Source organism: Dendronephthya gigantea, unplaced genomic scaffold, assembly GCF_004324835.1.
Source record: "Dendronephthya gigantea isolate DGI-Jeju-01 unplaced genomic scaffold, DenGig_1.0 000093F, whole genome shotgun sequence".
NCBI classification, from domain to species: Eukaryota; Metazoa; Cnidaria; class Anthozoa; order Malacalcyonacea; family Nephtheidae; genus Dendronephthya; species Dendronephthya gigantea.
Genome location: NW_021163103.1, coordinates 370,844 through 924,213, shown reverse-complemented (window position 1 = coordinate 924,213; position 553,370 = coordinate 370,844). Strand labels below are relative to the sequence as shown.

The window sequence follows — 553,370 nt, the reverse complement described above, 5'->3', positions numbered from 1 at the left end:
TTAAGATGATATAATTTCTGCTCAGATCAACTGGCAATGTTAAAACATGCAAGTACAACTCTGTTGGGGTTGATAATTTCTAGGGTTAATAATCAATTTTTCACAAGCAATATGACATTTGACATGCATGGTGGCCTATATATATGACACATGTATATATAATGATAATTAATACAACTAATCTCTTTTCAAACACTTCGTTGGGGGAACATTATAAATGACACAGATATTGATATTCATTAATTGACATATATATGTAATGAATGTACGACACATACCACCATGGATCCATCATCAGTTGGCCGTAGAGGTAATATCGCCTGAGAACTGCTGCTGAAAATTAAGATGATATAATTTCTGCTCAGATCAACTGGCAATGTTAAAACATGCAAGTACAACTCTGTTGGGGTTGATAATTTCTAGGGTTAATAATTAATTTTTCACAAGCAATATGACATTTGACATGCATGGTGGCCTTATATATATGACACATGTATATATAATGATAATTAATACAACTAATCTCTTTTCAAACACTTCGTTGGGGGAACATTATAAATGACACAGATATTGATATTCATTAATTGACATATATATGTAATGAATGTACGACACATACCACCATGGATCCATCATCAGTTGGCCGTAGAGGTAATATCGCCTGAGAACTGCTGCTGAAAATTAAGATGATATAATTTCTGCTCAGATCAACTGGCAATGTTAAAACATGCAAGTACAACTCTGTTGGGGTTGATAATTTCTAGGGTTAATAATTAATTTTTCACAAGCAATATGACATTTGTGGTGGTTCATAATCACACATATAATGATAATTTAATCATACACAACACAGATAGGTATTAACCTATTTCTTTAACACCTAATTATATATAGGTCAATGATGGTCGACATTGATGAGGGAGTGAACAAAGGCATTATTAAATGGCGGTGCCCTTAATTTGTACTTAAATTAGTGCATGTAAACTGGGAAAAATGCAACATAAAGACTTGTTTTGACTTTAAAGAAAATAAAGCAAGTACATTAGCATAGAGATTATAAATAACAGTGTTATTTAATATAATCTCTATGGCCATTATGACCTATGATATCATCAGCTGGCTTCTGATTGGTCATTCTAGGACATCGTTCGGTGATGTCCTAGGAAGACCAATCAGAGCCTTTCCTTTCACGTGCTCATGAGATATTTCGAAAATCTGTTTAGACAATCTTTTTAAAACGTACCATATTTTATTAATGAAAATAAGCTTGAATTTGTGCCGAGAAGTTGAATAGTCTCCTTCGTTGCTTTTGTATGTAAATAATAGCAAACACCTGATCAGACTAGGGTGCGAAAAATCTGGGAGGGGGCACGCGGTTTTATTTGATAAATACACAAGTTGAAAACATAGGAAATTATATCACATATATACCTGTCTCTGCCAATTTCTTCGCGATTGAATCTGTATCAGCCGTGCACGCGATGCAGGATAATTGGGTTTTATTTTGTTCCGATAGTAAACTGAAACATGAAATGAATAGTATATTTCCAAAGATGATTATAGATTAGACCAAGCGCATGCCCTCGGAATATTTCATCCCTCAGGGTAATTTCTTGTGGAATCACCCGAGTGAAAGGTTGATAACTGATATATTATACCGAAAATTTAAAGCTGTTGACAAAAAGTCGTCCGGCGTCTTGTTGCCGTCGGCCATATTTACAATCTGACACCCGTAACGGCAGGCTAGTTTACGAATTCGGGGGTGATGTAAAGTGGAATCACCCTCCCTTGCGGGCAAAAGAGGGTAATTATTCGACTTTAAATTACATGCCCCGGGTAAAAATACCAGGATTTAAGTTCGCAGTCTATGTGCTTCCACAAAAAATCTACTCATCACGTGGTACAAATACAGTTTTTTTATTGGACAATTTGAATCTGAGGTATAATATATAAATTAATTAAATACACTGGACCAAACTTTTTTTTTAAAGCAGGCAAGAAATATCACTGACGGTTATTTGTCACGATTTTCAATTATAGTAAAACTGGAACATAAGTGCTTTGAACACAACCAGCCCTTCCCTCGCTTTATTCTTAGACAAGCAATTCCGATAGGCGATACATGCCGCTTATTTATATTACACAAAATAGGATTGTTTTTCTTCGGTCATTTACAATATTTTATCGTCGCTTAAACTTGTTTGCATGGCACCGATTTTGGTAAAAAAAAGACTTTTTTATACACTAGGCAAATCTACGCGTTTTTTTACACAATGTAATACGATATCTATATGAGACTCGCTGGTAACGATTTGACTCGCCTTGCCAATGCAAACGTCATTTGACCCGTTGGCGTCAGCGCATCACCTAAATCCTATCGGCCTAAGCTTTAGACAGTCACACTTTACTCTTTAATCCGTTCACCTCGAGCTTTACGATGGAAGCAAGTGTTCTTCGTTATGTCGAAGAGATTCATAAATCTATAAAGAAGAACGTAAAAACTCTCGGAGACAACAAAAGAAGTTTGCGTGTTTTCACAGAACTCGTTCGCGCCTTTTACATTTCGCTTTTCGCGAAGGACTCGGGTTAGTTTCAAATAATACCGTATGATATATGGGTGACTATAGTTTTAGGAAACCAGTATTAATTTTGTTTTAGTTTTACATACGGCCCTCACTTTGTTTAATTTATCAATGTTAATATCAATGTTAATCATTCATATATATATATAAACATATATTTATTATCTATTTCAAATTCATTATCATGCAAATCCGAATGACTTTACTTCGTTTACAAAAATATCGATATTTGTTTGCCAATAATTTCTATCACCGTTCGGAAAATCAGAGCAGTATTACTATACTGATATCAAACATATACTCCAAAATTAAACAGTTCACTCAAGATACGAGTTTTTTAAAAAAATTTTCATGTCACATTTCCGGCCGGCGTCTAGCCTCAAGTTGATAAAATCGTGATCATGCAAGAGACTTTAATTACTTCGTTTACAACAATATTGATATTTTGTTTGCCAATAATTTCCATCACCGTTCGGAGAATTGGAATCAGACAATGAGAATGACTTTGAAATAGAGACCGCGAAATATCACTGACCTGAATATTGTGTATTGATCATAGCACCGCGCTTCAACTTTTTCCCCATTATTCATATCGCTGCTTTGAATTTCTACGTGATATACAGGAGTTTTCGGTCGGACGAACATTGACAAGAAACTGGAAAACTTACCCGATGTGACGACGGGGAGACGCGACGACGATAGTCTTGGGGAGGGGACGAGCAGGGAAACGGGGAACGTCTCACGTGGGAAAGGACTAGGAAAAGGCAAACCTGGTCACGTTAGGAAGCCGAACGTAACCGATCGCCAGGAACGGAGACGACAAACCGCATCGTTCCAGAGCTCACGGAAACGTCCAGCCGAGCACGAAAGCGGAAAAATGCCACCGCGAAAGATCGCGCCGAGGCCAACTGCGAACACTCCTCCGCCACCTTTGCCGTTGCCTCCACCGAACAGCCCATCGTCGGCTTCTCAGAGCAGTTCGCCGCCTGCTTCCACAAACACATCATCTCCACCACCACCAACAACAACACCACCACCACCTCTGAGCCTTCGAATCGATGTGAACGAGCCACGACAAAAACTCACAGCGCAGACTCACGAACCCGCCAGCAAAACACAGGTACAATTGATACAGAAATACGCCAAAGCTCTCAGAGACAAACCACCGAATTCTGCTGAGATCTATTTCTTCTGGTTGGTGATGGATCGATGGCGAAACCGATTGGCTCCGCCATTGGTCAACGGCCTTAAACATCATTGGCACGACCTCTCGAATGACGACGAACTTTCGGTCGCAGAGAAGATATTCCACCTTGCTATAACGCCAAACGCAATCACGACCTGCGTCCACCACCTGATTGGTAATATAGTGCGGTCCTACGGTGGGACGAAAGACGGAAATACGACCAGGTTCTGCGAAGACTTGGCGAGCGAAATCGACGACTTGCATTACCAGCGCTACAAGGAAGAACTGCTGCGATGTGCCTGTGAAAATTGCGACGACGTTGTGAAGTTCGACGAAAGTTACTCGAGGGTATTAGTTATAGAATTCTTCACTCCTTGCTTATTGTTATCGCGTAGCGTTCGTTTTGGCTGTAATCACTGTAAGATACCCAGGTTCGGGCATATACGTGTACGGGTAGCCTCATTTCGTTCGCGCTGAATTTCCATCAGTGTTACCTCGACAATATCAACTCGACAATTCTTTTCCATGCAGTAGTAGACTTTAGCCTCTTGAGGCAGGATATTAATGTTATGATCCAAAACCAAAACATATAACTGCATGCATGATATTTCCGTTTAGCTATTACGAAGGCCTGGAGTCGGACGACCACGAACGGCAGCCAGTGTTATTGAAGGACAGACCGATGCACTGCGAAAGCACCGAACTGTATGCGCAAACCCTGCGTACACAATTCGCCGGGCTAAGCAGCTCCAATTTACAACGATGGTTTTATTTCGCCAACACCACCCCGCTGTTCAGTGTCCCTACCCTCGCTATGGCGCCACCGACGACTGTATTGACGTCGACCCTGAAATACCTTGAACCATATCTCCGCGAGAGGGGGTTACAAGATCCGCTGCCGACATCATGGTCAATCCCGGCGGCAGACTGCACCAAAGGTCGCTTGATCCGCGTCGAGAAATCCTCCGTTCACCTATATGATGGCGACTCCTGCGAGATCTCGCTTACGGTGGACAGCGAGCCCGAGCTGCTTCGATTGGCGACGCACAATCACGGCGAGTCGATCAGAGTTCGAATGCTTAATTCGGACAGCCCGGAGACCGAGTATTCTTTCAGCATATACAAACAGGCTGAAAACTCCACCGAAATGTCTCTGTTCCTCACACGCCACGTCGGCATCGAATGCATGCGGGCTGCAAGGAGCTTGCTGTTCGCCGCTCAAGAAGTTTACCTGCAAGTTTACATTGAAGAGGGAATCGCGGTGCCAACTGACCACCATGGCCGCAGGCTCCTAAATATCTTCGCCAAAGGCCAGGACGGAAAGATTCGCAACTTCGCAGAGAGTCTGGCGAGTAGCGGACACACCATGTCCTTCTACACGACCGGTGTAGAAGCAGCGATCGACGCTTCAATGCGAGAAGCCATCGCCGACAAGAGGGGCATTTTCAATCTGCCGGACGAGGCCTTCACCTATCCATTCAGACCGTGGGACATTCGCAGAATTGGCAGGAAAAACGATCACGACCGCGTCTACCAAGACAAACGGGAAATTCTTAATGCCCCAATCGACCCCGGGACAGCTTGGAGACCAGACGAAAAGGTTTCCGCTGCTCATGGTGGCGACGAAATGACCGGCGGGATTCCAGAGAGTGAAACCACCGACCAATTTTTCCTCCAGCTGGTTCCATGCACGCTCTTTTGGGAGAGTAAATGCTACGTGGGAAAAAGCAACATCCCTGGTGCTGGCCGTGGTCTCTTCCTGAAACCGCACAAAGCGATACCCAAAGATGCGCACCTGTGCGTGTACGCCGAAAAGAGCACGAGCCTGGAGGATGTAGAAAAGAGTAAAAGTTCTCGTGTGTACCTGATCACCACCTCGAGAAAATGTCTGCACTTCGACGCGGAGAGAGAACGACCGAATAATCTTGGGAGATTTGCTAACCAGCCGGGCGTGTCGCAAGCGTTCGCCCAGATAAAGGCGATCTCAGCGAAAGACCAGCCAGAAATGTCAGCTGACAACTGGATCGCGATCGAAAACGAACTTAACGAACAGTGCAACGCGGTATTTCACGTCAAAGGTGATCAGCTGGTGCTCAGGACGAAACATCGATTCCCATCGTCGTACGAGCCAACAGAGGTATTCGTGAATTACGGCAGCTTGCGACAATACTGGATTCCCTTGCTCTTGGACGACGAGCACAATAAGGAACTACCAGCGAATATGATAGAGATCGCCAAATGGCTGGTGTACAGCGAGGATTGTAACTGGTCCACACAACATCGTAAGGAGTGGAGTGGCGCTGCTTGACTGATTCGAGAAAACATTGCACGGTTAGTTCTGTTGAGAAGAGCTTTGATCATATGCATGTTGTACATAGTATAGGTACACTGTAATGTATTTTCAACAAATTGAGACCCGGTTTCCTAAAATATTTGTGTGTGTATATAGAACCCATCATTGTAACTAAGTTTAATTTCAACTCAGTTTGAATTTTTCGTTTTGTTGATTGAAAGCCATTCGCTGGACTTCATTTAGTAATTAGTAATCATCTTCAAATTAATTTACATGTACAGATTTTAAATAGTGACACTCTTCACGAACACTCTACGGATATAACGTTATTAATTATAACGTAATTATTTAAGCATTGAATGATTAAAACATATTATAATAACAAATATACAGTTCAAACTTCAGTGGTGTGATTGTTGCTTCAGAGTCGCTTAATTGTACATAGTTTCAGAGCATGGGGGAAAGCGTATAAATCCATAATGTACACTCCTACTTTATTTGAACATCAGCGTAGGAGCAATACATTTCCCGTGCAAAGAGTTCCTATTTAAGAAAAGTTTCCAGAAGTTCATTTTTCTTTGCCCTTATTTCATAATATAAATCGAACACGTTTACTGACATGCGCATAAATGGCCGAGCCAGAATAAGGCAGAGAGCGAGGCTTGGGGCTAGACAGGGCAGGGCGGGGCGGGGCGGGGACTTATACCTGAAATTGTGACTGGTGATCACAACAGCCTAGGCCAACCACTGCGGGTCCGACCATGAATCTAACATAAGAATATAAAGAAATTGAATTGAATTGACACCATGTGTAAAATTGTCGTCAGAAACATCACTGAATAACTTTTTGCATGACTGGCGCTTTGTACTCATTCTTTTTTAAGGTGGTCCGAACCCCCTTTTTAGAGACATTGACAAAAAATACAAATCGTTTTAGTTCAAAATAATGTATTACAATGGCACTTTCGTATTATGTTTAATGATATGAAGTGATAATATATCCATGCACGTGTCGACGTTGACGTCAATAAAAGAGAGTTAGGTTCGTGACTAATTAATTAATCAAAACGATTGTTCAAGACGCGAACAACACTTTTTTAATATCACCAGCGACAGTTTCCTAAAAATGGGAAATACATACGGAGAAGTCGGTGCATTAGCGGATGTTGCAATGCATGCCTGCGCTCTGTTCGATAAATCTGAGAATGAAGTTAACGCTTACCAGTTCATTCAAAATTTCGGTCATGAAAGTTCTCTCGCAGCAGCGGAAGCCCATCACAGCTCATCAGCGAGGTCAATCGAAGACCCGAATAAATCTGGTTCTCTTCAACAACCATCAGATCAGCCACGTTCAGCCAGGTTTGCAACAAGACGAACAAGGCGAAAAATGTCTGCCACCGAAGAAGAACAATTTATAACCGCAGTTTCCAATTTGCGACGAGACGAGAACTTACCCATAAAGCTATTAATCAGAGCATTGGACAACGGCGATTTTTGGAAGTTGTGTCCTTCTGCAAAAGAATTCACAAAACAACAAATTAGAGACAAATACAAATCGTTAATTAGAAAAGAGAAACGCCTAGCTAATAAAATGTAGAAAACTATTCAGTGCACATCATAGACATATAATAATGACCGACAGCACCCTTAATACCGTTTTATTTAAAATGTATGCTACTTTATATTTTATAACATGTTTTAAGCCGGAATAAACCTTATGGTTACGGAAGTTCTTGATAGTATATTCGAAAACAAAATCGATTTAAAAATAAATGACTTCGCTGAAGCGCATTTCAAGTTTTATGTATTGCTGTCAGCCCCAGACCGGCACGAAAACCTAACCCTAACCCTAACCCTAGGGTTATACCAAAAATTTAAAAAGTTCTCGAAGAAATGTGAAAAAATTTTTATAATTAATAAAAAACTCTAATTATCCCTAAACATCCCTTTATAACCCTAGGAAACCCTTCCAAACCCTAAAAATTTAAGAAATTAAATTTAGCTATCCCTAACCCTAACCCTTACCCTAAAAAAAATCCAAAATTTTAAATGCCTTAAAAAAATCTGAAAAAATTTTTAAAATAAAAAGAATTTTATATTTATCCTAAAACTACCCTCTATGTTCCTAGGAAATCAATTAAACTTCTAAAAACGTAATTTTATTTTTAGCTTAGCTAACCCTAACCATTACCCTAAAAAAATCTAAAATTTTACTTTGCTCGAACAAATCTGAAAAAATGTTTAAAATTAAAAAAATATTTTTTGGAGCCTAAAACAACACTTCATGTCCCTAGAAACCCTTTTAAACTTGCAAAAATTAAAAAAGAAAAAAAACCAACCCTAACCCTAACCCTTGATCCCATGGCAAACCCCAACCCTAAGGCTGACCCTTTTTCGACTCTGAGACCCGTAATTTTCTCTCCTCCTCTCTTCTCTCCTTTTTCTTCCCCCTCCTCCCCCCTCTCCCTTCCTCTTCCCCCTCTTCCCTCCCCTCTCCCCTTCCTCCTTCACCCTTCTCCTTCCCCTCCCTCCTCTTCTCTTTTTTCTCTTTTTTCCTCTTTTCTCCTTTTTTTTTTCCCCTTTTCTCCCCCCCCCTTTTTTCCTCCTTTCCCCCCTTTTTTTCTCCCCCTCTTTCCTCCCTTTTTTTTTCTCCCTTTTTTTTTCTCCCTTTTTTTTTCTCCCCTTTTTTTTTCTCCCCTTTTTTTTTCTCCCCTTTTTTTTCTCCCCTTTTTTTTCTCCCCTTTTCTCCTCCTCCCTTTTCCTTCCCTTTCTTTTCTCCCCTTTTTTTCCTCCCCTATTTTTTCTCCTATTTTTTCCTCCTTCCCCCCTTTTTTCTCCCCTTTCCCCCCCCTCTCCCCCTTTTTTCTTCCCCTTTTTTCCCCTCCTCTCTCCCCCCTTTTTTTTCCCTTTTTTCCCCCCCTTTTTTTCTCTCCTTTTTTCCTCCTCCTTTTTCTTTCTCCTTCTTTCTCTCCCCCTTTTTTTTCTTCCCTTTTTTTCTTCCTTCTTTTTTTTCCTCCCCCTGTTTTTTTTTCCTTTCCCTCTTTTTTCTTCCTTCTCTCCCCTTCTTTTTCCCCTTCCCCTCCTTTTTCCTTCCCTCCCCCTTTCTTCTCCTTCCTTCCTTCCTTCCTTTTTCTCTCTTCTCTCTTTTTTTTCTTTCCCCTCTTTTCCTTCTTTCCCTTTCCCCTTTTTCTCTCTCCCTCCATCCCTCCCTCCCTCCCTTCTCTCTTTTTTCCTCTCTTTTCCTTTTTCCCCTTTCTTCTTCCTCCATCTTCCCTTCCTCTCCTCTCCTCTCTCTTTTCCTTTCTCCTTTTTCTTTCTCCTCTCCTTCCCTTCCCCTCTCTCCCTCTTTCTCCTCTCTCTTTTTTTTCTCCTCTCTTTTGTCCTCCCCTTCCCTCTTTTTTCTCCTCCCCTTTTTCCCTTCCTTCTCTCTCCCTCTCTCCTTTCCTCTTTTTTTCCCTTTTTTCTCCCTTCTCTCTCTCCTTCTCTTCCCTTTCCTCTCCTTTTTTTCCCTTTCCCTTCCCCCCCTTTCTCTCTCCCTTCTCTCCCTTCCTTTCTCTTCCTCTCCTTTCCCTTCTTTTCTTTTTCCCATCTTTTTCCAAACTTTTTCCAAACTTTTTCCAAACTTTTTCCCTTATTTCTCCAACTTTTTTCCAACTTTTTTCCAACTTTTTTCCAACTTTTTCCCAATATTTCTTCCATCTTTTTCCCAACTTTCTCCCAACTTTTTCCAAACTTTTTCCCAAACTTCTTCCAAACTTTTTCTAACTTTTTCAATATCTTTCTCCAACTTTTTTTAACTTTTTTCTAACTTTTTCCAACTTTTTCCACATCTTTCTCCAACTTTTTTCCCAACTTTTTTTCAACATTTTACACATCTTTCTCCAACTTTTTTTCCAACTTTTTAACAACTTTTTAACAACTTTTTTCCAACTATTTTCCAACATTTTTCCAATTTTTTTCTAATATTTTCTCAATTATTTTCCAACTTTTTGCACACTTTTTTACACACTTTTCACACACTTTTCACACACTTTTTACACACTTTTCACACACTTTTTACACACTTTTCACACACTTTTTACACACTTTTTATACACTTTTTACAGACTTTTTTCATAATTTTTACACACTTTTTACACACTTTTTACACACTTTTTACACACTTTTTACATACTTTTTACATGCTTTTTTACACACTTCTTACACACTTTTTACACACATTTTACAAACTTTTTACACACATTTTACACCATTTTTACACCATTTTTACACACTTTTTTACACCATTTTTACAAACTTTTTACACACTTTTAACACACTTTTTACACACTTTTTTACAATATTTTTACCCCGTTTTTACACCATTTTTTCACCCTCTTTACAATATTTTTTACACCATCATATCTTGCATTTTAGATCATTTTTGACAGTTTTTTAAAAGTTGAAAAAATGCTCTAAATTGAACAAAATCGTAAGGTTTACCCCTTACCATTTTGGTCATATTTCATGACTTTTTTAATTTTTTAAAAACTTTCTAAAAATGCTAAAAATGGCTTCCTAAGACTAATATCTTTCAATTTAAAGCATTTTAAAATACTTTTTGAAATGTTGAAAAAGTGGTCAAAATTGACCAAAATGGTAAGCCTTACCATTACCATTACCTTACCCTTACCATTTTGTCAATTTTGACCACTTTTTGAACTGTTCAAAAACTGTCTGAAAATGCTAAAAATGGCTTCCTAAGACTAATATCTTTCATTTTAGAGAACATTTGGAACAATGAAGAAGTCGTCAAAATTGACCAAAATGGTAAGGCTTCCCCTTACCATTTTGGTCAATTTTGACAACGTTTTCAACTGTTCAAAAACTATCTTAAAATGCTAAAAATGGCTTCATAAGACATTAATCTTTCATTTTAGAGCATATTTGGAACATTGAAAAAGTCGTTAAAATTGACCAAAATGGTAAGGCTTCCCTTTACCTCTTTGGTCAATTTTGATGACTTTTTCAACTGTTCAAAAACTGTCGTAAAATGCTAAAAATAGCTTCCTATGACTAATATCTTTCATTTTAGAGCATTTTGAGAAACGTTTTGAAAAATGAAAAAGTAGTAAAAATTGACCAAAATGGTAAGGCTTACCCTTTACTGTTTTGGTGAATTTTGACGACTTTTTGAACTTTTCGAGAAATTGTTTTAAAATGCTAAAAATGGCTTTCTAGGACTAATATCTTTCATTTTAGATCATTTTTAGACAGTTTTTTAAAAGTTGAAAAAGTCATCAAAATTGACCAAAATGGTAAGGCTTACCCCTTACTGTTTTGGTGAATTTTGACGACTTTTTGAACTTTTCGAAAACTGTTTTAAAATGCTAAAAATGGCTTCCTAAGACTAATATCTTTCAATTTAGAGCATTTTGAGACACTTTTTGAAAAGTTGAAAAAATCGTCAAAATTGACCAAAATGGTAAAGCTTACCCCTTACCGTTTTTGTGAATTTTGACGACTTTTTGATCTTTTCAAAAACTGTTTTAAAATGCTAAAAATGGCTTCCTAGGACCAATATCCTTTATTTTAAATCATTTTCAGACAGTTTTTTTTTTATTTGAAAAATTGTCAAAATTGAACAAAATGGTAAAGCTTAACCCTTACCATTTTGGTCAATTTTGACGACTTTTTGAACATTTCAAAAATGTCTTAAAATGCTAACATTGGCTTCCTAAGACTAATATCTTTCATTTTAGATCATTTTTAGACAGTTTTTTAGAAGTTGAAAAAATAGTCATAATTGACCAATATTAATTATTATATAATTATAATATAATTTTTTAACTTTTTAAAAACTGTTTTAAGATGCTAAAAATGGCTTCCTAAAACTAATATCTTTTATTTTAGATCATTCTTAGATAGTTTTAGAAAAGTTGAAAAAATGTTCAAAATTGAACAGAATGGTAAGGCTTACCCCTGATTATTTTGGTCAATTTTGACGACTTTTTGAACTTTTCAAAAACTGTTTTAAAATGCAAAAATGGCTTCCTAGGAACAATATCCTTTATTTTAGATCATTTTCAGACAGTTTTTTTTAAAAGTTGAAAAAAATGGTCAAAATTGAACAAAATGGTAAAGCTTACCCCTGACCATTTTGGTCAATTTTGACGACTTTTTGAACTTTTCAAAAACTGCTTTAAAATGCTAAAAATGGCTTCCTAGGACTAATATCTTTTATTTTAGATCATTTTTAGACAGATTTTTAAAAGTTAAAAAAATGGTCAAAATTGAAAAAATGGTAAGGCTTACCCCTTACCATTTTGGTAAATTTTCACGACTTTTTGAACTTTTCAAAAACTGTCCTACGCCACGCCTTTGTGGCATGTTACATGAAGTAGTATTGCATGTTAGACTCACTTCCGGCGCTTTCGCGCGCTTTCCGGCGTTCGTTGTTGTTCATGTTTTGGGGAATGTAAATACGAATTGCATTCGAAGCAGACTTATATTATATTAGAGATTATACCAGTGTTTTGAGTTATTCTTGTATATTGGCGTGGTGGCAGCGTTCTACGGCTTATCTTATTATTAATAAAAGAAATTTCGACGAAGCGAAACTTCATAATATCAGACCAATAAGAGTACTCCTACTCAAAATTAGTAAAGACACGCCAGCTTATATAGACTGTGAAAAGTTAATTTCTCGTCTGCTAGAATGGCAAGCAATCGAGCACCTAAACAGTGGGCCTTAACCAAACAAGAAACCATTACCTCATTCGAATCGTGGCGTCAGAACCTTCAATATATTTTGTCACTTGACTCGAATTTTGCCAACTTTCTGCTCGAAGAATCAACATGGCAGCGTAAATCCAGCACTAACCCAACTCGAGGATTTACTGACGACGGCGAAGACGTACCACAAGCCAGTCGTCGTACAGCTGCCCAAAAGGTAACGCATCTAGAGCTGATGTTGGGGCAAATCGCTAACTTTTGTCCAGTTATATCCCGTAATACTATCGTTAAAAATTCCACGTCCACGCAGTCTATTTGGCAAGCCATTCGCGCCCACTTTGGTTTTCAATCAACAGGCGCACGTTTCCTCGATGTCAGCAATATACACCTGGAAGCCGGAGAGCGTCCTGAGGATCTTTACCAACGACTGGTAAGTTTTATTGAAGATAACTTACTTAAGCAAGTGACACTATCCGTCACCATGGTGAAGATACCACTACTGATGAGGAAGTCACACCCACCCTGGAAAATTTTATTGTAATTACATGGTTACGTTTAGTACACCCTGACCTACCTGTGCTAGTCAAACAGCGCTATGGCACAGAGCTTCGATCCCAAACATTAGCCAGTTTGAAACCGGAGATATCGCAAGCCCTCGACTCTTTACTTGATGAAATACATACCACCAATGAAGCCAAGGTGTTACGTACTGCATTTCGCCAACCCCCAAACCCGTACTGCAAACGCACAGTTTAACAGCCTCAAAGCCTAAAGGTATGACCTCAAGAGCTAAGTCATGCCCCCTATGTAAACAAGCAAATCGAGCACAGTCCCACCATTACCTCAGTCGATGCCCTTTCCTTCCGGCAGAAGATCGCCAGTATTTAACTCGCGCTCGACAAGTAATGGCAGACAACCCAAACATAGCCTCCTCTGATTCTGAGCCAGAAGAGCCTGTCTTACCCAAGCCTGCAACCCACAGCCACCGAGTAACATCTACCGGCCGACGTGTCCGCACCAAACGATCTCCTCAACTAAACGTGTTCTACCAACACCATGCATTACAGCTTACCCTCGACACCGGAGCGGAGACAAGCATGATCAAAACATCTGTTATCAAGAAAATTGGGGCAACAATATGCAAGACAAGACAGTCTGCCCTACAGGCCGATGGCATTACCCCCCTAACAGTCATTGGAGAGGTCCACCTTACCTTACACCACAACCATGTAAACCTCCTGCTTGATGCTCTTGTAGTAGACGAACTTGACGTTGACATATTGGCAGGAACACCATTCATGTCAGTCAACGACATTTCTGTTCGACCTGCCAAACAGCAAATATCCATTCAGGGAGCTCATGTTTCTTATTACGGTGATGATGCACCGGAGGCCTCCCCAAATCACATCAGGAGAACCCATGCCCAAGTTTTACGTGCCCCACCAACATTAACAGTTGTTTGGCCAGGAGACTACCTAGAGGTAGACTTACCAACTGATATCCAACCTGATGCCACCCTTGCAATCGAACCTCGTCCCGATTGTTCCAAGAGGTGTCGTGACTGGCCCCCTCCACACATTGTCCAAGCTGTAGCTGGTCAGGTGCGTATCCTGAATGCCACCAACAAGCCACAACAAATTGCTCGGAATGAGCATTTCTGCCAGGTACTTCACACCCAAACACCAGAGACTCCTACCACACAGTCAGTTCCCTCCAATGTTGTCCCTACAACACCTACTGTAGCTGCCCACTCTTCCACTGTTCAATTGGATCCTGACAATATTTTACCTGTCCACATTCGTACCGAGTTCAAAAAAGCCCTACAGAAGTATGATACCGTATTCGACCCCGCCCTCACCGGATACAATGGAGCTGTTGGCCCCTTTCAAGCTACTGTCAACATGGGTCCAGTCCAACCCCCTCAACGAAAGGGTCGATTACCCCAATACTCTCGAAACAAGCTTCTTGAACTCCAAGATAAATTTGACGAGCTTGAACGCCAAGGAGTATTCAAACGCCCAGAGGACATTGGCGTCACAATAGAATACCTCAATCCATCGTTCTTGGTCGCTAAACCTTCTGGAGGTCATAGGTTGGTCACAGCCTTTGCTGATGTTGCCAGGTACAGCAAGCCTCAACCATCGCTCATGCCAGATGTCGATACCACCTTACGCACTATTGCTCAATGGAAGTACCTAATCGTCACTGATTTAACTAGTGCATTTTACCAGATCCCATTAGCAAAAGAATCGATCAAGTATTGTGGGGTAGCCACACCATTCCGAGGCATCCGAGCATACACCCGCTGTGCCATGGGCATGCCTGGCTCAGAGACTGCCTTAGAAGAGTTGATGTGCCGAGTCCTGGGTGATTGTCTACAGGACGGGATAGCCACAAAATTGGCTGATGACCTGTATTGCGGAGCAGACACACCCGAAGAACTTCTTCAGAACTGGCAACGTATCCTGGATTCCCTTGCGAAGTGTAACCTACACCTGTCTCCATCTAAAACCATCATTTGTCCTCGCTCCACTACTGTTCTTGGATGGATATGGACCCAAGGTTCCTTAACAGCAAGCCCACATCGTATTGCTACATTATCTTCCTGCCCCCCCCCCCAAAGACAGTGCACAGCCTTCGATCATTTCTTGGAGCTTATAAAGCCCTCAGTCGTGTGCTACCAAGGTGTTCTCAACTTCTCGCACCACTGGAACAGGTCAGTGCAGGTCAGGAATCCTGCACCAAGATAAAATGGACGGACACATTGTTGGAGCAGTTCCATCTTGCCCAAAAGTCTCTTGCTGAACACAAGTCGATCACTCTGCCCCGGCCATCAGACCAGCTGTGGATTGTCACAGATGGATCCGTCAGTAAATACGGTATTGGCGCCACCTTGTACATCAACCGTGACAACAAGATCCACCTCGCAGGTTTCTTCAGTGCTAAGCTTCGAAAACACCAGGTTACCTGGTTGCCATGTGAAGTAGAGGCACTCAGCATCGCCACTGCCATCAAGCATTTCAGTCCCTATATAATCCAGTCGACCCAGCAAACCTGTTTATTAACGGACAGCAAACCATGTGTACAGGCAATCGAGAAACTATGCCGTGGAGAGTTTTCCGCAAGCCCCCGTGTAACATCTTTTCTCTCTATTGTCAGTCGATATGCAGTCTTTGTCCAACACCTTGCAGGATCAGCTAACATCCCCTCCGATTTCTCCAGCCGTAACGCTGCTGAGTGCACTGAGCCGCGTTGTCAAGTTTGTACCTTCATCGCTGTTACTGAAGATTCTGTCATTCGCTCCACCTCGGTTCAAGACATACGGGACTTGTCCCATCTTCCTTTTACTACCAGATATGCCTGGAGCACAATTCAAGCCGAGTGTCCAGATCTTCGTCGGACACATGCCCACTTAAAGCAAGGAACACGTCCCTCAAAGAAGACTACAAACATCAAAGATGTCAAGAAGTATTTAAACGTTGCTTCCATCGCCAAAGACGGCCTCCTCGTTTTGCCCCACACAGATCCCTTATCCCCAAGCACTGAATTAATCATTGTCCCGAGAAGTGCCCTTGACGGACTCGTAACTGCTCTCCATCTGCGATTCGACCATCCTACTCCCCACCAACTCAGTCTTGCCATGAAGCGACACTTCTATGCTCTCGATTTGACAAAAGCTATCGAACGCATCTCCAATACATGTCACACTTGCGCCACACTCCGACATCTCCCACAACCACTTTTACAACACACCACCAGTGACCCACCCAGCGTGGTCGGAGTTTCATTTGCGGCAGATGTGCTACGTAGAAGCAAACAAAATATTCTTGTACTACGGGAAACTACAACGTCGTTTACGTCAGCCACCATCATTCCCAATGAGAAGAGCACGACACTTCGGGACAGTTTATCCACCTTAGTTGCTGCTCTCCGTTCACCTGACGGACCACCCGCTACTATCCGGGTTGATCCCGCTCCCGGTTTCATCGGATTACAGAATGACTTGACTCTGAAACAAATAGGTGTCACGTTAGAGATTGGCAGAATTAAAAATGTTAACAAAAACCCCGTCGCCGAAAAAGCCATTGCGGAACTCGAAGAAGAACTACGTCGCCGAAACCCAGACGGAAGCCCAGTCACCCCAGTTGAGCTTGCCCTTGTGATTTCCAGACTAAATTCCCGTCTCCGCCGGAACGGTGTATCTGCACATGAGCTCTGGACTCACCGAGATCAGTTCTCGAATGCTCAAATTCCAATTAAAGACACGGAGGTTATCGCGAAGCAACACCACGATCGTATTAAGAACCATCCCTATAGTGAACAGTCCAAAGGCTCAAGAAATGCTCACACACGTCGCAAGTCACAAAGCATACAAGTTGGCGATCTCGTTTACCTGTCCACCGATAGAGACAAAACCAAAGCTCGCAACCGATATATTGTGGTATCAATCAAGCTCCCCTGGTGTTTTGTTCAAAAATTCACCGACACACAGCTGCGCGCAGCCTCGTATAAGGTTCGAATCGATCAATGTTTCCGTGTGTCCGATAGGGTCGACCAACCCCCTCCCAAACGTTTCACAAAGTCCGATGATAGCGATGATGAAGACACAGGTCCTGCCGAACCCGTACCTCCCAGTCCACCAGGGGTCGCCGGCGTTTTGCAAGCAAGTCCACCGAGTTTGCCCATGAGACCCTCCCGTAAAAGAAACCCTCCTACATACTTTGGGTATGAACATTGTTAACGTTACTGTTCCAGTTATATTTACATTATTAACATTAGCATAAAGAAGATAAAAGAAAGAAACCACGCCACGCCTTTGTGGCATGTTACATGAAGTAGTATTGCATGTTAGACTCACTTCCGGCGCTTTCGCGCGCTTTCCGGCGTTCGTTGTTGTTCATGTTTTGGGGAATGTAAATACGAATTGCATTCGAAGCAGACTTATATTATATTAGAGATTATACCAGTGTCTTGAGTTATTCTTGTATATTGGCGCTAAAATGCTAAAAATGGCTTCCCAAGACTAATATCTTTCATTTTAGGGCATTTTTAAACAGTTTTTTAAAGGTTGAAAAAATTGTTAAAATTGACCAAAATGGTAAGGCTTACCCGTTACCATTTTCGTCCATTTTGACGACTTTTTGAACTTTCTAAAAACTGTCTTAATATGCTAAAAATATCTTCCCAAGGCTGGTATATTTCAATTTAGAGCATTTTGAGATACTTTTTGAAAAGTGGAAAAAGTCGTCAAAATTGATTAAAATGGTAAGGCTTACCCCTTACCGTTTTGGTGAATTTTGATGACTTTTTGAACTTTTCAAAAAATTGTTTTAAAATGCTAATAATGGCTTCCTAAGACTAATATCTTTCAATTTAGAGTATTTTGAGATACTTTTTAAAAAGTTGAAAAAGTTGTCAAAACTGACCAAGATGGTAACATTTTGGTAAATTTTCACGACTTTTTGAACTTTTTAAAAACTGTCCTAAAATGCTAAAAATGGCTTCCTAAGACTAATATCTTTCATTTTAGAGCATTTTTAAACAGTTTTTAAAAGTTGATAAAATGGTCAAAATTGACCAGAATGGTAAAGATTACCCGTTACCATTTTCGTCAATTTTGACGATTTTTTGAACTTTCTAAAAACTGTCTTAAAATGCTAAAAATATCTTCCCAAGGCTAATATCTTTCAATTTAGAGCATTTTGAGATACGTTTTGAAAAGTTAACAAAGTCGTCAAAATTGACCAAAATGGCAAGGCTTACCCCTTACCGTTTTGATGAATTTTGACGACTTTTTCAACTTTTCAAAAACTGTTTTAAAATGCTAAAAATAGCTTCCTATGACTAATATGTTTCATTTTAGATCATTTTGAGACACTTTTTGAAAAGTTGAAAAAGTGGTCAAAATTGACCAAATTGGTAAGCCTTACCCGTTACCCATCTCTTCCTGAGACATTCGTTCAACATCCCATCCTGAGACATTCGTTCATCATCTCATCCTGCGACATTCGTTCATTATCTCACCTTGACACATTCGTTCTTCACCTCATCTTGAGACATTCGTTCATTATGTCATCTTGAGACATTTGTTCATCATCTCATCTTGAGATAATCGTTCATCATCTCATCTTGAGACATTCGTTCATTATCTAATCCTGCGACATTCGCTCATCATCTCATCTTGAGCCATTCGTTCATCATCTCATCTTGAGACATTTGTTCATCATCTCATCTTGAGACATTCGTTCATCATCTCATCTTGAGAGATAAGTTCATCATCACATCCTGCGACATTCGTTCATCATCTCACCTTGAGACATTCGTTCATCATCTCATTTTGAGACATTCGTTCATAATCCCATCCTCAGACATTCGTTCATCATCTCTTCCTAAGACATTCGTTCATAATCTCATCCTGAAACATTCGTTTATTATCTCATCCAGAGACATTCATTCATCATCTCATCTTGAGACATTTGTTCATCATCCCATCCTGCGACATTCGTTCATCATCCCATCCTGTGACATTCGTTCATCATCTCCTTCTAAGACATTCGTTCATAATCTCATCCTGAGACATTTGTTCATCATCCCATCCTGTGACATTCGTTCATCATCTTATCTTGAGACATTCGTTCATCATCCCATCTTGCGAAATTCGTTCATCATCTCATCTTGAGACATTCGTTCATCATCTCATCTTGAGACATTCGTTCATCATCTCATCTTGAGACATTCGTTCATCATCTCATCCTGCAACATTCATTCATCATCTTATCCGCCGACATTCGTTCATCATCTCATCTTGAGCCATTCGTTCATCATCTCATCTTGAGACATTCGTTCATCATCTCATCTTGAGGCATTCGTTCATCATCTCATCCAGCGACATTCGTTCATTATCTCACCTTGAGACATTCATTCATCACCTCATCTTGAGAAATTCGTTCATTATGTCAACTTGAGACATTTGTTCATCATCTCATCTTGAGATAATCGTTCATCATCTCATCTTGAGACATTCGTTTATCATCTCATCCTGCGACATTCGTTCATTATCTCGCCTTGAAACATTCGTTCATCATCACATTTTGAGACATTCGTTCATCATCACATCCTGAGACATTCGTTCATGATCTCATCCTAAGACATTCGTTCATAATCTCATCCTGCGACATTCGTTCAGTATCACACCTTGAGACATTCGTTCATCATCTCATCTTGAGACATAAGTTCATCATCACATCTTGCGACATTTGTTCAACATCTCACCTTGAAACATTCGTTCATCATCCCATCCCCAGACATTCGTTCATCATCTCTTCCTAAGACATTCGTTCATCATCATCTCATCCTGAGACATTCGTTCATCATCTCATCCAGAGACATTCGTTCATCATCTCATCTTGAGACATAAGTTCATCATCCCATCCTGTGACATTCGTTCATCATCTTATCTTTAGACATTCGTTCATCATCCCATCTTGCGAAATTCGTTCATCATCTCATCTTTTGCCATTCGTGCATCATCTCATCTTGAGACATTTGTTCATCATCTCATCTTGAGACATTCGTTCTTCATCTCATCTTGAGGCATTCGTTCATCATCTCATCCAGCGACATTCGTTCATTATCTCACCTTGAGACATTCATTCATCACCTCATCTTGAGACATTCGTTCATTATGTCATCTTGAGACATTTGTTCATCATCTCATCTTAAGATAATCGTTCATCATCTCATCTTGAGACATTCGTTTATCATCTCATCCGGCGACATTCGTTCATCATCTCATCTTGAGCCATTCGTTCATCATCTCATCTTGAGACATAAGTTCATCATCACATCCTGCTACATTTGTTCATCATCTCATCCTGCGACATTCGTTCATTATCTCGCCTTGAAACATTCGATCATCATCACATTTTGAGACATTCGTTCATCATCACATCCTGAGACATTCGTTCATGATCTCATCCTAAGACATTCGTTCATAATCTCATCTTGCGACATTCGTCCAGTATCACACCTTGAGACATTCGTTCATCATCTCATCTTGAGACATAAGTTCATCATCACATCCTGTGACATTTGTTCAACATCTCACCTTGAAACATTCGTTCATCATCCCATCCCCAGACATTCGTTCATCATATCTTCCTAAGACATTCGTTCATCATCTCATCCTTAGACATTCGTTCATCATCTCATCCGAAGACATTCGTTCATCATCTCATCTTGAGACATAAGTTCATCATCACATCCTGCGACATTCGTTCATCATCTTACCTTGAAACATTCGTTCATCATCTCATTTTGAGACATTCGTTCATCATCCCATCCTCAGACATTCGTTCATCATCTCTTCCTAAGACATTCGTTCATAATCTCATCCTGAGACATTCGTTCATCATCTCATCCAGAGACATTCGTTCATCATCTCATCTTAAGACATTCGTTCATCATCCCATCCTGAGACATTCGTTCATGATCTCATCCTAAGACATTCGTTCATAATCTCATCTTGCGACATTCGTCCAGTATCACACCTTGAGACATTCGTTCATCATCTCATCTTGAGACATAAGTTCATCATCACATCCTGTGACATTTGTTCAACATCTCACCTTGAAACATTCGTTCATCATCCCATCCCCAGACATTCGTTCATCATATCTTCCTAAGACATTCGTTCATCATCTCATCCTGAGACATTCGTTCATCATCTCATCCAGAGACATTCGTTCATGATCTCATCTTGAGACATAAGTTCATCATCACATCCTGCGACATTCGTTCATCATCTCACCTTGAAACATTCGTTCATCATCTCATTTTGAGAAATTCGTTCATCATCCCATCCTCAGACATTCGTTCATCATCTTTTCCTAAGACATTCGTTCATAATCTCATCCTGAGACATTCGTTGATCATGTCATCCAGAGACATTCGTTCATCATCTCATCTTAAGACATTCGTTCATCCCATCCTGAGACATTCGTTCATCATCGCATCCTGTGGCATTCGTTCATAATCTTATCTTGAGACATACGTTCATCGTCCCCTCGTGCGACATTCATTCATCATCTCATCTTGAGACATTTGTTCATCAACCCCTCCTGCGACATTCGTTCATCATCTTATCTTTAGACATTCGTTAATCATCCCATCTTGCGAAATTCGTTCATCATCTCATCTTGAGCCATTCGTTCATCATCTCATCTTGAGACATTTGTTCATCATCTAATCTTGAGACATTCGTTCTTCATCTCATCTTGAGGCATTCGTTCATCATCTCATCCAGCGACATTCGTTCATTATCTCACCTTGAGACATTCGTTCATAACCTCATCTTAAGACATTCGTTCATTATGTCATCTTGAGACATTTGTTCATCATCTCATCTTGAGATAATCGTTCATCATCTCATCTTGAGACATTCGTTCATCATCTCATCCGGCGACATTCATTCATCATCTCATCTTGAGCCATTCGTTCATCATCTCATCTTGAGACATTCGTTCATCATCTCATCTTGAGACATTCGTTCATCATCTCATCCTGCAACATTCGTTCATCATCTCATCCTGCAACATTCGTTCATTAACTCACCTTGAAACATTCGATCATCATCACATTTTGAGGCATTCGTTCATCATCACATCCTGAGACATTCGTTCATGATCTCATCCTAAGACATTCGTTCATAATCTCATCCTGCGACATTCGTTCAGTATCACACCTGAACATTCGTTTCATCTCATCTTGAGACTAAGTTCATCATCACATCCTGCGACTTTTGTTCATCATCTCACCTTGAACTTCTTCATCATCCCATCCCCAGACATTCGTTCATCATCTCTTCCTAAGACATTCATTCATAATCTCATCCTGAGACATTCGTTCATCATCTCATCCAGAGACATTGGTTCATCATCTCATCTTGAGAAATAAGTTCATCATCAAATCCTGCGACATTCGTTCAGTATCACACCTTGAGACATTCGTTCATCATCTCATCTTGAGACATAAGTTCATCATCACATCCTGCGACTTTTGTTCATCATCTCACCTTGAAACATTCGTTCATCATCCCATCCCCAGACATTCGTTCATCATCTCTTCCTAAGACATTCATTCATAATCTCATCCTGAGACATTCGTTCATCATCTCATCCAGAGACATTGGTTCATCATCTCACCTTGAAACATTCGTTCATCATCTCATTTTGAGACATTCGTTCATCATCCCATCCTCAGATTCGTTATCTCTCCTAAGACATTCGTTGTAATCTCATCCTGAGACATTCGTTCATCATCTCATCCAGAGACATTCGTTCATCATCTCATCTTAAGACATTCGTTCATCATCCCATCCTGAGACATTCGTTCATCATCCCATCCTGTGACATTCGTTCATCATCTCATCTTGAGACATTCGTTCATCATCCCATCGTGCGACATTCGTTCGTCATCTCATCTTGAGGCATTCGTTCTCATCTCCAGCGACATTCGTTCATTATCTCACTTGAGACATTCATTCATCACCTCATCTGAGCATTCGTTCATTATGTCATCTTGAGCATTTTTTCATCATCTCATCTTGAGATAATCGTTCATCATCTCATCTTGAGACATTCGTTCATCATCTCATCCGGCGACATTCGTTCATCATCTCATCTTGAGCCATTCGTTCATCATCTCATCTTGAGACATTCGTTCATCATCTCATCTTGAGACATTCGTTCATCATCTCATCCTGCAACATTCGTTCATCATCTCATCCTGCGACATTCGTTCATTATCTCACCTTGAACATTCGATCATCTCAATTTTGAGGCATTCGTTCATCATCACATCCTGAGACATTCTTCATGATCTCATCCTAAGACATTCGTTCATATTCATCCTGCGACATTCGTTCAGTATCACACCTTGAGACATTCGTTCATCATCTCATCTTGAGACATAAGTTCATCATCACATCCTGCGACATTTGTTCATCATCTCACCTTGAAACATTCGTTCATCATCTCATTTTGAGACATTCGTTCATCATCCCATCCCCAGACATTCGTTCATCATCTCTTCCTAAGACATTCGTTCATAATCTCATCCTGAGACATTCGTTCATCATCTCATCCAGAGACATTCGTTCATCATCTCATCTTAAGACATTCGTTCATCATCCCATCCTGAGACATTCGTTCATCATCCCATCCTGTTACATTCGTTCATCATCTCATCTTGAGACATTCGTTCATCATCCCATCGTGCGACATTCGTTCGTCATCTCATCTTGAGCCATTCGTTCATAATCTCATCCTGAGACATTCGTTCATCATCTCATCCAGAGACATTCATTAATCATCTCATCTTGAGACATTTGTTCATCATCCCATCCTGCGACATTCGTTCATCATCCCATCCTGTGACATTCGTTCATCATCTTATCTTTAGACATTCGTTCACATTCCCATCTTGCGAAATTCGTTCATCATCTCATCTGGAGCCATTCGTTCATCATCTCATCTTGAGACATTTGTTCATCATCTCATCTTGAGACATTCGTTCTTCATCTCATCTTGAGGCATTCGTTCAACATCTCATCCAGCGACATTCGTTCATTATCTCAATTTGAGACATTCATTCATCACCTCATCTTGAGACATTCGTTCATTATGTCATCTTGAGACATTTGTTCATCATATCATCTTGAGATAATCGTTCATCATCTCATCTTGAGACATTCGTTCATCATCTCATTCGGCGACATTCGTTCATCATCTCATCTTGAGCCATTCGTTCATCATCTCATCTTGAGACATTCGTTCATCATCTCATCTTGAGACATTCGTTCATCATCTCATCCTGAAACATTCGTTCATCATCTCATCCTGCGACATTCGTTCATTATCTCACCTTGAAACATTCGATCATCATCACATTTTGAGGCATTCGTTCTTCATCACATCCTGAGACATTCGTTCATGATCTCATCCTAAGACATTCGTTCATATTCTCATCCTGCGACATTCGTTCAGTATCACACCTTGAGACATTCGTTCATCATCTCATCTTGAGACATAAGTTCATCATCACATCCTGCGACATTTGTTCATCATCTCACCTTGAAACATTCGTTCATCATCTCATTTTGAGACATTCGTTCATCATCCCATCCCCAGACATTCGTTCATCATCTCTTCCTAAGACATTCGTTCATAATCTCATCCTGAGACATTCGTTCATCATCTCATCCAGAGACATTCGTTCATCATCTCATCTTGAGACATAAGTTCATCATCACATCCTGCGACATTCGTTCATCATCTCACCTTGAAACATTCGTTCATCATCTCATTTTGAGAAATTCGTTCATCATCCCATCCTCAGACATTCGTTCATAATCTCTTCCTAAGACATTCGTTCATAATCTCATCCTGAGACATTCGTTGATCATCTCATCCAGAGACATTCGTTCATCATCTCATCTTAAGACATTCGTTCATCATTCCATCCTGAGACATTCGTTCATCATCCCATCCTGTGACATTCGTTCATCATCTCATCTTGAGACATTCGTTCATCATCCCATCGTGCGACATTCGTTCGTCATCTCATCTTGACCCATTCGTTCATAATCTCATCCTGAGACATTCGTTGATGATCTCATCCTGAGACATTCATTCATCATCTCATCTTGAGACATTTGTTCATGATCCCATCCTGCGACATTCGTTCATCATCCCATCCTGTGACATTCGTTCATCATCTTATCTTTAGACATTCGTTCATCATCCCATCTTGCGAAATTCGTTCATCATCTCATCTTGAGCCTTTCGTTCATCATCTCACCTTGAGACATTCGTTCATCATCTCATCTTGAGACATTCGTTCTTCATCTCATCTTGAGGCATTCGTTCATCATCTCATCCTGTGACATTCGTTCATTATCTCACCTTGAGACATTCGTTCATCACCTCATCTTGAGACATTCGTTCATTATGTCATCTTGAGACATTTGTTCATCATCTCATCTTGAGATAATCGTTCATCATCTCATCTTGAGACATTCGTTCATCATCTCATCCTGCGACATTCGTTCATCATCTCATCTTGAGCCATTCGTTCATCATCTCATCTTGAGACATTCGTTCATCATCTCATCTTAAGTCATTCGTTCATCATCCCATCCTGCGATATTCGTTCATCATCTCACCTTGAGACATTCGTTCAACATCTCATTTTGAGACATTCGTTCATCATCCATTCCTCAGACATTCGTTCATCATCTCATTCTAGACATTCGTTCAATCTTATCCGGAGACATTCGTTCATCATCTCATCCAGACACATTCGTTCATCATTTCATCTTGAGACATTCGTTCATTATCCCATCCTGCGACATTCGTTCATCATCCAATCCTGTGACATTCGTTCATCATCTCATCTTAAGACATTCGTTCATCATCCCATCCTGCGATATTCATTCATCACCCATCTTGAGCCATTCGTTTATCATCTTATCTTGAGACATTTGTTCATCATCTCATCTCCAGACATTCGTTGATCATCTCATCTTGAGACATTTGTTCATCATTTTATCCTGCGACATTCGTTCATTATCTCATCCTAAGACATTCGTTCATAATCTCATCCTGCGACATACGTTCAGTATCACACCTTGAGACATTCGTTCATCATCTCACCTTGAGACACTCGTTCATCATCTCATTTTGAGACATTCGTTCATCATCCCATCCTCAGACATTCGTTCATCATCTCATCCTAAGACATTCGTTCATAATCTTATCCTGAGACATTCGTTCATCATCTCATCCTGAAACATTCGTTCATCTTCTCACCTTGAGACATTCGTTCATCATCTCATCTTGAGACATTCGTTCATCATCCCATCCTGCGAGATTCGTTCATCATCCCAATCTGCGACATTCGTTCATCATCTAGTCCTGAGACATTTGTTCATCATCTCATCTTGAGAAATTCGTTCATCATCTCATCTTGAGACATTAATTCATCATCTCATCCTGCGACATTCGTTCATCATCTCATCCTCAGACACTCGTTTTTCATCTCATCCTGAGACATTCGTTCATCATCACATCCTGAGACATTCGTTCATTATCTCATTTTGAGACATTCGTTCATCATACTATCCTGCGACATTCGTTCATCATCTCACCTTGAGACATTCGTTCAACATCTCATTTTGAGACATTCGTTCATCATCCATTCCTCAGACATTCGTTCATCATCTCATCCTAAGACATTCGTTCATAATCTTATCCGGAGACATTCGTTCATCATCTCATCCAGACACATTCGTTCATCATTTCATCTTGAGACATTCGTTCATTATCCCATCCTGCGACATTCGTTCATCATCCAATCCTGTGACATTCGTTCATCATCTCATCTTAAGACATTCGTTCATCATCCCATCCTGCGATATTCGTTCATCATCCCATCTTGAGCCATTCGTTCATCATCTTATCTTGAGACATTTGTTCATCATCTCATCTCCAGACATTCGTTGATCATCTCATCTTGAGACATTCGTTCATCATCTTATCCTGCGACATTCGTTCATTATCTCATCCTAAGATTTTTCGTTCATAATCTCATCCTGCGACATACGTTCAGTATCACACCTTGAGACATTCGTTCATCATCTCACCTTGAGACATTCGTTCATCATCTCATTTTGAGACATTCGTTCATCATCCCATCCTCAGACATTCGTTCATCATCTCATCCTAAGACATTCGTTCATAATCTCATCCTGAGACATTCGTTCATTATCTCATCCTGGGACATTCGTTCATCTTCTCACCTTGAGACATTCGTTCATCATCTCATCTTGAGACATTCGTTCATCATCCCATCCTGCGAGATTCGTTCATCATCCCAATCTGCGACATTCGTTCATCATCTAGTCCTGAGACATTTGTTCATCATCTCATTTTGAGAAATTCGTTCATCATCTCATCTTGAGACATTAATTCATCATCTCATCCTGCGACATTCGTTCATCATCTCATCCTCAGACACTCGTTCTTCATCTCATCCTGAGACATTCGTTCATCATCACATCCTGAGACATTCGTTCATTATCTCATCTTGAGACATTCGTTCATCATACCATCCTGCGACATTCGTTCATCATCTAATCTTGAGCCATTCCTTCATCATATCATCTTGAGACATTTGTTCATCATCTCATCTTGAGACATTCGTTCATCATCTCACCTTGAGACATTCGTTCATCATCTCATCCTAAGACATTCGTTCATAATCTCATCCTGAGCATTCGTTCATCATCTCATCCAGAGACATTCGTTCATCATCTCATCTTGAGACATTCGTTCATCATCCCATCCTGCGACATTCGTTCATCATCCAAATCTGTGACATTCGTTCATCATCTCATCTTGAGACATTCGTTCATCATCCCATCCTGTCGACATTCGTTCATCATCCCATCTTGAGCCATTCGTTCATCATCTTATCTTGAGACATTTGTTCACCATCTCATCTTGAGACATTCGTTCATCATCCCATCTTGAGACATTCGTTCATTATCTCATCCTGCGACATTCGTTCATTATCTCACCTTGAAACATTCGATCATCATCATATTTTGAGACATTCGTTCATCATCACATCCTGAGACATTCGTTTATGATCTCATCCTAAGACATTCGTTCATAATCTCATCCTGCGACATTCGTTCAGTATAACACCTTGAGACATTCGTTCATCACCTCATCCTGCGACATTCGTTCATCATCTCACCTTGAGACATTCGTTCATCATCTCATTTTGAGACATTCGTTCATCATCCCATCCTCAGACATTCGTTCATCATCTCATCCTAAGACATTCGTTCATAACCTCATCCTGAGACATTCGTTCATCATCTCATCCAGAGACATTCATTCATCATCTCATCTTGAGACATTTGTTCATCATCCCATCCTGCGACATTCGTTCATCATCCCATCCTGTGACATTCGTTCATCATCTTATCTTGAGACATTCGTTCATCATCCCATCTTACGAAATTCGTTCATCATCTCATCTTGAGCCATTCGTTCATCATCTCATCTTGAGACATTTGTTCATCATCTCATCTTGAGACATTCGTTCTTCATCTCATCTTGAGGCATTCGTTCATCATCTCATCCTGCGACATTCGTTCATTATCTCACCTTGAGACATTTGTTCATCACCTCATCTTGAGACATTCGTTCATTATGTCATCTTGAGACATTTTTCATCATCTCATCTTGAGACGGTCGTTCATTTTCTCATCTTGAGACATTCGTTCATCATCTTATCCTGCCACATTCGTTCATCATCTCACCTTAAGACATTCGTTCATCATCTCATCCTGCGACATTCGTTCATCATCTCATCTTGAGACATTCGTTCATCATCCCATCCTCAGATATTCGTTCATCATCCCATCCTGTGACATTCGTTCATCATCTCATATTGAGACATTCGTTCATCATCCCATCCTGCGACATTCGTTCATCATCTCATCCTGAGCCATTCGTTCATCATCTCATCTTGAGACATTCGTTCATCATTTCATCCTGCGACATTCGTTCATCATCTCACCTTGAGACATTCGTTCATCATCTCATCCTGCGACATTCGTTCATCATCTCATCTTGAGACATTCGTTCATCATCCCATCCTCAGACATTCGTTCATCATCCCATCCTGTGACATTCGTTCATCATCTCATCTTGAGACATTCGTTCATCATCCCATCCTGCGACATTCGTTCATCATCTCATCTTGAGCCATTCGTTCATCATCTCATCTTGAGACATTTGTTCATTATCTTATCTTGAGACATTCGTTCATCATCTCATCTTGAGACATTCGTTCATCATCTCATCCTGCGACATTTGTTCATCATCTCACCTTGAGACCTTCGTTCATCATCTCATTTTGAGACATTCGTTCATCATCCCATACTCAGACATTCGTTCATCATCTCATCCTAAGACATTCGTTCATAATCTCATCCTGAGACATTCGTTCATCATCTCATCCTGGGACATTCGTTCATCATCTCACCTTAAGACATTCGTTCATCATCTCATCTTGAGACATTCGTTCATCATCCCATCCTGCGAGATTCTTTCATCATCCCAATCTGCGACATTCGTCCATCATCTAGTCCTGAGACATTAGTTCATCATCTCATCTTGAGAAATTCGTTCATCATCTCATCTTGAGACATTAATTCATCATCTCATCCTGCGACATTCGTTCATCATCTCATCGTGAGACATTCGTTCTTCACATTATCCTGAGACATTCGTTCATCATCTCATCCTGAGACTTTCGTTCATCATCTCATTTTGAGACATTCGTTCATCATCCCATCCTGCGACATTCGTTCATCATCTCATCTTGAGCCATTCCTTCATCATCTCATCTTGAGACATTCGTTCATCATCTCATCCTGCGACATTCGTTCATTATCTCACCTTTAGACATTCGTTCATCACCTCATCTTGAGACATTCGTTCATTATGTCATCTTGAGACATTTGTTCATCATCTCATCTTGAGATAATCGTTCATCATCTCATCTTGCGACATTCGTTCATCATCTCATCCTGCTACATTCGTTCATCATCTCACCTTGACACATTCGTTCATCATCTCATCCTGCGACATTCGTTCATCATCTCATCTTGAGACATTCGTTCATCATCCCATCCTCAGACATTCGTTCATCATCCCATCCTGTGACATTCGTTCATCATCTCATCTTAAGACATTAATTCATCATCCTATCCTGCGACATTCGTTCATCATCTCATCTTGAGCCATTCGTTCATCATCTCATCTTGAGCCATTTGTTCATCATCTCATCTTGAGACATTTGTTCATCATCTTATCTTGAACAATTCGTTCATCATCTCATCTTGAGACATTCGTTCATCATCTCATCCTGCGACATTCGTTCATCATCTCACCTTAAGACATTCGTTCATCATCACATTTTGAGACTTTCGTTCATCATCCATTCCTCAGACATTCGTTCATCATCTCATCCTAAGACATTCGTTCATAATCTCATCCTGAGCATTCGTTCATCATCTCATCCAGAGACATTCGTTCATCATCTCATCTTGAGACATTCGTTCATCATCCCATCCTGCGACATTCGTTCATCATCCAAATCTGTGACATTCGTTCATCATCTCATCTTGAGACATTTGTTCATCATCCCATCCTGTTGACATTCGTTCATCATCCCATCTTGAGCCATTCGTTCATCATCTTATCTTGAGACATTTGTTCACCATCTCATCTTGAGACATTCGTTCATCATCCCATCTTGAGACATTCGTTCATCATCTCATCCTGCGACATTCGTTCATTATCTCACCTTGAAACATTCGATCATCATCATATTTTGAGACATTCGTTCATCATCACATCCTGAGACATTCGTTCATGATCTCATCCTAAGACATTCGTTCATAATCTCATCCTGCGAAATTCGTTCAGTATAACACCTTGAGACATTCGTTCATGACCTCTTCCTGCGACATTCGTTCATCATCTCACCTTGAGACATTCGTTCATCATCTCATTTTGAGACATTCGTTCATCATCCCATCCTCAGACATTCGTTCATCATCTCATCCTAAGACATTCGTTCATAACCTCATCCTGAGACATTCGTTCATCATCTCATCCAGAGACATTCATTCATCATCTCATCTTGAGACATTTGTTCATCATCCCATCCTGCGACATTCGTTCATCATCCCATCCTGTGACATTCGTTCATTATCTTATCTTGAGACATTCGTTCATCATCCCTTCTTACGAAATTCGTTCATCATCTCATCTTGAGCCATTCGTTCATCATCTCATCTTGAGACATTTGTTCATCATCTCATCTTGAGACATTCGTTCTTCATCTCATCTTGAGGCATTCGTTCATCATCTCATCCTGCGACATTCGTTCATTATCTCACCTTGAGACATTCGTTTATCACCTCATCTTGAGACATTCGTTCATTATGTCATCTTGAGACATTTTTCATCATCTCATCTTGAGATAATCGTATATTTTCTCATCTTGAGACATTCGTTCATCATCTCATCCTGCGACATTCGTTCATCATCTCATCTTGAGACATTCGTTCATCATCCCATCCTCAGACATTCGTTCATCATCCCATCCTGTGACATTCGTTCCTCATCTCATCTTGAGCCATTCGTTCATCATCTCATCTTGAGACATTTGTTCATCATCTTATCTTGAGACATTCGTTCATCATCTCATCTTGAGACATTCGTTCATCATCTCATCCTGCGACATTCGTTCATCATCTCACCTTGAGACATTCGTTCATCATCTCATTTTGAGACATTCGTTCATCATCCATTCCTCAGACATTCATTCATCATCTCATCCTAAGACATTCGTTCATAATCTCATCCTGAGACGTTCGTTCATCATCTCATCCAGAGACATTTGTTCATCATCTCATCTTGAGACATTCGTTCATTATCCCATCCTGCGACATTCGTTCATTATCCAATCCTGTGACATTCGTTCATCATCTCATCTTGAGACATTCGTTCATCATCTCATCTTGAGACATTCGTTCATCATCCCATCCTGCGACATTCGTTCATCATCTCATCTTGAGCCATTCGTTCATCATCTTATCTTGAGACATTTGTTCATCATCTCATCTTGAGACATTCGTTAATCATCTCATGTTGAGACATTCGTTCATCATCTCATTCTGCGACATTCTTTCATCATCTCACCTTGAGACATTCGTTCATCATCTAATTTTGAGACATTCGTTCATCATCACATCCTGAGACATTCGTTCATGATCTCATCCTAAGGCATTCGTTCATCATCTCATCCTGCGACATTCGTTCATCATCTCACCTTGAGACAGTCGTTCATCATCTCATCTTGAGACATTTGTTCATCATCTTATCTTGAGACATTCGTTCATCATCTCATCTTGAGGCATTCGTTCATCATCTCATCCTGCAACATTCGTTCATTATCTCACCTTGAGACATTCGTTCATCACATCATCTTGAGACATTCGTTCATTATGTCATCTTGAGACATTTTTCATCATCTTATCTTGAGATAATCGCTCATTTTCTCATCTTGAGACATTCGTTCATCATCTCATCCTGCCACATTCGTTCATCATCTCACCTTGAGACATTCGTTCACCATCTCATCCTGCGACATTCGTTCATCATCTCATCTTGAGACATTCGTTCATCATCCCATCCTCAGATATTCGTTCATCATCCCATCCTGTGACATTCGTTCATCATCTCATCTTGAGACATTCGTTCATCATCCCATCCTGCGACATTCGTTCATCATTTCATCCTGAGCCATTCGTTCATCATCTCATCTTGAGACATTCGTTTATCATCTCATCCTGCGACATTCGTTCATCATCTCACCTTGAGACATTCGTTCATCATCTCATCCTGCGACATTCGTTCATCATCTCATCTTGAGACATTCGTTCATCATCCCATCCTCAGACATTCGTTCATCATCCCATCCTGTGACATTCGTTCATCATCTCATCTTGAGACATTCGTTCATCATCCCATCCTGAAAACATTCGTTCATCATCTCATCTTGAGCCATTCGTTCATCATCTCATCTTGAGACATTTGTTTATCATCTTATCTTGAGACATTCCTTCATCATCTCAACCTGAGACATTTGTTTATCATCTCATCCTGCGACATTCGTTCATCATCCCATCCTGCGACATTCATTCATCATCCCATCTTCAGACATTCGTTCATCATCTCATCCTGCGATATTAGTTCATCATCCCATCCTGCGACATTCGTTCATCATCTCATCCTGAGACATTGGTTCATCATCTCATCCTGCCACATTCGTTCATCATCCCATTCTGCGATATTCGTTCATCATCTCATCCTGTGACATTCGTTCATCATCCCATTCTGCGATATTCGTTCATCATCCCATTCTGCGACATTCGTTCATTATCTAATCCTGAGACATTCGTTCATCATCTCATCTTGAGACATTCGTTCATCATCCCATTCTGCGACATTTAATCATCATCTAATCCTGGGACATTTGTTCATCATCTCATCTTGAGACATTCGTTCATCTTCTCATCGTCCGACATTCGTTCATCATCTCATCCTGCGACTATCGTTCATCGTCTCGACCTGCGACATTCGTTCATCATCTCATCCTGCGACATTCCTTCATCATCTCATCTTGATACATTCATTCATCATCTTATCCTTAGACATTTGTTTATCATCTCATCCTCCGACATTCGTTCATTATCCCATCCTGCGACATTCATTCATCACCTCATCTTGAGACATTTGTTCATCATCTCATCCTGCGACATTCGTTCATCATCCCATTCTGAGACATTCGTTCATCATCTTATCCTGCGACATTCGTTCATCATCTAATCCTGAGACATTTGTTCATCATCTCATCTTGAGACATTCGTTCATCATCTCATCTTGAGACATTCGTTTATCATCTCATCCTGCAACATTCGTTCATCATCTCATCTTGAGACATTCGTTCATCAACTCATCCTGAGACATTCGTTCATCATCTTAAACTGAGACATTCGTTCATCATGTCATTCTGAGACATTCGTTCATCATCTCATCCTGAGACATTCGTTCATTATCTTATCGTGCGACATTCGTTCATCATCTCATCCTGCGACATTCGTTCATCATCTCATCTTGAGACATTCGTTCATCATCCCATCCTGCAACATTCGTTCAACATCTCATCTTCATAGATTCGTTAATCATGTCATATTGAGACATTCTTTCATCATCTCATCTTGAGACAATTGTTCATTATCTCATCTTGAGACATTCGTTCATCATTTCATCCTGCGACATTCGTTCATCATCTAATCCTGAGACATTCGTTCATCGTCTCATCTTGAGACATTCGTTGATCATCTAATCTTGAGACATTCGTTCATCATCTCATCGTCCGACATTCGTTCATCATCTCATCCAGCGACATTTTTTCATCTTCTCATCCTGCGACAATCGTTCATCATCTCATCCTGCGACATTCGTTCATTATCTAATCCTGCGACATTCATTCATCATCTAATCCTGCGACATTCATTCATCATCTCATCCTGAGACATTCGTTCATCGTGTCATCTTTAGACATTCGTTCATCATCTAATCTTGAGACATTCGTTTATCATCTCATCGTCCGACATTCGTTCATCATCTCATCCAGCGACATTCGTTCATCTTCTCATCCTAAAACATTCGTTTATCCTCTCATCCTGCGACATTCGTTCATCATCTCATCCTGCAACATTCCTTCATCATCTCATCCTGCGTTATTCGTTCATCATCTCATCCTACGACATTCGTTCATCATCTCATCTTGCAACAATCGTTCATCATCTTATCTTGAGAAATTTGTTCATCATCTCATCTTGCGACTTTCGTTCATCATCTAATCCTGAGACATTTGTTCATCATCTCATCTTGAGAAATTCGTTCATCACCTCACCTTGAGACATTCGTTCTTCATCTCATGCTGGGACATTTGTTCATCATCTCACCTTCAGACATTTGTTCATCATCTCATCTTGAGACATTTGTTCGTCATCTCAACTTGAGACATTCGTTCATCATCCCATTCTGCGACATTCGTTCATCATCTAATCCTGACACATTTGTTCATCATCTCATCTTGAGAAATTTTTTCATTATCTCATCTTGAGGCAATAATTCATCATCTCACCCTGCGACATTCGTTCATCATCTCATCCTGAGACATTCCTTCATCATCTCATGCTGAGACATTCGTTCATCATCTCATCCTGAGACATTCGTTCATCATCTCATCCTTAGACATTCGTTCATCATCTCATCCTGAGACATTCGTTCATCATCTCATCCTGAGAAATTCGTTCATCATGTCATCCTGCAACACTCGTTCATCATATCATCCTGAGACATTCGTTCATCATCTTATCCTCCGACATTCGTTCATCCTCTCATCCTGCGACATTTTTTCATCATCTCATCCTGCGACATTCGTTCATCATCCCATCCTGCGACATTCATTCATCATCTCATCTTGAGACACTTGTTCATCACCTCATCCTGCCACATTCGTTCATCATCTCATCCTGCGACATTCGTTCATCATCTCATCCTGCGACATTCGTTCATCATCCCATCCTGCGACATTCATTCATCATCTCATCTTGAGACACTTGTTCATCACCTCATCCTGCCACATTCGTTCATCATCTCATCCTGCGACATTCGTTCATCATCTCATCATCCGACATTCGTTCATCCTCTCATCCTGCGACATTTTTTCATCATCTCATCCTGCGACATTCGTTCATCATTTCATCTTGAGAAATTCCTTCATCATCTCATCCTGCGACATTCGTTCATCATCTCATCCTGAGACATTCGTTCATCATCTCATCCTGCGACATTCGTTCATCATCTCATCCTGCGTCATTCGTTCATCATATCATCTTTAGACATTCGTTCATCATCCCATCCTGCGTCATTCGTTCATCATCTCATCCAGAGACATTTGTTCATCATCTCATCCTGGAACATTCGCTCATCATCTCATCCTAAGACATTCGTTCATCATCTCATCGTGAGACATCTGTTCATCATCTCATTCTCAGACATTCGTTCATCATCTCATCCTGAGGCATTCGTTCATCATCTCATTCTGCAACATTCCTTCATCATCCCATCCTGAGACATTCGTTCATCATCTCATCTTGAGCCATTCGTTCATCATCCTTATCTGAGACATTCGTTCATCATCTCATCTTGAGACATTTGTTCAACATCTCATCTTGTAACATTCGTTTATCATCTCATCTTCAGACATTCGTTCATCATCCCATCCTGCGACATTCGTTCATCATCCCATTCTGCAACTTTCGTTCATCATCTCATCTTGAGACATTCGTTCATCATATCATCCTGCGACATTCGTTCATCATCTCATCTTGCGACAATCGTTCATCATCCCATTCTGAGACATTCGTTCATCATCTTATCCTGCGACATTCGTTCATCATCTAATCCTGAGACATTTGTTCATCATCTCATCTTGAGACATTCGTTCATCATCTCATCTTGAGACATTCGTTTATCATCTCATCCTGCAACATTCGTTCATCATCTCATCTTGAGACATTCGTTCATCAATTCATCCTGAGACATTCGTTCATCATCTTAAACTGAGACATTCGTTCATCATGTCATCCTGAGACATTCGTTCGTCATTTCATCGACCAACATTCGTTCATCATCTCATCCAGCGACATTCCCTCATCCTCTCATCCTACGACAATCATTCATCGTCTCATCCTCTGACATTCGTTCATCATCTCAACCTGCGACATTCGTTCATCATTTCATCCTGAGACATTCGTTCATCATCTCATCCTGAGACATTCGTTCATCATCTTACCCTGCGACATCCGTTCATCATCCCATCCTGACACACTCATTCATCATCTCATCTTGAGACATTCGTTCATCATCTCATCCTGAGACATTTGTTAATCATCTCATACTGCGACATTCGTTCATCATCCCATTCTGCGACATTCGTTCATCATCTAATCCTGAGATATTTGTTCATCATCTCATCTTGAGACATTCGTTCATCATTTCATCTTGAGACATTCGTTTATCATCCCATCCTGCGACATTCGTTGATCATCACATCTTGAGACATTCGTTCGTCATTTCATCGACCAACATTCGTTCATCATCTCATCCAGCGACATTCCCTCATCCTCTCATCCTACGACAATCATTCATCGTCTCATCCTCCGACATTCGTTCATCATCTCAACCTGCGACATTCGTTCATCATTTCATCCTGAGACATTCGTTCATATCTCATCCTGAGACATTCGTTCATCATCTTACCCTGCGACATCCGTTCATCATCCCATCCTGACACACTCATTCATCATCTCATCTTGAGACATTCGTTTATCATCCCATCCTGCGACATTCGTTCATCATCTTCTCTTGAGACTTTCGTTCATAATCTTATCGTCCGAGAAATTCGCTCATCATCTTATCATCTCATCTTGAGACGATAAGATGATGATATCTTGAGACATCTTGAGACATTGGTTCATCATCTTATCATCTCATCCAGCGACATTCGTTCATTCCCTCATCCTGCGACAATCGTTCATCGTCTCATCCTGCGACATTCGTTCAACATCTATTCCTGCTACATTCGTTCATCATTTCATCCTGAGACATTCGTTCATCATCTCATCTTGGGACATTCGTTCATCTTCTCATCCTGCGACATCCGTTCATCATCCCATCCTGAGACATTCGTTCATCATCTCATCTTGGGACATTCGTTCATCTTCTCATCCCGCGACATTCGTTCATATCATCCTGCCACATTCGTTCATCATCTCAACCTGAGAAATTCGTTCATAATCTCATCCTGCGACATTCGTTCATCATATCATCTTTAGACATTCGTTCATCATCCCATCCTGCGTTTTCATCATCAGAGACATTCGTTCATCATCTCATACTCATCATCTCATCCAAAGACATTCGTTCATCATCTCATCGTGAGACATCCGTTCATCATCTCATTCTCAGACATTCGTTCATCATCTCATCCTGAGGCATTCGTTCATCATCTCATTCTGCAACATTCGTTCATCATCCCATCCTGAGACATTCGTTCATCATTTCATCCTGAGACATTCGTTCATCATCTCATCCTGAGACATTCGTTCATCATCTTACTTTGCGACATCCGTTCATCATCCCATCCTGAGACATTCATTCATCATCTCATCTTGAGACATTCGTTCATCATCTCACCCGGCGACATCCGTTCATCATCCCATTCTGCGACATTCGTTCATTATCTAATCCCTAGACATTTGTTCATCATCTCATCTTGAAACATTAGTTCATCATCTCATCCTGCGACATTCGTTCATCATCTCATTTTGAGACATTCGTTTATCATCTCATCCTGCGACATTCGATCATCATCCCATTCCGCGACATTCGTTCATCATCTAATCCTGAGACATTTGTTCATCATCTCATCTTGAGACATTCGTTCATCATCTCATGTTGACACATTCGTTTATCATCTCATCCTGCGACATTCGTTCATCATCTTCTCGTGAGACATTCGTTCATCATCTTATCGTCCGACATTCGTTCATCATCTCATCCAGCGACATTCGTTCATTCCCTCATCCTGCGACAATCGTTTATCATCTCATCCTGCAACATTCGTTCAACATCTATTCCTGCTACATTCGTTCATCATTTCATCCTGAGACATTCGTTCATCATCTCATCTTGGGACATTCGTTCATCTTCTCATCTTGCGACATTCGTTCATCATCCCATTCTGCGACATTCGTTCATCATCTAATCCTGCTACATTCGTTCATCATTTCATCCTGAGGCATTCGTTCATCATCTCATCTTGGGACATTCGTTCATCTTCTCATCCTGCGACATTCGTTCATCATCCCATCTTGCGACATTCCTTCATCATCTCATCCTGAGACATTCGTTCATCATCTCATCTTGAGACATTCGTTCACCATCTAATCTTGAGACATTCGTTCATCATCGCATCGTCCGACATTCGTTCATCATCTCATCCAGCGACATTCGTTCATCTTTTCATCCTGCGACAATCGTTCATCATCTCATCCTGCGACATTCGTTCATCATCTAATCCTACGACATTGATTCATCATCTCATCTTGAGACATTCGTTCATCATCTCATCCTGAGATATTCATTCATCATCTCATCTTGAGACTTTCGTTCATCATCCCATCCTGAGACATTTTTTTATCATCTCATTCTTCGACATTCGTTCATCATCCCATCCTGCGACATTCATTCATCATCTCATCTTGAGACATTCGTTCATCATCTTATCCTGCGATATTCGTTCATCATCCCAGCCTGCGACATTCATTCATCATCTCATCCTGAGACATTGGTTCATCATCTCATCCTGCGACATTCCTTAATCATCCCATTCTGCGATATTCGTTCATCATCTCATCCTGTGACATTCGTTCATCATCTAATCCTGAGACATTTGTTCATCATCTCATCTTGAGACATTCGTTTAACATTTCATCTTGAGACATTCGTTTATCATCCATACCCGCGACATTCGTTCATCATCTTATCTTGAGACATTCCTTCGTCATTTCATCGTCCGACATTCGTTCATCATCTCATCCAGCGACATTCCCTCATCCTCTCATCCTACGACAATCATTCATCGTCTCATTCTCCGACGTTCGTTCATCATCTCATCCTGCGACATTCGTTCATCATTTCATCCTGAGACATTCGTTCATCATCTCATCCTGAGACATTCGTTCATCATCTCACGCTGCGACATCCGTTCATCATCCCATTCTGCGACATTCGTTCATTATCTAATCCCGAGATTTTTGTTCATCATCTCATCTTGAGATATTAGTTCATCATCTCATCCTGCGACATTCGTTCATCATCTCATCTTGAGACTTTCGTTCATCATCTCATCTTGAGCCATTCGTTCAACATCTCATCTTGAGACGTTCGTTCATCATCTAATCCTGAGACATTCGTTCACCATCTCATCTTGAGACATTCGTTCAACATCTCATTTTGAGACATTTGTTCATCATCTCATCTTGAGACATTAGTTCATCATCTCATCCTGCGACATTCATTCATCATCTCATTTTGAGACATTCGTTCATCATCTCATCCTGCGATATTCGTTCATCATCCCATCATGCAACATTCATTCATCATCTCATCCTGAGACATTGGTTCATCATCTCATCGTGCGACATTCGTTCATCATCCCATTCTGCGATATTCGTTCATAATCTCCTGTGACATTCGTTCATCATCCCATTCTGCGACATTCGTTCATCATCTAATCCTGAGATATTTGTTCATCATCTCATCTTGAGACATTCGTTCAACATATCATCTTGAGACATTCGTTTATCATCCCATCCCGCGACATTCGTTCATCATCTTATCTTGAGACATTCGTTCGTCATTTCATCGTCCGACATTCGTTCATCATCTCATCCAGCGGCACTCCCTCATCCTCTCATCCTACGACAATCATTAATCGTCTCATCCTCCGACGTTCGTTCATCATCTCATCCTGCGACATTCGTTCATCATTTCATCCTGAGACATTCCTTCATCATCTCACGCTGCGACATCCGTTCATCATCCCATTCTGCGACATTCGTTCATTATCTAATCCCGAGACATTTGTTCATCATCTCATCTTGAGACTTTAGTTCATTATCTCATCCTGCGACATTCGTTCATCATCTCATCTTCAGACATTCGTTCATCATCTCATTTTGAGATATTCGTTCATCATCTCATCTTGAGGCGTTCGTTCATTATCTAATCCTGAGACATTCGTTCATCATCTCATCTTGAGACATTCGTTCAACATCTCATCTTGAGACATTTGTTCATCATCTCATCTTGAGACATTAGTTCATCATCTCATCCTGCGACCTTCGTTCATCATCCCATCCTGCAACATTCGTTCATCATCTCATCCTGAGACATTCGTTAAACATCTCATCTTCAGACATTTGTTCATCATCTCATCCTGCCACATTCGTTCATCATCTAATCCAGAGACATTTGTTCATCATCTCATCTTGAGACATTCCTTTATCATCTCACGTTGAGACATTTGTTCATCATCCCATCCTGCTACATTCGTTCATCATCCCATTCTGCGACATTCGTTCATCATCTAATCCTGAGACATTTGTTCATCATCTCATCTTGAGACATTCGCTCATCATCTCAACTTGACACATTCGTTTATCATCCCATCCTGCGACATTCGTTCATCATCTCATCTTGAGACATTCGTTCATCTTCTCATCGTCCGACATTCGTTCATCATCTCATCCTGCGACATTCGTTCATAATCTCATCCTGCGACATTCATTCATAATCTCATCTTGAGACATTCGTTCATCATCTTATCCTTAGACATTTGTTTATCATCTAATCCTGCGACATTCGTTCATGATCCCATCCTGCGACATTCATTAATCATCTCATCTTAAGACATTTGTTTATCACCTCATCCTGCGACATTCGTTCATCATCTCATCCTGCGACATTCGTTCATCATCTAAATCTGAGACATTTGTTCATCATTTCATATTGAGACATTCGTTCTTCATCTCATCTTGAGACATTCGTTTACCATCTCATCCTGCAACATTCGTTCATCATCTCATCTTGAGACATTCCTTCATCATCTTAAACTGAGACATTCGTTCATCATGTCATCCTGAAACATTCGTTCATCATCCCATTCTGCGACATTCGTTCATCATCCCATCCTGCGACATTCGTTCATCATCTCATCTTGAGACATTCGTTCATCTTCTCATCGTCCGACATTCGTTCATCATCTCATCCTGCGACATTCGTTCATAATCTCATCCTGCGACATTCATTCATAATCTCATCTTGAGACATTCGTTCATCATCTTATCCTTAGACATTTGTTTATCATCTCATCCTCCGACATTCGTTCATGATCCCATCCTGCGACATTCATTAATCATCTCATCTTAAGACATTTGTTCATCATCTCAACCTGCGACATTCGTTCATCATCGCATTCTGAGACATTCGTTCATCATCTCATCCTGCGACATTCGTTCATCATCTAAATCTGAGACATTTGTTTATCATCTCATATTGAGACATTCGTTCATCATCTCATCTTGAGACATTCGTTTATCATCTCATCCTGCAACATTCGTTCATCATCTCATCTTGAGACATTCCCTCATCATCTTAAACTGAGACATTCGTTCATCATGTCATCCTGAAACATTCGTTCATCATCCCATTCTGCGAAATTCGTTCATCATCTAATCCTGAGACATTTGTTCATCATCTCATCTTAAGAAATTTGTTCATCATCTCATCTTGAGACATTAATTCATCATCTCATCCTGCGACATTCGTTCATCATCTCATCCTGAGACATTCGTTCATCATCTCATGCTGAGACATTCGTTCATCATCTCATCCTGAGACATTCGTTCATCATCTCATCCTTAGACATTCGTTCATCATCTCATCCTGAGACATTTGTTCATCATCTCATCTTGAGACATTAGTTCATCATCTCATCCCGCGACATTCGTTCATCATCTTATCTTGAGACATTCGTTCGTCATTTCATCGTCCGACATTCGTTCATCATCTCATCCAGCGGCACTCCCTCATCCTCTCATCCTACGACAATCACTAATCGTCTCATCCTCCGACGTTCGTTCATCATCTCATCCTGCGACATTCGTTCATCATTTCATCCTGAGACATTCCTTCATCATCTCACGCTGCGACATCCGTTCATCATATCATTCTGCGACATTCGTTCATTATCTAATCCCGAGACATTTGTTCATCATCTCATCTTGAGACATTAGTTCATCATCTCATCCTGCGACATTCGTTCATCATCTCATCTTCAGACATTCGTTCATCATCTCATTTTGAGATATTCGTTCATCATCTCATCTTGAGGCGTTCGTTCATTATCTAATCCTGAGACATTCGTTCATCATCTCATCTTCAGACATTCGTTCAACATCTCATCTTGAGACATTTGTTCATCATCTCATTTTGAGACATTAGTTCATCATCTCATCCTGCGACCTTCGTTCATCATCCCATCCTGCAACATTCGTTCATCATCTCATCCTGAGACATTCGTTAAACATCTCATCTTCAGACATTTGTTCATCATCTCATCCTGCCACATTCGTTCATCATCTAATCCTGAGACATTTGTTTATAATCTCATCTTGAGACATTCCTTTATCATCTCATGTTGAGACATTTGTTCATCATCCCATCCTGCTACATTCGTTCATCATCCCATTCTGCGACATTCGTTCATCATCTAATCCTGAGACATTTGTTCATCATCTCATCTTGAGACATTCGCTCATCATCTCAACTTGACACATTCGTTTATCATCCCATCCTGCGACATTCGTTCATCATCTTATCTTGAGACATTCGTTCATCTTCTCATCGTCCGACATTCGTTCATCATCTCATCCTGCGACATTCGTTCATAATCTCATCCTGCGACATTCATTCATAATCTCATCTTGAGACATTCGTTCATCATCTTATCCTTAGACATTTGTTTATCTTCTAATCCTGCGACATTCGTTCATGATCCCATCCTGCGACATTCATTAATCATCTCATCTTAAGACATTTGTTCATCACCTCATCTTGCGACATTCGTTCATCATCGCATTCTGAGACATTCGTTCATCATCTCATCCTGCGACATTCGTTCATCATCTAAATCTGAGACATTTCTTCATCATCTCATATTGAGACATTCGTTCATCATCTCATCTTGAGACATTCGTTTACCATCTCATCCTGCAACATTCGTTCATCATCTCATCTTGAGACATTCCCTCATCATCTTAAACTGAGACATTCGTTCATCATGTCATCCTGAAACATTCGTTCATCATCCCATTCTGCGACATTCGTTCATCATCCCATCCTGCGACATTCGTTCATCATCTCATATTGAGAAATTCGTTCATCTTCTCATCGTCCGACATTCGTTCATCATCTCATCCTGCGACATTCGTTCATAATCTCATCCTGCGACATTCATTCATAATCTCATCTTGAGACATTCGTTCATCATCTTATCCTTAGACATTTGTTTATCATCTCATCCTCCGACATTCGTTCATGATCCCATCCTTCGACATTCATTAATCATCTCATCTTAAGACATTTGTTCATCATCTCAACCTGCGACATTCGTTCATCATCGCATTCTGAGACATTCGTTCATCATCTCATCCTGCGACATTCGTTCATCATCTAAATCTGAGACATTTCTTTATCATCTCATAATGAGACATTCGTTCATCATCTCATCTTGAGACATTCGTTTATCATCTCATCCTGCAACATTCGTTCATCATCTCATCTTGAGACATTCCCTCATCAACTTAAACTGAGACATTCGTTCATCATGTCATCCTGAAACATTCGTTCATCATCCCATTCTGCGACATTCGTTCATCATCTAATCCTGAGAAATTTGTTCATCATCTCATCTTAAGAAATTTGTTCATCATCTCATCTTGAGACATTAATTCATCATCTCATCCTGCGACATTCGTTCATCATCTCATCCGGAGACATTCGTTCATCATCTCATGCTGAGACATTCGTTCATCATCTCATCCTGAGACATTCGTTCATCATCTCATCCTTAGACATTCGTTCATCATCTCATCCTGAGACATTCGTTCATCATCTCATCCTGCGACATTCGTTCATCATCTCATCCTGCCACATTCGTTCATCATCTCATCCTGCGACATTCGTTCATCATCTCATCCTGCGACATTCGTTCATCACCTCATCCTGCGACATTCGTTCATCATTTCATCCTAAGACATTCGTTCATAACTTAACAAGAGACATCCGTTCATCATCCCATTCTGCGACAATCGTTAATCATCTAATCGTGAGACATTTGTTGATCATCTCATCTTGAGACATTCGTTTATCATCTCATCTTGAGACATTCGTTCATCATCCAATCCTGCAACATTCGGTCATCATCCCATGTTGCGACATTCATTCATCATCTAATCCTGAGACATTTATTCATCATCTTACCTTGTGACATTCGTTTATCATCTCATCCTGAGACATTCGTTCATCATATCATCTTTAGACATTCGTTCATCATCCCATCCTGCGTCATTCGTTCATCATCTCATCCAGAGACATTTGTTCATCATTTCATCCTGGAACATTCGCTCATCACCTCATCCTAAGACATTCGTTCATCATCTCATCGTGAGACATCCGTTCATCATCTCATTCTCAGACATTCGTTTATCATCTCATCCTGAGGCATTCGTTCATCATCTCATTCTGCAACATTCCTTCATCATCCCATCCTTAGACATTCGTTCATCATCTCATCTTGAGCCATTCGTTCATCATCCTATTCTGAGACATTCGTTCATCATCTCATCTTGAGACATTTGTTCAACATCTCATCTTATCACATTCGTTCATCATCCCATCCTGCGACATTCGTTCATCATCCCATTCTGCAACTTTCGTTCATCATCTAATCCTGAGATATTCGTTCATCATCCCATTCTGCGACATTCGTTCATCATCTAATCCTGAGACATTTGTTCATCATCTCATCTTGAGACATTCGTTCATCATCTCATCTTGAGACATTCGTTTATCATCCCATCCTGCGACATTCGTTCATCATCTTCTCATGAGACATTCCTTCATCATCTTATCGTCCCACATTCGTTCATCATCTCATCCAGCGACATTCGTCCATTCTCTCATCCTGCGAGAGTCGTTCATCGTCTCATCCTGCGACATTCGTTCAACATCAAATCCTGCGACATTCGCTCATCATTTCATCCTGAGACATTCGTTCATCATCTCATCTTGGGACATTCGTTCATCTTCTCATCCTGCGACATCCGTTCATCATCCCATCCTGAGACATTCGTTCATCATCTCATCCTACGACAATCATTCATCTTCTCATCCTGAGAAATTCGTTCATAATCTCATCCTGTGACATTCGTTCATCATATCATCTTTAAACATTCGTTCATCATCCCATCCTGCGTCATTCGTTCATCATCTCATCCAGAGACATTCGTTCATCATCTCATCCTGGAACATTCGCTCATCATCTCATCCTAAGACATTCGTTCAACATCTTATCGCGAGACATTCGTTCATCATCCCACTCTGCGACATTCGTTCATTATCTAATCCCGAGACATTTGCTCATCATCTCATCTTGAGACATTAGTTCATCATCTCATCCTGCGACATTCGTTCATCATCTCATCTTGAGACATTCGTTCATCATCTCATCTTGAGACATTTGTTCATCATCTCATCTTGAGACATTCGTTCATCATCTCATCTTGAGACATTCGTTCATAATCTAATCTTGAGACATTCGTTCATCATCTCATCGTCCGACATTCGTTCATCATCTCATCCAGCGACAATCGTTCATCTTCTCATCCTGCGACAATCGTTCATCATCTCATCCTGCGACATTCGTTCTTCATCTAATCCTGCGACATTGATTCATCATCTCATCTTCAGACATTCGTTCATCATCTCATCCTGAGATATTCATTCATCATCTCATCTTGAGACTTTCGTTCATCATCTCATCCTTCGACATTCGTTCATCATCCCATCCTGCGACATTCATTCATCATCTCATCCTGAGACATTCGTTCATCATCTCATCCTGAGACATTGGTTCATCATCTCATCCTGCAACATTCGTTCATCATCCCATTCTGCGATATTCGTTCATCATCTCATCCTGTGACATTCGTTCATCATCCCATTCTGCGACATTCGTTCATCATCCCATCCTGCGACATTCATTCATCATCTCATCCTGAGACATTCGTTCATCATCTCATCCTGAGACATTGGTTCATCATCTCATCCTGCGACATTCGTTCATCATCCCATTCTGCGATATTCGTTCATCATCTCATCCTGTGACATTCGTTCATCATCCCATTCTGCGACATTCGTTCATCATCTAATCCTGAGACATTTGTTCATCATCTCATCTTGAGACAATCGTTTAACATTTCATCTTGAGACATTCGTTTATCATCCCATCCCGCGACATTCGTTCATCATCTTATCTTGAGACATTCCTTCGTCATTTCATCGTCCGACATTCGTTCATCATCTCATCCAGCGACATTCCCTCATCCTCTCTTCCTACGACAATCATTCATCGTCTCATCCTCCGACGTTCGTTCATCATCTCATCCGGCGACGTTCGTTCATCATTTCATCCTGAGACATTCGTTCATCATCTCACGCTGCGACATTCGTTCATCATCCCATTCTGTGACATTCGTTCATTATCTAATCCCGAGACATTTGCTCATCATCTCATCTTGAGACATTAGTTCATCATCTCATCCTGCGACATTCGTTCATCATCTCATCTTGAGACATTCGTTCATCATCTCATCTTGAGCCATTCGTTCATCATCTCATCTTAAAACATTCGTTCAACATCTCATCTTGAGACATTTGTTCATCATCTCATCTTGATACATTAGTTCATCATCTCATGCTGCGACATTCATTCATCATCTCATCTTGAGACATTCGGTCATCATCTCATCCTGCGATATTCGTTCATCATCCCATCCTGCGACATTCATTCATCATCTCATCCTGAGACATTGGTTCATCATCTCATCCTCCGACATTCGTTCATCATCCCATTCTGCGATATTCGTTCATAATCTCATCCTGTGACATTCGTTCATCATCCCATTCTGCGACATTCGTTTATCATTTAATCCTGAGACATTTGTTCATCATCTCATATTGAGACATTCGTTCAACATATCATCTTGAGACATTCGTTTATCATCCCATCCCGCGACATTCGTTCATCATCTTATCTTGAGACATTCGTTCGTCATTTCATCGTCCGACATTCGTTCATCATCTCATCCAGCGACATTCCCTCATCCTCTCATCATACGACAATCATTCATCGTCTCATCCTCCGACGTTCGTTCATCATCTCATCCTACGACATTCGTTCTTCATTTCATCCTGAGACATTCGTTCATCATCTCATCCTGAGACATTCCTTCATCATCTAACGCTGCGACATCCGTTCATCATCCCATTCTGCGACATTCGTTCATTATCTAATCCCGAGACATTTGTTCATCATCTCATATTGAGACATTAGTTCATCATCTCATCCTGCGACATTCGTTCATCATCTCATCTTCAGACATTCGTTCATCATCTCATTTTGAGCCATTCGTTCATTATCTCATCTTGAGGCGTTCGTTCATCATCTAATCCTGAGACATTCGTTCATCATCTCATCTTGAGACATTCGTTCAACATCTCATCTTGAAACATTTGTTCATCATCTCAACTTGAGACATTAGTTTATCATCTCATCCTGCGACCTTCGTTCATCATCCCATCCTGCGACATTCGTTCATCATCTCATCCTGAGACATTCGTTCATCATCTAATCCTGAAACATTTGTTCATCATCTCATCTTGAGACATTCCTTTATCATCTCATGTTGAGACATTTGTTCATCATCTCATCCTGCGACATTCGTTCATCATTTCATCCTGAGACGTTCGTTCATCATCTCACCCTGCGACATCCGTTCATCATCCCATTCTGCGACATTCGTTCATTATCTAATCCCGAGACATTTGTTCATCATCTCATCTTAAGACATAAGTTCATCATCTCATGCTTCGAACTTCGTTCATCATCTCATCTTGAGACATTCGTTTATCATCTCAACTTGCGACATTCGATCATCATCCCATTCTGCGACATTCGTTCATCAAATAATCCTGACACATTTGTTCATCATCTCATTTTGAGACATTCGTTTATCATCCCATCCTGCGACATTCGTTCATCATCTTCTCTTGAGACATTCGTTCATCATCTTATCGCCGACATTCGTTCATCATCTGATCCAGCGACATTCGTTCATTCTCTCATCCTGCGACAATCGTTCATCGTCTCATCCTGCGACATTCGTTCAACATCTATTCCTAATACATTTGTTCATCATTTCATCCTGAGACATTCGTTCATCATCTCATCTTGGGACATTCGTTCATCTTCTAATCCTGCGACATTCGTTCATCATCCCATCCTGCGACATTCCTTCATCATCTCATCCTGAGACATTCGTTCAACATCTCATCTACAGACATTTTTACATCTTCTAATCCAGCGACATTCGTTCATCATTCCATTCTGCGACACTCGTTCATCATCTCATCCTGCAACACTCGTTCATCATCTCATCTTGAGACATTCGTTCATCCTCCCATCCTGCGACATTCGTTCATCATCTCATTTTGAGACATTCGTTCATCATCTCATCGTCCGACATTTGTTCATCATCCCATCATGCTACATTCGTTCATCATCTGATTCTGACACATTCGTTTATCATCTCATCTTGAGACATTCGTTCATCATCTAATCCTGCGACATTCGTTCATCATCCCATTCTGCGACATTCGTTCATCATATAATCCTGAAAAATTTGTTGATCATCTCATCTTGAGACATTCGTTTATCATCTTATCTTGAGACATTCGTTTATCATCTTATCTTGAAACATTCGTTCATCATCTCATCTTGAGACATTCGTTCATCATCTCATATTCAGACATTCTTTCATCATCTCATCTTGAGACGTTTGTTCATCATCTTATCTTGAGTCATTCGCTCATCATTTCATCCTGCGACAGTCGTTCATCATCCCATCCTGCCACATTCGTTCATCATCTGATCTTGAGACATTCGTTCATAATCTCATCTTGAGACATTCGTTCATCCTCTCATCCTACGACATTCGTTCATCATCCCATGCTGCGACATTCGTTCATCATCTCATCTTGAGACATTCGTTCATCATCTCATCTTGAGACATTCTTTCATCATCTCATCTTGAGACATTTGTTCATCATCTCATCTTGAGTCATTCGCTCATCATCTCATCCTGCAACATTCGTACATCGTCCCATCCTGCGACATTTGTTTATAATCCCATTCTGCGACATTCGTTCATCATCTAATCCTGAAACATTTCTTCATCATCTTATCTTGAGACATTCCTTTATCATCTTATCTAGAGACATTCTTTCATCATCTCATCTTGAGACATTCGTTCACCATCTCATCTTGAGACTTTCGTTCATCATCCTATCCTGCGACATTCGTTCTTCATCTCATCTTGAGACATTCTTTCTTCATCTCATCTTGAGACATTTGTTTATCATCTCATCTTGAATCATTCGCTCATCATCTCAACTTCAGACATTTCTTCATCATCTCATCATGAGACATTCGCTCATCATCTCATGCTGCAACATTCGTTCATCATCCCATCCTGTGACATTCGTTCATAATCTAATCCTGAAACATTTGCTCATCATCTCATCTCCAGACACTCGTTTATCATCTCATCTTGAGACATTCATTCATCATCTCATCTTGAGCCATTCGTTCATCATCTCATTTTGACACATTCGTTCATCATCTCATCCTGAGACATTCGTTCATCATCTCTTCTTGAGACATTCGTTCATCCTCTCATCCTGAGACATTCGTTCATCATCTCATCCCGCGACATTCGTTTATCATCTCATCCTGCGACATTCGTACTTTATCTCATACCGCGACAGTCGTTCATCATCTCAGCCTGCAACTTTTGTTCATCATGTCATCCTGAGACATTCGTTCATCATCTCATCTTGAGACATTCGTTCATCATCTCATACTACGACATTCGTTCATCATCTCATCCTGCCACATTCGTTCATCATCTCATCCTGCGACATTCGTTCATCATCGCATTCTGCAACATTCGTTCATCATCTAATCCTAAGACATTTGTTCATCATCTCATCTTGAGACATTCGTTCATCATCTTATTTTGAGATATTCGTTTATCATCTAATCCTGAGATATTCGCTCATCATCCCATTCTGCGACGTTGGTTCATAATCTAATCCTGAAACATTTGTTCATCATCTCATTCTGAAACATTCGTTCCTTATATCATCTTGAGACATTCGTTTATCATCCCATGCTGCGACATTTGTTCATCGTCTCATCTTGAGACATTCGTTCATCATCTCATCTTGAGACATTTGTTCATCATCTCATCTTGAGACATTCGTTCATCATCTCATCTTGAGACATTCGTTCATCATCTCATCCTGAGACATTCGTTCATCATCTCATCCTGCCACATTTGTTCATCCTGCGATATTTGTTCATCATCGCATTCTGCGACATTTTTTCATCATCTAATCCTGAGACATTTGTTCATCATCTCATCCTGAGACATTCGTTCATCATCTTATCTTGAGTTATTCATTTATCATCTAATCCTGAGATATTCGTTCATCATCCCATTCTGCGACATTCGTTCATCATCTCATCCCCCGACATTCGCTCATCATCTAATCCTCAAACATTCGTTCATCATCTCATCCTGCGGCTTTCGTTCATCATCTCATTCTCTGACATTCGTTCATCATCCAATCCTGCGACATTCGTTCATCATCTAATCCTGAGACATTTGTTCATCATCTCATCTTGACACATTCGTTCATCATCTCATCTTGAGACATTCGTTCAAAATCTCATCCTGCAACATTCGTTCATCATCTCATCTTTATACATTCGTTCATCATTTGATCCTGCGACATTCGTTCATCATCTCATCCTGCGGCTTTCGTTCATCATCTCATGCTGAGACATTCGTACATCATCCCATCCTGCGACATTTGTTCATCATCTCATAAAGAGACATTCGTTTATCATCTCATCTTGAGAAATTCGATCATCTTCTAATCCTAAGACATTCATTCAACATCCCATCCTGCGACATTCGTTCATCATCTCATCTTGAGACATTCGTTCATCATCTCATCTTGCGACATTAGTTCATCATCTCATATTGAGATATTCGTTCATCATCTCATCTTGAGACATTCGTTCATCATCTTATTCTGAGACATTAGTTCATCATCCTATTCTGAGACATTCGTTCATCATCGTATTCTGAGACATTCGTTCATCGTCTCATCCTAAGACATTCGATCATCATCTCATCCTGAGACATTCGTTCATTATCCCATACGGCAACATTCGATCATCATCTCATCCTGCGACATTCGTTCATCATCTCATCCTGCGACATTCGTTCATCATCTCATCCTGAGACATTCCTTCATCATCTCATCCTGCGACATTCGTTCATCATCTCATCTTGAGACATTCATTCATCATCTCATCTTGAGACATTCGTTCATCATCTCATCCTGCGACATTGGCTCATCATCTCATCCTGAGACATTCATTCATCATCTCATCTTGAGACATTCGTTCATCATCTCATCCTGCGACACTCGTTCATCATCTCATCCTTCGACATTCGTTCATCATCCTATTCTGAGACATTCGTTCATCGTCTAATCTTGAGACATTCTCTCATCATCCTTTTCTAAGACATTCGTTCATCATGGTATTCTGAGATATTCGTTCATCATCGTATTCTGAGACATTCGCTCATCATCCTGTTCTGAGACGTTCGTTCATCATCCTATTCTGAGACATTCGTTCATCATCCTATTCTGAGACATTCGTTCTTCATCTCATCTTGAGACATTTGTTCATCATCTCATCTTGAGACATTCGTTCATCATCTCATCTTGAGACATTCGTTCATCATCTCATCCTGCGACATTCGTTCATCATCTCATCCTGCCACATTTGTTCATCCTGAGACATTCGTTCATCATCTTATCTTGAGATATTCATTTATCATCTAATCCTGAGAAATTCGTTCATCAACCCATTCTGCGACATTCGTTCATCATCTCATCCTCCGACATTCGCTCATCATCTAATCCTCCAACATTTGTTCATCATCTCATCCTGCGGCTTTCGTTCATCATCTCATTCTGAGACATTCGTATATCATCCCATCCTGCGACATTCGTTCATCATCTAATCCTGGGACATTTGTTCATCATCTCCTCTTGAGACATTCGTTCATCATCTCATGTTGAGACATTCGTTCATAATCTCATCCTGCAACATTCGTTCATCATCTCATCTTGATACATTCGTTCATCATCTGATCCTACGACATTCGTTCATCATCTCATCCTGCGGCTTTCGTTCATCATCTCATGCTCAGACATTCGTACATCATCCCATCCTGCGACTTTCGTTCATCATCTCATAAAAAGACATTCGTTCATCATCTCATTCTGCGACATTCGTACATCATCTCATTTTGAGACATTTGTTCATAATCCTATTCTGAGACATCCGTTCATCATCTCATCTTGAGCCATTTGTTCATTATCTCATCTTGACACATTCGCTCATCATCTCATCCAGAGACATTCGTTAATCATCTCTTCTTGAGACATTCGTTCATCATCTCAACCTGCGACATTCGTTCATCATCTCATCTTCTGACGTTCGTTCATCATCTCATCCAGCGACATTCGTTCATCCTCTCATCCTGAGACATTTGTTTATCATCTCATCCTCCGACATTCGTTTATCATCTCATCCTGCGACATTCGTTCAGCATCTCATACCGCGACATTCGTTCATCACCTCATCGTGCGACTTTCGTTCATCATCTCATCCTGCGACATTCGTTAATCATCTCATCTTGATACATTCATCATCTCATCCTGCGACATTCGTTCATCATCTCATCCGGCGACATTCGTTCATCATCTAATCCTCTGACATTCGTTCATCATCTCATCCTGCGACATTCGTTCATCATCTCATCCTGCGACATTCGTTCATCATCGCATTCAGTGACATTCGTTCATCATCTAATCCTGAGACATTTGTTCATCATCTTATCCTGAGACATTCATTCATCATCTTATCTTGAGAGATTCGTTTATCATCTAATCCTGAGATATTCGTTCATCATCCTATCCTGCGACGTTCGTTCGTCATTTCATCCTGCGACATTCGTTCATCATCCCATTCTGCCACATTCGTTCATCACTTCATCCTTCGACATTCTTTTAATATCCCATCCAGCGACATTCGTTATTCATCTAATCCTGCGACATTTGATCATCATCTCATGCCGTTACATTCGTTCATCATCTCATTCTGCGACATTCGTTCATCATCTCATCCTGCGACATTCGTTCATCATCTCATCTTAAGACATTCGTTCATCATGTCATCTTGAGACATTCGTTCATCATCTCATCTTGAGACATTCGTTTCTCATCTCATCTTGAGCCATTTGTTCATCATCTCATCTTGAGACATTCGTTCATCATCTCATCCTGAGACATTCGTTCATCATCTCATCTTGCGACATTCCTTCATCATCTCATCCTGCGACATTCGTTCATCATCTCATCCTGCGACATTCGTTCATCATCGCATTCAGTGACATTCGTTCATCATCTAATCCTGAGACATTTGTTCATCATCTTATCCTGAGACATTCGTTCATCATCTTATCTTGAGAGATTCGTTTATCATCTAATCCTGAGATATTCGTTCATCATCCTATCCTGCGACGTTCGTTCGTCATTTCATCCTGCGACATTCGTTCATCATCCCATTCTGCCACATTCGTTCATCACTTCATCCTTCGACATTCTTTTAGTATCCCATCCAGCGACATTCGTTATTCATCTAATCCTGCGACATTTGATCATCATCTCATCCCGTTACATTCGTTCATCATCTCATTCTGCGACATTCGTTCATCATCTCATCCTGCGACATTCGTTCATCATCTCATCTTAAGACATTCGTTCATCATGTCATCTTGAGACATCCTTTCATCATCTCATCTTGAGACATTCGTTTCTCATCTCATCTTGAGCCATTTGTTCATCATCTCATCTTGAGACATTCGTTCATCATCTCATCCTGAGACATTCGTTCATCATCTCATCTTGCGACATTCCTTCATCATCTCATCCTCTGACATTCATTTATCATCTCATCTTACGACATTCGTTCATCATCTCATCCTGCGACATTCGTTCATCATCTCATTCTTTGACATTCCTTCATCATCTTATCTTGAGACATTCGTTCATCATCTCATCTTGAGACATTCGTTCATCATCCTATTCTGAGACATCCGTTCATCATCTCATCTTGAGCCATTCGTTCATTATCTCATCTTGACACATTCGCTCATCATCTCATCCTGAGACATTCGTTAATCATCTCTTCTTGAGACATTCGTTCATCATCTCATCGTCTGACGTTCGTTCATCATCTAGATCTCATCCAGTGACATTCGTTCATCCTCTCATCCTGAGACATTCGTTTATCATCTCATCCTCCGACATTCGTTTATCATCTCATCCTGCGACATTCGTTTATCAACTCATACCGCGACTTTCGTTCGTCATCTCATCCTGAGACATTCGCTCATCATCTCATCTTGAGACATTCGTTCATCATCTCATCCGACGACATTCGTTCATTATCTAATCCTCCGACATTCGTTCATCATCTCATCGTGCAACATTCGTTCATCATCTCATCCTCCAACATTCGTTCATCATCGCATTCAGCGACATTCGTTCATCATCTAATCCTGAGACATTTGTTCATCATATCATCCTGAGACATTCGTTCGTCATCCTATCTTGAGAGATTCGTTTATCATCTAATCCTGAGATATTCGTTCATCATCGCATCCTGCGACGTTCGTTCGTCATTTCATCCTGCGACATTTGTTCATCATCCCATTCTGCGACTTTCGTTCATCATCTCATCCTGCCACATTTGTTCATCACTTCAACCTCCGACATCCTTTAATATCCCATCCAGCGACATTCGTTATTAATCTAATCCTGCGACATTCGTTCATGATCTCATCCCGTTACAATCGTTCATCATCTTATCCTGCGACATTCGTTCATCATCTCATCCTGCGACATTCGTTCATAATCTCATTCTGTGACATTCCTTCATCATCTCATCCTGCAACTTTCGTTCATCATCTCATCTTGAGACATTCGCTCATCATCTCATCTTGAGACATTCGTTTCTCATCTCATTTTAGCCATTTGTTCATCATCTCATCTTGAGACATTCGTTCATCATCTCATCCTGTGACATTCGTTTATCATCTCATCCTGCGACATTCGTTCATCATATCATCCTGCGACATTCGTTCATCATCTCATTCTGTGACATTCCTTCATCATCTTATCTTGAGACATTCGTTCATCATCTCATCTTGAGACATTCGTTCATCATCCTACCCTGAGACATCCGTTCATCATCTCATCTTGAGCCATTCGTTCATTATCTCATCTTGACACATTCGCTCATCATCTCATCCTGAGACATTCGTTAATCATCTTTTCTTGAGACATTCGTTCATCATCTCATCCTCTGACGTTCGTTCATCATCTCATCCAGCGACATTCGTTCATCCTCTCATCCTGAGACATTCGTTTATCATCTCATCCTCCGACATTCGTTTATCATCTCATCCTGCGACATTCGTTCATCATCTAATCCTGAGACATTTGTTTATCATCTCATCTTGAGACATTCGTTCATCATCTCATCTTCAGACATTCGTTCATCATCTCATCCTGCAACATTCGTTCATCATCTCATCTTGATACATTCGTTCATCATCTGATCCTGCGACATTCGTTCATCATCTCATCCTGAGACATTCGATCATCATCCCATCCTGAGACATTCGTTCATCATCTCATCCTGAGACATTCGTTTATTATCCCATCCGGCGACAATCGATCATCATCTCATCGTGCGACATTCGTTCATCATTTCATCCTGCGACATTCGTTCATCATCTCATCATGCGACATTCGCTCATCATCTCATCCTTAGACATTCGTTCATCATCTCATCCTGCGACAATCGTTCATCATCTCATCCTGAGACATTCATTAATCATCTCATCTTGAGACATTCGTTCATCATCTCATCCTGCGACATTCGTTCATCATCTCATCCTGAGACAATCGTTTATCATCTCATCCTGCGAAATTCGTTCTTCATCCTTTTCTGAGACATTCGTTCATCGTCTCATCTTGAGACATTCGCTTATCATCCTATTCTGAGACATTTGTTCATCATCGTATTCTTAGACTTTCGTTCATCATCCTATTCTGAGACATTCGTTCATCATCGTATTTTGAGACATTCGTTCATCATCCTATTCTGAGACATTCTCTCATCATCCTATTCTGAGACATTTGTTCATCATCGTATTCTGAGATACTCGTTCATCATCGTATTCTGAGACATTCGCTCATCATCCTGTTGTGAGACGTTCGTTCATCATCCTATTCTGAGACAATCGTTCATTATCCTATTCTCAGACCTTTGTTCATCATCCTATTCTGAGACATTCGTTCATCATCCTATTCTCAGACATTCGTCCATCATCGTATTCTAAGACATTCGTTCATCATATCCAGAGACATTCGTTCATCATCCTATTCTGAGACATTTGTTCATCATCTTATTGTGAGACATTCGTTCATCATCCTATTCTGAGAAATTCGTTCATCATCCTATTCTGAGACATTTGTTAATCATCGTATTCTTAGACTTTCGTTCATCATCCCATTCTGCGACATTCGTTCATCATCTCATCCTGCCACATTCGTTCATCACTTCAACCTCTGACATTCTTTTAATATCCCATCCAGCGACATTCGTTATTAATCTAATCCTGCGACATTCGTTCATGATCTCATCCCGTTACAATCGTTCATCATCTTATCCTGCGACATTCGTTCATCATCTCATCCTGCGACATTCGTTCATAATCTCATTCTGTGACATTCCTTCATCATCTCATCCTGCAACTTTCGTTCATCATCTCATCTTGAGACATTCGCTCATCATCTCATCTTGAGACATTCGTTTCTCATCTATGTTTGCCATTTGTTCATCATCTCATCTTGAGACATTCGTTTATCTCATCATCTCATCCTGTGACATTCGTTCATCATCTCATCTTGCGACATTCCTTCATCATCTCATCCTCCGACATTCGTTTATCATCTCATCCTCCGACATTCGTTCATCATATCATCCTGCGACATTCGTTCATCATCTCATTCTGTGACATTCCTTCATCATCTTATCTTGAGACATTCGTTCATCATCTCATCTTGAGACATTCGTTCATCATCCTACTCTGAGACATCCGTTCATCATCTCATCTTGAGCCATTCGTTCATTATCTCATCTTGACACATTCGCTCATCATCTCATCCTGAGACATTCGTTAATCATCTTTTCTTGAGACATTCGTTCATCATCTCATCCTCTGACGTTCGTTCATCATCTCATCCAGCGACATTCGTTCATCCTCTCATCCTGAGACATTCGTTTATCATCTCATCCTCCGACATTCGTTTATCATCTCATCCCGTGACATTCGTTCATCATCTAATCCTGAGACATTTGTTCATCATCTCATCTTGAGACATTCGTTCATCATCTCATCTTCAGACATTCGTTCATCATCTCATCTTCAGACATTCGTTCATCATCTCATCCTGCAACATTCGTTCATCATCTCATCTTGATACATTCGTTCATCATCTGATCCTGCGACATTCGTTCATCATCTCATCCTGAGACATTCGATCATCATCCCATCCTGAGACATTCGTTCCTCATCTTATCCTGAGACATTCGTTCAGTCAAAGAGATCCTAGATAGTTCTTACCGCGAATGCCGTATTCCACAATCTTGGAAAGAGGCCGACATTATTGCTATCCCTAAAAAGAAACCCATAACTGACATTAATAACAACCTACGTCCAATATCATTAACACCTATTTTATCAAAACTGGCCGAAGAATTCGTGGTTGAACAACACCTAAAACCTGCGGTATTAGCCACAATTGATAAAAGGCAATTCGGATCCATCCCGAATTCAAGCACTACGTATGCCCTTATCAGCATGTTGCATTTTTGGAATAAAAACACGGACGGAAATGGCTCTACAATCAGAATTGCCCTTTTTTGACTTTCGTAAAGCTTTCGAACTGATAGACATCATATCCTCGCACGAAAACTGTTAAAATACAACATCCCAAAACCTATATTGCATTGGATCTTAGACTTCCTCACTGATCGCAGTCAGAGAGTTAAACTTAGCGATGACTGTTTTTCCGAGTGGAAGGCTGTGCCAGCGGTGTCCCCCAGGGGACAAAATTAGGCCCTTGGCTTTTCTTAATCATGATGGACGACCTTGATGTTGCTGATAACAAGAACCTTTGGAAATACGTAGACGATTCAACTATGTCTGAAGTCATAAATAAAGATCAACCTAGTATAATGCAAGCGTATGTCAACGAATTCTCTTCAAAATCCAGAAGTGATGGTATGCAGTTAAAAGAGTCCAAATGCAAGGAACTTCGAATAAGTTTCTCAACTGTAAAGAGAGAGTTTGATCCTATTATTATCAACGACAAAAACATCGAAGTAGTCCAGTGTGAAAAACTACTCGGTTTAACCATCTTCGACAACCTCAAATGGAATAAACATATTGAGACTGTATGCAAGAAGATTTCAACTCGTCTATACTTCTTGCGACAATTGAAACGGGCAAAGTTACCATCCAAGGATCTTCTCTTGTTCTATGTTACTTGTATTCGGCCGGTTGCTGAATACGCGTGCGAAGTATTCCACGATTCCCTTACAAAATACCTGTCAGACGATCTCGAAAGATTACTACGCCGAGCTTGCAGAATAATCCTCCCCGAACATTCGTACGAGGATGCACTTAATCAACTAGGTCTCTTGTCACTGTTCGATCGAAGACAAAATTTGACCGATAAACTTTTTCGGCAAATTGTTAATGATCCGCAAGACAAATTACACCATTTATTACCAGCATTAAATTTATCTGAGGCATCTCTGAGAGAAAGAAGAATATTTCAAGTTCCAAACTGTAGAACATTTAGATTTAAAAACGATTTTATCAATTTCAACTCTAGTAAATACGTATAATATATCTGAGACACTAAATAATGTAAATAGATAGTTTTACCAATTGAACCTCCACCTTTATGGATTTTAATAACATAGATCATACTTTTTGTAACACTTAAGGTTTTTCAGCCGGAGCCTATTGCCGAGGCTGCAAGTTTTAAGTCAATAAACCATCTATCCATCTATCTATCTATCTATCTATCTATCCCATCCGGCGACAATCGATCATCATCTCATCGTGCGACATTCGTTCATCATCTCATCATGCGACATTCGCTCATCATCTCATCCTTAGACATTCGTTCATCATCTCATCCTGCGACAATCGTTCATCATCTCATCCTGAGACATTCATTAATCATCTCATCTTGAGACATTCGTTCATCATCTCATCCTGCGACATTCGTTCATCATCTCATCCTGAGACAATCGTTTATCATCTCATCCTGCGAAATTCGTTCTTCATCCTTTTCTGAGACATTCGTTCATCGTCTCATCTTGAGATATTCGCTCATCATCCTATTCTGAGACATTTGTTCATCATCGTATTCATAGACTTTCGTTCATCATCCTATTCTGAGACATTCGTTCATCATCGTATTCTGAGACATTCGTTCATCATCCTATTCTGAGACATTCTCTCATCATCCTATTCTGAGACATTTGTTCATCATCGTATTCTGAGATACTCGTTCATCATCGTATTCTGAGACATTCGCTCATCATCCTGTTGTGAGACATTCGTTCATCATCCTATTCTGAGACATTCGTTCATCGTCCTATTCTGAGACATTCGTTCATTATCCTATTCTCAGACTTTTGTTCATCATCCTATTCTGAGACATTCGTTCATCATCCTATCCTGAGACATTCGTTCATCATCCTATTCTCAGACATTCGTCCATCATCGTATTCTAAGACATTCGTTCATCATATCCAGAGACATTCGTTCATCATCCTATTCTGAGATATTTGTTCATCATCCTATTGTGAGACATTCGTTCATCATCCTATTCTGAGACATTCGTTCATCATCGTATTCTGAGACATTCGTTCATCATCGTATTCTGAGACATTCGTTCATCATCCTATTCTGAGACATTCGTTCATCATCCTATTCGGAGACATTCGTTCATTATCCTATTCTGAGACATTCGTTCATCATCTTATTCTGAGACATTCGTTCATCATCCTATTCGGAGACATTCGTTCATCATCTTATTCTGAGACATTCGTTCATCATCTCATCCTGCGACATTCATTCATAATCCCATCCTGAGACATTCGTTTATCATCTCATCCTGCGACTTTCGTTAATCATCTCAACCTGCAACATTCGTTCATCATCTCATCTTGCGATGTTCGTTCATCATCCCATCCTGCGACGTTCGTTCGTCGTCTCATCCTGAGACATTCTTTCATCACCTCATCCTGCGACATTCGTTCATCATCTCATCCTGACACATTGGTTCATCATCTCATCCTGCGACATTCGTTCATCTTCTTATCCTGAGACATTCGTTTATCATCCCATTCTGCGACATTCGTTCATCATCTCATTTTGAGACATTCGTTCATCTTCTCATCCTGCGACATTCGTTCATCATCTCATCATGAGATTTTCGTTCATCATCTCATCCTGCGACATTCGTTCATCATATCATCCTGCGACTTTCGTTAATCATCTCATCCTGCGACATTCGTTCATCATCTCATCATGAGACATTCGTTCGTCATCTCATCCTGCGACATTCGTTAAACATCTCATCCTGCGACTTTCGTTAATCATCTCATCCAGCGACATTCGTTTATCATCTCATCCTGCGACTTTCGTTAATCATCTCATCCTGCGACATTCGTTCATCATATCATCCTGCGACTTTCGTTAATCATCTCATCCTGCGACATTCGTTCATCATATCATCCTGCGACTTTCGTTAATCATCTCATCCTGCGACATTCGTTCATCATCTCATCCTGCGACATTCGTTCATCATCTCATCCTGCGACTTTCGTTAATCATCTCATCCTGCAACTTTCGTTAATCATCTCATCCTGCGACTTTCATTAATCATCTCATCTTGCGACATTCGTTCATCATCCCATCCTGCGACATTCGTTCATCATCTCGTCCTGACACATTCGTTCATCATCTCATCCTTCGACGTTCGTTCATCATCTCATACTGCGACATTCGTTAATCATCTCATCCTGCGACATTCGTTCATCATCCGATTCTCAAAAATTGTTTCATCATCCCATCTTGCGACATTAGTTCATCATCTCATCCGGCGACATTCATTCATCATCTCATCCTGAGACATTCGTTGATCATCCCATCCTGCAACATTCGTTGATCATCTCACTTTGCGACATTCGTTCATTATTCCATCCTGCGACATTCGTTTGTTATCCCATCCTGCAACATTCGTTCATCATGTCATCCTGGGACGTTCGTTCATCATCATCATGTCTAAAAATATCGTCATGCATATCCTCCATTTCCAACAGAGAATTAAATGCTATTAAGCTATTTATGATAAAATATGTAGGATCAAATATACGACACCTTCAACCATCTGCAAAGCCGCTCTTTTAAAGCATTGCGCACGTGAATACAAAATATTATGCATGCATGCACGTTTTATAGTATGACAATGTAATACTACTTTATTTGTAATGTGATCCTCTGACCTGAGAAGATTAAAACACTCGACTATTATCTCCTGCAAATAAATACAATTTCTTATGCATGCATTTTCATTTTTTAGCCGCTCTCTTTTCTGCGATTTTTTTTTGTCGTTCAAGATGGAGAAAATCCAAGTGATGGGGCCCCTAGACTCTGCTTGACACGACCGCCTAGATCCATGCGAGAACCGCAAGCCGAAAATTTCGAAATGAAGAAGGTAAACAGAAGAATGTCCAGTATATTGCAGCCAAAAAGCCTTTAAAACCGACGCATTTTTCACTCATGCATATAAATGCCGAAACAGACTTTTGTATTTGCCTGCATGCATTGAGGCATAAACGTCCCAAAGCGACGACGATTCTTTAATACAGAAATAAATACCGTCGTTATCAATCGCGTTAGCAGTTAGCTATATACAAATACAACTTCCTTATGAAATTCAATTTCCTGATTAAATTATATTACGCAACGAAAAAACAAACGAAAAAATCATTCAAACAAACAACAATAGATAATCACCAAATCATGTAATTTCCCCAACCAAGTTTGCCCGGAATAAATTAGGCAAAAAACTGAACATGGCCTTTTCGTTTTATATATGTGGTAAAACCAGTGGGTAAAACCATGCAGTCATTACATAATCTCAGTATACTTTTCCACGAGTCATAACCATGTTTTAATATATGGCGGATCAATTACAACCTACAGATCGTACGTGGCCGGGTGCATAGTATAGTTGACGAAAATAATCGGTTTCAAGCAGTATATAGAGTAAATATATACAAACAACCCAACTAACTTACATTCCTCTTCATAACTGCGTGATCAAACTAAAATTAAAAGAATATTGCAACAATCTAAAACATCAACAATCTAAAAAGACATAACCGATTTCACCAAGACAACTTTCCTGAGTTTCCTTGACGTAGTGATAACTGAGCGCCTCAAAATTCTTTCCAAAGGTTAAATTATTCATACCCTTGATAATCCTAATAGTTTTGCATTAAATTACTTTAGTTAAAAACTAATGTTGGATACTACACATTAGAAATGCCTTGATAAACAAAACATTAGATCGATCACAGTAGCCCAACAACCAGGTTTTTGATGAAATAAGACCACCATAAGACTGATTAACAGATTAGACCACGCTTACAGAAGTCGGTACATAAGATAACGAACTTCTCCCATACTCTCTGAGCAGTTGTTGAACGAACCATGAGGCAATCATGCCAGATAACAGCGACTTCCTGATACATTCGAAGCCAAATCAGCACCAGAAGTACCCGATTACGAACATCCAATGTGAAAGGCAATTCTAACTCTCGGAAAGAACAAATTTTCAATACGCGCGTACGGCCCTTGGAAGTATGCACATGTTGCAGCCAGGAGTAATTTGTTCAAAATATGCTTGAAAAATACTAACTGAACACCGTTGAAACAAGCATGTTTATTCGCAATCATTGGAAGTGTGGTTAAATGGTTCTGCGATCACAACATTAATATAAATGGCGAAAAAGACATTTAGAAATGCGAAGTTTAAAACATTCTCTGACTCTATCTCAATATTGTTTCTCCTGGCTGTTTGAGCATCGCGAAGTTAGTGTACAAGGGTTTGCCGTTTTGCCCTTTGGGAATTATTACGTTCATTTTCATGCAAATTCGTGACAATATACAGTACACATGCAAGAGATTGTCAATTCCCAATTTACATTTAAAATGATCTAAAATTTTATAATATAGCTGCCAGTTCGACATTTGATATTCTGCGGGCGTTTGACATCTCCGGCGAATTTTAGTTATTATAGCGGGCGTGCTACTCTTACAGGGAATTAGGTCCAGAATAGTAAAATATACTAGGGAGATGCAAAGCATCATCATGGGGTGAGCCTTAGCAAGAACAATAAGAGCGAAGAAAAACATGCGATTTCATTTCGTGTTCCTAATCCTACTTCCTTGTTCAGACTTATTCGCACAGTTTTAAATTCAGGCAGATAATTTGTGTGTTCGTTCTTTTTGGTTTGTTCAATAATAGAACTACTGAATATATTCATTAAACATAGTCAGAAAACGGTTTGTTTGCCTCAAAAATGATTTAAAATTAAAAATATGATTTAATGTAGGGGAAATTCATGATAACAATTAAGCGTGAGTTCAAAATACCAAAAAGAAGTCGAGAAAGAAGTAAACATTTTTCTAAGCCCCGTTTACACTACACTCCCGCACCCAATTTTATCCGTGCTCAGGCTACCAATACAAAGACCGAGCATAGGTAGAATTGGTACCGGATCCATTTTAGCCGTGTCAATTGGAAACTGCATTTTAACGATTGTTTCGTTCAGTAATGAGACTTCACTTTCGTTTAACGCCTTCGGTGAATGTTAACTTTTATGACGAAATTTTCCGCAGTTTAACCTTTCCCGTATTGATGCTAACAACGGATGATGTGTCTAGACGAACTACCCATTCAAATTCGTCTAAATAGTAGACGAACTATGTTGATAACTAACTTGTGTTGAGGGATGGTCCGGGTTTAAAGACAGACGAACTAGAAGACGAACTATCTTTTTCTTTCCCAAGTTCGTCTTCTAGTTCGTCTGTCTTTTATATGTAGTAGAAATTAGGCCATTCACACGGGTTGCTCATATACTGAGAAAGGGCATAGAAGTCCAAAATTTGTGTTTTTTTAGATTTATATATATTTATAATATTATATAAATTATTGCTTGGTTGGTTCGGTGTTCGGTAAGCCGTGCTATCCCAGTATTTCTCATTGAATAAACATATAATTGCGTATGCATGCAGATCATAAACGCGCAGACTCACTATCCAAATAGACGATACTCTCAAGTCGTGATACTCTTAAGTCTTTCTCCATTATTCGACTCTTGCGATATGAAACCTTTCCACCTTTTCTCACTGAGTGAGATTACTTCAATTTGGTATCTTCCCTGGCAGTTTGACCTCAAAAATCCTGACACAATTATCAGTTGAAGAGCTTGCAAGAAAAAGCGTGTCCGTATAGCCAGGTCGCCAACGAATTCTTGTGACGGTCCCTGTGTGAAGTATTCTGAGTAAAAGGTTAAGATACAATAATATCAATATCCTCTAGTCGGATTACATAGGAGTTAGTGAAATGACCTAAAACTATATTGCATGATACCATCAAGCAAAGATACGAACTCTAAAGGTAAATTTAATAGGACGTATAACAATTTAGAACTGCTATATTGACAGGATACTTTTTGTCTTCTTCGATGCAATTTTTCCAGCCACTCTCTAGACTCCATTCATACAAACGTATATCACCGGACTCCGTTCCTAATGCCACAAGATAACTGAATACAAGAAGATAAAAAAAAAGCTGGAACCACCTTTTTCATAAATATATATTTGTGTATTTCTTATTCGCAAATAAGAGCAGACCACCTTCGACCAAGTTATACTCGGTATGTTCTTAAGTATGTTGTGCTAAATAACTGCTTAGTGAAAACGTTAACCTCGGAAAGAACGAAGTACTCAATGACGCAGCAACCGCTGTAACAGCTTCGCCGGCGTCCAATAGGGTCCCTACTTGAGCCCAGCTTTCTTTTTTTTCATCTTGCCCCCAAATTACGACCTTGTAAAAAGAAATAGAAAGCTGTTACTTCTCGTGCACGATAAAGATTATTAGGTCGAAGTGTTCGCGGTGATTCCACTTCTTTTGTCGCCAGATTACAGCTCCACAGATTTTTCAAATTAATAAATAAAAACCTTTTTATCCCTGGAAGCGGTTATAAAATAGCGATCATCAACAGTCCAGGAACATGACCAAATTACGCGGCTGATTACTTTGCTTTTTTTGTTGTATTTTGCTTTTAATCTGAACAGACCTGTAAAATAGTTTAAGAGCAGATCCAGGTCATTGGTTTTCCACGATGTTTTTTATAAAAAAAATTTTGCGGAATTTTTTTTATCCGGTTTTAATGAACGATAGTTCAGAACTAGTTAATCAATCTAACAGGGCCGCCGAGCGAAATTGCAATTGACTTCATGGTTTTGAATATCTGGGAGGCATAAAGTACTTCAAAGCAATGTGAAAAAGTTTAACAAACAAACTTTTTTTATAAACAATATCAACGTATCTCAGAAATTAAAATAACAATGCCTGCACTCGTACTTTTGACCAGTGTGCAAATAATACACCGAGCCCGACAATTTTTAAGGTGCTTTGATTTTAGGTTCTTTCTTAAAGTCAGGGGCCCCTTCAGATTGGGGCCCCGGGGCAAAATGCCCCCCTGCCCCCTCCCTCTCGACGGCCCTGCCTTTAACATTACCCCACACTGAATAAAACAAAATAATAGAATAAAATTACTTTCGTCGTCTTCTTTAGCTCGTTCAAAAAGACACCACGTCCTGTCACGTGATACAGACAATAAATATCTCCCTGAATGTGAAAACTCCATCTGAGTAACAGTCAACGAATGACCGTGAAGAGAACCAACTTGTTTCCAAGACAATACATCCCATAATAAGATGTTAGCGTGGACAGCTTTAGACGCCTAAAATTATCATTCTCAATAAGTCGTATTACAGTCTCCTAGCAGTAATTATATTTTATAGCGATTATATATTATATTACCATTTTATACCAACCTTACAAGCGGAAGCTAGCAAATGAGAATGTGCTTCATATGCCATGCAGAATATTTCATATCCATGACCATAACTTGTAAAAAAAACCAAACAATTGCAGTTTACAAAACACATCGTTGATTTGAGTTCATTCAGAGTGTAAAAATAAAGAACAACTCTCACAGCTTCTGTGTTTCAGGCCAAAGAGTGCTTTGCATTAGATTATTCTCAGTTGGCGGTTCTAAGAAGAGAAAATATTTGCTAGAAACACGCACAGTGTTCATTATTTTGATTTCTTGCTAATAAAAAACGCAAACATATCACCTTACCGTTTACAACGAACGGTGAAAATGGTGGAGGTTCTTCACTTGCAAATGCTGAAGCTTTCATTGGTCTTTGTGGGTCATTCAGATCATCTTTCAAATTCTTCAAATCATCTGGGAAAAAAACACATTCATCTTTTAATAACGAATCCTCCAATATAACAAAATAAGGCAAGATATGATGTCCTATATATATAATGCAACAAAGCGAAACATTTTACTGACTGACCATCAAACACAGCTTTATTTGAAAGACCTAACACGGGAACACTTGCGCCCAGAGGTTGACAGTCAACTTCCTTCACAAAGATATACAACTTGAAATGTGTTACATCAAAGGTAAGATTAGTATTGAATCTCACTTCTTACATTAGAATTGATTTTTGACAGGGAGCTGAGCATATCCACAAAACCTTTCGGTGCTTCAAATATTCGTATAACCTCCACAAATACAAAATACATTAACATTATTTGGCGAGCTGTAGCAGCAAAGTAATTAGTTCCGGCACATGGAATGTAAAGAGAAGGAATGGTTTCATTACCTTTTCATCTGCTCCGGAAACAAAACAATATCTCGAAATCATTGTGAGACATTGCATATTGTGACCATGTACCTGAGGACGAGCTATTTCATGCCAGGTTGTCTTGCAGAGAAATATACAATTATAAATTATCATGTATTCGTTTAAATATTTGGTACATAAAATTTCGCTTATCGCAAAAAAGGGCCCGGGGAAATAAACCAAAATGCTCCTGCAAAGCTTAGCGTGCATTTTAAATTCTTGAATGAGATATGAAGCAATGGCCATCCCCTAGGATAGAGGTATTTATAGATAATACTGCAAGATAATGACAATATCGATAATGATAAGGGTGCCTGTGCCATTTTGATAGAGCCATTTCACACCGAAGTCCGAAATACCGGACAGGACCGGGGCTACGTGCACGTAATGGTGCAGGGGCGCTCTGTCTCTCTACTTCCCTGTATGACACTTCGCGTGCGACTGAACATAAAAATCATGCAGAAAATCATATCTTAAACAAATTTGAGAGATGTTTGACTGACTACTGGGTTCGAAAACGCAAAACAGAGGATACCGTGTGCCCAGTCCTTCTCCAAGGTGCATGGATCCTGGTGGTTTGATCTGAACTCAAAGAAACTAGAAATTCTCCGCCTTCTGGATCCCAAGCAATATCCTAAGGCAACAAAGTATATCAAGCAAAATCCTAAAGCAACAGAGTGTATCAAGCAATATCTTAAAGCAACAGACACAGAAAGGTTGAAACATACCTGGACTGGCGCATAATGACCACTGACAGTTGACACTGCTTTCCATGTGCTGGATTCCTATTATTGAAAGCAAAACATCCCAACTTTAAACTGTTATTAAAATCCTGCTGACTTAGAAGTCATCAATCAAACATAACTATGAACAGACAAAGAAAAAACTTGCAACTATAAGTACCTTCAGCTAAAAAATAACTGTAGACAAACTTACTGTACTTTTGTTTTTCTGCCACATTTGTAAAGAACCTTGATAACTATGAGCTAGGATCTTTTCACCGGTAGGATTAAATACTCCACCATAAAACCCCAGGGTATTACCTCCGACCTCGCCAACACGTACCTAAAACAATTTCTTCAATTGTTACAATTTGTAATATCTTTTGCAGTGCCAGACTAAGTTTTCTCAGCCAACGATTATTGAAAGAAAATTCTATACAGCTCTTTGTAGTTTTCTTACATCATCCATCCATACTCCAGCTTCGCTATCAAACCGCCAGATCACAATCGTTTTATCCATGGAAGACGACATCAAACATAAAGGTTGATGATAATGATTGCCTAGAAGTCGTCAAAGTTAATACGGCTGAAAACTAAGTCAAATTAATACTTCATATATGATGTATGTACCTTGACGAATTTTTGGATGCCAGGAAAGACTATAAACCCATCCTTCGTGTCCTGATAAAATTGTCTCTAATACAGCCGAGTAATCCAAAGACACGTCTTCTTCCCTCAAGCAAAAAAATCGCGTTTACCCAACAAAGAAAATGGCCCACTAATTCTATCACACATACATTTTCGATGGCAAAGCGTTGATTTCTGGACGTATATATTTCAATTTTTAACGTGACTGAAATAGGATACGGCTAATTTCTCAATCAAGGTTTTTCATACCTTCAGAAGTAATAGAAAACTTGTTTGAAGTTAATTTCAATTTCATGATGTCATCAATTTCTCTAGATTCACCAGAACGATCAATGACTTTTGATATACACCATACTCTGATGAAATTGTCCTGGGAACAACTTGCTAACATGACGTCACCGTTATCTACAGGATAAATTTAGCGATCAGTGATTATCACATACTAATCCGGGTCACAAAACAGAAACCCATCAGAAAGTCAACTTTATTGTACTTTTTTGCGTATGTGTGATAAACAATTGAAAGTCACTTGCGGCGTGACGAATCAATAGCGAGCTTTTAATTTGTTTTACGAACGCGGTACGGCTTTGACATTCTTTATCATAAGGAGTCTATAATTTTTATTCTAATTATTTTTTATACTTTTTAAATATTTTTTGTTCGTATTCTTACTCGACTGATACAAGCGGGGTTATTATTAGTATATAAAAAGAATGGCAGTTCGAAACTTACCTAAATCAAGTTTCATAATCATCGATGTTACTGCTAGTGTTAGATCTATGCAAAAAAATTACCTAAATGAGCAAGCTTTACGTCACGTATCCAGTCTTCGTGGCCAAGTAGCTTTTGAGCGAGAATAAACTATGAAATTAACAAAATTGTGCTTGCAACATAGAACGATACTGCAAAAAATACAGTACAACCCATAATGCCATTTCATAAGAATTCAACCTTGGAATCTTTTTCAGTAAATAAGTAAACCGTGGCATTTTCACAACCACATGCTAAAATTGGAACTAAAGAGAAAAAAGTGTAATATAAACTATATTTGTATAATTTTGTGAAAATAGAAAAAAAACGTTGAGCAACTTTTTATTTACTGTACTTTTAGTTCCGGGTAGGTTTGAGAGAAAAATTGAAAACGTGAATTCCCCATCAAAATTCAGTGCCTCAATAAATTCAAATACCTCTAAAAAGAATATGACATGTGTTATTCAAATACTTCTGCTACAGGAAACACACTCTAACTTAATGCTCTCTATTTAGTGATTGCCCACAACCATTTCATACTAACACACAGTACCAGCTAGAAATGCACCTACAGAATATTAGTTTGATATATTAGTAATAGATTACTCCTTGTAAAAATATATAATTAAACTATTCACAATGGAAAAACATTCACTTATCAATGTTTTTAAGGTTATAGGTTATACCTGTCAGTATCAGTATAAACATTTTGAATCTTCCTGAATCATAAAGTTTGTCACATCTGTTTATTTTATATTTGGACATTGGTAATTGGAGGCATTACGGCATTCATTGTTGCTAATTTGTAACAATTTGGCACTGAAATTAAACTTCCCATAAAATCGATTGTAAAAAAGTAATCAATTATTAATTTATCAGAAGCAGCTCTAATCACTGATTAATAGAACCTTACTTCCATTTCTATTCCATATTTTGACAGATGAATCAGCAGATGAGGTTGCAACAACAGTTCGTGATTGAACACAAATTCCTGTTACAGCAATAATAGCTCCACTATGGCCACTCAGTGTGTCACACTGATCCCACTAACAATACATACAGAAAAATATTCACATGCATTCAGTTCTTTTTAATAGATTTAAAATTAAAGCATAATTATAATTATTGAAATTTAACACACCTTGCCATCAACTAGTCCCCATATTATAACTTGCCCATCAATTGCACCAGATATTAGCTCACTTTCATTTCCTAAAAATATTAAAATTTCTTCCACAGAAGCAATAAAAAATGTTACATGGCCATTATAGTAAATTTTACAGTCACAGCTTTTTTAATATGAAAATTGGGGAGGTGGAAATATAACGATGCTGCTTTTCACTATCAATATTCTTTAATGGGTGTAAAAATCTAAAACTTAAAAACTTGCTTGCAAGAACTTTATGTGATTTGAATTTTCATTGGAGGAGAGGGGGGGGGGCATTGTGCTTGACTCTTACGGTGTGTATATATTCCCAGTAAAGGTGCAACAAAAGGGGGGATGTGCACTTTCCCACACCTCCCCATAAAATTCAGGCTCATTGTTGTGTATGTTATGTACATATTGAATACTTACCAAGGTTTTCTTTGGAAATCCATTTGACACAATTTACTCTTTCCCTGTGTCCATTTAACAAGCATTTTATCCTTCCTGCATCTTGTTCATCCTATGACAGGCAAAATAAATGCTCTAGATCAAATGATATAAGAGATGGCCCCAAAACCAGAAAACTTATAATTTATAGAATTCAATTTTAAATAAGGATATTATTCTATAAAACGTTCTTAGTGGGCAATGGATTATTGTTGGACCATTTGGAAGAAATGCATATATGAAGAATATGCAAGTTATCAGAGATTCTATACCAGTGGTTTACCACTCCATGCATGCCTGGTAATTCACTACACAATTATGATTATTTTGGTGTTCTTGGGCTGTGACAATCTACTGTAAGCAGCTGGTTATCTCATGTTGACTTATCCCTTACAGCTGTTGCTGTATCCCACCCTATGGTCATCTGCTGTCCAGCACACCCTACTAAAGTGAACTGGAACCGGGCAATTTATAGTTCTGGGACTATTTCATGAATAGTCCCAGAATTTTTTTTATAAAGAATTTTTTTCATAAAGAAAGAAAGGTCACTGTGGTCCACAGCCACTCTTCTCCTCCCCCCCTCACCCACAGTACATACAGAGTTCAGTTGCATGCGCAGAATTCAGTTCTGTGAGCACAGAAAAAATGCACAAGTTGTTACAAGTCTGTTCACAAGCTTGCAACAAGATTTGTTCACACTGCTTGCTCCAATTGGTTGTAACGAGTTTGGGACAAGCTGTTAACAACTTATAGCAAGTCCGATGGCATTATCAAACTTGTTACAAGATTGTTCTGACAAGTCTTATAGAAATATGATACAATAACATTGCTACGATTACGAACTTGACAGCACTATTGATAGCAATATTGTTACATCATGTTTATACCAGACTTGTTGGAACAGCCTTGTAGGAAGTCTTTTGATTCGACAAGTTTGTTACAAATTTGTTACAAACTTGTTAACAAGTTGTCCCATCTTGTCAACAGCTTGGGACAAGCAGTGCAAACAAATCTTGTTGCAGCTTGTGATCAGACTTGCTACAAGATATTATATTTTTACGAGTGTAGTAATATTAATCAAAAATGAAAACTCTATCCAACATACCTCTGGCAAATATAACGCGATCGATTTCGAAGCTCCAAAGGCAACCAAACCATTTGAACCCCAATCAAGACTATATGGATTTCTATTGCAACCAACACTAATGTATTTCTCTTGTACTCTGCTGTCTGCCATTATTCGTAGTAATAAGACACACTTCCATTCAAATAGTTCTTGGTATATGCCGGCAATGCCGTAAAAACGTGGGAGAAGATCAACGAGAGAAGATTCGAATAATCAATTTCTAAACCAAAACCATTGCAATACTTCATTTTACAGAGGATCAGTGATTTCAAATCATGTGTGGAACTGTGGTGAACTGTCTGGGGCGCAATGCCTGACGGTAGTTGATGTTGATTTTGTTTTTCAGCTTTTGTTATTAACTTTGCCGATTTTTCCCAATTCTTTGTTAAACCGCAACAGGGGCGTAGGAAGCAAGTTATTGCTCGGGGCTCAGGCTTCCAGAGGCACTTTTTTATACAACAAGACGCCTGCTCAAGGCGTTCACTCCGCCTGCATGCCAACTGATGTACCTAATTCATCCGTGGACCGTGTAACCCAGGGCTTCTCGGTCAAAATGTTTTGGGTTACCTGTAGAAATGCCAATTTCTGTCGCCCAAAACGACGAAAAGGAAAAAAGACCATGGCATTTTAAGACTCCGCTGCGCATACGCAGGCGGAGTAAAAAGGCTAATGGCTAAGCAGTCTAAATGAAAATCTAAAAGTGGCAGTATTTACAGTGAAATATTTGCTCATTACCATCCACATTTTCTACCTGTTTTTACGCAAATATCGGCAAGCAGGGTTACTACCACAATTTTTACTATATTTATTCTGACAAAGCTCATAACTTGCAGAAGGGCATGCAAATGTTGGTCATGCAATAAGAGCACTTTTCCCACCACTTTGAAAGTTTGGGGCACGTCCCCCCAGGTTCCTACGCCCCGGCACTGAGTGGAAGGCCTGAATAGTATTCAAAATAAAATCAAGCAAGAACATTATATTTAGAAAACATATCGTAAATGAAGAAATATCTGGCAGCAACACTCACAGTGACTCACTCCGTTTCTATTCAATATGAAAAAAATGGTTAATGGTTCTGCAAGCCCTCTGATTGACAGGATCCCAATATATGCGTGAAAAAAACTTTGAAACACAAATCAATTTATTGTTAAAGCAACTTAACTCTTAATACTTTTACAATAAGTGACATAAATCCTAACCAAACTAATCTGGCAATGTACCATCTATAAATATATTACATTTCTAAAATCCAGCCAAGTTGGGACAGTGTTGCTGATAATGATCGAAAGTAAATGACTAAATCGTTCCTATTGGATATATGTATTGACCCTTTTTTGCATGGCGCCAGGGCAGTCGCTAGAAGCTTAATTGTGGGGTGTATATTCATATATTCACGTTCGTACAACCATAGAAACAATAGCTAACAAAAGAAATCAGTCGGGCATAAGATGAAATCATAAGATGAATATGCACTACTCCCCCCCCCAATTAAGCTTCTAGCGACGGCTTGCATGGCGGCAACAAGTCATTTTCCCATTTATATTAGATTGACCATAAACTGTATAACCATTTTACTGATTCACGTGTCAAATGAAGTCTTTGAAGGCTTTGTGTCACGATTACTTTACAAGACCAGCTTTACGTAAACGTTACGAAAAGTAAATTACGGACAGTCGTACTGCAATCAATAACTGTTAATGCTGTGAAAGTTACAAAATACGCACAGTTGATGATGTAGTAAACTGGTAAAATTACATAGATTACAACTCAAAGCCAATATTCATACATTCTATCCATTAGCCTGCTATGGATAACGTCGTGAACAACTGCGTGAATAAAACATTACACATGAATACTGTACTCATTATATACTTATTATTATAACACTGTTTTAGTTAGCGCTGATATCCACACTTTCACGTTTTAATATTGCACGTGCGAACACGCCGATAAACGGCCATGCTGACATTGAGGTATAGACTATAGACTTTGATTCTTGGGATGTTTTAAAAGTTGGCACGTGCAAAAAAACGCAAAAGTGGAGTGTTGGTTGTAACCGATCTAATATTGGCCTGGTAAATTAACCAAACAAAATACACGGTTGCGCCATACATGGCATACAACACGACACATTAAAGAAAGGTTGAAAGAAAATAATTTTCTCTGATCCGATAAACGTTGTTTTGTGTGTAAGTTACAAAGTGATGATTCAGGCATTGCAGGTCCTTTAATAACATCAAATTGCAACTTGCGCCCAAAACGTATTTTCAAACGTATTTTTTTTAAATTAATATTTTTTCCACTACTTGTTCGAGTGGAATCCCTGGGGACTGGAGTGGAATCATGTGATAAACTAAAGGATAATTGTATAAGATAAAATTTGAATTTTTACACTAACACTATGAATAACTAGTCATTCGATAAAAAAACACTTCTTTATAATAAGTTGTCGCATTCAAAAAACGTGTTATCTCCATGAATGCTCGGGAGTCGCCGGGTCATGGAAGATACAAGATTTTGCAATGCTATATATTACAAGAAACATCCAAAATCTTCATCCCGGGCATCGAATAAATAATCATATAGTGGTTGATAAACATTCAAGTTTTATCCAATACAATTATGTTTTCACCCCGGGCATTCGACGAATCTCCCCGCACTCGGCACTCTCAGGTGTCTCGATACAGCTATAAGCATGATGCCAACTTCAAGTAATAGAGGATACTGCATTTTTTTTAGTAAACCAACATCCTCGTCCCTAGGGCCTAGCTCCGTTGCTCTCCTATGTGGAGAGCAAGGCCCTGGGGACGAGGATGGTAAACCAAATGGTTTTCACTTTTCAGACCACTGAGATTGAGAAGCGGCCAGCACATATTTGTGTGAATCGTGTCGGTAATCTTGCTCGCTGCATTAGTTTTCATAAAACCATAGATAAAACACACAGCCTCAGGGCAGACAATCACTCGCTAGTTCTCGGTCGTACTAAAAACCGCCCGACACCACCCGAAAAATATAGAAAAACCGTCCGAGATTTAAAAAAACCGCCCGACAGAAACCTGAAGCGATTATAATGCTTGGTCAGACAAGAACATTCGCGACTAGCTAGCACAGATTAGCAGGCTGAAATGAAATTTAAAACAATATTTTCTATTGTAAAAAATATTTAGCTGTATTACTGAGAAATATCGGACTGAGGTCTTTTTGAACAGACCGAGATCGAAAAGCGAGGTTTGTACAAAAAGATTGAGGTCCGATATTCTCGGTAAAAACCGAGCAAGCAAGGTTAATAAAAAAGTTTATTATATGGCGTAATATATAAGTAATATATAAGTAATATATAAGACAATAAGTAATATATTTGCACTTGAAACAAACCTAGAAATGCGTGAATTCGTGCACAAAACAAAAACAGAATATTGAATCATTTAGTTTACCTAAACTGTCTGGAGACGTCTCATTAATTTCAAAACCTAAACTGTCTGGAGACGTCTCACTAATTTCAAAACCTAAAGGCTAAACTGTCTGGAGACGTCTCACTAATTTCAAAACCTAAACTGTCTGGAGACGTCTCATTAATTTCAAAAGCAATTAAATTTTCTCTTCAGCATTTATTTTTGCCTTTTTCATTCAGAATTTGTCTGTTTTTCATCTCGTAATGGATCGCCGGTAACGCTGGTCCATTACGGGAAAGTAATGGACCGTTCAAAATTCTTCTCAGCCAAGCATTGAGCTCCATTTCACCGGAATGACGCTTGCCATATAATAATTTTTTTATTTATTCATTTGAAAGAAGTCAAAGCTTCTGATTGGCTAATGATTAGTGTGTGAAATCGTCATGTCCAAATCGTGTGACGCCATAACGTGTGATTACTACGTCATAACGTGTGATTACTACGTCATAACGTGTGATTACTACGTCATAACGTGTGATAAATAGTCGTATCCTACGTTATGACGTCACACCAAAGGCGAAAACATCAACGTCCCAAAGGAGCGGGAATGTGAAATCAAATTCAAGCGAACTATTGAAAAATTCGGGCGGTTTTTCTTCAGTCCTGGGCGGTTTTTAGTAGGGCCCGCTAAATTTATTTCGAATGAAACCAATATATGAGGTATAATCGAGTAACGACGCAGTTTACGACTTCAATAGCATAGGGGGTCCGCCGGGTCGGTACGTTACATCATATAATCCCCAAAACGGCCCGAAACATCTACAAGACATATAATGTACTTGATCTACTTACATATTTAACAGCTCTAGTAAGCAATGTGTTTTATAAACTGTAGTTTGACTTAATTGACTGATCTTACCAAGTCACAGAATCACCATACACTCAGGACAGCCACATTCATAACTTTTTCTTTTTAGTTCAGACTTAAGCAATTCCAAGATATCATCCCTCTTTAATCTGACCACCAAATCCTTCAACTTTAACACATTATTATTTGTTTGATCCAAACTGCTCCAACACATCATCATATTCTCACACACATCACCTTCACATTCAAAGCTCTTAACTTTGTCTGCTGAAAACCCCATAAAACCAGCAAGAGTTGGATAACCCATGCCTGTCTGAATGTTCTGCTTAAGTTTTTGACATATTTCACGACAGATCTCTGAATTCATCTGAAAGAATTTCAGCTTCTTTTGCTCACAGTCTAAAATGTCCGAATAATTTACCAAATTAGAATAATGCCAGAGTTTGTTGAGAAAGATACTCTGATATTAACTATGCAAGTTGTGACAGGGGAGCACATGCAGGCATGAATTTTAGAAAAAATTTGCCTGCAAACCACAATATTACAATAAAAGTAATGATGAAAATAACACCACTGACCAACTACAGAACTATATGTAAAAGAAATATAATATATTTCCATCAATGAAAAATATCAAGTAAAACAATTAGTAAAATACCTGTACTTTTCAAAGAAAATTTCACATCTTGTTGTTCAAGATTTACTATAATGAACATAGATTCTTCATATATTATCATATGAAACAATGTGAAACAATTTTAAGAAATATAAAAGCTTACCAGGAGGACTGCCCTTGACTACCATTTTTTCATTTTGCGTCACAGGGCAGGAACTTTGACGAAGAAATCTAACTTGTTCAGCACAACCTAATTGACAACGAAGATTTTTTCAATAATTAAATATGAATTTATTACACAAAAATTAAAGCCTATGCATTACTAAACAAACATATTTTACAAACCAAAGTGAAAAATACATTCTTGAAGCATTTGCAAAATGGGTTTACTATTTTGTGCAATGAAGAACAAACATACCATTATTATACACCCGTCTATCTTCACCAATATCAGAATGATATGATGGTGGTCTGCTTGTGTTCTGGTTATAACAGAATATACAGCAGATTGTGTCTTTGCTACACCAGGGATGGTTAATACATAACTCTCTGGATCCCTTGATACAGCAACAATATGCAATTATCCCGATAACAATTATACCAATGATGACAACTGTTATAATCAATGGTTTCCTCCAATTATCTCTTTCTTTGTTTTGTGGATAAAATGGCACGTTTGTTGATGTGTTTGTTGATGTGTTTCTTGTTGAGTCATCACTAAAATTAATATGCTTGCATTGCATATCAAACTTGAAGCCTAATCTTATGCATATATGCTTTACTTCTGCTGTCATGTTCTTACAAACACAAGGCAAGCACGTCTCCAGTGTTGTATTATAGTACCAATTTGATATTTCACACTTCCTACAAGTTCGTTTGTCCCCTATCACCTCACATTTTCCCTCAATCTTCATTCCATTAGGGCATGGTTTCTGACAGGGTTGACATTGAATCATTTCACCAGTAGAAAAGTTCACACCAGCAACACAAGGCCTGCACTCAACATTTAAATCTGTCTGGCTCACATTCTGACCATTGCATGGAGTGCTCAACCCATAGCCCTGTTGACAAAAGGTACATTTGTGACAATTTAATATTCTTCCATCAGTTGAATTTATGATAACAATGTGAGGGACACTTTTATCACAGTTTTCCAATTGAGTAGATGTGTCTCTGTAGTGAGGAAATGAAACACACATCTAAAATAAATAACAATATAAATGTGAGTAATTGGATTAATTTTCAAAAATCATGTGACAATTTTATTAATTTTTAAAAAATAAATAGCCAAACTCAGCTTAAAAAATTGACATAATAGTAAGTATGGCTGGTCTGTGAGTTAAAATATAATCAGATGTAACAAATACTGAGAAGCCTAAATCATTTTAAATAGAAACACACTTGCCTCCAAAACTTCAAATACGTAGCTTACCTAACTGCTTACTTACCCCAATAAGAAGGAAGATTGTAGCGACAGTTAGTATTTGTATCAAAAATTGCTTTGCCATATTTGCTAGAGAAGGAAAAAGTAGTATTTATCATTAGTCTGAGCATATCAGTTATTATGTACTCTATGAATAAAATTTTGCAGTGAATATTTATTTGTTCTACTAGCTGTCAAGGAATTTCCCAAACTTCCAACAGGCAATTTGCATGCACACCTTGAAATATACCAAACTAAATTCAAATCTATGTGCAATCGCTTGAAAGCTCTCTGTATACTCTCCACCTTGAGATGGAATTGTGTCTACAACATAAGAGCGTATATGTCCTTGTCCATAGCCTTTCCTTGGCTGTATGTTCATCCAAATGCATTTATTCTCATGGCATGATAAGGTTCATGCCTAAATTCAGAGTTAGAACAAATGGATAACAATAGCATGAAGTCATGTGACCAAAACGATTAACCGACGTAGCATATTTTTTAGGCAATAGTATGATGCATTATATTTTTGGTCAGAGAGTTGCTAGCCTTAGGATAAGTATATACATACCGGAATACCAGTATAGATATGTCTATATTTCAGACATGTCTGATTACAGTATTTAATACAAAATGTGGTGTCATGCAGCTAATGCCTAAACATCTTGTTCTAGTTGTTTGTTGTTGCAAAAATTAAGCTGCTCCTGTATGTCCTGGTCCCCAGGGCCTTTTGTTTGTGCTTAGAACATGGGCAGGTGTTTTGGAACATTACAGCCATGTCTGCTATTTAATTCAAAACAAAACTAATTTACTGCCATTGCATCATTCTCTCCTTTACCAGAGTTCACTAGCCTGTACCATTTTCTGCTCTGTTTTAGTGGTCTGATTATAAACAATGCATAAGGTCTATATTGGCCTTATATTAGTTATATATTGTCAATAAGGTTTATATACTTCTATTTTGGGTAAAACAGAATTCATTTAATTTTTTAAATATTCTTAAAAATGTTTTGAAATGTTTCTCCATTCCACTTCCATCAACAATCAACATGTTTTTGCAAGCGTCAAGGTATATTTGTGCCCTCTTTTTAATAAACGAAGATTTTCTAGAACGTGGTATTAAATTTACTTAAGTGCGTGAAAAATGAAAATTGTACAGTGACATTTTGAGAGGCTTTTCCGTCTTTGATAATTTCCAATATTCCACAAATATTACAAAACAAGGTCAATATTGTTGAAACTTTGCATAAATCGATGTTATAAACCAAAATTTAATATAATAGCTGCTCGCAAAATTTGCTGAGCTCATCATTGATCATTCACACAAATCAAAATACAATAGATTTGGAAAAAAAACACCAAAATGTAGACTTTTTAGTAAACTCGTAAGCTTTTTACCGCAACAATAACTAAATCTTTGCACTAACCTGCAAATTACTTTAATAAATCTTCTTCTAACGTTGGATCTTCTGAGGTTCTAACGTATAAACTATAAAAAATTTGCGAAAATATATTGCGTCATAAAAAAGGCTATCATCCAGTGCGTAATTGGAGATAAATCCACCGTTAATTTCCATCCACCAGAATGACGTTACATAATCCTTCTTTTACATACTGATTTCCATAAAATGTAATTATTTCTTAAAATTGCCTTGTCAACAATACATTACATGGGTACAAAAAACTACGCTGTAGTATTTTTGACGTCATTCTGCTAGGAAGGTGTGGGCTCTAAAGTGTAGGGTTGCCACTTCTCCTCCGTCTTAAATATGGTTGGTGAAGCTGGTGCGGTGGAAGTGCCTAAAAAAGCCAGCCTCGTTCCCAGGCGCTTCAAATAAAATAAATATAGGGACACTACAGGCTTTTACATATATCATACATATACATTTATCAATTTTACGCGGTATGTAGTAGGAATAAAAAGGTGAATGACAAGGACCTTTGAAAAAGTTGATAGTGAATCTGCGCATCATCAGGCAAAATTTTCCGACATCACTCGTACTGTTAATCCCGACTTGATTGTTTTCGCCGATGTGCATCGTAAGATGATGTCTAGTCGTAATGTAACTGTAACCTATTTTTTGAAATACGACAAACTGGTTTTAAATTAATATGCACCAGAAAAATCCGGAACATACGAGATGTTGTCATTTTTCATATTTGCGCGTCCGCGTTTTTATGAGCGAACCGATAGCTCAATTTTTTTCGGGTTTGGTTAGACGAAGTGTACAATTTTGGAAATGATCGTCCCATTTCGAGATATAAACAGACACAAGAGTCATTTACTAGAATCACTTGGTATATAATTAATTTGAAATATATCGAGTGTCACTTTATCGTGATGAAAACCCAAACAAAAGCTCCAAAACATTATCATAATATCATCTGCACCAGTCTTGTACAATAAGTAGGTCATTGTGGCTATACTCGTGATAGCCTGCATGACAAATAGCGTAGTTTACGAAAGTATTAGTATTATATGCATCATTGTCTCGACTAGCGGAGTCTCAACAAGTTGAAGTGAATAAATATATTTGAGTAACTACACTAAATCATAGTGACTGGCCGACTGCTGAGCTGAGGTCAATCATAGTCGTTCAAGCCTTCACGGTTTATATAAAAACGTGCCTTGCAGGTACGGTCTGCAATTCTCAAGGTATCTTCCTGGTTGAGACTTCGCTAATCTTATACATTTAACTTAATAGTATTTTCTCCATAAATTTAAAGACAGAGAATATTTAATCAGTTTCCCTAAATCACCAAATAAAGAAGCATGCAATGCAGGCAAGTTAGTTCGCAACATGCGGACTGACAGGAACCTATAATGAAAGCAATTTTCTCACTTAGCAAACATATTCACACCAACAATCATTCTAAAGTCGTATTAACCATGACAAATAAAATAAAAACATAAGTTACATCATCGCGCAATTATCTTTCTTCTCCCTAAAATCTCTGAATGCACGTGATACAGGCATTTGCGAGATATTGGGGGATTGTCGCACATTATCTGGATGTGGAAGGTCAGGTCTAGTTGGAGGTGTGTAATCCGGTGGAGGTTCTGCCGGTGCTGCAGGTCGTTCGGGATAGACTGGGGCAGCTTTAACATAATTAGGTGTAGGCACATCTTGGGATAACGGTTGCTGTTGAGGTGCAACACTTGTTATGCTACTGCCTTGAGTTGCATATGTAGGACGCGTATTATGGGGAACTTGGTCATAAGAAGGAGGAGATTGGGAGTAATTCAGTTGTGGTGTAGCTGCCAATCCATAATGGCTCTCGACAACTTCAAAACCTAAGACAAATGCTTTTATCAGAAACAGGGCTAATTTATGTATTTGTCATTCACGTCAATTTATTTTCTAAAAAAATATCAAATCAAACCTCGTAGCATTGGCTCTCCTCCATCTATGTGACTGGTGACGTAAGAGAAATCAATAATGTAAGCCGGATAGCACTGGTCAACATCTTTGATAACAAATACACGGGGATTGTCAATCCTATCAACCAAGGAATCGTAAAATCTTCCATCAGGACGACGAGGAAATTGGTCAAGACCTTGTCCCTCAGTATAGGCCCCAAGCAAGACTTGACACACAATAAGGTATCGAGGGTCAATATTATTCTCTCGACATTTCTGTATACAGAATAAGGCGTCTGAAGTAAAGTAATAACGATCCAACGGTTGATTGGCTGAAATAAAATCAAAGGTAGGTCACGTTCAACAAATATCGAATCCTCACTGTACGCTGTTTTGTTGCGTATTCTTGGTACGTTTCCTGTGACTGTGCAATATTAACATGTTTTATGGCAATTAATTGTGGTGAAACAAAAAATATATTTATATTTACGTAATGATATTCTGCTCTTCCGGATATTTCCTTTCATAATTCTCTCGAGATCTTCATTCCGACATGGTACGAAGAGATCATTGCGATAGTTTAGATTTTCCCCTGGTTTTAGTTCATCTGTCATTGATTTCTTTTTACTGTTAATAGAACGTACCGAGTTTAAAGAAACAGAAAAAAACCCATGCAGTAAATTGGTGGTGCATGAGAGCACTGTATTGAAATCATCGCCGAGGTGTTGTGTCCCTCTTAACGCAGGACCTACGTTACATTTCAACTTGCTTTTAAAATATTTTTCAATCATTTTTTAAACTTACAACAATCTTTGAGTGTAACTTGTTTTAATCGAAACACACGTACCAAGTTAGTACTACTAATACAGTATACCTATATAAATTATAAGCAATCTAATTGTACTTGAAAAATTTTAGCCATACCTCTTATATTTCTCCCAAAGATCATCGCTGACTACCTTCTCTATCTGATTAATAACCAGACTATTTTGACCCACAGAGCTACGCAGAAGTTCTTCAATATCTCTGTAATCTGGTGAACTAGGTTCAACTCTAGTACGGTGACAATTGGAAATCTGGAGAGGGAGGCTCTCAATTACTGGCACTGAAGTGAGTCGGTGAGATTGAGTTGAAACAGGTGATTCTGGAGTTCTGATCTGTTCTTCTGGAATGTTTCTATGCCAAGTTAACAAAATATGAGATTTGTTGATACATTAATGGAGTACATTTAAAAGAATAAGAGAGAGAGAGAACGGTGAACGATCTAGTTCAATTTAGTATTCTCCCAACGCGAAGGAAAAATATATATTATTATATATATAATAATATATTGTAAAACGTACATAGCACACCACATAGCCTCGTACCTCAAGTACAGACCTCACAAATGCGAAGTTGTACACAATACGTTACATGGAAGTTTAAATGCACTCGTTTTTACCTCTCCTCTTGATTTCTTAGTAAAGGTCTACGACGTTGAGAAGAGGAATTAATCGCAAACTTCCCTTCGTTGAATAATTCTTCAAACACACTTGCCTAGAATAAAAGGGTATTAATTGGCTTAACTCGTTAAGTCACTTTTCAGTAGTTTTTTTCATATAAATTAAGCTAAAGTCAATTTACCCTATTGTCTTCGCATTGCATCCACTTTGGAGACTCAAGTTTGTACCACAGCCACTTTGTTCTAAAAGAACTCTCCTTTGGGCATTCCAAACGACGTATCTTAAAATTAGCATTTGGTGAAACTTGAATTTTACCAGACATTTCCTCGAAATTGACACGGACACTGTAAAAAATTAAAATGATATAAAAGTTAAAAAAAATTGTCTCAGATTTTAATCTATATTTCAGCTCTAAATATTTGGTATTCACCTTGACGCATCTCTTTCTATCTTTGTAGAAACATCAAGTTCTGCAGCAGTGCAGTTTACATCACAAAAATATTTCTCCAAATTAATACAATCTGTTTCATCAAAATTGCACCAAGAGCTAGACTTGTTTTGTATCTTGAGTTGCCAGCAATAAGGCAAGCCAAAGTGAATGCCAGCACATTTCTTAACATGACAGTAGCCAGTCAGAAACTCAACACAAATATTTGGCACAACTTCCTCGGGTCCTTTGGTCTCCTCAAAATTTTGGACTAGAAAGACAAATCATAACATCAGAATGAAAACCTGGTAAAAGTGTGTGAATGGGCAGAAATTATATTGTTCTAGAAGAGGTGTGGGATTTTGCAAGTCTCCCAGCAGTTAAAACTAGATGTCACACATTTGGGAGGATGAAATTAGGTTAGGATGGAAGAAGGGTACCCTGCAGCAACAGATCAATGAAAAACTACAAATAACTAAGAAAGGCATTAGCCTGTTCATAAAAGTAATGTAAATAAATTAGGATCCTTTTCACATGTTTACTAAATGACCAAAAATGCAAATGTTTCAAGGATCTAATAATTTCTTTTAAGAAAACTCCTGGCTTACAAGATAGAGTACCTGGGTTATCAATTGTCTTGGTTAAATCAATATCCATGAGACAAACACTTGTTTCAGTGGCCTCTCCTCTCTCACTCTGAACATCATGATGCTTGTCAACCCTGCCATGTTTACCATGTTTTTTTGTGTCAAACACAAAAATCATCTTTCGAATGTATTTGAAGTTTGCTTGTTTACCCCAAAGCTGATACATTTTGAGTATGTTTTTTGCATGACTTTCTTGTAATGCCTTCTCATGGCCATATTTGCAAAATTTTGCTTTGCAAAACCGACGCCCTTTTGCAAATGCTTTGCAAACATGCAAATTAGGGCAAAACTGCCCACGGTTGCAATTGCCTTGATTATAATAATGGCAAACTGATGGGCATGAAACTTGGATGAGGGTAAATAACTGTCTTTTTGTAAGATCTTGAAAACCCATGTGCTTAGCAGCTTTGGAAATTTCATTGGAAGAAATATCATGATTTCGACTACAACTTTTCCCATGTGGACAATGCCCTTCAACATGGTCTCGACAGATATGGAAAAAACCACACATAGGCTTATCACATCCTCGTTTTCCACCATAATCAAGACAGACACGAGCTTTACGTGAAAACACACTCACAGTATCAATCTTGCCCTGCCCATTTCGATGCAAAATAAATTTCTGAGGATGCTTCTGAAACCATTTTGCTACATCAGCAATATTCGGACCAAACAGATTTTTGTCTTTTGAGATTATCTTAAAAGGAACACTCCCTTCATATTTCTCAAGGATAACAAGAAAAACTTGTTTCTGAAAGTCATCTTGCCAAATTAAGCTTTGGGAACTGAATGCAGAACTTTGGTTACTAGCATAAGAAGCCTCGGAACTTGAACTTGAACCCAAATGTTTGCCTGCTTCATTTGAAACCTGGTCAGACTCTGTTGCAGAACTACCCATCCATTTATTGACCTTCTCATTTCCAGTCAGAGATGCAGCTAGGTGGCCTTTCTGGATATTTTTGAAGCTTAACAATGGTTGATTTGAATTGTGACATGAACTGGCAGTTGAAGAATGATTAATTTCACCTCCAGTTGAGTCGGCGTCTGCTGAACTGGAATCACCTGCATTACCTGAGGCTTGGCCAGACACTCTTCTTCTTCGCTCGCGACGTTGGTGTCTTTTTTTCACTCTTTCCCCAACCATTTGATGCTGCTGGATTTTTCCATCCCTCATACCAGGAGCACAGGAAATGTGTAAACTTCTCACATCCAACTCAGCAAATTGACTAGGCTGCTGCTGTTTCTTTACTACAGCAAATGCAATGTTGGCCTTGACAATTTCTTCCGACATTTTCTGAGATGGATGCAAAGCATATTTCTTTAGCAACTCAATATTATGATGACAATCAACAATGTTATGGTTTAGTGGACACGCAGAACACTGATTTAAAACATAATTACCACAGATATGTAAAAAATGGCATGCTTCACCCCTTGGACAATTGCCATTTTTGTTGTAATCTGTACAAACACGGGGAAAACAACTTTTCAATAGAACATTCAGCACAACTGTATCAGTTTCTTCACTCAAAAATCCCATTTTGTCTATAATCATTTTGTTGTGCTCATCCCGGATTTCATGGGACAGTTTACACGATTCATGAGGTTGTTGACATACATAACTTTTGCATATATGAAGAAACTGACAATCTTTCTTCTGACACTGTCCTTTGGTAACATAGTTGAGGCAAAATCGTGGAGAGAAACAAAATTTTACTTTAACCTGCCATGGTTTGGTATGGTCACCCGGCTTCCATAGAACTTCAAAGGTCTTAGCATTAAGACCTAACCATGCAGACAATGTCCTCTCATTGTTGACTGTTTGACCCAGTAGACTAGGTGCTTTCTTCAAAAGATTGACAAATGAAATAGTTCCACCATTTTCACATATAAAACTGGCAACTTTACTGACTACATCAGTAGAATTACCAATTCCCTTACCCACATGAGTACCACCGTCGTTAGTATCTTTAAGATGAACCCATCGACCCAAACCTTCCACATCAATTATTTCAAATTTCATAGGATAAGCTGCCAGGAAATCATTCAAGGCGGTTGCATCATTTATTGGGTCAACAATTGCCTTTTCCTTCAAAAGGGATTCAAAAGGAAAGGTCATGCCTTCATTTTTAATTTTTTCTGAAATTCTTTGTACAATTTTCTCAGCCAACAACAAAAGATCAGTGGTTTCATGGTGTCTTTCCTTTTGAGGCGTTCCTTTCATTGTGGTTCCTTTGCACTGTCTGTCCTTGTTTGGGCGCATTGCTGGTGACATTAATGCCTCACACTTACTTAAATTTCTGCCCTCTTCTGCCACTTCAACTGAGTAAAGTCCGCCATTAGCATCTTTAACCATTTTGAACCTTCTTTCATGCTCCATCAGCCATTTCCTAATTTGCTTCTTATCCTGTAAGATCTCGGGAAATATTGATGCCTTATTTTTACAAATGATGGAAAACAAATGACCATGTTCCGCTTCATTATCAATTGACTTAATCAATTCCTGTGTTATTTCAAAGTCTTCTACCCATGTTGTGTCAGGCAAATCATAAACTGGTGCTTCTCCTTTCAGTTTTATCTTACCAAAAGGATCCCCAGTCTCACGTTTGATGATTTCAAAGCTTTCGGAATGTCCTTTCAGCCATTCTTTGAGTTTTGTTTTCGATTGACCGGATGGATAGAAGCTCTTTGTCCCTTCCCAAAAAGTTTTAAACATTGCTTCTTGGTCTTCCTGGTTCTGCAAAAACTTGCATACCTTTTTAAGGACAACTTCAGCCATCCTAAAGGAAACTAAATAACGTAAAGGAGGTCTATGTGCAGCCGTATAATACAATTACTTTTTGTTTACGTTTCTTAGAAAGAAAGACTCTTCCGGGGAGTATAAGTCGAGGGACTGGTCCGGCGAAAGGGATAGATGGATCTATCCATCGGGATCCCATGCGATAGGCTAAGCCAAGCCATAAGGGAACAGGATGATTGATTCATGTTATAGGCGAAGGCTGCCAGAAAGTTGACAGTACGCGGCTGGGGTGAGGTGGAGGTTCAGTACTTGCACCTGCTCTGCTGCTATACACGCTCTGGACCCAATTGTCGCAAAAATGAAAGGGGCTTTCAGGTTGGGGTGGCTGCAGGCTACTTTGGATTTCCGCGCACCAACATCAGATTATACTATACTTTCTGTGTTCTTAGGACAACAGTCTTCATGGGCTAAGTCTGCATATCTGGATCACGAAATTAATTACTTCATAATTCCCATATTTTATTGTAATATATAAACACTGATGCTACAATTGAATTTCTTATGTACAAATTATCATATCCTTTGAATTACTTCAGCATTTTTACATGATTTCTAAAATATTTTTATTCCAGTAGGTTAAAAAATTTCGCTCCAGTACATGATATAAAAATTGTCAAAAGTTGCCTCTAACCAAGATTCGCTATTGTAAACTAGCATGCTTTCTAATTACACATAATTGATTAACTAAAAATCCCTGGGTTTGCAATGCAAGTCAAACATATAGTAGAACGAATACTTCTATAGTGGTGCATGCATATTTTCTAGGTTTGCTATGCATTAATGCCATCAACTGGTGCTCAATCAGTTGTGTGAAAAATTGCACCCTATTCAAAAACGTTAGAAGAATTATTGAATGTTCTGTTGCAGTGCAAAATTATATTGATCAACCATCTGTGGCTACATGGCTGCCATGATAAATACAAGAATTTGAAATTGGCAAACATTGTTAAATGGTCTCCACTGTGTTGGCTTATTATTTTGGCCTAAATCTCACAGCCCGTCTACGATGTTGATTATCTCTTCTTCATAAATACTGTATATACGTACATCATCACAGAACCATTAAAATAATTACTAATAAAAACGACCTCAAAGGATTCAACATTAAAATGATAAACATTGTAAAATCTTCCTATACTATAGTAAAATTGAGTGCTGATAAAGAGCCGGGATTAGGACTTATCCTGGAGGAGAATTATTAATGATAAGACATATGTTGTTAGGCCTGAGAACAGGGATCAACTACCATGGGAATCGCCATTCATTGTTTGCACGAAATTTGAGGGGAAAAATCCCACCTAAAGGAATAACATAACACGTAATTACATACATCAGGTTTGATCCTTTGTTACTAAATGAGGGAAACTGGTAAACTAACTCTTTTCTAAACAGGATAACTTAATTAGTTCAAATATGTATAAAACATTCATTTTCCAGTACCTGTCCTTCTTCATTCTCGCCTTTCCACCATTCACCATCTTTGTTGATCACAAGAATTCGAGTATTTTTCTGAAATAAAATATCTTACTTAGTAAAATAATGAAATTTTATGTTGTACACGTGTATGCTGCGCGTTTGAATCATGATTAAACTTCGACTTACTTTAATCGATATCTCCCTGGGGTCTCTTGCTTCGTAGTCGTACTTCGCCCTAGCGTAAGCAATAACTACAAAAAACAATAAGGTAGAAACTATGTTTCTAAAGGATGAGAGACACTCGAAACTCGGAACACAAGTCTCATAAAAAGTATCACACTATCACTGTGGGCATGAGAATTTAAACTTGAATTTACACTAGAATTTACACTTGAGTATTGTTGAAGCAGACTCACTTTGAGGTGGCGACTTACGCCTGGCTTCATTTATACCACGTGTCAAACACGTGTCCAAGCCAGGAAAACTAACCCCCAGGGTGTTATTTCGGTAGTAGTCGATCAAATTCTAAACAGAATGCATTTTGTGAATTTTTCCAGGCGGTAAGGAAAACATGTTACATTAATTAGAGTTGGCATTAAGATTATCTGAAGGTGTAATTACGACAGTAATGAACTTACTGCTACAGATGGGAAAAGTTTTAGCGCTGTAAGACAAAACATTCCCGTAGATACGACAATCTTGATATGCTTCACGTTGTATTTATGTCTAAAAACAGAACACACGAGCAGCCTTAATTTGTGTTATTTTACTTGATATGAACTCAGACCATATACTGACTGTATTATTTCATCCGAGAGGAAAACAGACAATATTATAAACTTACTTTAAACTTAAAGCATATTGTCCTGGGACAGTCGTGCTCTCTCGAATAAGAAAGGTTCCATCACTTAATTTCTCCAAAAGTTCTTTAGCTTCATCTCGGCCCATCTTCCCAACGAACCTAACGAAATATTTTAAATATCGTATTAACAAACTGCTCCATAATGCATGGTGTTCCAGTGATTCAGTGTATGAAACATATTTACAAACCATTGGTATTTGGTTAAGTCAATTTCACCATCAGAAAGGACTTCTTCAGTTCTGTAAAGATAACTCTTATATTAATGAAGAAAAAATCGTACCTAATAAGGCATTATTAATATGGGTCGTTTTTTAACTTGCCTCGGCCGCGCTACTTCACCCCTCTATATAAATAGTAAAGAACTAAAGAATGGGACACTAGGAACCGCGCAAGAACTTTAACTTAACCAAATTATCTTCCATACCTCATACTAACAGCCTATGGCAACAATCATGAAACACAGATCTTGAAATCTCGATAAAATAGCTCCATGCAATAAAATATCGCTTTTGGGATACATGCAGTAACAAAGATATGTGAACATACGTTGTTGGAAGATCGGAACTTTTTTCATATTTGGTAAACTCTCTCTAACAAAGAAATAAGACTAAAATAAACAAGAATAATACAAGAGTAACATAAAACAGACCAAAATTACGCTCAATATAATGAATTATTATAATGAACTATTTTAACGAAATTATAGAGCGGTTTGCTGTGTCATCGCTTGTTTACGTTTTTCACATCTTTTAAAATACAATTTTTAGATTCTTATTATTTCAAATCAATATTAATTAAAAAATAATATTAATAACATTTATATCAAATGACTGTGGAGAGATTATTATTCACTTGAGGTTGGTAAACACCTTCAATTGCCATTACATTTTTTTATGATTTATAAATTTATATGATTTAGAACTTATTTTTACCGTATTCTGTTTAAATCTTAAGACTTACGACGATTTTAACATGTTGACCGCTGGTTAACAGATTGTCGTGCGTTGAAGGCCCATGCAAGCCCACATTCTCATTAATACTGGACAGTGAGATAGTGTGACGTTTCTGATTGCGCACAAAGAACACTTCAGATTCCTGAAATAAGTTAGCACTAAATTTAACTATAATACTCAATATACGAACGACTTTGATTTAATTTTTTTTTAATTTTCTTTTAATTTCATGCATTGACTGAATATTTCGCATTAATAGAGTCAAACTGAAAGAAATACTCTTATAAAACCAAGTACATTTTTTGAAACGTAGTTTGCGGACAAGTCATGTTTCTAAATGGTCAACTGGCCACATTTACCAATGCTTTGTCCGCAAATACGTCACAGTGCAGAGTTTTTATCAAGGTCTAAAACAATACGACTGAAAAAAGGCTCTAGCACGACTAAGATATGTCTGCAGCTACAACCCAGGTACTGTGATAAGAAAGATGACTGACTACCTGCAGCTACAACCCAGGTACTGTGATAAGAAAAATGACCACCCAGGTACTGTGATAAGAAAGATGACTGCATGACTACCTGCAACTTTCCTTTCCGGTCTTCCAGTATTTCCACATAATTCCTTGGAAAATAACCTTGTTTTCCAGTTTTTCTAGATTTCCCCTAAGCCACAAAACAGATTTGAGATTGCCTAGTAGCAAGTAATATCTTGGCGTCAAATAGTATATAGTCCCGGTGGGAAATTTTGAAGTTTGAATGTTTGGCCGTGACAATCTCATGTTATAACTTATAACTTCTCAACTTATATTATAGGCTGTACAAACCTCCCACCACTCCGGGTCAGGCGATTTTAAAACATCAATTTCTTCTCCTGCTTCAAACACCAACGTATTCTTCTTGCCCGGGGCCCAGCCATGAAACCTAACCAAATTCAACGATCCACTCTTAACACGAGAAGACTACATAATATAATAGACAGTGGATGACTGAGTTTATACCTTGTAATTGCAACTACCGTGGATGGTGTCCCTGAAGAGGAAAAATATCGATTAAATGTAGTTTGATGAAGTTTTTAGTCGGTAGAAAGGTCTGAAAACTTACAAGAAGGAACCACTGGTGCGGAATTATTTCTTGATCTAGGAGGTAATGGGGGACTATTTGGGACTGGCTCGGATGGTTGTTTCACTATTGTTCTTCTTCCAGCCGTTCCACTTTTTGATGATTTACATACTGCTGACTTCTCAATGCATTCTTTGTGACACACGTGACTACACGCTGTAACAATATTTCAATGTATTTAATTAAATATATACAATGAAAAAGGAAATTTGTACAACCAAATTATCTAAAATACATATTTGAAATAAGAATTTTGACGTTTTAAATAAGGTCAGGATTACGGAAGCGCTAAGTTGTAGAAATAAAGAAGGATTTGAAGCAATTGTTGTCGTTGTTTCTGAGAAATTTCAACATGGCCCTGGTCACATGAACATCCCCAAGCAGTGGCGTAGTCACATAAACACCCCCAAGCATAGATAACTGAGAGGGGCATATTCATAAATTCATAAATTCATGTGATGCATTATTAAATTCTATTAAAATCCATTCTGTTAACATACAGCACGCAAGAATATTGTGTGTTAAAATTTAGACTGATCATCTCTATTTGAATCAGTGGTTTACACTTGCCTAATCAGATCGCATTGAAATAATCTAATAATCTTCATACCTTTACACGTATAACCCTGATTGATTAACCCCCTGCAAAAAAGTTTATTATTAGTAACTATAAAGCAAATCTTATATGAAGACCTTTGGATCGACATCTGTAACGACAACATCTGTAACGACTTACCAGAGTAGATTCTTACAAACAGAACAGTATGTTGGTTTAGCGAACGTCGTGAGCTCTAAACGATGATTTCCTACCAAAAAAATTTCATTGAAGTTCTATATATTAATTTCTCATCTAGAAACTAAGGAAAATATCACATTTTATTAAGATACTCAACAAGTCCAAGTATCCACCTAGATTATAATCAGCAAGTGTGAGGTTACTTCTACAAAATAAAAACAAATATTCTAGAAATGTTCTAGAAATCTCACAAGTCGTTATATATGGCATTCAACTGCTAAGTTCACCTTCGCTGCAAATATTTTGAACTTACATGGTTCTCTGAATATCTTCAACCCATTTTCTTTTCATATCATCAGTTTTTGTGAACATTTCATACGAACCACGACCTAAAACACAATTTCAAATGCACACGTAAACAATCTCATCCTGCAACGCAAGAAAGTGGACTAAAAATGCACCTGCTTCAGGCGAGTTTCCGTTCATTGTCCATCCGTGAACAAACTAAGAAGTAGATAATGATAGAGTTGAGATGATACTATGAATCATTTACTAGGCGATAAAATTAAATAAAAATTATTACTTTTCCTTTGCCAGAATGAGTGACTGTATCGCTGACATCATAATGATCTAGATACAATGTTTCTTTATGGTCGTACTGTTCACCCTAAAATGTCAGCAAGGACAAAATCAAAATTCTCACTCGTTAACGAAACTGCAAAAGGGATTATATATGTCTCTTTTATTGAATAATTTTCTTGATTATAATTTTGCAAAATGTAAGAATGTTTTAATTGAGAAGGCTCAAGACTCAGCACTCTTTACATACATGTATTCTTTCGCAGTAGTTAATTCTTTAAAGCGCAGTGAAAAAGGGATTTAGGTTCATCTTGTTTAATAAATTTCCGGGGTTACAAGGACAACGATGTAAGGAATAAAAAACCTGATATTCGCAGTGTTACGGTTCGGATGTACTGTAGCTATAGTTTACCCACCCTAACTTTACACATCAAAAGAACTCGGTCAAATAGGAAAGCGTATCTGAAACAAAATGCTTGCATTTATTAACGAATCAATATTTTCTACAATAAAAGACTATCAATTGTGCGCACCGTTTCTTCAATGTTTTATCTTCATTCATTTTGATTTGCATATCTCCGTCCTTCACCAAAAGTCCAAACTCGATTAAATTTGGTGGCGCGTCTTTGTCCTATGATTAAAAATGATCTTATACCACAAAGTGCAGTGAAGAATTGATGACCCAGAAGAATAATATAGGAATAAATGAATGCACAAACAATACTTACGCGAATCAAGCTACGTAAAAAAGAAAAAAAAGTTTAATATAATTTGTTGTAAATCTGCATGCGTTTCAAAGAATCGCGGAACAATAATATATCAGAGTCCAAAATAACGTTTAGAAATCCTGATGTATTATATAAACAGGCGCTTTTTGTTCTTCCCAAAAAACTTTCGGCTGCCTTTCTTTTTATTCAATGGCGAAGTCGGCTTGCGGTTATTTTGAACCCTGCATACAACATGATAAGCATCAGCTATTTTAACTTACGATGCTTGAATCTGTTGAACAGCTGAAGTGCTCTCATCATCTCTCTTGACGGCATTAATAAAATGTGCAACATCCTAGATTCAAATAAACATGAAATAACTTATTTTAGGGCGACTTTACACGCAATGTTCTTCTCACCTTGTCACCGCACTATAATAGATCATTTAACAACTTCATTTGAATTGTGATTGGTGCAACCATGTCCTCATCATAAAATATGTTGTAAATGAGATTACCTGCATAGCTGCTAATGCTTTTTCCAAAGCATCCTTGTCTGTTTTATGTGTTTTTGAATGTTTTATAAGTTCCTAAAATAATACGTGTGTAGATCATACAGAATTAAAGCCAGTCCCGGCATAAAAGAAGTTTCTTCTAATTCTCTCCTAGTTACAACGACACAAAGTTTCTTTGACATAACACAATAAAAACACAGATAAAAATTTCAAACAATATTTATTACACCAACATCTCCTAAAAAATCCATCTCAAAGGTATCAAGAGATTCTACACAAACTTGATCTTAAAGGGGGTAATTCTTTCGTGATTTTTATGATACGATCACCCAGTCAAGACGTCATAAGGGTTGGGGGTGAATTTGTTCACAAGTACTACAAATATTCTGATTTTGTTCTGGTAAAGAGATCGTAATTTTATGGTACTGACCCGGAGTAAGAGAGGGTATTTAAGAACTCTCTGCATTGGAACAACCAGTAATGATCTCAGTGAAAATTTGCCCCCATTGGCATTTTGACAACATTCCTCAAAACAATAAAAACATACTTAAGCTAAAAATGGCTATGATGATCACGAAACAATGTTAAAACTTCCAAACAAACCTTTAAATGTCGGTTGATTTCTGCATCATTTTCACAAAGTTTATCAACCTAAAAAGTATTCATAAATAAAAAATGTTAACACAACACTTAAATGTTACATTAAATGGATATTCCTTGTTAGTAAATGTTTGCTTTCATATTGGTATAGAATTGTATTTACAAAAGAATAAGACAGCTAGGCCACTTTGAGCGCAATCAATATACTATAAATCTATGGCATGGCCCTTACGCGAATACTTCTAAATGTTGAAAAAAATACAAGCCTCGCTTGATTGTTGTATAAAAATCTCGAGCCCCGCTATGAAGTTCACTAAAAAAGTTGTTCAGTATACAAAGAAAGCTTATTCTTTCTATGAATGAAGATCTTGAAGATAGGTTGAAAACAGGTGCGGTAGACGTGCACTTTTTATATATGGTGGACATACTGCTGAAAGTGTTTTATTGATTATTGAGAGTAGTATGTAAATTACCATGGTTCAAACAACTTACATGATTCTGGGCTGCTTGCATTTCTCTACAGTACTTTCCATACTCTAAAAACTTGTCTTTCTAAAAAAACACATAACAGTCAATTCTAGCAGTCAAATGTGGCAGTTAACTTATAGCAGTAAATGAATCATAGTTTACAATAGTTTTAGATGACTTACTGTGTCCACTACTTACATCGATAATAAAGCAATTACTGATAGCACTACCAACATCTTTTTTAGCTCGGCAAGCAAGTTTGAGTTTACCAAGAAAGGTATGATGCATACTTAACAAGTCCTAAAGTTTAATGGAAAAAATTATTGCTTTAATATTATACCATTGAAAGCATTTAGTAATTTTCACAAAAAATACACACCAAGATATTCACAAATATTTTTTTGGAATCTACAGCAGATAAAGTGTTCTGTAGTTGGTCAATAAAATTCTGCAAAGAAATGAATAAAAGAGAATGGCATAGTTAAAAATTGAGAGGGAAATTTATTATTCTGTGAATTTAATTAGTTTAATACCTCTTTGATGGAGGTCAAAGCCTCAACATAATTTTTCTCTGTGCCCAACAGTTCTTCAATGACATAAGATCGTTTTTCATCAGCTTTTGAAGAATGCGAATCTTGAGACTAAGGCATTAAAAACTACATGTGCTGTTGATGCTGTGATTAGGCAACAATCCTTACAGAATTCTTTACCTCTACAGAACTCCAGGCAGTTCTTTGGATTTACAAAAATATCATTGACCATTGTGATGAAACACATTTGCTAAAGAACTGGAATGATTGGCAGTTGTGTGCTTGTTTTGGTGGAGGAATATTTAAAAGCATCCTGACAATTATTAATAGAGGGTACTACTCTATTAATTATTGTGAAAATGCATTTGTATCCTAGTATCTTCGGTCCAATATGCAGTCTTGCAACTTGGAATCTTTTTCTAATAGAAAAAGCTTGGCCCTGCCTAGTTATGATTTGTCATCACATCTTCATGTTTGCTACACATCCGTATCTAAAGGCGAGTTTCCATGGGCAATTATTACTGCGATTTTATGTGTGATATTCTTCCTTTGAATGATGTGAACGAGTGAATTAGTAACGGATGTTTATATAAGAGCTCTTACACATCAGAGCATTCATAGCTAATCACTCGTTCACATCATTCAAAGGAAGAAAATCGCACATAAAATCGCAGTAATAATCGCCCGTGTAAACTGGTCTTAATATCTTATGTTTGCCTGTCACAAACCTTAGATGCATCAAGACGTTTTTTGATTGCCACAATATCATCATAGATTTTATTATCATCCTCAATAGTAACAGCATCATATACATTTTCCTCTGCAACATCTTTTGTTCTATATAATATTGTTTGAAATTTTTTTGCTAATAAAGATGGAATATTGGTAATGTTTTTAAAGAAAGCAAACCTTCCAAAACAAAAACCTGATACATGGTTTAATGGATAGAAGTCAACAATTTAGTTGATTTAGGTATTTACTTACAAAGCAATTTCTTCGAGATTTCCATAGATATCTTCATCTTTGTAGTATGAATTTAGACTTGCAGCTCTATCACTTGGAAATGGACTAAAATGTATACAATTTTTAAACATGATTATTTCTTTTTTTCTAATTTGTAATTTCAAAAGAGATTGTTTTGCAAAATCCTGGAGCAAGCAAGAAGGGTACACTACAGCGCATGTACTTAGGAATAAGTTAATAATTTTAGATATAAATTATGAACATGAATTATAATGATTATTTATCTGAGGTTGCGTGCTCAACATGAGAGAACTCTAGAGTGGATTTCTTTTTTGATATTGAAGAAAATGCTAAAAATTACTAACTTACATAAATCCTGCATTTAAAGCATCCTTGCATTTTGATAAGTGGCTTAATGTTATTACCACCTGACAAGATAACATTGTATAAGTTTTCAAAATAGTGTAATTACTTTTCCAATAATAAAGTTATTGAGAGCCTCTGTCAATTAGACATGAAAACTTGTTATGATTGTTTCTTAGAAACATCATTTAAGGGGTTTAATTCTATGGACATATTTGTATCCCAGTCGAGAACCTAACAATGAAATTCATATTACTCAAATTACAATTATGCTAAAGATGTCAACAAAACATGCAACCATATCTATATATAATGACCTATTTTAAACAAGATTTGGGCCTCTTTCTCTGAGTTGGCCAAGAATAAATTAAGCATTATTATCAAAGCCTCATGTACTACAAAGGGTGCACTGGACCGGAACTTCTGGCTAGAACTTATTCTGTTGAGCTATATATGGGCAAATGAGTTCTGCTCATGTGTCTTAACTTTCTTTTATCTGAATGTGCATGCAACAATTTTCCAATTAGTGACCAGGATTGACATTTTTAAGAAACCTATATATCATTATAAGATGAAGTATTGAACCATTTCAAACAAATAACATTAGGGACTATATACCACCGCCGTTAACATGTTAATTAACCTAGCATTGGACAATTAGAGGTTTAGACATATTGTAAAGTTTGTGTAGTTTAGCTTCCATTATTTTGGGTTTTGTTTCTTTTTTATGATTATAACTTACAATGTGCTGAAATAAAACACAGCTCCGGTTCCGGCTGTGCCTCTTTACGATTCCGGCAGGAACCCTTAAAAAATCCGAACTACAGGTAACCGGCAGGAACCAAGTTCAGGTGCACCCCTTTGTACTACATGTATAAATAATATTATCCAACAGCTCTTTCAGTCCAGAAAAATAACAAGGAGTTATTTGAAATAGTTGCAACTAGCCAGGCCACAAAAACAAATTACTAAACAATAGGGTGTATATTGGAAATACTCAAAACACAATGTCTTTTAAAGTGCACAAAAGAAATGAATTTTCAACTAACCTTGCCAAAGTCAGACACATCGTACAGCTCGTGCGCATCAAATAACACACTTTCCTTCAGGCCAAAGTGTTTTTCACAAGCATGGAGAAATGCTCTTATGTTCTTCAAACACAGGAACTTTAAATAGGAAATAAATTAATTACTGCAATAATTTGTTTTGGATTGTTGAAATTTTATCATACTGTATTATCAGTTTTGATGAAGATGATCATAGTGATATATAGTCATGCAGAACTTCAAATAAAATGGACAACTTATATTTCTGGCTAGGCAAAACTGCAAAACATCTAGTAATATAAAATATCATAACGCTGTCACGAACATCACTTCCTGTTTCACGAAATTTTAAACAGGATGAAATATCCTATTATATGCAAACAATACGATAGAACTATAGAAGAAACATTGAAAAAACTATATATTTGTAAAGTTATTACTCAATAGTTGTGAGTCTAAAATAAACTACAAATTCAAGCACAATTTAAATCAAATTAAATGTATGATATTCAATTTCAATTAAATACATTTACATTGATAGAAGGGGAATTTTTTTGCAGAAATGAAAGAAACACAGAACGATTTCACAAAAATGGCGTTTTCGTGTAACTTTACTGTTATTCGAATGTACTTTTGGTGCAATGATCTTCGTTGCAAAGATTATAAATCAAAACTTACAGGGGACATTTGTGGTTTGAGGTTTATGTCGCGGACAGAATAAGGTCGTAAGCAGTTGGCAACTTGGCACAATGCAACCCCGTCTCGTAACGAATGAGCCAAATCAAACACTGTGGGATTAGAATCATAGCACCTGTGTCCTTGTGGCAAGACATTAGTACTGGCAAGCCAATTCTTCGCCATTAACCAAAGTTCTTGGTTAGACTGAGATATTCTTCGGCCCGCCATATTTTCTTCCTGCTATGGTCCCTGCGCGGCTAAGTGAGAGGAAACTGGAAACCGGAAATTAATTACCATCAGCTCATAACCAGTGCGGAATTTGGGCGAAATTATTTAAAAAATAAATAAATAGTTAAATCATGGATAAAGTCTTTAAACTATCCATGGTTAAATAAATTTATTATATATCACTTGTCAAAGCTTGCTGTTCTTAGCCTGTGCACAGACGGAAATGGAAATTACTTTGCGTTCCGTCTGTGCACAGGCTAGCTGTTCTTAGCATTTCATTGGTCGAGAGCGAATAACGCGAAGGTGACGAAATTTGATGTCGCCAGCGCGACCTCCTGCGGAGTGAGATTAAACAATTATTGGATGAGGTTTTTGTGATATGCAGAGTTATCAAGGTCGAGGTAAGCGTTATTTGAAGAATAGTAAACAGTATGAACGAATAAAAAACCTTATTTAATGTCAACATCCAAATACATCAATTATTAAAACATAAATACATTCAAGTGAATACCGCTTGTTAACCACCGCAGGCTCAATAGCAGATAACTGAATTTTGCCGTGATTGCGCGATTTATCTGTCAACCATTAGTCAATCAAATTGCTTTTACTACTATAATGTAACTTTAATCACGTGCGGCGCACCTGGACGTTCGACCTTTAGACTGTTTACCATTTGAAATTATGTCTTTTATGAATAGATATTTCGTTGTTTACCTTGTAGTTTGGTTTTTTTTCGACAAGTTAGTGCTATATAATAAAAAACTTATATACCGAACTTGTGTGTTAAGTACACCTTGAGTTGCTTAGTGGATTTATAATATGTGAAATAAGCATGAACCTATCTGAACCTGGTTCAATTTACTACCCCTGTCCCTGATAACAATATTATTTTTTATATACCTACTACATAGTATACGATTACAAATAAAATAGTTACTTTAAAACTACGCGTAATCAGGCAACCTGATTATCATGAAGCTTCCTAAAATGTCATTTTCCAAAAAAATATTGTGTTATTTGATTTTGCATTATTGCGTTCTTTATCGCTGCAATATACAAATTACAAATATGTTGCGTTAAGCCTCTGCAAAAGATATTCCAGTGACGTGATTGGTGGATAATGTTTTGAACCATCCAAACATTGAATGATAGCATCATCATCTGGGTGAACAAAGAATGCTGCAGATTGTCTGGGACTTAAACGACGTATCTCCTCACGTGGGACCACAACGCGATGTTTCTGACGGAAAAAAGGTTTAGGAAGTATTTTCAGATATTTAATTACTAGACTAGCTGGATATACAAATTGACGCGTTCCTATGTACAGTTTCATCAGTGGAAAACAGGTTCCAACCTCGTTAATGGATTGGCTCAGTTTAGGCATCTAATACTGTAACTTGAACAATTTGTTTGAAAATACCATTTGATTTGAGGAGAACACCACATTATTACTAATAGTCATTATTAGTTGATTGCGTAGTTCTACCTTATTGTACTATGAACTGACACTTACTGTTGACATTAATCTATCATTGGTCCAGCGTTGTAACAAATCCCCAATATTAACTAAGATTGTTCCTTCAATGGGATAAGCTGGTATGAATCCTTCGCCTCCACGAACCTGTGTTTGATTGAAATCAATGTTTGAAGTTATGAATACTCCGTAATACCGTATAGCTCAAGTTCAGGGAATCATAGTCAGTTCTTTTTAGAAGCTGTTGCCAGAGTAAAAATCTTTCCTTATTGATCCAGTTTTAATATCGATGACAATTTAAACAGTTTTTCCATGATCTGGTAGGCCTTTAGCACTACCTTTTCTAACGCTAAATTAGACAATTTCGTCATAATAGAAACATGAAATCTCAACTGCTCTCGCCAGCGTTCCAATCTCTTATTGTCTCAGTTGCAGCAATGGAGAAACTAATTTATTAAATTAATTTCATTTTTATTGGAAAGCTCAATCAGTTATTTAGTCTTTCTCCTAAAAGCCCATTGAGAAACGTCCGTTATCTATACTGACTAGATTAGCTCTATTAGTATTAGCTCTATAACCTCTAGGCCTCCAATTTGATCTTGGAAAAGAAGCGTTATTGTTCCATAATCACTGTGTTCACCCAATCGTACTTGACCTGCCCTCAATTGCGTCATCACAGGATAGTAAAGAAGACGTAACGTTGTCTTGTTCTCTGGTGTTCCAATATTTTTATGTGTTCTGTGAAACAGTTTTCTGTCCTGAAACAATGGTTATCTTTCAGCAAAATATCTCAGTGCTAAAATATTTCTGGAATCTCCTCTAATGTAACTAATAATTTATTAGTATACTAAATACTTAAATATAGACAAGTAAAAAACTTGTGAATACTTTAATCTTTGCTTTTTCTATCTTTGCTTTGACCAAACATGCTTGCAAATGAAATATAAAAATGAAGGGAAACTAAACAGCAACAATCTCAACTGCTTTTGCGTTAACATAATGACAGACATGTTAACAGACAGCGTGTTGTTCATGATTTTTAAAGACTGCACAAATTGATATCCAGTAATTTTAGGTAACTATATTAAAAATTGAATTTGCAAGCTTGCTAGCTAGTCTGGATAAAGTAATAATATTACCAAAATAACAAAATTCAACTTTATATATTCAAACCTTTAACTTTAATCCAAGTGAGATCAAGTACATGATTTTGTGTGACAAATTTTTACACAAGTCAAAAAATCTGTTCATTGTAAACCTAAAATCTGAACAATCACCAGCATCAGGCCAGGGAATCTCATCATTGAATGGCTCCGTAATATTAAAAGCTTCTTTAAAATCAGTAGGTTTACTTGGGTCTGTACTGAAAAAGAAAAAAATTCGGAAGAAGGGGACTGGACTAAATGAATTTCATACAAGCTATAACTGAAATGACTCATAGAATGAATAACTCATAACATAAGACGTATATCTCACAATATATATATAGGACGATTATCACTCGAATAGATGTGCAATGCCTGGAATTTAAAAATGTATTCAACAAGCTTTCAACAACTTTTGAAAACAACAAAAGTAAAACAGTAATAATTAAATTATGAATATCATAATAATATCAATCTAGTTATTTAACTATTTCTACTTTATGATAAATTTAATCGTCAAGTTTTGTCTACAGCACTGCTCAAGGAAGAATCACAGGTATCTGATAACATACAAAAATCTTACGTCTCAACTCCAACAGCAACATATCCATGATTAGATGTTGGAGGTTTGGAGTATTTACTTTTTTCATTTGTTGGCAACTTGAAAAATTTTTCTCCAACTTGGAACACTTGTCGAATCTGATTATAAAAGTATGCAAGAAAAATAGAATATTCACCTCACATTTACCTACAAAAAAACAAACATGCACACTTGCCCTCCAAACATAGGCTACATAGCCCCCCACGCAGGGGTGTAACTAGAACAATGATTGGGGGGGGGGGTGAATATTCATATATTCAGTTCTGTCTGCTAGACGAATTTCTATTGTAAGCTATTGCAGTTATGTCGGGCAGAACTGGATATATGAATATTCACCCCCCAATTATCGTTCTAGTTACGCCACTGCCCCCATTTTACCTCGGTTTCTGGAAGTCCATGATTTTTTATATAAACAAACCCCACCGTAGTAAATGCGCTAAGAATTTCTTGCGACAGTTTTTTTATGTCAGGATTTGTCTCATCCAATTTTTCTTCATCGAAAGAAGCGGAGTCGAAGTTTTGGAAATCAACAACTGGAATTTCACAGGCCATTCTTTCTTGATTCTAAAACTAAATGTTTTCCGTCATTTCGTGCGGGATTGCGTCATTTGCGTGATACTGCACGCGGGAAATTGCGAGACTTTCGGAAAGCGTGAAAAAGCACGAGCCGTAAGCGAGTGCATTATCACGCTTTCCGAAAGTCGAGTTTCATTGTAGTTATGAAATAAAGACAATTCCTTTGATTGTCTATGCTGTGACCATATGCAAAAACTACAATGCTCACTTCATGTTTACAAAAACTACAACCTCGTACCCAGGGTTTCCTCTGTCTGACACGCGACCAGAATTTTATATACGTTCGATTGCGTTATTTACAAATATGTGGGTCTGTTTTATCCAGCAAATGTTCTTTTATACTAAATTAGTAAATACATGAAATAATTTATTTTGACGCCAATAAGGGAATTTCCCAAAACAGTTCAACATGATTTACTACTTTTTCAACGGTGTCCTAGGACGTGATCTTGCTGAACTGACTCTCTTCCCTGCGTGTTGACCTCCACCAAGCCTCGTTAGAGTGTTTAATACTGACGTCATTAAATCCTAAATAAAATTTTTTGAATGTTGTGAAATGCTAATTGAATTTGAAATCTCAGTCTTTTACACTTACATCGTTTCTGGAAAACTTTTTCTTCGCGTCCGCCAAAATCGTTTTTACATTGAGGGAATTCAGCTCTGTACATATCTCATCTGGGAAAAAACATGATCATAGTACATATCACACAACAGCTACTTTTTAAACAATTTTCTACATTATTTCTCACCATATTCAGACAGTTCACAAAACAATGCACAAATATTCTCCATAACTTCTTCATTATCTTTATGGATTCTAAAACATAACAATGAAACATCGGAAACCAAATTTTAGTGTGCTGTGATAACCAATTAGCCTTTCTCACGATGACGAATATCCGTATTTTTGGGGTACTTTCAATGTTCTTAAATGCGTTTAAACAATAATAGCAATGTAAAAAGCATTTTTTAAGAGTCAATAGACCATTTGAACAATAAATTAAGCCTAAAATTAAAGATAGCCTGCGCCGCCCTGACAAGGTCTTGCGCTCACAATTTAAAAAAAGTATCCCAGTGATAAATGGTGTTTTCTCAACAGACCTCACTTTGCCGAGGTGGATTCATAAGTAGTTGTCCCGCAAAATGCTGGAAGTCAAGTCATACCCCCCTCTCCACTGTACTATTGTGATGATATGTGCAGTGATAAAAAATTCTTAAAATTAGCTATGAAACATCGCTTATCATGATAAGGCGATTACATTGAGTATGTCAGTTGAATGTTTGAAGCCATACTTAGCTGCTTGTACGATGATTGGAGCTCCACCATAATCCCCGCCACTGTTCAGAACTTGGAATGCACAAGACTCTGGGATATAATAAAAAAAACCAAATAAAAACTTGGGCATTCTTGATAATTTTCACTAATGTAACAACGTACCATCAGCCTCGACAATGCTAGCTAAAGCCATACACGCATTCTTCACAACTTTGGCAACCTAGGAATATTATAATGATTCAGGCACGAAAGTCACTCGTCATTTACATTCGTCAGTAATGCAAGCTAAATTATTATGAAGAAGAAATTAATAAACACCTTAATATGTGTTTTAACAGCTTCCACCAATAAATTGACTGTATTATTATCCTGCATCATTTCAATGTTATCATCTAAAATACAAAATTGAAAGAAATGTTTATACAGTCACTAGGTGCTGTTCGTGGATTTAACATTAGCAATAGAATACAATGTTAATAGAATTGCCGGTGGAATTATAATTACATTTCAGGAGAGCACTACAACAAATTCATATTCAAACTGGTGTCAATTTTACCTTCCATAGACAGAGACCAAAGTGCTGAACAAGCAGACTCAATAAGATCAACGCATGCTTCATGTGACATCATTGCTGTGCATATATCTTGTAGACCACGTTCCTCGGTCACGATTTTACAATTACTCTCTACAGTAAAACAATAAACCAAGAAAGATAATTCATCCATTTTTAATTGATAGGTATAAGCTGCAGTTTTCACAATATGAAAATAATATGTATGTATGTAGTTTTCTTTGGAAAAGAAGAGTTTGTAAAGAAGCGTATGTAGTTTTCTTTGGAAAAGAAGAGTTTGTAAAGAAGCGTATGTAGTTTTCGTTGGAAAACAAAAGTCCCTGAACTATTTAACTTATATATATACCCAAGGTTGATCACCTAGCAGTTATAGGACAACAAAAGTTGACGTACCATTAACAGCGAGACTCCACACAGCACCACAACCACTGGTTGCTAGTTCAGCATCATTAGGAAACAACCGTAGAGCAGCCAACACATCTTGAACACCACCTGATCTTCCTATTAAATCAGCCGCAGACTCTGCAACAACATCATTACGTATATTATTATTATATATGTAAACAAATCGTTTCTATAACACTTTCCAAACGAGGATTACGTGCATGTTCTATATCGAAACCAGTGAGATGGGAAAACTTTGGAATGTTGACGATATATGCTTATAAATAATCTATTTACATTAGACTATAAAACATACGGAAGTATACTTTTACTCTTACTCCTTACCATCAGCAGACAAAGCCATTAACAATTGACATCCAATTCTCTGTAGCTCTGCTGATCCTCCATGGGACTAAACGGAAAATAAACAAACTATAATTTGCTTACTACAGTGTATTATATTACAATTACACGTCGATATTCCACTTACTCTCATTGCAAGAAGAACTGGAAGAATCATCGTTGATGAATACAAGACGTCTTTGTCACCAACTGCAAATAGAAGGAATGCACGCGCTTTAACGGAAGATGACGGCAAGATCGAGTCAAATATGATCAAATCGATGATTAACATGCGTTCTAGGGCATGCAATAGATTAACCAACCTGTTGGTAAAACATTTATTACTATTTGACAAGATTGAATTTGAATCTCCAACACACAAAGGTTATCTTTCATTGTTTGACAAATTTGTTTCTTTGCTGACTCATTCAGAGAGATGTCTATATAGAAAGGAGTAGAATGACAAATATTAATGAGACAATAACCCATCAAATGAAAGAATCCAATTAAAATAGTGGACTGCATGAGTACTATTAGATTAAATTACCTCCCTTGGCAGTGAATGATGCAAGATAACTGAGTGCTTCAACCTGATAAGAATAACATACTTGCTCTATATATGGGCTCACACTAATTTCTATTGCATATAGAAATAAAGCAACAAAATAAATTTACTATGGAAGTAGGCGAGGTCTTGTTATCTTTCATGTAACCTAGTGGAAAACAGGGAAAATGAGCTTTGTTGTGGCATTTTAGAACGAAGGCGAAGAGAAAAACTCACCAAGAACTCCTGATATCCCTTTGTCTTTAGGAACTGGTTTAGCTAGATTAATAAAAACGAGACCGTTATCGCAATAATATTTTGTTGTATTCACACTTGATAAAGGACGTATGTATATATATACCATACTGTTAACCTCACCTTTGCTTGTGTCGCCTACAGTTTGATAAAAATCGGAATATAATACTATTCAGTAAATTGTTCTCTTTTTTGCCGTCCAGTTGTGTGTGTGTGTTAAGCTAGGTTAAGAAATTCATGTACCTTGGTTATTAATTGTTGTTTTTCCACTAAGTTTCATACTTTCTTTTATGTAAGGCAAATCGCAAAGTTCTCTGGTAGAAAATAAACAATTCTATATGAATATTTCATATCCCAAAAAAAATAAACTGTATATTCTTAATCTTACAAAGCCGTCGGTCTTTGTTGAAAATTCCGCCGTAACATAATCTGTATTATCTGACAAAGTTCTTTGCCATTTGTGTAGTGCTGAAAATGCATATATTATCATTTAGGAATATGATTTTGGAATATATTTTTAAAAAAGTCAAAATATCAGCATGCGTCCTGTTGTGTGTTTTAATTGCAGAAATCTTGCGAAATGTTTAGTTTACCTTGCCTACTTTTTCCAATACATCCTCTAAGACATGAGGCGACTGCTTGATTTGAAATAAAGTACTGGAAGCTTGGGCACTCTGAAAATAATTATAGTTATATTATAATTTATAACCACGAATAGCCAATGATCAAGACGTGTAATGTCTTGAATCTTAACTGCAGCAGCTAGTATTCTTCAGGGGCTGGTTGTACCATAGGCTTGTACAAAGGCTGCCTGATAGCGGAATCCACCGTGGATAATGATTTTTTCAACCTTTCTAAAAATGCTTGTAAAGCAATAAAATTTCAACTTTGGAACCAACAATTATTGAAGAGGATTCTCAATTTAGGAATAGTACGATTTAATCAAAATTATAGCAAACAACGGGCGATAGCGCTATCCGGCTTTTATACAACCGGCCCCTGTTCTTCATCTGACAGTTGCACTTACATCAAGGAAACCCGTAGTTGCCAGTTCCAACAAAATACATCCCAAAGACCAAACATCGCTTCTCTCATCATATCTTTTAGGTAGAAATGAAGGTTGACACTACTACGTCTATGTAATTACACCTATATTATAGACAACGACCGAACTTGAGGCTTTTGCCTTTGGCTTTGCCCAAGCCCTAGAGGCTCGCTCTTTTCTTTTGGCAACTGGCAAGCGAGATGCCAGCGAGATACAAGTGCATGTAACTGGCTAACGTTTTTAGACTTAGTCTTAGTAGTTTAGAAGTCTTGAATGCATGAATACAGCCTATACCTGTAACTGAGGTCCGAGTACGTTTCGGACACCAGTAATCAGATTCAATTATACAGACACCAAGGCTAACTTATAGAATATAGGCTGTATAGCTGGTTACACTTATAATTGTATCTGGCCAGTCTTAATCACTGAGGTACAGACGAAGAAATGTTTTTGATATACAACGAATCAAGAAAAAGGATAAAAAACAGATAATGTTTTGTTTAATTCAGAGCTCTGATCGACTCAGAGATTCAGATGAACCAGAAATTCTGAAGAACGCGCTGCACGAGAACTGGGAGAACTGCATGACTTAATTCTCTAGCTATACTATTCTATTTTACTTAAGGATACGGCCTTTCCAAAACTTCTGGTGCCATCCAATTCATTGTACCTACAGTAGTTCTAGTTCTTGTTCTAGCGTCATCCATGATCGTAGCAACACCAAAATCGCCTGAAATCATAGTCATTGACAGAGCATGGACATGCAGTCATAGTAGGTTGTACGATGATATACAAACATATTGATCCCATATATCTTAATTCTCACAAAATAAACCAGAAAAGCCTGCATAAAAGTCGCATGAAAATTTTGCCAAAATATATTACGATTTACGCAGGCCAGTTGAAACATGAGAAAAAAATTCTATAAAATAAGAACACGTATATACCTATTGTGATATTCAAACCTTCTGTCACAAATATATTACTTGGTTTAAGATCTCTATATAAGATAAAAGATAAAAAATACTAATCTACTAGACTAATAATCTAAATTAAGCAAACTGTTAAGAGAAACAGCACTGCATGGAATATACCTGTGTATGACTTTATGTCTATGAACAAAAGCAAGAGCTTCAACAATTTGACCCAACCATTTTTTTAGAACCTTCAAAAAAGAAAGATATATGACATATATTTAGCGATAAAAATTGGGCATTTCATTTTTGAAAAAAATAGGGTAAATAATTAAGCCTCAATCACCATTTCTTCAATATTTTCCTGTTTAGATCTTTTCTGCCTTAAAACTTTTTCCAAGTCACCTGTCGAAAAATGGAAAAAATATTGTATACAACAGCTAGTACACACAAATATTGAATTATTGTATTTCCAAATGATTCAGAACATATTTTAACTTCATACATTACTGGACACACGTTCATTTTGACTTAGTGGTTCTGACCAGATGCTGATTTGATATTTTTAAATATTTATCAGTTTAGCAAGCTATTAGCAATACCATACATACCTAACTTATAATATTCCATAACAATACACACACACATTGCAGATTCCTAAAATTATGTTATTATAAACAAACAATTAATTTGACAAATTGCTAATGTGAAAAGTAATTTGAACAAAAGAATAAGGACAAAGTTTCTTACTTGTTTATCCCAAGTTACAAAGAATTCTTTGTAGCCACAAATGTAAGGATGTTGTAAATCTTGCAAAGCCATTGCCTATGCAATCATGCCATTATTTATTAATGTTATATTTAAAAAACAAAGAAGATAATCACTCAGGTAGCAATTTCCTTTGCTGACACTAGGTGACATAATTAATAATATTAACCAATAGATAATTAAGGCATAAATATGACTGATACCTCTTTGAATGCTTTGTTTGCCTCAAATTCATCATTACATTCAACCTATATACATTAAGGTATGAGTTCAAAAAGATATGCAGTGTGTAGGTTGATTGTTGCAGAATAAAGCAGTCACTTTAATGAATATAATAAAGCATGCCATGAATGATGTAAGAATTAGTAGTGATATTTAATAAGCATTATATTTTGGTGAAAAATAAGTTAAAAAAAAGAGATGAAAATTCTCAAAAATGAGAATTGAAATCCATATTAAGATAGATATATAACACATGAAAAAGGCAGAAAAGCTTATTGTAGCCAAGCTAAATGGTACAGGTAGTGCAAAGTAAACCCACTTAATTTACACCGATTCGGAAAATCAAAGTTCAAGTTATTAAACCAGATTATCTGTGACCGTGTTTAAGGGCTTAAGGTTGTGATCCCTGATCCCTCCCAATGTAGACATTTTATTTAGTAAAATTCTAATGATTCGAAAATAACTGATGTGAGGGTGTATTAATTAGAAATCTGGAAGAATATAGGCATTGGGAAAGCATATAGGGCTTAATGTAACCTCTGTAAACAGGAGAGTGTCTGATGTTATACATGCAAGTATAGATACATTCCAATATAACCAGGGAGCAGCCTGCATGGCAGCATCATTGAACAACTTCACTTCAAATGTGGTATCACAACTGCCTAAAATAGACAAAAATGTCTAGATATTTAGACCTGGGGGCTTCATCAGGAGAGTTAGTAATAATAGTTTAAATGGTCCTCAGCCCAGATCAAAACCCTGAGAAGTGTTTTTTTGTCTATTTTAGGCAGCTGTTATACCACATTTTAGAAGCATAATTGAATTAATATGAAACAAAGATTAGTACCTCTGCCAATAAATGTTCAGTTAAACTGTTGCAAATATAATTTAATATTTAACAGTACTGTTAGTGCATATGATTTGAAATATGGAAATTAATGGCAATAATTAAAAAAATAAATTGAAGTAATAGCCAATTCAAATAGAACAGTCTGAAAGTCTGCAACAGTTTTCTTCAAATTGCAACATGAAATGAATATTGAAACACATACCTTTTTTAAAACGTATTCCTTCCCATCTAATTTATTTTCCACCAAATATACAGAACCTTGAGCTCCTTTGCCCAATCTTTGCTTTAACTGAAATAAAATAACATTTTCATTTTTGTTTACAAATATATGCCTGAGATGAAAAGACAAAATAAAAGATAAAAACAGCTTTCCGTGACATTTGCGCAAATTAGATTAAGCTATACAATACTCATCGAAATTTGAACATCGAACAAAATTCAATGAATCAAATGATGTCTGAAAAAGAGTGTCCATTTTCCCGCTAAAGATTACAGACACTTGATGAGAACTTGAGAGGCGGTAGAAACGCTCACATAATATAAAATATATGTACAAAATGAAAGTAGGACCAATAAAATTTTGAAAGCTGAATATTTGAATGCTAAATATACCTTATAATTCTCCATATATCCGTTAAACTTAATTTTAAACACATTTAAATCCTTAAAACCTTTCTACATAGCTTGCCATGCTTCTGTTGCTAAGGAGAAATTGTAAATTGACTCTTTGGTAATGTCCACCAATGAGTGGCTTTTGTTTTTATTGACTCTTTTTAAATGAGCTCAAATTACTAATACTTTTGTAGTTAAATAACAAACAGTTGCTAGTTGCTACGGCTGGCCTTTTTAAACATTTCTTCGTTAAAACTGCGTGATTAATTTCATTTCGTGCCAAACAAAGTTCAACCAGTTTAACTTCTTGGCTGAAAGAGTTCCGTTTCTTATAGTTGTCAACCAAGATGCATTGGTTCTTATTTTGTGTTTTGGTAATTCAATTTACCTGTAAAGAACTTGCTTCAGCGGCTTCTGATGATAATTTAGACAGTAACGGACATCGTCGATGCAACGATGACGGAGTTTGTCTTCCTGGTGCTGAGGATATAGCTGTAAAACCACGGACAATACTAGCAGATAACACTTGTGGTCAACCACCATATAACAAGTACTGTCCATTGGATAAAACTGCATGTTTTTACTGTCATGGAACAAACCATACTGCAGGTTTTATGATTGATCATGGGGAGGGATACAGCACATCAAACTTTAAAACATGGTGGCAATCACAAAATTGGCATGAATGGTTACAATATCATAGTCAGCAACCATTACCCATTAATATAACCATATCTTTTAACAAGTCCTACGTACTGACAGGGGACATTCGTGTCACTTTCAAATTTGCAAAGCCTGCTAAAATGGTCATGGAAAAATCAACAGACTTTGGACTAACCTGGACACCTTTACAGTATTTTGCTTATAATTGCAAGCGGGATTATGGGATGGAAGCAAGTGAGCTGAATTGTTCAACCAGTGGGCATGCACTTTGTACTGAAAAATACAGTGATCACAATGGAGGACCATTATACTTCAGTTACTTAAACTGTTATAATAGGAAGACATTTTGGAGTACTAAGATCCAGGAAGTCATTGAAGCAACTGACTTGAAATTAAGACTTGAGTTCCCAGCAAATGATGGTTTTTTTAATAGCCAACAATACCAACAGAGGTATTTTTATGCAATCTCAGATGTGCAGATATATGGCAGATGCCAGTGTCATGGCCACGCACCTGATTGTAATTTTACAAAAAATAGTCTTGGTGAATTTATAAATACACCTAAATGCCAATGTGGTAAAGGTAAACATAACACAGAAGGTGATAACTGTGAGAGATGCCAGCCACTATATAATAATAAAACATGGATGCCTGCAACATCAATGGAAAAGCCAAATCCTTGTGAAAGTAAGTACTATCATTTCATACTATGAATTAAACATTGGGCACAAAATTATGACTAAGTCGTTAATATTCTTGTAACTTTGCATAGTGATATCACAATATAAGTAAATTGCATGTAGCTAAGTATTTAATACTGCAGCTAATTTACTTGTTAATGATTACAATAATTTATATTATATTGTAATAAGTATAGTGATAAAATCTTTTTCATGTATCTCCTTCATGTCAACTTTTTTCAGAATGTGAATGTCACCAGCATGCATCAAGTTGTACCTACAATGCCACCTTAGGACATGGTATATGTGATAACTGTAAACACAACACAACAGGTTACTTTTGTGAACAATGCCAAGATAAATATTATAGAAACACGAGCAAGGCTCTAAATGATGCACTTGTCTGTCTAGGTAAGTTCAGCTGGTATTTAATTTAATTATGGGCTTACTTAAGAAGTATACCATGATAATAATACACTATGATTACAACAACTTGTGCCATTACACAGTATGATCCACATACCATGCCATATTGAATTATTGATATCATTTTACTAACAAACTATAAATAAATCATTTTTACTGTATTATCATTAGATTGCTATTGTGCATTAGAAGGAGTCACCAATAATGGGTCCTGTTCTCAAAAATTTCCCAACATTGGACAATGTGAATGTAAAAAAAATGTAACAGGGCGACGCTGTGACAGGTGTAATGATACATTTTATGGATACACAAATCCCCCGGTTGGGAATTGTAGAGGTATTGTATACTTTATTTTATACAATATTTTTAATAGAATGTGCACAGATCAATTAGACTAAAATCAAGAATCCACACCTTCTGATTAATTGCATAACAGCTATGTGAGGAATCTATATGTCTATCTGAAACCTTTACCATATTAATACATAACCTGGGATACATCTTTTTTCCCAAAATTTAAGTAAAATATTGGATGTTATGGGTGATTCATTTAAAATGAAAGTGCACCTTTGCCCCTGCTATAGTAAAAGGCAAGGGGGAGCATCCCTGCTGTCTCCCCCTGCTATCACCACCTCTATAGTTGACTGCATTGAGTCAGTGAGACGAAAATATACGAAAATCCCAAAATTTTAGGATTATAGTTACAATCCTAAAACTTGTGGTATTTATCAGGCAATATTAATCAGCATAACTCACAATTTTATATTATTTTATTTTTATAGCTTGTCTATGCAGTGAATATGGCACTATCGGTAGTTTAAATTGCAATCAAAAAACAGGCCAGTGTACTTGTAAAAATAACACAGAACTTCGAACATGTTCTCAGTGTAGACTGGGATACTATAAATTTCCCAGGGCAACTGAACAAGATTGTTTAGAATGTGACTGCGATTCTGGTGGTAGTACACCTGACATCTGTGAAAAAGAACAAGGTAAGAAACCCTAATTTCGGGGCTCTTGTGTAACTAGTTATACAGATCGAGAGTATGGGGATTGGGGAATGGGGACATCATGTTGGCGTTGCAACATACTCCATAGTTGAGAAATTAGTAGTGGTGGGCGATACCGACACCAAAGTATCGATACTTCCGATACTCAGAACTCAAAAGCTGGTATCGATACTTTTGTAAAATATCGATGTTTTCGATACTTGTCACGTGGTCAAAATATTGTTAATATTTGATGTTACATGAAGTTCATCTATTAATATTTGCATGAGTACAGTTTTATTTCCAGTCATTTTCCAGGTGTTCTTTTAATGCAATCTTTTTTGTAAAATTACTCAAATGGCCTAAATGGCATCTATATCGAATGTTCGTCCACAAAGTGTAGTCTAGGATTATTTTGAAAAGTTAGATACCAGTGAAGAATGATTATTGTTGTTGTAAGAATACATTTACTGATAGTATGTGTATTTTTTTGTCTAATGACAAGTATCGGTATCGAAAAAGTATCGATACCAGTGGTATCGATGAAAAAGTACTTGGTATCGTATCGAAATCGATACTCACGGTATCGCCCACCACTAGAAATTAGCCATTCATGCGCCTCTCATAGTTGATAGAGCTCAGGTTGTCCGACCAAAAAGTCGTCGTCACGTACGGGTAATTACTAAATGATTGTATTCGTAAAAACTTTCATTTTCTATAGGGAAATGTTTGTGTCGTTATGGCATACAAAACGAACGATGTTCTAATGTGACGAAAGATCGATTTTATCCAAAATATGATTATTTCTTATACGAGGCAGAGTATCAACCAGGAAACTACACGATCACGTCCAACCTTAGTGAATATGAAAAACAATTCTTTACTGGGAGAGGTTATGCAGAGATTAACAACACTCAGTATATCGAGTTTAACGTATCACTTGCGGTTAAGAATAACTTCAGTATCGCATTGAGGTACTCCGGTGCAGTTGGAAGAGTTACAATATGGATAAAAGGAAATTCGACATCAGAGTGCAAAGAGGTGAACCAGAAAATCAGCGTTGATAACCTACAGCATGAAACTCGTGGTGACTGGCAGTGGCCTGAAAGATTAGAATTTTGTCCTGGGACCAAGTATAACATACGTGTCGACAGTAATGGCTCAATCAAAGTTGACTCTCTTCTGTTAGTTCCTAACCTCACAGAACTGATTAGTTACAAAATTGGAGATTCAATAATAAAAAAATGTCAAAAGAACGCGACAAGTATCCAAGAAAGTATTGATTCAGAATCTCAATGTAAAGATGTAACATTCTCTACTATGGTGGAACTTTTTAATGGTTCTCTGGGTGAGTAATAGTTGGTAATAATTAGTAATATTCCTGACAAACTTCTCAGAGGGTCAGACGGGAGCGAAAATACTAAGGCCATTGGGCCAGTTCTTGTTATATATCAGCGAAAATCGTAATAAAATTCATGTTTAGTTATGTCAAAGTAAAACAATCAGTGATATATTTTCATAGCGTGCGACTGTAACCTGGATGGTTCGAATAGTACACGATGTGAGCCTTACGGTGGCCAGTGCCCATGTAAGGTGGGAGTTATGGGAAGGACATGTGACCGATGTCAACCAGGATATTATAATTTCACTAAAAAAGGCTGTACAGGTAAGTAAATCATTACCAGCCAAAGATTCCCAGAATAACTAAGTTCAACACATTTGGATGGTCTCAGTTCCGGACGCAGAATTTCGTTGTCATGCAACCTTTTCAATAATTACGTGTTTTAAACAACATTGTTTTCAACACAGTTACATGGGAAAGATATTTAAATAAATGTCGAAATAAGCGTAAACATAAAAACGGGGCTCCAGTTCTTCCTCCGAAGACTCGTTCGTTTTTATTGTTTAGAATGAAAAATCATTTTTCATGAAACTTTCCATTTTAAACAATCCATTTAATTTGAAGTGGTTCTAAGTTTAAAAACAATGAAGCTATGATATATAAAGGTCGTTCACGTCTTAACATAACTGCAACTCACAAATTATCTAGAGGCAAGGAAAATGATTGTTGCTTGCAAAACTAACGTGCAAAACTAACTATCAAACTCTTTTTAGCCTGTAAATGTAATGATTTTGGCTCCACGAATTTCGTCTGTGACCCAGACTCTGGTCAGTGCGATTGCAAACGAGCAGTTGAGGGAAGAGCCTGTGATCATTGTGAAAAACATTCCTATGGTATTCACACCGGAGAAGGATGTACGTCGTGTAATTGCAATACGACTGGTTCAGTGAATATGTCATGTGATGGTATGACAGGGATGTGCTACTGTAAACCTGGGGTGGTTACAAATACCTGTGGTAGATGTGAAGAAAATTACTTCAATTTTACTCAAGACGGATGTCAGTAAGTTCTAATACCAGTTGTTTTATTGACAAGGCGTGTAGTAGAAAAATTTCAAAGAAAACGCTGTATACATGCTTCAGGTTGTCTATAAATTTTCCGTATCATCACGGCTACTACGAGATTCAATGGTGAAAGGTCGCGTTGACAACTGGAAGGAAAAACAGTTCTGTAAAACCGATTATGAAAAACCATTGCGGCGCAAATGCATAGTGTATCTAGTCTGTATTATATTAATTTAATTGTTATAATTATTTGTTGTCTTTTAGGTCATGCAACTGTGATGAGGCTGGCTCGAGATCATTACAATGTCATTATCGTTCTGGTGAATGTTCTTGTAAGTCCAACACGAATGGCACAAAATGTTCGCAATGTATTAAAGGAACATTTTCTCTGGAGAAAGAAAATCCTAGCGGCTGTCTTCCATGCTTTTGTTTTAACAGAAGTAGGGAATGCAAAGCTGCGAGTGGATTTATTTTAAGCGAAATAAAACAAAGCAACCTAACAATACTTACACCTGGGTATCATAGACTTTCAAAGAGATTTCAAGGATACCATTTAAACTCCTATGTCAGAAAATTCGAAGTCAATTTAACAGAAACATCAAATAACACCGCAGTTGAGTTGCATCTAAAAGGACTGAACTTTAGTGTATCATTCAAGCTTAAACCAGTTGCTGGTATGTTCTTGGTGGTATTACACGAGAAAAATAGCGTGGAAAAGATAAATAACTATCAAATGCAGTCCATCTTAGCAAATGTTCACGAAGCGGCCTTGAATATAAGCGGGGACCTGGGAAATGATACCAAAGTTAGCGTTGCTATGAAAACAGCCATTCGTGCTACTCATGGTAACCAAGATGGTAACGATGCGAAACACGTGGAACAATGTGAATGCCCTAAAAACTACAAAGGACTATCATGCCGGACTTGTAGTGAAGGTAACCTGAACAACCTTTCAAATTCCTTTAAGGGTTAGTTATCAGAGTCCTCGAGCACTTAGTGAAGATAGATTTTCTTTTAGGTTTCACGCGCGAGATTTCAAATTCCAGTGATTTCGTGAACTGTGGTCTATGCGCGTGCAATAATCGTTCAAAAAACTGTGACGGAGAAACAGGGGTATGTATCAAATGTAGACTCTCTAAGGGAGATCACTGCGAAGAGTGTGGAGATGGTGTAGATATTGAGAAAAGGTGTACCCAATGCTCTCCTATGTACTGGCATCCGGAAATAGCTAAGGAAGAGAAAGGATGTCGAGGTATGTATGTTTTGGGGTATTTATACACATTCAAGAACTGAAATATTTATGTGGGTAATGCGTTATATAGGTAAGTCTACATATATAGGACTCTCTAACTAACTCTTCCCTCTTTCAGCGTGTAATTGCGAGTTAAGCAACACTCTGTATCACAACAGCAGCGTGTGTAATTCAACGACTGGTCAATGCTTATGCAAGAGTTATGTTGGAGGTCGTCGATGTGATAGATGTGCTGAGAATTATTATAATACAACACATGGATGTCAGCGTGAGTCTCTCAATGCTCAGTTGTTTACTGATTTGATACTGATTCGCTTTATAAAACACTGTTCTCTTTTTGATTTCTAGAATGTCCTGAATGTTATGGTTTATTGATAGTGTTTGTTCACAAACTCCGGGATGACATCGAAAAAGTTCAGGGAACTGTACAAAGTTTGAACGAGAAATTTAGGTCAAGAAAAAACAACACATTTGGTAAACGTTTGAAGGAAGCGGAGGAAGAAGTTGACAATATATTTCATGAAGCGAACAAAACTGACAGTCAAAACTTTTACAATCCTAACACAACCATCGATGATCTGGATGATTTAACATCGAGCATTCAGCAGTTGACGAAATACGTTGAAGACTTGGAGCGACGGCAACGGAAACTACAGAATCTTTTTACCAACGCTTCATATTTGACCAAAACGTCTTACAGTAGTCTCCAACAAGAAAATGACTCTAGAACTTTGATTGAAGACATGAGAGAAGTAATTAAAGGTTTTATTCAACCACTAGAACAGGTCAGGAATACCATGTCTGAACTAAACCAAACCCTGTGGAATATTGCAGAAAATCTGACTATTACATCTGACTCTCAGTTACAAAAGATCAACCAAGTTTATTCAAACGCCAAAAGTGTTGGAATTAAATTAGATAACAATACAAATGGAATCAACTCATTACAGAATGCCACACAGGCATCTTTGGAGGATGGCAAAGAGACATTAAACACTTCAATGGACGTTTCTAGTCGAGCAAACAATTTTTTCAACATATCGAAAGATATTCTCGTCACAGTTCGTAATTTGAATGAGTTGATTGAAGATAACAAGAATCTTGTGAAAAAGTTCAATTATTCAATCTTTCCTCCGAGTTCCGAATATGAATCATCCATCACCAATACTTCAATTTTACTTAAAGAAACAAAATACCAGAATTCTTTAGCCACAGATATTCTCAACAGCACTGAAGACGTTCTGACTGAGGTAAACACTATACTCCAGAAGGCGAAAAATGCGAATGACTCAGCAATGGCTACCTTAAAGAATGCCCTGGACACCCGCAAAACTTTAAACGACTTTCAAAATTTATCACGAAATGCTGCAGATATGGCAAAGGAATCTGAACAAGAGATAAGCAATATAAGAGCAGAGAGTGAAGAATCTATAAAGATAATAAGAAATGTCAGCATGTCTGTGCAAGATGGGTTGAAGGATACAGACGAAGCAATGAGATTGGCTGATGAGGCAAAAACGTTAGCACAAAATGAAAACCAGGTATTTAATGATCATAAAGATACTTCAAATGAATATATAAACTATTTAATAGATCAGATTAGTAAACCAGAGGTCCTTCGTACTTTGATTCCATTGTTCTTCAATATTTTTGAACAAGCAACGAGTGCTTTTATCTATATATCAAATTTATTGAACAATGTTCAAACGGAGAAAATGTAAACGGGACACGAGATCCCATGCGAGGCATTCCTCTGATTACATATTTACGTATACAAAAACAAATAACACACAAGAAACATAAGTTATAGCTACACGCATCGAAGAATAAGCATATGCCACAAGCTGGAAAATCCAAGTTGTTGATTTGATCTAGAGTAACATCATCCGTTATAACAAGTCAACAATCATATAAAATATAAAACATTGCGTTAATCTGATTCTAACCCCTTATATTTCCTTAGGGTGTCATCCCCCTCTACAACAGAAGTAAAACACTTGATGAGCATCACAGAAGTACAGTTTGTTCATCAAACCGTATGAAAACCTATAATCAAAATATTACCACCAGATCAAATCTACTGACCCCTCTGCTTGCCAGGTGTCCACTTGTAGAAGCAAGACATGTAAGTGATAGAGCAAAAGATAGTTTGAACCAAAGTTATGTTACACAAGAAGATTCACAGGAGAATTATCAAGATGTGAAAATTGTCAATGAAACAGTTTTGGAGAGTGAATTGAAAGTCAAAACAATTGAGAAAACAGTTCAAGCTAAAACACATGAAACACGACTGGATACTCACAGCAAATTATTTGAAAAACTAAGAAATGAGATCAGTAAATTGAAGCAAGCTAAAGAGAGGAGAGCAATCCTTATTAAACAAATGAAGGAAAGAGTTGAAACAATTAAATTAGAGATAAAAGATTTAGAAAGCTTAAGAGATTCAATACCACCTTGTCTTCAGGAATAACTGGCCAGCTCCAAAACAGTAACGTCATTTGCATGTATATAATTATACAGTAATTGCAGAGATGAACTTGTATATAATATTTTTCATAACCATTGTCAAACATACACACACACACTGTATATAATGAGATGGTATTACTCTAGTATTCTTATTCTATAATTTTGTACACATAGACAGTTGGACATGGCTGATTTAAAATTTTTTAACCATATGTTACTGTATTTACACAAAAACTTTGTTTAAACAGGGTTTTCTTATCATTATCCACCAGTACCCTAATAATCCCTTTAGCAGCTAGTACATTATTAGCCTGGGCAGAAACAGTGCACCACTTGGTTATCTCTGGCCAACTATTATGAGCCAACAGGATTACACACAGTCTCAATCTCTTCAATTATGCTGGTTGATTGCAAGCAGGTCTCAGGCAAATATGTAAAGAGAATTAAGACACAATACCTTCATCAGTTATTATCTTCATCATTCTTGCAAATGCTTGTGTCTTTCATTGCTAATGTTTTATCTTGATTCAATAAGACTTCATAATCTGCTTCAGTCACTAATTCCGATACTATTTCATCAACTTCGTGAAGTTTTGGTAGCACAACTGCAATGTATCCTTCTGTCATTGGCTACATGGGGAAATATACCAAAGATGTTACAAGCTGTTGCAACTGATAGTAACAAACTGTTAGATAAAAATGCACATGTACTACAAAAGCACTTATGCCATATTTTAAACTATCAAGATATGTTTTACCTTCTCATTTAGTAAACTGGGATTGGTCACTAAGGATTCATTAACTTCAACCAATTTGCCTCTTATGCAGCTGAAAACAAGATTCTTGGTTAAATAACTAAATTCTCACGTCATGGTGATGTATATACGAATCTTCATGGACCGCAGAGACACCCTTCCCCCCACTTTTTTCGCAGCCAAATTACTTAAATAAAATCAATTAACTTTAAAAAGTTAATTATAGAAAATTAAAATCTCACTGGGGCGGTCTATTTAAGACTTAGCCCCCCTACCCTCTGATATGCTCCCTAGGCCCTGATCTAACCTGTATAATGTGTATTTTTCTCCAGTTGAACAGGTAACATCACATAATGCAAGATGTGGTCTTAGTATTTGTGCTCCTCTCTTTCCCTTGCCACTGACTTTATTGTCCAAACGATTCACATTTTTGCTGACTTGAAAGTCAACTTTGATTACTTCACCCTTGCTTAGGAGAGGATGTCTTGGTGCAACTGTCACTATACATATCCTAGAAATCAGTTGCAATAGCAATAAGAATTTAATTATTACTTAACACAGTGTATTAACCAACTTTTAAAAGGAGCTATATACTAAATTCCATACTTGTTTGAATGCTGCAACACACATTGATCGGCAAATGGCACATTGCCAACGTCTACAAAAAAAAACAACTTCTAGTTAATAGACTGTTATACATACAAGTTCGGCACCTAAAAAATATATCAACACCCTTCACACACGGGTATTTCTAACTACATTTAACACGTATACAATTATTCTACATACTTACTTATTTTATAAAACTTTTTAAAATATCTTTCGAGTACTGAACGATATTTAGAGGGAAAAATTTTCCCACCTTCGGAGGCCATTTTTAACTTTTCTTCCTTGCGTGTCATGCCCGCGAGGAGACCACGAACAGGGATGGTAGAACCACTGTGGTAAAATTCAGTAAAATTAAACCACCCCGATCTTGTTCAGGGAACTTTCCTCGTTTACATGATTGATCGTATATTTTGCCCCTTAAACTGCTTCAGACTATAATCATGAGTGATATAATCAAAGAGTGGTTTTAAAAAACCCAGTGCTTATAAAACGCGTAAAATTTCAGCAGCGCTGTCTCTTTCGTTATTTTACTTCGACAGTTTTTCATTCCCTTCACAACTCACAAGTTTCACAAAAATAGAGGCGTCAGAGAAGATATAAACCCAGACTGTCCCTATACATGGAGCAGTTGGTCAGTGGTCTGCAAACCTGCTGATCTCATGTGAACATTTATTGTCCTCTTGGTTCGTCGGTCTTTGTTTGCGTGGTGTAAAATAAATAAATAAGATGTGTTTCTGGTAGAAAACGTTGTCAATTACTTTGTGCAAACAAATTGTAATGCAAGCTACACAAAACCTGTCTTGTTACACAAGGTGCTTGGTCGTATTTTCAGAGGACGAGAATGGGTTAGCAGGTGATGAACACCAACCTTTCGTGCATCGTGTGAACTCAAAGATATCAAACAAGTGCAGTTCCAATAATCATGCATATTTTATTAATAAAGACAATGCCAATTGTAAACATATAAACTACTTGGGAAATTAACTATCTCAATTTTCCCTTTCCTATGGTTTTAGTAAATGCTGCAGTATAATCATGTTATTCACCTACAAAAATAAAGAAATCTTAATACACGAGCAATAGATATTACACCAAAATCAAATTGGTTTTTACTTTGGAAGTGAGTTCAAAAGATCTCCCATGAATTTTCCTGGATCAGTGATTTCTCCGAGCAAACCTAAAGGTAAGTCTCGTGTTAACAGAATTTTAATAGACAGGTCATTCTGTATGAATTTATCGCAAAGAAAACACGAGTGTGAATAGGATGGCATGACATTAAATGTTGTAAGTTTTCTTCTGCATCATTGAGGTGATCATGCGCAATGAATATTGTTACCTGTAACATCACAGAATTCTGTAAAAGATGCCGCTGGAAGAAGGTCATCTTGGTAGAAGTTGACCAACTGTAATGTAAAAAAATATACCAAAAATAAACAACGTTAAATTAAAGAAAACTCATTAATCATTAACCAGAAAGTTACCTCTTCACATGACTTCAACACTTTTTCATCATTCTTACGAATGTAAGAAGCAACATCCTGACACCAAGTTGACGTGGATGCCAAATGCTCCTTTTAAACAATAACACATAACACTAGTGAATGAAACTGATAAAAAATAATGATACTTCTTCATATATCAAAATTTTACCTTGAGCAAATGCTGTAGTTTGTTAACAAGGGCAAAGAAAATCAACATCGGTCGATAAACGTTATAAAGCTTAACTTCACCATCACTGAGTCTATGAGGCAACATAAATACAATAGAAAGTTTACTTTGGTTTCTACGTGTAACTAAGGATAAAAAACTTGTAATCTTAATCTTAAAAAACACAGCTTAGTTTGAAAGAATTTGCTTGAGATACTGTACTTCGTAGCTCCTTTGGGGGTCACTTCACGAACATGAGCAAGAACAATCAATCTGCTGAGAACGTCAATCGTGTTTCTTCCATCCTCCAAGGAATGAGTAAACAGCGACAATACAGCATGAAGAGAGGACATTCACCTGCATGTATGAAATAAGCAATGCTTACAACATGTGTCGTTGGGATTAGATATGGCCTGGCTTATTGGCGGATGAGGATTTTAAAGCTAAGAGATGTTAGTCAACAATTCAACAAAGTGGATTACAAATAAGAAACAAATGAAAATGGGCGATTACTTCAAATGATGACTGAATCCAGTTTGCATGAGGCTCTTCAATAAACGTTGTGACGGATTTCTCCAGACTCCGTATACGAGCACTAAAATACAAATTAAGTCATAACATTACTTTTTATAGTGCATGGTGTAACAAAAAAAGTTGAGAATTCTTTCATGTCAGCTGAGAACTTACGTGTTCATGACATATAAGGCCATGTGGACCATATAAGGGATGATATTGAAGTTACTTTGCCTGCCTCCACCACCAGAATCTTCGTTAAAAGATTTCTCAAACGCAAATCTCTCCAACAAAAGTCGTAAATCATGAACAGTGTTGTGAAATGTTGGCTCGATGTGACTTGTCGCTTCTTGGATGTAATTATTGTGCCTGATAAAAAATATAATTCATTCGAAGAGGTTTCACATATCATGGAATATTTTTCATACTATGCTAGTAATTACGTACAGTCGTCTTCCACACCAATTTCGTATCCAAGCTCGTCACTTTTATTAAACATGCACACGCCTCCGGTAAAAATCTGGCTCATCGAATTTACGAGATCGACGGGTTTATAAGAATATTTTGTATTATTATTTAAATGTGTATGAGCTTACCTTGCTAAGCAGCTTGCAAATGACGACTCAGGAACCTAAAACATCAAAAAAATAAAATTGGATCATGGATCAACTGGTTAACATAAACTTCACAACTTTCGTAAACTTTACCTGCGGTCCCCAGATTGGTAACAGACCGTTGCACTTTGTGTTAGAATTCTGTAATGCTGCACTTTGCCATTCATCACGACCACGTGCTAGTCTAAGGCAAGATTCAATGGAGGAGGACTTATTTAAAAGAGATTTAAACATCAAAAAATCATCGATGACTTCCTTTTCTTTATCAAAGAAGAGTCACGAAGGAAATTTTTAATATTTACCTGATTGCGGCAACATGACATTCATAATGGACAATATTGAAATGACTGACAGTACTGTAGCCCTGAAATTATTTACGTACTCGTGGTTAAAAAAGAAGTATTTTTCAAGATAACTTGCCTTACAATCTAAACACTCACTTGTGTCTTCCGCTGTTTTAATTCAAAATTATCCAAAATGCAACGTTTAGTGTACGTGTAAATACCAAGAACCTAAAAGACGAATGATAAATCATTGTTATACACTAATTTTAAACTGGAACAAAATTTTCACCAACATTCAACAAACCATGCACACCTTATTAGGATGATATTTATAACCTTCGCGGCAAATACAACAGGTCAAACCAGTTTCATTGGATATTTCTTCAAATCCTTGAAGGACGGCTGACGGTTTGGTTATTATTTTTCCACTTTCAGTTGCCTAAAAGTATTTAAATTGTGGAGATCAGTTTCAGAGATTTCTTGAATGAAAACCTGTGACAAGTCACTAAATAAGCGTTGTCTTATGCAATAATGATGCAGATATACACATGATTATGATAGATACACACAGGATGATGATAGATACACATAGGATGATGATAGATACACATAGGATGATGATAGATACACATAGGATGATGATAGATACACATAGGATGATGATAGATACAGACAGGATTATGGCGCACAGGATGATGATTTATCGATACAGCGAGGGTAATGGTGGATACGTACACTCATTCCGAGAGCTCCAAGTTGTTTCTGTCTCATAGCCATAGCTAACTTTTTCTTCTCTAGTCTTGTTTCACGACGGACTGCGGTCACCTATAACATAATGTTCTTACTCGATAATTTTGTCTGGCACTCGATAGCAAAAACAGTTTTAACTCTTATATTAGACATAGACTAATCTGGCTGACATGGTGAATTAAAATTTCGTCATACTTTCGTTTTAGCCTCGGGGTGGTCTTTTAAAGCTTCCATGAGATTCTCAGCCAAGGAACCAACTTTTTCTTCAGATGAAACCTGTTCCAGGCGGTGTATTGTAGGCACTGCTGTTTCAGACACTACCAGCTGGGATTCAAAAAATGTTTCAAATTTTTTAAAAATATTTTTTGAAATCACTGATTTGGCCAACCAATTCTATATTTAATATTACCTGAGAACGTTCGTGACCTTTACACATTCCTGAGAGAAATTTTAGAATAAAAGGTAACGAAGGTCGAGAAAGAAATTCTTTCCACAAGTCTGTGTCACTCAAATTGGATGTGCTGCAATGAATTGAATTAAAAAGGTATTTACTACCAACGATTTTATGATTTCACGAAATGAAATTCGTACCTGAAAGCCTGAGATGGAGTGTAAAGCTCAAGATAATGAACGGCTTTCTGTACAAGTCCTTTATCAATTATGATGTTTTTTAATTGGTTGCCGTTTTCATCATTCTGAAAAGAAAAAAAAAGTATTATGGAAGGTTAACAATAAAACTTTTCCCAAATGGAGATTTACCTCAATACCATCAGCAATGTTACAGAAACACTCCAAAAACAACAGTTCATCATCCGAATGCGTTTTGTCAAACCTAAAAATTATTCATGTACAGTTAGACGTCCATACGGCATTTCCAGATGTCCATTCTATTTTATTTTACTGACGATATCGCTATACTTACTTTTCAAAATTTAGAAAGGGTTCAAAATGGTCAATCAAGGCATTCATACTCTTCTTATCCCCAAATGTTAAGAACGGCAGGATATGCATCAATGACAGTAGAACGTTGTTATTTGAACGCTTGAAAGATCAAGAAACCTCACGTTAATATAGTTCACATAACTGATGCAGGATGACCTAACAATGCTTGTAACTGATAATTTGACCTGAGCACGCTTTTCTGGGATCTAAGATCTAATCATGTTTAACTGATAAAGTAAGATTTAACCAGGTTCAACTGACATGCATGGTAAGATCTAATCATGTTTAACTGATAAAGTAAGATTTAACCAGGTTCAACTGACATGCATGGTAAGATCTAACCATGTTTAACTGATATTGTATGGTCTACAATGTTTAACTGACACAGTTTGGGTGTTTGATCTAAGCAGCGATGATTAACTCGCCAGTGACTCACCACATAAGGTGTTTTGATAATCTCTAGTAACATTTCCAGCTGAGAATCTTCTTCTTGCCCAGCAGCAATCATTAATTTCATGTTTGCACCAGCACCTTGCAGCAAAGCTTCAATGATTGACAAAATTTGTTCTGCCATTGTACCAATTCCACTAGGCGTAGCTTGCTCTACATGCAAGATCTACATCGATAAAATGACGTTAAAATAGATCCCGCGTTCGTTGTTAGTATCACAGTCATCATCATCAGAATTTTATATTAAAACTCACTTGGTTCAACACGTCCAATAATATTTTCAAACTTTTAAGCGATGGTTTCGCAAGATAGTCACGATTTGCCTAGAAGGAATAAATCTTTTACAAGATATTTTCTATTTGGTATCCAGTCATTCTAAAGCATACCTTGACTTTCACACAAATGCCGAATAATTTCAAGATGACTTCTAAAAGTTGACGTCCACGGACTAAATCTCGTAATCCTGACAATCTGCGCACAAGAACATTTTTTAGAATAATCATAAACCAACTTGAACCAATATTTTCAGATAGTTTCAAATAGTTCTGAAACCAGCTTGAGGCCGAGTGAATTAAGGCTATCTCTTGCTGATCCAGGAAACCAACATTATTTATATTGGATAGCTCCATCAGTTCCGAACTTTCTTTCTGGAGGTCTATTAATCATCATCTTTTCTTCATCTATCAGTTGTGAACTGTTATTTCTCACCTCTTTAAGATAGCTTCCAGACCTCCACATTCGCTCATTACATTAGCCATTTTATAAACAACTTCGTTATCAATTCCTTTTTCTGTAATAAAAAGAAATTTATCACAACAAGAAAGTGTGGGGAGGAATGATATTAACGGGGGATATTTTCAAATCTGTTGTTATGTTAGAAATTTCTTACGATTGTTTTTGTCCAGGTGTTCAACAATATCTTCGGTGGCATCGCCCAGTAGACCTACACCAAACACAAATTACAGGTGAGAATATTTCCGTATAAACATTTCTATAATGATATCATGACTTCACCTCTCATTCGGTACACAACTTTCATAGGCTCACCCTGAAAAATAACGAAATGAGTGAGAATAAGAATTGAGGATACTGCCAAAAAGTTCTAAAAACAATTGATCGTACCTCGCCCTGAGGACACCAGATCTTCTTATACACTTCTTTGACTGGCAAATCCAGACTGATTATCTTAGAGTTAACCAGAAGCTACAAACCAAATAATTAATACAAGCATAAAATATATTTTTAATATGAATAATATGAAGATCTGTTAGTCACCTCCATGCCAGTGTCATCTTCAAGAAGAGCAATCAAATCGCAGTCTGTACAAATCTTGTTCTTAACATCTCTCATTAACGGACCCATTCCAGTATCAGTAGATCTAGAAATATGAGAGACGGAGATATTCTACGTAACCTTTTTAAAAGCAATAAATGTCAGGTGTAAATACTGTACCTATAGGGATTTCCCTGCATACGTCCTTGGAGGAAATCTTCTTGTTGTGGATCTTTCTCAAGCATCAACAAAAACTCACTGGTGTCATTCTCTTCCTATAACGTAATATAACATAATGTAAGATCAGTCGTGTAATGTCTAACTATCAAACGAGTAAGAACTATGCAGCCATCGAATTGTACTTACAGGATAAATGATATTACATAATCGTTCAAAGATAAAAACAGGAGTGCGCAAGTCATCCAACTCGTATCTAAAAAATGAGAAGATTGAAGGCTCTAACTTCTTTAATACGTTTTCAATTGTGAGATATTTTTCAATGGGAAACAAACCTGTTCAATGTTTTCACGCAAATTTCCATGAATTCTTTACTCTCAGATTCTGTTCCTACACAAACAGAAATCATTGATGACAGGTCTTATAGAACATTTTTTACAATTTAATGACAAAAACAAACCTGAAGTGAGTTCGCCCAAAAGAGTCAACAAAATTTCTTGGCTCTGATCAACCAACTTTGTTCTCTGCACAATCAATCTAAAATATAGACAAACGTTACGGAAATGTAATTATAACCTTCAAATTGAAAATTCGATAAATAAAATTTTATTCATAAAAGTTTCATTCACGTACCTGCGTAATGAAAGATAACCATTCAAAACTGCTCCAACAAGTTTGCATTTGAAATCCTGCTTGATCTTTTTATCCTCCACAAACGACGCCATGAGTTCTATGAAATTAAACAGCAAAGTTTTGGCCGCACATTTCTTTCGTTAGTTTTGCGTTCGTCTTTCATAATGATATACCTACCTGTAAGTCGTTTTAGCGAATAACCTTGAGACAAATCTGAACTTAATGTCGTCTCTTCCAAAGATGCCAGCTGTTCAATTTCCTTGAAAAAAGCAAGAACAGTATGCAGCATTGTATCAGTATTTTCCAAGGCAAGAACACAATGAATATTCATCGTCAATATACCTTAGTAATAAGATCTCTTATAACTAACAATGCTCCACTTGAGGCAAGATAACCTTTCCATGACGACTCTTTCATTAAGTCAAAATATAAGTTGAAAAATTCTGTCGCATTTTCTCCAGCCTCTCCAACGCCTTGTAAATAGCTAAGGTAAGCAAATATCCCAATTATATTTTTGTATTATTTTTTGTATTTTAGCTAGGACAAAGTCCCGTAATTATTTTAATGATTGACAAACATACAAACCTTGTAAGTAGATCCATAATCTTACGTTTTCTCCCGGGGATCTGAAAGAATACAACAAAGTAAATTTAGCGCTCAGAAAAACGACTTCTTGGGTTGGGTTTGTAAGATAAATGTATCAGTTATCTTAAAATGTTGTACGAGTCTCCTCTTAGCATTGCTCAATCCACTCAGTCCAGTTTCCCATCAACCAGGAACAACATGTGCGTCCTTCTTATCCGTGTAGTATTTAATGTAGTACTTCATATCCTACCTGACATACTGTCTCTACAATGCTACATGCAACTTGTCTTAGTGCCCCACATGATGGGGAGAACATGACGTTTCTAAGCCATTCTTCATTAAGATCATCCGCTGAATCATCACTAATCTCTCGCTTGTCCACAGCACTCGCTCCAGGCTTCTCTGTTCGACGTTTCCACTCCTCAAAGCTTGCTTCAGGTTGGGCTTTGACCCAGTCTTTCATATTTGTAATTGGCGCGGCTCTTGTCTTCACTGAAGCTATTTCGTTGATGGTTTTGTTCTAAGAGAAAAGTTGAAGTGAAAAGAGAAAAGGCAAAGTCTTAGCCAAGAAATGTCCTACTGCATGATAATAGACAGGATTTCTTCAACTTACAACATTAGCTTTCGTCGTCGCAGGTTTTGGTTTAACAAACTGTGACAAAATCTTGAGACAAGGTAAGGTCACTGCCTGGACAACTATAGGACTCACATGTTGGACAGAAAGCAAGAATATCTGAGTCACTAAAAGAAAAAATAAATTGCATTTTGAAAACAGCTGCGTGACGCCATGTTTATACATGAATGTCATGCATATTGTTAACCTTGGATCACGTTCAAATCTAAAGTTTAGATTTCTGGTATCGACCGTAAAATTCGACTGCAAATTTCAACATACCACATCGTAGCCTTTGTTCCCAACAGGAATCTTCTAATTGGACAGTTTTGGTCAACAACTGCATATCACGACTTATAGAAGAAGACTAAAAATATCAAAAATTCGTGGGATGAGAACTTCTTTCATGTCAGGAATAAGGAATAATAGCCAAGGTAACGAGCATTGGGTGGATATTATAGCAATATATCTGGCTATAGTTTTAATAGACTTACAACAGATGGATTAACACTCTGTTCATTCATTCCTTTAGTAACTCGATTCACCAAGATAGTATTGAGTTGGTCAGCTGCATCAGGATTGTTTCTTGTTAACAAACACAGCAAATCTCGAACGTTGTTTCTGATTGAAGATGTTCCTTGGTATAATGTGAAGTTGACAAGTTCAACAATCAAACCCTACATTGACATAAATTAAGAGTATCTTTAAACTTTGGCTTATCCACCGTTACGCTAAACGCCTTTCGAAAAACCGGCCCAGATGCAAAACAGAATTTGAAACTAGGCTCAGTTCAAATAAAATATACTTATTTACTTACCTCTTTAATTAACTTATCTCGTGTAGAAGTTTTCATAGCCAGTGCTTTTAACAATGTAACACAATGTTCAGTCGCCGCAGAGGAACATCCATAACAACGCCCAGGTACCGACTGTGCATCCGATACCATTGACAGTTGTTTCATTGCTTGTCGAGGTGGTAGAGTTTCACCTGATATTGCTTTGCTTGTTATTCGATCTCTCACACGGGAATCATATTCAATCAATTCTTTACGAGATGCAAGAACTTTCTATAATTGCATAAGTCATTAACATGTGCAAAAGCGACTTATAACATAGCTACATGCACATAATATGCAGGTCTTTTATATATACCTGGGTAATCTTGCTTAATTCATCAAAATTTCCTTTGCAGTCAACACAATATCTCTGAGCAACAGCCTGGATGCTCTTGTTAACAGCATGACTTCCTGAGTGACTTGAAGCTGTGCTTGTACTTACTTGTGATATTTCACTCTAACAAAGAAATAATATAAACTTAGTTCATCCGACTGGTATCGTTCATATTCTAACGACGTACCTTAATGAAGTCATTATCTCCTTGCTCGGCAATCTTCATCAATAAAGAATCTAATGGTTGTCGATGTGCCACCAGCTGACGATACATTTTATCAGCACGATCCAGTAAAGTGTTGATGCTTGACACAGCCTAGCATATGAAAACAAGCAAGAATATATAAATATGTTTTAAAATGAAAAACGATTGTTTTATAACCGTGATCAACCTTCTTTCTATCTTCTTCGTTTTCAATGGGATCCACAGCACAACATGGTTTAGCCGTCAACATGAGATCAAACTTGGCGTACTTGCAGAAACCACAAGCATTACAGAGGAATGGATCTTTCTCGTCGTAATTGATTGATCTAAAATATATTTTACGGCTGATTAGCTGGTTTCTAAAACACTTCAATGTAGTTCAAATTGAAGAACTAATATATTCTACACAATGAATATCTATATACTTTGACGAATGTGTTGACATCACTATGCATGACACTGACACTTGAGCAGAGTTTTCGTACCTGCATTTATGACACTGATATACATTCTCCCCACAATTTCCACAGACACCAGGGTTGGCAGGGACTGGAGCACTACAGCGAGGACATTGAAGTGTTTCTGATGACGCTTGGAGGTTCTCGTAGAAATCTGCGTATTCAATCATGAGATTACAAGCGACAATGGGCAGAGGAAATTCGATCTTAACCTCAGTTTGTCCCTGGATGAGGTGACATTTCTTTGCTTTTTGCCACAGAGCTGACTTGTTCTTAAGTTCAACCACTGATTGGACTGATTTATTGTTGTAGTAAAGGTTGATTGTTTTCACCTGAAACACAAGCAACATTTATTACAATATAAACACGTTAGAAAACCACAATGGACGAATTTTAAGATATCTTTACCATTTTTTGTCGTTTGACATCACTGACTCGAAGAGTAACTTTAGAAATCTTATGACTTCCAACCAACTTAACCATATGAGATGTTGTAGAGAATCTTGCATCGGCTTTTATTGCGGAAAGTTTATTATTACTGTAAGCCACCTCGGGGTTATTACACACCAAACAAGGATCACTTTCTAAATAGAAGCCATCGAAGTCGACGAGACCTGACAGTAACCTTAAAAAAAGGATTGGAAAATTTACGATATATTTTTTGCACACGAAGTGTGACTATGCATGCCATTAAGTGTAAATACGTTTATTATGAAGCAAAAGGACAACATCATTTCCAGTATATATCATGTTATTGCAGCTTTCATATAGTTTGTCTTATGCTAACATAAAAAACAAATATCCCTAACAGCGAGATCTTAGCTGACCTGTACACGTTTGAATTAGCATGATTTCGTAGTATTTCATTTTGCTTTTTCAATAAGGCAATAGCTTTCTCGGAAAACTCGGCAGTTTTCTCTTCAGACAGAGAACGTTTGATTGTAAAGTATCCAAGTAAATCAACGAACTGTGCAGCTTTACGACCAAATGCAGGAAGTTCAGGCCAAACACTCCACATCATATCAGATAAATTATCTTGTTGTGAGACCCCAGAATTTCTGTGTTTAGAAAGATGATTAAAAGTGAGATACAACAGGATACGAGCTGCAGAGATTGATAGAAGAAAGAATACAAAAATACTAGTAAGATAAAGAATTATAGAGGGAAAGTAGAATTATAATAGGATATAAATTATCAAAAGATCATTACAATTCACAATGTAACGTAAGTAAATTTATGTACACGCGGGATTTCAGTTTAGCTAATCATTTTAGCGTAACGGAATACTAACCTGTGAATAGAGTAAAGTAGGGAGTGTGCTTGCCATCGAATGCTTGTGGAATTTGACTGTAATAGGAAACAGCGCACGAACTGACGCATTGCTTCAATATCAACGGATCCAGTTAACTGCTGAACTAATTGCTGATGAGTGTTGCCAGAAGTTTTATTCTCTGTGTCTTTTTGATTTTCACCGTCACACAAAGCTGTAGTAAGCAGTTGTAATATTGTGGCGGTGACTCCTTCGTTGATAATGAAACTCACTTTGAAAAGGAAGGAAAGAGTACCTAGAAAATGTTGTAGAAAATTATATAATTGTAAGCTTTATTCTCCCAACAAAAAATTAAATGTCGCCCATGTTAATGAATTACGACTTACTCTGATTTTTTAAACAATATGCTTGCCAGTTCTTAGTTCTATTACTGGCAATATCAGCAGCGGCCTTGAGATGCTCAATGAGATCCAACAAGGTATCATATTCAATGTTCATTGGTGTTTGCTGTTCTTCGTTATAACCACTTTCATCGCAAATACGTCTAAAAAAAGAGTGATTCACTTTGACACAGCAAAAAACAATATCGGATCTCCAGTTATCACACGTCTTATTTACAGTTAGGTATGAATTGAGATAGAGACGCGACACAATCAATCTATTGTCAAGCCTGATAATACCAACCTCACATCTCTGAAATGAACGCCAAAGGAATGCGAGTCTCTCTGTTCTCTGTATTTCTCCTTTGAACCACACAGGAACAAAAGAAGCTTTCGAACTTGTCGCTTTATTTTCACGAACGAGGATTGTTGAATCATCATGTACTAGGAGATTGAAAAGCATTTGAAGTCTTCCGACGAAGTTAAGAGTTGTGTTCAACTGACAATCATGATTTAGCCTGAAAACAAACGCAGAAATCACGACAGCTTAATATTTACCTCAAAGAGACAAGTAAACCAGTCTTCAGGTAAATCTTCAGTATCCACGTCAGAGGAACCATCTGCGATTTTCTTAACTTGGTACGTTAGACGCAGCACCATCTCTGTGACGAGGAGGGGATACGCTTCAAATATATCACTAGCATGACTCTATAAGACATCATTTACAAAATAAAGTTAGTTTAGATCCGGGTATCTTTCTGTAGCACACTGGAAAATGAAAGAGTTATCCTTATTGAACTTCCTAGAACAGTTTACAATTAATGACAATATCGAGAATATAGTAAGCTACTAAACCTTGACATATTGTTTCAAAAAGAAAGGCGACATATCAGGAGGTGAATGACCAGGTTGTGGTTTCAGAAGAGCAGCAATATTTTCTTCATTATCCACAGATTTCTCTCGTGCTTGCCAATGCTCCATCAGACGGTTTAATATTGCAAGACAGTGATCCATGATGTTGTTTTGAAACAGAGATGTAGCGACCTGGTTCGACATCGACGATGTTTGCTGTTGGAAAAAAAAGAAAAAAGTCAGAACTACTATGATCTGGGAATAATTACTTTGAGATAGGATTTAAGGTTAAGATGTGTATTTATAGTCGTCTCGTGGTTGCCCGTGTTCTTAGTATCTTACCTGGCTGGATGATTTCCCTGTTGCTTTAGATCTGGACATAAGGACGCTCAAGAACCTCATTATTATGAGCTGTACTTCACGGGAACTGGTACGAGTTGCTATATTTGAGATATCAGCTGAGTCTAGATGTAATTCTTGAAGACATTTTGAAAATACTTGGTGTAAGAGATCAATGCTGACATCATCAGTGTTATCCAGGTCAAAGCATAACATAAGCAGAACCTGTGAATTAGAGGTGAGTTGAAAATAATTAGACTTTGTACATGGGGGGGGGGACCTTGTGCGGCACTGGAAGACTAAGACCCTGGCGAGTGAATTAACCTCAACCAACAAACCTGCATGAATGGTATCGCCTGAACTCCATTAATACCAGCAAGTTTATGAAAATGATTGACAAACGTGCGCAGAATAACAATATTTAGGTTGTGCAACTTTTCACGAACTTCGTCATCATATTTTGACATGTTGAAACGATCCGTCTGATCTTCGGCTTTCACCCCACTTTCACTTTCTAGAAATATAAAACGTATTGTATATTCTGTCAAACTATTGTAGTAATTTGTTTTATTTTGCTTTATTCTTACCCATTGCATCCTCCTGTCTGTCTTGTTCGTCACCAGCATTTTCTCCACTTATAGATTCACCACTTTCCTCACTTACTGATCCTAAGTCTTGACTGGACTGTTGAGCTGCTGCTTCGGCTTGTATTTGAACAAGATCCATTGAACCAGTATTGGGTTCCAAATCGTCTTCACTGGCATGTCCTGTAAGCCAGTCGATGTAAAGAATTATGAACAACTGCGATTTAACACCTCTAAATACTGCCTTGTAACTTCTCATGAAACCAAGGCTGTATACATGACGATATCCCCACCTACCTGATGCTGAAGAAGATGATCCCTCTCCCTCGTCCACAGGTGCCCCGTTCTCAATTGCCTCTCCTAAAAGATGGTGTAATCCTAAAGCTGCTTCTTCTCCTTGCTCTTGAAGACTCAATGCTATTGCAAGCTCCATCATAGCTTCATCGTCTGCATCAGGGGGGAGTTCGTAAACTGCTGGAAAGCCCGCATTCAATAGCGCTTGCAGACGATTCCCGGCTGCTGAGGATGCTCCTCGCCCCCCTGAGGGACCAGGCTCTGGTAGGTCTGGTACAGGCACGTCCTAAATAAAATTAGTTGTGCGAGGTGACTTTACAGCTTCCAACCAAAATAATGCAGTAATGAAATGTGTTCGATCATAACCCGGAAAAAGTATGCAGTTTATTTTTCAAACATGGATACGGCGCAATATGTGAAACTCTTACCTCTTCTTGGTTTATCTCCCAATGTGATGCAATATTAATTCTTTCATCGTCTTCATCAACATCCTCTGCACCTTCACCAGGATGCTCTACACTTTCATCGCCAACTTCAGCACTTCCAGCACGAGGTTCAGTACCCTGTTGTTCCCCAGCTTCAGCACTAGCTCTAGTTGCTTCGTTCTGTTGTGTACTATCAGTTTGATCAGCACCCGTTGCATGAGAAGCCTCTGCTGTGTTGTTTTCAAAATTTTTATCTCCCTCAATATTTGTTGTGGTGCGACGCGAGCTGGGTCTCAGAACGAATGTCAAAGCTTGCTTGCAGGCAAAGCTCACACGTGTATCCTAAGAAAAAACAAGTTAATTTTTTCCCACTTTTACTCTAGGTTACTATATTAGACGAGTAAAATTTATAGCGATGAATTCAGTCTCATAATTTTTCATCTCAGTTGCATAATTTTTCTACATCGACTGCATTCTGTGAAAACTAATGATTCGGAAAGGAAGATTAATCTCAGGAAAAAAAACTTGAAATGTGCGACTGTGCAGACATAAAGACAGCGCAAAACTTACCTGGCAGAGCAATAAATCAATATACAGCTCTGTAATCATTGGGACATAAGAGCTATCAGTTGCAATAAATGCATGAAGTATTTCAACTAAAGCAAATATGATCATCTCTGTATATTGCATTCCTGCATGTGCCACAGCGACCAATGAAGAATTACCAGGCTGTGTTTGATAAAATTTCCAAAATGTTGAAATAATCTGCATCGGAAAAGGTAACAAAAATCCAGGCGAAGGGGACGCTGCATGAAAAACAAACATTGTTAGGCAGTTACAGTGACTCGTCCTTTGATATGATATGATACCTTTTTAATTTGTTTAACTAATGGTAAACGATTTGAGAATGTATAATAAATTAATCCACTTTTGGTTTGAGGACTGGAATTAAATACCTGACGTCTCTGCTTTAATAAGATCATCCGTCAATTCGTTGGTAAACTTAACTAAATTTTCTGGTCTGCTGACAGCTACAGCCCGAGTCATCACAACAAGTCTTTCAAAAACTTCACAATCAATTTCATCTTGAGTCGATGATTTCTTCCTATAAAGACTGTTTACGATATACGTCAACTGAGCGTGGTCCTAAACAAGGAAAATAACAAAAATGCTGAACTGTTTAGACAAAATACAATATTTACCCTCATTTACCTTCTCACCCAGTTCATCCCACATCCAACTTTCAAACAAATACCTGTTGCGTCCCTCATCACCAGTTCATCACCAGCCAATCACCGCATATTACCGTATTACAACTCAATGAACCCTAAAGCTAATCTGAACGCCAAACGTCATCTCAACCAAACATCAAGTGAACAACAAACACTAAAGTGATTGTGACAACTCGTCACCGCAGTACCTTATGGTTGTTATAAGTGATCTTAGTTGGATGTAATGAAGACAGTAATATCTTGGCTTGATCTTGAACCTGCTGTGGCAATGGAGACGATAATAGCGAGGTTGCTGTTGTTACTATATTTTGGTAGTCATTTTCATCATCTGCCGGTACCAAGGAAACAAATCCATCCAATGCTCTCAGTGAGTTGGCTGTCATTCTAAACAACATGCATATAAACCATCGGTTATTGTGCTTTATGCTAGTGAAGGGTGTCGAAATACTATTTGCTGTTGGATACAGATTTGCAGTAAGACTTACATCTCTCTTAAAGATAGCGGAGCGGTATTTGTTAGGATTTCTGAGTTCTGGGTAAACGGACTAACTGGTGGAACACTGGTGGGAGTGGGAGTAGGTGGAGGTATCCCCTCATCTTGCAGGTCATCCGGCCAACCAAAAGCTTCTTTACTTTTGCAATACACTTTGATTGAGTCGATCATCGTTACATTGCTTGCATCGTGAGATTGACCAACTGTAGAAGATAAGTGAATAAACGTTTCAACTAAACATTGTTTATACTACAAAATGCATGTATATGCAAAGAACAAGATCCATTGATTGTCAAATTGTTCGGTGCCCAAAGTGAAACAACAACTTCGAGCATGTAACCCTGGCGGCCAGTACGCAACAAACAAATAAATGCAACAAAAACAATTGCTCACATGTGATTGTCATCGTTCTATCAGTAGTTAGAATTTCGTCTCTTGTGAATGGGACATCAAACCACCTGTTTCTTTTGATTTCCACGTCGATAACACGACCAAACACTTCCAAAAATGTTGGTGCTTTATCAATAGCTTGACAACCAACTAAGACACGAACGCCCATCATGACAACTGCTGGATTGCAGTTTGTTATAGTCATCGAGAAACTGTTGGACTAAACAAACAAGAAGTGTTGCTTGCACTTGTTTTTTTTTGGTATGCAGTAACCAAACACTAAACAATTCTCACCTTGGTACAAGCAATATACATTCCCGCTGTCATTAATCTGTGTTTAACCTGTTGAACATTGTAAACTTGCAAAATATCTTTACCACCAAATTGGACATCGTTTAAAACTTGACAATGTTCGAAGAAATCAATTGGGAAATGAGGAGAGCTTGATGTCTTGATTCGAACATTTTTCTTTGATTTCCGTGGCTTAATTGGTTTGAGAGCTGCCACAGCACTAAAAAATAAGTCAGGTTTTACCTTAACTATTAATTGCTTCGAAACTAATGGATCATAGAGGCTTTATCACACGACACGATTTGTCGAGTACGATTTTCCCCCGGTTGATTTGACCAACTGAACGGATAGATGGCATTAGCAGTACATAATTTTCATTTGTTAGAACGACCAGAGAAGCCTTCAAGAACACCGTATAACCTGCACTAACCTTATCGGTTGGAAAACCCGTGACATCCAATAGCCGGCTTGTTCTTGACTAGCCATGTAGATCTTAAGACTGCCATCTTCACATAGTAATATGACTGTAGTTCGTGACTGGTCTGAGTTGGACAAACTGTGTCGTATCGCAACTACATCTTGAATCTTGGACTTAGATGACGTTGATTTGATTTCTTGAAACTTCAAAAAATATCACATTAAAATAAGCTGAAACTGCGGCATTTTTACAAAAGTAAAAATTTTTATGCCAGATAGCTCTATGGTTATTAATTTTAATTCCCAAATTTAAATTCTCGTTTGTTATTTGGTAAGTGTAAAAAACCCTTGTATTTCGTGAGATTATATTTAGATTTTGTATCAAACGCAAGCTATCTGAACTGGAGTTCTTTCAAGTACTTACTGAAATATTATCCGGTTGGACCATCAGAACAATTGGTACACCAGTTGTATGAGTCAAACATAGCACAAGTCCCGGATGTTGAAGAACTTCTGAGAACTGACATAAAGTGGCGGGGGCAGTTTTGTTGCCGTTTGATGGTTTCACGTTGATTGCGAATAATTTATCAATGCTGGAGAGATTTTGAGTCCAAGGTGCAACGAATGTTTTACCTGCAGAGTTACAACAAACCTTACTGGAGATTGACCTATTAAATATACCGTATCACTGTCACTATCAATATCACTATCACTGTCACTCATATACTCAATGTACAAGTAGTGTACTTTTAAGTATTAGTATTATTTAATAAAAATGAAATACGAAACCTTGAACATAACTGAAGAAAAGCATCTGTAACCCATGTGAATAATATACTGACACTCCGCCACCAGCAATTTGACCATTGCTGTCTTTTAACTCTGGGTGTTCAACTGGTACGATATTGGTCAAGTAGAATGGGCCTGATTTGGCTGAGCTTGATTCATTCAGTTGCTGTGTATAGATCAGTCCTTCTGACGACATCAGGCACAGGTGACGTTGAGAGGAATGGAATATAAATGTGACGTCACGAATCTTACCAGCCGGTAGCACGAAATAGAAAACTGGACTGAGAGCATCCACAGACAGGTCATAGATCTGTAAAACATTTACATGTAGCGAAATGTCACTATCTCTGAAACAAGATGATTAAAAAATATTTCATCAACCAACGAATCACTAAACATTTTACTAGACGCCTTTCCGATCCGTGACGCGGGCAGAGTGGACGCAAGACGCAGGCAGGCAGAATGAATGCAAGATACAACTGGCCCCTGGTGTCTATATGTACCTGAATAAAATCGGCTGTCACAATTGCCAGTTCGGTCTGTGAGCCAGGCAACCATACGGTCTTAATAATAAAATTCCCAGTCTCCAATTGCGGATGTAGAACAAGATGGTTAACAACAGAGCCACTACTACTTAATGTCAAAACATGACAATCTTTTAATCCAGCGACGGCCAGAAAATCTTCATTACAGATATTTCCAGTGAGTGATAAGATTGTAAAAGGAACCTGAGTTGTGGCTAGACGTGTTATAGTTAGTTTACGCCGACTTGAATCAGCTTGCTTGAGAAGTGAAGATAATTGTAGTATTGTTATCTAAAATTAAACAAATGTTTAGTCTTATTATTTAGACGATAAAAAGAAGGTAAAAGAGCTTAGCCAGTACCAATCGAAAGGCCATGTCTGATTGGTTGCATGTAGTATAACAATGTATACACTGTACAACAATCCCTTAATTGTCATACCATGCAATTAACTAGTACTTTGTAATACATGTATAACAATGCCTGGTTACTGATTACCAGCCAATTAGAAAGCGCGTGTTCCGATCGGTACAGGGTTACTGAAGTAAAAAGGCAGCGATGATTCGTAAAAAAATTTTCGAAAAGACGAAAAGAGAAGTTAGAAGAATAAACAGCCACAGAATACACAGAAAAAATTGTCAGGTTTTTAACAATATAACAATGCAACAATACAAACAAATATTCCATGACGAAAAACCCTCTCGACATTTCCACTTTATGGCCTTTGTAAGTATTGAATGATATTGATTCTCCTGACATTCGCTGAAATATTGAAGTTTTTTGTCTATTTTTATTATTAGACGATTTTAACAACAGCTCACCTTTCCTTTCTCGTGATTAACAGCCAAATGCTGTCTTCGGCCTTTGGCAGATGTTAAACAACACATTGCAACACGACGTAAAACATGGCTGCCAATCAACTGTCGAATAGCTTGACCTTGTTCACCACTGCAAACCAACTTAACATTTTCAAACGCCCCTTCCTGTGAACCTGATGTTGGGACCTTTAAATACAAATATCTTATATTCTTTCACTGTTCTAATGAGCAAAATGATAAAGCATTAAAAGATGGAGATATAGAGTTTGCGTTTACCAGTAATTGTTCGTTACTTTCAACAGTTTTTTCACTCGAGTGTAGATCTTCCAATGCTTCACAAATTCTTTGCCTTGCACCACCCACGACAGTATTACCATGGTTACCGGTACGTGTCAATGTATTGAGTAAAGTTAGAAGTATTGGGAACATATCGTTGTCCTTGATGAGTTTAGTCAATTCTTTCTTGTTTGGCTAAATATTCAAGTTAAACTTGTTTGGCTAAATATTCGAGTTAAACGGTTTAAGAATCTGGAATTGCGAGTGAAAATCATACACATCTCAAACTCAAGACAGGAACAGTCGAGAGAAATGTATCAAATATCGGTCCTCCGGCAGGAATAGAACCAACGTTTTTGCGGCCCGGAGCAATGCTCTGAGCTAAAGAGGTGGCCAACGTGGTTGGGGGGAAATTTATGATGGTAAAAACAATTGATAGCATAAACGATGGCATAAACAATTAACTGCACCAAAGAGCGAGCATTGATACATCGATCATAAAATTTCAATATGGAGTTCATCTATTATGTGCAGAAAGAACATATGCTTACCTCAATTTGTTTCTTGAGATCCCGTCTGAATGCAAGTTGACCAAACTCATAACTTGTTTTCTCTTCACTTTTATCACCATCCTCCGTCTTCAATTCTGCAGACATACTGTTCCTGACTTCACTACGAAACTGGAGTTGTCGACGATAGCTGCTGACTGTTGATATTTTCTCATCAGGACTTGCCATGTCTGAGATGTCATGTGGGTTTCGTTTTTTCATTGCCTGCAAAAACACATATATCAGGGTCGTCCGGCTTGTATAAATTTATTTTATTACAGTAGTTTGTGACGAATCTAAAGCTTCCTGAAATTAGGCGAATACGAGATGACTCCGTACAACTGAGACAATCGTTTCCTACCTTACAACTATCATCTTCTTTAGCTCCACAATCACAAAAGAATGACCCGTACTTAGCATACGTCACATCGTGATTCTTATGACATACTTTAGCGCAGATAGTACAGACACCTACACCATCATTCATTCGACATGTATGACAATGATACCAGTGTTGGTTCGCAAACTCTTTTCTTGTCGTCGTAAATGTGCATAATTTGTTCCAGAGTTGATTGCCTTCAACATCCTCTTCCTCCAGTAAGAAAAAAAGGATTATTCGAAATAAAAAAAATTTCTTTTATACTGTAAATTTCATCGTTTCATATAAGAGTTCCGGGGAGGATCATCTCTTAATTAAAAGTAGGAAACCTGGTGTAAATTTAATTCACTTACAGATTCCTCCGCTGCCGAGTCATCATCATCGTCAACACCATCTGACTCTGTATCACTCACAATATTTTCATCACCATGACAACCACTAGTCATGTCGTCGTCATCTGTTCGTTTCAACACGACAAGCACGTCAGCAACATGAGCCAGCAAGACGTTGGTGCACTCTACCAAACTGTTTGTGTTATCCTTTGCTTTACTTTCGCCAATCAAGTTTGGATTAAGATCAGATTTACTAACAATAGAAGAGACTGGTTAAGTCAATTGTTTGACCAATATATAGGCCAAAATATTGCATATCAAACATCGCTAGGACCAGCAAACCAAAGGTCGCGGGTTCGATTCCCACCGTGGTGAAGCTAATTTTTCAGCTTACCCGGTTGGCGACTCACAATATTCATCGTTAACTTCATCGTTAACTGCAGCTAAATTCTACATTCTACAAAACTCAATTTTCTACAGAAAAACAGCAAATGAATGATCACATACCAAACATGTAACCATATTACAATGGCTCTCATCAATTTCAAATGACCACTTCCATCACCAAATCCAGCCAGAGTTGATGAAATAGATAAGAAATCAACAAATTTTGATCCGATCACAACTGATTCATCTGTAGCCATATTCAACAGCAATGATCCCAGGGGAATGATGGAGTCCAACAATTTCTCTATCGCAGCGCCACATACAGGGCTAAAATAAATTATTATATCAGTTTTTCCACAAGAGAAAACAAATTTGATACTGACTCAACTCTTATTCCTGGGTGACATGAATATTATTCTCATCTTAATTTCGAGCATTTTGCTTGTTTACCTAACTGATAAATCCGAAGTAATTTTCATACTAGCCAGGTCAGTGAATAATTAATCTAATTAAGCTAAGATAATCAAGCTTTATCCAGCATAATTTTTGAAGCTCGTAAACAAGATAAACATCATGAATAAACATCTCAAAACATGATAGTTACGTCTTAATATCACACCTTTGTTCCCTGACAAGAAAGGTGATAATTGACTGAAGCAATAAACGATTATCCGCCATTTTCCCTGTCATTTCTTTATCAGTGACGCTTCCAACAATAATTCTGTTTAACCATGTTGTTAGTAAGGAAGAGTCGACCTCACTGAGCTTTGATATTGACTGGACTAGAGCAAGAACTGTCGGATCATTTGGCTGTTTTTCATCTAGTCAAGATATAACAGAGAGATAGAAATACATAAAAATATATTAGAAATATTAGAAATATTAGGTACGGGTACTCCAGGGCTGACGAACGTTGAACAGTGGAAAGAAATTAAAATAACAGTTAAAATTGCGAGAGATCAAAATTGTATGGTATTTATTAAGATGTGAACGGGAAGTAGTCTGTCGGTGGTGTTTTCAAAATAGCTAATTCCATGAAATGACAAAAAAAACTTTGGTCTGAGCAAAGATCTGGAAGTCAGCAATTCAAACGAAAAGCAACTTACAAGTTTCGAGAGTGCGGGATACAAGTTTCAACATCCGATAAACAAATGATAAGGAAAAATTCTGATTTCCAGACAACAGCACAAGACGGACAAATTTATCGTTATTTTCGAAAAACTTTTTCAATGTTTGCCTTCCTTGAGCTCGTTCTAATAATGACTCGACGAATCTTTCGCAGTCAACAAAAACATCTTCAGCCAGAATTGGTCTACAACGAAACAAATAAATTTATTGCATGTTAATATAATAAACACATAACTACATAAAAAGCACACAATAAACACAGCTCATAAAGGCTGATAACTCTGGCTATATCATTTTAATATATCATTTCATTTCCTGGCAGACTCAGCGACAGTAGATTACAAAGAATTATAGAAAACTTACTCTTGGGACAGACTATGCTCAATGATCAAATTAAAACAATTTTCCAGCAAGTAATCTTGAACTCTGTTCCAACATTCATCGTGATCTAAAGATCCATAAATACTTTCCAAAATAGTTTCCGTTTCATCATACAGATATTCAGCTGAGGCATCAACAATCAAAGGGATTATGGCGTCCGAGATTTCCTTGGTGAAGATCTCTTGTATTGAACCTTCTTTCTTTGGACATTTCCTATTCAGTTGAAGCATCAAATGAGTTGTATTGACAGTGTATTTCACAGATACTCATGCAGAGAAAAATTTATCAATCATATAATGACGTATTTTAACTTACGTCGATAAAGTAACACTGAGTTGGACGAGAGATTTCATGACATGTCTAATGGAAGTGTCAAGATTAAAAGAAAATATGAAAGACATCACTTTCATATGTGAACTCAGTAATGAAGTGATCATTTGAGTCGGGTCTGATGCGCTTTCATTGATGATGTCTTCTGATGGAGCAAAAGTATTGAAATCAACAAAGCCAAGATTATTCCACTGTTTGATTTCTTCAAGAGGAATTGGGAAACCTGTAGAGGAAATAGCACCTTAAGTCACAATGCTATCATAAGCGACTACAGATCTCGGCCTCCATAGTCTATAGGCCTAGATCAAGCTTTGAACTGGATCTTTGTAAATCATTCATTTTTGATAGCATTTTTGGTCTAAAAGACGTCTTTTGGAGAAGACGTCTTCTCCACTCTTCGTCTTAGTTTGTCTGCTCCCGGTTGACACTCAAAAGCTATGACGAAATAGCGTCGTCTATGGGGTTTGGTATAACTGCTGATCAAATGCAACTTGTTGTTCATTTATAATATTACGTAATTCTTAATTTGACATATAAACAATTAATAATTCAGGTTTTCAGTTAAACTGGTATTCTCAACTGCACCTGTCATAAAAACTGGACCAGCTAAAGTAGGATTCTTGGCGAGAACAGATGAAGATATTCTAACCACTTTGGAATAAATTCCAATATCTTTATCACGAACTTTGATGGAAAAATTGTGATGAGACAACAAACTGAATCTAAACAATAAACACGAAAGAAGTTGATAAAAAAAGTTGCCAAACAATTTCCGTCAAGAAATAATTCCGTTTCCCCGAGTGACGGCTCGAGTGACAATTAGGTTTAACTTATTCATAAGGTCGGGGTAATCGTACCTTGCAAAGCCTTGGTAATATTTAACAAGTTTTAACACAATGGAAAAAAAGTTTCCAATCTCCACTTTAAGACTTTCAGTCATAACTAGCTTCGCATTCGAGACTAGAGAAGATATCCTCGTGAGTATACAATCAACCGTTATAAGAGTTAATAGACTTGGAAGTTGATCAGAACTCAAAACTTCGCCATGATAAGTGAAATGATCTAAAATCTAGAAATGATATAAAACATATAAGATATCTATGCAAGGTGTTTTTAAAAGACGTTTCTAAGACTTTTTACCATTAGCGATTTAAAATGCATAGATATTAGCTACTTATAAATCGAATGTAGCTATAGTTTTCAGAAAAATGTGGACTACTACACCAGCATACCTGTTGTAAATAAGTTGAAGCCTGTTTTACTGTTTGTACGTCATTTGTCGCTGCGGTTACGATGTCAATCATCAGCGGTACAGCATCGTCTGTTGACATGCTATGTCCTTCCACTGTATTCTGAAAAGAGAGATTATTAGGGTGTTAATTAGCCCGTATAATAACGTACTATTTCATGGACCTCGATCGGTCCAAAAAATTTTCATTTAATAAACAAAGCTTTTCTTTTTTGGCTAACACCTGATTTACTTTCCTTTTGCGAAACATACGTCTGATGTAAAGTGCGAAAGTGATCGAGCGCGGCCAATTTATGGAGAAGAAAAACCGACACACGCATCACACATGCACATCACACATGCACATCACACATGCACATCACATGACTGACCTGGACAGCGGAGCCGGAGGGATCGTAAGAATGAAACAATTTTGTTGACCAAAATAATCTTACAAGAGCTGTCACAAAATCTCCAACGGTCTGCAAAATAAAATATTTAACATGTAAGGAAGCAAATCTAAAATAACTTTATTTGCTATACACAATTCACCTTAAGTTCTACATCCTCATTCTTTTGCATTCTGGATAAAAACGAGGCAGGCGGCGGTAATGAAGCAACGAGTCTCCAACCCAAACCAAACAAACAACGAACAATCTTTGCATCTGATAGGTTAACAAATTTTGATTTTTGTCTTTTTAACACATCGCATCTTGAGCCAGCACTAAGTAACATGATTAGACTTGCGTGGAAATGAGAATAAGAATTGCTCTCTTTCTCCAAAATTGATAGAACATGTTTAAACTGAAAATGAGAAGAAAAAGGTGAATCCTTTGTATCTGTATATCTGTAGAAAATTTTAGAATTCATGTTTGCTTAAGATACCAACCACTTCGTCAGGCAGTTCACTCTGATCTCCACAGCGTATACCATAGAACCTAGGAGTCCTCTTTTCATACATGTGTCCTAACGGGTCTCCTGTAGGTCTGTGATAATCGTGATTTTCCCGCTCAACTGTTGGAAAGAATAATAATCTTGGTTCGTTCATCATGTCATCATCCATGTGAAGCATTGACATGTAGTTAAACTTTGTCTTGAAAAGATTGTATTGCACCTGGATATAATAAGAAAATGACCATTGCACATACCTGAACATAGCTAAAATAGAAATTAGCTTTATCATCTACACCAAATATTTTGGATCTAACATAGGGCAAAAATAGACTAAATAATCTTGAACAGTCCTGTATTTTATATCAATTCACTTAGCACATATCCTATTAGGCTAACAGGGAATTAAGAGTTTTCCTTAGTGCTAAAATGTGCTGGAATCAGCTACCATTTACAACTGAAATTTACCATTAACCTGATATTGACAATACTAGTATAGTTTGCTTACAATAATGAAATAATACCTGTGTTAGCAACTCTTGAGGTGGTTCATTATATTGATGAAGCATATAGTCAAGTATCATGAGTAATCTCATAGAAAACAAAGGAACCTTATCACTCAGATCGGGATCACGAGAGATTGAGCATAGAGCATTTATACACAGCACCAAGATCTTGTCCCGTTGTTTCATGCTAAAGTTATGCCACACTAACAAAAGTAACTGTAAATGTTCTACATTGAGATCTATATGAAATAGAAAAATTAGGATTTTGTTTATATGCGAACGTAGAGATACGGCTCTAAAGATGAGAGTTAAAAAGGATAAGAGAGGTAAGGCAATAACTACATTAGAGTAAGAAAGAAAGAACTAGACGGAATTAAAGATAAATGCTACTGATTAGTGTCAGGATTACTGGATTAAAGATAAATGTCGTATCAAATAAAAACACACCTGGTCTTCGTCTCTCGTTAAAAGCCATCTCTCGTAGAGTCTCGATCAATCTTTGCCAGATTCTTACACAACTTTCGTCATCCTGATTATCTCTCATCTCTCGGCAATTTTCTTGCCTTCCCAGCAGTACTCGCGCGAGGATTGATAAACTGCGGGGACCAATGTATAACGGCCAATGTTCAGATACTTGCGGCGAGATACCAAGTTGTTTTAGAATGGTTTCCTACGAAGAGGAACAAAAAGCATGAGATAACGCGATAACCAGAAGTAAGATAGATATTTGCTCCAAATTACTCCAGAGGTTGCATAATAGTTAACACCTAGTGGTGCAAAGGTATGATAAAGAGAAACCTGCGTTGTATTTTATTCAATCTTCCTACTAGTTACTGTAAACTATAATAATATTATACCTGTTGTTGATACGAAAGAACACCAAAAGTTAACAAAATATGCAAGTAACGATCTAAGCATTGATTAAAGGAATACGACGTAGATAATGAGCCGATATGCGTCTTAGCTCCATCCATTTCTTGCACGAGGTATGCGAGATCATTCAGATGTAAGACTGGTAAGGTCTGTTGAATGTTGGACATCAGGTTTGGACTGATGTTATTTAACATATAGTCACTGATGAACACAAGAATAATCTTCGACATTTCCAGATACTAGAAAATGAATGACATCAAATTAAATTTAAATCAACTCGTTCTACTGTGATAATAAATGTCTCAATACTTCGGTTTTGTAATACTTCAATATACAGTAATGTACAGTAGCTAAATACCATGCAATAGCGACATCTCGTTTGAACGGCGGATTATCCCATCCCAACCCAACGATGCTTGTCAGCCACAATTTACAAACCATATAAATTACAAAACAATTTTCACAGTTTCACAGTTACTCACCGATTCAGCAACAGGCATTTTCCCCTCGTTTTTCCATGATTTTGGATCATTTTCTGGTGCTGATGTTTCTTGTTCACTTCCTTGTGTATCAAACAATCCACCAAACAATGTTTCACCCTCACTTGAATCTAAAATAAAAATTTGCTATGATTATCGTTGTTTGAATATTGTATGTACACAGCACATGTGTTAAGTGTCGAAGTGTCTTTTGCTACAAAATAAAATGTGGAACCTTCATTGCTGTTATTTGACTTAGTTTCAGCATCATGGTTGGATGACTTTGACTGATCCCCCTTTGATGATGTTAGGATTGTTTCAGCGAGATAATCAGCCTGGAAACAAACAAGAATATAGAGTTTATAGCTCAATCAGTTCTCTGAGAGGTCCAAACTGTTCTTCAAAATTCTAAACTGTTTTTATGAATTAAAGTGCCAAGATTATCTCCTCTTGATCCAGTACTCTCACTACAGGAAATGACCTGGCCTTTATCGTTTTTGGATATGATGGCAATCTGAAAACTGAAATTTTTTCTGCCTTGCAATCAACAAAAACCCATGACTGCATGTATTGCAGGAATATAATTATTTTCACACACCTTGTAATATGAAAGAATAAATATTCTCATGAGGAGCGGCACAAGCTCAAGATGATCAAACAAGAGTTTTACTCGACACCAAGCTGATGCATGTACTTCAATATTCATTTCTTCTGCTGTTGTATCAATGCCAGACTCATCATAATTACTCTCAACTTTCAAGTCTTCCAATAATGAAGAGAGAATACCAATCACTTTCTTACTGAGTTCCATACGCAATACATTAAAACCTTCCCATCTGAATAATAAAAGCAATAAAGTTTGTCAACTATATACACTGGAGCACAATGGTTGATATCCAAGTTGATAGTTCAGACCCAGACAGTTTCTTACCTCGTCTCGCTGGCTCTTTCTTCATTTACACCTCTGACATTTAAGAGTGACATAAGACCTTTTAGAATGCAATGACTGACCAAGAGATTGAAATTTTGAACAATATGGCCACCAGCTCGGTGAGATGTGGACAATGTGTGGGAAATCACATGTACTACAGATAACTACAAAAGAGAAACAAAATTGGAATAATTTGTGATACATTTAGGATCAACTTTGAAAATGATTATGACAATGATATTAAGTTTAGGATTGAATTAAAAAGCATAATAATAAAAAAGGTTGGAATATAGTTTTAATAATATCAAAATAGACATTGATACAAATGCAACAATTAATATATAATTTCATATAATATAATATGAAATAAGATACATACACTGGTATCAACAAGTTGTTTTGCCATGTCATCAACATCTTCTATGATAATAAATAGATAACTTTCCAATTAGGTTTTCTGTTTTATGTCTAGTATGCACTGTTGTCTAATTCATAATATAAGCAGGGAGCAATTGGCAGCATCTTCAAACAATTTTGCATCAAACATGGTATAACACCTGCTTAAAATCAACAAAAAACCCCTTGACATTTGAATTTCTCCCTGAAGAGGGTCATTAGGTGGAAATGTCTAGACAATTTTTTTTCCATTTTAGGCAGTTGTTTTAACACATTTGATGTGCACTAACATATTCATCAATCATCACCCAAATGTTAACAAACATAAACTCTAAAATAGTACCGATAGCAGTGGCGGTGAAATATCCTGAGGCAGCATACATAGCAATATCAACACAACCCAAAGTCAACAGCATGATTTTATTGAGACGATAACTGTTCAAAGGCTCCATAACTGGAATTGACGCAATGCTGCTGATTAAGTTCATTTCAGAAGCCAACTCTTGCACTCTGGTGTCAAAAAAAGTATAAAGCAATTATAATTGTGGAAAAAAACAGGGACAAACAGAAACTTCATTTAGGTCCCATCACAATCTACTATATAACAATGATTCTGGAAACAAATCATGCTATATGGTTTTACAGTTTACAGCTCATCAATCAAGTTATCAACAGAATTGAGCTGTTATTTATAAAGATAGTTTATCCTTGATGATAAATCCATCAGTTTTGTGGTATCAGTTTTATGGCATCAGTTTTCTGCTCATAACAATGCAAGGTTTAGCTATGTAATGAAGTATTAACTTAAAACTGTGAAAAAGTCGAAAAATGCATGTAACATAATGCAGCAGGAAAGAAGCTAGGTGGTTTTACTTAACCTTTACAACTATGTTTGTTTCTGAAAAACATCAACTATTGACTTATTTAAGTCATTTCATAATATAAGCTTAAAGGATTGGGTCTGGCTAGCTCAGAAAATACTTTGCATTATCCAGATTTGAAATGGCAAGGTGTTCTTGCATGCATGTATTTCTAGTATTAATCCCTCTTTACCTGTTTACATGGAAGTTCAACATGGATACAAGTGATAAATTATCAATGGTTTTCATTGTAGGTTTAGCATCAGTCATTCCACGTAAGGTCATGAACTGAGATATGTTAGGTAGTGACACACAAAGATCTAGCAAGACCTGCCCTCCTTGCATTTCTCTCAGAGTTGCAACATTCGCATTACAGAGAAATGTCTTCACATCTATATCATCCTCTTCAAAACCAAACATCTGATGTCTTGAAAATGGAAGCCTGCTTTAGAAAAAACAATTTTGAATGAAGTGATCAAAACTATAGATCTAGATGCCAAGCTATCCTATTTTGCATGGGTTTGTCACGATCACAATATGAAACTGTATATACATATATGCTTCTGGGCTACCTTTTAGGCAAAATGTAGAGATATTTTCATATTTATCTGTCATATTTTCTTAAATATGATAATAAACCTATAGATATGAAAGATAATAACATACTGCACCTTGCAAGATGTTGATTAGTGTTCAATAGTCCTTGTCTGGTTAGTTTGCCATAAAATTCAAATGTTTTTTCTTCAACTGTTAATGTTGCATCAGTCTTGGGATATTTCGCCAATTTTATAATAGCCATAAATGTTGATACTTCTGTTCTATCCAAGCATCCGTGGCCTTTACACAAGCCCTCGATCACAGACACAAGATTTTTCTGAAAACAATTTATAGAAATGTTTGTGAAACCTAAGCCTACAGTACAACAGCAAGAAATACTTCCAGTTAGTGCTTACTTTTGAGAATAATTTATCCCTTTCTTTTGTAATCCGTGCCAAACAAAATTTAAGGATGACTTTACATGCACCAGTGGCATGGTGCAAATAATCTGTGCCTAAACATCATTATATGGCATATTAGAAAATTGACTGAAACTTGAAATATGGCATATTTTGAAAACTGGAAAAAATATTTTTACCACTTACATAAAGAGATATTAAGGCCGATGAAATGTGCTGACAAAGCGACCAATGATGAGAAGAATTCCTCAAATTCATCTTCAGGATTCAATATATCTAAATTTCTAAAATAAAACTTTCCCAATCAATTATAAACTATGCATAAGTGAGTGTTTTATACAACTGCCCCTAAAGATTTTTTGAAAGCATGGAAAGCAAAAGAAATGTTGACTTTCAGGCAAGGAATCATAAACAGCTCATTTAATTAAAAAATCTTGAAGAAAAATTAACCTCTAGCTGCACAGCTAGGTCTGAAGTCTGAACGAAGTCCAGAGAGTAATAGTGATATTGCGCTATTCTGCTCCGTAAATTTTTCAGGAATATGCCTGATATATCATACCACACAGTATTACAATGAATTTCGCCTCTCAGAATTTTTTTTGTATAAATCTATCCGCGTGATGTGTTTTCAAAAGAAAAACAATGACTTTGGCAGGTAAAATGTACGCCCAATGTACATATATATAAATACATATTAATTATTCCTTTTTCCGAACAGCACTTTCTTCTCTACTGACGTAAAACTAAGGTTATCAACCTATAGTCATAAATATTATTTCTAAATCCAACAGAAATATATAAAATCTGCTACCTTCCGGGTACAAATTTAGCACATTTGTTACTTTCTGTATTACTTTATCAATTCACTACCTAACTTTTTTGAAACAGCCTTATTAAATGGGGATAAGAAACACTTTGCAATAAACACTAACCTGTTGTATATAATCCTGCACAGTTCTGGGACTGCATCGTGAGGAGAACCATGAGAAATAGCTGAAAGAATTTCAACTATACGCGACCAATCAGTCGCCATTTTCTTTTCAGTTTCCTTGACTTTCGTGAAGAACACGCGAGACGTTGAAGCGCGTGAAAATCAAAGATACGTTGCAAGCTTCCATTCCATGAATTAATATAGACATAAATTATATATGTAATATGTATAGTGTCAATAATTATACAAAAGCCCTGATGATTACCACACCAGCATAGGACGATAAATAAACGCACACTTCTGAATTCACTCAATTTAAATCTTTTGGAAGTTTTGTCTACTTTTTTGGGTCTTCCCTTTGGGGAGGGGGGGTACTTGTAAAGTTCAAGGGAAATAATAATTATCTGTTAAAATAGTAATTTGATAAACAATATATATTACATAATAATTTAAAAATTTAACTTCTCTATGATACGGCCTTTTTACTAGTAAAGCTCAAAATATACAACAATGCCACAATATAAAATGATCAGTTTGAATTTATTTGAAACCACCATTATGTAAGTATCAGCCTTTCGATTCTAGCTTGTCTATTTTGATGCAGGAGCTGGATTTAGAAAGCCTGGTGCTTTGTTTGCAGCTCTTGATGGTGCAAAACCAAGAACCTTTTGAATATTCTGAAAATGAGTAATAAAGGCAATTAGGACTTGTAAACTATGATTAGTAACAGATATCACAATGGATAAATCAGTTTGCAAACAGTTTCTTGACAAATTATTTACATTATTCTCATAGGACAAATTATATGAAATGTACAAATATATATGTCATGCCAGGTCATTGCCTCAAAATGAACAAACTAATAAAGTATATATATGAAGAGTACTGAATACTCTATAGAATGTAATAATACTTACTTGTCTAATGGACATAGTACATAAAATATACAGAAATATGAACGAGCAATCTGTGTAGTCTGACCCAGGAAGGTTACGATGAGATAAACCTTGAAACCATGATATTGGTACAAAAGGAAGCTTGGCTACAACTCTACCATCAAAACTAAACACAAACAATATTTATGTTGTACTCCAGTGTCAAGAATCAAACAAGTATTTACAATTACTTACATTGAATTGAACATTCCCATTAAGGCTGTGAAGGTAAAACCAATTGCAAACATTGATTTCATTTTAACCTGGATTTAAACAATATTTATAAATATAATGCATTACTATGTATACATAACTTATTATCAAAAGCCACTAAAATAAATTATAATGCTTCACTAACCATTGATAAATCTCTGTTATTATTTTTCAATTTCTCCTCAACACGTTCTAAATATTAAATGATTTTTCCTATTTCATATATTTTTAACATTTAAAGGTTATAAATATATGTTTACCAATTTTCTTTTTCTGTCCACCTGACATATCTGATGCGGTTTCTTTCTTTCGCTCCACTACAAAAATTATAAAGATGCTAGCTGACATGAGCTTTAATATAATGGTAAGATGAATAAAATTTTAAAAATATAAATCATCCCCTAAATAGACACTTGATACTTCTGTATTAAATTGGGGCAGTAGTCTGAAAATATTAGGGGTAAAGAAACTGTTGCCTAGAAATCACTAAAAGATGCAATTAAGGTGCTCAATTTAAATGCATTTCTTTTATTTACTTCAGTGACAGTGTGGCATGAACGTAAAGACCTATTAGACCATGTAATGACATGTAAAAATGATTACATGTAATAATATAATAATAATAAATATGTAATAATAATTACTCATTAGGCCTCTTCTTAGCTTAGGCTACTTACACTTCTTGCTGTGTTTTTCTACTTCAGATTTTAATTTCTTATATTTATCTGTCCTGTACACCAATATATATGTGATACCTAGTAAATGAAACAGTTAAATGTAAACTAACATATTTTTAAAATAAAGTTACAAACAAATTGTTTGAAATAATGAAATACTTTATGACCTCTGTATTCTGTAATTAAAATTTAACACACACACAAAAAGTAGATTTCACAATACCTTCCGATAACAATGCAGTAAATACAGATATGCACAGTATTAAAATAGCGTCTGCAAGCATTTTAAGTCTCAAATCAAGTAAAAAATAAAGTTTTTATATAAACTTTCTTTGCAAACATTCACCACTGTAAAAGCTGCGCCCGATATTTTATTGGTACTGCGGTAATCTCCCGGGGATACTTTGTATAAGTAAATAGGAATTGTGGTCGACCGTGGTTGGATAATGGTAACCGTGGTTGGGTGACCGTGGTTTAACAGCTGCTAATTTTGTTTAAAAGCCACGTTTTACATACGAATTAATACCTGGATAATTCATTCAATAAGGATGTCTCGAAGTGTTAAAAAGAAATCAAACAGAATGAAATATTTTTCTGGTACTACACAACATAATCTATTGATATTTGGTCGTGCCGATGGCTTGCCTTCAGATGACAGTGGAGACTCAGATTATGAACCATCAACTGGTGAGATCACGGAGATGCCAAGTACGATTATTAAAAAAAGAAAGCGAGGTATTGTTGTAGCATAAACCTGTCATCATACTGGTATTGGGCCAATTGTTCAGCTGCCTTCAGGAAAGATCTGCTACCTAAATCAGGAAAAGACAATGTTGACCAGTTAATATGAAAATATTTTTAATGATAAATATATATATATATATTCATTCAAGGTAAAAAGTTATCACATTCCAGTCAAGTGCTTGTCAAGAAATCAAAAACAACAAAAATACAGCCTGAGAATACCCCAAGTTTAGATTGGTCTCATAGAATACCTAATGAACTGCTGCGTAAAGTGTTATTATATGCTGTCAATAGTTTGACTGCCGTACCTTTATTATGCAGGTATAAACAAATCATTCATTTCTAAAAAATGTGACTTTGTTTAAAATAAATTATTAGTTGCTTAAAGTATGACCTGTATATGTATAATTGTACTTCATTGAGTTCATTCCATCATATAGTCATTCCATTTTGTAAAATATTTTCTAGAGTTTCCTGTGTATGTAAAAAATGGCAAGCAGTTGCATTAGATTGTTCTCTGTGGTGCAGTGTTGACTTGTCACATATGGCAAATACTCGGAATGCAAAGGACCAGACCTTAAGTTTATTGAGAGGGAGAGATTTTCTTAATTACGTACAAGATTTAAACTTAAGTGGTTGGCAAAAATTGACAAGTTCAGGAGTAGAGGTAGAATGATTCATTGCGATGGGAATATTGGTTAGTTATATTCTCTCTAATTAGGTATATTGAGGGCTTACTTAGCATCAGTATTTTAGCTGTATATATTTTACCAGGCTGTGTATGTGTTTCCTACAGTGGATGAAGACTAAATTCTGACCGAAGTGTTTATAGGCTGCAAACTATTTGACCATATCTGCAACTAAAACGTGCATGAAATTATCATTTCCTTCAATTGATTTCACTTTGGAAAATGCCCTTTTAAACTTGCAATTACTGCTGCAATTTTTGATGCATTGAATGCAAATCCTCTATATAAATGTGCAATCCTCTATATATAAGGGTTTGCAAAGGTTAAATATGACGTGCACCATCTACTGATGGTAACGCAATCCAGTATAGTGACAGGATAAGTTATGACGGCGCAATCACTATAGAACGCAATGTACAAGCCGATTTAGCGCTGTACTATAGCTCTGTTCAAGCGCTGTCATTGCGTTGCTAGAGGTAGGTCATCACCAAATTTCATCACTGCGAACGCTATGGCGTTATAACTGCTGGGATTATGCAAATCAGTTCACAAGTATATGAAAATGTATCCTAACAGGATCAGGGTTGCCAGATTACTGAATAAATTAGCCAAAATTTTTACTTAATCGTTGATTTCTTTTCAAACAAAGAAATCAAAGGGACAACTACAACAATGTTTGGCTTCTTTTGCAGTAATCTGGCAACACTGACCAGGATAAACGTTTATGATTGGTGACAATTACTTAATATAACTAAATTTATATTCTGTGCTGCATGGTTTAGGTTATTACCAGCCAGTGTACGCGACTAAGATCATTAAACTTATCAAATTGCTCAAAGATCACCGCTAATGGAGTCTCCCTCATTGCTAAAAACTGTAGAAAATTAACAACAATCAATCTTTCCCACATTCAGGTACGGTATCAATATCAGATGCTGCATGACTATATATGACGTTATTGAGAGTTTGGCATAAACTTTAATTTCTGTCTTGAAACTTGTACCTGACTTGCATTAAAAGTACAACCGGAGAAAATCTTCAATGTAAATGGTGATTTTTCAGGCGAATGGAACAGCAAATATGTCAGTTAAGAATTTACTCAATGAATGCGGACAACAACTTGAGGAACTGTATTTAGCTGGTAATAAGTCTGTTGGAACTCCAAGTTTGTTGTTTATTCAGGTAGCTATGTTGCGAAAGACGAGATTATATTACGGGATAATTATACTCAGTCTCAGACACCACTGCTATCATTAAATATTTTAGTCTTGCTGTCGAAACTTGAAGATATTGGACCTTTCTTGCACTTCCATTGAAAACTTCAATATAGAGAGATTGCAGGTGACTGAACCGCTCAACAAGGATATTTTGTCTTTACTCAATAAACTCATGAATTTTTTTTAAAAATCCACTCAGGCAGGATGCCCTAAAATGGTGGAGTTGCGGCTATCTCAATTATCATTCTCGACACCGTTGAAAGTTACAGTCAATGAAATGGTGATTTATTATTATAAACCATTTTTTCCGCAATAATTTCCTTTTATTCCCTGCAATTATGTCGCGCGCTGAACATTTGCATTCATTTCATAAAAGATGAATTAGCTAATAATTTTTTTACATATATTAGAACGCATCAGCTGGTTTTCCAGATTTAGAATTACTTAGTCTTGCGAGTGTTACCGGAGGTCCAAATGACGATTTCTTGCAAAGGTGAGCAATCTATCGAGTTTTCTGGCACCATTGCAGAGGCGAACCAGTCCGCGAACAAAGAATTTATTTACATCTATAAATATTTAACTTATTTCCCAACAGGTTATTGAAAACATCAAGCAAGTTACGGCAGCTTGATTTACGTGGATGTGAAAAAATCACACACAGAGCTTTTTCAGTACGACAGATTACAATTGTACTTATTTAAATGTGGGGAAAGTAGATGTATTATTCAGTTGCTTATCGGACATTTGCACTAACGTCTCCAAGCTCTCTATGTCCAAGCTCTCTATGTCCAAGCTAACATATTTCCATTCCTCTAGAATATCCCGGCTGTTTCAGTAGAACAGTTATTTTTAGCACGTTGCACGATTTCCTGGAAAGATTTATTCAAGATTATCAACGCAAGGGTAAACAAATGGTGTCATCCTATATTCATTGTTTTACTGACCTCTTCTTACTTAATCTTTTCGTCGGAACTGATTCTGTCCATATATAAGCAAATATCAAAGGACTAGCATACCGACTTGTGGTGAATATACCAATTAGCCTTTCTCACGATGACGAATATCCGCATTTTTGGGGTACTTTCAACTTTCTCAAATGCGTTTAAACAATAATAGCAATGTAAAAAGCATTTTTTAAGAGTCAATAGACCATTTGAACAATAAATTAAGCCTAAAATTAAAGATAGCCTGCGCTGCCCTGACAAGGTCTTGCGCTCACAATTTAAAAAAAAGTACCCCAAAAATGGCGGCACATTCCTCATCGTGAGAAAGGCTAATTGATTTAATAGTAAATATATACCTTAGTTTACCTAATAATTCATATTTATTTTTAGTGGCAAGACAATTTGAAAGAACTGGATGTATCTTGGTGCCATGATTTAAGCGATGTTGCTCTGTTAACTCTGGCTATTACTAAAAATACACTTTTAACGAAATTAAATTTGGCTGGCACTAGTGTTTCTACGCCTGGCGTGAGGTAGAGTATTACAAAATGTGTGGTACTGATCACCACGAGTCGCCATGATTTTGGATATCTTATAATTTTATAGAAATATTATTGGTTCATGTCCCAACTTGAAGGAAATAAATCTCACATCGTGCCGGGGCGTACCTCGTGGCTTGAAACAACTTCATAATGAAGAAAGCATTAGAACACTAAGAAATTCAGCCCTGCTTCAGGCAAAACCGGACAGCGTGGAACTATAAACACAGCGACTGTATGAAAGATATATGTAAAATAATTGAAAATTAAACGGGACTTACCTTAAGTTGGAGTTTGATGATAATTCTACCAAATCCGTAGTTGTGCTGAGGGTTAACATGAGATGCATTTAATTTTCAATTCTGGCAAACCGTAGTTACGTACTTGCGGTAACATGAGACTTTAAAGCAATTGTGGATACAGCCTACAAAGAGCAAAACTCAGTCTATTGTAACACAGCATTTTGGAAGACATTATCATCAATAATAGGTTTGTTATAGAATTTCGGAAACACAGAGTCCGATGACCAACCCACGTGCATTAGAATTGTGTATACTGACACTAAATTCTCGTAAATTATACCTAAGTCGTCGAAATTGGAACCACGATGATCATGGTAATTTCGTCTTGTAAGTACTTTTCGTATAGGCATCTAGCAATTTAAAGAAGGAAAAGCGTGTGGAAGGAAGAAAAAGGAGAAAAAAAACACACCACTTAAGTTCATCAATACTGGCCTGTGATAGACACAATTTTTGTTCAAAATCCCCGTGCGAGTGTCGTAACGCTAGGGTCTTATCACGCTCTGGTGCTCTATAGTATAGTAACGGTCCACATTCAACTCCTGGGAGTGTACAGACAAGAGTTCCAATAATAGAAGCTAACTGTTGAATAGTAACTTCGCTAAACTTCGATAATTGTACAGAAAGAGCAGTAATTTTTGTAATTTTCTTGGTCGTGAGCGAAACAGTCATGGTAGTGGAGTTTAAAAAAAAAACCAAAAACTCCAGAGTTTACTGTTCACTATTGTTACAAAAAAGCCAATCACAAAACTCGTTCATATTAGGTAGATACTTACTGCTCACGACTGCACACGGGCATGGGTTAGAGAGACTGGTACTAAGGTCCTGACTCACCGCCTGCATCTCATGTTAACCGGAAGTATGTAACTACCACTGAGTGCATGGTAACTACGGTTTGGTAGAATAAGATTGCTATATGTACACCTAAACAAAACACAAAACCCTTCTATCCTGAAACCAAAGCCATATTGGTTGGTGGGGGAGGTAACTCTTGCAATAAAAACGCGCGACCCAAATTTTTGTACGACGTCGTACCAAAACAGGCCGGGGGGGGGGTAAAAAAATAAACGCTATCAATGAATTGATTAAATTATATTATTCTCAATTATCAAGTTATTAGCCTTAAACCTTTCAAAAGAGAATCGTGATAAATCAATATTTTTAAACTTTTTATCAATAATTAGTTCACTGATTGCTCTACCCACAGCCGGGGACTGTTGAATACCATGGCCACTAAAACCATTACAGAAATAAAAATTTTCTATCTCAGGATGGCCGGAAATTATTCCATTTTGGTCCAAAATATTGTAGTCATAGAATCCAGCCCATGCACTTGTTACCTGAATAAAAATAGAAATCCTATATCAACGTTAACACATTCAAGTTAAACCACATCTATACAAATTAATGCCAGGCCATTCCGACTGGAAAGCAAGAAAAATAGTTTGTATAAGAATAACAATAAAACTCTCTCTTACCAAAATTAATTTTATTATTACGAGAATTCTGCTGCGGGGTTGAAGCCTTCAACGGTAAAATTTCATCTGTTAAAGGCTGCAGTCTAGCAGCCGAAATCTCGTAATACAATAATAAAAATCTTTTTGGTCAGTGCAAGACCGTTTTATTGTTATCCATAATTTTTATTCCTGGCTACGCATCATCCTTTTTTCAAGAATAGTTTGTCTTGATATAATAAGGTAATCAAGGTAATCAGCTTATATTGGGCGATATAGTTACCTTATATTAAGACAAAGTATTCTGCTTGCTTTCGTAATCATAAGACTATCAAGATAAGTCTGAATGTCGTATTCGTATATATCATATACTTGTCCTTAATAATGTACCTTTAGCCGTTCAAAAGCTGGAATACGATACGCCAGTTTTGGCCAGATATTTGTATCAAAGTAGTCGTAGTCTACTTCAAAATCTCTATCATGATGACTGTGATCTTCCTACAGTGAAAACGCAATAATTTAAATTCGTTGACAAAATTGCGATGCATTCTAATATACTCTAAATACCCTCAAACTAATTGCTTGCGATGCGTAGCATAGCAAGCTTTAAAATGGGCATTTTTTTTTTTTTTTTTTTTTTTATTTTTTGGGTTCTAGATAGTAGACCTCCGCTCGGCCACGGGGTATAATTATTATTCAGCAACTCATTATTATTCAAGCGACTGATTATTATTCAGCCAAAAGTCTTACATCTTTTAGCTGTTTGACCTCCCCCCCCGGATATTTAGTATCACACCATACAGTCGTCAGTTTTTCGGAGTTTTTCGTAGCTTCCGTCACAGTCAAAACACGACGCTAATGATCTTTCATCATTCTTTCATCAGATATACGTAACGCCTTCGTATATATTACCGTGACTATTGTGTTTCGGGTAGCTTGTGGGAGACATTTAGCAAGCGTGCGTGTAATACAGAGCGCATGCGTCGTTGTAAAACATCAAGCGTTTGCACTGGACTTCGTTTTAAAAGGCTTTTTGTTAACTATAGACTAACGTCTATGCTCCCTGTACGACACGATTTTACATTTTGCAAACAATGGATAGAATTGTCTGTTCGGAGGCTTACAGTTATCTGGTCGGATGTCCTTTCAGCCAGCGAGCATTGACGACATGACCAAAGTTGGTTGAAACGCGTGCCTCTATCCGCATTCACATGATTTGTTGTTGTTTGGTTCTGTACCTTTACCTTATTTAGTTGCTGTGCTATTTGTATAGACTTGGTCATAGCACTCGGTCAAAAAACACTACAGGGGTCCAAAATTTTAATTGCAAAAAAGCTGAAGAATAAAGTAAAATTTTGGATCTATAATTCTCATATTCAGTTTGTAGCATAACTTGTCTCGGAAAAGTTAAACCGATACAACTGAATAGATTCTGCTTAGGCACTGAATACAATTGATGTTTATAGTGTTGTTTATTGTACAGACCAAAGACCTTCAATCGGAGTCCTTTCTATATTTATATACCATTTATTTGTACAGTAATTCCTAGTATTTGCTGGAGTTCATGGTATTTTTGTGTATTAAATTCAGAGTATAGTATAATACATCATTTAAAAACAAGCATCACTGAAGTCACTGAAGCTCAGTGAAGTAGTGTGACTTCCTCTATTTATTAACATAACTGTCATCTTTGGCATGGATTATGGGAGTGGGATACGTTTGTTTACGCATGCATGTGATGGTACATTAGAGGAAATAATGTGCGTTGGCATTAGAATCTCTACATTGACGTTTATAGCATCGTAAAACTGCATGGCCACGTATACCACGTATTAACACCAGTTAGACTATGTGTAAAACAGCAATAACTATTCAAAGTTTATTAAGCCTTTTGAACGCCAAAACTTGTGAACATATTTCGATATATGCTTAGTGTATATATTATGATCGTGAAGCTGTTTGCCGTTTGTTCAACGGGCTCATTACTATAATAGAAGCGGTATATACTCTCCACACGAAGTAACTTCCTATAAGGTAACGTCACAATTACTATAGTTTGTAACTCGCGCTGGCCAAATATATTTGTTGGCATACAACAAAATCAAGGTTTATTTACAGTGAATCTGGTCTATTGGTGAGATTGTTCGCCAAAACCTGAAGGTATGCTGTACAACTACGGTAGTTCATGACTAAAACTCCTTTTTCGGGTGATTATAATTAGTGTTTGTCACTGATCTGGTGTTGGTAGCTAAATATAATTATCCACGTACAAATAAATCATCATGCATGACATATTTAATACTACTTGCGGTCTATTAGCGCGAAATATTATTTTAGCACTCGGTGCAATCTAAAGGCGATTTTCCACTTACAGCGAAATCGTTCGCTAGCGAAATATTTGCATATTTTCTTTTGAATTGAAAACAGTCAAGTCGCACTAATTTATTTATGCTGTTAAAATTCAAAAGAAAATATGCAAATATTTCGCTAGCGAACGATTTCGCTGTAAGTGGAAATCCGCCTTAAGCCTGGGCGGACATTTCGACTCCGCAGAGGCTGTTGGTGTATGAAAACTAAGAACGTAATATAAATGAAAAACAGCATTTTTGAATCAATATTTCTCATTTCCATACATCAACAGCTACTTCTGTAATTGCACCATGTAATCGAACCCTTAGTACAATCTAATTGTGGTGCTATCGTAGCTATATTGTTCGTAACTACAGCCTAGAATTCGCATCGCAAGCTAACGCCAGAGTGGGCGTCTTGTTCTTCATGATTTTGGTGTACCTAACAAACATTCAACAAAGAAATGTTTCGCGCTAAAAAAAAAATCCAAGATTTTGGTATGTACAAGAAGTATTTTCCTCTAATATACAAATATTTTTTTAGCAAATTTTGAAATGGTTCCTCATTCCGAATGACTATTTTTCTAAATTTCTACATTAAGTGGTTCACGCAATAATTGATAATAAGATTTAGCAGCATCGCACACTACCTCTTCAGGATGTTCAGCCACGATGAATTGTTTACTGCTTTCTGGGCGTAGATAAATATTCTGAGCTGTATCAAATAATAACACAGCATCAGTAAACCCATCTGGGCAATCAACAACATATGTCACCCGCTTTGCTGCTCTCACTGGAAGACTTATATCAAGCTTTGCAGCCAATGGTTGGGCCCAAGCGCCAGTAGCGTTTACTAAATTTCCACATTGCAGGGTTTCCTTTGACGAACTCTCCGATCTAATCAACTTTGAGACAGAACAAAGTCAGATACGAAAGAACTTGCACTAATATTCGATAAACAGAAATGAAACAATCACTAGCAACTGGTAATGTAATACACCGCTAGCAATTTCTTATAAATGCCAATGTACCTGTACTTTTGATACTCTCCCATTATTCACTTCTACATCATGTACTTCTCCTCCAATCAGCTGTACTCCCATATTAGAAATTTTGTTTTTGAAATGACATAGCAACAGCCATGGATCGAACCATCCTTCACCACGGTTGACTAAATAAAAAGAAATGTTACAGCTTTCGTATTCTGTATTATTGCATTATTCCGCTTTCCATTAATAAACACTCTCACCATTTGTGGCAAGCGCAACACCATCTGTGTTCAACCAAGGATATTTTTTAGATAATTCCTCTCTTGACAATAATGATATATCAACATCGTTTGACCTAAAATATATTACGCCAGTATTAAATAAACAACATCCAATTTTCTTTTAATCTATGAGGACAAAGATATGAGGATAAAATTTGGAAAGATATTTTAGCATGCTGGCATGATATATAACTAATGATTTTACCTCTGAATGTCAGCATTCTCTGCCAAAATAGATCTCCCAGCATCAGAGGAAAGGAAACAGTATGTGCCATGTTTAAACTGCACATCTAGAGAATCCTCGCCTTTGATACCAAGATAATCATCCAGGTTTTGTAAGAATTCAAATCCAAATTTTGACATTTGAATGTTTTCAGCAATTGAAAATTGTTGACGTATAGAGCCCCATGACCGCACTGTGGAGTTTTGGGAATACTAAAAATATTATACCTGAATTAGTCACTTCCCATGCATTTTTCTGTGTTAAGCAGAGCCATTTTATGATGATATTTATTCTTATAGTCGAGTTGGCCATTGTTGACTATCCTTGTCATTGATTATATATTAAGAAGACATATCAACCTCGTAGCCACTAAAAGCCAGGCTTTCTGACTTACGAGGTTGGTCTGGTTGGAAGACATGTAAAAGCGAACATTGCACTAATGAAACTCCTTAGAAAGACAAAATATTAGGACAAATCCTTAACCACTGCCTCAGTAGTAAAACGTGGTTTGAATTAGAAACGTTGTAGATCTCGAGGAAATTAAACTATTTAGAAATTAAGGCTGGATATTCACAACTAATGCAAACATGCAAACTTAGCTGGATCTGCACAATAGAGGCAATTTCGTAACAGTATTTGCCAGACTGGTGGGGTTTATTGTCAGTTGAGTCACTGAAATCTCTATGGCTCAGAAGGTTAAGCACAACTGCTGCAATATCTCTTTTGAGTATGTGAAGAAATTTTCGAGGTCAGGTGAACCTTACCCTGAGGCACAAACAATCTCATATACTAGCTAAATGGAGATGATTCACTTCGATAGTGGTTCCATTATATAGACTTACTTTATAGGTCTTCCTAACAATACACAGCTTGAAGAGTATAACAGAGAATCAAATAGCACCATGCATGAACATCCATGAAATAACTAAGGTATCATCCATGATGGAATAATAACTAAGGTAACATTCATGATGAAATAACTAAGGTATCATCCATGATGGAATAATAACTAAGGTATCATTCATGATGGAATAACTAAGGTATCATCCATGATGGAATAACTAAGGTATCATCCATGATGGAATAACAAAGGTATTATCCATGATGGAATAACTAAGGTATTATCTATGATGGAATAACTAAGGTATCATCCATGAAGGAATAACTAAGGTATCATCCATGATGGAATAACTAAGGTATCATCCATGATGGAATAACTAAGGTATCATCCATGATGGAATAACTAAGGTATCATCCATGATGGAATAACTAAGGTATCATCCATGATGGAATAGCAAAGGTATTATCCATGATGGAATAACTAAGGTATCATCCATGATGGAATAACTAAGGTATCATCCATGAAGGAATAACTAAGGTATCATCCATGATAGAATAACTAAAGTATCATTCATGATAAAATAACTAAGGCATGATGGAATATCCAAGATATCATTGATTAGGTCATCGGGATGTGACTGGATATTTTTAAAGACAAATGCAAAACGGAAAACCTGTTCTATGCATGGCGTAGCATTTTCCCAACATATAACATGATAGCTTCGTTTTATCTCGGTATTGAGGGGAGTGGCAAACAAGTCAACATACTTTATCAAAAACTAAGCATCAAATTAATGGGGTGTATGACACGTACATGGTCCACGTCACCAAAGCCCTGTCTGTACGTCTGAAAATGGCCTTCATACATTCCAACAAGTAAATGTATCATATTACTTTATCTTGCAAATGACAGTTTACTTCAGTGTTAATTATTAACTTGTATTTTAATAATTAAGTTATTCAAACTTATTTTATTACTCAAAAGTTTGCTCAAAAATTACCTTTGTATCCCGTTCAATAACACAAATGGACGAAGGATTTAGTCTTTGCGCGAGAAAATACGCAGAGCTAAGGCCCATTACACCACCTCCGACTATAATAACATCATAGGTTTTCTTGCATTCTGTATTTATACGTCTTCTTAACAATGGTCGAATATTTGAACTAGTATTTTGTAAATAACGAAACACACCTAGACCTACACGCATACTTTCAATTACAGAATTACTTAGCGGTAATTCACGGCGTTATAAATCACATTTTACGTATTGTGCTTTGCGTTCAGCCAAAATGTTCCAAATATTCACAATTATTGAATAAACGTTTATAGACACCAATATTCCAATAATAACTAACTGTTACTATCGCGTAGAAGTGCTGCCTTGTCAGATGCAGAAACTTAGCATGATATATTATTATATTTATGACAATGACAGTTAAAAATATACACCCCAATTCAAAGGCCTGTGTAGCTTGTGATTCTGCTAGACAATATTATTGATGGTGTTGTAATATATTGGTGATTGCTTTTAATCAATTACCTTAAATAGCAATGTTACATGAAGCAACTTTCATCATCAACTCGCAACGCAACAAAAACCAAAAATCTAAACAGCAATGATGTATGGAATAAAAACAGTTCATAAACATTCAACTTGTTTCCAAAACATTTTCTGTGTTACAAACTAGCTCATATATATCATATTTGACGCGTAAACCATTTTCAAAACATTGTTGCGTTGAGAGTTGATATTGAAAGTTATGTCGTGTAACATTACCTTAAGAAGGCAGAAGAGGTCCAATTGTGTAAATGTGTGGCTCGTTCAATTGTGTGGCTCGGCAGCACATATAATAATTTGATAATTGCACAAAACTGGTACCATACTTCCGTCAGTTTTGCGTCAAAGAAATCTTATTCCTATATGAAGCAGTTCGTTTACGATCTAACCATTCAGCAGAGAATGCAGTATAATTCCTAGAAAATATAATTAACTCTTTCATCTGTAGTAAATTAGCTAAATGTTAAATAACATTCTTGATTTTCGTAACATCATATATCCTTACCCGTGGCCACAGAGACGTTAAGAGAATCTAGATGGCTCATTTTCTTATATTTCTTTGAGGGAATTGTCAAAAATTTCGTGCACAAGTTCTGGATTTCTTTCGAAAGGCCTTTTCCCTCGTTTCCTAAATACATTAATACAATTTTTAATGTATGGTAATGTTAATTTAAAGGTGACAGTATATAAGTCTAGTAATTGTCTGGAAAAAATGGATTATTACACGAACTTTGTTATTTTTTTGCTATCAGCTCCACCTATGCGCATCTTGTGGATGTATCTATACTAACCTAACACCAACAGCAATGGTTTTTCTAGTTTTAAATTATTGATGGTAACAACAGGCAAGGTTCTCTCTGTGGAAACGAAATTTGCACCAACTGTCCCAACAATATCGTAATTTTCTTTACCTTTTTCCTGAATATAATAATTAAATCAGAGCTTCAGAGCTTCATTTTGGCAATTCAATTAAAGTGGATTCTATCATTCTAGCACATTTCAAACACGTGGTAGACGTATATCATAAAGAACGGGATATCATAAAAGTTTATACCTTTAGTAAATGTTTGATGTTTGTTGTGTACACAGGTAACGATTCCATTGCTCCAGCACTGGCTTTGCTTACTGTTGGTGTCAGAGCACAACTAAATTGAGTACAGCTACTTAGAGTCCCTTGTTTTGTTAACGTTTTCGACGTTTTGTTTAGGTAACAGTATTTGCTTTACCTGTCAAATTCACTGCTAACAACTTTATCCACCCCAAGAAAGGCAGCTGTGCGTAAAATTGCTCCCATATTCATCGGATCCTTAGTTTGAGAGATATAACAAAATACGTGTGGTAAATTCTAAGTTGTAAATGTTTTGCAGCGAGTATCACGATGAAATAACTAAGAAACAACTATTTTAGTACCCTTGTTATTTCTACCAAATACTTTGAAACTTAGGATTTGCCAGTTAAAAACTGTGATAACTGAAAATTTGGGTTTAAATTTCGATTCTATTTCAGAATCATCATCAGACCAACCTGATCGTATATTTATAATCAAGTATAAATAGGCTTTGAACATAATTTTGACTTATGTACAAAGAAAGATGCAGACAATAAGTGGGACAAATTTTCAGTTTCGCTTAGGCAAAATGTTAGGATCCCGCCTTTATTATTCGCTCGTATGCTGGCCTGAGCTGAATGAGCTAAACTGGGTCTAAATTAAGCTGACTGAGCAGATAGATTACCAGCGAAAGCATGCAAAACAGGACTTAAACTTGTTCCAGTGCCGTTACGAGATAGAAGTGGCTATAGTCTGAGAATCTGGGTGACTAACGGTCAGCTCAGAGCCTCAGCGGTAACAGTTATTAAAATAATACATCTAGTTGTGGAAGCCCTGAATACATCCAACATGGCAACATCCAATTGCAACATCCTCGTTCCCAGATTTCCGCGTACAGCACACAAACCTGGGAACGAGGATGGTAAAATTGGTTGGGAAGGTTGGGAAAAGATATCAGAAAAAATCCTACGAACTTATAACGAACATACAAAACAAATTCGAGTTCACAAAGTACTTATTATAAAATTTGTTCCTTTGAAAGTTTATACTGAAAAAAAAGGTAATTATTAAACCTGAATTCCTTCAAGAATAAGCCATATTGATGGACGACTTCCATTAATATTTTCCGTTGTAGAATCGCTGAAAAAAAACAGGAGAAAGAATCAAAAGTTTTTCACTGCCTATCAACTCGCATGAAAAAGGAAAGTTTCAAAAGTGAGTGAAGGAAAAGATTAACTTTCCCATACCGGGAATCGAACCCGGGCCGCGTGGGTGAAAACCACGAATCCTAACCACTAGACCATATGGGATCTGTTAACAAATCCCTTCAATTTAATGTATATAAATCGCAACCACATCAACTCAGACTTTATATAAAAATTCTTTAGTAATAGTTTATATTATAATATTATTATATATCACAATTCACAAACTAGAACTGTAGGAGTATTTTAGAAGGAGCTGTTACACTATGCAACTTGCAATGCAATTATTATTTTGAGGGATGTTAAATTGTTAAGAGTTTTCGAAATGCTAACAAAAAACGTTTATAGCACATCGTACGAACGTGTTTGACAAATTTAGATGCCTCAGAAGTAGACTAGAATTGCATTTACAAGTTGCAACGAGAAATACTCCAACTTACCTATCAAACTTCTCTGACAAAGGAACCATTGACAAGTTTTCAACTTTTATGACAATGTTCTATAAGAAATAATCAAGCTCTTTTAACATAAATATTGGTATCAACATGGAGAATCTTGCCATGTGATGACATTGATTTTCAAAATTAGAATTAAATTAAAATTAAAATTAGAATTAAAATCAGAATTAGGAATTTGCCTTTTTCAGACAGTGAAAGTGGTTTTAAATTGTAATAATATCCATAATATGATCTAATTGTAAATTGTAATAAGATCTAATCGATCTAATTGTAATAAGATGTAATTGGTCTATAGACAGTTAGTTATAGAATGATCTGAATAATTGGCTGTGGCTGTGGTGAAGGGTTTACATGTGAGAAGGTCAATCTTATCTCCCATTCACACAAATTTTAGGTTTACAATTAGATATTAGTCATATGACATACTTGATGAGGACGATTTCCTGAAAGATCATCTAAGCGTTTCCTTGAAACCAACTTAATTGGAATGTTTCTTCTGGCTGATATTCTTTCCAAGTCTTCAAATTGCGGCCTGAAACCCATCATATAAAAAATATCATGTGTTAAGGATGGTTTAATTAAATTAAGAACTCCATAAAAAATAATTCTAGCAAACCTTGATTTTGTATTTGATGCATCATCGTTCAAATAAATAGAGTAAAATTTTCTTCTTCTTGCTTCAAGTGCTGCTAAACATGGTGATATGCCAAAAAGGTATTCTTTCTTGGAAATGTTCACATTCTTTACTCTATATTTACCACACTTTATTAGATAAATCATCAAATTTATGCTAAGGACATGTTGGTCCAAGTCACTAAACTAATTAGGCTTATTGTGGTATTAAAACCCCAAGGTACTAGGCTACAATTAATCACATGACTGCACTGAGAGATTTGGTGGTACAAGTTCAAGCACTAACATGTCTAACTTGGATCTTATATAGTTGCATTCCAGTGGAAAAACAATTTTATTAGGTTTATGTATAGGTTGCAAAATAATTCATACCTTTCTGTGTAGTATTTTTCTCCTGTTTTTCTCCTCGACGAATTTTGGGAAGATTTTGTCTCCATCAGTTTCAAAAATTGTTTTGGAACCAGGCCTTGGTCTTTTTTATTACAAACTCTTAAATCTGTGTGATAAAACACTACAGAACCGTTATAAAGGGCCCTGACGTTTTTTAGTTGGGCGTTTCTGGAAAATAACATAATATAAATGAACAATCACAAAGCACTATGGAAATATAATAGTAATACTATGTAATGTATTTTGTAATGTAGTTTACTATAGCATCAATGTGATTACTCGTTTCCAGGGTACCGGGTACGACCAGGGCTGTGGCTAGAAGCTTAATTGGGGGGGTGTATATTCATATATTCGTCTTATGCCCGACTGATTTCTTTTGTACACTATTGTTCCTACGGTATATAAACATGAATATATGAATATACACCCCGGCCCCCCTCCCCCCCCCCAATTAGGCGGTCTAGCTACGACCTTGGGTACGACTATGAGGACGAGGTGTGGGATTTCCGCAATGCGCTGCAGTTAAGAATCAAGACTCAAGACTTGAAGACTCCAGAGTCCAGACAGTTTTTAAAGCCTGGTTCACATGAGTGAACGCATAAACAAAAATACAAAAGAAATCGTTTCCTCAACGGGTCAAAAACGAAGCCAAAGGAATGTGCTTATGTCGCACACTTCTTTGCATTTCTTCGTTAAACGTCGCATTTTGGTCGCGTCGAATGCAATCAATTATTCAAACAATAGATAATGAGATGAAACTGTTATATTTGCGTTTGCAATACCCATACACCATATTAACCCTTATACAAATAATGGTAGTAACGTTATTTGACTATCTGTAACATCGCCTAGTCAAAAAATCTATACCATAACCTGGACAACTCTGTGCTTCCAATTTCTATTGTAAGTCTATCCATGAACAATTACTTAATCACGCTAATCATCATAATTAATTAAACTCAGCATAAAGCATTTGAGAGTGTTTTACGCTGTTACACACAGACTAGTGAGACCAAACTATTTCCAATAAATTCTAGTAATATTCTTTTTTCTTGTGACAAAAACGCTTATACCTGTTAATAACACCAATAAACTAACGACCCAATTACGTAATATAGGCTGCTAATAATTAATGAAAAATGTTCAGCGAAGTCCATTTATCTATTCAATACGTAGTTTTCAAACCATCCAGTATTATCTTTCAAGACAATATCCATCTCGCGTTTTCTGTTTTTCTCGCCAGCAAACATGATATGGTAGGTACGATCACTTCGAGTGAATGGGTTTGCTTTGGTGTCAGAACTTACTGCAAGACCTGTAAAGGTCACAGGGAAACCATACCACAGCAACCAGTCATCCTTATTACCTGACATCTCAGAGCTCTCAACTTCAACAACCTGGTAAACGTGAAGTTTTCAAAAGTTTGTTATTCATTCTGGTTGGTATTTTCTCTTACTCCTAGATTGATTGACTGCTTTTGAGAAATGGTGTTATTCAATTATCATATCATGCTGCGAATTTGCATTAACCGAAGCAAGGACGGATATAACGATCACTCGGGGCTCTGAGAGTGTTATTTACTGACCTGTTGGAAATCGGGTTTCTTTGTGATCATGTGAGATAAATAGGTCTTTCCACCTTGACCATACATGAAGTATTGATAATGATCTGGGTATTTCAGATCAGGATCTTCCTGCGTCTCGAAGTGTTTGACACGTGGTGTGTCAAGAACTTTCAAAAAGGCTGTAAACAGGACACCGGTTGAATCGTCTCGAGCAGTGAACTCGAACTCTGCGCCTAAAAATGTTACAAATAAAGTTAATATCCTGTAGTAACAAGCAGTCGTAGTAGTGTATTTTTTGTGTGTTCACCACCAAACTACTGCTGTTTAAATTACCTTTATCGCCCGCAGCATCCAATAACAGCTGATATAAAACTGCGTTTTCCTTATTTGACGCAAATAATCCATGATTTTTTTGATAGTTCTGTATTGTGATCGCGTCACTCTGATTGGCAAGACCAAGCTTTGTTACACATTCATATTGTTCTGTTTTTCGACCAAACTGCCCCACCATATATGCAAACATGAACCATTCGTCTTCCTGGTTTTGTAGGAGGTCACCACAAACAAACATATGTTTGGCTGGTTGATCCGTTTCCTAGTAAAACCAGACGTATATTAAAAGATGGACAATTTAGTTTCACGCTAATTGAAAATAAAAGTTTCATTTTCTTTCATCATATTCAGTTTTTTGCAGGAATTGCTTATAATTGCAGGAATTTCCTCTTTGACCTATCGAAGACTACACAGTTAAGTGGAAAGTTCGTTTTTAAATATGTATTTAATATTTTAGTCAGAGAACGTTTAGTTCGGGTTAGTCAAATCAAGAACACAGTGGTTTTTGTTCGAGTCCTTGAATTGAATTTGACTGACATAGGCTAGCTAGATGAGGTAGTGTTTTAATGTAGCGAACAGTTTCTCTACCCGGTCTTCAATGAAAAAGACGTAATCGAAGACTATCAGTGGAACAGACTTCTTCCAGAGTGAGATAGCGGACCATCTTAAATGCTGTATTTGCTATGTCGTAACTTACCCAGCCATGAGCAAGGAGACAAGCTTCACGGTAAATTTCACCAACTCTCCAAACAAATTCTCCACTTGCTTGCCATGGGTTCATGACGGTGTTGACCATGCAGCCAAATTCATTCTCAAGATTTTGCGTCAACTATCAAATAGTCAGTCGTTATTACATCATTCACATTGTATTTTAAGCAATTTTAATGAAGAATTACTTACACCGATGGATATCTCAAACTCCTTCAACGCTGGTCCAAAGATTTTTGGCTCCATAATGGACTGAAAGATCACAAGAGGTACTCTGTGATTGTCTTTGTCAGCATTCACTGACAGGAGTCGTCCAATTTTCTTAGAATACGAAGTAGATTTATCAACATCATGGTTTGTCTTTCCGTCAATAATGATGTTAACTCCAAACTTATTTATCATGCAGTCTGGACCAATTCGTTCAAGTAAACTCATCGCGCCCGGGGTCTGAAAGATAGAAGTTGTATTGGTCGTTAGTCATCGGTAAATATTTTTACGCTTTTTTACTGACTTGTTGAGTATCTGAGCGGGTTAATTTTTCTACATTACAATCATTTACCGAGACGGCATTTAGCAATATCTCAAACCTCACATATACCTCAACAATCTCCAAGTTTGTCTTTCCAATAATCAATTCTTTAGCAAGAAGCTTATCTTTTTCAGAACAAGGAAGGTATGGCTTGATGATAAATGGATCTGTGGGTTTAGAAAGATTCAGCCACAAACAGTAATAAAGCTTTGAACCATACACACATTGACCCAAGATTCGGCCATAACCATACTTGTCCATGCCAATCACCTTAAAGAACGAAGAGTTGTATTATGTATTTTTTGGCTTGGTTATCGTGATGTTGATAGTAATGATAATTACAACAACAACACGTACCCTGTGAGAAAGTAGGACGCCAGCACCTGCAGCACCGGGTTTTGACCCCTCCAGTCCATTAACTCCTACGCTAAGATCATCTTCAGAATGAAAAACTTCAGGTGCAGCCAGAAGAACAAAATCTTTCATAGTTCCATTTCTGTAACTCAATCCCCCGGCCGGGTATGGAACGTATCCGGTCTTGTGAGGATCACTGGTAACTGTATCTGCATGACGTAATGCATTTAAATTATCTTGAGCATGTTGACTTAAGGGGGTGATAGGAACATAATTTGATATAAGCGAACTCTTGCTCCGTTCTTTTTGCTCTCTTCCCTTCTTTCCTTTTCTTCTTTCAGCTTTCTGTACTTCCTCCGGGTGATCAGGATCAATCATCATGGTTCTCATGTATGCACCCCATGCAGCGTCAGCAAGAATGGCATAGTTTAGACCCTAGTGAGAGGCAACATCACGATGGCAAGAGTTAAAAACCTTACCAGTAAATGATTCTCTTTTACATGAATCAGAAAGAAAATATTCAAGACAATTGCAATTGGCTACGGTTAACGGCTAGATCCTGCAGGGTTAGGGGTCTTTCAGGGAAGACAGGTATCTGAAGAATCATTAATCATTATCTAAATAGTAAATAATATTGCGCTGTTCATTGAGGAAGGAAAAGGAAGAATTTGTTACCTTTTTCTTTAACTCATCTCGCATGGTCAACATCTCAGTCAGTGGATCAAAGGCGCTTTCCTCTGTACTACCCATCACAGCAGTCACAGAAATCACAGGGATTGAATTTGTGACACAATATTCCAGTTGCTGACGCAAATCTTACAAAAGAAATAAAACTCAACGTTTTATGAGATATTACCTGTAGTATTTATTCACAAGATCTAGAAACTAGAAAATAGCCCGTCTTGAAATATAATCTCATCGTTATAAGATATTTAAATATCTATTTCAGCTATTTGTTTGAATTAATGTAATTCCCACACGAACACCAAATATATCATTTGCGATGCAAACAGACAACCTGAAAATTTCCAATACGGTAAACGTTTGTCTAAAGCGGGGGGGGGGGGGGGGGAGAGAGGTGTGGAGGTAAAGAGAAAGAGAGAGAGAGAGAGAGTCGACCTAAACTTTAGATTGGTCCTTTGAGTTCTCATCCTCCCAGTGGTGCTTTTTAGAAAGGAGTGAACAATATATTGAACAATATATACTCACCACCCATTTCTTGTCTTGCCATCTTATCAACTTTGATATGTATTAGATTATCTTCACCCAGTCCCAAGACTGTAGCAGCTTTTGGCCAAGAGTAATGGCAGGTTGCTGGAACAAACACTCGGGGAGACTTGATGTTGTGTTTTGTCAAGAAGTTGTATATACCAATAGATGTATAAGCGTAGGGATGAACTAGTTCAGAAAGTTTGTCCATTGTAACTTTCGCGGCTTTAGCAATGTCTGCGGACATACTACAAGGAAATATATTTTTCGTTATCAAAACTAAACTGCTTTACTGCATGAATAGAGCTCCAGTGTAGTAATTCGACGTACTAAGAAAAATCATCGCAAAGGATTCGTTATTTCACAATTTTTACACAAAATGTGATAGAAAATTGTTGCATATATGCATGCCCAATGGTGCCGACCGTGGTTAAAACTGCATGAACCAAATTAATTACTTGCAAGCGTCGTCCACATCGACATTCAATAACTGCCATACAGTGCAATGCTGAAGCTCCACATTAGTGAATCCACTTCCAGGTTTAAATACATTGACCATATACGTTTTCGCTCCAGATAGTTCTCCTTCAGCCATAACTGCATCTTGTAAGCTGAGAGGATAGAACTTCATGTTCCTTGATGCCCACATTGCTTCAATGTTTGCAATAGATCCACCTACATAGACGAAAACAGAATAAATATAACCTTTTTTATCCCAGAATATTTCGTCAGTTTTTCGTGCATTTCTTTGTCCACCCACCACAAGTGATATGACCCCATGGATCTATTGTTTTTGTGCGATCAAATCCAATCATGTCACAAATTTGTTCAGCGGCAATGATTTCATAAGGTGTAGTTATCGGGGAGGCTGTAACATCCACGTTATTTGGGTTCCAAACCATTCCCGAGATATAACCAAGCACCGCTGGCATTGAGATATCCCAGTTCATGTGACCCTAAAATGAGAAGCACAAAATTATTATTTTTTGCATGACCGCGAGATTAATTACGACTCGCTAAAAAACCAACATAAGAATTGTAAAAATAGCCGGGTTTAGCTGGGTTGAACTGGATCGAGGAAACATGCAGTCTTGTCTTCGAGCTGCACAAAAGTGGAAAAGTCTTTCTATGTAATTGTTGGGTGTGTCTCCATGGCCAATAACAGAGGAACAATTTTGAATATTTGTACTAACCGTTTAGAAACTAGCAGACAAAATAAATTTCATCCGGGGGTAATCAGGATTCAGGAGTAGTGGGAATTTTTATTTAACTATTGCAAGTATCTTTGTTTGAAATATAATTTTCAGCTATATACGAATCATGAAAATTTCGACAGCCTACTTTTTGAATTTTCGAATAACGGCAATACATAGAGAGATTTAGAACAAGTAATTCCTACATACTTGAAAACGTGGGCTAAAGACTGGAGTACTCTGTTCCAAATCATCATTCAACTCCTTTAACTTGTTCTTTAACTGTTTCCTTTCTGCTTTGTATGCTGGAGTCATTTTCTGGGCTTTAGTGATGTACTCTGGATCCGTAGGCCAATATTTACGACGATTTTGTTGATGCTGTTTGATTGTCTGGTCCATAAGCTCATTGAACAATTGATGGTTCTCAGCTCTAGGACCAATAAACCAACCAGCTAGTGCATCACTTTGCACACGATAGCGGTCGCCTTCGGCCCTGTATGAAATAACAGCAAATATGTTTCTAGAAATCTACCTGAGAAAGATAACTTCGGAGCTAGTAGCTAGTTTAGGTTTCCTTTCTTTATTCTTTTTTACATTATTGCTTACGTTTGATCGTATTTATCCGTCATCGTGTCGTTTTCTCAATTCAAGAGATTAGCTATAAAAGTACATCAAAATAGAATGTTTCTTTTATTCTATATGCCTGTAAAAAAGTAAAGGCTGAGATATCGATGATTAACAGCACGCGTAATTTAGTTTATGAAGGAATAAGTCGGAATAACAAATACAAGTGGACACCAGGACAGGTTTTTAAGTTAATTGTTTCTACAAGATAAATCTGAGACAGAATAATTTCTATATGCTATAATTTGGTAATCATATTACATATCTTGCACCAACTACCAAGCATGGCTTGCATATTTTTAGAATCGGATATGGGTTTAAATAATGCCACTATACTGTAGTCTATATATACAAGAGACCTTTTGCATTATAGCCTACTTTTTGATCTATGCAAGATAATACAATCAACTGAATCACTGCATGCAGCTGAAAAGAGAAACTTGGCGTGTTTACTAATTTTGGTACGCTCTTTTCAGTGCGGTGATTTGATTGGATTATCTTGCATCGATCAAAAAGTAGTCTATAATGCAAAAGGTCTAATCATAGACAACATCTAATCGATTTCCAAACAATAAAGCCTGGTTTCCATATAACACCGACGTATTCGGTGATTATTGAAGAGAGTGAAATCTTTTGTCTTTCTGAAATCATTTTCTCCTTGGATGATTACAGACAATGAGTCGGTGACAAATCGGTGACAAGTCGGTGTCAGGCCTGACAGCTCAAGCAATATTTTTCGCATTACGAAGAATAATTAATGACTTGGTTTTACGATCAAGTCGGATTTTCGGCTTTGTCTTTGATAAACTGCAGATTGTACCTGGTGCATGTCTCGATTGTTCGTGGATCATTTCGATTTTTTTTTTCACCTCTACTTCTAGAATTAATGCGTCGCTAATCTTCCTCTTCTTTCAAATACACTTACAATGAACATACGCACCAATTTATAGCTACAAATCGTATATATCGAGACTGTAAGAGCGTCCAAGTTGATGTAAATATTTAAAGTATTAATAGCTGTTTATTACCAGTGTTTATGAGATAAAGGCTTGTGTCGTGATATTTAAAACGCTTATAATCCATCAATCAAATTATTTCGACATTTTGTCACTCAGGCACTGGTGCATAACCTTGCGGTGAGACCTCGATCATGCAAGCAAGCTCTCGGTTTCAATATTAGCTTGAATGTTTATGAATTACATCTATTAAAAGTCATTCTGTTGTAATCTGTACCTTGGGATGTTTGCAAGAGCAAGAAATTTGTACCAGTTCATATGAGCACTGGAAAGTTTCGAAAAATTCTTCGCATTCTTCAACTTTTAGGAGAGTAATTTAAGACTTCTTTAAAAGCCTTCTTTATGTATAGTGTTGTAGCTGTGCGCTGATCTGTGGTATCCAAATTAAGCAATACCACAGTATTTATCCGTGGCTAATGAATTTATGAAAGTCGATTCTAGAATACTGGTACCCATGCATATATCGGCAAATAATCGGATTAATTCATATTGAGTCTCGGACAGCACTGAAATTGAAAGCTTCATGCATGCTGCGAACAAACCTTCACAGGATAGCCATGCAGTAATTGAAAACTTGGTCAGCAAATATTCGCAAATCAATGAATCGATCTTAACTGCATATTCTCAGTACCCGACAGCAACTAAGTTTCTAACTACATTTCCCGATTGATCGCATCATGCATGTGTTGCAATATTGTAAAACCTCTTTCAGCCCCGCCTTGTGGATTCAACAGGATTTTCTTTCTGAATAAACCTATATTTTAAGCTAAATATTAACCACGCGTTTATCTGTACTTCGTTGATAACCCTAGTGTGGTTTATCTTATTCATGCTTGGAGTATGTAATCGCGAGCACAGCAATAAATGTCGTTTACCTTGATTTAAATCTTTTTGCAAACTGCGGAGATCTTGCACCATCTGCTTCTGCTGCCAAAGTGCGCTCTTTGATGGATACCCTGGTTTTTTATTCCACCAGGCTAATGCTGATTGGTCAAGACCAAACCACGTGATATCCGGACTGTTGAATGAAGTGACTGCATGCGTGCACACGGTAACTTTTTGAGGTTCTTATTTGTGTCTCTACAAAAAATGACAGCAAACACTTTCGGTTTAGGAGAGAAGTTGGCTCAATGTGTTGGAAATATTTTAGATGTATTAGAAAGACAATATTTTAGATGTATTAGAAAGACAATAGGTTGTTGTTTTAGCTCCACGACGTGAGATGATCAGTTCCAAATGTCGCAGTTGGGGGTATAAATAACGGTTGTTTACGTATACTATTGTGTTGTAATCACAACTGGATGTATTCGTTGATTTTAAAGATAAACTGACATATTACTTTAATATTACTGTTGTAAGCAGGAAATATCTCAAGTATTTGACGTCTTCGTCTAATATATATTATTTCTCTACACTGCACGCAGTTGATTAGCAACCCGTGCATGATCTGTGCATATAGCGGTCTCTCCAAACATGTAATCTGCATGACCAGCAGCAGATTGCCCGCTGTTCAATGAAGTATCTGGTTGCTACGCCACGGATTGAGTTATCTGAAAACCGCAGTTGCTACACTTGAATTCCTTCAAAGAGATTTAGCAGATGTTTTGAAATATTTAAGTGCAGAAAATACTTCAACCACTCCCAAAGCATTACACATAACTAAGTAGTTTTTAAAACATGGTCATATCATCTGTATATAATATACATATAATATATCAACCCAGCAATTCTCTGAAATGTTGCCTCTCATGTCTGAACCGATTGGGCGACCACCGCGATCATTTGTGGAGTATGGAATGTTATGTCACCTCGTACAACCCATAGCAGACAGCTGGTACTCGTCGTACGATTTCGAAGCGTCTTCAAAATGTAAAGATTTGATGTTGAAACGGCTTCGCCATCTACAAAATTCTAGACATTTTGCTTATGGGTGTTACAATATACTGTCAACACTAGAGAAGTGCGGCTAAGTGATCCAACAATGAATGCAAATTTGAATATGCAAAATGGATTTTTTTAGCGCCAAAGTTTACATGGACATGAACGGAAGAAACAGAAACTACAGGGTCTTTAAAAAAAACGCAACCTAATAATTCCAGGGGGCCTACGATTTTTGTAATCGAAAAAACGACGAATAAAACCACTTTGTGGTTTTTTACACCCGGTACGGCTGATATTTTAGGTCAGGCATGTTTGATTTTGTTTGACGCTTTTCTAAGATGTCTTATCACAGGCATCTAAAATAAAAAGTCAAAACTCGCGAGACACACCTCTCCTGCTTTACGTAATAATTGTAATTCATTATTTTGAAATATTTTATCTCGTCAAGACCTTGTAAGTAATCATTAGCGTCATGACGGTCGGGTTTTGGATTTATACTTAACTTAATTTAGATTGAAACGATTTATTTATCGAGGTCAATTTTTCACTGAAAAACATGGATCTGAAAATATGTTTTAAATTACAGGCTAACACCGCGGATAGATTTGTAGTTAACACTGTCACTGATATGGTTGAAGGTAATAAAACCCTGGGTACGAGGTTGCGCCTCTGTCTTTCCAAATTATGAAAACGAGGCTTGTAATACCATCAGTGTGACCAAAAGCGCTGACAGTTTTCATGTGATATTACCAACAGATCACACGCAATTCCTTACGTCACGACCAAGTGTGCACAGCTGCATACGTTTTGAATGATATATTTTTTAACAATTGTTCGCAGAAGGCAAGGTAAACATCACTGAATAACAACTGAGACAAAGTCAAGTTTTTTATTCATTGATATATTATATTCAACAAGCCTGAGGTCTTATGTCTGTCTGATTTCTTCTGAAAGCGATCCTTAAAACGTTACACAGTCTGGAAATAAAAAAATACATGTAGGAAACCGAACGTAATGCATACATTTTTTTCATTCATATTTAATTAAAATGCTTTAAAAAATCTGCTGGTCGATAACATATCAATTTCTTCCGTGCTTTTACGGGAAAAAACGTAATTATCACTCTAGCATGATGTGTTCTCGATGAAAGAAACACTGAGAAAAGGAATTTTATGTAATTAAAGTCTTTTAGAACTTTTAAACGGAAAAAACCAGAGTAATATTGTGCGATCTTCCGAGATACCTTCTGAGATAGTTATTCCACAACATTTACTGTTTTACATGAAGTATTTTATTCAGATATATAACCACGTTGTTTCGTTAACTTTCTACCATTATCTACTTTGTCTATAAGTTCGACTATCAATAACCCGTGCAGCCGCGAGTCTGGAATACCAAGATAACGTACATTATATAAATATAGTATTTTTTGTCATCGACAGTTCTACCCTCAACTTTGATACTTGACTTCTGAACCCAATACAGAGCAGCAACTGTCATGTGACACTTATTAGAATAAAAAGAAACAAAATATTAGAAATAAAAATATCTCCGCCTTAAACAAGACAATGAATATCGTTCGTTTTTTCTCTATTTAGGAAACTGGTTCACGCTCAGGATATAGTCCCATATTCTATTCTTTCTGTCCAATTTGATCCAATCTAAATGGCAATAAGTCGACCATCTCTCTACAAGCTACTAACTCATCTTGGAAAGCTCTCGCACCATTCTCGTCATTATCACAATAATTCACAACAAACTTGTACAAGTCTAAAGCTTTTTGCTGATTCAGCAATCTCTCCTCGCGCGTTGCGCAGATTTGTTTTGCGTGCGCACGTGCAAGATACACGTGCGCAAGTAGTGCAACACGCAATAGAGACTCGTCAAACTTTTCTGGTAACTTTCCTTCTTGCTTCATTGAATCGATAAAATTTGAGAAAAACTTGGCGCTGTTGCACAGCAGAGAGTTGATTTTCTTTATCTGATGTACTGAAGGTTTATCCTGGTTTGCAGTTTTTATAATTTCCATCTTTAGATCTGCCATATCTCCGTACACGGAACCAATTTCATAAGTAAGCTGGCGGCAAATTAATAAATAATGCTGGGGATTCAACTCTATTAATACTTCAGTCAACATATCTATTCTTCTTTTGCACATTTTACATTGTCGTTCCAAGTCCGTCTCGAAAGCAGTAAGATATCGGAACAACTGACTGTGGTCTTGAATGATTTCCACATAATTCAAGACGTACCCGTCAAGTTGATAAAACTGCTTTGCAGCATTGAGATGTTTTTGACCAGCAAGGAAAAGAAGACGTGCCTGAAATTTCGGAGGAAAAAAAAAGTGTATGACTCAAGGATTACCAAATAATAGGAATTGCACACATGAACTGTTTTGATGTTGTTGTTCTGCAACATGTTGCAATTTACTGCTTGACCCTGCCATGACATAAGCACCCCCCCCCCTGATGTTCAATGTATGGAGAGCTAGTAGATGAAATACAGTACCTCGTCAAAGTTGTTTGCTCTACTGAAGGAAATTTCTGATTCAATTTGAGAGACATCTAATCCTTCAAATTGAAGTATATTTAGATCTTTAGTTTCCTCAGGCTGATCTACATAACACAAAAAGACGTTTGGATCAGTACATATACATCTTATACTTAACTTCTATTCTTATTCACTCTAAGTTGTGCCCTATCTTTTTTATATAAATCATACTATTGCAACATTTACCTGTGTCCTCGTCATATTCGCTTTCTGCAGATAATTTCAATAAATTTAAAAAATATTTACTCCAACATAGGGCAACATTTGCTTTTGCCTCTGGAATTCTTTCTCGTTGTTTTCTGTCTTCCTCTCCTTCATTCTCAACATCAAGACTTGCTTGTTCTTCATAATTTCCACACTCAACAATAATGCAACTTGCAGCAGCTAAAATGATTAAAAAACCAGAAACGTTGTGCAATTGGTCATTGTGTTTGAAGTTATCAAGATATGTTTCAAGTTAAATATGAGAATATAATGAAAAATTATGAGGAAAACCAGTTGCATTTATCAAATTTAAACAATGCTAAATATTCCTTAGCAAAATGTTCTACATGAAATATGAAAAAGTGCACTCTCAAGTTGCTGTATCTATGAAAGTAGTAAACCATATTAAAACTATACTTTACCTAGACAATGTTTTGCACTTGTATAATCCCCTTGTGTCAAGTGATATTGTGACAATGTGGCACAGTTTACTGCCCAGTCTACAGGATCATAGATTTTTGTTGATAGTTGTCTTTGTAATGTTTTGTGTCCATACTCAGCTGATTTCTTATTTTGTCCATTGTTTTTATATGCTTGAGTTAAATAATAAAACGTATGAGTATGTAGACTTTCAAATTCACTTTCTTTGCCAGAGTTGCTTCCACTACCAAAAGCAAATAACCTAAAATGAAATACAATGAAGAACTGATTCAGTACCAGGCATGCAGAAATGTTCAAGATCCAATGTGCAACAGTGTACCAATATAATTAATTGGTAAAAAATATTCGACACAAAGATTTGATTTCATGGGCAAATTTAATATCCACATTCTTTTGAGCAGGTTAGTGGTCTTTATCTTTAAAATTTTTAATTTTATTAGTGGAACCTCAAAAGGCATCCCATGCACATTGTGCCTAGATTTTTGGGTAACTGGCGCATAATCATGTTGAGGCTAGGCACATACTTAAGCATCTTTGCCTTATACTCATCTTTTCTAGTGTTTACAGCATTCAGTCACTTGAGACTTAACTTCATTTGGCAGACGACAACAACCTCAGAGCATCTTTGGTGTGACATAGAATGGATCCTGGTAGATAGCACCCTAGTATCTCTCATGCAAATGGTACATATTATCTATTTTATTTCCTAAATTTTTCAAGATTTCATTTTCTTTGACTTACATGTCAGTATTCCAGGGTGCTACTTCAGAAATTGCCGTATACTCATTATATAATATTTCTGCATCAGTAAAATACGCAAGGCACTTCTCAATGTCACCCCTTTCGTTCCATATCATTCCAAGTTGTTGCAAGCATTTTACCATAACTATACAAAATTCTGGTTTCAATTTATATTCTTCGAAATTCTCTTTAACACCGTTTAAATATCGTTCTCCAGTGCTTATTTCATCCGTCTCAATATGATTTAAACCAAGTTCATAATGTACAGCGCATTTAACCGAAATCAATATCAATTTTAGTTCACATTCATCAACAATAAATGATTCCAATTTATTTTTAATATTCAACAGTATTTCCCGTGCGGCGTATTTCGATTTATATGGCTCAGTTTCACGATCATTTCCAGAACCCTCTTTTGATAATTTTAATGCTTCTTTAAAGCGTAAATTTCCCTGGGTTTCTAGCCAAATTCTAAACTCTTCACTTGCAGCTAAATTGGCGGCCATTTTGAATTTCAGACCTGAGGAGTGAGGGCCTGGCGCTAGCACTGAGTCAGTGGTGCTGACAATGGTGCTTGTTACTGGGCTTATCCAGTGACTACACCATAATACTGTTATATGGTAGAGTTTTAGATATATTCCTCATAACAGATTGTTTATTCTTAATTTTTGTTTATGCCATTCGACAATGCTAGAAGTAAGATTTCAATCTCAGTGAAGCAATCTTTTGTAGTTTTATAGATTATTATGAAATAGTAAGGTGTATATTCATTTGATGGACATTATTTCTGTCTATAATACATTTATTTTACAAAATACATTGGATATTTGAAATATTTAGACAATATATTTGAAATCAATTAGTTGCATAATAATTTTTAGGTTGGAGAGAAAATTCTAAAAGTTTTGAAATATTACATAACACTAGCAAGCAGCACAACGCACTATCCTGCATGACTTTGTGAAGTCAGTATTACCACCAAAAACTAACAGAAAAACTGACTGATAATGATTTAACAAAATGCCAATGTTTCTTGGGAATATACAACATTTCCCCTGCCTTGAGTATGCACTCTTTATAGTCAGCAGTCTCAAACAAGGGATATTTTTCTAAATCAGGATTCTCAATATCAACCTTGATATAAAAAGACACAGATAAATTAGTTACAATTGATTACTAATATGTTGAATTAATGTTTAAGTTACTGAAAGGTACTGAGTGCTAACCAACATAGTTCTTAATCATTGACAACAATTTGCTGTCACTAGTCACCATAAAAATCATTTAAGAATACTACCTAATATGCATACCTGACTTGTGTTTGACAACAAAAATGAGTCATGGGGATACAGTTTATCGGTTTCTGCCGTTGAATATATCCGGATGTATTTCTTACCAACAACCTGAGCTAGTAAATTATGGTATGGATCATGATGTAATGGTGATACTGTTCCTCCTGGGCCAAACCATGCATTAATAATCACATCATCATTGTCACCAAGGCAACAATAATCTGGTATAGCAATGTCTTTTGCAAGTTCTGGAATTTGATCAAATAACTGATGCTGAGCCAAATATGTGATTTTGCTCATATCATTATTGCAATTGGTTTGGCACCTGCTGACAAACTCATTAATGGTTATCAGTTTTTGTGACCATGATTCATCAGTATAATGTGATCCAATCTCAACTGGCACAGTCCTATTACCAGCAATTTCTTGAAGATAATTGAAACTCCATGGTCGGGAACTTCTTGCTGGCCAATGATCCATTACTCCTTGTATTACAACAGGAACTTGACTGTCCATAAATTCATTTTGAAATGTACTCAGACTTGGACAAAACTTCTGTTCAATATTTTGCTTGCCATTATCACTCAGTTTAACTTGTTTACTCTCAAGTGATGAATATTTCTCTCCAAGTAAAGTTGATTGCTGGAATGCTGGCAAGTTTCCTTCTGCAATACTAATTTTTTCTTGCCTTTTGTTGAGTTTTTGAGCTTCGCACATTTCTTTTTGAACGAAGCAAACAATTTTTGTCAAAATATTATCTAAAATAGGGCAACCAAGCAACAGGCCCATATCACATACCTTGATTGCTTCTTTCAAATTATCCATTTTAAAATGTGCCAAAGCCTTAACAACCGTTGCAAAGGAGTATAATTTTCTCCATGATATATCAACATCTTTCCAATAACCAGTGTTTATTTTCTCCCAAGATAAATCTATAACAGCTTGGCTGGAAGATAAACTTACAGCAAGTTTGTTTTGACAAAAATTTTCACAAGCTTCTTCGAGAAGCCAAATTAACATGTCCCCACACTTCGACCTAACACATGAAATTTCCTGGCTTGCATCGTTTTCTCTTAAACGTAACGCTGGGAAGGTATTGCATACAGCTGTCGTGAAAATCCGAGCAAACTTCATTGCTAAATTATTATTAAACGGCCATATTTTCTCAAAAATTTTTTTAAAAACTTACTCCCCCCCTGATTTGATTCAACGCGTTGTGAAATGATTCAACGCGTTGTTAAGTGATTCAACGCGTTGTGAGATGATTCAGCGCGTTGTTAAGTGATTCAACGCGTTGCGAAATGATTCAACGCGTTGTGAGATGATTCAGCGCATTGTTAAGTGATTCAACGCGTTGTGAGATGATTCAGCGCGTTGTGAAATGATTCAACGCGTTGCGAAATGATTCAACGCGTTGTGAAATGATTCAACGCGTTGTGAAATGATTCAACGCGTTGTGAAATGATTCAACACGTTGTGAAATGATTCAACGTGTTGTGAAATGATTCAACGCGTTGTGAAATGATTCAATGTGTTGTGAAATGATTCAACGCGTTGTGAAATGATTCAATGTGTTGTGAAATGATTCAACGCGTTGTGAAATGATTCAATGTGTTGTGAAATGATTCAACGTGTTGTGAAATGATTCAGCGCGTTGTGAAATGATTCAACACGTTGTGAAATGATTCAACACGTTGTGAAATGATTCAATGCGTTGTGAGATGATTCAACGCGTTGTGAAATGATTCAACGTGTTGTGAAATGATTCAACGCGTTGTGAAATGATTCAATGTGTTGTGAAATGATTCAACGTGTTGTGAAATGATTCAGCGCGTTGTGAAATGATTCAACACGTTGTGAAATGATTCAATGCGTTGTGAGATGATTCAATGTGTTGTGAAATGATTCAACGCGTTGTGAAATGATTCAACGCGTTGTGAAATGATTCAACGCGTTGTGAAATGATTCAACGCGTTGTGAAATGATTCAACGCGTTGTGAGATGATTCAACGCGTTGTTAAGTGATTCAACGCGTTGTGAGATGATTCAGCGCGTTGTTAAGTGATTCAACGCGTTGTGAGATGATTCAGCGCGTTGTGAAATGATTCAACGCGTTGCGAAATGATTCAACGCGTTGTGAAATGATTCAACGCGTTGTGAAATGATTCAACGCGTTGTGAAATGATTCAACACGTTGTGAAATGATTCAACGTGTTGTGAAATGATTCAACGCGTTGTGAAATGATTCAATGTGTTGTGAAATGATTCAACGCGTTGTGAAATGATTCAACGCGTTGTGAAATGATTCAATGTGTTGTGAAATGATTCAACGCGTTGTGAAATGATTCAATGTGTTGTGAAATGATTCAACGCGTTGTGAAATGATTCAATTGGTTGTGAAATGATTCAACGCGTTGTGAAATGATTCAATGTGTTGTGAAATGATTCAACGTGTTGTGAAATGATTCAGCGCGTTGTGAAATGATTCAATGTGTTGTGAAATGATTCAACGCGTTGTGAAATGATTCAATGTGTTGTGAAATGATTCAACGCGTTGTGAAATGATTCAATTGGTTGTGAAATGATTCAACGCGTTGTGAAATGATTCAATGTGTTGTGAAATGATTCAACGTGTTGTGAAATGATTCAGCGCGTTGTGAAATGATTCAACACGTTGTGAAATGATTCAATGCGTTGTGAGATGATTCAACGTGTTGTGAAATGATTCAACGCGTTGTGAAATGAATTAACGCGTTGTGAAATGATTCAACGTGTTGTGAAATGATTCAACGCGTTGTGAAATGATTCAATGTGTTGTGAAATGATTCAACGCGTTGTGAAATGATTCAGCGCGTTGTGAAATGATTCAACACGTTGTGAAATGATTCAATGCGTTGTGAGATGATTCAATGTGTTGTGAAATGATTCAACGCGTTGTGAAATGATTCAACACGTTGTGAAATGATTCAATGCGTTGTGAGATGATTCAATGTGTTGTGAAATGATTCAATGTGTTGTGAAATGATTCAACGCGTTGTGAAATGATTCAATGTGTTGTGAAATGATTCAACGCGTTGTGAAATGATTCAATGTGTTGTGAAATGATTCAACGTGTTGTGAAATGATTCAGCGCGTTGTGAAATAATTCAACACGTTGTGAAATGATTCAACGCGTTGTGAAATGATTCAACGCGTTGTGAAATGATTCAACGCGTTGTGAAATGATTCAACGCGTTGTGAAATTATTCAACGCGTTGTGAAATGATTCAACGCGTTGTGAAATGATTCAACGCGTTGTGAGATGATTCAACGCGTTGTTAAGTGATTCAACGCGTTGTGAGAAGATTCAGCGCGTTGTTAAGTGATTCAACGCGTTGTGAGATGATTCAGCGCGTTGTGAAATGATTCAACGCGTTGCGAAATGATTCAACGCGTTGTGAAATGATTCAACGCGTTGTGAAATGATTCAACGCGTTGAGAAATGATTCAACACGTTGTGAAATGATTCAACGTGTTGTGAAATGATTCAACGCGTTGTGAAATGATTCAATGTGTTGTGAAATGATTCAACGCGTTGTGAAATGATTCAACGCGTTGTGAAATGATTCAATGTGTTGTGAAATGATTCAACGTGTTGTGAAATGATTCAGCGCGTTGTGAAATGATTCAACACGTTGTGAAATGATTCAATGCGTTGTGAGATGATTCAATGTGTTGTGAAATGATTCAACGCGTTGTGAAATGATTCAACGCGTTGTGAAATGATTCAACGCGTTGTGAAATTATTCAACGCGTTGTGAAATGATTCAACGCGTTGTGAAATGATTCAACGCGTTGTGAGATGATTCAACGCTAAGTGATTCAACGCGTTGTGAGAAGATTCAGCGCGTTGTTAAGTGATTCAACGCGTTGTGAGATGATTCAGCGCGTTGTGAAATGATTCAACGCGTTGCGAAATGATTCAACGCGTTGTGAAATGATTCAACGCGTTGTGAAATGATTCAACGCGTTGAGAAATGATTCAACACGTTGTGAAATGATTCAACGTGTTGTGAAATGATTCAACGCGTTGTGAAATGATTCAATGTGTTGTGAAATGATTCAACGCGTTGTGAAATGATTCAACGCGTTGTGAAATGATTCAATGTGTTGTGAAATGATTCAACGTGTTGTGAAATGATTCAGCGCGTTGTGAAATGATTCAACACGTTGTGAAATGATTCAATGCGTTGTGAGATGATTCAATGTGTTGTGAAATGATTCAACGCGTTGTGAAATGATTCAACACGTTGTGAAATGATTCAATGCGTTGTGAGATGATTCAATGTGTTGTGAAATGATTCAACACGTTGTGAAATGATTCAATGCGTTGTGAGATGATTCAATGTGTTGTGAAATGATTCAATGTGTTGTGAAATGATTCAATGTGTTGTGAAATGATTCAATGTGTTGTGAAATGATTCAATGTGTTGTGAAATGATTCAACGCGTTGTGAAATGATTCAACACGTTGTGAAATGATTCAGCGCGTTGTGAAATGATTCAATGTGTTGTGAAATGATTCAACGCGTTGTGAAATGATTCAACGCGTTGTGAAATGATTCAATGCGTTGTGAGATGATTCAACGTGTTGTGAAATGATTCAACGCGTTGTGAAATGATTCAATGCGTTGTGAGATGATTCAATGTGTTGTGAAATGATTCAACGCGTTGTGAAATGATTCAACACGTTGTGAAATGATTCAATGCGTTGTGAGATGATTCAATGTGTTGTGAAATGATTCAATGTGTTGTGAAATGATTCAACGCGTTGTGAAATGATTCAATGTGTTGTGAAATGATTCAACGCGTTGTGAAATGATTCAATGTGTTGTGAAATGATTCAACGTGTTGTGAAATGATTCAGCGCGTTGTGAAATGATTCAACACGTTGTGAAATGATTCAACACGTTGTGAAATGATTCAATGCGTTGTGAGATGATTCAACGTGTTGTGAAATGATTCAACGCGTTGTGAAATGATTCAACGCGTTGTGAAATGATTCAATGTGTTGTGAAATGATTCAACGCGTTGTGAAATGATTCAATGTGTTGTGAAATGATTCAACGTGTTGTGAAATGATTCAGCGCGTTGTGAAATGATTCAACACGTTGTGAAATGATTCAATGCGTTGTGAGATGATTCAATGTGTTGTGAAATGATTCAACGCGTTGTGAAATGATTCAACACGTTGTGAAATGATTCAATGCGTTGTGAGATGATTCAATGTGTTGTGAAATGATTCAATGTGTTGTGAAATGATTCAACGCGTTGTGAAATGATTCAATGTGTTGTGAAATGATTCAACGCGTTGTGAAATGATTCAATGTGTTGTGAAATGATTCAACGTGTTGTGAAATGATTCAGCGCGTTGTGAAATGATTCAACACGTTGTGAAATGATTCAACACGTTGTGAAATGATTCAATGCGTTGTGAAATGATTTCAACGTTTGAGATGATTCAACATGATGTGAATGTTGTGTGAAATGATTCAATTTGGTGTTGTGAAATGATTCGTGTTGTGAAAATTCAGCGCGTTGTGAAAATGATTCAACACGTTGTGAAATGATTCAATGCGTTGTGAGATGATTCAATGTGTGTGAAATGATTCAACGCGTTGTGAATGATTCAACGCGTTGTGAAATGATTCAACGCGTTGTGAAATGATTCAACGCGTTGTGAGATGATTCAACGCGTTGTTAAGTGATTCAACGCGTTGTGAGATGATTCAGCGCGTTGTTAAGTGATTCAACGCGTTGTGAGATGATTCAGCGCGTTGTGAAATGATTCAACGCGTTGCGAAATGATTCAACGCGTTGTGAAATGATTCAACGCGTTGTGAAATGATTCAACGCGTTGTGAAATGATTCAACACGTTGTGAAATGATTCAACGTGTTGTGAAATGATTCAACGCGTTGTGAAATGATTCAATGTGTTGTGAAATGATTCAACGCGTTGTGAAATGATTCAACGCGTTGTGAAATGATTCAATGTGTTGTGAAATGATTCAACGCGTTGTGAAATGATTCAATGTGTTGTGAAATGATTCAACGCGTTGTGAAATGATTCAATTGGTTGTGAAATGATTCAACGCGTTGTGAAATGATTCAATGTGTTGTGAAATGATTCAACGTGTTGTGAAATGATTCAGCGCGTGTGAAATGATTCAACACGTGTGAAATGATTCAATGCGTTGTGAGATGATTCAACGTGTTGTGAAATGATCAACGCGTTGTGAAATGAATTAACGCGTTGTGAAATGATTCAACGTGTTGTGAAATGATTCAACGCGTTGTGAAATGATTCAATGTGTTGTGAAATGATTCAACGCGTTGTGAAATGATTCAGCGCGTTGTGAAATGATTCAACACGTTGTGAAATGATTCAATGCGTTGTGAGATGATTCAATGTGTTGTGAAATGATTCAACGCGTTGTGAAATGATTCAACACGTTGTGAAATGATTCAATGCGTTGTGAGATGATTCAATGTGTTGTGAAATGATTCAATGTGTGTGAAATGATTCAACGCGTTGTGAAATGATTCAATGTGTTGTGAAATGATTCAACGCGTTGTGAAATGATTCAATGTGTTGTGAAATGATTCAACGTGTTGTGAAATGATTCAGCGCGTTGTGAAATAATTCAACACGTTGTGAAATGATTCAACGCGTTGTGAAATGATTCAACGCGTTGTGAAATGATTCAACGCGTTGTGAAATGATTCAACGCGTTGTGAAATTATTCAACGCGTTGTGAAATGATTCAACGCGTTGTGAAATGATTCAACGCGTTGTGAGATGATTCAACGCGTTGTTAAGTGATTCAACGCGTTGTGAGAAGATTCAGCGCGTTGTTAAGTGATTCAACGCGTTGTGAGATGATTCAGCGCGTTGTGAAATGATTCAACGCGTTGCGAAATGATTCAACGCGTTGTGAAATGATTCAACGCGTTGTGAAATGATTCAACGCGTTGTGAAATGATTCAACACGTTGTGAAATGATTCAACGTGTTGTGAAATGATTCAACGCGTTGTGAAATGATTCAATGTGTTGTGAAATGATTCAACGCGTTGTGAAATGATTCAACGCGTTGTGAAATGATTCAATGTGTTGTGAAATGATTCAACGCGTTGTGAAATGATTCAATGTGTTGTGAAATGATTCAACGTGTTGTGAAATGATTCAGCGCGTTGTGAAATGATTCAACACGTTGTGAAATGATTCAATGCGTTGTGAGATGATTCAACGTGTTGTGAAATGATTCAACGCGTTGTGAAATGAATTAACGCGTTGTGAAATGATTCAACGTGTTGTGAAATGATTCAACGCGTTGTGAAATGATTCAATGTGTTGTGAAATGATTCAACGCGTTGTGAAATGATTCAGCGCGTTGTGAAATGATTCAACACGTTGTGAGATGATTCAATGCGTTGTGAGATGATTCAATGTGTTGTGAAATGATTCAACGCGTTGTGAAATGATTCAACACGTTGTGAAATGATTCAATGCGTTGTGAGATGATTCAATGTGTTGTGAAATGATTCAATGTGTTGTGAAATGATTCAACGCGTTGTGAAATGATTCAACGCGTTTAAAATGATTCAACGCGTTTAAAATGATTCAACGCGTTTAAAATGATTCAACGCATTTCAAATGATTCAACGCATTTCAAATGATTCAACGCGTTTCAAATGATTTAACGCGTTTAAAATGATTCAACGCGTTTAAAATGATTCAACGCGTTGTGAAATAATTCAACGCGTTTAAAATGATTCAACGCGTTTAAAATGATTCAACGCGTTGTGAAATGGATCAACGCGTTTAAAATGATTCAACGCATTTCAAATGATTCAACGCATTTCAAATGATTCAACGCGTTTCAAATGATTTAACGCGTTTAAAATGATTCAACGCGTTTAAAATGATTCAACGCGTTTAACTGAATGATTCAACGCCTTTAAAATGATTCAACGCGTTGTGAAATGATTCAAGTCATTCAACACGTTTCAAATGATTCAACGCGTTTCAAATGGATCAACGCGTTTAAAATGATTCAACGCTTTTGAAACGATTCAACGCGTTTGAAATGATTCAACGCGTTTAAAATGATTCAACGTGTCGTGAGATGATTATTGCGTATTTCGTTGTGAAATGATTCAGCGTGTTGTGAAATTATTCAACGTGTCCTGAAATGAATCAACGTGTTGTGAAATGATTGAACGTGTTGTGAAATTATTCAAGGCGTTGTGAAATGATTCAACGTGTCGTGAGATGATTCATTGCGTATTTGTGTGAAATGATTGATTGCGTTGTGAGATATTTAATAGAGGTTTAGTTCTCAGTTTAGCCCCAAGGCAAACCTATTTAAAGCTACTGAAATAAAAGCAGTTCCATTATTACATTATTACAGTGTTAAAATTTGTGTGTATCTGGTGTTCCTAACTATAGTAACTATACATATTCATAATTTCATACAACTCTTTTTTTACTCGAATAACTTGCCGAGTTATATGAAAACAATAGAACTTAATGTTGTCCCAATTTTAGGAAAGGAATGTAGAGTTGTTTTTATCAAAGGGCCAAAACCAAGATGAAGAAATACTTTATTTTAGCGAAAATATTGTAAGTGAAAGCAGAAAAAGTGAAAAAATTAGGTCTAAAGTTGTCTACTTGTCTCGTGTTTTTTCAACGATATTTACCTCGCCCTCAGCGAATAATTGTTAAATATATCAATAAATGAAATTAGGCCGACAATGGTTGAGTTTGGCATGTTTCATAGTACTCAATACTATCTTTCAATCAAATATTGAGAATGTACTTGAAAATTTTGTACCCATACCAAATCCGCTCGTACGTCTTCCGTCGAGTGAAGACATACAAGACGAAGATAAAGAGGATATGGAGGAACAAGGGGATAACTGGTGCTCTTTGTGGGTATGGAATCCATCGATCTCCCTGAGGTCCTCTTTTGACTTGCAAAGACTTGACATCATAATCTGCAGTTCATTTTTTTCATGTTGAAGCCGTTCATTCTGACGATGAGATGCTCTTCTGCTGGCTTCCAATGCTTGCAATGTTTCAGTCAACTGCAGGTCTCGAACTACGGTTGTACCTGCGTTAAGTGAGAGTTGGCTGCTTGTTGTCTCAGAAAAGGAAAGCTAAAAATTATAAATACAATATAAACATTAAACACATTATGATAGAAACGTGAACAGCAGGCAGACCATTTTTTTATCCTATTTTTAAAGTCATTTCGCATATTTGAGTTTCTAAGTGACAAGAAATGGCAAGAAACCTTATTCTTGAGTCTTTCAGAGTAACCATCCAATGCAGTCTTCACTTCATTCAACTTCCGTTGTAAGTCAATCTTTTCTCTGTCCAAGTCACGAAGTTTCTCGATTTCTTCAATACTTCGTGCTCTGATCATGCGCTGTTCGCACACCCGCTCCTCTATCATTTTTCTATTGATATTCGAGATTTCTTCCCGAAGTCGAGAGATTTGACTGGACTCTGTACTGAATTCATCTTGTAAACGGCTGATTATTTGATTGGAATATTCCAGTTTCTGTTGAAGAACACTGATATCTCTTTGGTGACTGGTCTTCAGCATGATGTTTTCATTTTTAAGTTTCGCAATCTTGATAATCAATCATATAATAAATAACTTGAATGTTTATTGTTTAAGCTTTTCTTATTCACATGTTTTTCTGGACGGAATTGTTTCTAATTGCTGATGCTCGATCAATAGGTATACCTCAGTAAATTTCAACCCTACTACTAAATACAAAGAGAGAATACATATTCAAAACGAGGCCGTTAAATGCATAGTGAGTGAATAAAGTGCATGGTATTTTACGGTTTATAATATATGATATAATATTTCTTTATATTGCGTGTTCTGATCATGCGCTGTTCGGATTAATAACAGGAAAATATTCCACTTACTTTTTTCTTCTTCTTCCTAAGTTTATCAACCATTGCTTGAAGTTGCCATTGTATAGTTTTTAACTTATTTACCAGGCCTTTATTTTGCGTTTGCAATTTCTCCAAATCTGAAGATAACCTTACTTTTTTCATAGAGTCAGTGTTGATCTTAAGAACACATAAAAATACAAGTCACAGATAGTACATTTTACTGAACTATCCAAATAACCTATATATAATAAGCATTTAGAGTAAGTGGCAACCATTCTTATCCTTATAAATATTAAATCGATTTTTTCAATGCGAATGATTTTTTAGCATGTCAGTAATTGGTTTTTCTGCGCTATCATAAGGCTAAATATTCACATAAAAACATCACAGTGCAGTTCGCAAAAGATACCACCTTTACAATGGCCTGCTATAGTTGGGTAACGCAACTGCCATGGCAATCGAAAACTTGTGGGTACTCTTTGCTCCATTGAAAAAATGGGTAAAGTTACGACTATTGTCGACCCAAATCGCATGCTCCAAATCGCAAAGCTTTTTTGATTTGTTACAGAATAAGCTCTGTTACATTGGTGAGATTATGCTTTCTTCTCAATTAAGCCAAAATGGATATAGTATACACAATACCGATACCTGTTGATTAGTGACAGTTATTTCAGAAATCTTCTTTTCCATCCATTTTAATTTTTCTTCTAAACTTGGGACAAGTTTGTTCAATTCTGTTTGTCTATCTTCAAGGATGTTGTCCATCTAAAAAGAGAAAATACAGGAAATATAACTTCAAGGTGCTCTGAGTGTTACAGAAAGACTTTATCGAAATGGACTAAAAAGAGTTCAGTTTGTATGCTTTGAATGTATCAATGAAAACTTTGCTATTGAAGACAAACTCACTATTTCTTCACCAGGGTCTCCTTTTAATCCATCGTCTCCACTATTTAATAATCCCAGCCCATTATTCCTTCCATCTTTAGAAATTTTAGGATTACCACTCCAATGTTTCTTATCACCGCGTGACTCACTTCGATTAGCAGGGGATGATTTGGAATCATTATCGAACACCATAATCTTCTTCCGACATTCTTGTAATGAACGTTCATATTCAGCACAAATTTCCTCGTATTCTGTGATCTTCTCTTCATTTTTCTTAAATTGTTTTTCGTAGTTCTTTATTTGCAATTTATATTCCTGCAATGTTTTCTTAACTTCGTCTTCATCCTTCAGGCTTTTTTCAAGTTCTTCAAGTTTCATTTTCAAATCTTTGTTTGTCTTTCTCAAACGTTGTACCTCATCGCTAGCTTCCATCTTAAAACACTCATGGAGTGAGATATTATCTTGCAATGCACACACTTTCGCTTTCAATCCTTCATTCTCTTCCCTCAGACTTCTCAGATTGTATTCAGGATCTTTAGACGTGTTTGTCGAGTGTAAATAACCATCCTTATTTCTGAAAATATCGCTTTTTTGACATCCACTATTATCTTCGCTTTTCAAAAGGCCTTCGTTATTGTTCTTGTTTTCTTCGGTAGTTTCTTTACTGCAATCCTGCTCGCCGTAACTTTGTCCCGTATGGCTCCCTTTATCATCGATTTCGAATTGGTCAACAAGTCCAGCAGAGTCCTCCTTATAACCTTGATTATAATTCTTGAAGCGATACTGTCCTTCTACCCATTGTTTAGTATGCTTTCTCTTCTGACTAGCATCGGCATCCCACATTTCATCTTTATCCTGTCCAAAGCCATTTCTTTTTCCCGCCTGTTCAGTTTCAAATTTGGGATGACTGCGGTGATCTGCCAACTCCTCATTCATTTGTTCTCTTGTTTTACTTTTCTTCTCCTCTTGAGAAATAAATCTTGACTGTGTTCTCTCGTCATTGACTTGTTTGTCATTCATTTTTAACTCATATTTCACTTGTTCTCGTAGCAACTCTTTTTCCTTCAATAACGTCTCTTGTTGTTGTTGTATGCACTCTTTTCTTATCTGATCTCTTAAAATTTCTTTCTCTCTTTTTATTTCAGCATCTCTTGTTTCCTTCTCTTTGATGAAAGTTTCTTTCTGTTCTTTAATGACTTCGTTTCGTATGTGTTCCCTCTCACTCTCCAATCTGGTTCTCATTCTTTCTGTCTCTTCTCTAGTCTCTTGGCGCATTTTATCTTCTTTCTCACGAATGGAATGCCTCATTTCAACACGTTCTTTCTCTAAATCTAATTTCATTTGATCTCTTTCTACCTTTAGTTGTTTTTCCAACGTCTCTCGCTCAAGGGCCATTCGCGCATCACGTTCAATATTCCGTCCCTCTTCTTCTTTGCGAAGATTCTTTTCCAGTTTTTCACGATGCGCGGCCAACAGTTTCTCGAAATCTTCACGAAGTTTACCTGGAAGTGCATCACATCCACGAAGAAAGATGTTCTGCTGGAAGATTTCATGTTCTTTTGCAGCCTTGTCCTTATGCGAAAGTTCCAATTTCAACGTCTCTACAACCTGTAATACAAACACGTGAATCAACCCTTATCGGAAACACAACGCAACATCACCATGGTAACAGAAGCATGTAAACAGGCAGTTGTCGGGATTATAAATTTTCACCCACATTCCTGAAGTTGATCAAAATATGCTGCTGGTGTTTCACGATAATTCATGAAGCGATATGAATCTTTGATATGAAAAATAGAACTTTACCTGACGTTGTTTCTCTAGTTCGACATCTTTTTGGGAAAGTTCATTTCTGTGAGACTCACAGACTTTCCTTTCCTCTCTGTTTGCTCGATCTTTTTCTTTTCCTAACTCGACTTCAAGAAGTTCAACTCTCTTTTTCCATTCAGCAATTATAATTGACTTTTCTTGTTCAAACTTTGCTTCCATGTCAGATTGCAATCTTCGACCGGATAACTCCCCCTCAAAAAAAGAATCTTTCAACTTTTGCTCTTGTTCTAAGAGATTTCTTTTGTAAGTTTCTTCCAAATCCATAATTTGTTGATTATATCTAAAAAAATTGAAAATGGAATCATATCATAGTTCTGTTCAAAGTATTCTTTGCATACTCAAAACTCTGATTATTGTTCAAGAAAAAGTAGAAAACTAAACAGTGCCTGAAGAGGCATCTTAACTGTAAGAAAAACAAAGCGACAAATCTAAAATTTTCACCTCTGTTCGTCTGCAGATTTTTGAGATTTCAGCATCGCTTGGTACTCGATCTCTAATCTTTCTTTCAACTCAGTTCGCTCTTTGATGATCGTTGCATCCATTTCTTTTTTTCTAAATTCGAACTGTTGTGATAACTCTTCGATTTGTTTTTTGTAATGACTTTCCAACTCCAATCTCTCCTGGTTAAATTGCTTTGTTATCTTTGCCATCTCGCTAATATAGTTTTGTTGAATCTATTTATGATAATTTTTAAAGAATTTTCTAATCAGTACACAGTTGGCTGTAGACGGACGATATATTATTTTCTCGACATGGCCATACTACAATACTAAGCAAAAAGTAGAATGATCTGTGTTTTTTTAATAGGTTCGGCACATGAGAATTTTCACCCGATGCTTAAAATAAAGTTTAATTTAAAATGCAATGAAGTTAACATGTAGTGTACCCAGTCATCGTGTTTTCGCAGTGAATATGGCAAACCAAAATTATAAATGCATCTAAAAATTTAACGTGACTATAACAAGATTTTCTCTACTTCGTTATATGAACGATTAGTTTCTGTAATTTGATAAAATTACAATTCGTATTCGCATTCTGCAGCATCGAAGGCAGATTTATTCATAATTCGTACCTCAATCTTGTCCTGAGCCAAGGTTTTCTCATATTCCATTCTCTCGGATCTTATCTTCTCTTCCCACTCATATTGCTTACGACGATATCCTGCCAAAATATTTTCTGTTTTTTGTTTGAAATAAGTTTCTAATCCCAATCTTTCACGGTCAAATATCCTGAGTAACTCATCTTTCAGCTGCTCGTCATCACTGCCACCATTGTTATCAAACTCTAATCTAGAAAAAATGAATTCTAATATTTAATGTAGCTTGATGGTCGAAATGCTAAATTTTTTTAACAACCCCTGCACATTTCTTCTAAAAAACCAGTTTCTGGATATATTAGTTATTTTCTACAAAATGACCATTTAGTACATTATATAGTAAACTTCAGAATGTCGTTGCCATGGATAATAGCTAAACAATGCTGTATTTTTGCTCTCATGCATGATATCGCCTATAGACGTTTGCTATAGCTGCCTAAATGGTGAGGCAAAGCCTGCATGTGAGAAAATTGGTGAATTCTGGCACACGGCTAACAGCTGCATCCAAAAAGCGCAGCCGAAAAAATGATTGAAAGAGATGAAGAATGAGATGCACTATACACTTACAACCTAAAGGGAAAGCAGAGTGTAGAGGACTAACGCCTCTTATTCATAACATAAACTTCGTTTAGAAAGTTCCGGGATGCACAGGCTGCGTGGTGTAGTCCCTTCCTTAGCTTTTGTATACGATTTTTTAGAAAGTGGGGCTTTTAATCAAGTATTTATATTTATAATATATAGAGAAAGCTTCATACAGCAGGAAGCGATACAAATATCTTTATAGGCTACAAACGCTGATATAAAATCATAACGCCGTATATTCTAACCTTAAATTCCCACTCCAGAAATGCTCGTTGTCCAAGTCTCTGGTCTCATTCCTGACCGCGACATTACTTCCCCCTGATTGACAACTACATCTGCTTGGGGACAAATCTTCCCTGGAGGTTGATAACAGTTCTGCAGAACCAAAATCTGTGTCATTTCCACTCTTATTTCCATCGTCGTATTTGTCTATATCATTTCCACCCCTGTTTACATCGCTGTAATGGTTTCTTTTCGAGGTGACTGAGGTTTGTTTCCGCGCTGTAGATGACGAAGCTTTCCGAGACGAATAAAACATTTTATAAGAGATCTTAATTGGTGAGATTGAAAGAGATTCAAACTAAAATGTTTCTTCTATTCACAGACGTGGCATCAATGGAATAATCCAAGTTAGGCATGCAAGTCTTTGACCTCAAAACTGCCCAAGCCACGCTCAGCTATCACATACGATTGGCTACCAAGACAGCCAAAATATTTTTATTAGAGATAAACAAAAACCGCAGAGAAGAGAAAACATTCAGGCTTAATTTTTAGATGACAGTACATATATAATGGAGACAAATACAGAAAGAAATCTTTTGAAAACTGTGCGAGACTTTACTAAACATGATCATATATTATTTGAAGAGGTAAATTATATACAGTGTTTGAAAACATTTAATTTTAAAGCCGGTCCGGAAAGCGTCGCGGTTGAAATAGTTTAATAACAATCTTAAAATACCAGTAGTAGCTACCTGTTTGAATTGGCTTTAAATGATGAGAACGAGAAGGAACATGGTCAACGAAAGACGCGGTTATTTTTACCTGCGGTTATTTTTGAAGAAATAAGACGAATCTTTAACAGTTGCCAGGTTTTCGACTGTAGTTTAACACTAGATACATTGATAGTCTTAGAGAAAAAGCATGATAGGTTGATACCCCTTTTGATTTCGGCGATTTTGTGTTTTATCAAAATCTTTCTTTAGTCTTGTTCTTGTTGACAGGAGAATGGAATGTAGCCTTCAATGAAATTTAGGGAAAAAACTGATCATGAAATACACGGGTAATTCTTCTCCAAAGCGTTTATCGTTTTTTACTTCTCTTTAAACTTTTTTTACATATCTTACACTAGCTGTTAACGTTTTTTAGCAATATGAACGAACGACTGACATTTACAATAAAAATTTATAAATATTCTATAATATAATAGCTATACAAGATATAAAAATATCATATTGTTTGAGTAGGAAGCCATATCTTTTAAACGAGCACAGATTTTCGCACCCTGAAATTCGTTTAGTAGTATATAATAAGGTAGATCACATAGATTACATTACTCTAAACTGCTCTAGTCGTTTACCACCTGCCGTATGCTAACTGCGGTTGATGACGTTACTACTATAGTTACTAGGCGAGAGCATTGGCTCCACACAGTTTGGAAATAACTCTCTGTAAAGCTCGTTTCTGTTCAACAAGTTGTCTGTTGCTTTTCTCAGCTTTCTTTTGGGAAGCTTCAGTTTCCTGAAGAGATTTAGTGAGTTCAGCATTCTCTATATAAAGTTCTTGAATCAATGTGTCGGTACGTACACAGCGAGCTCGACTTTCTTCCAGCTAAAACGAAGATTATTATTGTTAAATTCCTCTCTTTCCAGTATACACAGATAGAGGAACTCATAAATGCTTTTGTAATACTGAAATACAACTGATTAAAATTATAGTACAGCATGCATGATGCTAAAAACTAACAAAAAAAACTCTCTACTGACCTGTTTACAAAGTTGTTTTACGTGATCATCTACAGAATCTTGAGTTTTCTTCACCCGTAATTCCATCTCACGTCTCTGGCGGTCTAACATCCTTACTCTCTCCTCCCACGTCGATCTTTCGTCCTCTAGATCCCGACATCGCCTCGCTTTCTCTTCAAGCTGTGTTAGAAAACAACTGTATAATGTATAAAGTGTTCGTTTTAACAAACTACAATATTCATTGTAATCTTTCATTAACCTTACCTTCTTACTAAGCGTTAGTATCTCGACTTTGGCTTCATTTAATATCTTGTCCCTGGCTGTTTGATCTTTTTCACTATTACTCAAAGCTCGCTTTAGTTTATCATGAAGGTCAGACAAATCTCTTGTGAACTTTGATTTTGCTGTGCTCATCTCCGTCCGGACTAGATTAACCTGAAAATAGATGGAACTAGGATGACATTCTTGTTTGATTTTTGCCTTCTCGCATTTTATCCTTGCCATGAAATGAAACGGACGGTTGTTATCAATCCTCAACTTACTGCATGCATGTTGGGAACTCAGAGACAATGAGGTTATGAGGTTAACAGCGTTCGTCAATGGCGCAAAAAAGCAACTCAACTCAACGATAGACAAATCCTAACACACCTTTTCTCGCTCTGCGTCTAATTCACTTTTGTATCTATTCTCCACATTCACATTTCGTCGTCTTAAGTCCGATATTTCATCCTGCAGACTCGTGTTTTTAATATTTTGTTGATATAAGGAATTCTCTAACGACTTTCTTTCTTTTTCAATCTCCTCCACCGTCCGTTCCAACGAATATAAATCCTTTCTTGCCTGAAATAACGACAAAGATTATTTTAGATTTGAAATGTGGCATTCTAAATATGATGGACTTAGAATGTTACAATTCATTTCTCGATCTATCTAAAATATTGCATTCTAAAAAACAGATAAAAATTTAAAATAAGATGGTGCAAAACACAATCCTAATATACTAAAATGTTGAAACCAAAACTGCGAACTATAGACATAGAAATTTCACAAATTATTTAAACTTCAGTGCATCAGGGATGCCTTGTACAACATTAGACATTCTTTGTATTTATAATCTTAAATAATGGTTATTGAATTAGCAGACTTTACTTTTCACTCTTTAATTATACACAGCAAGAAATTACAACTGTAGCCTTTTTAAATTTATTCATTTAGGTCAATATGTAGACGTTTTACAACTTTTATTAGATTAGAATTGATTTAAGATTTTCTTTTATAAGTTAATTTGTTACATGAAAATTACATAATTATAAGAACTGCGGCAATTTAGTGACAATAAAGAAAACGTTTTAATATTTTAGGATTTTTAAAGGACTGGAACAAATTAATATTTAGTATTAAATTTATTTTGACACGTGGTCTTTCTGAGTGTCGGATGTTACACACTTCAAATACCTTATCTGTCAAGATAACTTTCTCATCACTTCTGTTCACTAAATCCTGTACTTCATCTAATTTTAGTTGTAATCTGCTAATTTCTTGTCTTAGTTCTTCTTCAGTTTTAATTCGTTCTCGTGCCAGGCTTCTCTTCTCGTTCTCTAACTTCTCAATCTTTCTCTCGAGGTCACTGCGTGACGTTAATTTCTTGAACTCGTTTTCAAGAATATTATTCTTTTCAGAACGAAGTCTTTCCACAGTCCGCTCAAGTACGCGACATTTCTTTGCCGAGTCTTCGCGTAGTTGCTCGATCTCAAGATGAAGTTGTTCAACTTCGCTTTCAGTTTCCAGCCCGCTTTGTGTAGAGTTCTCAGCAGCTAATAACGAAACTTTATCTTGTAATGTTTCAAGACGTTCGTTCTTTTCAATGAGTTCCAGCTCAAGAATATCGTGTTCTCTTCTCAATCTACGAAAGTGAGAAGATAGTTAGTAACAAACACAAGGCTTTCCACAAATTTAACATCATGAAAATAAAACCTAAACATAAAACGCGGCTAAAAAGTGACATGGTCAATTATACAGAAGTACCTTTTTTCAATTTCGTCTACTTCCACTTCATGGACTTCTTTCAAATTTAAAATTTCTTCTTTCAATTTTTTAATTTCTTCATTATGTTTCTCTCCTTCATTTTTTAAAGTCTTAATCTCATCTTCGTATTTAGTATTTTGATTTTCCAGCATTGTTTTATGAGCAGTAACCAAACGCGTAAAATCTTCTTTCAATTTCCCTTTAAGCCCATCTTCTCCCTGATTAAAAACCTGTCGTAATTCTTGAACCGTCTGTTCAAGTTCAAGCTTCTCTCGAGAAAATTTACTCTCTAAATTAGATATTTCCTGCATAAATTGTTCTTCTAACGCATTTTTAAGCTCTCGGTAATCTGCCGTTGAGTTTGTTTTTTCGCTAAAATAGCGTTGCTTTTCTCTTTCTAATTCAGCCGAAATTCGTTCCTCTATTTCAGCCTTTTCCTGTAAAATACTTGACATTAAGAGACATACATTTGTATCCTTCTAAATCGATAGTATTTGAACTCCAAGTTGTACTCACTCAGACGTGCAACTAGTGTAGCTTCAGTGCGACCAGCATTCGATTACGAATATAGAATAATCCGGAAGGTTTTGATGTAAACACCTTGCTATTCAATACAGTACATACCTGCTCAATTTCAGCTTTCTCTTCTGCGAACTGTTGATTAATTTGTAGCTTCTCTTTCTCAAAAAATCCTTCCAGTTGTTTTTTTTCATCACGGAGAGCATTCACAGCATTCTGTAAATTCTCTAATTCTTCGGAATGTTTCTGTTTACAAGCCTGTAGTTCTTCTTCATAAGACTGTTTTAACAATTCTTTTTGGTTCTCAAATCCTGTCTCAAGCTCAGACGTTTCTTCATGAACTTCATCCAAAAGCAACTTTTTCTCTATTTTAAAACTACTTTTAAGCTCAGTAATTGTCTCAAGTGTTCCTTGATATTCCTCTTGAAGTTTCTTGTATTTTTTTTGAAAATCTGCTTCCATTTCGTCTTTCTCCGCACTGAATCTATTAGAAAAATTATTAGTAAATAAACGTCGTTTGCAATTAAAATTTCTTATTTCATCAGCTGAACCAGGGTTATGGTGAACTGCAGTTATAGACTCGTTGAGCTCACCATACCCATGCACGGAGGAGGCATCTTACCTTTGTTGAAGATCTTCCATCTCGGCGGTGAATTGTGAAGTAAGGTTTCCCAGCTCTTTATTAAAGCGATCCTTTAGTTCGGAACTTTCTGAATTATTTATTCGTTTTAAAGACTCAATCTCAGTTTTCAAGTTTCTGATGTTTGCCTCATTGTCACGTATGGTCGAGTCTGTTTTCTTTTGAATTTCTTGTAATTGATTTTCGCACAACTGCTTCTCTTCCTGCAGAGAAACGCAGTAGATTTGTATACACTTGAATGATGAATCATAAAGTTAATAGAGATTTGATCTTTTTTCTTACCTCTTTTGCTTTTAAATCACTTTGAAGTCGTTCGATTACGTCTGATTTTTCAACGAGATCATTCGTCTTTTCTTTCATTTCATTTTTCAGTTTCTCTAATGATGTTTTTTGTTTATTTATCGATCCATCTTTTGTTTTGATGTTTTGTTCTTGGAGACGAATTGTGTTCTGAAGTTCCTTGATCTTTTCTGCGTTTTCATTTAGCTTCGTCGTCAAGTCCTCGATAGTTTCTAGAGGAGATAAATACAAAGCATTAAACTAATTTCATTATAATAAACCAATAATTTATCAGTAAGTAAATCATCAGTGCAGTAAACTAACACTGTTTAAGAAATAAGACTTACTTCTTTGTTCGTTGTTTAATGCTGCTGTTTTTTGCTCTGTAAAGTAAACATAGGAATCACCTGAGTGCACATTCGACAATGATACAAAGTACAAAGAGACTGGGGATAAATGCGGTAATATTATGCAGCTAATGTTTAACGTATGAAATACCATCTTCATTAGATCCACCATCACCGCTGACACGCACGATAGAAGGCTTCCCATCAATATCATCGCGTTCAGAATCATCAGACGAAGTCGCTCCGTCTTTATTTCTCTTGATAATAACAGGTTTGGTGTAATCAGAGAGAACAGAGCCAACTCTGGTTATTCTGTCTGTTGTGCGTCTACGATGACTACGGTTACGTTTCACGTTTGTTTTTGCTTGAGATTTTAACATCTCAACTTCGCTTTTGAGCTCATCGTTCTCGTCACGTAGTTGCTGAAATGTTTTTAAACACAGTCAACTTAAGGGACACAACATTTGCATCAAACACATCATATTTATTGGCGCTATTTCATATTTATAGTGAAAGACACAGGTGTGCCACATTTCATTAAAAGATTCAAGAAGTGGTCAACTCGAAATCAAGACTATGTAGTCTGTTAGACTTGTGTCTGGTTGCAATATGTGCAATTATGTATCAATGCCTGGTCTACTTCTGGATAATCGTTTAAACATTTTAGGTTGACCACGACTTAAATCATTGAATAAAGCGAGCAATGAAATTCACCAATGACCCTCTATTTTTATATGACGAGCGCGGGAAATGAAGGAGAATGAACACAACAGGCAACGTCAATTCGTGATTCATTATAACTTACCCTGTTTATTTTTTCCATTTCTCTTATTCCTTTCGTTGCATGTTGACCCTGCTGTTGCTTCAAAATGTCACGTTCACTTACGACTTCTGCAAGCTAAAATATTACCAAAGAAGCTTATAACTTAAAGAAATAACTTCTCAGAGGAATAATTACAGTAGTCCAGCTTGAATTACCTTTCTAGAGAGACCAGCAGCGTTTCCTAATTCCTTCTCTAATCTTGCACGAACACGCTCCGACTCTTCAAGGGTTTCTTGTGTTTCGTTAAGGGTAGAGTCCAGTCTTCCAATCTCATCCTCCCTCTCCCCAATCTCTTGCTTCACTCGGGCATCATCTGCCTTGTACCGATCTATTTCTCTCTCTAGTTCCAGGACTTTTTTAGAAAATGTCGCGATTGCTTTATCCTGGTCGGCGGCTGCACGATTTTGAGCTAGTTGGAGTTTCTCATTGAATGCTTCTTCATGTTGCCTATAGACAAAGAACATCTGTGTTTATGTCGAATACTCCAACCCTTAAAGACCTTACAATCCTACAATCCCTATTCCTTACAAAACAACAACGTCTATTATGAACCTGACGTGAAATCAGGCGATCCACCAAAAACTACGTTAACAAGAGAAATTTACTTTAATTTAACTCCAAATTGATGTTCCAACTGGCGAGTACTTTCTTCGCTTTCTCGTATCAACGCAGATTTCTCGAGCACTAAATTGTTCGCGTTTTCTAACAACTTCTCCTTTTCAATATTACACGATTCAACATGGTTCCTGGAAGAAGGAAAAGCAATTATAAGAAACGTTTATCATGCATGAGTGAATTGAGTTCAATTTCCTCTTCATAACAACACCCTTCTCTTCACAACGACACCCTTCTCTTCACGAAGGAAAAACAACCAAATAATTTACGAAATACCGCTACGTACCTCATATATGAAAGTTCATGTTTAAATATACTGACGACAGCTTGGCAAAGAGCTAAACAGTATAATTATATACACACGGTTATTTGAAAATTACTACATATATATATGACAATATTTAAGTTACTGTACCATCACTCTTTTCGTATATAACAGATTCCAACATAGATGTGAGGTGGGATAAATTGACTTTCCCTTCACTGTCTATATCAGCATGCTAAAAAAATAAAATCATAATCAGAAAGTGAATATACATAGCGAATTTTCTCGATCTTTGATGCTTCTATTCTTTCTAGTTGAAAAATTTGTCATGAATTGCAGTAACTATCGTTACCTTGAGTAATTCAAGAGCTTCTGTGTTTTCTTGAGCCTGCCACAAATCCCTAACGTCATCAACCCTTGCCAAGCTGTCAATCAAAATACCGGATATTTTGCATGTTAGTTGAACACACGTTACGAGAAATGCTGAATGCTCATGTTAAAAATTACTGCATCGATAAAATCTTACAACAATTCCTTTCCAGATAGTAAACAGTGGTTTAAATACACACAGACACACTTTGTTACCTACCCTGTATTTTCTGGATCTAAAACTTGAAGAAGATCTACACATAAGAAGATAAAAAAATGTCGAAATCAATTTCTGGTTAATGAATATATCAAAATCAGTATACGTTGTACATATTATAGCCGTAATTATAATCATAATCTTTATTTCTTCTGACGGACTTACTTCCTTCAATAGTTCTCACAGTACGGGACAGTGTTGACGTCATTGGCTGATCTGTGGCATTCTTGCCTCCTCCAGGAAGGGCATTTCTTGGACTCTGAATTATGTTATTTTGACATGAAATTAGATCATTTATATTTATAGTTTACTGAATACCAATCAAAGCAATTCATTATTGCATGTGTTTCACAGCATGAAACTCTCCCATAACTCATGACTTTCATGGAGTTTGCTACATATAGTTTGCTAAAAATAATCACCGAAACTACACGCTTTCTTTAGGAGGACAGTCCATGCAGTTACCTCGAGTCCGTCAGGCAATCCATCAGAACAAGAGGTATGATCAGATTCCTGACTTTTGTCTCGTGCCATGAAAAGACCATGAAGAAATTCTTCAAAACTGACTTGACCATTGTGGTCATCATCCAACTCGTCAAATAACAAAGATAACTCCTAAATAAGATCATTATCCACAATTAATACAAAACTTTATGAAAGTACATATACGTGTATGTACAAAAAGATTGTCATATTATTTATTATCAACAGATATCCGCCAAGAAACAGGATGAAAAACTCATGATATAAATTCCTTGATGCCTTTATATTGCTTTCCTTGCCGCCTAACAAATTTTACTGAATCTTACAAATTTTACTTATAGAAGACGTCGACTCTTCATGATTCACCATGAAATAAACGATTTTCTGTAATTCTTATACCAAATATACTCACATCTTCATCAATTCCATCCATGCCAATATGTTCGCAAACAACAGACAACTCGTTCTTATCGAGAAAACCATTCGCCCCAACATTCACTTCACTCCAAATTTGTCTTAACTGTTGTTCTTCAGTTGGGGAAGACAAACCTAAGTTATAAAACAATTATAGTTTACTACTCTCCATAATACGAATGTCAGATATTGATAGCACTCTGATAGTGTTTAGAATAAATGATGGAATGCTGAATTAATGGTGCAGGTTATGATGACTGACGATAATTTACCGGAGTTGTCCATTGATTGATAGGGGCTCCATTTATTAGATGTATTTCCACTATTGATCTGGCCACTTGCTTCAAGAATTTCTTCCTTGGTTGTGTGAACAGAACTTGTTTTCTTGAATGATTCCTGCCTTCTTAATGAATCGCGTTTTCTGAAAGACTCTCGTTTGCGTAATTTCTGGCTATTTGCTCGGCTGAGACGTCTGTCTTTCGAGTTTATTTTATGTTCACGATCATCCTCAGGGTTGTCTATTTTTCTTTGCTTTTCAGGTTTCATGTCAGGACTACCTGGCCGACTGCCACTAATACTCTCAACATCGCCATCATCTGCAGAACCATTTTCATCTGAATATCTTGCATCAAAAGGACGCGATCTTCTGCCATAACGTTTGTCATTCACTACCATTTTGGGCGGTTCTTCAATTTCTAAATAGAAGAATGGGCTCTAGGTTGCATGAAGCATGGGTTCAACCCGGGCTGTTTGAACAGCGCAAAATATATAAAATATTTAAGCCACGGTTTAATCAATTTCATCCTAAGGAAGACATTGTGAACTAATTTAAAAACCTCAGATTGAGACATTTGTCAAAAGGTTGCCCTACACTGACCATAGTGTCAGGTGAATCCCAAACACAACCATGTTCCACAGAGCAGTCAAGTGGAATGGAATTTTAGTCCGTAAAAAGATTTGACAAACATTTTCTTTGCTGTTTGTTGGCACTCAGCTGCACTTATTTTCTGTGCCAAGTTTGTGTTGGCTTAGACACATGACCAGGTTAATTTTTCGCGCTGTTTGGATTTGTGGGTGGGTAGTTAGGAAAATTTAATTATAACTTCTTTATAGGTATACTTTTCCTTTTATTTCTAGCTTTTAACTTTTGATAGTTCACTTAAATGATCCATTTTTCAAGTCTGAATGCCAGAACATGTTGTCCTTATATTATTGTGCATTTGGATAAGTTAGGCCCAGAAGAATCATGCTGGAACCACCTGGAGCTTTGATACCTTGCACATGTTCATCTCCACTGGACACGGTCAGTCCATCAATTGCATCTGATAACACTATGACAAAACCTTCCTTGAAATCTTCAAAGTTTACCTAATAAAAAAATTAACTATTGTTTTCAGCTCCTAAAGATTTTAGACCTGCTTCTGCAAGGGTCATATTTTCTATGATATGACATTATTTACATTTTGCCACAACATGAGCAGACTAGGGTATTGGTGAGGGGTGCATAATTTTGCGTCAATTTGGGTAAAGGGTTCCACCACACCCCACACAATTCTTCAACAATGAAACTGTTCTTTGTTGATGATTTCATATATAGCCTTTCATTAAATCTTACAATATGTATACATATATTCTGGCAAATTTTTTTACTGTGCTGGTAATTCACCTCTTTCACTGTGCTGATAAATTTTTGATAATCCTGATATGCAAAGTCACAGGAATTTTTTTCTTGAAAAAGTTCATTTTAAGACAAAATCAATAATTTCAGCATTGCAACATAGTAATTTGATTTCTAGCTCAAGTAACTCAATAACATTACCGAGAATTATTGGCAGCAAACATACATACAGGGTGATTCTCTGGTGACAATACTATATTGCTATTCTACTTTGTTACATGCAAAATATGAAGCCTGAGGAAACAGCAATGTCACATGTGTGACCAGAGAATCACCCTATAGATACATGAATATTTTTTAATATCCCAACATTGAGTTGAACCTTATGGCTGGCAATCAAACAGTACAAGATGGTGTATAATTATTATGTGGACTATCTACCCACTGAACCCTCTTCATTCAACATTCTTGTATTTACTATAAGTCTATAATGATATCAGAAGCTTCACACAAACCTTCCCATGCTCTTCGTTGCCGAGCAACTGAGCAATAAGCTTAGGTATTTGATCTTCTAACTGTAATTTCTTGCATAATTCTATTAAACCATGTTTGGTGAGGAATCCTTTCTTTTCAAGATCACAACTCTCAAAAACCTCACGTAGTTGTGCTACGTACACATCCTGATCGTCTTCTTCCATATCGCGAATTTTTTAATAAATATATAACGATAATTTTCGTGTGTAATAAGATTTTCGAAACTCAATACCATCTGACGAGAAATTCCAACAAAATAATAGCTCTAAAACCGAAGTATTTCTTTGTCTGACATCATTTTCTTGTCCAACGTCATCGCTACTAAATAGGAAATATGTTGTTATAATTGAAAAGCAGACAACATGTGGAACGCACTGCTCTAAGTTAAAAGATTCTGCGTGTTAATTTGCGACAACATAATTCAGGTCAAAATTCTATCAACACTCAAAGAAAACTTAAGTACTTGAAACGTGAACGACAGTTTGAAGACGTTTGCTGAGTTTAATCGTAGCTGGTAAAATACTACGCTTTGTGATTTATAAGATATTGAACGGCTACCTGTCACAAGTTGACAACCTGCATAGAGACAGTTGTCCATCAAAAACACTCTTTGGTTATGGATGTAAATCAATTTCCTTTGGCAAAATAGCAACAGCGTATTCACAGAGGCTCAAACAATATCATTCTTGAAAATAATCTCGTCGAAATCTTCTGATTTTTTCAAATAAACTGCTGCACTCCACTGTTTCAAAGCATAAACTTCTAAACATTTATTTCATGATCAGTCCACATCGTCCATATCCGATTACAGGACAAGCCTGTTTGCGGGTTGATGCTTAGAAAATCAAATACGAAACAAATACGCTTATGCAACTTATGCAAATGTTCTGTGAATGTAATAATTGTAATTCTGTGTGGGATAATGTTTAGATCTTTGATTGCAAGAGAATTGATGAAAATGTTTTCAGTCCAACTTCAACTGAGGGCTTATTAGTTATATAATATGATGAATTTATTCCTTCTCACCACAACTAAAATTGTTGTTTTATAATGTTATGATAATAACGATATTACAGTTACGTGATGATATATTTACTGAGAACTCACTCAACAATGAAATCGTGGTTTTACGTTCTTGGATTTAGGGACCATTTTTTGAGCATACTGCCTTGCAACCCAGTGACAATTCCAAAAGGAGGCAAATCAGGCAATGCGCAAACAGTGTGGAGCAAAACAAAATTCTGATATCAAATAAATGCGCAATATGTATCCTAAGCTTCTTTTACTGATGTATCAACACAATCATTCTCATCATCCAATAATGGTGATGATTGTTCGTTCATTTTATCTTCTAAATTCTTCACTTTCTCTTTATCCCATTTTAAGACAAACAGAGTTAATAAAAATATTATAGAGCTGGTTAGATAAAGACCAGGATATAATAAGTATAACGCTATGCGTAAACTTCCAGTAGCCTCTTTAAGTGGTGGCACAGCCAATGGTACGTTCCCACCAATGATATCAATAATAAATCCATAGTAGGCAACCACAGGGGTTCGAAGAGCTTTTGGGGCCAGTTCTACTATAACTGTTAATGCAACACCAATCCACATTTCCCCAATAATATTAGCAGCAATAAGACTCAGAAAGCAATAAGGTGGGTGAAGAAACAGCGCCCCAGCAGCAAACGGTGCTCCAAATAACTAAAAAATAAAGATTTGTATAAATCCGTTGAAAGCATAACACGTTTGCGTCACTTTCAATCCAATCGCCATTGCATTTTTTATCTCTGAAAATTACGAGTTGATGTAAAATAAATTTAATGTTCCTCAAGTGAATTTACGCACGTACACTCTCTTGACTAAAAACAAGGACCCATACCCTAGCATATAATCCTCGATTTTTAATCACGCAATCAGATATCACACCACCGAGTAGCACACCCATTGAACCACTAACCAGTGGAATCCATGACATCCAGTACCCTAGGTTCACCTCAGGATAGTACTTGTCGAAATAGGGTTGTGTGTTGTATGCCCATACATATCCGCCGGCATTCCTTATTGCTCCTGCTAGACAAAGAATAAGAGTGGAAGGGCCCAGAAACACTTTGACTATGGAGGACATACGACGTTGCTTCGATGATACCTAAAAAAAAGAATCTCGTTTTGTACTTTCATCTCGTGGTTTCTATTTGAACAAATACGCTAAGAACTAACCGCCATATTAATTGATGGCCGTTCCTTCTTCACTTTCCCGACAGGCTCTTTAACGGAAAAGAATATCATAGGGGCCACTATGAACCCCGGGATAGCAGCAATCCAAAACACCCATCTCCAACTTTTGCCGTCAATGTTTGCATCTACGATAAAGTTTCCAAGGGCATACGATAAGCTATATCCGATATAAATACCCCAGTTGTAAACACCCATTGCTGACGCTCGTAAAGTCTGAAAGAAAATCCAGTATGGCATGATTTAGCGCGGTTAACGTTTAATCGTTATAAGAAACTGTAACATTTGATATCAACCTCACCTCGTCAAAGTAGTCTGCGATTAAACTGCTTGCAAACGGCGTACAACCTGCCTCACTACATTAAAAATAATATGTATATATTTTTATATTATTACTAACACCGTATCATTGACTTTCATTGTAGCCTAAACTAAATTGGTCTTTCTAGATGGTAAAGTAAGGATCATCTCTTATTAATTATGCACAGTGTAACTACGAAAAAAAGCAATATATCTGTCTTCCTTGTAAGGTCTTTCTAAGCTAGCTGAGTCTCCAGCTCTCGATCAAAAGATATAACTCACCCCATGCCAAGTATAAACCTAGTTATAACCAATTGCCAATATTTGGTTGCGAAGCCAGTTAATAAAGTCATCGTAGTCCATAACAGCAAACAACTGGCTAAGAGCTTAGACCGTTTGTTACTGCCGCCCAGGAATCCGAGTGGGATACCAGTGATGGTGTAAACTAGTATAAATACTGGTCCAGCTAGTATCTGGTACTGTTCACCAGTTCCATCATAGTCCCAACGGCATGCCAAGGTGGTGTTGTATTTTCCATTGCCGTACTTTGCTAAACATCTGAACGATGGAAAATAGCTTAGTATAGTAGTTGTGGACACAATTCAAATGTAATTACAATCCATAAACAAAATGCTCATTTGGCAGATAAATGCAATTGAACTATACACGGCAATAACGTTTATTTATTTAAGAAATATTTTTTTTTATTGTTTTCACCTCTGTTTTACGATCCTTTGTAATTTCTATTTTGCTATATTTTTATTATAATCAACAGGAACGAACAATATTAACCTTGATGACGGTCAACCTAATTTACAGGCATAATTTTAGGCGCTTTTGTTAAAGTACGGTATACTTTGGCGGTACCTCAAAACACTTACATGCTAGTAAATATCATTCTATGAACAAGAGCTATGTAATTTACTTTTAATTTTTAAACTGTCCGGTACTGCAGTGACAAAAGTGTAAAAAGTTTACAGCTCAGTTGCTGCAAAGTTAGAACTATTATTAGTTAAACCTTATGTACGCAGATAGCGACAGTGTTTTAGCTTCCCTATATCAAAATCTGACGTTTTCTCATCATGATGCACATAAAATTCCCGTGGTATCCCTTGAAATCTCATGACATGTTCATTCTTGTTATCTATCCACCCCACATGTCTCCTTCCACTGCGCTGAACCTTGCGCTTCTTAAAATGTATCTTCGCCTCCTCAGCAACTCTGACAGGGGGTACCACAAATGTGTATATACTTTGTTTTTCCGGGAATATTGACATTGGATGATAGACCCATGATTTGTCCTTACGTTTTTCCAAATGAGATATCCCTGATGCAACACTACGACCACCATATGCTGAAGAATTTCTGCTATACAACGAAGGCGGACGACTATTAACGGTTTTACGCCGATTATCAGCTGACGAAATGGTTTCTGATCTATGACGATTGTTCGGAGAACGATTTCTGTTCGAATTCTGACTAGAGGAGCGAAAACTCGTGCTAGATAACGTTTGTCTGATTGCAGAGGATTCACGTTTTCTGTCAATCAAGCGAAGATCGTTGGAATTTTTCACCTCATTTTTCCTTGCAGCAGCAGCTTTGAACAACTGTCTATCCTGCTCTGCTTCTTCAGAACAGCGGACTCTCCTTTCTTTCTGAGTGTCATTCCATTTAGCTTCAAAATCCACCACATTTTCAATCTCTTTAGAAGCAACACGAACTTTTAAAGTGTTTTTCTCAAGGTATTCTTGTGGTGCAGTTTGAGGGCGCATTCTTGCCATAATTCGCTCGGACAAATAGGGTTTAGTGGTCGATGCAGATTTACAATAAAAATATCGCCGTTTTGTTAACTTGTTGTTTTCTCTTTCCAAATTCAGTAATCGTTTCTCTAACTCCCTGAATTCTCTCATCATTGTTGAATGTTTCTTATTATGCATGTCTCCAGCATTCTGCATGACGTTTAAGGACCTTGACAAATTTTCCTATCACTAAAAATATTTTTTCAAACCTCCGATTAAGATTCAATTCTGCCAAAAAATATTCATATTCAGTTTATCGGTGATGTTCTGTTGCCAGAAAGCATCTCTCTTCTAAATTTCTTCTCGTCATGTTTGTGATAACCATGGCAGCCGGTGTATCGCGATTGCAAATTTGGTAAAATTTGCGGTTCAATACCATGCAGGTTGTTACCGCATTTTTAACAGGTGTTGCACTATTCTTTCACGTTTATTGTGGAAACAACGAGTTGTTTAATTAACGTCATTTGTAATTGTCTAAGTGGAATTCAGGTGCAAATTTTATTCTTTTGAATGATGCAAACGAGACTGAAATAGGTATAAATTGTTTGATCTTGTGGAAGCATAATGATATTGTCATTCACATCAATCAGAGAAATAATTCACCGGCAGAAATCGCAGAATAATAAAAATTGCAAATGTAAGTTCGACTTGAGGGACAATCCTGCAAGCACATGCAGAATAATGAAATATTCCAGTCCCTCCGTATCCTGGGTTATCTTCACTGGTATTCTTACGGCCAGCCGCGTGTAGTTCTTCCGTTAATCGCGGGCTCGGGAAACGAGATTGTTGATTGTTCTTCCGTGATTCCGTCTGTCTGAGTTTGTGTTTGACTGTCTCTCTTTTGGGAGATTTTATAGATTCACAAGTGCATAGTTTTATATTTGCTGGCATAATATTATCCTCTTGACTAAAGCTAACCTGCAACTTTATTCTTTATAATGATATCAAGTCGACCACTTCTCACTAGACTCCACTATATAGCTACGTCCCCACTTATATACCTAATATACCTTTGAATATACCTAGACTACGATATACCTTGTCTTGTTTTTCTCCACTTTATCGCTCCCAGGTTCTTTATTACACAACTTGGTTTGCCCAGAGAAGTTGATATCTTTACTGCTAACGCAACCTTTGTCACCGAAGTGTATATCTTGTGCCATTGGTCTGCTGGTAACAACTAAAGCATATCTGTCTAGTTGGTTCAATAAATATGCCGCAAGCAAGCAAGTTAAAACATAAAGTGCGTATTTGTCAGCTTGGCGAATTAGTTGTGTAAATCCGTGAGCCATTTTGTCTATAAATTGCCTTGTCTGTAAATGAAAGTGCACTTTGCAGCAAATTACCACTGTGAAGTTAGCCGCGGATTCGGCCTCAGATTGGGCCTCTCATATTCGGAATTCATATTCGGAATTCAGATTCGGCTCTCGGACTAGGCATCACATTAATTAAACTGTGTTCAATCATTCAAAAGTAGAACTTTTTAACTATAACAGGTTTTTTAGCCATTTTTGCGTTTAAACTTTAAATCACTTTAAAATGTATAGCTTATTTATGCATTTAATAGACCGTAATTAGACTAAAACAGTTGATTTTTGCGCTACTTCCCACACATATATACTATTGTTTCAAGCGTTATGTATTACAGTATTTTCCCATCTTTCCAAAAGTACGCATCGGTTGAAGGCGCAGACGATACACACTGAATATTTGAGGGAAACAACGACTCATTACAATATTACATGGCGTTACATATATATCCTTGCACAATTTAAACTTATGCATTTCATACAAAATGTCATACCCATTTCATGTACTCTGCATTGAAAATTCTGTTTATGAAGGTGTGATTTCATTGTTGTGCATATAAAATGTGGACACCTATATAAAAGGAGGACATCTAAAAGGACAGCTAAAAGGACAACTAAAGGACAACCAAAGGAAAACTAAAGGATAGCTAAAAGGTAACTATTATACATTTCAAAAAATATATCTCATTATTTTATACAAAAGTGTGAAATTTTCTACAGCCGTAAGGCTAAATGGCTAATGAAGAAAAGCACGATTTAATAAAAAGCATGAAGACAATAAAGTGAGGGCATGTCGGTATATGTAAACATATGGTTTATTAACATTTTTGAACTTCTATACTTTTTAAGTACAATGTCAATGTATGTGATGTGTTCTGAATGTCGAACATTGATTTAGGTTCCCAACGCTTCTGTATTTTTTAAGGTACGATGTGCTGTCTGAAATCTGAATATCTAACATTTACAGGTTCCCAACGCTTCTATAAATGAATATAAACTATAGTACGTGCATGTTTATCAGTTTCAGAAAGCTTTATATTGAATTTTTAAAGCTATACGCATAATATACCAGAACACAGAAGCTGTTGTAAAAAATATTTATGATACGAAACATAAACTGATAATGAACATAAACTGAAAAAAATTAAAAACTGATAAACATAAACTGATAAATTTTATTAATGCAACACAATATATGTAAAAAATACAATAATAATAATCGCCCAAGTGCTCCGATTCTGATTATTCAAATAGCGACCGCCTGTTGTTTGTTTCCATCATGATAATAGGTAATTTCTTCTCATCTACAAATGAATGAAACACTATATTACTTCAAATAGTAACGACTACATAAATTCCTATACAAGGAAATGTTTCGTTAATTTCCTTGAACTGAGAACATAAAAAACAAAAAGCCTGACTGTTGGGCTCTATGCTCTAATTTCGACGTAATGAACGGAGTTTTTTACCGGACATCTTAATTTCTACTTCTCTTATCATGAACAGACTTTTCAAGTTTCATTTTTCACATTTTGCCTGACTTGGGTTCAAATTTGCCAACCGCGCTTCCGCCTATCCACCGCCCAGCCTAAATATCCTTGCATGAGGATAATTTATTCTAGTTTTAGAACAGTTCAATTCTTTCTTATTTTATCGTAGAACTTTGTTTTTATTGTTTACAGTTGAAGTGATTGAACCAAGCGCAACGCTTGGTTCAATCACCTCAACTGTAAACAATAAAAACAAGCGTTGCGTTGAGTGTAGTCAACATATAAAAAAGTCTGATACCTTAATTTAAACACCACACCTCATCATACAATCATCCATCGTGCGGAAGTTATTCGGATTACCAAAACATCCTCCATACTTGAACGTTTTACATTTTTTTAGACGAAGATCATAATACCATCTTGTTGTCATACTATTACATGCTCCTTTTTCTGGATTGAGGGCACAAACATCTGGAACAGAAATTGGCTGACTATAGTTGGCTGACTAACTACCGTTCAACACAACTTGTATAAGATGTACTATTGATAACTATTCTTAAATTCTGGTTAACTAGATCAGTATCGGTTTTTTAAATGCCCCATGGCCCCCATATCTAGGTCTATATTAGGGATCGAGTGCCACTGCAAAAAAAATTATTGATTAAATCGTCAGGCTGGCTACACTACAGTTTATCATCATTTTAAACTGTTCTCCTCGACCAGTGTTGGTCGAATGTTACTTCAGTCGAAAATACCTGGAAACCTGCGATGCCCAGGGTCCCAAGTCGCATGACAGCAATTATGTTTCATGACGAAATGCACAAGTCACATTGTTATTCAATAATCATGAACATATATACCTCTCTCACAGAAGTTTTTGCAGTCATTCTTATAAAAGAATCCATTCCATCCACTAGGATGACATCCACCAACAATGACACGTTGACATGACCGAGCAGTAACGTTGTAGAAAAATACATTAAACGCAGCTCGACAGTTGCTGGTTGGAAAAATACTACATCTGTCCCCTATATAGTGAAGTAATAATACCAGGGGCGGATCTAGCGAATTTCCTGACCGATGCATCTTTCATGGATAATGTCAAAGGCCCACTAGCGGGCCGGAGACATCTATCCCGGGAAATTTTAAGCCTAGGAATGCAAGACTCGAAAACGCGATTCCCTGCATTTAATTTGGCTGACTAGTTTCAAACATAGACATTCAAACATAGAAACCAACTCATGCATTCAAAGATTCATGACAAAACTACGTCCTTTTAAACATAAAGAGGTACTTCATAATACAATTTCAGGAGTTCATTTTAAAATCTTGCATAAACTGCAGTTTAGACATTGTAAAATCTTGAATTAAATAGTTGTTTGCAAAAGTAGTTGAAAGTCGAAAGTCAATACCAATTATCAAAATATTCAAATAATTTTTTCCATAAAGCTCAGAAGAAATAGGGCCTTTAATAATTCAACAAGAGTTGCACTAATTTCATTATTCAAAAAAGTATTTGAAAAATTTGAAAAAATTGATGTTTTGAAATAAGAGAGATCGAGTTATTGATCAATCTTAATAATGTTTATCAATATTTTTGTGAGTAGTACAAAGCTAGTTATTTAAATTTTAATTAAAAATATTGACAAAGTATTGTCTCCCTTTAGAAATAAAATATTTCCAAAACAACTAGGAAGGAACCACTTTTTAGAGCTTGCAAAAGGCAAATATTCAAGTGTTTATGTCTTATTAATTGACTTTTTAGTTTTAGTCTGACAAACACTGATTGGGGCAGTGGGGCTAATTATGTTAATTTAATCAGCAAAGCTGGTGTAAATAATCTTTCTAATATAGAAGATATGCCAAGACTATGTAGTATCCTGCCTGGCCAAATCATAAAAGCAAGGTCCATCTATTTATAAATGAGGTTGTATGCATGCAATCCTAAAGTTTTGTTGTTCAAGAGTTACAACAATGAATACATCAATGAGTAAAAAAATATTCTTCACAATCAATTACTAGTGTATGTACTATGTACAGGCATTTAGGATTCCCATATTGTTGCAAAAGTTATATCATCCCAAATAACTTTTATATTATCCCAAGAATCTTAAAACTAAAGCAATGCAGTCCATGTGACTTACAGCAATACTTGAGACTTGAGTTAATTTGAACTATATTAGGCAATTTAGTTATTTAGACTAGCTGTGATTCACCAGTCTTAGGAATTCACCAGTCTTTGGTGACCAAAACAGCCATGAGCAACCATAGCTAAAAGTTAAGGAATTTACACTGTCTAATTACCTGTATGGTAATTGGTAATGACCTAAACTGGACATCATTGATCATTCATTCCTAATAATTTTTGTGGCTGTTGTGTAGCATTATTAAACAAGAAAACAACTTAATTGTAATACCTCAAACTTGTCGTATTATCTTGACATCAGCTACACAAGTTACCTTATTTTGCACGCATAGTAATGGTGTAAGGTATAAATTATAAACTGTGATTTTCATCATTAATAAAATAATGTAAATCACAGTTTATAATTTATACCTAGTCTAGTGACTCAAAGTCACTAGTGGTATAGTGGTCATAATAATAAGTGGTCATAGTAAGGTCTAGTGGTCATAATAATATGACCATTATTGGCATTTATTCAAAAATTGCTCATATAACATAAGCTTTATATTAAACCTAAGCAACTTTAAATTTATACGCAATATCAACGAACTCGAGAACTGGCCAGAACCATTGAATATTCGAGAATAGAGATTATATTATTGACCCCAGGGGCATGTAGTCATTTCTTTATTTTGAAAAATTATGCGAGTACGTTACCGTTTGACCTCAAACTTTATTTTTTTCAATTTGAATAATGCCCTTATTTGCTGTTGTAATCATGACTTCGATAATGCGTGGGAGAGCAAATTCCATTATGCCAAAGCGATTTAGCGAAAGCTGTACGTCACAGTAGAATCTAAAACGAGGCTTGAAGCGAAAAGGTAGCAAAAAGCCCGCAATCTGCACGAGTGCATCGGTCGGCGGATTCAAATCTACCCTCAAAACAATGGAAACGTTTACGTCACGGTAGATTTCACGCTGAAAAGGACTCGGGACCGGTGCACTCACAGGTGCACAAATTTCCAAATCTACTCTCAAAACAATGGCAATGTGACGTAACAGTAGATTTCACGCGGAAAAGGACTCGGGACCGGTGCACTTAATTCACATCAGTGATTCACATGTGCTACTGTGCATTACGTAATGAAAAGTTATTTATATCCATGTTTAGGCCATTTTTGTCGCGAAATTATTCACGACGACTTGTCGAAGAACAAAAGAAAGTGCGAAATCATGTTTTGATCGCAAATATCGATAACTTGGCAATAATAATGAGTTTAAATCGCTGGTTTGAAGTGATTAAAAACTCTGAGTTTATTCAAGGAGAGGTGTGATCACATTAGTTAGCTATCAGGTATTTTTATATGTGTATAATCTATACAAATATATTATATCTGACCAAATTTCAATATCACAATTTTGACCGATGCATCTGCGTCCGTTGCACCGGTCTAGATCCGCCCCTGAATAATACTGGATATTGGATTTATTAGATAACCTAGGTCACAATACCACGCAATGATCCTTTTTAAATCATTTCAGAATCTGACAAATAGACATGAAGTGATGTGCGCGACAGTTTTAATTTGCTAAATTATCAAAATTTAGTAGAAATGTTGTATATTATAATTTTAAGAACCTTCCTAAGAGTCTTGCTTGTGGTGTATATGAAAGGTAATATATTAAAGCACTCTGGCCATGTACACAGATTGTAATTACGGTTGAAATAAATTTAGTGCATTCACCAAAGTAACAAAAAAACTTCGCGAGTCTATAGTGAGCTAGTTGTTGATTGAGCCTGTCTTACTATACGCATTAAGACATTAAGTAAAGTCAAGTTTTCATTAAACATGATTAGAGGAGTTTCTGAACCGTATCTCGATCTGGAAACTCACCAAAAAACAAGTTAAATTTTCCCTACACCACGCGGTGATAACAAATAATGCAAGTTGACTAGTACCAACCTACCTGGAAGGCATCTATCATCATGGACAATTCTTATATCCTTTCGAAGTCTACAAGCAGTGGCATTCATAATGCATTTGTTGTTATAAGATATTCCATCATTTCCACATACAGGGTCCCATCTTGATGAACATTCCATGTTAGAACGACATACGCATGTTGGCCTAAGATTTCGCATTTTACATATCATGCCTTCATCACAAGACATTTGATTAGGATCACAAAGATCTAGGAATTAGAGTTGGTTTTCAAGGAATGGCAGTAAAGAAGTATCCTATTCTCTAAATACATTAAGCCTAGCTTCCAGAAGAAATTTTATATTACAAGTAATTCACATGCACTGGGCGAATAACGGAATAAGAATAAGAAATGTTTAAGAGTTAGCAAATTTCCGTTACTCACGTTCGCATTTCGGTGGTCTTGCTGACCATTTGCCATCAGGAAGACACGTAATTACATTTTCACCAATCAGCTTATAATGCGAGTAACATTTGAATTCCAATTTGTTTCCAATTGTGAAATTTTTACCGATTCTCTTACCATGCATTGGAGGAAGAGCGTCCAGATTATCGCACATGTATTCTGTGACAGAAAGAAGATATCACAGTAAACATTTTGATCAAATGTAGCTCGTTCAAGTAGGAACTAGCTTTTCATTTATAGCAGAGCAAAGCATAATCAACACACTTAATTTTGTCAGCGATCATGCACTTGGTCGTGGACTGGTTTGTCATATAATTAGGAATATTACGTCAGTGAATAAATGTGGATGAATTGAATGGTGAAATAAACAGTTCTTTATCGTGTGGATTCTCCATGACTGAGCAGCAACTATTCACACCCCTAAGGTACATTTGATTTTATTATACCGTCTAAGATAGAACTCTGTGTACTCCCCCCCCCCCCCTTCCTTCTCATTAAAATCGCGTCAAGGGGGTGCTCTAAACTAAGTCATCTAACGCAGTAATTAATCTGTGAAAAAATTTACGCACATCAGAGAAAATGACGTTATGCAATAGCAACAATGCTCGTACTCACTTTCACAGGAAGGTTTATAACCAGTCCAAGATCCGTTAGCCTGGCACAATCTAATCTGTGGTCCGACCAATTGATAAGTAGAATGGCAGAAATAGCTGACTGTTTGGCCAGTATGAAACACGGTTATTTTCTCTCCTCGTCTTCCGTTGTCTGGTGTTCCAGGGTCGGGACAAGCTTTAAAGAATTAACTTAGTATTGGACTGATAAATTGCAGGACAATTTCAGGTGTTTTATTCTTTTATTGTCTCATTCTTAGCTTATCATCGGTTATAATATTGATAATTACCATTGCCTGTGATCATTATTATATAAAATGAAATTAATCACGATTCTTAGACATCGGGCAAATGCCGGCAAATCAGCCTAGCTGCAGTTTGTATAGTTTTTCTTTGGTTAATTCGTCCAAATTGAAATTCAAATGTTGTTCATTGAATGAATATTTACAAAGCTCTGTCACTGTCTTTGTATACTTACAATTTCCGCGTGGATTAAATGCGTTACTAACACACGCACACCATAACGAATTGACCAATGCGATAATAACCACAATACGAATTGTGTAATCCATCCTTTGACTTTTAAATGTACCTCAATGCAGTCGACCGTTGATCTAACGTATACTAGTAAAATGTGTTTTGTTTTTGTAAAACCTCGTTCCAGATGTAAGCTTAAACCATTATGACGCACAATTGAGGTTATTTCACAGTATGGGGTGATATATTTCACGTCCGTTTTGCACTTTTGCTGACGGTCGCTGAAGCCATGCACTCTTCGATTCTTGACGTTTGAAAATGTTCTTGATTGAAAGACAGTTGAAACAATCATCGTGACTGAAGCCTGTTTCTAAAATATTCTTTGAAGTCGATAAAATAAGATTTCGATCTTTATACACGCGTATTTCTCTGGAATAATTGTTTACATTCCCCATACACAACCCTGTAAAACACAGCCAACCAACCAATGCAATATTGCGTGTTTTCGACTGAAATACAATCCACAAATGAATTAGATTTAATTAGATTAGATAATTGCATGCATAAACCTGACAAGAGGCTTCGCCCAGTCCCAATGTCATTCTTTTTTTCTCTATATGATGACGTCCTTAAAATTTTACGTGCTTTTTATTTTTACTTTTACCGTTAAGATAATCGTAGATATTCAATGAAGTTGTTCTTCAGTTCAATAGACAATATTGTTGATTTATTATTTTATACTATAAATTTTAAAAATAAAATCAATAAAAACGACGTTTCGAAGTCATCTCGACTTTTTCAATCACCGGGTATAAAAATTTGAATATATTGAAAGTCTCGTATTTGGCATTTTGACCCCGTACCACTATTGTCTTTCTTTTGTTCCCGAATAAACCTAGCTAGATATATCAAATTATTAACTGATAGTATACACCCTAGGCCTGGCTGTACGCGTGACTAAGATTATAAAAAATACGCTACAGGTTTAAAAACAACGCCAATAATTATTTTATCGGTATATTTTGATAAATTATCTGAAAAAAACTAGGGTATTCATCAACTTTTTGTTGTGTACAACAGCTACGGACAAGTATTGAAAGATTGGTTCAACATTTCCCAGTAATAGACTGGCGTTATATTACGAAAAGTAGTCGCCTGTTTCATATAGGGAAGATACAAGTTTAAAATACAAAGCACAACGAAGTCTTTTAACGTAATTGAGTTGCAAAATTTGGCGAGTAAGCCGCAATTTGGCGTGATGTAAGTGTCTAGTTGAGGTATAGAGAAAAAATAAGCTGATGTTGAGAATATATTGACATATATCGTGTAGCAATAGAAGGATTACAATCATCTGCAACTGCAGTGGTGATTTAATGTTTTGGTTTATGCATGCTGGATATATGAAACATACGAAATGAAACATCTTCTCATTTACAATTTGAAATTACCACCTTATGTAAATAGTACCATGGTGTCAAAACATGATAATGAGAAGAGATGGGAACGATATAGGGATAGATGTTTCTGTCAGGGCCTTTACGTTTGTCAAGACAGATCATTTTGCTAAATTCTGTGCAAGAAGTTTCGTAGTTATAAAGAATATCTTGTGGTGATATTGTGGTATTCTCATAATTTAGTTTTATTTGAGTACTGAAATAACATCTTTCTTTTCTAAGAATTTTTCTATCGCTACATTTCTTAGAAACATGACCTGTGGTAAGTGGTTAATGTGGTTGCAGTTGGTTACTATACTTGGCTTGTTTTTCCACTTCACATCAGGTAAGTCATAATATAAAACTAGTAAGACTACACAAGACTATAGTGGTATTTGTTGAAATCTAACCTATGATCTAACAATGAATTATTTTGCATCTGTGGTGCGCACAGACTAGAACTTATAAATCATAGTTTATCATCTCTCTATCACCATCAATGAACCACAAAGTCAAAGATGTAAGCTCGATTGGGTAACATATGTATTTTTAGAGACCTATGAAAACATTATTTATTTGATCTTTTCATAAGTGAACGGAAGACGGCGATGTGGAAGATCATTAAAACACATCAAACTACCAGCACACACGATATTTGCCAGCAAACAACGCAAGGCGAATCACGTGACATTGATGTGTGAAAATGGATATTACTTCACCAGAGGAAAAAATATCAAAGATTTATCTTGCAAGATTCTGAGGAATATATCTAACTACGAAGTTCCCAAATGTAGAGGTATATAACTCCATTTCAATATTATCATCATATTGAATTCGACACCGCAGAGAAAGAAGATATCGTTCTCCCGCTTCACCAACTAAGGAGCTTTAACGAGCACGAGTGTTGATAAAAACCAAGCATATTGTGATTGGCTGAAAACTGAACCGGGGTTTGCGAGCAAACATTATATCATTTAGGTTTGCAAAATATTTTCGTGACCACTGCCACTCTAAGAACATCTCAACCGAAGCATGTCACCGAAATTTAATCGTTCTTCTTCTCAGCTCTTGGCCACATTTCATAACATTTTGTAGTCGTTTCTATTGTTATCATTCGCTATCATTCATTATCATTTACTATCATTCATTATTATTTACTATCATTCATTATCATTTACTATCATTCATCATCATTTACTATCCATATCAGGATGTGGTAAACCACCAGAGTTAAGAAATGGCACAGTGAAGTATCCAGCAATCTCAGTAGGGTCCGTAGCGGTCTATACGTGTGATGTTGGCTTCAGCATAAAGGGTTCCAGAAAACAGCGGATATGCAGACGAGATTTACGTTGGAGTGGTGGAAAGTCACGTATCTCTTGTCAAAGTAAGAATGAGGTTATAATGAACTTAGTCTAGCTGTGGTGCATATTTGAATGTCTTACAAATCATATAACCATCTTCATATAAACATCTTTCCAGAGAATAAATGCTCCGACCCGGGATTTAGAAAGATATTAAATGGAAATGTAACATTCAGTGATACACTATTCGAAGAATTTACGACGATCTCCTTTGAGTGTGATGAAAATTATGAACTTTTTGGTGAAGAAGATATTGTTTGTTTGCACGGATCTTGGTCGACAAATCGCCGACCATTTTGTAGAAGTAAGATTTTTATTAGCGCTGTATTCTAGTGAGCTTAACTAATTGAATCTGCATGTGAGCCGATGGAGGATTGCATTTTTTAAATGGCACCTGAGCGCGATATCCTACATTCAGAATTTTTTTCAACATTACTCTTGATCTTTCAACAATTGAAATTGATCTTTCAATAATTGAAAAATTCTAAAAAAAATCACAAAAGAGGCACGAAATTTAGCACGAGATATTAAGAAACGTCAGAGAGAAGACGCAGATGTTCAGTTAAGGAAATGTTTATTTTATTTACGGTGGTGACGTTAATGTGGCGTTTAAGACTCGCGTGTTAGATGCATGCAAGTTAAGTTATTTTCTCTCATATGACAACTTAGGAATCTTTAATCTAATTCATATCCTAGAGAAGCGTTGTCCAAGGCCAGACATACCACAGCATGGTCGAATATTTGGAAATAATTTTTTTATTGGCTCCACTGTCGAGTTTTTCTGTAACTCTGGATTTACTTTGTATGGATCAAGAAAAAGAACATGTCAAGATGATAAAACGTGGAACGGATCTGCCGCCGTTTGTGATGATGGAAGTAAGCTGTACTTACTGGATTAGAGTTTTAGATTAAAAAATAATTAGATTAGGATTAGATTTGGAGATTAAAATAGAGTTAGAGAGTTTGAAATAGAAAGATGTTACTTTATGTGAGAGTAAAAACCAGACCAGAATATCACCGTCTCTTGCCAGGCTCATATTGCCGAGATCCAGGAATCCCTGTCGGTGCAATAAAATCAGGAAAAGACTACAACGAAGGAGACGTTGTTTACTACACATGCAAGAATGGTTTAAAACTCTTCCAAGGTTCGCAGAGCAGAACATGTTTGAACAATAAAACTTGGAGTGGAGAACCTCCTAGATGTGTTGGTAAGAAATTCAATTTGATCAATTGATAAGTGAACCAACGAGAATTGCTAAAATACTCGGTCATTGATTCAAGAGTATCAGTTGTTTTTATAAAGAATCTGACTCAATTATATGCTGTTTTCATAAGCGATCTCATTCGATTCTTATATGCAATCCTTGACCTTGGTGTATTTTAAACCTCCGCCGCCCAAGAATTCAGAAAATGCGAGGCTATATCTGTTGAAAAAGAAAAACCTAAATCAAATTCCTGATTCAAGTATTTTCCTAACCTTGACATGAGACTAATCATACTTTTTCATTTTAGATAAAGACTTCCAAGTCTTCCGTTCGATCGACGAGACAGCAAAACTCCTTGGTGAAGAATTTGTTAATTCATTGCTGCAAACAACATGCTCAGGAACCAACGTCTCATGTCCAAAGTATGATACCAGAGCACGTGCGCTCAACTTGAAATATAAAAATGGACTGGACCTAATTTTTGTGCTAGATACTTCAAGTAGTATTAAAAAGAAAAATTTTGAGATCGCAAGGGGGTTCCTGGAAACATTAGTTAATATATTTGGCGTTGATAGAAGGTAACTGATTAACTATATAGAAATGTTAATAAAGTTTAATTCAGATGAGTTTAACCATTTTTTTATGACTCATGCGACATTGGTGTTTACAACATCGATCTGATTTGCCATTAAGTTTAATGACGTCAATGAGATATTTCATTCTTTTAGACCAGATGGAACACGAATAGGATGTGTTACGTATGGAACACGTACAGACGTCCAGTTCAATTTTGCCTTTGCTTCAGTAGAAACAAAGAATGATACGTTGAAAAAGATTATAAAAATCAAATACACACGTACGTATGTTGATTATTAGGCGACTTTGCTTTGTACTAAAGACAGGGTATAGTTAGTCTCTTTCTGGACTGAAGCAGATTTCAAAATTAACTGTCATTTTAGGAGGCGGAACAGCCACAACGTTGGCCTTAGAAAAAGTTGAAAAAGTCATTCTTCCATCATCTGTAAGATATAACACCACAAAGGCCATGTTTATTCTGACAGATGGAGAATCAAATGTCGGAGGATCACCAAAGGAGGCCGCTGATCGCCTCAAAAAGAAAAATGTAGAAATATATGTTATTGGTATAGGGAAGAAAATCAGACACAAATCCTTGAGAGAATTAGCTTCTGAAGATGAAAACATTTTTACCATAAAGGGTTACAAAGATTTAAATAAAGTTAAAAAGAAACTTGTCAACATGCCTTTAAGAGGTAAGAGCGAAAAAATTTCTATTCTTCACGAAAGCATTCTAAGAAAATGAAATAGAATGTAGAAATAGAGTCTATAGTGGGTCAGGAAGGTCTGTGACTAAAATGCGACATCCAAAACAATAAAAGATACTTTAATAACGGAGCCTTGACAGGATGTTGTCTCTCTTATACGCAGTTTGTTACATATTTTTAGATTTCTCGGAATGTGGAAGCTCGCCATTTAAACCAGTTAATGCCAGAGCTCGAATCGTTGGTGGAAGAGTGACAGATGAACGCAATTCAAACTGGCCATGGGCAGTACAAGTGGTGATCACAAGTAAGCATGGCTTTTTAGCATGATATATTATCAGAAACAACACTTGTTTGATTAGACGATTTCTATTTTGATTTAGATAATAATAATGTTAAGTCGCTCTGTGGTGGAACATTAATTTCGCAAGAATTTGTATTAACTGCAGCTCATTGTGTTAAAAAAAACCAGCCACCAGCGTAAGTTTGGGTTGAAAGTCAGATTTAGACTGGGGACGGAAACATCAAGAGAGTCAGAACGACGTGGAAATGGAAAATAAATGGCGTGCATAGCTCGAGCAAAGAAACAGATCATGCCATTTATTCACCATTTTTCATGTTCGTCGTCGCATGAAGTTCCTGTCAATCACCAGTGACTCATATCATAAATATCGTTTAGTATAGTTACTCACTATATATCAGCTATTCTGCAATCTGATTGGTGGAGATACTCGCCAGATATCATGGCCACCAGTTTTGCTTGGAAATAATAAAGAGGAAATGAAAACACTTTTTGAATGTTCAGTTCCCAGAAATTTAAAACAAATCAACAAAATATGGGGTAAAAATATTTAGGGGTAAGCAGAACTGACAAAAAGCAGTTTTTGTTCATGTAGACAACATTCAGCGTACAACATTTGACTGAAATTAAATCAAAATAGCCGATCTAGTTATAGTAAGTAGCTATATTATACAACAATGATACGACTCGCCCTCGTTGTATGTGCCGGCTGATAGCTCATATACGACTCTAGCTCGCCGGAGGTATCAACACTATTCATATTATCACAGGAACTTAAGTGGAATCTTTATTTATAGTGTTCAAGTGGCATTCCAAGACAGAAAAATAACGGTGTACACGAGTCTTGGGCTTTATATCCACCCTGATTACAATTCCAAAAACTACAAAAACGATATCGCACTGATTAAAATTCCGAAACTAAAACGCTTTACAAGAAACCAACAAGCAATCTGCCTCCCCCGTGAAATAAACACGAATATATTTCAAAATAGCAGGCAGGTGTACGTAGTTGGATGGGGTAGAACCACACCGAGCAAACAAAAAGAAGACGCTGGTAACGAAATCTCAAAGAAACTTAAAGAAGTAAAGCTACCTTTGAAAGCAAATGAATTTTGTGAAGACAGTGTAAAAAACAAGACTGAAAAAGCTAAGCCTAAGGATAAAGGCAAATGGTATTTTAACAGCACGACACAGTTCTGTGCTGGAGATATCACAGGGAAGAATGATGCATGCAAAAGTGACAGTGGTGGTCCAGCCATGGTGCTTTATCAACATCCAGTAAGCGGCAAATTCCGTTGGTTCCAAGTTGGCATCGTAAGCTGGGGTGATGGTTGTGCACAAAAGGGGGAAGTTGGCTTCTACACCAAAGTCTCGCCGTTTATAGACTTTATAGATATGATAATGAGATCCTAACTTTTTCTATGTTTAAATGACATCATGTAATTTGTATGAAAAGTTGTTTTTAATTTTTAATATAACTTTGGACCTAAAAGAGTTCCAAGGTTTATTGTATACTTGAATACTACTAGAGTATTTGCCTATGTTGTAACTCGATATATAAGAAAGTTTTTTATTGCAAACGTATTCTAAAATCTTTCTATATATATATTAAGTCTCGTGTGCGTGGCGGAAATCAATTTTGAACCCTTGTATAAATATAACTCATACAATTTCACATCTTTTTGATTCCAAGACGTCGCTTTATTCCTGATCCCGGAATTTCCAAATGAGCCTGATTGTGCAGAGATTGTGCTTCAATATGCAGGGGGGTGTGTACCTCACATTGATCCTCCACTGTAGACGTTGGCTTCCAAACAAACTCTTCTAAGAATAATATATTAAAGTCATCAACATTGTCCAGGGAAATTTTCAATTCAATTGAGTTAAGAGAATGCAGTTCTTCAATCCTGTAATTTCAGACAGGTTATTCTAGATATTTTGATTTACTTTTCAACTGAAGTTTGGTCAACGCCTCGATCTTCATCAGGATAACCAAAAGTTGCGGCGACAATCATTAGTTTCAGACCTCATGCTCTGCCTCGTCAGAGGCGTACAAGATATTTATTTAAACAATTTTGGGGTGCGGACGGCAAAATTTCGTTACTTAGTCTAGGCCCCGCTCTTCCAGCCAACAAAGGGTGGTCAGTTGAGAATTCAACTCTGATTTAGCCTGGTATATTTGCATGACATTCACCCACTCACAAATACATGGTTCATCAACTGTGTTATCAAGCATTATGTCTGAAGGGAATGGCGAATATTTCAGGCTGGGAACACATTTAAATTAATAAAGAAATTTTATACTTGAAACACGTACTTTCAGATAAATTTACCAATGCGTTATTATTACCAGCAATACGGCTCAGATCAACCAGACTGTTAGAATGGTTATTTCGCAATAATATTGTCTCCGGCATTCTTAGCTTATCATCGGTTATAATATCGACAATTACCATTGCCTGTGATTATTACTGAGATTATTATTAGGATTATTATATAAAATGAAATTAATCACGATTCTTAGACATCGGGCAAATGCTGACAAATAAGCCTAGCTGCAGTTTGTATAGTTTTTTTTCGGTTAATTCGTCCAAATTGAAATTCAAATGTTGTTCATTGAATGAATATTTACAAAGCTCTGTCATTCTCTTTGTATACTTACAATTTCCGCGTGGGTTAAATGCGTTACTAACACACGCACACCATAACGAATTGACCAATGTAATAATAACCACAATATGAATTGTGTAATCCATCATTTCACTTTTAAATGTACCTCAATGCAGTCGACCGTTGATCTAACGTATACTAGTAAAATGTGTTTTGTTTTTGTAAAACCTCGTTCCAGATGTAAACTTAAACCATTATGACGCACAATTGAGGTTATTTCACAGTATGGGGTGATATATTTCATGTCCGTTTTGCACTTTTGCTGACGGTCGCTGAAGCCATGCACTCTTCGATTCTTGACGTTTGAAAATGTTCTTGATTGAAAGACAGTTGAAACAATTATGGCGACTGAAGCCTGTTTCTAAAATATTCTTTGAAGTCGGAAAAATAAGATTTCGATCTTTATACACGCGTATTTCTCTGGAATAATTGCTTACATTCCCCAACACTGGTAACACAACCCTGTAAAACCACAGGGGTAAAACACAGCCAACCAAGTGAACCAACCCATGCAATATTGCGTGTTTTCGACTGACTACAATCAACAAATGAATTAGATTTAATTTGATTAGATAATTGGATGTGTAAACCTGACAAGAATCTTTCTCTTTTTCTATATATATGATGACGTCTTTCAAATTTTACGTGCTTTTTATTCCGTTAAGATAATCGTAGATCATGTAGTTACTCAATGAAGTTGTTCCTCAGTTCAATAGACAATATTGTTGATTTATACTATAAATTTATACTTTTTTAAAATAAAATGAATAAAAACGACGTTTCGAAGTCATCTCGACGATTTAAATCACCGGATATAAAAATTGAGTCTCGTACTTGGCATTTTGACCCCGATTCAGTACTTGTCTTTCTTTCGTTTCCGACTAGTGACCCCAGCTAGATATATCAAGATATGTCAACTGTTAGTATACACCCTAGGCCTGGCTCATGGCTGTACGCGTGACTGCGATTATCAAAAATACACTACAGGATTAAAAACAACGCCAATAGTTATTTTATCAGTATATTTTAACAAATTATCTGAAAGAAATTAGGGGTTATTCATCAACTTTTTGTTGTCTACATCAGCTAACTACGGACAAGTGTTGAAAGATTGGTTCATATTCGCCAGCAATAGACTGGCGTTATATTACGGGAAGTAGTCGCCTGTTTCATATAGGGAAGATACAAGTTTTAACTCAAAGCATTAGCGAAGTCTTTTAACGTAATTGAGCTGCAAAATTTGGTGAGTAAGCCGCAATTTGGTGTGATGTAAGTGTCTAGTTGAGGTATAGAGAAAAAATAAGCTGATGTTGAGAATATATTGACTATATTTAAGCATAAAAACATGTAAATAAATATATCGTGTAGCAATAGCAAGATTGCGATCATCTGCAAATGTAGTGGTGATTTAATGTTTTGGTTTATGCATGCTGGATATATGAAACATACGAAATGAAACATCTTTTTATTTACAATTTGAAATTACTACCTTATGTATATAGTACCATGGTGTCAAAACATGATAATGAGAAGAGATGGGAACGATAGGGATAGATGTTTCTGTCAGGGCCTTTACGTTTGTCAAGACAGAGCATTTTGCTAAATTCTGTGCAAGAAGTTTCATGGTTATAAAGAATATCTTGTGGTTATATTGTGGTATTCTTATAATTTAGTTTTGAGTACTGAAGTGACATCTTTCTTTTCTAAGAATTTTTCTATCGCTACATTTCTTAGAAACATGAGAAAGACCTGTGGTAAGTGGTTGCAGTTGGTTACTATAGTTGGCTTGTTTTTCCTCTTCACATCAGGTAAGTCATAATATAAAACTAGTAGGACTACACAAGACTATAGTGGTATTTGTTGAAATCTAACCTATGATCTAACAATGTTATTATATTGCATCTGCGGTGTGCACAGACTAGAACTTATGAATCATAGTTAAAGATGTAAGCTCGATTGGGTAACATATGTATTTTTAAAGAACTATGAAAACTTTATTTATTTGATCTTTTCATAAGTGAACGGAAGACGGCGATGTGGAAGATCATTAAAACACATCAAACTACCAGCACACACGATATTTGCCAGCAAACAACGCAAGGCGAATCACGTGACATTGATGTGTGAAAATGGATATTACTTCACCAGAGGAAAAAATATCAAAGATTTATCTTGCAAGATTCTGAGGAATATATCTAACTATGAAGTTCCCAAATGTAGAGGTATATAACTCCATTTCAATATTATCATCATATTGAATTCGACACCGTAGGGAAAGAAGATATCGTTCTCCCGCTTCACCAACTAAGGAGCTTTAACGAGCACGAGTGTTTATGAAAATCAAGCATATTGTGTTTGGCTGGGAAACCGGGGTTGTGAGCAAACATTATATGATTTAGGTTTGCAAAATATTTTCGTGACCACCGTCATGGAGGGTGTATATTTATAACCATTTGCCAACACTGCCACTCTAAGAACATCTGATTCTCAACCGAAGCATGTCACCGAAATTTAATCGATCGTTCTTCTTCTCAGCTCTTGGCCGCATTTCATAACATTTTGTAGTCGTTTCTATTGTTATCATTCGCTATCATTCATTATCATTTACTATCATTCATTATCATTTACTATCCATATTGTTATCATTTGCTATCATTCATTATCATTTACTATCCATATTGTTATTATTCGCTATTATTTATTATCATTTACTATCCATATCAGGATGTGGTAAACCACCAGGGTTAAGAAATGGCACTGTGAAGTATCCTGCAACCTCAGTAGGGTCCGTAGCGGTCTATACGTGTGATGTTGGCTTCAGCATAAAGGGTTCCAGAAAACAGCGGAAATGCAGAAGAAATTTACGTTGGAGTGGTGGAAAGTCACGTATCTCTTGTCAAAGTAAGAATGAAGTTATAATGAACCTAGTCTAGCTGTGGTGCATATTTGAATGTCTTACAAATCAAATAACCATCTTCATATAAACATCTTTCCAGAGAATAAATGCTCCGACCCGGGATTTAGAGAGATATTAAATGGAAATGTAACATTCAGTGATACACTATTCGAAGAATTTACGACGATCTCCTTTGAGTGTGATGAAAATTATGAACTTTTTGGTGAAGAAGATATCGTTTGTTTGCACGGATCTTGGTCGACAAATCGCCGACCATTTTGTAGAAGTAAGATTTTAGAATACAGATTGTAGTGAGACTGAACAAATTGGATCTGCATGTGAGCCGATGGAGGATTGTATTCTTTAAATGGCACCTTGGCGCGATATCCTACTTTCAGAATTTTTTTTAACATTGCTTTATGCTTGTTCTTGAAAATTTCTAAAAAAAATCCCAAAAGACGCACGAAAATTACCACGAGATTTTAATAAACGTCAGAGAAAAGATGCAGATGGTCAGTTAAGGAAATGTTCACGGTTGTGACGTTAATGTGGCGCTTAAGACTCGCGTGTTAGATGCATGCAAGTTAAGTTATTTTCTCTCATATGACAACTTAGGATTCTTTAATCTAATTCATATCCTAGAGAAGCGTTGTCCAAGGCCAGACATACCACAGCATGGTCGAATATTTGGAAATAATTTTTTTATTGGCTCCACTGTCGAGTTTTTCTGTAACTCTGGATTTACTTTGTATGGATCAAGAAAAAGAACATGTCAAGATGATAAAACGTGGAACGGATCTGCCACTGTTTGTGATGATGGAAGTAAGCTGTACCTACTGGATTAGAGTTTTAGATTAAAAAATAATTAGATTAGGATTAGATTTGGAGATTAGAATAGAGTTTGGGAGTTTGAAATAGAAAGATGTTACTTTATGTGAGAGTAAAAACCAGACCAGAATATCACCGTGTCTTGCCAGGCTCATATTGCCGAGATCCAGGAACCCCTGTCGGTGCAATAAAATCAGGAAAAGACTACAACGAAGGAGACGTTGTTTACTACACATGCAAGAATGGTTTAAAACTCTTCCAAGGTTCACAGAGCAGAACATGTTTGAACAATAAAACTTGGAGTGGAGAACCTCCTAGATGTGTTGGTAAGAAATTCAATTTGATCAATTGATAAGTGAACCAACGAGAATTACTAAAATACTCGGTCATTGATTGATATTTTTATACAACAAGTCCTCGTAATATCATCTTTACTCCCCATAAGTCGTTTTCATACGGAACCTCACTCAATTTTTATGCAATCCTTGACCTTAGTATATTTTAAACCTCCGCAGCCCGAGACACTCAGAAAATTTGAGTTTTCATCAAAGCCCTCATTTTAGCCATTTAAGTGTCTCTCTAACCTTGAGGCTAATCATACTTTTCCAGATAAAGACTTCAAAGTCTTCCGTCCAATCAACGAGACAGCAAAACTCCTGGGTGAAGAATTTGTTAATTCCCTGCTACAAACAACATGCTCAGGAACCAACGTCTCATGTCCAGTGTATGATACCAGAGCACGTGCGCTCAACTTGAAATATAAAAATGGACTGGACCTAATTTTTGTGCTGGATACTTCAAGTAGTATTAAAGAGAAAAATTTTGAGATCGCAAGGGGGTTCGTGGAAACATTGGTTAATATATTTGGCGTTGATAGAAGGTAACTGATTAACTATATAGAAATGTTAAGAAAGTTTAATTCAGATGAGTTTAACCAATTTTTTATGACTCATGCGACATTGGTGTTTACAACATCGATCTGATTTGCCATTAAGTTTAATGACGTCAATGAGATATTTCATTCTTTTAGACCAGATGGAACACGAATAGCATGTGTCACGTATGGAACACGTGCAGACGTCCAGTTCACCTTTACCTCTGCTTCAGTAGAAACAAAAAATGATGCGTTGAAAAAGATTAGAGAAATCAAATATACACGTACGTATGTTGATTATTAGGCGACTTTGCTTTGTACTAAAGACGCCCATGGTAGTTAGTCTCTCTGTGGACTGAAGCAGACTTCAAAATTAACTGTCATTTTAGGAGGCGGAACAGCCACAAGGTTGGCCTTAGAAAAAGTTGAAAACGTCATTCTTCCATCATCCGTGAGATATAACACCACAAAGGCCATGTTTATTGTGACAGATGGAGAATCAAATGTCGGAGGATCGCCAAAGAAGGCCGCTGATCGCCTCAAAAACGAAAATGTAGAAATATATGTTATTGGTATAGGGAAGAAAGTCAGACACGAATCCTTGAGAGCATTAGCATCTAAAGATGAAAACATTTTTACCATAGAGAGCTACAAAGATTTAAATAAAGTTAAAAAGAAACTTGTCAACATGCCTTTAAGAGGTAAGAGCGAAAGCATTCTAAAAAATGAAATAGAATGTAGAAATAGAGTCTATAGTGGGTTAGGGAGGTCTGTGACTAAAATGCGACATCCAAAACAATAAAAAGATACTTTAATAACGCAGCCTTGACGGAACGTTGTCTTTCTTATACGTAGTTTGCTACATAAATTATTTTTAGATTTCTCGGAATGTGGACGCTCGCCATTTAAACCGTATGACGTCAGAGCTCGAATCGTTGGTGGAAGAGTGACAGATGAACGCAATTCAAACTGGCCATGGGCAGTACAAGTCTTGATCACAAGTAAGCATGACGTTTTAGCATGATATATTATCAAAAACAACACTTGTTTGATTTGACGATTTTATTTTTATTTAGATGGTCATATAGCTAAGCCGTCGCTCTGTGGTGGAACATTAATTTCGCAAGAATTTGTATTAACTGCAGCTCATTGTGTTGACAGGAAAAAAAACCAGCCACAAGCGTAAGTTTGTGTTGAAAGTCAGATTTAGACTCGGGACGGAAACATCAAGAGAGTCAGGACGACGTGGAAATGGAAAATAAATGGCGTGCATAGCTCGAGCAAAGAAACAGATCATGCCATTTATTCACCATTTTTCATGTTCGTCGTCGCGTGAAGTTCCTGTGAATCACCACTCATATCATAAATATCGTTATAGTATAGCTACTCACTATATATCAGCTATTCTGCAATATGATTGGTGGAGATACTCACCAGATATCATGGCCAGTTTTGCTTGGGAGTAATAAAGAGGAAATGAAAACACTTTTTGAATGTTCAGTTCCCAGAGATTTAAAACAAATCAACAAAATATGGTGTAAAAATATTTAAGGGTATGCAGAACTGACAAAAAGCAGTTTTTGTTCATGTAGACAACATTCAGCGTACAACATTTGACTGAAATTAAATCAAAATAGCCGATCTAGTTATAGTAAGTAGCTATATTATACAACAATGATACCACTCGCTCTCGTTGTATGTACCGGCTGATAGCTCATATACGACTCTAGCTCGCCGGAGGTATCAACACTATTCACATTATCACAGGAAGCTAAGTGGAATCTTTATTTATATAGTGTTCAAGTGGCATTCCAAGACAGAAAAATAACGGTGTACACGAGTCTTGGGCTTTATATCCACCCTGATTACAATTCCAAAAACTTTAAAAACGATATCGCACTGATTAAAATCCCGAAACTAAAACGCTTTACAAGAAACCAACAAGCAATCTGCCTCCCCCGTGAAATAAACACGAATATATTTCAAAATAGCAGGCAGGTGTACGTAGTTGGATGGGGTAGAACCACACCGCGCAAACCAAATGAACACGCTGGTTACGAAATCTCAAAGAAACTTAAAGAACTACAGCTACCGTTGAAAGCAAATGAATTTTGTGAAGACAGTGTAAAAAACAAGACTGAAAAAGATCACGATAAAGGCAAATGGTATTTTAACAGCACGACACAGTTCTGTGCTGGAGATATCACAGGGAAGAATGATGCATGCACAGGCGACAGTGGTGGTCCAGCCATGGTGCTTTATCAACATCCAGTAAGCGGCAAATTGCGTTGGTTCCAAGTTGGCATCGTAAGCTGGGGCTATGGCTGTGCACAAAAGGGAGAAGCTGGCTTCTACACCAAAGTCTCCCCGTTTATAGACTTTATAGATATGATAATGAGATCCTAACTTTTTCTATTTTGTTTAAATGACATCACGCAATTTGTATGAAAAGTTGTTTCTATTATAACTTTGGACCTAAAAGAGTTCCAAGGTTTACTGTATACTTGAATACTGCTAGAGTATTTGTCTATTTTGTAACTCGATATGTAAGAAAGTTTTTTATTGCAAACGTATTCTAAAATCTTTCTATATATATTAAGTCTCGTGTGCGTGGCGGAAATCAATTTCGAACCCTTGTATAAATATAAGTCTAACAATAAATAAAAAGCACATGAAAAACAGCGCTTGAAACAGTATGATATCATAAAGAGAGCAAAAAATCATTAATGCACATACAATTTCACATCTTCTTGATTCCAAGACGTCGCTTTATTCCTGATCCCGGAATTTCCAAATGAGCCTGATTGTGCAGAGATTGTGCTTCAATGTGCAGGGGGGTGTGTACCTCACATTGATCCTCCACTGTAGACGTTGGCTTCCAAACAAACTCTTCTAAGAATAATATATTAAAGTCATCAACATGCGGGTGTGTTTCCAGCAGTGTCCAAGAAAAATTTCATTTTAATTGAGTTGTTATTCTAGATAGTTTGATTTATTTTTCAACTGAAGTTAGATCAACGCCTCGATCTTCATCAGGATAACCAAAAGTTGCGGCGAAGCACAATCATTAGTTTCAGACCTCATGCTCTGCCTCGTCATAGGCGTACAAGATATTTATTTAAACAATTTTGGGGTGCGGACGGCAAAATTTCGTTATGTAGTCTCCGAGAAACAAAACGCGCGCAATTCTGCCCAATGGTAGGGTGCATGGGCTACAGGTTCTCTTCCAGCCAACAAAGAGTGCATCAGTTAAGAATTCAACTCTGATTTAGCCTGGTATATATGACATTCACCCACTCACAAATACATGGTTCCTAACTGTGTTATCAAGCATTATGTCCGGGAAGAGAATGGCGAATATTTCAGGCTGGGAACTGATATAAATTAATAAAGAATTTTCACTTGAAACACGTACTTTCAGGTAAATTTACCAATGCGTTATTATTCCCAGGAATACGGCTTAGATCAACCAGACTGTTAGAATGGCTATTTCGCGATAATATATCTATAAAATCAAAATTAAAAACCATCTGGTAGACTACAGTCTAGAACTTGGCTACAGGTGGCCCGTTTGCTAGTCTATAGGGTATCATAATGGTGCTTTCTTAACTCAGGAGCTTTACCTGCCGCAGTTCCTAATGTCAAATCAAAGGCACTTCTTCTTCGCCCGACATCAGCAGTGAGTGAACCTTCGCCATAGTTGAATACAGAGTGATTGATGGATTTCCTTTGCACATAAAGTTATGATATGAAACACAATTTACCGCATTGGGTATTCGGTAGGCACAAAAGGGTCAAATCAATAGTTATATCTCTGAACAATTGATTATCTTACTGGCATTACCTTCTCAAAGTATCATACATAACCTAAACAAGAGATTGTCACTAAATTAATGTTTGTCAACACGAGAAAAACAATGGAAATATGGAATTAGGTTGTAGACTAAAGCATATTGGTTTTGGAGCGGGGTATAGGCGATTCGGCGAAGAAAAAATCAATTTCTTTATCAATTATTACTGGAAAGTAGGTACAAGTATTTTTCTCATTCGATATGTAACATTGAGAAATCATCAGGTGGGAAAAGCTATAGCTACCGGCTGGCGGCTGTGGGGCAATTTACATTTGATGATACGTCGTTTTACCCAGGAAGTTTCTGCATGCGGCATCGTGCTGCACAATTTTACAAAATTTCATTATAATTTTGAAAACATTGCATCAGCAAACCTGAAGTTTTTGATGTTGTCGACTTCTTTCTTGCAATTTCTCAGAAGCTTCGTGTAATCGCTTCCTCGTCTCGTCCAGTTCTTTTACTTTATCTTTTTAAAAATACAATATTCAGTATTATTCCTTTCTATTGTTGCTGAAAAAAAGCAAAGGATTGTGAATATGTGATGCACTTACTTGAAATTTCAGACTTTAATGCTGTAGTTGTTAAAAACGTGCTAGTTAAAGAATTGTTCTATATGAAATTGAAAATCTTCGTCGCAAGATGTAGCTATATTCTGCTGCTGAAATAAAAGGATACAAGATATTTCTTGCTGTGATTTTGCAATCAATTGTTCGTAATAATTTTCCAATTGAATATTTTTCTCTTTTGATTTACTTGAAACATATTCTTGGTACGTGCGTTCTTGATGCGCCTGGAAGAAATTCCGGCAAAGAGAGTTTGTTTTAACTGGTAATATTTATTATTTATACAGCATTGTAACATTAGATACTTAACCATCTTCGGAAGTCATAAAAAATTCTCTAGATTTGCAAAGTTTCTTGGTTGATAAGAGCATTTCGGTTGACTGGTTGTATCGTGCATCAGTTCATGTGCCAGTAGCAAGCTTCAATATTTTCTCTATCTTAATGTTATAGGTAGTAGTGCACTACACCGAATCTCGTGCACAGGGGGTCATTAGCCTTGCTTTATACCTGGTATGTCCAAAATGATAAAGCTCTGGAACAAATCTCCATTATTGTCTCGGGTCGTTGTCCTGCAAGAATCATCTACGAGACAAAGAATATCTAAGATTTCTATCACTGATTAATAAAATATACTTTGGATAAGAGTTATCAGCAGTGTAAATGAGCTGTTTTTGATCTAGTGCATGTATATAAAATACTGAGCGCTAAATTACAGGATTTTAACTGATTCCTACCGATTTGTATTGCTCTGTTGGGTGAAGATCGATTCGAACGATATCAAACTTCCCTGACAAATTCGTCTCACCTGTAAGTGATGTAAGTGTTCCATTTTATGGTAAATCGCATGCGTAAAGCCCATTTTCCACTAGGGGAATTCATTCGCGCAACGCGAAGCGACTCTGAAATCCAGTGATGTTACTGGTTTGCGAGTTTGAAAAATTCGCTGCAAAAAAGTAGAAACACTTCCTACTTTTTATCTGTTCACGCGAATAAATTTGCCTAGTGGTAACGGGCTTTAGCGGTGTGGCAAACCCGAAACGGAGGTTAAGACCAGTGAACTGGTTAAGACACATTAATCATGTGATGCATCGTGACGCACGTTTACGTGACACCAGACCCAGCCAACCAACCAACGCTCACAAAGATAAAAGTAAAACACATCTGTTGATTCTGATCAACCTCGACCGATCACCAAAATACATGATTTAGATGCAGTTCACAGCAACACAAACATTTTAAGAATGACGATATCATGCAGCAGGTGGGGCTAGTTCTCGTTCTAATTTGTTAAAGTTTATTGATGACCTTTTATAAAGTATTTCTGAAAGAATATGGATAAAAGGATTAAAGCATTTATTACGTCTTGTTTCTTCCACAGGGCGGGGTATTCCTAGTCACAGAACAAGAGAAACGAAATTATGGCAGGGTTAGACGAAGGCCGCAAAAAAGAAGCATGGAAGGAACAACTGGGATATGAGGACAGTCGCTTTGAACTTGCAAATTCTATCAGTCCTAGTTTCCATTGCCCGATATGTATGAACGTTCTTAATGATCCAGTCATGTGTCGAAATAACCAACATTATTTCTGTAAAGTTTGTATTACTAAACATCTAATGAACACCCTCAACTGTCCAACATGTCAGGATGAGTTGACTGCGGATACATTAGTTCACGCACCAAGAATTGTAATCGAGTATTTATCTGAGCTCAGAATTCGCTGTGATTTCTTTAGTCGTGGCTGCCGTCATGTTATGAAGCTAAGTGATTTAAATCATCATATCAATATTTGTGGCTTTGCAGCTGTGAAATGCTCTAATGAACGCTGTGAGGTTATCATGAATAGACAAGATAAGTTACATCATGAAGCAGAGGTCTGTGAGTTTAGGTAAGAGCTAAGATGTTTACATTATCAGTTAATAGCAACTTGTATTTGCCAGAGCCACTGCATGCATGCAAAGTTAATCTGCCCTAAAACAATTGATTATTATTTTACATGATCTATTTTAGACGACTGCAGTGTCATGATTGTAGTCAGTTGAAGCAAGAAGTCCAAGAAATTAAAGAAGGCAACACAACGCTTCAGAGGCAGGCTGATGATCTCAGTTTGAAGATAGACAAAATCATGATGATGGTTTCACAGATAATGACTGAAGTTGAACAACCCAAAGAAATAAAGACAGATGAACAGTTGAGTAAAAGAAGAAGTATTGTTATTGTTGGTGGTTATAAAAATAGAAAGGTTATCAATTCTGTGGAAATCTTTTCCTGGACACAGAAAAGATGGACATTGCTAAATCCAATGTTGACATGTCGGTCCCAAGCATCTGCAGATATATATAGAGGTGAAGTAATTATTGCAGGAGGGACAACTGTAAATAATAAACCCACAAATACAATTGAATCAAGTTTGTGTGACCAACCAGGAAAATGGAATATTAGTCTTGTTAAGCTTCCTGAATTGTTGTCCAGCCATGCATCAGTTGTTTATGAAGATAGCTTAATTTTGAGTGGAGGCTCAATGGGTATAAATCAGTATAGTAACAAAGTTTATGAGATTTCATTGGTCCCTCCATACTCTACAAAAATCCTAACAACAATGCCAAAACCAAGATATGATCATACTATGGAACTCTTTGAAGAAAAACTTTTTATCTTTGGAGGATGTGCTCCTACCTCACAGAACACTGTCATGATGTATGATTTTCTTACCAAAGAATGGAAGATGATGACACCTTTACCCTATGCTGTTGATGAGATGGCAACAGTCCTTTGGCAAAACAATGTCATAGTTCTTGATGGGAGATCTAGTAAAGATACTGTTGTGACGTACAATCTAACCACAGGGGAATCCAAATATTTGCCATCCATGAAGCACAAATGACGAGGGTGTACAGCAGTTGTTACAGGAGATGTTCTTGTTGTGATGGGTGGGAATGATGGAAAAGATTATCTTAGGTCAGCTGAGGCTTTTCACTTCTCTGAGCAAGTCTGGGAAGAACTACCAGACATGAATGAAGCACGAATGTATGCAAGTGCTGTTGTGAAACCCAATTGTTGATATATTTTAACACAAGTACTGTTAGAACTACAAACCCAAAAAGATTTCTAGAAAAACTGCCTTTTTTAACCTAAGGAAAAAGCTTTTATAGGAAAATAGATAATAGTAGACCATCTACATAGACCTCTACAGAGAATTTGAGTAATTGCCTATAGATCAATGCTTAAAGATTGTTCAGACTTTTTGAATCACAGAAGCTATTATGTATAATGTGAGTAAGCAATGTGATAAGAAAATTACAGTTGAATAGTGTAGTTTAGTAGGCTGCAAATAACACCAGTGTAAAATGATGCAGTAAAAAGTAAAATACTTACAAGCAGGGCAAACATACGCTTTGTTGAACTCTCTAGTACCATCCTCATCACAAAATATATCTTAGCAATAAAGTTAAGAAAATTAACTAGTAGCTACTTACTAAAATAAATTCCTTTGCATTGTGGTTACAATCGTATAGTAATAGAAATGATGATTGTAGAAAATTGTTTTTAAGTTTAAAAAAGGATACGCGAACAAGAAGTAACCTATATTTTTAGAAAACAAATACAGATACAGATTAGAAAATGGTGCCAGTTGTCGTAAATATTTTGCATGAACTATGTAAGATGTCAACAGTTTATTTACCCAAGAGAAAGAGCTTAGGCGTTTCCTACATTTTCTAAAATTACAAAGAAGGTCGTTATCCATGTTTGAAATCTGACATATCTACAAAATAAATGAAAATGTGAGACGTTTATGCAAAATACGTCAGATTTGAAAGTAATAATTAATAATACTTACCTTTAGATCTCCTTTTAATAACGTACTTTATCGATTATCCAAAATATTTTGTTTTTCCAGCACTAATTTTTAGACTGAATCTTTGATTGAATGGATTTTAAATTTCCCGCCACGTCGCCATCATGATTGGTTGCGCATGCTCGGAGCTTTCTCATTTTGCTCTTACTCATAAAATTTGCTAACTCTGAACTCTGAACTCTGTGACCAAATGGCTTAGTTCAAACGTCTCTAGACGTCAAATGTAGGCCCCGTTTACACAACAGGGTGTCCAAAAAACCCAAAACAATTGAAATCACATATCATTAAAAAATTTGAATTGACTTATAAAGTGCAAAAGTTTAAAATTTGCTAAGAAGGGGGACATGTCGAAGGGCATGGTGCTTTAGTTGTAAATTTTTAAAATCTTGTGGATAATTATCTATTTATTGAACAACTGAGCTGAAATATTTCGATGTAAAAGGTTTATTTGTCAATGGAAGTACATATTAAATGCATAAGATGCAGGTTCAATCATTCACAAGACCTATGTGAGTATTTTTAAACTTTGGCTTATCCACCGTTTAAGCGCCTAAACGCCTTTCGAACAACCGGTCCTCGTTGGTGTTTTTTGTGACACCCTGTATTACGCTGATACCGGATTCGCTTGTCACACCTTCCTTTCTCTTTGCTCCTTAGGCAAATGCTTATATTAGACGGATAGTTTTGAGCTTAAGCGGCAACCAGCTCCAGGGCATATTTTTTTCGATTTCGACCATATGATTTTTGGCTGTACTTTATAGTTAAAACGAATACAGGCAGATTTCTTTTCGAAGTGAAGAGGAGCGACCTACTAGGATGCTAACGGTTCTAAACTTTTCTTTGTCATAGAACATACTGTCTATAACGAGGTATAACTCCTTGATTTGTTAAATATTGAAAAAATTAAAATTTTTATTTAAATAATTGAATAAAATTATAGGAGACATAGACCAATTGCGAAACTTAGTAACCGCGCCTTCGCATAACATGGAAGCGAAGCTTATTATGCAAAACACAATATTTGTTTTTTTTGCCGTACAAAGCTATCCGCCGAGTTATATCCCGGTTTTCGCCTTTGGTTTACATATTTTTCGATACCTTTAAAGCTCGGTTTCATCGTTGTTATCATAGTTTTCCGGTGAGGGAGTTTTGCCTTTCATTTGAGGCGTTTTTGTGATGTTTTCATTAATTTTTTCGGCTGCTTTCGTCGGGGAAATATGGAAAAAACCGACACAAACTCAGGTGAAAATTCAGTTTTTTCCAAACTATTTCGTCTCAAGTCTTGAAAATTTATTTCATTTTTCTTCCTCTTATTTGTGCAAAATTTGGCGATATATATTTGGTGCAAAATCTATGTTTTTGTGACAAAAATTGTTGAAAACTAAATGAAAAGTGACAGTCAGATTTTATAATTTCACACCTAATGACTGAAATGGTTCAAATTTATTCACAAATATCACTATATTTTTTATCTTTATACCAGAGTAATACTGTGAAAATGGCAAAAAGTAACTAACTGAAATGTTTTTGTTTATTTCGTTTTAAAAAAGTACAGACGATGCATGGCTTGCATACCGACATGAAGGCCGAATTTTATTTAAAAGTCGAATTCGAACGCATCTGACGTTCTGTATATTTTTTGTCACTACAAAACACTATTCTTTCTATCTACTACCATGCAATAGAGGTTTTAAATAAGGGTTAACCAGGAATACTTTAAAAGGAAAGGATTCCGTTCACCATCGCATTATAAAACGGAAAACACTTCCGAACTTCGGGGTTGTATATTTTTTTCGCCTTCGGCTTTGCCATCATGTAAAGGCATATCTTAACTCTGCTGCTCGCATTGTGGCTACCTTTAGTATGATATTGTGGGAAAAGAAATATTAAATGGTAATTCAAAATAGAGAATGATATTATGTCTTGGTAATAAGTATTTTACTATCCATGTCATGCATGTGTGCCAAGTTGAAGGGTTGTTTTGCTTTTGAGTCGGCATGACATCACATGTACTGTAGTCTATATACACAGGGAAAATAAACCAAAAAACTCCGTTGTATATTTTATCTCCGATTGTTTCTGTCAACAGAGTTCTGCTAATTTTTTCCTGAGCTGTAAAATTGCTGTGAAATTACAGCTTATCGATCGATAAAATTGGTGTAAAATAATTTTAAATGAGAAATGTAAACATGGTGGTTGTTCGACCGTGACTTTTCAATAATCCTTGTCACAAAAACATAGATTTTGCACCAAATATATATCGCCAAATTTTGCACAAATAAGAGGAAGAAAAATGAAATAAATTTTCAAGACTTGAAACGAAATAGCTTGGAAAAAACTGAATTTTTACCTGAGTTTGTGTCGGCCTTTTCCATATTTCCCCGACGAAAGCAGCCGAAAAAATTAATGAAAACATCACAAAAACGCCTCAAATGAAAGGCAAAACTCCCTCACCGGAAAACTATGATAACAACGATGAAACCGAACTTTAAAGGTATCGAAAAATATGTAAACCAAAGGCGAAAACCGGGATATAACTCGGCGGATAGCTTTGTACGGCAAAAAATACAAATATTGTGTTTTGCATAATAAGCCTCGCTTCCATGTTATGCGAAGGCGCGGTTACTAAGTTTCGCAATTGGTCTATAAATGTCAGTTTTATTGTTAGAGAGATAAAAGCATTAATGCTGAACCTTGCGAGGCGAAAGAATTGCCCTGACCCTGTGATACAATTTTACAATTGACTTGTTGTTACCTGGCTGCTAACTTGTTACGAATTACGTTTGCAGCTAACAAATAACAAACATATATTTGAATGTTATCACTGTCGAAGCTGAATGGACTCTTATGAACCGGTCCATGGTGTGTGATCTTGCGAAGCCTTTCAGCAAAATTAATAAACCACTGTGGCCCATTCTGTGTTATTGTGAATTATTCCTCGGTGTGGTTACAGAACCACTTCATTTCAAGCAGCAAATGATTTTCAACCTGTAGTTAATACTGAGTGCAGAACGGCAGAGTTATCAACCTTCGACCGCTTTCCTGAATGATTTTAACAAAACTGATCGCACGTTCCACTGCGGAATTTTGTGACAAAAGTGTGCTTCACTGTGAGCAATAAATAGAATTTCCATATATTTTAGAAGTTGACCACCATTTGCTGCCTCAATTAAACTAGAATTTTCTAAAATGATTCATATTCCGCCCCAGTTCCCGCAACTTTTTGGCGATCTTTCGTATCTTTGTGTCTACTCTTCTTTTTAGATTTATGTTTTTTCTCATCGGACTGTTCCATCTCACCGTTCGATTCTTTTGTCTTTGATTTCTTTTTGTGTTTATGTTTTGACCGATGTTTTCTCTTGAAGATCATAAAAAAAGCATGAATTAGCTATGAAAGGTTATTATGATATGAATAGAAGGATATTTAGTTAAACAACTTTAACAAAGGTGAACTTGAGTGGCCCTTAAAAACTACTAAATTAATTCTGGCTGCCGTGGTAATCTATCGAACCATGAAACACAATAATCTCCTTACATCTTCTACTTCTTTGGATTCTTTCTTCTCCGAGCGCTTCTTTTTCTTTTCTTCTAAAATGCGCAGAAGAAAATTTACAGTTCATGAAATATTTCTTAGCAGTGGTGAATAAACTGAGGGGTGTGTCGGAGGTGATAGGCCAGAGAGGGTGCAGGAGGGGGGCAAATTATAGGTGGAGTTCAAACTATTCAGGGAAATTAGTTAATTAAACAATTAATTTGTTAATTAATTAAGACAATTACCCTCGACATTACTTGAACTGTTGTCATCGTCTGCAACTACACGAAACGTAAAACAATTCCAATATTTGACTATTTGTTTCCACAAGATATGTTTTGTCAAAACTTTCATTTTACCTGATGTGTTTGCAGGCGACGTTAGTTGCATCGCTTCAAAAATATCTAATTCATTTTTACTTTGTTCTCCTTTTTTCCTGAAACAAAGATGTATCATTACTAATAAAACATTTTTCAATTGCGGGGCATTGCAGAGCGTGTGTTAATATTTCACCTGTATTAATCAAGCTTACCTTGATGGGGCGCTGATTTCCTGAAATTTTAAAAAGTAAAAAAAAAATTACACAGGATATGTATTCATTCTAAACTGTTCAGTAACTTCAGTTAGATACAGTTAAAGATTATCTCTTTTCTGGAAGGGAAAACTTGAAGTGTTCTCGTACAACCGCTTAATGTATAAATATTATAATTAACGAATAGACAAATAATAAGCAGTCACATCCTCAAGCATCCATCCATCTTACCCTTGGATCTGTACTTGGTGAATCCAACCAGGCATCCATAAAGTTGTTGTCTTCATCATTTAACATCACCTCATATTTGGTTTCTGATACCTACACGGATGAATAAATTACCTCTTCAAGCATGCGAGACTCAATAACGATCAAGTCAAAGGAAACAAGAAACGCAGACTGCTCACACGGCTTATCATCACAGGCTAGAAAACGTTTGTTGTTGTTTTTCAAATAGACTATAATACGGAATCCTATGGCGTTGTAACGGCAAAAATCTACTCTCACTGATGTTTCTTGCATGATAAACATACCAAAGGTTTGGCTGGTTCAGTTATTTCTTCTCTATTTTTACTTTCATCATCGCTGACGGGAGCTACGCCAGTTTCTTCTTCTTCTGACTCATCAGATGTTAATTCAATATCAACATCAAAACTTGTGTTTGGTTTTTCTGCTGTCTCGAGTACTTTTTGTTGAGTATCTGGAGTGTTATCCTCGTCTTCTGAGCTGATGTCTTGAAAACCTGCTACCATTGGGTTGGCATTTTTCTCACTGCAATTATGATATTAAAGTATTTGTATTAATCCATCCCTTGAATGATTGTACTAAAGATGAACCAACTAGGTTTATACACAATTCACATTAAACATTACAGAAGAAAAACTGCGAAGGAACAAGCAAGAAAAGTTTTCTTCAAAGCAAACATAATGAATTCAACCAACTGCTTACTTATCACTGTCACCGCTAGAATCACTTTCAGAACTGACAACATTTTTATTCTTGCTTCCTTTATCAGTCTCGTCCAAGAAACCAGAGTCTATCGTCTCATCTGGCACAAAATCATCGATACTTTTAGGTTGTTCAGCTGGCTTCTTGACGGATGCTTTGTTTGTCGTCACTGGGGGATTTTGTACCGGAGAAATGGATGATTTTGGTGGTGTTGACGGAGATGATTTCACATTAATATCTAAACGAGACACATACCAGGTAACATGAATAGTTCAGTCGTAAAAAAAAACAAATAAAAAACATAAAAAACAAACCTTGTTTTGGTTGTTTTTTGTCATTTGCTTTCTTCTCCATGTACGCCAGAAACCTGTAAAGACGAAAACTGTTCAATTTTTATACGTTAGGAACATTTCGAAATGAAAAACGACGATATACTTGTCATAATCTTGTTCTTCTGTATCCCGACGGAATGCCAGCTCTTCCAGAGTCGCCTGATAAGAAATAAGGGAGATCACATTTGTGAAGAAACTTAATTTGTTGAAATCAATTTTCAGAAAAGATTTGAACCTGCATATCTTCTTTGTTTGTTTCTAACTGCTTCTCCAGTGTTTCTCGCTGAATCGAAAATATTTGAAATCATTTAAAAACGACTGCAGCAAATGGGTAAGATGAGAGGGGAGGTGTTCATAATGGTATCATCGTATTAAGTTATTTTTTTACTTCAAAGTTGGTATCTCAATTATGAATGACGAATTTACGGTTAAAATGAAAAAAAAAATGACATACCTGAAGTTTTAGAAAAGGAATATTGAAAAATTTGTGAATAAATTTGAGTCCAAAACCATTCTTCATACTACACTCTCCATGTTGTAAAATAGCTGCGTCGCTGCCTCGATCATAATACTTGATAAATGAAAGTATCTCTTCTCGTTGAACTACTCTGTGTTCTTGCATATCAAGAAAGTTTGACTAGAAGATAGTGGAATACAATTATTATCATGAGGACAGTTCTACCTCACAGCTATTTCTTCAAATAGCTCATCATGAAGATTATAGTAATATCTATTTTACATCAAACTACAGGTGATGATATGTGCATTGCCGGCAGTTTTACTACATCTGGTCATTTTTATTACCAGATTCTGTCAAATGCACAAAGACAAACCCACCTGATTTTAATACCGAATTTATACCAGGAGGGGCAGTCAAACTAGATTCAAGAAGTTTTGGTTGAAAAATTTGCATATGTGGTTACAATGATTGCCGGTAATGAGAAAGTAACTATATTGATACAATCTTAATAAACAAGTGTTTCTCTTCGTTCAAAAAGTTAGAAAGCAAGTAGTTCTTCTTCATAATCACTGTAATAATCACTCCCTGTGTAAGTTGGGTTGTAACTTACCAAAATAAGAACAGGAATATGTAATGGAACCTTGGGTAACTCTCTTTCAATATACTTGAATGTCCTTAAAGAATACAGTCACATTTTATGTCTTACTCATCAAAAATTGCACTTTTAAATTATGGGTTTTTTTATCACAGTTTGACTGTTCTAAAATTCATAAAATAATAAATGATACCATTGTTTAGTGATATCCAAAATCATGACACAACCATGAGTGCCTTTGTAAACATCAAGAAACTCTGCATCAAGAACACCGGGGGAATGATCCTACAGGGTGGAGGTAAGGAAAGTGCTATGAGGGAAGAGGTACTTTAGGGGGGAGGTATGAGGAATGAGGTAGCATGACAGGGAGGAGGTAAAGAAAATGGTACTGTATGTCAGGGAAGAGGTAATGTGTGGGGGGGTTGTCACCTGTGAGGGATGAGGTAGTATGACAGGGAGGAGGTAAGGAAAGTGTTATGTCAGGGAAAAGGTACTTTGTGGGGGGAGTTGTGACCTGTCAGGGATGAGGTAGTTTGTTGGGAAAGAGGTGAGGAAAGTGTTATGTTATTAGAATGTATACTAATTGTGTACAGAACTTAACTACTTCGAAATATTTTGTAAAAATTAAACTTTGAAATGTAAACAAACCCTAGCACATGCACAAACCATTAATGTTCATCAACTTTTAAATTTTCTTACATCACTTGCTGAAGCATCATTAGCAAGTTTTAGACCATCTCCATCTGATTTCTTCTTCTTGCCTGAAAAAGTCATGATGACCAAATAAACTCTCACATAACGAAACCATTCTGTTCAGTTTGATCAAGGTGTAGGGCATTAGGTCATAGTAATGATCCTTTTGCTAGGGTTGATTAATCCTCCAGCCATTGCTGTAGCCTCAGCCTCGAATTTAGTATTCATTGTAAACAATCTGATTTTCAAGCTACCTTTGTCAACAACATCCCAGACTTCAACCTTCACAACATCATCAGCAACTAGAAATGATTAAAATCATAATTATGACAATAGCCAAAGACCAATGTACCTGAAATGTTTAATAAGGTTGGCAATAGAACAATATTTGATTCGATCATGTCAAAAAAGTGCACTGGATTAAGGTATTAGCTACTTACCTCTATAACTCCAATTTATGCTACAAACCTAAACAATGCAAAAAATAGAATTCTTTTTATATATTTCTAATAGCAGTTAATCTTGAGAAATTCGATCCTCTCACCTGTATTTCATTGGTAGGCATGTACTCTTCTCTAAATGCTTTGCCTTGAAATCTCCCTAGTAATGTACTTTTTCCAGTATTTCTATCACCTTTAATTACAATTTTCACTAGAAAAACAAAATATTATCTATACTGTATGTTTGTAGCCTCTTAACAGATTATATTTGCTTTTTCTGCTTATCTTGTATCTATAACAGTTGGTGAGATGAATACCATGTGTGCTGACAGAAAAAGTTACCACCACACAGTCACAGTATATGAGGCACATAAATGTTGTTGCCCCATTTATTCAGGCCTGTCAATGACATGCCACATGTTAATCAATTCTCAGGCCAAAAAGATACGAAATGGATTGTTTACTATCATTACTCTAGCAAGACCATTCTATGAATACTAGGGACATTTTATAAGGTTTATTTTGCAAAACTTATAGTGGTTGGTGCAGAAAGGATTTTTCAGTGGCTGAGAAATACAAGCAAACAAAACCCAAAAAGAATAGCCTGGAAAAATCAACCACATGTGTTTATAGTATATTTATATATTCATATTGTGTCTGCAGTACATTTAGAACTAACTTTATATAAAATAAATATAAAGTAAAAATCTTTATCACTTCATATTATAAACACACCATGCAAAGCTCACAATTTCAACGATAACCTATATACATATATAAACATGATAAAAACATACTATTATACTGAACCCCACGACCAAATTTTCTTTGCAATGACTGTCCCATTGAAGAAATTCCAGTGGGCATACTTGGGCGAGCTTTCGCGTCTTCATTCTTACGACCTAATTTCTTCAAAGCCGAGATCATTTTTAGATTTATTTAACCCTAATAGGGTCACGAGATGTTTATATACGAATCTTGTTTAAAAATCATCCTAAAATAATGTCAGTTTTTCAAATAATTGAAAACTAATGCAAGCTAATGCATATTTTCACCAGACCAGCGCTCGACCCAGTACCACACTGCCAAAAAGGCCCAAAACATTTTAACAGCTGAGTTCTGACCAACTGTGGTTCTGAGTTGCGTTTTCGAGCCAGTGTAAATCATTTTTTAATATTTTTTATCATAAAAAACATAAACCAATATTAAAAGTATAAGCTTCGTGTGAAGGCCATTTTGAATATCGTGATTTAATAAATGAATTTTGGCGCACGGCACTGGGATTTGGAGATATAAAATAAAAAGTCCTTGACAGCTAATGTATTGAATATCGAATCTCGACTGAAATTGACCAAATTCATGCTTTATTTTACTACATGGATGCTACTTCCAATCATTGCCTATAATTTGAACACTGATGTTTCTGCTATCAAAACTAGACACCGCAAGCAAATTTTGTTTTCAACAATATTTGGTGCGATTTTCAGGATTCCTTGACACATTTCTATTGCCAGGGATAGGGGGTAATAGACCCACCTCCCTGTTTTGACCTCTGACTCAGAGATTAGAGAATTTCCAGTTTACAAACACCACAGGTTTCCAGGTATTTTCGAAGTAACATTCGACGTACTAATAAGTGTTGAGAAGAGAAGAGCATAGCCAACCTGACGATGTAATCAATGATTTTTAAAAAAATAATAATTGTAAGAACTTAAAATTAAGATGAAAATAAAATTAAATAGAATTCAATTGACATAGCGGGAATTGTTAGGCTGGCTGACGCCACTGGTAATGAACAGACCACATGCAGTCCTGGGGCCGGTTGTATCAAGCCCGTTTAGCTTAAACGGTGGATAAGTCAAAATCAAATAACACTCTTACAACTCTCTTGAATGAGTCAATGTGAATATTATGCACTGAATATGTAGTTTTAAACAGTATCGTTGTATTAAGGTAAAAAACATTTAGTTTGCCTGTTAAATAAAACGATAGACTTGCTTTCTATTTTGAACTTATCCACCGTTTAAGCTAAACGGGCTTGATACAACCGGCCCCTGCATTTGATTTACTGCAGGATCAGCCGCAATCTTGCTCGTTTAGAAGATATAAACTTCTCTTGTAGTGACACTCGATCCCTACTATAGACATCTCGATGGGATAGTTCAAAAACTGATAGTGTTCAACGGTAGTTAGTCCAAATATAGTCAGCCAATCTCTGTTCCAGACGTTTGTCTCTTCAATCCAGAAAAGGAGCATGTAATAGTATGACAACAAGATGATATTATGATCTTCGTCTAAAAAATGTAAAACGTTCAAGTATGGAGGATGTTTTGGTAATCCGAATAACTTCCGTACGGTGGATGATTGTATGATGAGATGTGGTGTTTAAATTAAGGTATCAGACTTTTCCTGTTCCCCTTAAAAAACATATCCGAATAAACAATGTATAAGGGTTTGATTCATTTGTAGTTGAGATGAAATGATTTAGTACTATGTTGAAAAACAAATAACAAAGGCTGTCGCAATTTTAATAATCAGAACACTCGAGCTATTATTATTACTATCCATTATATTTTTTGACATAAATAGTGTTGTATTAATAAAACCTACCAGTAATGGTTTAGGTTATGTATCATAATTATTTTTGAATGTGATTTGTTTTCAAATATATATGAAACTCCTAGGTATTGATTAAGTGTTAATTTATAGGGATTATGAGTAAAAAGAAGCTATAAAATAATTAATAATGAATCTTTTATTAAATGATATGTGCATCAATTGAGCTGAGCCTTTTTTTAAGAACTTCAGGAGACACATGTATGAAGCAACTTCCAAAATGGGGAGATTTTTGCATGCACGTTCTTCTTACCAATTCTAGTTGAATTGAAGTCTAGTTCACAAATAAATTATATAATATAATTATATGAACTGAATCTTGGAATGTCATGTATTCATGCACGCACGCGGAACAATTTATATGCATGGAAAAACTGCCAAATTAATATATTATAAAAATCTACCAGAAAGATAATCGGATATTTGACTTCCATTCGGCATTTGTCTCCTTAAAACCAGGGCAACTTAACCTTGACATAATATGTGATATGAATAAGCTGTCCTCCTCTAGGTTTTTAATCTCCAGATTTTAATATTCTTCGGAACATTTCTTTTATAAATAAACATAAACTGTAAATCCACATCAGCAATACATCGACGTTTCGACAGAGGCTCATTTCCATCATCCGACTCTTTCATGTGTATTGATCTTGTTTCAATACATAAGTCATAAATCTTGTTTCAAAAGTAATAAAACGTTGATTATTTTAAAAAGTTCCATCCTTATTGAAAATTGCTTAAATTAAAAAGTTTTTGAATTGAATTTCATTTAAATTATTTTCAAGCTTAATTGAATTTTTTTTAATTTGAAGTGAGCATATGGTAATAACGTAAGCGTTCTCACGCGGAACATTGAGACAAGATGTTATATAAAGCCAGGCCGAATACAGTTTTCGACATTTGGTGTTTGGTATCCACGCCAGGCCAGAGGAAACACAACGTTGAAGTTAAACACGGATGAACTGAGAACATACTACAACTCGTTGTAAGAAATCAGAAAAGTAGTTGTTCCACATATTTTAAAAGTAGAACAGATTTCTATCAGAAGTCAGTTGAATAAAACGTTCAATAAATCCCTAGACCAACGTCATTTGAAAAATCTCCGACCGAGCAACATCAGCAAGATGGATGAAAAAGAGAGAGCATTTTTAGATAAAAAATTCAGACACCTGTTCAACTTTTACGACTATGATAAAAATGGTTATATTGAATGGAGCGATTTTGAAAAGAGAATCTCAGATGCAACCACTCATATAAAACAACGTTTAGAAAATCAAGAATTCTACGTTAGCACTTTTCGTTCCCTGCAAACACGGGCAGTTAGAAATTTCTTCAACGCGGTTTTGAAATACGCGGATAAGGACAGCGACTGTAAAATATCCGCCCAAGAATGGATTGATTTCTCCTACGATCTACGTGAAAAAATTTTAGAAGCCGGAGAGTTGCCGTCTTGGCTGAAAGACGTGGTTGGTGGTCTCTTTGCTTGTTGTGATATTAATAAGGACGGTTGTCTTGGTAACGACGGCCTAGAATTTCTTCCAGGAATCAGTGAAGATATGCAAGAGTACTGCTTTAACATTTTGACAAAAAATGGAGAGATTCCGCTCGATGAGAATTCCTATTTTCAATTAACCAAAGATTATTGCTGCAGCAATGATCCGAAGAACAAAAGTCGCTACTTATATGGGTTTTGTGATTAATATTAGGTCAGAATGATATACTCAAAACTTTCAACTTATTACGTATTTACGTTACTTCTGTCATGTAATGTTTAGATGAGATGAATTAAATTTCATATTCAAATGTCTCTTATTCTGATAAACGAATTATGCCACAATTTTTCCCCGTCAATGAATCATTTCACAACGAAATACGCAATGAATCATCTCAGTTACAACACGTTGAATCAAGATGATGATGATGTTGAATCATTTCATAACGCGTTAAATCATTTCACAACGCGTTGAATCATTTCACAACGCGTTGAATCATTTCACAACGCTTTGAATCATTTCACAAGTAAATCATAACGCGTTTAATCATTTTACAACACAATGAATCATCTCACAACGTGTTGAATCATTTCACAACACATTGAATCATCTCACAACGTGTTGAATCATCTCACAACGTGTTGAATCATTTCACAACACATTGAATCATTTCACAACGTGTTGAATCATTTCACAACACATTGAATCATTTCACAACACGTTGAATCATTTCACAACGTGTTGAATCATTTCACAACGTGTTGAATCATTTCACAACACATTGAATCATCTCACAACGCGTTGAATCATTTCACAACACATTGAATCATCTCACAACGCGTTGAATCATTTCACAACACATTGAATCATTTCACAACGCGTTGAATCATTTCACAACACATTGAATCATCTCACAACGTGTTGAATCATTTCACAACACATTGAATCATCTCACAACGTGTTGAATCATTTCACAACACATTGAATCATTTCACAACGTGTTGAATCATTTCACAACACATTGAATCATCTCACAACACATTGAATCATTTCACAACGTGTTGAATCATTTCACAAGTGTTGAATCATTTCACAACGTGTTGAATCATTTCACAACACATTGAATCATTTCACAATGCGTTGAATCATTTCACAACACATTGAATCATCTCACAACGCGTTGAATCATGTCACAACGCGCTGAATCATTTCACAACGCGCTGAATCATTTCACAACGCGCTGAATCATTTCACAACACATTGAATCATCTCACAACGTGTTGAATCATTTCACAACACATTGAATCATTTCACAACGTGTTGAATCATTTCACAACACATTGAATCATCTCACAACACATTGAATCATTTCACAACGTGTTGAATCATTTCACAACGTGTTGAATCATTTCACAACGTGTTGAATCATTTCACAACGTGTTGAATCATTTCACAACACATTGAATCATTTCACAACACATTGAATCATTTCACAACGCGCTGAATCATTTCACAACACATTGAATCATTTCACAACGTGTTGAATCATTTCACAACACATTGAATCATTTCACAACGTGTTGAATCATTTCACAACGTGTTGAATCATTTCACAATGCGTTGAATCATTTCACAATGCGTTGAATCATTTCACAACACATTGAATCATTTCACAACGCGCTGAATCATTTCACAACGTGTTGAATCATTTCACAACACATTGAATCATTTCACAACACATTGAATCATTTCACAATGCGTTGAATCATTTCACAACACATTGAATCATTTCACAACACATTGAATCATTTCACAATGCGTTGAATCATTTCACAACACATTGAATCATTTCACAATGCGTTGAATCATTTCACAACACATTGAATCATTTCACAACGCGCTGAATCATTTCACAACGTGTTGAATCATTTCACAACGCGTTGAATCATTTCACAACACATTGAATCATTTCACAACACATTGAATCATTTCACAACACATTGAATCATTTCACAACACATTGAATCATTTCACAACACATTTTATAATATAACATTTATAGTACGCGCGTGCTGATTGGTCGTGTGTTTAACTGTATAGAAACACGGGAATTTTCCCGCCGCACTTGACAAGCGAAGCGATGTAATGAGCATTTGTAATTGAATCGAATCATAATATTTGTACAAAATCTTTTTATTGAGTTATATTATAAAAGAAATAGAAAACATTTTTTCCTGTGTTTCTATACAGTTATAGAAACACACTTGTGGGAGTTTGGGAGAACTCGAAATAACGTGGAAAAACTCGCCCTACGGGCTCGTTTTCCCACTGATTATTTCTCGTTCTCCCAAACTCCCACGCGTGTTTCTATAACTGTATAGAAACACGGAAAATGTTTTCTATTTCTTAAGAATCATCTCACAACGCGTTGAATCATGTCACAACGCGCTAAATCATTTCACAACGCGCTGAATCATCTCACAACGCGTGTTCCTATATTTATTTTATTTAAAGCGCCTGGGAACGGGGCTGGGATTTCCGTCCAACTTAAGACTAGTTTCCACTCAGAAAAAATCTCCTTTGGATCGGAACGGACAGGAAAATTTCCTTTGTCGGTGAGTTCTCAGGCGGCGTTTATACAAAGGAATCTTTCCTGTCCTGTCCGATCCAGAAGAGAATTATCCTGAGTGGAAACTAGCCTTTACCCGTCTGTTTAGACGGGAAAGTTAGGCGGAAAAATCGGATAAGAAACCTGTCTGTGATCTGATTCACATCAGGCGAGTTTCCCGTCTAAGGAGTAAGGCCCCATTTTACTACGCGGAATTTTAGATTTGGTACGCTTGAAATTTGACTCAATTGACGAAAAATGTGACTAAAAATTTCACATTTTTTTGGTAATAAATGACACGAGACGTACTGTGCATATGTTCCAGATATGCTCATTCATTGTTCAGTTTTCTATATAGCCCAGCGCTAGTGAAATCCAACATGGCCGTCAATGTGGAAAAGCGGGGTTTAGCTGCACTTCGCCAAAAATCTGATAGTATTTTTAACAAAAGATTCAAACTGAAGTCGAAGGAGGACCAATATGTTCTTCCTGAAGCTGGTGCTATGTTCTCTCTTCCAGGTTTTACTAATGAGCGGTTAATTACGATTAAAGACAGTTTAAACACAACCAAAAATTTACTAAATTCCAAAGACATAGAAAAATGGAGAAAACATACAAGTAAAACTAACCCATGTGGTTTAGTGGTAAAAAATCTACGCGAGGCAGTAAAACCTGAGTTATGCACCCAAGCATGGGCAAAATTTTATGAAATATTAAGCTCTTGTGATGTTATTCCTTCGAAATGCATACAAAATAGAAAGCTTACTAGTTTACATCTGTGTGAAGCTCCTGGTGCATTTATTGCAAGCTTAAACCATTATTTAAAGTCAAATTTGGATGATATGGACTGGAAATGGCTTGCATCGACTCTTAACCCCTTTTACGAAGGAAATGATACAAAACAAATGATCTCTGGAGAACGGTTTATTGTCGAGACTCTAGGAAACTGGAATTTTGGTGAAAGTAATGATGGTGATTTAATGAAGTGGGAGAACCTTGATTGTCTGTTGAAGGCAGTAGGCGGTGCTGGGAATGTTGATATTGTGAGTGTATAATGTGATATGGTTAGAACAGATGAGAGAAAGATTGCCCACAAACAGAAATTTTAGTTAGAACAAGTCCTTTGATGCAATTTTAAAATACAGCTAAGCAATAATTTCCAGAAATTTAACCTCCAGACATGCACATTCAGAGGGCACATATCAATTACCAAACACTATGCAAACCTATCCAGAAAGAACAAATTGACTGCCTTACAATTATCAATCTTTGTTTTAAACACAGATGTCTGAAGATAAGAACTAAATCATTTGATTAGAATCAGAACTTTTCTATAGTCTGAACATTCCTAAAATTTGCATGCATTGTTGAGCATATCCAAGCCTAAAATTCCAGCCAATGTGAACTAGGCTGCGTGCTCCTGTGGCAAGTGACTTCTACTTGACTGAGACTAAGTGGACTGCTATTAATTATTTCCCAATAGCAAAGTTGTTTTTAAAATGTAAATAGGATAGAAATCATCCAATTTATACAGAAAAGGTTACTATATTTAATGTAGAATACTAATTTCACCCAGTGTTTAACCTTAAAGAAGTGGTCTTGTATTTTATTTCTAAAATATCACACACCAATTTAGGTGACAGCAGATGGCAGTATCAGTTGTGCAGATGAGCCTGACAAACAAGAGATTGTGATTAGCCAATTATTGTATTGTGAGGTAGTTGCTGCTCTCATTAATCTAGCATGTGGAGGTACTCTGGTCATAAAAATGTTTACTATGTTTGAACATCACACTATTGGAATTCTATTTCTGCTGTGTTGTCTCTTTGAAGAGGTTGAGATTATTAAACCAGGTAATTTTTTTAATCAGTTAGTTTGGTTTTCCACTCCCTAGCACCTTCCTATCACATCTTGTGAGTGAACTTTCAAAGAGAGGAGTTGTCTATTAAACAAGGTTATTTTTGTTTGGTTTCAGGAACCAGTAAACCGGGGAATTCAGAAGTTTACTGTGTTTGTACATCCTTTGCTGGACCTACGCATCTTCCCAAAGACCTTTTAGAAAAACTACGATTCCACTATGGCCCGATCACACCTGAACTAACATTGACCTCCCTTGAGTGTTTACCACCAAAGTTCATAGAACAAGTGATAAAGTGTGCAAAGACATTCTCAGAATATCAAACTAATGCCATAAATAGAAACATAGAATTATTTGAAAGTTTTTCAAAAGGCAAATGGAAGTTCTTGACTAAACTCAGGAAGCATTTAGCAAAGGAATTTGTTATTCGTTTTAATGTACAGTATGTGGAACAAGACTTGTTTGTTGTATCACAGGTTCATTTGGATGGTACACAGCTTAGTTACTGGCCTGAAAGTTTACATGAGACATACTGTAACTCAGGTACCCATCATACAGGCTCTTATGTTCAGAGAGTTGCAATGTCAAAACTTGGCTGGCATGAAAGAGTTGTTTCTCCAAATGAAATGAAGTTCTTGATTACTGAAGAGGAACTTGTCAATGAAATATTCAATTCAGGTAAATATTTTGTAGATCATTCTTGCAGGCAAATGGACATTCAAACGATTGGATATTTCACTTCTGTGACATGTTACAGGTTGACACGTAGTTGACAATAGAAGAGCGAACAAAATAGTCATGGTATCTTCTTCCACTGAGAACTGAAAATTAATGTAAATTCCTTTTTTGTCATTTGCCAACGTTTTTAGTAACATCAATTAACTGGTTGAAAAGAAAGGAAGAAACGAAGTCAGATTTACAACACTGGGATGTCGTCTCTGGTAAAGCTATCAAACTAATCCAGAGTTCGCGATTCTGCACCCCGACGTTAATAAATCAACTGAATGAAGCAAGAATGGCCGCGAAATTATATCATTCTTCTCAAGGAAAGCAGCTCATTGAAGCTGTAGAATGCCTTGTAAAAGAAAAAGCACTAGAAATCGGGCACTGGAAAGGTGTTTTCAACATCGTTAGTCTACTACAGGAATGTGGTATGTTGAATGAGTATAAATCTAGTTTTATGCTGGATATTTCCGGGAATGGTCGGTTTGTTTCTCAATTGTTGCGGAGTGGAGTTTGTTATAATGAGCAATGTATATCATTGATGTGCCTGAACTGTGCAGAACATTGCAATGACGTTGAACTGAGAAAGATCGTGGCCAAGAGTTGTTCAGGGTTTGATACCAGTGAAGTTGAAAAATTAAGACATTTTGGCTGTGAGGAAATGAATGAAGATGTTTTAGCAACCAACACTGGTCAAGACGAAGCAGATAAAGAAACTAACAATGATCCAAAAGCAGTACGTATAATATTAGGATCTGTGTACAACACATGTGAGTCAACAGAGCAGCCTGACCAGGCTGATGAGTTAACCACGCGAGCTAAGTTTCTTAACCAGTGCATTACTGCATTACGCTTGCTTCGCCAAGGTGACTGTTTCATTTGCGAGCTTTCCGACACATTGACTCAGTTTACTGCAGGACTTGCCTATATTCTAAACTTGCTCTTCAAAGAAATTGCATTGGTTAGTCCAACTTTTTGTCCTGTGTCAAAACAATTCCTCGTGTGTCGTGATTTCGTCAATTCAGTCCAATCTGCCACTCTAATTGCCTACATGGAACAAGTTTCAGAGGTTTCCTTCAACAACAAACCGTTAGAAGAAGATATTATTAGCTTTCTACCCATCAACGAGTTATTTTCTGAAGAGTTTTACAAGTACATTCGAACACAATCAACAAATCACGTTAAAGAACAGTTAAATTGGATTGTTAAATGTGAGCGACTGTTGCTGTCAAAAACTCATTTCGAGTAACAAACATACTGTCGATATGACGATAAATTATAGAGTAAATATTATTCATATTTACACAGGCGTGTATAATCCTGTGATGGCTGTAAGTGTAAGAAAATATACTAAACTAATCATGATGTCACTTGACCTGGACTACTTTCTCGTATGTGTCAGACTGTCAGTAATTCTCCATGTTAAATTAGCGCTTAATTTGTAGCAGAATGTATTATCACCAACAATCATAGACAAATTCGCTGGAACAAGCATGGAATGAAGAAATTATCAGTGACAAATATTTACATATCCCTCATAAAACTGACCCCCTCCCCCCGAAACAATGTTAATGAACACTTGAATTGTTATGGCGATTACTGCGATACTATTCCCAACATCATTGCAATAGGGGAGCGGGAAATACGACTGCACATGCGAAAAAATAATTGATAGACCGAAAGTTCAGCGATAATAAATAACGTCCGTGTGTTTTTTGTCTAGGATTGAAGTTGTTTGAAAAACCTGCTTTTGAGGTAGGCAATCGAATTGTAAAAAACATTGTTTATGGTAAATTCACAGTTAAAAATTCGTTGGATAAGTTTCAGCAGATTCCAATAATTTGACAATGTCATCTCTTCCCAGTCCTCTAGCAAGGTCTATCAAACGGGCAACGTCATTACCATCTTTTACCCCCCAATGATCTAGTAACTTATCTGGATTAGCAAATTCTTTGACTTGTTGGTTGGAGTATTTCATACGACCTGCCAATGTCCGCCAATCTTTGTTGTGTATTTCCAGACTTAACATATTACAAAGTTGGAGGTAAATCTCGGCATTCATTTCCCTGACTTTTACACCCGACAGTCTGTGAGGAGCTGCGAAAATGATCAAAATTTGTGTTTTTAATGATCTATCGAATTTGAGAGAAACACTTTGTAACAAGTTTCTAACCTGAAGAGGAACTAGGAGGAAGCATTACCACATCCGGTAGAATGTCATTATCATTCTGGTCTGTGGAAGTAGTTTCACCTGCAAATAAACAAATAGAACATTTTTGTACTGTTCTTAAAACATTAAGTTAATACGTCTGAAAGCTGCACTTGTTTGTTTTTGAAAAAAATATTTGTCGTCAAGTGAAGACGTTTAGTTAAGAAATGGTTTAAAAAACAAGGCAAGAACAAAGCATGATTATTAAGGATTATTTGACATACTATTTCCCACATGTTCTGGCATTGGGCTTGAGTTAAAAATCCTGTTGCTTTCTCCTGAAATATAAAGGTGTTTTGTTACTTATATACATACAGTGTGTTTAATCAATCTCCTGGATATTGCTAATATGCAGTTAGATATCTTTTAGAAAAAGTTTTTATCATTGTATAAAAATAAGTTGGTTAAATAGGTTACGTACCTAAGGACGAAGGGGCTTCTGGAGGAGGCGTTGGCATATCATCATCACTATCATCTGCCGAGAATAACAGGGAGGCTGTCTCCTCTGAAATAAAAAAATTCAAACTATAATTTACGTAAATCTTTATGCACTGCGGAGTCCCAAAAGACTTAATCCTTTTGATATAGTTGTTCTTCTGCTTTCTTATTAATCAGGTGTTTCTAAAGCTGCGTTTACACTTCAGTCAAGGTAATATATGTCCTACGCTCGCACTGTCTTCCTTGTTTATGATATTGCATGGATAGCCAAAGTAATTGACAAAAACCTGACTTGGAAAAAGACCCAAAACACGCCGAAAAGGGGTAATACTAGTATAGGTTCTATACAAATCATACTTTTAAGTTAAAAGTTTGTCAAGACTTGGTAAAGCCTGTTCACATTATTAAAATTTTGCTCCAGGTCAGGTCCAGCCAGGTCAGGTCTAGGCCTGGTCTAAGCCGGATAAACAACGTTCACATAGGCCTTGGCTTGGTCCAGGTCAGGGGCCGGTTGTATCAAGCCCGTTTAGCTTAAACGGTGGATAAGTCAAAATTAGATAACACTCTTACATCTCTCTTGTATTAAGATAAAAAAAACATTTAGTTTGCTTCTTGAATAAAACGGCAGACTTACTTTCTATTTTGAACTTATCCACCGTTTAAGCTAAACGGGCTTGATACAACCGGCCCCTGGTCAAAGCACGTAATGTAAACGCGGCTTAGCAAGCACCTGATCAGATCCAAACCCACCTGTAAATAACCTTTTTCGACTTTTTGCTGCCATGTTGAACCACTTGAGACAAAGAACAGATCAAAATATCTTTTTACCTTTATTTCCTTTTATCTTTGGATCAGTATTAAGTAAGCTGGTAAAATTACTGAAGGTGTTTCTTCGTTTAAGAAATGCTTCTGTAAAAATTAGATAAGAAAAACTGAAGTAGCTTATCCATTGAAAGAAACGTCACCGGCACCGGCAACGTCCTTAAACTCATTAACAGCAGTTTGTAATAACATACTTTCTTCTTGATGTTCTGGTATTGGATTAGAGTTCTGACGCATGAAACTGAAGCGATATTTGTTCCCTAAAAAATAGAAGTTAAATAAAAACGAAACATGTTCCAGCCTTTAGAAGCAAACACTTTGAATAAGGCAACCCATATTCATTTAAAAATAAGGAAAAAATTCAAGAAACCAAAACACTAATCAACAGTGATCTTGTATTAGACGTTTATAGAAATATCATGTATAGCTAGGTTATACCTGATGAACTAGACAATTTTCGTATTCGTTCACGAGTCTTTTGAGTGTCCAGCTGCTCATCAAAAACATCATCCTTATCCTTATCCTGCTGTTCACTTGCAGGCAATAACACTGATTGACATAATTTAAATTCAGTGAAAATTAAAAGTTCATATAAAAGATTTTTTAATTTAGGAAATTCTATGAATTCCTGTGCTTTTAGTTAAATGTAACTTACTTTCGTCAGTATTGGAATTGGAATCTTGTTTGGTGTAGTAAACTTTCTGACTTCCTTAAATGAAATACTTAATTTATTACAAAATCAATCACAGAACAGAAAGTTCCTTAAATTTTACATCTAATACAATCATAATTGAAATACAACTGATATTGGTCAAAAATATTACCAGTAGAACCGGATGAAGATTTTCCCTTGCATGAGGCTAATGCAACTTCGCCCTGGTCAGATTGATTTTCAACAGACTCATTTCCCACACCTGCATGAGTATACATTAACAAAATATTATTCCAGTATTGTGCCATGAATTAATGCTGGCCATATTCAAAAGGAGGAAGGAAAAAGTGGATGATGTAATAAATGTGCTTGCATGGATCTGTGTGACTTAATTATTGTAAAAAACCTAACATAACAAAACCTCACCTGAAGGGGACGCTTGGCCCTCTTCAGAGCTGTATGTCTTTTTTCTGTGTTTTTGTTTCCACAAAAGAATGGCAAGAATACAGGTAACAGCCGAAAGAATACTAATGACGACAACCAGGGAAACAAACCGTGCATGATATGACTTGTAACCTTGAGATCCGTATTTTTGGTCTTTGCATTCAGTTTTTGTTGTTGAGAACAGCTTTTAAAAAAATGATACAATTAGATTTATTAACTCTTGAAAAATAAGAAAGTCCTCATTCCTCAGCATGCAGGTAAACCGTGACACATTCTATAAACAGCATGTAGATTAGGTAAATTCTCACCTTGGATGTACGAACAGAAGGCTTTGCTGGTGAAGGAACTTTACATTGTTTTCCATTAGGTATGCCATCATCTTTACACTTTTTTACCACAGCTGTACTATCATTATTTGAACATAATGAACATGGCTGACAGTGATCTAATCTGCCTGTGTTTGAATAAAATCCTTTTTCACAGATTCCACTACATTTTGAAGTATCTTTATCAACTTCACATTTACCAAGAACTTTTTCATTTGGGTGACAATCTAAGCTTTGGCATCTCTGACAAGGTTTGTTATCACTTGATGCTGAGAATGTTTTACCACGAACACAAGGAACACAATGTATGTGTGTTTTCTTGGAAACAATGCTCCCACAAACTACTGAAATGCCCAAGCCATGTTGACAAGTGGGTAAGGCAGTACATGGTATGCATTTAAGTTGTCCATCTTCAGATTGTATTCCATATTCCTCAATACTACAATTTGTTTTAGGTGTTTCTGACACACCAGGATCACTCATACACAGCAAGAAGAATGTTTTCTGACATGGAAAATAAAAATTATTTTATATATTTATTAGCGCAGGCAGAAATGAAGGATCAGGAATGAAGGTTTGTTTTATGTTTATTTATAACTAAATTTTTTTCTTACATAATTTTTATAAAATAAAATGCACTCAAGTACAGCTGCACACTACAATCATGATGGCCTCTTTATTCGTCATTTATATTATTCAAAATATTTACAGAAAAATTTATAGTTTATTGTCGGTAATTGGATATTAATATGGTAAGTTATAATCAGTTGACTCAACCTAATAATAGCTGAACGGTGGTTAAGTGCAAAATAAAAAGCAAGTCCCTCGTTTCATTCAACAAGCAAACTAAATGTTTTTTACCTTGATACAACGATACTGTTTGCAACTACATATTCAGTGTATTCAAGTTGACTCATTCAAGAGAGAAGTGTAATTAATATCTCTATACGTCAGACTGCAGGCTAGATACAATGACCGTAGAGATTCTCCAAGATAAAATTTAATAATTAAGAACGATAGGAACCGAAATTGAAAAGAATAAAACATGGTAACGTCTTCAATATAAGTACTTGATAAACATATCATCAATATGCGTACTTCTAAACAGGTACCACATATCAGAGAATCATGCAATATTTAAATTATATGTACATACCATCAATAAAAAAATTTGACACAAGAAAGGCCAGTATTTAGTCATATTAAAGAATTTTAGAAGTTTCTTATCACTCAGGAAACAAGCAATGTATACACACAACACAAAATCATCCTAAAATACGATTATTTAGGCTGTAGAGTGATTTTTCGTGCAACATTTTGATTGCAACGTTGTATTTGTATTTTTGCAAATTTTCTTCAACCCCTCCTGGAATACAAATTGCGAAATAATTAAGTCATAGCAAAATCCGCGGCGGGGATTCCCCATTTACAGATAAACCCCTGGGCTGTGCCCTGGGGCAGGCACGTGACACGTCCCCGGCGCGTGTTTTTGTTTTATATTAAATTTGGCTTTGTTATATTATTAGTACTAGGGAAATTTACAATAATCAATCATGCATTAAAATTAAGTATAATAGTTCTACAGACTATTTACAAAAACAACTTAACTAGACTACTCGCTAATGTTGGAGTTCCATTCCGACAACGTAATGTCGTTAGTTGATGTGATGGACGCGGTCCTCCAACTTCGACTGCCACGAACACACACCACGCGAGCTCTAAGCAAAGCATAGGCGATCTTTCGTCGTAACCAGCTAACCACCATAGATGGAGAATGATTCTTCTTGTCAGCCAGCTTCGCACCCAGGAAGGAAAGAAAATGTTGGGTCTCTCTTCCGCATCCGCCAAAGGCGCTGAAGACGACCGGTGTGAAGGAGCCATGCTCGACCTCAACAATCCGTTGGTTGTAATGTCGCTTCTTTTCCCGTTCGTTGGCTTTAAACGAGCTGCTCAACGTCTGGCGTCGATGTGTAGAGGCGTATGGGTTAAACACCCTTACATCAAAAAATGCCTTTTCACATCTCTGCCAGAAACCTCTCGCAGCAATGTCAACTCTGGCGTCATCGGTTGAGTTAGCACTGGATGGAAGAACCTCGCCAGTCAAAGGAGCAAGAGCAAGTTCAATTGAAACATCGTAAGCAACGTCATCGATAGCAGCAGCAAGTAGATCACGGATCTCATTATGTCTTCGATGGATAAAACCTCCTTTCAGGCACGACAGGGCATGATCTACCGTGAACGATTTTCCACAAGCGCAGAAAGATGGAAGGCGTTTCAAAGGCCATCGATAACGCATGTAGATTGCATCAAAGAACTCACGCTTGGTCAAGATGTAGCCCTCTTCAGCAAGTGGCAGAGCAGTTAGCCAAGCTGAGGATCCTTTCAACTGGGCGAGGTCATTTGCTCGAATCTGCTCTTCACTCATGCTCGATCTCAAGTTCTGTAGCAGCAACGAGTTCCTAGCTTGACGTTGTTTTGCAATCTCACGGCGAAGATCGTGGATGGAATCTCCATGTTCTGCTGATGGTGTCATGGTGTACCATTCTGATGGATGATTCTACTTGAGAGAAGATGACAGATGGTTGTGGAGTTCAAATGCTCTTCATGACAGATGTCGTTAAAGATCGGAATACCAAGACCTCCCATACGAGCTGGAAGCGAAACCAATTGTCGCTCATGGATAGACAAGCTACGGTTATCGAGGAGTGCAGGAAGGAGCTTCAGGTTGATGGTGTCGTCAACAAGCTGCATCGCGGTCTTGATACCTGGAACGGCACGAATGTGGTAAGTAAATCTGTGCCGAAAACCTGAGACAAACGCCGTGTATGCTGCTTGGGGTTGGAATTTGGCAATTTCACTCAAAACGTGAAGTTGCTGGCACCATTTACTAACTAAAGAACTAATATACTTATCTTTTCCGTCATCCGATCCAAGATATCCTCCAAGGTACTTATGCCCTTCACTTGAAATTTGTACATTAGTTCCAGCGAAGATCTCAATGGCAGTCTGCTCCAGGTGTGGCTTCACAATCAACCAGGATTTATCAGCTCGCGGGTAGTAACCAAGACTCGGACCATGCACGGCAATCTTCTCCCACCAGGCACGCAGTTGCATTAGCTTACCTGCCCCACTAAGGTCATCCGCGTACGCAACATGCCTTACATCACTAGCTTCATCAGATTTAATCATGAGCAGGAGTGGAGTAATGGCGACGGCGTATGACGGCATGGCTAACGGATCACCTTGCGTGGTACCTTCAGCTGATGCAATTTCTTTACCACCTTGCACGAACAATCTTGAAGCTGTTACTTTTATATTAAATTGCGTAATTAGACTGCCCTGGGGCCAGTAGATAGGTTAGGGCTAACCTTGAACCGTTAGAAGTCATATTCTCTAAAGTTTTTAAATGACCAGGGTTCAGAAACAAATAAACTAAAACACTGGATTAAAATTTATGACCATTTATCCCAGGGTTAGCGCTAACCTAGCTTTGACAAATAAAATCAATCAAAAAGATAAGTTAGAAGCAGTCAATTAAGAACAAAAATTCAAATATATTTGGTGAATTAAATATTTACATTGCATAGAATACATGCATGATTTAGTTAGGACACAAATATGATGCCTGAATGCATAAATTACCACTCAATTGTTAATATAATATGCCAGTGCCACTAAAATTAACAAAAGAGGTGTGTCTAGTGTTTCAAGTTCTGTGTTATCACCAAATTTTAACTCTATAATTGTAGACAATATAATTGCGCCACTGTATGAAACTGTCAATCATTAAACACTGTCAGTTTGAGATGTTAGGGCTAAATAAATAAAAAGTGATGCAAGGCTTTAATTATACATGTCTGTTCATGGAATATAAATTAAAATCTAAGAATTGATCTTGACCAATATAATAAGCCAACCAGGCATTTGGCCATAATCAGTGTAAATGCAAATATTCAAAGTCTGTGAAAACAATCAATTTCTAACAATCAATTATTAATAAAAAATTGTATTTTGCATGGCTTAATGTTGGGCTGGTTTAATTCATTACTGATTGTGAAATTAGAATTCAGAAATAGACACTTTACCAAAACCCCCCGAAGTTTCTGGAACATGTGGACCATGTGATGTTGGTAAACCATCGTTCTCACTCTCTGACAGAGACAACAAAAAAATGTTATATTAGGTTCAAGTAAATATATTGAAGAAATTAAAGCAAAATTTATGACCTGATCATGCAAATTAACATAATTTATAATTATACCTTGTTGAATGATAATTGTTTCAACTTTGTCTTTTTTTTCACACAATAATCCTTCAGAATTTTCAGAACTAGCTTCCTCATCTTTACCATAACCTTAGAATAAATGATAGAGAGAATTTATTTCATGTATGCACTTTGTATTCCCACATTTTTCAACCTATATTAACAATTAAAACTCAAGTCTGAATATAATGCACATGCACAATTAGATTGAGAAGGGTCTATAAGTTAATTAGTTTCAATAATAAATATATAATCAAACCATCTACCTTTACATGAACTTTTTTTTTGCTTGCATTTGTAACACACAATACATATAATTAGTATCATCAGCAATATAACTGCACAAATGACAATCGGAACAATTTCTGCAGTTGATAATCCAGTGTTTCCATTCTTCTCATTTAACAAAGCTGGATCTTTTGTTGGCCGTTCCTGTGATTTCTCACATAATCCTTGGGTGGTCTTGACAAACCCTTCTTCACAGCGACCAGTGCAATTACATGCACCCACAATGATTTCATGGTCTACACAGTTGTTACATTTTTGGCATGGCCGTACAGTACTTTCTTCTGAGAAATAGCCATCCCTGCATTTCTGGCATCCCCCAACAGATTCATAGATACTTATAGTGGAACCACATGGTATCTTTAGTTCTGAACCAGGCTTACAAGAAATGCAATCAAGGCACAATACAGTTTTTCCTGATGTTTTATTCCACACAGTGTATTCTTTCTCAGGATCACATTGCAAAGCAAAGACATTTAGAGCAGAATTTAACACAATAACTGCCTGTAAAGAAAATAATGCGATTTGAAACAAAAGATTATAGTTATAGCAAGCTCCTTAAACTTCCAGCCAATGTCGGTAGTTATTGAACACAGAAAGTGCTTCATCATGTAATTTATGTACATTTTTGTTTCTTTCCGTTATTTATTACATGAATTGTGGCTTGAGTAATTCAAAATTGATGATACCATAATTGATACAAGGATATGTCAATTTTTGTTCAATTGTTACTCTTGTTTATATTGTTATTGATTTTTGACCGACAGCTAGCTTCTTGTAGATGCTACAATACTTTTGCGCATGAATAAAGAAAGCCCTCGATCAGCCGCTCAACGTCTCAACTTGTGACATGAATCGCTCGTTTGTTTGTTTGAAAAATAAATCGTTCGATCATTCTCAATCTCTGAAAAATCCGAATGTAGGAAAATCTATTACATACCAATATTGTGATGCACAAAGTTGGGTTCACCATTTTGTTATCCTGTAATTGATATCAGGTTCTATCAAATCACACCGATCACATCAAAACCTCGATGTTATGAGTATGATTCGCTACCAACGACTCTGATAAAGCACATTTCAAGCAGATATACTCTTTGGCAAAGAGGAAATATAAATGATCTCCTTGGGCCTTTCTGCTTGGCCTTCAAGCTTCTCAAATATACCTGAGTCATCATGACGCATAGCCTAGGGGAAGTCCCTTGACCATGGCGCATGCGCCCAAGTTGTCCCTTGGGTTGTCCTCACAAACACTGAGCTATATTTAAATTCCTATGAGCTGTATGGAATTTAAATCTTTTTAAAGATATAGCTCAGTGTCACATTTGTCACAATACCATAGAAACCATAGACAATACGTATTATTTCAATTTCTTTGTCCTTCTAATTTTCTAAACCTTGTTGAGTTTTTGTTGTACTCTGATTGTAAACTGGTTGTGACTAACTCCAAGGATTCAGGGGGTGTTCTAGACATTTATTAGACAACACATACAGTACATCACATGTCACAGTAAATGTTTTAGACCACTGGTAGGTAATAGGTCATTTCAAAAACATTTACAAATTGGACTTTTCAATGTACAATATAATAGTTCAAAATTTTGACAATTGACTGCACAGTTTACACAATCATGACACATTGTCATATTATTGTTAGTATACAGAGTAATGGTAAAAAATCCAGAATAAAAAACGTAAGCAAATAAAATCTAAGAGCTAGGCTAATAAGAACAGAGTCACCTGGACATGTTTGGTAAGAGTCACTTAGTTCAATAAAATTGTTCCAATTCAAAACATATTTTTGTTTATATGACAAATTTTCTTAGGGTGAAATTAAAACATCTCACCATCTCTGTCTCTGGAAGGAGTTGATCAATGATGATCTACATACAGTTCTATCTATTATCTTCATTGACATGTTTGCAGTGGTTTTCATATGCATTACTGATCTCCTGAGCAAGATACGTCATTTTTTTTGCTTCTAAAATGTGTACAAACTTCTTAATATCATTTCCAACTTCAGTCCCCCAGTTTTGAATTATAGCGTGTGTCTGGTTCTCCTTTAATCTTTCCAGATAAATAATATCATTTACAGTAAAGTTTAACCATCCAGCCAAGGCCCTCCAATTTTTACCATCTGGACCACCATCAAATGTGGCACAAATGTGTAAATACAATGTGGCAGGAATTCCATTATTTATCCTTGTTGAATCTTTGTCATTAAAATACCTCAATGATGGGACTGGGACTACATCTTGACAGACAGTTGGCAAAAGCACAACAGCTAGAAAATAATGCATATTAATTGTCATAAAAGGTTATACATTTTGATACAAATCCTGAAATTGGCTTGCAAAAATTACCTGGCATTCCATAACTTAAGTGATCTCTTGGAGGTGGTGTAGCCATCAGGGCCCGGTTGGTGTTACTATCATCCAGGATGTTACTATCATCCAGGATGGCTGAGTTTTGAGGTACTAGGCTATCTTCACTTGAAGAATGCATTTCTAAGAACGCTAAAATACACACAATAAATTGAATAAATTGAGAAAGTAAACACAATAAACATAGGCATATGAAACAGGGGGGCAGGGGGGACACACACAGTCAAGAAATTCAGACAAAGTTCAGCCAAAAATTCGGGCAAACTGAAAAAGAGTTACATATAGCTAAAATTTTTAGAACCAAATTTTGTAATATATATATCACATATTTGCATGTATTCTATTTCGCCATTTTTGTTACACTTTCTTGAAAGCACATCCGCTGCTTTGCCAAGTCTATTGTTACAAATCTGGTAAAAATTATAATTTGGGCACATTGTATAATTCAAAAATTTTTGCCCCCCAAGCGAAGTTGCGCCCTACGCCTATGACAATAAATTGAAAAAGTAATTTTAGGAAACAAAGCTGAGATATAGGGTTATAGTAATTTTCAAGACTTCATTTAATTTACCTTGCTGAATATTATCTTCAAATAATTCTCCATCAGTTTCTTTTTTAATGTCATCTTTCGCTGTGGGATTGATATTAGATAGTTTTCACATGAGATTTTTGCCTTTTATCTTACATTTGATCATACTTCATGGTTGAATAAGTGCAAATTGAACCTGCACCTGACCTAATTCCAGCTAGCTAAGATCTGCTATCTAATATGACAAAGCATGTGCATGGTGACAAATATGTTAGGTATGTATAAAGAGGAACTATAGTACTACCCTAGCAGTTACCTGGTGTTGTTTCAAGGGTTTTTGTGTATCTCCAGTACAAAAATATTCCAAAGCCAACAATAAAAGCAAAGACAAGGAAAGCAAAGAGAATTAAAACAATCACAATAGTATCCAGCCCAGTGCCTTTCTCTGTTTTGGAGCCAGGTGTCACTGTTGACATAATGGTTGCATGTTTTGTTGAAAGCTCACTTGCAGCATTTGTTCCAGTGTCAACTGTGGGATCTTTTGTTGTAATTACATGAGGTACATCTACATCACAAGCAGTTTTTTTAGTGTTCATAATATATCCCTTTTCACATTTGTCAACACAATGAGATGTATCCCTCTTGATAGTACATGTCCCCTCAATTATCTGATGTTCAAAACATGTTTCACTCTCGCAAGGCTTACATGGGCTTGTGTCATCTCTGTCAGAGTAATTACCAGGCTTACAAAATCTGCAAGGTCCAACTTTCTCATTAATGCCAATGATTGAACCACAAGGCTTCTTAGGCTCTTTGCCTGTTCTACAGGATGTGCATCGGGAGCATGAAACAAATTTCCCAGAGTTGTCATGCACAATGTACTGTTTTGTAACATCACATGCATGCACAGCGGCACAAAGCTGGATGGCTACAAACAACAACAAAACTAGAACACCCTAAATAAAAAAATGAAGATACCAACCAAGAGGTCATATAATGCCATCTTATCCAGAGAATATAACAATATATATGTACGTGATCAATATAGTGTTTGTGTATAATATACTATTTAAGAAATAGAAAACATTTTCCGTGTCTCTGTACAGTTATAGAAACACGCTTCTCGACCGATCGGCATGCGCGTACTATAAACGTTATATTACAAATTTATTTAGAAATAACGTTTTATCAAGAGCCAGTTAATCAGTTATCTTGTAAAATCCTATTTCGAATGTCCGCGTATTTTCTAACAAAAAAGTTGTAATCCTTCGTATAAAAGAATATTGAAAGTAGAGACTGGCTTCGTTTAATAATAAATTTTGAAATTTTATCATTCTGAAGACAAAGCAATCGAACCGCGATCTTCCAGAAGAAAAACGATCTTCCAGAAGATTCGAAAAATCGAATTATTCGCAGTTTGAAAAAGTACACAACCAGCAGTAAATTTCGTATATTTTTATCACCAGTGAGTTAAAATAATATATAGTCGGCGACAATGCCATACCAATAAAGTTAAAGAGGAAGATTTTAATCAAATTAATGGTATTCTAGTATTTAAAAATTGAGAATATTGCGGTAAGAATATTCGGTGTAAATTATGATCACGCTAGGCTTATATACACACTGTATATAGCACTAAAATAATAAATATCAAAAAGCAACTTACTGTCACTAGTGTTAGGCTGTTCATTATAAAATCTCGTGCAAATAAATTTCTAATTCCTGGCAATACATCAAAGCTATGGCCACTGTCAGCAAGCGACAAACTTATTCAGAAAAAAATTCACAAAACATTAAAATGCTGATGCAATAAGCAGCAATAAGGTGTTTTCCCTAATTTTCCCAGTTTCCAATCCCCCACGTCTCCTGCGCATTGCCCAGCTTTTGCCCAGCTATTTGCCCGGCCTCATTAGTCATTGCGCGGGTTTTAAAATTCCGCTGAGTGGCCGAAATGCCGAATCCATAGTAATAGATAGCCGAATCGAATAATAGATAGCGCTGTCCAAGTCCTCTTACTAGAGGGCCTGTTTATATGGAGCGAGTTATCCCGGTGTCCCAGGAAATTTGGCCCCCCCAAAATTTGGCTCCCTCGGCTATATTTCCTAGGAAGTTTAGCCCCCCTTTCTCATAGTTTATTGCCATGAGTTCGAGAATCGAACAACTTCTTCTAAAACTAAAAGCAAGATCGTAAATGTTTGTTTGTATTCATACTTAGTTTCCTTTATTTATTTGTGTAAAAACTTTTTTAAGAGCTATAAAGAGCTAAGACGAAAATTGTTAATGTGCACGTGGCAAACGTCTAGGATTATCATAACATTACTAGGGCTTTAATCGAAAACAACATTAAATAAATAAGTAAATAAGTGGTTATTTCCTAAAACAACCTTTTCTATATATGTATAACCGCTAAGCCTATAATCTGGTCGTCAAATTAACGTATGCAGTACAATCACGTGATCAATATTTACGTATTTATATATATTGCCAGGTGACAACCTTAATTTTATATATATATATATATATATATATATATATATATATATATATATATATATATATATATATATATATATAGTTTTGAAATCACGGACTTGTGACTCAATATTCAACAAGTTTCTGAACCTAGTATAAAATTCGCCGGTCAGAATAACAACCACACATTATTAGCAAGCGATGATAACATGCGTTGGTGAAAGTGTTAATATGTGCATGCGGCTAACATTTAGGGAGTAATTAATACAAATTTGCATAAAAGTTAAAAACGTTAAAAACAATCGGCAAACACGAAAACATGCACCATACAAAATCCGTCAGTGTTGTTTGTAAGTTGTAACTCAAACAAGAGTACAGCTAGATAGACTTTTATACACTTAAAACTTTTATACACTTAACGGTTCTCTAGCTCTAAAATGGTAAGGTAAACTATGTTTTTTAGAGGGGGACCAAATTTCCTAGGACACCGGCTAAACGAGGTAAAAAGTGCATCACATCAAAGGCTTAACTTGATTAGTCTTTCATTATATGCAGTTTTCACCTCGCCTAGCCGCGATAACATAGTGAAAAAGATTGGCTAAAAGGCTAAATAACTCCTCTGGAAATTAAATCGTTAGAATCATTATATAGCGATTTCGTTTTCTTTTAGACACCCTGTCTCTTGCTTGGCCAGGAACCCAGGACTACAGCAGGAGGTTAAGACGTGACGTTCGAATGTTTCAACCTTCATTGACAAATCTAAGACTAAGCCTCGCATAGTACACACTGAATTTAGACTCCATTCACAGTGACGGCTGCAGTGACTGAGAGGTTCACACTGAGCTGTGGTGAATTCTGCATTTTTGATTCTCCTGGACCTAGTAAATGCGGATACGAAATTAAACATTATCACAGCAACCATTCTAAAGTCATTTGTATGTACAATCAGTTATTTTATTTTAAAAAAGGAGGAAAATATTATAATTACCTGGGTTGGTGTTCATCGGCTGCATTACAGGTGGATGTGTGCTGGTGTTCGTATCACATTCAGCTTCAATGACACTGGTACTTTCTAAAAGAAGTTGTCGACATTTTAGCTAAAACACTGCGGAAATACCTTCGATCGCTTTTTTTATGCAATTGTTTGCACTTATCCCATTTTTGGCCACATAAAATCATTCCATTATCCCGGCTTTACCACTCACTTAGCTTAGTGACAGCACATTTGGCTTTTGTCATAATCCTACTGAAATAGTTTAGTTTGTGTATTGTAGAAAACTGAAGCAATCCGGCGATTCTTGCAACCTGCTATATTGAGTGTGGAAACTAAAAAAACAAGACTTCAGCAAAGCTAGGATATGCCAGGACTTTAAAATGAAAAAAAAACATGTTGCGCAACGGCCTCCTGGGTTAAAAGATATTGGTGGTACTATGCACAATATTTCGCCTTATCAGTCATTAGGTTACACCAAGATTGAAAACTTCTCACAAAACATTTTTTTTATTTCACTGCGAAAAAATCAGTTTTAAAAACAATATTTTGTGCGTATTTGAGACTGGAGACGATGTTGAAATTGAATTTTGCAGAACAATCACTGAGAACAATGGAATGGAAACAAAGCTTTGGAAAAAGAGAAATAGACCCTAGTTGGGGCATTATAACCTATATTTCCACATGGAAAAATTAAAAATCACACCAAAATTCGTGTATAGAACCACCTTAGTACATACTTACCCTTTAATCCAGAAAATGTTTCTTGTTTGGGAGGATGGGTTTTTCCTTCCTCTTCAACACAAATAAAAAACATATTGTTAATTTAACCCGTATTTCTTTACCAGATATTAAAGGTTCGAAGTATCGCAACGAATGCGCAGTTTCCATCATTGCGTATTTTGTTTTTCTTCTAGGATCTGGTGCTTTACAAAAATACATTACTAGCTAGCTGACAGTACATAACTAACATTAAGAACATAATATGCATGTGTTGTTAAGATGTCATATTCGGTTCCTGTCAGAAATATAGACATTGTCATTTTTCTATTATTTCTTGGTTTTGCCTTTCAGTACACCCATACACGGGATCAAAATTTAGTTTCTCTCGATGTCATTGCTATAAATTGCAAGTGATTTCGCTTCACTTCTAATATGATAAGAATTTGGCCATTAATTATTAATCTTCTTTTCACCCAGCCAGGCATAATAATGAACGATCCTCTTTAAATAGTAATCAGTACTAATGCAAATACGTTTGTGGAAACATATTTCCTTGCTCAAAGGTGGGGAATGAAACTTGAAAAATGGATAGGGTTATTGTAAAAAAAGCTGGCTGGTTGTCGAGGACGACAACCTCGGCATTTTGTAATTTGCAATGTTACCTTGCTTAGGAATTTTTACAGCTCCATCTTTCTTTCTCTCTACGTCATTCTTCTTTTCTTGTCTTTCGACTTCATTTCCCAGCAATTCATTCGTTTCTATCTCACTGCCCCCGTCACTTTGTTTCTTTGCTGGAATAATTGTGGTCATAATAGTGTGTGTTCAAATTCGTAATGGAGAAGTCAGTTGAAATGACAAGAGTACGGGGGTGCTTTAATTCTGTTTCATCTATTTTTTCGACTACATTCAGTGCTACATCTTCATAGTATAATTAATAATGCAAATGCTGTGCGTTGCCGAAACGTATTTTCTTGCTCGAATGTGGGGAATGAAACTTGAAAAATAGGCAGCATTATTAAAGCTGCCTGAAAAATATACGACAACCGGACAACGACAACCGCACAACGACAACCTAAACATTTTGTACAAATTATTTGTGATGTTACCTTGCTCAAGAATTTTCATAGATTCATCTTTCTTTCTCTCTTCGTCACTTTTCCGACTTCATTTCCAGCAATCTTCGTTTCTATCTCATATTCGTTTCTGCTCCCGTTATTTTGCTCGTTGCAAAACTTTTCTGGACGTGGTAAGTAAAGAAGTTCGCAACGTACTGGACTTTCGATGTAATAGTGCTGATTTAATTTAGTTTGGTCTATTAATTATCGACTACTACATCATCTAGAACAGTAAATTATACGCGTAGTGTCCTGTGAAGGCGTTTTGTTGTCACAAAAAATTTAGAGTCCCACATACAATGTCTTCAATTTGGGGATATTTGGCAGTGATGTTTTGGGATGACAGAGTCTTTCTCCCTAGTACTGGAAGAGATCTGAAGAGGGATTATATAGGGAAGGGGTGTCCATTATAACATAGGTAGAATACCAGGCAAAAAACAAAAAAAAACTTTTGAGTGCTATGATTAGCATGTTCAGAAGAAAGTAATGATGTCTCCCATTATAAACCTTGTCCCGCTGAGATGGATTTGTCTGTGAGTGTCTCCAAAATGCATAAAATCAAGTCATAGAGACACAAAAATAGAGAAAACTTTCTCAGGCAGGCCTCAGACCCAAATTTAACTAGTGCATCTTTAAATTATTAATTCATTCATACCCTCCTAGCCCAGGGCCGGACTTCTTCTCTTAAAAAAGGCCCTGCAGGGGAATTTGTGCTTCAATCATTAGTCATTACCATGGATCACGAGTTTCAGATGTAGAGTGTATGTTAGCTAGTATGAGGAAGGTTTGTTGTGAAACCACTACTTTTTGTCGGAACATAGTTACTAATTTTCCTCTTTTTTACTAAAATTTCACTCCACAATTCCCCTCAAAAGACCTTCACTGGGAGGGGGCAAAAGGTAACTTATGAGGAGAGCTGGGGGCATTTGCCTGATTCCAAGCTGATAGTATGATATTTGTAAAGTGCTGCAATTTAGACCTAATTTAACAAATGATTTAAAAGTATCTTAGACATACTCAACCAACCTCTAAGTCTTTTAAACAACTCTTTAATTGAATTGCGCTTCCACACAAAGACAATAATTAAGATCAGAACCACCAAAGGCAAAACCACAACAACAATGATCAACTTCACAGGCAATATAGCAGCAGAGTGATTATCATTTATTACAGATGTTGAGTTTGTTGTGGGCTGTTCTTTAGGTTTTATGAGGTATGGTGTAGACTTTAGGATTGGCATTGTTGTGTCGTTGTGTGTATCTGTCGCATTAATTGTTTGTGAATTGTTTGCCAGCTCACACTTTGTGCCATTTTCATTCATGTTGTAACCATTTTTGCATTTGTTAGCACAATACGATTCATCCCGATTTTCTTGACTGGGGCATTCTCCCTCCCCCACTTGATTTTCAAAACACTTAAAACGTTCACATTTTTTACACTGTTTCGTATCTTTTCTGTCATGGTAAAATCCTGGCTCACATGGTTTACAATCTCCAGTTGAAACATAAGGGCCAATAATGCTATCACATGGGACAACAAGTTCCTTCCCTAGGCCACAAGGAATACAATCTAAACATCTAAATTTGGTATTATTGACAATGACATACTGCTTGTCAGTACATGTATATTTCTTTCTCTCAGAGCTTGACCCAGACAATACGTTTGTGGCCAATAATAGCGTGCCCTATAAAATAGAAAACAATTAATAGAGAGTTATTCAATACTGTAACGTTGCCAGAGATGTGCTGGGCGGGAAGTGTATTCGGAATATAAATATTAAAGACCGACATAGTGCTTTTAGAAAAGCTATAAAAGGCAATTTATATTAATACATATTTTAATTTATATTCTTATTACACTCAAATAGTGGGGATTGTTGCTTTGATATTTATATTCTAAATTAATAATATTTTGGAATTTACTTTATAATTTCATTAATTTGCATATGCATAGCCATAGATCTCGAAAATTCCACAAACAAATTTTTCATAAAAAACTTTTTCAAAATTTACAATCTGACATAAATGACAGTTAAGACACATGCAACAAGCCAATATGCCATTGAACGACATATTTTATGTTGTGCGGCAATTGTGGGCAAATACAGTTAACAATGACATGGCAATATTATCGATATAATTGTGGCATATTTTTAGTGAATCAGTGAATGCTTTACGTTATTAAAGTAGATAGTCTTACCGCCATTATCATTACAAATTTGATAGACCCCATCATAGCGATGAAAAAGCAAGGAAACAGCCAGGAAAATCGCCAAGCACTTTATTCACTGTGCTTTATTACACTCTTCTCTTGTTAATTAAAAGGGGTTTTCCCCAGCCTCGTACCCAAAATGCAAGGCGCTTTAATAGTAAAATCACTGAGTAAAATATATAACGTTGCATTCAGGTATTGTATAGAGGTCAGCTGAAAAAAGCAAGCGCGCAGGGGAGTATATGGTATACTTATATATATACGCTATATTATACGCATTTATAGAATATTTTGATAGTTGACAACCTCTCTCACCTGACGGGATGTATGCAAATAGCGTAACGAGATTTCAAATACTAGTAAATATATAGAAGACATCAAAATCGCGCGTCTGATATCTCTTTTGTGTGATACGTACACATAAAATACCCGTCAAAAAGGCTACTCGTTGCTTTGGCGTAAGTGTTATTCGTCATGTTTCGTTGCTACGCAAGTACCGTAAATAGAGTCTGAGACAATCACTCCCCAGGGAACAGGGTTGAAAGACAAGCAAAGGGTTAGGGGTGTACCATAACTGGGAATAACTACTGTGAACCATGAAATTGCAAGAAACAAGTCTCAATCATTTCATTTATTTTCACACATTACAATTAATCTTCTTGAATTTTTCTCAACCAAGCCTTTTTCTTCTGGGCAACACGATCTTTGCGTTGTTGCAAGGAGAGACGAGAACGACCATACCTAAGCAATTGATTACATAGGATATATAAATTTATTACAACTTGTTATTTAGAAAGTAAATATTCAATCGCTTCTTAGAGTTAGTCCATCACAATTATCACCAAGTCTTGTTTAAATAAATGAAAGTAAATTAAAGCCAGAGTAGAGATAATTGCAATGGAGTGAATGGATTATATTTCTGGATGCTATGAAAACTAATTAACTTCAACTTACCTCTTAGGTTTGCCTTTGACAGGAGCAGCAGCAGATGGTTTATGAGAAGGATCATCCCGGATTGCAGCATGAGCTTTCTTGTACATTTCCTCTATCTGAATTATTAAGGTAATCAACATTAATCTTGAGAGATGATTTGTGAAAAATATTTGTGATTTTGAGGGCATTTATGAGTTTTGATGATTTATTAAGGAATGTTTTCCTTACTGAATCTGCACTGACTCCCTCCTTGATGTACATTGAAAATTGACGTTTGTACGCTTCTTCATCATCTTCTTGCAACAAGCGCATGTAGTCAGCAACATGCTGGCCAAAGATATGATTGCGATGAACCTCAGCGCTGTATTCTTCTGTTTCACCATCATAACCAGGAAAACGCTTCACACTGGAGCACAAAAACACATTTGAGGATTTAACAACCTGGTCAGTGAGCTGGGGCAATTTTTTTTTCAAATATTGGTTAAACAGTTGTTCATTAAAAACTGAAAACAAACCTGACAATTAGAAATAACCCAACAATTTGATCATGCTTAACATTAGGTTTCTAAAACTTTGGCAGATAAGTGTCGGATATCACTTACTAACTTACTCGCATGTCAATAAGTTAACAAAAATCAGACATTTTTAAATTGTTTATTTCTTTTGGCCCAACCTTCTCACATCTGTTTTTGCAAGAACAATTCATACTTTTAAATAATTGTACCCACTTACCTATGAGGGATATCCAACCCACCATCTAATGCACCCTTTAAAGCACCAAACAATCGAGCACCAGTGCTGGTTCGAGCGAGACCAACATCTAAGAAACACCTGAATGCTCCTGGTGATCCATCGACATCCTCAACATTATAATCTTCACCATCAACTTGGTCATTTCCAGTATAAATTTCATGAAGGTTTAATTTTGTCAACAACTAAAACACAACAGATTTATCAACTATGACAGTGACCTTGAAGTTATTTCTGATTTTAAACCAAACAATGTTATCAAGCATTTTCTTACCCTCCTTGCCACCAATAGTCCAGTACAATATGCAGCAGCATAATTGGTCAGCCCCACCTTGATGCCATAGCGAGGAAGTTCATGAGCATATGCAGCACATATAATCACATCTCCCTCTATTCTGGCATACGCTACCTGAAATATAAGATACCAATACGCATATAAAAAAATATGCAATTTCATCTTTATGGAGAGCTAGCTATTAAAATGTAGAAAATTAAAACACACAAAATTCTAAAGAAGCACCATATCTAATATTGGGAAAAATTCCAACTTCCAAATGCAAAGCATTAGTAAAACATGATTTACTTATAAAATACCTGGCAAACAATATCTTTGTTGGTAAATCGCACTACCAAACGATATTTAGGAGTATTATACTTGTTTTTATCCTGGGTAATCAATCGTTGACGAGCACGGTAATCAGTTTTGCCCTCTAACAGAAGAAAACAAAATAGTAAATGTATTTACTTTGTCTGAGCAAGTGATATTCATAAAATTCTTATCAACAAATCCTAATTTAATCCCTAGTGATATCCAGCACCTTAACTCCTTAATTCAGCGTACTGAACGGGGATAGGGTGGACCCATTTTATGAACTTTTTAAGTTTGTGTCCTTCGAGACACATCGAAGGCTGAACAACAGCTTTAACCATCAATCTAATATTTTGTGCGTATTATCTAACCCTAGCATACCTCGTCTACGACGATATTTTACTTGGAACCGCTTGTAATAAGCCTTGTTCTTGATTACTTTGACGAAACCCTAATACACAATCATAATAAAGAATTTAATATGACCCCAAATACACGCAAATGCAATCCATTCAATTTCGTAGCAATCGTTAAACTAAATCCTCAAATTTTGGTCTTTAATAGGAGCTTAGACAATAAGGAACCGGGAAATGATATTATTCTGTAAAAATAATCTGTTCTCACCATGTATTTTTATTAGAAACTCCTTCAAATAGCCTCGGCTAAAGGTTGATCAAGCATACAGTCTGAAAAGAACGAGCACTTGGAATTTCACAAATTTCCTTTAATCCCTTTCTGCTTCCACATTCCAACCCACATTTCACTCCTCTTGGACAAAAATTGGACAACTTGTATAAATAGACGTTTCACTATTTCAACTTAATCCATTGCATGATACAGGCACAAAACTTAAAATTGCATTGCTCTAATATTGGAGCAATTTAGAATCTTGTTCTCCATGAACGGTGATAAAAGGAAAGGCATCCCATCGGCCATCATGGTCAACTCAATTGTGAATGCTTTTGTATTCTTTTGTATTCTTTTATAGTCAATCGACATCAGTGATCGACATATATATCTTCCACACATAACAAAGACTGCATATTCTGATATTCCTCGCTATAAAACTCGTTAATAGTCAATTTCGCTGTCGATGTACAAAATTAAAAAAATGTATCAAATCCTGGTTGAAAATCAGAAATGAGTAGTGCTCGTATCACGTGACATTATCTAGCCAATCAAATTAGTGCGGCTGTTTAGTGTTTATGATTATTTTTTTAAGCTCAAAATAAACAAACTTGAGTAAAATTCGTTTAGAAATTTCGTTTATATATTTTCAAATTTTTTTGGAGGAAGGGTTGGAATTTTATCGTTTTGCTTTACTGGTTGAAATCTTGTTTACAACAACAGGAATATGTCTTTCGTGGTCAAGATTGAAATTATCAATTAAGAAAGGTCAAATTTGCGCGGAATAGTTCAAGTTGTAAACAATCCAAGGACGCCATGTGAACTTACTCTTGTTATTTTATAACATAAACAAAGAAATATGAGTCGAAGATCAAGCTCTACAAGTTTGACAACAACTGCAAGTGCCTCATCCGTTGGTGATGATCCTTTGATGCGCGATTGTTACGATTTGAGACGACGACTTATGCAAACTGAACAGTCAATAAAAAATCTAAACCCACCGTTAAAGACTAACAGGTTAAGGAGATAAATATTTTGAAGAGTTTCTGAAGAGATAAGCCAATATTCAGTCAAATAGCATTAACTTTTTTCAACTTTCTTTCTGGGATCATTTCTAAAAAAATGTGTTATCTTGTATACCATGGTTTGGTTTATATATGGTGAAGCCTGTTGTTAATAGCAACCAGTAGGTGTTGCAGGCCAGCAGATTGTGATAAACTGTATATTTTTACCCCATGTTGGTAAAATATTTAACATTACTCAATCAGTTGTTATGCATGACAAGTCTATAGTCCTGATCCCAACCTTTTGGCTAAGCCTATCCTGTGTGTGATGACCGTTTCTAAATTAAACCATGCAGACCTTGGTTTAAAGTGTAAAATAAGACTCCAGATGTGCTTTTAGGGCCTGTTTATATGATCCCGCCTACTTGTAATACAAACACTAATTAGTGTTTATATGACCACTTTTCCTCCCGTCTAGGCGGGATCCCGGCACTTCTTGCCAGGATCCCACTTAGATGGGACGAGAAATTGCCATATAAACACTCCATCCCGCTTGGCCGAGATGATTCGCGATTAACATACATTAGGAGCATGTGTATATATTGGCATATTCGTTTTCTACAATAAAACATGCCGTCGAAGGAACCTGCACTACAAAATGAACTCCATATAAGCACGCCATCCCGCCTAGGCGAGTTTCCGATGAAAACATCCCGTCCCGGCTAGACAGGATCATATAAACAGGCCCCTACTGTGCATCATTTCACTGTTTTTACATATACTTTGATATGAATTGCAAGGATTGTCTCACTCATTGGCATTTGTTGTAGATAAGAGAATACCATGGTTTTATTATTATTTAAGCATGAGAATTAGGTTTTGAAGCAACAAATGCTTGTAAGAATGCATTCCCACACTGTTAGTAGATATTAATAATTTTTTAATTCAAAACTTCAGCAGTTCTTCAGTTTTGACAAATGGTATATCCAAGACAGATTTATCCACTAATCTGACAATGTTGGTGCCTCACAGACAACCTAAGTAAGAGTTCATATTATCCAAAATTATAGTTTACAATATAAATATAAAAATTTACAGTATACCTGTGAGTGAGAGCACTTATATGATTTATATAATAGTAAGCTATTAGCTATATATCCTTCCATCACCCACATTGGTTCAAATATCTCATCCATAGCAGACTAAATTACTCATAGTTTTTCCTGTTTTTTTTAACTGATGTCATACATTAGTTCTCACTCATCAAGAACTCCATCTGAAAGATCTGATCAGCCTCCTGTCCTGACTTTAGCAGACCTGAGTCCCTCGTTATCCGATAACAACAATGAAGTACCAGCTAATGAACTTCTCAACTCCTCTTATTACTTATCAACTATACCACCTGTAAGATCTTCAAGCTCACTTGGTGATACAAACAGGCGATTGCAACAGTCAAACACCACACAAGAGGTAGAAACTAAACTATATATCTTACCATGAAGACCAACTACTCCATTAGGTTATCTCTTGACAAATTAATCCACTAATGTGGTCAAAATTATTTTCTCGCAGTATTCTAGTATGAATGGCAGTGAAAGTTTGAGAACAAAATTACAAAAGGTCAGAGAGAAAAACACATCTCTAGTGAGTCAGAACCATAAGTTGATGAGTGAACTTGAAAATATGGGATACGAACTTCAGCATGAACGTAATAAGGTGAGTGTAATGACATGTATAAATGAAGCAATGCAAATGTTATGAATTCATTAGGTTAAACAACAAGAAACTATGTGACCAGATCATTTCCATTGTAATATCTTTTGCACTAGGTAAAAATTTTGCACCAGGACCTGGCAAAAGAAAAAGACGGTGTCCATGAATATGAAGATCGTATCATTGCTCTGGAAAAAGAAATTTCTTCTCAACATCATTCTCTAAGGTTGGTGGAACTGAATGAAAAGTAATAACTGGTTTAAACAAGGAGCAACATAACTTCCAAAACTAGAGTTCAACTATTATTTCTCTGTAAAAAAATTTAATTGATCATAATCAATAAATGTCAGGTCATCAGAAGAAAAGTTCCTCAATGTGAATGAACAATTGGAGAACAAATCTTTGGAACTGAAGGATGTTTTGGAAACTTCAAGAGATTTTCAAACAAAATATGAGGAAGAGATGGCAGTTAGAAAACAGTAGGAGTCTTTATTCCTATAATTACATACGTGATTAAATAACATTCTTAACGCGGATTGGTGACTATACCAGGGATTATAACGGCATTTATAACAAACCTATTAGTTGTTTGTAGTGACAAAGTTAAGTTTATGTTCATATCAGGTGGATGAGGTTTCTCCGAAAGCTGTGGCCTGTGGCTTTTCATTTGGTTTCTGTCTCACCTCACACGCAGCCTCGTTCCCAACGCGTGTTTTTGTTTGACACACGCGCCGGGGACGAGGCTGCCTCACGCATTGCATTCTTGCCGTTCACGTGAGACTTAGACCCGACCAACTGCCCTAGAACATAAGTGTTTCATCTAATGGATAATAAAAGATAACTGACGTGACTGATTGAAAGTAAACTTTTTCCAAACTCCCGGGTCCCCAGCGAAAATAATTCCATAACTTTTCGGTCGTAATTGTTGATTATTATCCACCAGCTTGCAGTCTAAGTTGGAAGAGAGCTTACAGAACATGCAACAATTGACCACGAAAATAACAGAAGATAAGGAACGCGAGAAAGAACAAACGAAGCTGGTATTCATGCTTATGATATTGTAGAGCGGGAGTGAATATTGAATCATATAAACACGTGTCAATGTTGATTTTTAGAGATGCGAAGAAATGGAAAAAATGGATCGAGAATTAAATGAACTGACAAATGAAAGAAATACATTGTTGGGTCAAAACAATTCACTGGAGGGTCACGTCACTGAACTCAAGGAAGAAATCAGGTAGTGTCCAGTGATCAGTCCACATCAACCTGGAGTCAAAATTCTTTAATTTTACACATTTTGTTGTAATTCTGCGCATTTTTAGTTTACTTCAGTCAGAAGGCGTTGCAAACGCAGAGTATAAAAGCTCACTCGAGAGAGACAATGCAGAGTTACGATCAACTGTCGCTCGACAGAGTCAGAGGGTTGGTCAACTAGAGAAGAAATCACCCAGAGATGATGATAGACTTCAAGAGATAATCAAATTACAACATGACAAGATACAATATTATCAACAAGAAATCGAACAAAGCAAACAAGATATGCTTAGATTGGAAAGTTTAGTTCAGAAAGTACAAGACGAGAGACACTATCGTACCCCAACGGTAGGCAACCAATCATCCTCCTTCAAATACAGGATATAAGAGAGGGGTAAATGAAAATAAATTTATAACCTTTTTTTTCGTACAGGCTGTGGATAGTGGCGTCAGCTCCAGTAAAGGTGAACACTTCTAAAACTAAATTTCTTCAACAAACCATGTACTGAAAACAAAAAACTAAAAAGTAATTATTTGCCCTAAAATTTCTTTCCTAAAACACCTTTCAATCCATCATAAAGACGCAGGTACCATGACAGGCCTGAGAACTGAGTTGTCATTCATCGCAGAAAGAAACAGAATTAACGATAGAAAACAACAACAACTAGAACAAATTATATCACAAATGGAGGACGAGGCTGCCTCGTATTCAACTCAATTGATACAACTTGAAGATAGGTTGGCTGCTAAAGACGAAATGGTGCACAGTTTAGAAGGAAAATTGAACGAAAAAAATGTTCGCCTGGTTGAAGTCAAAGCTGAACTCGATAATGCATTGGATACGACCAGCGAACTACAACGAGAGGTAAGCTAGGTCAGCTAGGTCGCTGTGAACCGCGGATTGCTTAACAATGCGCTGGCCAAGATGTGATCTTGGCCAGACGATCTCACATACACCCTGCATCACGCAGAGATTATATGCATCTGAACCCTACTTATAAAATAACCAAGTTAACAAAGAAAAAGATGTTTCTTAACGTTTGTAAAAGCCGCGGGGTGAGTTTTTAACTGATTTTATCTAGACTCACAAGAAAAGTCTGAAAATTGAAAATTTGGACAACGAACTTGATGAGAAAATCTCAGAACTGGGAACGTGCGCTTCTAGAGTTCATGATTTGGAACAAAATATTCAGGAAAAACAAAACTATATAGATGAACTGGAGTCATGTTTGAAGAGCAGAGAGTCCGAGATTACTGAACAATGTAATTTGTTAGACAAGACAAGAAGTTTACATACTGAACATTGTAGAGAGTTGGAGAATCAGATTGATAAGGTTCGAGTTGTTCTATCACTTTTCTCCCAGAGTTTTAATAATATTTTGCAATTCAGTCGGTGTGATAGTCGACCATGGTTAATAATGATTAGGTGGGGCAGGTTTAGGGTTGATAATTCGCGAGGGGGGGGGGATTGGCACCTGAGATGGCTCAAGAATAGGTACCTAGTGAGATACGTCTGTGACATTGACACGAGGCATTTCCTGGGTGTAATATCGTAGAACAGAGGATGAGATGCATGTAGTAGACTTAGAAAGGCTCCGATTAAAGTTTTCTTACTCATTTTTTACAATATTTGCCATCATCACTGAGGTATTATTATTTTTTAGCTTCAACGAGAGTATGAGGGGAAAAATAATCAAGTTTCGCAATTGGATACAGTCTTAAAAGGTTTGATTGCAACAAATTCTGGAACCTCGTGACCTTTAATACTATCTAAAAACACGTTTCATTTTTATGTTACTTAATTCTAGCTTCTCGTCAGGATGCAACGGTGAAAATTTCTCGCATTCAAGAAATGGAGAAAGCAATTTCCGAGCAGCAACGAGAGTTGGATCACAGGCAAGAACAGAGTAAACACTACGAAGCAAAGTTATCAAAATTGCAAGAACAAGCTAGAATTGAGAATGAACGAGGAGAAAAATTGGATGAAACATTGCATGAATGTCAACAAGAAATGACAACTCTTATTGAACAACAGGCAAAAATGAAAGAAAATCATGAAAATGAAATGCAGGACAAAATGAATGAGGTATTTGCCAAATCTAAACTGTTTTTCTTCGAGGTCCAGTCTTGCCAAGTGTTCAGCAGAAGTGACAGAATATATTTCTTTATTTAGATCTCAAAACTAAAAGACGTTTTAAAAAAGCTACAAGATGAATACCGCAAGAAATGCAAAGAATGCGAGCTATTGCAAGAAACCTTGTCAGAAAGAAACGAACTAACAAAACAAAACCAGAAACAACTTAAGGAACAAGAACACAATCTGACAAGACTCAAACAAGAAGCCGGGATCTTGGAACTAGAGTTGAACCGCGAGAAAGAAACGAATCGTGAGGAAGTGAGGAAATTACAATCCTTGTTAGAAAATGCAAAACGAGACTTAGACCAAAGAACAAGTCAGTTGAATGAAATGAATACCTCGTTGGTCGGTGTACATAAAGACATGAAACAAAGTTCATCGCATGTTGTTGATTTAGAACAACTGCTGCAGCAAACACGAGACGTTTTAGCAAAAAAATGCGAAGAAACGAGTGATTTAAATTCAAGTTTAAAGGATAAGGATAAAGAACTTACCAGCAAGTTAGAAATAATAAAACAACTTGAAGAAACTGTTAAAGAGACGAAGAAAAATTTGACTGAAACACAAGACAGTTTTAGTCAAACAAAAATTAATTTGTCTGAAAGAGAAAGCCAAGTTTCGAAACTTGATGGGGAGTTAAGCAAAGCACAAAGCGAGATTTTGGACACTGCAAGGCAGTTGGAAGAATTAAAGTCAGTTTTGGAAGATAGCAAGAAGGAGTTGAGAGACAAAGATAGACAGATGGATGATTTGGGAGATAAATTGAATAGAAGTGAAGAATTGTTGGAACGAAAGGAAAGAGAGATAGAGCAAAAGGAAGCGAAGATGACGGAACTGGATCAAACTGTCAGAGAATGTCAATGGGAGTTGAAACAGCGAGTCTCTGAGGTAAGTTTTGCACTTTTCACTACATTGAAACAGATTTCTACGAACAGTCAGTCAGGAAGTGATAAGTCTTCGTAATTTTGTCCGTAATATCTGCCGGGACAAAGTGGTAAATCTGGCATCATGCAAGGTGTTGTAATTTAGATACACACAACTTTCGTGCTTTTTTCAGATGAGCAAACTGGACATTTCTATTAAAGAACAACGCAGTGATTTGACACAGAAGACAAATGTCTTAGAACACTCTTTAAGTCAATGCCAGTATGAACTCAGTGAGAAATCTTTAGAGGTAACATTATTGACAATATAATTACTTAACAAGGATGCATTGCATTGCATGGGTATTTTTATATACAAATTGACGGATTGCAAACTCCATTTGAAGAAAATATATTTGCTCCGCCTAAAGCGTTGATGCTGTACAATGTACATATCAGCTTGGGTATTATGCATTTCAAATAAACAATCCACTATTTCTACTTCAGTTGAGTGAAATGAAAGCAAAATACGCTCAAAGTCAGGAACAAATCAAACAAAAAACAGTTCGACTGGATTACATGGAGAACACGATGAAACAACAAGAGCAGGAACTGAGGAAACGACTTGATAAAGTCGCTGAATTTGAGAAGGTTTGGGATCGTAAACTTTGTGTACAAACATACAATAAACGTTTCTGTACGACACTGTCACGCAAGTAATGATAATTGAAAACACTTTCTAGGAATTCACGAAGCTTAAGATTGAGTCAGACGATAAAATAGAAATCACGCAAGAGCTTCGCTTGGCAAGGGAGCAAGTCCAAAATACGGTGAGTACTGACAAGTGATAATGCAGGTGCCTGCAGGTCAGACAGGTAATGCAGGTGTCTGCAGGTCAGAAACATTATGGTACCATAGAAATAAAAAATCATTTTTGTATTTTAGCATTCAGAATTGCTGGACGCCCGTCGCAAACTTTTACGATGTGAACAAAAGGAACATGAATATTTAGACGAACTTAAAGAAGCTCACGCACTCTTAGCTAATAAAGAAGCAGATTGCGCGCGTCTTGCAAAAGAACTTGGAGCTAGCCAAGTGCGCGAAGCTCAGGCTGAGGCAAAATGTGTGCAAGAGAATCGTCGAGTGGAACAACAATGTTTACTTAAAACAACAACTTTAGAGAATGAGGTGAGATTCACTTCTCATAAATACCAGCTTTGAGCTTATCGAGATTCATTGAATTTAAAAGAATGTTGTCTGCAGACAAGAGCATAGGCAGCCCAATTATGTATGCATGTTTATATAGTTTACTATATAAATATATATAGTATATATATTTACTACATAAATATCTACTATATAAATATATATAGTATATAAACATGCATACATAATTGGGCTGCCTATGACAAGAGGCTATAGTTTCTTGATTTTTCTTTTCATATCAGATTGAGAAATTACGTGAAAACCACAGTAAATTATTCTCCCAAAAAGAAGAAGCGGAAGCCGCGCATCGGCTGAACGTTCAGAATTTACGAGAGAAAGAAAAAATGAAGGAAAAAGAAATGAAACGACTGCAAGAAGAACAGAAAACATTCAACGGTCATTTTGTGAACTTAAAACAACAGGTTGAGGAACTCCAAGACCAAGCTCACGTTGCGAATGAAACGATTATCATCAAAGAATCTGAGGTACGCTGATTTCTGAAAAAATAAATCAACTGTCGTAAATCAACTGTGAAATACAATATCTTTCCTCTTAGATAACACGGCTACAAGCTAAAGTGTCAGGTTATGAACGCGCCACGTTTGGTTCCAGACTAAACTTTAATCCACCTTACTCACATACACCAACACCTCGATCCCAGGCCACCCCAGTTTACCCTCACTCCCCAGTTTACTCCCACCCCCCGGTTCACTCCCAACCCCCTAGTCCTTCAGTTAGAAACTCCTACAACTACCAAACACCTGTAAAAAGAAGCAGTTCTGCGCACGACCTTCACAACATGTCAACTGACCTAGTATCATTCAGTTCGCCGGCTCATAACGGCTATGATAAAGATGATTTTGAAAGATTGCATTCCCAGCATTCGACGCGGTCTTCAACGTTAAACCGAAGTATGGGAGACACATTTGAAAGATTGTTCGATCAAGCACGATACGAGTTACAACATGTTGCTGCATCACGACAGACTGATGAAACATCGCTAAAAGATCAACCAGAGCATCACGATAAAGATGCATCAAAAGCAGACAACGGAGATATTCAATAACATTTTAACTTGAACGTCTTTCTCAAGCATCATAGTATGAGCTATAAATCCTACCCCAACTTTACCTATACCAATCAGACGAGATGATATATAAGACAAGTCTCACGATAAAGGTTGTGCTAGCAAAACCAATTTCGAGGCTAAAATTGGCATCGTATATATTTAAGTACTTGCGATTAAACAACAGTCTTTGCTTACGCCTACGGAATGGTTTTTTACCACAATCTTTTCTGAGCGATATTCGTTAGTTTTCGCGGAAAGAGGAGAGTATAGAGACCTAATACAACAATCATCGCGATATATTTAAGCAGCATCATGATATTGATATTTTACAAAAAATCAAGACAGGAGGAAATAAGCCTGGGGACCAAGTAAAAATAGAGTAGCAAATGAAATATTTTTGTCTTGTTGAGGTACAACTAACGTAGTTCTTATAGTCTTTGATTGTTTTGTCATAACATTACATATAACCTTTTTAGTTAAATGTACTTACATTAAATTATTTTTCTTTAAAAACAAGTAGCGAATCATTTTGTTTGAATTAACATTTTTGCCAGATTTTAGCCCGTCATTAATACGTTCTAATAATTTACCACTAGCCTACAAAAATGTCTCTAGAACAAAATCGTTAAAATCTCAAGTAAAATAACTCTTGTTTCAAATAGAAAAATATTAAATTGTGAACAGAATTCAGTCAGGCCTCTAATATCTCTATAATTCACAGAAGCCTACCGCTAATCAGTTCCATGAGTTTATTCTTTACCAATCATCATCCAGCCAACCATTGAGATCCTGGGGTGAAAAATAATGTTAAATAGTGTGACAGAATAAATTTCCCCATAAACATTTAATTCAATTTGTTCCTACACGCTGTGGCCTGGTTAGTTTTTTGGTTGGCTTACAAAACACACACGATACCCAGGTAGATAATAATGCTATAATCACGAACCTGTTCTGTGGTCTCGGCAACCACAGCCAAGTTATCACTGTACATTGACGTTCCCTTCACTGGGGCTTTTCGTGTTTCTACCAGTGTCGGTGCCATGTCAGCGAAAATATCATCAACTGTGGAGTCTTTTTTGGTAACTTTTATACCAAAATCCTCCCATGGTTTATCCACAACCTGAACTGGAGTCTTGCTTTTGTCTGTGTTTCTTAAAGCCTTAGAATCTTTCTTGTTTAACTTATTTTTCGTGCTCCTCTTACTATTTTTATTTGTTGAATTCAAAGAAACAGGCGAAAGCTCGTTGTTTTCTGTATTAAAAGAATCCTCTGGAAGTTCATTTGAGTGCATGTCCTCGTACTCTGTTTCAAACGAAGAATTAACTGCCCTTGAATTCGTATTTATCTTCAAATCATTTTTGTTTGTTCGTGATACATTTTGAAGTTGACTTTCATTTTGTTTGGCAATGTCTTTCAAAGCCAATTTCTTTCCGCGATCCTTTTCAAGCTTGGAATCACCTTTGACTTTTCCAAGTTTCATACCAAAACCCGTCTTTCCTTGAGAAAATTTGTTGATGTCTTCTGTACAATTCACTTGCTTAGTTTGACGTGGACTAGTTGGGTGCTCAATTACGTTTCTAGTTCGTTCGCTAAAACCAGAATCAAGCGAAACTTCGCTGGAGCTTGGACGGCCGTGATCTGAGTCATCTGAAATCTACGAGGGAAAGAAGTACTTTACTAGACCCAGGTCTGGTTTTAGTGTGAAGAAATATCTCTTACCTCTCCTGGATCAACTTTTTCTACACCATCAAAATTGTCCCAGGAATCAAAGCTGCCTGCAGCAGACTCCACATGCACATGCTCCACCACGCTTGCTAAAATAAAAAATGTTACATACAATGACATTGTTATTAGAACAAGTTTATTCGACATAAAACCAGCACCTGCTGTGAATTGTAGTAGGAATATTGCCGCTCATGTGTAAATGCATTGACGGGGAAAACCCGTAAAAATTACATTTAACTGTTTATTTATTAAATAATAGTATTTTAAATATAGGTATTCAATATTTGATACGATATTCACCTTTCATTGCAATCTTTTTCCCCATTTGTGATTTCTGTTTTCTTCTTTCTTCATTCCTCTTTCGTGTTTCTTCCCGCCTTTTTTCTCGTTCTTGTATTTTATCCTGAAGACTTTTACCTTGACTAGCTCGTGTTGCAATGCGTTGTGAGGAATCTTGTTTTATTCTGTGTGATTCGGAGCCTTAAGCAAAAACAAAAAAAGTATGTAAAGCTCACTTCAGCTCACTTAGCACTGAAGATGGCTTAGTGTAAGCCGAAACATGTTTGCTATTAAAAATTTAGTCGTTTACCTCAACTTGTCTTGTGCTATTACAAAATTACGGGAAAAAATCTCAAATATGTTATAGCTGTAAATATACGTACCATGAGAAGATTTCGACTCCACATCCAACTAAAAAAACATCAACATATTTTTAGAACACAGGCTCGTGTGCTGAGAGTCTGATACTGTACAGACCACTAAAAATAGTAGTTTAGACCACTAAAATCCTCAATGACAATGACGAGTCTAGTATACTGCAGTATAGTTTAGACCACAACCACTGATATTCGCAATGACTTGATGGTTTTGTCTCATTTCAGAAAACTGTGATTTCAACACAACCATAATATTACCTTAGGTCTTCGTTCAGTAAACTGTTGTAGTCGTTCTCCTCCGATGATAACATGAGCACCCAATACTGGAACTAAATACTGCATCGCGCTGAACGTTGCGGAAACTAACTCATCATCACTGTCCTGCAAACCCAGTCTTAACTGGAAGAGAAAACCACGGTTAGTTCGAGTCAAAATTATGATGCAGGTAATGCAGTTTGATGCAAGTATTGCAGCACTTGGTGCTGGTAATATCCAGGCTCTCAAGCTGATGCAGGTAATGTAGGCTGATGAAGGTAATGTAGGCTGATGCAGGTAATGTAGGCTGATGCAGGTAACGGAGGCTGGTGAAGGTAATGTAAGCTGATGTAGGTAATGTAGGCTGATGTAGGTAATGTAGGCTGATGCTGGTAATGTAGGCTGATGCTGGTAATAGAGGCTGATGCTGGTAATGTAGGCTGATGCTGGTAATAGAGGCTGATGCTGGTAATGTAGGCTGATGCTGGTAATAGAGGCTGATGCTGGTAATGTAGGCTGATGTAGGTAATGTAGGCTGATGCTGGTAATGTAGGCTGATGTAGGTAATGTAGGCTGATGCTGGTGATGCAGCTAGGTGTGATGTCATTTCTTCATATGCAATATTGCTTCAAATATTAATATCAAAACAGAACTTACCTCTGGTAATATAAAAGATTGTAATGCGTCTTTATCAAACATTGAAACGTAAAGAGGGAAATACTTGAGCAAAATTAACCGAACGTGACGATCATTTACTTCAAATAGTTTCTTTAAGATTGGGACACAGCATTGTCTATAAATACAATAAATAACGCTGTTTCATTGTGTTTAGACCATATGACGTATAGTTCACTGCATCAGAGAAAATTACCTGAACAAATCCTCTGGCAAAAGAGGCAAAATGTCCGCAGATTCAACAGAATGATCTTCTGAAACAAAACAAATTCTCGTGTGACTCTTTCTGATAAAGTCACGTTTTGTGATAAAACGAACATCAACTTTTAATTAATCCTGAATTGTTGCTGGAACGTGAAGTGAGCATGCTGTAGTTTCGGAGGCGGAACAATGTTAACACTGAGTAAATTCAGATGTAGAGTGATGTTAATGATAGTTTCGGATGCAAAATAATACTAACGATACATGTAGTTTAATTCGGATCTAAAACAAGAAGGAGAATGTCTGGTGGACACAGACGATTTGCACTCTATGTCTTCATGAAGATTGAAATTTAGCTGAACTTTAACGTCTCCAAAAGCAGTTAGGACTACCTAGACAAGACACTTTAGCCTAGTCATAAGATATAAAGCAGTTCAGTATCGACATACCAGATTGAGGTGTTAAAAGATGTGGTAAGAAAACATCAACAGCAGTAGAGTCAACAAGGGTGAAGCGAGATAGCAGAAGATGGAGTAGTCTATTAGCAATGATGTGGGGCGGTACTTTATGTAGCCTCTGATGAAGAGTCCTGAAGAAAACAGCCTTTCCTCCACTTGTTTTTACTGTGATATTTCTCAAGAAATCCAGAATTTGACAGTAATCATTTCTGAGAAAACAAAAAGTTTTAGTGCAACATGAAATATTATTAAATCCAATTATCTGACTATTACCAGACAATGCATAAATGAAAGAGTACTACAGGTACACTAGTTAGGATTACTGGTACTTAGATTAGAAAGCAATCAGTTACACTTACTGAAAAATCTCATCATTTAAAAGGCTTTGAACACTTGGTCTTTTCTAAAGAAAAGTTTTATTATTATGATGATTACCCGTACATGTAAATATAAACCCAGAATAGATTCTCTGATAAATGCTGTTTTCCTACCTCAAGACTGGCATCCACAACTTCCTCTTGTATTCTTTGCTGAAAATCAGTAATACTTGACTCATCTAAGGAAGTAAAGTTGTAGCACATCATTTACAACAAAATCCCAGAGCGACAAAGTATACACTAAATATTTTTCATAATTTATTTACCTGACAAACTAACCACATCTAGAACATCACAGATAAGTTTTCCCAGTCCCAAGACATCCTTTGCATGAGCAATACTTTCATTCATTAATTTCTGAAAACATAAACCAAAATGGAAATCCATCTTTACATGTTTACTATAGTCATGTTTGTGATAAAATTAATATTAATCAAGTGAGGCTAACAGAATATTATTAGTCATAATTCAACCTCTTTTGCAATCTCAGCAAAAGGACACATGTATTCAAAACCACCAATCTTCCAACAAGCATCATTTTGACCAACAAATATTGAATCCAATGACAAGTTGTTATGGGACAACTTACACTATAAATCAACAAATAGAAACACAGAATAAATTCAATGACTGGTTTGAGATAGGATTGACAAAGCACACTCCAACAAATTACAAATTATATAAATCTATTCCCTATGACAGTATATATTTTTGCATATTGTCTAAAGTACTCCGAGAAGAAATATACTCTTTCCAGAAAAAATAACTCTGAGTACTCTCTCATATTTTCTCTGATATGGTACATTAGTACATTATCAACTGCTACGTTATTAAATAGCCAATCATGGTACCTTATCATGAAGAAAAACCAGCGTCACAATAATATTATGTATTCCTGCAATCACTTCTAACAAATGAAAATCACCAACTACTTCAGTCAAAGGTACCACAGCTTCTGTAACAATGGCAATCTCTGATGCTTCCTGAAACACCTCAACACACTTCAATAATCCAGGATGGCGCAATTTCTGGAAATACTATTAAAATGACATGAAAAAACTGATCTCATTTAACAATCCATTGACTGAAGTACTTTCCAAAGCAGGAAAAACTATCTGTGGTAAATAAAGCACTATACAAATTGCATGAATTTTATATAGATTTACTACAGGCAAACATTGTGACGTCTATATGACATAGCGACGTTGTCATTTTAATAACAACAAATCTTCAAATTCATTTGGGAAATATTATTGCCAAGTACGAGTATTAGTGGACATTTAAACTTTATTTTTAATCGGAAATAAGTTACATCACGGATAATAAACTCCATGGTTACATTATATCATTTTACATTAAAATAACGAATCTACACTTTATACTATTAAATAAATGCCAATAAAAAATTAGATATAATTCTCTGTCAATCTCACCTTAATTGCTGTATCAACTTTATTACTCTGGTTTTCTTTATCGTGTAGAAAGACTGTGAATTCCTGGTCATCTTCTTTACTCAATGCAGGACTAATTTCCCAGATATCATTTTCAACTTTAAAAGGTTCACCCAGTGAATACGAACTGTATAAGCTCAATTCAGCGCCCATTTATCTCGACTTTTCGAACAAAAATCGACAATTTCTCTCACTTCAACATTTCAATTTATCAAAATATAGCCCGACAACGATTTGTTCGTTGTCATTTTGCATTCTTTTGCTTTGTATTTTGCCAAAAATAGAGATTTGTGTAACCGCCATATCACAGGCCATGTTGGCAGAGCACTCCTGGGAATTATTGTTTTGAGATCAGTCGTCACAATGGGAGGTTGTTCATGACTTTTTTTATCTAAGTCGAACTAGAAAAATTCATCGGTTTTTAGATATACAGCTGGAAAGAGCATCCAAAAATAAGTAAAGTGGGAAGTTTAGTACATCTCCGTGTGAACTGTGAAGTTTGCAAACTTTGTATAAATTAGTATAACGCGCGTGCTTACTTTTCGACCACTTTTCAAGAAGTGGTTAGCTTTTTAGCGCGTCATAAATTTTTTAAATTAAATATTTTTCCATACTTTGCAATATTTCGCAACCGAATGTTCCACTCTCATTACGTATGAGATGGATACTCCGCTATAGTAATGGCTAATAAGTAGTCTTCATTTTTTTCATTGGTGTGGTTTGAGAGAGCATTTTTGACGCGATTCATTTTTAAAAATTACTTAGTTGGCTACGTTTCAGTCGTGAACATGTAAGAACAGTACAATTTTGCTATGCTTGTTTAATACAGAAAACGTAAATACAGAAAATAAAGACAAATGTATATCAGGGGACTAAAAACATGAATGACTTTTTTAATTACGACAATGACAGTGAGTCTTGTATTTCATCTAATATGTATCTCGTTCTTTGCAACTTAGCATCAAATGTGGTATAACAACTGCCTAAATAGACAAAACACTTCTCGACGTTTCGACCTGAGGGCCTTCGTCAGGAGAGTTAGTATCATACTAACTCTCCTGACGAAGGCCCTCAGGTCGAAACGTCGAGAAGTGTTGTCTATTTAGGCAGTTGTTATACCACATTTGATGCTAAGTTGTTCGAAGACGCTGCCACGCTGCTCCTTGGTTATATCGTTCTTTGCAAGATCAATTGACCTAGGGATGTCTATGGTTCGTTCCAAAACTTTTAATCATAATTCCCAAATAACGGGGCTCTGCATTGTACGTACATACATCGATGAACATTACATAATATCATGTTTTTACCTGATGAGAGGTGCATCAACTAAACCAATCTGTCAAAATTGATAGTTCTAGTGCGTCAATAAGACACGGTGAAAGACCAGCCAGTGTCACACCTCGCTTGTGTTACATTCTTAAACCGTTACTGATTGCATTTTTCATAATTTTAGTGTGATACGAAATTAGTTGTTACACTTAATTGTATTGTTTTCAATTAAAGCGAACAGTATTTTAATACAATCAAATGCAAATACGTCCGGGTTCATTTTAGTCCAAACAGGGTAAAGCTTTGCACCCATCATCCACACAAATAAATCCTTTCCAGATTTCCTTGTAGAATGTTAATAATATACATCTTAAAACATCTGCTACCCTGACAATCGTGCAGACATCCATACCAGACTGCACGCCACGCCTGCTTGTTGTGTTTCTAGTCAGTTGGGGTTAATTTTATTGCAAGTTGATTATTGGGACAATCGGTTCAAATACTTCAAGCAGCAGACATTTTGACTCTTTGAGCAGCACCACTATCTCCGTTAGTCTGAACACGAGTCACATTCTCTGTCAGTCCTGTTTGTGTCACCCTGTAAACATACCAAGTTCAGAAGATAGAAATGGTTCTACTGATAAAAACGATTTCCCACAATAACATATAAAATTAACTTACACTTCCTCCATTTCTTCCCCGTCAGAATCCTGAGATACATGAAGATAAGGATTGTCTGAACCAGGTCGGAATTTATATCTAAACGAAGATTAGCAGTTGTATGTATCAGAAACAAGAACTGTTCACAATGGATAGAACATTATCAAGTAACTCACCCAGTCATTATAAACAAGGCCATCATCGATAAATTCAAGAAAAACTGTAATAAAGTAAAAAAAATTGAATCAAATTTTCTTCTCACTGATCAGAGAAAAGCCGCTTTAAAATTTTCAATATGTATTCAAAATCACTTCACCTCATCTAACCAGAAATATTGGAAGGGAACTGTTATCTGAAGAAGAAACAAAAATCAAAGAAATAGGTTTAAACATGCTATAATGACACAGAAGCAAATGAATGTAACGAAATACCTTTACTATTTGAACGATAATTCTCGTGAAGTAGATATAGCAAACAATCTATAAGAAAACATTCCATTATTTTCTAAACTGCAGCGTTGAGATGAACAAGAGAGAGTTTAATGAAACTGCAAGTTCTTACCATGATGTAAAACTGTCGAAACAACTTTAATTTCGCCAAATTCACAGCAGCTGTTAAAAAGAAACAAAGAAACAATTCAAAATTGAAGAAAAAATACGAAGAATTTCTCGGAAATTCATTGTTTGCCACCTTTTCCGTCCGTTTGTGATGCTTCTTTTAGATGCCTGATAGCCCTAGGAAATAAAATAATTTGGTTACTGTTGTCTAGAAAATGTAGAACTGTAAAAACATGAACGAAATGCATAATAGCAGTTCCAAAGAGGTAGATCTGAATACATTAGAAGATCATGGAAAAATATTTTACACATCAAGGTGACAGCAATCAGTCTGCAATTAAAGATTTGGTATAACTTTAAGAATCTCTAAATGCAGGACCAACTACGAGATATATAAAGATATATTAAATTTTGTACCATATAACTGGAAATAACACAGCTCCACAGCATAACAGATCAACCAGAAGGAATATTTGTTTGTGAACAAAGTTAAGGGATAATTACCACCACATTTATTATAATCATCGTCATATTTATCATAATCATCATCACATTTATCATAATCATCATCACAGTTATCATAATCATCATCACATTTATCATAATCATCATCACAGTTATCATAATCATAATCACAGTTATCATAATCATCATCACATTTATCATAATCATCATCACAGTTATCATAATCATCATCACATTTATCATAATCATCATCACAGTTATCATAATCATCATCACATTTATCATAATCATCATCACATTTATCATAATCATCATCACATTTACTGCATCATATTCATCACAAAAAAAGGATATCCAAGTAATATAATCAGCTTGTGCTTCTTCTGTTGATTCCATTATAATCAATGCAATGTTGTCAAAAATCTAGAATGCAAATAATTTTACAACAATCTCTGATTTATATATTATGCAGAATAACATCAATAGATTATAAAAACACCATAGGCACCTGTAATGGAATGACAATAAGAAATATTTTCTTATCTCGTCCAGATAAAACATGTTTGATGAAGAAATATCCAGTTCCCAAGAGAATGATTGTTGTAAAGAGTAAACCACCTTTGAATCTAGAAATAAAAAATATTTATTAATAAAACATTTTTTTACTTAATTTGACTGTTATTACTTACAAGTGAGCAATATAATGAAGAACCGCCCAGGATTCCGCCTTTGTTCCATCACGTCCAATGTAGTAATAATTGACCTTATCAGAAAAGAACAAATTTACTTAAAACACTGTTTAATATCCAGTCAAAAACTATAGCTGAGTGCTACAGAAATTTGTGTAGTATATAGTTATTGTTGAATCTTACAGCATTTAAGAGAACATCCAAGGACTTCAATAACACCAAGAGAAACATTAAATAATGAACTTTAAATGTTTCAGACCTGAAATAAAAATATCAATGTTTAATTTCCTAAATTACAATGACCACTTAATAAACCAGGACATCATAAATCTCTTACCAATATTGCCTAAGAATATAAAACCAAATGCATGATAAAATGGAGAAGACCACAGCAAAAAATCCAAAGACCATTGGTAGTGGTGCCTGGAAAAACACAGAGAGATAATCTTGATATTTTAGCTTATTAATATAATAATGTAGATAGACTTCAAAACTTACATCTCCAGCAGACAAATAGTTACCATCATTTTCCTCTACAACTGTGATCTACAGAAATTTTTAATACAGTACTTCCGTATTGGTTAAGTTCATCAATCAATGGTCTCATGATTAATCTAAACATTGTTAAACATACCGTCATGTCCACTGAGTTTCCAATCCCACCATGACAGTTATGAAAAAACGTATTGTATAAACCTTTTTCTGTGCTGTTTTGTACCTCCAGAATAAACTGTCAAAATACGAATGTGTTCACATTGTTTAAAGCAATCATACACACTCAATCTTCATAACTATAGTCAAAGCATGAATACTAATATAAATTAATCACTTCACTTACGCTGCCATTGATACTGATCTTGCCACTGGATTTAGGTTCATACACAAACAATGGTATTGTTTCACTTTTGGTACAATATCCCAGAGAGATTGGATTCTTGATTTGTTTCACATTCGATGCTTTGATGACTGGAAATATGTTGCCACATTTTACTACTTCAATGCTGCCCAGCATGTCATTACGATGAGTCCAGTTAAATATAAAGAGATCAATGGCAATATTTTTATCAATATTTGATGGCTCCAACAAACACTTGTCTGTGTGACCTTCCTAAAAGTTGATAATATGAAACTGTAAAAAACACATAGTCAATTACAATTTTAGCACAATATTCAGTGCAGACATTCCAATTTGTCCTTGGAAGAGAAGATTTACAAGTGCCTGCAATGTGCAAACAGTTTGTTTTTAGTCTTTATGCTATAATTAAACAATTTCTTGAGCTTCTGGGGAACTCTATGAGTATATTCTTGGTACACATACAATCCTTGGTACATGCCTGCTGTGGAGAGATCTGATTCTGATAGTTTTAAGTGTATTGCCCTGTTGATCTCAAAACCATCTTCTTATATACTATTTAGGTAAGACAGTAGACACTAATAAAGGACCAACAAATTTTTGAACCATTTTTTACAGTTATGAAGGAATCACACTCTCCTTCCTAATGTGTGCGTATGACTATCATCTCTTATAAATGACAATCTAATAGTATTAATTTAAAAAAAAGGATAAATTTACCATATACGTTGCCATACCACTGCTTGTAGTCTTCTGAATACTCAAGCCAAGCTATATAAATAGAACATATTCTGTATTTGTCACTGATAACATATCGTTTATAAAAAATCAAATACTTACCCGCATTTGTTTATCTTCACTTTTCTTAAAAGTTAAATTCTTAATATTAATATATATTTGTCCTTTTTTTAAAATTCCAAATGTTGAAATCTTCACGTGTCCTCGCTGATCATTCTACAACACAAATCAAGATGAACAAATTATTAATTTATAAAATCATCTAGGATTTCATATACCACACAAAAATTTTATTTTTTCAATAAAGTAAAATTCGTTATATGCAAAATTTTACAGTGCGGGGATGGAGTGCAGTATGTAGGAGGGGGGGAATGCAGTATGTAGGAGGGGGTGGGGTGCAGTATGTAGGAGGGGGTGGAGTGCAGTATGTAGGAGGGGGTGGGGTGCAGTATGTAGGAGGGGGTGGAGTGCAGTATGTAGGAGGGGGTGGAGTGCAGTATGTAGGAGGGGGTGGAGTGCAGTATGTAGGAGGGGGTGGGGTGCAGTATGTAGGAGGGGGTGGGGTGCAGTATGTAGGAGGGGGTGGGGTGCAGTATGTAGGAGGGGGTGGGGCAACCTGGGTACAAGGTTTTGGATGGGTCGGTCTGGTTGTTAAGCACTTTACAATGAATCACCAGTAGACAGTACAATTAAAGTGAAATGATGGATTATTAAGATAGCTGATAGCATAAAATTTGACTCATATGTGAGTGGAATGTGAATGGACAGAAATAATAGCAACCTGTTCAGCAACCCACCTAAAAACTTTAAGTATTATATTTTAAACGTTAAACACCTTAGAGAACTGTACGACTGGGGCTGTATGTATAAAGGCAATATAATTTTCTTATAATATTAAAATGCATTAACACCGGCTTACATAAACAATCAAATTATTTTTATTTATATCTCACAGTGACCTACGTACATAAATATGTTATATAAAGCATCTGGATACAAACCTCTAATTGAATATTGTGTATACGGGAAAATGAACTTTCAAAAAGCAGAAAAAATAAGAGAAAAACTCTTCTAAAATGGTAATAAAAACCAGCCATATTGAATGTGTTTGTGGAAGTTGTTACGTCATCTATGTTTCCACTTCTACAAAGAAAGTTTCAAAAATCATTTTCTAGTTGAAATTTACATTTTCCGCTCTTAAATAATTATAATTTATGCACCACCTGCTTTTTAATTGCAACACCGCGTGTATTGTATTGTTACATATGAATATTGTTTACATGTGAATATTTCTTGACAGAACTCTCATTTTGACAGAATATCATATACCTTTGGTAGATATTCTCTCTGTTTTGTATTTCTAAGCGTTTAAAAGCAAACAAACATTATTGGTATTGCAATATACTGTAACCAATGCTACCTCATCCTTTTCAAGATGAAGCGACATTTTATATATACGCCTTCACATTTGTAATGGCCACTGTAATTTGTGTGATATTGTTATCAAGATACATCAAGCTAAACCCAGGAAGGCATATATGATGTTATGGTGGAAAAATCTCAGTCCTAGTTTCTATGGTTTTACCCAGCCGAGCTGCCAGAAACGAAAAGATGCATCTTTGAAGTTTGGAGAATGGAATTTGGATATATAAAAAGATGACATTATTTCTAATATATTATACAGAACATCCATAATCCATTGGGATTAGATATGATGTACTATATATAATAATGGTGATGTTTTTGTAATAATACTAAGGGAATTTGGAAAAAATATACTAATTCTACCTAATTTCTAGCTTCGACTACATCAACATTTTGTTTTTTCAAGTTAGCCTTATGAGAAACTTCTGTACATAGCTCCTTAAAACATCTACCTTATTGGCATTCTTGGTAAAAAAAGTTAAATTTTTGCATGAAGAGTACATAAATCAAACGAATAGTATTTATTTTTGAAACTTTGTTAAGGCCCATTTACACTGCGATTTCTCGTATACTATTTGTGCCCTGGCGTATGTGAACATATGAACACACGTACAAACGTGACACTCCAAACCCTTCCTGAGCAAACTTGAGTGAAGATTGTGGCAAAGGCCCTCTTTTGCATTCGTCAGAACGATAATTGCATGCAACTTAAATCGTGTACTCATGTAGTGTAGTTTAAACAGGCCTTTACAGATCACTCCACAGGTGAGGCCATGTGATTTGGCTCTATTAACCGTGGCTCTGCTGTATAGCATGTTTATAAGTACATGCTATATGGTGATGATGTACATCAAATATAAGTTATATTACATTGGGCAACAATATAATAGGTAATATAATACAGTACCGCACTGCTTCAAAATATGAAACCTAATACCCCAAAGAAAATATTGTCTTACATAATAGAATAAATCTGGTAAGATTTCCAAAACATTGATTGACCTTCACATTTTGACAAAATAAAGAAAAAAAAATATTTTTTAGCTATTTGATTGCTATTTTTTTCAAAAACTATCTTGAGATCAAAACCTCATAAAATATTAATTTGAAGAATGATGAGGCCAATTTTGATTGGCAGAAACCATGGTAAACACAGTATGATATGAGAAGTGTAGACATGCCGATTTTAGCTAAACTCCGAAACGTATCAAGCTACAGTCGTATTGTGCGATACGCTAATTCCTTTCATTCCTCGCGTAGATATCTGACAAGAGATGGAAACTGTGTAGTTTTAAGGAAAAAGGCGTTCTGTCAAAGTTTTAGGACTTTACAGCAGACTTTTGACCGCAATTTGCCAGTATTCATCGGGGGAAACCGCAATTATGGCCGTCTTGCGAGAGTACATGTAAACAAAACGAGGAATATGAGTTCTGAACACGGAGAATCGGAGTTTAATTCCTCTCAAAAAGAGAACGACGATTTATCGTTGCCCTTTTGGATATTTTTATGGTCCTTTTTGGCTATATTTGCTGGGTTTATATACTCAAAGTTAAACAGGCAAAGAGATGACGATTCCGAACAGAAATCTGAGGTCCAATTCACTACAAACGACGAACAAATTGCAAGAAAATTGGTTAATGAAATATCAAAAAAAGATTCGGGAAGGACACCGTTTAAAAGGCAAAGAAGTTATGAAATTATTGACGGAGAAGTTCGTATTCATTATGATGTAACTATGCTGGAGGATTCGCTGCACAAAAGAGCAAATACTGAAAGGATTTTAGAATTATCTGAGGTGGAAAGTATTCCAATTCCTAGCACAAGTTTAGAAGATTTAGAATTTGTATACCCAGGGAGTTTACCACGGATTGTTGAAGAAGGAGAGGAAGAACTGTTGGGAAATGAAAACGAAGAGAAAACTCCTTTAAAAGACGGACGTGTTTATCTAAACGAAGGAAAACCAGAAGTAAACCAACTTTCACAAGAAACAAAAAATAAGAAAACCCAAATAAATACTGCCAAAGTATCAAACCAGGTAAACTCTGATCAAATTGCAGACAAATTCGAAGCCAATGGATTACATTTGGAGAGGGGAATGGATGATTTTATTGCTTCAACTTTTGAAACAGTAACACAGGAAACGTTTATAATCCCTGCTGAGTCAATAAAAGACGCAAATAAAATCCCAATCATCTTGCAAAAGGACAATGATACTGAGTTCATCAAAAAAGACAAAGACATAGGATTAGAAAACGAAATGACTGTGGATGAACATTCAAGTAGCAGTGATGAATTACGATCGACATCGGGAGGTAGTGTAATAATAAAGTCGTCTGGTCCCACAAGGAGTACAAATTCCTTAAATAACTTAAGTACTTCTGTTTACAAAATGACTGAGGTACAAAAGACCCCAGAACATAAATATACTGTAACTAGACGCGAGGTGACAAAACTAAAAAGCAGTAAGGAATGTTTGGGGGAGTCTGACTCTTTAAATGTTGAAACAAGCTTTTCCTTTGTGGAGGCAGAAGGTATCCAAGAGACAGCTGTCAATGATGGTCTCATTAATGGTGAACAAAAGAGCTTGGAAAATGATTCCTCAATGTCACATCCTGATATACAAGTCACCACTGAATCTCAGTTTAATTCAGATAAAAATGTTAAGGAAGATTTGGGAGGAATAAGAGATAGCATCAATGAAGGAAGGGATATTTTAGTTGATAATTCTGGTGATAATTTGTTTAAAGTTACTGGAGCAAGTGATGGAAAGTGCTTAGGGGACGTAGCAGAATATAATGGATTTGTCTATAAAGAGAAAAACAATGACAATTTGGATGAAAATGAGAATTATGGGATTTATAGTGTTAAAAATGACCTTACAGACAGGTCGAGATCTTTTCCATCATATGAAAGTGTGCATGGTAGTACGCATTCTAAGTTAGAAAGCACCAAAATTGGTAATTGTGATGACAAAAAGAGAACTGGGCTTGAGAATGATAAAACGCTAAACAATGTTAGGATTGATAACTCGTCAAAGCTTGAAAACAACAAGTTGGAACAAGTTTTTAACCAGTCATCAGACAATGTATTACATGCAGAAGATGTAACAGTAGATTTAAAATACTCACAGAAAAACTCTGCTGCAAATGCACCATCCCCAAACCAAAATGATAACTTCAGTGAGGCTAGTTTACCTATGGTGGATAACAGAATTGGATCAAGAAAAACAATATTTGTAAAAGACAATCAAAATATTGAACATGAACAAGAAGAAGCCATAATGGAGACTAGTTTTGATGATTCAAGAAAAGCTATTCCTAAAGCTGGTTTTGAAGAAGCTGCTATGTTTGCTGGGATGCAAAATGAAAATAACAGACCAGAGTCATTGGAAAGTGAAATCTCTGGTGAGAATGATTGAGAGTATTTAGAAAAACTGTAATATTGCACACTTTGCTGGTGCTTGCTGGTCGTGGTCAGTGTAAGAAATTAGGTCTGATTTCCAAGTGTTTGACATCTTATGACCAAGTAGGAACTATGTTTACATTCACTAAAAATACTTGTTCTCTCAAACTTGGCTGAAATGCTTCATTATTAACACATTCCAAGATATTATGTTGACCACTGCCATCTACGCAATGAAATCTAGCATAACTTACATTACATTGCAAATCACTTTATAAACTGTACTAAATGCACCTTAATTATTGCACCCAAAAAATGAGCATTTGAGGCTGTTTTCCACAAGATGGAATTTGCTGTGCTAAGCAAGATTATTAGCTCTGCTTTGAAACTTGATCCCCCAGTAGAAAACAGCCCCCTTATTGTTCTTCACTGCACTGTTATATTTCTCTCAAATACAATCTATAAACATCCCATTGATATATTGATTTAGTGTGCATTTTATACAATAAATTCTGACATACAATGCAGTTGAGCCAACTAAATTTTGAACCAAACATATTTGACTAATAAAAATCAGTTATTTTCCAGGTAATTATCATTTAATTGCATGATTAAAAGTTAAATGACAAGAGATTAACAATGTTTGAAAGAATATGCTTTTGTGTCTGGAGAGGAGAGTTTTCCCACTGATGTTAGGTCTGTTCACACAATACAATTATTTCAGATCTAATTCACTTCTGACAGTGACATGTATGCAATGCAGTCTATCATTAATAAGCAGTACTGCAGTGGCTTTTGTTGATTGATTCCCATGCAGATTGCAACAGACTATAGAGCATCTATCAGAAGTGATTTAAATCCAATAAAACTAGATTTTGTGGACAGACTTTTAGTGTGATTTTCTTGTATTGTTAGCAAACAACTTTAATATCTTTTACGTAGGTGAGATTGTAATCCTTGAAGCTTATGAAATGAATGAAGTTGACGAGGATTGTTCTGCATCTCGCGAAGATGATGATCAATCTGAGAACGCTGATGTGTTTGCAAGAGCAGATCTTCTTGAAGAGGATGTCTTGGTTGCTAAAATAGTTACAATGCAAATACCTGATGCAGAGGACGTTGCTAAAATAGTTACAATGCAAATACATGGTGCAGAAGACGTTGACGTATCAAGTTCGTCGTGTCAGAGTGTAGTTGACTCATGTGAAGAAACTGTCATGAGTAACTTCCAGGGAGTATTCAAACAAGTGTTGTCTCAGACTGACTTTACAGAACAAAATAAACCAACTTTTACCAACAGTGATTTGACAGAAGAAATTCCTGCAAAAGCCAGTTTGCAGGAAGAAAATGTGTTGCTTGCAAAAGTTATCACGTTTGAAGAGCCTGGCTCGGATATTCATTTGGCAAGTTCAGACATGGAAAATTGCGAGACCATCTCTCCAGCTGATATACAAACCTCTTCAGAACCAAAATTTACAGTTTCTACGAAAATTGATGCAACAACCACTCAAAATATTTTTGTAAATACGGACGTAATCGAACCTGAAACCATAATCACTTCAACGTCGACAAAAATGTCACACACAGAAGTGACATCTACGACAGTAATTTCAGTGGTAAAGAAATCTGAAGTGGATGAGAATCTTGGTCATAATTTACAAACAGAAAATAACCATAGTGATTTGAACTGTGACATACATGATGAAGCAACAATATGGAAACAAACTAATGATGGTGAAGTTGAAAATCAGTTGGGAGAAAGTTCTCTAGGACGCAAGCTTGACAAAGACTTTGTTCAAAGTTTTGAGGCAAATGACGAGCACACCTCTGAACAAACATTAATAACCTCTGCTGCAGAAAATAAAGAAATTATTGCATCCGATATTAACGGTATTAACGATGATCGCCCGTTCTCCAGTGAGGCTCATCTGTCGATCGTTGATAAAGATCAACAAGTTGCAACATTTTATAACCCTGACGTTGAATCAATCCAGGATTTGCCAACAAACGCTAGTTCAATAGAATGTGTAAAAGAAATTAATAAAATTAGTGAAATTGATCCACATTCAAACAATTTCTCCAGTTCGAAAGATCAGGTAAATTATTCCGAGAACAGCGTCGAAACGAATCATTTCCTAGAATCAATTGAAGAAAATTATGATAATCATATCACCGAGCTTGAACCAAGTCCAAGTCACAGTTTAGACGAAGAGAAGAAATTAGACGATACTGCAGAACTAATCTGTGCAATAACTGTAGATGATGATGTAATCATGCCTAAAGAATTGACTGAAGTAAGCAAAACTGATGAGAACGTTATTTATGCAAATCAAATATGCGAGACTGAGGAGTTTGCAGACACATTGATCGCTGAAAACTATTCCAATCAGGCGAGCGACGGTCCTAGGAATACGTCAAGAAAAGACAGTCGAGGAAGTCGTGTTACCACAGTGGTTTATGCCAGTCAAGTATGTGAATCTGAAAAGAACGAGGAGTTGCAATGTGAAGCAGAAGATCAATCTACGGACAGCGAATTAACAAAAGTCGGCAAAAATGAAGCCAGAACTACGGTGACTTACTCAAATCATTTGAATGAAACTCAAGAAATTGTAGAGAATATTTCTCCCAGTAAGGAAACGGAACATAACCAAAACACAAATATGGATTCCTCTGTCTCACCACATCTCAATAACGAAGAAAGAAATTTTCTGGAGACGAGTTTAGATAGTCCATCTTCACCGTCCAGTCCAGTGGAAACCTTCAGTCCTCGTGAACAACAAGATGATGTAGTTAATTTTGATAATAAACACGGAATTCCTGATTCTGCTCTAGATAAAGTATCCTCTGATGTCCAGGAAGTAGAGTTACTTTTATTATCTAGCAATGAACCAAATAAAGCTTCATCTGAATTAAGAACATTTGTTCCTCGCAGCGAGACTGATGTTGACTATTTCAGTGACATTGATGAAATTGATATTGATGTCCTTCCCGAAGAAAAATGCCAAAAATCGAAGTCTGTAACAGACCTTGATGAGGCATTAGCTTCTTTTAAAGGTTTGGATTATCTTCCCAATGAAAACGACAACATAAATGGCGGTCTATCCAAGTCTGTCCCTGATATCATAGATAGCTGTCGAGAGGAAAGCCTTAAAAAAGAAGGTTTAGGAGAAAAGTTTCAGAAGAAAACCCTATCTCTCTCAACTCCAGAAATAGGTTCTCCTCAATCAGGTTCCAAGAAAGTTACCAAGATAAAGATTGTTCATGTGAAATTCCTAGAAATGCAGGACGAGGGCGAGAGTGTCGAGGAAGATTCTTTTATTTATGAAGGAGAGTTGCCAATTACAGGAAAAATGAAACGAAGAAGTAAAAACTTATCTGACGAGATGAGAAGTCCTGTATCAAGTCCACCTCCTGGTGTTAGCAATGAAATAGCACAAGAACGATGGATTGCGGAAAAGACGAGCCTCAAGCAGTTAGAATTTGAATTTGGAGATTTATTTCAAAGCTCGTCACCACCACCAGTGTTAGGAGCGAATGAGTCATCCACGGACGGACACAATCAAGCTCTAAATAATGAGAAAATAATTGATATTCCAAAATTCCCGAATTATTCAATTGTTCGTGATTTTCATGAGGGAAAATCGTCTTCGGAAACAGATGTTCGAGCCTCTGACACAAGTGATAATCGTCGATCTTTATTGGCTGAGACAAACAATACAACGTTTAGGACAAATACAACTACTGATAGTTCGAAGTTTGAAACCAATGATCAACGTGTCCCAACGAAACAAACCGCTTCCCCCACAATAAGGAATTATGAAACATCTAACGCGGCCTCTTATTGTAACATCAGTACGGACAAACCTTTAGACATGGAAAAAGCAAGTAAAGAAATCATTTCTGCACGGCTGGTTGTCACAGAGTCGGCAACTAAAACAACTAATGAAACAGCACGCTCATATCAGTCAAGTACAAACACGAGCCTCGAGACAAAAATAAGACATAAAACCACTACCCAGGGTAGTTCATCCATTACTGAGAGTGAAAGACCCAAGAAAATCTCGAGAACAACTGACTCAGGTAGTGGACCTAGATCAACGGTTGAATGTAAAAGTTTTGAGGACATGCGATTACCAATATCGTCTCGTAGTACAACCCAACCATCAACAGATTCTATTGCATATAGATATATTCCAGGAAATACAAATTCCTATAGCAAAGCACCAAAACCTGTCCCAGAACATGCAAAATACGTGGTAAAATCAGGAATGATTGCGGCACAATCTCCTGTTAAACAAACTAACACAGGAAATATTTCAAACCAAGCACGGTACGGCGAGCGTTCATCAAAACATGTAGCCAAATATACAGAAAACACGAAATCATCTCGAAGCACCCAAGTTCGTTATACTGGTAGTCCGCAATCATCAAGTCCCATGGACAGTCCTCGGCATGGACTGAAACTTTCAGAAAAGTTCCGTATATCGGAGGAGAACGATTTGGAACGTAAATCTGCAGCGGTTCCCGGCATTGACGGTTCGACGTTGGCTGGCTGCAAAACTGATACCAACCAACGAACTGATGGCCCGAAAAACAAAAAATTGAACCATCGTGGGTCGTATACCAAAGCAACGTCACAGCATGGTGGTGGTAGACTGGTTACTGTTAAAGGTGGCATTATTAGTGACTATGAATGTAGCAGTGACGCTGACTCTGAAATGTCTTACAATGTTCCTTCGCCTCGTGTCAAAGCGAAAAGATTCCATCGTCCACAAGTACAACGTGTCGACTCAGCATCATCTTCGGAACCCGATAGCCCACGAATAGGAGCGATGAAGGAGGAAAGACGAAGTATGAGCGAGTTGTTTGGAGTTGATGAAGCAACTTATTCAAGTGATGTCAGCAAGGATGGAAAAGATGAAAATTTGTTGTCAGGATTTGGGAAGAAAAGCGATGAAAGAAAAACGAGTCAAACAAATCAGACTTCATCAAATGTTTACCAAGCGAAAGGTACCATATTTGACCAAAGGCAACAAGGTTTTAGAAACTTCAACGTAGCTTACGACACGAGAGTTGTCCCGCATCACCAACATTACACGAATAATTTAGAGCGAAATCTTAGTCCGACAAGCTTTCTACAAGAAGGCAACCTTGATGACCAAACATCTCCAAAAACAATTGAATTCAATCCATTTGAAGATCTGGAAGGCCGAGATATTTTACAACCCTTTGAACGCTGCCATTCACCAAGCAGTGTTTATAGTGATACATCGTCTGTGTTTTCCTTCAACTGTGATTTTGATCCCATGCCACCTCCGGCGGGAAAATTCGAACCCGAAGTGTACACGTGTGAAAATCCCATGTGTCGAAAACAGGATATTCTTCTAGGACCAGAGAAAACCAGTTTCAAATCATGTCCTGCCTGTTTTACGTATTATTGCTCCAGCGAATGCAGAAAACTTCATTGGCCATCTCATAAACAGAGCTGCTATTTTGGACGTGTTAATACCTATGTACGAAGTATTATTCGTTTATGCCAACGACGTGAAGATTTGAGCATGTATTTATCCCAGCTTGCGCGAGATGGCTACAAGAAAAAAGGTCGAGGTGTTGTTATGGCGATATTTAACAGTCCGGAGTTAGCAAGAGAATTTATAACTAAAGGCCATGATGCGTTTTCGGGTCGTAAACCAACATATAGTTCGCTCGCAGAGTTAAACCGAGAAGGGATAATCTCAAAACATCGTGTCGCTCTTATGCAAGCTGTTCGAGATTACGAGCCGAATGAAGAGTTTGTGTTTAATATTGCTGTCGTGGCTACCAACAGCATTCCTGTTGCCCCAGCTCCACGATACAAGCTAAACACTGTTCTACATTGTATCAAAATGCCATTGAATGATCTCATTGTCGCAAGACAACCCAAGGATTATGAAAAGGTCGAGACACGGCTATTCGCCCTACCGAAGTGTTCAAGACATGAATTCGTAAACGAAATGGAAGCAAGGCGTCACTATTGTCGTAATCTGTCGAAAAATCTTCGCCAGTATAACATTAAATTGAAAGAAGATTACCCAGAATGCTACAAGAAATTATGTATGTATGTTGAACATAACATTTCATTTGAGCCCATGACGGTTTACGGACAGCGGAGTGGGCTTGGGTACAAGTGTGTGATAGCTCCTGAACAAAGCTACCCTCTTAATGCTGAGTACTGTTAAGACAGTTTTGGAGAACTTTAATAACTACGGTTAAATTGTACAGCGTTACCAGTCCCATTTAGTAGATGACTAGCGACATTCAAATGGCAAAGACATTCAGTGCCGGTCAGTGAGTAATTGTGAAACTTTGTCGACGACAAATACGCAAAGTTTCACAATTATTAATTGACAAATTGTCGTCATATTAGGACATTTCTATCTGTGCATATTCAGACATTTTAGAGTTTACGCTTTTTAATATATCACACTGCATCTGTATGTATTTACACGGATAATATCAATCCTAAAATGCAAGACGAATTTGTAAATTTATTACGCACTAACTAAATCAAATCTATTTCAGTATTTGTATCTGTCAATCTTTTTGTCAATTCTGATAGTAAATATAACGCCCATAAACTTGATATTAGATCGTTCGGTCGCCGCAGTCTCATATACCAAGGAGCAAAATGAATGAAAAATTAATACATCTATACCAGTTCTCAAAAAGGTCTTTCAAATCTCTAAGAATGATCTCGTGTTGCCCTAATGAGTAATGAGTGATAATGTTCATTATTAGTGATGCTTTCAGCGTGGTGTATTTTGCGAGCCTACACATTCGTTGCCGTTGGTTTTATATACTGAGTATCATTTATAAATTACGTGCACGTAAAAGTTCATTTATAAAACATAAATGATACTTACAATGAAAACAACGCTTGAATACAAACATAGGGTTGGATTCTGTTGATGATCTGGTGTGTGTTTTCTGACATACAAATATATAACAACTTAAAAGGTTTTACTGAAATTTCCACGTGCATGTGTGAATATGCGCTGTAAAAAGAACGCTATACCGAGTGGAAACCCGCCATACAGAGGCGACCTAAACACTAAACAACCTTCCTTTCCTTAGCTTTTCTTGTATAAAAATACAGCTATGCACATGCCTTTCTTTTTTATTGCTTTAACTGAAATATATTTTACTTGTCTGGTGTTAAAGTATCCAGTTAAAATGATGATAAAAACGTCTCACAGTCATCACTTTGATCTAATTAACACCACGCTGTGTACCTAAGATTATTAACAACTCAAAGATCTAATGAAATTGGCACACCCCTCTTGTGTTGTTTAGCCTCAAAATTACCTTCACAGCATGATTTGAAAGAGATTTTGCAAAAAAATTGGATACGACAGAATGAAATACCTGTCCACTGGTTATATATAGTGAGCCTAGGTGATATACTTAATATGCAGGGTATTTTTGTTTTGTGATGGTGTGCAAGCCGCAGTTCTAGCAAGTATACGCAAATAATGGCAATATCAAAGATTCTCAGTTCGGGCAATGTTGGCAACATTGAACCATGCCGTGGACACGATGTGAAGTCTAATTGCTTAGCGATAATTCATAACAAAGAACGTACTTCTTCTAACTCACTGCATGGGAACCAATAGTTCATGGTTAAAAATAATAAAATACTACCACAAAACAAGCTAAGCTACATTTTAGACAACTATCATGTAACGAACCAAGGAAGAGAACAAGGAAAACAACGCCTGGAATAGCTGTGCATTTTTAATGTGGGAAAATAGGAGGGAAATGCTATGCATGATCTGAGAAAGCAGACCGTAACGGCATAATTATGGAGTTGTTTTTGCTACATGATTGTAACTTAGTTGTTGCTAGACGCTAATCGTGTTACTCTCAAATACACGTTCATTCAAATGTTATTCGTTTAATTTCAGATAATTTTGTATTAAACTAAGTTATGATGAAAATATTTGAACATACTAATGGTCAAACCGATATTTCATAATCAAACCGATATTTCTAGAACATTTTACCCAACCCACAAAATTACCTACCCAGAGAGGCAGTTGCCCTGACTTGCCCACATGATCTGTATCCTGCGATTCTCTTGTTTGAAAATAAAGCTTTGTCAGTAAAATGTACTTGTGTTTCAACATCTTAAACTTTGTTACTTGTATTTTCTTCAACTTGAATACGAAACTCGTTGTTTCTAATCAACTTTCACACTTCAAATATAAATATGGCGTAATACCACTGGCAGACCGCAAGCCAGTAACATTAACATCTGTTGTCTTAATACTGTTCAGCGATATATAAATGCGACATTATCGAAAACCCTCGCAGCATAGCAATAAAAATAGATCATGAATATCTTAGATGATTTTATGAAAAAAGAATGTGAAAGTGAAGTATAGGTCCTCAGTATGCGAATACAATGTGGGAAAATATTCGGGAAAATTAGGTTTGAATATATTGTATCGGTCAGACAGATGTCAACAAAGCCAAAGGTCGCGCAACATTGATCTTAAAACGGAGCGTTTGCAAGACCACAATCGTCTGGCGTGCATGCAACCTTGATTAACGAGTATTGACGCTGCAATCTGATTGGCCTAGACAGCCATTTCATCTTGTGACAGCCAATCAGAGTGGAAAGATTTAATTGCGCCGTACGTACGAATCTAATGAGGAAAGCTCGCTCATTAGCATTTCTGGCTTGATGGAAATTGTACACAAAAATTTCGTCGTATGTCTAAATACAGCATTGTGAAACTACTTCAAGGGAGTTGACATCGTGGCTAGTTTAAGCAAAATGCCTTTCTACTTCGCTTTTCAAAACCGACGAAGAAAAGTGAAGAGGAATTTGGTGTTAGGGAACAAGACGAAGAAAAAATCTCGCAAAAGCGGCGGATTTGACAATTCACAGTGGTCAGGCATCGGCGTTAATGAGTTAGCAGCTTATGAAAACTCGACGCTCAGCGTTGCTAGACGGCTTTCATTAGAAAGTTCGGTACTGGATGGATCTCGAGGGATTTCACCGCTATCGCAGGAATTAGAAACCGTTCCTGGATCACCCACGTATGAATCTGGCCCTCCTAAACCACCAAGACTTATGGAGAAGAAATTATTTACTTGTGAAAATCCGGAGTGTAACCGTACTGAGGAGCTCTTGGGGATGATTGCTATAAACTTTAAAGCCTGCCCAGCTTGTTTTACACATTATTGTTCCACAAAATGCAGGGTGGCGCACTGGCCTCTTCATAAAATGGTCTGTCATTATGGTCGCATGAAAAGTTACATGAAGATCATAGGTGAACTTTGCAAGTCGTGTGAAGATGTTCAGTCCCAGTTATCATCCTTGGCTACTGCTGGTTTTTACACAAAAGGACGAGGATGTGTCATGCTTGTTTTCGCGAGTGCAAACGACGCAAGGTTATTTATTGACGAAAAAATAGGCCAAAAACCAACGTACTCATCCCTGGAACAAATCGAAACTCTGGGCGTACGCAGTGAGCATCGGAAAAACTTAGTGCGTATAATTAATCATTACAAACCAGATTGTGAGTTTGTTCTAAACGTCGCCATTGTAGCTGAGCGTAACATGCCTGCTTCGCCTGCTGTCCCCAGAAACAAGGATCCCTCTCTGATAGAACAGTTTGTCATTCCTCTAAATGGAAAGAAGGAAACTAGTTTAAGTAAAGCATATCGAAGATTAACTCTCTAATTTCAAGCCAAATTTATCTAGGTTTATCTCACAGATAACACAGTCCGGTGTGCTGGAACAATTTTGAAAAATGATATATGTAATTTCAAAGAACATTTTTGAAACTGATGAAACATGCAACTTGGTATATTTAAGATTGACTGCGTCATATATACATGTCATATACATATAGCAGACGTTGTAGAGATGAATAGCTCATATGCGCATAATTGAAACGTTTAAAATCGTTCAAAGTTCTTAAAAAACAGAGGCGGAATCCCAGGCAAAGCGATTGGCAGTGCTTAAGCTTACCATGCATGCTGGCTAGGACACATAGCAAAATTTGAGCAGGAAACTAGGGATAATCTGTCAACGGCAAATGTATCATCGCAGCCCTTCCATGCACGAAGGCTTGAAAATAAATTAATGTCTGATCTTCCATAATCAAGAATACCACAAGGCCAAGATCGAGGCAAGGATTTTATCACGGTTTTATGTTTCGACAGAAATTCTACTGAAGTTTCATTCAACATTTCTTAAAATATGTACTGCATTGACTACAACTGTAAATTAGTATTACTATTAGGTTCTATGGCTTATACGGTTAGTTGGCTGTTGGCCTATATTTTCATGATAAAGATGTAAAAAGGAAGGGTGCATATAGCATATGTATATATCAATACGTAACTACAAACTACAAAATAACTACATTACAGTATGACTCAATTGTCTCAATATGACATGTAACATATTATATACTGTTGTTTGATCTTGTATTGCGGGTTTCTTGCATAAATCAAATCTGCTTGAAAACGTTTTGTGGAGTTTGCGCGAGAAGATTTTTGCAGATGAATTTTAAAAATTGCTGGTTTTTTATTTAGTTTCATCCACTTTTGCCTTTTTTTAGTTGTCTTTGGGAAAGTTTGATAATACCCAGATATTGAGAATGAATGCATGTCATATTGTAAATATGTGCAAATAGTAAAAAACTCAGGATTTCTTTCTCAAACTTCAACGACAGTCAAACTTCAACGTGGCAGATGTCGGCAATCGGACAATCTGGCTAAATATAAACGATTTAATTTTTAATTGGGTGCAAAATTGAGATTGCATGAAATTAAAAGTTATATTTATATTGGCGCGGCTCACACTTGTGCCAAATTCGGAAGAATTGTCTGAACAAAAACCAATTTCAAAATGCCTGACTATATAGTACATAGTCCAAGTTGTGGCTCAAAATTTAAAAATATTTGGTATAAAAAAGTGTAACTTTAATATAGTTGAAGTTAATATAATTCCCAATACTCGTGCTTACGTCAAAAAATTTATTGTTTCTTATTCACACTTGACAACAAATCCCCAGTTTCCGGATTTTTGTGTAAGTACTATCCTTAGCCCATGACTTCGAGAGAAAGATATATCGCTATATAAGTGTTATTGACGTATACTCTCCAACACAGGGCAGGGGAAGTAAGCCACAAGCTACCCTATGATTATCACTGACGTATAGATAGATATTGGCTCACTTGAGAATATCTCTCAGTGGCCGGAAAATGACGAATTCGACCATGGTCGAATTAACTGGAAAATGACGAATTTGACCGTGGTCGAATTGGCCGGAAAATGACGAATTCGACCATGGTGGAATTGCCAGGAAAATGACGAATTCGACCATGGTCTAATTAGCCAGAAAATGACGAATACGACCGTGGTCGATTTGGCCGGAAAATGACGAATTCAACCATGGTCGAATTAGTTGAGAAGAGATTAAGTTGGAGTGACCCGGTGGTATATAAGACCCACAGATGATTTTATCTACCTATTAAGTCGTGCTACAAAATATTTGAAAGAGTATATTGATTGCGCTTCCTTAGCTTCACGCGGAAGATCATTCCAAAGTTTAGCACCACTGTACTTAAAACTTTTTTTAAGAAATTCGCGTCTCGGTTTAGGAAGGGCCAGATCAGTGTAGGAATTTCTGAGGTCGAATTAGTTTGAAGAGAGTTCCTCGTCATCAATAACTCCTTCAGGTTTGGTGCACTATAATCGTTCAGAATTTTGTACAATAATGTTGCCTTGCTCATAGCTCGTCTTGAATCTAAGTTTTTCCATTCAAGAGCCTGAAGAACGTCAGCAGACCTGATTTCATAACTAGCGCCAGTTATTACATTCTGGCGGCTCGATTTTGAAACTTTTGTAAATTATCTCTCAGTGTTTTGTTACAAACTCTCCAAAGCGGAGAACAGTAATCGAAGTAAGGCTGAATCAGAGCATTATAAATTGATATCAAAGTATTTGGTATCGTATCAAAGTATTCGGTATAGTGATGGGGCATTCCTTCCGTGTCTTGAGACATTCAATCTGTTATTTCGAGTATTCAATAGCGTCTCAAAAAAGATTGGTAACACAGAGCACCATCACAACATTTATTCATTATTCATAAACCTGAGTTATATGCATTATTTACTAAGAAAATTAAAAAAAAGCAAGCAAGCACAAAAAGATGAATTATTATTGGTATTGGGGTTGTCCTGGATCATCCAACAACGGCAGTTACTTCCCTAAAGTTAAATCAGAAATTGCACCTACTCCTTCACACAAATTAGGACAAAGGAATAAAAGAGATTGATGTTTTTAAAAACAACTTCGCATCAAGTGCGGTATAACAACTGCCTAAATACACAAAGTCAAAAACAGCTTCTCGACGTTTTGACCTGAGGGCCTTCGTCACGAGAGTATGATGATCCGATAATATGATCATATGACGACAAGGGTCTCAGGTCGAAATGACGAGACGTTTTTGTGTATTTTAGGCAGTTTTTATACAACATTGAAGTTGTTTGGAGACGCTGCCACGCTGCTCTCTGGTTATCACTGGAACGTTATCTCAAAAAAAACTGTGCCAACTTGGCTTACTGCCTGACAGAGAATCCGGCGCTATCCAGTTCAAACCAAAACAATCACAGCCTGAAAGAGCAGTCAAATGAGTCAATACTCTTTTAACAGTAATTTTAAGCTTTATTTATAACACTAATATAACTGATGCTATCCTCAAGAGAATCTAGAACCTATGTACATGCACCCAACCTATACATCCTTGGCATAGAGAAAGGTCTGTACGTTGGTACCTACAAACATCATACATGCATATCCACACAGCTGTATCGTGCAATTAGATAAATATATCTAATAAAAACTGTGATTGGAAAATTTATAAACATCTATAGACTGTGCATGGTGATAATAGACAGCCAGTCATAGCCTTATGATAAATAGGAAAATAAGCCAATATGACATCATTAGTAAGGTATATAGCTATGTTGTGCATAGTTAAAACAGCAACACATTAAAAAATCTACTTGTCTTGATATAAATAAATCCAGTTTTGAATAAAATTGCAGAATTAGGAAGACAAACTGGGAATGTTAAGAAATGCAGGTATGGTCACCTCAGACAGCAATCAAACTACAGTACACTTCAGTGTTTCAGAAGCAATGGTTTCATATACCACTAAGAGATAGAGAATGTTGCTTGTTCATAGTTGGCTCTTTTGCCAGAGATCACATTCATAAATTGCGTAAAATTTAGGTTTCACTCATAACATATTCAAGACAATATCCCATAAACACTAGTAACATGCTGAATATTGCAAATCGATACCAGAACACCTGGTCTGCCAGTCGTATACATTCAGCACACTGAACAGCCCGAAAATTACACTTCAGTTGTTCATGGCATTCCCTATCCTTTCTCTTCACTTGCAAGTTACAACCATGGTTTGTACACGTGATCAAAGCATGATCACAGTTTTTTATATGATTTTTCAGCTCGCCTAAATGCACCACAGCTTGGCAACCTTCATTTTCACACGAAATTTCCAAAGCATCCAAATTATTCTGTATATATCGCGATGGTTTTTTCAAAGATTTGACAGAAAGATATTTCTGGCACAACGGACATAAGCGAGACCTTACGAGATGCCCAGTAATACATTCTTCACAAAAATGGTGTTCATTTTCTTGACATTGCTTTGGGTTCATCAAAACATTTCGGCAAATAGGACAATGTAGATCTTCTGAAACTGTAGATCTAAATCGTTCGTCTGGGTATCCTTCAAAATACATCCGTTTCTATCACATTCGATGAAACAAATGATCAAAAAGTCTTCGTTCTACAAGCTACATAATTTAGTTTAGCAGTTCAAAACACAAGTTAACCGGAAGTACTTTCGTTTTTAATCACTTCCGATTTTGGCTCGCTCAGTTTTAAAACTTCGCACGTTTTTGACCAATACGAAAAAGATAAAAATTTACAATACAACCAATCATGTTAAATGTGAGCTTCCTAAGGCGGGAAAATTTCACCATATTTTCAATGCCGTTTACCGATAAACAAATACTGTATTGATAAAAAATTTTGAAAAATTTTTGAAAAATTTAAGGAATATAGCAGCCAGTAGGTTAAAACAAACCTCTTGGATGTATAAATATATATCTATTTAAACTATATAGCTATGCTAGCGTACTAACTAAACTGAAGATGTATAATAAAAAAACGTAGTTTTAGAGAATTGTTTTAGAGTGCCTAGTTTAACTAACTGATCTATGTATGATAATCATTATATATACTGGACCATCTTGCACCCCACAATGAAGCATAATGGCCACCCAAGATTAAAATATTTTGTGTATAAGTGCCAAAAGCCCTTCAAAAGCAATCATGCTTAACGGGAATAACACACGAACCACTTTGAAACAAATAGAGAATACTTTAACATCGTTTCTTCTACAAAAAGGTTTGAATTAAGCCAGTTCTTTCAGGACTAAAGTTCTCGAAATATTTTTCTCTGATTGAAAACTGCGTTAAGCTGATCAAGGTACGACAGATAATGATGTATTCAGGATTAATATAGTTCAGTTTCGGCTTCCAATTCACTATCAAATATTTAATATAAGTAGATAGCTATATGTTTCAATATATTTGTGTATATAGGGGCAAGAATATTCATTATAATCAACTGTGATGTTTGTCAGTTACATAAGGGCTGCCTAGACTGAATTTCGCAAATTAAACTAAGTTCTGCTCAGAAGAAAATGTTCTAAAATGTGTCCGTGCATGAATTTAACACGAATTCGATGCATGAGAAATATGCACTCTATGCCTATGGTACAGTACAATACTAAATGACTAAATGAACGTGATATAAAGATCGCCCGTTTAACGCACAATTTGACCACTGTCAACAGCCAGTGTAAGAACAATTGGTGTTTAAGTTTAGTTTAGAGCTAGAATTTTACCGATATTCATGTTAACACGATAAATGTAGCTCGCTATATTTTTGCGAGTTGAAAAGGCAAGCGCACTTGGTGGTAAGGATAATATGTAGTTCTGGTTCAATATTGGATTTATAATTTATTTAGAGCGTGTATTGTGTCATTTATAGTTTAATTACGCCGGGTAAATTTTATACAGCTATGAATATATAAAACCCAAACCAGGAAACTAAAGAGAAATAAAGAATATTTATATAAATTTATATGAAGCTACCGTGAAATTTTGACGAATTTTCTAGATGTAAGGGGGATTGAAAACATGCATGCATAACGTGGAGATATTTCTACCAGCAAAGTGGAGATATTTCTACGGGCAAAGTGCTTCATAAAAATATATCATATTATAGCAAAGAGCTTCGTGCATACCATTCAGGGGATATGCAAAGATAGATTGTTGTTCTCAAGATAGTCTAAACACCGTGTATGTGAAAGTGAACACTTACTTGCAAAGAATATAGCTGATTCCGCAAAGCCTTTTGACTTTTAGCCACGATTTAGTCACCAAACACTGTTATATTACGGCCGTGCTTTTCCAAGCATCTCAAATTTCATAGCTGCAGGTAAGACTACAAGCACGGCCGGCGGAACATGTATAATGTATATTGATCTTTCTCAAAGGGACAAAACTCACAAAAGTATAATTATCAGTAGACTGTACTTGTTTTGAGCTGCGCCATACATATATGGCCAGAAATGATGGCCTGGTTTCTGTAGTTTTTATCTGAAATACCTCATTGGAAAGTAAAAAGGCAAAGATAATAAGATCAGTAAATTTGCATTCACTTGTTTTTAAGATAAGATCGGTTAACGAGGAACAATTAAAAAGTTCGTGCACTGCGAAATATACAATAATATAATAATGGCCAATTAGCATTCCTGCCACTAAAATTAAACAAATGCAAGGAATGCATTCTTAGCAAATTAAATGAAATCTAACCTTTATTACCAGCATTTTGAGATTTGATCACAAATTTTAATACATGAAATTTAGAATTTGGGTTTGACATTAACTTATAGAATCGAAATTTTTACCACCGACACCGTAAACTTGTGGTTGGGATTTATTTTTTATTAACTTTATTATTCTTCTTCTTGCTTGCATTTTCTGTAATTGTCTGCTGGTATTTATTGTAGACCACATCTATAAAACGGATCGAAATTTTCGACTTTTCTCAGCGATACAGCGGGTGACGGTTCGTTCTTTCAGTGAAAGTCCTAGACTTCCATTTAATTTAATTCTAAATGTCATAGAAACCAGACTTTTTAAGGTAAAGACGTAAAAGACCTTCCTGTTTTAAATCACGGTCATCCAATGACACGTACCTCTAGTCTAGAAAGATTCAGTTTATGTGGTGAAAAAGAGAGTATTATAATTATCGTATATGCATGAGATTGAGATATAACTAGATCCAGATAGGATCATAGTTAGTTTATATGGCAACGTTTTATTAGAGTGAAAGAATGGAAAGAAGCTTCCGGGTTACAATATACCCACCTTTATTGTGAATTATATATGGTGCAGTACCAAAGTAAATACATGATAAAATCTACTATGACGCTGAATATTTTACGCAATTGCACCCTCAGCATCATTTCCCAATTTTTCTTTCTCCCAGATGGATGACGAAGTGATCCTGGCCGCCATCTTGTTAGCTGCAGCAGGCCTTCTTCTGATCTTAACTATTATCATGTTATGTCTCATCTTCAAAGCTTCGAAAACCAAATCCGAGAAGAAAAGTTCCAGATCAGAAATCCCCAGAAGCAGTCACGATAACACGGGCTTTCAACGAGACAATGGTGTTTCCATGTACGAAAATAAATCGGGTAATATGGATACTCGAGTTAGCCAAAGCAATGGCGAAAACAAGGCAGAATGGCCTTCCTCATATAACATGTATGCAGTGTCAAGAAGTTACGCTTTCCCAAAGACTGGCGATCATTCAGAGCAAAGTTCTGAATTGGGATCAAAAGCACAACCATCAAACCCGCCTTCAACATTCGCCAGTCGCTCCAGCACTCTTATTACTCGTGAGGTATTTGTTTTTATTGTAACCCTTATTTTTACTGGATAGCTCTATCAGTTCAAACCGTTCTTCCCACAAGTGCACTGTAAGGACCAGGGTTATTGGTCCAGTGTTACTACAGAAGGAGTCCCTAACTGATCTTACTTATACAAATGCATGCAGTTTACTGGATAGTTATCTTTAAATCGTTTATTGAAGAGGTCCAGTAAAACTTTCCTGTGACAGCTGTAAGAAAATTAGCCAAAGTAACCACAAAATTTGAGTGCAATAGGAGATCAGAAAAACTTGTAGTGTTGACAATTGCACGATGCAAAAATTAAGCCTTACTTGGCACTCAGATAGCTACAAAAGACAAATAAGGCACCTGAGTTATATAATCAAGCTAAATTTTTTACACAGGTCCAGCATAAAACGTTTTCGGAGGAAGTTTTCGAGGGGATAAATCAGGATGCAATAACTGATTACACAACTTCTACAACCTTACCAAGAAGCGAGACAAATGATTCAAGAGTCTGGAAATCACGCACTGCCTCAGAAACTGTCAGCCTTCATTCACATGATACAAACTCAGTTCGTGGAAGTGTGACTCAGCGAAATAGTTATTATTCAAGTTTTAAACCTCGCAATGCATCTGTGTCAAAAGAAAGCATATCGCAAGTTGTCGAGGTTTCAACAAATTCTGGAATAACAAGGCAGAAACTTGCAACCCACTCCATTAAAACCTCAGGGTCCACCAAAGTTTTTTCCTTTGACTTAAAATAAACTGCTTACTGCCAATAGACCTTTTTCATAATGACGTCAAACGCGGAAGGTATGATGTTACACGAAATTTGATTGGCTCGATAGTTTTGTGGAGCCAATCAAATGTCGTGTAACATCAGACTTTCCGCGTTTGACGTCATTATAAGAAAGGTCTATTGGATATATAAATTCTTGCAAGCTCTTATAGTCAATTTTATCAAATATTTAGTCCTTTTTTTAAATTCTAGTTTGCACTGTAGTCCTGTGCACCGGTTGTTTATCTGAATATTTTACTAACAGACAAGTTATTCGTTAATATAAACACGTGTCTTGAGGTCTAATTATCCCGCAGACGATGTGATAAAGCTATATCGATACACTGATGTGATCTCTACCAGAAACAAAGCTCTCAATAAATCATTTGCATACTATCGTGATTCCTGATCGTCTCTAAAATCGATCATATATTCATTGGCGAGAAGGCCTCAGCAGAAATTTCGTAATTTTAGTATAGAAACTTTATCCTCGGCCTCTCTTCCCTGACCTTGGGTACGCCCATGCATATATTTTTGTGAGTTGCCTCAGTTTTGACTATTTCATAATGAAGTATTTGCAAGGTTGATTTCATGAGCTTGGCTCACATCATACAAAATTTATTATTTAGTAAAATTTTCTTCCGTCTTGCAGAGCATGCCACTCAGCCACAGGCTTGTCTGATATCTTCATTCGTCTCCAGTGCTCCAACTCTTTACCATCCGTATTTCCTCCAACAAGAACGCAACCAATTATTTTGTTTTCATGAATCACTGTTAATAATATGCCAGTAGTTTCCAAGCCCTCGCTAGCGATGTCAAATGATACAGCCTCGTTGAAAACCGGATTAACCTGATTCTTTTTTGTTGAGGTCTTTTTCTTTTTTGTCCGCCGGCCATTTTGAATCAATGTTACTTTTACATAAGCATCTAAAAAATATTTTGAACTTTTATATTTAGTATAAATCATGTTTTGCTGTCTATCTATGATAGTATGAATCATAAAATTGACTCACATACCTGTTCCCTTGACGCTAGCTTGAGGCAAATTGCGAGCTTTCATAACAATCAACGTTAGACGACCAGCAATGCGAAGATATCCCAGTGAAAACAAAATATCACCCAGTTGCATTCGCTAAGAGAATTAACACAATACTCAGAATATTTGTAAATTTGAATTTATTGTAAGATATCTAGCAATCATTGCTTTTATTGGTTAGCTTACTCTGTGGTTTGAGTCTGTACTTGAGTGGTTTAATATATGTATAAATTGTATATATATGTATTAATTTACTGTTATATTAAAAGCCCCGTTTACACTACACTGAATATATTGGCACGGCATGGCTAAAATTGGTACCGTGCCCATTTCATTAGTGTTCAGGCAACCAAAACAAAGGCCGATGCACAAATGAATTTGGCACGGGTACCCATTTTAGCCGTGCCGTGCCAATAAATTGAGTGTAGTGTAAACGGGGCTAAAAGATCATATTACCTCAGTCGTAGGATTCAGGTCCAAGTTAAATATCTGTTCTACTGACGGTTGTAAATCTTCCAACGGCAACACCGCTTGACCAATCACAGTGTGGCGAGATCCAGTTAAAAAATTAAAAACAGTAAACCAAAGTGTCTGAGAATATAAATTTGAAAGCAGAACTTCGAACTCAAATTTTTCATTGAAAATCGGTGCTCTGGTTTTTTGCTGTACTTTTGATTGTAGAAGATGACGATATTCTGGTTGTAAATTTATAGTTACATATGGGTTCAGGTGTTTTGAATCATCTCCTTCAGGTTTGGCGAGATTGAAGGCAGCCATCAACGTGACTCGGAGAATATTTCGAAATGTATCATAAAGGAGGGAAAATTTAATTTCACCAAGCTCTGGCGTTTGAGAAGGGCTGTCGTCTTCGTTCTCCATCTAGATAATTTAATTCAAATCATATTTTTAAAAAATCCTCGGAGTTTAGATAATGTTTTCAAACTGATAATGTTTGGAGCTGAATGTGATTTAAAATTTTATCAATGCAATAAGAAAAACTTTTGCAAACGGTGAGTATAGGTGGGTTTTACTCAAGACTAACACATAGCGAAATACTTGGTGGTCAACTTCACACATATTGCCGAATTATGCCTTGTGGAAGGGAGCAAATTCCGCTAAGCTGCACATAACATCTACTCAACATTAGGTCAAAACCTATATACAATGAATATTTTACTCGATTTGATAAATATTTTTCCACTGATCTGGAGTTGATCACCAAGTGCTAAAGCCAAGAGACGCGCTTAAATCTTCAGCTTTATTCCTATCACTCTTTTGATAATGATTTAATCTAAACAAAACAGTTTAGAGGAAAAAGATCAAAGAAGAACAAAGGCATGTTACCTCATACATAGATGGATCTATTTCACCTAAATCTATCTCACCAAATGACATCATGGAAGAACGAGATATTTCTTTTTTGAGAGCGTGACGTGAAGTCTGGGACACGTAATCTAAAATATAAAATTTTTGGTTCCAGTTCTAGTGCAGACAAGGAACCTGCTGAAACATCATGCACAGTTTTGAACTGATTTATAGACGGTAATCAATTATTGGTCAAGTATTACCACTAGCTAACCTAAAAGAGACTTCTTTGAATTCTTTATAATTATGTTGCATCGGTTTAAAACTGATCTTTCTAGAGCGCCAGTGAGGATAATCTCTTTTTGATTAAGCATTTAACTTAACTAACGTAAAATATGTAACAAATATACATTTCTGATCATTCAACTCAGGCCTCTACGCGTTCGCTCTTTGGGCAGCTGAGCTATGGAATCGCTAAATCCGATATCAAATAATCCAAATAATTATTGGAACGCAAAATCTGGCGTAATCCAACAAGTCACTTTCTACGAAACTTAGAGAGGATGACTGCGGAAACGCGGAGACATCTCTACGATTCCTGCCGCAGGACTGGACTTCAAAATTTGACGATGTTTTCCGTGTGTCCAACCGCTCAGGTTTGTTCTCTTTTTAGCCTTTGTTTATTCAGCTAACTGTCTACGTATAATTTAGTAAATAGAGAAAGTGCATAATCAAGGGCTTTTCAACAAATTTTACATTAGAATTCTAAGTTGTTCTTCCTAGAAATCCAGAAAGGATAATTTGTGAAAGGTAAAGCAGATCCAGTGGTAAAAAATTATAGCCATGCATGCACGTAACAGAATGAAACACGTACCTGCGCTAAAGAATTCTGTTGGAGTAACAGGAGACACATCTGGCCCAACACTAGCTCCCAGGGTATCAACGGTAGTGTCCATACCAGACGCAGTTACGACATTGTAACTTGGGCTAAATGGAGCTGGTTTATTCCCAAACGCATGACGAGAACGCCGTCGTCGATATATGTACGTGATGAAAGCAAAAGCAAATACAAGAATGACAGCGATGATGGCGACAGATAAAACAACGATTTTCTTCATACTGCGTCTCGTTGCACTTAAATAAATGACATAATTGTTAATATAATAATTTATTAAGCCCTAACAAAGTTAGTTTTACCTGGTTTCAAGAACAAGTCAGAATTATTAACAATTACAGCATGAACGTTCTGCAATATGGATTATGTCAGTGGTTAGCTTATTATTCAATTCTGCGTGCTAGTCGCATTCTACAAAATCGAAGATAAAACAATATACGTTAACTGAAACCATAACGGAATTAGGAAACAGTTGAGCCTGAGGATTTTATCAACTTTACCTTCTACGTAAGCATATACATTTCTTTAAGACTGCCAAGTAAAAGCAAAAACAATATTTAACTGAACTTTTTTGATCCAATGTCCACGTTTCCTGACAGAATAAAGCATCTCTCACTTATAAACGGCAATTTCCAAAACACAAAGACTTTTCAAATTTTAAATTTAATTTCAGACGAAGGCCCGCTTGCATAAATTACTAACAGTTTGAAACAATCCCGAAATTTGTAGTTTCATTATTAATCTTCTGTTGAATTGCTTTAGAAAGAATTGAAGTTAAGTCTTAAAAAACGCACTAAAGGAATCGAAATTGTTTGTATATAAACATCATCTATATAAAGCTCTAACAATGATGTTTAGTACTGAAGGTCTTTTGTCATGATATGACAAAGAAATGACTGACTAATATCACTTATGATGCAAATAAGCTATAGCCGGGGAATCAGCTTTATATAAACATGAAACCTCTTGCTTTCAATTGACTTATATATAACTTTATATTTTTGTTTTATATTCCTTATGACTTGAATGGCGGTGGCTACTGTAGCAAGATCTAGCTAAGTAAGCCAGCTTTATACGTAACAACATCCTTAGTGCTATAAAGTTAAAACCATGCAGAACATCTTTTTAAATATCAAACAATATAAAATAGTTTCATAAAGTGTATTCTGAAACGTTTTCTTGTGTATTTTGGGTAGTTGATCAAACCATCCTGTTATCTGGATGTATATATTGAATATACTTTCCGACATGCATGGAGGGGATTAGACCCTTTGTCACAAAGAATCTTTAGAGACAAATCACTAAGAACTTTTACTGTAAGACGAAATATTTGCAACAAAACAAAGTTATTTGTACCCTGCTTGTTTCCGAATCATAATAGTGATGGACTAGAAACCAACTTCATGATGGTGTAAGGGTCTAGCTTTAATGCATGTAAATGCTCTATATATACGACCACGGGATGATGGGGTCATATAATTAAGATCACACAATATAGGGCAAATCACAGACGTCCAGGGGAAATTAGAGAGGGGAAATACGTAGAAAAACTATACTAATATCATAACACTTCGCCAACATGTTTGAAATATCTTGTTCCGGTAGTTCAGACAACTTATTGCTATATATACATGCACGGATTGGACTAGCACAGGTTTGAAAGATTATTTTAGCGATACAACCACGATAATTGAGTATTGTTCCTGTCAGATATGATATGATTGTTCCTGTCAGCGATGGGACGCAGCCCGCAGGAGTGAAAGCCTCGACGCAATTTTTTACGTGAATGCTGAGCAGCTTTTATATCCCGTTAAATTTGGTGACGAACTAGAAAAAACAGCTTTCTGAACTCCATCATTGCAAATAGGAACTATTTGGTGCAGTTTAATTATAATTCTTGTATAAAAACCCGCTTGCTGAAAATTACGAAGTTCTCGTTAAATTTCTACGGTTATAATGACAGGGTAGGAAAAAGGATAAACACTTTAATTTGAAGTAACCCTATTTATGATGTGGTGCCCTATCAGACACCATACATTGTTGAGCCGTTACTGAGCGTTGCTGGGCAGCCATGCACTAGTCTTCAAAACATGAAATTTATTGGAATAGGAAAACTAAACTACATGTCATAATCATTTTGCCGTTATATGATCAAATTCAAAATATTTTTTTACTCTGACAAATGCTAGTCTGTTTACATATGTAAACAAATACTTGTTTCAAAGCACGCGCGAGATTGAACTCCAATATAACCTTGCATGAATACAGATACAGAACACGCGTTTCCAGTAAGATTTTCACAGCTTTAAACTCATGTGTATAATGATATACTAACCTTGTTAAGTCACGGACATTCTACATCGTCTTTCTGTGTATAAAACATCTAAATGATGAAACTGAACTGATCATGACTTGTGACATCAAACAACTGAAGACGGAACAGGATATAAAGTCCAGTCTTCGTCAAAAGTAAGAGCTTTGATTACAAGCGGCAAACACAATATACAATGCAACTTGAATTTTGACGCATGGTCACTAAAGCACATCGTGGTAATGTCAGATAATTCAACAAACTTAGTAGACCGTGTAATCTGCTATGAAATATTTTAGTTCCCCTCATGCACTAGCCGCTTGTCAAATTTTTTATGAGTTTGCTTTTGTGCTAGCGCCTGGGGGACACGTTTCTGGAGTAAAAAAGAGGAATATCAAAAAACGTGACGTTTGTATGACAAATTAATACTTTTTAAGCTGTATATCTGCGGTTGAGGAAAGTCAAACACTGATAAAAAGACTATATATGTACAGTAATGCGCTAAAAGTTGTAATATTAGTCTTAATTCATTCTTAATCTGTTAATTTCACTGTCAAATACTCTGCCATGCAGATGTGCACTCGTATTAGACCACTGGACCTGATAGACTGGCAGTCTTAAGACCACTGCAATGGTCTGCACCCATGGATGTCGACTACATAGATGATAGATTTGGTCAGTTTCTAAAAAGACATGCCACATGCATGGTCAATGTGAGTCTATTAAAATTGTCGATCCAGGGCAAGGTGATGAGCAACTGTACCTCCAGGATCTTAAAATGTACAATTCCGGGTGATTCCGATTACTCTTGGAGATTTAGCGATCGTGAACGCAGGCCGCCGAACCTTCGAGCTGGTTTTAAATACTTTCGGGTTATAGGAGCCAGGCCCTGGTGATGAACCTGAAAAATTGGTGATTATTATTAAAAGCAAAAATTAGCAATACACAATACAAAGAAAACTTAGACTGAAGTGATAATGGTGAATTATTTGGCCTGAGGGTTTGAATTGAAGTACAGCAGCTTGTAATACCCTATACCTATATATAATTATTTGTGTTCAAATCGTCTGTTTATAGAAACTATACAAACAGTAAAAACAAAGCTTACCATTTCTAGGAATAAAAGGAAGCGTTCCTTGTCTCCGTCCTTGCTGTATTGTAAAACTGGGTGAGTTAGCAAGAGTTTTATTTTGACTCTGTGAACGATCATAACTACATGGACTAGGAAAAGATTTTGCATCTAAAAAGAGATGATGATTATTGATAAAAGTATTTCAACCTGCACACCAACATATCGCTGGCGTCGTAATGCTATCACACCTGGGTTCTTTTCTGTTTTTATTTGCAGCTTAATAAATGTCTACAAACCTTTAGAGACGAGCATGAATTCCTTTCTTGTGCCGATACTGTGTGACGGAGATTGATGAAACGTTAGTTGGGGCCAGCCAATTGTAGATCTTGGGACATGATCAGATGGTGAAGGCCACTTATTCTTGCTATCAAAATCTGTTCTCAGCGACCATTGATTGCTGTTACTAAACCATTCCTTGCCCCAGGACACTCGGTCACCACCCGCTAGGAATAACAGAGGAGGGATATTTCACTTCACTACCAATGGATCGTTCTTAAAATACGTGACGCTCTGCGCGATGGGAAGGGGGAGGTGTTTGGTTACATCACGAGATGCCAGGTGACCAGGGGTGGGAGGGGTATATGGTTCAGCGTCACGTAATATTTGAAGGGATACATTGTAATCGTCACACAACGTCACTAAGGGGTATGAGGTTGTCAAAAAGTAACCAAGAGGGTCGCGTATTTTGTGAACGACCATTAAACTACATCATTAAACTACATGCACGAGAAACGAAAAGATCACAGCTAACTGCTAATAACAAAACGTTCTAAAAACCTACTTTTCTCGGGATATGTCTTGGGTCTCATTGTAAACGCTGGGGGCTTGGTCATATTAGGTGGGTTAGTTGGTATATTATAGGCTGTTGGAGATGGTGTATCCAGGTTTAACCTCATGAAAGAACGGCTTTGATCCTCTTCTGAAAAATCATAAATCAATCATCAGTCAATTGTGCAAGTTGAGGTAAGCATTTGTGATGATATTACTATCACTGTACCATCTTCTTCCCGTCTTTCATTTATCTTATCAGCACGAGCTCTTTCATATTTCCTGAAATGATATGACAGTAATTTAGATCTCGTTAGCACTACACTAGTCTATGGGCATAGTTTGACTAAAATATGTGCCCTTCCATATTTTATCCGTGCCCCATATTTGCACTAGTTAGCACGGATAAATGGGTCAAGGCTTGCCAAACTTAGGTAAATTGAGGAGTGTAAATAGGGCCTTAGTTGGATATTAAAAACTGGTGTTTCTAGTTTGACACAATATCTCGCTTCCGATGAAGTTAATGCCCTTAATGGCACTCCTGATATTATCTATACTAACCTTGTACAAAGGCTTATTTTTGTGGGCATCAACCGCTTTTCTTGATATTGTGTAACGCTGGGAACGCGAGAACCAGCAAGTTTTCCATCTCTTGTCCATTGAATATAAATTTTTCCGCTGTTCATAGACATTGATTAACATAGCTGAAGAGTCAAGAATGACTTTATGGCTTAATTTCGTACTTACACTATATTTTAATTAACTAACTGCAGGTTTTCTTCTGGTATTTCTGTAGTAACAGACTAACAGTTACTAACGCCGCCATCCATGTAAATAAATCAATGATTATGTTTCATGAAGAACGCTTAGCGAGGATTAGAACATTAATACACAAGATATTTCATTTGAAATGAATTTTAATAAATATATTATACGTACGTCTTAAATTCTCGTTGAAATCGTCTCGTAATATTTTACACCATTAATCATAAATCATTCCCTTAGCAACGGAGTTTCACGATCAACATGCAGTCAGTTCAGTTGTATTGTAATGTTAATCCAATTTTGACAGTTTACAATCTGCTCAGAACTTAACACACAATACATGTTGCCATGAAAATAGAAATGGACACAGTTTTTGTCAAAATCTCAAGAAACACTCTTCGTTTTGATGCGTCAGACGTCTCTTGTAATATGATATGCTCCGTGCAGATGAAATATGAGGCTCACAATTGATAAATTTTGTTAAATTATAATATTACATCTCATATGCAAACTCAATAAAGACTTGGGATTTAAAAATGGACTAAATTTGTTAAAATTTTAATATCATTAGCACTCAATTTAATAAATAAAGATAAAAATATTATTTATTATCGTAAACAGTCTCTATCTACCACTGTGGTTCATCTCTTTTCTCATGCGGTTATCATTTCATTTCCTCATCCAATGACGAGACGACGATAAGTTCCCGACCAAATCTAAACATAGAGAGTTTAAAAGACGCGAGTCATGGCCAGGAAATTAGATTGAAGCACAGCACATATACTCAGACATGTTTTTGTTTGGGTTAATGCAAAATTGTTCTTTTTTATGTGTTTTTTTTTTAAACATCGGTCTAACTGGACAGCAGTTGTTTGTAAAGACTATGGCTACTCAAGTTCCTTTCATTACTGTTTTTATCACGGCTGTCAAAGACAAGATATGATAGTCAAAATGTTATCATCATCCACGTCGCTTGTATGATTTCATCTGAGGCTATCTACAATTCTGCAAATCCTTACTTTTGAAAGGAGGTTTGAATTTCATCAACTTTTGAAGGATGGCAACAAACAGCACAGTTGGATTGCGCCACCGAGAAAAGTTTAGTGAAATATTTCTTTCCAACACGTCTCAAATCTTCCAATGAAACTTTAGAAATCTTTTCTAACAAAAGTCTAAAACAAAAATATTCTTAGTTTATAATTGTGGCTTGGAAGAGTATTAATCTCTGGGAGCTAAATGTAATATAAATAAACATGCAACAGTACTTATTAAAGTCTTTTCCAACATTTCTTAACCCTGACAACAGATTCTAAGAAAAAAACAAAAGTTTTATTACAGGGCAATTTATATCCGTAATTTATTAAAACCGCGTTCAGTTTAGTGACAATTCTAAACTGTTCTTCCTGCATGCATGGAGTTCCAGTAAGGATCATCTCTCATTGATCCAAGAGGAAACTTAAGGTTCTAAACTAAACTAATTTTATTTATACCGGATAACCCTATCAGTTCTAAACTGTTCTTTTAGCAGGTCAAGCAAGAATAGTGCATTTTTTATCCAGTGTTAGCTACTACTGTACTACAGGAAGAACAGCCTATACTCGCTTTCTCCAAGTAGTAGATGGAACAGGCAACTAAAAGATACGATAAGAAGACTTCAATTACCTCGAACGCAGCGTCACCGACTGACTCTTCTTGGCCAATGATTTCAAAAATAACACTGCTGATCGCAGACTCCAACTGGACCGCTTCAAATGGGACCTTTCCAGACAAGTAATCACTCTGAATAAACAAGAGTTGATAGAATTGTGGCTTAGCTACAATCTTCTTATAGTTTAATCACATGTTATCGCGAACAAACAAGATTTCAAAAATGTTCTCCATCATTTAGTCTACTTCTAATTTAATTTCTAACCATTATTTCATCAGCTTTCTCGTATGCTTTGGCAAGATGACTTGCTTTAAATAAGATGAAGTATATCAATCCTTGTCCTGGGTCACAAAACATGCTAAAAAAGATACAAAACCGTCCTTAATTTACTCTTGAAACTTAGTATCCATTTTCCTACCTGTAATGATAATGATATTAATCCATTTTCTTACCTGTAATGATAATGATATTAATCCATTTTCTTACCTGTAATGGTACGATAAACCTAAGCCACGAATTTGACGCCACATAGGACCCTATAAACACATGCAACATGATTGACAGTGTTATTGCCAAAAAACTAATAGAGGTTTCTAAAATACACAATTTTTTTCAAATTTACCTCCAAAGCAATCAAGCACTCCATAAAAACCATGATAGGAGCGAAATCAGGATGAGTAAAACTGTGAATACCAGGACAGCATTGAATAAGGAAAGAAGACTCCACTGAACCAACTCCGATAATCTTACTTTGGATATCATCTTGTCGTAGATAAACACTCACGTGCTGTAGATCTACCATTCTTAACAGAAGATGTTTGTCAAAGATTAGGCTGGTATTAGGGTTAATATTAAGATGCTTGTAATCACAAGTTTATTTAGCGATAGTCAGTTTTAGACTTGTCTTTTCCTGTCGATGTTTTAAATAAACGTGGCGTTCACGAGAAAGAGTATAATACGAAAATAATCTTTCAACAAATCATTTGTCAATCAACGAATGATAACTTTTCTATACTTACTGTTTAGCAGCGGCCGCAGGTATTCCTGGGATAAAATTACTTTCCCAAATGTTGTGGGCATTCGCTGGAAGGTTGTTGACATTCGTGGTCACGTGAACACGTAAATTCTTGTGATCGGTCAGCTTTTCACGCAGGTTGGACAAATCAGAGATGATCTATAGACAGGTGATATACAGGAATAAATAATAACAGGAATAAATAATAATGATCACAATTGATGATCACAGTTGATGATCACAGTTGATGATCACAGTTGATGATCACAGTTGATGATCACAGTTGATGATCACAGTTGATGATCACAGTTGATGATCACAGTTGATGATCACAGTTGATGATCATCTGTTGAACAATGAATGAAACCAACCAACACGTGGTCAATAAATACACGCGAGAATGAATCAAATTAACCAATATATCAATAACACCATAATAAATATTGTACAATGTATGTACTCAGGCAAATAAATATTGTGGTGACGCTACTTTAAGTTAGCAACAGGAAAAGCTGAGAAATGAACTTCGTTGGTTTAATTTCCACCGTGACCAGCTAATTTTTCAAATTGTCTGCTTAGTCACCGCACCATCACTAACAATGAACTATTCCATACCAAACACAATACCATTTGACATACCTTATCAGGATTGTTTTTTACTTCTTTCAATATTTTATTCAAAAATTGTTGTTGATGGATGAAGTTGCAGGATCGGTATGGACTTTCTAAACATAGTACGTTAAATATTGTAATCAGAAAACAGTTTGCAGGCTATTTTCTTCCTATTCCTTTTACAACTGCGGTTAACAAAATTGCGAGTTATCAACTCGCCCACGTGAGTATTTCAAATGAAATTGAAAATAACTCACATCAGGTCTAGTTCCTTGTCAAAGTTAGATTTGAAAGACACTCACCAGAGGAAAATGTGTTGTCTTTAATCAAAGCATTCACAATAGTGCGACCCTGCCGTTTCATTCTAAAAGAATTTAGAGAAATTGTCAAGCACATCCCTTTAAAATCAACGGATTTCTTCCGTGGTATTAACACCAAGGCGATAAAGAAAAGAGCTCGTTCACTTACTGAGTTACTTCTTTAATCATCTTTTTAGCGACGACCTTAATTCTTTCAACAGTAAACTGCACATTGTACAATAAATCACGAAGTAGCTCAATAGCCACACTATACTTTTCCGTTTCAATCTAAATAATGCAAGTATACGACATTTTAAGATGATGGTGGAGGATTTGTAGAGTCTGCACTAATAACACACCTTCATCAGATGATAGTCTAAACACGCAGATTAGATAACGAATGTGAGTTTAATACCTTAAATCTGAGAACGGCAAGTTGTGGAAACTTTCCAGGTGAGAATCTTCTGCCATTGAGTCCGAGAGAAGTGCCATAATCTAGCGTGTCTTGTGTAAGTTGGGCAACAATATCCTCGTGTGATATCACCACTACATAACAATGACAACATGGAAGTGATATGAAGTTTTAAAAACCCCGCAACAAATCGTTTTTTAGGATCCTTTCTTATTTAAGGCACAGCTGCATATCACAAAAACCGAATTCAATATTTGTTTTATTATACATTTGAAGAATATTAAACATAGTATCAACGAATGAAAAACCTTATTTAATATCAAAAGCTCACTTGCAGATAACTCAGTTATCTGCTAGCAAATAACTGAATTTTGCGTGATTGCGCGATTTATCTGTCAACTATTAGCCAATCAAATTGCTTTTACTACTATAATGTATAATAAAAATGATTATTAGTTAGCAACTAACCTCCATTTCTTAGGACAGGTGATTCCAGTATTACTGCAATATATAGACTGAGGTAGTCTTTAAGATCATCAGGAAGAACACTAGTATCAAGAAGGACAGTTATCTAGAAACAAACAAATGAAAAAGTGGGGTGATCGACGAGGCTAACTAACACGCTGCCTTTTCTCAGAGCTCTTGTCGTTGGGTGTGACAAAAGTTAAGTCACAGGAAGTTATCAGTCTTTTCTACCATACTTAGGTTGATAAAATGTCACAAAAACTCACCTCAATAAACAAAGAAGAAATATGATCCAACTGGAATGAATATGGTATATTGTTGACTGGAAATTTTGAGATGATGACGTCATCAGATATATTCCCGAGATTACTTGCGGTCTTCACATCATGAAAGTTGATACTTGAGATGGAGGGTATAGGAAGACTACTGACCAACTCTGATGGCGGCTCAATCTTTAAAGAGAAAACAATGATCAAGTTTCACTTATATCTCAAGATTATGAAGTTGTAATGCTGAAGGTTTTCTAAAGGTATTCTGATTTTCTTAAACAATTTAGAACTGATAGATAATCCATTTTCGGCTATAGCGATTCTTCTAGGAAGAACAGTTTAGCTAAAGTATAAAGTTAGTTAGGTTTAGGTTTCCTCCTGTAGTAACACTGGATCATAAGAGATGATCCTTATTGGATCTCTAGGAAGAACAGTTTAGAACTGATAGAGCTATCCAGTATAAATAAAGTTAGTTTAGTTTAGATTTCCTCCTCTAGTAACACTGGAGTTTATACTCCAGACGGCCATTCAAGGGACTGTAAAAGTTGGTGAACCAAAACTTTTCTTATTACTTAAGAAATGAAACCTTACCCCGTTCTCCTTGTTTGCTCTTTCTAATCTTTCCCCTCGTTCTTTTAAACCATTAGGCCCCAGCCTCTCCTGCTGTTGTTTTACACGGTCTTCCTCTATTTTCGACATCTCCGCCATTAACTTTTGACTTGGCTCACCAATGACCTGTGATAAACGTTGATCTTCATCGTCATGTCTCATACGAGGTGTGCAAGAAATATTTTGCCAGTTTTAATAAACGAAACCTTTCATTTATAGCAATATATAAATACACGTACGGTTATGGACGTTGCATTAACAAAGTATTTGTCTAAAAACTTAATCCAAAAATCTTGAGATTGCTGAGCCAAGTCCTTCAAGTGGCGTATTGTATCAACTTTATCTAAAAGCTGAAATGAAAAGAGAGAAAGAGATTCGACTCCTTAAAATATTTCCTTACTCTGATAGCGAATTTAAGGTTAACCAGTATCGTCAGTGGATGAAAATTCTTAGTGAAACAAGAATCCAGACAAAATCCAGTGTTGGAAAGAATAAAATGATGTAAAGAAGAAGGAATCAAACCTGGTTTGGTTGAGTGGAATATAAGAAATCTCCGATACAGAAGCCAGCAAAACTCTCGTGTGGTTTATCCTCAATCTAGGACAAACAAACCTTGGTCAAAAAATTTTTAGAAAAATAATTAAAGATACTGAACATAATCTTTATGAACTCTTGCCAGATAAGAAACAAAGAACATTAAGGGGACAGAATCACGACTACATCCTCCCCCAAGGTAAAACAGAAAGGTTTAAACGATGCTTTGTAAATAGATGCCTTTTTAATAGTTTTTAAACACGGTTGATATAAACTTGTAATTTTTTAATCTATGGAATCATGTTAATATACATAAATATCGTATTATTATCCATGTAAAGTCACACGTTTGTTGTGGCTAAATTTCCAATAAAGACCTCACATACATACAAAACTCAAATTCATCGAATAATCGCGAATAATCAAAAGAATTTAAACACAAAGCGCAAGTGCAGAACGTGTTTTTAAAAACGCTGGTTTCTTCAAATACCTTGTCCATAGCATCCAAGATCTCTCGATGGATAACTGCAGACATTCTTTTCATATCCAATTCAACTTTTCCTTTAACTATATCCTGAATTGCCTCAGTTATCCTGCAATCATTCACTGAATTATTTCGACGTTTAGTGATAGGATAGTAGATATAAACAGAATATTTACCTTGGTATAACATCATCTAGTTTTTCCGTAGGAACATTCTCAGCTGTGATATAAAGACATCCTTCGGAGTTTTCAATGAAATCAAAACTAACCTATAAAGACATAGACTTAGGTTAAAATTATTCAGTAACAAGAAAAACAAGAAGAAGCATTTAGACTGATATATTGGAATAGGATATCTCTGCATGAGTTGACAGTACAGTACAATATCCAAGGATTGCAGTGAGGTAAAGATCTCGTTCAACTTACATCGCTACAATAAGGTTCAGGACATTCCACTAAGATTTGTTGCAGTGTGGCAACAGGAGAGTCTGTAAGATATGTCATAATGACTTTTATTGCCTCAATAGAATAATCATCAGTTGCCTTAGGCCCTCTGTAGCCAATGAGCGCCTGGCCAGTTTCTTCATCATCGGAAGGAAATTGAATTTTCGTTATCTTTGATTCCGGTAAATTTGGGACTGGACTTTGCCAGGGTCTCACATGAGTTGGACGTTTATCCTGAAATGACACAACTTGCAATTGACTCATTCTCATTTTTCTATTTGGAGCGTTTGAAGGGATTGCGACTCTATCAAACTTAACCTTGAAGACTGCATTATACCAACGAACGACGTTTCATTTCCTCTAAAGTGCGACATAGTAGTGACACGACAGTCGCAAATTTAAATATTTGACTGTAAAATATTTTGACTAACGTTAGAAAGTATTTTTTCTTCGAATGATTTCATCCTCTCAAAAACATCTTCAGGTTTTACTTGTCCAGTGATCAACAAACACAAGTTTTCAGGACGATAGAATTGATGATGATAATCACACACCTTATAATGAAATAATCACAAAAATATACAATCAAAGTTCGCTTTTCAACAAAAGATCTAGAAGTATAATATCTTATTAACTATTAAATTCACACAGACTCTCGATTTCTCTGTACAGACTGTGCTATATAAATCTGCAGCATATTGCGGTGAGTATAGTAACAAGTTACCATTTAAGTTGACGATTAGGATCTAGATCTTCGTAAAAGTTTCCCTCTTAATGCTCGTGGCAACATTTAATAAAATCTCATGAAACTCTGGATAAAATTTCTGTTGATAAAATCCCACGTTTTACATGTGGTTTCATTAAATGAAAAGTTTTAGGTTTCATTAAAAGAAAAGTTTTAGGTTTCATTAAAAGAAAAGTTTTAGGTTTCATTAAAAGAAAAGTTTTAGGTTTCATTAGAAGAAAAGTTTTAGGTTTCATTAAAAGAAAAGTTTTAGGTTTCATTAAAAGAAAAGTTTTAGGTTTCATTAGAAGAAAAGTTTTAGGTTTCATTAGAAGAAAAGTTTTAGGTTTCATTAGAAGAAAAGTTTTAGGTTTCATTAAAAGAAAAGTTTTAGGTTTCATTAAAAGAGAATGTGCACAGTGTGGTGTATAATACCTTTTTGTGGCTACAAGAAGTTCGTAGATTTTCCATTATTCCACCAGTTTCCGACTAAAAATAGTTAAAAAGCTGTAATAAGATTGTAAGACTGATCTTAGCAATCCAAAGTAAGTGTCATGCAACTATCAGATTTCCATGTTTTTTCAGGTTAATTTGCAAACAGGCCTTGAATTATTTCTATTCATACTTCATAGGCAGCCCAGACTTTGACTTAAGCGTGTGACACTCTCGCTTGTGTTCTTATCAGACCATCAGAAATCAACCACAATCCCTCACCTTGTACCCACAGATTCCGGGATACATATTTCTAAGAAACGTAAGATGCGTTCGACTTTCTCCTGTATTTTCTCTGGCCTGCATTTCAGAATAAACAACACCAGCATCTTCCCCCTCACCATTGATATGATGAACTTCAGTTAGATAGGCTGATTCCTACAATAACACATAGGTCAACATTCAGAAATTATATCATATTTTGCAAAATCATGGGTGATGACAGTGAAAACTCAAGGGCAAGGGGCCAGGGGTGCACCCCCCTGGTAAAATTTTGGGCTTCTCCTGAGAAGATGAAGTGAACTATTGTTATGCTGTTAATAATGCAAAAAATAGCATATATGTGTTCTTGTGATCTTGCCCATCCAAGTCACGCTGCCAGCCTGGCTCCACCTAGGTTCTTGCATGATGCCTCCCCTTCCTCCAAATCCTGGCTATGCCTCTAAGTACTTTCTGGAATTGTTCGCAGAGTAGATATCTTTTGTTGGTTAAGTGAGATGTGGGATCGATGAATCAAAACAAACAAAATTATGATTGGTTAATATTGCAGTAGGCATGTAGTATTTACCGTTAATGTAGGGTACAGAATATGATCAAGGTATATTGGTAAAAGATTTAAGAATCCTTCACTGCCAGCTGTTGTCATTGTGTAGCAAGTGTGGTCCGTGTCTGTCCAAGCATTTGTTCCTTGTGCCAAACATCGGTTTGCAAAAAGATCTAGTAAACCCTATACAAAATACAAAATATACATTTCATATTTAATGAGTTTGTCTTAACATTATAACCTAGAGATCAATATCACTTTGCCTTTAATATTGTGACAATTAATTGTTGGAAAAATCCATTCAACCAATTGTGTTAATAGTTCATCAAAATAGGTCATCATTGACTTACTAATTGTGGTTTTTATACTATTTTAAATATTTGCAGGTTATACCCTATATTGCAGGTATATTGGCATTTGCAAAGGACAATTAGAAAAACGAACTGGAAGGGAACTCCTAGATGATAAATACTATGCACCCAAATGGACAGTTCACCACAGTGTAAAATGCGACCAACATTTACATATATAGTTTCATACTGTACCTTGTACGGATAATTTTCACTGCCCATAAACACCAAATGTTCCAATGTGTGTGGCAGACCATCATCATCATGTGCCTCAGTTGCTAGATTATAATACCCAGGTCTTAGTGCATAATCCAATTTATTATAATATTTTACAATACTTACGATAAATTATATACTACAAAATCTAGTTTTCATTTAATATTGCAACTAATTGAAACTCTCAAATATAGAAACTTCAATTCCTGAGCACCAAAAATAGCGAAGCAGACACATTGCATGTCTTCACAACATTTTATGAACTTACATGAAACATCATATTATAAAATTTTAATAGAATAAATGTACAAATATTACGAACAAGTTGCATCAACAAATTTAAACAAAGGACTTTAGAGCAAAATGCATGACCTTATTTTATAGCTTTACCTAAGGTAAAAAATCCATTAACAAGCGGTCCAGGTACGTCAACAAAACACAGAGTAACTCCAGTCCTCTTTGACTTATATTTCTCAACTTGTAAACTTTTTAAAAACCGAAAAGAACATAGTTTTTCAAAATGATCCGCCATGGTTTTCAATAAAAGGAATTTTTCCTCCAAGATTTCTGAAAACTGGAAACACGGTACCTCCTGAAAATCACTCCTGATTCCTCTTCTTCTCATAGAGATCAGTGGAGTAAGCGAATAATACAAGATGGCGGATGTACGAGGTGGTTTTAACTTTGAAAATTGTAGAAGGTAAAATCACCTTTATTGAAAGATGTATGACTATAAGAAACATGTCATTAATAAGCCTTATTATCTTAGGAATGCGTTGCTAGAAAAATCTGGGCTTAAAAGGCCGACTGCAATGAAAACTGGTACAACGATTTGTGGTATTGTTTTTAAAGTGAGTTGATGAGTTTGGGCAAAACTTTCACAGAATTTATTGAAGAATTTATTATAGAAAACTCACCACCGTATTTATTTCAGGATGGGGTAATTCTGGGTGCAGATACAAGAGCTACCGAGGTTTGAAAATCAAACTATGTTATATGTTCTGCTTCTGTTTTAACTTTTAAAATGAGGTTTCTCATATCTCACATCTTCTATCATTTACCTCTAATTTGTTTAGTAGTATTAGATCAACGCTATTTTCGTAACATTTCTTATTGTAGGATACTATTGTTGCAGACAAGAACTGTGCAAAAATCCATTATATAGCTCCCAATATGTAGTATGTATTTTTCAGTTATTTTTGCCTGATTGAAGTTATTTCATGTGCTATAAAGTATATAAAAACAAATTAATTTCAGCTGTTGTGGTGCTGGGACAGCAGCAGATACTGAGTATGTCACCAATCTTACATCAGCAAATTTGGAGCTCCAAAGTCTTAACACAGGACGACAAGTGAGAATTAAACTGAGGAATCTAATAGTTATTAGTAATAGATTGAAGAAAACGTACCCGATACCTGAAAAAATTCTTCATTTTATTTAGGCACCAGTCGTTTCTGCTTGTAGAATGTTGAAGCAATTGTTATATCAGTAAGTTTAAGCCAGTTATAGGACCTCAAATTTGTTATCTTAGTAAAATGCATTCATTAACAACCTCTGATTTTCCTACAGCTATCATGGTGGTATTAGTGCTGCACTTGTTCTTGGTGGTGTAGATTATACTGGACCGCATCTTTATACCATCCATCCACATGGCAGTACTGATAAATTGCCTTTTGTTACAATGGGTAAGATCATGAAGTCTAGATTGATGGGCTAAAAGATATCCTTGGAAACTTACAGTATAAATTGTATGTTTTATCCAGGATCAGGATCACTGGCAGCAATGGCAGTATTTGAGTCAAGGTACAAGCCTAATATGGAGGTAATTGGATCAACAACTCAGAAAATAACATTCTATAAATTGTTGATCATAACAATAAACTGTTTGTAATATTTTCCAGAATAACAGGATTTTAAAATTTGTTTTGTTGCAGTTGGATGAAGGAAAAGCTTTAGTTCGAGATGCAATTGCTGCTGGGATATTTAATGACTTGGTATGTACTGGGGAAATATTTAGTTGGCAATGTTCTAATTGTTTCTAATGCATAGCTGCAAGGCTAAGAAAGCAGGTTGATAAAACCTGCTCAAAATGTTTGTGGAAAATAGTTAGAATACACATGGCTTAAAGTTTTTTCAATCTTAATATGAAAATAACTGTTTTATTTTGTTAACAGGGTTCAGGAAGCAACATTGATATCTGTGTTATTACCAGAGAAGGTGTCCAATACCTACGACCATATGATGTTGCCAATCAGAAGGGAGTTCGTCAAGGACAATACAAGTATCGACGAGGAACAACAGGTATCTTTACCTTTGTTGCCACTTGCCACCCTATGACAACACTCTTTCCTGAGCTTAGCTATATAATTATATAAACATGGCTCATTACAAAATTCATATTGGAAATTTGGGTACAAAAAAATGCCCGGCGAATCATGTTAGAAAAATATATTCACTGCGAATCATGTTAAAAATATATATATTTACTGATATTTTATTTTTCTCCAAGCAATCCTTAGCAAGGAAGTGAAGCCTATAAAATGGGACATAGTCCAGACAGAAGTTACCTCAACTGGAGGAGAAGCTATGGAGACATGACAAGAAAGACTATTTTGTTTTTGATGACTTTAAACCATATTCTTTATATTATAATAGCATTAATTAAATCAAACTTGTCTCAACGTTTTAACCAATGAATTAGCTTTCAAGGCATTTGACAGTATTGAGTGTCCAAGAGTTAACCAATACAGTGTAGATGGATAAATCAAAGGAAAAACTAGCTAGTTGTTCTGGTGTGGCTAATGTTTCTTGGAATAAAAGTTTGGGCCAGAAATTTTGCGTGTGAGTCATTGAGCATCTTTTGAATTCAATCAGATGTATCAATGTTTTCTATTTGTTCAACCACTTGATTTCATGATCATGATACTTGATCATGGTTGATAATATTAAAAAAAATACTCCTGAAATAGAATAAAAGCTTAATTTATTTCTACACTCTAAAAGACTATAATGAAAATACAACTAGTCTAAATACTACACATTACATACAGGTAAAATGAAATATATTAAATTCTTTAAGAATATACAAGCAAGGACACAAAATTCTCATATTCAAATAAACTAAGAAAGCTATTAGAGCAATCAGCTCTAAATCGTTTAATACCAGAACAGTTAACTTGAAGCAAACATTTCACTTGAAATTAATACAAGATGAAAAATACAGCAAGCTTCCAAGTTCTAGTATTACTGCTCATTGTAAATTAATGAGACTTCTACCCTACAATATTTATACAATTTATTTAGATATAAGTACAACCAATTAATTCTTATACAATAATTTCAAAATTTCTTAGTAATTCATATTTTATCAGTTTATTCTTCAGGTCAAAAATGATTGATAAGCCTTCTTTGCAACTTCATTGACATACTTGACGTCAGGTCGGTGATCAGGATCTGGAGTTATGCATGCCTGCACAAGATCTCGAAGCTAAGCAACAAATCACACATGTATTATTAATGTAATGTTTCTCTACACATATGTCATATCATATTTTTGTAAAACAGCACCCTATAAAATTGACATTGATGTGACTATCGAAGAAATAAATGAATAGGAAATTGTAAATCAACAACAGTATACAAAATTACCTCCTTAGAGTAAATATCTGAAGGCAATGGTGGATAATCGCATTTTTCAATTTTCTTGCAAAGTGAGTATAGATTCATTTTGTCTCCATAAAAAGGTGATTGTAATGCAGCCATCTAAAAGTTTCAAAAATACATAAATATTTCCACTATCAAAGTTATGATGTTGGAATGTTTCAGAATCAACATGTATACCTCATATAATAGACATCCCAGTGACCAAATATCAGATCGAAAATTGTATCCATTTTCATGAATTCTTTCAGGGGACATGTAATAAGGCGTGCCAACTAAAACAAATTGTGAACTGGTTTACAAAACAGTGTCAATTAAAACATAACTTGAAATAAACGTGCAAAAATGAAAGTCAGATATAATAAATACTGACCCAGAGAGTGAGCTGCTGTTGTTTTGGAACTAAAATATCTTCCTAACCCTAGATCTCCCAACTTGACTACTCCTGATGCAGTTATAAACACATTTGCTGGCTTAATATCTGGAGGGAAAACAAAACAATATTAGAACATATCTGCCAACTGTGACAATGTCATTTACATAAAGACATGTATCAGTGATGTACCTCTATGCATCACTCTTCTTGAATGCATGTGTTCTAATGCTGCAGTTAACTGCACAAAATATTTCCTATTGGAAGAAATTTGCAAGGCTTACAACATTAAAGTATATAATTCATAATGAATAAGAGTTAAGTTAAATAAGTTCACAGCAACCAGGTATATATATTATAATCAATCACAATTATCGTTACTCTTGTTTGATTAATGAAAGTAATCAGCACACAAAGATTACATTCACAACCTAACATTGGTTATGAATGTTAAATTGCTTACCAAATAGTTCTTTCCGGTATCAACTTATTGTTTTTCTTGAAATGCTGAAACAATTTCAAAACAATTAGTTTCAAATTTCAAAGTTCATTATTATACTGGTATGTTCATTTCAGTTTTAAAAATGATTATGTACGGTACAGCATAAAAATTATAATGCCCAAATACCTTTATCATTCTAGATAGGTCTCCAGCATCAGCTAATTCAAGCACAATATTTAGCTAAAAATGATTAATAAAATGTGGTAACAACTGCCTGCAAATTTATGGAGGATCTTAGGTTGAAATATTGAAGCATTTTGCAATTCATTCACATACCTCATTATTTTCAATAAAAGATGACAAATACTTTATAACATTTGGATGGTTCAGTTGCTGAAATGTTGCAGAAAATAAAAGTAAGTTAAAATGAATGAAATATACAGAGTAGTATTGGGAGTATCGACTATCTCTCATACATTGTCTCTAGCTTCAGGATTCTTTTATTCTGATGAATACAGGCTCTTAGGTTGAAATGTTGAGAAGGTTTTCCTATTTTAAGGTTTAGCAATTGTTTAGAGGTGCTGCCATGTTGCTTCTATGTTACTATGGCAAACTAATAGTTCAAAACATACCTTCAGCAATTCAATTTCTTTTATGCAATCTTGCCTTGCTTTGGCATCCATCATGTCAAAAATCTAGTGTGTTGCATAGAACTATCAAAATTCAAAACTCTCAAAACAAAATCAAGAATTTAAACTTTATTTACCTGAACTTTCTTCAGTGCCACTATCTGATCATTGGCTAAACATTTTGCTCGGTAAACCACACTGAATTGACCACGGCCAATTTTTTTCTCAATCTCAAAGTTTGATAAAGTGCTATAGATTGAATCATCTTCACCAGATGCCATTGGCACAGACATAACAATTTACTTTTTGAATTGCGTTTTCTTGACAGGTAGTATCTTAAATTGCAAAGTGAATGCAATAAGAATATGTTGAATATTACAGAATGGCTTTCACTGGTTTCTAGAATGGAAACAAGAGCTATAGTGAAATTTACAAATGATAATGCTCTCTCTATGTTTATTGCTTGACTTCATAATGATCAAGACTTACATTAGTCCAATATGATAAACTATTCCATAATGTGTTATTTTGAATATCAAACTAGCTGCCCTGGGAAGGTTAAATATTGACTAAATATTGAACTGTTGTATTCCTCAACAGAAAAATAAAATAGTCTAAATAAAATTTGGTCATTATGAACCAAAACCCAATTGACAAACTACTGGCAAAAAATTTACAGGCAAATTTTAATTTTTATATGTTTCATGTCTTTCTTAACTAATCTTTAATTATAAACAGCTTTATGGGGAAAATTTATGGGGAAAATGAGACAGAATAAATTAAAAACTGTCCGAGTGTATATAATATATCAAAAAAGGAGATGGGAATTGACATTTTCACAAGCAATAATGTCTAGATATTATAGATTAAAAAATATGTATCGTATTTCTATTTGAACGTTATCCATCCCTATCTTTATTAGCACAATATCTGATAATTCACGTCTACCCTTGCTACGATATCATTTACTAACGTAGCAAAACAAACGCAGCAAGCTAATTTAATTCATACGGAAAAAAAGTATTTCTTTTTAAGTTAAAAATACAGAATTTGCGAATAAATATTTAATACTTATATATCAATATATCAGCAAAGTTTTACTCATATCATGCCGATTATAAGGAATTATTACATGTAAACATTTGGGATGGCTGTTTATCATTTGGTGAAGCCACGGGTACTTGACAACAAAGTTTGGAGACGTACTTGACGCTTTTGCGAGGGTGGTTTTTAACTAAAAACAACTCAAAGTGAAAACAATGTCTTGTGACCCACCTTTAATCAAAATTCATTGCAATCTGACTGAAATAAGTGGAAAGAAACCCTCAAATAATCCAGAAACGTTTTCAAGCTCGTTGTTTGGGACAAATACCGATTGGTTTCCGGTCTCTTCCGAAGAATAGAGACTAGCCACTGAGCTATATTAATCTTTTTTTGGATTCACGCCACCACTGGGGGGTCCAAATTTGGCCGTCCTGGTTCCTATTTGCCATGGTAGTAAGTTACAAATGGCCAAGGCCCAAGGCGCACACTGCCCTCCCCTGTTTTTTTAATAGTATTATTTTTCATCATTTTTACAGAGCTACAGAGGTAGCTGACAAGAGCACGTTTGGTTAATGTGTATATGATGATAATGCCGGGAATAGGTAATGGTAAATCATTTATGATTTTTGGCACTTCACTCGATGCAGGGGTATTCTAGAGGTTTAAAGGATCTTAATTTCGAGTGAAATTATACACATTTCAAATTCAAGCCAGGACAGTTGATGCAAAAATGAGTCAACTTTCGGTCCTCCGGCAGGAATCGAACCTACGCTATTGCGATGCCGGCGTACGTAACCGCGATCGAACGAGCCTCCGGGCTCGCCCGCTCCACAGCTCACCCGCTCCACGGCTCACCCGCTCCGCGGCTCACCCGCCCCACGGCATCGAAAAAGCGTTGGTTCGATTCCTGCCGGAGGACCGAAAGTTGACTCATTTTTTCATCGACTGTTCCTGGCTTGAATTGGAAGTGTGTATAATTGTGAAGTATTGTGTAACTTAAACTGCACAAATTACTTTGTTAATAAAACACAATATATTATATTTTTTTAATCAGCAAGTCAATGTTATATAGTTTGATTTTTGAACAAACTATAATTATCTTCCTTACATGTTGAGAAATTCTTGTTTGAAACTGTATCCCATGTGACAATGGTGACTGCATCTGTTGGCAGCGACAACATATCATCTCCATGACTCCATCATTCTAGTTTCATGCTGTCTGGAACTTTTCAGCTTCCTCACGAGCAAACTGACTATATGGGGGGCCCAAATATCTTTCTCGTTATGCGCCAACCATGGTGGCGCCTCGTGAACATGCCCCCCCCCCAATCTTGAACATTCCTACGGCCCTGTTCTTTCATGCGGGGATCTTTCTTGAAAGATTTCTTTTTGTTTATATAATTGTCACAATAATTTTAGATTATGCAAGTCTGCGAAGCAGATGCAGTATAATATTAATTATATGAGAGATATGAGACGAAGTATAATTGTCTGCACAAGTCTTACATTTTACTTTACATTTTGCATTGCAAAATTTTACTCCATTAATTGTCGCCCACTGCCAACACTGGAAACAGACGAAATCGACTTCCATGTGTCCGTAACAACGTATCCGTCATCCGCACTCCTCACTCTTCCCGTGTTGATAATTCCCAATCTTTGACGAGACGAACCCGAAACGTTTCTTGACTTCAAATTGGTTTGACTTAGAGCATATAACAAAGTTACCGCCATGCATATCTCAAGAAAACGAACACACGTCACGAATGTAATAAACTGCGAATCTGATTCTAAATAACTTACACCACTCATAGCATTAAACATTTTAACAAACGTGATACTGTTAATAATAGTGATGGCAATACAAAATGTCGAGGCAGCCAAGGTGACTTTTGAGACTTTAGAGATTGACTTTGCTTTCATTAGTTCTTCTCTAGAAGCTGGAAAGAAGTATCATAAAATTTCATTGGTCATTGATCACGGTCTCTTTGACATGTTCAGGAAGAACAGTTAACAAAATATGTGCCAGGTTTTTTCCTACAGTAACCCTGGATCAATGAGAGATGATCTCACTGGACCTTAAGGAAGAGTTTACACGTTAAAACTGATAGAGCTATCTCACACATGCCAAGATTACTCCCACACGTTATGCCGGGTCTAAACTGTAGGAAGAACAGTTTAGAACTGAGAACTTCCTGGCAGGAAAATTTAGTTTGGTTCAGGTTTCCCCCTAACAGATGCGGATATAGCTTGTGTTCACTATAATCAAAGAGCTAATCCTTAAGCGGTGATTAAAAATCAATTTTAAACTCATACATAAAAAGCTTTTGAACTGTTTCACTTCATCATCTTTATTAGCAGTCATCAACGAGGAAATATCTAATATAACGTCAAACATGACAATAAAAGTATATATTTGAATCTTTCGGTAGAGAAAAAGAAATCTTAGGATATAGTGAATGACATGGGAGGTACTTAGATAAGTATGTTCTCAAGTAGTTCGTTTCCTATTTGCTTCATTATTCTTGTATTGAGGAAACAGCAATACACGAAAATAATGGCTGGAAGTCGCCGTGGCAAATTTCGAAACCGTAGACAGTCAGTCGCATCGTTGAGGGTCAGTCGCATCATTTAACTCTATCTCGGGTTGCTTGAACGTGGGCTCACACTCCCATTAACGACAAATACACAGAAAATAAACCAAACCCTCAAATAACCCAAATAATTAACCAAAAGGTATTTTCACTGGTTCAATTCGAGACTTTGCAAATACGAAAAAAAGAAAAAACAAAGTGTTACAGGTAGTATTCGAACACAGGTATCAAGCACAAAAACCAAACCCTTGACCACTAGACTAAAGCCCGCTAGTTTAACATTATATATGTCGGTCAATTAAATCGGCAATGTTCTAGCAACCTGGTATCGATTTAAATGATGCGACTGACTATCAAAGATGCGACTGACTGCCAACGGTTTCGAAATTAGCGTCGCCGTGAGGGCCAGGAAAATATATCGTGATGTCGCTGCTCTGTTCTTGTACTGAAATTATAGTTTAATAATTTAGCAATCTTTACTAATATAACTAACCTGCATGAGTATCTCCCCTCAAACTCTTACTTAACACGCGTTTATTTTTCGTCGCTTTGATTAAAATTCTCAAGCCACTGTATGAGACAGTAACTATGATGATAATGCAACCAACCACGGCAATTGTTGCTGATACAACTAACATGCGCGTCATGACAGGTAAAAACAGGCTGATAACTTCACATATAATCCCAAATGTGAAATACAGTCCAACAATCATGAGAATGGTTCTCGTTTTCAACAAAGGTTCATATTCGTAGTTCCTAGCCTTGGCCACTTTTAAAAAACAAGCATGAACGAGCCCAAAACCGGCAGTAAGCGATGGCTGTCCAAAAGAATATAATATACGGAGAATGATAACTGGTGTTTCATCAAGTAACGCTTGGTGAATTTCATAAGGATTCAATAGAAGATACAGTGGTCGAGAAACACATAATATCAACACCATGATAAACACTGATAGTCGATAACCTCGTGTCAACATAGACGCTTGATAAACTGCTTTGAACAACAGAGCAGTTGAAAAACATCCAGTGATGATAAATAAAATGCTAAACGAAATCCAATGAGTCTTCCAAGCCCATTTAACTGAGCAAGGAGTTGTTTCTGACACGTTGGTGTAGTTTGTGAACATTCTGATGCTTCGCGTCTTTAATGCGACATACAAACTAAGTTAAGTAACCGTATTACTGAAGACAAATACCTGTGTTATATAACTATATTGTTCATCAATAGATTAATAATTATATTGATCTATCCATGCAGTTAAGAGGGCGGCAATTATATTTAGAGAACAATACGTCAAGTGGACGAAGCAGAGGTATTTTAAGTGGTAAAGAATTCCTGTTTCTGTTCCTGTCTCTAATAGCGAAACAATTGAGCACGGAATTGCTATAATATTTAATATTTCAAATGAAAGTAAACTGTCTTAGGAAACGTAGAGATCATTGTGAAAGTAACAAGCAATCAGATACATTTATTCGACCACGATTCACCAATTAAATGCAAGTCAATTAAGCCAGTTCGAGCCCCATGCAGTAATTCTAACATGTTAAGTCTTGTTTCCAACAATAATCGAACGTCAGACGTGGGTCTAGGCTGTTCGAGCCTGGTGTGTTTGATACATTGGACCAGGATCAGGACATTTGAGGTATTTTGTTTTCAGACAAAAACCACGAAAAGTAGCGTATTGATTGACCGTAGAATTTGTACCATACCTACACTGAGGCACCACGTTTATTTAAGGAATCTCTTTTAGGAACTACATCAATTTCCAGCTGTGTTAAACCACATTAGTTTCCAGTACCTTCACTCGTCTTCCATCTTATCCTGCCATAATTTGACTGTTCCATCAGATGACGCAGAAAGCATCGCTGCTTTCTCAGAATGATAAGACAATGAATACACAGTCGTTTTATGCGCTTTCTTTATTGTGTGTATGAGTTTTCCTTCAATCAGATCCCAGAAGCAGATCATACCGTCTTCACTTCCACTCACAACCTCGCTGTCCGTGTGCGATAGGCATGAATCTACTTTATATTTCTCATTCTTGTGACCTTTGAATCTGATAAATTTAAGAAAAAGTCGTTTGCAAATACAGTTTTAAAATTAATACAGAATATGACTATGTGGACCATTTTAGAAGACAACTTTTTCATTCCAAAGAATGGATAAAAAAAAAGCAATAAAAATATATTGATTCAAGTTAGTAACTCTTCTGACGAAGGCCCTCAGGTCGAAACGTCGAGAAGTGTTTTGTCTATTTTAGGCAGGCAGTTGTTATACCACATTTGATGCTAATTCATTTTCCGGTATATTTGACCATAGTCGAGTATAACACTTGGCGGTATATTCGACCATGGTCGTGTATACCATTTTCCGGTGTATTCGAGCATGGTCGTGTATACCATTTTCCGGTGTATTCGAACATGGTCGTGTATAGCGAGGTCAATAATCTGTTTATTATATGGCTGAACTGCATGAGACATCCAGGATACTGGTCCAGATAGAGAATATACAGACCACGGTCCGAATATGGGTTTTTACGGACCGGTCGTCAATCAATCAGAATACAGGATCTTGAAAAGCCATATAATAATCCAGTATATTCGACCATGGTCGAGTATACCATATTTCAGTACCTACTTCGGTCATACCATTTGACCATGGCCGAGTATACCATATTTCAGTACATTGAACCATGGTCGAGTATACCATATTCCATTATATTCGACCATGGTCAAGTATACCATATAACGTTATATTAATCAACCATGCATAGTCGAGTATACCATATTCCAGTATATTCCTCATTCAATGCACTTTTTATTGAATGAAGGACAATGCAGAAAACTTTTTTATCAATCAGTGTGTACTTATGGTATCCTTGGTAAGGTTAAAAAACAAATACATAAACCTACTCATTCAGTAGTTCTCCAGTTTCTTTATCAAGTAATCGTACAGTGTTATCAAGCGATGACACCAATACACATTGGCCATCCTTTGATAATGTTACAGAGGTCACAGGTTGACCAAGATGATCTGCAGTCATTCTTCCTATTCTGATATCATATCGACGTACATTACAATCCACTGACCTAAAAAACAAACATTTTCTCAAAAACCAAGCAAAGGTCATTCCTTTTTGTTCAAGTACATATTGCTCTAGAACAAAACACATGGATAGGTAAAATGACCACTCAATAAACTATTCCAAGAGTCTTTCCTAATGATAATTTCACATTTGGTGATTGATCTAGTGTAAAAGTACAAGCGAAAATCTTATCTAACTCTATCAGGTCTAAATTGTAATTCCTCTTAATGCATGTTCAGAATATTCTGTATGATATAAGGGACATCTCATATATTGAGACAAGGGAGATATGATAAAACTAAAGTTGCAGCTACCTAATTAAAACACAAATTCACTACCATACCTACCCTGTTAAAATTCCCTGTTCAGAAACGTACAAGGATGTGACACTATCTTTTGCCTCCTCCAGAATTTGAATTGGTTCCATATTCCGTGATTTTGTGTCCCATATACGAACAGTCGAGTCATAGGATCCAGACAAGACAAGTGAACAGTCAGGACGATTGAACTGGACACAATTAACTCTCTGCCAATAAAACAAAATCAGGTAAATACTATTTAGAGATTATTAGGAAATATTCTTATTAACCCAGCTCAACAACCTAAATGAACATTGACCATGATTGCTAAAACATCCTAATGGAAAAACTGAAAAAGCATGAAAAAAGCTTGTGGAAATGATGTGTTCAAGTCACTTTGACATCCAGATATATATTTTTTCAAAAACATATGGGTATAGAAATGGTATCTACATGTAGTTAAATATTATCTATAACAAGATTTATACATTCTCACTGTCAATATTGACTAATTTGGTTGTTTGGATCGTTCAGAGGGCAACTGGGGGTCAGAGGTAAAATTTCTCAAAGTAGACCCATTCCAGCTTGCTAATGAACATCTTTTAGCAGTCATTAGGTGGACTTGTGCTTTCTTCACCTTTAACCCTAAATTTAAGGCTCACAAAATGTTTGGCAGGCAACAAAAAAAAGATCAATGAATAAATGGAGATTACATGAATACTCACACTAATATGGCCTCTAAATTTTCTGACAATCTGACCAGTTGCAACATCCCATAACACTACAGTTTTGTCTTCACTACAGGATGCAATTCGTGCACTATCATTTGATGCAACTGCATCAAGAACCTCATAACCATGACCACCATAAGCCTTCAGCTCTACGCCAGTGTATGGGTTCCACAATTTTAATAACTTGTCCCCACCACAAGTCAGACAGTAATTACCATTGGTATTGAAGCGAACAGCCCTAACAGGTCCTTGATGACCATCTAATTGTTGTATAAATGTTGTTGGAAGGGACATATTCTTTGAATGAAATATGACAATAATAATGTAGAGTATCAGAGGAATATATATTATTATTATATATCCCTATATTTATCCCTATATATCCTTACTCTTTGGCGTTGAGTTTTCAGTTTTCACCATTGACCATGATTTTAACACATTTTCGAGTTTATCCAATTTGAACGAGTTTAGTTATGATTGTTAAATATCGCGCGAAGATATATATTGCACAAAGAAAAATATCGTATGGGTTTGTTTAAAATAACGGTGTTATTACAGTGTTGATATCGTGGTATATCAAGAGTCAAGACGGTTCTTAGCCAATCAGCATCCAGCATTAGGAGTGTTGTATAGACTATGAGTATATTTATGAATACGTGGTCAATGGTCAATGTTAGTATTAGGTAGTTACAGAAATGGAGTATAGGATATTTAATATTGTTTGTTTGTCCCAATTTTTTTGGCTGTTGCCGTGTTGTTTGTGTGATGCTGGTCAGTCCATGTTTGGCAATCATCGTGGGGAAGAAGTGTGTGAAAATGGCAACAATGCTTGTCTTAACAAGGTTTGTTGAACTGTTTCCATCAATAATTAACTCGTTAATTTAAGCAGTCAGTTCTCGTTCATTACTAAGCGAGTAAGATGGTTTGTCGTAAGACGGAGTAAAACCCAAAAGGTTTTAAATTGGCTGAATCTTGGAGAATATGAGAACTTTTATACAACTGTAAGCTACTCACCTAGCAATGGATATTGTTAAAAAAATATGGAATGTTATATGATCTTTAACTTGTGCAAATTGAGTTTAATTCCCTCCTTACTTTGAGTTTTACAACCCTGATGACTGTAACCTAGTTTAGATGTTCACTGAAATGATATTTTATTCCAGAGGCATTGCTGGGGCTATGAGAATGGCTGTACAGATTCCAGGCAATGGTGTTTACAACCTATATGCAATGATGAACAAGGGTACCAACGATTTAAAAGGTTGGAAATTTTTATGCAGGATGGATTGGTTGTAGGTGTAGTTTAATATTGTAAAATATATTTAGTAATTTTAATAAATTATAAAATATTATTTCATTGTAATATAGTGTGGATGAGAAAATGCATGAGTGGTGGAGACAGGCTGATTTTGGATTTGTGAAAAAAATTCGAGATGATTTGGTGACTGTGTGTGAGGCAACTAGCCAGGTTTAACAAAATTCCCTTCATTATAACACATAAGTTTCCCATCCATATAATTATGAACTGCAATAGTTTAATTCTGATATTTATTCATTGTAATAATATTTCTTTATAAACTAGGATGATTCATCATTTATTTGTTCTAAAGACATGGCATTTTGTCGAGCTAAGAACCTATATCTAGATTTGAGACGTGGATCAGAATATGGATGGTATAAAAAGTTTACAGAATCATTAGAATTAGGCAAAGCCAACCATAATAGATATTATGCATAATGATATCAAAAGGAATGCCTGCAAGAAATTCTGGTCTTAGTGGTCACAGTGGGAAATTTTGAAGTTGGAATTTCTCATTTTGACTACTAAGAGCAGAATTCCCTGGAGGAGAGCAAGATCTCGCCTTTAAGGTGCTCATATGAAAAATCAAGGGGGTCAGCAAAAGCAAGCCAGCCTAGCTAAACCAGGGTTGGCCTGACTCAAACGAACAGGGCCTAACTCTAAAAAAAATTATACCACTCTTATGTATAGAAATTTTATCAAATATTCTTTGATAGGCTGAAAGAGAATCCATTTAAGGAGGGTCAAATTGGAGGACATTGTCACTACAATCCCTCACCAATCAAAACCTCAAATGCACATCGTATGTCACTTTCATCTTGGTATGGTTCTTGTTCATTTTTTTGGTTACAATAGGCCTTTTAGCTTCTAAGCACACAATGCATGACGGTAGTTGATTATCAAGGTCAATTTGACTTGTTATTTCGCCATTTTAGGAGTCATTTAGTTTAACAAAGAAACAAAAAAAATCGGCAAACTTCTCTTACAAACAAAATCGCTTCAAAGCAGGCGATATCGCAACTCAAAGTTGCTTGATAATCAACTAATGTCACACAATGCGTGCTTGAAAGCTAAAAGGGGAAAGGTCCATTAGTTGTAAATTTTGAAATTGAAATTCAATGCATCTTATATACATAGGCCATATGTCATATGATAGTCATCATGAATTTTGGAAAAATTATTCTCAACCATTATAATAATTCCCTTCCAGGATGAATGAAATTGAAAAGTATTCATCTTTATCTTTCCATCCTATCAATGATAAGCATTGTGACATAATTGTTGAAAAACCAACTTATTTCATGAAATTAGATGCAGGTAAATGAAGAAGGAAGTTGAGTTGTTTCTTGACCTTTAATGTGTCCAAGTATTTCTCAAATTAATTTTCATTTATTATTTTATTGTTTTAGTTGTGAATATGTATCATCATTTCTGTGACTATTTCAACCTATATCTTACATTTCATGTCAATGGATCTTTCAGTAAAGATATTAATATAGTTTTATGGGAAGAGGTAATGACTGTGGTGACGTCAGCTCTGACTTTGCATTAGAGTCAGACTCTGAGCCTGCATTAACACCAGTAGCTCTCACAGTGGTCAAAACATAGTTTGATAATCATCAATTTCTAATCTGTAGTCAAGAAGAAACAGTCTGGGAAATTTTGGAGCGACGTGGAAGGCATTCACTGATAATGAAATTGTGTATCTAGGTGATGCATACAGAAACCAAAGAGTAAGAATACACTTCTCAGGAACAAGAACTATTTGAATTTATCAAAATCATGCACCATAGTAATGCATTAATACTTGTGTGGTACTGCTCTGGATTGCGTACCAAAAGACGGTGTAAATTTAGAAGTGTTAATTATTTCAAATGATTACTCTTATTATAGGTTTGTTTTAAAGATGCAATATTTGCTTTACTGCCACGAATGGTGTTTGGATTATTTTACAATACTCCTCTGGTAAAACTCTCAAAAAAAGTTGCAAATTAGATTTTTTAAGATCGTAATGGACTTCATCATAATTCGTCATTTATGGTCGTTAGGTGCCCGGCTGTTTCAAAACTTGCCTTTTTAAAGCTTTTAACCGTTTTCTTATGGACAGACTTGATATTAAACAAGAACGAAATATTACGGTATGAGATATTGATTGTCAGATTTTTTCTTCTAAATATATATAAAAGAAAACTTTATCCTGTTTACCTCACAATTATACCCACTAAATATAATTTCCAGGATGTAGACGAACCAATCCGCATAGAATTGCTGTCTCGGGGAACTGCGTATAGACAGATATTGAACCAAGATGAGGTTCGTAACGCTTTGATAACGATTTTCGATATGTTGCGATGAAGACAATTCAATTTGTTTTATAGATGAACGTAAAGTTAGTGTTTTATGTTTGATTAGATTGAGAAAGCGCTCAAAGGTCTTTCTGGTGTTAAATTTGAAGTACTTAACTATAACTGGTCAGTGAGTTCAACCACAATGTTTGATCTACACTATAATTATTAAATTTTGTTTAATTATCATGTATAATTTTACATTGTTTTTCTCATAGGAATGTGCCTTTCATTGATCAAGTGAAGGTAATATTTTATACAGGAGTAAAATATCCACTTCATGACTCAAACCTGCACCCCTGCATTTTCTATGCACTGCTCAGCCTGCACATGTAGCCTTCCATCTTTGTCTTAAGAATTATGATCATGATTACACTCATGTTTCCACCAGGATAAAACCCAGGAAACATTTCTTCGTCAGTGCAACATAATACAATATTTGGGGCCCTCTGATAAAAGTATTTAAAAAAAGCCCCCGCGTCCATATTTTTTAGTATAATTCCGATTATTTTCTTCTTAATTTTAGTTTTGCTTATTGAATTTTAATGAATATTATTGTTTTCTTTATCAACAGACAAGTCATAACATAGATATCTTTATTGGTATGCACGGTGCTGGTTTAACACACACGTTATTCTTACCTGACTGGGCTGCTGTTTTTGAAGTGTAAGTAAGACTCTGATTTTAAATTTTGATTATTGTGTACACACGATCCAATATAGTCACTGGATTGAAGTTCCTCATATTTATAGGTGTAGCCAATATGCTCTTGCATTTCAATTCTTTTTGTTTCCATCAGTTTCAAGGTTTCCACAACTTAATTTCATAGGACTGTCCTCATGGGGGGATGGAAATGACAAAAGAGAGAAACAAAGATCTTTTGAAAAAAACAGATCCCTCTCTCTCTCTCTCCCTCCCTCCCTCGTGGTTGTCAAGGAAATTTCCTTGCATTGTGGAAACCCTGAATTCAGTTTGCGATAATACCATATCTCAGGATCAATAAGGATTAATCTCTTATGGGTGACTAAATATAATGAAATGCCTGAGAACGGTCTCTTGAAAGGCTATTTGAATTTGAATATTATGTTATACTGTAGGTACAATTGTGGAGATACGAATTGTTATAAAGACTTGGCCAGATTGAGGTACATCATGTGCGCGTACTTTTTTATTAACAGTCAGTAGGTCATATCTAGAGGTATTTTAACATGCCCCCATCAGAAACAGTGGCTACATGAGTCACTATAACAATAATTTATAACAATAATACTTCCAAATTACGATCAAAATATTTTGGTTGATTTTTTGGATTTCGTATCTCATAGAGGAGTGAACTACTACACTTGGGAAAATGACGAGAAACTGGTTGAGAGAACTGAGGTATGGTTGGTTTAAATTTTTTCGAGACCTTTAGTTTCAAAAAGCTTCCATTCGCCAATCCATTATCAGATGGAAAATTATTACAACTTGATATCTTGAATGAAAAGTAAGCAAAAACCATTCATTCATAAATCTTCTTTTGCAGAATAAACACGAGAAATATGGTGATAATTTGAAGTTTAGAAACTTTGCATTTGATGTGAAAGAATTTATGCGGATTGTTTCAATCATGGTTGAACAAGTGAAAAAAAATATAATAGAGAACCAGCGAGATTAGGATTTCAATTGTAATCTATTTAAATGTTAGTGCAATTCAAATTAGGTTATTTTTTCAAAAGAACTATTACAAAATGTAATTACTAGATAGTTTTGAAATACAATGTATGAACGGACGAATTTGATAGCATTTCTAGGTATTAGGTATATTTTTATACTTTTACAATAAGCTGCAGATATAATTTATCACCTTTACCAATTTTTTTGAAAATAAAAACCGCTCACATAGTCCAGGCATCACGATGGTTTTGCTCGCCTATTGCTCATTGGGGGGTAACTTGCAAACTAAGATGGAAGTGAAGGCCCAGCACCCTTTTTGTTTTCTATTTGTATCTATTTCTATATAACGTAGCAGTTAGTTAATGGAGCTAAGGTGTTGAATTTTCGATGATATATAAAAATTAAACGGTTAATTGGAAAAGGAACGTGGAAGTTCAAGACGGGAAACATATCTGATGCATTCATACAGACATGGATAGACATCCAGACAGTTTTTAAATGTGGTATAACAACTGCCTAAATAGACAAAAACATTTCTCGACGTTCACAAGCTTCGTTCTAGTTTACTAACTCTCCTGACGAAGGCTCTTAGGTCGAAACATCGTGAAGTGTTTTTGTCTGTTTTTTGCAGTTTTTATAGGTTTGAAGCGAAGTTGTTTGAAGACGCTGCGATGCCGCTCCCTGACCCTGTTTATATTCGAACGTATCTTCAATTAAGCTGCCGATAATTTTAATTATACAACATGTGATCCATTTGCCAAGTCTTGTCAGCCTGTCTGCCAGGTTTTTACCGTAAACGATATTTTGTTCTCGAGAAAACAACATGCATATATACTTCGTCATAAGTCATGTCCTTAAGATATCAGTACAAGTGTACTACTTTACAATTTAATGTCATAATAGTCGTGGTGTTTCAGACTTTATGAAATTGCCTGGCTATTGTATTGCCATTGCCAATGGCATTGGATATTCATTTATATATTATACATTACCATTTGAAAATAGCAATATAGTTTTTCCTTTGCCAAACACAACACTGTCAACAGCATAATCATTTTTTTCTTCTGCTATTAGACTCTTTATTACAACATTCAACTAATATATTTTTTAATCTAGCGTTGGTGAGCAGTTTAAATTGTTTTCAAAACAGCGATACTATTTGCATACGCTTTTTAATCAAGAACAGGTGAATGAAACATAAACAACAGCCTTTTTCAAAACAACTATTTAAAACTGGCTTTTATTGGTGTTGTTTGAGGATAATTTCAGGCGAAAACTGGCAAATGAGTGTTAAAATTGTTGTAGACTTATTTATATACTTCGGGTTTTGAGGTTTTGGTTTTAATAAAAGTTAAAAATGCAACGACAAGTAAGCGTTGAAGAGAGGAGAGCGATTAACAATGAAGGTAAGTGGCCACCAGTTGTAATATATAGCATTTAAAAGATCAAAGACCTCTGGCTCTGTTGTTGCTTGTTTTCTTCAATGAACTGGCGCCTATGAACTATCAAAGATTTTTAAAATATGGAAACCGGTAGTAATGCAGGTATAGCATTCAACTATATTTTTATGTAGTCAATAAGCTCTCACGTTTGTGTAAAAAAACACATAAAATCATAAGGAAGGAGGATTTTCGGGAGGAAAAAAAGGTTTCGGGAAGTTGATAGCTCGTGCAATAAAGCGGTTAGTGATAGATGCATAGATTTTTAGAAGATGAGGATGTGGTTCTTCTCGGATCAGAGTTTTAATCTTTTTCATTTTGTTCAGACAAACCGCGACATCTGTTGAAAGATATTTTGAATGATAAGCACATCGTTCATATATTTCTATTATAGAAGAACGATGTTGACTTCGCAGTTCACTTATATAAATCAGAATATTTCATACTTGCGCCACGAAAAATTCGAAAATTGGCGGAAACAGTGGCAGTGCATGTTATAAGCTATACTTATATATAAAGACAGTATAATCATTACGATATCGACGCTTATACAGTTCTTGCAGACACAAACCACGGCACGGCATCTTAAGGCCGTTTTCCACTTCAACCGTATTGTAGCCGGCGAAACGTAGCGTATCTCATTGTTTCAAGTCATTAGGTCTGGTCGAATACTCAAATACGATACGATTGAATTGGAAAACAGGCCTTAGGCTTAGGCTGAATTTCAACTTGCGGAGAAATGAGTTCGCTAGCGAAATATTTGCATATTTTCTTTTGAATTGAAAACAGTCATTTTGAGCTAATTAATTTATGATGTTAAAATTCTAAAGAAAATATGCAAATATTTCGCTAGCGAACTATTCCTCCGCAAGTGGAAATCCATCCTTGTTTTCATGCATACCTTGCACGTTTTTCATGAAATCAGCTGCTGCATGTGTGCCCTCAATTATGACCTCTGCGTGTCAAATATAGCACGCGGTGTTGAGGGAATGTGATAGGACAAAATGACCTTTACGATACCGCAAGTGTCGAGGTATGTTTATAAACCTCGAGGAGTTTTGCTCCGGTGATTTTACTTCCATTTTTTGCACTATACTTCAATATGAAGTCTCACACTGATAATGGGCATCCGAAACACGACACTGAAGGTATTATAGAGCTAGTTTACTAAATATGAAGTGCATCACTCATCAGTTGATAATCTATTAAGCTAAATTCCTGAAACTTTTTTGTACAAGATAATTCCAATTCGGATCCAGAGGATTTTGGGATTTGTGCGTTACTTCTGACGGCTGCCTCGCTAATTCTTGTCGTGATTACCTTTCCATTTTCCTTGATCTTTTCACTTAAAGTAAGTAGAAAGTGATTAAAAATAATCGAATGATTTGTATGTCGTCTTAAGCAATCTCAGCATGAATATTGACAGCGCACTTCTTATTTTTCAGATAGTTCGTGAATATGAAAGGGCTGTTATATTTCGAATGGGTCGTCTTCTTCCTGGTGGTGCCAAAGGACCTGGTTAGTTGTATCAACTATTAAGATAGAAGTATAGTCTATACGACTATAGCATAACCTTTCCTGCATGTTTATTATCTTGAATATTGGTTTTCTTCGTTCACCCAGGGTTGTTTTTCGTGGTGCCATGTATCGATAGTTACAAAGCTGTAGACCTCAGGGTTGTGTCTTTCGATGTCCCACCTCAAGAGGTAACTAGCTATAGACTAAAATTTCATGGATTACTTGCAAACATTGTTAAATTCCAACAAAAATATTTAGTTGTTTTACTGAATATTACGTCGACTTTACTTAGCTCGTCAGCCTATATTATAAACCATCTTTGACTAATCTCAGTCTTAATCTCGTGTTAAACACTTTTGCCCCTGATTGCTATAGGGTTTCTGACTTGATGACTCTAGTTTCTTTCTTAGAAATTATTTACGTAAACTCTGTAGGTGTGAACCGATTAGACAAATAAGCCTTAAATAATCATCACAGTATGAATGAATATTCTTCCTTAGATTCTAACCAAGGACAGTGTGACAGTGGCCGTTGATGCTGTAGTCTATTACAAAATTTATGATGCGACAATGTCTATTACTAAAGTAGAAAATGCCAGTCGTGCTACAAGATTCCTTGCACAGACCACATTGCGTAATGTGTTGGGAACGAGAAGTTTGAGCGAAATTTTATCGGAGAGAGAAGCCATTAGTCACAATATTCAAGTAAATCAATATTTCTCTCTTTCTTCTCAACTCGTCCTGCTAAAGTAATATTCTTGTAATTTTGCATTGTGATATCATACACCACGTAAGTATTTAATATTGCAAAGCTTAATTTTTTCTTTTTTTCTTTTCCTTTCCTTTTCTCAAGTAATTGAACTCAGTTTGATGAAGGACCGGGTTAACGGATCGAAAGCTTTGCAGTATTAAATACTTACGTTGTGTACCTACGACTTGAGCTAATTTACATATTTTGTTTTATAAAGTATTACTACATAATACGAACAACAAAATCACTTACCTCATATACTAACAAAATAATAATATCACAGCAATACCATGGAATTTCTTTACGTCGGCTATTTAAGATACTACCGTTTCCGGTCAAAAAACTTCATATTTCTAACCAAAGATAAGATATTTGTCGGTTCAATTCTCTTGATTCCAATCTTCTTATCCTAGCTTACTGCGTGTTCCCTTTGTTACAAAAATACAAAAATTCTCCTTCAATTAGTACTAATGTTATTTTGCATAAGAGTATTTTACTCAAAAGTACTCTTTTCAAAGAGTATTTTACGCTGTTCCCTTTGTTTTCTTTATTTCTCTCTCTTCCTTCATTTCAAATAGACTACTCTTGAGGGTCCAACACGAGGTTGGGGAGTGCAGGTGCAACGTGTAGAAGTGTAAGTATAAAATATTAAATTTTAACATTTTTTCTGACCACATTGACATCGTAAGAAGAATCGTATTGTGTATTCTTGGATTACAGTAAAGATGTGCGTCTGCCTCAAAACTTGCAAAGAGCCATGGCAGCTGAAGCTGAGGCCACAAGAGAAGCAAGAGCCAAGGTAAGATATCAGATGAGAGATCACATTCAATTTCTGATGCGAGTTTCGTCTTACTGTCTTAGTTCGTGTTGAATGTGAGCGATGCCGATGGTAAAGAATTTTCTCAATGCATTAGACTATAAGAGCCCTTATTAACTATCTACTCGTTTACAAAGTCAGTTAAGCAAAAATTATAAGTGTACAGAGATCGTTTGGGTTGATAAAACCTTAAAACAATCCATTTTGGCTCAAACGTATTAACTAACCATTCTGCCAAGCCCAAATCCATTGTTTTTTGTTGCCTAGGTAATTGCTGCAGAAGGTGAAATGAACTCATCTCGCGCTCTTAAAGAAGCAGCAGAAGTGTTGGAAGATTCTCCACATGCCTTACAACTACGGTATCTTCAAACGTTGAACGCCATTGCAGCAGAAAAGAACTCCACAATAATCTTCCCTCTTCCTATAGAACTTACAACCTCCATGATCGCAAAGAAAAGTAATAGAGGCAGCGTTAGAGTTGTTTAAAATAATCTTTCTACGGCGTAGTTTGTGTTTGTATATAGTTCCTAAATCTCATGTGGTCGTTTATGTCATTTGTCGAAATATTGTAACTTGTAGCCATTCAAGTATAAAGCGATATATGCACAGAGCAACATAACTGTATGTACCCAGGGTGCTATGAGTGACCAGGGTAGACTGTATGATATTACAGTGTTTTTGAAATCAACCACATGTTTATAAATATAGTACAGTAGAAAGCAGCACAGACTCAGTGCAATGCAGTATATTATACAAAAACTTAAGTATTTCTAGCTATGTGATTCGTTGAGAACAGTGCAAAACGTCTTAATATCGACAACGTTAAAAGAAATTTGTTTAAAATTTATATTGTTGTATGGTGTATTACCTTTTTGTTCTTCCACGCTATGACGTCATCGGAAGGAAAGTGTCTTTGGCTTCGTGGAACCAACCGACAGGAGGGAGATTCAGCGAAGATTTGTGGCATTATCTCCGTAGTAAGTTACGGAGAACGGCTTCCAAGAAAAAACGAAAATTCGCATTATGTAGGCGAGTCCAAGGCGTAGTGAATTAGCATACTTCAGGATTGGTCGGGATCTGAGTTCAGCGATAGTTTAAATATCGCCACAGGCGCACAGGCGCTATATATGTACAACATGCAGGGACTTCTTATTTATCACAAACTACCCACAATATAATTGCGGTGAAACAAAAATGGATGTAAATGATCGGTTTGACTAAAACGTAAAGTTTCTTTTGAGTGTATATGAGCATGTAATTGTTCTTGTCGGCGGCAACCGCCTTCTTAATTCATTTAGGTCATCATGAATATTCAGCACTATAATTACATATTCATTTGTTGCTTTCATCACCTATTTCAATTCCAGAGGTAAAACGTAAAATTGCAGCCTCCGTCCTTGCGCACAAGGAAATAGATTTTACTATCGAATGCCGAGTGAGCTCAACGAACCAATTGAAATGTCTGGCAAAGCAGAGGAAGAAACTCGTCCAATACACCGTCTCTCGGGTAATGTTACTTAACGCTTGTTATGTCTGACAATTCGCAGTTTGTTTCGCAGAGATCAGCAGATGGTTAGCTGTCAGCTTGCTTCTGCTTTCGAATTTAAGACCACAACAAGCTCTGCGACTTGAATACTATTAACTAAGTTCTTGTCTTCATGATTCTTGATCTTAAACAATTTCCTCAATGCTACTCGCGATGTTTGCTCATATATAATAGTGTTACATTTGTTGATATTTCAATATCGTATACTCTCCGTGTCTCGCTGCTACTGTGCTTGACTGAATTGTATTATTTCAACAGACCTTTACAATATGTAGTCATTATTATCCTTCTAATATTCCATTTGGACGTTATGTTGCTGAAACATAGCCTTTATCATTTCTATGCTGTATAATTGATGCGTTTGCTTTGAAAATAAGTTCAATAGTTATGACACAGAAACAGCCGTTTGCAGCTTGCTTGAGTATAAGTGTAACGTAAGGCGCTTTAAACTTTGCCATTTCCCTGAAAATCAACAAATAAGGAAGATACCCTAGATGGATTTATTGCTGACTATGAAATGTCCAAAGAATATGTGAAATATATGTATACTACCCAACAATTTTGACTATATGCAAAACATAATAGGTTAAGTACTAAGTAGTTCAACCACAGCTACAGCCAGTGCAGGAAGGAGCTGTAAGCAGTGGCAAACTCTTTTATAACTTTCCGATAATCGTCAAATAAAGAGCCAATGTATAAGATTTAAATTTATCTTCTAAATAGCGAATGCACCTTTTACTATTTTGGGAAAAATCTTTTACTTTTGTTGTGTAATTGTTTCTACATTAAGCTGTTCTTCCTGTTCATGCTGAATCTTTAGACTTTAAAGAAATCAAGTACCCAAATTTTGCGGCCCAGCGTGTCAAGCAGATGCGGAATATTAATTTCATTTTCAATATGCAAATTCTTTTTGCTGTCAAATGTAAAATTGGACATTTTTTAATCGTGCAGATCAGGTAATTTTAGTTTTGAAGCTTTTCTGCACGAATTTGTTTCCCGTCGAGCTTTACCGGTCCAAACACAAATTCCAAAAAACAGCAACGCAAAATAAGTGGGGACTACCACATTTACCTTGTCTTCAAAGGATTCCCTCTCCGTACCTCCGAAATTGACAAAACACATTTTAGAGGGCGATACCTTGGCTGGCTCTCGCAGTTAGAGGTCAGGGGGGGGGGGTACCGAGCCAAGTTCGAATTTCTCGAATTTACGTAATAGTGGGATCGAGATTGGGCGAGGTGTCATCAATTCCCCAGTTGACTAAACTCACTGTTAAACCGGCCATAAAAGAGTTTAACTTCAAGTTCGCATCCAAGTTTATATATGCAAAATTGCAATGATGGCTTGATGCGGTTTTTGGTTTTAAAATAGATTGCAGCATATCTGTCGTAAATCCAGAGCATACTTCGAATAACTCAATTTTGTTGCATAAAGTTTTACTTTAACATGAAAAAGCTCAAAAAAGTTTGAGATGTTTCCAAAAAAAACTTTTACAAAAGTCACCTGAAATTAACCCCGGTTTTTATTGAGATCAGTGGTATTTGGCATAAATTAAATATGCGGTGTGAAATGTGATTGCGTATCTTGAGGATGGCTGCTCGGCCTTGTCATACAACTATCCATCCTGAAGGTAAAAAACACTTTAATTCCTTTTAAAAGCACTGAATATCAATGGTGGCTAATATTTAAGTAATTCAAGACATAATCCTCGTATTTAATCGTCGTAGTTTGTTTCCTTGACGTTGAATATATTTGTATAATGTGAGTGAATTTTTAATCAGTTGGTTGTCAAGGGGTCAAAAGCTGAAACTGAATGAATATTTTCACAAATTGCTGCTTTTGATGACGAATTTATATTGAAAAATCATGTTTGTTATACTATTTTTCATATGTGTGGTATTTAGTCTTTAAATTTGCAGTATTCTGTGGTTGAACTTTCTAATAACTTATGCATGTATTTCTTTAAAATATCTGAAGTTTTCCTTTGAAAGCTGTCGGTGAAATACAACTTATACAAGCCATTTTTGATGCAATATATAAAGTAACAGATTATTTTAAATAGAAACAGCAATAAAGCTCTGCTCATATTCTCGTAGTTCAGATAAGAAAAATGTAATTTGATGAATAAAATGTATCAGTTATGAGGAGCTGTGGTTTGTATTTGTCTGTACAAAATAAAAACATTTTAATGTTAAATGAAGAGGCATTTATTTGGAATCCTCATTACTCTGATAAATATTTTCCACAAAGCATAATAGATTTAGCTATATCATGACATACTGTATTGTTTTTTGCATTGAATTAGGTAGTATTTTTCTGTGATCTAGGCTCCAAAAGTCCATTAATTCTGACCTTGTTTTTGATATAGTGCCTTGATTATGTGATATCAAATTAATATATACAATGTGCTTCACCAATATAAATGATTTGCAGTAACCAGCAATAGCTAAATTATGTACCACCAAAACAACTAGCTCAGTAACATTTTCTCATATATGCAGGGTGTAAATATTTGGGAAATAGTTTGTGAAATTAAATGCACAAAGCTTGAAAGTATATATTAGATATTCATGCTCTTCAGAAAAATCTTGATTCTGGCATTATAAAACCTTGTTGATTAAGAGCCCTAAGAGCTTGTAAACTTATATCTCCCCTATATTTGCATCCTTATATTTCTCTGTCGGTATCAGTAATCAGATTTAGCAGCTGGAATAGATGGACTGTATTAATATTTAATAGTCTCTGTTCCAAAGCTGTAATTAAAATGAGGCATGTAATTGTAAAGCCTACACACATGGTCTGGTTAATGGATTGATAGCTTTCTTAATTAATGCATTTTTGCATACCCTACTGAGATTCTTACAGAGTTTCTTTGAAAAGATAAGATACTAAGATAAAATAAATGTATTGCAGTTGTGTATTATGTAAATGGTAAAACTTATCTATTTAAAAAAAGTGCTTTCTCTATTAAAGTCTAAAGAGACAGGTGGTCATTACATATATGAACTACACACTACAAGTGTAAAAAAAAAATATACCCAGAAATATTGAGGATTTTCCATCATGATACACAATTATATAAAAGATAATAGCAAACCATAGTAAATGGATTTATATCTCCTATGCATTAGATTAGAGATAAAATATTATTATTCAACTTTACTGACCGATTTTGATGCAAGTTACAATGTTTAGTTAATAAGTTGATAGAGTATATGATATTTGTGTTTTAGAAGTTGAAGCGTCAGCCGAAGGAGTGAGTATCTGTGGGATCATTCTTGTGGGGCTCTCGTATCTTCTGGTAATTTGCACATTTCCATTTTCATTGTTTCTCTGTATCAGGGTAAGTCTTATTTTCATTATTTTTGTTATTCACTCTAACTGATCTAAAAATGAATGTGTATCTGCAGTTTCATATTGTGGTCTGTTCCACAGGCTTGCAAGTTAATGAGAAATTTATTGTTTATCTTGTGTCATGTCATTGTCAGATTGTTCAAGAATACGAGAGAGCAGTTATATTCCGTCTTGGACGACTTCTGCCAGGAGGAGCTAAAGGACCTGGTATGAAATCTTATGGAACTAACATAGGCTGCATCATTTAGGATTATAAACAGCATTTCCTTTGATATATTTTAGGATTATTCTTCATCTTACCATGTATTGATTCTTATCAGAAAGTTGACCTCCGAGTGGTTTCTTTTGATGTTCCCCCACAAGAGGTGTGATCCTTAATGTACCATAATGTACCCTAATGTACCCTAATGTAACATAGTGCTCATGTTTTTTTTATTTCACTTTTACCCTGTGAGAAATCCAACCCTGCCATAAATGCCTTCTACCAAAGTTAGTCAGCAATCATACAATGTAACGTATGTTTCAAAATGTAAAATTTGTAAACGCATGTTTCAAAATGTAAAATTTATCCAATCAGATTCTATCAAAAGACAGTGTGACAGTCGCGGTGGATGCTGTTGTTTATTATAAGATCTACAATGCAACAATGGCCATCACAAATGTTGAGAATGCAAGTCGTTCAACCCGGCTGTTGGCACAAACCACACTGCGTAATGTTCTTGGAACACGAAGTCTGAGTGAGATCTTGTCAGAACGGGAAACTATAAGCCACAGTATTCAGGTGAGTCCTGGGGCGAAGTCTTCGAAGATAAACTACAACGAGTTTGATCCCTATTGGACCACTGCATGTACGAAGAAGAACAGCTTGATCTATAAAGCCGTGCCTAATGAGTAGTTCAGGTTTACTGGACCTGTTGGAAGAACAGTGGAGAAAAAATAGAGCTATATCCATATTAATAAAGTTAGTTTAGTTTAGGTTTCCTCCTGTAGTAAACTGGTTAATGAGAGATGATCCTTACTAGATCTCTAGAGAGAACAGTTTACTGTAGAACTGAAAGAGCTATCCAGTATAAATAAAGTTAGTTTAGTTTAGGTTTCCTCCTGTAGTAAACTGGAACGATAAAAGATAAATGATACACTTACTGGACTTCTAGAAAGAACAGTTTTATCAGAACTGATTTTTCAGTTATCAGATACATTATATTATGCATTTTAGTCAACTCTCGACGAAGCAACTGATCCATGGGGGGTGAAAGTAGAGCGTGTTGAAGTGTAAGTTGCGTGTTGTTTAGAAATTTTTTTATCGTTGTTTGAGTCTGAGCCTGGTGGATTAGGATTCACAAAACAATTAAGGTTGAACATCAATTTAAGCCCCGTACAGACGGGCAGGTTTTCCTTGCCAAGTTCTATGTGCTAGTCATGCTAAGCTAGTCATGACAGTTTTTCAACAAGGAAAAATGCTCGTGGTGTGTATGGCCGTCATGAAAAACTTGACAGGGAATTGTGAAGTAGGGAATAGCGCAGCACTCTTCGAGCCAATCGAGCTGGTTTTTGAAGTTTTATCATTTCTGTTTGTTTTGAGATGGTATACTCATTTTATCATGGCTCATATTATCGTAAAACTTCTGCGTACACACGAGCAAATAAAACTTGGCAAGGAGAACTTGTTCACCATACACATGCACGAGCAAGTGAACTGGTCAAGAAAAGAAGAAAACTTGTCAAGGAAAACTTGGTCGTCTGTACGGGGCTTTAGAGGGCGTCTCAATTTAGGAGGCCGGGCGTGCGATCACTGTGGGTCACTAGAGGTCACGCCATGCAGTCTCGTCCTAGTTAGACCAGTGTGCCTTACACCTTTAAAATTTCTGCCTATTGCAGGAAAGACGTAAGACTTCCACAACAACTGCAGAGAGCAATGGCTGCAGAAGCAGAAGCTGCACGAGAAGCTAGAGCTAAGGTAGGATGAAATAAATATTGTTTTTTACTGTCGTAGAACTTGCTTAGCGTCTGTCAAGTCAACGCAGCGAGCGAAAGTCATTTATCTATTAAACTACTTTTGAAACCACCTCATGCGCGCGAAGCCAACGTTTGGAGTACAATTTTTTTTGTAATCCAACAAATGGTGTTTAAAATCAACATAACTCGTAAGAAAGACAGTATAGTTGAAGGAAGAATCGTCAGACCATCCGATGGAAGATTCGAGAGGCAGTGTAGCGATAGTATCCAGGTTTTTGAAATGAATATTTTTGAAAGAACTGCAGGTAAGAGCGGAAATGTAGAACTGAATTAAACCCGTTGAGTGAGATTTATAACTAATTTATAACTGAATCTGTTGAGTGAGATTTATAGCAAAAATGTTGGTTGGGTGATTTTATATTTTAAATAGCGTGTAGATGTAAAATATCTTTGCTCAACGTCACAATTACGTCTTATCCCTTACTCTTCAGGTAATTGCTGCTGAAGGTGAGATGAATGCGTCACGAGCTCTCAAAGAGGCCGCTGAGGTGATAGCAGAGTCACCGCAGGCGCTACAACTAAGATATCTTCAAACTCTTAACGCAATATCAGCTGAGAAGAATTCGACAATTATCTTCCCGCTTCCAATTGAGCTCATGAACAGTTTGAGCAAAAAAGGTTAAATGCTGAAAGCTCACTTAACCCTGGGGAGAAGAAAAAATTGTTGACGATTTGAGAGTTTTGAGAGACTTACAAGAAAGCAATGTTAACGAAAATCAGGACCAGGTTTATGCTCATTTTTTTGCCCATTTCAAGAAACTCTTATCCGCTGCTCGGAGAATATCACAACGAAGTTTTAGGAAACGTAACGAATAATCAATCGCAACAATGTCTCTGCCCCAGGGTTTTCCGCGCTTACAAACGGCTTTTATCTGCACTTTGTTACTAAGGGGCTGTTTACATGAGCCCGGTTACCCGAGATTCAACGAAGCGTGAGAGGACTTTGAGGTATTGAAATAAGTCTTTATGACAAATGTCTCTATATCAAACAAGCACATGCTATTGTTGTGGTGATTATACGACTGCCAGGATCATGTTATCTGCTCATTTCAATTACTCAAAATTATCTCACGCTTCGTTGAATCTCGGGTAACCGGGCTCATGTAAACAGCTCCTAATTGGATATCAATGTGACCCGTGACCCGTGTTGTGATTCACTGTTATTTAATGTGTACATATAACTCTCACAGCGCACGTGCTTCTTCATTTTATTGTAAGCTTGTCGTCAAATGCTATAATTTTATTTCGTGATGTTTAAATCGTTGAAATAACTGGGTAATTGCCCAACTCGTACTCAGGGTCTTTCGTAGAATGCCGCTGTGGCGTGAAAAAATACCTGAGGGGGAGAGGGCTGGTTGATCTGAAATGTTAATTTGAATTTGATTGGGTTATTGTGTAAATTAAATGCATCTGATTAGTCGAGAGGAAAGAGCCTGAACTTCTTTCATCATATTTCGAACGAACTATATGTAATCATCGTCCCATATTGGTCCATCACCGCGTTCATTAGATTGGCTGTGCCCATTATCAACCGCGACCAGTTTTAGAAACTTCATTGTAGGAAGTCGATGTAAAATTGTTAACATCTATCGGGGTGGATCTGGGATAAAATAGGCAAGGTTTGTTTTCCAGTCACAAATGATCACATGCACGTATCAAACCAGCGGGTAGTCTTGATATTCTGTATGACCTGCTTCATGTTATATTTTCCAATCATGCTATGACCACGTAGAAATGGGAACATGCGCAAATTAACACACGACAAGAAAGAAAGTCCTAATGAATACAAGTTTATTTACTGATTTCACCAGAGATTATGACAATCTACTAATATCATTAAATAATTTACCTAAAAGTTAAAGTTCGCTATATAAATGTACTATATATACCACCATGTGAACTAGGGTGAATTAAATTCTTGTTTGCTGCTAGTAAAACACACTGATTGTTACACCCGTATCAGGAGTTAAATCTTTAGACGCAAGTGTTGGGTTTTACTCTTCACAAAGTTGCCCGGGCACTTAACTCTAAGTTAAAGCGTGAAAGGACTGGTCCTAACTCTACGATTAAAAACACTAATGTGGGTATTGTGCAGCCACAGAGACCTATTCCATGCACCACCCTGAGGAGGTAAAACTACATTACACTAACAAGACTACATCTTATGTACGCATAAAACTACATTGAGCTATTTACAATACTAGAACTTCTATCACGACTGACTGATTAAGCCACACTGCTTCGCAGTAGACGATTAGAAACTATCACAGACACTATAGCTTGGCTATCACTACAACTATGTTATAAATTAATCCTTTAAAACTAATTATCAAGTTTCTTTTGCAATTCCGAGAAATAATTGTCTAATAAGCCAAGACAGTTGACCATATTTCTTACACCAAAGTTGGCTGAGGCCTCGTCTAATGTATCCAAGTCTTTTGCTGTGTCATCGTCGGGATATTTTATGTTTCGTCTCAGATCGTTCAGTAGACTTCTACAAAAAAATCAAGCATTGCATTTTTCTTTAAATTCATACTTGTTTATTTCATGCCCTTTGGGTCGTGGTAACGGTAGGATAATATATAAAGAGAAATATAATCCAAATCTTACTTCAAAGCATTCAACGAAGTTTTCTTCCTCTCCAATTCGTCATCGTCTGCCTTGAATTTTTCTGCTGCTCTTTCAGCACCAAAGATACATTTATTCGCTTCATTAACTTCCTCCACTAACCAGCTTGCTTCGTCGTGGTCGAGCGATTTAAAAATATTCGGTGTTGCAGCCGATATTGTGGGTTCATATTTGACGTCACTGATGGAAGTTCCTCGGTTTTCATACTGGACACTAGTTACCAGTTTCACTGTTGGCTTGTCAGTTTGTGTGTGGTGTTCTGCGGTCCATTGTTGGGGTCGTGCATTGGTGTCGTCTATCTTTCTACGTTTAGGTTTGGGTGTGCCTTCTTTGCGGGCTGTTGGTTGTTTGTTGCCTGCATTATTCTGGGTTAGCGGCCATTCCACTGGAAAAAAGGCCGGTCTGTTAACTTGCGATGAAGTTCCAACAGTGTTCATGGTTTAAACCTGTAGGATAATGTTTAAGTTGGGATGTCGTTACATGGCTTTTTTAAGGCTTGATTGTGGTACCAATTAAGTACACTTATATTTGTAGTAAACAAACCGCAAACTACAATTTTTACTTCTATTAAGATAATAACATTATTATAACGAAGAATATCAGGGTAGTTCTTGAAATCTGATATTGTAATTGTCAAACTCTTTAATAAAAAATTTGGTTTTGACAAATTTCCAACTCTACTCTTGAATGTAATTTTTTGGGAAGAGAATTTACCGAGATCGAACTTCTTGGGAAGAAAATTTATCGAGAGAGACGAGTGTATTATTTCCAAAGATATAACCTTCCATGCAGCTGCCTTTTCGGTGTGTTTATATACTGTGTAATGGTCGCGTGATTTAACTATCCTATGTATTAAAGAGGTTACAACGGGTGTAAAGTACAGAGAATAATCAAATGTTTAAACTTTTCTGTTTAACTTTGAGATCAGTTATAGACAAGGTTTGTTGTTATTAAATGTGGCTAACATACTCTTATGAGTTATATATGACATAAGTTTTTTGTACCCTTTGGAGTTAATCAAGTATTTGCTGAATACGAGACACGTACACCATCCACAGGAAGATGTGCAGAAATGTTCATCAAAGCCTTCAAATTACTTTATATATAGTTATAGTTTATATATATAGACTATAGTTATACTATACCGCGCTTCAATATCTAAAACATTTACATATTGTTGTAAAAAGAACATCATGCACCAACCTTATATATCAAAGTATTTTCCAAAATGCTTGTCAGCAGCAGTTTTAAAGTATGTTCATCTAATTACAGGATGATTATGGCAGAGCTGACTATAGCTGACTGTACTAGTCAAATATTTATAGATTGTACGGAAATGAAATGGGAAGTTTTAGTGATGCAGTGGTACGTCAGGAGATTAGGAAATGCGTCTCTTGTATCACATGTACAGACCTTAATTCATAATTGCGCTATCCACCGAGCATAACACGAAGAAACTCTAAACACACACTTACAACTTGTTTACTAAAAAACGAAACTTTAAATGAGTTTGAGGTATCGAAATAAGTTTTTATGAAATCAGACTAATACAAGATATTGTTGGGGTGACTACACTACTACCATGCAGGATTATGTTACATACACATTCCAATACCTCTCATAGTCATAGTCCCGACTAAGCAGGATCATGTAAAATGCCTTAAAATATCTACGCATTTTCTTATTATGTGCTGCATACATGCATGGAGAAGATGAGTGCATGCATGACGCAAATGATATTGCATGTATAGAATAAGTACACGAACGTATATTTTAACATTTTCTCAAGTATTTTAAATGATTAACCACAAGTAAATCCCACTGTTGGCAGTGGAATTTGACAAATCTCCACTGATGTAATTTGCGGTAAAAATCGACCGAGCATAACATCGTAAGAAGCATTGCGGCTTTGTCTTTTAAATCTTCCCGTCATATTGACGAACAGCATTGTGACCAGACCAATGTCATTACCATTGCTGTTGTGTAAGTAATTATATCACAGTTCAAAATTCAAATATATTGTAATTACAACCGACGACGCTTGAATTACAAATGCCCGATAATTCACTGGTTTTCCTAAGTTTTCCAACAGGGATATCTTTCTGTCATTATCCTGACCTAATCCTTCCACCAAAATAGACCTTAGCTGATCGGTATAAATCAACCTCTCTGGCCGAGTCTCTGGCTGTGTATAATAAATCTAACACATCATAAACATCTAACTGACTCACACAACAGGACAAGGTAGCCTTCTGTACTGTTGTGGGGTACCAGCCTTGTTGCAACATAATTTTCTCAAGGAAACCGTGATATTTCAAGTAAAGATTAGATTGATGGTACTCCTTTCCGAATTCCGGATGCCGGACGTATTCAACCGACACCGCAGAAATTGGTGCATGTTTCAACCCGAAAATCTAATCATGCACTGGTTCACAATTGTGCATTTCTATACCGGTAATGAAAGAGAAACCTTTTGAATATCTTAAAAAAGTTCAATATTTCTTCTGAATACGCATTATGCAATCTTTTCAAAGCTCATCATACACATCTGACAGCTGTGAAATGGCCATTTTGAGGCTTAAAGTGTACACATGGTTATTAATTCAGACGTTCTGTTTTTACCGCACGTGCAAGCTTCTAATCCTTTGCGCAAGACATATTTTTTTGAATATTTATTAATCTTTTTTCTCACCAAGTTTGAAGTCTAAGTATTGAGAATTGCGGCTAAGTCTATAATTGCGGCTAACCAATTTCCGCAGTGTCTACTCAACCACAACCAACACTTACATGTTTTGCATTTGTAAAAACCTATCGAATGTTGTATTGGAAGGTTGAAACGTTTCTATTGATGCTATAGGCTATCCCGATAATGGTACAATTCCAACCAGGTTTCATAGCGTAAATTTGTCGTAACAAGTCATCATCTGATGTGAAACGGTTCGGATATAAGTTTTTTTCTGTATTTAAATTGCTCATTGTTGGATGCACACACGTGGCAATATATTTTGCAACACATCAACCAAACATAACCTAGTGTATCTACAGTATATATTATAGTTTCCAATGAACCCCAATGAAGCCCTATACAACTGAAATCCTAGAATAGTTTAAAGTCATGATTATTTTGAGAGATTTCTAAAAAGCGCTAGCCACCAGGTTATTGGAAAAAAAAGGTAAAAAAACAACGAAACATAATTTCTTAAAAGCACATATCCGTTTAACACCTGCCTAATTTGAAATAGACAATAGACTAGATCCAAAGGCAATATTGATCAGACTATATAATTGTTCAAGGTTAAGGTTAATGTATTATTTGACTTTTTCGTTTTTTAGAAAACATGTTATGCAGAGCTTTTAATCCCTAGCTATATAGTCCAGTAAATATACACCAGCCAGAGAACACCATTGAGTGACGTGCATTGAAATTATAAATTCATTGTTTACTATAATATTAAATAAACCTTGCAAGGGTTATCAGAAAGCTAGAATGCCGTTTTAATTCTTTAAGATTAGCCATTAAAATCAAAGATAAAAGCAACGCGATTGGTTCAACTTTCCATCTCACAGCTTTCATAGAATTAAGTCCTCCAGATGGAATAAAAAGCCATTCAGCGGTTTAAATAAAATTGATGAAAAGGATAAAATGAAATGGCATTGACTCTTTTCTATATGAAAACTTCGTTGATCGCTTTTTATTTACCAAACGGTAAAGTGACGTTGTGCCTATGGTATATAGTGAAACGAAACTACGTATAGGAATTGGTTAATTGCCTGTGGGCTGGATCATAATTGCTTTTGAATTTTAAGATTTTTTTGCAAACCTGTTAATGAGGCTGATAAAGTCACGAAAACATTTCCTTAGACGTGTATAATTGTATATATGGTGTTTTTGAAGTCTACACCATTATAAGAACATCAAACAGAACTGTCAAAATAACTGATATTCCGACATGCTTTTAGATTTCAGAAATTACGATACAAATCTCTTTTTCACTCGAGAGCCTCGTTTTCATGAAATGTAAGAGAAGAACCAGAGGAGTATTCCTGAGACGTAGCTAGAAAGAATCAATGAAATGCACGAGGCTGGTGATGTGTTAAGATGTTAATATAACCTTCATGTTTCATACTTCATAAATAACGGTAGTTTATATCTATAACAGAAAAAAATGTTTAAGGTAAAAGTGCTCTGTATAGGTCTATGCATATATCCGCTGTTTAATCTCAATTCAGTGTATAGTAAACTCTTCCAAACAAACATTATTTAAACGACTCACTTGACCAATATCGTGCACAACAGGAACGCCTTTTTGGTTTCAAGAACAAAGCATACGACATGACATCAAACAGCGACGTTCATAATTACAAATTACAAAAACCACCGAGGCATTTAAATTCAAAGTCTTGAATTTTATAGTCAGTTGTAGGCAGGCATAGACATAAAACTATCCGTAAAACTGTTTTATTTAATCTGCAGGATTACCACATAACAATACTGAAATATTATATCGAAAATTATTTGAGCATTTAACTTTTGGACTTTTAGGGCGTAGCATATTAGAACATTTGCACATGCACCGGCCACCTCAATCAGCGAACGTGGAATTTTAAGTAATTTCTAGCAACTTTTTTGGACGAATTCTTTAGTTCATTGATATACGAAGCGCATGAATACGTAAATATGTGAAAATATTTTACATTGACTTCAGAAGTTACTAGAGCATTTAAGCACCAATTACGCAAGACGCGTATTTGTGGTATATTTCGTCAATCCTGTAAATCAAGGGTAGAACAAGGAGAGGTGGCTGGACATGGTCATGATATGGCTCATCCAGTTCCAACACTGCTGACATCCAGTAGAACTTTACTTCGAATGACAATATATAAGGAAATTTTAGGAAATGCTGTAGTAAAATGTACACAACAAGCTTCAATTTATCTTTAGTAAAATGCAATACTGCATGATTGAGTTTCAAGACGAGAGCATGCACACCAGACACTTTGAAAGATCATAATCTAGAATATCGATAAAATTACGAGTATTTTATGCCACATATGTACTATAATAGTATCGTCGTATGCAAATTTCACATGTATGCAAGTCTTCACAGACAAGTGAAGTATGTGTTTCTATATATGGTCCTCCAAACACACAGTTACAATAGTACCCGAGGAACTACAGTGATATTTTACCTATATATATATTGTATATACCAATATCTCGTTCGATTTGTTCGAATTTAGTCTATAAGTTAGCCAGTTCAAGCTAAGTTATCAGAGCTTATCATAATAAGTGCAGTGTAGTTGTGAGAGATTTGCATAATGATATAAACATTTTACTCTCTGACACCTTGTACAGTAATAAAGAATATTATTATACATAATATACAGAATTTTGTATACAGAAGGTTTTTCAAGAATCGAGAGTCAACTTGGTTGCTTCCTAACTAAATACTGATACCTCATGAAATTTGCAAACTTAAATGCCTGAATAGTTAACTGGATAATATTTCGGTTAGATTTACATATTAAACCACAATGATATTCACCACAATTAGCTAATATGTAATGAAAACAAACTATTTAAGCCACGTACTGTCTATTTATTTACCTTGCCAAACTTTCTCTCTTTCCCGAAGCGCGTGTTACCAGGCCGTATTCAGACAGTCTTCACTACAACGTAGTCAGTCCTATATCATGCTATGAAATGGTAGTGGCCTCGCCTAAGTAATTGCTCTTTACTTGTTTTTGGCTCTGAATGCCTGCTTGAAACTAACCACAGAGCTTAAGCTTCTGATTGGTCGGTTTTTGTATGACAGGTGACCAATGGTATGCTAGTAAATTGTTTTGTATAGAGTGGAGTCACTTCAGTTGTGGCCGCAATTGTTGTACGCATGAATGCATGGTTGCCCCTTTCAACTCCGCTTTTAATCCGCACGAATGACTTTATTTACCAAAATAAATGCCCCTAAAGTTGTGAAATTCCGCTTCTTAGCGCTAACTTGTGCTTCGTCACTTACATTATCATCTTCACTTGACTTTTAGACCTATAAAATACGCATGCATAGAATACACTCTTGATTACCATATATACAAAGAATATTTAGAAAAATTTTCCCCTTTCAACCCCTCACTAGCCCCGGCTGCATATGCATGGGGATTAAGTATCACACACTCCGCTAACCAAATATCGCCGCCCCACTATGCACCAGCCATCAGCCACGGTGTGTCCATATTTCTGTCGATCAATATAATGATGCCTTGTGCCAAAATCTCTTTCTTCCTGCCGTCAGTGTTTTCAGTGTATTGTCTTGTACCTAAAGTTAATCAATGGTTCTTGGTCAAACAATGTATGCAAAATTCGCCAACAATTTATCTTTTCTTCTTTGGTTGTAACTCTTAACTTTTTGACTGGAGAACTAACAGGGCTATTATGATCCTGAGCATTCATTTGCTGGATTCATTTCGTACCAAATCCCTAACCCAACCCGACCTTACTTGAATCTAAGGCACTATGCGTATATTTCATTATTAAACAACATGAGTGCATGTGTCATGATTTTTTATGGCTTATTTGTAAACAATAAGACTGTTGCATGTGATGATGACTTTCATACTTTTACGACGAAGACAAAGAGCTTTGTATGTTTGTTTGATTTCTGCAACGCATATTGACTAATTATTGTCTCCGATATACAACCTATCGATTATCACAACATTAATGAACGATAAATGTTGCAATTAAAACATTCCCGAACAATCATCTTATAGAATTCATCATTTGTGGATGGCGTCGATGACTCTGCGCGATAAAAAATGCGGTAGTTTGATGTTTAACAAACCGTGCTTACTATAAATAACAAGCGTTTTTTAATTCAAATACATAACACATTTTTGATATGGGAAATTGTACGGCATTGTTTAGGCATGAATCTATGCCTTCGTTCCTATAGTCATTGTCAAAATATCGCAGTTAAAACAGTAACTCGCATAACTTGCGATCGAAGATGATTAGTTGACCAACCTAATTAGCATCTTTAAAACTATTAAACTAACCATTATAAGGAACTAACCACAAGGAATTCATTATATTTATTGAATTATGTCTGGACCATTCTGTATTTAAAGTTCACATTCCATATTTACTGTGCCTATGATGGTTGTTTTCGAACTTGCTAGGGTGGTGAATGGTCACAATTGGGTTATATTACCCTGATTGCTAGCACTTCGGAATAGATGCAGAAATCCACTATTTTCAGCTATACGCCCTTTAGCTATTTTCAGCTCCGTAAGTCTCGACCTTTCTGCAGTCGAAGTTTACATTCCATATTTACTATCATGCTGTTTTCAAATTTAATTTGCTATAGGCGCGGGAATATCCTATTTCTTGGTACTTGGAACGAGGAAAGGGTGTCAAAATCAGACAATATATTGGCCTAATTTCTGTAACTTGCGGTAGATCTTCTAGCCTTAAACTTCGTAGATTGCAGTAGCCTCATCCTGTTGTTTTTGGTTAAATGTCACATGTAGACAAAAGAAAGGCGTGTATATAATCTGCGCATGCAATATTCAGATATTAAATATTCTTCGCTGTCCAATGTTCGTCACAGCTGAGGTCTCTCACTAATTACCCGCGGTACATATTATGTTTATTGGTCTAAACCAACTTTAATATTTATATGCCAACCATTTGAGTTACTCTTCTGATAGACATGCAATGATTGATCTTCCTCGTGAAACATTTGGGAAAGCCCATGATTTATTTAGTGATTCCACCCGGATAAACGTGGTGAAATCAGTAAATAAACTTTCGCATTTTCCCATCATTTTTCCACCTGAGCCAGCTTTGATTCGTAGATCAAAGATTCTATATTAAAAGATATTTCACACATACAAGATTTAAATATGAGTTCTTGCTTCATAGTATAAAATTACGTAACTCAGCCATATTGAATACTTTGTACTTGCCTTTGCAGTTATGATAAAACATGGAAGATGTTGGTGGTATAGTACATTCAGTTAGCTTTCCTACCTGCCATATCATTGATTGGAGTTCGATTCTGTGTTTGCAGATTTAAGAATACTTTGTAAAGTATATGGCTGAATACCATTGTGTATAAACTTGACCAGCGATCTCTACGCAGTAATGTGTGTAAAATGAATATTTCAATTTTTTCCTTTCGTTTCTGTCACAATAATACACGATATTTGATACCTGATATTGAATGATTTCTGACACGATATTTGATACAGGATATTTAATGAATAGCTACCAAAAGACTGATGGCGTATCGTGATACAAGATGCTGTGAAACTGCGTGATGCTTAGTTAAAATATTTGCATTTAAGAAGAAAGGATATGTGCATGACATATCGTGCGAAAAAATCATGTCCTTTCCCGCACAACACATGCAACAGTATCAACTGATATATTTTACTAGACACTCCATATGATTCTTCATGATAGATACTGATATAACAGTTTATACAAATCAGAAAGTCGTATCGACGTTATACTTACACTACCTGTTTGTTTGTCTTCATATACTTATCATGCTTCTGCAACCATTCATTCATATTCGACCTTTCAAACACTTATTACAACTTATCTTTCCCCTGAATAATCTTTCCTCGTGTACCTCTTCGGAATTCTGTTGGAAAACATGCAATATTCACGTCGGTTCTCTTCTTATGAATATTGTGCCATGCTTGATTGTGCATGTGTAGAGTGTCACTGGGTTATACATGCAGGAATATTTAATTAACAAGAATTCCTTCTGATCAACGAAGAGTAAAGAATTATATAATTTATCACCACTTGACATGTGTTTAAATCATTGTTATACCATTTTTATATTCGAAGGTGCCATGCAGACACATGTACAAGTTATTTCTTGACGTATAAAACGTGCCCACTTCGTTTCCTAAGGCAGTTGAACATTCTTGCCTATGTTGCTGGATACGATGCTTATCAACATAGTGTGACATATTTTTCATTTAGCGATTCAAAAACACGACGACAAATACATCGACTTCGACTTCTTTTTGAAGTGAATGAAATAACTAAACAAAGTTAACAAACATGAACTTCGTTAGAGACAAACTTTGAAAGAAAGCTAGGAACAAAAAGGCTTAAAAGTTTACCATACGCAGAGTTGAATAACGTCAGAGCAGTGGAACACTTGTATTCACTCAAATCACTATCAGCTCTGTGTCGGTAGCCAGCCTCGCTCCCAGGCTCTTTAAATAAAAATAAATATAGGAGCACTTTTACACAGATCAGTGGCTAAGCTGAGCGAGTGCGCAAGAAAACACAAAATTCGGCAGCGGATTAGTCCTGGGTACCAGTCTTTGTCTTTAGCAGTTTAGCTACATCACCACAACATCAGTTGAACTAATCATTGCGTAAAGCATTGTCTTATATCAGATGAATATACAACACTAGTTACTACAAGGGCTACTCTAATTTTTAATGCATGAAGTCATATGGGGTGGGTAAGCCCGGTTAGCCGGAACAGCTCGGCTTGCTGAGGTAAAAAGTTTGAAGGTCGTTTCATATCCAATTCATCCCGCCTATTATCCCACTTATTATCCCTCCTTTGCCAAGCAAGCGGCGCGTGTGATCAGTAACGCGCGGTTGTTTTAATCCTGGCTTAGTTGGACAAAATCGAGAATTTGCGTTCATATTGAAAATTTTTATCTCACTTGACTGAGCTCCCACTTTGCTTACGCCGGGATCCCACCTCACTGAGCTAGCTCACATTCCGTGTGAACACAAACTTGAGAATATATGAAAATACTGTAACGAGGTGGGATCTTACCACAACGTCATCATCCCAGCTAACCGGGCTATCCCACCCCATATGAACAGGCCCTGATATTGTAAACAAAATATACTGCTAAAGTCCTGGTCAAACGAGAGTGATAGTTGATGAGAGTTGAGAAGCGAGAGTTTGCACGAGAGTTTTCCAAACTCTCGATGCGACGGTCAAACGAGAATGAGAGTTGATGAGAGTTGAGAACGAGAGTTGAGAACGAGAGTTGATTACTCTCATCAACGCTCATCAAAATTTGAACCAGTTCAAAGTCGATGAGAGCTGATGAGAGTGCACGAGAGTGTATGAGAGTTCGCGGTCAAACGCAAGCGAGAGTTGCAACTATCATCAACTATCATTCTCGTTTGACCAGGGCTTAACAAGTCTGGCGTAAACTGCAGTCAGGTTGTTTAATAAACGGTAAGACGGTTTGGGAGCGCGAGACAGAAATATCGATATTTTCCATATATGCCACGAATGATCTAAAAGTTGTTTTTAAAGTCAGGCACCCTGCACCCACACACCAGAGTTATCTCATTACGATATTGGGCATGCATGAAATCACTGATGAGATTTAGCTAAGCACATAGCTCCTATGATCCGAGTCGTGTGGCAGTGTGGGAAGCTTGATTGCTAATGTTTATATGCTGGACGCTTCGATGAGGACAAATTTGCTGTTGAGCTTGAACCCCCCTGAATCTCTTTACATTCCACATTGATACTTGATACTTCTGCAAGGGTCATGTTCACTGCAACTGGGTATCAAGTCACTTGGAAAACGTGCCCGCTAGCATTGTGATAGCAGGATTGAATCAGAAAATTTCTTATTTTAGGCCAAAAATAGGTAAGTTTAGCATAACATTTATTGCGCTGATGTGTGTTTCAAGCTTGGAGGTATCAAAGATAGGCTCACGCATTACTGAAGCGTAGCGTAAACATGAGAATTCCTTGACATGTTTAATATCTGCTTGTTTGTCTTCTCTGCAGGATTAAAATAAATCATTCTCAATATACTCTCAATGCACTGTATATCTTCAATATATGCAGTGTTTGTATGGTGTGTCTGTATACCATAGGTTATCCTGTCACCAAAGTACGGGTAACAATAACCATAAAAATGATTAGACGAACATACTTGATAATATTGCTATAATAACATGTCGAGGGAAACCTTGCAATTGGGTGTATACGATCCACTATCTTCATTATAGTTAGCTTCAGGCGCGCCTTTTCAACACTGTTAATAAATCTCCTAAACATTTGCAAGGTTTAACCTAAACAAACCCGAACGGCCATCCCGGAAAGATTTTCCAAGCAAGAATTTAAAGCAGAGCTAAATACAGCTCAGTAATTCCATAATATCTTATCAGAATAGTTTCACTGAAATTAATCTAAAACATTACCGCGTCAAATCGAGATCGGTTTTTATGGGGTTTTTTAATTTATTTATATTCGTCTATAATGAATAAATTATTACTAGACGTTAGCTACGCTTGTGTAGAACGTCCCTAAAAAGAAGTAACAAATTAATCTATGTAGAAAGTATTGTAACATAACGGGGTATCAAAAGACAGTGTTGCTATCAGCTTCAAGGCTGTTAGATAATGAACGAAGTTTTGTCGCGCACTTTAGCACCATGTGACTCCGCGGGATTGACACGCATCGTTTAGAGCAGGGGGAAGGAGGCATTGAATAGAAGACAGGGTATGACTCGATAACTTATGAAACTTTATCAATGTTCGCGATACCTGAATAGTTCTATTCCAATCTAATAACATAGATGCTTAGATAATTGACTTATAGAAATGCAGTTCCAAGCATGGCTTTTCAACAGGGACGTGAAAATGCAACATATGAGGGAGCATGTTTATTTTTTCGTTTTGCTCGACGGATTTCTTTTGTACTCGTTTTCAAGAGAAATCCTTCAGGCAGAACTGTATAGATGTGCCCATGCGACCATCAATTATCGGGCTTACTACGCGCCTCTCTCGTGTGGGGTGAGGGGAAAAAATGGCCCAAAATGACAAAGTAAATATAGTAATACTGTAGCTTTCGTCTCTTTTCGCTGCTATAAAATATTTGCAAATAAAATGCTAATAATTTTCTTGTATGATTGCATGGCGACTTTAGTAATTATAATAACTTGTAGGTACACCACGTAAGTATTAAATACTGCAAAGCTTTCGGTCCGTTAACCCGGACCTTCATCAGTGCAATTACTTGAATACACGTTTGCGCGTCACTTAAATATCATGTTAGTCGTGATTAGTTTGCTCGCGCTATTAATTAAACGGTTTCATTTAATTAAGTTCTAATTAATGCGCGCGCCCTAGACAAGTATTTGACTAAGAGACACCGAAAAGAGCACGCCACGTACTATTAAGTGGCTTTCCCTCTTGGACGATAGTTTGATTAAACGAAACCGTTTAATTAATAAACGATCTTGGACGATCTTGGACGATCTTGGACGCCACGTACTATTAAGTGGCTTTCCCTCTTGGACGATAGTTTGATTAAACGAAACCGTTTAATTAATAAACGATCTTGGACGATAGTTTAATTAAATGAAACCGTTTAATTAATAGCGCGAGCAAACTAATCACGACTAACATGATATTTAAGTGACGCGCAAACGTGTATTCAAGTAATTGCACTGATGAAGGTCCGGGTTAACGGACCGAAAGCTTTGCAGTATTTAATACTTACGTGGTGTACCTACAAGTTATTATAATTAAATAAAATGCTGCTTATTTCAACCTTATTCAACCATCATAGGAAGGGGGGTCCCTTACGCATGTTCAATTTTACTAGATGCTTATTAAAACATTTACATAAACATACTAATGAAGATAATAATGAAGACGATATTGCACATTCCACGTTTTAATACAAATGTGTAGTCGTACCTGACAAAAAGTATAACAAGTTGGCTCATTTCTCAACCGCCAGGTCGAGCTAAATGTGCAAACCTGAAAATCCTAATGTAAACAAAATAATCGAGTTTGCGTAATTTAAAATGAAAACTGTTATTACAACAGTAGAAGTTTAGACTGCTAGTTCTGAGAAAAAGGTGTTGTCTGGGTATTTATTTCGGACCAAGAAAGCCAAGTTTCAAATTTAAAAATTTTCCAGTCGGCGTCAACCATTGGACTAAGACAGAACAGTGCAGAGCAAGCCAAGGGAGGGAGGGGCAAGGGCACCACGACAGAACAGGGTAGAGGTAAGGGAGGGAAGGCTGGGAGATCAAGATAGAGCAGGGGAGAGTGAGGCCAGGGAGAGCAAGGAGATGAAGATAGAGCAGGGAAGAGCAAGCCAGGAGAGGGAGAGAGGGCAAGGAGACCACAACAGAGCAGGGAAGAGCAAGGGAAAGCAAGGAGACCACAACAGAGCAGGGAAGAGCAAGGCAAGGGAGAGCAAGGAGACCACGATAGAGCAGGGAAGAGAAAAGGCAAGGGAAAGCAAGGAGACCACAACAGAGCAGGGAAGAGCAAGGCAAGGGAAAGCAAGGAGACCACAACAGAGCAAGGAAGAGCAAGGCAAGGGAAAGCAAGGAGATCAAGAGAGAGCAAGAGCAGGGAAGAGCGAGGCGAGGGAGACCAAGGAGATCACGACAGAGCAGGGAAGAGCTAGTGTCGCCATGCAATATTCTGTCATGTTGCCGAACAATGGCGTTGCCAGCGTGAAAATTTAGTTATAAATACGGATAAACAACAGTTGAAAAATACAAACGATATATCTAACATAGGAATTACAGTCTGACAAAATATGAAATAATTACTAAAACCTAAAGGGTGATTGTCTAGTGACGTCGAGTTCCATAACCAATTAGGTTTGTAACGAACGAGTTTATTTTAGTTTGGTTTCCAGTCAGGAACCGTCTCTCAATCAATGGTTCTGGTTGAGAACTCACAGACCAAAGGAACGTTGCATGACGCTATGTCGCTCTTGTCAGCTTAAGGATATTTTTCCGGGTTGAAATGGACGCACGCCAGCCAGCCTGAACAGCTTCTGAAAATAGAAAACCCTTAAACACGTTAGCTAAGAAACAGCAAAATATTTTTCTCCATGAAATGGATGCAGTATGTATTTTGAAGGCCTTATATACTAGTTTACGACACAATACAAATAAATGAATATTTACTAACAAAGAGACGGTGGTGATTACGGTTGATATTGATGCAGCTGGGTGCAGTGCATACTTGTTACAACGGTAATTAATTTTAAATTGGTATACAAGGATAAATAAAATTGTATGAAACTAGCTAAACAAGCTGAGTATATAAATAATCGCGCACACATGTTATAGTGTCTTAAGCATGCCTGACAAAATAGCCAACTGTATCTTTGTATGTGGCTATGAAAGAGTGATTCTTTGACTATTGCAGGTGGTCACGAAATCAAGCATTTTAATTAGGACTTCGATGTATCAAATTAAATACAAAGTCTCATCATTTATCTTTCTACACGTCATCAAAATGCATCTTGGCTTTAACCCATTGTCAAAAGAATGACGTTAGTTCATCTTATTCTATCTCCTCTTGTGCTTGCAGCAATTTACTAGAGTTTATAAAATTGTATTTTAGTGTCTGATTCAGTGGCATAGCCAGCCCGACAATTTAGTCATGCTATGCTAATATTTTGGTGTTCATTGACTGTGAAAACAATGAATTTCTGAAGAAATAAATAATGATAATTATGAACAATTTGCATAGCATGACTAAATCGTCAGGCTGGCTACGCCACTGGTCTGATTTATTTTATGTAATTACTTAAAAACAAGCGTGGACCTGTGTGGTTGCTGAGGAATTTTAAAGTTCTGAGTCTCATTGATACGGAACTGTGCAACTATTTGTTAATCATGCGTAACTATGCATTTTCACACACGGGTGATTATACATCTTTTCACAGGCAAAATGTTTTCTAATGCTTGTATCAGAAATACCTATATGAAGATGACTTATATCTTAGCAAGAAAAGCTTATCTTATTCCTCTGTTGTGGCCAAAGACGAGTTTCCATTTAGCATCCTAGCATTTTAATTATTTAAAACACAAGTGCTTTATTTCAATGTCTCTTTTATTGAGTATTGTTTATAAAGAATTTATTAACTTTACCTCATACCTGGATAATTTGATGCTTTAAACGACTGCGTGAAGTCAAGCACCACTATCACACCGCAAAGTGTTGAAGTGAGGACATATAGTTTTAAACGAGGTAGGATCATTTATTATAATGTATATATACCTTTAGAGTAAAATGTTGGTAATGATATTTCACGCAGCAATCGATCGTATTCTAAATCCTGTATTCTAATTATGCAGTTGAACATTCTTTAAACTGGCAAAGTTAAAACCAAAACCGAAAATTACTTCGCATACAATAGACATAGCTCAATGCAAGTATGTATGTGGAGAGAATCATTTGAACGTTTTAAAGACATATAGACCTATATTGCTTTGAAATGGTGTGCCGCAAGGAATATACTGCTTGTGTTGGTTGACAAATGGTTTCCGCTGATTTGTTTCATGTTGAGGCAATTTAAATCTCTTTACGCTAGCCTGACTCAGCCACTCTCGCATCTATTTTTCATCCTGGAAAAGCTTTATCGTAGAGTACATGCACCGTCTATAATTAACGCCAGTTTGAGTCATTCTGATAGTTGCACCATAATTGCACGAACCGCATAACTTATTATTTGTGTTTAAAAGTTATATAATCTAATCTGGATTTCATCACTTTACTTCATGACGCAGTTTAAAACCCTACCATGCACATCCTCAAGCGTGCATGACATGCATCTTAACTATCGTTGCATGTATTTATTTTCGTATTAACCATATAAATTAAGAGAATGAAATTGCTTCATAAATTCTAAATAGCTTGACGTGTATACCAGTTACACCCTGTACCAGATTGACATTATCACGATGACGCAACTGTCTAAAGCTTAGTTTTCCACTTAAAATATGATATTAGCATAGAATTAAACTAAATATATATTTATAGGAAAAATGCGAGCGATGTAGGCATCGCGCACCTGAGCTCGATTTTTGATTTTCCTGAAAAGCAGTAAGATGCAAAGAACTATAGCCTTTTACTGCGTATAACATATTGATATAGTTTTCATTTACATCAAGACGTATAGTGCAAAGCTATAAAAGGGTAGGGCAAGGACAGTAGAGCAAGGCAAGGGAGGGTAGGGCAAGGACAGCAGAGCAAGGCAAAGAAGGGTGGGGCAAGGACAGTAGAGAAAGGCAAGGGAGGGTAGGGCAAGGACAGCAGGGCAAGGCAAAGAAGGGTAGGGCAAGGACAGTAGAGAAAGGCAAGGGAGGGGAGGGCAAGGACAGCAGGGCAAGGCAAAGAAGGGTAGGGCAAGGACAGTAGAGCAAGGCAAGGGAGGGTAGGGCAAGGACAGTAGAGCAAGGCAAAGAAGGGTGGGGCAAGGACAGTAGAGCAAGGCAAGGGAGGGTAGGGCAAGGACAGCAGGGCAAGGCAAAGAAGGGTGGGGCAAGGACAGTAGAGAAAGGCAAGGGAGGGGAGGGCAAGGACAGTAGAGTAAGACAAAGAAGGGTGGGGCAAGGACAGTAGAGAAAGGCAAGGGAGGGTAGGGCAAGGACAGTAGAGCAAGACAAGGAAGGGTGGGGCAAAGGCAGTAAAGAAAGGCAAGGGAGGGTAGGGCAAGGACAGTAGAGCAAGACAAAGAAGGTTGGGGAAAGGACAGTAGAGAAAGGCAAGGGAGGGTAGGGCAAGGACAGCAGGGCAAGGCAAGGAAGGGTGGGGCAAGGACAGTAGAGCAAGGCAAGGGAGGGTAGGGCAAGGACAGTAGAGCAAGGCAAGGAAGGGTAGGGCAAGGACAGTAGAGCAAGGCAAGGGAGGGTAGGGCAAGGACAGTAGAGCAAGGCAAGGGAGGGTATGGCAAGGACAGTAGAGCAAGGCAAGGGAGGGTAGGGCAAGGACAGTAAAGTAAGGCAAGGGAGGGTAGGGCAAGGACAGCAGAGTAAGGCAAGGCAGGGAGGGCAAGGAGTTCTTAAAAACAAAATCTCGGGTTTTATCTCATGTAGCAAGTGCCGTTTAAAACATACCAGAGTTAACTTTATTGACGTCAGGTCTCACTTGGTCAAGATATTTCAGTCCTTTCAGTCATTCAAAAGCCTGGGCTTTCTGTAATAGACGCGGTAATAATTTATTCATTCGCCACATGCAAAATTACTGTAGTTCATTTCAATCATGTAACATACAGTCGACTCAATAAAGTTATAGTGTGAATAAAATCTATGATGATTAAAATGATGATTAAAATTATTCGCTTTTCAGATATTGTATCATTGTCACAAGTCAAAATGGCGCGTTGGAAATTCACGGAAAAACGTAATCTTACACTTTTTGCTTTCTCAACACGAATGTTCTTCATGGGCGTTGAATACGCGGTCATATTTCCTTCTGTTTGGCTGTATTTGAAGATATTCCACGTCGAGTACTGGTATCTTGGGTTAGTTTTATCAGCGTATAATATGGTTGGTATTATTAGCACAGCCATCGTTGGCCATCTTGTCGACGTCAGTAGGAAAGTGCGTTTTACAGGCTTTCTTTGGAATTTGGCTGAAATATCAGGAAACTTTATCTACGCGATGCCATTTTATGTTGGATTGCCTCTGATCGGCAGAATGATTGCTGGGTTTGGGGAAGGTTTTATATCAGCAATGTGGGGAGAGCTTGCTAGAGTCACAACCACTGAACAAAGAACAAGATACTTTGCGATTCTTAAAGGCAGCAACCTCTTAGGAGCTGCGATAGGACCGGCATTCAATTTATTTTTAAAAGAAATTAACTTTAATATCGGTGAATGGCCAATTGATTTCCGTACCTCCCCTGGTTTTGTGATGGGTTTAATATGGATTCTTGTCACAATTCTTATGTTAATCTGTGTTTTTGATCTCTCATGGGAGCTTCAAAACAATCCTGATTATCAGCTGCTAGAAGAAGAAGAAGAGATAACCAAACTGAAACCTAATGGAAGAAAGAAAAAGAAGAAGAGGAAGAAGAAGGAAGAAAGGAGAGCCAAGACTTCATCAATGTCATCTAAAGAAAGCCCTCCGCAGCTTCGACAGACGCCGGAAGAAAGCACTCCTCCGCCTGAAAAGAAAGCACCAACTAGTCTTTTCAGACAAGCTCAACAACAAACGAGTCCCAAAAAGACAATTTTGTCAATAGCAAATGAAGCTATTGATTCGAAAAAAACAGGGGAGGTAGCAAGCCTCGAGAAAGATTCGCCAGAGAAAATCGTGAACTCTGGCATTAAGAGCTTTTCTACTGATGACTCTGGTGACGAGCAACAAGATCGTAAAATGTATTACACTACCAAAGATAATATAACCTTCTGTCCCGAGGTGCCAGATCTATCTGAAATGTATAGCTCTTCTGATGAAGCCGAAAAACCGTCGACACCAAAACAACAACGAAATCCTTTTGAAAGTTCTGATTCTACAAGTAGTTTCGAAAGTGATCTCGACGCTGAGGATTTCGATAAAGTTACTTTCAAGTCTGCAATTTTAGACATGTTTACAAAAGTACATGTTGTCGTGTTGATTTATTTGCTGTTCTTCATGTATATTATCCACACTTGTCTACAAGGTATCTCACCTCTCATCGCTGAGTACATGTTATCTTGGAGTGAGACCCAGGTTAGTGTGTTGTACACAGCCTGGGGTTTAGAAATTATTCTTGTTCTCGTGGTTGTTTGGTTGATTGCACCAAAAGTCGAGGATCGAATTATCTTGGTATGTGCAGTGATGTGTGGTTGCCTTTCATCTTTATGTTTTATCATTCTAAGTTATTCGAAACCTGGGTCTAACATGTCATTGTACAGCTTTCTCTTCACTGTTCTGTTTGCTGGCGTAGCTATCTCAGTGACGGTGGTGATTGGCAGATCACTCGTTTCGAAACACACGAAAGCAGAAAACCAAGGTCTGGTCCATGCAATTTTAACGTCGTTCAATCGTTTAGCAGGTTTGTCAGGGCCCATCTTTGGAAGCAGTTTGTACACCCATAAAACAATCATAGGATGGATTCTTGCAGTTGTACAAGTGATTGGCTTGGCTTTGGTTTTATTTACTTATAAGAGACTTAAAGTTGAGAAGAAACCAGAAGACGAGGACTGATGAAAACACTGAAGTCATTGATTATCATATTTTTCGCCATGTTTAGCTTCTTTTAGACAATCACTTTAACCTATACCACAATAACCACATAATTAACCCAAGGTGTTAGATGACGGTCCGGTATCTTTTATAACCATTTTTTTAGGTTATGACAATTTTTATATATCACGAATTTTTAATACTGCCAGTGAGAATAAATTAGAGAATCAACTATTTTAAATTGATTTTTAAAATACTTATATCAATGAACATGTTTTATATTGTCTATCTTTTATATTGTCAATAAACATGTTTTATATGCCTATTGAAATTTCATTGGAAGTCTCAACAACTGACTCTTGGGTCCGCAGTTTATGTGGTCAGTGAAAACAGGCGAACATAAGACGTACTGAAAGAAAACATGCGAACTGGGTGGGACGTTTTAGTTATTTTCTTTTAAAAAATAGTTATTCATAGTCACCGCCCGCCATATTTGCCCGGAAAGGGGGCCAAAACTGTATATATTCAGTTCTGCCCGACGGATTTCTTTTGTTAGTGCAATAGCTTGTACTTACAAAAGAAATCCGTCGGGCAGAACTGAATATATGAATAAACACCCCCCAATTATCGTTCTAGTTTCGGGCCTTACACAATAGTGTAAGTTAATTAAAGCCCCGTTTATACTACACTGAATTTATCGGCACGGCTAAAATGGGCACCCATGCCCAATTCTATTCGTGCTCAGGCTACCAAAACAAAGGCCGAGGACGGATGAAATAAGCAAATGTTACCCATTTAGCCGTGCTGTGCCAATGGTACCCATGGATTTAGCCGTGCTGCATGTGCCAATGGTACCCATTATGCATTTAGCCGTGCTGTGCCAATGGTACCCATGGATTTACCCGTGCAGTGTAAGCGGGGCTAAAGTTCACAAAATTTGGGCTTCAGGCATTAAATTGAAGATTGATATACCCCTCCCCCTCCCAGGGTGTAAGAGAAAGGATTTTATACAAAAATGGTGGACATACGTCATCGTGAGAAAGGGTATTTATTTTCATCGTGGTAGCATTATGGTTTTCTGAGACGTGCACGTGGTAGAGATGTGACTATCAGGTTCTTTCACACAAATACGTGATTTCTTGCGTTTTAAACTCTGTTGTTTGGGTCACTGTGTTGTGTCATTTCCCTCTGACCTTTCGTAGATTATACATGACATGACCATGCATTCATTTAGCATAAGTTCCAGCATTCACACTGTAATCAAATCCTAATCAATATTCCCAAGTTAAATGATTAAAATAAAATGGATCAATATTTGATGCAAATTTACACAGTAATTTATTCTAAATGCTAGCTCATATTACCACCAAATATTGTCATTGTCGGAGGACTCAAATAGTTGAAAGCGAAGAAAACGTTGATGGCCGGCAGGCTACCACAAGAGTTTATTTCTTTCACTAAAAGATTTTTTTATATTACTTTTTTCTATATTCTTAATTTCGTTCAAAATGGTTTATGCATATTGAGTAAAATTGTAGTGATATGTACCATGTGGTGATTGTGAGGTGATTGTACATCACTGTTTAAAATTGGTTACCTCAGATTCATTCGTTGGACTAATTTTTGGGTGACTTTTTTCTTTTCCTTTGGCCTAGTGTCGTCGATAAATTGGTCGGTGTAACTGCATGTTACCGAATTAAAATTGATTGTTTTCCATTTCTATCATGCCGCGTTATTGATATTACATGGGATAAATTTTTCAAGTGCATTTCAAAAGGAAACTTTATTAAATTTACAATATCATTATTGACAAGCATATGAACAGACGCCATGCATATTGACACATACGAATATAAATCCTAAATTTGCATTTCAAAATAGGCTTCCTTTAAACGGCTCAATGATTTTAAATGGTTTACTGGCCCACCTGCGTTGACAAATGCTCTTATTTTTAATCGCGGAATACATCAAGATCAAAATATTTTGTAGCTGATGTCGCTTCAGCTCATCAACAATATCATACGAACTTGTTCTTTGATAATCACCGTCATTTATTAATCTCCTCTACCTTGGTTTTACTTGTTAACCTAATTAGTTAACAGATCGTTGAATGCCGTGAAATACAACCTAGGTAAGTCAAGCGTGTTAACTCAGATTATATCAAATGTTTTGCATGTATATACAGACATCTTTTGCTCATTGTTTTTAGTCCTGTTTTCCTAAATAATAATCGTTAAATCAGTACTTATAACAGAGGTCCTCGCAGAGGTCTATATAGGAAGGTGTTATAGGGAACAAATTTAGTTGAAGAAGTCATTACGAGGTAAAGTAGCTTGAGAATTATCAGCAAGAGCTTGCTGCTTCTTGGCGTATATAGTGCTTGTTCACAGCGTCGTGTGATTCGCTAATTCCTAAGTTGAGTTGTTTTAAAGAAATGACAATAAGTATTAAAACGCATATGCATGGTTGATATAGATTCAAGAAGCATGGTAGTGAGAAAGGCCAGTGATATATATAAATACTGATGATAAAACTGAAAGTTATTAACATTAGAAATGAGTAACTGAGTCCAAACAACTTTGCTGCTATTTAGCTAGTGTAAAAAGGGAAATTTTTTACATGATATTGACATGGTGCATGAGTGCAGTTTACTCATTATAGAGTTGAGTATAGTTACCGGCGTAATGATATTGGCTTGGGAGAAAAATGAATTCGGTTTGTTATCAAAATATTCCGGTCCTTTTGTTTTGAGCAGCCAGATAGACAAAAGTCATATTATGAGCTTTGTCATTAGTTTACATATTCATCACTGACGACGTGTCAGTGCCTGATGGCACGTCTTTTCATTGGAAATGTTTCAAAGGATCTCGTTGACAGTACGGATCTTTGCGAATGATTGCAATCCTCGTAAATAAAGTCTGGTGGCGATATTTGAAAACACATGATTATTGCTGTAACGGCGACCTCCTAGCTTAGATAAAGTTACAATTATAATGCATGCGCCTTGTGGTGTCTCAATAGTACCAGTCATTAGTCTAGTGCCTTAGTGGTAGTTTAAATGGTTTCATTGACAAACGAGCCTTATACCTAGTAGGGTAGTACCTAGAGTACGATGTGCTAAGAATATCCTCCGTCCAGAAAAACATAGAAACATTCACTCCCTTTAGAGGGAAAGTATTAGCAAAATTTCTCCTTTGTAATTATTATTATTATTATTATTAACCAAGGTCGTTGACGAGGGAAAGGCGGGGGGGGGGGGACAGTCCCTAAAATGGTAATCTTCATTTTACTAATGAATTATCAGTGTTACACTGCCTGTGTGTCCCCCTGGAAGAACTCATGCGTACGGTATTACCATATTATTGAAAGAATGGGTGGATACCCTCTGTGTGAAACTAGCTCATGGCTAACTGCCGGCATGCAATGTTAAAACGGAAATGACATTATCTTCTGTTTCGCATCAGTTCACTCTGTGTTTAACCGCTGGACTGGTGAATACTATATTGCTTCATTTTGAGGTCTTGAGGATATTGTTCAACAACACATTATTCATAGCAAAAAAATGCAAGCTCCGTTTACCCAATACTCAATTTACACTAATGGCACGGCTAAAATTGTTACTAATACCGAGTTTTATTAGTGTTTAGGCTGCCAAAACAAAGGCTGAGCACGGATAAATCTTTACGTGTACCCATATTAGGGGGCTGCAGTTAAAAGTCAAGTATCATGTGACTAACTACGAACTACCATTGTACCAGCCTTGGTTCACCATTGATATATAGTTTAATTTGGAAAAATCTTACGTCACTATCTTTATATCATGTATAGAGATCTGTGTTAGGGTAAATTCTTAAACAGTAACAGTTAAGATTTGAAATCCACTGGCAGGCGCTACAGTTACCACATTGAGAAGACATAAGCCAATCTCAAATGCGAGAAATCTATTAAATTAACTGATGACAAGAGCACCTCGCCAATATACTGTTTATATTGAAAATTGAATTAAATGGCTTTCTTACTTTGCATAGATTAGTTTATGTTTCAAACACCCTGGCAACCTGGCTTGCAACAGGTTCACCCACTAGTTATAATTACCGTGGCATACCAATAAGGCACCCCCGCGTGCCAGTTCATCACATGCACTGTTGATAGCAAAGGTCTGATAGTCAGAGAGACTGCCATAAAACAAAGTGTCGCCATGAAATATTCTGTCATGTTGCCGAACAATGGCGTTGCCAGCGTGAAAATTTAGTTATAAATACGGATAAACAACAGTTGAAAAATACAAACGATATACCCAACACATAGGAATTACAGTCTGACAAAATATGAAATAATTACTAAAACCTAAAGGGTGTTTATCCTAGTGACGTCGAGTTCCATAACCAATAAGGTTTGTAACGAACGAGGTTATTTTAGTTTGGTTTCCAGCTAGGTAAATTAACCATGGACTCAGGCTGGACCTGGGCCGTCTCTCAATCAATGGTTCAGGTTGAGAACTCACGGACCAAAGGAACGTTGCATGACGCTATGTCGCTCTTGTCAGCTTAAGGATATTTTTCCGGGTTGAAATGGACGCACGCCAGCCAGCCTGAACAGCTCCTGAAAATAGAAAACCCTTAAACACGTTAGCTAAGAAACAGCAAAATATTTTTCTCCATGAGATGGATGCAGTATGTATTTTGAAGGCCTTATATACTAGTTTACGACACAATACAAATAAATGAATATTTACTAACAAAGAGACTGGTGATTATGGTTGATATTGATGCAGCTGGGTGCAGTGCATACTTGTTACAACGGTAATTAATTTTGAATTGGTATACAAGGATAAATAAAGTTGTATGAAACTAGCTAAACAAGCTGAGTATGTAAATAATCGCGCACACATGTTATAGTGCCTTAAGCACTATATAGGGCCTGACAAAATAGCCAACTGTATCTTTGTATGTGGCAATGAAATAATGATTCTTTGACTATTGCAGGTGGTCACGAAATTAAGCATTTTAATTAGGACTTCGATTTAACCCATTGTCAGAAAAACGACGTTAGTTCATTTATTTTATCTCGTCTTGTGCTTGCAGCAATTTACTAAAGTTTATAAAAATGTATTTTAGTGTCTGATTTATTTTATGTAATTACTTAAACCAAAGCGTGTAGCTGTGTGGTGGCTGAGGAATTTTAAAGTTCTAAAGTCGCAATGATGCGGAACTGTGCAACTATTTGTTAATCATGCGTAACTATGCATTTTCACACACAAGATTATACATCTTTTCACAGGCAAAATGTTTTCTAATTCTTGTATCAGAGATACCTATATGAAGATGACTTATCTTTAGCAAGGAAAACTGATCTTATTCCTCTGTTGTGGCCAAAGACGAGCTTCCATTTAGCATCCTAGCATTTTAATTATTTAAAACACAAGTGCTTTATTTAAATGTCTCTTTTATTGAGTATTGTTTAAAGAATTTATTAACTTTACCTCATGCCTGGATAATTTGATGCTTTAAACGACTGCGTGAAGTCAAGCACCACTATCACACCGCAAAGAGTTGAAGTGAGGACATATAGTTTTGAACGAGGTAGGATCATTTATTATAATGTATATATACCTTTAGAGTAAAATATTGGTAATGAAATTTCGCGCAGCAATAGATCGTATTCTAAATCTTATCCTGTATTCTCATGGAGTTGAACATTCCTGAAACCGGCAAAGTTAAAACCAAAACCGAAAATTACTTCGCATACAATAGACATAGCTCAATGCAAGTATGTATGTGTAGAGAATTATTTGAACGTTATAAAGACATAGACCTATATTGCTTTGAGATGGTGTGCTTCAAGGAATATATACTGCTTGTGTTGGTTGACATATGGTTTCCGCTGATTTGTTTCATGTCGAGGCAATTTAAATCTCTTTACGCTAGCCTGACTCAGCCACTCTCGCATCTATTTTTCATCCTTGAAAAGCTTTATCGTAGAGTACATGCACCGTCTAATTAACGCCAGTTTGAGTCATTCTGATAGTTGCACCAGAATTGCACGAACCGCATAACTTATTATTTGTGTTTTAAAGTTATATAATCTAATCTGGATTTCATCACTTTACTTCATGACGCAGTTTAAAACCCTATACCACGCACATATTCAAGCATGCATGACATGCATCGTAACTATCGTTGCATGTATTTATTTTCGTATTAACCATATAAATTAAGAGAATGAAGTTACTTTCTAAATTCTAAATAGCTTGACGTGTATACCAGTTACACCCTGTACCAGATTGCCATCATCACGAAGACGAAACTGTCTAAAGCTTAGTTTTCCACTTAAAATATGCTATTAGCATAGAATTAAACTAAATATATACTTATAGGAAAAATGCGGTATTCTTATCGCGCACCTTAGCTCGATTTTTGATTTTCCTGAAAAGCAGTAAGATGCAAAGAACTATATATAGCCTTTTTTACTCCGTATAACATATTGATATAGTTTTCATTTACATCAAGACGTATAGTGTAAAGCTATCAAACATTTAGTTGACCAGTTTATACGAAGCCACCGCCAACCTACATGTGAATACAGAGTAGCCAGTAGGCGCAGGCAAACCTTTACTGTCTCCGATTTTTACAGGGCTGTACCTAGACCGTTTATTTAGGGGGATGGTGCATATTTATATATTCAGGTTTAGATACCGTAATCAAAAGAAATCAGTCGAGCAGCTAGCTTTACGGCCCTAGATTTTAAAACAGTCGTTGGAAAGGCTCTCACTGCCGTGGGCTCACATTCTTCTTACGGATTTGAGATTCCTCGAACCACTCAAACGAGCGTTCTTGTTTCCTGAATCATTTGCATGATATCATAGCATAGTTTTTGATCTGTTTTGGATCTGCTTCGTGCATGGGCAGAAATTATATAACCGTGTCAGAGATTTCAAAGTCAGTCAGACTGGAAAATATGTGAATATGTTGTTATGGAGAGGTTTTTTTAATGTAATGTGAACGCGTAACCAGGCAGAATGTTTTTTATGGCCACGTCACCTAGATGTTAAACCAATGATGTTAAACTTGATGAGTGAGCTAAGTGGCTTTCAAACACGGAAATTTGGTAAATGACATATAGAAAAGGTTTTTTGGTTTTAATCCTCAGAAGTCTAGAGGACTGATGTTTTTGTTATGTGAATGTTTTACCTACTCGTGCGGAACAACCAACACACATGCATGAGAAGTGAGTTGTGGAATGTGTATTGAAGTAGCTACATCAGGTTGCCGATTGCTCTCTAACTCACAGAGGTGTAGATTTGTGCAGATTAGGTTAGAGATTGTGAAAGTGTGTCAAACGTGACGGGGCGCTGACGAATGCCAGTTGTATGTCTGGTGTTGTAAGTTCTAACATAATGCATGGGCATGCTTAAATAGTAAATACCAGCAAGCAGCAATCAAGGAACCAGGGTTCCTGTTACGGATCCTTCGTTCCCTGCCCAACACCAACCACACATGATGCAGACATACAAAGTGGACTGCTGTCCGCTGCTGCCATAGATAAGTCAGTCGGGATTCCAGTTATTTGAGGGTTGGTAAACCATCATTCATCGCAATGACTGTAGCCATTATTTAGGTAGTTTGGTGGTTGTGATTTCATGGTTGAAGTTCTTCTCTTTTCAGTTGTAAAAGAACTAGAGAAATGGCTTCATGTGCGACAACCATGCCTAAAGCCAACACTTGGAAACTTGGCGGGAAAAGACCACACAATCATGAATGTTTTGTCACAGGTAAATCACGAAAAACCAGCGATTTTTCTAATGAAAAGGTTTTAAACAAAACCCAAACGACCAGGCAATCACCTCAACGTCCCCTGAACGAAATAACGCGGGAAATGCAAAAGCCAATTTCAGATGTTGACGGAAACCCGTCAAAAACTACTCGGGAACTCGTCGCTGTTAGTTCGGAGACATTCGAATCGGATTCACTGCCTGTTGGAAGCGACACGGTCACCTATGTGAATAATTTATTCAGTCCTGTGAATAAATTACAAGCGATACCTTTAACCCTGGATGAACTTCGTAGGCGGACCGAGTATCCAGAGTTTTTTGGCCGATCGGAAATGGTTGCCTATCTAAGGCATTCTAAAACGACCGGCAACGAACTAATATCTCGCTATAACCTCAAGTCAAGATCTAAACGGAGTAAAGTCAATGTACTCTCCAGGCTATGTGAGCGAGAGGCCCAGACTTTAGCGAATGGCATTCATACGATGAATTCCGAGTATTTTCCGACCGATTACGTAGCAGATACAATGAAGCAGCATATGGAACATGAAAAGAGTGAAAAGGAAGAATCTGGGAGAAACGATACAGAAGTACATAATAATAAAGACACTGTAAATAGCACGATGTAAGTATACCACGGCTTTCTTCAGATCTTAGCTTGACATGTTCGTTTCTCGCACCAGCTACCTATAGAGAAGATGCATTCACCACGACACTACGCCAGTTTCATTCTAAGAAAAACAGTTTATAGTTAATGAAGTTTATCCAGTACAAAAACTTTTTCTTGAAAGTGTCATGTCTTTCTCATAGCTCGATGTTACAGAATCTAAGAAAATCTTTGGAACAGCCAGATGCCGAACTAGCAAAAGATCTCGAAGTTTTTGAAAGAGCAACACATACGTTTGGTTGTCAAAATATCGTAAACCATATCAGTTTTGTAGAGGGCTACCTGGTGGAGCTGCAGAAGAAACTGTGAACTGTGCCGGTGTTTTAGATTGCAGCTATCACACATAGACAACAGCTAGCACCGAGAATGGTATTTTTCAAAGATGGTAATCAATCCTCCAACAGGCATTGATATATAGAGATAGTGCATTCGTTTTATTGTAAATAGAAGTTATAATTGGTTAGAATGTTTATACTTGCTTTATACGGTGGAAAATGTGAAAAATTATGCATAACCCGGCTACCAGCTCGTGCGCGTTCCTGCGGTTTTAAACCATCCCGAGATGTCCATAGTGATGTTCTAGGACGTGAGACTTCTCTTTAGCGTGAGGCTGGATTTCAACTAGCAGAGATGTTCAACTATTCCTAATTTGAAAGAGAAATACTTCGCTAGTGCAAATATTTCGCTAGCGAACCAATTCTTTGCAGGTAGAAATCCAGGATATGATCGGCATGAGCGGTCACGACCAAAAGAATATTTCTGGAAATTAGGGTTTAAACGATTATATTTTATTATCCGAATGTCTGTATTACAGATTATGGTAGCATACATTGTGAATTATTCACTAATAATAGTTAGATCATATAACAAACAATGAAACTTGTTTTTAAATCAGGAATACAGTTTGGAGTTGCAAGAGATATTGCGTTCAATATATCCTTGACCAATCTTGAACATCAGCTTAAAATATTGGCTAATTTAGTGTGTGATTACTATAAAGCATTAATTTCGTTTGCTCACAGATCCTGCTGTAATGTTCTTACGGAGAGATTGTTCGGATCTGAATGTCCATTCTTGTAATGGATGTAATTTTTTACAGCTAAATGGACTTACTGTTGACAGGAAATCATTAATAACGTGTACATCAAGACGAGATTCGGATCTGACAAATCATATAGTGTGAAAGAACGAGTAAATATATGTTAATAGCTTAGAGCCTAACAAGCTCTAATAAAAATCAAGTGTGTTCACACTACAACATAACGTGAATCATGTGCAAGTTAATCAATAGTTCTAATATAGTTATAGACGAAAAATGGTGCAAATAAAAGTCAGTTTATCCACGTGTTTAGGAACCATGATTCTTCAACGCATTCAACATACTGATTGGTAATGGGAAGATTATAGTGGAGTTCTTCTCAGCTGAGATGGCACTCAATGTTTGCAAGTATCGTAGTTGCAAAGCTTGTGGTGACTCTGCAATCACTTCTGCTGCTTCCTTGAGAGCACGTGATGCGTTCATTTCACCCTCCGCTGCAATCACCTGGTAGTTTAAAAGATCACATTTTAGTTTCTTATTGTACTGATAATAGTATCTATGAAATAGAAAACCAATCCAATTTTTTAATACTGGATAGCTTCATCAGTTCTGTCATCCCAGGTGGCTCAGAAAAGATGAACTTTTTCTTGAAATGAGAAGTTTACCTTCAACACTGTCCTGACACAGTGTAGTTCTATCTGTTCTAAACTGTTATTCCCGGATTTAGTAATCATCTCTTATTGATTGATCATTTAGCCCCTGGTTGAAAAGAAGACTTACCTTGGCTCTTGCTTCTCTTGCTGCCTCAGCTTCAGCTGCCATGGCTCTTTGCAAGTTTTGAGGCAGACGCACGTCTTTACTGTAAATAGAATTAAGAGCATATAAGTGTATATGTGAATGAAATGGATAGATCTGACAAATAAACTATGATGATTAATGCAATACTGCTGACAGCCTGACAAGTATTGTATGCAAATTTTGTATGCACAATTTCAGCACATTAATAACCAACATTGGTTATTCACTAAGATAGGTTCATCCATGTGAACAAAATCCTGCTTACACTTCAACACGCTCAACTCTCACACCCCATGGGTCCGTTGGCTCATCCAAGTTTGTCTGGATTGCATGACTGATAGTTTCTCTCTCTGAGAGGATCTCACTTAAGCTGCGGGTACCCAGAACATTACGAAGTGTTGTTTGTGCCAACAATCTTGTGGAGTTGCTAGCATTTTCCACATTCGTGACAGACATTGTTGCATTGTAGATCTTATAATAGACAACAGCATCTACTGCAACTGTCACACTGTCTTTGGTGAGAATCTATAGAGAGGAATAGAAAATAAATATAGATGTTGACACAATGATTATTTTTATGAGCAACATCAACAACTTGCCTCTTGTGGTGGGACATCAAAGGACACCACACGTAGATCAACTTTTTGATAAGAATCAATACATGGTAGGATGAAAAACAAACCTGGAAATTGGTAAAACATTTTTAGTACAGTATTTACATGGAGTAAATGGTTTTACCGTAACTTCACCTGGCCCTTTAGCTCCACCTGGCAATAGACGACCCAGACGAAACATGACTGCTCTCTCATACTCTTGAACAATCTATAAGGCAAAAGAAAATACTTTACAAGTTTCTACCAAACATACCTTTTCTTAATTACTTCTCTAAATTATATATGATATCATGTAAAGGTTTATAATAAAAAAGAGAAAAAGTTCAATGATTTGAAAGCTATTATCTTCCCCTCACTGCCATTGGTTGTATATATTCTTACAAGCTTGAATTACACATATTTTGGATAATTACAAAAAAATAAATTTCAATACCTTGAGGCAGAACAAGAGTGATAAAGGAAACGTACATATCACAATAATGTATGATAACACAGTCAAGATGACAGCACACACACTGCTACAACAGCCTTCATCATCTGTATCTGGAATTGTATGAAAAAACTTTCAAGAATCTGAAAATATGCAGTGTCATGTTCCCTGTTAGGGGGAAAAACATAATTATAGCAGCAAATAATCTATATGCTGTTACTGTTTTTAAAACAATTTATTTTTAATGGGAAAAAACTGACAGAATTGTACAATTTAATGCAACAAAGTGTATCATTTTAAAATTTTCACTACGAATATAGTAACATTAATTTTGTGGTTGAGAAATCATCACGGCAGCTGTTTTTATGGGATTGACAACAACAGGGCAGCTGTTACGGGTGGATTTTTTATTTAAAATATACCCTAGAAAAGTTTTATTAAGTGGATAAAAGAAATCTACATGTAAAAATCACAATTATAAAAAATATGTGAGAATATTTCGATATAAGACATGTGAACTATAAATCATAAGATTTCAGGTGAATCATAAGATTTTCATAAAAATTTTGCTGAATCAAATGATGATACGAATAAGGAAGTGAAAGTGATCCCGCACGTTACCAAGAGGAAGAAAAACGTGAATTTCATTTCACGGTTTATAACTATATTGTATAAAGCCTTGGATATATCACTTTTATTGTAGAAACGTTTACTGTGTGTAAATAACACTTCCGAAAACTGGAACACTATCTGTATATAAGCTTGCTCGAAGCGGGAAAATAAAGTCTTGTTGGCCTTGACTATAGCCATCAAAACCTCGATCAAAACAATAGAAACCACACAAAACGAGTTAGGTTTGCCTAGTGTCCACGATTTGTAACTATTTTTGTGTTAAACTTGTCAATATGTGTGCAAATACTGTCGATCAATGAAGTATGCATATTTAAAAGAAAACGATTAAAACACACCCTAGTTATGCCACATTTTCTGTAATCTGGGCTCAAAATATTGCTCAAACAAACACCGCAAACCCTACTTTCTGCTGGAATAAAATATACTCCTACTTACCTTGGGTTGACGAGATACCGTGCAGGTTTTTCGAACTCATATTTGGTAGGAATCTATCCTAAAAGAGCGACAGTTTTAAAAGGTAGAAACAAAAATTTTGCTGCGCAATTATAGCAAAATGTTTTTGTTGTGCAAATGTATTAAATGTAAACATGAGACCAAAGGCCATTAATCCCAAAGTCAAATTCCTTGAATTGAATTCTAACATTCCTTAGTTTATTCCACAATTGACAACCTTACTTTACTGAATGCAAGAAAATTCATGTTTTTAAGGATCAACTTGACGATGGGAATTATTGCGTGACGGTTGTCACCGACGACGGGTGAACGACGACAACATCCGATTGTGTCATTACCGCGCGTGTCTTTGAACACGCGTGGGACGCGGGTGAAAATGCTGATTAATTTTACAAAATGTCACAGTGGAAATGGTACTTATGAATACGTAATAACGTATGACTGTTTTGGTTGCATATTTTACACCAGTTGAATTTAATGAAATATTGTAGACATTCTCAAATTCTTTTATTTTGTCTTTTGGTGAATATTTTTATCTTTCTGCTGTTGTTTTTGTCTCAACCAGGGACCAATGACCATAAACACAAACAAGGTATAAAGTATTTGCAACATTGTGTAATTAATTAATTAATAATAGGTTGTTCTAATTATTGACAAGTCTGATACAGCTGATGAAGGCAGGTTATGTAGGGTTCTAATTTGGTTGGAATCTGGAAGCAATCATTGTACAACACATTGTGTGTAATTCATCATTGTAACAATACTGGTGAAGTTTATTGTTGGATACTCTAAACATGTATGGGATTTGAACATGTAGAATTAATTAAAAATCAATGTTATTAAAATGCAGGTAGACCAAAATCTATTGGAGGAAAATTTACAGTTGTGATTATTGAATTTGGTAAGTAAAGAAATTTAATAATATCTGTAACCTGGCTTTATGATTTGAGATCATGAAAGAAGTGAAGAAGTACTTTACCAATAAACAAGCCCAATTAATCTATTAATTAAGCCATCCCCTAGCTATATATGTGGCCTATCACATAAATGCAGCTCCCCCCCCCCTTTGAAATATGTCTTGCAAGATGGACATATACAAAGACTACTACACCTTTAGTTTGCCTCATTAAAATCTACCTGATTTAAATGTAGCTGACACACAGGTTGTTAGGGCAATTGAACAATGAGGAATTATTACTTACATAGATAATTAATATTACAATTGTATTGTGTTTTGCAGAAGAATTTGAAAATGACATTCCAAACACAGTGGATTCAATATTAAATTTGTTCCCTGATGTAAATATTTTAATTGTCAGCAAGAAATTGCCATACCCACCTGTAGATGTATCTCAGGATAATGTCAAGGTTATTTTTTTTCAAAATATTTTTTTAGTGGTACTATATGGTAGGACCATAGCATACATCTGCACACAAAAATCTTTAAAACACAAATCTTTCTGCCATATGCATGATTGCAAGTTAAAAATTGAAATTTAACTGTTTGGGGCATTTTCTAAAGGCGACACAATCTATAATGGCAGCTCATAACTTGAGTCCTGCAATGCTAAATGCCGTTCTAAGGTACTCTACCTTGAGCTTGTTTGTCTTACTTTGTCCAACTTCTGTCTTTTGTTGATTATACATTGTCCAGCTTCTAGATGTTTTTTGTTGATTTTGTTCATTAAACATTGTTCAGATGACCAGCATAGCTTTTTGTTTCTGTTACAATTTAGGTTGTTGTAAGAGATCAGGCAAGCAGTGATCCAAAAAAATGGGGTGATCCATCATTGTAAGATAATCTTTCATTAATTTATATCAGAGCCCTTGTTATTATCTGATGTTATCTTTGTATTAATTCACAAAAAGAAAACAGCTTGACAGTGTGAAACATGACAAAAATTGTTGATCACACTTTCATGTACTGTATGGTTAAAATTAAATCAAATAAAAATTGTCTATATGTAGCTACATCAAGACAAAGTATGTTTTATTGATCCCGGATTCAGTGAGACTACACAATGGTAAAAAACTGAAAAACTTCAACTATGAAAAGTTGAACACCATAGATGGAGCAAGGATCGCTGCTTTTCCTGTTGGCAGCAATTACCAGTGTTCAAAACTAAAAGTTGACTACAGGTTATGATTGCTTGATTTGCTTGATATTATATGTCAGAAAAGAACTGATCCATTATAATCAATATAAAAAAAATCTTCATTTTGTTTTAGGCATTGGACAATGTCATACACAGACAAAACATGTATGTCAGTTAGGGTTAATTGCCTAACAATTAACACAGCTAGCTGGCTCTACAAAGTTCCATTCCATATAGATGTTTTTGTTGGTTAAAAGTTTTCTTTTTCGTTTTCCCTAGATGATGGAGTTTGTGATGCTATAAGTGGCACATCAAAAGTTGTTTTATTACTTCAATCTTCCCATCTGGCCAATCTGAGTGAACCATTTCTGAGGCCATACCCTGAAGGTGACTTTGTTTGCAACTTCAGTGTGATCACCACACAAACTCATTGTTGAACAAATGATTTTTTAGGTCTGTTTATTCAGTTTGCTTCAAAAGGTTGGAAAACAACAGTTTATGATAATAACATTTTCACCCCAGGGAAAGAACTATTCACTGATACACATAAAAGGTAAACAAACTATATACAAGTCAAATTATTTGGCTTAACAACTGTATGAATTAATTGAAAAGAACAAAATGAGTTGATAGAAGAATGATATCTCTTCCTTCAGATGGAAAGCTGATCAGAAAAAGAATGAACGATTGTTGAGAATGTACAAAAGGTTTCAGTATAATATTTTTCTTTTGAGAGTTTTCTTGAAGTTTTCTATGCAAAACTTTCTTTTCTGTCATCTTTAACGCATGAAATATTTGATACATTGAATTAGTTCTCTAAAAACATGCATGCGCGAGTCTCCCCTTTCAAGAAACACGTGCAAATCTTTCATTTCATTCCAATCTACAACATGAACTTCTAATCTTTGTGAGATGATGATTGTCTGTTCAACCTGTCTCACCCTAAAGACCCCCTTCGAAAATGAACGAAAAATGATCGGAGCAAGCAGTGTTTAACTACGCATGCTTGGGTTTGACGTACAATATGTTCTTCGCATGTTTTCCAATTTAGCCCGTTTTCATTTCAATAGATTTGGCATAAAACTTATTAACGAAAATGGGGTGGAAAATTGGTACGGATGCAATAAAGTAAGTACAGTACTATTTCGCTTTTATTACTGTAGTTAAGCTGGAAATAACGGGACAGCTCTGTTGTGAATATAATGGTAGCACTCTTCCACCGAACGCTGAGGTGACTTTATACCACATAACTGAAAGCCACACAGTCCTTATAGGAGACGCTCATACGTTAATTAACCATGGACATCTGATGCTATTTTAGCAAACAGCACGGTGTTTTGGAACAGTAATAGATGACATGCCAGAATATATATACCAAGGAAGATTGACACCACCGTGTTGTATGCGTAAGTAAAGCCTGGTTTCCATATGACGCCGACCTGTCGCCGACTCATTGTCTGTAATCATCCAAGGAGAAAATGATTTCAGAAAGACAAAAGATTTCACTCATCAGTAATCACCGACAATAATACTTTGCCGACGTCGGCGTCATATGGAAACCAGGCTTAAAGATTATTGGAACTACAGTAGATCTCTAAGACTCTATATGCCTGACGGTTACTCGTTCAATTAATTTTTAAATGCGGAAATATAAGTTGTAACCTGCTTGTGTTTGTTATTGTAGGTCATTTGAAGGAGACAACGCGTTATGTACTTAGTACATTGGTGAAGTCTGGAGTCAGTTACTGGCTTGAGGTACCAATGAATGAAATCTACTAATGCGATAGTTGCAAATCTTGTGTCATAACATTGTTTGTTGGTATAGGGTGGTAGTTTACTTGGTGCAGTAAGGAATGGAGACATCATACCTTGGGATTATGATGTTGATATTGGTATTTACCAGCACGAAATTAGCAAGGTATAGCGGCTCGTTACTGCTTAGTTTTGACTGTTGTGATGATGTAGGAGGGTGCCTAATACTAGTGCAATCGTTATAGTGCAGCCAACTGCAGCTTGTTCAAGAGTCCCCACAGAAGAGATATACAGATGATCAAGGCTTTGTTTGGGAGAAAGCGCGAGAGGGAGAGTTTTTCCGGGTTCAATTTAGTGAAACAAATCATTTACACGTAGGTAAGTTTTCATTGCAAGAATAGGTAACTTAACCTACTTTATTTTTATTGATTCGCTCTAAAAATTCTGAACGGTTCTTGGAGGTGTAGTAAAGATCATCTCTTGCTGATCCAGTGTTGCTTTGGAAGAATACCTCAATTATATTCTATTATTATCAGAGTTATTGTTAAAGCAACTTAAAATACTTGTTGCTTTAATGTTTTAGATATATTTCCATTCTACGAAAAGAATGGTATAATGACAAAAAATACTTGGTTTAAAACACACCGCCAAGACTCGGAATTTCCTGCACATTATTTGAAACCTTTAACAACTTTGGGTAAGAATACACGCTAGCTATATGTAATTTTAATTTTTATACTGTGATTTTATACTGTCTTTCAAAAGTTTATTTAATGATGAAGACAATAACATTCGTTATGTTTTGTAGATTTTGCTGGTATTAAAGCATCTGTTCCAAACAACTATAGAGAATTTTTAGAATTAAAATTTGGTAAAGGTGTCATTGAAAATCCGCAATTTCCAAATCCAAAGAAGATGAAGGTGATATTTTGTTCTTTTATGGGTGTTTACAGATTACTGTTAGTTTTGTACTATAAAACACAAATTTTTTATTCATTGGCATTTCTTAGAAGAGAAAGAAGACATCTCTCGGAGACAGATAATATAGCCTTTTACATTCTACAGCTCTCAGTCAAGGTCTGAACAAGGTAAACTAAGACGTTGGAGGTTTTATTTTTAACATCTTCTTTAGCGACTTTTAGTGATATCTCACGCAACTATGCTAAGGTTGTAAATCTGATAAGAATACAATTAGCAAACACCAAGATAATAAACTATATAAGGCACTAATCATTTACTAACATTGTAAGAATCATCAAGTTTGACAAGTCCTATTCGTCTCAGGACGAATTCTCAAATAAAAGTGAAGATATAAAAAGATGATCCTGAGTGCGATAGATTCTTATGACGAAAGAAACACCGTGAATATACCAGTTTGTCCAAAATATTTATAATTGTACAAATTTCCCTGCTGTTATTTCAAATGTTAACATTTCTTATATATCTGTCCTATGGTTCATTTGATGGTCGTACATCTTCATAAAACAGACCCAGTGCTTGCTTGAATTCATTTAACTCTCTCTCAAGTGTCGCTAAAAAGTGAATGCAGGAAATGGGAGTTGATGTGGTGTAAACAAATGGCATTTGTCAATGAAGATGTTTGTGAATGTGGTGATGTTGGTACGGCGGTGATGGTAATTTGGTTGTATTGTGATATGGATCGTATGGTCCGTAATCTCTCCGAACTTACGTGGCAATGACTTCACGTGCATGGCAATAAGTTCGCAGTCAACCTCCCGTTATAAAAATATACAATGTTATGAATGTACTTACATATTCTGTCTAGAACTGCAAAAATCTCTTGAAGTTTATCTTGAATAACTTTACTCTTTTCTTCATAGATTCCCACTAATGTCTCTTCAATCATATTTCCAATATTTGACGCTTGGATTTCCATAGCTTTTCGTACTTCTACAGGAATATGAATTGAATTTTGAGCACCATATTTTTCTGACATTTTATTTAGTAGACCCACCTCTTGAAAAAGGCAAATAATAGGCAAAGGCATGTATACTTATGAAAAAAAAAGCATCCAACCTGTTAGTGAATCTGCATCGCGTTTTCTTTTTGCATTGATGTCGTCCACAAATTGCTGGGTGTTTCTTTGTAGATCGCTATGTGTGAACAGCAATGGTGCTGGGCTTTTTGCTATAAATGCTTTATGAATTGCTTTTGGGTGCTGTGTTTCATCGCTGCAATATGATAGTCGTGTTGTAAAATTGGTCGTTATAATAGTGAGTATAGTTCGTTTAAAATTTAATATAGTTGGGTTTGCTACCAAGAAGAGTTAGCTTGGTTTACCGTGTGGGTTGTACTGGAAGAAGACTTTTCTCGTTGTTTTCTAGTTTCAATACTTCATCATTTGCTTCGCTTACAAAACCATGCTCTTGTTTTTTTTTCTGAACCTTTGCATCCATATCTCAAGCTGGTCTTCCTTTTTTGGCGAACATCAAAGTTCAGGACGTAGAAATAGCAAACGAGACTTTCGACTAACAATTTAATCCCAAAAATCTGTACTTGTGAACAAAAATGTTATACTTTTTAGGTGTGTACAAAGTAAATTTCAAATTAAAAATGAGGTTTTAACATTTCATCCTGCAAAAGGTGAGCATTTCCCGCCACAGGAGGGACGCAATGTGATTGGTTTATATTTTAAGCTACACCAAATAGGGAATAGGGAAACAAAACAAATATGGCAAGTTGAAATACTGTCAAAGTTTGTCGATATGTCGCATATTTTACACCGCTAGACAGTTGTTTTTACTATAACGACAAAGTATTAAGTCTTTGAAGTCGTAATGGATGTCTTGGCTTGAATGTATTAAAGCGAAAAGAAGATATAGTGTAAGTTTGATCTATGTTTATATGACCCATCCCAGACATTTGTTGTTATGGCACTTTCAAGAAAGTGGCTTGTGTCAGCATATAATATTTATGCTCGCATTGATAAAATATTATGTATCGCTTTTTAGTTTTAATGTCTCCAATTTAAAGTTCTTCGGTTTATAGAATTAAAAACAAAATTTGAAGCGACGTGATTTTGATTTGTACAGAAAAGGGGAAGTTGCAGTTGCGTTTCACAAAATCATGTTTAAATTGTAAAGATTTCTCAAGTGGAATAGAGGTCTGTTAAATTATTTTGTATGATTCTAGTCATTCTACACGGAAATTTTGAAACGAAATTCTTTGATTGTTTCTAAACAAGGATAATTATCACCGTTTTTTACTGATTGAGAAGGTCTATTATTACAACCCCACCATGACCATGTTTTTCTCCCATTTTTTTCTCCCATGTTTATGCTAAAATGCTGGTCAATCTTTGGTAATTTGGCAGAGAAAGTCTAGAGAAACTATAGAAATTAGCTTGCTCTCTTCAAATGTTGCCATTAATGTTTTTCTAGCTTTGTGCACCAAAACAGATGAAGAATAGATGACTGGCTAGTACATCTGGTTCAGCAGTCGAAGATTAAATGGAAACTCTACAAAAATTAGCTCGTTCTCTCAGAACAGCTAGAGCATCTGATTTACCAGGAGGTAAAAACGCTTTTATAAGAGAGGATCAATATTATTATCAGTCTATAGGTTTGCTTTTGATTATAACTTGTGAAAATAACATATATGACACTTAATTGTTTTGAATAAAGCAGGGAATGTGGTCTCCCTAACATTTTTGCTAGTAATATATGTTACCTCAGGATTAATTAAAGATGCCACAATAACATGCTATATTTTAGATTAATTTTTTCATCTGTGATATATGTTTTGACTCATTTTGGTTAATTCATTTCATATTCTTTTTATAGATAATGACTCAGCATTTTATATGTTAATGCCAATGGTTATGCAGAACCAACATAGGTATGTTTGTGAAAAACATGGATGAGCAGGGACAGCCCACTGCCTTTTACTACTATATAATGGCATGTACTCTCTCTGGTATCATGTCAATGTTTCCTATATTCAACTTTAGAGCTGTGTCAGAGTTGATATCATCTTCATCCTATGATGTCAGTCATATAGCGGGAAGAGCAAAAAGAAGTCTTCTGCATGTGGCAGCCAAGTAACTAAAATTATATTTTATCATAGTCATGCAGTTTGGAACAATTTCAAATATAATTGTCTTTTTTTTCAATCCCATGCAGTGTTGGTGCATATGATTGTCTAGCATACCTGTTGAGGAAAGGTGCGGATGTAAACTGTCAAGATATTGGTGGAGTCACACCACTACAGCTTGCTGCTAGAAATGGGTATGTGAGTGCATGGTAAATTGCACCAACACCTCAAATGTTGAGTATTGAACTAGTCCTTAATTCAAAATCAAATATTTCTGTTTATCAAATTTCATTGAATATTTTGCAGCCATACCAAGTGTATTCAAAAATTATTGGAATGCAAAGCAAATATCCACATCCACAACAATGAGGGAATGACTGCTGTAAGCACTAAAACTATTTGGAAGATAAGATAAATATCTTTTGGTATCAAAAGTATAAAATTTGAAGAGATCTAGTTGTTTTATTTGCTTGTATAAATTAATAGGTCCATTGGTTAGCTTCAAATGGCAGAACTGAGTTGTTGGGAGAACTTTTAAAATATATTGTTGATGTGGACATTGAGGTGACTGTTGTCCAAGGAAATTGTGTTCATGCAGATAACAATAGTTACTTAGTATCATAAATTTGTTTCCTGAATGGGCTTCATATTTCACCTTCACAGGATTCCCAAGGCCAAACAGCACTCCATAATGCATGTCTTTCTGGACACACATCTGTATGTATACCCGAAACATTTTTAATTGAATTTCATTACAGTTTAAGCATGTAACTGCTTACAGTTTATGGATTGTATTATTTATATATTGTGTTCAATATTGTTTTTTAGAGTGTTCTTCTGTTGTTGGAGAGAAAAGCTGATATTTCTAAATGTGATCATAAAGGATGTACACCATTATTTTATGCCTGCAGGTAGATATATGTTTGTTTCTCATTTATGTTAGGACTGGTAAATAGTTTAAAGTTGATATGGAGCTTACTTTTCGCTATAGACATGGTCATGAGGATTGTGTGAGATTGCTGCTGAGTCGTGGTGCTCAAATACTGAGAACAAATGACCAGGAAACTCCACTAGACATTGCAGTAAAGGTTGGTACTACCCAGTTATAGTCCTAGATTGTTTGCATGCAATACGAGTTAACCTAGCTTTCCATGAAAAAAATTATAACTATTAATTTAAAGTGCATTTTAAATTTATTTTCAGTTATTTCAACTCTATTTCAGAATGGCTATGAAAGTGTTTGTGCAACTATATTGGAGTATTATCCACCTCTGCTCAACTCTCTTTTATCTCTTGTTAAAGATACTCGTATTGAGGAGACGAAGGTAATTTTCGGAACGTCATTGACAGCACAGGCTTTTAGCCAAAAAATTCCCAACTCTGTAAAGGTCTAAGAAATTTCTAAGTGAAATATGATCATCTTTATATGGCTTGCAGGAAGTAGACTTGCGGCATGCTCAAATACTTCAAACAATTTCCCAACGCAACTGTCTTAAATTGACAATAAAACTTGTCGACGTTTTGACCCGAACGCCGAGTATCTTTTTTGGTATATTTTAAAACAATTTTCTAACCACCTTTGGCTTTGATAAGAATTTACAAATAATGCTAAAAGATATACATACTTATCATATTGTTATAATGTATGTGGGGCTTATTTGTACCAATAACCCAAAATCAGAAATAAACCTGCTTACATGCATTGAAACCTTTTTTTTTGTTTCTTAGATCTACAAAGTTTTACGATATTTATCCGAGTCGAACTCTTCCCTACAAAACAAAATTATGACGGAACTTGGTGAACTGGCAGCTACTGCTGGTCTAGAGCTACTAAGGTCTTAAATTAATTTCATAATTACTGCAATGCAAGAAAAATATCTAATTATTCGTGTTAGATGTGAGACTGAGGATTTGCAGTTGTGGATAGTCTGTTAATAGATATCATTAAACAAATGATCCGGGAAGGATCGGGATGCATTGAACCATATGATTGAGCTTAACCCAAATTTTTGATACGCTCAGTAACGATCTCCGACAAATAAAATGCAAATTTTTATTTTATAGTTTATCCAGTGACTACGATGTGGCTGTCCCCAGTTTTCTGCGCGTTATCAGACTAGTTTGCAAGCTCTACGTCAAACCGTTGATTGGCAGAGCTCGTTCTCGCGTTTACACTTCCGGTCCTAGCATCTACACGCGCACAGATAGCACGAGTAGCCGAATTCGCGCTGCATTTAGTGGCCGTTCGAGTAGCAGTACGTCAAGTAACAGTGATGATCATGAATCGCCACAGACTAACGTCTTCGCGCCTCTTGAGGAGGTCTGGGAAGCATTGGAGGAATGGTTTTTATTGTTGTTGAGTGAAATGGAGGTGATTGAGGGTGAAGCAGGGATAGATGATTGTGTCCTGCTTGATTCTGGCGTGCAGTCTGGTAAAGGTATGATCACATTTCGTCTTTGTTTGAAGTCACTGAGCTTCTAAGTGATAGTGTCTCACTAATCCATCCACCCAGTTCTTCTGATGAAATTCATTATTCATTGCAGTATCTCGTGTTAAACCATCAGTAACTCGGCACATGTCTGAAACTCTCTATACCTCTCAACGTCATTCGCTGTTCTCCAAACAAGAAGATCTCCCAGATACTGACAAGAAATGTTCTCTTTCACGAAGTGTGTCAGCCTCTGGTAGACTTGGAGTGGAGTTGTCTCGTAACGTTGCTGCTGCTTTAGTACCATATCGTGTTCAGAGCGTCAGACAGAAATTATTACGCATGGGAAGTGATGCTACATTCAGACTGAGTCAGCCTGCTATTGAAATGAATTTAGCCAACCTTGACGATGGAAGCGTGAGTCCTGGGTGTAACAGTCCCAGTGAAGGAAATGTATTTGGGTTCCCTATGTCAACATACGTTACATCACGAAGGAATAGCGATCGAAGATCAATTAGTTCAATGAACAGCCCAACAGACCCTCATCCTGCCAACCGTGCTGTGGTAAATGGCTTTCCCGGACCCGAACGCGAACGCGATACTCGCGTTGGTTTTGAAGCCCACGCGGCTCGTGATTCACACCAAAGACGGGACAACGGACACGCTGGGCAAGATATAGGTGTTGACATTGAACAATGTGATCCACGTCTCGACAGTCGCACCGTCAGCCCGGCATTTTCGTCTGTTGATAGTGACGTTATAACAATGACCGCTGATCGTCTATGCGTGGTCACACATGGCTTCTATCTTTGTTGCTGTAACCAATCAAGATGGGACAGACGGTAAGTCGCTGCTAGTAGAGTCTTTCTATTCTCTACTTTCTGCAGTTAATATTTCCTAGAATTTCACATATTTTGGCTAACTTTGTAGTTAGCCCACAGGTTCGATCTTTACCTGAGGACATAAGTTGCTTCTTAGTAACGTTGCTGGCTGGATGCTTTTGTTCTTTGATAGTCCCAAGTATTCGTGTGTATGCCAACCCAGGTTTATATTTTACGATGATGTCCAGACATCTTATTATTTGATATTTGTATTATAGCAATGGTGCTCCTCCGAGATTTGTGGATTTCGTAAACAGACATGAGGATGTCTTACAGGCGCTTGTTGCCAGGTTTGTGGACAAAATATCTTCAGGCTGAACTTAACCAGAATCTTGTGAATCATCGTTTTCTAATCCTTTTAATTTTTTTTCAGAAATCCAAAGATCTTGTTTTCACATTTCCACTTCTTGCTTGACAGTCCAGTTCTCATGCAGAAGTTTGTTCACGTTGTGTTGGCTCAGGTAATCTTTGATTAAACATTATAACTATGATATTATTAAATTGCATGGACAAATTCGAAAAAACAGCTTCTCCTTTCTGTAGCCATTTGAAGAACGACAGAAATGGTTCTACGAGAATCTGTTCAAACAAAACAATCAAGATAGCCAGGGATCTTACAATATAGATGAGAAGAATGTGATTGAAATCAAACGAGGTAAATTTTTGGAACTATCTTTCACGTGAGCTATTCTATAAGTATACTCTAATACAGATTTAGGACGCATTTAGGATGAGTCTTGCCTTCACCTCCATGAGAACAATTTAGATGTAATTGGTACGCTGCCCAACTTTGAAAGACTTACCTTAAACTATGCGATGCTTTCTATTTTAGGGGACAGTCTGTTTAATACCAGCTGTGAAGTCTTGTCTAAAATCAGTACAGAAATTTTAAAAAAGAATGTTGTCGTTCGATTTCTTGGGGAACCTGGGGTGGTGAGTTCTTACATAATAATAATCGTCACAGTGAATAATCTGTAATGAGAAATGAAATCTTTATTATAACAGGGTCGTGGTGTCCTCAAAGAGTGGCTGGACTTACTTTCAAAGGAAATTCTCAATCCCGACTTTGCTTTATTCACCCAGTCTGTTGATGGTACGTATTTATGCAATAATTGCAACACTGGAGGCTTCCGATCGTACTGTCTGCTTTATTAAACCTAAACTCTGATATTTCAGGTACAACGTTTCAACCTTGTAGTAATTCAGAAATCAATCCTGATCATTTAAACTATTTCCGATTCGCTGGACGAATCATTGGCTTGAGTTTGTACAACCGTTTACATCTCAATGTCTATTTCACGAGGTCTTTTTACAAACATATTTTGGGTGAGTACTCTAGATGTACCATATCATCACCTCGTCCGGTCCATGTCGCAATTTTTGTGTGAATTTTTCACGTGTAAGGAACAAGTCAATTGTGGATGCTCTGCCTTTATTATACCCAGTCCTGCCTTCTGCTAAAAGTTTTAAGTCGCAACAATTATTGTCACTGAAGAAGCCTTCGTTTGAAAATAGCCTCTTCTATTTTGTCCCAATACTTCGCTGTGCACTCCCAAGACTTTGTATCAATCATTGTGATTATAATTCCAGGGATTCCTGTTAGCTACCAAGATGTCTCTTCCATTGATCCGGAGTATGCCAAAAACCTACAGGTATAAAACCCTACATGCACCTTGTTTCGGTTAGCAACCGGTTGCAGGGTTGGTGACTCATAGTAGCACCATCACAATATTAACTTATTACCAGGTTATGACAACCTTGACGATCTTATAGACTGGATAAAATGACAAAATGTTTGATTAATTGGCTCGCTTGCTATCGCAGATTTGTTGCATAACACGTTGTAGACAATTTGATTTTTGTTTGTGTATAAGGTTTTTCCTTACGCATTGTTAACAGCCATACTTGTTATATTTCCAGTGGATACTAGATAATGACATATCTGATCTTGGCTTTGACTTGACCTTTGCTGTCGAAACAGATGTGTTTGGTACCATGAGAGAAATTGATCTAAAACCTGAAGGAAATCGACTTATGGTCACTGAAGAAAATAAGGTAAATACCCTTTCATGCCAATGGATATGATATGGCACTGAGGGTAGTGCAAGCTTGAACATTAGTACATATCAAATGTTTTTAACAGTTCCTTATCTTTTTACAGCACGAATACGTCCAGTTAGTTGCAGATCTTAAGTTAACTCGTGCAATACGACGGCAGATATGTAGTTTTCTGGATGGATTTCACGAGTTCATTCCACATTCACTTGTCTCTCTGTTCGATGAGTATGAACTGGTAAGCAGACGTCTGACTTATCATTCTAGGATTGTACATCCTGTCTTTTAAAGGAATATAAAACATGTTTAGGAGCTGTTGATGTCAGGTTTGCCTGAAGTGGACATGGATGACTGGGAGAAGAACACAACTTATGCGAATGGTTATGATGCTGAGTGTCCAGTAATTGTGGTGAGTGAGCAAGTTAGACTCGTCCATATTGCACGATTTTAAACTTGATGGAACTATTATGCTATATAGTGACAAAGCCTTTTGTTCTACGAGGATGAGAATTAACAAAAGTGGATGGATAAAACTGGTTAATGATAGAAGATACATACTCCACTGATCTGTTTTCAATATTTGTTTTTAGTGGTTTTGGAAAGTTCTACGATCGTTGCCTAAGACAGATGTTGTATTATTGTTGCAGTTTGCTACAGGAAGGTTGGATGTATTTTTCTTTTTTCATACCCAGATTCTCCTCTTTATATGCGTACACGTCCACGTGGGCTCAATCTCATACCTCTCTTCCAGCTCACGAGTTCCTCTTGGTGGTTTTTCTCATCTCTCTGGAACGAGCGGTCCTCATCAATTCTGCATCTCAAGAGTCGAATTTCAACCAAATTTATTGCCTAGTGCGAGTACTTGGTGAGCTGAACTTCCTTTAAATTTCTATCTTCATTGGTATTTTTACAGTTTTTTTACAGTCAAATGGTTCACGTCCTTAATTTATTTTAGTTTCAACATGTTGAGATTACCAGAATACAGGTCTGAGGAAGAATTAAAGGAAAGACTTTTGGTAGCATTGAGATGTGGAAGTCAAGGATTTGATTTTGCCTGAAGTTTTTCTGTTCGAGATGGATTCTGCCGGTGTTAGCGAACAAATTCCAAAACATGTTTGCAAGGCGTGTTTCATAAGAGGTTTGGATTTGGTAGCAATTCAAGGATGCACACTCGGAAATATTAGAACATTAAATTAGGAATTAATTATAAATGAATTGGATGAGAGTATCATTAATGAATTGTAGGTAATTAGAATGAATTTTTGAATACCTTTAGACTAATTTACTAACGATCTCTCGTACAGTATGTTCTGAATACATAGAGGGAAAGTACAGTCAAAATTTCTACGTTGATAATAGAAATTAGCGTTACAGACTATTTTATCTTGGCAGAAAGAGCAACTATAGTGCTAATGTAGGGTTTGTAAATCGTTGCATGTCCCAAGAAATGTCTTCTATAGATCATTAGCTTGGTTTTCATCACTCGCAGTCAGTCGGCGATCTCTATTGTCGTTTGTTACGGTTCCGTTGCATAAAATGCTTTGTCTGCAGAAAAACTACTTCATTGCTCAGCGACAATGGATGGCCGAGAATCGCCGACTGTCTGCGAGTGATGAAAAACCAGGCTTTAGGCCTGGTTCACAGTAGCTCCTAAGAATCGGGGATCGTTATATTACTTTTCCATAAACAAAGCATAAGTGGCCCAGACAACGAGAATCCCAGATTCTTAGGACAAGTGTGAACCAGGCCAAAGTCTGCCTTTAACGTTTACTTATACAGGGTGAGTCAAAAAAAAGTCTCCCCTGTTGAAATGAAGCCTTTGTTGATTTGAATGCATGATCAACGAGGTAGTGTGTAAATAGCATAGTTATTAGGTTGAGGCATTCAAATAAAGCGTCTTGCTTTCAATTGGGTTTATCATAATATTAAGGCAATCAGATTCTAACAAAGGCTTTATTTCAATAGAGGGGACTTTTTTCTGACTCACCCTGTATACATAATCGGACGTAAAATCCTATTATCCAATCATAATCCAATATAATATCCCGCTCAAATACTTCCCAAGAGATTTCATTCTAATTATGGTCCAATCATTGGACATGGAATGTTTTTATAGCCAATAAGACGTAAAACATTGTAATGTGAAAAGCCAATCAGAATGCGAGAATTGGTTCACAGTTTTTAAAACGAATTTGGTATTGCTTCATTTGCTTGGGAAAGCAGAAGCTTTTAATGTAAAATTCAATAAACTTTTGTCGCCTAACTTTAAAGGCTATTATCGATAAACTGTTCTCAATACAGATGGGAGAAATGGTGGATCTACTCAACGGTATGTTGATTACTCCAAGTTGTTAATTTTAGTTGCAATTTTTAGCCAAGTTGTTTTTGTATAAGTCATCCAACAAGAAGGCACTCATTAAAACAATGCCGCTTCCCTTCTTTCTCTCGTCTTTTACTCTCTCTCGTTCTACTTTTTGTTATAAACCGCTTGCAGTAAACGTTTAAAATTACTCTGGGTGATTTAGATAAGTTCAAAGTAGTGTCGATAAGATTTTTATGATGCGAAGGCAATTTTGTGGACAAGACAAGATGGCGAACGCTAAATTCGCATTCATATTCCTTCGGCTGGAAAATTCGGAGATTTCACCTTAGGAATGTTCATTTGCAAAGTTGTATTTGGTTTTTTAATGTTAACGGTGCATGTGTTTTGTTTTATAATTGAAAAATTGGTTTGTTTTGAAATATGTAAAGCACCGATAACATCTGGATTCAAGCAGGAGGGTTGTGATAAATATATTCAAAATGGCTTCTAAACGAAGCAATTGAGGAAAGATTTTTAGGTAGACTATTTTAAACCCAGAAAACCAAATATTTAGTTTATAGCTCAGATTTTAACCATACCGAGACTATACATCTTCATGTATAGTCTCGGTATGGTTAAAATCTAGACTACGCCACAGAGTCGTATAGTTTAAACTCTAGCTACGCCACAGAGTCGTATAGTTTAAACTCTAGCTACGCCACAGAGTCGTATAGTTTAAACAAATATGGCCACCACAAACTAACATGCAGCATGCAATACTTCTAGTATAAATGATGATACAATAGGAAACCCTTCACAATAAACTTTAATAAATACTTTCTTGCATACATTGCTACAATATCTCTACATATATTAACATATTTTGCGTAAACATTTCATTTCAAAAACGAAATATTCAAAAATTTAAACCATTCTAGGTTTTACTAACTTAGCACCAATCATCATCATCATCCGAGCCAAGACCATAGAAAGCATAAGGACATTTATTTCTAGTTACGGCCAAATTAATCTGTTCGTTAATTTTACTAATCATCCTATCATAATATTCAGCAGAATGATTTGCATCTGCATCGCCCAATAACCCTCCAAAAACTTCACCTTGTGGTCGTTCAGCTTCATTTGGCTTGCTTTTATTTGTGCCGCTATCAGCTGGAGGAAGTTGTGCCATGTTTATGTCAGTTTGAAATGTATTATTTGTATGGCCTACATTAGGAAGTCTTGTATCACTGTCTTTGCCAGTATAGTCAGTATATGGAGATTGCTTAGCGCTGCCTACAAGAGGAACAGTGTCTTTATTTCGGTTTTCAAACCTTGATGTGAGTTTTTCTTCTCTATCTTCAATTGGTTTTTTTGAACCGAAAACATTTTTTGTTGCCAGACGCGATTTAGACGAATACGCATCATTTGAAAATCGGTTTTCGTGACCCATCTGTATGTCCGTGGGATCTGAAAAAGTCTTTATAATTGGATACGCTGGTTTCTCCGGCGCACTTTTTGATTTTAAATTACTTTCAGACTGCGATTGTCTTGGTCTGTTTTTCCTGCTTTCTGCAGATATATCGGATCCAGAAGAACTCTGCCTGTGGCTGTACAAATAATTTTCGTCAAGTGGCAGCTTTGAAGATATTCGCACTTTATCACTTGTGCTGTCAAACCTTTCGTCAAATGAGCTTTGTTCCTCGTTACGTGCTTCTGAAGAGCCAAGACGTGGCCTGGAGCCAACAATACGTGCACCAGAATTAACATTACGTGTCCCGTGCTTCTGTAAGTCAATTTCAATCGTTGAGTGTTTATGTCTGTCATCTGCGTCTGTATATATTACATACTCACTTTCACGTTGTTTTTCGTACGGCAATTTTCCTTTTCTTTCTGGTACAAACTGCTTTTTACGTTGTTGCTGCGTATCTTCAACAACATATTTACTAAAATATAAATTCTCGTTTCTATTAAAGTCTTTACCAGGCTCCCTGTGAAAATATGGGAACTCCTCTGTTTCTCCGCCAGACACGAAGTTTCCATCATTCGTTTTTCTGCCTGGTTCCTCAACGGTAATATCAGACAGGTCAATAGCTTCGCTATGATAAGGAGAGTTTATTACAATGCTTGGTGCTTGTTTAAGTTTATGTCTGTTGTGTATATTCTGTGACAAATTTCCTGGGCCGATATGGCTCTTTGACTCTTTCTTGTGTTTGGAATTGTCAGAAACTAGAAAAAAAGAAAGCTCTGATTCATACAATGCCGTTTGATGATTTTTAAAATTTTTTTTAAACCATTATCCTGAATGAGTTCAAATTGAGAAAAACTCTTCTTTTTAAATGGATAGTTTATATTTTACGTGTTTTAAATCATTTACCATGGTTCATCGTCTCATCTTGGGATTGGAAAGTCGTTAAAGGAAGACTTATAGCGGCTGATACTTTATGTTTACGGTGAGAAGTCTGGGGAGAGGAAGATGCGGACAGTGTTGGTCTGACCGCGTGTTTTAAAAGAGGACTGGTGTTAAGTTCTTGCCTTCGTTTAGCCTGAAATGGAATTTATATTTTGTATATTTACACATTAACGTTTACACACTTCAAGTAAAAGTTTAGTTGAGTTTGAGATGACAGGTGTCTGTTATGATCTGAGAATGTTTATTGATGGGAAGCATTATAAAATAACGATCGTAAATGTATATCATGATGAGAAACGCTATTATATTAGTTGTTAAAAATTAGATAAGGTTAGTCCTACAGCTAATACTTGCATGAAGCGAAATTCATACTCGTCTCATCTTCACTGAACGTTGTTAGTATTTTACAGTTATCACTTGTTTAAGTTGCTTTTGGAGAGCAGCTCAGAACTGCTTTAGGCTGAGAAAATTAATTTAGTGTAGGTTTCCTCCTGTAGTTATACTGCATGGTTCTTTAGAGAGACGATCTTTACTAATTGAACCTCTAGGGGCCTCCAGTATAAATAAAGTTAGTTTAGTTCAGGTTTCCACCTGTAGTATACTGGATCAATAAGACATGTTCTTTACTGGACTTCTAGGAAGAACATTTGAAAACTAACAGAGCAATCCGGTGAAAGTTAGTTTAGGCTTCGTCCGGTAGTAACACTGGAAAGAAGATCCTTAGTGGCCCCTGCAAACTGTACTGAGAACAGTCAAAGCTCAAGCCTTGTTTCCGTATAATTATACACATGCTCAGATATATCACCTTCTCTGAAGCAAAGTTGTGACAAGATGAGCTTCTCTTCAGGTCCTCCATCTTTAAAGACTCGCTAAAACGAAGGATAGAAATTCATTGTAATCATTTTATTTTGACTAAGTATTAGTACTGAAATATTATTTCATATTTATAAATGTGTAATTGTATTTATATCAATAAAATGACATCTTTGTAAGGTACAATCTGGCGTTAAATACCGTACACAAACCATAAAAAATAAAACAATTCTTGTCACAAACGCTTTTGCAACCTTTGCATATAGACGACATTGTAAATCACCTTCAACCTATATGATTCGTGAACATCATCCTAGAGCCATAAAATTACCTCTTAAATAGTTTAAATCTAGCCAAAGGAAGACACATTTTTACTCGAGAAGACGACACAAAATATATAGTTTAAATTGTGCACTAAATGCTGTCAAAAAGCAGCAAACATTTGCATGCAATGATAAAGCGAAGCTCCAAATATATGCATATAATATACTGCAGTTGATTGTCAAATACACATAAACTACAGCTGCCTGCGTGATTATCATTTTAATGACCGAAAGATCTTTTTTCATTTCATAAATTCTAAAGACCAAACCTGCATTGACCAACTTCACAAAAGCGATTTAATAAAATTCAATTTTAAACGTTATTCTATTTACGTCGATCTCGACGAATTTCAAGGTGAATGTCTACTTTGAAAAGTTAAGCACGCCATAAAACATCTGCCTTCTATAGTTTTAAATTACATATTGTTTCCAGAAAGCTTTGCGAAATCACATTAATTATTCTATGAATTAGTTTCGTCAATGTATTAGGAAAGATGAAATTTCAGATCTTCAACGCAATCAAGAGAGAATAAAAATTGATTGATGCGAAAATTAGTTTTAATCTTTATAGTTCCATTTCTAAAATTCATATATATGTTTTCACGCACTAAATTTAGAAAATTGTTTCAATGGAATAGAATTTAAATAAACATAATAATCGCTGTAATATTAGAAAATGTTTTGTATATATCGACGATCTTTCATTAAGTCGATTTTTGCTTGTATAAACAATGTCCATTTTCATTAATAACCGAGCTAGCTTCGTTTACATGATGTTGTCGTTGACGTACGTTGCATAGCCTCCAAATGCATTCAATTTTTTTAAAAACATATTCTGCAAATAGGCCCATTTGGAGATGAAATGCATTAAGATATTTTTAAAAGATTAGTTGTGTACATTATTCTTCCCCTATGTGCCACACACATTGACAAACAAATGTACAAACTTTGCCATAAACGCAAGTAAACAATGAATATTCAATCATTTTCTTTCCTTTATAAGAACTGAATAACAATTGTATAACTAATCGTGCCGTGAACTTGGCCTCAGAAGCGTTTGCGCATACGGCCTATAACGACTCCTCTGTTACATTACCAGAATTGCATTAGCAGAGTTCAGGCAAGTGAGCCAAGCGTAAATGACAACTGGCAAGTTTCGGGAACAAAGAGGACGGCTGACTTGTTTTTCCCCGCAAAAATTCCTATGTTTGTTGTCCCTATTAGATTTAGCCTCATCTTGGCTCTCTCCACATCCGGTGGATCAAAGTTATATCATATGGTTTATTTATATGTGCGGTTCACTCTCAATGAATTCCAGATGGTTTTGGAAGAAATCTTATTAAAAATAAAAAACTGCGCCATTCACAAACATTTCAAAGCCTACACTCCACAGAAAAACAATATTTCTGCCACGGCATTTGAGACTTTTGCTCTAATTAAGAAAAATATTCCAGAAAATCTTGACAATACTTTTCGAAGAATAGAACTTATCCTTCATGAAATTGACTGGATAAATGTAGATATTAAAGCTTGGCCACAATAAGTACATACGATTTTTTAATCGACAGCAACAATTAAATGTCTAAGCCTAAATGTCCGAAATTATTAGGAAAATATATTGAGCGAATCACGGCCGAAATACCTATTTTTGTACAGTTACTTGTAAGCAAGTCTTATCAATTTACGTTGATTGCATTATGGGCGTTTCGTGTGACATAATTTGTGATAAAACTACTTTATATCTGATAAAATGTCAACAATATACAATATACCGTCACATATTTATACATAGAAAATGTATTTCTGTTTGTTAACATACCCATGTTTCCCGCAGTAAGATTTATTAACTCCATTTTGTGAGCCAGATTCTTCACTGGGTACCAGGCCATTCATACTTGATGCACCTCTCTGACGCATGCTTCGCGTCACTGAACCAACCAGGCGACGGAATATATTCTCAGGCCTCTGTATTGGATAACAATCAGAAGTGAAAGTCTTATAGACGAGCTTCAATGTTATTTAAATGTATCACACACCATGTCAATTCAAGTACACAGTTCAAACATTGCAACACACTACCTGTTTTTTAAATTCATCGTCTTCAAGAATCTCAAATTGTTTTCTTTTCTTATTATTTCTGTGGTTTTCAACCATAAGTTTAGCACAGTATATTTTACCAACCGTCATTTGATGGCAACTCAATACTTTGAAAAATGAAAAGCCAAGATAATTTTCAGTTAAAATGCTTCGTTACACTATTCACTGAAAATGAGAAGGTAAAATTATTTTTACCTGAATGCTTCGGAATCATCTTATCCAGAACTCGAGGCAGGATATTCGGCCAATCTTCAACAATCATCTTTCTTAGTTTCGTGTCATTTGCGTTCATATTTCCTGTCATTCTGATTTTTAAGGAAGTTCGAACTAAAGCGAACAACGTTGTTGTGAAATGAATCATTTTATCTTCGTTAAGAGGCATGTTCATCTTGATAAGTCGCTGTTAAAAGAAGGCATGGGAGGAATATGAGTTTAAAAAACTTTAAGGAACGTTTAACTTCATTTTTTGCAAGTTGTGGCATCTATTCTGGCAGAGATTTGTTATGGTTCCCTAGAGACACGGTTAACTGTGCTAGAAGGTAGATATACAATCCTTAATTCGCCTTAAAAGATGCCCCAATATAAACAGTGTCCTACTTTAAAAGCGACCATCTTCGGACATTTTTTCCCAAAGCCAACGGGCGGAGACAATCGTGTCATCATCTCGTACACCTTGGAATAGTGAATTTCACCACTGCAAAGAAAGAAATTTGACACAGTTGACTTGCGTTGTCAGAAAACAAACGAGACCTGCGTTAACAAAAAACAAACAAGATGATGAACCTACGTTGCACCAGGATCGTAGAAAGACCAAACTTGCACAAACTCGTCAAGATGGTGTGGCCCAAGAATTGACTGGTCACGAGTTAGATATTCAAAATTATCCATAATAACGGCTACAAACAGATTGAGCATCTGAAATGATAAAATATCCATATTACAGGTGGTATTTGAATACCGCGAAGAAGTGGTCGAGAGCAGATACTTACAAAAAACATACAGAGAAATATAAAAGTACAAAAATACGCGATCGCCCAAGTTGTTGAACCACAAGTGAGAGATGCAGAGTTCGCCCTCTTATCACAGAGAGCCTCGTCATAACATGATAACATTATCTCTTGCCAATTTTCTCCTGTCGAGGATCTGAGAAAAGGTGGAAAGCAAGATTAATTCGTGACCTTGAGGTAAAAACGTGCCTTCAGGTAAACTTGCCTGAAAAGTAACAATAAGGCCTTTCCGATGTTTTGAAAGTTGTTATACTTGTTTATTTGCGTGCTGTCATCTAGCTTGATTTTTCCAAATAACTAAAAATACAAGTGTCATAAAATATCTTGTCACTTGGACCGTGTGAAGAGAAAAAATAAGTCATTCTACCAACCTGCATTCCAATGACAGCGTAAATGAAGAAGACAAGGAAGATGAGTAGAGTGACGTAGGGCAGAGCCTAAAAGAAAACTCATATGAGAGCGCATATTGAATCAAGATCCAGTCAGTTAGTTTCCTCATACATGCAAACGTGCAAAATCCATGTTACGTTCTTCCTTGAGGTCTACTTTATTAAACGAAACTTTGAACAAAAACGTGACTAGTGGGCTAGCATAAAATAAAAACATGTCACTTCATCAGTTACCTTGAAGGACTGAAGGAATGCCCAAAGTAAAACTCGAATTCCAGATCCTTGTTTTAAGATTTTGATGAGTCGCGCGGCACGAAATATTCTGAATATACTGGGATCAAAGGGAAGATCGTCTTGCCTCTAAAAATGAGACAGATCAGATATTTACAAAAAGAAACGTTCCTTATGCATAGCTTTCATTGGAAGAGTATGCCAAGGTGAAGAATAGTGAGAAAACTTTACAGCGTGAAGAGAACCGTACCCCAAACGTTAAGGAAGTATCCAGAATACTACCAACGACAACAATGAAATCAAATATATTCCAATTATCTCTGAAGTAGCTCTGAAAAAAAAGACATTAAAGATAATATATATTACTGCGGAATAGCTTAAAAGTGATTCAAGACAAGTGATTCAGTTCATAGTGTGATATTGCCATTACTAGGAAATGAAGGATGGCAAGATTTCTGGTAAAGAATATGCCATAAAAAACATACCAATTTAAATGCAAACAATTTTAAACAAGCCTCCATTGTAAATAAGAACGTCAAAGCAGCATTGAGGTAATCACACATATTCTTGTAATCATCGGGCTGGTCATAATACTGGAAGACAATGAAAAATTATTATCACGCTGACATATATCATATTCGCTATATCACTACGTCTATGGAATAAAATGACGTCATTTATACCTGCATCATGAGAACGGCGGTATTCAAAATAATGAGCGCCATGATAAACAATTCGAACGGTTTTGAAACAACGATAAACCAAATTTTATAAGACCAGGTTTTTTCATTCGCTGGCATGTACGTTTCCAGAGGTTTAGCACGAATAACGAAGCTGATGCAATCTCTCTATTATAAAAACATTTTTGAACAATAAGAAAAGCATACGCGAATAACCGCGTGCTATTGAAAACTCTTTATAGTAAATAGTGTCTGTTCTTTATTGGCTTCAGTGCTCTCGGTACCACAGGTGAACGTCCAAGTAATCCGAATTTCAGTTTCAACCCAAATTTCCTTTACACTTCGAAGAACAATTATAATTCAATTAAATCACTTCATATTGGTTCTAATTTATCAATTACCTGATTACGGTCCAACTCGCTGTTCACCAGTTCCTTCTCTCCTTGTTCTTGGAACGTGAGAATCACAAGAGCGACAAAAATATTAAGAAAGAAAAACGAAAACACCACAACAAACGAAATATAAAATAATGCATTCTCAACGCTGAAGTTGCGTATTGGGCCTTGATCAACCTCCGTCACATCCATTGTATGTTGCATCGCGCTAAAAATTGAAATATTTATTTTTTTATTTAACGAAACATTTTTATTAATTAATTTAATTGTGCCTTTAAAACCTGCTTATAGAAATATGCTTTATAAATTTGTCACCAACGAGATGGTGTTTCGATTTGTTAATCATATGCACTACAGAAGTGAACGTGTCACTTACGTCGGCCAACCTTCTCCAGTGGCTGAGGTGTATAACGTCAACATTGCACTGAAGACATTATTGAAATGAAAATTACGAAGTTTCCACATCCTTTCTTTAACTGTGACCTGGAGTAAAAAATTATTTAACTGTGCTCAGCAAGAGAGTTAAATGGCGTATCTTACTGCTGCATGTTTTGTTAAAATCTTGTTTTTAAAAAAGTGTTTAATTCACAGTTTAAAAGAAACAAACCTTCTCCTTGTCATCAATGCTTTCAGCACCTTCGCTAAACTCAAAATAACTTCCCCTAGGTGATATAATGATACAATATCATATGAATGCAAAAAATATAATTTTTAATTAATAATAGAGAAATAAAACAAGTTTAAATATAATACCAAATTGTAACCTGGGGCCGTTTAGCTTGAACGGGGGTTAAGTTCAAAATAGAAAGCAAGTCTATCGTTTTACTCAACAAGTAAACTAAATGTTTTTTAATCTTAAAACAACGATACTGTTTACAACTACACAATTATTTAGTGTATAATATTCAAGTTGACTCATTCAATACGGGCGTGATAAACTGGCCCCAGAGGTATATTTTCAGTAAAGCATCTTACTTGCAATCAACTTCAAACATTTTGGATTCGTCGGTGCAGTAAAAAAACTTGCCCTGACAAAATGATTAAATCGTTATTGTATAGAAATTTGTCATAAATTAGCAATTATTACAAGGAACGTAGCCTACCTGAAACAGCTGAACTCCAATAACAGCAAAAATGAATAGAAACAAAGCTGTGATTAATAAAATATTTGCAACATTCTTGAATGAGTACCACATACAACGAAACACGGCCTAGAAAGAAAACAATTGTCAACTGGTTGGTTTTTCACCAATATGTAACAGTAAAAATTACAAAGAGATACAAGAAAAATTTTCCCAAAGATTTAAAAGAAAAATTTTTTTTTGAATGTCTGTTCTGGTCAACCCTTGTTCAAACTGCTGGTCATATACAACCCTATACTGGCTATACATACTATAAGCGGAAATATAACTTAAACCCCAATTGCGCATTAATGCAACTCGACTTGTTGCATATTGATCTATTCACTCTCGTGTAGTAGAAATGCGAAAGCGATGTTCTTGTAAAGATCAGTTTAAATCAGCGTAGAGGGAAATTTGGTGAGTTGAGACTACAAACCTCCAATTTTTTTAATTTGTTCATCATTTTCAAAGGTCTGAAAACTCTCAACACTCGTAATACTTTAACAAAATTCTGGCCAGTAACATTGCTCTGAGTTTGACTGAAACAAAAATAAAAAGTAAACAAAATATTAGGATTTTTATCATCGTTTTACAGTTTCATTGTCATTCAAACTGGTTTTCATCACAGTATAAATCACAAAATCATATGAGGCATATGATGACAAAATACATACCGAAACTTACAAACCCACCTTAGTACAAGTGAGGCGATGTTACAACAAACAACTAACGCATCAATAAAATTCCATTTACTCCTAAAATAGGAGCCGGGGTGAAGTACAGCCCCCAAGTCGATCAACTACAACATTGAAAAAAAAATTAAAGGTGTTAAAATTAGCTGCAGAATTTGAAATGCAATGAAACATGCTATTAAACAAATCATTTAACATCTCACCTTAACAAAAACCTCAAAACCAAAGATGGTGGTAAAGATGTAGTCGAAATAACGCAGGACCTGCAAGCATATAATAATAGTTCAATTCTCTTGCTTCTGTAAGTATTGATTCCCATTGCTAACGAATACGATTCACCTTATTTTTCTCTGAATAATCATCGACGGGATCTTCAACGGCGAGTAATATACTACTCATTATTATAACAACCAGCATGAAATTATCAAAATGTCGTAGGTTAACAATGTAATGACAGGCTCGTCGAAATCTAGAGAGATAACAGAAGCTGATGAAGTTATTTTGGATGTTGACAGGGGGGGAGGGGCATTTGCCGAGGAGGAATCTTGGGGTCGAATCAACACACCCAAATTGCAGTTCATAATAATTTCTGGAGGAGCAAATCTTGGCCACTTACTTATTTTCAGGTCCAAATAAAAAAAGGGATTTGGTTCGTATGATGGGAACATTCTTTTTCAGTTTTCGAACTTTTGATTTTCTTCCTTTCAAAGTTCGTACGATTCCTTGTGCTTCAGATCGTCGGCGGGCGCCTTCGCGATGAGACTGGTGAGGATCTGGTTGTTGGGCTTCTACATCTTGATTTTGACCGGTCGCTTTGCGATATTTATTGATATTCCGCATTAAATTCTAAATTGAAATAACACATGTATTATTTACATGTTACTTAAATAGGAATATGATGCAACGTAATTCACCCTAACCTTAGTCAGTGCCTTTTTACCTCGCGTGTTTGAAGAGGATCTGTTGAAGAAATGTGCTGTTACTATAACCTTGTTTCAAGATTAGGAAATCACGAGATTATCAGGATTAAACTGAGTATTTAGATAAACTTTCATACTGCCCAAGGTTTGATGCGAATGATTAAAATGCGAGCTCTTTCATACCCGTTCAGGTTATTTTCGCCTTCCACATCACCATTGGAAGTCTCTGATGGATTACTGCTAGATTTCCATGTGTTGACGAATGCTAAAGTTTTGGTGATATTACCAATATCATGCCAACGAGATGAACTACGTTCACTCCCCCCTGTCTCATGTCTAGATTCTCGTTCTAGTCTCTCGTTCTCCTCGTCTTGGGTCAGAATATGCGCATTGGCAAGGTTGTCAACTGCTATGGCCAGAAAGACATTGAGTAGGGTATCTTTAACCAAAAGAGTTAAGGAAGGTGTCCGGTTGTCAGTTAGTGTTTAGTTTCTTCCATGATCATAAAAATGGAAGCTTTTTACTGCTTGTATAACATGCCACAAAATCCCTCTTTCCCCTTCCCTCCCCTCCTTATGGGTGTGTGAGCGTACGGTTAAAACAAGTCGTGGTGTCTCGGTGCAGAAAGCTGGATTAAGAATGGGGTCATTCATGCACTACAAGATAGCGTGACGTCCAGTAATCTCTTATCGCAAAACTAACATTAGCATAAGAGACAGAAAGGATACAATTTCCAATAATAACCAACAGAACAAAATATAAACCAAACGCTAAAGCTTTAGCATCATTTACGCCACCATAAGCATTAATACCATCGTACATTACTGAGTTCCAGTCCTCTCCAGTTAGAACCTAAAAATCACCATGCAAAAAGAGCAATCTATGAAAAAAGAATTCAAGATGAAATCTACTTGAAAAATCTCCTCAATTTACCTGAAACACTGCCAACATAGCATTAGGAAAATCATCAAAATTTGTTCTGGGAGGGTCAGTGTTGGAAACAAACCTTGGAAGATTTAAATATAATATCCGATCAATTTAACATCTTGTTCCTTTAATGGAACAACTATAAAGTGAGCTTTCCGTGAATCCTAAATATTCTTATCCTTAGATGGATTGCCATTGATACAGCTTATACCAAGTTAAGACTGTTTTTCTTGCCTACGAAAACGCGTCACTGGAAATCAGCCTACAAACTTTCTCCTGTTGCAGTACATTATCTATCAATATGAGCTGGATGATCCTCACTGGACGCTAAAGGTCCAGTCTAAATCTCTTAATGGACCTTAATGAGATCTAAAGTCAGACTGAAGCCTGAATGATCCTCCTGAGAAAATGCAGTAATTTTCACTTACTTTCCTCCAAAGAATTGCATACCAAGCAGCGAAAATATAACGACGAAGAGGAACAATAAAAATATTAAACTAAGGATTGACTTGATGCTGCTGACCAGGGATCGTACAAGATTACGTAATGAAGACCAATATGACGTCATTTTAAATATTCTCAACAAACGTAAACAACGAAGGACACTGATCCCAAGCGGTTTCTGGATGATTAACTCAAAAAGACCAAAAAGAATGACCTGAAAATTAAATGCATTTATTTAAAATACCGATTGGTTCAGTAAGTGGCAGGTAACTTCTTCCTGTGTTTGTGAATTCGAAATTCCTCAATCGTGCAGAGGCAGTATAGAAACGTTAATCCAGAAGTGTTCAAATGAGAATAAAAGAAATCCAGGTGTAATTACTTACCACGAAATCAAATGCATTAAACGTGGATCTGAAATACGTCGCTGGACCCAAACCATAAATCTTCAGCAGCATTTCAATAACAAAAATAGACAAAAACACGATTTCCGCTTTATCTGAAAGAACGTCGTGAAAAAATCGAATATCATCAATGACATTGGCCTGGGTAAAATTAAAATTACAGCAATGTTAGATTAACGCAGTACCGACTTCTGCACAAACAAAGTACAATTGTTGGTTCTTAATTTAATATAGGACTTACCTTGGAAAGAAGTCAGCCATTGTGCCTGGTCATAATGCTCAGTAGCCAAACTAATGGTATTTAGTAAGACAATTATGACAACTGCCCAAAAGAATCCCTCGTGTTTGACGAAGCGACGGACACGAATTCGCATCAATCTTTCTTTCAGACGGAATTTTGGAAAACGCTTGTACCTAAATTTAAAGATTGTAGGTATGAGTGGGCACACACGTATATCACATCTTGTGTTTCTAAAAAATCCATAAATGCATGCATGTTGATGACAGTGAATGTGCCTGATATCAACACGATTGCTTCATCTCTATAGTTCTTTGGCTAGATTGTTTATGAATCACCTCACCCTTCAACACTGGATTCATGCAATGGCTACCGAGTTTTTTAATTCTTACGATCTTACCTTTCAGGTAAATTTAACCTTGCTACTCGACCTCCGTCCACTGCTAAAACATTGATTGGATTAAATATAAAGTCTGCGGGCACTGGTCTGTTCTGTCTTAAATCAGCTTCACCGTCCTGTTGACCAACTAAGTCTTCCACGATTATCTCCTCTGCAAAATAAGAACAGTGAGGCGATGAAACGATGAATTGTTCAACATTTTGAGAATTATTTTATCATTTTATGCAGGCTGGCACAAAATATTTACCAGCTCTTGATATCCACTCTAAGTACTGCTCAACCTGACGGTTCACTTTTTGTTCTCTTCTCAACTTGAAGAAATTCCTTCGTGTTTCCACTCTTTCTCTTTCTTTTGCAAACTCTCTGGAAAAGTATTTAACACGCCACTCATTTTTCGTCTCACGAAATGTTATACAATAAAAAGGTTAAATCTTTTCGAAACAACTGGATGTTTGAACGAGGATAATACCACGCTGAACTTAAACTGCATGTATTTAATTTCGACAAGGTAGAGGAAGGTTTAGCGTTTTGCATTTTGAAATCAATGGAACTGACGCCAGTTGTTACAAATGAGAATCGAGTCTAGTTTCCATTTAAATTGATAATAAATGTTTAGAACGTTTGCTTGTGAAGTAATTATATAAATTAGCGACATAGGAAGAAGAATGATGTGCCGTTCTACAGAATTGTTTCACTCGTGACACAATAGCTACTTTAAAGGGTAACTTAATTCCAGTGATTCGTAGGGTATAGGAGTAGCTCATGATTCTTACCCGCTCAAAACGCCAAGTACCAAATTTAACATGAAGTATGATCCAATTAAAATAAGCGAAACATAATATATTGTATAAAAATAACTGTCGCTATCTGCAGCATAAAATGTCTAAAATGAAACATATAAAACTATCTTTATTGCACTCTATGGTAGAAGTATTGAGAACTGATTGTATATTTAAGAGGACGTTTTTTATAAGTTGTGTACTTCGGGGGAAAACATCAAATCTTTCCCGCGAACTATTCAAAGTCTATTTACTTTAACTTTACACTTAATTACATTACGTATAGTGAACTCAGTCTTGAGCAGCATTTGGCGGTTGAAAACACCAAGTGACAATCTTTTTTCAAAGTATAATGGGTATATAATTATTGTTATAAGTATGAAAGCCATTATCAATGAAAATACTGAGCTATACTTCTATTATTGAAGTGTCTTGATGCTTTAATTGTACTGTTGCATGATGGTATACGTTTTAGATTAATATTTTTGTACACTATGGGTTAATTCCCGAATGTACAACATAGAAAACAGTTTAACTATAACTAGTATAAGTATATAATTAGTTCATTCAGTTTGAACATACCGAGTACATTATGTCGCTCCATCCTTCCATAGTGATGCATTGCGAGACAGTGAGTATAGCTAAAACAATATTATCAAATGTGCTTATCCCGTTATTTGGGCCAACCCAATATTCTCTACATATTTCATTGTTTGATGCATCACATGAACGACCCGTAAACATTCCGCTTGAATCGTAATCGCATGGCTGGTATGTTTCACCCAAGGCGACTTTCTCGCCTAGAAATAGAGAATATTCAGTCGGTCATTTGATTTTTTGTTTATTTTCATCATCTTTTCCTATCGCGCCCGAACCGTTCTAGACATTGCCAAAAAGAGCATTGGGAGTTGTTGAGGTTTTGAGAAAAGGGGTGCCAGTAAAGAGTTGGGAAATGGAAGGTTCGGAATAGATAGTTGGGAAATGGGGAACGAGAGAATTGTGAAAGTGGAGGGTAAGGAAGGTTCGTAGGGGGAACAGGAAGGTTCGAAGTGGAGGTTTAGGAGAAGTGTTTGGAACAGTGTAGAGGTTGGAAATGACGATTAGGGAGATGGGAGGTTTAGAATGGAGGACAGGAAATTAGAGGGTTGGAAAAACAGAGGGTTCAGAGTAGGATTTGAAAGGGCTGAAGATTAAAGTATGTTAGCTGCTGTTGAGTTATTGTCTTTACTGCTCTAAAACAACGCTCACCTGTAATGTTACTGTAGCATGTTGCGTGAAATTTATTAGAAAGAAATGACAATCCAACTGTAGCGTAGATCACGATGACAAACATCGTCAGGATTAATACTTGAAGAAGAGGAACCATTGCGCGCATGATTGACTTCATTACAACTTGCAAACCTACAGATCACATGTTTGTCAGAGAAGCCGACCTGTGTTAAACTATAAGATGTCTAAAAGTATTTTAGCTTGTTCCTACTTGTGCTTTCTTTCCAACTAAAATACGAACAAAAATATGTTTGTTTCAGATTTTATGGAAATCAGAGCAAGTTGTTAGAGAAACGGCAGTTATCGGAGTCGCTGCTATGTAAAAGTGAGGTATAGTGCTGTTTATTTTGTGTTTATACTCATAATTTTGGACGTGTTCTGCCAGCGGTAATTCCACTATAAGGCAATGCCTCGCAAGCAGGCGAGGAAGGTGAGGGTAATATCATACTTACTTGGAGTACCGGAAACCAATTTGAGCGGCCGCAGTACACGGACGGCTCGCAAAGGCTTAACATCACCAAAACTATCATATCCAAATTGCCTCAAACTGATAAATCTATAAGGTGAAAACATTCTTGAATAAAAGACAAACATATCTCTTTATTTTACATTCTTATTAATTTCGTGGCGTGGTTTCGGATGCTGTCTGCATACAGGCTATTTATAGTCATGCGGCGAGTCCATCCCACTGTTGGACTAATGCATTTTTTTTAAAACCGAACAAGTAATTTACTGTTTGAGTTTTAGAGTTTCTCCGCGTATTTTTACATAACAATCAAAGTTGTGTTACAAAATGCAGTTCATAAAAAGAAATTCTTAATGAAAACATTTATCCCGCAGTAAATGAATGCAAAACCCACGTATTAATAAATCCACAAGTTATTATTGTGGAAAAACACTGAGCGGCAGTATAATATTCGACATTCACAGCGGGGTATAACCGCCACGTCGAATATTTGAAACACAGCCGTTTTTCCTGTATGCTACATCATTGTCTTTTTATTAGTGCATATAGATAAGGGGATACCATTTGAATGCGATTGTTATATTTGATAAACATTTTCCCGATGCATTACAACATGTAATATAAACAAGCTTTGCGCGAATATATCTGTAACTGAAGTTTGCAAAGCAATGTACTATATAAGGCAAAGTCGACGATGTTGGGAACACGATTGCGGCTTATTTGTTTTGTAACTTAAATACGCATTTAATAAAAAAAAGTAGTTACAGCAGGTTGTATAGAAATGTAGTTAAAATGGACCATAGCTATTGGGAAGGTTACCAATCACAAATTTAAGTGGTGATCGCGACTCTAATATTATAAAATAAACTCACCCAGTTATCACAACAATAAAATCTAATATGTTCCATCCATTGCGCAGATACGATCCAGGGTGCAGAACAAAACCAAGAGCGATAATTTTCAAAATTGCTTCGATCGTAAAAATAACCAAAAATACGATTTCTGATTGTTCCTAAGATGTTTAAATATGAAACGTTAGAAACTATACGAGCGTTATCTTTTGCATGGAATAACCCCAGAAAGGCGTGGCGCGCGAAAGAATCTGAATAATGTTTCATTGAAAACTGACTTGTATTCACAACTGCAGTGTGCCACAGTAGTTTATCTGTGGAAATAAAAATGAACGTGCATGCGTATATGGTATATTCGAATGGAGAATTGTAAAGAAATAATTTCATTACATGAAAATCTAGTAAGAAAACTTTCATTCATGCAGATATTGCACTTTCATTAGATATTGTTTTTATTGATGTGTCTGTATAGGATCACTGCACCACTACACTTACAAGTGCATGCATGAAACTGCGACATGGTGTTTTTCAAGTCAAAATATCGACATTAAAATCAGTTCAGTTACATATTTAGGAAATACTTCAGTTTTCACCTCCTTACCGCAGTATACCACAAACTCTTTGCAGTTCATTAGGGTTTTATTGACACAGTCATATATTTGTATAGGCATATTATCAAACTTATTTCTGTTATCGTCACGTCTTAACGCGGTTTTCCATGTATTTATAGTGAGAGGGTTTCAACTACCACAAAATAACCACAAACAGGCAATTTTGCTTTATATTCTAAGACATCAGTAAACAATATCCCAAACTACTTTTTTAGCCCTGTGAAACCTTCTTTCCTTCTCATATATTTAGCTAAATGTTGTTACATGACATCTAAAAGACGTGTAAGACGTGTCTATATAAACGCTAAACGCGTTTTAGAATTCTATACTGAAGAAGCTCCGGTTCATGCTTTATTTTAGCTGTCACTCAAATCTACGAGGAACCCTAAGTAAAGTTCCGACACGGAAAGCAGCGTGCAGCATATGTTAGTGACATCCCTTTTCTGCCAATGCACGCAGCGATGCATAGAAAAAACAGCTGAATCTTTCCTAAAAGCCTGATACACATGAGAATGTATTATATACCTACCAGTTTATCGCTATACGAGCTCTTGTCATTATTAGGCAAAGGTGCGTCTAACGCCAGAACTACACAGTTTGCAATAATCGTTGTTAGAATAAAAATATCAAATGCTGTAGGAAATGTTAAGGAACAGTGTCATAATAAAAGTCGTGTTGAGATGAAAACACCAGCTAAGGTTAAGACAAACAAAACATACGAAGGAATATATAATAAGCTTCTATAGTTCTCACTTGTCTGCATGGATAAGTTCAAGCTATGCTTAAACGTGTTAGAAATGTTTTAGCAAATTATGTATATAAAAAGCTGAAAAGCAATTCAAGGGCTGGTAACTATGAGGCAAGTGGAAACGTCAACGCGTCGCAAATCTATCCGGTCTCATGGGAACGTAATTTTAAAATATATGCAAAAACACTGAATGCATGCATTTATTTTGATATCCATAATACGAAGCGATGTTCTTATTAGGATTTAAAGAAGCGGAGGATTATAGATAAACACTCCCCGAAAATCTAGGGATTTAAATTGTGATTGAACTTGCTATAATGTAATCTGACTTTCTGATGCATAAAATATTTAAAATACAAACTTCGTGTTCTGCCAGGCCTGAACAAAGGTTTCGGGCGTCTAAGTTGATATATATATATATATAAAAAGGATATCTCGATTCGACAATAAACCGCGCAGCCTGGCGTACACAATTCCGCTCCGAAAGGCAGAATAATGAATAATTTCCCTGCCTGACTGGCACCAATGTTCCACGTATTCTCTGATGAACATCTTTTCTGTTCAGGTTCACCTCTGTATGTCCATCATTTGAGTTAGCCATCTGCCTGGCCTCTTTTAAACTCGCGATATTACATTATAAACTCAAATTTAGTACGAAATACACATTAAAGTGCTTTCGTCTTTCATCCATCCCCATAGCAGTAACACATTTACAGTAAAACAACGATTCCGTGCATTTTAAACACTGGACGACATATAGCGACGATTCTTCACAGCGTATGCTAATTTCACAACTCTCATACTGACATAATAGCAAGCCGTTTCTGTTTAATATGCATAAACTCGCAGCTCGAAATTCAAGCTAATTTCCTTCGCTTCCATATTCAGAAGTGAAAACATTATTAGGCCTAAAATCTTATACTTGTAGTGGGACATGTATGTTTATTATTATTGATTATAGTAAATTTTAAGATGAATCAGTACAATTTCTTCGTAGGGCTGATATGTCATGTTAGTCTAGCCTCCCAGCTACAGTCATACAGCTTCAAAATGCATATTTATCTTGGAATTGTAAACACTCTGAAAAGCATATGCACAGTCCGAATAAACGGTCATTTGTGAGCATTGTATATACTGTCGTATATATATCTTGTACGGATACTATTGTACGGATATAGAAATGTTTCAAAAGTCTATATTACTCAGTATAGTGTAAAAACACTCCAGACGCTGACATAAAAAGGCAAGCAATGAAATATATTAGAATTTGTTTAATATCACCAAGAAGAGAATTATTATCCAGAATGAGATATGAAAAGGTTGTTCTGGCTCTAGAATGATGTGATTTTCTTCACAGTCACAAACATGCACAATGACAATCTTATAGTCCTTGCTGAGAAAGAAAATATCCAACCCAGTGCCGGATTTTACTTGTTCTTATTAAAAAAGCAAGCATTTGAAAATAAAATATATTAAAAATTAGTTTAAAGATAAAGGGAGACAAGCTTACGAAGTGTTTTTACCATTAGAACTACATGTATAACCGGGAAGGTAAAAATTCCTTTTCGCGGCACGAGTGGCCATGAATGAGACATTCACAAAAAGCTTCAAATCTTTGACTATATAATTCATTGCCTTGAAATTATCGTGAATGATATTGATGGGCTAATGTGTCGATGCAAATTTTCCTATTAATTAATATTCATGCAAACAAGGCCTTGTGGACATGTACTATGAAGAAATATTGCTCGGTGATAGCTAAAATGCACTCTAATACATTTATGTTTTGTTATGTTCAAATATATCTTTGAAACCGGAAAACCTTTTTGTATTTTCGTTTTAATAAACGTGTCCGAAATGAAGTTCTGACTTGAATCTTCATAATTACAAAATATTTTAAAACTATTTTTTCTGCTAACATATTGACCAAAACAGCTGTAGTCTGCCAAAATGTCATTCATATATAGTATTCCACTCACTATAGTTTACATTTTTAAACTTCATTGTGAAAAAAGGCATGTGGACAGTGGACTAATCCGGGTTTATGGAACTAATTCTTTATCTTTTTAAACTAGTAAACAAACGTGTCTTATGCCTTAAAATAATCCGTCAAAATGAACTTCTCGAAAGTTCAATTCATCACGACAAAATAAACGCAATATACAGTCATGTGACGGCTTGCAAATTTTCTTGCTCACAAATCCCGAAGGATTGTGGGATGAAAACCTGTCATCCTTATAATAATTTGATTATAAAAGTGAAAAGTACAATCGATGCTAGGTAACCGAAATGATCTAACAGAAAATTTGGAGGGATACGGCGCATTTATGTAAAAAAAGAACGTGTTTTTTTGTCTTCCCCTAAATGGAAAGTGAAAATACTGTCTTCTCGCTGTTGGTATAATTCAGCGTACATGGATATGCAGCTTTACTCTCGATAAATATACCGCGCTATATTAACCATGCTTAAATATTCATTATATTGGCTAGTAGAGAATTCCACACGTGCAACGATTTTCTTTGTACCGCAGAAATACTTGTCAGACACCACGGATAGTCATGAATTTCAAACCGTTAACATTTTTCAGTTTTGATCGCTCTGATGGTTGGCATTCATCGTTCAAGTCATCGTGCGATTCTCTACGACTCTCTAAATTTTTCAGTCCTGCCAGAGTGCAAGGCCGACAAAGCATTTTATGCATCAGTAACTGCAGACAATCAACATCAAACGACGATTTACGATAGTGAAACCATTCGTTAATAAAGATCTCTAATTATTATATCTAAGAGTCATGTTTGTTTGAAAGATGAATGGAATAACCCAACCAGAACAAACTGCTTTGCCTCATAAAAAATGCATGTTTAATGACTTCAATTGTCACCACAGGGTGTCTCAAAAAGCAAAAACTATCCTGAAAATCAACTATTGTTAAATTTGAATGACCTGTTCGCGAATTTTTGCTCCTGGGGATTAACGCAACTTATAAAATGCTAAAATGATGGAATCAAAAAATGATGAAATTTGCTTGAGAAGAAGGACATGTAGACGCGGTCATAGTGCTTGAGTTGTAAATTTAAATATTGCTATCCAATAACAATAAAATAAAATCATTTGTGGATACAAACAAATTTTACTGCCATCATGCATAAAAATGCTTATGTCGTCAAACATTTATACACTTGTGTGCCCCAACAAGATGCTTAGGCATTCAAACTCTAGCTATATTACATTGTTATGAGTTGTTTGAGACACCCTTCAGAATATACAGGGTGTTCCCAGGCATCCTCTATTGAAATCATTCTTTTGTTGTCGAGGGTACTTTTTTGGGGACACACTGTATTGTTTACGTTTCATCACTATTTTTATCATTTACTGATCTCCACTCAAGAATATACTGGATTGATGTCTATATATTGTTTCTCGATAAGCTCTATGCCCGTCCACGGCCTTGTACCCAGGGTTTTATTGCCTACGCTCAAATTTTAAACCAATTTTTATGAAACTCTGGGCACTGGCTGTTTTCCGAGACACATGCACCTGTTCATCTCTACTTCAGAAGCTCTTACAGCGAGTCGGAACAAAAATTAACCGTTTCAAATATCAGTAATTCCACTTAATAATCACAATGCAAAGCGCCACGAATACCTAAATAACAAGAGTCGTCCACTTAGAGTATTTAGATTGTGTTAACGAGCTGGACAGCTCACCCTTTCACCAACTTTTGACGGCTCACGTACTAAATCCAATTCATTATTCACGAAGAATACATTGAAGACTACGTTTACACTCATGCACTTCTGTAGTTACGTTTAAGACTGTTATTGGCCTACAACAACTGACCCCTGTCAATTTTTAATTTACCAATTAGCAGGAGATGAAATAAAACACTGCCATAAATATTAAAATTGAATTCTGCATTTACATCCCGTCAAGCCAGGTGCTGTAATTCTTAGATTAGGCATTGCACATTGTTGCATATATTTGTTTATTATTGGGCGAAGTTTTTCAGGTTTGTTTCATACACTGTATTGCAAATATGTCGAACAGAGGAGTAAAAAACAAACATAATTTCACTACTGCAGTTAGTTCTTCACCACTGTCTCAATGTATTGTTATTACAGGCTGCGTAAATCCACTAGGGAAATTCATTCGCAAGAACTGATAAAGGCCCACCCAGAATTTCCAGAAAGGACGTGACGCGACAACGCCTTGCAATTTTTCAAAGTTTTTCACTTCCCAATAGCAAATAAATTTTAACCTATCATAATATTCTTGTAGATTATTAACAATAAAACATTTTGATTGCTCTGGCGTTCATAGGTTCCAAAACTTTCTTCTAGAGTTTAATTTTTATGTCATTCTGAAAACTGAAAATTTCGCGCCGCGTTGCCACATCGCGTCCGGTCTGTGTCTACCTGAAAAAGTAGGAAACGGTATATTTTTTCGAAGCGATTTTTTTACATGTACAATGTTTTTCCTACTGTGGAAAATGGGTTAATGAAACAGCCTTAACCAAAACGGCCATGTATATATCGAAAGACTTTATTTTGTCTTAATTTTGTTCCATCGTTCAACACAATTCGTTGTTAAATACGCTCTTGGATTACTTGCACCTCAGTTACACAGAGGGAAAGCCAGGGAACGAGGGTGTTGGTTGATTCACAATGAACGTAATTCAAGAAAAACTGGAGTGTTGTAGCTTTGGGTTGCCGTTAGTAAGACATAATCTTGAATCATTCTGTTGACCAAAGTTTAAATGTTCTATCGAAAGAGCTGGACGCGATGAACTGACCATCTAAACAAAAATAAGTCAAATATGGTATCTAATTGATGGAGGATTGGTGTAATATTAGGATATAACGCGTTACCTTTGGAAATATCCACACACGACACCTTTTGTTCATGACCAGCTAGAGTTTTTAAAGGAATCCAACCTGGATGTGTCCAGACCTGACAAATACAATCAGAGAATGATGATACAAAAAGGACAAACACACATGCATAAAACAATAAATGTAACAAATAATAACACTTACCTTTACTTTGCAGTCATAAGAACCAGACAACAAATATTGATCTATAAAAGTTTATTCCAGAGTTAATTAATTTTATTCCTGAGACAAACCAGACACATGAACGTTGTCTAATTATATTACTTGTAAGTCAAAACATAATCGCGTATGTATTATTGCAAATTCTTTGCATGTCTGACAGAAGACTTTCCCGCGATGTCTATGAAAGTTGACAGTTCTGCAGTGATTTGTCGAAAAACCTTTTCCAGCAGACAGTTTTGCGAAATATAAGAGAAAACATACTCCGAAAATAAACATCTTGTAAACCCAAGATATGAGTTGTTAAAAACAAGACCCAATATTCAAGGTGATATTTCGACTCTATGTTTGACAATGACTTTGAAATAGAGTCGAAATATCACATTGAATATTGTGTCTTGTTTTTAACAACTCAATTCTTGGGTTTACAAGATGTTTATTTTCGGAGTGTGTTTTCTCTTATATTTTCTGCAGTGAACAAACTGAAAAATTTTAAAACCAACGAAGCGAGTTTTTCACATGTTCTTGATTTCTGATACGCCTTGGTCAACTATATTAGACATATTTTAAGTAAATAACGTCCACCTACCATGAAATTTAACATACGAGATCAGATTTGTATGCGCCGGAATTGTGTAAATTGCTTTTCTTTTTCGCAAGTCCCAAATCATGACTTTCTGATCTTCGCTGCCCGTAGCTACGTGGTACCTACACGATAACAATGCGGCCAAAGATAAGACAATTTGCTTTCGCCGTTTACGACTCTTTACCCCAACTATCTCTCTCCCTAATCCCTATACAACGTTTGTCTCACCATCCCTAATATTACAAATAGAAACTTAAGATACTTTATATAAACTGATCTGTACTGACAAGTGTTTCATATCTCATAAAAACAGTTTCAGTGGTTTAATGATCAAGATGAAGAATGGTTTTTACCCGTTAGGTGCGAAGTCGATAGCCAAGACTTTTTGTAGATGACCATCTAAAGGCATGACACATTGGCCCGTTCTTAGGTCCCAAACAAGACCACGAGCATCTAAGCCACTAAAAGGTAGAATGACAGCTTGCACACTTCTATATCACTTCTATTCATTTTACTACAACCATATCTTACCATGTTCCTGTCAGTGAACCATCAGGATGAAAGGCAATATGGTAAACTTCTCGCGAGTGACCTTCCTGTAATTTATAATTTAGATACTGCAGTATATATGTACACATAACCCTCTAACATAGCTTGTATATAGTATGTATGATTTTGCTCGTAGGATAATCATACGAAATGAAATGAAATTCTTCACCTGATGCAATACTTCTTTGAGTTGATCCAAGTCCCACAGTCTCCACGAATAATCAAAACTAAACCAAAAAAAGCATGTCAAAAAAACAAAAGACAAAGGTCCCAAAGAGGGGAATATTACTGAGCAAGCTAAAATTTTCTTCATCTTATTTTTGTTGTAATTTTCCCATGTTGTACATAGAATGATGTATACAGTTTAGTAAGTGTAAAACTAAAGCTTTACACTGATTTACTTCTGGGAGAGAAACCGTTCCGTCAATAATGTGCAGTACTAACCAACATGTCGCAAGGAATCTTCCTGACGGATGATATGCAATACGAGATACTCGTTTGTCATGACCTTCAATATTTGCAATGGGTGTTTCCCTTGATATAGTAACATAACATATCCATTAATTTTGAATAAAATAATAGAAATAGGGTCTTACTAACATTTCACAACACAACCAATTACATCAAGGTATTTAAAGCATGTAGTGTCTTGACTTACGATTCCATGTTCCACAACCTTACATCACCATCAGCACCACAAGATGCCATGCATGGAACAGATGGTTCTAAAGAAACTGTAGCCTGAGGATGAAATACTACACCACCAACTCTTGAATTATGACCTCGCAAGGTTCTGATCAATGAACAGTCTGGTACAGACCACAATTTACATAATCCACTCCTGAAAAAAAAAACACATTATATTGGATAACTTTGTTCACAAGAGAACAAATAGGAACAGAAATAGAACTGTTAACTAATCACCATGAGCAAGTTGCCAGCATTTTAGAGTTTGGTGAAAATTGACAGTATGACAATGGTCGATCATCTCCAATCTGACTGCAGGAGTTTACAAGTGCCTAAGAAATAAATCAGAGTATCAGACAATTCAATTGTCAAAGGCCTGTAGTATTAATTACACAGTCTGTCTTACATTATGAAAGTACAGCTTAATTGCAATAGTTGCACATTACTCACTCGTAACCTTTTATGAAGTTCTTGTGTTTTTGCTGCTTTCTCAGCATCTGGCCTCGCTTGTAAAACCCGAGCCTTTTTCAACCTTTCATTTGCCCTAAATAATTAGTTTTGATAAATGCTACGTACACGTCCAAATTAAAGCAATAGAACAACAGCAGCAATAAAATTACTTCCTAAACTTGCTATAGGTAAAAATTAGGAGCATTATCTATATTAAGTAGTTACCTAGGAAATGAAAAATTTGCAATCCATATTCTAGAGACTTTCAGTTCAGGTGGACCTTCATGGTACCAAACTTCTTGTTCTTCTTCATCCTAATATAAAATTAAAAAAATATTAAATGAAGCTAAAATGAGGAAACAATGGGAATGTTTCTGACCTTTTTCTCCTGTTTAGTGACAGGTTCTGGTTCCTTCTCAACATCATCCCCTTAAATAAAGGGAAAATGATTTAATACATTTTAAAATTATGTCCTTGAATGTTCATTTACATCCTTACCAAATTCAGCGACAAGTTTTCTCAATCTGTCACGCCTTTCTACAGGACCTTCTCCAAATAAACCTAAGAATTAAGAATAGTTTAATTAAAATATACAATAAGTAACAACAAGTGCATGCAAACATGCAGGAATCATAGAATCATAGTTATGCAGGTGTACTTACAAATAGGCTGCTCAAGTTCTCTCAATCTTGCTTTTACTTCAGCGTCATTTGTTGGTACAACAACTGTGCGAGCCTATATATATCGAGTAACATCACATATACAGTAGTTATTGAAAAACAATTAAGAAACAAGTGATTATAAAATTTAAAAAACATTACTTTTTTTCGTTTTTCAAAATCAGCTAAAAGTTGTTGATATCTTTCAGTGTTTTTATCTTCTGATAGATCCAAATATTGCCCTGAAATATTTAATGTCAAGTCAAATTGATTGCGTATAGTTTTCATTAGTTTTAAACCATTTACTATAGGGGAGAAGCACTGACCTTTATTTAAATCAGTATGTTAGACATTCTAAGACTGAGTGCTCAAGATAGAGTTAAATTGACAAGTGCAATGACAGATGCAGGTCTCACAATTCACATGCTTGCAATTCAGCTTAAATGTTTCCAAAATGCTTTGAGAGAGTGAGGCTATCTAACACAAGCCAAATGCACAAGTACATATGCCCCCAGACAGGAAAACATTAGGTAAATACAATGAGCGAAACTTCTGGTATATATTGTCTAATGTGTGAAAGTATATGGTACATGGTTGATTGGTTAGGGTAAAGCAATCATTGGGTACTTGACTATACTTAAACTGAGCTACTTCCTCAGGCTTAGATATTGATAAACATTATGCAATTGATGCAATCAGTTAAATGGTATTTTTAGAAAATATTTACCATCTGAGACATTGATATTTTGTTGTTGTTGATTTTCAGATTTCTTCAAATGCTCGATCTCAAGTTTTCTTATTGTTTCCTCAAGGCTTCCGTAAAATATCCTTTGTTTCTTTACAGCTGGGACATCAATTTCATCGTCAGACATTCTTGCTTTAGATGGAAAATTTACAAAAAAATAAGAAATTTCTAAATAGTTTTCGTAGAAATGCAAAGCACAATTAGCAACATGTGCATGTGAGCCGATGTGTAAGGTTACAGCGGTTGTAGAAAATTGAGTGAAAATTACTTTATGTGGTCCCTATTATAGTGTAGACAGGAAAGTTTCCTTTGTATAAACACCGCCTGAGAACGCACCGACAAAGGAAATTTTCCTGTCCGTTCCGATCCAAAGGAGATTTTTCCTGAGTGGAAACTAGCGTTTAACCCCCTTTGGAGCTTGGCCTTCCCTCGCTCTTTAGATCTTCTTAATTAAGCCCCTTTAAACGAATAACACGAGTTACACCTTCTTAGACCTTCTTAGCCGGTCTCCTCGCCCCTCCTTAGTTAGACGAGCCCTAAGGAGTTATAAGGCGAGCCGAAAGCTTTTGATACGAATGTAGTCTGGGGCATGTCGCTTTACGTTTTAGTGGGTGGCCTCTCCACCTTCTTTATTGCGATCGAATGAGCCGAAAAGCGGCGTACGTAACCGCAATCGAATGAGCCGAAAAGCGGCCCGAGTCTTTCGTATAACGTTGAAACAACAGCGTTGCATTCGGAGGAAGATAATAGCACGAAAATAAACATTTTATTCTCAAGAAATATACTATACGCTAAACAAAAATAAATAAATGAGGGATACGTTTTATGCAACAGTAACATCTACAGACTGCAGTTTATATATTCATGCAAGCCCAATTGTCATCTTGTTCTTAACGTCTAGTCTTCAGTTTCCCTTTGATTTAGCCATTCTATGGCTTTCATGGTTTCGTCAATAGACGCGCGACGTAAAAAAGTTAGTAAGATCTAGAAGAAAGGAAAAACACTTGTGAAATCGGAAAAACATCAAGGTCGGACGACTCAGTGAGAAGGTGAAAAGTAGTGAATCCACAGTAATGAACTGCACTTTTATGATAAGATGCAAAACATTATTTGAAAGCTTTTTGGATTGCCATTGTCACTATTGCTAAATTTGGGGCTACATCACGGCACTTTGGGTCGCAATTGGAAATACCTGTTGTGCATAACCACAATAACTGACCTGTTTTTCAACTGGAATCTCTTCTTCATTAAATTGGTATTTCAATAAATCAAACCTCAGAGTCCAAGTTTCTTGTTCAAGCCAGCTATAAAATTTCAAATGTTTAGTTTTTCATCTTGATTGGAGGGAAATATTTATAGAAAGCTACAATACTAATTACTACCGACTGACAGCTTCTTTGCTATGCACCATACACGGCTTCCAAAGCAACAGCTGGCATATTGTAGCGGCTAATGAAATATCAGGTCTGTCATTCGGATGTCTTTGTAAAAGCTCTTTCACCAAACGTTGGATAGCTTTCGGCGCTCTAAACACAAAGCGCGTATTAAAAATTGTACCAACCCCGTACCCGGGAGCCAGATTGAAATTATACTTGTGGAAGAGGTAGTCAAAACAGTACAGACCCTTTCAACTCAGGTAGTTCAGTAACTTCGTAGGATTCTTTCTTTAAATTTGGGTCATCAAATGGATGTTTCTGACCAAACATCTCATAGGCAAGTGCACCCGCTGCCCACTCTGCAACAGAAATGTTGAAGATTTCGCACAGCAACGGCAACGCTCAGTCATATTACTCTTGTGTATTGCGTCAAGGGGTGGGTCTGTTGAATTGAGTTTTTGACTGATATAATGTGGTTTCAACATCTGATAAAAGCCGAAACACGATATTACCTAGCTTATTTTACAATCTATCATTACCTACCATCAGAACGACTGTAATCAAGTTTTTTGCCTCGACCAGGTTTTGCAAAAGCAATCTGAAAACAGTAATATATGTAATATTGTAACTATTATGTCCTGAACTGTAATGCTCGACGGATTGCACTAACAAAAAGAAATCCTTGTAATGTCGACATTTATGGTAATCATGCAGAGCTAGTTAAGCTGATGTTTAGTATAGCACCCAGGCGTTCAAGTTATAACAGTGGGATTATGTTTAGTGTTTTTTGGGACGTACGTATTAAAGTATATTTACGTACACGAACAAGATCTATATACAATGCGTCCCAAAAATAGTACCCTTAATGATTTTAATAGATTTAAACTTTTTTGGGGACACCCGGATTTATGGGATCTTTCTCTTTACCTCTGGGGCCATATGAAGCCAATTTCCTCCTTTGCTTGTTTCATCTGTCTCATAAGGCATATCAAAACCAATCTCCCTCTCCGCAAGAGCACAGTCAAAATCAGTTACAACCGAATGAGGCAGTCCGTCAGCGTTGTCATCAACTAAAATGTTATCATTTTTCAGATCGCGATGTGCCACTTTCTTGTTGTAAAGATGAAGCAAGCATTCAAGAAGTTGTGTTAGGAGAGCGATTGATTTTCTGGTATCAAGATTGTCTTTATGCTTTGAAATGTAATCTTGAAGTGTTCCTGGGAATCTATATTGATGTGAAAGAGATGGATCTCTTACTGGCTGGACAGTCAACGATGAAGGTATTGATTATTGTTGCTCATTTTTTTTAATGTTTACAATGCCTAATGCCTGCGCATGTTAACTTTGAAAAAGGGTGTAGTTGGGAGTTGTATACAACTTGCCCCAGGTTAGTACCTGAGGTGAAATCGTCACAAATCTTAATCATACACGCATGATAGAACCAACATTGTTATGTCACAGGTGCATTTTCAATGGATCAAACAACTATGGTTATATTATTTTAAACTGTCATTATCTTAAATGTTATTTTAAAATTTCATTTCAAATGTCAAAATCAGTAACTCAAATCACATACTTTTGCATGACAAAAAACTTTGTTCTGTTGCGTCCATATCCTCCAGGATTCAAACGTGATGGTAATGCTGCAGGATAACTTTCCTTTGCATCATAAAACTCTGGGGTGTCGTCAGAAAAATGTCCCAAAATTTTGATCACATTATAATGATCTTGTAGGTTTGTGTACCCTAATTCATCTGAAATAAATAAGTCAAATGACATTTATTCAAATCACAAAAAATTAGGAATATTTTTAATTAATCAACATTCTGATGCATTAAAATTTAACCTTTTAGTTATTGTATATGGATTCTTCATATCATCAATTTGTTTAAATTAATGATCAAACAGAATGCTAATAATTTTTTTAATAATTATTATAAGATCACAGCTTTATTCTTTGGGTTTTTTCTTTTATATTTCTTATAATGGTTGCACCTGATAGTCTTTTTAAATATCTACCTCTGATGTTTTGGGTTTCTTCATTGCTTGATAAGATGGCAAGTTCTTTGGAAAAAGCCTACCAAAATTTTAGACATTTACTAAATTTCCATTATTCAAATCTTGTGAGTCCCAAATTTTGGGATTAAATTTTTACTCACCTTCGTCAATGATACACTTTTAGAGTTAGTTCTATAGTTGTGCAGCATCTTTATAGCATACTAAAATTCATTGATTAATAATATGTCATATATCGAAACTAAATGTCATGTAATGATCATAAGCGAAATATTTATAGACCTGTTCAGGCTGTTCTCCATTAATTTCAGCAGCATAAACGGCTGAATTGCAAGAAGCTTTGCCAAGACGCTCTTTGATGTGATAATCTTTCAATGACTTTCCATTGTGGTTAAAAGGCTTTTCAGGAATGTTCTGAAAAATCAATTAACGCATTTAAGAAAAATTGTACAAAATACAGACGTACGTGAAAACCATGATTTTAGTTTTATAAACAGTAACTAATAATGACATTGAGGGGGACCATATTAATATATTTTGCTATGCCTGGCTAATTTCTTTTGAAAACAATTTTACTTTCAATAGAAATCAGCCTGGTGTCAGAATATATTAATATGGATTGATTCTATTGACACCCAGCCATGTACAGGCTGGATTTCTTCTAGCTTATAATGTTTCCAAATATTCAAACTTCTAGTTATTGTTGTTTTGCAGTTTGCCCAGTTTTATTACCATTTCTGTTTTTTGTAACATATCCTGTAGGCAGGGATGTAATTGTTGTTCTTTGAAAGAGCATGAATCAGACCTTGATTTACCATTTTCATTCTCTCCTAAAATGTCATACAACTAAACTTAGAGATGTAAGAGGTAGATGTGAGAGGTCATGACAGCAGTTAATCGATCATCATATAATGGCTAAAATTGAAATAAATGCAATTTAACATTGATATGGACACACTATAGGCTTTGATATGGACACACGCTACCTGTATATTTCTTATTTACATCTGCACTCCCATCACTTTTAGTTTTAGATTATTGAGTTACTTACCTAAATATGTGAATCCAACAAAAGCCAAAAACAGAGAGGTTGGGTTTCTCCTGTTTCTCACCATTTGACTGAAGATTGGGTTGCCTACTGTACATACAGTAAGACATATTCATTGAAATCTCATAGAATAAACTTCAAAATAAGTGTCGAATAGACATGTTACTTACATCTAACATGTGAAACTCTTGAGGTATTCCGCAGCCAGAGGGAAAAGAAAAAGGTTTTGAAGTTCTCAGGCTGTTTACTAGTTTTTTGTAGGACAACATTTTCATGGCTTGAATAACTAGAATGAGCTCCACTGCGAATGCCTAAAACAATGACAAATTCATTGAGTATTACCAAATTACTGCAAGGATGGTTTGGAAATAGTCCATGCACATTCTTCCCTAAACTTCAGACACTGTTCATTTGGAAATGAAATCTTGCACTTAATGATGCCCCCAGGTATAGACCCCCAGGTATATGGACCCCCAGGTATATGGACCCCCAGGTATGGACCCCCAGGTATGCACCATGATTCACATAATTATAAAGTATCATTGTATCAACTCTCATCAAGGCTCTACACATGACTCTTTCGCTGGGGGTCAGCGAATAAATAGACCTATTCTCATGTCAGTCGCTCTTGATGAAAATTTACAATGCACTTTTAATACACTAGACGTAATTGTTTATATATACAGTGGATTGTTAAAACGCCCTCAAATTAACTGAATAATATTACATAACATACCGTTTCTACCGTTTCTATTTATCACAGGCCTTAGTAAGCGAAATCCTGCCTCTAACGCCCGACGAAACATCTTGTTCAGTCAGTTTACATTTTGGTTTACATCTGATCTTGGTGGACCTTCTTGATGCAGAACAAAGATGAACTTCGAATAAAAATATTTTGATAATCACACAGCGGTAAGCCAGTGACCACTGAGCTATATTAATAAGTCACGGGTTAAATTGAGTTTTTTTTAACCACAGCTCACCCAAGACTTTTCACTATTTTCAGCTGGGAACGAATGAGCAAAGGCTCGGGGACAGAGGCGAAAGGAATCACACTAGGGAGGGAGGGGGGGGGCGATGAATTCCCAAGATATTAAGATGCCAGTCCCGTATCCTGCATGACTGATTTGCTCTCATGTTGCTGTCGCTCCTGCTACGCATATAGACTATTATAGTAAATCGTTTTCTGTGCTTTTCTGTGGTGTGAAAACCGGGGCAATTCTGGCCTTCAGGCTAGACACAGACCTTCTAGGCAATTCCATTCTACTTCTTTGAAATGGGACCACGGCGTTTTGAAATCTAGTTACAGTACACCTGGTACACTGACTGGTCTGTGTTTTAGGATTATCTTTATGAATGAGGTCAAAACTCCTAATCTACGGAAACCCTAAACACCTTAGGCCTAGGTGGCTTAGTGACACCACGGTGGTGACACTTATCAGTTATCACATGCACTAATAATTCTCACAAAACAAAACAGAATGAATGAATATACAGAACATTTTATATAATAAATGTTTTACATCTTTTAGTTCTTTCCGTATCATCTGAATAGGAAAAATCTTGAAGGTGAAAGTTTACCATCGTTTACTAAAGCTTTCTCAACGTCTTTAAATGAAGGCAGTTTATTTAGGTCTCCATAAGCAGCCAAAGCTGGTTTCGATGTTAATAATCTTTCTGATATTCTTTCCATGTCTTTAATAGTTACAGATTCTAAATTAGGGAAAATGGTTTAAAGTTTACTGTAAAAGAACCCTACCTCCTCCACAGGTGAGAAACAGAGTTTCAGATCGGATGATTTAAAAAACATTACACATCTTGAATTATAACACGTGTTGTCATGAAAGAACATTGTGAATAAACTTTATGTCTAAATAAAGCCACTAAACAATTAAGTATTACAGTGAAACTTACCGATTTTCTCGTACAGCTCTTGCGCGGAGTGTCGTTCCCCGAGTCCGAGAATTTGTCTGCAATAGACAAAAAAGATAAAACACTAAATTTTTGCTGAAATCTTGCTGTCACGCGTTCTATCAAAGTTCTATAAGATTTCTATGACATCTTTCAGATAATCTGATTAGTTCTATGAACACAGGTGACACACGTTGATTGAATGAGCTTACTGCGCACCCGTGAAGGGTGTCTCTCTGAAAGTGAGATCACTCAAAACCCAAAAGATTGGGGTGAATCCAACATAACATTAAAGACATAGTGGTAGAAGAATTATCAGGTCAATAGTTAGAATACTCACCTTCCAATATCTTCAAACATTACAATACGAGATTCCAGGTTCATCATCAGCATTGATTGAAGCTGCTTCTTGGCACGCGAGACCTCAACCTGAAAATATGAACGAGATCGAATGCCTTCTTATTTATCAACATTTATGGTGATCGAAAGTTACTTAAAGAGAAAGATACAGTAACTTACATCGTTAAATTCACCACGTATTAAATTGAAATATTCGTATAGAAGTGTCTGAACCAGATTAGGAAGCTGAAATAAAGGTAATAATTTAGAAGAGAGAGAAAAAAGAAAGGAACCTTGGAGGAACGTGTGTATCTTATAACCAGTAAAACAAGAGGCGCCCATAATTTCTCGAAATGAAGAAATAATTGAAAACATCTCCCAGGTTTATGGCATGATCATGCACTCACCTGGCTTGGATGAGAGCTTGCATTGATACAAAATATTCCACTATCCACGTAGCTGTGATTGAATGCCGTACATGCGTAGATCCAGTGATAGCGATTCAAGACATTCAAATATAGTCGTGAATACATGCCTTTTCCAGGCCCTCCAGCTGAGAATGAACCTCCTCCACCCATGAGAGCATTAAGGACGGCAAAGGCGAAGAAATCAGGGTCAGTAAAAGATACACTTTCTAACCCGAGGGAGACGTGAGCCAGGTCTGGTAATGGTGTAGGACCAAGGTTTAATTGCGACTCTGCACGATGTTCCTGAAAATGAATATTTATTAACTCTTAAAGAAAAGTTACTCGCTGCAGACAAAATTATACAATTCCATCTCAAGAATTGAATTCCACTTCAGGATTGTGTGCCTATCCCGTAGAACGATGAAATTGACTCCCCTTACAGAAATGAAGCGGCATAGTCTGATATCTCAAACACAATGATATCCAACCTCTCTAAAGCAGGGATAAACATAGTAACTGATTTTATCGGATAATGAACATACTGTAATAATTCCACCAGTGAATTGTGCGACTGACTGGTCTGTTGATGTCACTTCGTTGTGGTCCCAGGTTGTACTTGCGCTGACAAAATATTTCTCGGCCAGCTCGACTGTCTCCTCGTGATTTACATTGACCGCCGAAAGAACCATTCTTGATGGCTCGTAATATCGTGACATGTAATCTTTCATAACTGATGCGTTAATACTGGAGAGATTTTCTCTAGGGCAAAGTTTGCGCAGTCCTAACGTGTTATCTCGATAACCAGCCTAGAATAGAAGAAAGAGTATTGTGAGATTAGGTAAAAATGAATGACAACTTTTTTAGTGTTTAGTGCTAATGTAATGGTTCATTCATCGTGCGGAGAAGAAGTATTAGTGGTTTTCTATGTAACACATAAATCTATATATGAAACAGTCTACTAGAAACTACAAAAGGAAACAGAAGTGGTAGATTTTTGGGAAAGGGTGTGGCAATTCATTGGTAGATCTGGGTCAGTTAACCTATCTTTTTGTTAAAAGCCTACTTTGGATAAAATGAATATGATTTCATATACATGTCAAATCACCCCAAATTTGCCACATCAAATTGGTGTTCTATAGGATTCTTTTCCAGTTATATTTATGAGCAGCAAAGTTAATACAGGTAAATGCAAAAGATTTGAATGTTTAATATACATACAGCATGTATCAAGTCTGTTAGAATAGGTTCAGGATCTGGACTCAACTCCAAATTTTCCAGTTCGAATTCAACAACCTCTTTTTGGCTTGCCACCTAAATATGTTTAGTGCAGTCAATTCACCCATCAGAAAGCAAGCTCATAAAATCAACTATCAAACAGTTTTATCATTAAATATCCATGGATACTTATATTATATTCAATTTTGTATAATTTTCAGAAAAATCTATACAATAATCATAGTTTCTTTCTTACAAGATCATCATCAATATCTTGTCTAAAAATTCCATCTGATAAAATATTCATAACCATTTCTAAACCCTCAGTAAAAGTAGATGTGGCATATACTATGGCATCCCTAAAACAAAGAGATGAACAAAGTGCTTCTTTTAGTACAAATAATGTGTAGTTTGAAACAAATGGTATGACAAAAGTTGCTCCATTTGGTAGCCAAAACGGGCAGTCTAGTTTTCATTTTATATTTTTAATTTGTTCTGAACAGTTGGAAAAATTGTTTTCCATGGTAAGCACATATAAATTACAGGTCAGTACATTTACTAGTACATACAATGTGTAAGAAAGCACCCTGGCAGGGCATTAATTCAAACAAAGGCTTTCCTTATCCAGCAGTTTCTTACCGAAATGATTGACAATCAGCATTCCCACCATGCTTTTCAAGCTCATTCAAGATTTCTTCATTAGATTTGAACTGCTTTGTTCTCTAAATATTAAAGATTATATATTCAGATTATAATCCCAAGCTATACTAATTAGTAACTTCTCAACATGCCATGCCCATAGCCAACCTCTTTTAACTTCTCAGAACAACATTGTAACTTGATGAAACTTTACAATGCACTTTACTAATGACACATGGATCAATTTATTTATTGCTATAAATAATCAGTTTTAAAATCTGCATTTATTATAATAGATACACTAATTTATTTCGTATGATAAGGTACTTCAAGTTATATATAGCCAAACACAATTATACAACTTACCTTAAATGCCATTTTCTCAATAACATGTGACAGCCCACCTGGATGATCAACTTCATATCGAGAACCAGCATCAATAAGAACTAGATATTAAGATATAATAATTAAACTGAATGTGTCAAGGTTTCCCTTCTCATACTCAACAAAAGCCAAATGACTTGGTAATACAATAGGTGGCTGATGTAATACAATATTTCTACATGCATGCAGCAGTGTTAAATCAATATAATTGCTGGTTTAAATACAACGAAATACAGACGTTTACATTCTGATTATTTAAGATCAGTGATCTTAAGATCACCTAATTAATAAGGGCCTGAGGAAAAAAAGTCTAAACGACAGAACTGCTCAGGGTGTCTTGTTGCATGAGAATGATGAGATCAGTGGTTTCCTACATTTTTGGTACAATAAAATTCAGAATTCTGACTACATGGTGCATGAGGAAAATAATGGTACTATGTACAACCTGGAAGGCTGGAACCACCTCAAAGCCATCATTAGCTGTACCATTGATTCTAAAATTTATACATCAAATAGGAATAAATATACCACTTTAACCTACCGCCTATTGTAGAAAATTGACCAAACGACTCTTCAGATGCAACTGTAAGACCATTCTCTAATTTTGTTATTTTAGTTTCATTACTTTCATAGGAATCAAGAACTACTGATGAATTTGGTGCTTTCATATTTGGCAATGGTTTATTGAGTGGAAACCCCTTTGCTTCGCTGAAGAAACGTAAACAAAACGAACACTCTTGTTTACTAAACAGTAATTTCGCTGCTGGAGTTTTCCTCCAGATCATTATTCTGCGTGAACAAGCCGCCATATTCTCTTCTGGGGAACGTGGAATATCAGTCAATATCTATGATCTATAACCACATTTCGTATTACATCTCCAGAGGTATGAATCCTATATGTATATTTGCCCAATTTTAGGACCACCATGCCAATGCGCATGCTGCGCTACCAACCTGTCATGCAGGCTGCGATTTTACTTTTTCGCGGCGAATTTTTTTCGCAAACCAATCACATCACCGGATTTCAGATATCGCTTTCCCACCCCGTAGTGAGCACAGAGAAAAGACCCCTGGGTACGCGGTTGATTCGCCTAGTGGAGAACGGGCTTTAGGGAAATTCCCTTACGGTGGGCTGGGTGGGGGATGCTTTTGGTGGGGGAGTAGGGAGTCCCTACGGCGAAGAGGTATTTTGTAGGGAAACGTAGGTGATTTCTTTTCAGTTTTCGACAATACTATTTCCTCTTCTCAAATCGACAAAGCCGACAGAATATAACGACAACTAAATCTACCACACGATCTAAACCTACCACATACTCATCCAAAATAATTCACGAAGGACTTGCTCGCGATGTTTTGAAATCAATGTGTTGAATTTACGACCTAGTTTTTTTAACACACCCATAGACAAAGCATGAAAATGCCTCGAAATATTTTCCCAACTCGGACAGCCGTTCATTATATCAGTTGACAGTTGCACTATGAGTATTAGCCTAATTGGACTCACACAAAATAACTCTGGGTTGACAGTGTTAATAGCAGCAGGTAAAGTGGGGGGAATGGATTTTCAGACGTAGAGGACTTCCCCTCCTATAGATGAAATTAAGGCTCCGTTTACACGGAACCGCACAAATTTGGGACCGTGCTCATTGGCATGAGCACCTGAGCCGGTTTTCTAACAAGGTTGCCAGATTTGACCATAATGAGCACAGAAAGACGATAGTTAAGAGTTGGATGATTTATTGATTGTTTTCCATTACATTTATTTAATAGTAATAAATAGAAAAATAACATGAACTGATGAACATACAGCAATATATTTACCTATCGTATACATGTTTAGTAAAATACATACATACTGACCTTCTATGGTTTTATATATGTTTATTAAAATTGTATGCTATTTTTTAGCGTTTCTTTTTGACTTTTTTTTTGTGATAAAAGTTTGTTACTTCACATGCTTAACAGTCAACGAATGATACATAAACTTTCAAAACTAGCTTGGAAAATGTCAAATGCCATTAGATGAAGCAAAATATAGGTAGGAAAATGCATAAATGGTGGACATTATTATCATTAGGATAAAAGGAATAGAAAAATTTTCATCAACGAGAACGCAGGTTCGACATTTTCCAAAGACAAGTTTCAATTTATAAGCTACAAGACTATAACACAGCTAACGAGCCTGGCCTGCTCAAGACACAAAAGTTCTAATATCACACAATTAATATACAATACAACAACTATACTATCATATTGAAACCCAGTATCTATACCTAATATGTGATGTATGTTTAAACTTATTTGTTTTCTCATGAATCTTTTTGCATTTTTTCCTATTTTCTATTTTTTATAAATTATAATATTTTTAAATAACAAAATGAAGGCACATATTGAAAATAATACTAATAAACACAAGTTAAATCCTCAGGATTTGCAACAATTCTAGACCTACTTCTTCTAGATTGACTCTCCTTGAAGCAACCATCACTAGACACAGCCATCAACTAAATTTTCTAATCCTCACAAATGACCACAATGGTCAATAAGTTACCAAATTGTGATAGTTATTTTACCATGTTTTTCTTTATTTTTTTTTTGAGTTATTTCCGGCAGTATGCCTAAATCTTCATTTCTAACTACTGATTTTAACTACAGTACTTGCTGTATGTATGAACTATGCACTTAAAATATTAACTTCACCTGGGGGTTTTATAACCACTTTAAAACACTCGATCTGCATATGAATTTGCTTGACTGGTGTTAGGCTGACCTGCAGCACCTCTGGGTCTGTTGGCAGCTGGTAATCCTGCAGCCCTACGTGGAGGTGCAAGGTATTCAAACATGGATTGGTTATGCCTCGCTAAGGTAGGAGATATATCACATGGCATTGGGTCTGTCCAGAAGAAGTCATGATTCAAAGCAGCATCACTGTCAAGCCTTTGTTTTGGATCAAGCATCAACATTTTATCAATAAGATCCAAAGCATTCACATCACGAACATAACTTTTAAGCCTCTCTTTCACCCTTCGTTTTAAACCTCGAGCCAATGTCATCTTCTCATACAACTCCAGCTGTTCAACACCTGGCCAAACATCTGAAGAAATTGAACCACAGAGATGGCTAATAAGCGTGAGCTGATGTAGTTCGGTGCTGCCTTGCATTATTGGAGTACGGGTCCACATTTCAGCTATTATACAACCTGCACCCCAAATATCAATAGGTGGGCCATAATCACGTTCACCAAGCAATAATTCAGGAGGTCGACACCAAAGTGTTACAACTCTGTTGGTATATCTCTGTTTCTCTTCACTGATATGAATTGCTCTTGCAAGCCCAAAATCAGCAAGCTTAAGGACTCCAGATTTGGTTATAAGAACATTTGAAGCTTTCATGTCTCTGTGTAATATTTTGTTACTATGTATGAAGTATAAGGCATTCATCAGCATTTGTGCAATCTTTTTTACCTCAGCAATACTGAATTTTACTTGGTGATTGCTAAGCAAGCCAGCTAGATCATGTTCACAAAACTCCAACACTAAATAGATGCTTGCTTTATTCCGGTTGTATGGTGAAGCTGAAATAACAAAATTTTTTTTTTAGAACCTTGAGGGCAAAAACGTAAATAGCCAAGTTTTGTCATTTCTAATTGACTTTGCAATTGTGAAATATATGAACATACCTTTAGTTCGACATATTTCAATTAGGTTAACAATATTGTCATGATTAAGAAGCTGGAGGATTTTAATTTCCCGTAGAGCTGTGATTGGAAACTAATGGAGGGTGAAAACACCACATCAGTCTACATACACAACGCTAAAACAACATTGTTTGAAATAGGAAATATTAATACCCCTTCTTTCTCATTGTCCATCATCACCTTCTTGAGTGCAACAAGACGCCTTGATCCCTTCCTTTCCTGTGCTTTAAATACCTCACTATAAGAAATGTAAAAAGACAATTCTAACTATATATTATGACATTTGCAATGCATGCATTTGAACTGTAATTTAAAGTTTTAAGTTATGGTACACTTAATTAACCTGACATTTTTCTTTAATGTTAACTGGGCAATACTTTTGCCACGGAGCACAAAATTGAAATATTTTCTACTGGTATAATAAGCATGTGGCTGAATTTCACCAAAGGCATGTTAAGTGCACTGTTTTTGATTATGGTTGTTTCTTTGTGTTGCATGTGTAAATACTATGATAAAAACGATTTGCTGCGGGTGCATGTAGTTGCCACTAGCCCACTCATCATGAATGCAACTCTGCAACTACCAAACACTAATCACCTTTCCTAAGGGAAAACTGCTCTGAATTTGGTACATGCTGTGTAACAAATCACAGATATCACTAATGAAAAACAATGGAAATTACTTTCTGTGTGGTATTCTGCAAGGTAGTAGCACAAACTGCAGCAAAATATATTAATTCCACCTGCTATTTGTGTTGATTTAAGACATGGCCGCATGGATTTTTTTTGGCAGATTTTCTCTTTTCAATGGGTCATTAAAAACATTTTGTTAACAGTTGTATAAGCTTGGCTTGGCTTATCTGCTTTGTTAAATTTGTTAAGTAGAATACACTAGGGGCACTTTCCTTTAGGAGGCCAAAATGGTCAGACTAGTCATATTTTGAATTGAAATGAGTATTTTGTCAAGAATATAGCAGTGATATTGCATTTCCCATGCTACGAAGATGTAAATAACAGTATACTTGAATGCAGAGTTCTTAAAACACCATAAAATACTGTAATACAACACATGACTGGTCTGGCTATTTTTACTATATAATGGAATGCACCCTTGGGAGCTAAAATCACTGTCAAATCATCTGTGTAGCAAAGCTTTTAAGGACAGGTTTACTTATTCCGTTAAAGAGAAATCATTTGTGGTTAGCCTAATCCTAACATGAATTTTAGCTTGTTGCCGGCTAATGAGTTAGATGGAAGAACTATCTATATTCTTATTTATGTTTTGTAGACACTTTACTAGTGAAATATTGAATGAATTAATATAATATTGAATGAATTCAAATGTTTATTGGTTTAATCTTATAATTCATGTGCATTTGTTCTGAAAAATAGTAAATATCTGTTTAAGAATGTGTTTCTTTACTGTGATGTTCAATTGAGTTAGGAAGGTGTAAATATTTTGAATCATCAGAGAAATAGTTTTGCATCTGTGCTCAAGATGGTTGACCTTTCAAGTGGGTTTTATTGTAGTATGAAAATGGCACAATATTGACAAGATTTCTATTAAATACACAACAGAGTGGTATTTAGGCAATAGTCAACAATAATCTGTGGTAGTTTACAAAAACTGACATGGTTTAGCCATAGTTCTTAAGACCAAAAACAGAGAATATCAGAATAACACTGATAGTGATAGAAATCCTTGCAATTTCCCAAACTATTTGTTTACAGTTCCAATACTCAATTAGTCACAAAACGTTTAAGAAATGTTACTTCTGATGACAGTATCAGAAATATCATTTCTTTTTTATTACCTGGTCTAAATTTATATAAATTCACAAAAGTTCATAGTGCGAAATCCGGAATTCATAAATAAGCATTTGTAATAGCAGAATAATCACTTTAATCAATCAAAGCAGTCATCGAAACGATATTTATTAAATTGAAAAACTTCAGAAATAGAGTAAAGCGCACAAAATGGACGAAAAGAAGACGAAGGAATTGTGTGTAAATATCAACAAAACAACCAAGTTCCAACGGTAACAAGCCCCACAACTCCACAAGCGTCGTCTTACCCAAATGTTCCTTGACCAATTTTGAGTAATCTCTCGTATTTTGTAACTTCATGGCAATAAGGAAAGTCGAAGTTACTAATGCTCATTACACACTACACTTTTCTGACGGTTTTGAAGCGAAATTTGGAGTAAAAACCACCAAAATTTCATGAAATTTTCCACAAGAGTGAAACTTCAAAATTGAGGAATAATTCAGTTGGCAGGACCCGGATGTGTGTATCCATAATCCTCTGGGCCCTTGGTGTGACACTGATCTCATTATGTTCCATTCATTCAGGGCATCTGACTTTAAAACGCAAATATTCAAAAAGAAATAACGTGTCAACGGTATAAACTCTACAACTCTACGTTTCAAACCTTAATTTTCATTTTGGTTACAGTTAAGGCTTAGGTCAAACCGCTCAAACGTCGAGCTCATTTGCATTAGGTTCGGCTCATCAAAAGAGCTAGACCTAGGCCAACCTAGGCCTAAGTTGAGCCAACACCCTTGTTTTTGAAGGTCGAAAACACTGGCATTGTCAAGGTCAACTGAAATAAAAACTTCGAATATACTGGAATAAAGTACACTCGACCTTGGTAGTTATAAGTTATTGAACGTCGTGTACAGTGGTCAGTGGCCATAAATTTGACCTATTTCCAGCTTATCTGAGATCATGACATCATGAGGCGTCTCGACAAAATTGAGTTATCATACGTCTGGTGTTATTTGTCCTTATTTTTCTAACTAATAGTATAAAGGGCGGGAAATTTAAATTCTAATTTACAGTTAAGAAAAAATGAGCGTGTTTTCGACTAAATATAATAAAATTACTTTATATTTTCGAGTGTCGAAATCGTATGAGTGTCGAAGTCATATGAAGTCATTTTCGAGTGTCGAAGTCATATCGAAGTCATATGTGTGTGTTTCCTATTAGTGACTGAAATTAGTGAAATGAAAGAATAAAGGTCGATTATACCGGAACATGGTATGGTCGGTCATAGCTACTGCCTGGTCTCAAGTCTCGTTTACAATCGCAAATATTTTGTTAAATGTGCAAGCCTACAAGGCCTTGATTTCTTGTTATCGTTTACATTATTGTAATGGTTAAAGTTGGCTGACGATTATGTTTCTTGATGCAAACACATTGTCATTGGTCATTGGACATTGCTTTCCGCAGCACTTTGTCCAATGTGACCTTAGCTATAGGCATAGTTCTATCACTGAGAATTAATCATTCATTTTAAAGCTTTAACTTTAAGTGCATTGACTTTAGAGTTGTTTTGGTCATTATATTTTGTGGCTTTTTGTATGTCATTTTGGCTTTGATTTTAGTAATAGTTTTCGTATCTCATTATTTTCTCGCTGGAAATACAGCCCGGGTCTTCTGTCTGTATATACCAGAGTACAGTTTTCCAGTTAAAACTGTTAATCGCAATAATTTTAATTTTCGTCGTCTTACATAATATGCATGTGCTTTAGGATTTTCTTATGTCATGAACATAAAAAGCTCTATTCTTCTTCTTTTTAATTTTTAAGGTGATAAATTCAGTAAGTTATCTTTTGTGGCAAACACGGGCCCGCGTAATGTCTTGAGGTTGCAGTTTGTGATGTTTACGGAGTGAGATGTCTGTCTAACGAAAACTTACTGAATTTAAAAGTCAGATCGAAAGCCTGCCCTTGAAAATTGTTAAATCTTTTTCAGGTATATGTCAGATAAAAAAGCGTGGTATTGGCAATGGACGCAATTCAGTAGAACACGGCTATCTTCAGCTGGACGACGTCTCAGTGAACAGGATAGAAAACAGTCATCAGACTGTAAGTCTACACTCAAATGTAAAAATACACCGCAGACGCAGTGTTTGGTCAACAAGTGTCGTACTGAGTCGGAGAAGTGAGATCCTGATTTGTACACTAAAGTGAGTCATGTGCAAAAACCAGATATGCATTAATTATTTTTATAACACTTTGTCAGTTCAGGAATCATTTGCCTTCTGGCGTTTTCTGCTTGAGATATCATAACAAAATGTAACAGACTGGAGGCGGTGAACTAGTTTATAGTACAGCCACAGGCAACAAACTATAAGTAGTTCAATAGCTTGGGGACTGGTAGCTTGCCACAGAAAAACTGTCCGTGCGCCGGTACAACCAAAAACTTTTTGCAGTTTTCTTTGTTCAACTGTGGCTTTATACGTCGCATTTTGGTTAATTCGAACAATAGATAATGAGATGTAAATAAACTTTGATGTGGTTTATCATCTCATTATCTAATGTAATGTAAATGCGACGTGGATAAACTGGACCTGACCTAATATTATCTCGCCTGATCTTATGGTCCAATATAGTGAAGACGTGGGCTTAAATTGTAAGCACTAGTCATGATATATTTCATCGATGGACCAATGTAGCATCGCTAAAGGTTTGAATAATATTCAAGCAATGGAACATTATAACTAAAATAAACAAAAAGTAAAAGTTTCCCTAGCCAAAAGACACAAACTTCGCTAACTCAGTAACTCGTGAGCAGTGCTCGTGAGTCGTGACCAGTGTACCCGGCCATATCTCTGATATATTGTGTATTACCGGAACTATTACACTAGTGTCATATACCCGGGGTTTTGTGGTTTTACAAGTCAAATGTATATTAATAGTTTGCATTTTATAAAGTTGAACAATGGTTAAACACGAAAACGAAACAATTTATAATTTCCCCTGATTTTGCAGATAACAAGCAAAAATGGTGTTCGAATCGTATGTTGTCAGCATTTTAAACAAATTCCTTGGGCAATATGTGGAAAACCTCGACCCTTCACAATTTCAAATGTCGATATGGGGAGGTACAGTAGTTTGGTTTGTTTATAAAAACTCGTGACTCCAGCTTACAACCACTTCATGAAGCCGTCTACCTCTGGCTGCATTAACTAAACTATTCGATATTATGCTTGAAAAGTGAAAACATGCTTAATTTGGAATGTCGATTAGCTTGCATATGAATTTGAAATATATATATTATATTACACAGTATTTATATCAATTTGTATTATTTTCACGAGTATTGCTGCAATGCTGCTGTTCTTGCTTCTGCAGGTGATGTTAAATTGGAGAATTTGGTTTTAAAAGAAAATGCGCTGGTAAGGCTTTCTATGCGGTTAGAAATAAAGTGTTATTCGTTTTATTTTCTTGTTATTGTCTATTTAACTTTGCCCAGACATATGACTAGGCCCTTTTATTATCCTTTTAATAGTAATTAATAATTTATGAAACTTCCTACTTGGCTGAATTCAATAGAATTCTAAGCCTTTCATTAGTAGTTGCATTTTAAAACTACACTATTTTATTCCCTATTAAATCTAGATTTATATTATGTAAGGATTTACAATAGTTTCAGAAAGGACTAGGCTGACCTTCTTGAGTCCAGGGTGCAAATATAATGAAATATGAATTAAGTTATAGAATAAACATCCTGCTTAAGGGATGATCCAAGTTAAGAAGGCTGTTTTTAGTAATCAAGAAGTGATATGAGACTAATGAGAGCCAAAATTTTGTAATTTTATTACACTTTTTGTGGAACTAAATAATTTTTGTATGGTTATGCAATAATAGCTTAAAGTAGCCTGGACTGAAATATTATTGTAGAAGGCTTTTCCTTGCAGCAACAAGGTTTAGGTCAGGTTAACTCAAGGCCTGAGTGCTTCAGGACTTATATAAGCCCATTTTCTCATGACCAATCACTGATCATCAAATATCACTTTGCATTGTGAGATTAAATTTGCCTGGTAGAAGATGTGCTTTGGTGGTAAATGTCCTTTGGAGGACCTTAGCAAGGGGGTCATATGGTTTTTATATGGCATAATTATTTGTATTTTGGTGTAATTAAATTTTTATATGTCAGATATCCAATAACAATGAATTAGTTATAACATACTATTTATTAGTTAGTATATATATGATATATACAATAAATTAGTTACCTATATCATACAATTAATTAGTTATATTGCATGTTAGAGCTGACCTTCCCATATAAGCATTATCCTTTTGTTTGCATGTTAGAAGTAAGTGTCATAGGATTATAGTTGGTGTTTTGAGTTTAATCATTTATATGGATTCATCAACACAATTACATATAGTTACATAAAGAGTTACGTTGTAGATACATGGGGATAAACAATCTTAGAAAGAGTGAAACTGCAAAGTTTGTTTGCATCAAATATAGGAATGTTTGTATGTTTGTACTACACATGTAAGGAAGTAACACTTTCAGCTCAAAAAGTTTTTTAATGATTCATATAAATATGTACAAAATGTACAAATTTGGCAGGGTTATATTTCCACATTTACAGTATTTTGTTGCAAACAAACAGTTAATCCTGAGATCTGTTGTGTTGGATTTCATTCTTCTAGTTTAATTTATCCTATTAATTCTGCTATCAGCAACAGAGCAATTTTTATTTCTTATATATTTTCTATGTTAAGGATGAACTTGATCTGCCAGTTAAAGTGCTCAGAGGTCACTTAGGTGAGTGCATTTAAATTTGCAAGTTGTGATCTAACCAACTGTGACCAGACTAAGCCTACAATACTATGGGAGGTTGTATGTTTCTTTAGTCTTATCTCCTGTTTTTTTGCCAAATATTTTTTTATAATATTGTGCAATATTTGCAACTGTTTGACTTCACACAACAAGCCTCTTTGACTTCGAACAGGGAGAATTGTAGTACTTAGCAATTTTGTCATTCCAACTTGCAGGGTTGCCAGAACACAGGGAACCAGCAGAGGAGGTTGCCCCCCCCCCCTTGACTTAACAACTTTTACCTGTAGTAGAGGGGAGGAGGAAGGATGCTGTTTCACTTCATAAGATTACATTAGATATCTTGAGTGGAAATGCAACCAACCGTGCTTAAAGAATAAGATTTTACTCTGCGCTAGCTATTGCACTACGCAGCTGGTTTTTACGTCGTCTTGCTAATAATCCTGTGATCAATTTCATCCTCTGTCAGAACAGTAAATTTTTATGTTATTTTCATATTTCTTCCAGTCTCCTCTCCCTTGTTCGTGATTGCTAGTCGTTAAATACGTATCCTGTGCTATCCTATAACTCTTCCGTACTTCTAAGAACCCTTTTACGACTGTTTTCCAATTTTCCCTCAAATCATGTATTGAGTACCTAAAAAAGGCCGTAAAGACACTATATGGTACTAATGTTCCTCAGAATGGTCAGGTGTAGTAAAGAATTTCGGGGTACGAGCGGCATTTGTAAGGTTTTATCACCCTAAACTGTTTCCGTCGCCCATGAACCAGAGTGCAGCGTGGCAGCGTCCTATATTCTTTTGAAATCCTGTTTTGAACTCTACTCATGGAACTACAATACGCCACTGCTAACACAGATCCAAATTACCTTACTTCTAAACTTTCGAATGGTATACAAATTTGCGACAAAATTGTTAGGACCGTGATCCATGGTTTATACCGTGTTTCGATCAAATTCATGATATAATTGCAGGACTGTAACTTCCATCAAAACCGTGCTTAATTTTTTCATCTTTTCAAGGTCAACTTATATTAAAAATTCCATGGAAAAATCTCTATTCTGAACCTGTTGTCGCAAAAGTTGACGAAGTTTATCTTCTAGCAAGACCAAACACAGGTAAAGAACACCAGCAGATGTCTTCGAACCAGGTTAAGTTACTGCATGTCAACACAGGACCAACACCCAGGGTGTATGAAGATGATATTTTGATTCTTTTCTTTCAGATATAAAGTACAATGCAGAAAAGGAGGAGAAAATTTTACAGGAGAAGAAACAGCAAGAATTGACTGCAATTGAAGAGGCGATAAAATACGCGGAAGAAGCTAAAAATAAGAGTAAATAGCGTTGCTTTTTAAAAGGTCTTTCATATGCAAATACATGTCTGGAATATGTGGTGAATATTAAATACTTATTGCATCTTTTTGAAATTTTTTATTCGATTCTTTTAAGGTGATGAAGACAAGGAAAAAAGTTTGAGTTTTGCCGAGAAATTAGCTATGCATATTGTGAAAAATATTCAGGTTGGAATATTTTAGGAAACAAATTCCAATGTTTTAATTTTCGTCTCAATCAAAGTAAAATAATGAAATTTTCGTCATTTCCTATTTTGTAGGTGTTTGTGAGCAATATCCACATCAGATATGAAGACCCTGTACGTTACTTTTAAACTAACTATAAATTGTAAGATTATGTCCATAGTTTTTACTCATGAACATGATTATGGTATTTTAGTTGTCAAATGAAGATGGTCCCTTCTCTGTTGGTATAACTTTGGAAAACCTTTCTGCTGAGGTAACTATTATTGTACCATAAGCATTATTGTACCATATAACCATTATTGCACCATAACCATTATTGTACCATAACCAATATTGTACCATAACCATTATTGTACTATAACCATTGTTGTACTATAACCATTATTATACCATAACCAATATTGTACCATAACCATTATTGTAGTATAACCATTGTACCACTATACCGAATACCGAATATCATTACCATAAATATCATTACCACAAATATACAGTGACCACCATCATGACCATCAAAATCGCCATCACTAAACCAGTCTGACAATGACGAAAGATACGATCACAATGATCACCCTCGTGACCATGACATCTTCGCGACTACAACAGATGTGGTGACCACGATAATCCTTGTTGTCTTGATATGAAGAGTAATGTAATTTCTTTTGATGATTTCAGTCAGTTGATGATAATTGGCAGCCTGTGGTTATTGACTCAAAGCAGAGCTTGGTTAACAAGGTGACTAAGAAGTTTATTGTTCAACAGATTTACTTTGAATGAAGTAGCTCGCAAATACTATAAATTCACTTTAATACTCTTGTACAATTTACTAGCTTGCGAGACTTGACAACTTGGCTTTCTATTTAAACTCTCATGACAAGATTGGTGAATTGCCAACATCTGCTGACTGGGTGGTAAGTCATTTATGTACTTGCCCGGTGTAGCTTCGTATCCCTTGGGCTTAACATAGTTTTAATCCTTTAAGACATGATTAAAAAGACGATTATATTTTTCAATAGAATATTGCAAAGGCTGGAATTGCTAGAGGAGAATTTGGAGACAATCGTCCGGACAATTACAATTATGGTAATGGTTTGTTTGCTGCCGCAGTCATCGACTGATATGCAAAAAGCTGAATATTTTCTTTCTTTCTATAGTAATTAAACCTTTGACATTAAAGACAAAAGCAGTTCTTGATACAAATTCTGTTCCAAATCTTAGCATTCCAAAGGTACACTTTTTCATCGTCGATCAACTTTAGTGAGCGAAATAGTCATATTGAAACTTGAGAATAAAACATTCTTGTCAACTGTTTAAACTCTTAGCATTTTTTTTATTTATTTTTAGGTCTTTGTTGAGATCATTATGGAGGAGCTGGGCTTAGTCCTTTCACGACATCAGTTCAAAGATATTGTGAGACTGGCTGATAACTTTGATAGAATGAAAACTAACAGCCAATACCGAAAATACAAACCGTTCGTTCCTTTGGCTGGAAATTCAAAGGCCTGGTATGCAAGAATAATTTGAACTGTGATTGATTTGAATGCATTATCCAACTATTAGTTCCAAGCTATTCTTCCAGAGGTTCTATAACGGTTGGTCCTTCAAAACAACGTTTCCATCTTAACAAGACCGTCGTTAGGAGCTCAATTAGGGGGGTGTTGTATATCTATATATTCCTGTTCAATTAGGGGTAAAAACAGTCGCTATCAAAAGAAATCAGCTGGGGATAAGACGAATATATGAATATACCCCCCCCCCCCAAATAGGCTTCTCGTGACGGCCCTACATGTAAACTAATCTTCATACCTCGACTATCAGAGGTTCTTCAGAGGTCAGATAATAATACATCCTTTCAATCCAGTGGACACAACTTACACTGCTATTAGAAAACTGCACGTATACATGGTAACTGATGTTTTCATGAGGAATGTCTCGTTTTGAAAATGGATAGACTATGAATGTAACATAAATATATTCAGGTGGAACTACGCCATACATGCTGTGTTGGAGGAAGAAGTGAAAAGACGTTCAAGAAATTGGTCTTGGCAACATATTGTGAACCACAGGTTAGTTTGGGGGAAGATGATGATATAATGGTTGTGAGTATGTAATGATGTGCATGCATGGTAGTTGGGGTTAAGATAGTAGGAAATAAAGGTGGCAATTGTCGTAATTGGGTGATGGTTGTGATGATTGGGTGATGATGGCTGTGTTCAGGTGATAATGGCAGTGATTTGATGATAATAGTTGTGATTAGGTGATAATGATGTCATAACGGCGATGATGGTACATTCCTAAAGGAAATACTGTATCTTTATCTTGTTGAAGGATGACATGCCACAAATACATGAAACTGTACAAAGAAAAGCTCTCACATAAGAAGGTTTCAGATAAAGTCGAGAAAGAAATAAAGCAATATGAAGAGATTCTGGATGTTCTGAATATAACTATTTGGCGGAAGCAGGCAGAGATTGAGGTACGGGTACAGTTGTGACAATAATTTAGAAAATGATGATATAATTAATGTTTCCTGCGTAACAATATTTGACAGACGAAGAAAGAAGGAACGAATTACGAGTTGAACGAGAAACGAAAGAAAAGCGAAGGTGGTTGGTTCTCGGGATTTTTTGGAAAGAAATCCAAGGAATCCACTCAAGGTATACTTCTTAAAGGATCAACACTGTATTCATGACAAGAAATTGACTCACATTGACGTTAAGATATAGCCAAAATTCCATAGGTCGCGATTGATGATTATTACGTAATAAGTATCACCTCATATTCACAGATGACCTATGCGGTGTTCATCTAGTACCAGTATATAGGACTGATTTTGTTTGTAATCGTAATAATAGTTCAACCGAGACTTTTGATCCTTGTATATCGCTACTGCTTTTTAAATGTACATTTTGTTCTGTTTTATACTTTTTAACTTATTATGTAAACACTGCAAGCAATTTATTTTGTTTCCGTCGCAGGATTGTCCAAGGAAGAAGAAGCAGCTGAAGAACAAAAGTTGTACGCAGCAATTGGATACAGTGAGAGTGATGCTCCAGTTAAACTTCCTGCAGAGGTTCGTCAGTTATCAGCTTGGAGTTTCTTGCTAATGCCGTAACGGCCGTTGGCTATGAGCGCGTTAACAAGAAACTCCAAGCTGCTGAATACGCATTAAAATTTTTAATTCGTCATTTATCATTTCTCACACGCGAGGTTGAGAACCGACCACTAGGATCACTAGGATTCATTTACAAATATTGTGCAGTTTTGAGCCCACATATATAAATAAAGTCAATGTACAGTAGACGTCATGTAGCAATGGTTTTTGTGCAATACTTGTTCATCTAGCAGCTGCGCTTCTCCGCACGTAATGCCTGTACTGCATGCTGTTAATCTCTCCTGTCTTCTCCTTATTTATTCTTTCAAAAAGCTCACAGCTTTCACTCGTCTCTCAAAATCCAAATATTTCACGTCAAATTTGTTTTTCCAGTATGTTGCATATAGGTTGAAGTTTGGGCAAAAACGAATAGCTATTGAAATGCGAGATGATTCAGTTGAGCCTGCATGCAGTGTGTCCAGTGTTGCCTTGGAGGATCTGTTTATGGAACTTGGTTACAGGCCTGGGGCCCAGGCTGTAAGGTATTGACAACCGATATTGGTCATTTTCAATTGTTTTTGTTTACAACCAAAAAACAAACAAAGACAGCACCATGTAGTGTCTCGGTCGACTGCCACTGGTGCTTAATGAAAACGTAATGAGAACTTATTTTTATTAATAGCGTGGTGACCAAACTGGGCAATCTGAATGTTCTTGGTTGCCCTTTGGAAAATCAAAGCCCTCCAGACATAATAAGATCAGTTGCTGGCGATACAGGTGCTGTATGACCTACACGATATTCAGTGTTAGACCGTCTTTTTTAATGACGTCCAGTATAGAGTTATTCCAACCGATATCTAAGCATTGTGTAGCCAAAGCTATCTTCATGAAATTTTTATGATTTATGATTTTTCTGATCCTAGATATTGCAGACTATGTTAACGCCTCGTTTGAAACTAATCCACTGGATGGAAAATGTGATCAAAGACTCAAACTGGCTGTTCAACCATTGGAGGTCATTTATCACGCGGTGAGTCAGAGCTTAATATCAGCGAACAGTTCTACCTATTGTGTTCACGAGAGTCGCAGGAGAACTTGGAGAACTTGGATCTTAGTTAATTTGTTAAGAGTGTCTTGCAGAGTCCCGACTACATTTATACCACCTGACGAAGACAGTCTCATGTAGTTTTCTTTTTCATTTTCAGAATACGGTTGAAAATCTCATGAATTTCTTTAAACTTCCCGAAGATGTTCAATTATCAGAGTAAGTTCCAGTTGATGGCATAATCTTTTTGCAGTGATGATTCTTAAGACGTTTTTAGGACGAAGTCTTGCCAAGAAAATCTATGTCATCCGTTCTAATAGACTTTGATTATTTGGGGTCGCTGTATTCCTTTTATATCTTAGTAATAAAGGCTGTTCAAAGCAAGGATTCGGCTTGTTTTATCATCACAGCCCTCGTTCTATCCATCAAAGTGATTTAATTCAATCTAGTTCTAGAATAATAAAATATTTATTATATAGGATCTCTGCTGCGGCATATTCTCAAATTGATGGACTTCGAAATCAGTCGAGAACAAATCTTTCTTACGCTATTGAAACACGCACGGTAATTACGGAACATGTTTCCACTATGGAGATGAATTTATATCCAGTTTGGATGAGTCAAAATCTCTTTAACTGCAAATGTTTGATAGTGATTTGGAAGATCTTGCCTAAGATTTATTAATTTATTTTGCTTCTTTCTGTTCTTTTAGCTCCTTGATGTCGATATTTTGATTCATTCTCCATTTGTTATTGTCCCGCAAAACGGAATTTTAACCGAGTAAGATTTTATTAAATATGCGACAAAGCATGTTGCGAGTTCACGTGGAGGATATTATAATCAGGAGGGGAGATATACTGACACGTGCCATGATCCCTTGATTGTGTCAAGGGATCATGGCACGTGTCAATGTATTTTCATTCTCAGACTTAGGAAATTGTCAATTGTAGGAATTGTTCAATGCTTGTTATTGATCTTGGATGCTTGAAAGTGAGCAGTGATCCATCTCAAGAACGAATTACAAACACAAAAGTATGTTGTCTGTATCGCTTATAATAATATGTCAATGATTATTATAATTATATCTGTATAATAATAGTCATCTATAACTATAGCTATCACAATATCTATACAGATAGTATTGCTATACATACGTAGATTCTGCATGTTTTTTGGCTCACTGTATTGTTTGGTTATCTTTGACGATCTTTTGTCTTTTCATAAATTATGCAGTTGATGAGCCCCGAGGAACTGGAAGAAAAAGTGTACGATCGTTTTAATATTGAAATGAAGCAACTGCAGATCTTGATGGCAAAACCAGGTAGAGAGAGAGAGAGAGTGAGTTAATATGCGCTAAAATTTAAAGATTGGAACTGTGGAATTTTGAAAAAATATTTTAATGTAATATCTGCAGATGTTACAATGGCAGTGTTTATTGCCAACTGTCACTAAATTCCTATTATTATCCAGGTGAAGATTGGAAGGAATGTCGTAACGAAGAAAACTCCTCACTTCATATATTGAAACCATTTGGACTTGACATTCAACTTTCCAAGTGCCTCGCTGCTGATGACGTCAGACTAACACAGTATGTAAACCCGACAACACATTGACATGCATCAGATAAAATGGAAAATGAATAATTGCGCCTTTATTTTCCAGGATCCGTCTTGCTGGTGTTCTTTCCAGTCTACAGCTTCATGTCACGGATAAAAGACTGGACAATTTGATGAAGGTATTGCAGTATGAAATACACCTTAAACGATTAAACAACTCTTTACAAAGACTTTTCTACATTTCTTTCAGCTTGCGTTGTCAATCCCAATACCTGGTGAAACGGACACTAGTTTAGACGTAAAGAAGTCACAGGTATACTTTCATTACATTTTCTTACGACGAGTTTCACTGAGCTTTTTCATCAACTTTAGAATTATTACATGCGCAGCTATTTTTTCAACTGAAGGCTAATAATTGTGTGATTGGAAACAATCAAGATTGATTTGACCACTATTAACACTGATTTATACCTTAAATTCGTTCACAAGTTTGTTATTTTATTTTTAGTCTTTTCAACGTGAGGTAAAGACAGCAGCACAAGTATCTGCCTTGGATGTTGTGGTAGAGAAAGAGACAGAAACGTCAGACGAGCTTTTCGAAACTCCACCTGAAAGCCCAGAAAACAGCAGCATTGAATTACCTGCAGGGTATATATAATTGTGATTTTTGAAAGTTTTTCCGATTGACCAAATACCTGTTTTTCTTGTTTTTGATGGTACAGTTTGTTGACAATTCATTAGTTCAGTAAAATCTAAACTACGCCATGAAGAAGCAAAACTGAAATAGAAGTTATGGTTTTGAAAACCACGTCAATAAGATGAAGAGTAACTAACGATCAATGTTTTGTTTGTTATTGTCAAGCCCTGACAAGGTGTCGAATAATGACAAGGAACTGATGAAATTAGCAAAAGCAGAACAGACTAACGTTGCTGTGAAGTTTGAAATTCTTCAGGTACAGATTAAATTCTCCGTTTATAATAACAGTGGATAACTCTTTACTAAATGGTTCAGTTTACCTTGAAAGTCACGTCATCATTTTTGATCACAGATTATGCAGTATTAAGATGCGTTGATACGGAATATCAGAAACTTATTTCTCATCTGTAGATTAACATAACAATATCAAAACAAGATCAATTCGGTATTGAAACGCCGCAACTTGAAGTAGACCTTCTAAAACTTGGTACCCAGGTCTTTGTGCGTCAATATGATCTAACGGTCATGGCGAATATTGGTGATATTCTGGTTAAAGAAATGATTCATGGAATTGGTGGAGCTCCATTAGAGCTGGTCAGCACTCCTGCAGATCTTGATATACTTGCTGTGAAGTTCATCCAGGTAACTAGTACAATAGTTCAGCTCCGGATTAACAAGTTTCAATCTGTTTGGATCTGTAAGAACTGTTTAGAGCTCGCCAGTATATTTATGCGTAGTTTTAAGTTTTTTCCTGTGCATGGTAATTCCTACATTTTCCTACAATTTTAGGCGGATCAAAATCACCCCAAATTCAAAGAAGCGTTTAACTCTACAGAGAAAGCCATTGATGTACAGTTAGCTTCACTGAAAGTCATTTTACATCAAGAAGCTTTGTTAAATATAATGGAATTTGCAAACAATCTATTACCAGCAAGGTTAGTGTTTTTCTCTTGATCTTTGGGTCTTTGACAGGGTTTGTGAAATGATCGTATGCCAGGAGTTGAAAGTTTTAAAGAGAAGGGATTGAAGTCCACAAAATGTGTAATATCAAACTCTTTGTTAAATACAGTGGTGCAAAATGAAAATGCCTTTATTATGCAATTTATAAAAAAGTTAGGCAGCTAGTGTGTACTCAATGCTTTGCCAGGTCTGTTGAATTTCATGCAAAGATAGCCTGCAAACTGAAGTTAAGTATTTTCTTTTGATTCTTAATTTAGCGAAGAAACAATTGTAACTGAGAAACAAGAAGAGCTTGCAGCAGTTGTCACTGATGAAGATAAAACAGACGATGATAAAACAGCTTTAGCAAAGAAGAGCGTTCAAGATGAAGTGATCGAAGTCAGAGTGGATGCACGATTAGGGGAGTTCACTGCTGTTATAACCTCAATGAATGGAGATCTCGCTGAACTGCAAATGAAACGTAAAGTCTTACATTTCATTACCTTAAGATAACTTGCTCAAATCGGAAACCTGATATTCAGTTTATTTCGTAGAACTTGAGGCTGGTGTATCAATGTTACCAGACAGGATCACTGTCTTAGCAAGGTTGGATGTGTACTTACTTCGATAAATCTTTTATTAATAAGCCTTGAATTTTAGAAATAATTGATGTGTGTCTTCTAGAATGCAAGATTTCTCAGTTGTGGATGGCTTAGCGAACGCTCTTTATCCTAAGGTGAGACACTTCTAATAAGCAACGAGTTTTGAAAATGAGTACAGCCTAATTTTATCATATTGTTTTATTATTCCAGATCGTTTCAATTGTCAATGAAGAGGTCTTTCATGTGGAGGTAGAAATATAACAGTCCAGTTAGTTCTCAGCATGACTTGTGAAACAATCTACATAAGATAGGAGATATAAACGATCCTTATTTATTTCCAAGTTGGTGATATATAACGGTGCTACAGAAGGACAGAATTATGGCAACATGGAGAAAGTTGACACAAAGTTTCTCATGAATGTTGGCCGAATTAAAGTGATATTTCTGAACCGCTTTGTCAACAATTTATTGGTAGGTTAAATCATGTATCTCCACATTAAACTGTCTCGTCCAAGTTGAGATCTTACAGCTAAACGTTGCTTGTTTACTATTGACCGAACAAGAATTAATATTTGTGGAATTTTTTAGGAATTTATAAGCAATTTCCAACGTGCCCAAGAAGCAATTCAAAATGCTGGTAAAACAGCAGCACAGAGTGCAACACAGTCTGTGAGTATATTAAGAAACGTTTGAGCAATATACCCAGCCCAGCTGCCCAAGGGATTTTAGTGATTACTTGCTGAACTTAATAATTGTCTTATCAAACTTTCAGAGGTTGATTTAGTCAACTCAAACTTATTTATGCTCTTGCTTTAGTTACAAGAGTATAACAAGAATAGTCCACGTGTTAAGCTGGACGTTTCTATCCAAGCCCCCCTGGTTATTATTCCAGTCAACAGTCAGTCTGACCGCGCTCTGGTTGCTAATCTTGGCAACTTGGAGGTGCACAACAATTTCAAGGTCGTTCACGGAGGGGAGGGACAAGATATTGCTGTCGTTGATAATATGGCTGTGTCCTTCACCTCGCTTCAAGTTTCTGTGTATGTCATTGTTTTTCATCCATTTTTAAATACTAGCCGTCGTTATGGTAGTTAGTGTACTTTCTTTAATATTTGTCACTATTATTTTCCATAGCGCAATCATATCAAAAGATGAAACAATTGTCGCTCAAAGATTTATCTTAAAACCCATCAGCCTGGAGTTGTCGCTCGCCCGAAGTCTTTCCTCGTGGTATCACGACATTCCCGATGTTGACATCGCTGGCCAACTGCACGCTGTCAATGTTAGTTATTACAATGTTCAATTTATATGGGGCAGCGTTATATCTGTTTTCTAGAGATTCAGTGGAACTAAGCTACACAGTTTTCAATTTAAGCGCCGGTATTGTAATGATCAAATGTTGTATACTACAAGAAAACCTAATTAAAACCGCATGAATTCTGTGTTAAGAAATCTAATTACAAGTTTGCTCTACAACATCTGACAAACACGATTGCTTCGTATTTATTTTAGATTGACATTGGTACAGATGACATTAAGACTGCTCTGGCAATTACATCTCAAAATTTAACTGAAGGAGCAACAATAAGCAGCGGTGAGTTACGAATACAAAACACGTCACCTTTCAAATTCTTTCTAACACGATTATTCCGGATTTGCCATTGTATCAATGCGTGTATGTGATTTACGACACAGTCAAATAACTACTCATATTTGTCATGATTTCTGCACAACATCAAATTTACCACCGAACTTTATAAACAGTACTCAACGCATCATACGTTATATCCCTGTTTATCCCCCTCCCCTCCTTGCGATTTGATTTCACATGTCAAATAACCATAAAATAATTACTCTTTAGACGCTGAAGACGAGAAATACTCCAGCACAGAATCATCTTTGGCAGTTTTAGAAACTCCAGGTTTGGAACGATGATCCCTGTCTTTATTGTTTTAAGAATTTGTATCATTACTTCCTTGTAATAAAATCTTGCATGGTTTATGTAGATGAAGAAGTAAGCGAAGTTGTGGATGAAAACAAGACTTGGGTAGCGGTCAAATTTATGTTCAGTGTTGAGACAGTGGCAGCAAGGATATATAAAAATGTTAAGGAACTGGTAATTTTCTGCATATTTCTCGCCAACTTGAACTACTCTCATTTTTAATCCTCTCACGTTTTTATATTTCAGGATGCGAATGACAAAGAAACCTGGGATCATCCGGCTGATTATTGTCTTGGTTATTTTTCATTGGACAACTTTAAAGTCGCTGGGTCTTTACTTGCTAATGGTGCAATGGACGCCTCGGTTGTTTTACAGACAATCCGGTTGGATGACAAAAGACCCGCTTTGGAGAAAGGAATTACAACGTTAGTTTTCGCTCTTAGTGTATTCATGCTTCTGTCTGCATGTCTGAACTCATTGGAATACAAGTTACAACTAGATTATTAATATTGTTCCTTGTGGCAAAGTAGATAGGATTTAGAACAAACTCAACGACAGGAAGAACTATTTTCGTTTTCGTAAGTAAAGAGTAAATGAAATGGACTTGGAGTGAAATATCATCATTGTTTTGTAGTATGATAGAAAGGCGTACAGATGAAAAGATGTCGCTTTCAGATACGTCAAACATGATCGATCTGCAGTTTGTACAAAGTAAAGGATTGGACAAGCAAAGTAAGTGATAAGTGGGTGGTCAAAAGATAACTAATAGAAGGTTAATTAATAGAGTCATGTTCACGGTAGAGATTAATCTGGTGTTTTTAGTAATACCTACACTAGACTATCACGTTTGAGAGACCTCTCAAAACATGGCTAGCACAACCGATGACATCTTATCCTTACTGCCTCGACCACCACATTTAGGATACCATGTATACTTACATTTGTCCATATTATTCTTTTCTATAGTCACCATACTCGTGAAAGGGACGTCAGTCATTGTCAATGTCGAGTTTTTATTGGTTCTCTCGACCGTCTTCACAGAAGCATTTGACGAAGCTCCTGCAAAAGAGTCTGAAAGCACAGCTGAAGTTCTCGCTGAGGCTAGAATGAAATCAACTGATCTCGCAAGTTCATCTACTGCTGTACCAACGGCTGTTAATCAGAGTCCAGCTCTCCAACTGACTATAAAGGTTGAAGAACCAGAGATATTTCTGCTGGCTGATGCTAAGCAAAAGAGTACAAATGCTTTAGTTGTCAAGGTAAGCTGATATGTTCTGTTTTATCCCCAGTAAAAAACAACTTTATGAAGTCAGTTTAGCTGGATTCCTTGCAAAGTACCGCAGAACATAAAATGAAAATAACATTTATAGTTTACTGGAGAAATAGTTACATAACGGACATTCATTGTAATCAAGATAATCGATTACTTGTTTTTTTAGAGTACCCTGGATTTGAGTTTAACGATACGAGATGAGCGAATGTTTTTGCAAACTTACATACAGAATCTTCATATTGTGACTGCATCGTTTGAGAAAAGTCGCAGAGAAATCTCACAAGCTGACGTATGCTCGTTGTTTGTTTGTTTTTGCTGTTTCACGATTGTTTTTTTAGATATTTGTGAGCACATCCATCACAAGGTTTGTATTACGTCAAAGTCAGATTGTGGAATGCATTTTCTTTTGCTTAGGTTCTCAGAGTGAAGCAAATCGGTCTTCATTTATCGTCTATGATTGGTGGCCGACCCCATATTGATCTGAACACAACTGTAGCCTATCTTAATGTCTCGCCTGCTTTCGTTGGCATAGCAACAGCGGTGGCGTCATCACTTGGCCCGTCCAAGGTTAGTCAGAGTAAAAAACTCACTGATCTTATTCTAAAAGTTTATAAAATTCATCCAATTTGATAATCTTCCACTGTGCCAATTCTCATTTCACTAAAGGACGAAGAATCAGAAAAGAATAACGAAGATGTTCCTGATTTGTTCAAGCCAGATGACATTGCAGATTCTAATAATTGGTATCTTAAAGAAGGTTTGTTGTTTGTTGTTTGTTGTTGCTGCGTGAGGTTTGTTTAGTAATGTCAGTAAGCGTCTGTGTCTGTGGAACTTTTTTGACTGTTCTCTCGCTTGTAAAAGGGCACTTCCATTCAGTTAGACACTGTGAGTCTGTGAAGCACAGCGATTTTCAGAAGTACTCTGCTCGCACTAGATGAGGAATAAAACCTCTTGTAGCGAAGAAAAGGTTCTTTCCGTAGTAACACGTGATCAAAAGACATGATTAACTTGATTTGTAAGGCGAGAGCATGAAACTATCGTGATCTTCACTAAAACCAGCTTCGTTTATTTCTCAGTTACCAGAGGTCAGCTCGTACCAGGCAGTAGAATTTTCGCTCGAGCCAAAGATCTTAAAAGCTACGCCCCAGGGTTGATCACAGACGTTGACCAAAGAATAAAAGCTGTTTTGGATGATGGGAGCAACTGGTCATGTGATATAAATGATGTCGCAGGCGTGGTCCTGGACGAAATACCGCTGGTTAAGGAGATTACTGTCGGTACGAAAGTCATATCTTTGGTTAAAGAGGGAGAGCCAATGCAGGCAGGTATAGTTATAAAGCTGATGGAGAGTTCTGATACTGAAAACCCAAATGTTTTGGTGAGATTCTCACAGCAACAAGAGGAAGTCAAGCCTTTCGAATATATCCGTCTTTTGCGAAGTGTAAAATATGGAGGTGAGCGAATTTGTTTCCTTTTTTCTTTTGTAGTTTTGTCATACACGCTTATTTTTTGTCGTTTCAACGGTGTTGGTCTCATTTCTTTAACTTTCCTTGGCCTGGCTGAAGATTAACCTCGTCTCAGGGGTTCTTTCTTTATTAAAACTGGTTAAATTAGGACTGAAACTGATACTAAGAGTAAAACAATCAAAAACTGAAATCATATAGTTTTAACAAAACGTAAAACCACCAAGTTATCTCCTCTCAGAGTACTTCATGTTATTTCAGCCTCTCCTAACAAACCTGTCATCTCATCCGCCGTGTGGGCCCGCCTTCCTGACAACGAGCATTATGGTCAAGGTTTTATCGCCAAGAAAGACTGGCGTTATCAAGTCAAGTTTGCCAACGGTACTCATATTTACCATTTTCTCAACGATCCTTTGGCCATAGTCCTCGACCGTTCACCACGCCCTGAACACGTGATGGTAGGAAGTGACGTTGTAGCTCCGATTCCCAACAAACCATTGATGTATCCAGGCCGGGTTAAGAAAATTTCAGTCAGTGGCTATGAGATACAATTCGATAATGGCGCCGTACATGAGTTGTCCATTCATGATTTGAAGTTGATGAAAGTGCCGAAAAAGGAAGGTATTGAGAAATGTTACTTTTTTGAGTAGAAATATTGGTTTGTCGTAGGGAAAGTGGAAAATGATTTTATTTTATTTGAAGGGATTAAAGTGTAAATTTATTCCAGCTTTATTTCTCGTCTCTAGGCAACCGTCTTACAGTGAGAACATTGCTCTGGATCAAATACTCGGATAATTTTTACTACCGTGGTTATATTGATGGTATTGATAACAAGATTTACGTCAGGTTTTATGAACACGAGGAAAGATGTTCGTTTCCTTTAAATGACCAAACTGGGCTGATACGAGATGTCATCCCTAGAGAGGTTTTGGTACGCTGAATTAATAATTTTTTAATTGTGTTCATTTTATTACAGCTTTCCTGTACAGGTAAAGTTGGGTTAGTTTCCTTCTGTAGCTGCAGTCGATTGGAAATTAATATTTTTTAATGGGTTTCTAGGAAAAACAGTACAAAATTAATAGAGTTGTCTTGTTTAAAAAAGTTGTATTATACTAAAACTCCTGACGAAGGAAGTGACTTCACAGGTCGCAGCACAGGAGTGAAACGAAATATAATTAGTTTAGACTGAATTATTATGTAACAGTGTTTTTATATTATAGATTGGTGAAAATGTGTTGGTATTGAAAGGTACTTATGGCATGAAAGGCGTTGTGACGAAGGTGGAGTCCAGAGAGTCAGATCCTGTGTATTTGGTTGAAGCAGCTGGTAACGAGATGTGGGTCCCTCTCAAAGATGTTCGCCGTTTTGATAAAACCGCTGGCCAGAAAGGTACTTTAACGTGCATGTTAGTTATAAATTGTCTTAAAATATGACAGAACGTATATATATATATATATATATATATATATATATATATATATATATATATAAAAATAATAATAAAATGCGTCTTTGTCCAGGTGTGTCTCGCGATCTTCAGAATGAAGTAGAGAGTGTCTCTGATAATAGAGAAGAGCAGGTATGAAGAAATGACTGAAACATCGCTGAATGATATATGGATTGAGGGCATTTTAAGTTACATTTTCACACTGGATCACTAACCCGGTTGTATCCATGTTTTTATCTTGTGTATAGTTGATCATGAATGTTGATGGTTTTGTGTTTAACATCGAGGCAGAGAAAGGCGGAAATTTGATAAGTTTGTTGAACCTACGAGGAAATCTTAGCGCTGAAGTGAAAAATTGGCAGGAAAAGGTGGAAATAGTTGCAGTAGCTTTGCAACCATATTAGCCATTAAACGGATAATTCGTACGTTGGAAATGAATAATCTTCGATATTTTCTTTAGTTGAATGGCAAAGCAGAACTTAAACTGGAAGCCAACTATTTCAATGAAGAATTATCAGAATGGGAACCATTGATCGAGAAATTGGAAACAAAAGAAAGTTTTAAATCATGGGAACTTTCTGTTGGGGTAAAGGTCTTGTTTTACTGTCCACTGTCCATGCAAGGCTATAGCCGGATGTCATATAGTATAATGTAATATTTAAACATTTGTTTCTTTCAATAGTTCAAGATGAACCAAGATAGCACAGATTCAATGGATGATTCAGGCGCGCAAATGATCGTGTCTGTTGAGTCATCTGATGTTCTTCAGCTAACGATCACTAAGACAAACTTGGATGTATTTACTGAACTCGGAAAGGTAAACTAGCGGCGGGCTTTGCATTGTGACATCTAACCATTCCTACGTTTAGTAATTCCGCTCTAATTCTTAAATGGTTTTCATTGCTTTTAGTCGTTTAGTGAAGCTGTAACAGAAAGTATCGGTGGGACATCGTTGTCTTTAGAAAAAACTGCTCCATATGAGATAAAGAATGAAGTAAGTTTCACTGCTGCAATCTTGGCTAGTTCCGAGGAAAATATCCTTCAATATCCTTGAATATCCTTCAATATCCTTCAATATCCTTGAATCTTACTGCATGCCAGGCATTTTCACTGCGGTTTTTTAACAGTTTATCAAAACGATTTTTATAGCTCGGTATCGACGTTTGTATTCGACCTGGAAAAGATTTCAAGGTAAAACTACATAAAATAACTTTGATTCCCGTTTTGCTCGTTTGTCTTCAAATCTTGTTTTCGACTATTTACTAGGCTCCGCCAAATTTGAAGGCTGACGCCGTACTGGTGCGCTCTGGGGAATCTCTTTGGTTAGATTTTGCTGAGCATTTGAGATTGACAAGTGCAAGCAGTAATGTGGCGTCGATTAAAATTGCGGTTCAGGTCTGTCATTGACGAAGTTTTGTATCAATTTAATATTATACTGCTTATGATTTCACGACGTCCGTGAACGACCCTGGGTACTAGGTTGATGGTGCTGACCAGTCAGAAGAGTTGACAGTTGAAATCGATGAAAAATATAATTTTACATTATCAGGTCGATGGTTATCATGAACTAAAAGATATATCTGTAAAAGAAGCAAGTTGTGCGTTCTACAATATCATTCCAAAAAAGGTAAATAATTTTCTTCAACTTAAAAAATTGACTTCAACAATATTTATGATTTTTCGTTGTAATTATAATCTTTCTTCTTTATTTAGCTACATCAACAAGGTTTCCGCTCAATTGTAGTTCAAGTTACTTCTCCAGATGGAAGAAAATTGGTTGTTTTACGATCACCTTTCAGAGTAAGTTTTAATTATTATACAAGATTATTCCAAGGATCGGGTTTCAAAATATAAATAATTCCTTTGAATTCTGTGAAACTTTTTTAAGATGAAAAATCATTGTCCAGTTCCGCTTGAGGTTTTTGTTCAAAGGCAAAATCCTGAGTTGATGGCAACCTTAAATGAAGATGATTACCTCAGCATACCGCTGACAATAGCGAACGATGACCTTGGATATTTCATCAAACCTGGAGGCTTTCCGTATGTGAAAACATAATCTGTTTCTGTTTGGTTTTCTGTATGAAACAACGTATTTTGGATTCATATTATATATATCATATATATATTACCGTATATTGGATTCAGTTGAACTCGTTTTTTGTATGTCACTCATGGAAATCATCCACTTTATCTTCTGTACATACAGTTATGAGAGAAATGTTGAAGAAATTCGTTTAAGTCAAGTGTCAAAGAATGGAAAGAAACTGTACGTGTGTGCAGCCCCCTGGCCTGATGCTGACCCTTTCTATGTCCAGGTAGGACTATTTCTTCATGACATCAATTTTAAAATGTTCTTTTTCAAGCTGCAGTGAGGATGATCAAGTGCTACTACACGGAAAAATTTGAACTAAACTAACGTTATATGCACTGGATAGATCTATCAGTTTAAAGCTATTTTTCCTAGAGGTCCAGTAAAGATAATATTTTTAAAAAATAACCAAATTGGTATTTTATTGGTTAGACCCGATGTCAAAGTGAGCGTTATACAAATGAATTCGGATCAAGATCCAACCAGCCATGTTATACCTTGCATTATTATCCTCCAGTTGTTTTAATGAATTATCTGCCATTTCCAGTTCAATTTAAACAAGAGGTAACGACATTTATCTGGAGAAATTGTCATCTTCTGGTAGCGAATTATTCGCTGTGGAAGTAAAATAATGAACTGTTATGTTTAGGGTCTTCAAGAGGCTGTCAGGTTGGAAGGTGGAAACAAACTACCAATTTACACAGTTGATATTGACACGAAACCTGTACTTAATATAAAGGTTTGGTAACTTTTCCTTGAATATACTTGCCCCTTAGTGCTCCTACTATATCACGTGCATCTAATTCACAGTTGCATTAATTAACGTTATTACAATACTTTGTTTTTCAGCTGGAATCTTACCTTGGTGAGACATACACTGGTCAACTCAGAATACGAAGTGATCTTGCACAATTGTCTGTTCTTTATCTCATTTCTGGCAGTAAAAAATTGGTAGGAATCTGAGAAATGACAATAGTGTTAAGATGATGTTACACGTGACAACAGCAACTTGCAATTGAAATTAGGTTATATGAACTTTGATTGGTTGGAAACCTCACTTACATTGCAAATTGTGGTAAAAGTTGTCACGTGTGGTAGTGGTGTATCATCATCCCATTTAGATAACGTCGATTTACTTGATTTAAAACCAATTTCTAAATGCCTTAATTGAGAACGGGATCATATTGTATACCATGTGATGCAATGATTGATCTAATAAGATGCCCTATAATTTGTTTTCTATTCGTGTTTTGTGTTAAGGTGGTTGGTGTATATGTTAAAAAAGGTGGCTCCCTTGAAATCACGCTCTATGCTAGCTATTGGCTTATAAATCACACTGGACTCCCCTTGGAGTATAAGGTATAGTAGAACTTGCGTGGTATATATAGTACAGCATGGTATAGTACAACATTTTGAAAGCAGGTATGTTGATAGCTACCACATACTTATAATTAACTATTGTATTCTCTCTCCAGGCCTCTGACGATTCTGATGTGATAATCAAACACCCTGCGAAGGAAAGTGATGTCGCAATTTTTGCATTCACATCGAAACCTGAAATGTTTTCTAAAAATACGGTAAGTCGGGGAAAACCCAGCAAATGTTTCTAATAATCTGTTAGTTTAGCTATCGTTTGTTTGTTTGTTACTTGTTAGCTCAAACTTCGTACCAGTGGATCAGATTGGTCAGATAAGTTTTCTCTGGACACAGCTGGTAGTGGTGGTTCTTTAAAGTGCAAGACGAAGGATGGTAAAGAATATGGGGTTAGTATGGCACCTTTCACGGATTCAAGCTCTATTCCAGCGCAGCCAGCAAGATGATCTGACCAACTTAAGATGATCAAGCGTACTTCTAGATCAAGCGCACCCGAAGAAAACGAGCAAAAGATACATGCATCAATACAGTACAGTGCCTTACATTTTTAGAATATTTTTTTTTTAAACAGATTGGCTCAGAGATTCGGCTGTCTTACTTCAGTCTAACCAAAATTGTGGTTTTTACACCATTAAATCTACTGGTCAACCAAACTAAGGTATGTTTTGTATCTTCCGAAATGAGGATATAAAATGATGATATTCCAAATCTTAAATTCATCGCTCGTATTTTTATTTGTCCTTCAGCATTCCATTTCTCTGTGCGAAGCAGAAGGAGTCTGGTACACTGTCAAATCAGGCGAGGTACTGTGTATGTTAGACGCATCGTCTCCATATTTATCTCCATAATATCATCAGTTATGACAAGCGTCATCCCCGTTTTCATCTCCATAATCATCAGCTATGACAAACAGCTAACAAGCAAATAATTTCTATTTTAGACAATCCCATTCTGGCCGAACAAAACTCCAGCGAAGAAATTGAAAATCAAGACAGACGATTCTCCAGTTGAATCTATCTTATTTGACTTTCAATCAAATGTCAATCATCTCTTACGACTTGATAACGAGGTATGAGCCTGAAAATGAACCATGTTTTAGTTTATAGTTGACAGCAAAATATGAAGTCCATTTCTTCGTTCTTCTCGTTCAGGTGGGTGGTGTATGTGTGACAATGTTTAGTAAAGATGCAGCAACAGTTATGACCTTCACGCCATACTTTGAAGGAGCAGCTCCGCTTAGGATTGATAACGACACCTCGTTTGAAATCTGCTACCGACAGTTGTGAGTAAAGTACATTGCTACACACTCTATCAATGATTTGGTAACTAAATATAGCGAAATTACGTGCTATTTTAATTGCTTAAACCAATCAAAACCTCTAGGAATAACGATAAAGTACACGTTCTACAACAGAAGAAGACAATAGTGTTTGCTTGGGACAATCTGCAGGGTAAACGTGAAGTTGAGTGGTTTATCTTGGTACATGATAAGTTTTCTGCAAAAAGCAATTTTGGAAAGGTTTGTTTGGCGAAAATTACGCAGTAGGTTAGCTTTGAACGCTCGCGTGTACATTACATTAGTAATGCTATTTTTCTTTCAGAATGAAATGGGAATACTTGGTGAAAAAGATAAACCGCTGTGTTACTGGGCGAGTTTTTTAGATGGTCTTCAGCGCGTGTTGTATTTTACTGAGAGTCACACCATGGCTTTTAGAGCTCGCCAAGTAAGAAACCTTGATGAACACTTGATAGACCTTGAGGAAACTTGATAGATCTTACACGAATACATTGTTATTTTTGTTTTTAGGATCAGTTGGAAGTCCCCAGCCAAGAAATTACTTTATCACTGAGAGAAATTGGATTGTCACTCGTTAACAATAAGAAAAGTATCGAGCTGGCTTATCTTAGCATTAAACCGTGAGTTGCACGAGGTCTTTATTTGACGGCAACATAATGCAGTTTTGAAGTATTCACTTTAAACATTTCACTTTAAAGGAGTGATGTTCTGTGGGAGGAACAGAAGAGAAGACGCCGTTGGAAAACTATGACAAGAAAAACTTGCTATTCTTTGGAAAATGCGTATAAAATAGTACAAGATGAGATTACAAGGGGAGAAACACCTGTGTATAGAAAGAAAGTGGACAATATGACGGTACGAATGTGTTTTTCGTCTCCAAGCCTTCGTATTTTGTTACACTATAATTTTATTCATTTGCTTTGGGTCGCCTACCATCTTAAATCTGAAGACCTACCACCTGAAATCTTAAACCCACAGTATCTCTGATCAGTTCTTTACTGTCTATTATCATCTAACTCTCGCTTTCCTGTTAATTTCTACCATCGCACAATTGTTTCACTCCACCATTTTTTATAGAAATGTTCTTTGTCCTTTTTTATGGCGAATGCGTCTCATCTATATATTCGTCTTCTTTTCTTGTCTGGTCTGCAATCTCTACAATCTCACATCTTTGTTTCTCTTCTATCTATAAACACAACGACAGGTTATTTTTCATATAAACATTGTGTGATATTTTCTTAAATCAAGGTTGATTTTGAAACTATGGAAATAATAGAACCTGACCGTCGTAAAATAAGAAGGACATTTCATCCGGGAGTTTGGGTGCAATTCAACCAATCCGCGCACGAGATTCAACTTCATTCAAAGATTAACGATGTTCAGGTCTGTGTTAGGACAAGTAATTATCTACTAAACAAAAATGAGAACTTCTGTTATTGAACGCTGAATCTATTTCAGATGGACAGCCAAGTTTCTGGATCAACATTCCAAACACTTTTCCACTCCATTCCTCCTCCGAAAACCGTCGCAGCAAGTAATGGTAAGATTCATTGCCAAGGAAACTGAAAAACTTAGAAAACGCTTTCCTAGAAGTTTTTGGTCCCCCTGTCATCAAAGCCAAAGGAAATAACCAAAGAAACATCTGAATATCGCAAATAACTTGGCCGGGGTTTCCAAATAGTTAATCAATGGATACAGAATATTCGTCGTGCATAACAAAAAGGAAATATTCAACTTATCGTGAAAGCGTGATTCTGAAGTAATCTGTTCTTTTCTTACTGTTAGCACCAAAACCAATGATTGAAGCCAGTATAATAACGAGAAAGGAAGAAAATGCCATTGTCAGTCGAATTAAGTATGTGTATTTTTAATGTTTGTTGCAATTGAATGATTATTGATTGATTATTAATGATTGATTATTAATGATTGATTATGATTTCTGCTAACAATATGACCTGGGGCAGGTTGTATATAACTCTTTAAATACATTTTTACGACTCTGATTTGCCAAATCTGTTATTAACTAAAGTTAAAAGTTAACTAGCCTTTTATACAACTGGCCCCATGCTGGTGAAGGCGGGAAAGCATAATATTCTCTGCTTGTTTTTGTTATTAAAGGTATTTCAAAGTTTTAGTGCAAGAATTGGACGTTAAGATGGACAAAGGATGGTTACTGGAACTCGTGGCGTTGTTTGGCACCGAAAATCAAGCTTTAGATGTAAGCCAGTTAACGAGATTGGTTTTAAAAGAATTTTTTTTGTAAAATTCAAAGTTGTTTTTGTTTGTAGGAAACAAATTACGAGGAAGACAAGAAAGTGATAACAACTTCGTTACAGTCGTTAAATGTAAGTGCTTCGGTTGCTACCATTTATTTTCATTTTGTTACCATGAGATATGGTCAAGGTGGATGCCTTCAGATTATTTATTATCTTTTTTTCTATATAGGCTGCTGTTGTTGATGTCCGCAATTACTATGATTACTTTCATCTTTCACCTCTCAAGGTAAGTTTTCACTATACTCATCCCAAACATGAGATATCTTGATGCTATTGTAAGTAACGCCGCCGTAAATCGTATTTGTAGTTCGTTTTTACTTATTACTTTTGTCTACTTTAGGTCCATGTGAGTTTCTCAGTTCAAGGTGGATCTGGTACACAGACAATCGTTGGTGGAAATGTTGTTGATTTATTGTTAAACAGTCTTGGAGTTGCTGTTGTTGACGTTCAGGACGTTGTTTTAAAGTAAGTCAAAGTTATTTCAAGCATTACTTGCAATATACGTACTTTTACTGGAGTTTCAATACGATAATCGCTGCACTACATTTTCTGAGCTCTGTTTTTGTATTGTAGGCTTGCATATTTTGAGTTGAAAAATCAAATCTACAGTCAATCGCAACTTATTCAAGTTGCCACTAACCACTACACAAGTCAAGTAAGAATCTTTCTATTAAGACTTTCTTTCATTTTAATACATCCTTTTTGCTGTTTTCCTTTTTAAATTTTAACTTTTCATGCATGAATATAATTATTCAATTCAGGCGATCAAGCAAGCTTATGTTCTTGTACTTGGTTTGGATGTTTTGGGCAATCCATTTGGTTTGATATCCGGTATAACAACTGGTGCCAAGGATCTTTTCTACGAACCCTACCAGGTATAAATTATCTTCAAATAGATCTGTACATAATCTGTAGTGAAGTTACCGACTTTTTATTTCTACTATTCTGTCGGACTATTTCTCTAAATCTAGGGCTTGATACAAGGACCTGAAGAATTTGCTGAGGGATTAGCTCTGGGAGTGAAGAGTTTAGTGGGCCATACTATAGGTAAGTTTGAAAGATGAAAATCCGAACATGCTGGTCATGTTATGCAACGCGGAAAAACTTTGAACATTCCCGTGTGTTTACCCAACCCCCCCCCAAACCCCCGATTGTTATTTCCCATAAAATTCTTTTGTTGATATTTAAGAGCATATCTAGCAAGTGAAAAATCGTTCAAGTTAAAATGGTTCATGATCGCTTTTGATCACTGAATGTGGCTTGAACGGAATTGGTGAAGAGAGCTTGTTGAAATTGTTTGTATTCTTCTCTACCAGGTGGAGCCGCTGGAGCTGTGTCTCGTATCACAGGAACTCTGGGTAAAGGAATCGCTGCACTTACAATGGACGATGAATATCAGGAAAGTAGAAGAACAGCCATGAGTAAGAAACCAACCAGTGTTAAAGAAGGATTGAGTCGTGGTGGTAAAGGTCTACTAGAGGTAAAATAAATAATGAAGTTGTTGAAATAGATAAGAAAAAGCAACACTGCCTTTAAGCCATAGAGTTCAGCATTTAATCTAATAATCATTCCTATGAATCTATTTTTATTCAAGTGGACTTTGATTGACACTCCTGTGGCTTAAAGCCTTAGGATATTCTTCGGCGGACTCGTTCTTTTAAACCTTAAGCCGTGGACTCGAAGCGCGCAAGAAATTATTGCTTTTTACTGAGTTGTACTTTTAAAGTCGGTTTAAGGTTTATTGCTCAGGGGCCGGTTGTATCAAGCCCGTTTAGCTTAAACGGTGGATAAGTTCAAAATAGAAAGCAAGTCTGCCGTTTTATTCAACAAGCAAACTAAATGTTTTTAATCTTAATACAAAGATACTGTTTACAACTACATATTCAGTGCATAATATTCAAGTTGACTCATTCAAGAGAGTTGTAAGAGTGTTATTTAATTTTGACTTATCCACCGTTTAGGCTAAACGGGCTTGATACAACTGGCCCCTGAACAATCGTTAATGGATTAACTGTATATGGTTGTCCTGTATTGCCAGAAATTAACCATAGTAAAAGATTTATTGAAATGGTGATTGGTATTTTAGGGTGTATTTGAAGGTGTTACAGGTGTGGTGACAAAGCCCATGGAAGGTAAGTTTCTTCATATCTCTGAGGTCTTGAATTGTATTTGGTGCAGTATTGAATGCCTGTAACAATTGCAAATGTAATTTATGTTAGGAGCAAAAAAGTCAGGTGCAAAGGGATTCTTCAAAGGAATGGGAAAAGGTCTCGTTGGTGTCGTCGCTAAGCCGGTCAGCGGTGTTGTTGACTTCGCCAGCAGCACGTTTGAGGGGATAAAAGGGTAAGATGACTGAAACTGCTTTCTCAAAAATACATAATTCCCTCCAATATTTGTTTGTTTGTCGTAGAACGGCATCTGGTGATCGTGAAATCAAACGTGTCCGTCCTCCTCGTCGATTCTACCGTGATAAGGTTAGTCTTGTTTACCTGCAACTGATTGCTAAATGTCTGCTGAATGTTTTTAAACCTGCGTCAAGATTATTGAAAACCTGCCATTATTAGTTGTATTTTGCTATGCAGTGTATTTCTGATTTAGATCATGCGGCCTTACAATCGCTACGAAGCTGATGGTGTAGAATTATTCAAGGTATGTGAATGTTCTGTTATTTTCGAACCCATTTGGTTTTAATTTTCGATCGTTGTTTATTTTAGACGTACGCAAAAGGAAAAGAAACATTGGCATCGGATACCTACGTTTGTCATTACTACTTTCCAAGTAATATGGCAATCATGATTACAAGCAAGTAAGTTTTACTTTCAACTCTCAAACAAAGCTAAACATGACTTCGGTTGGTGATGATTTTATGTTGTGTGTTATGATCTAACTTGGTTTCACAGACCTCTTCGCTACTGCAATTCCCTCGCCTCTTGTCTTTCTTGTAATCTTCACGAAAACCCACCATTCTCACATCCAAATCTTCAGAATTATGTTTTTATTTTGAATTCGAGACTTGTATTTCAGACATGTTCTAATAATGAGAAAAGAGACGGTCATTAAGAACGAGTGGGAGAATTCTTGGTTTTGTAAAATTAAAGATTTGCAAGGTGATCCTAAAGTGAATGGAGGAAAAATTACTTTTAGTATTCCGGTAAGAACTAAAATGAATCCTGTTCATAGTTTGAACACTTTGTGCCTGTGTGTATGCACAAGCGATAAAACTATATATTGAAACAAGGCAACAAGCCGCGCTACCAAACATTATTACATGCATAGAATTTCGCCATCTTCCACATTCTTTGTAGCTTAGTGACTAGAGCAGAACTATGATAACACAAAAGCTGCGGTTCCACTGCTACTGTAGGTGGAAATGTATGTCCCTCAGGTCCACGTTCATTTTCTATTTAACAGCTATCAAACATCGAAGCATCCTTAAAGGAACCGTGGACCCAAGATGAATGATATTTCATCGTATATTTCTCTTTGCGTTTAGGAGCACGGCAAGATGTTTAAGAAAGCAGGAACAAAGGTTGTTGATCTGAAATCTAAACACTTTGCAGAGGTAATTACCGCGATCGACGACATTCTAATCTTTATAGAGCTCCTCCCGATTGATCGATTAATCGATTGATGGTTTCCCAATAATCGATTGCGTGCGTGTAGGAGTGTAAAGAGTAAACAACTGAACTAAACCTTTTGTGTGAACTGAATCACAATGAAGCCATGTCAGGTGACAACTTACTTCAGGACACTTATTTGTTTCTATGTTTTGTTTTTCCTAGTGGATTGCAAAGAAAACCATTGAAGCTCGGGGCTTGCTAAAATAAAACATTTTTATTTAATTTTGATGAAGCGACTCCTCATTTTGTAGCAGTATAGATATAGCATTCGTTGTGATTAGAAACAAAAGTAGATTCATTATTTTGAATGCATGTCATCCAGTAAATTGGTATATTTCAACAGTTTGTATGACGAAATCTTACATAAACCCAGATTAAACTATCATACACGGACGAGATGCGACGTCTCCACTGTTAGTTATTTTTCATTGTAGGGAAATATAACGAAATTTAAATCGCCTTTCGTGCTTCGGATCCCTGCGCGAATTCGCTCTTATGCATATCTGACACTAACTCGTAAGAACTACGTTCGTAATTCGTCGTTCCTTTTGGAGTAAAAACTTATAATTTAACTAAAATGTATAAATTTCGTCATGAAAAGATTCTACCGTATTCCGTATAGATTCTACCGATTCTACCTATTTCAGAAGAAAAATACTTATAGCACAGTATTTTGAAAAACAGATTATAAACATAGTTTTATTATCTGTAATTGTACAACTCATTCCACACTCAAGTCACCAAGAATCGCAAAAGAAAGATAAGTCTAGCTCTCAACGCATATCTTATTAGACAGTTCTTGTTTTGAGCAGCTGCCCACCCAGAGAGAAGCAAATTAAACTAATTTCCCTCATGAATTATTACTTGCCAACCACTATTATGATTCTATGGCATAATTTGTTGCACAAGGATGACAGATGTTTGCTAGTGTTTTTGCTACAGACTATTTTGACTGTTGTGTTGTAAACTTCCAAAGAAGAACTCAAGGTAAGGCTTTCGTGTAGATATCTTTTAGTTTTAAAACTTTTCCTGCTCAGTACGTTGTTGTTTCGGTCATGCTGATTTGACTATGGCAATAAATATATTAGATTTTCAAATTTTGTTTAGCAATTCGCTATTCTTTGAGAGTTGATTGTCTGATAAGAAATATATCTTTAAATCTCAAGGTTATCATGTAAAATTCTGTCAGTAATATATTTCTTTCTGTTTTTCATCGCAAACGTCCCATCCTCCTAACGCAATACATGGTCGTTGATGGTCTTTCATTTAGACATGTAAGCTACGAACTAGCTATAAGAGTTTTCAAACACGTGTGTGTAACATTGTCAAAACCGAAAATTGTCAATGACATTGTCAAAAAATTTTAATAAAGGAGAAAAGAACCTAATGTGAATGAATGTGGGAATGAAGCTAAATTTCAACTTATGTATTTGTCTTTTTAGTTCAACCATAGTCATAGTCAATGGTTTGTTGACAAAGAAACTACATTTTTCAGTCAAGAATACTGCGACTACTGCGACTAGTTGTGGACACAGGAAGTAAACAATGACGTCTGATTTTACAAACATTGTACAAAGAGAAACATTTAAAAATATCGCGTTAATGTTGGCTGTCTATGGAATTCAAGTTGTCATATTTAAAGACATTTTCAGGTAAATATGTTGAGTACAGTTGTTTACAAACGATATTCTCCAAGAAAACACGTTTATTGAGAGATTATATTCAGCATGTAACAGTTTCGTACATTGCCATTGGGCATTTGAAGGAAACAGTTTGAACTGATAGAGAGCTATCCATGCAGTGCAAATATATAATAAGTATACATAGTTATTTCAAGGTTTCTCCTGTAGTACCACTGGATCTAAATGAAATGCGTTGTCTGTGGAAACATAATGCGATAGATCTCAATTCTTATAGGTAATTATTTGAAATATATTATCGTATATCTATAGATGTCCTTGCAGAAATCACGATTCGTATGGCATGACCTTCCTGTTCATCCCAGCGATTTGCGTCTTTGCGTTAAGTTTAATCGTTTGCCGTCGTTCATGGACTGTTCTAGTTACGCTCTTCAAATATGGTAATTACGAGACAAGATGTAACTACTTTCTCTCGTCATTAGTCGAGTGCTTTCGGCCATTTCTCGCTCCGTGTTCGTGGATTGTCCTCGCTTTACTTCGTGGCGAGTGCTACGTGTGCATTCGTGTGGGGCCTGGGCGACAGTGTAATTTGGAGCAACAAGACGTAAGCAATGTACTGACTTTTTCTTTTCCTGTTTCATTTTTGTTAGAAGGGAACGGTGTCCGAAAATCGAAAGCTGGATATTGCTATTCACAAAGATAGTGTTTTTTAATTGCTCTAAGATTATCTGTACTTTCGTATAATCTAGTTTGAACCTCAGTATTCATAAAATTAGTGTCTATTTAATTGTTAGCTCAACTAAATTTCCATAGTCTTCGTGTGCTCTTTAAGCATTTTAACCACGGTTGAAAAGTTACTATCCGAAGCTATCCAGGTTTTAAAGATCGCAAATTTATTAATTACTGAAACGTTGTTTCCTTCTTTAGATAAATACGTTTGACTTTGAACACTACTATATTCAATCTTTTATTTTGGGCTTGGCCTGTTTTGTTGCCATGGTGATATTCGCCACTGGTATAGTGTGCATTCAGCGCTGTTGTACGAATACAGACGATAATCTTCCGACGTACGACAGCTTAATCCTGGCTAAGAAAAATGCAGTCGTAGAAGCATTTAACAATAAAACGAAAGAAATGGTAAACAAATATGCAGAAAAGCTTGTCGACAGCACATTTTGTGATCATCAGGATTCGAAAATCGACGTAGACGAACAATTTATTCAAGCACGTGAAAAGGTGCAAGCGATTTGTGGACGGAAACTTGCTAGCAGTCATATCGTTGATATGCCCTTCTCGTCGATGGAAATTACGTCGAGTTCTAACATGTGATAGATTAAAAAAACAAAACTGTTTTCTACTTCAACCAAACGGGAGGGGGGGGTATTTTTTCTGGTATTTCACTTCAAAGTCTCGAACGATGTCGTGTTACACTGGGCTTTCAGGGAACAGGCAAATAAATTATTTTCACTGAATATCAATTTTAAGCATTATGTTGAAATCAAGCAAAAAAATAAAGCGAGACACGACACTTTTCCTACATGATTGAAAATTCTCATAATTTTAGTCTAATATCTCACATAAAAGTTATGACGTTCCTTTTCACATCTTATGTATCAGTTGTGTTTCATTATGACTCCTCGCCCCCTTTTCCTCAAAAAACGATGTTTTCATAGAGACATATCTACCCTGAGTCAGGTTAGATAATAATACGATGTGCCCCTGAGCTCGAGCCCAGTCATATTTAGTTAATTTTGAGTTCGGGGGGTGCTTTTTTGGCCATACTAGAAGGTCTAATTAATAATATTCTCTGCCCCCCCCCCGTACTATGTCAGTCAACTCAGCTCTTAGCCCTCCAGGTTTAATTTCATGGCGCTGTGCCTGGTCATATATTCATTCAATTAGAGTATTGGACCATAAGAAAAATGTGATTCTCACAATTCCATTGGTTAGCTCAAGGGTTACAAAAAGTAATTTGAACAAAATCAGCTGTCTCAGCCTGTCTGTGGCAAGGACTCATCATGAGTTTTATGAATTTTTTCTGACATCTAATCAATCAATTTTAAGACTTGAGATCCGGGGTTAGAGTTGACAGCGACGACAGTAATTGAATATTAAAAGTAGTATTCATCTCTGTTCGGGTCTCCTGTAGTTAATTGACTTAATTCATTCTTGCTTCGATGTTTTAACTTTTTGATAGATATAGCTAGTTCCCATGACGATGTGTTTTTTACCACTTGACGTTGAAATTATTTGTCGCCTATCAGGCCATCACACGATGATATTATTACCATTTTGAATTCAAATTGTTTTTAAATGTGAAATTAATACGACAAATTAAGACATGTGACATAGAACTAGTCTTAATCGCCAACATAAATTTCTTTTAATTAATTACGAAACTGAGCGAAGTCCTGTGGTTCTCTGTTTTTATTAAATCTATTTCGTCTTTCAAAGCACGACTTCCTCCGTGAACACCCGAATCAGTACTGTTTATTCTTCGTAATCAAATCATTTGAATCCTTGTCGAATTCATCTTGTGGCTCACCTTTAGCTTTACCACTTCGTGTTCAGCCTGAGCTGACGCGTCCTACACACGCATCTTTTGAATAAAGGAGGCGATTAATCATTCATCTATGCAAGAGACTGAATAAATTTGTCCGTCGAATATTGACGAATAAACGTCGAGTTATGACTTCCTCAGCTGAATGCTGAATCAATACTCTTTATTTGAGTTTATTTTAGAAGTGAAAAGAATTGAATTCGTCGTTAAAAGGTATTGTGACTTTGACTGAACGCGGTCCTGGCGTATTTTGTGATGTGTCTTTCCTTATTGAGTTAACTGTCAACTGAAGTGTGAGACTAAATATTAAACACTTGTAGTTGTACATACGACAGCCCTGAGTTAAATTGTGGTCATTCACACAATTTCCGAATGTCGGCGGTTAATATTCGCGATAACTTTGCAGTAAACAATTGTTATTAAATATTAGGGTCTCAATCATTCATCTACGTGCTACATTCGACTAAAAATCTTAAATATTGCATGTTATCTGAAACATCAAAACATCAGTCTTTCAGAGCGCAAAGGTCAAAGAATATTGGGTTATTTGTTATTGCCGAAAGATGATTTTGTGGTCAACTTCTATTATAAGAGATTTTTATTATATTTAATTTTATTCCAACATATGACATGAATCATTTCTTTGGTGCATGATTCAAATATTTACTAAATTATTTAAAAATATAAAAATATATGTACTATATTATTGAACATATTCAAGTAACGTATAAGTAGTTCCAAAACGACAATGGCAATGGCTAGTAAACTAGTAATTCTGTCAGAGGCATTTTATCGACCTAAGAGTTGCGTCAAACCACGTCCTAAAATCTCGTATAAAGTTGTATTCGATTTTCTAGCCGTCGCAAATGTAAAGTTCGCTCCGGGTTAAGGGCGAGTATCAGTATCAGTGTGTGAGGGCGAGAGTGTTGACACTTCTCTTAAAATCAACCGCAGGTCCCTGTGGGTGTTATATAAACAATTCCAATGTTACGTTTTATCACTGATATCATCCAATTGCATAAAATAGTATCTCTCGTGATATAGACTAGTATTTTCAGCCTTTGAACGTTTAAGGATTGCTCCGGTCCAGTGTGTAATGTAAAGTCGCTCTCCATGGCGTCCTTCCTTGTTCATACAATAGTAAAAGACACGCGTTTCTGGGAATCGAATTTGACTTCAAATTGGATAACTTTTTACCTCAAGTATAGCCTTGCATCCATTGTTCACGTCGTTCAATTATCAAACCTGACGTGATATACAAACACAGATACACTGACCCCTCCAGCTAAGCAATAGTAAGATCTTGTCATGTGCTCTTCATTTTTGCCGTAAAACAAAGCTTCCTTGAAACGCTTGACCTTGCCTTGTTTATCTGGTTCACATCTTTACTGGGTCGCTGATGACCTTTTTCAGTCATCGTAATTGTCATTATCTATAATTAAGATGTTTCTTCTTCATAATTTTATACGTCTGATAACTGAAACCATCTTCATTGCCGTACATTTTTATATGATTTGAAGTTTTGACAGTCATGTAGTTCTGCATGCACGAGTATAGCTATCTTGTAAACACTTTCATTAATAAATCAGTTTTGCATGATGGTAGCTACTTGTAACAAGTGTTGGTATCAGAGCCCAGCAATGATAACAAGCTATTTTTTAGTTCACTTGGCGAGATTTTTGCCACAGCCATTGTTTTTCCTGGAAATTCACTAACATTCAATCTTTATATTGCTAACTTAGTGTGGTACCAAAATTAGTGGAAGCAAAAAATTGGAAAATATATAGGCTATAGCTAAATGTATCAGTTTTCATCCTCACACTACTGCCGCTGGTTTTTGTCTTCTAGCTATATGTGATAACATTTGCCCGAAACTTCAGTGCATTTAGTGTACGATATTAGCAACTAAAACAGCACTGACTATTATTTATCATTTCTCGCATTTATTCGTCAAAAACCAGTTTTTAAGCTCAAGATTATGATAGACATTTATATATAACGCTTATTATCTTATCTTATTTAGTTTGCAGTCTGTTCCGGGGACAGGTGGTTTGGAAATATCAACTAAAAAAACAGTTGCCAAGAGCAATACCGAAATATTTGCATAATGTCAGAGCAAAAGATCGCACGTAGTGGTTTTGTGTGCAGTTTTTGATGGAATATGGTTAATCCCGGAATGAAATCATGAAGAAGCTGAAAGGTCGACGTAATTTACACCTTTTTGGCCACAAAAAAAGGAACTTAGAAGTGTATTCTGGCCAAAATTGGTAAGTTGTTAGTAACCGCGTCTTGTTTCCGAAATTCATCATGTTACTCTTATTACATGTATCAGAAAGATTCTTGTTGTAACCTCTGAACAATCGTTTGTCACGGCGAATTTATACTTTCCGCCCCCAACTTCTTGATAACAATAAACGTTAATCTTTTCCAATTTTAATATGCTTTTATATGACTACTTCACATCAAGTCTCCCATATTAATATTATGCTCCCTGCCTGTTTGTTGAACGGCTGTTTTGTACTTAACTTAATATATGCTTTGGCGTTTACTCTATAGGGCTGAAGTAAATTATCTCATGCACATTATACATGCAGTATTGGGATTCATCTTTAAATATATATATATAAAAATATATATATATATATATATATATATATATTAATATATATATATATATATATATACAAAATCTTTCATACCAGAAAAGTGCGCATATTAGTTAGTTTATGCTGCAATATTAAAATCTGACCAAGGCAATCGATCAAGACATTTTCTCATCCATTTTGTACGCCGGTTCATGATATAGTCGTCATTCTATCGTACCTGCCCTTCAGTGCCCCTGTAATCCATGATATTATATAATTGTATTTTGGTTTATTTGTTTGGCTATACATTTTAACAAAAAAATTTTATTATTTTTGGTCCAATTTGTCTAGAGATTTCACAATAATAATTATTCAAACAACAAAATATAAATGAAAGATAAATATACAATACGCAACAAAATAAACGTTGATTATTAAACTGCAAAAGTCAGCATAGTGTTACTGCTATATACTGTACTATTAGTAGTGTTTGTTGCGACGGAAACGTCAAAATAAGTATGAATGGCTGTGTCTGTGGCCTTGACTGAGATCTTGTTTGGTGTAATTGAAATTCCTACTCAACATGAAACCTGTCAGAGTTCGCGCATGCGTGAGAGAATCGGAAGAGTTTATCACTGATTTAAGAGTAACGAAAACTTTTCACTATGCATATCAAGATACCTATCCAAGTAATCCAACAGCATTTCCTGACTGCATGAATTGACCTTAAGTGCACTTGCATTGCCATGCAACACAACATTCCCATGAAGATCTTGAAGTATTGCGGTAGTTCTGTTGGCTAGGAGCTGAGACGTTTGATGATCTTATAGATAGATTAGATAGAAAGATTAGATAGATAGATTAGATATAGACAGATTAGATAGAAAGATTAGATAGATAGATTAGATAGATAGATTGTAAGAACTAACGTCCGTCGTTGTTAGATGTAATCTTCTCAGCTTTGGGAATAATTCACGCAATTGTTCAAACTAAAGCGTTATACTTATGGATTTTATCCATTTTGCGGTATATATAGGGACGCTGGCGGGTAGAGAGGAGGGTTGGGGGATATTTTACTAGTTGAATTTAGTCCGTTGAAAAGTAAAAGATTTCTAGTTTCGAATAATCTAAAACTGAAGTACTCAGTATTTTTGCCCATCACTGGCTCTGTCTGCCAGGAGTAAAGGTTTCCTGTTGTGCATGTGTTTAGGAAATCTTCTCACCTTTTAGTATAAGAAAATAAATGTCAAGTTTTTTCACTCTCGACTGCATTCTCATCTAGTTTTGTAATTTTTGCCAGTCTCGTATACTGATATTCTTATTTTATAATAGGAAGAAACTATTTTATGAGTATTAGAAAGCCTGCATGTAGTTCAAACCCGCTCCTTAATTGTTTGGGTGAAGCATCGCGATTCACGATTGCATTGTTTGGCAGAGGTCTCTCGTGACAACTGGATGGTTACTGATTCAGATGCAGTTTTTATGCTCTACGAGGGTACATAGCAGGATAACGACATAAAATGCGACGACAGATAATATATGCGCTTAGCGTACTTCCACGTTTTTTTTAGTAAACTCTATTTTTAACAATTTCTGCAATTCAATGTGTAGATTAAAGTAATGATTTAGTAAAAGGCGGCTATCTTATTTCAAATTGTTGACGTGTTTGCATGGAGATATGAATTTATAAGATAAAAAGTATATTTTCGGAGAAAATATTCCACACCTAAGGCCATAAATATGTATTGTTTTTGCTAGCCGTGGTAGATTATTTACATATCATTTTCAGTATCGACAAGCTGTTCTCACATCAATATTGAGATGTTTTTTGAAGTATTGATGTTGTAATATTAGAAATGGACTTGCAACCAAGACTTATTTTATGTTCATGTCGTGAAAATGACCCGGCCAAGTTGATTAAAAGTCTATCATTGCATTGTTGGCAATCATCACACGTATATCAACCAAAGCCCAAAGGTTCTCGATCTAACCGCGAAATGGACCATGTGTTCACAGTGTTGTTGCCGATCCTGCAGTTTTACTGTATTGTGTCTCAGACACAAAAGTGGCTGAATACGACGTCAATTGATGGCAAATATATTTTTATCAGCCTTTAGCCATACAATTAGAGCTATAAAGCGATACAAATACATCGTTTTATCACATGGCAATGGCATCGAGTAGTGACTACCCTAAAATCATTTGTAACATTTCTTAGTTCTCACCAGCAACCAAATTTGCATCGTATTAGCATGTCATTAAAATCTCATTTGTAAGCACAAGCTGTTCTGTGTCGGAAGTTGTCTTGAATATACTCAGTCACTGTGGGAAATATATTTTTAAACAACACTGAAATTTAGGCCTAGTTATAATGCAAAACTTTTCCCCCACTGATCGTCAAGAGCTCTATCTATACAGTGGTTCAGCTCGGACCAACTCTTCATACGTTGAATATGGGTAAGTTACTGTTTGAATTGATGCTCTTCACAACAAAATATATTTTTCGTTCTGCAGAGGAATATAGCCTGATTTTACTGAAAATTTGACTTCAAATATGTAGAGGATTTGATTTCAAAATGATCTGAAAAAATGACTTCAAATATGTAGAGGAGGGGTATTGTTCAGTTGTTGTGTGAATGATGAGGTGTTGCATTTCACAGCTTAAAGTCAAACGTTGTGTAAACTTTGATAAATGATGTGTATTTTCTGGGATAAACAGATTATGTGAACTATTCAGTTAAACAAGGCAACATAATGTATAAATATCATAGGTTTCGATGATAGTTTGGCGAATGAATATATTAAACGGAATAGAGAATGTGCAGGCTGAGGGAGGATAGTTTAGGTGATCCTTGACGTAATGTGGTTTTGTTTGTGAAATTCTGGTAGTAGCGTGCGTTAATATAATTATTTCGTTTGCAAAACACTTGGGCGTCCTTCGTGAAAAACAAATGAGGCATAATATCAGTAGAGGTGTCACTTAGGCAAAGACTTAGAACTATAGTATTTGGATGCAGGGGAAGTTAATTGTTTTGTGATTATCCGCAAGTATAGGATCGCGCTCTTCAGCAGACTTGTGCGCACTGGTACCAAGTATTTCTAATCTTTCAACACAGGTAAAAACCTTTTTACGAGGATGCGATACGAAATTGATTTTTAACCTAAATATAGTACGGGAGGCAAAACCTAGCACTAGCATGCATGAGGAAATTTTGAAAAATTTCATACTTAAAACCGTGGGCAGTTTCACAAATTTAATAAAATTGCATGGAACACGCAGTTTTGGTCGGAGGTTTTTGTGCACTTGTTTGCCCGGAATGACTTATTTATACTTGTTGACTTATTCTACACTTTATCAAAATGTCCTGGTTAGTTTCGCCCCAGAGGCCAGTTGTATGAAAGCTGGTAGTGATATTCATCGGATAGTGGTTTTTTCAGTTGCTCTTAAACCGCCCATTGTTCGGTAGAACTTCGGTTAAACGTTGGTATTCTAAAATTAGGGTTGCTTTATCTGCTTTCGTGCAACTGGCCCTAGAATGACGACGAACTCGTTCAAAGTAGAATACTCAGGTTGTCCTAATTGTAAGCTGAGTGTTTTAACGTAGAGTATGCATTACGTTTGACACCCCTATATATATATATCAGACCAGTATGGTCTGTTGTAACGTAGAGCGTTTGGCGTAAGAATTCATGAATTATATAGTGCGGAATTACGTAACGCATTGTCAAGTCTCTATGCCTTTTGTCACAGATTCTGAGAGTTCTCTGATCTCCCTTGAAAATGGACGATAATGTCGCGTTTAACCATGCATCATTAGTCTGGCGACAGCCAAGTAAAACGATTTAACCCACTATACCGGGCATTTAATATCCCCCTACGTGCATTAATGATCTCATATCGCTGATAATTAACAAACAATTGTGTAAATGTTACTAAAAAAACAGCGCCTTGCTAACTGCAGTCTGTTATTGTATGCACGCTGCGTCTTAACAGGAATTGACTTTTGGTGAAAGTAAAAACGAAATTACACATCAACGAACAACTCGATGGGTTATCTCGTGCTTTAACTGAACTCGGCGCAATGTCCTGGGACCATTACGAAGGCACTGATGTGTTAAGGTATAACAAATCCAACAACAGAAGCGATTTCAGTTTACCGCTAGGCGCTAGATTCCCTGTTATTCTCGGTGCTTTTATAGACAGACGTATCTGGGCTATCTGTTCACAATATCCAGTTTTGTCGAATATAAAGCACCTCTGATGTATGTTGAAACAGTTCAGCATTTTCTGTAGTTGATTCGTTTCGTGTACATTACAAGTGAAAGACAATAAAACGCGACAATATTGAATCTGATAGGTTTTGTACCCAGCTGTGACTTTGTATACTATACTATAACCGACAGAGGACGGTTTAGCAAACGAATTTCGGATTACGCTATCCCGACGTAGTAGTATTGAAATGACTAAATAGTGAAATGAAATTAGTTTATATAGTGCACCTTAAAATGACCATTATATATATATATATATATATATACAAAACATTTCAGTGAAATATGACGCTAGGACTGTGCAAACTTTACTGCTCCTTAAACACTTCTTGTGTTGATAAATACAAATGGCAAAAAGAAAAAAACACACAAGAAAAAATCATGTAACTCTAGTTTGCAGAGTTACTCCATGTCCCATGATTCATTTCCAGCTTCCTCGTTTCGATAGCTATATAGGTTGTTTAGAGTCTATAAAATATCTGCCGAAATATGCTGACTGATATGCCTTAGTTATACACCTGTATGTGAATGTACACATATATAAGGACCCAGCAGCTCAGTTTTATTTATTTCAGTCGTCATGGAAACATATTACTTATATTAATAACGAACGCAGTTACAGAGTGTTCCCCAGTGTTAATATTTTGGGCTAATTTAGTTCAGCGTTTATTCAACTGCATTTGCCTAATTAACTGATGAAGCCTGTTCTTCGCTTCAAGCGTATTATAAACGTAGTGTATATCGTTGTTTACTGTCGACACTCGCGAGTTTAAAATATTGAACCGGCTGCTACTTTATTAGTTCTTTTCAAGCTCCTATGTTGTGCATGTTCAGTCATCAAAGATTATGCAAATCAAATGTGAGGTACCTGCCGTTTTTCTTCGCAATTTTCATTGGGATTACTAATCAAATACAGGGCTGGTACCTGCAAGTTTTATTAGTAAGTTGTCATAGCAACTAGTGAAGCTACATTTATTAACTTAGTGCATTAGGAATGGCGAAAATTGTCCCGATGGATGAGGAAAAACGTTCTCGAAAAGCCGTAAAATTTCAAAATTACGAAGATGCGCTTTCTTCTAGGTATCAGACAGCTGGCCCGAAAGTGGATGCAAAAGATGGCAAAGACAGGTTTTTGTGTTTATTTTAATCTTGTATTGCGTTTCGTATTCATTTTTATTACGTTTTAATTGTTTCTGTCAATGTCTTGTTCTCTGATTCTATGAGATTATATGTGGATTATGTTCTTATTTTGTTTGTGTTTGTTGAAGGAACCGCGTTTTAGACGTTTATGTTTTTTCAACGTATAACATATGTTGAAGCCATATGTTATTGTTTTCTTAATTCATGTTCTAAAACCATTAACTTCAAACTCCACTATGGCAGGATTAATATATCTCAATGCACACAACTTCAAAGCATGACTTGAAGAAAACTATCTTTTTATGCGCCTCTATTTTTTTGGGAAATTACGTTTAATAATGTTTTGTACACATGAGAATATGCTTATCATGATAACTAATTCTCTGCCGGTTATGTTATTCCACTTACGGCAATGAAGTATATTCCTCTCAGGCTTAGCTCAATTTAACCCACACGTTGATTCGAACTGTCGCGAGACCTTCGTGACCTTTCAATTCAGATTGTATTATCGCTAATTATAGCTATCATATCAGTCTTGTCACTGCATGATATGTGTGCATGTGTGCATGTAAAATATTAACATCAACTTCCATCAATATTTAGTATTCCATTTTAAAGGATTTTCTAAATCATGAACAAGAATATATTTCCTTTAGCAAAATCAACCGTAGTGTCGATAAAGTTATTAGCTGCAATAATCAAAAACAGTCCATGACTAGACTTGAAGAGGGGATGAAAACATGGAATAAACCTTAGTTAGCAACCTAATAATCTTTTTAGATAGTGCATGGAAGATCATGCATGCACTGATGATAAGTGGGAAGTTTTCAATCAACTCGTAACTAATTCATTTCCATTTGGCTGTGGATTGATTTTGAATGTTTTACCTGAAAACTAAGCTTACGAAGGTTAAGAAAAAAAACTGTTTTATTGATCTACCTGGCCGGTTATACGAAGGCTGGATAGTACCATACACCGATAACCCTTAGTAATTTTTTCAACCGTTTTAAACGTGTCTGAAAAGCAATGAATTTGGAGTCAACAGTGGGAAATTTAGGAATACTAAGGTTCAGCCCAGGTTTCCGCACAACGGACAATTTTTTAACGATTATATTGAAAAGTAGGATAGCGCCATCCATCTCTCGGTCGGATGAGAAGTTGAAAATGATCGTATACATTGCACTCTGACTTTATGGCTGACTTCAAAACACAAGAATGCTATGTATTGCGTAAACAAATATTTGACTAAACATTCTTTATTTCTGAACTAAAGTTCTCACTGAAATTTTTGGATGGACGCCCAGTCACGCACTTGTCTTCATCATATAAACAGGCCCTAAGTTAAAGTTTAGTGTGCAAGTTTAATGATTGTATGTTTTTCATTAATAGGGTTCATGTTGAACATTACGCGAATGACAATTCTTTAAAAGAACGGCTCATCCGTTTCTTTTTGACAAACCCTAAAACGAGTAAGTAGTCGTGTTGCTATCTCAGTTTTATAGTTGTTGATACACCGCGTTTATTTTGTTTACTCTAAATAAAAGAATATTAGTATATCTTAGTTTCGGTAATTCAACTTTCTTTCTGGAAAACCTGAGTTGCATTTTTCACAAGGCTGCCAGTTTGGATTAGAATTTCTCTTTTTTTGTTGCCAATATTCCAGATACTGCTCTGCCAGGCTAAGTCTGTGAACAATCGAATGCTTTCAATTAAGTGTAAAATCTTTGGTCTCAAAGACAATCTAAATATCGATAATTTCAACCACGGTTAATACATATTATTTCTGTTACTGTATATCAAACATTCTGGCGTCTTTATAATTACAATCCTGATTACAAATGGTTGTTTTTTGTTTAAGGTTATCGATGGAAACTCTTCCTTGTCACACTTAAATTGACTTCCTGTGTTCTTTACGTCATTCGAACTGAGAGCGATAATGATCCAATGTCAGCAGGCTGGTAGGTAGCATAACCCAGGCTGGTAGATAGTATAACCCAGGCTGGTAGGTAGTATAACCCAGGCTGGCGGGTAATGCTCTATATTTTTACTATCATGGTGCTGCAAGGCTAATCTTCATTTTTAACATCTGCATATTTCTTTCTCAAGCGGTGACTGTCCAATTGATAGAACGTCAGCAAAATGGTGTTGCCCAGATTTAAAAGAATCTAGATAGTAGGTTTTCAGTTTGTTTTTAGTGATTTCTTCATACTTTCAAGTATATTTACTATTTCAAAAATCTCATTCTTAGTTGGAGTCTGTTGTGGATAGACCGGCCTCTTATACTATGGATTTTACAGGTGAGAATTAAGGTGTTCACTGCACTTCGTCCATCATTTAGTTTCTGCAGATAATTAAGTTTCACTTGTTTTTAAGAGGATCGCTAGTGATTGATAATAAATAAACTAGATTTACTTATTTTTCTTTTAGACTGTTATTTCTTTGTTCTGTCTGATGGAAGTATTTTTTACTGCTTTCCTGGAGTATAAGGTATTATTGCCTTCGACTGGCTCTTTGAAGAATCAACTTTCCTCGCAACTTTCATCCCTGACTTTGTGCTGAGTTTAATTTTGGTTTATCGAACAGGGCGGATCGATACTTTCGAAGATCACGATGCGCATGATTTTGGAGACATTTTTAACATTGCCTCTCTTTGTGTCCGTAAGTAAAACCCATATCATTTATAAAACATCATTTGTTTAACATTGTTCATTATCAACTTCACTACATACTATAGGTTTACAGTGATGCGCATGCTCCTTCTCTTCTTAGATATTTTGGCCGGATTTGAGAAATTTGTATAACCCATTATACTTGAACTGCTGGATCGCTAACAGTTTAACAGAAAATATGTTTGTAAGTTTTTCCCCTCATTTTTTATTTCTTTCTCTTCTTAATGAAGCCATCTTTTGGAAAAAAATAAAACAATTTCAATTTTATTGACGTGACTTTGTGTGTAATTCCTTTAGAATAACGTTCACCAACTACAGAAAAAACAATCTGCACTGATGCAGAAAGTTCTTTTGGTGATTGGGACGTTAACAAGCATTATATTTACATGGTAAGTACATTTCGCACTTCTATTTTCTGATTAAAGCATAGAACTTGAAGTATTTCTGGCCTTATAGTGTCTGTGGAGTGCAGCATTTTGAACGCGCTCAACACCAATGGGGTACATTCAAAAGTCTTTGGTTTGTGGTGGTAACATTCAGTACAGTAGGATATGGGGATTCAGTTCCGGGTGACTGGCCCGCTCAAACATTTGTAATGTTCTCAATTTTTATGGCGCTTATCATTTTACCGATGCAGGTGAGTAAAAAGTTAGAAACAGCAGATAATCTACTTGTTGGTACTCCACTTCAGTAACTATATTTTGATTATTGCAGTTGCGTGATCGTGACTTTTATCTAGAAAGTGTTCTCGTTTGTTTATTTGTTGTAAAATCTTTACGATGGACAGTTGACAACTGATAAAGTCTAATGTAATTATGGTTTAATTTTAGCGTACTTTTATAAACATCTAAATGTTTCTTCCACAGTTTGAACAACTTGCTTTCCACATGGCGCAAACACAGAAAGAGGGAGGAGCATTTGGTGGAATACTAAAAGGAAACAATCGTCACGTAGTCGTGTGTGGCTCCACGCTTCGCCCAACACTGGTCTTGGATTTCCTTAAAGAGTTTTACGCTCAGGCAGAATTAGAGGTAAAATAAATCTGTGCATCACGAATGTTAGAAACTACCTTCTTATTCTGACCAAACATTCCATTTCACACACTTTGATTGGTTCAGGAATATCACGTGGTGTTGCTATGTCCTTTGGATATCGACAGTCAGTTACGAATGTTGATTCAAGTGGCAGCCTGGGCACATAAAGTCTCTTATATCAAAGGCTCGGCTTTGAACGACAATGACCTGGAACGAGCGAGGTGAGCAACCCATACCTTGAGCAAAACTTTTGAGGCGTATTCATGAAATACCGAATTCTAGGATTGTTACTAACAATCTGTACTCAGCCACCTGAATAAGTAATTTAATGCAGGATCTCATGGATTTTTTGTTCTCTTTCTGTAGGATTTCAGTTTCAGAAGGAGTTTTTATTCTTTCCGATCGCAGCAGTCCAGACAAAGAAGGCGCAGTAAGTAGAATTTTTTACAAGTAAACAAAGTTTATACTTGATTTATCAATCTTTTAAAAAGGAGGAATGCACAGTGAACCAATTAGTTGATTGAAACATCAAGAGAAGACAGTTTCGCTGAAGTCTATGAAAAATAGCTTAAGAAGAACTCTTATGAGATGTTACTGGAGTGAACCAATTTTCGTCAGACACTTGTACTCCATCAACACCACTAAACTACCCAATACTTCTAGGATCGTCACACAATTCTGCGTACGTGGGCTATTCAAGACTATGCTCCTGAAGTCCCGCTTTATGTTCAAATATTACAAGCTGAAAACAAATTTCATGTCAGTTTTGCAGGTAAGAGCGTTTCGTGTCAGTTGTAGGTTGTTTCCCACTCGGCAACATCCATTCATTAATCCCTGTGTGGTTTTGAATTCCTGCAACCTCCTTTCTTTCGTTAGAACATGTTGTTTGTGAAGACGAGTTAAAAAACGCTCTGATGGCAGCCAATTGTGTCTGTCCTGGGGTTACCACATTGGTCACAACATTGCTTCATACTTTACATCAACAGTAAGTTAAACTGAGCCAATCGATAACTGATGTTATTTATAAAGTACAAAACATGATGCGATGACCAGTTCACGTAATTACGACTAAGGTAGATCTAGCTCTGCGTGACATGAATTAGTAACATAGCTGTAGCCCCAGCAGTTTGTAACAAATATTTGACATTTCTTTTCCAGAGACGGCTCAGCAGATGTGCCATGGCATGAGATGTTTGGACGTTGCGCTGGAAATGAGATTTACGACATTAAACTCGGTGACAGCACTGTCTTCAGACCATTTAATAAAAAGAGCTTTTCTTATGCTTCATTTCATGCTCATAGAAGGTGCGAGATTATAGAGCCTTAGTTGGAATATTTGAGAACCTCGAAGTTTTCGTACTGTAACATGTTTAGTAGATTCAGGACATATCTTGAAAACTTTCCCCTCAACTTCGAGATATGCCGGGTACGGGGGGTGGTAACAAGTTTTGAAGCTTAGTCATTGTGAAACCTAGGTATGGTGTATGTTTGATTGGAGTGCGGCGAGCGAAGAGTTCAAAAGTTCTGCTAAATCCTGGCAGCTCGTATTTGATGGGATACAATGACACGTGTTTTTATATATCGATGTCGAGTGAAGAGGAAAGTGCCTTTAAGGAAATAAAGGAGACAAAATCCACGAAGTTTGGAAGCTCATCCGGCGACTTTAGCGATAATTCAAATAAGATTATGATCGAAATGTCCGATAACAGAAGTAATGGAGCAAGTAAGTAGACGTAGTGTTGGTATTGATGGTGAAGCTGTTTATTATGGTGGTAGTTATGGTTATGATAAGTAGGACGGTTGTGTTGGTAGTCGGGACAATGATGATGATGATGATGATTTAAATGTTTTGGTGATTATTGTTGTGAATGTTGTGATGATGATTCCAATCATGATTCTCTCTGTTCATTCAAGTTTTTTCTAATGATGATCATGTTAAAAAGGATAATAATTATGACAGTAATCTGGTGCTTATACTGTTGTTACCTTTGATATATTAGCCGCAACATCCTTGAATTATGAAAATGAAAAAGACGCAGGCAGTGCAAGTAACGGCCATGTTGCACCTGAAACAGGCTCTTCACAGCCACCACAAGAAACAACAAATCCCGAACAACAAACTGGGAATAGTATTCCACTGGAGCAAATAAAACAAACAGATACGTTGTCAGTAGGATCGTCTGTCAATTACTTTGTTCCAAGTGATTCTGACGTTGAAGATGATCTTCAAGATGCTCTGGCTGGTGCCCTTCCTCCTACAAAAATACCAGAGTAAGTTCACTGAGAGAAAAGCTTTCTTTTTCATTTGCAAACGCAATAAAGCAAATAAACAACAGATCTTCATTCGTCAATCCTCCATTTTGTTAAAGTATTCGGCGCATGAGAAACGACATTTACCACAGGTTGTAAAAAATATCACAGGAATCTGATCACAGAAGGAAAGACCTTCTGTCAGTAATATAGTATTTTGCTCATTTCTAAAAATGCCTGTCTACTTTTTTCAAGGTATGTTATCGAAATTCCTCCAATTTCTCCTTATATTGGAAGAGTCACTATGAAATGCCACTTATTGCCAGAAAGTCTACCACTATGTTGTTTGAATCTTAAAGACGTAAGTATAAGTATAATCAAAGTTAGATTAATCAAATTAAGTATTTTTCTCCCCAGCGATGTAGTGTAAAACACTCCTTCATTAATTTAGCTCAGATCTCCAGACGCTGTTCCTGAAAAATGTTGTTAGAAAAAGGACAACCAGATCAACTGCTTCTACTCCGGTTATTCAGTAATAAATTCATCGCGTAGGAAAACGAACTTTCTCGTTATATTTTGTAGAGTTGTGAACACAATCCCTGCCCAAAACAGAGAGAAGAAGGTGCCATCATTCTTGCCTCTCCTGTGGTCGAAGCTGGATTATACAACTTTATCCTACCCCTAAGATCCTCTAATTTACCCCGCTTATCCCTCAAGCCCATCGTTCTTTTAGTGGGAGAAGAGTAAGGATTGAAAAAATTAATCTTGAATATATGCGATTAATCCTATATAATGCGTCCGTGATAATAAGTTTCTGATAATCTTTCTTGCAGACCGTCTGAGAGTTTCTTGCAAGCCATATGTTGCTTTCCCATGCTTTACTATTTTGTGGGTTCTGTGTCAAGGTAAATTGTTTGTTCACAAGAGTTGAATAATTTATCCAGAGTGATTAGGATGATCATTAATTGTATTGGCCATTGTGTTTTCCCCTTTTGCAACATGGCGTCCGTAATTTTAAAGTTGCCCTTCAGAGATGACACCCCCCCTGTGCTAATAGAGTTGTGTATGTTAGGATATTTGTTAACTAAAATATCTTACTTCTCAGTCTGGACGATCTACTTGAAGCGGGAATACTTAAATCAGACACAGTGGTGGTGACGCGTGCAGCAAAAGCCGGCAGTCAAGACGACGAGAGAGATGAAGAATTTATGGCAGATGCTTTAACCATTGTCAGTGTACAGACCATATTCAGGTAAGATCTCGCATTCCGCAGATTTAAACATCGTTTTAAATTTTGTAGATCAATCCTTCACACATTGCAATAACAGAGATTTTTTGCTTTCACAGATTATTTCCTCGACTTAATCTTTCCGTTGAACTCACCCATACCTCAAACATGAGATTCATGAAATTTGACTCTGGCATTTTGGAAGCAGTGGTCGAAGACAATGAGGAAGACGAAGACGCCTGGAAACGAAAATCTGTCAAAGTATGAATAACACTGAGCTATATAACGTCGTGCAGTAATAATGACGTGTATCGTGCATGTTGTAGTGTACATGACAGAGTGTTCCCCCAAAACCCCAAAACTATTGAAATCACCCATAACATAGTAACAGCTAGAGTGTGAATAACTAAGTACCCTGTTGAGACACTCACAAGTGTATAGGTGTTTGACATAAGCATTTTTATGAAGGATGACACAACAGTAAAATGAATTTATTATCAATATTTATACTTTCGACATGTCTCTCTTCTCTGGCAAATTTTAAATTTAGTATGAGCAAAAATTCGTAAACAAGTCGTTTAAATTTTAACAATAGATGATTTCAATAATTTTGGTTTTCTTTGGAATACCCTGTATATGCAACCGTGAAAGATATATTGATTGCTTCTTTATAAGATATAATGCTTAGAAATCAGAGACGTTACGTTCATAAGACATAAATATTTGAAGCAAAAATGAATGCAAAATTTAAATTAAAAAAACTGGATTTTCCTACAACATGTCGTTTTATAGTTCTTGATTCTCACAAAGTTGGTGTTGGAAATAATTTGTTTTTCTGAGCCATCGTCTCTCTCCATCTGCCTGTTGACTGTAGAGAAATTGATATTATGTCAGTGTTTTTCGCGTATGCCTTTTATTAGAATATAATTTTTTAATGTTTTCGACTTTTATCTTTTTAGAAATCAAAAACAGCCACAACTAAGAAAGCACATCTGAACTATATGTTCAGTGAATCCTTCGCAGATGGAAGTGCGTTTAGTGCCAGTATGATCGATACTCTGCTGTATCAGACATTTGTGAAAGATTACATGATTGATCTCATAAGTCTAGCTATAGGCTTGAAACAAACGATGGGATCTGGATATCTGACTTCGGTAAGTTATTGATATGATCGATGCGGCGGGGGGGGGGTGCATGGCCAATAATTGGAATCTCTACGATTGTGTCATTGGGGAGGTACCCGCCAAAAAAGTGAAACCACAAATAAAATAGGACCAATACGTGTAAATTTGAAACTATTTTCTCATCTTTTTTCTGTAGATCAAATTAACAGAGGATCATATGTGGCTAGGAAACTATGGATGTTTGTATCAAAGATTGTGTTCAACAACTGGGGAAATCCCTGTAGGGATGTTAAGAACTGAAGAATATGAAAAGGTTAGTTGTTTAGGATTTAAAATTTAAAAATATGCTTTTAACCTTTCCCACCTGCGTATCAACTACCACAAGTCCACAACTATTCTTCAGCTGCGTTGGTCTGCTGCTCTTCAAAGCCTACACAGACAGGACGCGATTTGGCAACGCGACGAAAATTTCCAACGTTTTTTATTTTGCAAAAGCAAATAAATTTTAACCTATCATAATACTCTTGTAGATTACTTAGCGATAATACAATTTTGACTGCTCTGACGTCCATATATTTCAAAATTTGCTTCTAGAATTAAATTTATATGCTTCTGAAACTAGTGTCAGATAACGATGATGTTTTCAGTGATTCTCGCGGAAGAGCTCTTACTGCTCAGAACGTACGGCTGGTACTTTTCTTAATATTTTGTCATTTTGCTGTAGGAAACTGCAATGGGATCAGGGAAAAGTGCTGAAACTAAAGACATTGAAAGAATAATAAGAAACAGAATGAAATCTTTGAACATTGAAGGAGAATGTATGTTTGTGTATAGCGTTTTGTTGGCAATATTTTTTGCTAAAATATTTAAAGTTTGTGTTCTGGATTTCTTCCAGTTGATATGAGTGAACATCGTACGGTATCGTATGTCGTGAGTAATCCTCCCCCAGAGTGGACACTTGTTCCTGGGGATATCATGTAAGTTACTGGTAACATTGTAATATTGTGAGAGATAGAGGGAGTGGAGGGAAGGGAGGGGAAGAGCAAGGGAGATGGAAAGAGGAAGAAGGAAAGGAGAGAGGAAGAGACAAGGAAGGAGAGAGGGTGAAGAGGAAGGGAGGAAAAGGAACAGCGTTTCCCTATCCCTATATGACTTCCATCAATTTTCGCCTCAGCGAAGATATTGGGGATGAGGGTGATATCAATAATAACGTTTAACCTTGTCATCGACTTCGTTTTCTATCTAGATATGTTTTAAGACCTGGCAACAGAGGCGGCTCGTCACGAGGTCGACAACCAGTGCAGTCAAGCTCAGTATAGCCTTTCTGATGATACCCTGAAGAAAATCTCGTCATCGTCACTCTCTGATTGCAAGCGAAAGGTGGCGGCATTTTTATATATGCGTCAATATTCGCGCATAACATTTAAAATGAGGTTCAGTTGTAGCGACGCGATAGAAAATAGAAATCCGCAAGAAGCTAGAGCTTCCTTAAAAATGGAAGTTGGCTCTCTCATGCCCTGTATGCTTTAGGCAATAGCATTGTAGTCATGTGTCTAGGGAGATACACCTTTATCAGTTGAAAAATGAGGTAGGAACGACTTGGATAGGAATTAATTTGTCACTCATTTTTCTAATAACTGTTTAGCCTTCAGATAAAACTAAATGGTCTCCATTTATACTGTATTATTCAATCCTATTTAAGTTATTCGAACAAAAATTTTCAGATGCTCCGAAGCAGCAAAGATATCAGAAAATATATTTAAGAAGTAGCTGCGAATTAACAGTGAAACGGTCGAAGTAACACTAACCTTTCTTAGCAAAAAGCACTAATCTCGGCCGTTCAAACCAGCTAAAATTTTATTAGTCTTTAGTTCTAAAGTTTAAAGTTTTAGTTTAACGCACAGCAGTTCGTGCTTTCTAAACAACTGGGAGCATAAAGTAAATTATTTGTATATATAACTAATGCAGGGCTGTCGCTAGAAGTTTAATTGAGGGGTGCATACTGCATATTCATATATTCGTCTTATTTCCCGACTGATTTCTTCTGTTAGCTATTGTTTTCACGCTTGTACGAACATGAATGTATGAATATTTATCCTCCCCCCCAGTTGAGCTTCTATAGCGGCGGCCCTGGACTCGTGTAAATATTGTAAATATTCATTTCACATTTGAAATAATTTTGAGTAAATAAAGAAATTTTTGGAAAGATGAGATAAAGGGAAATTCTCTTAATCTTGGCAAACATTCATGCGCCAATTATACAATGCGATCATTACCACAAGGACCTTTTTGGTAATATAAAACACGTACACCAGCGAAAATGTTGGTCGGGCAGATAAATGATTTGAGGAAAAATTGCTCGACTCTTAAGCAACCATCATTAATGAGCAACCATCACTAAGATCACTTGAGCAACCATCATTAATAAGCAACCATCACTAAGATCACTTGAGCAACCATCATTAATAAGCAACCATCACTAAGATCACTTGAGCAACCATCATAAATAAGCAACCATCACTAGGCTGCCGGATGGGTGGGTGCCCCCCTCAGTCATCGCCTTGTACCAACTCTATGTAATGGCCTTATTTACCAGATATACAGTATAGTCGTGCTTCGTGCATATGTCAGGTGCTGCTCAACAGACGGAAACATTATGGTTCGTAAATATGATGGTTAGTGGACCGTAGCCAATAAAATATTGAATTATTTGGTGATTACAGGGTACGGGGACGCAAAAAGGCGAATGGCATATTTGTATCCGACACCCCCTATAACTCAGCGAAATTACCCTGGATACGAGGTCGCCGACACCTTCGTTTTTATTGATGATAGTTTCGACGGGATCGAGTCTGGAATGTGAGATGAGCAGTGATTAATCATCCACATTTTCTTTTTAAAAGAGATCAGTGGCATTGTTGCGAAACATTACGAAATACTGTCATGCGCAAAAGCGTCTGAGTAATAAAATTGATCGAGATTTCATACTCATACTGAAAGCATCTGTTTGTTTATATAAGTTGGTTTTATTTTACTCCTTTAGTTTTCAGCCGTTTAAAGCTCCAAAATGGCTGGAAACAAGGGAATGGAGGATCTCATTCCTATTATGAATAAATTGCTGGATTGCTTCTCACAGCTTGGCCAAACAGCGACTATAGATCTGCCACAAATTGCAGTCGTCGGAAGTCAAAGTGCTGGAAAAAGCAGTGTTTTAGAGAATTTTGTTGGAAGGTTAGTAGTTCGTACGTTGTTTCGAAGGAGATCAAAACTCTTTCTTCTGTTTTTAGGTTGTTTTTATAGTTTAGATTTAGTTTTAAAATCAGAATAATCGATCTCTGTGAGAGCGATTTTATCCATTTTTAAGATTTCGTCTTGTATGGGCATACAGTACAATTGTGTTTGGGCATTGGCACTTGTCATACTCCGAAAATAGTTTGTTATTTGTCATTAAATCATATCATAATTCAAATAGCATTTAATTTAATATTAACAGTATCATATATTAAATGATAGCCCTTCACACAACAGAGAAAGTCAGGAAATAGTTCTTGCACTTTGCTGTAACTGTTCCACTTTACAATGATAGAAATGTTTGGTTTTATTGGCTTAAATTTCGATAATGCTATTAACTCTGAAAAATATGTTTATAACTTCAACACTTACAGATTTGATGAAATAATTACACATAGTTTATAACTTAATTAAACAAATGTAAAAGTTTTGAAGATTTCTTACAATATTTTGAAGGTCAAGAACTCATTAAGTCAATAAATAAAGTGAACAACTCTTGCCATTATTAATTGCTACAATATTTTGCATGGTTTTATTTTTAGAGATTTTCTCCCTCGAGGCTCAGGAATTGTTACTAGAAGACCTTTGATTCTGCAACTAATTCCTGAGAAAACAGGTCAAAAATATTTTTATGTCTGCCATTATTCATAACTTATGTAATATTACTACTCTTTTCCTGATGATGACAAAACTAAACTAAAATTTAGTTGAGATGCTAGAAATTAAGTTTTCAAAATGTTCACATTTTATTGAGTTTCTATAGTTCTATATATTGTGGTATATGGGTTATATTTTCTGTAATTATATGATACTAATTGCTAACTGATCATAATTACTATGATAATACATAATTTAGCATGTATCTTATTTCCTCAAATATTTATAAATTTCTAGAGTATGCTGAATTTCTTCATGCAAAGGGGAAAATTTTCACTGATTTTAATGATGTGAATAAAGAGATAGTAAGAGAAACAGACCGTCTTACTGGCAGTAATAAAGGAATATCTAATATTCCTATCAACCTCAGAGTGCACTCTCCACATGGTAAGAAAACAAGTGCATCAAATTGTTTTTAGTTCAAAGCATTTTATTTAGATGCTTTTGGAATATATTGCAATATAACCAAGAGCAGCATGAAAATTAATGATAGTAAATCTCCTGGAGATGCCTAATGGCTTACATAAAAACAATGAGTGAGAGCATAATAAGGAAGTTTAGATTGTGGCATATTTAACCCTTGCTGCAAGCCTAGAAAGTTCCTTGCAATCCTAGAGTACATATTAATCATGCTAAACCCAATCTGAACTATATTTTTAGTGCTAAACCTGACGTTGATTGATCTTCCTGGTATGACAAAGATAGCTGTGGGTGACCAACCTCAGGATATTGAAATTCAAATACGAGACATGCTTTTACAGTTTATTACCAAACCAAACTGTTTGATTCTTGCTGTAACCCCAGCTAACACAGATCTTGCTAATTCTGATGCTTTAAAGATTGCAAGAGAAGTTGACCCACAAGGTAGGGATGAGCACTCAATAACATGTACCGTGATAGGATTTTTATGGCACTTCACTATATGTTTCATAACTTAAATATATATATAAAGTTGACAAACGTTTTTAAACAGTTAAATCAAAATATGTATGATTTCTACAGAAAATTAAGATCTAAACATAAACACGTTGAAAACGTGCTCATTATATGAAAAGGAACATGCATGCACTTACTGCTTCTGTGTTATTGTAAAAAAGTGTGTTTTTGTTGAAGGCATTCGTACAATTGGTGTGATTACAAAACTTGATTTGATGGACAGTGGGACTGATGCTAGAGATATCTTAGAGAACAAAACATTTCCGCTACGAAGAGGTAACAAATGCTAAACCATAAATAAGAAACCAGATAGATAATGTCTGTCAAAATTCCCAAACATATGGTGACCAGCTTTCCAGATATTATCTGAATCTCATTTTGTGAATGTAGGTTATGTTGGAGTTGTTAATCGAAGTCAAAAAGATATAGAAGGAAGAAAGGACATCAGAGCTGCTTTAGCTGCAGAAAGAAAATTCTTCCTAAGCCATTCAAGTTATAGGTACAGTCTAATAAACGCTATTGCTTAGCTTTAAAAAATAGACTACGAATTCATGAAAGAATATAGAAAGCAGCACAGAAAAGAATAGAAAGAAGCATAGAAAACCTAAACCTAATCGCTATATCTTCAATCTTTTAGACATATGGCTGATAAAATGGGCACACCTCATCTTCAGAAGGTTCTTAATCAGGTAAATAATAAAGTATCTCCTTTGAGGCTAGTATACTGTACCATGCCTCATTGTAATTGACAGTGAGGTTGGAGAACACTGGGCAGCCTATTATATACCAGCAATCTTTGATTTCTTAAATTCTTTCATTTTTTACAGCAACTAACCAATCATATCAAAGACAGTTTGCCATCTTTACGAAGTAGTTTACAGGATCAGTTAATTTCATTGGAAAAGGATGTTCAGCAGTTTAAGAATTTCCGTCCCGATGATCCTTCAATGAAGACTAAAGCTCTCATGCAGTACGTGATTTTGTATTGCTAGCAAAGTTGATACAGACAGTTCATATGTGTTCTAGCTAACATGTTTATTTCTGCAGAATGATTCAACAGTTTCACAGTGATTTTGAAGAAGCCATTGAAGGCACAGGGGACCAAATTGATACAATACAACTCTCAGGTGGTGCTAGGATTAACAGAGTCTTCCATGAAAGATTTCCCTATGAGTTAGTGAAGGTTGGTGAGGTCACATTTATTAAGTGCGATTTTATTGGTCATTTTATTCTTTACAGTGTGGTGGTTAGTCAGTCCAAAAATGCATACAACTTTTTTTAACCAAAGTCTGCAGATGTAATAAAACAGTTGTGATAAATTTGCTGTATAATACGGCATAAGATTACTGCGGAGGCTTACTGGAGTCTGAAGAATATATTTCCCATCATATTTTTAGATGGAATTTGATGAGCGAGAGCTAAGAAAAGAAATCAGTTTTGCTATCAAAAATATTCGTGGTGTCAGGTAAGGAACCACATGTTTAGTATGCAGAGAAAACAGCATAGAATTATGAATAAGTTCCTGCACTTATAATAATTGCATTTAATAGTAATTGTTATGCATACTAAAACGATCCAACTCATGTTTATAGAGTTGGTCTTTTTACTCCAGACATGGCTTTTGAGGCCATCGTCAAAAAGCAGATTGGAAAACTAAAAACGCCTGCAACAAAGTGCATTGATCTTGTTATGAATGAAGTAACTAATGTGATCAGAAAATGTACAGATAAGGTAAGAATAAGAAAGTTTATTCTTTTACGTGCTATGTACCATTGCATAAAATGTATGTCATAATGCTGTTTCCTAATCAATATACTCTACTGTACATATCTGATAGTTCATTCTCTAGACCACTTTTAAAGGTGAAGATTTTTTACAAGAAAAACTCAAAAAAGAAGTGTGTAAAACTAGCTGGAAAAGGAATCAAGTACGCTAATTACTTGCACATGTAAATTTATTTTACAGATGGCAAAATATCCACGATTGAGAGACGAGGTCGACAGGATTGTGTCAACCCATATAAAGAATGGAGAAGTCAGAGCGAAAGACCACGTGACACTTCTTATTGACATTGAACTGTCATATATCAACACTAATCATCAAGATTTTATTGGTTATGCAGCGTAAGTAACTTTATCACGAGCCTTCTTCCAATAACAAATGTACTGTCAAGGTATCACAATATTCTTCGACCTTACCTTCCAGAGCAAGTTCAAACGCCTCCTCTCAAACTGGTGAAAGAAAGCGAAAGGGAATTGGTAATCAAGTAAGAAACGCTATCGTCTTAATAAAGGTTTTATAGAAAAATTTGGTCCAATTCAGAACATTTTAAAGGGTTTTACTGTGGCAATATTCTTGGGGAAGTTGTGAACATTAATCAGCCTTTATCGTCAACAATCACATCCAATAACAGCATGGTGTTCATGTGTAGGTCATTCGCAAAGGATGGTTGCAAATTTCAAACACAGGTTTTATGAAAAGTGTTGTAGCCAAAGAATACTGGTTTATTCTCACAGGTAATCAAGATAGGCCGCGTTAGGTTAATGTTGCAACATACTTTACATTCACCCTGACCTTTTTAATGCCTTTTATACAGCTGAGTCACTCTCCTGGTACAAAGACGAAGAAGTGAGTAAAATATTCTAAATTCATTCGTTGGAATCTTTTTCTACATTCTAAACTTAGCTTGATTTGGTATTTTATTTTGATAATCTTCTTAGGAAAAAGAACAGAAGTATCAGTTACGTTTAGAGGGATGTAAGCTGCGAGATTTAGAAGCTGGGTGGATGTCAAGGAAAGCGGCATTTGCAATCTTTAATCCAGACCAGAAGTAGGTTTACAATTTTGTGGTTAGGTTTACCTCGCTTCAAAAAAGTGAGCTCATACAGTATGTACACTGTATGTATGTACATGTACCATGATGTACCATCAGATTGATGTTTTTAATTAATGAAAGTTCTACGCTTCGCAATCGATAAACTCTACGAATAACTTTAAAGCGAAGGTTACAAATAATCTTGCTTTCTTAGTCCACTTCACCTGTCTACTGTGCTTTTATTTCTTTATATTACAATTTCCCACTTCGCAGGCTTTCTACCTTGCTTCGGAATTCTAGGAGGAATTCTAATAATTCATTATCTGCCACAGAAACTTGTTCAAAGACCACAAGCAGTTGGAATTAGCTGGTGAGACTCAAGATATTATTGATGAATGGAAGGCATCGTTTCTTCGAGCAGGTGTTTATCCACAAAGAGAAATGAATGAATCTGATAAGGTACATTTAGGATCGCTAGTGCTTTAAACCGCTCATTCTGATTTCTGTTTTGCAGTCATATCTTTATCGTTTCTTCTCCTTTCAGAGCAGTGAATTGGGTAGTCTTGACCCCCAGATGGAAAGGCAAGTCGAGACTATCCGTAATCTCGTTGATTCCTACCTCAAGATTGTCAGTAAAACCATCAGAGATCTTGTCCCAAAGACCTGCATGTATATGATTGTGCAGAACGTAAGTTGATGAAATGTAGGAAATTTCGCTATATGTGTTTCTAGGAAATTTTAAGCTTACTCCGTCCACATGTCATTGGCATGTGGGGAGAATACTAAGTACTACTGTCCACATACCCCAAGCGAAATCCCCGAATTTGGAAATGGGAAATCATCTACGTTTTGTGAGGCGAATGATGTCAAAAAAAGTAACAACTTGGTGAAGCCAATTTTGACCTGTGATAGTGTGGATGGGCGTGTTTAATGTGGGTCCCTACAGTTTCTCGAAAATTTTAATGCACATTTTAAACAGGGATATTCAGCATCTAAACGTTTGACTAGAAGACTAAAATTTTATATATCTTTCTGGCAACATACCTAGAGCCGAAATCTATTTAGAACTTGTGCCTGGCAGGCGTTGCTATAGCAACAGAGACGTTTCAAAATGGCCGCTAAAAAGCATTTAATCGAGTTTATATCGCAAACGAGTTCGGTGACCCCCAATTTTTTTTTCTTCAAAATTTTACACTATAGATGGCTTATCGTTAGTAAAGTTGTAAAAAAATTCTGTCTAGTGCGATTTTTTCTATTGCAAAAAACGTTATTTTAGCCCTTTAAAAAAATCGCACTGGACAGAATTTTTGTAAAACTTTACTGACGATAAACCATTTATGGTGTAAAATTTTGAAGAAAAAAAAATTGGGGGTCACCGAACTCGTTTGCGATATAAACTCGATTAAATGCTTTTTAGCGGCCATTTTGAAACGTCTCTGTTGCTATAGCAACGCCTGCCAGGCACAAGTTCTAAATAGATTTCGGCTCTTTTAGTCTTCTAGTCAAACGTTTAGAATGTGCATTTAAAATGTGCATTAAAATTTTCGAGAAACTGTAGGGTACCCCACCTTAGATACCCCTATCCTAAAGAAGATTCCGATCCGACTTACAAACTTCCAAAGAAATCGAAACGTAAAGAAAAGAGGAGGTACTTATCATAATTTAGTTAAAATACCGAAAACTCTAAGTAATCCAGTCCCAACGATAGTCATACAACTGCCAAAATTTTTCCTATCTAATGTGCGTGCTATAACGAATAAAATTGATAAATTAGATGTCGTCTTAAAAACAAACGAAGTAGATCTTGCTGGAATAACTGAGACTTGGTTAAATTCAAATGTTCCTGACAGCGGTGTACATATCCAGGGATATAATTTAGTTCGAAACGACCGTGTTGAGAAACGAGGTGGAGGAGTTTGCGTATTCATGAAATCTTGTATACCTTTCGTGACCCTTCCAAACCTTGGTTGCCCCAACCATGAGTGTTTGTGATTCAAACTGAGACCTTATGGACTTCTCAGAGAAACCTCATGTATTCTTGTTTGTGTGGTGTACCATCCACCCCACGCAGATGGCAACGAACTATATGAGTATATGATTGCATCCCTGGACAAAATCTTATCGCAATTTCCTAGAGCAGGTGTTATTGTCATGGGCGACTTCAATCAATTTGACACTAAACAACTTTGCAGAAATTCGTCTTTAAAACAAATTGTTAAGAAACCAACTCGTGGAAAAGCGACTTTAGATATGATCCTTACCAATATGAAACACTGGTATGAAGAACCCGAAATTTTTCCTGCTATTGGACAATCAGATCATATGTCCATTATGTTACATCTACTTGACCAATCCTGTCGTATTAAAACCATATAATTATACCTTCTTTAAAGCTTTCTTGCAGGTTTTCACTAACGCTTCTGCGCATCCGTTATGGTGAGGAGCTTTCGGAGTTGTAAATCTCCATTTCATTCCCTTTTCTGAACAAAATTCACGCAATTCATCCATCGTCTAACCCTTTAGCATTTCTTTTAATTCCTTTTCTGCTCCAACAAACTGTGTGCCATTATCGCTGATCATCACGGCCGGGGTTCCACGGATTGCGAAGAATCTGCATAGAACTTGCAAAAATTCCATTGTTGAGCAATCGACGGCTAATTCGAGATGGACTGATCGGGTATTTAGGCAGGTGAATAAAACGCCGTAATGTTTTGCTGTCTTATTCCTACCGACCTTGACTACTATTGGGCCGAAGTAATCACAAGCGTTATTATGAAACGGCGGGGTAAATGGTGTCAAACGGATATCTGGGAGATCTGCCATGAATTGGGTTTCCAAATTTTGAGCCATCTTGCAGAATACACACTTGCGTTTGACCGATTTTGCCAAATCGTTAGCCTTTATGATCCAGTACTTTCTTCGTGTCTTGGCTGTTGTTGCAGCAACGCCATTGTGACCAAATTGATGTGCCTTTCGAACAATCAACAGTGATATCCAATGTGAATTGGGTAACAGAACTGGATGCTTTGTATCATAGGAAACATCTGCTTTTGATACTCTTCCACCAACTCTCAGAACGTCGTTTTCATCTCGGAATGGAGTCAAGGACTTAAATTCCCCCTGTGTTACACGATTAACAAGACTTTTCTGTGCTTCTTTGATCCAAAACAGCTCGGACTCTTGCAATTCTGGGACTGATAAGGATGTCTGATTTGGTACACTCTGATCTTCATTTTGACTTGCTTGCTCTTTCCGCTTTCTGCACTTCTTGATGAACCTTCGTGCGTACGCTGTGACTCTAATCAATCTTCACCAACTTGAAAATTTCTTCACATTCATTACATCTTCAGCTCTCATGGATACGACACTTAAAACATTCTTTACTTTGCGTTGCTCTTTTTCCATTTCTGGTTGTTCTTTATTCGTGTTCAATACCTCTTCGGGCCATTGTTCTTCTGGTAGTTGTAAAAATGATGGACCATGTTCCCATCGACCATTTAACTCTGAAGCTGCTACCCCACGAGAAACATCGTCAGCTACGTTAAGTTCACCATTAATGTGTCTCCATTCAGCAGGATCGGAATAACTCTGTATTTCTCCCACTCTCGACGACACGAATGGTTTGTAATTTCGAGCGTGACTACGGATCCAAGCCAAAACGATCTGACTATCTGTAAAGTAGATGATTCTTTCAAATTGAAATCTCGATTCTTCTCGGATGCTCTTACCCAAACGTGATGCTAAGACCGCCGACTGTAGCTCTAGGCGAGGAATCGTCAGTTCTTTTAGCGGCGCGACTCTGGATTTAGCAGCAATGAATCTGGACTCAAATTTTCCATGGTCGAGCTGCCATCGAATATATGCACAAGCGCCAAAGGCTTTTCGTGAGGCATCTGCAAACACACATAACATTGGAACCCCCATGGCTAATGAAGGTGTTAAACAACGTGGAAAGTCGACTGAATTTAAGTGTTCTAGTTCCTTGAAAAATTCGTGCCATTTTTTGCATATCTCCTCTGGCAATTTCTGATCCCAATCTTGACCCATCATCCACAATTCTTGAATTCCTATTTTCGCTCGAATAAGAACGGCTGCCGCAAAGCCAATTGGGTCGTAAATTCTTGCAATTCGGCTAAGGATAATTCTTTTAGTGAGCGATGATTTTGTAATCTTTGATTCATCTTCGTTCTTTATGCTGGAAAGGTCACCCTGTACGAAAACTTGTCAACTTTATGTTTCCATTCCAAACCCAGTATTTTATCTCCTTCGAGCATTTTTATCGTTGTTTCTTCATTGCTTGTTTCTTCATCCAGTGTCTTATTCCATATCCACTCCTTCACGCAGAGCCCTCCAGTTTTCAAAATCTTGTCGATGTCCTCAGTTTGTTTCCGAGCTTGCTGTACGGAATCGAGTGAATCACATAGGTCATCCATATATGAGTTGGCCTTGATCGCTTTTGCCGCTTGTGGATACAACTCTTGATTCTCTTCAGCTGTTTTCTGGAGTGCGATCTGAGCCATAGCTGGCGCCGGTTTATCCCCAAACGTCAATACGGTCTTCACGTAGGTGTCTGGCTCTTGATCTACTTTGAGGTCTCGCCATAAATACCGATGGACGTGCTGATCTTCAACTGGAATACGTACGCGATGATACATCTTTGATATGTCGCCACTGATCGCAACTTCATTCTCTCAAAAACGCAGAATCACCCCGAACTGGCCATTAAGCAGATCAGGCCCTTTTTTCCAATAATCATTCAATCTGCTTCCTTTGTACACTGCGGACGAATTAAAAACAATTCTGAGTGGCGTGCTTTTTTTCTCCGGTCGTATAACAGCATGGTGTGATATATAATGCACAGGACGTTCGTACTTTTCCATTTCTTCCGTCGATAGCTTTCGCGAGAATTTCATCTCTTCCATTTGAACCATCTGTTCCTGGTAGGCTTTGGCTTGGTCTGGGTTCGTTGCAAGACGGCGTTCTGTTGATTCGAGTCGCTTCAAAGCTTGCTCTCTGTTATCAGGTAACGATCTTGGGTCCTTTTTCCAGGGATACGCGATCATCCACTGATTGCCAATCTTCTGTGCTGAATTTTCAATCATTACCTTTTCTTCCCTTTCAATTTGACTTAGTTTATCCGCTTCGCAAGTGCACGGTTTAACGAGGACACCCATGCTTTCTGTTCGCTAAAACTCGGATATGTCGACTGGTGGTGTATACTTTACGTGGAGGACTTTTGCTGTTTCTCCTGGCGCCGATGCCCCTGATTTGTTGCCAAACAACACCCATCCTAATGGAGATTTTCTTGCGACGATGTGATCCTTTTGCTTTGTTGGACCAGTGTGTAACTGAGCGTGATCTATTCCGATTAAGAGATCAATTGGTCCCTTGTTTCTTCTTATTCTTTCTCCAGACAGGCCAAGTTGCTCTACGAGGCTAGTCGCGTCAATTCTACTGTTCTCGTAACTAATTACTGGGATTCCGATTGCCTTTACCGAATATGTTCTTTTATCACTCACTGCGATGACTGGGACGTTGTAAACTTTAGTGTGTATTCTTCTTCCTGACCACCAACTTTCGTTATGGTAACCGAAATTTCCTTTCCCTTGAGTTTGAGGTTATCTGCAGTTTCTTGCCTGATCAGACTCACCTGGGCACCAGAATCGAAAAGTACGTTGCCGCGTTTACGAAGACTGTTCGAACCAAATATATCCGCTGTAGTAACCGGAAGCATAGCTTCTTCATTCTCATGTAATGATGCGATACCAATGTTGACTGTATTACTCTTGTGTAATAATGGGTGATGATAGTGAGCACACTGTTCTCCATTTTCTGTCTTAATGCACTGGCGCCTTCTTTTGCAGTTAGCTTGCTTGTGTTCTCGACCAGCTCGTTTTAAGCAGCTGAAGCAGACATGGTTTGACTTGGCTATACTTATCCTCTCGTCCACACTCATTGACTGAAACTTCGGACGATGATCAGGCCAGTGTGTAGGGTCTTTGCATAACCAACACTTATGTCGTTCCTTTTGATCTTTACCAGAGTTGAAATGGTTTACGCTTCGACGACTAGTTACTGCATTTCTAATTGGTGCGGTCGCTCTCATCCTTGACTTCATTTCTACTGTCATCCATTCCATCAAACCGTTGAATGTTGCAGGCTTGCGTTCCCTTTCGAGATCTCTTGACCATATCTTTCTGTCACTAGGACACATCTTCTTTTCTATCATCACTAGCATATGACTATTATCAAGGTCACTTGGCGCACCGACTTCTTTCAAAGTGTTATAGGATCGCCTCACTAGATGTACAAGGTCGCAGAAGCGTGCATCTTCGTCCTCTTGCAAAGTTTTAAACTGGGCAATATCCTGCGTTATTGTATCCGACACATGTCCCACGTCCCCGTAGATGGAGTCCAAATACTCCCACGCAGCGTCATAATCTGACCCAATGCCTTGAATCAGCTCTAGAGGTTTGCCTTTTAAACATGTTCGTAACAAAGTTATTGCGTCCCGTTTACTATATCTCGATTTGATCGTGTTTTTAAAGTCGGCCCGAAAGATCACATATTCTCTGACATCTCCTGAGAAGTTTGGTAACTTTGGCTTCTCCATTTGAAACCCACAGGATTTTTTTTCATTCGTTGTCTCCTGGTTGTTACTAGGTGCGATTTGTACATCCGACACATCATGCGTTTCATCACTCCCATTTCCGCCCGTAGCCGTTGTAACTTCGCTCGTGTCAACACCCGTGTCTTGCCTCAAAGTGTTGTCTCTGGCGCGTTTTCATTTTGCATTCCAATCATTCCTGAAGGCTGCGGCAAATCTGTTTTCGAAATTTCATCTTCGATACTTTCCAGATACATTTTTACCCTTAATTCGGTTCTTAAGAAGGATTCTTGACACTCTGTTAACCATGTTTCTTCCTTTTCAAACTCTTTATCATCTGTGATTAAATTTGTTAATTCCTCATGCTTCAAAACAAGCGCATCAAAGGCTTTACTTAACTTTAATAGGGAGTCGCGCACCTCCTTCTGTGGTCTTTTATGGGCGACTTCATGTTCTGCGGCCTTTCCAATCCGCGCGAGCGCGGCCTTTGCTGTGCGTCGACTAATTTTGGCTTTTGCGTATTCCTCTGAAACCTCTGTCATTGTTCACAATATTTCACTGTTCACATCTGATCTAACATATATCGCCAATTCCACTCGCCAACGGTAATCAAGAAATCGAATTTTATGGTTCGTCGAATCGACAATACGCCCGTATTACTACGCAGCACGACTGGATATTGGTATATCGTATTTATTGTCACAAGTAATATTGTGCGCAAACACAATTCGATCTAAATATTAATATATGAATAATGAATAAGATATTATTGTTTGATTATAACGGAATTTATATTAACTTTATAATTAACTTACTTCTGTGCCAATATCCTCGTGTTGATTCACACAAACAAATACAGTTACAGGTTAGCAGTTTAACTTGTATCATTGCCTTCATTCTAATGATGTCCGTGCAGATATATGATACCCCAATTTTAAGCCTACGTAATTAAATGTCAATCAAATGTAAATCACTAGTAATAGAATATATAAATTAGTAATCGGTCTAAAGTAAGTGTTCATCACAACAATTTGTATATTGGGTATTTCTACTGTAAATAATTCTGTATACTTCAGCTCTTGTAAGCTGCTATCCAGATTATTAATAAAAATTCAATTCAATTCAATTCACATGTCATTGAAATGTGGGGAGAATACTAAGTACTATAGTGACAGTTAATCAGTTTGAGGTCACCTTGAGTAGGCTACACATGTCTCCTTCTCTGATGACACTCGTTTCGTTCAGGCCAGCAATAGTTGTTGAAGGCTGCTATTTGATTTGATTTTTTTCCAAATTATTTTGTTTTTAGACCAAAGATTTCATTGGTTCCGAGATTTTGGCTCATATCTACTCAAGTGGGGACACTGTAAGGAACAGTTTTTATTTCAGAGAAATATTTTGTTAGTAAAGTTACTATATTTTAAAGCTTAAATTTACCATATTTTTGAATCGTCTGGACACTTTAGAAAACTATGATGGAAGAAAGCGAAGAAGAGGCATTAAGACGAGAAGAAATGATGAGATTATATCAGAGCACCAAAGAAGCACTAGATATCATTGGTGATATTAATATGCACACAATATCCACCCCTCTTCCTCCTCCAATAGAGAAAGATGATGAGCCAGCGTCACACTATAGACCTCAAGCAAGGTGTGTTTTTACATCAGCAGGGGTGGATCCAGCACTAGTGCACTAATTTGCATGACACAAGAAAACTGCTAAAAAATAACCACTTTGTTTTGTAATGCAAATTTGTGCACTAGTGGTGGATCCACCCCTGAAATACAGCCTAACTATAGTGAAAACTCACAGATTGTTAAATGGTTCATGAAACTTTGACACTGAATTTTGTTGAATTGAGGAATCTTGCTTTTCACAAATGGAACTACAATAGTGTTACCATAGTCATCCAATATTTCTGACTACTCAGTTACTTATTTTTTTTCAGTCGACCACCCCCGTCCACAAATGCTCCCACTCGCCCATCCAGCAGTCCTACCCCCACGAGGCACCCTCCGCCACGTAGTCGACCGAGCACACGACAAAACTACCCTGAACCCGCTCAACGACCCAACATCCCAGATCGCAATGAAATAAACGCCCAAGTACAAAATGCCCAAAATGCTTATGCCGCTTATAATATGGCATCCTCAATTGGTTTAACCCCTCCTATCCCTAATCGTCCTGATGCATCATCGATACCCTCGATCCCAAAGTAAGTGTAGTTATATTTTCCTCACATATTACAGTATATTCGACCAGCCTGATCTGCCTATATGGGCTATATCAATATTGCATCGTCAGTTTGCCTATTATTAGCAAACTGAGCCGAAGTATCCATTGTAATTTGGTTTTTTGAATGACCTATTTTTAACCACGTACTTTTTTGTTGGGGCGGCAATTTATTTTATCGGAGGGTGCAAATTTTCCGAGGGTTATGGGAAAGCCTTCCATGTTTTACCATTACTGCAACCACCATTAGTTTCATCTTCTAAAAACGATCATTACCCAATTTCTGAGGAAACTGTTATTGAACTATTAGTACTGAATGTATCTCACTTTTAACGCCGTCTTTGTAGACGACCGACTGTGTTGGGTCGACCTGCTCCACCTCCCCCTGGAAAATCCACACCTTCGATTCCTAGTCGTCCCGACATTCCAAGCCGACCATACTGATGATCTTATCTCACGAATCCTGGGGGTGAAGTTCAGTAATCATAAATAAACAATCACAAACTGGCAGACGAGTAAATTAGTCAATGAACAATCACAAATAACATTTTGAAACAAAATATGGCAATTACGCAGTTTGAACGAAAAATTGCACACAACATAAAAAAAATATTAAAACTTGTAATCAGATATACTTCAGGTAAAAATATCTTGCTCACTCGCATGCTTTCTTTATTTCCTGTCACAACACGCTAGTGGCAGTGGCGGTGCTCTCAAAAATTGTGCACTTTTTGAGATTACCTTTGAACTAATTCAACCGTAAACCAAAAAGTCGGTTTTATATGAATAAACCTGACGCTGCGAAGCTTTATATGACTGACTGATCTTCGCATAATATAGTTCAATGAGGTATTCTGTCTCCCGGAGAGTCTCGTTTTTGAATTGAGTCTCTTACAACTTGGACCTAGTTTAACGTAAAATGGTATTTTTAAGAATGATTTGTTTTAAACACTTGAATCTAATGATAGAGTAAATTGTTCAAACTTTAGAGTATACAAAATGTTGTAAAAGCTAGTTTTGTAAACTTCAAAATTCATATAAAATATAGGTCATTTCTATAAACAAATCAAGCTATATTCCATCAAAAGTCAAACTACGGTCAGGACCGCACCAAGAGAATTTCAATTGGGGGTTATTTTTCTTTGATTTATCGATGAAACCAATGAATAAATGAGGTCTACAAAATACACTGTATTGTAAGAAATACACAAAGTACTGTAAAGGCTTAAGGCTAATTTTCACTCCGGAAAACGAGCAGCGGATCGAATCGGAACGAAAGATGATCCGCGCGTGCGCCGTCTGTTGAAATTTTTGGCTTATATTGATCCGAAAGCGTCCGAGACCGGATAAAAAAAAGTTCAAATAGTTTTAACTTTTTTTGATCCGATCCGAAATCACTTCATGGATCGGGGCCAGCTCGGAAAAAAATCCGATCCGCTGCTCGTTTTCCGGAGTGGAAATTAGCCTTTAATCGTCAAATTACTTCTCTCGCTCACTAATATTAAATGCAAAGGAAATATCGTACATGTGATCAAGTGAATGTAAATTAATATTTTTTAAAAATTCATTAACAAGAGATTGATGACTGTCAGTAGATTAAATATAGCCGACAACTTTTGTCGACTTCAACTTTTGCGCAATGCTGATGAGTATTAAGCTCGGTGAGCTTGGTGATGTGATTTTCACATGACTCGATTGAGTCGAGCATATAGTCAATAGAAGAGATTATCCGCTCTAGGACATTCAAGATCTTCTAAGTTTATACTTCGTATTTCGAGTCCATTTACCAGATCTTTTTCTATATTCCCGTCTTTAAATGCGAGGACATGAGAAATCATCTTTTTGTTTCTTTCGTAAAAGTATTTTACGACATCTTGTAAGTTCGCGAGCGGCGCTGCGTTTGAGTGTTTTGAAACGCCGAATGGAAGTTTGTGAATGTTTTGCCGAACATATGAGCATGTCTTGCGATCTTTATTCGACAAGTCCCATGCACCATTTTAAATCCATCCAATGTCAAATCCATCCATGTCGATTATTCCGTCAATATTTAGAGAGCTCATCATGTTTCCGGCGGACTTGATCATGGTCGAAAACGCCGTTTTCCGAGGGACTCGCATGGTCGAATACGCCGTTTTGACTCGACCATGGTCGAATACGCCGTTTTCCGGCGAACTCGACCATGGTCGAAAATGCGTTTTCCGAGGGACTCACCATGGTGAAATACGCCGTTTTCTATAGACTAGGGTATTGAGTAAACTGTAAATAAAATAAACAGCAAACGGACATTAAAATTTCAACATGCAAAAACGTCATTTATTTTATAACCTGGTGACGTTCTTGGGACTTCCAGGCTTCAGTCTCATGAATAATAAATTACTCGGGTTCTCGTCCAGTTAAAAACAATAGTATGGCATCCTTTGTTCTCTCTGACCAATCAGAAAGGGGAATTTTCATGAAGCAGGGAAACTTGAAGCTTGCATATGGAGAAGGTGCTTTCACACTGAATGACTAAAGGCCCATTCTCGAACATTTCCTTGTTGAGGCTAGACGTTTCGCCTCAAGTTGTGAAAAGAAAACTACACTGATTTAAGAAGAAGCGAACGTTTCATGATCAACTAACAAGTCGTTTATCTTGTTAGCGCTGCTGATGGCTACATGTGTGCAGGTACTTATTTATCTCAATGTTCGCTGCTACGGATCAACGCATTTTGTTCAATTTGAACGGCAAAATTTGCATTGCTGGTTACGACCATGTGCCTCGATTTTGTTCGATTTTTGCGGCAAAATCTTCTCAGTATTGCATTTAGTTTTGATATCATAAGTTTCCTTTCACTCATACTTTCATTCCTCATCATTTTAGAGCGAAAATCCTGGGAAACAACGCAAAATTTCCGGAGAGATGTAACCTCGTTTACGCCTGCAAGGTTAGTTTATGTGAAACTAAATTTTAGATAGCTCCCTTTGGACATGTAATATTCCTTCGTGAATTTGTTTCTTTCATAGTAGTTTGTATTTGGAGCTATAAGTAATCAGACTACTTACAAACCTTTCTTATTTCATTTGAACTTATAAATTTTTTTCCAACGATGTGAGTTTATTTTTGGAACCCGGGGTATTATATCGTCTTCAGTAACTCCCTGCGCGTTATCAAAAACTTTTATTACTTTATTCATAATACATTGACTTATTAGCGCAAGATATGAGATTTTGGTTGGATTTTGGCAAGATGAGTTTATTTCGGTTTAAGAGAAGCTATCCTGCATATTTTTAATTCGTATATTAAACGGTTCGACAAATGTTGACCTGAAAAAGACACGAAAGGATAGACCCAGGCGCACGAATTTATTGGACAAAGGCAATGTAGAGGGCGGGTGTCAAACGATTAAAAAATGACAAATGTCTGAACACGCTGGCCTGCAGTATGTTTGTGTAGATTTCAAACTTTGCTTCAAAATTCTTCACTCATCAAGACTCCGTTTTTCAATTTTTAGAAAGAAACGTTCGCAATTTTCCAAAGCCAAAGGAAAGAAAAGGAAATGTAAGAATAAAAAGCAACTAAGAAAGGTGACTGAATGCAATCCCTAAGTGCGCGCTAATTCGAAAATGTTTTCTACTCAAAAATTGTTCGTGCCACAGAAGCCACAAAAGGCAAAGAAATTCATGATTGCACGTGGGGCTTCAGTGGGGTGAGGGCATGGGGATTATTTTATTTGTGTGCATTGTTGACCTTTTGTGCAAATTCTAAATGCGTTTGAGGTTTCATTTGTGCTCTTGAAGTAGGAATTGTTGTGGACACTCCAGTGACTTCACAGTTCAGTCGCCTGCACCGGAGTATGCTTCGAATGTCCGACTGTGATGTTGATTTTCCCCGGGTGTCAGTTGTGTGCATGTGGGGGGAGGCGCCGCCTTTCATGTGTGCATCCTTTGGGAGGCCTGCGGGCCCAACTGGCATTTGGGGAGAGTCGGCAGCTCAGCCGAGCGTCCGGAGCGTGTTTCGGTGTGAGCAACTGAACTGCGAAGTCACTGGAGTGTTTACGAAGGTTCGTACTTCAGGAGCGCATCTGGAAGCTCGAAAGTATTTCTTATTTGAGCAGAAGGTTTTCAGTGTACACCGATGAAATGATTTTCATAAACTTGCCAAATTGAAGTCCTAATCCAGTGGCATTGGTATTTCGTTCCCAGACCTTTGCTATATGCTCACGGTCATGTTATACACTTGTTTCCAGACCTTGCTATATGCTTACGGTCATGTTTTTGACTCGCTGTAAGACAAGCTATATGCTTATATGGTCAAGTTTCAGACTTGCTTTAAGGACTTTCTTTATCACAGTTGTGTTATGGAGTTGTTTCCAGGCCTTGCTATATGCTCACGGTCATATTACAACTTATTTCCAGACCTTGCTATATGTTCACGGTCATGACACACACTCGTTTCCGGATCTCGCTATATTATATACCTATTTCCAGATCTTGCTATATTATATATTATATACCTATTTCCACACTTTGCTATATGCTTAGTGTTGGATCTCAACACGCGAGTCGTTTCTAACGGGAACATTTTCACTCAGTTGTTTGGCATCTGATACCAACCGACAATTCATGATGCATGCGATGTGATGCTGGACTATTGCGTAATACTCTGTTTACCTTCCTTCAGTTTCCATTTTCGAACTCAGTTCAGTACAGGCTTCTAACCAGTTTTAACTGGTCGCTTCTAACAGTAAGGAAATACGGGTGAAAGGGGCCCCTCATTTGTATTTCTGTGTTGAAGCTATAGGCAAAACTATATCCGCATGTCAAAATATCTTTGCAAGGGGTTTACAGTATATAATGCTTTAGTCTGCATCGGTTTAAAATGAAAAAAAAACACGCAAGTGTACATGAAACAGCTTGCGTTAAAATACTAAAAAATCGTTCAAATCATCCCTGACTATATGCGGGGATAGTGTGTCTAAAAAATGTTATTTCAACAATCCTGAATAAGTTGAAATGAATTGAATTTTAAGTGCGATATTTCGGTTGAAATTTTCGACAAAAATGTAGGATAAAAATTATGCGTGCGAATTGGGATTGCATTTATATCCAATCTTAACATATGAAGTATCAAATCATTATAAATGATACAAAGTGAAAGAAATCATCGCCAATGAAACAACGTGTTAATAACTGCGTCGAGGTCAACTCTGTTTCTGATTTGACATTTCCAATGGCTAAAACTGAACATTCTAAAGATAACTGGTGGAGCAGCAAACCGCACCAAACTGGATTGATCTTTCTAAGCCAGAGAAGACGGTTGACGTTGATTTACATCAATCATATACTACAAACTATACGATGATTCTGAAAGACGAAATGAAGGTGTGAACTACAAAAACTGAAGTTATGAAAGCTACTGAACGCAAGTTGTGAATAACGAACTGTAAACGATCTTCCACGCTTTGAGTTAGAGCGTTCATTGGATTCGTAAAGATGAGACAATTGATGCATCGAAGTTGATGAGATTGATGTATTGAAGTTGATGCACTGAAGACGACCGGCTACGATTTTGACGGCGACGGCCGAGGATAAGTGAGATACCAGCCGACGACCACCAATGAGGATGGCCACAGATACGACGATTACCGATGACGATGACCGCAGATACGACGATCACCGACGACGATGACCGCAGATATGACGACCACCGATGACGATGACCGCAGATACGACGATCACCGATGACGATGACCACCGAAACGACGAGGCCTAAGACTCCTGCGATGACAGATAAAGATGATGACTACTTTCAGGTTCACACTTTATATTTATGGTATACTATAGGTCCTGTAGTTCAATCTCGAATCCAGACCTTCTAGTTAAGTTTACATTGCGATCAAATAGGCTTTTGTTAAGTCTGGGTTCGAGGTCTCCTGGTGGTTTTAGTCGAATGTATTTTCCACACTTGGTTGGACCGGTCCCTATGTTTTGGCCTTGCATGTTAAATTTTCAACTGGCTGTTTGAAAGTTAAAGTTGTAACTCGTGAATTGTTCACGTGTTTTTCCTTCGTGAAAATTTATCACTCGTGTGTAGATGCATTTGACGTCTTCGCTAAGGGTAGTCCAATAATGGCTATCGTGAAATTTCAAAACTTTGTGCATGGTTTTTCAAATTAAAATCTAAAATGAAATTATCAAGTGAATGGTTGAGGTTTTAATAGTTTGCATGGCTCCTCGGTCGCATGTGCGAGGTTTGAATTAGTTGCATGATACCTCAACTAAGTTTAGCATAATTGATTTTAAAGGAAAAAGTTAGGTGCATGCATTCAATATATACGACCATCATAATGATGGTGCTTTTCACAAAATTAAAAAAACAACAGTATGCAAAATGGCAGAGATGCAATCTTTGAATTTCGGCCGCGCAAAAAGAGTTGGCAGATTCTGATTCCAAATTGGTAATCGACGACGACTTTTTAAAAGCAGCGCGCATGCAGTCTTTTAAACCACCAGGAACGTCTGAGGAAGACCAAGCACAGCTGCAATATTCGTCTAAAAACTGGTTTGCAAACATCCAGCTTGCATGGTTGTTCTTGATCTTCAGTCAGACGAGCGGTATCGTAGCGCGCGCGTTCGGTTAACGTTTATGCTCTGAGATATTTTTCACTTAGAGACATCTAAACTGAAAACTGTCTGACGGAGGTAAACGTTATGCGTCGTTAGCAGCGTTTTTCTATTTGAAAAATTGTTGTGGCGCTAAGTACCAAGCAGTAAATGATAATTCGCGCTGGAGCACCTGTTCTATAATGTTCTCTTTATGGAACGGAGTGTCTTCAGCTGCACGCTGCGCACTTTCGGATGAAGATTTTGTGCCTTTAAATCTTTGCCGGAGTAAGTGGAGTTCGCACGGTCTGACTTAGGAACTACTGACGAGACGATTAAAACAACTGTCATAAATTCATCATCTGTTTCGGCCGACAACGACATCAGTGCATGATCCAGATCAGACCGTTAAAATGCAGCGCTCGCGCGGCGAAAAATGCAAAAATGAAATGGCGGTTCCAGTTGATACTTGGTACTTAAATACTTCAGCGAATCGTAATTCTGCGGAAACATAAGATCGTGTTAACGTTGGAATGAAAATTCGATGAAAGTATGCCACGCACTAAATAAAAGAACAGCATTTTTACACTTAAAATGTTGGTTCTACGAAGGTTGGATGGGAGTTTGACTTACTTGAACAATCGTATAAGGAGCATGCAACCCAGTTTGTGGAGGATCACCAGGGTGCGATATAGGATGCACCATAGGTTAAGTTAAGTTAAGCGCATGATTGAGAATCCACATCTGGGTTTATCTGACACGACAGACATTGCGCGCGCTAATTCCCATTTCAACCTTCAAATATGGCGTTCAAAATCTTCAATGGAGCTGCTTTTTTTTTCAATATGTGTTCATTAATTGTGTTGTTTTTTTTTCAGGCTGTAGTTTGTAAATAGATATCTAATTAGAAATAAAGTAATAAAAACATGTAAATATAGTTTTATTTTGGGGGGTCCCCTTCGGCTATTTCGGCTTCGGAACTCCGGCATTTCGATTTCGGTGGAGGGTTTTTCTCCGGGTACTCCGGTTTCCCTCCTTAAAAAAAAACAGTGTCCATGTATGGGGCCAAAACTTCTGAAACAAAGCAAACATTGCGATAAGACCGAAAGAATCGTTTTCACTTGTCCCTAGTGTTCTTTCGATTTCATGAAAACATTAAATATCGCCGGGTTTTATTTTGATGCGTATAGACGAAGCTTACAAAATACTACAAAAACCTGCATTTATACCTCTCAAGAAATATTAAGATAAGGACAATTAGATCATAAATTAAACATTTGCGTTGATAATACTTGAGAAATTTACTGGCCTCTGGGTTCGATTCCCAGAACACTGTGTAATAAACACTGCGGAAATCTTAAGTTAAAACTCAAAATTGAAGTTTGTAAATGAGTTTGAAATCAGTAAGCCTCGAAAAAAGAGCCTAAGATCAGCTTTCGAAGATTGAGAACAGTAGAAGATCATTGGCTTTTGAAACCTCTGAATGGAGTCAAATATCATCAGATCTTAAAAAACCTGAGAAGAGCAAAGATACCGGAACCAGCTTTTTGAAGCCTCTTCAGATCATCTATATTTATCAAATGTATTGTATCATTTATATGTCATCGTGTGAATCAACTATAAATAAATGTATAACAATATAAAATTGTTTTTCAGTTTTTAAATAAATTTAGATATCAAACGTGGAAAGATATATGTAAAGACAAATGGGAAAATATTTTTTTTCATATCGTCATTCCGGCTTCATTACTTTCATTTGAAAGCGCGCTTTCTTAAGACGAATATTGCCTGCCCTTGGTTCCAGTGTGAAAACATTTCTAATCTACAAAAAAAAAATTTTTCACTCGATTTTCATAGATTTTTCTATCTTAAAAAAACGTTGAGCCACCTTGTTCTCCTGCAGTAATAAAGCGTGTTTAGAAAACTGTTTTGAACTCAAATTTGTTCTTCAAAGTTCAAATGCAACTTAAGTGAACTCTGTAAAGTTGTAAAGTCATTTAACTGGGCATATGTGCCTACAGTATCGGCAGCGGACTCGTAATAAACGTGCAGCCAGCATCGGCAGGAACTTCTGATAAACCGTCGGATAGAGCAAAGCTTAAGGGAATGTTGCCAATAATAGGTAAGAAATTCGCAGCCTAAAATTACTTTAAAAAATTGCCTGAGATGTGCAAAATTGTCGTGCGATCGCTTTTTTTTTAAAAAACTTTAGAATGCCGGCTTACTTCAAGTATTGCTCTTGCCGTATAATGGTGCTGATGATGTCATACTGTGGATAGTCGGCGTCATTTTTCGAAATATTATTCAAAAATGTTCTTTGACAGAAGACACCACTGAATAGTTTCCAAGACTGATATTTTATTTCAAGAAATCCTTTATACATTTTCTAAATGGCAAGTGGGCAGTTTCTTACAGATATTATCGTTGTTTCTGGTAAAGATAAATGCCCACAAGGCTACACAATTGTAAGTATATATCAATATATAGCATTATTTTGTAGTATTTGTGTTTACCCTACAAATGTACGTTTCCGTCACTTCCGTCATTTTATATAATTTGTTTACATTTTGAACGTATCCAACGCAAATCACACCATATTGGTTCACTATTAACTTCGTTTTGTTTCTAAATAAATATATATAATTCCATATATATGTTGTTTACAACCGTCTCCTATTTTGACATTGAAAGCCTATTGTTTTGTTGAATGATCTTATTATTGATCTAATCAATATGAAATATTTATATATTATTTATTTCATACCATGCCGTTTTTTGTACTGTAGCTTAATGCAACCATCAATGGCCAGGATGCTAATCTTTATGAAGGGTCTTTTCTGAAAGGAGGAGAAAGATATTTATGTTTTGCAAGAATACAGGTATGCACTAGCTGAGTCAGCAGCTCCCACACAACAAATGTCTGTCTGCATTGATATATTGTGAATTTTGGGAGTTTGGGAGGCAAAGAAAGTACCCAGTGTACTTTAACATTACTGACCTGATGTATTATAACTGCTATATAAGGAAAGCTGTTGCTGTATGTCTGGGCTGAGAACCTAGTGTGCCTATCTTCACATAAGTTGGACTTGTTATAAACTTGCATGTGAATTCACATATTTTCTAGAATTCGCCAACAATAGTGACAGATTTAAACATAGTGAAAGATAGAGATTCTATTCCTGTTGGTTTCACTGCTATTAAAAATTGTTTCAATGATTGTGAGTATAAATTGATACATCATCTTGTCATGTGAAAAGATTCCTTTGTATTTAACAACCTAATGAATAAACAGTCTATTACTATGCAGAGATCAGTGATACTTGAAAATTATCAAATATAAGTGTGAAATATACATCTTACTCTGTATAATTACAGCAAGTGAAAAGGCATTGCGCAAACATGTACTATGCTTAAAAAAAGATAGCATTCGGACAGCTGCAAGTGGTGTGGTGAACATTGTGGCTATTCAGCTGTCAAAAGGAGAAAAATTTCAGGGGAATTTGTATACAATTTCGTACGTTGATATTATTTTATGATTAATAAAATAAAAATACCGGGTAATTAATTAAAGTTCCTCAAATCTGTAATGAAAAATCATTTAGAATATAAAATATTGGGAACATCATGAAAATTGCAAGTTAAGTCCCCAGTTAGGTCTTTAAGATTGTATGTAATTATGCATCCATTCTCAAAAAATACTTTCAATTTACATTCATACAAGACAAAGGAGGTAGAAAGTACCCAAACCAGAAATGAAGAAAATTATCTCGTTATTGTCATAGGTGTAATAATAATATCATTTTAAAAACGTATAACTGATTTGGTGTGCTTTTTTGGTAGAAATGAAGTAAATGGGCTCAATGTAGGTTTTCAAACAGTCCCAAATTCAAATGTTAGACAGCCACCATCTTATAATTCTGCAATGAAGTACAGACCTCCAAATGTACAATCAGGGTAAGTCTCAATTACCTTCATTTCAACAAGACATATTGATTGAGTGCTACATTTTAGCTTTTTAAACACTCACACAAGTTTGGCTTCACCTTCCTAGTAGAATACTGCATGTTCAATTGAAACACATCTGATACACATCTGTCCGGCAAGGTACATAGCATTGCCCCTTTGAAAATGTATGTGTTGGCAAAAGCTATGTCATGGTGGCTACCTCCTTTGCAGGCCCTTTTCTGGCCAAATATGTTGGGCGGTGATTGCCCGAAATGCTCCCTAGCGCCTGCAGAGGAGATAGTCATGGTGGTATATTTGATCACATATTTGATAGATAGTTTAAGAATTTATTACTTAGTTTTAGCTTTATATTAAATTATCTTTTATGCTGTGTGGTTAGTTATTCTGGATCAAACCAGCCATTACCTTATCCCTCTGGACAGCACCATGTTATGCCTGTTCCTATCAGCTTACAAGGTACAGCACCACCAACACACAATCAGCCATCTTCACCTAGCAATAAACACATATCAGGTATGTTCTATGAAATAATTTAAAAGTATATTGCAAGATTTGCAAGCTGTACAATGCCCAATGATTTTATTAAAAGATTATGCTTATTTATTTATTCTAGCTATTCATGGTGTGTTGTTTCAAGTTAATCCAAAATTTGAAATGTTGTGGAAAAAACCTGTGAGTAATATATTATGAGTAGTAATAATTTTATTTAATGTTGTCTTCAGGAAGTGATAAATCTCTAAACTTTTATTAATATATTTAGAAATCTGATAAAATTGTTAGTGCCCGAACTCTTGATGACATTGAGAGAAATGTGAGTGAAAATTTGATTTTTGTTATAAAAAATTTGTACCGTATAATAAAAATCACATTAGTCCTTTATTTTTTCTTCAGTATGGTTACACATTTGAAAAGGAACAAAGCATCCTATCTTCAAGATAACTAACATATGTCTAAAAATAGTAATTTCATGCAAAAAAGTAGAAATTATTAAATCCTACCTCCCTCCTCCCAAGCTATTCTGTTATATTTAGAGTATAGATATTCAAGAAATGTAAATATAAGTCATTGAGGGTATATAAGTTCCCTAACCTCACTGTTAAATATATTATCAAGTGTATTTGAAATAAAACTAATTTAGTTATTTGGCTAAATCTATTTTGTAAAAATAAAATGTGAAAATTATTGTTGATCTCTTGATTTTTTTCTTAGCAAACACCAAATATTCAACTAAACTGCCTCCACTCACCATTTTTTTCATTACATCGGAACATTTTCAAAATTCGTCAATTTTGGTAGAATGGTAAAGGCATCCCCTTACCCCAGTTACCATGCCATAAATGATGATTTTCAATGTTTCAAAAATAAACCAAATATAGCCTTAGTGAATATTTGAAACCATTTTCAGATGTTAACGCATTTTTGGAAAATTTTCAAAATTCAATGGTCAATTATCCCTAAAATGGTAGCCAAAAATGAAAATTTTTTCAATATTTCAAAAACCAACTCTCTTTCTTCAAAAACCAATGCTCAAACTAAATATCGTAGTCTTAGTGAATATTTGAAGCCATTTTCAGCATATTAACACATTTTTGGAAAATTTTCAAAATTCGTCAATTATCGCTAAAAAGGTAAGGCATGCCTCACCATGCCAAAAATGAAGATTTTTTCAATATTCCAAAAACCAACTAAATATGCTCAAAAACAAAATAGGGTAGTCTTAGTGAATATTTGAAGCCATTTTCACAACGTTAACACTTTTTGGAAAATTTTCAAAATTCGTTAATTATCGCTAAAATGGTAAGGCACCTCTTACCGTGTCAAAAATGATGATTTTTTCAATATTTCAAAAACCAACTAAATATGCTCAAAAACTAAATATCATAGTCTTAGTGAATATTTGAAGCCATTTTCAGCATATTAACACATTTTCGGAAAATTTGCAAAATTCGTCAATTATCGCTAAATGGTAAGGCCACCATTACCATGCCAAAAATGATGATTTTTTCAATATTTCAAAAACCAACTAAACATGCTCAAAAACTAAATATCGTAGTCTTAGTGAGTATTTGAAGCCATTTTCAGCATATTAACACATTTTCGGAAAATTTTCAAAATTCGTCAATTATCGCTAAAATTGTAAGGCATATCCCTTACCATGCCAAAAATGAAGATTTTTTCAATATTTCAAAAACCAACTAAATATGCTCGAAAACTAAATATCGTAGTCCTAGTGAATATTTGAAGCCATTTTCAGCATACTAACACATTTTCGGAAAATTTTCAAAATTCGTCAATTATCGCTAAAATGGTAAGGCATCCCTTACCATGCGAAAAATGAAGATTTTTTCAATATTTCACAAACCAACTAAATATGCTCAAAAACTAAATATCGTAGTCTTAGTGAATATTTGAAGCCATTTTCAGCATACTAACACATTTTCGGAAAATTTTGAAAATTCGTAGATTATCGCTAAAATGGTAAGGCATCCCTTACCATGCCAAAAATGAAGATTTTTCAATATTTCTAAAACCAACTAAATATGCTCAAAAACTAAATATCGTAGTCTTAGTGAAGATTTGAAGCCATTTTCAGCATACTAACAAATTTTCGGAAAATTTTCAAAATTCGTCAATTATCGCTAAAATGGTAAGGCATCCTTTACCATGCCAAAAATGAAGATTTTTTCAATATTTCAAAAACCAACAAAATATGCTCAAAAACTAAATATCGTAGTCTTAGTGAATATTTGAAGCCATTTTCAGCATATAAACAGATTTTTGGAAAAATTTCAAAATTCGTCAATTATCGCTAAAATGGTAAGGTATCCGTTACCATGGCAAAAATGATGGCATGTTTTAGGGCATATTTGGCTGCTTTTTGGAACAATAAAGTTAACCCTTACCATTTTGGTCAATTTTGACGACTTTTTCAATGTTCCAAATATGCTCTAAAATGAAAGATATTAGTCTTATGAAGCCATTTTTAGCATTTTAAGACTGTTTTTGAACAATTGAAAAAGTCGTCAAAATTGACCAAAATGGTAGGGGGTAAGCTTTACCATTTTGGTCAATTTTGACGACTTTTTCAATGTTCCAAATATGCTCTAAAATGAAAGATATTAGTCTTAGGAAGCCATTTTTAGCATTCTAAGATAGTTTTTGAACGGTTGAAAAAGTCGTCAAAATTGACAAAAATGGTAAGGGGCAAGCTTTACCTTTTTGGTCAATTTTGACGACTTTTTCAATGTTCCAAATATGCTCTAAAATGAAAGATATTAGTCTTAGGAAGCCATTTTAGCATTTTCAGACAATTTTTGAAAAGTTGAAAAAGTCGTCAAAATTGACCAAAATGGTAAGGGGTAAGCCTTACCATTTTGGTCAATTTTGACGACTTTTTCAATGTTCGAAATATGCTCTAAAATGAAAGATATTAGTCTTAGGAAGCTATTTCTAGCATTTTAAGACAGTTTTTGAACAGTTTAAAAAGTCGTCAAATCGACTAAAATGGTAAGGGGTAAGCTTTACCATTTTGGTCAATTTTGACGACTTTTTCAATGTTCCAAATATGCTCTAAAATGAAAGACATTAGTCTTAGGAAGCTATTTCTAGCATTTTGAGACAATTTTTTAACAGTTTAAAAAGTCGTCAAAATTGACTAAAATGGTAAGGGGTAAACTTTACCATTTTGGTCAATTTTGACGACTTTTTCAATGTTCCAAATATGCTCTAAAATGAAATATATTAATCTTAGGAAGCTATTTCTAGCATTTTAAGACAGATTTTGAACAATTGAAAAAGTCGTCAAAATTGACCAAAATGGTAAGGGGTAACCCTTACCATTTTGGCCAATTTTAACGACTTTTTCAATGTTCCAAATATGCTCTAAAATGAAAGATATTAGTCTTAGGAAGCCACTTTAGCATTTTCAGACAGTTTTTGAAAAGTTGAAAAAGTCGTCAAAATTGACAAAAATGGTTAGGGATAAGTCTTACCATTTTGGTCAATTTTGACGAGATTTTCAATGTTCCAAAAACCAACGAAATATGCTCTAAAATGAAAGATATTAGTCTTAGGAAGCCATTTTTAGCATTTTAAGACAGTTTTTAAACAGTTGAGAAAGTCGTCAAAATTGACCAAAATGGTAAGGGAAAGCCTTACCATTTTGGTCAATTTTGACGACTTTTTCAATGTTCCAAATATGCTCTAAAATGAAATATATTAGTCATAGAAAGCTATTTCTAGCATTTTAAGACAGTTTTTCAACAGTTGAAACAGTCGTCAAAATTGACCAAAAAGGTGAGGGTTAAGCCTTACCATTTTGGTCAAATTGAACGACTTTTTCAATGTTCCAAATATGCTGTAAAATGAAAGATATTAGTCTTTGGAAGCCATTTTTAGCATTTAAAGACAGTTTTTGAACATTTGAAAAAGTCGTCAAAATTGACCAAAATGGTAAGGGGTAAGCGTTACCATTTTGGTCAATTTTGACGACTTTTTCAATGTTCCAAATATGCTCTAAAATGAAAGATATTAGTCTTAGGAAGCCATTCTTAGCATTCTAAGACAGTTTTTGAACGGTTGAAAAAGTCGTCAAAATTGACCAAAAAGGTAAGGGGTAAGCCTTACCATTTTGGTCACATTTGACGACATTTTCAATGTTCCAAAACCAACGAAATATGCTCTGAAATGAAGGATATTAGTCTTAGAAAGCCATTTTTAGCCTTTTAAGACAGTTTTTGAACATTTGAAAAAGTCGTCAAAATTGACCAAAATGGTAAGGGTTAACTTTACCAATTTGGTCAATTTTGACGACATTTTCAATGTTCCAAATATGCTCTAAAATGAAAGATATAAGTCTTAGGAAGCAATTTTTTGCATTTTAAGACCGTTTTTGAACTGTTGAAAAAGTCGTCAAAATCGACCAAAATGGTAAGGGGTAAGCTTTACCATTTTGGTCAAATTGAACGACTTTTTCAATGTTCCAAATATGCTGTAAAATGAAAGATATTAGTCTTTGGAAGCCATTTTTTAGCATTTTAAGACAGTTTTTGAACATTTGAAAAAGTCGTCAAAATTGACCAAAATGGTAAGGGGTAAGCGTTACCATTTTGGTCAATTTTGACGACTTCTTCAATGTTCCAAATATGCTCTAAAATAAAAGATATTAGTCTTAGAAAGCCATTTTTAGCATTTTAAGACAGTTTTTGAACATTTGAAAAAGTCGTCAAAATTGACCAAAATGGTAAGGGGTAAGCCTTACCATTTTGGTCAATTTTGAAGACTTTTTCAATGTTCCAAATACGCTCTAAAATGAAAGATATTAGTCTTAGGAAGCTATTTCTGGCATTTTAAGACAGTTTTTGAACAGTTTAAAAAGTCGTCAAATCGACTAAAATGGTAAGGGGTAAGCTTTACCATTTTGGTCAATTTTGACGACTTTTTCAATGTTCCAAATATGCTCTAAAATGAAAGACATTAGTCTTAGGAAGCTATTTCTAGCATTTTGAGACAGTTTTTTAACAGTTTAAAAAGTCGTCAAAATTGACTAAAATGGTAAGGGGTAAACTTTACCATTTTGGTCAATTTTGACGACTTTTTCAATGTTCCAAATATGCTCTAAAATGAAATATATTAATCTTAGGAAGCTATTTCTAGCATTTTAAGACAGTTTTTGAACAATTGAAAAAGTCGTCAAAATTGACCAAAATGGTAAGGGGTAACCCTTACCATTTTGGCCAATTTTAACGACTTTTTCAATGTTCCAAATATGCTCTAAAATGAAAGATATTAGTCATAGAAAGCCATTTTAGCATTTTCAGACAGTTTTTGAAAAGTTGAAAAAGTCGTCAAAATTGACAAAAATGGTAAGGGATAAGTCTTACCATTTTGGTCAATTTTGACGAGATTTTCAATGTTCCAAAAACCAACGGAATATGCTCTAAAATGAAAGATATTAGTCTTAGGAAGCCATTTTTAGCATTTTAAGACAGTTTTTAAACAGTTGAAAAAGTCGTCAAAATTGACCAAAATGGTAACGGAAAGCCTTACCATTTTGGTCAATTTTGACGACTTTTCAATGTTCCAAATATGCTCTAAAATGAAAGATATTAGTCATAGAAAGCCATTTTTAGCATTTTAAGACAGTTTTTCAACAGTTGAAACAGTCGTCAAAATTGACCAAAAAGGTAAGGGGTAAGCCTTACCATTTTGGTCAAATTGAACGACTTTTTCAATGTTCCAAATATGCTGTAAAATGAAAGATATTAGTCTTTGGAAGCCATTTTTAGCATTTAAAGACAGTTTTTGAACATTTGAAAAATTCGTCAAAATTGACCAAAATGGTAAGGGGTAAGCGTTACCATTTTGGTCAATTTTGACGACTTTTTCAATTTTTAAATATGCTCTAAAATGAAAGATATTAGTCTTAGGAAGCCATTTTTAGCGTTCTAAGACAGTTTTTGAACGGTTGAAAAAGTCGTCAAAATTGACCAAAAAGGTAAGGGGTAAGCCTTACCATTTTGGTCACATTTGACGACATTTTCAATGTTCCAAAAACCAACGAAATATGCTCTGAAATGAAGGATATTAGTCTTAGAAAGCCATTTTTAGCCTTTTAAGACAGTTTTTGAACATTTGAAAAAGTCGTCAAAATTGACCAAAATGGTAAGGGTTAACTTTACCAATTTGGTCAATTTTGACGACATTTTCAATGTTCCAAATATGCTCTAAAATGAAAGATATAAGTCTTAGGAAGCAATTTTTTGCATTTTAAGACCGTTTTTGAACTGTTGAAAAAGTCGTCAAAATCGACCAAAATGGTAAGGGGTAAGCTTTACCATTTTGGTCAAATTGAACGACTTTTTCAATGTTCCAAAAATGCTGTAAAATGAAAGATATTAGTCTTTGGAAGCCATTTTTAGCATTTAAAGACAGTTTTTGAACATTTGAAAAAGTCGTCAAAATTGACCAAAATGGTAAGGGGTAAGCGTTACCATTTTGGTCAATTTTGACGACTTCTTCAATGTTCCAAATATGCTCTAAAATAAAAGATATTAGTCTTAGAAAGCCATTTTTAGCACTTTAAGACAGTTTTTGAACATTTGAAAAAGTCGTCAAAATTGACCAAAATGGTAAGGGGTAAGCCTTACCATTTTGGTCAATTTTGAAGACTTTTTCAATGTTCCAAATACGCTCTAAAATGAAAGATATTAGTCTTAGGAAGCTATTTCTGGCATTTTAAGACAGTTTTTGAACAGTTTAAAAAGTCGTCAAATCGACTAAAATGGTAAGGGGTAACCCTTACCATTTTGGTCAATTTTGACGACTTTTTCAATGTTCCAAATATGCTCTAAAATGAAAGACATTAGTCTTAGGAAGCTATTTCTAGCATTTTGAGACAGTTTTTTAACAGTTTAAAAAGTCGTCAAAATTGACTAAAATGGTAAGGGGTAAACTTTACCATTTTGGTCAATTTTGACGACTTTTTCAATGTTCCAAATATGCTCTAAAATGAAATATATTAATCTTAGGAAGCTATTCTAGCATTTTAAGACAGTTTTTGAACAATTGAAAAAGTCGTCAAAATTGACCAAAATGGTAAGGGGTAACCCTTACCATTTTGGCCAATTTTAACGACTTTTTCAATGTTCCAAATATGCTCTAAAATGAAAGATATTAGTCTTAGGAAGCCATTTTAGCATTTTCAGACAGTTTTTGAAAAGTTGAAAAAGTCGTCAAAATTGACAAAAATGGTAAGGGATAAGTCTTACCATTTTGGTCAATTTTGACGAGATTTTCAATGTTCCAAAAACCAACGGAATATGCTCTAAAATGAAAGATATTAGTCTTAGGAAGCCATTTTAGCATTTTAAGACAGTTTTTAAACAGTTGAAAAAGTCGTCAAAATTGACCAAAATGGTAACGGAAAGCCTTACCATTTTGGTCAATTTTGACGACTTTTTCAATGTTCCAAATATGCTCTAAAATGAAAGATATTAGTCATAGAAAGCCATTTTTAGCATTTTAAGACAGTTTTTCAACAGTTGAAACAGTCGTCAAAATTGACCAAAAAGGTAAGGGGTAAGCCTTACCATTTTGGTCAAATTGAACGACTTTTTCAATGTTCCAAATATGCTGTAAAATGAAAGATATTAGTCTTTGGAAGCCATTTTTAGCATTTAAAGACAGTTTTTGAACATTTGAAAAATTCATCAAAATTGACCAAAATGGTAAGGGGTAAGCGTTACCATTTTTGTCAATTTTGACGACTTTTTCAATTTTTAAATATGCTCTAAAATGAAAGATATTAGTCTTAGGAAGCCATTTTTAGCATTCTAAGACAGTTTTTGAACGGTTGAAAAAGTCGTCAAAATTGACCAAAAAGGTAAGGGGTAAGCCTTACCATTTTGGTCACATTTGACGACATTTTCAATGTTCCAAAAACCAACGAAATATGCTCTGAAATGAAGGATATTAGTCTTAGAAAGCCATTTTTAGCCTTTTAAGACAGTTTTTGAACATTTGAAAAAGTCGTCAAAATTGACCAAAATGGTAAGGGTTAACTTTACCAATTTGGTCAATTTTGACGACATTTTCAATGTTCCAAATATGCTCTAAAATGAAAGATATAAGTCTTAGGAAGCAATTTTTTGCA

General features: G+C 36.5%; 68 protein-coding genes, 1 long non-coding RNA gene and 1 other non-coding gene across 117 annotated transcripts; 26 read left to right on the top strand and 44 right to left on the bottom strand.

The window, feature by feature from the left end:
- Positions 1–291: 291 nt before the first annotated feature.
- Positions 292–2,107, bottom strand: LOC114533592. 4 transcript variants are annotated; one of them, XR_003688079.1, is made up of 4 exons: positions 1,432–2,107; positions 1,244–1,306; positions 620–674; positions 292–333 (listed from the first exon to the last, which is right to left on the bottom strand). It is a non-coding gene; the product is annotated as an uncharacterized LOC114533592 (long non-coding RNA). The 4 variants fall into 4 exon arrangements; XR_003688080.1 differs by having other exon boundaries at positions 620–671; XR_003688078.1 differs by lacking the exon at positions 1,244–1,306 and having other exon boundaries at positions 620–671; positions 1,432–1,797.
- Positions 2,108–3,459: 1,352 nt separating this feature from the next.
- On the top strand, positions 3,460–6,460 carry LOC114533591. The gene is made up of 2 exons (XM_028555136.1): positions 3,460–4,115; positions 4,387–6,460. Exons 1-2 carry the CDS (start codon positions 3,460–3,462, stop codon positions 6,074–6,076), a joined length of 2,346 nt encoding a protein of 781 aa, XP_028410937.1. The 3' UTR covers positions 6,077–6,460.
- A 59,531-nt stretch (positions 6,461–65,991) lies between these two features.
- Positions 65,992–74,095, bottom strand: LOC114533615 (elongator complex protein 2-like). 2 transcript variants are annotated; one of them, XM_028555179.1, is made up of 24 exons: positions 73,652–74,095; positions 72,529–72,619; positions 72,094–72,164; positions 71,866–71,998; positions 71,308–71,391; positions 71,154–71,218; positions 70,997–71,063; positions 70,452–70,607; positions 70,185–70,280; positions 70,015–70,115; positions 69,769–69,897; positions 69,561–69,617; positions 69,368–69,466; positions 68,812–68,913; positions 68,639–68,710; positions 68,499–68,568; positions 68,276–68,383; positions 68,130–68,187; positions 67,968–68,040; positions 67,687–67,873; positions 67,086–67,204; positions 66,833–66,951; positions 66,575–66,670; positions 65,992–66,402 (listed from the first exon to the last, which is right to left on the bottom strand). In XM_028555179.1, exons 1-24 carry the CDS (start codon positions 73,781–73,783, stop codon positions 66,267–66,269), a joined length of 2,421 nt encoding a protein of 806 aa, XP_028410980.1. In that variant the 5' UTR covers positions 73,784–74,095; the 3' UTR covers positions 65,992–66,266. The 2 variants fall into 2 exon arrangements, with proteins under 2 accessions (XP_028410980.1, XP_028410978.1); XM_028555177.1 differs by having other exon boundaries at positions 65,993–66,402; positions 70,185–70,283; positions 73,652–74,094.
- Positions 74,096–74,791: 696 nt separating this feature from the next.
- On the bottom strand, positions 74,792–81,516 carry LOC114533635. Of its 2 annotated transcripts, XR_003688081.1 has the most exons (7): positions 81,399–81,516; positions 79,997–80,061; positions 78,967–79,747; positions 78,712–78,798; positions 78,591–78,635; positions 77,222–78,331; positions 74,792–77,106 (listed from the first exon to the last, which is right to left on the bottom strand). XR_003688081.1 is itself a non-coding variant. In XM_028555207.1 (6 exons), exons 2-6 carry the CDS (start codon positions 80,054–80,056, stop codon positions 77,988–77,990), a joined length of 1,317 nt encoding a protein of 438 aa, XP_028411008.1. In that variant the 5' UTR covers positions 80,057–80,061; positions 81,399–81,516; the 3' UTR covers positions 74,792–77,987. The 2 variants fall into 2 exon arrangements, 1 of the variants encoding a protein (XP_028411008.1); XM_028555207.1 differs by having other exon boundaries at positions 74,792–78,331.
- A 755-nt stretch (positions 81,517–82,271) lies between these two features.
- On the bottom strand, positions 82,272–88,709 carry LOC114533627. Its single transcript, XM_028555198.1, has 8 exons — positions 85,822–88,709; positions 85,205–85,472; positions 84,956–85,118; positions 84,774–84,868; positions 84,257–84,508; positions 83,823–83,959; positions 83,356–83,664; positions 82,272–83,266 (listed from the first exon to the last, which is right to left on the bottom strand). The coding sequence occupies exons 1-8, from the start codon at positions 88,625–88,627 to the stop codon at positions 82,887–82,889; spliced, it is 4,410 nt and encodes a 1,469-aa protein (XP_028410999.1). The 5' UTR covers positions 88,628–88,709; the 3' UTR covers positions 82,272–82,886.
- A 377-nt stretch (positions 88,710–89,086) lies between these two features.
- On the bottom strand, positions 89,087–100,428 carry LOC114533609 (proto-oncogene vav-like). 2 transcript variants are annotated; one of them, XM_028555168.1, is made up of 35 exons: positions 100,183–100,428; positions 99,508–99,624; positions 98,465–98,523; positions 98,117–98,200; positions 97,861–97,969; positions 97,136–97,243; positions 96,982–97,050; positions 96,801–96,902; positions 96,627–96,686; positions 96,138–96,185; positions 95,965–96,060; positions 95,538–95,609; positions 95,302–95,375; positions 95,042–95,051; positions 94,847–94,944; positions 94,730–94,775; positions 94,318–94,401; positions 94,196–94,238; positions 94,048–94,123; positions 93,908–93,939; positions 93,735–93,804; positions 93,609–93,640; positions 92,981–93,154; positions 92,878–92,908; positions 92,704–92,800; positions 92,459–92,542; positions 91,887–92,021; positions 91,473–91,516; positions 91,115–91,165; positions 90,909–91,025; positions 90,703–90,790; positions 90,481–90,589; positions 90,251–90,315; positions 90,089–90,157; positions 89,087–89,946 (listed from the first exon to the last, which is right to left on the bottom strand). In XM_028555168.1, exons 1-35 carry the CDS (start codon positions 100,408–100,410, stop codon positions 89,887–89,889), a joined length of 2,841 nt encoding a protein of 946 aa, XP_028410969.1. In that variant the 5' UTR covers positions 100,411–100,428; the 3' UTR covers positions 89,087–89,886. The 2 variants fall into 2 exon arrangements, with proteins under 2 accessions (XP_028410969.1, XP_028410970.1); XM_028555169.1 differs by lacking the exon at positions 91,887–92,021.
- A 494-nt stretch (positions 100,429–100,922) lies between these two features.
- LOC114533676 (2-oxoglutarate-dependent dioxygenase htyE-like) lies at positions 100,923–104,229 on the bottom strand. The gene is made up of 6 exons (XM_028555269.1): positions 104,009–104,229; positions 103,613–103,728; positions 103,058–103,247; positions 102,463–102,642; positions 101,924–102,031; positions 100,923–101,650 (listed from the first exon to the last, which is right to left on the bottom strand). The coding sequence occupies exons 1-6, from the start codon at positions 104,180–104,182 to the stop codon at positions 101,471–101,473; spliced, it is 948 nt and encodes a 315-aa protein (XP_028411070.1). The 5' UTR covers positions 104,183–104,229; the 3' UTR covers positions 100,923–101,470.
- A 226-nt stretch (positions 104,230–104,455) lies between these two features.
- On the bottom strand, positions 104,456–121,421 carry LOC114533675 (serine/threonine kinase-like domain-containing protein STKLD1). Of its 3 annotated transcripts, XM_028555267.1 has the most exons (29): positions 112,378–112,462; positions 111,580–111,666; positions 111,065–111,189; positions 110,509–110,553; positions 110,288–110,362; positions 110,149–110,194; positions 109,884–109,942; positions 109,718–109,788; positions 109,571–109,623; positions 109,254–109,353; positions 108,606–108,678; positions 108,172–108,252; positions 107,967–108,046; positions 107,822–107,892; positions 107,702–107,716; positions 107,561–107,602; positions 107,455–107,492; positions 107,327–107,369; positions 107,103–107,219; positions 106,928–106,989; positions 106,783–106,849; positions 106,447–106,575; positions 106,039–106,167; positions 105,801–105,874; positions 105,645–105,702; positions 105,500–105,572; positions 104,956–105,023; positions 104,802–104,881; positions 104,456–104,734 (listed from the first exon to the last, which is right to left on the bottom strand). In XM_028555267.1, exons 3-29 carry the CDS (start codon positions 111,140–111,142, stop codon positions 104,624–104,626), a joined length of 1,938 nt encoding a protein of 645 aa, XP_028411068.1. In that variant the 5' UTR covers positions 111,143–111,189; positions 111,580–111,666; positions 112,378–112,462; the 3' UTR covers positions 104,456–104,623. The 3 variants fall into 3 exon arrangements, with proteins under 3 accessions (XP_028411068.1, XP_028411067.1, XP_028411066.1); XM_028555266.1 differs by lacking the exons at positions 111,065–111,189; positions 112,378–112,462 and adding an exon at positions 121,332–121,421; XM_028555265.1 differs by lacking the exons at positions 111,065–111,189; positions 112,378–112,462 and adding an exon at positions 111,990–112,208.
- On the top strand, positions 112,210–121,138 carry LOC114533674 (laminin subunit alpha-like). The gene is made up of 12 exons (XM_028555264.1): positions 112,210–113,339; positions 113,576–113,743; positions 113,930–114,094; positions 114,541–114,750; positions 115,469–116,095; positions 116,270–116,413; positions 116,863–117,151; positions 117,418–118,088; positions 118,172–118,405; positions 118,524–118,673; positions 118,754–119,946; positions 120,369–121,138. Exons 1-12 carry the CDS (start codon positions 112,337–112,339, stop codon positions 120,873–120,875), a joined length of 5,361 nt encoding a protein of 1,786 aa, XP_028411065.1. The 5' UTR covers positions 112,210–112,336; the 3' UTR covers positions 120,876–121,138.
- Positions 121,235–122,542, bottom strand: LOC114533677 (protein Simiate-like). The gene is made up of 5 exons (XM_028555270.1): positions 122,423–122,542; positions 122,236–122,287; positions 121,937–122,140; positions 121,633–121,702; positions 121,235–121,504 (listed from the first exon to the last, which is right to left on the bottom strand). Exons 1-5 carry the CDS (start codon positions 122,529–122,531, stop codon positions 121,337–121,339), a joined length of 603 nt encoding a protein of 200 aa, XP_028411071.1. The 5' UTR covers positions 122,532–122,542; the 3' UTR covers positions 121,235–121,336.
- A 591-nt stretch (positions 122,543–123,133) lies between these two features.
- On the bottom strand, positions 123,134–124,265 carry LOC114533671 (E3 ubiquitin-protein ligase UBR4-like). The gene is made up of 6 exons (XM_028555261.1): positions 124,108–124,265; positions 123,889–123,979; positions 123,720–123,809; positions 123,575–123,641; positions 123,352–123,415; positions 123,134–123,284 (listed from the first exon to the last, which is right to left on the bottom strand). The coding sequence occupies exons 1-6, from the start codon at positions 124,236–124,238 to the stop codon at positions 123,281–123,283; spliced, it is 447 nt and encodes a 148-aa protein (XP_028411062.1). The 5' UTR covers positions 124,239–124,265; the 3' UTR covers positions 123,134–123,280.
- Positions 124,266–124,350: 85 nt separating this feature from the next.
- LOC114533590 (E3 ubiquitin-protein ligase UBR4-like) lies at positions 124,351–153,572 on the bottom strand. The gene is made up of 90 exons (XM_028555135.1): positions 153,461–153,572; positions 152,715–152,812; positions 152,526–152,623; positions 152,244–152,446; positions 151,766–152,014; positions 151,056–151,222; positions 150,696–150,736; positions 150,317–150,480; positions 149,984–150,221; positions 149,621–149,720; positions 149,389–149,516; positions 148,891–149,145; positions 148,481–148,703; positions 148,052–148,272; positions 147,526–147,750; positions 147,189–147,440; positions 147,029–147,118; positions 146,641–146,760; positions 146,266–146,477; positions 145,994–146,130; positions 145,394–145,631; positions 145,061–145,291; positions 144,676–144,881; positions 144,189–144,390; positions 143,690–143,896; positions 143,204–143,435; positions 142,833–143,063; positions 142,475–142,696; positions 141,924–142,118; positions 141,651–141,833; positions 140,810–141,121; positions 140,307–140,616; positions 139,942–140,150; positions 139,531–139,721; positions 139,104–139,320; positions 138,813–139,029; positions 138,412–138,622; positions 138,115–138,310; positions 137,651–137,840; positions 137,265–137,500; positions 136,698–137,036; positions 136,273–136,555; positions 135,979–136,158; positions 135,730–135,905; positions 135,395–135,616; positions 135,056–135,268; positions 134,759–134,908; positions 134,505–134,644; positions 134,207–134,364; positions 133,842–134,115; positions 133,378–133,608; positions 132,959–133,175; positions 132,578–132,882; positions 132,280–132,418; positions 132,075–132,203; positions 131,870–132,010; positions 131,536–131,784; positions 131,213–131,395; positions 131,001–131,085; positions 130,719–130,846; positions 130,356–130,625; positions 130,106–130,146; positions 129,863–130,004; positions 129,698–129,779; positions 129,521–129,617; positions 129,348–129,424; positions 129,223–129,277; positions 129,077–129,143; positions 128,891–128,985; positions 128,714–128,816; positions 128,561–128,641; positions 128,453–128,486; positions 128,328–128,381; positions 128,147–128,228; positions 127,825–127,909; positions 127,693–127,761; positions 127,425–127,604; positions 126,969–127,087; positions 126,806–126,878; positions 126,638–126,741; positions 126,456–126,567; positions 126,242–126,370; positions 126,032–126,121; positions 125,610–125,735; positions 125,453–125,524; positions 125,315–125,376; positions 125,106–125,196; positions 124,995–125,029; positions 124,573–124,767; positions 124,351–124,480 (listed from the first exon to the last, which is right to left on the bottom strand). The coding sequence occupies exons 1-90, from the start codon at positions 153,559–153,561 to the stop codon at positions 124,351–124,353; spliced, it is 14,652 nt and encodes a 4,883-aa protein (XP_028410936.1). The 5' UTR covers positions 153,562–153,572.
- Positions 153,573–153,775: 203 nt separating this feature from the next.
- Positions 153,776–155,724, bottom strand: LOC114533572 (calcium load-activated calcium channel-like). Its single transcript, XM_028555114.1, has 7 exons — positions 155,508–155,724; positions 155,285–155,362; positions 154,868–154,924; positions 154,753–154,799; positions 154,590–154,657; positions 154,377–154,521; positions 153,776–154,136 (listed from the first exon to the last, which is right to left on the bottom strand). Exons 1-7 carry the CDS (start codon positions 155,566–155,568, stop codon positions 154,050–154,052), a joined length of 543 nt encoding a protein of 180 aa, XP_028410915.1. The 5' UTR covers positions 155,569–155,724; the 3' UTR covers positions 153,776–154,049.
- A 92-nt stretch (positions 155,725–155,816) lies between these two features.
- LOC114533569 (F-box/LRR-repeat protein 6-like) lies at positions 155,817–159,704 on the top strand. Of its 2 annotated transcripts, XM_028555110.1 has the most exons (12): positions 155,817–156,019; positions 156,178–156,349; positions 156,497–156,695; positions 157,500–157,631; positions 157,780–157,899; positions 157,984–158,058; positions 158,134–158,214; positions 158,345–158,427; positions 158,530–158,605; positions 158,751–158,837; positions 159,269–159,411; positions 159,485–159,704. In XM_028555110.1, the coding sequence occupies exons 1-12, from the start codon at positions 155,833–155,835 to the stop codon at positions 159,639–159,641; spliced, it is 1,512 nt and encodes a 503-aa protein (XP_028410911.1). In that variant the 5' UTR covers positions 155,817–155,832; the 3' UTR covers positions 159,642–159,704. The 2 variants fall into 2 exon arrangements, with proteins under 2 accessions (XP_028410911.1, XP_028410912.1); XM_028555111.1 differs by lacking the exons at positions 155,817–156,019; positions 156,178–156,349 and having other exon boundaries at positions 156,603–156,725.
- Positions 159,705–159,775: 71 nt separating this feature from the next.
- On the bottom strand, positions 159,776–167,250 carry LOC114533570 (FAD-dependent oxidoreductase domain-containing protein 1-like). Its single transcript, XM_028555112.1, has 8 exons — positions 166,853–167,250; positions 164,994–165,223; positions 164,768–164,862; positions 164,550–164,689; positions 164,169–164,423; positions 161,561–161,668; positions 160,000–161,056; positions 159,776–159,841 (listed from the first exon to the last, which is right to left on the bottom strand). The coding sequence occupies exons 1-7, from the start codon at positions 167,057–167,059 to the stop codon at positions 160,802–160,804; spliced, it is 1,290 nt and encodes a 429-aa protein (XP_028410913.1). The 5' UTR covers positions 167,060–167,250; the 3' UTR covers positions 159,776–159,841; positions 160,000–160,801.
- Positions 167,237–171,384, bottom strand: LOC114533571 (rRNA methyltransferase 1, mitochondrial-like). The gene is made up of 10 exons (XM_028555113.1): positions 171,127–171,384; positions 170,738–170,869; positions 170,548–170,653; positions 170,104–170,162; positions 169,532–169,598; positions 168,637–168,716; positions 168,465–168,555; positions 168,202–168,328; positions 167,916–168,038; positions 167,237–167,826 (listed from the first exon to the last, which is right to left on the bottom strand). Exons 1-10 carry the CDS (start codon positions 171,324–171,326, stop codon positions 167,795–167,797), a joined length of 1,017 nt encoding a protein of 338 aa, XP_028410914.1. The 5' UTR covers positions 171,327–171,384; the 3' UTR covers positions 167,237–167,794.
- Trnae-uuc lies at positions 169,697–169,768 on the bottom strand. Its single transcript has one exon. It is a non-coding gene; the product is annotated as a tRNA-Glu (tRNA).
- Positions 171,385–171,889: 505 nt separating the features above from the next.
- Positions 171,890–179,619, bottom strand: LOC114533638. The gene is made up of 14 exons (XM_028555211.1): positions 179,550–179,619; positions 177,641–177,692; positions 177,245–177,527; positions 176,602–176,797; positions 176,300–176,516; positions 175,842–176,089; positions 175,308–175,447; positions 174,636–175,067; positions 174,348–174,548; positions 173,942–174,196; positions 173,739–173,870; positions 173,042–173,303; positions 172,730–172,941; positions 171,890–172,541 (listed from the first exon to the last, which is right to left on the bottom strand). The coding sequence occupies exons 2-14, from the start codon at positions 177,661–177,663 to the stop codon at positions 172,302–172,304; spliced, it is 2,841 nt and encodes a 946-aa protein (XP_028411012.1). The 5' UTR covers positions 177,664–177,692; positions 179,550–179,619; the 3' UTR covers positions 171,890–172,301.
- Positions 179,620–181,844: 2,225 nt separating this feature from the next.
- On the bottom strand, positions 181,845–185,086 carry LOC114533639 (KIF1-binding protein homolog). The gene is made up of 5 exons (XM_028555212.1): positions 184,492–185,086; positions 183,732–183,991; positions 183,292–183,489; positions 183,064–183,170; positions 181,845–182,875 (listed from the first exon to the last, which is right to left on the bottom strand). The coding sequence occupies exons 1-5, from the start codon at positions 184,995–184,997 to the stop codon at positions 182,189–182,191; spliced, it is 1,758 nt and encodes a 585-aa protein (XP_028411013.1). The 5' UTR covers positions 184,998–185,086; the 3' UTR covers positions 181,845–182,188.
- A 153-nt stretch (positions 185,087–185,239) lies between these two features.
- Positions 185,240–186,981, bottom strand: LOC114533640 (lysine-specific demethylase 8-like). Of its 2 annotated transcripts, XM_028555214.1 has the most exons (3): positions 186,582–186,654; positions 185,802–186,502; positions 185,240–185,625 (listed from the first exon to the last, which is right to left on the bottom strand). In XM_028555214.1, exons 2-3 carry the CDS (start codon positions 186,498–186,500, stop codon positions 185,464–185,466), a joined length of 861 nt encoding a protein of 286 aa, XP_028411015.1. In that variant the 5' UTR covers positions 186,501–186,502; positions 186,582–186,654; the 3' UTR covers positions 185,240–185,463. The 2 variants fall into 2 exon arrangements, with proteins under 2 accessions (XP_028411015.1, XP_028411014.1); XM_028555213.1 differs by having other exon boundaries at positions 185,802–186,981.
- Positions 186,982–194,057: 7,076 nt separating this feature from the next.
- Positions 194,058–200,670, bottom strand: LOC114533589 (golgin subfamily A member 6-like protein 22). Its single transcript, XM_028555134.1, has 9 exons — positions 200,378–200,670; positions 199,527–199,743; positions 198,896–199,128; positions 198,431–198,734; positions 196,646–198,232; positions 196,388–196,504; positions 195,770–195,916; positions 195,120–195,461; positions 194,058–194,982 (listed from the first exon to the last, which is right to left on the bottom strand). Exons 1-9 carry the CDS (start codon positions 200,668–200,670, stop codon positions 194,620–194,622), a joined length of 3,603 nt encoding a protein of 1,200 aa, XP_028410935.1. The 3' UTR covers positions 194,058–194,619.
- A 787-nt stretch (positions 200,671–201,457) lies between these two features.
- On the bottom strand, positions 201,458–212,050 carry LOC114533611 (ninein-like protein). Of its 3 annotated transcripts, none has more exons than XM_028555171.1 (25): positions 211,803–212,050; positions 211,226–211,565; positions 210,367–210,460; positions 209,365–209,787; positions 209,091–209,227; positions 208,661–208,810; positions 208,361–208,454; positions 208,199–208,232; positions 207,962–208,034; positions 207,760–207,844; positions 207,631–207,682; positions 207,335–207,475; positions 206,885–207,176; positions 206,712–206,804; positions 206,058–206,328; positions 205,907–205,942; positions 205,563–205,792; positions 205,263–205,483; positions 204,746–205,124; positions 204,122–204,558; positions 203,552–203,999; positions 202,745–202,936; positions 202,361–202,531; positions 202,118–202,276; positions 201,458–201,962 (listed from the first exon to the last, which is right to left on the bottom strand). In XM_028555171.1, exons 2-25 carry the CDS (start codon positions 211,406–211,408, stop codon positions 201,759–201,761), a joined length of 4,599 nt encoding a protein of 1,532 aa, XP_028410972.1. In that variant the 5' UTR covers positions 211,409–211,565; positions 211,803–212,050; the 3' UTR covers positions 201,458–201,758. The 3 variants fall into 3 exon arrangements, with proteins under 3 accessions (XP_028410972.1, XP_028410973.1, XP_028410974.1); XM_028555172.1 differs by having other exon boundaries at positions 211,226–211,562; XM_028555173.1 differs by lacking the exons at positions 203,552–203,999; positions 204,122–204,558.
- A 185-nt stretch (positions 212,051–212,235) lies between these two features.
- On the bottom strand, positions 212,236–216,927 carry LOC114533625 (MFS-type efflux pump MSMEG_3705-like). Of its 2 annotated transcripts, none has more exons than XM_028555195.1 (6): positions 216,616–216,927; positions 214,061–214,336; positions 213,780–213,834; positions 213,464–213,694; positions 213,104–213,392; positions 212,236–212,949 (listed from the first exon to the last, which is right to left on the bottom strand). In XM_028555195.1, exons 1-6 carry the CDS (start codon positions 216,867–216,869, stop codon positions 212,516–212,518), a joined length of 1,539 nt encoding a protein of 512 aa, XP_028410996.1. In that variant the 5' UTR covers positions 216,870–216,927; the 3' UTR covers positions 212,236–212,515. The 2 variants fall into 2 exon arrangements, with proteins under 2 accessions (XP_028410996.1, XP_028410997.1); XM_028555196.1 differs by having other exon boundaries at positions 212,236–212,947; positions 213,126–213,392.
- A 1,115-nt stretch (positions 216,928–218,042) lies between these two features.
- Positions 218,043–224,476, bottom strand: LOC114533683 (four-domain proteases inhibitor-like). The gene is made up of 7 exons (XM_028555278.1): positions 223,980–224,476; positions 223,506–223,679; positions 222,870–223,049; positions 222,471–222,695; positions 219,238–219,405; positions 218,676–218,848; positions 218,043–218,191 (listed from the first exon to the last, which is right to left on the bottom strand). The coding sequence occupies exons 1-6, from the start codon at positions 224,071–224,073 to the stop codon at positions 218,682–218,684; spliced, it is 1,008 nt and encodes a 335-aa protein (XP_028411079.1). The 5' UTR covers positions 224,074–224,476; the 3' UTR covers positions 218,043–218,191; positions 218,676–218,681.
- A 671-nt stretch (positions 224,477–225,147) lies between these two features.
- LOC114533679 (complement factor B-like) lies at positions 225,148–239,364 on the top strand. 4 transcript variants are annotated; one of them, XM_028555273.1, is made up of 13 exons: positions 225,148–225,238; positions 233,966–234,039; positions 234,250–234,453; positions 234,956–235,132; positions 235,228–235,413; positions 235,770–235,949; positions 236,105–236,281; positions 236,565–236,835; positions 236,986–237,113; positions 237,219–237,530; positions 237,708–237,830; positions 237,906–238,011; positions 238,626–239,362. In XM_028555273.1, the coding sequence occupies exons 2-13, from the start codon at positions 233,970–233,972 to the stop codon at positions 239,233–239,235; spliced, it is 2,544 nt and encodes an 847-aa protein (XP_028411074.1). In that variant the 5' UTR covers positions 225,148–225,238; positions 233,966–233,969; the 3' UTR covers positions 239,236–239,362. The 4 variants fall into 4 exon arrangements, with proteins under 4 accessions (XP_028411074.1, XP_028411076.1, XP_028411073.1 ...); XM_028555275.1 differs by having other exon boundaries at positions 225,163–225,238; positions 234,247–234,453; positions 238,626–239,363; XM_028555272.1 differs by lacking the exon at positions 225,148–225,238 and adding an exon at positions 233,414–233,474 and having other exon boundaries at positions 234,247–234,453; positions 238,626–239,364.
- LOC114533680 (complement factor B-like) lies at positions 225,686–231,022 on the top strand. Its single transcript, XM_028555276.1, has 12 exons — positions 225,686–225,757; positions 226,004–226,207; positions 226,622–226,798; positions 226,894–227,079; positions 227,472–227,651; positions 227,807–227,983; positions 228,288–228,558; positions 228,709–228,836; positions 228,940–229,251; positions 229,445–229,567; positions 229,644–229,740; positions 230,359–231,022. Exons 1-12 carry the CDS (start codon positions 225,706–225,708, stop codon positions 230,972–230,974), a joined length of 2,523 nt encoding a protein of 840 aa, XP_028411077.1. The 5' UTR covers positions 225,686–225,705; the 3' UTR covers positions 230,975–231,022.
- LOC114533684 (E3 ubiquitin-protein ligase CCNB1IP1-like) lies at positions 231,034–245,273 on the bottom strand. 2 transcript variants are annotated; one of them, XM_028555281.1, is made up of 14 exons: positions 245,079–245,273; positions 244,923–245,003; positions 244,807–244,822; positions 244,616–244,675; positions 241,978–242,048; positions 241,751–241,825; positions 241,356–241,470; positions 241,232–241,252; positions 241,055–241,146; positions 240,674–240,696; positions 240,453–240,556; positions 240,245–240,334; positions 239,576–239,721; positions 231,034–231,239 (listed from the first exon to the last, which is right to left on the bottom strand). In XM_028555281.1, exons 2-14 carry the CDS (start codon positions 244,983–244,985, stop codon positions 231,234–231,236), a joined length of 882 nt encoding a protein of 293 aa, XP_028411082.1. In that variant the 5' UTR covers positions 244,986–245,003; positions 245,079–245,273; the 3' UTR covers positions 231,034–231,233. The 2 variants fall into 2 exon arrangements, with proteins under 2 accessions (XP_028411082.1, XP_028411080.1); XM_028555279.1 differs by lacking the exon at positions 231,034–231,239 and having other exon boundaries at positions 239,520–239,721.
- On the top strand, positions 242,350–244,815 carry LOC114533682. The gene is made up of 3 exons (XM_028555277.1): positions 242,350–242,504; positions 242,622–243,128; positions 243,251–244,815. The coding sequence occupies exons 2-3, from the start codon at positions 242,662–242,664 to the stop codon at positions 244,122–244,124; spliced, it is 1,341 nt and encodes a 446-aa protein (XP_028411078.1). The 5' UTR covers positions 242,350–242,504; positions 242,622–242,661; the 3' UTR covers positions 244,125–244,815.
- A 2,480-nt stretch (positions 245,274–247,753) lies between the features above and the next one.
- Positions 247,754–254,455, bottom strand: LOC114533634 (rab-like protein 6). Of its 2 annotated transcripts, none has more exons than XM_028555205.1 (19): positions 253,426–254,455; positions 252,733–252,839; positions 252,629–252,656; positions 252,443–252,490; positions 252,195–252,256; positions 251,689–251,780; positions 251,511–251,574; positions 250,895–251,077; positions 250,676–250,723; positions 250,544–250,599; positions 250,423–250,475; positions 250,109–250,346; positions 249,694–249,931; positions 249,392–249,481; positions 249,161–249,180; positions 248,988–249,064; positions 248,874–248,909; positions 248,632–248,684; positions 247,754–248,454 (listed from the first exon to the last, which is right to left on the bottom strand). In XM_028555205.1, the coding sequence occupies exons 1-19, from the start codon at positions 253,553–253,555 to the stop codon at positions 248,281–248,283; spliced, it is 1,797 nt and encodes a 598-aa protein (XP_028411006.1). In that variant the 5' UTR covers positions 253,556–254,455; the 3' UTR covers positions 247,754–248,280. The 2 variants fall into 2 exon arrangements, with proteins under 2 accessions (XP_028411006.1, XP_028411007.1); XM_028555206.1 differs by having other exon boundaries at positions 248,632–248,681.
- Positions 254,456–256,368: 1,913 nt separating this feature from the next.
- LOC114533588 (calexcitin-2-like) lies at positions 256,369–256,944 on the top strand. Its single transcript, XM_028555133.1, has one exon. The coding sequence runs from the start codon at positions 256,369–256,371 to the stop codon at positions 256,942–256,944; it is 576 nt and encodes a 191-aa protein (XP_028410934.1).
- Positions 256,945–259,403: 2,459 nt separating this feature from the next.
- On the top strand, positions 259,404–263,190 carry LOC114533580 (cap-specific mRNA (nucleoside-2'-O-)-methyltransferase 2-like). The gene is made up of 4 exons (XM_028555125.1): positions 259,404–260,388; positions 260,982–261,198; positions 261,321–261,881; positions 262,073–263,190. The coding sequence occupies exons 1-4, from the start codon at positions 259,639–259,641 to the stop codon at positions 263,173–263,175; spliced, it is 2,631 nt and encodes an 876-aa protein (XP_028410926.1). The 5' UTR covers positions 259,404–259,638; the 3' UTR covers positions 263,176–263,190.
- Positions 263,191–263,537: 347 nt separating this feature from the next.
- On the bottom strand, positions 263,538–271,111 carry LOC114533581. Its single transcript, XM_028555126.1, has 13 exons — positions 271,079–271,111; positions 267,974–270,968; positions 266,800–267,321; positions 266,474–266,675; positions 266,220–266,309; positions 266,051–266,104; positions 265,834–265,944; positions 265,590–265,655; positions 265,402–265,482; positions 264,557–264,640; positions 264,360–264,413; positions 264,100–264,177; positions 263,538–264,023 (listed from the first exon to the last, which is right to left on the bottom strand). The coding sequence occupies exons 2-13, from the start codon at positions 268,016–268,018 to the stop codon at positions 263,728–263,730; spliced, it is 1,683 nt and encodes a 560-aa protein (XP_028410927.1). The 5' UTR covers positions 268,019–270,968; positions 271,079–271,111; the 3' UTR covers positions 263,538–263,727.
- A 1,822-nt stretch (positions 271,112–272,933) lies between these two features.
- LOC114533616 lies at positions 272,934–276,058 on the bottom strand. Its single transcript, XM_028555180.1, has 5 exons — positions 275,946–276,058; positions 274,596–275,235; positions 274,322–274,381; positions 273,730–273,882; positions 272,934–273,650 (listed from the first exon to the last, which is right to left on the bottom strand). Exons 1-5 carry the CDS (start codon positions 275,967–275,969, stop codon positions 273,262–273,264), a joined length of 1,266 nt encoding a protein of 421 aa, XP_028410981.1. The 5' UTR covers positions 275,970–276,058; the 3' UTR covers positions 272,934–273,261.
- An 835-nt stretch (positions 276,059–276,893) lies between these two features.
- Positions 276,894–281,841, bottom strand: LOC114533637. The gene is made up of 7 exons (XM_028555209.1): positions 281,780–281,841; positions 280,607–281,264; positions 279,572–279,702; positions 279,128–279,256; positions 278,487–278,537; positions 277,740–277,823; positions 276,894–277,629 (listed from the first exon to the last, which is right to left on the bottom strand). Exons 3-7 carry the CDS (start codon positions 279,588–279,590, stop codon positions 277,544–277,546), a joined length of 369 nt encoding a protein of 122 aa, XP_028411010.1. The 5' UTR covers positions 279,591–279,702; positions 280,607–281,264; positions 281,780–281,841; the 3' UTR covers positions 276,894–277,543.
- A 566-nt stretch (positions 281,842–282,407) lies between these two features.
- LOC114533670 (60S ribosomal protein L5-like) lies at positions 282,408–284,797 on the bottom strand. The gene is made up of 8 exons (XM_028555260.1): positions 284,688–284,797; positions 284,445–284,514; positions 284,069–284,184; positions 283,749–283,883; positions 283,457–283,659; positions 282,953–283,130; positions 282,746–282,840; positions 282,408–282,532 (listed from the first exon to the last, which is right to left on the bottom strand). The coding sequence occupies exons 1-8, from the start codon at positions 284,688–284,690 to the stop codon at positions 282,442–282,444; spliced, it is 891 nt and encodes a 296-aa protein (XP_028411061.1). The 5' UTR covers positions 284,691–284,797; the 3' UTR covers positions 282,408–282,441.
- A 494-nt stretch (positions 284,798–285,291) lies between these two features.
- LOC114533578 (coiled-coil domain-containing protein 18-like) lies at positions 285,292–294,059 on the top strand. 2 transcript variants are annotated; one of them, XM_028555122.1, is made up of 21 exons: positions 285,292–285,707; positions 286,655–286,735; positions 286,948–287,164; positions 287,267–287,410; positions 287,524–287,633; positions 287,758–287,886; positions 288,351–288,447; positions 288,523–288,644; positions 288,730–289,009; positions 289,095–289,125; positions 289,243–289,526; positions 289,744–289,995; positions 290,326–290,386; positions 290,470–290,747; positions 290,835–291,686; positions 291,856–291,972; positions 292,169–292,312; positions 292,405–292,491; positions 292,607–292,849; positions 293,110–293,352; positions 293,424–294,059. In XM_028555122.1, the coding sequence occupies exons 1-21, from the start codon at positions 285,550–285,552 to the stop codon at positions 293,931–293,933; spliced, it is 4,440 nt and encodes a 1,479-aa protein (XP_028410923.1). In that variant the 5' UTR covers positions 285,292–285,549; the 3' UTR covers positions 293,934–294,059. The 2 variants fall into 2 exon arrangements, with proteins under 2 accessions (XP_028410923.1, XP_028410922.1); XM_028555121.1 differs by having other exon boundaries at positions 286,652–286,735.
- A 385-nt stretch (positions 294,060–294,444) lies between these two features.
- On the bottom strand, positions 294,445–300,053 carry LOC114533579 (protein-associating with the carboxyl-terminal domain of ezrin-like). Of its 2 annotated transcripts, none has more exons than XM_028555123.1 (15): positions 299,717–300,053; positions 299,135–299,320; positions 298,757–298,873; positions 298,550–298,640; positions 298,398–298,462; positions 298,266–298,309; positions 297,898–298,115; positions 297,444–297,501; positions 297,230–297,365; positions 296,576–296,716; positions 296,324–296,351; positions 295,962–296,141; positions 295,656–295,750; positions 294,883–295,590; positions 294,445–294,725 (listed from the first exon to the last, which is right to left on the bottom strand). In XM_028555123.1, exons 1-15 carry the CDS (start codon positions 299,885–299,887, stop codon positions 294,693–294,695), a joined length of 2,271 nt encoding a protein of 756 aa, XP_028410924.1. In that variant the 5' UTR covers positions 299,888–300,053; the 3' UTR covers positions 294,445–294,692. The 2 variants fall into 2 exon arrangements, with proteins under 2 accessions (XP_028410924.1, XP_028410925.1); XM_028555124.1 differs by having other exon boundaries at positions 297,444–297,498.
- Positions 300,054–300,941: 888 nt separating this feature from the next.
- LOC114533596 (protein GPR107-like) lies at positions 300,942–325,665 on the bottom strand. 2 transcript variants are annotated; one of them, XM_028555140.1, is made up of 23 exons: positions 325,278–325,665; positions 319,353–319,465; positions 316,487–316,535; positions 309,519–309,584; positions 305,967–306,108; positions 305,068–305,181; positions 304,948–304,998; positions 304,213–304,482; positions 304,009–304,104; positions 303,873–303,920; positions 303,712–303,797; positions 303,558–303,633; positions 303,375–303,448; positions 303,194–303,311; positions 303,040–303,108; positions 302,638–302,699; positions 302,354–302,397; positions 302,225–302,274; positions 302,095–302,142; positions 301,980–302,015; positions 301,840–301,883; positions 301,685–301,762; positions 300,942–301,601 (listed from the first exon to the last, which is right to left on the bottom strand). In XM_028555140.1, the coding sequence occupies exons 5-23, from the start codon at positions 306,060–306,062 to the stop codon at positions 301,508–301,510; spliced, it is 1,554 nt and encodes a 517-aa protein (XP_028410941.1). In that variant the 5' UTR covers positions 306,063–306,108; positions 309,519–309,584; positions 316,487–316,535; positions 319,353–319,465; positions 325,278–325,665; the 3' UTR covers positions 300,942–301,507. The 2 variants fall into 2 exon arrangements, with proteins under 2 accessions (XP_028410941.1, XP_028410942.1); XM_028555141.1 differs by lacking the exon at positions 305,967–306,108 and having other exon boundaries at positions 325,278–325,664.
- On the top strand, positions 306,508–316,460 carry LOC114533594. Its single transcript, XM_028555137.1, has 2 exons — positions 306,508–309,794; positions 310,735–316,460. The coding sequence occupies exons 1-2, from the start codon at positions 307,553–307,555 to the stop codon at positions 316,008–316,010; spliced, it is 7,518 nt and encodes a 2,505-aa protein (XP_028410938.1). The 5' UTR covers positions 306,508–307,552; the 3' UTR covers positions 316,011–316,460.
- On the top strand, positions 318,053–320,694 carry LOC114533598 (apical junction component 1 homolog). Its single transcript, XM_028555145.1, has one exon. The coding sequence runs from the start codon at positions 318,611–318,613 to the stop codon at positions 319,520–319,522; it is 912 nt and encodes a 303-aa protein (XP_028410946.1). The 5' UTR covers positions 318,053–318,610; the 3' UTR covers positions 319,523–320,694.
- On the top strand, positions 324,175–327,709 carry LOC114533601. The gene is made up of 3 exons (XM_028555149.1): positions 324,175–324,377; positions 326,451–326,867; positions 327,258–327,709. The coding sequence occupies exons 2-3, from the start codon at positions 326,451–326,453 to the stop codon at positions 327,618–327,620; spliced, it is 780 nt and encodes a 259-aa protein (XP_028410950.1). The 5' UTR covers positions 324,175–324,377; the 3' UTR covers positions 327,621–327,709.
- Positions 327,710–327,767: 58 nt separating this feature from the next.
- On the bottom strand, positions 327,768–333,295 carry LOC114533597 (synaptotagmin-6-like). Of its 3 annotated transcripts, XM_028555144.1 has the most exons (7): positions 333,206–333,289; positions 331,173–331,221; positions 330,850–331,109; positions 330,015–330,124; positions 329,127–329,549; positions 328,652–328,766; positions 327,768–328,561 (listed from the first exon to the last, which is right to left on the bottom strand). In XM_028555144.1, the coding sequence occupies exons 3-7, from the start codon at positions 331,091–331,093 to the stop codon at positions 328,260–328,262; spliced, it is 1,194 nt and encodes a 397-aa protein (XP_028410945.1). In that variant the 5' UTR covers positions 331,094–331,109; positions 331,173–331,221; positions 333,206–333,289; the 3' UTR covers positions 327,768–328,259. The 3 variants fall into 3 exon arrangements, with proteins under 3 accessions (XP_028410945.1, XP_028410944.1, XP_028410943.1); XM_028555143.1 differs by lacking the exon at positions 331,173–331,221 and having other exon boundaries at positions 333,206–333,295; XM_028555142.1 differs by lacking the exon at positions 333,206–333,289 and having other exon boundaries at positions 331,173–331,264.
- On the bottom strand, positions 333,168–336,104 carry LOC114533599 (protein STPG3-like). 3 transcript variants are annotated; one of them, XM_028555148.1, is made up of 8 exons: positions 336,021–336,104; positions 335,643–335,785; positions 335,311–335,363; positions 335,095–335,232; positions 334,550–334,756; positions 334,290–334,421; positions 333,945–334,082; positions 333,168–333,253 (listed from the first exon to the last, which is right to left on the bottom strand). In XM_028555148.1, the coding sequence occupies exons 2-7, from the start codon at positions 335,771–335,773 to the stop codon at positions 333,955–333,957; spliced, it is 789 nt and encodes a 262-aa protein (XP_028410949.1). In that variant the 5' UTR covers positions 335,774–335,785; positions 336,021–336,104; the 3' UTR covers positions 333,168–333,253; positions 333,945–333,954. The 3 variants fall into 3 exon arrangements, with proteins under 3 accessions (XP_028410949.1, XP_028410948.1, XP_028410947.1); XM_028555147.1 differs by lacking the exon at positions 333,168–333,253 and adding an exon at positions 333,776–333,864; XM_028555146.1 differs by lacking the exon at positions 333,168–333,253 and having other exon boundaries at positions 333,934–334,082.
- Positions 336,105–336,470: 366 nt separating this feature from the next.
- On the bottom strand, positions 336,471–345,715 carry LOC114533595 (uncharacterized protein C05D11.1-like). Its single transcript, XM_028555138.1, has 26 exons — positions 345,572–345,715; positions 345,161–345,243; positions 344,640–344,798; positions 344,075–344,230; positions 343,796–343,849; positions 343,068–343,190; positions 342,619–342,870; positions 342,370–342,461; positions 342,200–342,302; positions 341,698–341,772; positions 341,415–341,525; positions 341,158–341,301; positions 340,564–340,749; positions 340,301–340,403; positions 339,836–339,966; positions 339,590–339,708; positions 339,424–339,485; positions 339,149–339,234; positions 338,514–338,668; positions 338,117–338,297; positions 337,981–338,030; positions 337,759–337,852; positions 337,509–337,625; positions 337,112–337,155; positions 336,866–337,018; positions 336,471–336,562 (listed from the first exon to the last, which is right to left on the bottom strand). Exons 1-26 carry the CDS (start codon positions 345,711–345,713, stop codon positions 336,511–336,513), a joined length of 3,027 nt encoding a protein of 1,008 aa, XP_028410939.1. The 5' UTR covers positions 345,714–345,715; the 3' UTR covers positions 336,471–336,510.
- Positions 345,716–345,845: 130 nt separating this feature from the next.
- Positions 345,846–348,056, top strand: LOC114533618 (proteasome subunit beta type-7-like). Its single transcript, XM_028555183.1, has 11 exons — positions 345,846–345,881; positions 345,951–346,032; positions 346,116–346,154; positions 346,301–346,359; positions 346,439–346,532; positions 346,623–346,669; positions 346,751–346,866; positions 346,945–347,003; positions 347,116–347,175; positions 347,356–347,482; positions 347,691–348,056. The coding sequence occupies exons 2-11, from the start codon at positions 345,994–345,996 to the stop codon at positions 347,777–347,779; spliced, it is 729 nt and encodes a 242-aa protein (XP_028410984.1). The 5' UTR covers positions 345,846–345,881; positions 345,951–345,993; the 3' UTR covers positions 347,780–348,056.
- A 103-nt stretch (positions 348,057–348,159) lies between these two features.
- On the bottom strand, positions 348,160–351,649 carry LOC114533617 (serine/threonine-protein kinase Nek7-like). Of its 2 annotated transcripts, none has more exons than XM_028555182.1 (11): positions 351,561–351,649; positions 350,423–350,684; positions 350,289–350,351; positions 349,993–350,049; positions 349,843–349,896; positions 349,678–349,721; positions 349,407–349,471; positions 349,215–349,322; positions 349,022–349,116; positions 348,830–348,943; positions 348,160–348,668 (listed from the first exon to the last, which is right to left on the bottom strand). In XM_028555182.1, exons 2-11 carry the CDS (start codon positions 350,576–350,578, stop codon positions 348,561–348,563), a joined length of 864 nt encoding a protein of 287 aa, XP_028410983.1. In that variant the 5' UTR covers positions 350,579–350,684; positions 351,561–351,649; the 3' UTR covers positions 348,160–348,560. The 2 variants fall into 2 exon arrangements, with proteins under 2 accessions (XP_028410983.1, XP_028410982.1); XM_028555181.1 differs by having other exon boundaries at positions 350,423–350,620.
- An 801-nt stretch (positions 351,650–352,450) lies between these two features.
- Positions 352,451–355,067, bottom strand: LOC114533647. Its single transcript, XM_028555224.1, has 2 exons — positions 354,417–355,067; positions 352,451–353,269 (listed from the first exon to the last, which is right to left on the bottom strand). Exons 1-2 carry the CDS (start codon positions 355,048–355,050, stop codon positions 352,866–352,868), a joined length of 1,038 nt encoding a protein of 345 aa, XP_028411025.1. The 5' UTR covers positions 355,051–355,067; the 3' UTR covers positions 352,451–352,865.
- A 70-nt stretch (positions 355,068–355,137) lies between these two features.
- Positions 355,138–358,628, bottom strand: LOC114533648 (WD repeat domain-containing protein 83-like). Its single transcript, XM_028555225.1, has 4 exons — positions 358,034–358,628; positions 357,357–357,535; positions 356,837–357,013; positions 355,138–355,980 (listed from the first exon to the last, which is right to left on the bottom strand). The coding sequence occupies exons 1-4, from the start codon at positions 358,331–358,333 to the stop codon at positions 355,725–355,727; spliced, it is 912 nt and encodes a 303-aa protein (XP_028411026.1). The 5' UTR covers positions 358,334–358,628; the 3' UTR covers positions 355,138–355,724.
- Positions 358,629–358,643: 15 nt separating this feature from the next.
- LOC114533646 (EGF domain-specific O-linked N-acetylglucosamine transferase-like) lies at positions 358,644–363,543 on the top strand. The gene is made up of 17 exons (XM_028555222.1): positions 358,644–358,881; positions 359,203–359,300; positions 359,408–359,507; positions 359,622–359,713; positions 360,056–360,160; positions 360,550–360,656; positions 360,749–360,852; positions 360,977–361,072; positions 361,233–361,304; positions 361,388–361,477; positions 361,578–361,652; positions 361,752–361,810; positions 361,903–361,930; positions 362,259–362,350; positions 362,782–362,829; positions 363,010–363,064; positions 363,210–363,543. Exons 1-17 carry the CDS (start codon positions 358,735–358,737, stop codon positions 363,339–363,341), a joined length of 1,500 nt encoding a protein of 499 aa, XP_028411023.1. The 5' UTR covers positions 358,644–358,734; the 3' UTR covers positions 363,342–363,543.
- A 793-nt stretch (positions 363,544–364,336) lies between these two features.
- Positions 364,337–368,715, top strand: LOC114533650 (mechanosensory protein 2-like). 3 transcript variants are annotated; one of them, XM_028555228.1, is made up of 8 exons: positions 364,337–364,746; positions 366,018–366,130; positions 366,225–366,297; positions 366,403–366,485; positions 366,798–367,001; positions 367,626–367,681; positions 367,768–367,846; positions 368,132–368,715. In XM_028555228.1, the coding sequence occupies exons 1-8, from the start codon at positions 364,698–364,700 to the stop codon at positions 368,348–368,350; spliced, it is 876 nt and encodes a 291-aa protein (XP_028411029.1). In that variant the 5' UTR covers positions 364,337–364,697; the 3' UTR covers positions 368,351–368,715. The 3 variants fall into 3 exon arrangements, with proteins under 3 accessions (XP_028411029.1, XP_028411031.1, XP_028411030.1); XM_028555230.1 differs by lacking the exon at positions 364,337–364,746 and adding an exon at positions 364,756–364,884; XM_028555229.1 differs by lacking the exon at positions 364,337–364,746 and adding an exon at positions 365,621–365,927.
- A 484-nt stretch (positions 368,716–369,199) lies between these two features.
- Positions 369,200–375,736, top strand: LOC114533649 (mechanosensory protein 2-like). Of its 2 annotated transcripts, none has more exons than XM_028555226.1 (8): positions 369,200–369,371; positions 372,641–372,750; positions 372,896–372,968; positions 373,044–373,126; positions 373,339–373,542; positions 373,978–374,033; positions 374,640–374,718; positions 375,209–375,736. In XM_028555226.1, exons 1-8 carry the CDS (start codon positions 369,293–369,295, stop codon positions 375,398–375,400), a joined length of 876 nt encoding a protein of 291 aa, XP_028411027.1. In that variant the 5' UTR covers positions 369,200–369,292; the 3' UTR covers positions 375,401–375,736. The 2 variants fall into 2 exon arrangements, with proteins under 2 accessions (XP_028411027.1, XP_028411028.1); XM_028555227.1 differs by lacking the exon at positions 369,200–369,371 and adding an exon at positions 370,929–371,037.
- Positions 375,737–376,123: 387 nt separating this feature from the next.
- Positions 376,124–384,551, bottom strand: LOC114533608. 3 transcript variants are annotated; one of them, XM_028555166.1, is made up of 4 exons: positions 384,459–384,551; positions 383,014–383,719; positions 377,388–377,851; positions 376,124–377,271 (listed from the first exon to the last, which is right to left on the bottom strand). In XM_028555166.1, the coding sequence occupies exons 3-4, from the start codon at positions 377,840–377,842 to the stop codon at positions 377,100–377,102; spliced, it is 627 nt and encodes a 208-aa protein (XP_028410967.1). In that variant the 5' UTR covers positions 377,843–377,851; positions 383,014–383,719; positions 384,459–384,551; the 3' UTR covers positions 376,124–377,099. The 3 variants fall into 3 exon arrangements, with proteins under 3 accessions (XP_028410967.1, XP_028410968.1, XP_028410965.1); XM_028555167.1 differs by lacking the exon at positions 384,459–384,551 and adding an exon at positions 383,827–383,902; XM_028555164.1 differs by lacking the exon at positions 384,459–384,551 and having other exon boundaries at positions 383,014–383,912.
- Positions 384,552–387,940: 3,389 nt separating this feature from the next.
- LOC114533663 lies at positions 387,941–396,587 on the top strand. The gene is made up of 2 exons (XM_028555248.1): positions 387,941–388,061; positions 394,531–396,587. The coding sequence occupies exon 2, from the start codon at positions 394,557–394,559 to the stop codon at positions 396,372–396,374; it is 1,818 nt and encodes a 605-aa protein (XP_028411049.1). The 5' UTR covers positions 387,941–388,061; positions 394,531–394,556; the 3' UTR covers positions 396,375–396,587.
- On the top strand, positions 390,504–390,908 carry LOC114533587 (octapeptide-repeat protein T2-like). The gene has a single exon (XM_028555132.1). It carries the CDS (start codon positions 390,504–390,506, stop codon positions 390,906–390,908), a length of 405 nt encoding a protein of 134 aa, XP_028410933.1.
- Positions 396,588–398,272: 1,685 nt separating the features above from the next.
- LOC114533668 lies at positions 398,273–405,439 on the top strand. 2 transcript variants are annotated; one of them, XM_028555257.1, is made up of 3 exons: positions 398,273–398,484; positions 404,018–404,746; positions 404,932–405,439. In XM_028555257.1, exons 2-3 carry the CDS (start codon positions 404,037–404,039, stop codon positions 405,095–405,097), a joined length of 876 nt encoding a protein of 291 aa, XP_028411058.1. In that variant the 5' UTR covers positions 398,273–398,484; positions 404,018–404,036; the 3' UTR covers positions 405,098–405,439. The 2 variants fall into 2 exon arrangements, with proteins under 2 accessions (XP_028411058.1, XP_028411059.1); XM_028555258.1 differs by lacking the exon at positions 398,273–398,484 and adding an exon at positions 401,322–401,935.
- A 121-nt stretch (positions 405,440–405,560) lies between these two features.
- On the bottom strand, positions 405,561–408,885 carry LOC114533669 (mechanosensory protein 2-like). Its single transcript, XM_028555259.1, has 7 exons — positions 408,738–408,885; positions 407,673–407,782; positions 407,375–407,447; positions 407,225–407,307; positions 406,891–407,150; positions 406,608–406,686; positions 405,561–406,331 (listed from the first exon to the last, which is right to left on the bottom strand). Exons 1-7 carry the CDS (start codon positions 408,775–408,777, stop codon positions 406,137–406,139), a joined length of 840 nt encoding a protein of 279 aa, XP_028411060.1. The 5' UTR covers positions 408,778–408,885; the 3' UTR covers positions 405,561–406,136.
- A 241-nt stretch (positions 408,886–409,126) lies between these two features.
- LOC114533667 (fukutin-related protein-like) lies at positions 409,127–413,923 on the top strand. 3 transcript variants are annotated; one of them, XM_028555255.1, is made up of 17 exons: positions 409,127–409,347; positions 409,606–409,656; positions 409,996–410,123; positions 410,492–410,547; positions 410,724–410,894; positions 410,985–411,016; positions 411,131–411,238; positions 411,374–411,404; positions 411,508–411,558; positions 411,922–411,979; positions 412,173–412,257; positions 412,536–412,606; positions 412,677–412,769; positions 412,849–412,981; positions 413,187–413,300; positions 413,412–413,524; positions 413,614–413,923. In XM_028555255.1, the coding sequence occupies exons 1-17, from the start codon at positions 409,233–409,235 to the stop codon at positions 413,644–413,646; spliced, it is 1,443 nt and encodes a 480-aa protein (XP_028411056.1). In that variant the 5' UTR covers positions 409,127–409,232; the 3' UTR covers positions 413,647–413,923. The 3 variants fall into 3 exon arrangements, 2 of the variants coding, with proteins under 2 accessions (XP_028411056.1, XP_028411055.1); XM_028555254.1 differs by having other exon boundaries at positions 411,305–411,404; XR_003688084.1 differs by lacking the exon at positions 413,614–413,923 and having other exon boundaries at positions 411,305–411,404; positions 412,849–412,977; positions 413,412–413,503.
- A 101-nt stretch (positions 413,924–414,024) lies between these two features.
- On the top strand, positions 414,025–423,899 carry LOC114533665 (E3 ubiquitin-protein ligase HACE1-like). Of its 3 annotated transcripts, none has more exons than XM_028555252.1 (28): positions 414,025–415,447; positions 415,657–415,727; positions 416,005–416,137; positions 416,407–416,461; positions 416,574–416,663; positions 416,746–416,850; positions 416,963–417,038; positions 417,143–417,220; positions 417,320–417,373; positions 417,485–417,567; positions 417,648–417,744; positions 417,880–417,981; positions 418,385–418,491; positions 418,721–419,094; positions 419,201–419,927; positions 420,185–420,256; positions 420,340–420,427; positions 420,510–420,621; positions 420,799–420,899; positions 420,972–421,059; positions 421,143–421,292; positions 421,557–421,618; positions 421,887–422,021; positions 422,128–422,259; positions 422,332–422,430; positions 422,612–422,682; positions 422,773–422,886; positions 422,977–423,899. In XM_028555252.1, exons 3-28 carry the CDS (start codon positions 416,074–416,076, stop codon positions 423,077–423,079), a joined length of 3,339 nt encoding a protein of 1,112 aa, XP_028411053.1. In that variant the 5' UTR covers positions 414,025–415,447; positions 415,657–415,727; positions 416,005–416,073; the 3' UTR covers positions 423,080–423,899. The 3 variants fall into 3 exon arrangements, with proteins under 3 accessions (XP_028411053.1, XP_028411052.1, XP_028411054.1); XM_028555251.1 differs by having other exon boundaries at positions 415,613–415,727; XM_028555253.1 differs by lacking the exon at positions 415,657–415,727.
- Positions 414,053–415,020, bottom strand: LOC114533586. Its single transcript, XM_028555131.1, has 4 exons — positions 414,905–415,020; positions 414,641–414,795; positions 414,377–414,514; positions 414,053–414,135 (listed from the first exon to the last, which is right to left on the bottom strand). The coding sequence occupies exons 1-4, from the start codon at positions 415,018–415,020 to the stop codon at positions 414,053–414,055; spliced, it is 492 nt and encodes a 163-aa protein (XP_028410932.1).
- Positions 423,900–425,139: 1,240 nt separating the features above from the next.
- LOC114533568 (voltage-dependent N-type calcium channel subunit alpha-1B-like) lies at positions 425,140–443,337 on the bottom strand. 3 transcript variants are annotated; one of them, XM_028555108.1, is made up of 42 exons: positions 442,970–443,337; positions 442,317–442,422; positions 441,198–441,337; positions 440,312–440,415; positions 439,839–439,991; positions 439,173–439,390; positions 438,585–438,694; positions 438,059–438,174; positions 437,812–437,962; positions 437,415–437,587; positions 437,156–437,268; positions 436,757–436,986; positions 436,335–436,407; positions 436,130–436,253; positions 435,585–435,840; positions 435,402–435,441; positions 435,098–435,327; positions 434,821–434,950; positions 434,685–434,744; positions 434,482–434,588; positions 434,226–434,328; positions 433,772–433,879; positions 433,644–433,696; positions 433,276–433,330; positions 433,045–433,151; positions 432,675–432,876; positions 432,277–432,441; positions 432,079–432,186; positions 431,844–431,924; positions 431,597–431,722; positions 431,345–431,410; positions 431,179–431,270; positions 430,956–431,109; positions 430,754–430,881; positions 430,564–430,660; positions 430,162–430,366; positions 429,949–430,073; positions 429,689–429,834; positions 427,539–427,602; positions 426,698–426,866; positions 426,175–426,549; positions 425,989–426,106 (listed from the first exon to the last, which is right to left on the bottom strand). In XM_028555108.1, exons 1-42 carry the CDS (start codon positions 443,134–443,136, stop codon positions 426,090–426,092), a joined length of 5,547 nt encoding a protein of 1,848 aa, XP_028410909.1. In that variant the 5' UTR covers positions 443,137–443,337; the 3' UTR covers positions 425,989–426,089. The 3 variants fall into 3 exon arrangements, with proteins under 3 accessions (XP_028410908.1, XP_028410909.1, XP_028410910.1); XM_028555107.1 differs by having other exon boundaries at positions 425,140–426,549; XM_028555109.1 differs by lacking the exons at positions 425,989–426,106; positions 426,698–426,866 and having other exon boundaries at positions 426,340–426,549.
- Positions 443,338–446,845: 3,508 nt separating this feature from the next.
- Positions 446,846–451,451, bottom strand: LOC114533607 (U4/U6 small nuclear ribonucleoprotein Prp4-like). The gene is made up of 17 exons (XM_028555163.1): positions 451,245–451,451; positions 450,680–450,759; positions 450,521–450,593; positions 450,357–450,419; positions 450,238–450,287; positions 450,084–450,172; positions 449,859–449,952; positions 449,646–449,740; positions 449,380–449,562; positions 449,166–449,255; positions 448,891–448,948; positions 448,704–448,768; positions 448,526–448,633; positions 448,176–448,294; positions 447,572–447,612; positions 447,404–447,485; positions 446,846–447,330 (listed from the first exon to the last, which is right to left on the bottom strand). The coding sequence occupies exons 1-17, from the start codon at positions 451,387–451,389 to the stop codon at positions 447,269–447,271; spliced, it is 1,497 nt and encodes a 498-aa protein (XP_028410964.1). The 5' UTR covers positions 451,390–451,451; the 3' UTR covers positions 446,846–447,268.
- Positions 451,452–452,009: 558 nt separating this feature from the next.
- LOC114533614 (serine/threonine-protein kinase PINK1, mitochondrial-like) lies at positions 452,010–456,633 on the bottom strand. Of its 3 annotated transcripts, none has more exons than XM_028555174.1 (14): positions 456,439–456,633; positions 455,873–456,013; positions 455,706–455,792; positions 455,387–455,484; positions 454,937–455,068; positions 454,798–454,857; positions 454,658–454,715; positions 454,215–454,392; positions 453,566–453,863; positions 453,182–453,236; positions 452,886–452,997; positions 452,645–452,788; positions 452,482–452,566; positions 452,010–452,246 (listed from the first exon to the last, which is right to left on the bottom strand). In XM_028555174.1, exons 1-14 carry the CDS (start codon positions 456,506–456,508, stop codon positions 452,160–452,162), a joined length of 1,605 nt encoding a protein of 534 aa, XP_028410975.1. In that variant the 5' UTR covers positions 456,509–456,633; the 3' UTR covers positions 452,010–452,159. The 3 variants fall into 3 exon arrangements, with proteins under 3 accessions (XP_028410975.1, XP_028410976.1, XP_028410977.1); XM_028555175.1 differs by having other exon boundaries at positions 455,706–455,789; XM_028555176.1 differs by having other exon boundaries at positions 456,448–456,633.
- Positions 456,634–457,188: 555 nt separating this feature from the next.
- On the bottom strand, positions 457,189–461,475 carry LOC114533626 (mitochondrial-processing peptidase subunit alpha-like). The gene is made up of 11 exons (XM_028555197.1): positions 461,139–461,475; positions 460,580–460,659; positions 460,214–460,296; positions 459,831–459,933; positions 459,578–459,670; positions 458,902–459,165; positions 458,360–458,662; positions 458,133–458,198; positions 457,954–458,042; positions 457,617–457,672; positions 457,189–457,415 (listed from the first exon to the last, which is right to left on the bottom strand). Exons 1-11 carry the CDS (start codon positions 461,404–461,406, stop codon positions 457,246–457,248), a joined length of 1,575 nt encoding a protein of 524 aa, XP_028410998.1. The 5' UTR covers positions 461,407–461,475; the 3' UTR covers positions 457,189–457,245.
- An 856-nt stretch (positions 461,476–462,331) lies between these two features.
- LOC114533662 (cyclin-dependent kinase 9-like) lies at positions 462,332–466,563 on the bottom strand. The gene is made up of 4 exons (XM_028555247.1): positions 466,369–466,563; positions 464,448–464,532; positions 464,277–464,367; positions 462,332–464,171 (listed from the first exon to the last, which is right to left on the bottom strand). Exons 1-4 carry the CDS (start codon positions 466,452–466,454, stop codon positions 463,318–463,320), a joined length of 1,116 nt encoding a protein of 371 aa, XP_028411048.1. The 5' UTR covers positions 466,455–466,563; the 3' UTR covers positions 462,332–463,317.
- A 2,411-nt stretch (positions 466,564–468,974) lies between these two features.
- Positions 468,975–497,630, top strand: LOC114533583 (vacuolar protein sorting-associated protein 13A-like). Its single transcript, XM_028555127.1, has 97 exons — positions 468,975–469,182; positions 469,433–469,476; positions 470,822–470,864; positions 471,897–471,992; positions 472,100–472,210; positions 472,326–472,396; positions 472,489–472,527; positions 472,608–472,667; positions 473,090–473,149; positions 473,245–473,325; positions 473,431–473,497; positions 473,569–473,642; positions 473,759–473,919; positions 474,394–474,480; positions 474,743–474,890; positions 474,966–475,071; positions 475,393–475,487; positions 475,902–476,050; positions 476,191–476,285; positions 476,432–476,538; positions 476,714–476,772; positions 477,033–477,117; positions 477,266–477,333; positions 477,504–477,585; positions 477,787–477,874; positions 478,024–478,141; positions 478,216–478,288; positions 478,360–478,422; positions 478,618–478,757; positions 478,972–479,062; positions 479,218–479,448; positions 479,596–479,741; positions 480,024–480,226; positions 480,300–480,351; positions 480,430–480,481; positions 480,558–480,596; positions 480,690–480,818; positions 480,936–481,016; positions 481,164–481,387; positions 481,482–481,629; positions 481,860–481,941; positions 482,209–482,268; positions 482,354–482,463; positions 482,536–482,714; positions 482,924–483,021; positions 483,256–483,548; positions 483,729–483,851; positions 483,977–484,129; positions 484,229–484,319; positions 484,639–485,016; positions 485,287–485,646; positions 485,772–485,956; positions 486,246–486,414; positions 486,546–486,604; positions 486,721–486,840; positions 486,933–487,058; positions 487,155–487,289; positions 487,383–487,466; positions 487,622–487,663; positions 487,739–487,867; positions 488,022–488,099; positions 488,186–488,272; positions 488,361–488,512; positions 488,679–488,787; positions 488,994–489,125; positions 489,211–489,300; positions 489,411–489,512; positions 489,822–489,920; positions 490,037–490,138; positions 490,217–490,324; positions 490,507–490,593; positions 490,682–490,738; positions 490,876–491,004; positions 491,087–491,217; positions 491,319–491,454; positions 491,537–491,659; positions 491,743–491,852; positions 491,931–492,087; positions 492,481–492,615; positions 492,691–492,772; positions 493,018–493,087; positions 493,351–493,450; positions 493,521–493,577; positions 493,678–493,734; positions 493,849–493,973; positions 494,082–494,163; positions 494,270–494,383; positions 494,480–494,555; positions 494,825–494,988; positions 495,595–495,640; positions 495,728–495,851; positions 495,919–495,982; positions 496,107–496,157; positions 496,223–496,314; positions 496,533–496,659; positions 497,002–497,070; positions 497,291–497,630. The coding sequence occupies exons 1-97, from the start codon at positions 469,083–469,085 to the stop codon at positions 497,333–497,335; spliced, it is 10,611 nt and encodes a 3,536-aa protein (XP_028410928.1). The 5' UTR covers positions 468,975–469,082; the 3' UTR covers positions 497,336–497,630.
- Positions 497,631–498,076: 446 nt separating this feature from the next.
- Positions 498,077–500,098, top strand: LOC114533664 (calcium homeostasis modulator protein 6-like). Of its 2 annotated transcripts, none has more exons than XM_028555249.1 (4): positions 498,077–498,115; positions 498,571–498,780; positions 499,081–499,381; positions 499,696–500,098. In XM_028555249.1, exons 2-4 carry the CDS (start codon positions 498,674–498,676, stop codon positions 500,095–500,097), a joined length of 810 nt encoding a protein of 269 aa, XP_028411050.1. In that variant the 5' UTR covers positions 498,077–498,115; positions 498,571–498,673; the 3' UTR covers position 500,098. The 2 variants fall into 2 exon arrangements, with proteins under 2 accessions (XP_028411050.1, XP_028411051.1); XM_028555250.1 differs by lacking the exon at positions 498,077–498,115 and adding an exon at positions 498,341–498,402 and having other exon boundaries at positions 499,081–499,372.
- Positions 500,099–501,435: 1,337 nt separating this feature from the next.
- On the top strand, positions 501,436–519,835 carry LOC114533602 (potassium channel subfamily T member 1-like). Of its 6 annotated transcripts, none has more exons than XM_028555152.1 (30): positions 501,436–501,541; positions 503,352–503,595; positions 509,266–509,313; positions 510,715–510,794; positions 511,184–511,283; positions 511,432–511,497; positions 511,574–511,622; positions 511,753–511,812; positions 511,909–511,983; positions 512,095–512,178; positions 512,292–512,383; positions 512,451–512,631; positions 512,861–513,025; positions 513,113–513,249; positions 513,395–513,458; positions 513,692–513,800; positions 513,905–514,013; positions 514,187–514,333; positions 514,504–514,751; positions 515,029–515,299; positions 515,534–515,639; positions 515,861–516,021; positions 516,112–516,183; positions 516,384–516,530; positions 516,626–516,767; positions 517,466–517,660; positions 517,827–517,943; positions 518,355–518,448; positions 518,526–518,607; positions 518,877–519,835. In XM_028555152.1, exons 2-30 carry the CDS (start codon positions 503,513–503,515, stop codon positions 518,947–518,949), a joined length of 3,357 nt encoding a protein of 1,118 aa, XP_028410953.1. In that variant the 5' UTR covers positions 501,436–501,541; positions 503,352–503,512; the 3' UTR covers positions 518,950–519,835. The 6 variants fall into 6 exon arrangements, with proteins under 6 accessions (XP_028410953.1, XP_028410954.1, XP_028410952.1 ...); XM_028555153.1 differs by lacking the exon at positions 501,436–501,541 and adding an exon at positions 502,557–502,623; XM_028555151.1 differs by lacking the exons at positions 501,436–501,541; positions 503,352–503,595 and adding an exon at positions 505,445–506,370.
- Positions 519,836–520,605: 770 nt separating this feature from the next.
- LOC114533685 (dynamin-1-like) lies at positions 520,606–535,758 on the top strand. 2 transcript variants are annotated; one of them, XM_028555282.1, is made up of 22 exons: positions 520,606–520,861; positions 521,464–521,537; positions 521,816–521,965; positions 522,239–522,442; positions 522,692–522,790; positions 522,905–523,013; positions 523,152–523,203; positions 523,342–523,484; positions 523,562–523,697; positions 523,912–523,979; positions 524,107–524,245; positions 524,480–524,637; positions 524,720–524,780; positions 524,946–525,030; positions 525,111–525,142; positions 525,235–525,344; positions 525,662–525,788; positions 525,874–526,017; positions 533,246–533,302; positions 533,403–533,587; positions 533,886–534,152; positions 534,517–535,758. In XM_028555282.1, exons 1-22 carry the CDS (start codon positions 520,698–520,700, stop codon positions 534,611–534,613), a joined length of 2,661 nt encoding a protein of 886 aa, XP_028411083.1. In that variant the 5' UTR covers positions 520,606–520,697; the 3' UTR covers positions 534,614–535,758. The 2 variants fall into 2 exon arrangements, with proteins under 2 accessions (XP_028411083.1, XP_028411084.1); XM_028555283.1 differs by lacking the exon at positions 521,464–521,537 and having other exon boundaries at positions 520,778–520,861; positions 534,517–535,757.
- Positions 526,823–533,239, bottom strand: LOC114533686. The gene is made up of 2 exons (XM_028555284.1): positions 532,752–533,239; positions 526,823–532,669 (listed from the first exon to the last, which is right to left on the bottom strand). The coding sequence occupies exon 2, from the start codon at positions 531,940–531,942 to the stop codon at positions 530,845–530,847; it is 1,098 nt and encodes a 365-aa protein (XP_028411085.1). The 5' UTR covers positions 531,943–532,669; positions 532,752–533,239; the 3' UTR covers positions 526,823–530,844.
- A 7,305-nt stretch (positions 535,759–543,063) lies between the features above and the next one.
- Positions 543,064–545,859, top strand: LOC114533631. Its single transcript, XM_028555201.1, has 9 exons — positions 543,064–543,216; positions 543,538–543,630; positions 543,876–543,969; positions 544,127–544,265; positions 544,592–544,705; positions 545,097–545,230; positions 545,331–545,389; positions 545,478–545,528; positions 545,609–545,859. The coding sequence occupies exons 1-9, from the start codon at positions 543,142–543,144 to the stop codon at positions 545,654–545,656; spliced, it is 807 nt and encodes a 268-aa protein (XP_028411002.1). The 5' UTR covers positions 543,064–543,141; the 3' UTR covers positions 545,657–545,859.
- The last annotated feature ends 7,511 nt before the right edge of the window (positions 545,860–553,370 follow it).

Coding starts and splice junctions, on each gene's coding strand:
- LOC114533591 (XM_028555136.1), top strand. CDS start 3,460: ATGCCACCGCGAAAGATCGCGCCGAGGCCAACTGCGAACACTCCTCCG. Junction 4,116..4,386: donor TTCGACGAAAGTTACTCGAG/GGTATTAGTTAT, acceptor ATTTCCGTTTAG/CTATTACGAAGGCCTGGAGT.
- LOC114533615 (XM_028555177.1), bottom strand. CDS start 73,783: ATGGCAGACAGCAGAGTACAAGAGAAATACATTAGTGTTGGTTGCAAT. Junction 72,165..72,528: donor GATTTCCAAAGAAAACCTTG/GTAAGTATTCAA, acceptor TAATATTTTTAG/GAAATGAAAGTGAGCTAATA. Junction 69,618..69,768: donor GGCAGAAAAACAAAAGTACA/GTAAGTTTGTCT, acceptor TTTCAATAATAG/GAATCCAGCACATGGAAAGC.
- LOC114533635 (XM_028555207.1), bottom strand. CDS start 80,056: ATGGCAAAGCAATTTTTGATACAAATACTAACTGTCGCTACAATCTTC. Junction 78,636..78,711: donor AGTCAAGGGCAGTCCTCCTG/GTAAGCTTTTAT, acceptor TGTTCATTATAG/TAAATCTTGAACAACAAGAT. Junction 78,332..78,590: donor ATTTTCTTTGAAAAGTACAG/GTATTTTACTAA, acceptor CGGACATTTTAG/ACTGTGAGCAAAAGAAGCTG.
- LOC114533627 (XM_028555198.1), bottom strand. CDS start 88,627: ATGGCTGAAGTTGTCCTTAAAAAGGTATGCAAGTTTTTGCAGAACCAG. Junction 85,473..85,821: donor CAAGACAATTGATAACCCAG/GTACTCTATCTT, acceptor TTGTCTTTCTAG/TCCAAAATTTTGAGGAGACC. Junction 85,119..85,204: donor ATAGAAAGAGATGCGTCAAG/GTGAATACCAAA, acceptor AATTTTTTACAG/TGTCCGTGTCAATTTCGAGG.
- LOC114533609 (XM_028555168.1), bottom strand. CDS start 100,410: ATGGCGGGCCGAAGAATATCTCAGTCTAACCAAGAACTTTGGTTAATG. Junction 94,124..94,195: donor CGGAAACTCGCCTGAAGCAG/GTGCATTTTTAG, acceptor ATTGTGTTTTAG/GTCGTGGTTCGTATGAAATG. Junction 90,791..90,908: donor CAATATGCTTTAAGTTTAAA/GTAAGTTTATAA, acceptor TTCTGTTTTTAG/ACATAAATACAACGTGAAGC.
- LOC114533676 (XM_028555269.1), bottom strand. CDS start 104,182: ATGGCCTGTGAAATTCCAGTTGTTGATTTCCAAAACTTCGACTCCGCT. Junction 103,729..104,008: donor ATGGACTTCCAGAAACCGAG/GTAAAATGGGGG, acceptor TTTTATAATCAG/ATTCGACAAGTGTTCCAAGT. Junction 102,032..102,462: donor ATCAAATTGGAGGCCTAGAG/GTTATAGAGCTA, acceptor AATCAAACACAG/GTTCGTGGAGGCGAAGGATT.
- LOC114533675 (XM_028555265.1), bottom strand. Junction 108,679..109,253: donor CCAGAAGTTTTGGAAAGGCC/GTATCCTTAAGT, acceptor TCTACCTAAAAG/ATATGATGAGAGAAGCGATG. Junction 106,850..106,927: donor CAGTTCTTCTTGCAATGAGA/GTAAGTGGAATA, acceptor TTTTCCGTTTAG/TCCCATGGAGGATCAGCAGA.
- LOC114533674 (XM_028555264.1), top strand. CDS start 112,337: ATGCATTGGTTCTTATTTTGTGTTTTGGTAATTCAATTTACCTGTAAA. Junction 114,095..114,540: donor CCCGGTTGGGAATTGTAGAG/GTATTGTATACT, acceptor TTATTTTTATAG/CTTGTCTATGCAGTGAATAT. Junction 114,751..115,468: donor CATCTGTGAAAAAGAACAAG/GTAAGAAACCCT, acceptor CATTTTCTATAG/GGAAATGTTTGTGTCGTTAT.
- LOC114533677 (XM_028555270.1), bottom strand. CDS start 122,531: ATGACACGCAAGGAAGAAAAGTTAAAAATGGCCTCCGAAGGTGGGAAA. Junction 122,288..122,422: donor TAAAAAGTTTTATAAAATAA/GTAAGTATGTAG, acceptor TTTTTTTTGTAG/ACGTTGGCAATGTGCCATTT. Junction 121,703..121,936: donor GAAAAATACACATTATACAG/GTTAGATCAGGG, acceptor TCTTGTTTTCAG/CTGCATAAGAGGCAAATTGG.
- LOC114533671 (XM_028555261.1), bottom strand. CDS start 124,238: ATGTCCTCTCTTCATGCTGTATTGTCGCTGTTTACTCATTCCTTGGAG. Junction 123,980..124,107: donor ACCCCCAAAGGAGCTACGAA/GTACAGTATCTC, acceptor GTTGCCTCATAG/ACTCAGTGATGGTGAAGTTA. Junction 123,416..123,574: donor AGAATTCTGTGATGTTACAG/GTAACAATATTC, acceptor ACTTACCTTTAG/GTTTGCTCGGAGAAATCACT.
- LOC114533590 (XM_028555135.1), bottom strand. CDS start 153,561: ATGGCGACTGATTGGTCGCGTATAGTTGAAATTCTTTCAGCTATTTCT. Junction 134,645..134,758: donor GGTTTACTTGTCTCTTTGAG/GTAAATATTAAG, acceptor TCAATCTCCTAG/TACATGATGATTCAACAATC. Junction 126,742..126,805: donor ACATTGCTGATGGTATTGAG/GTAAATCTCCAT, acceptor TTTTCTTTTCAG/AATGATGAAAACGGCAACCA.
- LOC114533572 (XM_028555114.1), bottom strand. CDS start 155,568: ATGCTTGCAGACGCTATTTTAATACTGTGCATATCTGTATTTACTGCA. Junction 154,925..155,284: donor AGAAAAACACAGCAAGAAGT/GTAAGTAGCCTA, acceptor TAATTTTTGTAG/TGGAGCGAAAGAAAGAAACC. Junction 154,658..154,752: donor ATAACAGAGATTTATCAATG/GTTAGTGAAGCA, acceptor GTTTAAATCCAG/GTTAAAATGAAATCAATGTT.
- LOC114533569 (XM_028555110.1), top strand. CDS start 155,833: ATGTCTCGAAGTGTTAAAAAGAAATCAAACAGAATGAAATATTTTTCT. Junction 156,350..156,496: donor GCCGTACCTTTATTATGCAG/GTATAAACAAAT, acceptor AATATTTTCTAG/AGTTTCCTGTGTATGTAAAA. Junction 156,696..157,499: donor TGACAAGTTCAGGAGTAGAG/GTAGAATGATTC, acceptor TGCATGGTTTAG/GTTATTACCAGCCAGTGTAC.
- LOC114533570 (XM_028555112.1), bottom strand. CDS start 167,059: ATGCGTGTAGGTCTAGGTGTGTTTCGTTATTTACAAAATACTAGTTCA. Junction 165,224..166,852: donor TTATTGAACGGGATACAAAG/GTAATTTTTGAG, acceptor TAATATTTTTAG/TATTCCCAAAACTCCACAGT. Junction 161,057..161,560: donor CAGCTTTTGAACGGCTAAAG/GTACATTATTAA, acceptor ATTTTTATTCAG/GTAACAAGTGCATGGGCTGG.
- LOC114533571 (XM_028555113.1), bottom strand. CDS start 171,326: ATGTTATTTTCCAGAAACGCCCAACTAAAAAACGTCAGGGCCCTTTAT. Junction 170,870..171,126: donor GAAAAATACTACACAGAAAG/GTATGAATTATT, acceptor TGGTAAATATAG/AGTAAAGAATGTGAACATTT. Junction 168,329..168,464: donor ACATCAAACATTTACTAAAG/GTATAAACTTTT, acceptor TATTATATTCAG/GAAAAAGGTAAAGAAAATTA.
- LOC114533638 (XM_028555211.1), bottom strand. CDS start 177,663: ATGACGGATAAATACGATCAAAC. Junction 173,871..173,941: donor AGTTTGAGATATCCATCGGT/GTAAGTAATTCT, acceptor ACTATTTGATAG/TTGACGCAAAATCTTGAGAA. Junction 172,542..172,729: donor AGAAACCCGATTTCCAACAG/GTCAGTAAATAA, acceptor CACGTTTACCAG/GTTGTTGAAGTTGAGAGCTC.
- LOC114533639 (XM_028555212.1), bottom strand. CDS start 184,997: ATGGCCGCCAATTTAGCTGCAAGTGAAGAGTTTAGAATTTGGCTAGAA. Junction 183,992..184,491: donor GCACCCTGGAATACTGACAT/GTAAGTCAAAGA, acceptor ATTTCATTTTAG/GTTATTTGCTTTTGGTAGTG. Junction 183,171..183,291: donor CGAATATGACGAGGACACAG/GTAAATGTTGCA, acceptor TGTGTTATGTAG/ATCAGCCTGAGGAAACTAAA.
- LOC114533640 (XM_028555213.1), bottom strand. CDS start 186,917: ATGAAGTTTGCTCGGATTTTCACGACAGCTGTATGCAATACCTTCCCA. Junction 185,626..185,801: donor TGTTGTCAAACACAAGTCAG/GTATGCATATTA, acceptor TTTTATATCAAG/GTTGATATTGAGAATCCTGA.
- LOC114533589 (XM_028555134.1), bottom strand. CDS start 200,670: ATGTTTTATTCGTCTCGGAAAGCTTCGTCATCTACAGCGCGGAAACAA. Junction 196,505..196,645: donor GAGACCCTGGTGAAGAAATA/GTGAGTTTGTCT, acceptor TTCTCTTTTTAG/ATGGACAACATCCTTGAAGA. Junction 195,462..195,769: donor TTAGGAAGAAGAAGAAAAAA/GTAAGTGGAATA, acceptor TTGATTATCAAG/ATTGCGAAACTTAAAAATGA.
- LOC114533611 (XM_028555171.1), bottom strand. CDS start 211,408: ATGGAAGAAGACGATCAGGATGTGTACGTAGCACAACTACGTGAGGTT. Junction 209,788..210,366: donor TGGAGATGAACATGTGCAAG/GTATCAAAGCTC, acceptor TCTTCTATTTAG/AAATTGAAGAACCGCCCAAA. Junction 208,233..208,360: donor TGTGAGAACTATTGAAGGAA/GTAAGTCCGTCA, acceptor TCTTATGTGTAG/ATCTTCTTCAAGTTTTAGAT.
- LOC114533625 (XM_028555195.1), bottom strand. CDS start 216,869: ATGGCTCACGGATTTACACAACTAATTCGCCAAGCTGACAAATACGCA. Junction 214,337..216,615: donor GTGGAGAAAAACAAGACAAG/GTATATCGTAGT, acceptor TCCATCGTTCAG/ATGTTTAGCAAAGTACGGCA. Junction 213,835..214,060: donor AGGTTTATACTTGGCATGGG/GTGAGTTATATC, acceptor TTTTTAATGTAG/TGAGGCAGGTTGTACGCCGT.
- LOC114533683 (XM_028555278.1), bottom strand. CDS start 224,073: ATGGATTACACAATTCGTATTGTGGTTATTATCGCATTGGTCAATTCG. Junction 223,050..223,505: donor TTATAAACCTTCCTGTGAAA/GTGAGTACGAGC, acceptor TTTCTGTCACAG/AATACATGTGCGATAATCTG. Junction 219,406..222,470: donor TGATGATAGATGCCTTCCAG/GTAGGTTGGTAC, acceptor TTCACTATATAG/GGGACAGATGTAGTATTTTT.
- LOC114533680 (XM_028555276.1), top strand. CDS start 225,706: ATGTGGTTGCAGTTGGTTACTATACTTGGCTTGTTTTTCCACTTCACA. Junction 226,208..226,621: donor CGAAGTTCCCAAATGTAGAG/GTATATAACTCC, acceptor TATCCATATCAG/GATGTGGTAAACCACCAGAG. Junction 229,741..230,358: donor AAAAAAAACCAGCCACCAGC/GTAAGTTTGGGT, acceptor CTTTATTTATAG/TGTTCAAGTGGCATTCCAAG.
- LOC114533679 (XM_028555272.1), top strand. CDS start 233,970: ATGAGAAAGACCTGTGGTAAGTGGTTGCAGTTGGTTACTATAGTTGGC. Junction 235,133..235,227: donor GTCACGTATCTCTTGTCAAA/GTAAGAATGAAG, acceptor ACATCTTTCCAG/AGAATAAATGCTCCGACCCG. Junction 237,831..237,905: donor AGTACAAGTCTTGATCACAA/GTAAGCATGACG, acceptor ATTTTTATTTAG/ATGGTCATATAGCTAAGCCG.
- LOC114533682 (XM_028555277.1), top strand. CDS start 242,662: ATGGCAGGGTTAGACGAAGGCCGCAAAAAAGAAGCATGGAAGGAACAA. Junction 243,129..243,250: donor GCAGAGGTCTGTGAGTTTAG/GTAAGAGCTAAG, acceptor GATCTATTTTAG/ACGACTGCAGTGTCATGATT.
- LOC114533684 (XM_028555281.1), bottom strand. CDS start 244,985: ATGGATAACGACCTTCTTTGTAATTTTAGAAAATGTAGGAAACGCCTA. Junction 240,697..241,054: donor GACAACATCAAAAACTTCAG/GTTTGCTGATGC, acceptor TCTCTTGTTTAG/GTTATGTATGATACTTTGAG. Junction 240,335..240,452: donor GACATTAGGAACTGCGGCAG/GTAAAGCTCCTG, acceptor TTGATTTTATAG/ATATATTATCGCGAAATAGC.
- LOC114533634 (XM_028555205.1), bottom strand. CDS start 253,555: ATGATCTCGGCTTTGAAGAAATTAGGTCGTAAGAATGAAGACGCGAAA. Junction 252,257..252,442: donor CTGGGATGTTGTTGACAAAG/GTAGCTTGAAAA, acceptor TGACTTTTTCAG/GCAAGAAGAAGAAATCAGAT. Junction 250,600..250,675: donor CAAACAAAGAAGATATGCAG/GTTCAAATCTTT, acceptor ATTTCTTATCAG/GCGACTCTGGAAGAGCTGGC.
- LOC114533588 (XM_028555133.1), top strand. CDS start 256,369: ATGGATGAAAAAGAGAGAGCATTTTTAGATAAAAAATTCAGACACCTG.
- LOC114533580 (XM_028555125.1), top strand. CDS start 259,639: ATGACACGAGACGTACTGTGCATATGTTCCAGATATGCTCATTCATTG. Junction 260,389..260,981: donor GTGCTGGGAATGTTGATATT/GTGAGTGTATAA, acceptor ACACCAATTTAG/GTGACAGCAGATGGCAGTAT. Junction 261,882..262,072: donor CAATGAAATATTCAATTCAG/GTAAATATTTTG, acceptor CAACGTTTTTAG/TAACATCAATTAACTGGTTG.
- LOC114533581 (XM_028555126.1), bottom strand. CDS start 268,018: ATGACTAAATACTGGCCTTTCTTGTGTCAAATTTTTTTATTGATG. Junction 267,322..267,973: donor GTCAAATTTTTTTATTGATG/GTATGTACATAT, acceptor TTTCCATGTCAG/AAAACATTCTTCTTGCTGTG. Junction 264,641..265,401: donor AAAGATAAAAGGAAATAAAG/GTAAAAAGATAT, acceptor TTTTTATTTCAG/AGGAGACAGCCTCCCTGTTA.
- LOC114533616 (XM_028555180.1), bottom strand. CDS start 275,969: ATGAACAGCCTAACACTAGTGACA. Junction 273,883..274,321: donor TGAAGATAATATTCAGCAAG/GTAAATTAAATG, acceptor TGTGTATTTTAG/CGTTCTTAGAAATGCATTCT. Junction 273,651..273,729: donor CTTAAGTTATGGAATGCCAG/GTAATTTTTGCA, acceptor ATTATTTTCTAG/CTGTTGTGCTTTTGCCAACT.
- LOC114533637 (XM_028555209.1), bottom strand. Junction 277,824..278,486: donor AACATTTTCTGGATTAAAGG/GTAAGTATGTAC, acceptor AACTTCTTTTAG/AAAGTACCAGTGTCATTGAA. Junction 277,630..277,739: donor GCCGATGAACACCAACCCAG/GTAATTATAATA, acceptor CGCATTTACTAG/GTCCAGGAGAATCAAAAATG.
- LOC114533670 (XM_028555260.1), bottom strand. Junction 284,185..284,444: donor AAAATATCGTCGTAGACGAG/GTATGCTAGGGT, acceptor TTCTTCTGTTAG/AGGGCAAAACTGATTACCGT. Junction 283,131..283,456: donor GGGTTGGATATCCCTCATAG/GTAAGTGGGTAC, acceptor TTTGTGCTCCAG/TGTGAAGCGTTTTCCTGGTT.
- LOC114533578 (XM_028555121.1), top strand. CDS start 285,550: ATGAGTCGAAGATCAAGCTCTACAAGTTTGACAACAACTGCAAGTGCC. Junction 287,165..287,266: donor AGTCAAACACCACACAAGAG/GTAGAAACTAAA, acceptor ATTTTCTCGCAG/TATTCTAGTATGAATGGCAG. Junction 288,448..288,522: donor AGAAAGAACAAACGAAGCTG/GTATTCATGCTT, acceptor GTTGATTTTTAG/AGATGCGAAGAAATGGAAAA.
- LOC114533579 (XM_028555123.1), bottom strand. CDS start 299,887: ATGGGCGCTGAATTGAGCTTATACAGTTCGTATTCACTGGGTGAACCT. Junction 297,502..297,897: donor TCTTTTAACACCTCAATCTG/GTATGTCGATAC, acceptor GTTTTGTTTCAG/AAGATCATTCTGTTGAATCT. Junction 296,142..296,323: donor GGAGTCGAAATCTTCTCATG/GTACGTATATTT, acceptor TTTTTGCTTAAG/GCTCCGAATCACACAGAATA.
- LOC114533596 (XM_028555140.1), bottom strand. CDS start 306,062: ATGGCTGGTTTTTATTACCATTTTAGAAGAGTTTTTCTCTTATTTTTT. Junction 304,999..305,067: donor GTGAAGATAAACAAATGCGG/GTAAGTATTTGA, acceptor CTATTTATATAG/CTTGGCTTGAGTATTCAGAA. Junction 301,884..301,979: donor AATATTTCTGGTTAGATGAG/GTGAAGTGATTT, acceptor ACTTTATTACAG/TTTTTCTTGAATTTATCGAT.
- LOC114533594 (XM_028555137.1), top strand. CDS start 307,553: ATGAGAAGTGTAGACATGCCGATTTTAGCTAAACTCCGAAACGTATCA. Junction 309,795..310,734: donor ATTGGAAAGTGAAATCTCTG/GTGAGAATGATT, acceptor TCTTTTACGTAG/GTGAGATTGTAATCCTTGAA.
- LOC114533598 (XM_028555145.1), top strand. CDS start 318,611: ATGCCTTTCTACTTCGCTTTTCAAAACCGACGAAGAAAAGTGAAGAGG.
- LOC114533601 (XM_028555149.1), top strand. CDS start 326,451: ATGGATGACGAAGTGATCCTGGCCGCCATCTTGTTAGCTGCAGCAGGC. Junction 326,868..327,257: donor GCACTCTTATTACTCGTGAG/GTATTTGTTTTT, acceptor TTTTTTACACAG/GTCCAGCATAAAACGTTTTC.
- LOC114533597 (XM_028555143.1), bottom strand. CDS start 331,093: ATGAAGAAAATCGTTGTTTTATCTGTCGCCATCATCGCTGTCATTCTT. Junction 329,550..330,014: donor TAGATCCATCTATGTATGAG/GTAACATGCCTT, acceptor TAAATTATCTAG/ATGGAGAACGAAGACGACAG. Junction 328,562..328,651: donor AGCTAGCGTCAAGGGAACAG/GTATGTGAGTCA, acceptor AATATTTTTTAG/ATGCTTATGTAAAAGTAACA.
- LOC114533599 (XM_028555148.1), bottom strand. CDS start 335,773: ATGTCTATGAACAGCGGAAAAATTTATATTCAATGGACAAGAGATGGA. Junction 334,757..335,094: donor CAAGACATATCCCGAGAAAA/GTAGGTTTTTAG, acceptor TGTTATTCCTAG/CGGGTGGTGACCGAGTGTCC. Junction 334,422..334,549: donor ATTCATGCTCGTCTCTAAAG/GTTTGTAGACAT, acceptor ATCTCTTTTTAG/ATGCAAAATCTTTTCCTAGT.
- LOC114533595 (XM_028555138.1), bottom strand. CDS start 345,713: ATGGCGGATCATTTTGAAAAACTATGTTCTTTTCGGTTTTTAAAAAGT. Junction 342,871..343,067: donor AAGAAAAAATACTTTCTAAC/GTTAGTCAAAAT, acceptor GTGTCATTTCAG/GATAAACGTCCAACTCATGT. Junction 339,235..339,423: donor AGACAACACATTTTCCTCTG/GTGAGTGTCTTT, acceptor TACTATGTTTAG/AAAGTCCATACCGATCCTGC.
- LOC114533618 (XM_028555183.1), top strand. CDS start 345,994: ATGAAAACTGGTACAACGATTTGTGGTATTGTTTTTAAA. Junction 347,176..347,355: donor CTGGGATATTTAATGACTTG/GTATGTACTGGG, acceptor TTTTGTTAACAG/GGTTCAGGAAGCAACATTGA. Junction 347,483..347,690: donor GTATCGACGAGGAACAACAG/GTATCTTTACCT, acceptor TTTTTCTCCAAG/CAATCCTTAGCAAGGAAGTG.
- LOC114533617 (XM_028555182.1), bottom strand. CDS start 350,578: ATGTCTGTGCCAATGGCATCTGGTGAAGATGATTCAATCTATAGCACT. Junction 350,352..350,422: donor TGGCACTGAAGAAAGTTCAG/GTAAATAAAGTT, acceptor GCAACACACTAG/ATTTTTGACATGATGGATGC. Junction 349,897..349,992: donor CTTTTATTGAAAATAATGAG/GTATGTGAATGA, acceptor AATCATTTTTAG/CTAAATATTGTGCTTGAATT.
- LOC114533647 (XM_028555224.1), bottom strand. CDS start 355,050: ATGTTCACAAACTACACCAACGTGTCAGAAACAACTCCTTGCTCAGTT. Junction 353,270..354,416: donor GAGGGGAGATACTCATGCAG/GTTAGTTATATT, acceptor ACTTCTTTCCAG/CTTCTAGAGAAGAACTAATG.
- LOC114533648 (XM_028555225.1), bottom strand. CDS start 358,333: ATGTCCCTTCCAACAACATTTATACAACAATTAGATGGTCATCAAGGA. Junction 357,536..358,033: donor AATTTAGAGGCCATATTAGT/GTGAGTATTCAT, acceptor TTTTATTGGCAG/AGAGTTAATTGTGTCCAGTT. Junction 357,014..357,356: donor GAACAGGGAATTTTAACAGG/GTAGGTATGGTA, acceptor TTTGTTTTTTAG/GTCAGTGGATTGTAATGTAC.
- LOC114533646 (XM_028555222.1), top strand. CDS start 358,735: ATGGAGTATAGGATATTTAATATTGTTTGTTTGTCCCAATTTTTTTGG. Junction 360,161..360,549: donor CGTATGTCACTTTCATCTTG/GTATGGTTCTTG, acceptor ATTCCCTTCCAG/GATGAATGAAATTGAAAAGT. Junction 360,657..360,748: donor TTTCATGAAATTAGATGCAG/GTAAATGAAGAA, acceptor TTATTGTTTTAG/TTGTGAATATGTATCATCAT.
- LOC114533650 (XM_028555228.1), top strand. CDS start 364,698: ATGCAACGACAAGTAAGCGTTGAAGAGAGGAGAGCGATTAACAATGAA. Junction 367,682..367,767: donor CAGGTGCAACGTGTAGAAGT/GTAAGTATAAAA, acceptor CTTGGATTACAG/TAAAGATGTGCGTCTGCCTC. Junction 367,847..368,131: donor CAAGAGAAGCAAGAGCCAAG/GTAAGATATCAG, acceptor TTTGTTGCCTAG/GTAATTGCTGCAGAAGGTGA.
- LOC114533649 (XM_028555226.1), top strand. CDS start 369,293: ATGCCGAGTGAGCTCAACGAACCAATTGAAATGTCTGGCAAAGCAGAG. Junction 373,127..373,338: donor TTGATGTTCCCCCACAAGAG/GTGTGATCCTTA, acceptor TTATCCAATCAG/ATTCTATCAAAAGACAGTGT. Junction 373,543..373,977: donor CTATAAGCCACAGTATTCAG/GTGAGTCCTGGG, acceptor TATGCATTTTAG/TCAACTCTCGACGAAGCAAC.
- LOC114533608 (XM_028555166.1), bottom strand. CDS start 377,842: ATGAACACTGTTGGAACTTCATCGCAAGTTAACAGACCGGCCTTTTTT. Junction 377,272..377,387: donor ACTTCGTTGAATGCTTTGAA/GTAAGATTTGGA, acceptor ATTTTTTTGTAG/AAGTCTACTGAACGATCTGA.
- LOC114533587 (XM_028555132.1), top strand. CDS start 390,504: ATGAAGATAGAGCAGGGAAGAGCAAGCCAGGAGAGGGAGAGAGGGCAA.
- LOC114533663 (XM_028555248.1), top strand. CDS start 394,557: ATGGCGCGTTGGAAATTCACGGAAAAACGTAATCTTACACTTTTTGCT.
- LOC114533668 (XM_028555257.1), top strand. CDS start 404,037: ATGGCTTCATGTGCGACAACCATGCCTAAAGCCAACACTTGGAAACTT. Junction 404,747..404,931: donor GACACTGTAAATAGCACGAT/GTAAGTATACCA, acceptor TCTTTCTCATAG/CTCGATGTTACAGAATCTAA.
- LOC114533669 (XM_028555259.1), bottom strand. CDS start 408,777: ATGAGTTCGAAAAACCTGCACGGTATCTCGTCAACCCAAG. Junction 406,687..406,890: donor AGAGTTGAGCGTGTTGAAGT/GTAAGCAGGATT, acceptor TTCTATTTACAG/TAAAGACGTGCGTCTGCCTC. Junction 406,332..406,607: donor CAAGAGAAGCAAGAGCCAAG/GTAAGTCTTCTT, acceptor TTAAACTACCAG/GTGATTGCAGCGGAGGGTGA.
- LOC114533667 (XM_028555254.1), top strand. CDS start 409,233: ATGAAATATTGTAGACATTCTCAAATTCTTTTATTTTGTCTTTTGGTG. Junction 409,657..409,995: donor AGTTGTGATTATTGAATTTG/GTAAGTAAAGAA, acceptor TGTGTTTTGCAG/AAGAATTTGAAAATGACATT. Junction 410,895..410,984: donor AAACTAAAAGTTGACTACAG/GTTATGATTGCT, acceptor ATTTTGTTTTAG/GCATTGGACAATGTCATACA.
- LOC114533586 (XM_028555131.1), bottom strand. CDS start 415,020: ATGGATGCAAAGGTTCAGAAAAAAAAACAAGAGCATGGTTTTGTAAGC. Junction 414,796..414,904: donor CTTCCAGTACAACCCACACG/GTAAACCAAGCT, acceptor ATCATATTGCAG/CGATGAAACACAGCACCCAA. Junction 414,136..414,376: donor TGCAGTTCTAGACAGAATAT/GTAAGTACATTC, acceptor TTCACTTTTTAG/CGACACTTGAGAGAGAGTTA.
- LOC114533665 (XM_028555253.1), top strand. CDS start 416,074: ATGGAAACTCTACAAAAATTAGCTCGTTCTCTCAGAACAGCTAGAGCA. Junction 417,568..417,647: donor CCATTATTTTATGCCTGCAG/GTAGATATATGT, acceptor TTTTCGCTATAG/ACATGGTCATGAGGATTGTG. Junction 422,260..422,331: donor TGTTCGATGAGTATGAACTG/GTAAGCAGACGT, acceptor AAACATGTTTAG/GAGCTGTTGATGTCAGGTTT.
- LOC114533568 (XM_028555107.1), bottom strand. CDS start 443,136: ATGGCTAACTCAAATGATGGACATACAGAGGTGAACCTGAACAGAAAA. Junction 432,187..432,276: donor CCGCCGTTCTCATGATGCAG/GTATAAATGACG, acceptor ATTGTCTTCCAG/TATTATGACCAGCCCGATGA. Junction 431,723..431,843: donor ATACTTCCTTAACGTTTGGG/GTACGGTTCTCT, acceptor TCTCATTTTTAG/AGGCAAGACGATCTTCCCTT.
- LOC114533607 (XM_028555163.1), bottom strand. CDS start 451,389: ATGTCTGACGATGAAATTGATGTCCCAGCTGTAAAGAAACAAAGGATA. Junction 450,288..450,356: donor AAAACTTGTCGCTGAATTTG/GTAAGGATGTAA, acceptor CCTTTATTTAAG/GGGATGATGTTGAGAAGGAA. Junction 448,295..448,525: donor ATCGACTTCGCACCTAACGG/GTAAAAACCATT, acceptor GTTATCGTGTAG/GTACCACGTAGCTACGGGCA.
- LOC114533614 (XM_028555174.1), bottom strand. CDS start 456,508: ATGTTTCGTCGGGCGTTAGAGGCAGGATTTCGCTTACTAAGGCCTGTG. Junction 454,858..454,936: donor ATGGAGAACAGCCTGAACAG/GTCTATAAATAT, acceptor AATGAATTTTAG/TATGCTATAAAGATGCTGCA. Junction 453,237..453,565: donor GGCTTCATATGGCCCCAGAG/GTAAAGAGAAAG, acceptor TACTGTTTTCAG/ATTGCTTTTGCAAAACCTGG.
- LOC114533626 (XM_028555197.1), bottom strand. CDS start 461,406: ATGGCGGCTTGTTCACGCAGAATAATGATCTGGAGGAAAACTCCAGCA. Junction 459,671..459,830: donor AAGATATTGATGATGATCTT/GTAAGAAAGAAA, acceptor AAACATATTTAG/GTGGCAAGCCAAAAAGAGGT. Junction 459,166..459,577: donor TAACAGACTTGATACATGCT/GTATGTATATTA, acceptor CTTCTATTCTAG/GCTGGTTATCGAGATAACAC.
- LOC114533662 (XM_028555247.1), bottom strand. CDS start 466,454: ATGAGCATTAGTAACTTCGACTTTCCTTATTGCCATGAAGTTACAAAA. Junction 464,533..466,368: donor ATTGGTCAAGGAACATTTGG/GTAAGACGACGC, acceptor CATTTCTTATAG/TGAGGTATTTAAAGCACAGG. Junction 464,368..464,447: donor TGGACAATGAGAAAGAAGGG/GTATTAATATTT, acceptor ACCCTCCATTAG/TTTCCAATCACAGCTCTACG.
- LOC114533583 (XM_028555127.1), top strand. CDS start 469,083: ATGGTGTTCGAATCGTATGTTGTCAGCATTTTAAACAAATTCCTTGGG. Junction 475,072..475,392: donor ATCCAAGGAATCCACTCAAG/GTATACTTCTTA, acceptor TTTCCGTCGCAG/GATTGTCCAAGGAAGAAGAA. Junction 479,742..480,023: donor AACAATCTATTACCAGCAAG/GTTAGTGTTTTT, acceptor TTCTTAATTTAG/CGAAGAAACAATTGTAACTG.
- LOC114533664 (XM_028555249.1), top strand. CDS start 498,674: ATGACGTCTGATTTTACAAACATTGTACAAAGAGAAACATTTAAAAAT. Junction 498,781..499,080: donor ATATTTAAAGACATTTTCAG/GTAAATATGTTG, acceptor GTATATCTATAG/ATGTCCTTGCAGAAATCACG. Junction 499,382..499,695: donor AGCAACAAGACGTAAGCAAT/GTACTGACTTTT, acceptor TTCCTTCTTTAG/ATAAATACGTTTGACTTTGA.
- LOC114533602 (XM_028555151.1), top strand. CDS start 506,285: ATGCAAAACTTTTCCCCCACTGATCGTCAAGAGCTCTATCTATACAGT. Junction 516,768..517,465: donor GGAAACGAAAATCTGTCAAA/GTATGAATAACA, acceptor TTATCTTTTTAG/AAATCAAAAACAGCCACAAC. Junction 517,944..518,354: donor GAACTGAAGAATATGAAAAG/GTTAGTTGTTTA, acceptor ATTTTGCTGTAG/GAAACTGCAATGGGATCAGG.
- LOC114533685 (XM_028555282.1), top strand. CDS start 520,698: ATGGCTGGAAACAAGGGAATGGAGGATCTCATTCCTATTATGAATAAA. Junction 522,791..522,904: donor AACATTTCCGCTACGAAGAG/GTAACAAATGCT, acceptor TTGTGAATGTAG/GTTATGTTGGAGTTGTTAAT. Junction 525,789..525,873: donor AAATGAATGAATCTGATAAG/GTACATTTAGGA, acceptor TTCTCCTTTCAG/AGCAGTGAATTGGGTAGTCT.
- LOC114533686 (XM_028555284.1), bottom strand. CDS start 531,942: ATGGAGAAGCCAAAGTTACCAAACTTCTCAGGAGATGTCAGAGAATAT.
- LOC114533631 (XM_028555201.1), top strand. CDS start 543,142: ATGGCAAGTGGGCAGTTTCTTACAGATATTATCGTTGTTTCTGGTAAA. Junction 543,970..544,126: donor TAAAAATTGTTTCAATGATT/GTGAGTATAAAT, acceptor GTATAATTACAG/CAAGTGAAAAGGCATTGCGC. Junction 544,266..544,591: donor GGGAATTTGTATACAATTTC/GTACGTTGATAT, acceptor CTTTTTTGGTAG/AAATGAAGTAAATGGGCTCA.